The following is a 571,748-nucleotide window of genomic DNA, read 5'->3' as shown; positions in this document are numbered from 1 at the left end:
AGAAGAGAAAGGGGTGGCAGAGGATGAGATAGTTGGATGAGATGGTTGAATAGTCCATCACTGACTCGATGGACATGAGCTTGAGTAAGCTCCGGGAGCTGGTGATGGACAGGGAGGCCTGGCCTGCTACAGTCCATGGGGTCTCAAAGAGTTGGACACGACCGAGCCACTGAACTGAGCTGAACTATGACAATTACTTTTACTAGTCAACCTGGCTAAGCCCTGGTACCCAGTGTTTGGTCAAATAGTCTGAATGTTGTTGAGAAGGTATTTTTTAGATGTGATTAGCGTTTAAGTCAGTAGCCAGTAAGTAAAGCAGATTATCCTTGATAGTGTGGGTGGGTCTTGCCCAGTCAGTTGAAGGCCTTACGAGGAAACACTGAGGTTCCCCGAGAAAGGAGTTCAGCTTCCAGGCTGTCTTCAGAGTCAAGGCTCCAACACCAGCTCTTCCCCATTCCTAGCCTGCTGGCACGTCCTACAGGTTGGGACTCGCCAGGACCCACAACTGTGTGAGCCAGTTTCTTCAAATAAATTCTTCTCTGTCTGTCTGTCTTTCTCTCTTCCTCCTATTGCTTCTATTTCTCAGGAGAATTTGGCTACTAATGTAACTTTCTTTCTCTTGTTGAACATTGTAGATTTAAATATGCTAGTCTGGGTGAAGATATGTTTGGGATGAAGATATTTTTACTTGGAAAACTCTCTTTAGTATTAGAGTGAAAAGTGCCACTCCTCTGGTTTTGGGGGAATAGTTGCAATGAGTACTTCGGGTAAACACCAACCTTCAGGTTTTACTTTGTGTTGTTCTGGGGAGGCGGTGTGGCCTTGCCGCAAGGCATGCGGGATCTGAGTTCCTTCACCAGACTTAGTTCCTGTGCTCCTGTCCTCTAAGGTGGAAGCCCGGAGTCTTAACCACAGGACCACCAACCCTCAGTTTAGATAAGCATTTGCCAGTGGGGAAAGTAGAAAGATTTCTGGCATTGGAAAGCTTGCTGGAACTAGGTTATCTTTGAAACCACAATCTTGGGTTCCACAGGAAGCATATACACTCAGCTCAAGTAGGTGGTGCTAGTCTGAAAAGTACTCCTTGGAAATCTGAAGTAGGTGCAGCTGTCTTTAGCCAGTGGAAACTTTAGACATAACGCCAAGAAATGGTCTACCAAAACCTCCCTTCCATCTATACACTGACCTGCTCGGTTCCGCTTTGGCTAAATGCAAAACCGATGTTTATTTTGCTTCTAAAATTGTTTGCTATTGTTTCACAAACATTGTAACAGCAATTAAGGAATTTTGTTTTAAACAGAAAAATTGACTTACAACCCCACTACTGTAGAAACTCATTTTGTTGAGCCTTTTCTTTTTCTTTTAACAAATATTTATTTAATTGGTGGCACTGGCTCTGAGGTGTGGCACGTGGGATCTTTAGTTGCAGCATATGGGATCTAGTTCCCTGGTCAGGGATCCAGGGAACCTCGGCCCCCTGCGTTGGGATGGCCAAGTTCTTTTTAGCCACTGGACCACCAGGGAAGTCCCTTGTTGAGCCTTTATAAGGACACAGACAAAAAAAAAAAAAAAAGCTGGCAGAACTTGGAATCCAGGGCAGCAGGCCTCTGGAGAGGGGAAAAGCACAGAGAAACTAGGCTGGAACAAAGGTCGCCTCTGAAATGAAATTGAGGAGTTGAAATTCTCCCCAGGGCAGGGTGGGACTGAAAGAGCATGCACCCCTCTTGGAAACCCCCAGGGCTGTTCGGTGTTTGGGTCCCAGGGTCAACAATCTGCGGCCGTTTCTGTTTTGTCTCTCAGAGCCCCAGCTCGGGACAGTTTGGCAACTACAAGGTTGGGTGCGACAGACACAGGAAATGGCCGTGGCTAGACTGGAGCCTGCGTGCAGGCGAGTGGGGCCACACCAGGCCAGGCAGCACGGCTCAGCCGCGCCTCAGAGCCGCCGGCCCCACGTCGGCGGCCTGCCGGTCTCCTCACTCTGCGGGTCTGGGCTGTGGTGGGAAGGGAACACTGTCCAAGGCCGTCTTAACCTGGTGGTGCAGGGAGCTGATGAGAGGGGAGGACAAATGGCAAGCAAACTAATTTGTATTCACTGCATCCCCACTGCAGAGGAGAGAGATCAAGCTCGCTGCCTGGGTGTGCGCCCTCCTGGCCATTTAACTGCTCCATGCCTGCTTTTCCTTTGGCACCAGTAACAACACTGATGCTGGAGCTATTATGAAGACTCAATTATGATGCACGAAGTACTTAGAACAGCCAGGGACATACTAAGCGCTACAGACATGTGTCTGTTACTATCTTTACTTAAGTGATAACTTGAGCAATAAGATGAGCACCCTGCTCATCTTTTCCCACTGAGGAAACTGAGGCTCATCAGGATTAAGTCAGTTACCGGAGATGGCAGAGCCTGAAACCAAACCCAGATTTATCTGACAGCAGTGTTTTCTTCTCGGAACATGACCGGGCCTGCACACTGCTATTTAATTCCTTCTCCTGCTTGCCAGCTTAAGGCTCAGTTTATTCTCTTTGTACCGACAAGGGTGAAATCCTATATGACAGAGGCTCTGCCTTTAATCCGTCATTCATGGGGGTGTGGGCGCTTCCCCATACACCCTCCTCTTATAGACCTAATCTGGCCCTTCTGATAATTGTCTGCGCTTCCTCTGACTTTCAGAAAGCAGAGGATAACAACTAAATAAAAGAAATACTCTGAGAAGCAGGAGCCCTGTCAGACTGCTGGATCTAGGGGAGCAACAGAAACAGTATAAACATGAACCTTAAAGGTATTTGAAATTTTTCTAATAGCTGTATCAAAAAAGTAAAAACCAAAAGCAAAATTAATCTTAATAATATTTAACCGAGTATATCCAAAATATACTGTTTTGACCTGGAATCAATATAAAAATATTCATAACAGATATATAGATCTTATATACACATCTCATAATATGTATTTCATTGTATATATATATATAGTCCAGTTGCTAAAGCGGGTCACTCTTTGTGGCCCCATGGACTGTAGCCCGCCAGGCCTTCCTGCCCTCTACTGTCTCCCAGGAATTTGCTCAAGTTCATGTCCTTTAAGTCCAGGGATGCAAGTGTGAAACCCATTGTGTATCTCACACATGCAGCCCTAGGAGTCCAACAGGTACCAGCTAGACACAAGGATGCGCTTGTTGCAAGGGCCTTCATTTATTCTATGTCTCTCTGCATCCCCTTTCTTCTTCCAGGGGCAGAGTCTGGGATGAAAAAAAAATGGCTGAAGCAGTGAAGTACCCCCCTCATCCCCCGCCCCCGCATCGTCCCCGCTGAGGGCCCTTTTGCAGGCGGCTGAGATTTCTCCTGCGGTCAGACGGTCTGCGCCCATCTGCAAAGCTTGCACTTTTCTCCCCACTGGGCCAGGGGTGAGGATGGGGGCGCTTCAAGTTCTAGGGGGATTCGGGCCTCTCCTGGACCCCCCAGTCCTTCCCAGCACTCGGTGCCCAAAGGGGCAGAGCGGCCTCCGCCGGCACAGCACCCCGGGCGGGGGGCGCGGGGCGGGCAGTCGGACCTGCCGAGGGACTCTCGGCCGGGCTCGGGTTTCCTGGGCCGGATGGCCGGCCACAGCCCGGAGGCCGCAAGCTCGGGATGCCCGGCGGGCGTGCGCGGCTCGGACCCGCCCGCGCACGGCCCCCGGCGCAGCTGCCGCCTCCCCCGGGCCGGAGGCGGTGGGAAGCCCCCTCCCCGGCTCCGCGCCCCCTTGGCGGGGCCCTGGGCGGAGCCGCCCACCTGTCCCCCGGGACGCCCCTTGGGGGCCGAGCGGGGGCGGGCGCAGAGGGCCGGAGAAAAGGCGCAGGCGGCGCGCGCGGCGGGAGTGAGGGCGCCCGGCGAGCGCGGGACGGGCACGCTAGCTGCCGAGCTGCGCGCACAGGGGCCGGGAGCCCGCGGAGCAGCCGGGTGCTCGCGGCGTCCGAACGGGGACAGGTGAGGGGCGGCAGGTGACGGGCGACGGGAGTCCCGGGCCGGAGGCCGCGGACCAGGGACGCGTTGGGACCTAAACAAGGGCAGAGGGAGGACCAGTCCCGGCGGCGAAGGGGCGAGGGTCCGCCTGAGGGGCCGCTGCCCTTTTAAGGTTGCCGGGGCGACGGCTCTGGCCAGAGCGAGGCGCATTGACGTCAGCAGCCGGGCGCTGATTGGCTGCGGCGCGGCCGTTTCCGGTGGCGCCGTTGAGGAGCCGCTATCGCCGAGTGGAGCGGAGCTGGGAGGGCGTCGCTGAGGGAGTCCCGCCGGCCGTCTCCGAGCCCGCAGCTCAGCCCGCCGCCGCCCATCCGCAGGTGAGGGGGCTTGCGGGCCCCGGCGCTCCTCGCCTCGCCGCCCGCCGCCCGCCCGGGGGTGCCGGGCCGACCCAAGATGGCGTCGCGGGGAGAGCCCTGCGGGGGGATGGCCGCCCGCCCGCGCGGCCTCTCCTCACGGCTGCCGCGGGCCCCGCGATGACCGGCGTCCGCGCCCCGGGCCGCCCCGGAGGCTCCCGGGTCCCAGCGCGGGCCCGCCCCCGCCGCCGCGCTCGCCCTCCCCCCACAAGGGCGGCGGCGCGGGGCCTGCAGAGCCCCCAGCCCTTCCGGCCGCCTGGGGGGCGGGGGCCGTGCTTTTCCCCTGCGGCCGCCTCCGCGTCCGCCCGCTGCGATCCCCGACAGTCCCGGCCAGCCGCCCGCCCCGCCCCCGCGGCGGCGGCCGCCGGCCTCCCCCGTCAGTCTCCTCACGCCGGCCTACCCCGTCATTCCCCTCTCGTCAGCCCCTCTCGTCGGCCCCCCTCTCGCCTTCCCCGCCCGCTGTCCCCCCCCTGGGGTCTCCCCGCGGTTTTCCGACTGGAGTGAGGTGGGGGCCTCCCTCCCGCGGCCCGGGCCCAACTGCCGCGAAGGGCACGTCCCTGCCCTCCTCCGACACGTCCAGGGGTACCCGGGAGCCCCCCCGCCCCAGCCCGGGGCACGCGCGTCCGCGCCGGGAGGAGCCCGCGGGAGTGGCCTTCTCCGTGGTCCCCGAGGATGACCCCCAGGAAGGACTGGCCGCGGCCTGAATGAGCGACCTTCTCAAAGGGTCTGACATACTTCCTCGCGTCTAACCCCTTGGATACGGCGTTGTGTTAATATCACAACTGATTTTCCAGAAGAACGAATCCCAGTGTTTTTTTAGGAGAGACAATGCGGTGTCCGTTTTTCAGCAGTTAAATAACCGGGGACAAGGGAGAGCTAAATTGTAGGCTGTTAGAACTGAGTACAAGTGCAGAGTGAATCTATTCCATTAAGAAATTAAGACCGTGAAATACGGATTTTCCGGGGTTCACACGATGAACGCATCAATCCTGGGTCATTTCTATTAATATGCCCCCAAATTACCAGTGTCCTCTTTCTGGTCTTTTAAATACATTGTTGCAAACAAAAAGCCAGTTTCACCCCTTGGACCCAGTTCTGTCATTTCTACCACAGACCTGACCTTTGAATGGTTTTCTCTGGTCAGTTGAAAACATGTATTGACATTCCCGAAATGTATCTCAATGTTTCGAAACACAGAAAGATCTCATTGACCGTTTTTGGTGTCTTTCAGTACAATGTATTTTCTAAAGCAGAAAATCCTGAAGTGGATTTTAAGTTGGTATGGTTGTCTGACTTGTGAAAGAGGCGGGTGTAAATCTATCTTAAAGTAATCTTTGTGTGTGTGAATGTGTGTGTGTGTGTGTGAGTGTGTGTGAGAGAGAGAGTTTATTTCTGAAGGAGCAGCAGGAATCTTTTTCTGTGGCCTCTTTAATTTATGTGCCTGTCAGGTGTCTACAAACTTTCTCATGGTCTGTTAATTAGTCTACTGTTACTGACCTTTATCATGAAAGCTGTCAAAACAAAATGAGTAACAGCATTTTGTACTGTGGCTCTTCACTGTGCTGTTTCTTTGTCCTTTGAAATTTAGTTCGATCTCATTGGTTTTGTGTGCATTGAATTTGGAAAACGTGAGTTAGTACTGAAATCTTTTGCAGAGTGGAGAGCACCTCACCTTTATCTTCTGATCTTAATTACATGATAATTAGGAGTTGGAAGGAAAAACAGTTTGTGACTCTTTTGTTAAGTTAGTGAGCTTTGAATTCCAGGCTAAGATTAGCCGCCCATTATTGCATTTATTTTAGTTCACATCGAAGTAGTTTAAACCCTCTAAAATTCACTAAATGTAGTTTATCTATTGAGTCTTCATGTGAGTTAAAAACTTGATGTTTTAACATTCCCTATTCAAATCTTTTATAGTTTACTTGTTAAGGTGTTTATATGGTGTTTTTGTTTTTCTATTAGTAGCGTTAAAGATTTTCCCTTTTACTAGTGTTATCGTTTAAGACTGGAATCTGGTACAAAGAGTTTGGGATTAAAAATTGGTTTTATAACTCATCTGGGTTTTCTTTTGTGTTTTAAACCATTTTGGTTGTGTTGGCTGATGAGAGCCTGTGCTCCAGTGGTTTGCTTGGTGAGATCGGCCTGCTCCCCTGGGATCCAGGTTATGTGAAGGGGATGTCAAATGTTCCTCATGGTGCTTCCTTGCTTTCACCCAAGTGCTGACTGGCATGCCTTCTAATTCTCTGTACTTTTTACCCTTTGCACACTTCCCGCGTCATCATGATTTCTTTTGCAGGAAAGAACTGAATGAAATTCCCTTGGGGCCTGCCTGACTCCTCGGCACCAGCCCCTGCCGGGGAGAGCCGCCCACACTTCCTCTCTCGGCCGGGTGGCCGGCCTGCCTGCGTGCCTCTCGGGGCCTGGGCCCTGAGCAGCAGGACCTCGGTGCAGCACTGCCTTGCCTGAATGTGCCTTCTCGTCATACTTCACTCCCTGGCCCTCACCTCCCTGTTTTAAAATTAAAAAAACCTACCTAGTGAGAACGAAATCTTTGTGAATCAGTTGCCTGGTGAATTTGTTAAGGTGAAGGCCAGCTTGACGTTTGCTTTTTGTGAATGGTTCTCCCAAGCTTCTGTGTCTTCTCCGTAGTGAACCATGGCGTCCGGCACCGCCGCCAGCGAGGAGGAGCGCAGCCTCCGGGAGTGTGAGCTCTATGTCCAGAAGCACAACATCCAGGCGCTGCTCAAGGACTCCATCGTGCAGCTGTGCACCGCCCGGCCCGAGAGGCCCATGGCCTTCCTCCGGGAGTACTTCGAGAAGCTGGAGAAGGTGAAAACAACTGGGGAGCTGAGAGCTGACCCTGATGGTTCTTAAATGCAAGGCTGGAGAATGTCACTGATCTCTATCTTTGGGAAGAAAAGGGATGCTGACCAAATAAGAATTTACAATCATCATCATCATCATTTAAAATAGAATTTCAGAAAAGAATACAGTTAATGCCATTGTAGTAATTTGTAACTTTATAATCAGAATTTATCAGAACTACTCTGAATGCTCAATTTACTTGGCGAACAGGTTTTCCAACCATAGTTCCTTGTAACTGTTTTAATTAATACATAAAATGGACCAAATGAAATAACTGAGTTGGTTCAGTTGATTGGAAGTAGTACAACACTGGTCAGCAGAAACCATTGCAAGATTGTAAATCGATTATATTCCAGTAAAAATTAAAAAATTAAAATGGTACATCAGTGGTGTGAACTGAGAACTTTTGCAGTATGCATTTAATGCTGTTTTCTTCAGCAAAACAAACTTGTAGGCTTTATCCTATGTTTGAAATCACTGTACTGGAGCATACAAGTCTGGCTTGTGACTAGTGTATCAGAAACTCTTGAGTTGTCCAAGTGTGTTTTACTGTAGGATATGTCCCAACGTAAATTGACTCTGGAGCAGAGAGAGTAAGATTGATGGCTGTCAGAATTTTACTTTATTTACAATTCTGGTCAGGACTTGTTTCCTCTTGAAAAAAAGAGAGTCAGTTTTTACTCATTGTTGTTCATCCTTATTGTGTGTGTGTCAGTCGGACCTAAGCTTGGGGTATGTGCTTTTCTAAGCCAAGTGGTCATTTTTCATCAAGGTCAGTACTTTAGTTCAATCCCTTAAAAAATGATGAATGAGAAAGTTTGGATTGTTGAGAGTTTTGAGTAGTTTGTTTGATTTGCTCCTGAAATTTCAGCAGGATAAAGTTACAGATTTTCTTAACTCATATTGAAGTTTTGATGTGGTTCATAATGACTGTGAATCACTTGGGAGGCATTTTCTTAGGTATATGATTGTTAATTATCTAGTTGTATTGCAGAAAGGTTTGTACTGTATCCCACTGGTTTGGACAACTTCTCAAACAGCATAATTTATTAGTAAAAGAATCTGTTTTACTAATGTTCAAAAAATGTTTGGGTGGCTCAGTGATTGGACCCTTCTCCCCGTTTTCTTGGAAAGCTGTTGAAATTGGTTTTTAGTATCATGGTTAGAATAATTAAAAACAACAGGAAAATCTAACCAGTCCCAGTGAATTGCAGTAGAAAGCCTGGTTTTCCTCTTACTGAAGCAGTTGCTGGTCGTGGAGCGTTGTCGCACCAGGCTGCTGTGGGCCTTCCCTCCCTGTTTGGAAGTGAAGTGCGTTCCTGGAGGTCTGGTTCTGAAGTCGGTCACTGTAAGGTGATCCCTCTGCTCCCCGGACATCAGTAGAGCCACCCGCTGAGCGGCCGAGGTGGGTGAGACGTGAAGTGTGTGTCTTTTTATAGGGAGAGTGGAGTGTGGTGCTCATTTCAGGGCCTGTTTTTTCATGGCCCTTTTGGAGCACTGACTGCAGGGAAAATAGGAGAGGATCATGCAAGTAGTTTCTTTGCACATGGGGTTTTTAGATGTGATGTGTGTTGGCCTGTCTACCTTTTAATAGAGTCACAGCTTACCACTTTTTCTGTAATTCATGGATTTTTGTACATTTGCATTCATTCCTTTAGCCAAGGTTGAATACAGATATCCGGACATTGGAGAAACTAGAGTTTCAGCTGTTCAACAGGTCATCTTTCTGTACGTTAGGTGTTGAGTTATATGTCTGAAACTACAGTCACACTCTTGTCACCCCTTTGCCGTGCTAACCAGGGCCCATGTTTCTGGTTCCCTCAACTGCTCAGTAAGAAATGCCCCAGAAACCTATCTCAGTTGGTCCTTTGACAGCGTCTGCGTTTTACTGTTGTTTGTAATCTGAGTCCTCTCTTCTGTGTGTGTTCATTTGAACCTTGCCAACTAGTAGATGAGAGGATTTGTGATGGCTCTGACCATGGAGTGCCTCCCATGTGCCAGGTGCTGTGCCAGCCCTTGACCTTTTATAAATACTCATTACTTCAAACGTGTGAGGTTGGTGATTGTCACCATTTTACAGAGGAAGCAGTGAAGCTAAGCGGGGTCGGGGAGCCTGGCCGTGGTCACACGGGGACCAGCCTTTGTTGCAGCACTTAGTGAGTCCTGGGTCTCGGTGGTTGCTCCACGTGTCCTGATACTTGGCCACGTGCAGCCGTCTGTGCTCAGCCCATCTTGTCTTGGCTGCACATGCCTTGTTCCGGGGCTCACTGGAAGGAGCAGCCATATATAAGGCATGCTGTTCTCAAGGCAGAGTGGGCCAGACGCTCCAGGGGCCAGAGTACAATCTTACAAGAGGATGTGGTGTGGCAGAACAAGCCACGTACCAAACCCCGAGTCAGTGGGCTGGGACGTCGACTTCACCCTTTGGGAAGAATGGATGTCAGGGCAGGGAGGATGGTGCAGACACGTTGAGTTAGCCACAGGCAGGGAATCAGAACTTAATATGCTAGGATGCATTGACAGTAAGTGGACTGGGAGGGGTTCTTTTGAGGAGTGAGGAGACTGAAGCATGACAGCACCAAGGAAACACATAAAAACATGTCACGACGCGCAGTAGAGATGGGTGCCCTCAGCAGTGGTTCTGTCATCAGGATCAGGCTATATCCAAGTGCTGTTGACGATGGAACCCAGAGAGCACTGTTACAACCGCAGTGCTCTTGGCACTTCAGAATTGTCTAAGACAATAAAAATTCACTTAGAAGGTACTTCCAAATGAAGGGTTGCTTGTGAGATTTTTCATGAATTTTTTGTGAAATATCAATGACAAATCTTGGGTAGAATCTGTTTTCATTTATGCTCTTGAACTTTAAACTTTGGGGAGACTTGAGTTTTAAAGTTCTCTGTTAATATGGAATGAGAAAAATCTTACCTGTTACTGTAATTATCAGAATGACAGTGAAGTGGGTTTTCTTTGAAAATTTTTTAAAAAACAGTTTGGTTACATATTTGCCCGTGGTTCAGCATGACAATAAAAAGTCTTTTTCCTACTCCTTTGTCTCCCTGGAATGCTGCCTGAGTTGCATCATATACGGGCATTTATACGGTTGTGTCCAGCGTGTGCATGGTATCCTATTGTACGGATGTACATTAATGCGTGGTGCTTAATCACCACATTGATGACCATTTTGGTGGTTTCCGGTATTTTGCTGTTAAAAGCTTTGGTATAATGAATAACTCTGTGTATCTGTAATTCCACATACATGCATGTTTTAAAATAAATTCCTAACAGTAGGCACACTGGGTTATTTGATCAACAGGTAAGTGCATTTGTAACTAAATATGCAAGTACATTCACGTTAGTTTTGTTATAGGCCTTTGTTACTGTGTTTTTAATTGAAAAATCTAAAGAGATGAGAAAAATAAAGCTGGTTCCTCCCTCCAAAAAATAAAAAGATCGGGCACAAGTCTACTGATAGAAATAAGCACTGTTCTTGCCTCAGTGGTTGTTGTTCTAGATGGTTCTTGCTGCACTTGTGTGTTCTTTGATTTGTCTTGATGCCAGATGCAGAGCTGAGTACCAGGGGAGGAAAAGCCGCCCCTCCTTAAATTCTTTTTTATCAGAATTTTTCAGAAATAATTAGTAAATGCTGTCATTTAGAATTTGAAGGCTGTTTTGGGAAAAGAATGGAGAATGAGTCATGAACGAGAAGGTGATAGCTCACCATTCTTGGCTTTTTTCATTCGGGTTTTACGTCAGTCATAACTCATTCTCTACTGCAGACCTGAGAGGGATTTCTTTTTAAGGCCCTAGATCTGAAAAATAAGATTGTTAAATAGTTGATCTTGGTTTCATATGAATTGGTTTAATAAGTTGTAAAAAACAGGTAAACCAAATGTCAGCCCTGCCTGTAAAGAATGCTTCCAGCTCTGTTAGGATAAGTATTGTTATGTCTGATCTTAGTTGAAGTCCAGGTTCCCATCACATTCCATTATTTGTTGAATATGAATCCTGCAGGGTCAGCACTCTCTCGTATTGTTTTTTGTATTCCCCCTGCCTAGTGTAGATGTGGCATGGCAGGTCCGCAGAGTGTGTATTGAGTTAATGGAGTAACCTGATAGTCTAGACTTTCTTATGTCACTTTGCTGTGCCTGGGTGATATTCCTAGATGGCATGCATGGGCAAGGCAGGGATCTCACACTCATTTCCCAGAGTTTTGTTTTGCAGTTTATTACTGTTGAATGCATTATAGATCATTGTCAGTTTATTACTACAATGAGTGTATAGTTTCTTATTTGCATGTTATGTGCCCTTGTACCAATGGCTTTTTGTTAGTATAGCGTTTATCACCATCTGAGGAGCAGTATAACCCTTTCAGGGTATTTCTCTTCAAACTCGACTCTCCATTTTCTCCCATTCGTGATTGGCCTTTGCCCCTTAACTTTCACGTCGAATAGGAGAGATTTGCAGTGACTGAGAAGGACTGTCAATAGAACACGAGAATGCCAGTGAAGAGCACTGATGGAGGGTCTCATTTTATAAACTTGTGATTTTTCAGGAGGAGGCAAAGCAGATCCAGAACCTGCAGAAAGCAGGCAGCCGTGCAGACTCTCGGGAGGATGAAATCTCCCCCCCGCCCCCCAACCCCGTGGTGAAGGGCCGGCGGCGACGTGGGGCCATCAGTGCCGAGGTCTACACGGAGGAGGATGCTGCGTCCTATGTTCGGAAGGTACCTGCACGCGGGAATGTCTCCTCTGATGAACGCGCGCTGTTCCCACTACTAAACAGACAGGGTGGGCCATACCCTGCGCTGTTCCTGGGTACTGGGGAGCAGGTTTCTGCAATAGTAGGCCATCAGAGGAAGTATCTGTAGTGATTATAAAACAGTGAGTACTTGAGTTTGGGGGATTTTCTTTTCCGTGGTGGTGTTTTGCAGTGAAAGACCAGACAGTACTCCTTTTTGTCTTGAGTTGTGGTGTCAGTTTTTGACATCTTCCCGTTCATGTGGTGGCTTGAACATTTTGCTCTGTAAGCGTCATTCATCTCAATTGGCTCTCTCTCAGAGCCAGTCTGCCGTTTCCAGTTAAGAGATTAGCCTGAAGGGGGAAGATAATCGAATGATCACACTTTAGAAGATGACCAGTTACCGTAAAATGCTTAGGTGTGCCTCAGTAATGACCTTGGGTAAGGTGGTTGTTGACTAGGAACCAAATACCAGCCTTTCAGTACAGGCCTAGTTGTAGACAAAGGGGATTAATTAGTATTTGTTCACTCAAAGTCAGTATTTGTGGGTCGAAGATAGTGTGAGAGTGTTGTGTTGAAAATACTTAACTCAGAGCAGCCTTGTTCAAATACCTAAGGTAGCTTGACATCTAATTGAAATGTCGGTTGCAGTCATGAAGTTGTTTTGGTTTATGGAATGTATGGAATGGTCATTGGACTTTCTGCTCTTCCTAGGTTATACCGAAAGATTATAAGACAATGGCTGCTTTAGCTAAAGCCATTGAAAAGAACGTACTGTTCTCACATCTTGATGATAACGAGAGAAGGTAGGTGATAGTATTTTTCTGGTACAGTTGGGCTCCCAAACTAGCTGCCTCATGGTTGCAAGTTTTAAAGGGTCTTCATAATTGTTCACCTGGTGCCACTCCAGGCTGAAAATCTGGAAGCTCTAAGGGTAACTAACAGACTAAGGTCTGTTAGCTCCAAGGTCAGTGTTGCGTAACACGAAGCCTCCTCTCTCCGCAGTGACATCTTCGATGCCATGTTCCCTGTTTCCTTCATCGCTGGAGAGACCGTCATCCAGCAGGGTAAGGTGGCCGCGCTCGCGGCGGAAGCGCCGCTGCTGCGCCACGCGGATGCTCCCTGAGCCCGCCGCCTGCCTTCCGGCGTGCTGCGATTACAGTCTTCTGAACTAAGAGTGAAAGGCACACTTTGAGTGAGGGACTAGTATTCCCGTAATGTCAGTATGGTTTTGTTTATAATAACTGTTAAAGAAAATTCGCGCATTTTTACTTTATAAGGAATTCCAGAGCCACATGTATTTTATATATCCTTGATATGGATTATTAACCAGTCAGAGGAAAATAAGAGTAGGAATAAGCCACACACTCAGATTCTTCATCATCTAGCCCATCTCTGTACAAGGCTCTGTACCTTCTGCTGACTCTTTATTTTGCCCACACACCCCGACATGGAGCTCATGTTTTGGGTGTTCCCTCTTTTTTCCTTTCTATTTACTCTCAGTATTTCCATGGGTTTTCATAATCCGTATATTTTCTTCTTTAGTGACAAGGTGATATGTTGTTACTGTTGTATCTTGTTTTGTTGTTTTAGATGACATGGCAGTTAACATTTCTATACATATAAGTGGCTTGCTTAAGTTATTTTTCAGAGGCATCTTCACCATGAGATGACTGATGACCTGGTCGGTTTTATGACTTGTAAAATATATTGCTGGACTTTTTGGTTTGATTTGTTCTTTAATTCATAATTTGCTTCTGACTTTTTTACTCTCTTCACTTTTAGGTGATGAAGGGGATAACTTCTACGTGATTGACCAAGGAGAGATGGATGTAAGATTTAATAATAGCAAAAATATGTCGAGAATCTTAAAAGTCAGCTTGTTACTTACTGCTTTTTATTTATTTTTTATTTACTGCTTTTTAGAGTGTCTGAAGGACTATTACATCCTTGTATGTTAGATTCCTTTTGCAAAATGTTTTACTGACACCAAGAAAGGCCATTTTTACTGACACTAAACCTTTTAAATATAATTTCTTGGGCTGAATGTACAGTTCAGAACTTCTGCTAGGTTAGCAGTTAAGGCATGTGTGCATGCTTTTGAGTAGGATAAGGTCGGTGGAGGCTCGGCAGGTCATCAGCTGGGAGACTTGGTACAGCCTTCTGTACTGTACATCTTGTCCCTCCCATAAGAGTGTTAGAAAAGTCGGTGGCATGGCAAGTAAAATGCTAACCAGCACAGTGCCTGGCACAGGCTTCTATAAATACACTTGTTCAGTGGCTGAGTTGTGTCCGACTCTTTGCAACCCCATGGACTGCAGCACGCCAGGCTCGTCTGTCCTCCACTCTCTCCTGGAGGTTACTTACAGTCATGTCCGCTGAGTCGGTGATGCTATCTAGCCATCTTATCCTCTGCTGCCCCCTTCTCCTTTTGGCTGGTAAATACGTAACGAGTACTGTTAATGCTTAGTTCACTTTTTTGCTCTCATCATCCCTTCTGAGGGCCTTTTTCTTACCAGATAATTAAACCAGGTAAATTATAGACACTCTGAACATACTTGATTTGTCAGAAGTCAGGTGTCTTTGCTGTGTACCGGAAAGGTAACATTTAATTTTCTACAAAGTTCAGGATTCTGATCTCTTTAAAAAAAGTGTGCAGGTTTTTAATCCGTATGTATTTGTGTCTGTAGAGATAACCAGTGCTTTTGTATTTTAGGTCTATGTCAACAATGAATGGGCAACCAGTGTCGGGGAAGGAGGGAGCTTCGGGGAGCTCGCTCTGATTTATGGGACTCCTCGAGCGGCCACTGTCAAGGCCAAGACAAACGTGAAACTGTGGGGCATTGACCGGGACAGCTACAGAAGGATCCTCATGGTGAGGCCCGTGGGGGTGGGTGCAGACCACTGTCCAGGCTGTGTGACTCGCATTCGACAGTACCACCGTGGGAAGATGGGAATACTTCTACTTGTAATGACTGAATGCTTGACCTTAGCATTACCCACTACACCGTTTGTGACAGAGATCTTTTAGAACAGAACTTTGGCTGAAATAATACGGGAGACAAACAGGGGTGTGTATGCAGTGGTCAGCTGATGTTTGGAACTGTCTCCATTGGTCAGCACATCTTCCTTCAGCCAGTCTTCACACAGACAGACAGCTTGATGGATGCTGCGCTGACGTTTCTATGGTAGCAGTTTGAGTTCCTTCTTTCTGTGGAGGATTAGGGTTGTGGAGAAGGACCCTGAGCTGGAAGTATACTCAGCTTTACTTGGGGTTTTTTTTCCCTTTTTTTTTTTTTTTGGAGAACTGATTATTTGCTTTTTTGACATTTCAGTATTTGATGAATTCTTTATCTATATACTTGGTGTTCCTTTTAGGAGCAAGTTACTGAGAACTTTTTATTGAACACAGACCTTACCATCTTCAACAGGAGAAAACAAGCAAGCTCTGACTACTGTTTTCAGTTTACCTGAAACATTTCTTACTCCACAGCATTGTGTGAATTACACATTTTAGAGATATGACTTTCTTTTTTTCATTTACAGGGAAGCACGCTGAGAAAGCGGAAGATGTATGAGAAGTTTCTTAGTAAAGTGTCTATTTTAGGTAAGTTTGAAAGTTGCATGGAGAATCGCTAAATTGAAGTGTTAGTAATGCTTAAGGAAATGGATTCTGTTTCATAAAGATTGCTTGAGTTATCAATATTTTTTCATAGTAACAAAAAACATAGGAATGTGGAGCTGAAGTTTGGCTACGAAGTAATTTCACTGTGTGTTTAATTTGCTAGTGGGCGGCTGACCTCTTAGTTAGACATAAGTGCTACTTATTTCCTCCTGGAAGGATAGAAAGGCTGGACGTGTCCTCCAGACGGTGGATGGCTGGTTATCCCTGGGATGTGGTCTTCATTGCTCTGTGAGTTTTTTCAGTTCAGGAAAGTGAGTGTTGCCAAGAATGTGTGTCTTCTGTGGAAAGGTTTGGTGTCACTTGCTAGCTTTCTCTGAAAAAATGCTAGAAGTTTGAGGAAATGTAGAGCAGCGTAATCAGAGGTGCTTCTATGTGATCTGTTTTGTGGACTTGGAGACATTATTATAAGCTGGTCTTCATTGGGAGGGAATGGTGAGTTTCATAAGGTCACACAGTCTTAATCATTGCTTTTTACAGTGACTTGATTTTTGTGCCCTTACTTTTCCTTTCTTGGAAATGATTACTTTCTAGTGTCTCAAGTGTCAGTTTGGCCTTTGGGAACATAAGTTATTTTTTAGTTATTCTTGTTGGTTTTGTAAATCAATCTGAGTTATTTCTCTGCATTTCTGGAACAGATTCTTTTTGGGTCCTGTAATTGCAGGTTTGATTTGCATTGATGGCAGTCTTTGGCAATGCTTAATGATCACATTCTTTTCATTCCTTTCCTATTGGCTGCAGTTGGTGTAGATTTACTTGGCTCCTGGGCCCCTGAATTCAGGAGGGCACTTGGGCCACCTGTAAGTGACGGGGGTTGTTGCTAAGAGAGAGGTAGTTGAAGACAGGTGCCAAGTTGAATCTGAGCCACACTATAGAGTGTTTTAGTTGACTTTTTTATACTTTTTGTTTTGAAATTTTTAGCAATACCAAGTAACAGAGAAAACTCTTTTGATATCTGCCTTTTAGAATCTCTGGACAAGTGGGAGCGTCTCACGGTAGCTGATGCGTTGGAACCAGTCCAGTTTGAAGATGGGCAGAAGATTGTGGTACAGGGGGAGCCGGGTGATGAGTTCTTCATTATTTTAGAGGTAAAGACGGGGCAGCCCCGGAGGGAGACGGGGCACTGGTTCTCAGTCACAGCTTCTGTTTTGGGGTTACCCGACAGTTTTAGTTAAAGGTTATCATTCCCTTTGAAATGCGGACGTTTGCTTTTCTGCTGCTGCTGAGTCGCTTCAGTCGTGTCCGACTCTGTGCGACCCCATAGACGGCAGCCCACCAGGCTCCCTGTTCCTGGGATTCCCGAGGCAAGAACACTGGAGTGGGGTGCCATTGCCTTCTCCATGCTTTTCTGCTAGGCCACCACATTTTAAATGAGTTTAAGTCAGAATTGTGGGAAGTACTAGCCAGATTCTAATCTACTCAAATTACTTCTGCTTATACAGGCCAGACAGAACTCGGCCACTCAACTCACAGACTGTGAGGTGATGTACTTTTCTGTTAAAATCATGCCTTTGGGCTGTTTGGCAATAAAGGGCCCAGCTCAGGTCTTTAAATTCTTTGTTTTCCCATGTTTTATATGCTCATGACCGTTGACATGGAGATCTGCACAGCTGATGTGCTATGAGGGCGGTCAGGAGACGCTGCCGGTATTTCTCCAGCCAGTGGTTGAGGAAGTCTTCGTGAGAAGGGCCAGGCAGTAACTAGTCCAGGAGGCTTTTCTGAGCCCTGGTGTTTCTCTTGCAGACAGAACTTGTCTCACAGTGAGACAGCAGGCAGGGACAGTACCTCGAGGGGCTGGTGTGTCGCTCGTGTGTAGCTGTGTCTGTAAAGAGGCAGTGCGCCTGGGCCTGGCCCTCCTCCTGCGGCTTCTCACCTCAGTCCCAACCCCGGAAGCCCCCCAGGAACTCCGGGGGGATGGCGGTCAAGCCTGGGCTGACTCTTCAGTCCTCTTCATTACATGAACACGGGGGATTTGAATAGCTGCTGAGTGTTTCCTCTGCAGAGCCCTGAAGCCGCGCAGGGCGTTTAGCGTGCCCCGGGGTCGGCCGCACTAACGCGTCGCTCTCCGGTGTCCCCCACAGGGCTCGGCCGCCGTGCTGCAGCGGCGCTCCGAGGACGAAGAGTTCGTGGAAGTGGGCAGGCTGGGGCCTTCGGACTACTTCGGTAAGCGGGCCCCTCAGCGTGAGGCCCTTCTCGGCAAGCGGCGCAGTCCTTCCTGGTCTTGTTTTCCTTCTCCTGCATTTCAGTTTTTACTTCAGTTTCTTGGCTCTCGAAGTTTGACCTTCACTCGGTTAATAATTATGTTACTGTCTCACGTCTGTCATTGGATTGTTTTTCTGAATTGCGGGTGTCCTGTGGCCTGTGCGGGTCTCTCTCCGCTCTGAGGGTGCCTCCAGGAAAGCGCTCCGGGAGTGCACCCACTCTCAGCCCTCTCTCCCCTCCAGGCGAGATCGCTCTGCTGATGAACCGGCCCCGTGCAGCCACCGTGGTGGCCCGCGGCCCGCTGAAGTGCGTCAAGCTGGACCGGCCACGGTTCGAGCGCGTTCTCGGCCCGTGCTCCGACATCCTCAAGCGCAACATCCAGCAGTACAACAGCTTCGTGTCCCTGTCTGTCTGAGGCGTGCCCCGCGCCCCGGCCGCCCCGGCCTCCACGCAGACGCCCTGCCCGCGCAGCGCCCTGGGGCCACGGGCACCGCAGCTTCTTGTTGGTTTCTGTTCCAGTTGCTTTTGTGGCACCGTTTTTATTTTGGAGCATTACTGAGTGCTCACACAGTTAAATAAATAGAAGGATTCTCTGGAGACTTTGCTGTCCCTGCTTCTCTGTGCAGTGTTAGTGTTGACACCCAGCCACCCCCGCCCCACCCCGGCCCGCTGTCTGCCGAGGGCTGACCCCGCCCCGCCGAGTTACGTGGAGCCTGAGGGGCAGCGCAGGTTCCCGGAAGTGACGCACGCCTCCTGTTAGCGTGAGCAGTCTTCAGACTGTGGCTGTGTGCCGTCTGTGTAGAGTAAAGGACTTCTCACGAAGCTCTGAGGGTCAGGAACAGGTATAGCAGAATCTTCATGTAGTAGGACATCTGCCTGTAGTTAAAGTAGCTTGAGGGTGGACTTGCCCGTTGTTGCTATGATAGGACCAGTTGTGTTTTTTTTTAAAAAGAGTTTGTACTTGTCAGGCAGGTTTGCCTGGTTTTGTTTCTCTCCAGTTGCTAAGGTTTCCTCTTGATCTCTGCAGTATGTGGAGGTGTGGCTATCTGTTCCTGCTTTCTGCGTTTCACACTGAAGCATAAGCTACAAATACCGGTTCTGATTTAACGACATCTGCCTCAGCTCACAGATTCTGATTAGACCTTCCTCTTTCCAGCTAGTGCCAAATACTCATCAGCAGATGCTGAAATGACAATGAGAATTCGAGGTCTGCATTCTTGGTGGTTAACTTGGAGCTTCTAGTTAGTGTGTGTCCTTCAGGTGACTCCAGGATGGTCATCTCTTAGGCTCTGCAAGCCCCGACTCCAGGACAGACACACTCCGTGTCGATGTCGTGACAGAGAAAGGGATGAGGGGTTGCTAAAGGGGGCGATGGCAGGCAGACAGAGTTCAGTGTTGGAACTCTGCCCCCTAAGTTCATTGGGGCAGGGGACTTGGAAGACATTCTTTACTCTGCTTCTGCATCCGCACCACTCCTCGCCCCGCTTTAAGTCAACTAGACTTTATGGGGGGTTGGGGGCCGGGTAGGATGTGTGTGTGTTTCACACCCGTCAGAAAGGCCATCCTGCTGAGAAGTTCTGCCTCCCTATCCACTGTTCTATTCCCTGGGAAACTCCTGTGTAAACTTGTGTTTTGAGTCTTAACTGTATTTCAGTGTTTTCCAGCTTTATCAACCTTGTGTTACACTATTCCATGTGCACCAATGATAACCCCACTGTTCATCTTTATTGTTTTTTTAAACAGCATCTCACAGTTCCGTAATGTAGGCACTTTTATTTGCATTGTGATCTTTATAACATAACATGTAGGGGTATATTTGGGAGTGACTGCAAGCGTTTCTTTTTCCATCTATGTGCAACTGACTCTGATTATTAATCCCTTCTGATTATTAATCCCTTCTCCTTACCCTTTCCTGGGTCATTAAATTGGTCATGGTACATGTTTTTCACAGATTTGAACAGTTTTTAGGTTGTTAAACTAGTTTGGAGTATAAATCTGGGAAACATTTTATTTACATTTTAGTGTGGAATAGAAAGCCACCTTATTACAAATTTTTTATTTTTCAAAATTATACTAAATGAGGATTTTTGATCTGTATTTTGTGTTTAGCTGCCTTTTTATATTTAAAAGATTAAAACTTATGTTAATTAGCTTAAAGCTTAATTTGATCTTTGTTTAAATGCCAAAACTGTACTTAATTATTTAGAATGTCATATGTTTGCACAGTTTCCTATATGTATATAATCATGTTCCATGTATATTTAGATACCTACAATGCTTCCTAAATGAATTTTGCTCTTAAGTCATTTGGCTTTGCTGTTTACCCCTTTTTGTAGTTTTTAACCTAAGAAAATTGAAGTCTGAATTTTAAAATGATCACATTTTAAGCTTTATCTTTGTGCAGTCTGGGTATATATGAGAAACCACAGTTGGCATCATTTGTCTCAGTGGATATCCTGAGCTTTAGCAGTCATCATTTCTGGGCTTGGTAAGGGAGTTTATGAGATCTCCTGCTCTAGACAGTGTGGACCGCCAAAGGACCATTTTGTATTGTTTCTTGGTTACTAGTCCGATTATACTCTGTGTGCTAATATACTCTCTTCTTTTTGTTATAGATTGTCTCAACGGTAGGTCAAGTAATAAAAAGATTAAATAATTTAATGAATCAGTTTTTCTTCCCTTTCTCCTTTTCTTCTCTTCTCCATCCCCACTCCCCAGAAACTCTGAATCCAAATCCGGCGTGCAAGGATGAAAATTGATTGTAAATTAGGAGATGAGGGGATCATTGAAAGAGTATGTTTGTTTTCAGTGTTTTCCAGCTCAGTTTGTCAGTGAATCTAAAATCCTTACTTTCAGGGTCATTGAGATGTACCGGATCTGTTTACTGAATGATGGAAGGAAAAGATTAAATCAAGGCAAAGAATTCCTTTTTGTTAAGGGTAGACTGGTTCTCTGGCCTTGAAACTTTTCCAGACTGAATGGAAAATACTCCTAGGTCAGTGTGCTCCTTGGTTTAAATTTAACAAGTGCATTTGTATATTTAGGTGTGTGTCTGTGTTTTGCACACATACAAAGTCATTTCTAATATTTATTCCTCACATTTCTGAGGCATGGGATGATTAATTGCGTTTGTTAGAATGGTGGCCTTCATTTCTTCACACCATGCTGGAACTGTGTGCTGCTTTGTAGCACATGCGCTTTGTCCAGATACAGTCACCTCCTCCCGCAGGCCACCAGAGTTGGAATATTTAACAATATAATTGAAGAGCATTTTCCTGGGTTGACTAGACTGGTTGTAGATTAATTTTCCCTCTCAAACACTGGCTCCTATGAAATCCTTTTTTAATGATGTGAGTGTATTGATGTCATAAAATTGAAGTTGTATGATGTTAGTTTTCTTAACATTGCCTTCTTTCCAACCACAAATTGATAGCTGAACCTGTTCTGTATTTTTGTTAGGCCCTGGCAAGTGTATTTCTAGATGGGCTGAAACAGCATTGAGAAGCAGCGTCTAGATCACCATTTAATGTGACCCCCAAGTAGCTGTCCTAATAGTGAGTGCCGGGTAAGACTGGAGAGGAGAAGCTGAAATCTCTCCCTTCTTACCCTGTGGAATTGTACACAGAAGCCAGCGTTGTTGAAGGACAAGTTTGTGAAGTGCAGACTCTTCACAGGGTCTGTGGTTCAGGGTCTGTGGGCCTAGGTGCAGAGCTGTGACTGCATCCTGACGCAGCCTAAAACCCAAACCCCAGCTGAGGCGGGCTTCCTCCTTTTGTGGAGGCTCTGCCGGTGTAGAAAGCAGCTCTGTGGTTCCCCCAGTCACCACTAGAGGGAGAGCTTGTCATCGTCTTTGTTCACCACAGTGTCTTCACACAGTTGATCCTCATTCTTCACGGAAGCTGTATTTGCGCATTTTGCAAACCTGTCTGCTCGCTGGGATGTTTGTACCCCCAGGTCAGCCCCTGCAGCACCGTCAGGGTCACGCCCAGGCCGGAGCGGGGCAGAGGAAATGCTCTCCTGCCCGACACGCGCCCAGCCCGGGTCAGACGAGGCGGTACCCTGCCTTCTGCTTTCAGATTTAGGTCTGTGAGCCGGTTCCCTTTCTGTTGGTCTGTTTAATGCCACTTTTTTTTCCCCTGCATTTTTGAGCTTCTCTGGTGGTGATTTCGCTGTTAAGCTGGCCCCCAGAGGAGTCCTCAGCCCCTGGCGAGTGTCGGCGAGTGTGACTCGCTTCTCTCAGGCGTGAGCTGCAGTGCTGTTGGCCACGGGTTCAGCATTCGTGCAGCAGCAGTAGCTGGGGTACCTTCGCACGCCCAACACAGACAGCAGACGACCACGGGGCGGTTGGCGGGCCACGAGAGGCTCATGGGAACCCACACGCCTGTTCTAATAGGAGCAAACAGCTGTCTCCCCCCAGTCTCTGGTGACTGTCTGCCATTTCTCGGTGGGGGTTCTTCAGTCGCTCAGTCGTGTCTGACTCTCTGACCCCATGGACTGCAGCACGCCAGGCTTCCCTGTCCATCATCATCTCCCAGTTTGCTCAAACTCGTGTCCATTGAGTTAGTGATGCCACCCAACCATCTCGTCCTCTGCCTAAACCACCATCAATAAGAGAGGCAACTACCCTTCTTACCGTCTTCAAACCCGGATGCCCTCTAGGTCTGGGGGAGGCCGAGCTCCTCCAGGCCTCTCCACCAGCTCACGATCCATCTGTTCCCTCTCATTTTTTACTTTGCCATCAGTAGTAATGACAGGAACACAAAAAATTCTTACACAGAAGACAGGAATTTTCAGTCTTGGACATGTTGGAAGAAGCTGATAGTTCCAAGACTGGGGTCTTCTGTTTTATGGTGTTGTTGACAAATAGTGGAGTCTTAATTTTGGTGTTTGTGAAAGAACAATGGTGTGTAAGACAGGTGAGTCAGGAGGTAGTTAGGTGCCGGATGCACTGGTCACATTCAGTTCTGTCGCTCGGTTTGTGAAGGAGACCAGCGTCTTTATTATCGCAGGCCACCTCAACACAAGAGGCTGGCTTGATGTGGAGCTGGGCTCAGCCTGCCTGGGGCTCTGCCGTTTGGATTTGGGGACCGTTTGTTCTGTCCTTTGGCCGCTTCCGCCTGCGTGTTTCCCTGCTGTCCCTCCATTCCCCCTACTCCGGCTCGAAGCAGGGTAAACAGTTCGTGAGGGGGGAGCCCCAGGGGCAGGGAGACTCCTCGGTGCTGCGGGGGTTGAGGTCCCTCTACCAAAGACTGGTTTTTGTTGTAAAGTCAACAAACAGCTTCACAAGCCGGGTGTATTTCTGGGTTCAGTGGAAGGAACACTTTGGCAGAGCTGTGACCCCCTAGGTTGTGTGGTTTTAGTTAACCTTCCTGAGCCCCTGTTTCCTTGGCAGTCCGGATGAGGTGGGGATTCTGTCTATGGGCGGGTTGGAGGCTGCATGCGGCGGGAGCTCAGGGGGGCGGTCATGGTGTCCGCAACTTGGGGTGTGGCTGGGGGCCCCGGGGGGCCGGAAGCCCATCTGCAGTGTGTCCCCTGGGGCCGTCTCTGGGCGCACGGCCGTGGTCCTGGATGAAGGCCAGAGCTGTTGCCCTGGGACCTGCCTCAGCCTCAGTGTCTTCCCACCCCCTCATCACCAGCATCTGAGCCTCTGGCCTTTACCTGAAAAGCCGATCTGAGGACATCAGCCCTTGTCGTCTGCCTGCCGATTAACACGAGTATACCCGTCGTGTGTGTTGTCACGGGCTGTGGGGTGAGAAACAAAATCTCCTGTTCAGACGTGAGCAGGTCAGCAGAGACAGGGCTCGCGAGACAGGAAGTCCCCAAAATGCCCGGAGGCTTAGGAAGTAAAGTGGACTGAGCCCTGTCTGAGCAGGCGGTGGAGGGAGGGCATCTAGAGCGTCAGACTGCTCCGGGCAGCCTGCTGCCCCTGGGGACCGGCGGGGCCACTGCTGGGTCTCACGGGAGCCAGCACTGTGGCTGGCGGGCGGGCCCTGGCTGCCCTGTTCCAGTCCAGGCTCGTGTCCCTGCCGGACCCGTCTTGTCCCGCTGCAGGACCCCCCTCGCTTTGCCTTTCATAGTTACCGATGCCAGTCCAGTCGATGTTTACTCTTTGAGATGGAAACATCCTTTTCTGATAACCTCAGCAGATCCCTCTGTTAACGTTTACCTCTTGCGGTAACACGTCTGAGAAATCAGGACCAGTCAGAGCGGATGGCTGTGTTGAGACTGGGCCCCAGAGACTGGAATGTGAATAGAGTGTAAAGTGTACTTTAAACCAGGTGGACAGTCGCCATGTGCAGTTTCTTTGTCTGTCTGTGTGGATCAGGACTCATCCTTGTGGCTATAACAAACACCTGGAGGTGTCCATCTGCTGTCCTGTCATTTTATTTGTGACAGTTAATGCTGTTCCAGGCCAGACCCATGTCCAGGTTCCCAGTGGGCTCAGCAGGTGTCTGTGGCCTTGATGGAGCAGAGCTTCCCGGGGGAGGGGAGCCAGGCCAGTGCTCCAAGGACGGAGGCTCACTGGGTCGCACTTCTGCTCTTTCAGAGTCATCCCCTCACCCTGCCTGCCTCGTGAGCTCCTGACCCAGGCCTCAGCCTGGATGGGGACCCCGGGGAAGTGGTGGCCCACACTCGGAGTCCACCGCAGCTCCGGTCCAGTTTCCGGGGTGTGCCTCCTCCGGCCCCTAGCTCGTCGCGTTAGCCCTGCTGGAGTCTGGGGCCCACTGTCCCACGGGGCCGTCGGCCACCACACTCTGCTCCCCGTGGGCCTCGATGCAGTCCTGTACGGTCCTGAGGACGGTCTGCAGCCTGCGGTCCAGAGCGAGGAGGTGGGGCTCCGTGAGCACGGGGCTGAGCTGGTCCTCCAGCAGCGACTCGCGCATCACGTCGCTGAGCCTGTACTCGGCCTGGGCCAGCAGCTGCAGGTGCAGGAGCGTCTTCCTCTTTATCCTGGAGGACAGAGTCAAAAACCCAGTTAGTCAAGGTGAAGGGAGAAGCTTCCTGAACTGACTTCTCTCCCCACTGCCCTCTCTGGGGGGCCTTCTGCTCCCCCAGTGCCTTCTCGGGCACTCTAATGACACGTCGGTAAGAAGGGACTGGATGGGGGTGGCGGCTAGCATCCTGCAGTCCTCGCCCAGCAGTCTGCCGAGACGTCCGTGCTCTGAACTGTGGCGCCCCATGCATCCAGCGCTTCTCCGGGAATCCAAACAAGTGCGGAGTGAGAGCTTTTCCGGAAAATTCAAAGCTAACGAGAGAAGCCCCCAGTAGGTGAGACGATGCAGGTGCCTGCCATCTCAAAGGCCGTGGGTACTGTTGGCTCCACCCTGTTTCTGCTCAACTCTGTGGTTCTCTGATTTCTCTGCATCAGATTCTGAAATGGGGTTGGGTCCACCTTTAGGGTTCCGATTTTTTTTATGTGGGACTGTGACTTGGGACTCATGTGTAAGCAGCTTAAGTGTTCAGCCTCGATCACACACAACCCCTGCCTTTCCTGCTCAGGAGGAGGGGATGGCAGGTAGGGGGGCACGTGTAAGTTACCCCAGGAAGTGGAGGAAGAAAGTTCAGGCCCCGAATTTCCCAGTGGGGAATGGAGACAGTTTTGCCCCACGTGAACCACACGTTTCTATCCAGCCTTGGACACCACCGCGAGCAGGTGCGCGGTCCTGGCCGGCCGGGCTGAGACGCCAGCCCGACTGGAGGCGGTCAGAGACGCTGCATAGACGTGCTGGCCAGGCGGAGACCCGGGGGCTTCCTCTTCTCCGACAAGAGGTTATGGGACTTGAGTCAGGATTCTGCTTAGATGGTGACGGGATAGCGGTATTTAAGAGCTACGTTAGGCCACCAGGCCCCGCAACAGTGAGGGCGCGCTTATCTGCGTGGCTTGAGGATGAAGGCAGGCGGCCGAGACGTCTGAAAGCTCAGGCCCTAAGTACCCCTCTGCGGGGACAGTTCTGCGGTCACGGGACAGGAGGTCCGCCCGCCCACCTCCCAGAGCAGCGTAAATGAGCTGTTCAGAGCCGCCTGGAAGGGGATGCTCACCGGCAGCACTGGAAGAGCGGCGCCAGGATGGAGACCTCGTCATGGGAGTGCCGGCCGAACCTGCGGGAGAGACAGACAGACGGCGCTCGGGGCCGCCCCCGCCCCCTCTCCCGCGTCCCGCCCGCCCTCTGCTGCGCCCAGACGCGGCTCCGCATGCACGCCGGGCCCACGGCCGCTGCCCCTCCCGGCCCTCTCCTCCTCGGGACGCACAAGCCTCCTCCAGAGAGGGCAAAAAAAGCGTCCACTCGTCCCTGTGTCCACCAGCCCGAGGGTGGAGGCCGAAAGGAGGCGGCGGGCGCTCTGCGTCCAGCGGTGACCGCGGAGGGAGACGGGGAGAGTGTGCGCAGCCGCTGCACCAGGGCCCGCAGGCCGCCGCCTCAAGCCTCCGCCCGGCCAACGCACAGGGCGCGGGGCCCATGCCTGGTCTGGGAAGATCCACGAGCCGGGGAGCAACTAAGGCCAGGTGCCACGGCTACTGAGCTAAGCCTGGGCCCCGGGGCCGGGGATCCCCGACCACTGAGCACGGGGTCCATTAAAGAGGGCGCCGCAGTGAGCAGCCCCGCTGTCCCCACTAGAGAAAAGTACGCACAGCAACAGAGACCCAGCAGCCAAAAAAAGGACAATCAAGAGCAAAGGCCACCGAGCCAGGAGTGGGGGGAGGCGGGGACGCGACCATGGAGGCCCCGCGGGCTGGGGCGTGGGGGGCGCTCACCCCCGGGCGTTGTCCAGGTGGATCAGGAACCCGTCGTCCCCGAACCTGGTGAACATCTCGTAGTGGTGCCGATCCATGTTCCCTGTGGAGGAGGCGAGGCGCTGTGGCGGGCCAGGGCCTGTGGACACAGCGCCCGCCTCCGAGCTCCCTCTGGGGCCGAGGCTGCAGCCCTGCAGAGGCGGCGGGAGTCTGCACCCGCCCGAGCCTGTCTCCTGGGGCCCCTGGTGAGGTAGCAGGAGCAGGCAGGCCCCCCTCAAGCCTGAGACTTTTCCTGACCCCGCAGCCTGTCGGCGTCCTAACACCCGCCCGGGAGGTTGGGCCTCCTTGCCCGGCGCCCGCATTGGGCCCGGCTCCCCGCCTTTCCAGAAGCTCACCGGCCCCCGGGGCGGTGGCCTCCACCCCTGCCCTTCTCCCGAGCCTGCCCGTCCCCGGGGGCCTCCAGGGCAGATGAAGGTCCAGTCCCTGGCTCCTCCCACCCCTGCACTTCCTGCGTCCCACGCCCCCACCGTGAAGGGGGCAACTTCCATCCCTGCCCGGCCTTGGGGCCGGGGGCCTGCCCCTCCAGACTCCCGCGCCCGGGTCACGGGGCCCCCAGCACCGCACCCACCGGTCAGGAAGTCAAAGATGGCCATGTCGATGATGTTGAGAAGGCGGTCGCTGCTGCCGTGCGGGTACAACTGCTTCACCGTGGCGCAGTAGAGGGGGTTGACCTCCCACCTGGGGGTGGAAGAGTCCGCCCTCACCTCACCCGCATCCCTGCCCGGGCTGGGGGCCGTGCGGACCCCCAGGAGGACCCGGGCGGGGGCCCCCGGAAGCGGCAGACTCCCTGCGTGAGAAGGTTCCAGACCTTTCACAGTGACCCGCCCAGCAGGGTGCTGCACTGATGTGCCGGACCCCAGCTCCCCGGCTTCCTCTGCAGCGCCCCCCCCGGCCCCGCCCACAGCGGCCTCTTGGGCGCTGCCCTCTCGTCTGCCGGGCCGTCTGCAGCCCCCTGCCAGCCACCCTCCGCCGCCTCTCCGCCCACCAGAAGCCCCCACGTCCCTTTCCTCCTGGGGAGCTCCTCCTCAGCCTTCACGGGCCCCTAAGGACCTGCCACATCCCCCAGAAGTCCTGCCTGTTCCCTCCTCTCCCCACCACGGCTGGGGGTCTGGACGGATGAACCCGCTCGTCCTGTTGGCTTGCTCACTGAGCACCTGCCCTGTGCCCGGGAGTGTGCCAGGCCTGGGGAACGCCCACCTCGGGGAGCCCAGGACCCCGCGGGCATCTCTGCCTTCTCACAGCCTGGCTGCTGTCTGCCCCCAGGCTGAACTGAGGGGCCTCTCGAAGGAAGAACCTGGGTCTGTCCTTTCTGTCTCCCGGCATCCAGTGCGGGGTAGACAGGGGGCTTTTTGTAACAACCCGTGAACTAAAGGGATGGCAGCAACACCCAGCATCCACATGGGGTGAGGCGGAGGGGCACAGACAGCATCAGGCCTCCCGAGGCCGGGTGAGCCGCCCTCAGTCCCAGGACCAACTCACTCCTCTCTGCCTGCCAGCGAGTAGGAGCGGATCCAGGGGCTGGGCACGGAGAGCCGTGGGGCCAGGTTGAGGGACGGCAGGAAGGCGGACAGGGAGCCCTCCAGCAGGTGCGGGTTGCCGCACACGGCGTATTCTGTCTTGCACATGTACGGACACTTGGCGAAGAAGCACACGTTGCTGGCTGGAGGGCAGAGAAGGAGGGCGGTCAGGGGAGGAGCGGGCTCCCGTCCTCCCGGCCCAAGGGCTCCTGAACTGCTGTCTGGGGAAAAGGCGGGAGGAGAAAACGCGGCCTCTTCCATCTGTGGAGGATACTACGGAATTGAGCATCCTGGGAACCACCTTTCAACTGTCTTGGCGTCGAGACTTGTGGGCTCAGCCCACTGCATCGTGCCCACACTAGCAGGGGGCTTCCCTGGCAGCTCAGTTCGTAGAGTCTACCGCCATGCGGGAGACCTGGGTTCGATCCCTGGGTCAGGAAGATCCCCTGGAGGAGGGCATGGCAACCCACTCCAGTGTTCTTGCCTGGAGAATCCCAGGGACAGAGGAGCCTGGCGGGCTGCAGTCCATGGGGTTGCACAGAGTCAGACGCAACTGGAGCGACTGACGCTTGCAGTCTCTTTGTGCTTTCTGTCTGGACGGGTGACATCTGCCTCTGGGGCTGCGGGCATCAGAGTTCAGGGCCCACACGGGCCAGGGGGTGCCTGGCACCCAGCCGCCTCGGTCCACAGGTCACCACGTGCGGCCGTCAGGAGGCCCCAGGGCAGCATCTGCAGGCGGCCGGGAGCCACCTGGGAACGGGGGACCGCCGGCAGGAGGTCAGCCCACCTGGAGAGACGAAGAACACGCTCTGCAGGATCTCGTTCCTGGTCACCTCCAGGATCTCCTTGGTGATGTTGACCAGCCTGCCCACAGTCGGCGGCACCCGCCGGAAGTCCAGAATCCTGAAAGAGACAGAGGCCTGCTGAGGTCTGAGGGATGACCGCCTGAAAGAAGTGGCCGCCACTAGAAACGGACCTGCTGAGGATTCCCCGGCAGAGCAGTGGTTAGGACTCTGCACTTCCACTGCAGGGGGCACAGGTTCAATCCCTGCTTGGGGAACTAAGATCCCACCAGCTCCCAGGCACGGCAAGAAAAAAAAAAAAAAGAGAGAGAAAGGAATGGACAGGTCTTCCTGACTGCCCTCAGTCAAGGGTGGAGATCTCAGTGTCCAGGACAAGCATGCACCCCAGGGGCTGGGGAGGTGGGGAAGGACTCTATGCCATCAGCCCTTCTGGGCACACCCCCACCATGACCCAGTGCTCGGCTCAGAGCTCCTCACGCTCGTGTGCACGTGAGTCACCCCAAATCTGTTCAGATGCGCCTCTGAGTCAGCGGGGCCAGGCTGAGGCTGGGATTCTGCGTTTCTGGAAAGTTCCAGGGAGAGGCGTGGGCTGCCAGTCCCCAGACCACACCTCGGCTAGGAATGATGGGCAGGCAGGGGGCTGGGATGTTCAGGAATGTGCTTTCACCTTCTCACACCCAGCAGCCGGGAGGCACTATGCGGAAGTGGCAGGGGGCGCATGCTCCCCACTCTCAGGTCCGGAGACTGAGCCACAGGCAGCCTGGCAGGGCTCCTTTCCTTACCAAGCACTCCTTGTTACATTAAAAGGCCTTGTGTTTTGCAATCCCTGGGGCTGATGGGTTGTGTTGGGTTTGAAGGCACCACTGGGATCCACCAAGAAAGCCCAGCAGGAGGGGCGGAGGGAGGAGGCGGGGGTGGGCGGGCGGGGGCGCCTCTCCGGGCTGGCCGCCTCCACGGGGCCAGCGCTACCTGTCCAGGTGGAAAGCGGCGATCTCCGCGTTGTGTCTCTGAAAGTCGATGAAATAGAAGAAGTCCTCGGGCGTCTCTTCGTCTCGTTGCTGTCTGGAAGGAAGAGAGGAGTCAGGCCCTGGACTCAGACCTCAGGCGGGAGCCTGGCAGCAGAGCTGATTCACACGACCGGCGGGCAAGACGCGCGTCTGTGCCCTCAGAGCTCGCACAGGGGAGGGACCACACGGAGCGGCCGGAGGCCCCTCTGCCGGTGGGACCTGCGGGTGGGAGGAGCCGGGCTGCTTGCAGGACGCCGACTGTCCCACAGCCCCCTGCCCTCTGCGCCCTCCACACCAGGCCTCCCACTCAAGCCGCTTTGATGACAGTGGCTGATTCTCTGAAAAGCCCAGTCGTTGAGAGTGAACAAATGTACTTCTCTGCAGACACGCGGAGGACAGGGCGCTGGCTAACAGACCAGAGGTGGGGTAGACCCGGATGCCGAGTACTGAGAGAGGCCAGGTCCGAGACAGAACCTTATAAAAGGAAAAGTGCCCCAGAGATGTGATTCAGCAGCATGGACAACTGAAGAGCAGGAAAGTCCTGGGTGTGTGGACCCACCGTCAGCGCAGAGGCACCTCCGCTGGGTCATGAGAGCGGCCCTGCCAGAGACGGGAGGGAGGCTGGCGTCGAGGATATTTGTTTATAAACATTAAGAAATCTCTACTACATCGCTGAAAAGCATCCCCTGCCTGGTCGTGAGGAGCCGGCTGCTGGGTGTGTATGTTCAGAAAGGCGTCTCCCACTAGTGAAGGGCACCCTGCCTGCTGGCCCCGTGGTGACTGGCCTGGACGCTGATAATCATTTGAAGAAGGACGATCTTGGAATAATTTTATAGTCCACCGCATGGGACTGCATGGTGGCTGCAAGAGTGATGTCAATGTAAACGAATCTCATTCTGTGGAAAGCCGTTAAGTCAGTAGCACCTGCCAGGGGAACAATGACGTGAGCTTTGCTGAAAAACAGCAGCCTTGGAACTTCCCCCTGCGCCCCAGTGGTTAAGACTTCGCCTTCCAAGGCAGGGGTGTGGGCTCCGTCCCTGGTCGGGAGCTAGGATCCCAGAGGCCTTGTGGCCAAAAAACCAAAACACTAAACAGAAGCAACATTGTAACAAATTCAATAACAACGTTAGAAATGGTCCAAATAAAAGAAAACCTTCAAAAAACAAAACAAAACATAAAAGAAAATCACCAGCTAGTCCTGGAAACCACAGCGAGGGGCTGCCCAAAGTGGGGACTCTCCTTTCAAAGGCCCAGCCACTTTTGAAGCACAGGCCCCCGCGGCCAGGCCTGAGCCCGGGCTATGCGTTAGCATCTCCTGATGTCCAGGTCAGCGAGGACCATCCGTGTGTCCTGAGCTTGCTTTAATTCCTGAATTCTGTCTGTAGGAATACACACTCTGGGAGTTCCCTGATGGTCCAGTGGTTAGGACTGAACCCTTTCATTGCCATGACCTGCGGGTTTAGTCCCTGGTCAGGGAACTGAGATCCCACAAGCCGAGTGGGGCGGCTTAAAAAAAAAAAAAAGTAAAGAAAAAATAAAAATTGAAAAAAGAGAGAATATACAATCCTTTGGATGCCCTTCCAAATTTTCTGAAGCATCATTTCATCTTTGCATGGCATATTTAGGCATGATTTTAAATCTGAAAATCATTTACTTCCCAAAGCCTGACTAGCATGGATGTATTTCTTACTGTTGTTGTTCCCGTCGACGAGTCGTGTCTGACTCTGCGACCCCATGGATTGCAGCCCATCAGGCTTCCCTGTCCTTCACTATCTCCCTGAGTTTGCTCAAACTCATGTGCATTGAACCAGTGATGCCATCCAACCATCTCATCCTCTGTCACCCCCTTCTCCTCTTGCCCTCAATCTTTCCCAGCATCAGGGTCTTTTCCAATGAGTTGTCTCTTCACATCAGGTGACCAAAGAACTGTAGCTTCAGCTGTAGCATCAGTCCTTCCAATGAATATTCAGGTTTCTCATTGTATGTACTATATTATGGGCTTCCCAGGTGGCTCAGATGGTAAAGAATCTTCCTGCAACGCAGGAGATGTGGGCTTGATCCTTGGGTTGGGAAGATCCCCTGGAGAAGGAAATGGCAACCCACTCCAGTATTCTTACCTGGAGAATCCCATGGACAGAGGAGTCTGGCGGATACAGACCATGGGGTTGCCAAGAGTCTGACATGACTAAGCGAATAAGACTTTCACTTCTGTACTGTATTATATTACGTTAAAAATATAATCTCTGTGGTCATCATTTATATTACCCAAAGATAAATTTCTACTTTCCTTTTATAAAAAGGGACAAATTCTGTCTACATTACTTAATAGAAAAAAAAATGCATGCTTGTTCAGCAAGTACATTTTAAAATGATACTCTGACTTGGGACTAAACTTTATAAAATGAAGATTAAACTTTTATTGTGGCTGCCACAGCTGGGCGTGGGGGTGCGGGAAGCAGTCACTTACCTCATCGGTTTGAACATGGCCTTCCCGAAGTCCGAGAACCTCAGAACCAGCTTGAGGTGGACGCCACTGGGTTTCACGACTGCATGGGAAGAATGGGGAGTTAACAGTGCTTCTGGGCCCAGGCCCGGGGCTGTGACCTTTTATTCATTCCACAAACTCAGCCCCGTTTCTTCTCTTTGCTCTCACTTGAGGCTCTAAAGACTAGAATTTGCTCTCAAAGCCTGAGGAGTAAAGTCCGGTCAGATTATGGAGAGTGTGTCCAGGGACTCAAGATAAGACTTTTTCTGATGTTATTGGAAAGGGGCAAACAACGCAGGTTTCCCCAGAGGGACACTCTCTGAAAACCCCAAAAGGACATTTTCCTGAGAAGAGCTGACCTCTTCCTCTCTGCTTCAGCCTTGCCTTAGAGACTCTGAACCTGCCACCTGTCACGTCGCATTGGACTTGTGACCAACATCTCTTCCTAGTAAGACTGGACACCCAGGTGGTGACGGGGCCTCGTGACGCCTGAGGGGGCCCTGCGAGACCCTGCCGGAGGGAGCTGCCTCCTGACACGTGTCCTGGGCACCTGACTCCCCGGCCCCGCCCTGCCCTGCTGTCAGCCCCTAGAGGGGCGGGACAGTGCCCCCTCACCTTTGCCTTCCAATGAACGGCAAATGGCAGGGGCGAAACTAAGGAAGAGGGAAGCCCCAGGCCCTTCCGTCTTGTGTCTTTTAAGCCTTTGACAAGTCAGGACACACGGACGTTTCTGACGTGTGTTCGGTGCACTGAGGGCAACGGAGGAGGCTCCTGGCCTGGCAGTGACCTGCTGTGGGCTCAGTGTCCGTGAACGTCTGAACCCCAGTACAGAGCACCCCCTCCCAAGGACCGGGCTGCAGCCAGGCCCCTCTTCCGCCTGCACGAATCTCTACCCCAGGGAGTCAGCCTGGCTGCCCGAGGCCCTGAAGGGTCTCTGCCATGCTGACCCTGGGCCTCCTCCCGCCCCCCACCCCGCCCCCGGGTCACTGACACCTGTCGCCAGGTTGAGAGCCACTGCCCTGCCCCATGGCTTCCTAACTCTGAAAATGTACTCCAGTCCCTCGAGGATTTTGTGAGAACCCAGATTTTGATTCAGAAAATCGGAGTGGGGACCGAGACTCCGCTTTCCTAACCAGCTCCTCGACCCCGCGACGACGCTGGGCAGGGGCCGCAGGCTGCCCGGCAGGGCCCACTTGCGAGCTCCTCTTGAAGGCCTTCCCTTCTGTGCGAGTGCGGAGAGAAGGCAGGGGGCTCGCGACCGGGTCCCCTGGGGAGGCCTGTGGGACCTCCAGGCTGCCGCCAGGTACCGGGTTCCCAGGGCAGGGCGGTGAGGGGGCGGGGCCACGGCTAGGGTGGAACCAGAGATGAGGCGGGGCCGGGGCCAGGGGTGGGGCGGGGCCAAGGTCGGGGCGGGGCCACGGCTAGGGTGGAACCAGAGATGAGGCGGGGCCTCGGCCAGGGGTGGGGCGGGGCCAGGGCCAGGGGCCGGATGGGGCCAGGGCCAGTGCCAGAGGTGGGCGGGGCCAAGGCTGGGGTGGAACCAGAGGTGAGGCGGGGTCCGGGGCCAGGGGTGGGGCGGGGCCAAGTCTAGGGTGGAACCAGAAACGAGGCGGGGCCAGGCCACTTACTCTGGGAGCAGTCGCAGGCTCCAAGCAGGGCTTTCTCGTCCTGACTGTAATCTGCAACGGATGAGCAGGCCAGTGAGGACATCATTTCTTGTTCAGGCATCAGAGGGGGAGAGTGGGAGGTGGTCTGGGGCCCTTGACTGTTCCATAGGGAGTCTCCCCGAGCCCCATTTGTGGCCGCAGTCTCCCACCCTGCTCGATCCTGACCTCATGCTCCCTGGCCCTTCAATGGACACTCCAGCCACGCCTGTTTGGGAAACCTTTGCTATTAATAGTCCCTCTGTGTGTCCCTTAGACTGGCGTACTGCTTGTGACCTGAGACAGCAGGCTACCACTGGGTCCTCGGCCAGGTTGCTTAAGCTTTCTGAGTCTTAGTGTTCCCATCTGTAAAATGGCAAGGATGTTGTCTACACTCAGCAGTCCCCAACTTTTTGGCACCAGGGACCAATTTCGTGGAAGACAATATTTCTACCCACCTGGGGGTGGAGGTGGGGGATGGTTTCAGGATGATTCAAGCATGTTTCACTTATTGTGCACTTTATTTCTAATCGAATGCCGCTGCTGATTAGACAGGAGGTACTGATTAGCGGCCGGGAGGTTGGGGACCCCTGGTCTACATCAGAAGATCACTGTATAAGAGACAGTCGCCAGAGCGGAACGGCGAACAGGACCAACAGTGACATCACCTTTCTGTGTGGTACGACACCTCCTATGCCCCCTTTATGAGATCATGGTCATAAGATCTCTTTCAAAGGGAAAAAGATCAACGTTCGTGTTTTCCTTCTTCTTACTCTGTTGAGTGGTAGAATCAGCCCTCTACTATTTTACCCTGGAGCCCAGCCTGAGATGGTTTCCCAGCCTTTCCGGGAGAAAGTCTCCCTGGGTCTGTGACGCTCACCAGCACTGATGGTGGGAAAGTCCCTCATGTCCTGGAGGAGTTTGCTGACGACGGGGCTGGACCGGGGGTACAGGCCGTGGCGGTTGATCCCCAGGTGGAACTGGACCCAGCTGGCCTCCTGGCGGAGCTGCACTGGGGGTTCCGGGGACGTGAGGTTCAGCTGCTCTTTGTACATCCTTCGTCGTCTAAAAGCATGAAGAGTGTTTCTTCAGTTGGGGGAAGAGAACGCAAAGGCCTGCAGGAGCGCCGCATCTGGACGCTCCATCTGTTCTTTCGTTCCTTCATCAACACCATGAAGCACCTAATATTCACGAGGCTTGATGTGAGCTAAGGATACTGTGGGGGGCACAGCAACCACCGGACTCCCTGCCCTCAGAGCGCTTACAATCCAGTGAGTGAAACAGCCCGACAGGTCCACAGCGCCACACGCACACACACAAACACCTAGCCACAGACAGTGACAAATGCTGTGAGGGAAAGGGGCGTGGTTGGGAGTAAACTTAGGGGCCTCATATAATCTGGTATCTCCGGGAGTGATTCTGGGCCTCTTCCTGGACCTTCCCATGAAAAAGTCTGTATTTTATCTTTCCCAGTAATTTCTTGATCTTAGGAGGCAGGAGACAGGAGAGAGAAGGTAATTGGTGACAACGAAAAGGCTGAGGGTCAGGGTCAGTAAGGAGAGCTGGAAGCTGAGTTAGATTAATTAGTACGTCCTGTAGGTAAGAATTAATCAGCCATGTACCGATTGTTCTGCTCAGGAACCTTTTCTGCCAGGACAAAAAGCAAAGTGAAAAACACTACCACTGCCGCGCAGAGGCTCAGAGTCTAGTCTGGGAGAGAAGCTGCGTGTCTGTGAAATATTCAGAGCAAATGTGAGGCAGGTGTAGATCAACTGCTAGACACGTGTTCAGACTAAAACATCTTGACCTGCTGGGAAAGGGACGGACAGTTGTGGGGTCAAGTAGTCAGGGGAAGACTCAGACGGGAGAAAGTGGACTTCCGGGGGTCCACATGGGTGGTGTTTGGACTGAAGGGGAGACGTGCCCTGGGACTGGGGACAAGGCACACACGACCTCGAGAGGCAGGCAAGGGACAGGTGTACCTGAGGATCAGAGAGGAGAGACGGATAAATAGATGGGAGAGTGAAAAGATGGAGCCCTTCAGATTGGAAGGCAAGGCCAGGTGCACCGGTCATCTGGCGAGTTATGTGACGGTGAGGGTCGCGTGGGTCGATGGGGCAGGATTCGGGTGTCCCTCTACACCTGTGTTTCTCTTGGGAGTGGTCTGAAGGACCCTTGAACCTAATGTCCTGTTCCCCTTACAGCATGCCTTCCAAGGTGCGGTCTATCTTGTACTTGGTCAGCTCCTGGGAAGGGGTGTACCACACCCAAGGTTGTTGTTCGGCCGCTCCGTCGTGTCTGACTCTTTGCGGCCCCGTGGACTGCAGCCCCCCAGGTCTCCCTGTCCTTCACGGTCTCTCGGAGCTTGCTCAAATTCATGTCTATCGAATTAGTGATGCCATTCAACATCTCCTCCTCCGTCACCCCCTTCTCCTCCTGGGCTACACCCAGGAGTAGCCCGATCCATCGGGCCAGCCCTGTGAGAAAGCACTTTCCAAAACTGAGCCAAGATCTTTCCAGAGCTTCTCCCGCGGAGTCTTGGCTCTACCCCGCGGGTTGGTGCAGAACAGCTTCCTTCCTTACGCTGTGTAGCCTTATGAATACTGGATGATGCACCGCACATGCTGGCCTCCAGGCTGAGTTTCTGCACCCGGCCACCTTCCCTCCGGGCCACAGTGCGCGTCCGACTGTGACCTGGTCCCGGGGGTCCCTGAGCTCCTCCTGCCGTGGTCCGAGACGTCGCCTGTTAAACCGAGGCAGCCCCAGGTGTTTACCTGCGGGCCGCACCTGCCAGCTTCCCCTTACTTTATTCACATTCATCCGTATTTTATTCCAGTTCCCAAGGCTGCTCGGAGGCTAAAACTCCGGGACTGCTCAGCTCTGCGGGGAGCCTGGTGGGAAGACTGCCCAGTCCTGAACTGCCTCCAGCTCCCTGAGGTCGGGCAGCGCAGAGAAGTTCAGAGAAAGAGAGACATGGGCCGCGGCCGGACTGGACTGGGCAGAGGGGCGGAGTCGAGTTTTCTCAAGTGGAGCTGAGAGCTGACGGGTTCTGCTTATAACAACAGTCAGGGTTCCAGCCTCCAAACAGAAAAACAAACGTGGCAAATTGAGTGTAACTTCTGACAGCGGACAAGCTGCTCTTTAAATCTCCATGTTTACCTTTGGGTGGGGCCTCCTGGCTCTCTGGGGAGCTGTTCAGCCCCTGCCAGAGCCCAGTCACAACCTGGGCAGGGCAGGGGGAGAGGGAGAGAGGGCGTCGGGATCCTTCTCACTGGGCCTTTTGTTTGTTTTTTAATGGTTACGGTAGAGCTGCTGAGAGTCATCTTTTTCTTTTTCTTTTAGAAATGTTTGTGCCCTTTGTTCCCTGAGGACAACCAGCAGAGGAGTGCCCGAGCTGACTTGGACAGGGAGCTTGACAGATGCCATCGTGGGGGAATGTACACCACGGAAATTGGCAAATGGTACACATCGGGGCTTTTTCCCCTAAAGGAGAGCCCGTTTTGCAGCCCACTGACCTGTGCTCTGATTAGGGTTGTGTGCTTGCAAAGATAAAAGTGATAAAATAGGTGACCACTAGGACCTACTAATAGCACAGGGAATTCTGCTCAGCAGTCTGTAATAACCTAAATGGGAAAGAACTTGGAGAAGGGCAGATGCATGTGTGTGTACACCTGAATCGCTTTGCTGAACACTTGAAATGAACACAACGTTGTTAATCGACTATGTTGATGTTGCTTAGTCGCTCAGTTGGGTCTGACTCTGCGACCCCATGGTCTGTAGCCCACTAGGCTCTTCTGTCCATGGGATTTCCCAGACAAGAATACGGGAGTGGGTTGCCATTTCCTTCTCCAGGGGGATCTTCCCAACCCAGGGATCAAACCCATATCTCCTGCATTGGCAAGTAGATTCTTTACTACTGAGCCACCAGGGACACCCTAATCAACTGAACTTCAATATAAAATAAGGACTTTTAAAAAATGGTGAACACAGAAGTTACCTGCTTTTTACCCCTGTTTGCTATACCCAATGAAAAAAAACAGGTTTCTAAAAATGCAACTTAATGTGGCAACAGTAAATGTCACTATATGAAAAAATATTATATATATGGAGGATTGCTATGTATAATATCAGCCAAGATATTCCTGGTCTCTAAGCTAGCCTTACCTTTAAAGGAAGAGCTAAAGTAGATACCAAAAAACAAAGCACGAAGTACTGACGGATGTTGCTTTCATCGATAAAAAGAAAAAACCTGGGTTACAAATCCTGTGACCTTGAGGGAAGGAGGAAACACCAGTCCGCTCCTTCTTCTATGCAGAACTGGAATTTTCCATGAAAACTGCTTCCTGGAAGGAGCAGCACCTCTTTTAGATTATATATATATATATATATATATATAAAACATTCTTTAGTTTTGAATAGGAAATATTTGCATGGTTCAACATCTTTAATTTCGTAAACCTCTCTTTCATTCATGTCTGCTCGTTCACCAACCTCCCCTCCCCAGAGGTAACCGATGTGGCCAGTGTTTTTTCCCTTGTCTTTCTCCACTTTTATTCTTATGGATTTGATAATATAACATCCACACAGTCCTGAAACTTGCTTTACTCTCTTGTCGATAGTTTTCCTATACAGCCCCAACTTGTGTAGTTATCTATGCAGATTTTACAATTACAAAACCCTTTTAAAATGGAACCTGAACAGGGTTTAAACGGGCGTATTGAATAGCATTATTATAGTGCTGTCTTGCATTATTGATGAAAGTGTAATTGGCACATCTTTGCAGAGGGCAGTTTTTCATTTCAGAATTTATATTGAGTGGGGCTTCCTAGGTAGCTCAGTGGTAAAGAATCTGCCTGTCAGTGTAGGAGACTCACAAGAGACCCAGGGTTCAGTCCCTGGATCGGGAAGATCCATGGGAGTGGGAAATGGCAACCCTCCAGTATTCTTGCTTGAAAAATTCCTTAGGCAGAGGAGCCCGGCAAGCTAAGAGCCAGACACAACTGAACGACTGAGCACACACACACACACACACACACACACACCCTTTGACTCAGCAGTTTCATTTCTGCAGCTTATCCAGCTTGCACAAATGTGCAAGAAAATATGTTCAAAGATCTTCGGTACAGTGTTGTTCGGGTGTCCCTGGCGGCTCAGACAGTAAAGAATCCACCTGCAATGCGGGAGACTTGGGTTCGATCCCAGAGTTGGGAAGATCCCCTGGAGGAGGGCATGGCAACCCACTCCAGTTTTCTTGCCTGGGAAATCCTATGGACAGAGGAGGCTGGCGGGCTACAGTCCATGTCGTCGCAGACAGCTGGACATGACTGAGTGACTAAGCACACAGTGTTGTTTTTAACTATACAAATGGAGAAAACAGGAGCGTCTATGAGAGGGTATTACAGGGATGGCTCTGTATTTAGTGACATAAAAGAATTTCTAATTTCAGCACAGTTTGTGGAGTGGATCTCATGTTTTTGTTGTTAAAAATATCATTTACGTACACATGTAAACACAAACCATTTGCTGTGCATGAAAAGTACACAAACCATTAAGGATAGTGTGCCTTAGGGGTGATGATGAGTGACTTTCACCTTTTACTTTATCTATTTCTGTAATTTTGCAATTAAACAACTGATGCACAGACGCTGCCTTTGCAGTGGTTCCTGCCCGCCTCATGCTGTTTCTCCCGTGGGAATGCCTCCTCCACATTTTCTTCTCCAGCTTCCAGGGCCAAACTCCCTAGGAACGTCCTCTTTGAAGCGTTTCCAATTCTACAGCTGAATGTGAGCTTTCTCTCTGGAGCCTGCAAATCTGTACACACTGCCCATCTCTTCTGTTGTCCTTGCCGTATGTAACAGGTCCTTGATGAATCCCTGGGGAATGAATGAATGTGCTCCTTCTCTCACCCACAGTGGCTGAGATAAGCTCTGTGAGAACTACCCTCTGTATTTTTCTGGAAAGACAGTTAACGGGAATCTCAGGCTTACTCAGGAGAAGCTGACCTGCATGCTTTTTGGATAGCGTATGTTTGCTCTGATGCTAAAGTTCCCTGAAATCCTGTCACTCTTCCCTCTTTCTAACTGTATTATCTCATAAATTTCTTGGTTCTCCTGAGTCAGGACAGCCTGAACTGATCTTGAGGATTAATTTCTGTCCTTTCCTCTGAAATAACCAGTCTCTCTTTGGCATCTGGGCACATGTTCCCTGCCAAAAGCAAGGGTGCCAAGCCCTCTCAGGCAGAGCTCTTTCAACTGCATGCCTTAGAATTTATCTTTTGCTACATTCACTGGTTATGAAGCAGTGATGAGAAGTGACATCCTCCCTGCTTTACGGGCTCACGCTGAGGTCCCCTGGGGAGGAATCTGGTGATTATCCATGAATTACTTTCTAATTAATTGACCCCCCTCCCCGCTCTGTTCCTTCCCCAGCATGTCTGGGAGATGCTGAGCCAGGTGCAGAAGTATGATGGGGCTCCTGAACCCCAGCACCTGGCTCGGGACAGATGGCCTGTGGAGGTTCACAGAGCCCAGGCCATCCGCACGTAGGAACCTCAACAGCAGGAGGGAGGCAGGAACGGCTGGCAGGCGCTCAGGCAAAATTCCCTCTGCTGGGAACTCAGTTCTGTGGTCCTTGTGCAGCCGCATGGGGAGGGAGATGGGGGCACCAGGGAAAGATTTCAGAGCCACGTCGTGTGTTTTCTTCCCAACTAAACTCTACGTCTCTTGAGGGCAGGAACCTGCCCAAGATTTTTGCATCTTCCTTAGTATTTGACGAAGGGCTCTGCATGCAGGAAATGCTCTATAAATAACTGATCCTTGGATATGCCCAAACAATTTTCCTGCTGCAAAAACTACATCAGACTCCAAAACACTAGCATCAAAACTCAAGGGGAAAAATGTTTGGAATACAGGGGTCACACTGTCACACTAGAGTTCTACCTCTGCTGGATGGGAATGCATAAGGTTACTTTCTGACTTATTTATTATCTTACTCATTTCCTGAATTTCCAAAAGCACTCTGCCATAAAGAAAATTATAAAAGCATTACGGTGAGCCTCTGAGAGACTTGGCTTTCTATCTAAATCTGTGCATCTGTTTGATCCATATGTCTGTTTCAATATTCTTATCCTTGACAATGGACATAGGAAGAACATTTTTCCCAGAGTTACTTTGTTTGGGTGGTGACAAGTTTAGAAATACCTTCTTCTTTCTTATCCTATTTCTCTTGTGAATAAGAATGATCCAGGTTTAATGGGACCTGATGCTTATATATTTTGAAGACAATTTCTAAGAAAAAGAGTACAAAACTGTGATCACAAAATCAGGCATGAGAGTGACTATTTCTTTGGAATGAGAAAAGATGTCAACAAATTACTAGAACCTTGTTTTCATACACACCTAAGGTTTCATACATAATGTAGAAATACATCTTGACTGCAACCTGCCTCAGAAATGCACTTTATTTCTGAGACCACTGGACCCAGGGAGGCTGCATGTCCCCATGACAGAATTATCTGGAACAGAGGATTCTCTCCAAATGCCCCTCAGCAGTCTGGTGGGCTCACCACGGAAATCCGTGATGTCAGAGAAGTATAGTCAATATCCTGGGATAAACCATCATGGAAGAGAATATGAAAAAGAGTATGTATCCATGGGCTTCCCTGGTAACTCAGGTAAAGAATCCGCCTGCAATGTGGAAGACCTGCGTTTGGTCCCTGGGTTGGGAAGATACCCTAGAGGAGGGCACGGCAACCCACTCCAGTATTCTGGTCTGGAGAATCCCACGGACAGAGGAGCCTGGCGGGCTACAGTCCATAGGGTCACAGAGAGTCAGACACGACCGAGCGACTAAGCACAGTGTATATATATATATATATATATAAACAGAGTCACTTAGATCCAACCAGTCCATCCTAAAGGAAATCAGTCCTGAATATTCATTGGAAAGACTGATGCTGAAGCTGAAAGTCCAGTATTTTGGCCACCTAATGCAAATAACTGACTCACTGGAAAAGACCCTGATGCTGGAAAAGATTGAAGGCGAGAGGAGAAGGGGATGATAGAGGATGAGATGGTTGGATGGCATCACCAACTCGACAGACGTGAGTTTGACCAAATTCCGAAAATTGGTGGTGGACGGGGAAGCCTGGCGTGCTGCAGTCCATGAGGTCACAAAGAGCTGGACATGAGTGACTGAGCTGAACTGAGCTGATATGTGTATATATATACTGAGCCACTTTAGTGTAGAGCAGAAATTAGCCCAGCGTCGTAAACCAACTGCACTCCAATACAATCTAAGTAAAATGACTCCTGTGCCTTTTCGCAAACAGGCCGGGACGTCTCCCTGCTGCTCCGTGCTGGCTCCAACAAGCAGCGCAGCCCCACTTCATCCCTTTCCGTGCCCTGCCTCCCGCTGTGCTGATCCCAGTGTCTTGGAGGCCAAGGCAAGTCCACGGAAGCCTTGCGCTTCCTTGAGCCCATCTTACACTCGATAGCTTCTACCTCCCACCCTACCGCCTTATATTCCTGCCTCAACTGATAACCCTAGTCCATTCTGTACATCTGAGAGTCTATTTGCTCTAACACTGTAGGCTGCGCTTCTTTAATGCTGAAACTTTAACGCTAAAACTTCTTTAATACAAGTCACTAGTCTTGTATTTTTTAAGATCCCACATATAAATGACACACAGTATTTCTACTTCCTGGTCTGACTTATTTCACTTCGCGTGAGACCTTCCAGGTCTACCCGTGTTGCTGCAAATGGCAGAACCTCGTTCTTTTTAAAGGCTAACATCCCACTGTTCAAACCACGTCTTCTGTATCCATTCATCCAAGGATGGACACCTAGGCTGTTACCACATCCTGGCTGTTGTCAACTGACCTTGCTGACCTTGGATGGCCCATCACAATGAGCTGGATGCCCCTGGCAAACCCGGAGGGACATTCCTGGAGCTGGGATTCTGGCCTCAGTGAGAAAGCTGTATCTCTACCCTAGCAACAACTTCCAGACCTGTTGCTGAAGGTGACAGTAGATCGGACACCCTGGAGAAGGTGGCAGGATCCCTCTGGTCTGAGGGATCGCCCGGAGTCGAGGCAGGGAACTAGCAGGTAACTTCCAGCTGGGCCAAGCTTCCCAGATTCTGGTCCTGGGCCCAGAGCTAAGCACTGAAGTGACCAGGAAACATCACTCTCTCTATACAAATACAACTGGAAAGAGTTGCAAAGTGTAACCTGTCAGGGAGAGTCTCAGTCACACAGAGACAGTGAAGGCTCTGAGAAGGCCTGGTCAGGCCTCCCGGGCAGGGGGCATGTCCTAAACCCTTCCGTTGCCCAGCACAGGAGGGCATGCCCTGGACTCTGTGTGAGCACGATGGACTTTGAGAAACATCAGACCCTAACACAGCCCTCACTCTCACCCCAGTGTGACCGCTTACAGAGCGGAAGGCCCACGGCCGAGAATGACACGCTCCTGTAGAATCCCACCTCCGTAGGGTAGACCGAGGTTCTCGACCAGGGGCAACCGTCCCCCTCGTGGATGGCACCACTGAGAGGCATCTTGGCATCACAGCTGGTGGGGGCAGTGCTAACGGACGCTACCAGACATCCTGCAGTGCATTCTCCTATTTTATTTAATTTTCTCTTGAGCCCAGCAAGAGAGAAAATCATCTTCCCCAAATGTCAGCAGTGCTGAGGTTGAGAAGCCCTGGCCTCGAGCCACAGAATCCTGAGCAAATGAAGCGCTTAATCCTCTGATAACGACCTGAGAATTGCTATGATGGGTTCTGGACTCTGAGAAACTCAAGATTTTCCATACACAGCCTAAAAGCCTTCCTCAGGCTCTGCTGCCCTCCCCCTGTACACGCTGCACGGCAAAAATTTAACTATTATTTAATTGTTTAAAAAAGGAAAAATGTGAGTCAGCAGTTGTTTAGCTGTCAGGCTTGTACCAACCCAACAAGCATGTGGATAAAATAGCAACACACGTGGTGCTTGCAAAAGATGCAATGTTGAATTTTGGCTTTTTTCATCCTCTGATGGTGAGACCTAAAATAAACAAATAAATGTTTCTCTCTCTCTCTCTCACAGAGTAAACAAACAATACTGACATTGGATGGCTAGTTCACCATCTCCTCAAGGGCAGAAAACAGAACTTTAGGTCTAAAGGCAGTGCTCAGAGCGAATTAAGGAAAAAGAAGAGCCTTAAAAACCCAAACGCTGGATCCTCCAATAAACAAACGGTGACCCAAACATACTTGTTTTCAAAAGTGTTTGAACTTGGCCTTACTGCCTGTCACCAGGCCTGGGCTGCCCCAGTAGAGAAGGATCTGAATGAGGGGTTCTGGCAGGGGGTCGCACATTTCCATGTCGGCCGGCAGGTTTCCCTGCGGCTTCCCTGCAGGTTAAATTCTCCCCAGCCCTTGGCCTGAGCACTGTGTGGATTTGCATGTGTTATTTTTCCGTCTGATTTCCCCACGGAGAGGATAATCGGTCTCTTTTCCTCCTCAGCACGAGGAGTGACCGGTGGGGGAGGATGACCTGCTGAGAAATGAATGTGATTTCTGTTCTGGTGGAATTTCTCCCGCCCCTGCTCTAAGAAGGTGGCGGACTCTGGGTTTCCTTGTCTTCTCCTTGTTGCTCAGTCCCACGTGGTGTCTCTGCGACCTCAGCCCGCCGGCTCCTCTGTCCGTGGGATTCCCCAGGCGAGGATACCGCAGTGGGTTGCCACACCTTACCCCAGGGGATCTTCCCGACCCAGGGATCGAACCTGTCTCTTATGTCTCCTGCATTGGCAGGCGGGTTCTTTACCACTAGGGCTGCCTGGGAAGCCCCAGCTTTTAAAGGCTCTGGCCAGGAAGTGACATAGCTCATTTCTGCCCACAGGCTGGGCTGGAAGTTGGCCCACGGCCCTCCCTGCTCCCAGCCACGAGGAGGCTGGGACCCACTCGGGGGCGCGTGGATTCTGGTGCTTCTGCCCCCAGCCTCGGGTGCTTGTTTGGCATCGGAGGCATTACTTTATTTAACACTCCTATACCTGCATTTGTGAAGAGCTTATTACAAATGGATTTTGAGTTTTCCCCTGCATTGTCTTACTCTAGCTCCCCGAAGTCCTGGGACCAAACGACATTTCTCCAAACTACACAGGAGGAGATGAAGGTCCGTGTGGGTGAGCGGACGACTCAGTGAAAAGGGAGAGACTGATAGTTCTGAGCCGAGACCTCTCTGCTCTTCCACAGAGGCTGCGCAGACCAGGAGGCTGTGCATGGAGCACTGAGACTGTTAGGGCACCCGGGTGGCACCCTGGTAAGGAACTCGCCTGCCAGTGCTGGAGAGACAAGAGTTCTGGGTTCGATCCCTGGCTCCGGAAGATCCCCTGGAGAAGGAAATGGCAGCCCGCTCCAGTATTCTTACCTGGGAAATGCCGTGGACAGAGGAGCCTGGTGGGCTACAGTCCATGGGGTCGCAAAGAGTTGGACAGGACTGAGCGCACGCACGCGCAGACACACACACACACACACACACATTGAGACTGTTGATGGAAACTTCTTAAACATCAGGATGGTGGTGGAAACACTGAATCGGCTGATCTGTTTTCTGTTGAGAAAGTAATAACTGTACCAAGATTTCAGTGAGATTTTGCTAACTGGGCTGATTTCCCGACACAAACCCCTTCCTTCCTGGTTGAAATAGGATCACTTCCTCCCTCAAAGCGGTGTCGCAATAGACCCTGTGTTTCCACTCGGGCTTCACTGGCCCGGCCCGGCCTGACCTCCTGGAGTCACGGCGCAGGCTTGGGGCACAGTGACAGGTCAGGGCTCGAGCCGGAGGGAACGGAGTGCAGGGGACCAGCGCGGGAAGGAGCGCTCAGAGGCCGGCCCAGGCGGGGGAACCACGAGGACCGCGGCCACGAGAACAGAAATCAGAAGGAAGAGAAGCAGCGACCCCGACTGGGCCGAGAGGCCTGAGTAAAAGAATGGAGATCGCTCACCCTCACTTCACTCTTAGCGCCTAGTGCTGCCTGAAGCACTTTGCAGGTTTTACTCATGGTTGTTGCTCAGTCACTCTGTCACGTCCGACTCTTTGTGACCCCATGGACTGCATGCAGCACGCCAGGCCTCCCTGTCCTTCACCAGCTCCCAGAGTTTGCTCAAACTCATGTCCATTGAGCCAATGATGCCATCCAACCATCTCATCCTCTCGTCCTCTTCTCCTCCTGCCCTCAATCTTTCCCAGCATCAGGGTCTTGTCCAGTGAGTCGGCTCTTCGCATCAGATGGCCAAAGTATTGGAGTTTCAGCTTCAGCATCAGTCCTTTGGTCAAGCACTTTCTGAAGCACTTTGCAACTTTGACTCATGGACTCCTCCCAGGAACTCCTTATAAGGTCAGTGTGACTGTTACTACATCCACCCTAAAGAAATGGGACCCGGATGAAGGCAGCACAGGTGAACTCTCCAAGGTCGCCCTGCTGAGAAGCAGCTGACCTGTGATCAAACTCAAGCCTGGAAGCGGAATGTGGGCGAGAGATTCTACCAGTAACGCTTTCACCCTCAATTATAAAGACAAAGAAATTACAGTATAACCATAGGAAGCAGATCTACGGTGTATAAGGACGGATGAGTTCGGCTCTTTACAAAGCATCTGCTGCTTACTGATGCCTCCTCTCTGGAAGGACCGCACAGGCTCTCTGCATCCAGAGCAGAGAGCTGGATGCGGAGCTGCCCTTCCTGCCTCTGGGACCCTGATCACTGCCCACCAGTGCGCTCCGCTGGCATCCAGCTTTGTCTCCAGGACCCGACCTGAGACGTGAGGCAAAGTTAGCATCACTGTTGACGTCCTGGGTTTGCCTCTGCCTTTGACGTCCAGGTTCCGGTGAGACCCACCCAGCTTGTCTGAGCGGCCATCCTCGTGTGAAGATGGGGATACCAGCGCCTCTCGTAGCGAGCGGTTCTGAGAGTTAAAGAACCCCAACTGTGGGGTGGGGCCAGCCCTGCACCCACGCAGAATGGCTGTCACCCACTGTCAATGCCACCAGCTCAAGGTCGGAGGGAAAGGTCCCCAGTGAGGCAAGAGCAGCCTGTGAACTGGCTTGATAAACGCTTTGTGAAAAAAAGAGGAGAGGAAAGAATAGGAAAAGGAGGACTCCTGCGAAGTCAGTGAGAAACATCAGCTGATGGCCTTCCTCCAGGTGTGTGTGTGCCCGTGTGTGTGTGTGTGTGGGGGGCATATGATTTCTGGAGTTGTTTTAGTCACTCAGTCGTGTCAGACTCTTGCAACCCTATGGACTGTAGCCCACCAGGCTCCTCTGTCCATGGCACTCTCCAGGCAAGAGCACTGGAGTGGGTTGCCGTTTCCTTCTCCAGGTGATCTTCCCGACCCCGGGATCGAACCCGCGTCTCCTGCACTGCAGGCAGTTCTTCACCGCTGAGCATCAGGGAAGCCCTGTAATTTCTGGGGTAGGCAGACTAATTGCAGGTGCCCCGGGTCTGTCAGCAGCGGAGGCTGAGGCAGGCCAGGGCCAGGCTGGAAGCTCCAGGGTTTTTCCCTGGCATCTGGGGAACACAGATCCTGCTTCCTGCATCTTGTGCACCCAAGCAGGTATTAAACATTAATCAATATGGTTGGCTGTTGATGGATATCAAATCACCCACACGGAACGCAGAGGGATAGCCAACTAGTGCTGCTTTACCTGCTGCTGACTTAGGGCGGCGGGAGCCAGGCCCTCTGCCCCGTGCGTTACCCTGGAGACCTCACTCTGCCCCCAGCACCCACTGGGGTAGGTCTGCGGCCCACGATACGGAGCAGGAAACTGAGAAAATGAGCCTCGGGTCTCCCAGTGTTTATGTAGCAGAGTCAGGATTTAACCCAGAGCTGCCCCACCACAAAGCCTCTGGAGTTCTCATGTATTCACTCATTTTTTGTTGTTCAGTCGCTAAGTTGTGACAGACTCTTTGCGACCCCATGGACTGCAGCATGCCAGGCTTCCCTGTCCCTCACCACCCTCCAGAGTTTGCCCAAGTTCATGCCCACTGAGTCGGTGATGCTATCCAACCATCTCATCCTCTGTGGCTCTCCTCCTGCCCTCAAGTTTTCCCAGCATCAGGGTCTTTTCCAATGAGTCAGCTCTTCCCATTAGGAGGCCAAAATACTGGAGTTTCAGATTCAGCATCAGTCCTTTCAATGAATATTCAGGGTTGATTTCCTTTAGGATGGACTGGTTGGATCTCCTTGCTGTCCAAGGGACTCTCAAGAGTCTTTTCCAGCACCACAGTTCGAAAGCATCAGTTCTTCAGGGCTCCGCCTTCTTCACTCATTTGCAAACACTTATTAGGCACCTGCTGTACACAAACAGCATTTTAGACAGTGGGGTCACATGACCAAGAAGCAAGCAAGCATCCAGCCTTCTGCCTGTTTCCCACGGCAGCCCTAACAAACGACTCAGACTTGGGGGCTTTACGGAAATGTATTCTCGGAGGTCTGCAGCCAGGAGTTTGACATTGCGGTGTTGGCAGGGCTGCATTCCTTCCGGGAGAGCCCACTCTTTGCCTCTTCTGGCTCCGGTGGCTGCTGACGTCCCTTGGCTTGTGGCCACGTCCCTCCAGCCTGTGCCTTCTTGGCCACATCTCCTCCTTTCCTGTCTGTGTCCTAAGCTCGCTCTGCTTTTCTCTTGCAAGGACACATGCCGTGGGATTCAGGGCCCACCTACTCTAGCCAGGTCTCCTCCTGTCAAGACGCTTAAGCACATCTGCAGAGATTTTTTCCAAAGAAGATAACGGTGTTCTGGGGATCGGGATGTGGCTACATCCACTCGGTTCAACACGTCCTTGAAAAGCTGACAATCCCGTGAGGGTGTACCCGAAGCATGCCAGTGAACGAGAAGGCAGTAAGTCGTGACAAAAGCCCTGACGAAAGTCAAGCAGGAGTCGGTGAAGGCGGCCGGGCCTCTCTTTGGGTCGGAGGGACAGGACAGATTCTCCGAGTGGGCAGCTTTGCAGGCTTTCCGGAAGGACAGGAGTTAGCAGACCATCTCCAGTGGCACCCAGGGTTCCAGCTTTGTTCACCTGCTTGTTTATTTGCACCTTAAAGAGTAAATAACAGCACGGTGTGTGTTAGGCACAGCACCCGCCCCTGCCCGGAGAGTGAGGACGAAGCATTGTCACAGATGCAGATAAAGTGATTTTAAACATCACAAATCACAAGTGGCCTAAACAGAGCGCTAGCTCGGTTCCTGCGAAAAAGAAGGTCTGCAGATCAATTCTATCAATCCAAGCCCATCGTTTTTGGCCGAGCTCCCCTGACCTTTCAACGGATTTACAGCCCACGGCAGAACAGAACGCCACGTCATCCAGTTACCTGGGGTGCACATTTTGCAAAGAGTTTAACCTGGAGGGGCTCCTGGTAAGTTACACTGCTGAAATTCAGCATCCGATGGTCTCTTTATTGATGGCTTTTTAATACCTAAGGTGAGCACTGGCTTATCATCTATTCTGTATTTTTCTAGCCAAACATTGTGCAGTCCCATTCTGCATCACACAGGTTTCACATGTGGACCTTCCGTTGGCTCGTCCGTCACCACAGATCCAGAGAACTAGCCGAGGAGGCTCCGGGAGGCCCTGGTCCTCGGGCCCCTGCCTGGACTCCATGTCTGGCCCCTGTCTGGGCTCCGTGGCTTGAGGCCGTGGCTTGCGTTCCCTTGTCAGTCCCGTTTGACTCCGAGACCTTCATAAAGAGCCTTTGTTCCCATATCCACGTTCAGTTAATTAGCAGATCTATTTCCCTGTCCCGAATGAGAACCCTGACGACCACACTCCAGACACTGCCAGGAGTCTCATTCTAAATGCGCTGCTGCTCAACGCCCATCAGGAGCTCTGGCAGAGAGAGCAAGGTCCGCTGTGTAACCCGTAAAGTACTCCTCTGTGTGAACAGAAAAACAATCCTTTTTAAAAATGAAAGTAAAATGGCAACAGCATGGCCTTGCTAGGCATCAATGAGACGTGACCTCAGCAGGCTGCATGGGGCTTCCCCTAAACACATGTCCATGACCTAACCTCCAGGTGGGGCTAGTGGTAGAGTCTGCCTGCCAATGCAGGACCCACAGGAGACACAGGTTTGATTCTTGGGTCAGGAAGATCCCCTGGAGAAGGAAATGGCAACCCCCTCCAGTATTCTTGCCTGGAGAATCCCAAGGACAGAGGAGACTGCAGGCTACAGTCTATGGGGTCACAAAGAGTCAGACACAACTGAACACTCTTACCTATCCTCTCCCTAACCTCTGAAACCTGTGACAGTGACCTCATTTGGAAAATAAGGGCTGGGAGCAGCGTGGACTCTCCCCAGCCAATTATTTTGGATCTGCTATGACAGAGGTTGTCGGGAGCCGCAGGGATCCGCTGGGGCTGGACTCCGGCAAGAGGTAAGTAAAGTTCTTGAGATGAGACTGTCTTGGATTATTCAGGTGAGTCCTGTGTCCATGACCTGGGTCCTTGTAGGAGAGAGATACAGATAGAATGGAGAGTCATTTGGACTGCAAGGAGGTCAAACCAGTCAACCCCAAAGGAAATCGACCCAGAATATTCATCAGAAGGACTGATTCTGAAGCTGAAGCTCCAATACTTTGGCCACCTGATGTGAAGAGATGACTCACTGGAAAAGACTTTGATGCTGGGAAAGACTGAGAGCAGGAGGAAAAAGGGATGACAGAGGGTGAGATGGTTGGATGGCATCACCGACTCGGTGGACATGAGTTTGACCAAACTCTGGGAGATGGTGAAGGACAGGGAAGCCTGGTGTGCTGCAGTCCACGGGGTCACTGGGGTGACTAAACCACAGCAGCCCGAGTTCACAACCTGCGTCCTTAGGAGAGCGACATAGAAGCATAGACACAGAGGTGGAAGAGGAGGCGAGGTGATCAGGGACGCAGGGGCTGGAGTGATGCCGGCAGCCACTGAAGCTGGACGAAGCGCAGAGTGGATTCTCCCACAGACCCTCCGGGGAGCCTGCTACCCTGCCCACACCTTGGTTTCAGAACACAGACTCCAGAATTGTGAAAGAATAAGTTTACATTGTTCCAAGCAACCAACAGTGACTTAAACAGGGGCAATTTGCCACGGTAGCCCTGGAAGATGAACACAGTGACTGAATTCCCTTTTTAGACCTTTCTCAGGAAGTGCCAAGAGATCCGATGGCTCGGCGGGCGTAACACAATTGGGTGTGCATCTCCTCATATTCTGTCAAAATTACCTTGAGGCACAGGTTGCCAAAATGCAAACTGAAGCAATCATTCTCAGAACCCGAGAAGCACCTCCAGAAACCCTGGAAGTTCATGAAACACACTTGGAAAGCGCTTGTCCAGTGTTCTCACTCAGAAGAAACCCTGGCTGAAGGTGTGCAGAGCCTGGAAGACAGGGCTGCTGGAGCTTCAAGAAGAACCACAGACTCACCCTCCTCATGGCAAAAAGACGTAAGGGCTTCCCTAGGGATTGACAGAGGCGTCGGGGGTCCCAGTGGAGTTTTGGGAGAAAGAGACATGAGTTCACATCTGCTCCTTCTTTGAGCTCCTATAAAGAGAGCACGGCTGATTTAAGGGAAAGCCCAAATTAATAAAGATTCTTACCCTCTTGCAGGAATTCTAACGGTTGGTGTAAAAGATCTGCACAATAGGAACTTGTTAACAAACGAATTTGCTTAAATGTCTTATGAGGCTTCCCTAACGGCTCAGTGGTAAAGAATCTGCCTGCGAACGCAGGAGACCTGGGCTCTATCCCTGATCCGGGAAGATCCCACATGCTGCGGAACAACTAAGCCTGTGCTCTGGGGCCCGGGAGCCGCAACTAGGGAAGCCCTCGCACCTCCGCGCCCGTGCTCCGCGGCAACGAGAGGCCTCCGCAACAAAAGGCACCGCGAGGAGAAGCCCGCACGCTGCAACTAGGGAGTAGCTCCCGTTCGCCACAGCTAGAGAAAAGCCAGCAGCGACGGACACGTAGCACGGCCAAAAATAAACAAAAATTTAAAAGGTCTTACTGAAACTCCACAACAGTGGCTATCAGAGTCAGAAACTGCAGCAGGCACAAGTTGAGAAAATTTCTAGCATCACACTGGTCACAGAAGTTCTTCCAGGTCACTTGAGGTCTGGGCAGCCAGCCTGGTTTGGGGGAACTGTTCTTGCCACACTGAGCCACGTGGCTCAAATGGAGCATCAATAGTTTCCAATGGCTCCGCCTCCCCAGAGCCAGTGATTGGTTGAAGTGCCTGCATCCTCCTCAGAACTGGACCAATCATAACCCTCTAGAGCCTGGCTGTATACCCGGCCTGGCCAATCAGCGACTTTGCCCAGGATCTTTCTTTTTGGAAATCTGAGAAGCCCTTTTCTCTCTCCGGTTGCAGGGCTCTTGGGGCTGGGAACCTGCAGAGGGGATTACGGCAGGCAGAAGGACTAAGCGACAGAGTAGAGAGAGCTGAGGTCCCCGAGCTTTGGTTACTTGATTCTCCATGTTTCCTTTAACTGGGTTTCTGTCTCTTAACATCGAAGTATCCTAAAGAGAGTAGGCAGCACTTTGCAAATATCATGTACTATTTTCTAAGAAAATAAACGTAGCCACAGAATGCAAAGTATGTGTAAAATATAAGGGAAATGTAGACCTCATCAGTTGAGCTGGGTAGGATCCAATGATCCCGGTTTAAAAAACAACGCCGCAATGAAATGCTGGTGAATCGGGGCTTGACTTGATGATGGAATTGTAGCTGGTCAGTCTGACTTCCTCCAGAATCTCTCTGAGTGCCCGGAGGAGCACAGGAGGCAGAAATAAGCAGCTGCTGGTGGTGCAGGATTCCTAACTCAGCGTTGAAACAAAACAAAACACAGGCCGGGCCATGAGTGCAGACAAATACACGTTCCCCAGAAAGTCACTCTCAGCCACTGAGGAAGATGAACCAGAACTAGAGGGATTCCAGTCATCCTGCTGTGGAGCGCAGGGCACTCTGCTCAGGTTCTGGGCAGCCTGGACGCGAGGGAAGTTTGGGGGAGAGTGGGTACATGTGTTTGTGTGGCTGAGTCCCTTTGCTCCACCTGAAACCGTCACAACACTGTCAATCGGCTACACCCCAGTATAAAATAAAAACCCCACTTACATGGATGAAACTCGGATGACACTCTGTCCCCCCACACAGACTCTGCTGTGGTGAGCATCACGAACAATGAGCTTGCTCACGACCCATGCGCGTGACCCAGGTAGAGACAGCTGAAGGCCAGGGTGCCACCTGAGAGCTGAACTCGGCTTCCCAGGGCTGAACACCTTTGCTTTTTCTTCTGCCAGCAGAACGCTTTTCTCACCCACCCACCTCTCCCAAGTTTCCTAAAACCCCGTCTCCTCCCAGGCCGTCTCATTTCCGTCGCCCGGCTCTTCGTTCACCTGCCCCCCGTGCCAGCAGCTCCTTCAGTTTCTCTCTGCTCTCCACATTTCGCTGAATTTTCTTACAGGCTCTTGGCTTCTTAGCGATCACAGTCCTCCACCACTTTCTATCCCCTGTGGCTGTCCAAATCTATCGGGTTTGTTACGAGAGAATCCAATAAAATAAGCCGTTCTCTGGGTCTTAGCTTTGCCTCTTGCTCAAGACAAAAGATGCTGGCGGGATCCAGGTCTTGATTTCCAAGGTCGGCCTCCAGGGACCCGCACACCCGGACCCCCCGGCATCGCCAAGGCGCTCAGACTCAGGGTTGTGTTGATTTCGCATTTCCACCGTAGGGCATCCTGCCAAGTGACAGGCCATAAAAAGAACTAGGCCTTTTTTTCCATACTGTGGTTTTCATTAGGCCTGTGTGTGTGTGCCTGCCTATAATAACAGGTACTCAGATGCTCTCACTCCTAGAACTTCTGCTCTGTCCAGGCAGCCGCTGTTTGGAATGGCATCCCCCCTCGGCTTTGAGCCACGCGAAAGCCAACTTCAGCAGAACCGTCTGGTCCTCAGCAGTGTCTGCTTTAACAGATGATCACCGGGAAGACACAGGTCAGCGCCTATGGAGGGGTGAGCGGGGAGTGCTTTTGGCTAAGTCAGGGTCTCTCTGTGGCTCCCGCTTTTTTAAATGCATGACTTCTTGGCTGCTCTTTCCTCAGAAAATGCAGGAAGCTGAGGAAATTCTCTCTTCTTGGCAAACGGCACCTTCTCAACTTTCTTCCAGGGCTTTTTAAAAAAAAAAGTTGGAAGTTGATTTTATTTACGCTACTGCAATAGAGAGAGCACCCCAGGTCTAAATGCCAGGATGTCTCAGTAGGAGGGTTTCGCCTGAGACTTCCAAAGGAGGAGGAGGAGGCAGGTTATAGGTGGGATGACTTGTTTTTGTTCAAGATTATTTTTGTTCAAGGCTTTCATCCCCCACAGGGGCTAAGAGGATGTTGAGTAACAGCCCCAAGTCCTGAGGTCCTCTGTTCCCAATTATTTGTTCCACAGATATTCACTCTGGCTGTCCCGTAGGGGAAACCACGGAACAGATGTATTCGTGCAACCACGTGCAGGCTGGGGGCTTCTCATGCCAGGAGCGAGTGGCCACTCACGCTCACGTGACAGCTCCCGTGAAGCTGCAGAGTCATGACCGTTCCGTGATGCTGTGGGGGAGGATGCGTCCCGTCGGGGAGGGACCAGCGTGGGGTAGGTGGTCGGAAAAGCCTCTCCCAGGGAGGAGAGGGGGACCTGGAGGCTTCCCAGGGCGGTGAGACCATGTGGATCCTGCCCCATCGGAAGTCTGCCAGCCGCCTGACATAAGAAGGCAACCGGCAACCACCTTGCCTTCCCGTTTCCTCCAGAAAACAAAGTCAGCAGCAGCGCCACCTTTGTTTTCTATGCCAAGGAGCAAATTACCACCACCCTGGTGGCCTTAAGCAACACCCACTGATCCGCTCTCCGCGCTGCGGGTCAGGGTTCCAGCTCAGCGTGACCGAGTTCCCAGCGCAGGCTTCACAAGGCTGAGGTCGAGTCGTCTGCCAGGCTGAGGGCTCGTCCGGAGATCCTGCAGAACACTCTGCTGCCATGTTTGTTCCTCTTGTTGGAAGAACTCATCTCCTTGTGGTTGTGCAACCGAGGGCCTTGTTTCCTGGCTGGCTGTCAGCTGGGGCCCAGCTCAGGTCCTGAAAGTTACTGTCTCTCTTACCACAGCCCCCACCCCCACCCCGCCCCATCTGCAAGTCAGCAGAGGCACTCCCAGCCCTTATTCGACTTTCTCTTCTTTGACTAGCTGGAGAAAACTCTCTGCCTTCAAAGGGCTCACGTGATCAGGTCCAACATAGCCAGGTCAACATCGTCAGCATTCACTGGCTTAGAGAGAAAGCAAGGGCGTTCCAGAAAAACATCTCCTGCTGCTTCACGGACTGCGCTAAAGCCTTCGTGTGGGTCCCAACACACTGCGGGAAATTCTTCAAGAGACGGGAATACCGGACCACCTGACCTGCCTCCTGAGAAATCTGTATGCGGGTCAGGAAGCAACAGTTAGAGCCAGACATGGAACAACAGACTGATTCCAAATCGGGAAAAGAGTACGTCAAGGCTATATGTTGTCACCCTGCTTATTTAACTTATATGCAGAGTACACCATGCGAAATGCCAGGCTGGATGAAGCAGAAGCTGGAATCAAGATTGCTGGGAAAAATATCAATAACCTCAGATATGCAGATGACACCACCCTTATGGCAGAAAGCAAAGAGGAACTAAAGAGCCTCTTGATGAGGGTGAAAGAAGAGAGTGAAAAAGCTGACTTAAAACTCAAGATTCAAAACACTAAGGTCAAGGCATCCAGTCCCATCACTTCATGGCAAATAGACGGGGGAAAAGTGGAAACAGTAACAGGTTTTATTTTCTTGGGCTCCAAAATCACTGTGGATGGTGACTGCAGCCACGAAATTAAAAGGCGCTTGCTCCTTGGAAGGCGAGTTGTGACAAACCTAGGTAGTGTATTAAAAAGCAAAGATATCACTTTGCCCACAAAAGTCTGTATAGTCAAAGCATAGTCGTGCATGGATGTGAGAGTTGGACCATAAAGAAAGATGAGAGCTGAAGAACTGATGCTTCTGAACTGCGGTGCTGGATAAGACTCTTGAGAGCCCCTTGGACTGCAAGGAGATCCAACCAGTCCATCCTAAAGGAAATCAGTCCTGAATATTCACTGGAAGGACTGATGCTGAAGCTGAAACTCCAGTACTTTGGCCACCTGATGCGAACAGCTGACTCATGAAAAAGACCCTAAATTGGGAAAGATTAAAGGCAGGAGGAGAAGGGGACGACAGAGGATGAGATGGTTGGATGGCATCACTGAGTCAGTGGACCCAAATTTGAGCAAGCTCTGGAAATGGTGAGGGACAGGGGAGCCTGGCATGCAGCCGTCCACGGGGTCTTGAAGAGACAGATGTGATGTAGCAACTGAACAGTGACAACAACAAATACCTGGGTAATCTCCCTATCCCAAGGTCACCCTCTCTGGGAGAGAGGTTTAATTACATCTGTAATCTCCCTCTCCTGCAGGGCCCTGTGGATTGAATGAGGAGGCATATGGACAGCAGGGCCCGGCCTCTAGGGACATGTCTCGGAATCAGGCACCTTTCTGAGAAATTATGAGGCCTGAGTTAGCAGGTGTATGTCAAGTACCACGCCTGTCTCGGGCGGGATTTGCATGCAGAGAACCGGCCAGCCCATCTCGCAGATGGTTGAGGACTTGCCTGGGGTAAAGAAGGGCGGGCGGCAGGTGTCGGGACCAACTGAGCAGTTCATGAGCACCTCCCGCTTCTCGGCCAAAGGGCTTCCTTCTGATGTCACCGGAGGCAGGAGGTGCGGGTCTTCCTTGCGTGGTACCCTCCCCAGTTTGGGTCTTTGCTGCGCTGACCGCAGAGAGGACTGGGCTTTGGGATGAGGGAACAGGAAGCTGGCCTAGCCCTCTCTGAAACCATCTGCTTGGAGCTCTTGGCTCTGACAAGAGTGGGGAGGTTTCCTCTGGCTGCAAGTCCAGAAACTCAGAAACCACTGAAGTCATAGCTTTTCCCCAACCCCCCAGCAAGGCTTTAATTGGGAGATTAGAGAAATGGACATCCAGACTCCCACCCCCTCTGCTAACCACATGCGGGTTGGGGCCGAGGGCCCTTTTCAGGCCCGTTCTCAGCCTGGCATCACTGGCGGAAGAACCAGCAGGGGGCCCTGGCCTCGCTGACTCTGGGCGAAGGCAGACCGCAGCATCTCTGAGCTGGGCCCTGGGCTTCTAGCCAAAGCTCCATAGGGGAGCCGCCCGTTCCCAATAATCCTGCTCTCCAAGTGATCTGGGTGAGTGTGAGATCAGTAGGAAAGAAGCAAAAAGGAAGAGGTGAGGAGAGACTTTACTTTTCCTTCCCCAGATGCCACAGTGGGAAGCAGCTTTCCCTCTGCTGATTCCGAGACCAGACTGTTCTTGTGCCTGGCTGAATTCTTTCTCATCTCGTCCGGCTCTCTGCCTGCTCTCCTATCACTGCTTTGGCTTCTGGAGTTTCTCAAAGCTTCTCCCAGAAACACTGGAGCCAGTTTACTCCCCTTGAACACCTGTCATTTTCGCAGAGCTGCGCGTCTCTTTGCTGTGATTTTCAAAAAGAGTCTTGGGTCAGACTTTCTTCAGTGAGAGCAAGTACTCGGGAAGAGGGAGACGGGGCATCTGATGGGGGGAGAGCACAGATACACACACACGGCTTGAGAAACGCTGAATTGGGAATTACAGGAAAACAGAACCTTCTTGATCCTGGAGGAGGAGGTCCAGAGAGAAAAGCAGAGAGAAGAGAATTTTCGTCTGTGTCTAGCTGCTGGAGTTTTTACACCAGGGAGGCATGACCCCGCTTGACCTTGGCTGAAAGAACCAGAGGGTTTCAGAGGAACTGACCAAAGATATGTGGGCACAGGGCCAAGCCGAGCTGACCGGCTGTGACAAGTCAAAGGACAGCTGTGGTCTGGCTCGGGCAGCTTCTGAGAGGGAATGAAACCCGGAGCTTAGCCTCTAAGTTGTGAGGGTAGTGGCAGCGTGACCCTGGGCTCCAGGTATGTGCTGCCCGACAGGAAAAGGCCTCAGCTAGCTTGTTGGTTTAAGGCCTGAAATAGTGACGACCCCATTTCCCTGGCTCCCCGTGCCCCCACCCTGGCTCCTGGTGCCCCCTGCATCCTCACACCCGTAGAAGGCTGGTGCTGGACCACTTGTGGCTGATGATGCGACAGGAACATTTTCCCTGATTACTTTATTAACTTGGATTGTGCCCCACTGTGGTGTTGGAGAAGACTCTTGAGAGTCCCTTGGACTGCAAGGAGATCCAACCAGTCCATCCTAAAGGAGACCAGTCCTGGTTGTTCTTTGGAAGGACTGATGCTGAAGCTGAAGCTCCAATACTTTGGCCACCTCATGAGAAAAGCTGACTCATTTGAAAAGACCCTGATGCTGGGAAAGATTGAGGTCAGGAGAAGGGGACAACAGAGGATGAGATGGTTGGATGGCATCACCGACTCAATGGACATGAGTGTGGGCAGACTCCGGGAGTTGGAGATGGACAGGGAGGCCTGGCGGGCTGTGGTTCATGGTGTTGCAAAGAGTCGGACACGGCTGAGTGACTGAACTGAACTGAACTGTGCGTCACTTAGCTACATTTTGAGGGGGAGAAAGAGGAAGGGAAGGAAGGACGGCAGTTAAGGAGGTCTGCAGGAGGCTTCGGGTGAGCACGGGGATCGCCCACTTGACCCACAAGGTGCCTTTTCGCATCGTTTCAACTTAACTAGATACTGACATCGCATGAACGAATATTGATCGAGGACCTGAAATAAGCAAAACAGTATGTAAGCTCCATCTTCCACTGAACTAAAAAAGGGATATGCTGGGAGGCAGTGGGTAAGATGGGCCATGTCCTAACTCTGGTCACAAGCCCAAGTTATAGGAATGTACTTCTGACTTCATGCATTACTTGCTGGGGTGGTGGTTAGGAAGGATCAGTCAGGCAGACCAGCGGGCTCATCGGAGCACGTGGGAGGGAGGCTGATTTGGCTGCTGTGTTACCTGCACTTCTCCAGGTGAGGTAGGTGGTTTGCTGCTAAAGTTATTTTGGAAAGCAGTTAACGTTAAGTAATTATTGGCATGATGGCATCCACATACGTGTGCAAAGCCCTGGGTTTTTAATCCTGGCTGGATAGCGGCTGCAGACAAGGGTGGGGGCGCAGGCTTGCATGTGCAAGAGAGAAGCAATCGGCATGGTCCCGCCCTGCTTCTCTCTGCTGTTCGTTCTCGCCGGCGGCACTGAAGCCTGCAGCTCTCACTGGCCCTGCGCATCGTAGCAGATGCTTTCACGTGTGCTCACGTCCATGGGGCCCCGACTCACTTAAGGTGACGGGTGACTGTCTCTCAGAACAGAACCCTGAGTGCGACGCAGACGCACCCTGGCTAGGGAGTCTTCCACGTTCCATTTATGATTACTATTTTTTGTTGAAAATTCTTCTACACCATGTTTTATTTTATTTTATTTATTTATTTTTTGGCCACGCTGTGCGGCATGTGGGATCTTAGCTCCCTGATTGAGGATTGAACCTGGGCCCCCTGCATTGGAAGCTCAGAGTCTTAACCACTGGACCACCAGGGAAGTGCCCCACATTCCATTTCTAGCCTGATGAAGTGCTAGTTATTCAGTCGTGTCTGACTCTTTGCGATCCCATGGACTGTAGCCTGCCAGGCTCCTCTGTCCATGGGATTCTCCAGACCAGTATGCTGGAGTGGGTTGCTGTTCCCTTCTCCCAGGGATCTTCCTGACGCAGGGATCGAACAAGGGTCTGTGCCTTGCAGGTGGATTCATTACCAGCTGAGCCACCACGGAAGCCCTGACGCACACCACAGAAGCCGGAATCAGCTTATTAACATCCTTGCCTGGACACTTACCACGCACTCTGGGTGAAGCTTCTCTGCCTTTAGGGTCCAGTTTCAGCACTTGTAGGAACAGCTCCCCCATCTGTTACAGCCCACACACCTCATCTGAGGTCGCATCGATTAACCGGAAGTAATGGGCTTCCCTGGCAGCTCAGCTGGTAAAGAATCTGCCTGCAATGCAGGAGATCCCAGTTCGATTCCTGGGTTGGGAAGATCCCTTGGAGAAGGGATAGGCTACCCCCTGCAGTATTCCGGCCTGGAGAATTCCATGGACTTTACAGTCACAAAGAGTCAGACACGACTGAGCGACTTTCACTTCACTAATGAGTCAGTATCACAACTGTCACATCCAGCCGACCACACAAAACCATCCTGTTACCTGCGTGTACAGTAAGGGCCCAGCCCCCACCCATCCATGGTTAAACGGCCAAGATCATTCCTCAGCAGTAAACGAGGTTTTCTGGCACGTAATGACACAGAAGTCAAGCTCAAAATCGTCTGTAGGACAGATTGGTGAGAAAGAGTCTTGCTTTTCTGCCAAAATACCGCTCCCCCTCTCCTTAAGGACCAGAGTAACATGCAGAATTTAAGGCCACAGCCGTGTGAATAAGTGGATACTGATCAACAGTGACACAACGTTGTCTCCCGCATATCCCCTCAAATCCTCAACTGGTGTGTCGATCACTTTCCAAGGGCAAAATTTCCTCCTTCACCGATCCTCACAGGTTGATGAAATAAAGGTAATATCGAAATAAAGGTTGATGAAATAAAGGTAATATTGAAAATGACAGTGTCTGAGAAGCAATCTCAAACTGCCTTTTTATTGCATTCAATTAGCAAGAGACTCGGGAACCACTTTCTAATATAAAATTATCAGCCATAGAGTTGCAATTGAAACGCATTGTAGCGACTTCAGCCAATAACTCTCATTTTTTCCTCTTTTTACTTTCCAAAGGCCCCCTGTACCCCCAGGCCACTCTCAGCGCTATAGAACGATGAGCGAACAGTTTTAACTTGGACAAGCACTGACTTTCCAGAGACTTGTGTTTGCCCAACCTCTGGGGGGACCATAAAACTAGCGAGGAGGGCTCGTTTGGAAATCTCTTGTATTGAGAAAAGTGACGAATGTGTCCAAAAGTGAGCTGAGTTATCCTCAGACCAGTCCGTATTCAACCGGAGTCCTAACTCCTCTGAGGCCTCTGTCATCAGCTGGAGGTCTCAGAACTGACCACCCCAGCTTCTCCAACATCCTTCCCCACCCCTTCACACACACACACACACACACACACACACATCCTTCTTGATACTATCCTACATATGTTTGGCATTTCCCCCTCTATATTTAGCCTTGAATGTAAAAAATTCCCAGGTAGTCTATGAAAGCATGGAGCCTCAGCTCTAAGTTAGCCAAATCCCCACAAAAATAAAACTGCTTGCAGGTTATAACACTCAGGAGAAAGGGGCAAGCCACGCTTTAAACTGAACAGAATGGCGACCACTTGGGGAAACTGACTTTCTGGCCTACTGACCTCTCCTGATCTCTGACTCTGGGCAGGGGAATAAACAAGAGGGGAGAGCGGGGTTTCGGGGAGAAGCCCTGGTTTCTGGAAGGTGCCCAGGTCTAGAGCTAAGTGCTGGGTGCGGAGAAGCGCTCGAGTTGCTCTGTTTGGAAACTTCATTCTGGAAAACCGAGATCCCACAGCGGCTTTCCACATCATGAGCGGGAGAAAGAGCGAGGAGATGGCCCAGGAACAGAAGGGGCCCGGGGTGAACCCCGGGGACTCAGGGGGCGGGTCTGGGAGCATCTCCGGGCGCGCTACTGCCTGCAAACTTCTCCTCGCCCCGAGATGGGCGCGGGCGCAGCGCCGAGCGCGGCTCACCTGTTCCAGCGGGCCACCTTCCTCCGGTAATAGCGCAGCGCCTCCGGGCCGGCTAGCAGCGAGTCTTCGGGCCCCAGGAGCGGCGGCTCCTCCGGCTGGTTGTACAGCGGATGCGCGAAGAGGGCCTGCAGCTTGGAGCCGGGGTCGCCGCCGCCGCCCGGCTCGACCCGCCGCGGGGCCGAGGGGGCCGGGGCGGGGGCCGGGGAGGCGGCGCGGCGGGCGCACGGGCAGCCGAGCGGGCGCTCCCGGGGCTGCAGGCGGCGCCGCACGCGGGGCCCGAGGTGGAAGTAGAGGTCGGCGGCCAGCAGCGCGCCCAGCAGCAGCAGGGTCAGCAGGCGGTCCCGGCGCAGCCCGGGCATGGCCCCGCTGGGTGCGCGCGGAGGCGCCCGAGTCCCGGGGTCGGACGCGCCGCGCGCGCCGAGCCCCCTCCGAGGGGGCCGCCCTTGAACTCGCGGCCGGGGCGCAGAGCGCGCTGCCGGGGTCGGCGGTCCCTTTCCGCCCCCAGTCGTCCCCGGGGGCCGGTGTCCCCGGGCCCTTGCTTCTCACACCCTCTGCGCCCCGGGAGCCGCGGCAGGTGGAGGACTGGGGCTCCGGGGCGCGGGGACCGGCGGCGCTCGCCTCCCGGCGGCGGCGGCGACGGAGGGCGGCCGCGGAGCGCGGGGCGTCTCTCCGGAGGATGCGGTCGCTCTGGCTCCTCCGGCGGGCGGCGGGGACGCCCGTGCCCCCGGCTCCTCTGGCCGAGCTGGCGTGCGCGCCCGGCCCCCGGGGGAGGGGTGACGCCGCCGCCCCCGCCCACTGCCGCTGGCACCTGCCCCCGGCGCCGCCCGCCCGCCGACTCCCGGCCCTCTTCCGGCCCTGCCCGGCCACCTGGTCGCCCGGCCGCCGCGCGCCGGCCTCTCGCCCGGGACGCGCGCGGGTCCCGCTCGGGACTCAGCCAGGCGCTCGAGGGGGCTCCGAAGCTGCGCGCGAGACCTTCGATTTTCGTATTTATTTCCTAGAAAGAAGACAGCTCCCTGAAAGCCTTCCCCTTTAAGATCTACCAGGTGTGTGTGTGTGTGTGTGTGTGTGTGTGTGTGCGTGTGTGTGTGTGTGTGTGTGTGTGTGCGTGCGTGTGTGTGTGTGCGCGCGCGTGTGGCCCTTTCGCTCTCTGCGTCTTCCCGCAGAGCCCCGTCCAGATCCGGAAGGACCGCGTGTCCGGCGCTTGGCGCGTAGTAGGCGCTCAGGGAACAGCCGCGCTCAGCTAGGGAAAAAGTTTGACCTTTGAAAAGAAGGCGCCGGTTCTACCTAGAATCTTGCCGACTTCCTGTCTGGATGGAGCCCAATTCCCGGTGTGTCCGCGTCTACCGAGCGGGAATGTGTCCTCCCGCGAAGGAGCCGGCCCTGCCGCTGACCCCACTCCGAACTTCGTGCTCAGCTGGGTGCGAAAGCGGGTCCGCCCAAATGAATCACTGAAGGACTGTGTTAGGCTTTCCCCTGGTATCCTGTGAGGTCATTCACACCCCTTCCCACCCCGTTTTTCCTTTGAGGAAGAAGGAGGGCGAGGTGGTTGCCCGGCCCTGAACTCCTGGCTCCTCCGTTTAATGAGCTGGTGGGATGGAGACGTGCTGGTCTGACGGCGGAGGCAGCATCCCCCACCTCAACCCCTTCCTGGGTATGAAGAGGCATCATTGCCAGGAGCTGCCCGCCCAGGCACAGAACGTCCCCCTTCTGTGAACTTGGCTCTTTAACCCCCTCCTGCCCTCCTGGAGTCAGAACTCTCAGCCGCAGTTGGGCTTGTGGGTCAGACTCGATTTCCTCCCCCTGTGGCTTGGTGGGAGATCCCTTTGGCCTCTGCCAGCCCCATCATCTGTAAATGAACCTAATAATAGAGCTTACTCCATAGGGTTGGGCTTCCCTGGCGGCTCAGGTCGTAAAAAATCAGCCTGCAATGCAGGAGACCAGGGTAAGATCCCTGGGTTGGGAAGATGCCCTGGAGAAGGGAAAGGCTACCCACTCCAGTGTTCTGGCCCGGAGAATCCCATGGACTGTATACCCCACGGGATCGCAAAGAGTCGGACACGACTGAGCGGCTTTCACTTTCACTAAGGGACTTTAAGTATATAACCCGCTTTGAACAGCCCCCAGCACGTGGTGAGTGTGAGAGATGTTTGCCAGAAATACAATTGCTTCTTGGTTCCTGTCATACACTAGGGAAGGTTGGAGACTGTTCATGAGAGGCACGAAGGCAGGAAAGTACTGAGAAGGAAGACGCCAGAAAAGGACCGTCATCAGCAATGCCACGTGGTGGCCTACAGTGCCGCGTCCACGCGAGGGGTGCCCGGATGATCCCATCGCCAGCTGCTCTGCTCAGCTGAGGATGCTGGCGGGATTTTGGGGTCTTTGGAGCCACTTTCTTTTTTGCAATCAAATTTGAGCAGGTCTCCAGTTTCTAAGAAGCTTTGGATGTGCCTAACTAGGCCTCCCGGGGAGGGATGAAGGAGTCGGGCACCCGTCGGCATTGCGTCGGTAACAACGAGGAGGAAGCGTGGTTTGCGTTTCCGGGCCGGCAAAGGGTGTGGGCGCGGAGCCATCACCAGTCTTATGACTTCCCTTCTTCTACACCCGTTTTGTCTGAGCTCCATTCAGGAAGCAATATTCCTAACTCAAGTAGAAACTGTCTAAACAGGTTTTCCTCTGCCGCATAAAGGTCAAGGGCAAACCGCCGGTGGCGGTGAGACACTGAGTGTGGCAGAGGCTGCGGGCAGAGAGAAGTCCCAGGGGCGGGACGGGGCCGTGGGCCTCACCATCCTCAGGCTCTGCCCAAGTCGCTCCGCCTCCCTCCTGGAAGTGCGCGGTCCCTTCTGCTCCTGCTCCGGCTCTCCGCGTCTCGGCCGGGCGTCCCCGCCAGCCTCACCTGTGGCCCCTCACTTCACAGCCGCCGTGCGCAGGGGCCCGTGGTCTTCCCACCACCTCTGCCTGGCGGGGTTTCTCCAACAGCCTCTGTTGATAAACCCCACGTGCTGCCAACTGGCGGGGGAGAAGCGTGTACAGGGTCCCGCTCTGGTTTCACAAAGCAGGGGGAAGAGGAATAGATTTGGAACGGAGACAAGAAATTGACAATCGGCACAGACTTTGGCCTCTCCATTCCATTTTAAAAAATTTAAGGAAATCATCAAAGGTGTACATGAGTGTTTAGGTAGAGAATGGTCATTGCTGCTATATAGGGAAGAAAAAAGGAAATAAACTCAGTGTTCCAAAATTGAGAACTGGGTAAGCAAAATGATGGTTCATCTATAAGATAAAGCTCTATTTGTATTTATTTTTTAATAATTTTATTTATTTCTGGCTGTGCTGGGCCTTTGTTGCTATGCAGGCTTTTCTCTGGTTGTAGCAAGCGGGGGCTGCCCTCTCCTGCGGTGCACGGGCTTCTCACCGTGTGGACGTCTCCTGCTGAGGCTCCGGCTCCAGGGCTTCAGCAGCTGAGACTTCCAAGCTCTAGAGCGCGGGCTCAAGTAGTTGCGGCGCTCAGACTTAGTTGCTCCGCAGTATGTGGGATCTTCCAGGATCAGGAATTGAGCCCGTGTCTCCTGCATCGCCAGGCAGAGTCGTTAACCACTGAGCCGTCAGGGAAGCTCCTCTATTTATTTATTTTCATGAAAATGTGTCTATATTATTAGGTAAAAAGATGTAATAATTGCAACTTATACATTATTACCCACTAAAATATATTTTTGCATATATTTGTATGTAGAAGTAGAAAAAGACTGAAAGGTTTGGTGTCTTGAAGACAATTCCTTGGTGTAAGATCCAGCTCACAGCTCTTGTTCTGTAAGCCTTTATTGAACAGACTTGTGGCCTGCACAGCCCTCACTGCCTAGAGCACAGAATCAAGGCTGGAACCTCCCTGTATCACTTTCTTTCAGGGCAGACCTCCTCCTTTTCCTCTTCATTCTCAGGCTATGATTCATTGATAAGTTCCTAGGAAGATGCTGCTCCATTAAAATAAGAAGGTCTGTGACGTCAAAAGATCCAGGGATGAAAGGCATTTTAAAAGGCAGGCATCTTTTATTTAGAGAGGCAATCTTTCCAAAAGGAAAGAAAGGAAAACATGGTAGCTAGGGCATAATTATCTTTTAATTTTTCTTAAGGCTATGGTTATATTTCCAGCCTCATTTGGAGATTAATCTTTTTTTGTTTTAAAGCTTAAAGTTTAAAGCTAGACTAAAACATGAATAAATATTGCGTGCAATACTCAAAATTCTAAATAGCTTCTGGGTGGTAGATTTTTAAAAAATTCGGTTCATTGAAAAATAATGATCACCTATTAATCAAAAGTAAAGGAGAGCATTCATTGTGATCTTCAAAAATCATTGCTAATTTCAGGTTGACACATTAGCAGTGATGTTAAGATGTCAGTTAAAATGTTATGAATGAAAGATGATGAGTGAACAAATACCCAATATGTGAGAAAATACCATGCTGTTTTAACTAGGGCAATTTTTATTGTTGTTGTTAAGGGCCAGATAATAACTGTTTTAGGCTTTGTGGCTTGATGGTCTTCGTTGCAGTGATTCAACACTGTCATTGAAGTAGGAAAGCAACCAGGGACAATACATAAACTAAGTACATCTCTGTGTTTCAATAAAACTTTATTTATAAAAGCAAGTGGTGGGCCAGATTAGGTCCATGGTTGGTAGGGTTGCTGACCCCTGAAAGATGAATAGGATACCAGTAATATAGTACTGGCTCTCTAGAATCTGAGAAAGCAGATTTTTATCTACTTTGTTGTTTTTCTTGCAAGAAGGAAATGCCAACATATTTGTAGTTCTATGTGCTTTTCTTGGAAGATTAATCTGGGATCAATGATGACTGGCGTAAAAGGAAGAAAGAAAATGAATCTCTGTCTTTGTTAACTGAACGGTTTGATTCTCAGAAACAAGAATCTTTTCAATTACTTCTATTGGCAATGCTTCTGACCATGATGTCCTGGGAACAGACATAATATAACCCTTGTATGTTCATCTCACTATACAGAGCTTTTGCCATGTGGAGTTATGTGTTGAATGATTGTGGTTTATATCAAATATAGTTGAATCTGGAAAATAATCAGTAATGACATACACAGAGGGGCTTGAATGAATTCTTTTCACCATGATTTGTTCATTCATCCCTGTTTATTTCTCCTGTGTAATATTGCAAGGTAAATATTAAGAACAAAGTAGAACAACAGAAATGGATGATATTTTAGAGGGAATATTGATGGAATATGGTTATATTCTAAGTTAAGAGAAGTAAAAACCCAGGGAGGGCTGAGCACATTAATTAATAGAAAGTGAATTGTTTTGAGTAAGAATCGCTGTATTAGGTAGTTTTGATTCGTTGAGGAAATTACCAGCCTCTCACCTCTTTAATGCTTATTAAATGCTTATTTAACCAAATCAAATAATAAGTGTTAACTCATGTACGTGGTGTCAGCTGTGTTCTCTGGGACGCAGAGGCTAAGTGCACAAGGTTTCCTGGGCAGAGGGGGCCATCTGACCGCAAGGCAGCTCTGATAGTCTGAGCCCATCGGAGCGCTCCAGAGCCAGGAGTGCCTGATGGAGGCGTCCCGTGTCGGGGGGATTCTCACCACGCTTTGCTCTGTCGTTGGCAGGGCTACCTTAGCTAAGAAGGGATCTTGGCAACTGCTGCTTGGCTTGCTTAACCGCCCTGAGAGCTCCGGTATCTCAGGCTTTCATCTTCTGATCCATTCTTCATGCTGTCGCTGAAGCTATTTCTGCAAAATGTAAATCTGATCATGCTGTTCCACAGCTTAAAATCGGACACAATCTACGCTACCGAAGCCTAGCTCTTTAGGAAGGCATCTCTCGTGGTCTCCTGATGGTCTTCATTTCAGCTTTATGTTTGGCCACTTCCTGCTGGGTATCCTGTGCGTCATCCATGCCTTTATACCCTTATCCATCATGAAATTCCAAGCACACCCAGAGATAAGCCTCATTAAGACAGGAACATTAAATTCTGTCTGTCGTGTCTGCACATTGACCCCGCCCCCCACCACAACTAGCTAGTTTGAACTGCACATTCTTCTATTAAAGCTCAAGGGGCTTCTTAGTCTTCATGAAGGTGACTAAAGATTGGCTGACTTTAGGGGGAAACTGACCAGTCTGGATTTGAACATGCCGCTTTAAGCTGATGGTGTGAGAATCCGAGGGGGAAACATCTAGGACCTGGGGAGTCGGGGGTGGGAGAGACATTTGGAGATAAGGATTTTGATGACATCAGCATAGACATCACAATGTGTTCTCTGAGAATGGATGAGGCAGAGAGTTTTGGAAGAATGTTTCAGTGTATTTGGCTGCAAGTAATAGATATACAGCCAATACTTATTACTTACATCTAGACCTATTTTTACTCAAACATGTCCGAAGTTACAGCGTTGACTTGGAAGCTTCCCTTGATGTCAGACACAGTCTTGGCTTGACCTTCCTTCTTGGTGACAAGGTGGCACAGCTCAGGATTTCATGTTCTTCTGTGACAACATCCCAAGAAAAAAGGGACGGGCAGGAAAAAGTGCTTTTCTCCTTGGGCCTCTCTCCAACAGGAAGGAAAATGTTTCCCTGAGCTCCTGAGAGGTCTTCCCTTTATCATGGGTCAGAAGTGGCCTACCTGCTCACCCCCGCACCACTCACTGTCAGATGGGAAGAGTTCTCCATGACTGGGTTGAACAGCTTGTTCTGTTAGGTCAAGTGACAATGCCGCCAGGAATGCTTGCTGTCAAGTTTATCAGGACTCAGGGCTGGATCACCGTTTTGAGAGAACATGAGACCAAGACGAAAAGACAGGTAAATAAGCTGGTGGTGGTGGTAGGGTAGAAAGTGGCCATCAGTGCTGAAAGAAGCAAAGAAATCAAGAAGAATAAGGACGGAGTGAAGACCGAAGAATGTGTCACTAGAGAAACTGTTGGTGAACTTTAAGAGTAATTCTTTCCATTGAACACTTGGGTTGGAAGCCAAAGGTCATGGAATCGTGGAGCATTACAGTGATGTGGAAATACAGGTAGAACCTGTGTGATGATGTTTTTAGAGCCTCGATAGTGAATGGAACAGAGGGAAGCAGCTAGAGGTGGGCATGGAGCAAAGTGAAAAATGAGAGGTTTTTCCAAATGAGGGGATCTGGGTATGTTTAAAGGCAGGTGGGAAGGAGCCAGGGGAGAGAAAGAAACAGAACGGATGTAACAGGAATGGAGGAAAGGGGGTCTCCTGGTGTCAACGGAAGGTAGAAGTCAAAAGCTCACTTTGGAGAGAGACACGCATGTGTGTAATCAGAGGCTGGAGAGAAGGATGAAAAATGTTGACAGATGTTTTGAGATGTTAAATCCAAAGGCTCAGCATGGATCTTAGAGAAGCAGGAGGTCTGGTCATCTCTAGAATTTATAGAGGAATAAAAGAAGAGAGTGGAGGTGGAAGGAAGGAATAAGCTAGAAGATATGGAACATCAAGAATCAGGAAAATTTTACGTTTCCAGTAGAAAACTAAAAAGAGAGAGAAAAAAAAAAAAAACTCCTGGGAAATTAAATTTGATGGCCAAAGGGAAAAGGAAGCCAGAAACCTATAAATTTCTCTAAGAAGGGAAGGATTTATAGATGAAGAGAAATTTGACATGGAAAATCCATTTTTGGCTTTTCCCAACCGCCTGCTATTTGTGAAGTGACAAGTGATGTTTCTCAAACCCCAAATGTTTCAGTTTCCTCAGCTGAAAGATGCCATGTTGCTGTTGTACTATTTAAAGTAAGGCTTTGTTTGCTCAATCTCACTCAGGATAAGAAAGCTGAAAATAAGTCTTTGGGATAGAATTCAAGTCAGTTAAATCAAGGACACATATGAGATACACGTTGTCTGTACAAGACACTAGGTCTTAAGACAACCTAAAATATAACATCCCTCTAACCTGCCTTAATTGGAAAGAGCTGAAAAATTGATGTAAGAGGCAGACAGATGGAGATAAAAATATCACCTTTCTTACTCACAGAGCCCTCTGTCAGAGGGCAGGAGTTAATCTGGCTGGTAGGTTTGTTTACACACCCCTGGTTCACACTTACATCCTCCCCCCAAAGTGGAAGTCTTCTCTGCTGGGATGATCCTGCCTGAATAAACTTTCTGGATGGCCAAGAAGAAAAGAGAATTCAGCTTGAATACAGGTTACGTATAAGCGGCTGGTTCCTCAAAGGGAGGATGGAGGAAGGGATGTGAGCCGAGCAAATTCAGGTCCTTTTGCCAAACTCATGAATCAGCCAGGTCATTTTCTCCTTCCCTGGGGCGGAGTCGCGAGGTGGGGAGAGAGAGCCCTGAGTATGACTCTAGTAGATGTCCTTCCTGTGGGCTCTGCGTTAAGTACCCTCCCCAAACCAGGCACTCGTGTTGTGGGCAGCGGCCCAGGCAGGTATAAAGATAAATAACACGTATGCCGGGGTTTGAGCGCCTTGTGACCTCGCATGAGACAGAAGCAGCGTGGGGTGTGGACAGACCCATGGACACAAGAGCGCAGGGCAGGTGCTCTTAGGTACAGGGTGACAGACGGGAGAACCTGAGGTTGGAAGGGGCTGGAAGGGGCCTTCACAAGCTTCGTTAAGGCATCTGGTCTTTATTAGACGGGACGTAAGGAGCCATGGCGAGTTTTTAAGCAGCGGAGTGAATAGATGGGTTTTGTTACTGAACACAAATTCACGTGCCCGACACAGGAGGTCAAAACAAACGGAACATCAGAGTTGGAAGCAGAGAAAGGTTTATAGCAGGGCCATGCAAGGAGACTGGCTCCTGCCCCCAAGCCCAGACTCCCCACAGGGTCTCAGGAAGGCATTTTTAAAGGCTAGGTGAGAAGGGGCGTGGGGTTGGTTGGGGCAGATTTCTTGGCGCTGGAGTCCTTTGTTCTTGGAGCTGTCTACCTAGGTCAGGTCTAGATCTTCCCATCAACCTCCAGCAAGACAAATGTTATTTTCTGTTCTGCGACTCTTTATCTCTGTGTGAATGGAAAAGTGTTGCGCCCTTAAAGGTCAGAGCCTTGGGAACTGGCTGTCCTATATATCTCAGGCCACGGGCAGCATCCTTGTACAGAAGGTGCCGAGTCAGCGTGACTCAGCCCAGGCAGCGGAGCACAAAGGCGAAAGTAAGAGAAGCAGATCCGTACGGAGTCAGACTTTTCCAACTCTGCACATTTCTGGGAAGCAGTGTGTAGGATGGGCCAGGATGAAGGGAGGCCTGGGGAAGAGGCTGACTCTGGCAGAATTCAGGAGAGTGGTCAGAGCTGGAAACCATAGTGGAGGGTGCCCCTGGGCTACTGAAGAACACAAGGCAGTTAAAGGGCCTTCTGAGAAGAAGGAGGAGCAAGCGAGGAGAAGGCAGTGAGTTTGGGTGTGTTTATGTTGAGCTTGACAGGTGGCAAAGGTTGTGCTTTTGTAACAGGGAGTTAGAAGTGAGCAAAGACTCACACGTAGGGGAGAACAACGCTATGGGGTGAGTCCCGCCCTGGGGACGAGAGACACGCGGTAAGGATGTTAGACATCACTCCTGTCTTCATCCTGCTTACGGCTGACCCCAAATCGCGTCGTCTGGGAGTGGCAGGCTCTTGGTGTTAGTTCCTCGGTCGTGTCCGCCTCTGTGTGACCCCGTGGACTAGCACGCCAGGCTCTGTGGGGTTTTCCAGGCAGGAACACTGGAGTGGGTTGCCTTGCCCTCCTCCAGGGGATCTTCCCAGCCCAGGGATTGAAGCCGGGTCTCCTGCACTGCAGGCGAATTCTTTACCACTGGGCCACCAGGAAAGCCCCTACTGTTGTCATAATTGCTTATTTCCCACATACCAGTCACTGGACTGGGCACAAATATATGTATCACTTATTGAGTGCCTACAGTTTGCTGTGCCGTTTACTTAATCCTTAGTGGTTATGAGTGTGGTATCTACAGTCAGAGGGCCAGGGCGTGAATTTGGGCCTCAGATGAATAATGTTAAACAAGTTACTTGATCCTGTTGAGTCTTACTATCAGTGCTTGTAGAATGAGGTTATAATACACGTATCTATAGGGTAGTTATAAACCATGCTAACTTCAGCATAGAACCTATCACCTGGTAAATAGTTGCTCAGTAAATATTAGCTATGATGATGACGACATTGCTGCTGATTACTGTCATTACCGACCGGGGTTCTTGGCCTCCTTAATCAATAGAAATTGATAAGAGGCTGGACAGGAGATTCAGGCAAGGCTTTCCAGGGCCCTTGCTGCCGCAGGAAGGAGCAAGAACAAGTAACAGTTTTCCTTGCCCACTCAGGCGGGCTGAGCTGCTTCTTACCTGAGGTGAGGGTAGAGAGGTGTCCAGGAATCAGGACGGAGGGCAGGCTTAGGGGGGTTGCCCACCCCTAACGTGGTGTCGTGTGCAGGGGGCACTCTGCTTTCGCTCCTGGCTCTTTAGAAGTGGCAGCTGGACTTCTTGGTCTCTTTGTATCTCATTGTCCAGCATTTGCCCCAACTACAAATGCATGCATGCATTAATATTTTCAGTCCCTTGGTGGTTCAGATGGTAAAGAATCTGCCTGCAGTGCAGACCAGGGTTTGATCCCTGGGTCAGGAAGTTCCCCTGGAGAAAGCAATGACAACCCACTCCAACTTCTTGCCTGGAGAACTCCATGGACAGAGGAGCCTGGTGGGCTACAATCCACGGGGTCACAAAGAGTTGGACATGACTGAGCCAAGTAACGCTTTCATGTTACTTTGCGTTTTGTTGCTGAGGGAGACGTTCGTCCAGGTGCAAGCAGTGCAACAAAGAGGCCCAGTTCCTGTCTGCCTCACCGTGACACTGATGGGGAGGACCACGCCTAAGATGACTGATGAGGTGACAGTGACCGTCGTGTTGATAATGGTGCCAGGGATGACCATGACTCTACTGACTTGAGAGGCCAGAGTGTGGAGATCATGTGCTCTGGGTATAGCGTCAGAAGATTCTGAAGTTGAGTATCTGTGTTAGCTCAGTGGCTCTGTGACCTTGGGAGAGTTCTTTTCACTAGTTTCATTTCAGCTCTTCATCTGTAAACACAGTAATTGCTTCACAGGGCTGCTGGGAAGCTCAAATAGGACACTTAACGTATCCAGGCTCCTCTGTCCATGGAATTCTCCAGGTGAGAATACTGGAGTGGGTTGCCATTTCCTACTCCAAGGGATACTCCTGACTCAGGAATCGAACCCGAGTCTCTCGTGTCTTCTGCATTGGCAGGTGGATTCTTTACAAATGCACCACCTAGGAAGCCCCAAATAGGGCACTTTATGTCATCAATTCTAGGATGTATATTGTCCATATTTTAACATCTCTGAAATCAAGGATGCATCTTGCAATTATTGCCAGTTTGTGCATAAATTGGATATTTGTGAAGCAAGTTTTAATCATGAGAGAAATGATCACAGTTCCATGTTTTTTTTTTTCTTGCCAGATGATGACTGCTTCATGAGACCTAAGGAAGGGATTCCTAAGTCGATAAAGCTGTTATTTATTTATTTATTTTGGAAATGCACACAAGGGGGCTTTTTTTCTTTTTTTATCCCATGCTAAGCTATGTGATTGAAGGCAGGAGAAATTGTGAAGTTCCACAGACTGGATGAAGAAAATTTCAAAGACATGAAAGGTTGTTGTGATGGATTGTTGCTGATCAAGAAAGCGCCAACGTCAAAAGCTGCAGAACGGGTTTCAGCATTAAAAGAAAATCCTGGAGGAGAATCGTTGGTTGCTTGAAGGGTGATTTTGGAGAAATGTGATGGTTGCTGACTTGAATTGAAAAACGATTTAGATCATTCAGACTCTGAACATTTTATATCTCTTATATTTTCTTTCTCATTAAGACACGTGAGGAATCTGTGATAAATAATTGCTGATGTCTAAAGCAGCTTTTTCAATAAGTAGACAAAAAATTCAAAGTGATAAGTAAACTTTGTGCCATAATTTTATTGGGAGCGTTTTATTTACTTTTAGGAGGAACAGAAAATGCCACTGTGTCCTTTGTTGTTGTTCAGTCGCTAAGTTGTGTCCGACTCTTTGTGAGCCCAGGAACTAGAAGCACGCCAAGATTCCCTGTCCTTCACTGCCTCCAGGAGTCTACTCAAATTCATGTCCTTTGAGTCGGTGACGCCATCCAACCATCTCATCCTCTGTCGTCCCCTTCTCCTCCCACCTTCAATCTTTCCCAGCATCAGGGTCTTTTCCAATGAGTCAGTTCTTTGCATCAGGTGTCCAAAGTACTGGAGCTTCAGCTTCAGCATCAGTCCTTCCAATGAATATTTAGAATTGATCTCCTTTAGGATGGACTGGTTTGATATCCTTGCAGTTCAAAGGACTCTCAAGACTCTTCTCCAACACCACAGTTCAAAAGCATCAATTCTTTAGTGCTTGGCCTTCTTTAGGGTCCAACCCTCACATCCGTACATGATCACTGGGAAAACCATAGCTTTGACTAGACGGACCTTTGTTGGCCAAGTGATGTCTCTGCTTTTTAATCCTCTGTGTAGGTTTATCCTAGCTTTCCTTCCAAGGAGCACTTGTACATAGTATCTCAAAATACAGATGTACTTTTTTTTTTTAACCATTTTCAACTGATGGACATTCAGGTTTATCCACTATTAAAAAAGATGGTGCTGTCAGCAATTCCGTGTAAATGCTTCTTTTGGGACACTTTTCTCTAGGAGGAAAACAGAAGAATTTCTAGGTCAGAGGAGAAGTACAATTAAAATACAATTTCATTGCATTTTCAGTGTTTCTCAACCTCCCCCCACCCCGCTGTTATCACTGCCCCTAAGGAAAAAAAAATTAAAACTTGAATTTTAAATTCAATGAACTACTTAAATTGATTAAAGTTAAATTTCACTCTGATGAGAGAAATTAAATTCTAGGGGGAAGAAGATTTTGTTGGGTTGAGGTGAGCTAAGAAGGGCCACATACCACTCTCACAGCCAAGATATCTTCGCCTCCAAGAACCAACTTTGCCCCCAGAGAGGACACATGATTTAGAAAATACAAGTTGACAACTTTTTTGTTGGGTGGAAAAGACACATCCCTCTTCTGTGAGGACTGCAGTATGTCACATGGAAGTCTTGTGACCTGGAAGCATTTAACACCTGTGGTTTGTCTGGGACCCTCAAAACATATTTCCAGAGTTGAACTGAGAATTGACAATATAGTGTGCAAGGATGTTCTCACGCTTGCCATAGAGCAGAGCAGAAAGGCACTGCTAATTTACCCTTGTTCCTCAGCCGTGAATTATTATTGCCAAGAATCACTAGAATATCGCTAGGAAAGTCACAGAGAAAAAACTTTGAGAAGAAATAACTGGGCCAGAGGCTGTCGCTCACGGAGCTTGCTCACACATTCCTTTTGTAGGAGCTGTTTTTAAAAAACATGTTTAAGGAGGGTGGAATTTGGCCTGGGAAGCTCAGCCTTTGAAATCTGCTCTGTGACAAGCAGCATGGCAGGCAGAGCAAGACGCGGCTTTGGTTCCGTGAAAAGAAACTCTGATGAGCGGCTCTGAAAGAAATCGGGCCCCTTGGATGTCAGAAAGCTGCAAAGTGAAAGCCTTGACACTTAGAAACAGTGACTCCTCGCTCTGCAGTAGAGACCCGCCGACTCCCGACATGAAGGGAGGGGTTCCATAAGCTGCAGGAAGGAGACCCAAGTCCCGGAGCGGCGGGGGCTTGCAGCGGGGTGTGACGCTCAGCCCTGCTGCGGAGAGGAGCCGCGCTCTAGTCCTCCCGCCTTGCGGCAGGCGCATCACTTCGGGCCAGTCGATCCTCAGCTCTGGTCCCTGGCTGACCTGCACGAGCCAAGAAGTTTTGCTCCCGCCACTTGGGTGAAGAGATTCAATGTCCAAACAGAGCTGCCACTGAGAGCTAATAAGATGCAAATGTAGGAATGAAGGGACTTTCTGGAGTTCTAAGTCACATTTTCATGCAGGTGTGACTTTTTAATTTCCATAGTTATGGTTTCCCGTTAAAGTGGATTAGGAAAAAAAACACAATTTAGAGCATCAGATTTCTGATTTCATTGGTCTTACTTATTGACTAGAAGGTGGCTTCTGAAGAAACCAAATTCATTGTAAATTGACTAATTAAAATAATGTGTAAGGGTTGTATATGGAAATGGTTTTTTAAAAAAGAGCGAATGTTTCTAGAATGAACGAAGTTTGAGAAACAGTGGTGTGAACTTTCCTTCATAGAACTGACTGAGCTCCCCACCGTTTAGAGTGGACCCTGTGGCTCAGGGTAAGGCAACCGCCTGCCAAAGCAGGAGATGAAACAGGAAGAGCCCCTGGAGGAGGGAATGGCAGCCCACTCCAGTGTTCTTGCCTGGAGAATCTCATGGACAGAAGACCCTGGCGGGTTACAGTCCATGGGGTCGCAAAGAATCAGACACAGTTCCGTTCAGTTCAGTTGCTCAGTCGTGTCTGACTCTTTGGGACCCCGTGAACTGCAGCACGCCAGGCCTCCCTGTCCATCACCAACTCCCAGAGTCCACCCAAACCCATGTCCATCGAGTCGGTGATGCCATCCAGCCAGCTCACCCTCTGTTGTCCCCTTCTCCTCCTGCCTTCAGTCTTTCCCAGCATCAGGGTCTTTTCAAATGAGTCAGCTCTTTGCATCAGGTGGCCAAAGTATTGGAGTTTCAGCTTCAAAAGTCCTACCATCAGTCCTACCAACGAACACCCAGGACTGATCTCCTTTTGGATGGACTGGTTGGATCTCCTTGCAGTCCAAGTGACTCTCAAGAGTCTTCTCCAACACCACAGATTAAAAGCATCAATTCTTCGGTGCTCAGCTTTCTTTATAGTCCAACTCTCACATCCATGATCACTGGAAAAACCATAGCCTTGACTAGATGGACCTTTGTTGGCAAAGTAATGTCTCTGCTTTTTAATATGCTGTCTAGGTTGGTCATAACTTTCTTTCCAAGGAGTAAGCATCTTTTAATTTCATGGCTGCAATCACCATCTGAAGTGATTTTGGAGCCCAGAAAAATAAAGTCAGCCACAACTTGGTGACTAAACAACACTAACAACAGTATTTTTAGAGAAGTTTAGGTTTAAAACAAAGTTGAGAGGAAGGCAGAGAGTTTTCTCGTATACCCCCTCCCCTTCCTCCCCTCCCCCACCTCTCCATACTCAGTCAGCCCCCACCCCGCCCACCGAGATCCATATCATTCACCAGAGTGGGACAATCCCTCCAAATCCCTCATTCACCGTTGTGTTCACTGTCTTTTTCAGAAAAAGTCTTTTGGCCGTGCCACTTGCTATGCAGGATCTTAGGTGCCCGACCAGGGACTGAACCTGTGACCCCTGCAGTGGAAGCAGGGGGCTTCCTCACTGGACCACTGGGGAAGTCCCTGGGTTCACTCTTGATGTTGAACATCCTATGCGTTTGGACAGATTTATAATGACATGTGTGTGTGTGTGCTAGTTGCTCAGTCATGTCCGACTCTTTGTGAACCCCGTGGACTGTAGTTGCAATCCCGTGGAGAATCCACGGGATTCTCCAGGCAAGAATACTGGAGTGGATTGCCGCGTCCTCCTTCAAGCTGACCCAGGGATTCAACCCAGGGCTCCCACATCGCCGGCAGATATAATGACATGTACCTATCATTATAATATCATATAGAATATTTTCCTGCTATAAAAACCCTCTGTGCTCCGCCCTGGGGTGTGGTCCACCGTCCATTTCTAACAAGCTGCTGGGTGACGCGGTTCCTGTGGATCCCTGGAACACTCTTGGCATGTCAGGACCCAGAATCTTCCGTCACTGCGGGAGGCACCTCTGCTGTCCCTTCTGTCCTTGCGCCGTCTCCAAGCCATTGATTGAGTCAAAAGCACGTGGGAAATTGGATACACTTGTGGGATGTTTGGCGATCAGAGGGGAGCTAGATTTAGCACCTGCATTTCTATGGATTTCTCCCATCGTTTTCTGGACTCAAAAGGAAGCCTGTCTAGCTCCTCTTAAGGAGGAAAGCGAGCCGTGGCCTGGACTCTGCAGAGCACCGAGGTGGAGGTTACCCGTGCAGGGCAGCAGGGCTCCCCGCGCCTTCAGAGAGGGTTCAGCGCTCGCTCGTCTTGGGGTTTGGGCTGCACACTGGTTTTTAACTTTATGTAACATCTTGGCCCTTTCCCTGAGAAGAAGTGTTTCGAAACCGCTTGCCGTTCCTGCTGTGGGACATCTATAAAGAGACACGTTGTCCTTTCACCCGAGCTGACTTGGCAGGGAAGTGTGGCCCGTCCCTTCGGCTGTCCAGAAATTTCCCTGACTTCTGGCCTGTAGCCTCTTCCTTCGCTCCTTCCCTGAGAGCCCTCGGGGACAGCAGCCAGCCAGGAGTGTGCGCTGGTTTGTACCCAGTTCTTGAGCTGCTGTAGGTGTGACTCGAATCTTAGCCCAGAAGCCCGAGCATACAGGAGAAACAGCTTCCAATCGATTTTTGAAATGCAGTCTAACTTCTGTTTCCAACCCTTATTGCACCAGAGTGGAAAGCACTTAACCTCAGTTAATTTTTTTTTTCTTTATCTGCTCCAGGATTGTATTTAAATTTGGGGAGATAAACGTCCCGTGGGCGTGTCTCCTCTTTAATCTGGTTACCAGGGTCCTGGATGAGACCTCTGCCGTCCAACTTGGTCGTCCTTTGTTGGCCTGCGCTTGTCTCTGGGGGACTTCCTTTTTCTGTCTGCACAGTTCCTACCTAGCTTTCCTCTGATTCAGGACGTTTTCCAAGAAGTATTGTGTCAAAGCTGAGGCCCTTCCAGGCTCCTGCCATCCAAAGCTTTTAAAACAGTAGAGCCAGGAAAATACTATGTTTTTCCCCCTTTGCTTCCTTCTGTATATCATCCCCTGAAACAAAAGCATAAAATACCTTTGCTGTTAAAAACGGAAGAAGGGCTGAAAAGGAGAGGCCCAAAGTGGAGAGTATTTGAAACATGCTAACGTTGCTGCAAAATCTAATGCCTCAGATGAATTGCTGTGTAATTTGTGTGTAATAAGTGTGTTTAGACTCCTTTTCCACCTTGTAGGCATTTTAATGATGCTATGATTCTCCTGGAAGGTACTCTTTACATTTGTCTTTTTTTCCCTTCAGTTTCACCCCATGTCTGCTAAAATAGTACCAGTTCCCAAGAGGTGAGAAATTCAGGGCCGGAGAAGGAAGGAGAATAAAAGAACTCGCCCAGGAACTTCGCTGGATTACACTTTCAAAAAATGTGACTTACACCGAGACCCCAACCTCGGTGCATTTGTAGCGATGTGAGATAAGCTAATTCAATCCAATTCACCAAGACAGGACTGCCGGCAAGTTCATGCTACCGTGTGCTCTAACTGGGGGGTGGTCACGGACACCAGCTTTGGGGAGAAAGCCTGTGTTGGGCTCCCGGCTCTGACGCGTCTCATATGGTGGACCGTGGACGAGCTACTTGGAGTACTGCACGTGGACTGCTACGTGCTGTCCAGGGGGCTGCAGAGAGTCGGACACAACTGAGCGACTACGACTTGCACTTTGGTGGAGTCTGCAGATGTGGAGGGTCTGCTTATTCACTTTGCTATTGTTGTTTAGTTGCTCAGTCGTGTCTGACTCTTTGTGACCCCATGGACTGTAGCCCACCAGGCTCCTCTGTCCATGGGATTTCCCAGGTAAGAATATTGGAGTGGGTTGCCATTTCCTCCTCCCGGGGGTCTTCCCGACCCAGACATTGAATCCAGCTCTCCTGTGTTGCAGGCAGATTCCTTACCCCTGAGCAATCTGGGAAGCGCACTTGTTCACTTAGCAGGTGTTCATACGAGAGGCTTCGGCATCACTGAATCTTAGCATCAACAGGGCCCCTGGGGCCCCATCCCCCGTGGGTGCCAAGGGAAGGGCGCGTGGGGCAGGACTGTCTGATGACTGGATGGGCTGCTTAATGCCTGGTAAGAGCTCAGGACAATAAGTGCCTGGACTTTGGCCAGCACAGAATAAATGTTAATTTAGGATGATCGTTGTACAAATAGCGTTGGTTTTCTGAAAATTTCCCCCCTTTAGTTATCATCAAGGAGGTCCTTTGTTTGGTCCTTGTTTATGAAGATGGAAAAAACCCAAGAGGCACAAAGACATTATTTAACTGTGTGTGAGGTTCTGAAAGCAGGCAGAGCCTCTGATGTACACTAACCATTGTTTCTTTCCCCATGGGAATTACGGCTCTCACATATTTTATTGTGACTGTGTTGATTTAACAAACCTCAGACCCTGGGTTTAACATACAAGATCCAAAGCATGGCCACTTGCAAAATACTCCCTAATGCTTGTGTTAGATAGGTTAGGTTAGGTTGAACCTGCTGACCTCATGACTGGTTGTGAGAAAGCAAGACACATGGTTTGGAGTTGGCAAGGGAAAGGGTATTTTCACCCTAAACACAGCTTACTTCAGTAATTGAGGGTAGATATTCCTGATGCTGGGGAAGATTGAAGGCGGGAGGAGAAAGGGACGACAGAGGGTGAGACGGTTGGATGGCATCACTGACTTAATGGACTTGAGTTTGGGTAGGCTCTGGGAGTTGGTGATGGACAGGGAGGCCTGGCGTGCTGCGGTCCATGGGGTCGAAGAGTCGGACACGACTGAGCGACTGAACTGACTGATTCACAAGTTGCAGAACTCTAGACAGGGGTTCATGAGTCCATGAGTGAGGACTGATAAAATTCGTAGAACTCTAAGCTGAGTCTCATCCTTGGGAAGTTTATAAATATGGAGGAGTCTCTGTCTGCTGTCATAAGTGTGGTTTCCGGGTTTCTGCTCAAATTTCATGTACTCCTCCCCTTTTTTAACTTATAAAAGGTGAAATGTATTTATTTTTAAATTTTCATTTAGAGTCTAGTTGCTTTATACTGTGTCAGTTTCCGCTGCATGGCAAAGTGGATGAGACACACGTGCACACGTGTCTCCTCTTTCTCAGACTCCCTTCCTGCTCCGGTCATCACAGAGCACAGAGCAGAGTCCCCTGCACCGTGCAGTGTGAGCCCATCCGTCGTCTGCTTTACACACGGGATCAGCAGTGTGCACGCGTCTTCCCGATCTCCCGCTCACCCCCCACCCCGTGACCACACGTCCATTCTCTACATCTGTGTATCTATTTCTGCTTTACAAACAGGTTGATCTGTACCATTTTTCTAGATTCCACATAGAAGCAACTCCTTTTACGGATTTTAAATCCAGGAACCTAAGCTTGGGGATGATAAACATCTGCCAACCTCTGAATTCCAGCTCACACTGGTTGCTGTTATGTCACCTAGCTAATCCTCCTGGAGTGTCTCCATAGAGTCCCTATTCCGATAGACTCTCCTTCACTTCTTTAATATTCCCACATCTCTACCTCCACCTTTGCTTTTTTCTTTCTAGTCTGCTTTCCAACGAAACAAACATCATGGAAAATAACCAATATCTTTTGGCATGGCACAAGTTATATGTTTAAATAGTAGAATAATACTTTACTTCTTTCCAAAAAAAAAAATTTGAAATTTGATCCTGCCTCCATCCATCTCAAATTGAAATGGCTAACAACAAAAAGTGTTGGTGGGGATGTGGAGAAACAAGAACCTAACTTATTACTGCAAGGAATGTAAAATTGTAGAAGCACTTTACAAACAGCTTCTTCTAAAGTTTATACATTTACCATACAATTCAGAAATTTCATTGTTAGGTATGTACATAAAAGAAATGAAAACATACATCCACAAAAAGAATTATCCAGAAATGACTATTGCAGTTTTATTTATAATAACAAAAAAGCAAAAAACTGGAAGCAACCCAGGTGTTTGGATAGTGAATGAGTAAAGAAATTGTGATGCATCCATTCAGTGGGATACTTCAGCAATAAAAAGAAACAAAAATGACTTATATATGCAACAACATGGCTGTATTTCAAAAATATTATGATGCATGGAAGTAGAATAAATGTCTGATCCTATTCATGTGAAATTCTGCAGCAGAGAAAGCTAGTCCACAGTGGCGGTTTAGTGTTTGTCTGGGGCTGAGGGTGGAGATGGGCGCTTTTTGGAGTGAAGACAAAGTTCTACATCTTAATTGTGGTAGTTACTCAGATGTGCGTGTTTTTCAAAACCTAACTGTATATATATATATTTCCTAGTATTACTGAGAAATAAGGGGCTTCCAAGGTGGCTCTAGTGGTAAAAGAATCCACCTGCCAATGCAGGAGATATGAGACACGGGTTCGATCCCTAGGTTGGGAAGATCCTCTGGAGGAGGAAATGGCAACCCACTCCAGTATTCTTGCCTGGAGAATCCCATGGACAGAGGGGCCTGCTGGGCTACACTCCATGGGGTCACAAGGAGTCGGACACGACTGAGCAACTTTCACTTTTTTCACTTATAGATACAACAAAAAAAAGAAAGCAGATGTTCTCCTTGTGATGAGAATTTTTAGAATCTCCTCTCTTAACTTTCCTATGTATCACAGGGCAATAGTGACTATAGTCATCCTGTTGTGCATAACATTCCTAGTGCTTATTTACCTTTTTCACAAATTAAAAGTTGATTTACGGTGATTCAGGTGAACAGCAAAGTGACTCAGTTCCCTGCAGAGAGCCCCTGTAAAAGTCCATCGTAATGATCCTATATCCTTAGGATTGGTCCATCCTTAAATTTATGGTTGTAAAGCACATACAGCAACATGGAAAATGCTTATTAAAGAAAAAATGTCACAAAATTAGACCTCTTCATAGCAACCTTATTTGAAACAGATGCTTAAGAAAAAGGATGGGAAAAAATGTACCAGATTCCTAACATGGGTAGTGCAAGAATGGTAGGATTCTGTGTGATACATCTCTTTGTCCCTCTAACTTTTAAACAAATGTTGTTTAGTTATTTTTGGTCGTCCTGGGTCTTCAGTGCTGTGCGGCTTTCCTCTAGTGGCGCGTGCGGGTCTCTCCTTGCCGTGGCTTCCTTTGTTGAGGACCACAGCCGCAGGCCACGCAGGCCTCAGTAGTGGCGGCACGTGGGCTCAGCAGTCATGTCTCCTGGGCTCTAGAGCGCAGGCTCAGTAGTTGGATGCACAGGTTTAGTTGCTCCAAAGCATGTGGGATCTCCCCAGACCAGGAGTCGAACCCGTGTCTGCTGCATTGGCAGGCGGACTCTTTACTACTGAGCCCGCAGGGAAGCCCTCCTCTAATTTTTGCTGAAATAAGGATAATTCAAATAAGGATAATTCATTAATTCTGTTCCACAGCAGGGCCCACATCCTGGATTTCAGAAATGCCTCTCTGTGAGGCAAGGTGGGAGGTGAGACTGAGTGAGTTGACCTTTGGAAGGACTTAAGTTTATCTCTTGCCATTTAGTCTTTAAGAGCACAGTCAAATCCTACAGGGGTAAACAGCTTCCAGCCTGGAGTCCGAGAGGAGAGGCACACAGCGCTTTCTTTCCCAGGCTCCTCTCTCCCTGAGCTGCTGTGACCTAGAGATTTCATGGGCCGCGGCTGGGGATGGAATTCCAGTCCTGACCAGGAGAATGGGAAGCCCCGGAGCAAGGAAGGAATAAGATTCTCTCATTGGATAACTTGTTGCCTGGAGCCAAGGAGGAAATCAACGAGACAGTGTACCCAGAGAGTTCAGACCCTGAGGGCCTGGACACCTCCTGTGCTCATCAGCTCACTGGAAAGACCACAGGCTTGGAGTTAGATACGCCTGGTGATGGGGGGAGAGGTGGGGAACCATTTGACCTTGACCAAGTCCCTTCTCTTCATTAACCCTCTGTTTCCTCATTAAGAAAGGGGACTCATAACATCTATCGGAAATATTTAGACTTCCTCTGTTATAAACATTGGAACCTCACTCGAGACAACCTCAGCAATCTATCTTAAGTCTGCATCTGTGTCTCATGCTGTTGTTCAGTCCACGAGTCATGTCTGACTCTTTGTGACCCCAGGGATTGCAGGCACGCTACGCTTCTCTGTCCTTTACTGTCTCCTGGAGTCTGCTCAAACTCATGTCCATTGAGTCGGTGATGCCATCCAACCATCTCATCCTCTGTTGCCCCCTTCTCCTCCCGCCTTCAATCTTTCCCAGCATCAGGGTCTTTTCAAAAGAGTCAGTTCTTCACATCAGGTGGCCAAAGTATTGGAGTTTCAGCTTTAGCATTAGTCCTTCCAATGAACATTCAGGACTGATTTCCTTTAAGACTGACCAGTTTGATCTCCTTGCAGTCCAAGGGACTCAAGAGTCTTCTCCACACCACAGTTTGAAAGCATCAATTCTTTGGCACTCAGCCTTCTTTATGGTCCAACTCTCATATCTGTTCATGACCACTGGAAAAAACCATAGCTTTGACTCTAGGGACCTTTGTCAGCAAAGTGATGTCTCTACTTTTTAAATAAGCTGTCTAGGTTCATCATGCCTTTCCTTCCAAGGAGCAAGTGTCTTTTAATTTCATGGCTATGCCCCTGCCCCAGGTTTATCTCATGTAACTTAAGAGAAATAAAGAACCAGAAGCAGGAAAGCCAGTGGCAATCCAGGAATAAGAACTTCTTTCTTTTCTACTTTCCCCTTGCTGACTTCTCACCCCACCCATCAGACTCACTTCTCAGCCGCTTTTGTGGGGAAGGGGATTTTGGGAGGATATCTGTATGGACTTGTATGACTTGCAAGTCATTATTTTACAACACTTGTTTGGGGACTTTCCATGCTGGTGACACAGGTCTTCTTCGAAGTCGTTTGTCATATTGACTGATGAGCCCCAGGTCATGTGCTTCTGCTCATGTGTTCGCTGCCGCAAAAATTTGCACTGGTGCCCGGGAGAAGCCAGAGTTCTCTGTTGCTTCCAGGTGAACTCTGACCTGGGAAGCAGTCTGTCTGTTTTTGGTGTGCTGTTTTTGTCCAGCCACAAGCTTGTTTTGTTGGCTCATAAAATACCAACCGCTGGTGGAGAGTGGGAGGTTTGCATGAGAAAGCTTCCTATTGTTGTTGCCTTTTCAGCTTGCACAGTGGTGGGGGAAAGTTGTTCATAACAAGTGCGAACGTTTTGTGGTTTTCTCTGCCCACCTTTTATGTGCATGTTTATCAAGAGATTGATCAGAGAGAGGAAGAGACGGAGGGACGGGGAGAGACACAGAGAGATGAAAGCCAGGGCCAGAGCCACAGAACAGGCTGTGAGTTCGGCTTCACCTCCGCCGCAAATCCTCTGAGGTGAGGCGGGGCCAGGTGGCTGGACCGTTTCAGGGTCAAAGTTAACAACCTCGGTCAACAGAGAGGCTGACCTTTTGCAAGAGTCTAGCAGAGATGCTCTGATTGGACCAGCCTGGGCAGCCACCCCTTTCTCAACCTGTGACCAGAGGCTGAGGTCACCACGCCCAGAATGGGTCCCAGGCGTCCATGGCTTTGCAGAGGGACACAAGGACACGTCCTGGGTTTCCGGACCCACCCTGTTCATGTGCCCTCCACACAAACTCAGGAGGTGATGCGAAGATTAGATGTATGTCAGACCCCAGCTTGAGACTTAAACAAAGCAACAAACGTTCGTCTCTTTTCCTAATGCTTCATCCTAGTTCCTGAGAGCTCAGGGCGGGTTGTCCTTTCCGCTCACTCTTGGCGCTGCTGACACACGGATGCCAGGGACGGGGTAAACCCTCAGTGTTTCTAAGAATTAGGAGAAACCATTTCCTGAAAGGAAGCAGTTAGCTGTCATGTGTATCTTTCAGTTTTCACTTTATTGCACGAGACACTCAGTCCTCATAACACTCCAGGTCTCCCTAGAGCTTGATCTCCTAGTTCGTGTCATGAATCCTCACAGGAATCCTTCAGAAGGATGGGTGTTACTATCTTCATTCTGCAAACGTGTTCATTGGAGGTCAGGGAGGTGAAATAGCTTGCTTAAGGTGACTTGGAAATGGAGGAGGAGATGGCAACCCGCTCGCTCCAGGGTTCTTGCCTGGGAAATCCTATGTGTAGGGCGGCCTGGTGGGCTGCAGTCCATGGAGTCACAGAAGAGTCGGATATGACTTAGCGACTAACAACAACAAGGGGACTTGACTCAAATCATCCAATTCTCCAATTCCTAGTTTAATTTCATCTTCTTTAGGCGAAGCATGGTCTTTCTTGGAGTCTAATGTTTTTCCATCGCTTAGTTGTGTCTGACTCTTTGCCGCCCCATGGACTGCAGCACCCAGACTTCCCTGTCTTTCCTATCTCCCGGAGTTTGCTCAAACTCATGTCCATTGAGTTGATGATGCCATCCAATCATCTCATCCTCTGTCGTCCCCTTCTCCTCCTGCCCTCAATCTCTCCCAGCATCAGGGTCTTTTCCAGTGAGTTGGCTCTTCCCATCAGGTGGCCAAAGTACTAGAGTTTCAGCTTTGACATCAGTCCTTCCAGTGAATCTTCAGAGTTGATTTCCCTTAGGGTTAAGTCTCATACTCTCACAAATAGCTGAAGTTATTTCTTTCATTAGAATTTGATGTTTGATCAAGGCTGGAAAAGTTTTGCTTATTTCATAACGACCGTCAGGCCCAGGCTGGGCATGGCTTACAGAAAACAGTGGAACTCTAATGTCACTGAATGAATGACTACACGGTAGTTTAATTATTTTTATCCTGAGTCCTGTGTAGAACGCATACAGAGTATTTTTTGAAATAAGCCAGTTTAAAATAGATGACTTAAAAATCTTCCTACCCTTTGACCAAGAATTCTAACTTTGGATGTTTCTAATTTAAAAATTTTTTTTTAATTTTAATTTTTATACAGTTTTTAAAGATTATACTTCATTTAGTTATTTTACAAGATTGATTGTATTCCCCATGTTGAACAATGTAGCCTTGAGCCCATCCCGTACCCGATTGTTTGTACCCTCTCCCCATCCCTACATTGCCCCTCCCCTAATCCACTGGTAACTACTAATTTGCTTTCTATATCTGTGAATCTGCTTCGTTTTTGTTATTTTCACTAGTTTGTTGTATTTATTAGATTCCATATGTAAGTGATATCATACAGTGTTTGTCTTTCTCTGCCTGACTTATTTCACTTAGCGTAAGGCCCTTTACGTCCATGCATGTTGCTGCAAGTGGAAAAAAAATTCTTCTTTTTTATAGCTGAGTGGTATTCTATTGTCGGCGTGTGTGTGTGTATGCATGTGTGTGCACTAAGTCACTTCAGTTGTGTCTGACTCTCTGTGACCCCATGAACTGGAGCCCATCAGGCTCCTCTGTCCATGGGATTCTCCAGGCAAGAACACCAGAGTGGGTTTCCATGTCCTCCTGCATGGGATCTTCCCAGCCCAAGTCTCGAACCCTCATCTCTTACATCCCTACATTGGCAGACAGGTTCTTTACCACGAGTGCCACCTGGGAAGCCCATGTATGTATATATACCTTATCTTCTTTATTTGTTCATCTGTTGATGGACACTTAGGTTGCTTCTATATCTTGGCAACTGACAACTGTACGGCGTTTCACTCCAGTGTTCTTGCCTGGAGAATCCCAGGGACGGCGGAGCCTGGTGGGCGGCCGTCCGTGGGGTCGCACAGTGTAGGACACGGCTGAGGTGACTTAGCAGCAGCGGCAGCAACAGACACTAAGAAATGGAATTTCTGATCCCAGGGATGTGGGCATTAATGAGTTAATGTTAATGGGGTCACAATCGTATCAACAGTGTGTGGCAGTGTCTCTGATCTTGCCTTCTTGCTAGTAGTGGATATTATCAATGTTATAAAAACACTCGCTGTGACCGTTTTTGTCCTTCTCGAGTTTAGATGAAGTTGAGCGTGTTTTCATGTGTGCTCGTGATGTGGGCTCCTTTCCTACTGTCGGGTCTCGCCCTCCTCCCGTCCCGTTGTCTGCTAGTTTTCTGTGCCATGTTCCCCCATTTCTTGTCTATTTGTAGTGAACACCGCATTCTGGGTGTTGCTTCTTTCTTTTTGCTGCAAACATTTCTTTTCAGGCTGTTATCGGTTTGTTGTGGTCTGACTCTGATGGTGTCTTTCTGGGACACCGTCCGTGTGTGGGTTTCCCAGGTCAGGGTCTGACTCTGATGGCGTCTTTGACTCTGGGACGCCGTCCGTGTGTGGGTTTCCTTGCTGGGGTCTGACTCTGATGGCGTCTCTGACTCTGGGACGCCGTCCGTGTGTGGGTTTCCCAGGTCGGGGTCTGACTCTGATGGCATCTTTGACTCTAGGACGCCGTCCGTGTGTGGGTTTCCTTGCTGGGGTCTGACTCTGATGGCATCTCTGACTCTGGGATGCCGTCCGTGTGTGGGTTTCCTTGCTGGGGTCTGACTGATGGCGTCTTTGACTCTGGGATGCCATCTGTGTCGGGGTGTCCCAGGGTGGTGCTGTCAGCTCAGTCAGAGTCTCTCATTTTGACCTTCTCAGTTTTATGTCTTCTTTGTGAAGTCTTCCTTATCCTTAAAGCTACAAAAATATTTTGTCTAGTTTTTCTAATTCTTTTGTAGCTTGTGGTTTGTCTCTGATTATTTATTCCAGCTGGGATTCATTTTTGTATATGTGGGAGAGATCTAACTCCTTTCACAAAATGGAAAATCTCAACACAATTGTTAAATACTGTGTCTTTCCCCCTTCACTTTGACAATGCTACTTCCTACTCTATATGCCCACACATTCATGCGTATGTTTCTGGGCTGAAACTAATTAATTTTAATATATGTATGTGTGTGTTCAGTTGTGTCCGACTCTTTGTAAACCCATGGACTCTAGCCTGCCAGACTCCTCTGTCCATGGGATTGTCCAGGCAAGAATACTGGAGTGGGCTGCCATTTCCCTCTCCGGGGGATCTTCCCAACCCAGGGATCAAACCCCCATCTCCTGCATGCATTTCTTACATTGGCAGGTGGGTTCTTTACCACTGAGTTGTTGGAGAAGCCCTAATTTTTTTAATATATAACTCACTAAGTCAATATTGCTAATGAAGATGTAGGGGTTCCTTGATATAAAAATAAACATTTTTTTTTTTTGGCAAGAAACAGTCCCCTTTCAGTTCTGATGATTCTTTCACCACTTGTACCTTCAGCATTTATGGCTGGTTTTCTTTCTCCCATTGGCATGTTACTCTGTGTTCTTCCTGTAACATTTCACCGTGTGAACAGACTTGGTTTCCCCAATAAATGGTAACAAGTCTGGTAGCTTTTTTTTTGGCCTCCCTACACAGCACATGGGATCTTAGCTCCCCACCAGGGATGGAACCTGAGTCCCCCCACACTGGTAGTTCAAAGTCTTAATCACTGGACCACTTGGGAAGTCCTGGTAGCTTTTTCTCTTGCATATTCCCCGATACTGTGCGGTTTTTCTAGGGAGCTCTGCATTTAGCCACTTCCAGCAGACTTTGCCTCTGGATTATTCTTTTGACCTTACTTGCTTCCAGGAGAAACCACAACATCCTGGACTCTTAGGAGTGAGGAGGAGTCCTAGATGGTCAGAACTGCATTCAGGTTCCTAGTTCTATCCCTGCACTTGACTGGTGTGCAGCTTTGCGCTAGAATCTCCACCTTTGTAAAGCTAGGGTTTCGCTCTTCCTGGACTTCCCTGGTAGCCCAGTTGGTAAAGAATCAGCCTGCAATGCAGGAGACCCCTGTTCGATTCCTGGGTTGGGAAGATCCGCTGGAGAAGGATCTTCACTCCATGCTGGAGAAGGCTCCCCACTCCAATATTCTTGCCTGAAGATACCATGGACTGTACGGTCCATGGAGTCGCAAACAGTCGGACACAACTGAGCGATTTCACTTTCACGCTCACTTTGCTCTTCCTACTAGCTAATCTCTCATTTGTAAATAAAACAACTGGGTGACCAGACCTGTGAGAAGAAAACATCTGGGGTAGCAAGTGATTCTCCAGGATGCTCTTTCTGGTTTCCCAACAAGAGATGCTACAGATACACTTCTGAGTCCTGTTATTCCAAAGGCCATGCTGACATTCACTTCAGTGGAACCAGCTGGGGTACCTTCCTAACACGAGCAAACAGCAAAGCCAAAAAAGAGAGAAAGGAAAATCCGAAGTGCTGGATTGTAAGCGTCTCTGTGGAGTGTCTCGCATCTTTTTGGGATAAGGGGATTACTCGTTACACGCCCACACGCCTCTCCCTTCTGAAGATGTCTTTGAAGAACGATTCTGACGCTAGCATCAGTCAGTCGCTTAGAAGCTGACCCCGGGTGAACCACTGCTGCTTTTTTCCACTGCCTCTTCTGGAAGTTATTAAGAGATAGATGACAGAGACCAAAATTTGAGAAAGTGCCAGGAGTTTGTTTATTCTGATCTGGTTCCTTAGAGATGCAAATGCATGAATTATGAACATGATGGATGGAATCATAATGTTTCAACCTGCCAGCCCTACATCAAGGCCTACTTGAGTCTTGCTAAAAAAGACAAATAAGTGCTCATGTTTGTCAAGAGAAGAGGAGAGACTTCTTAGAACTTTTACTTCAGACAACTCAAATCCAGATTCAACCAACTAGTTCCTTTATATAAAGGAATCCATTTTTTAACACCAGTGTATATGCATATAAGCGCCCTTGTCGTGATGGCTCAGCTTAAAGAATCTGCCTGCAATACAGGAGATACAGGAGATGAAGGTTTGACCCCTGAGGTCAGGAAGATCCCAGGGAGAAGGAAATGGCAACCCACTCTTGTATTCTTGCCTGGAAAAATCCCATGGACAGAGGAGCCTGGTGAGCTACAGTCCTTGTGGTCGCAAAGAACTGGACACAACTGAGCAACTAAATAACAACAAAGTGCTTTGAAGATACCGTTTTCTTCCAAGACCAGGCTGTGAAAGTCTTGCAAGGCTATCACCCATCCTCTCAGAGTGAGTAATTTCATGTTCAGCCTCTGACACTGGAACATTTCCAGTGGCCTGAGTCCAACGGAGAAAGCTGAATCCTGCTTCTAGAGTTGTGTCTGTCTTGACCAAACCTTTCTAATAAATGAACTGTTCATCAGGCCCAAGAGACACGGAGCTGGGGCTTCATTTGTGTCTACAGAACTGATTGCATGAACTATTTTGTGTCTGCTTGCCAAGAAACGTTTGTTGAAAAAATGTCCACGTGACGGGAAGAATTTGGTCTGAGGTTCTTTTTCCTTACACCCTGACAGGGAGCTTACGAGAGAGTAGCTAGACCTTCCCCATCCTCAACTTCTTCAGCAGCTATCGTGGTCTCCTTAAACAACTTCCAAGTTTTGCATGAGCCCTAGGCCAGTTCACAGCATAAGTAGATGTAGAAATAACAGACCAATTCATGCATCAGTTTATGAAGTGAAACATTAGACAGCGCATATGGGCTAAGTTGCTCAGTTGTGTCTGACTCTTTGGGACCCTATGGACTGCAGCCTGCCAGGCTCCTATGTCCATGGACAGTGGACAAGTACAAAATCCTTTCTCTGGGCAATTGGGAGCTGTTTCTCTAAAGGGAAACTTCTTTTGTTTTTTATTTCTTTATTTTTCAAACTTTTAATTTTATGTTGGAGTCTAGCCAACTAAGCTTCCCTGGTGACTCAGAAGGTAAAGGATCCACCTGCAATGCGGGTTTAACCCCTGGGTCGGGAGGATCCCCTGGAGGAGGAAATGACAACCCACTCCAGTATCCTTGCCGGGAGAATCCCGTGGACAGAGGCGGCAGTGCATGGAGCTGCAGAGAGTCAGACAGGACGGAGAGACTAACACTTCCACTTTCACGTGGCCAGCACTTTTCACAGCTCCTCAGCCCTACCACACACGTATCCATTCTCCGCCAGACTCCCGCCCCACCCAGGCTGCCACACAACACCCAGCAGAGTTAAGGGAAGCTTCTTTGAGCCCCGGAACTCTGTAGCAGGGGGTGGAGGAGGAGGAAATCAAAGTCTAGCTGACGGATGCGTTGAAAGCCTCAAGGCCCAGGCCCCGGGCGCCCGCTCTGGGGGGTGAAGTCCGCGTGAGTCCAGCTCTGATGAGGAGCAGACTTGGGTTAGGAAAAACGTGGCCCACGGCAATTATCTTTGCCCATAAAGATTTGTGACTTATTTCCTCCTCTTAAATCAAGGCCAGGCCAGGCCCACATGCCAGCGAGTCCACAAGAGCAGAGACCTACCAATTAGCAGGACAGCGGGAGTGCAGACAGACCCATCCAGCCCAGGGACCGGCCTCTTGGGTCCACGCGCGGCTTCGCCCGTGACCTGCTGTCCCTCGTTTCCTTTGGTCTGAGATTCAAGGTCAGCAGGCAAGGAAGCGACGGGCGAGCAGAAAACCAGTCACGGGAGATTTTGTTTTGGGTGAACATCGTCCTGACTAAACAAACCTTTAACTGTGAAGACGTGGCGTTTGCAGCTTCAGTGGGGACAGGAAGACGTAAAGAAAGACTGGCCAGGGGGAAGGGTGGAGGTGATGTGATTTTGACGAACTGCAAAGAACGGCGGGCAGGCTTTCCTGAAGGCCTTGCCTGTTCACTTTCCAAATGCTAAATTCTCTGTTTTAAAGAGACGCTCAGAGAATTCAGACCTGAGAGTGGATCCAGGTTGGAGGGGAATGGATTAGAAGGTGGTGGATTGCTGTGACACCCAGGTTGGCTCTGAGATGGAGACGCATGTGACCAGGTCCCTTGGTGTGTGCTTTTAGGGGCTCACTTGTGAAGGAGGTGAGGACGTGGGGTGGGAACAAGAGGGTTGAGCTTTGCCACAGCTGCGAGTCCGGTGAGCTACCACCTGACACTGGTCAGGATGGCCATCAGTAAAAAGTCCAGAAGTAACAAACGCTGGGCGGGGTGCCGGGAAAGGGAACCCTTCTACACTGCTGGTGGGAATGTAACTTGGTGCAGCCACTGTGGAAAACAGTGTGGCAGTTCCTTAAAAAGCTAAAGAGACAGTTATCATATGATCCAGCGATCTCAGTCCTCAGCAGGTATCTGGAGAAAACTATAATTTGAAAAGATGCGTGTACCCCAATGTTCACGCAGCACTATTGACGATAGCCGAGGCGGGGCGACCACCTAAATGCCCACCAGCAGAGGAATGGATAGGGAAGATGCGGCCCATGTACACAATGGAATATCCCTCAGCCGTCGAAAGCGTGAAATAATGCCACTGGCGGCCACGTAGGTCGACCTGGAAGTTGTCAGGCTAAGGGGAGTCAGTGAGATAGAGAAAGACAAGTATCATATGATGCCGCTTAGGTGTGGAATCTAAAAAATGATGCGAATGAACTCACTGATGAAACAGGAAAAGACTCAGACACAGAGAACAAACATGGTTACCAACAGGGGAAGTGTGGGGAGGGCAAGGATACAGCTGGAATCTGGGATTCGCCGGTACACACCACTTCACGTAAAACAGATAAACAGCAAGGACCTGCTGTAAGGCACAGGGAACTCAATGTCCTGTAATAAACCATAATGAAAAAGAATGTATGTATGTATGAAAAAGTATGTATGTATGTATGTACAGGACTGAGTCACTTTGCTGTCACCACGTGCTAACACAGCAGAGTGAATCCACTGTACTCCAATACAATAAAAAGATTAAAATATGAAGCAACTTCGTCCTCAACTAGACAAACTTGATGGTCATAGTTTCACTCCTGTGAATACGAAGAAGGATGTGTCTCCAATTTGTCTATTCGTGTTCAACTATGATGCTATTCTTACATGAAGACCAGACGGGCAGATCCAAGCAGAAAGACACGTCAGTGCCCCGGCCGTGAGGAAAACGGAGAGAACCAAGCCGAGTGCTTCTCAGGGGCAGGGCAAGTTCAGCGCCAGAGGGACGGGGCCCGGCTCAGTCGGGACCGCTTCACGGCAGACGGCTCAAATTATATCTCTCGGACGAAGCTCCTCATTAAGGATCTGCACCTCAGAGACGTTCTGGCCTCCCAAGGTGCATCATTAAAGAAGCCGAGCATAATGATAGTAATTTAAAGGGAGCTGAAAGAGCAGTCTAACTTAGAACAGGTATTCACAGTTCAGCCATTCTCAAGAAGAGGCTCCTCTGGATAAAGAATCTTCGCTGAAGGAATCGTGGGCAAAGCCGTCTTTTGAAGGCAAACGTTATGGTTTTTCCAGTGGTCATGTATGGATGTGAGAGTTGGACTATAAAGAAAGCTGAGCGCAGAAGAATTGATGCTTTTGAACTGTGGTGTTGGAGAAGACTCTTGAGAGTCCCTTGGACTGCAAGGAGATCCAACCAGTCCATCCTAAAGGAAATCAGTCCTGGGTGTTCATTGAAAGGACTATGCTGAAGCTGAAACTCCAATACTTTGGCCACCTGATATGAAGATCTGACTCATTAGAAAAGACCCTGATGCTGGGAGGGATTGGGCACAGGAGGAGAAGGGGATGACAGAGGGTGAGATGGTTGGATGGCATCACTGACTCAATGGACATGGGTTTGGGTGGACTCCGGGAGTTGGTGATGGACAGGGAGGCCTGGCGTGCTGTGGTTCATGGGGTCGCAAAGAGTCAGACACGACTGAGCGACTGAACTGAACTTATCCATCCCGGTGAGTGAGAAGCAGGGAACGTGGCCAGTGGCTCTCAGGGCAGATCGCTTCCTTCCAAGTCATCTCATCACAGGATGATTTCCAGCAGCAACTTGTTCTGCCTTGTAACTCAGTTGTGTCCTGAATGGCGTGTTTCACCAAATGCTACCTTGTCCCCAGAGCTCCTGCCAGGAGCCCCCAGCATCCCCGGGAGGGCCGACTGCTGAGTGACTGGCCTGCGGGGTCGGGGCTGGGGGACGCAGGCTTCCCCTGAACCGTCTCGGCTGCGCTGCCCTGCGTGCCCTCACAGACGCTACTCAGCAGGGAGGCGGCCTCTTGGGAGAAAGGGAGGAGGAAAGTGTCACTTTCCTGCTGCCCTTTGTGACGCCCAACAGAGGGAATGCACAGCACAGGTGTGGGAGTTTGGCTGACTTGTAGTAAAAAATAAATGCGGTTTCCTGTTTGCCACTTATTTTCATTCCTAAGTGGTGAGGAGCCGCTGGTGCTTCCTGCCAGGACTAGTATTTTATGCAGGCAGAGTTGGTGTCATTTGGGACCAAAAAATGTCAATGCCTGCAACCTTCTCAAAGCTCTCATGTCTCACTCATGAGTGCCATTCCTTAAAGTAATATTGAGGATTTGGGCTGAATCATTGTGTTACTTGGAGTGTTGAAAGATTGGCACCTTGAAGCATTATAATTTTCTCATGTATCTGATTAACTTAAAGCAATTCTGGGTCCTAAGAATATTCAGTGGTCCATCCATCTATCCATCCACCCATCCATCCACCAACCACCCATTCATCCATCCATCCATCCATCTACCCATCCCTCCATCCCTCCATCCATCCACCCAACCACCCATCCATCCATCCATCCATCCACCATCTATGTGCTGAGATATCAAGCAGTAGGCTTGTGTTGATGCACTGAGGTGGGGAGCCTGTCTGCAGACAGTTACTCCCATGACACAGAGCTCTGAAAAGACCCTTCCAAACACTGAAGTGTGTTCTGCACAGATCTAGCTTTTCCCAACTTTCCAACCAAAACAAACAAACAAACCCAGAAAATCACCCTGGGAAACTCTCCCAAGCTGGATTCCCTGGGGTTCCACAGCCCTGCTTCCTCACCTTCATCACTCCTGGAAGAAGGCTGCAGATTCCAGGACAGGAACCCCGAGAACCAACTCACATGCTCCCTTTCTGGGCATTCCAGAAAAAAAATTGGAAACAAACCCCGAAGACTGTCCACACAGCAGCCGCAGCCGTGACTGCAATCGCTCAATTCCATGGTTATTCACGAAGTACAGATTATAGGCTTCCGTAGCCAACGGCTCCGTGACTCGACCAGATAAAACTAAACAAGGAAAAAACCCAACATGCAAACGCTGGATATTTTCTCAGCATATGGCAGCATTTAGTCCCAGTCAGCAAGAAATAGGAACAAAACAAAGCTGTGAGCACATCTTGGTTTTTTTTTTCTGCTTTGTTTGGCTTCACAAGGATGTGGATAATGTGAGACCCAGGCCTGCTTATGAGGAGCAAGACTCTTTTGAACATTCCTGATATAACAAAATCATAAAGAAATGGGGCAGGCTACTTGCTGTTTTTGTTCTTCAGTTCACTTTTTAAATTGAAGTATAGTTAATTTGGGCTCCCCTGGTGACTCAGCTGGTAAAGAATCTGCCTGCAATGCGGGAGACCTGGGTTCGATTCCTGGGTTGGAAAGATCCTCTGGAGGAGGAAGAGGCTACCCACTCCAGTATTCTGGCCTGGAGAATCCCCACGGACAGAGTAGCTTGGTGGGCTACACTCCATGGGGTCCCAAAGAGTCGGACACGACTGAGTGAGTAAGCATAGCACAGCACAGCATATTAATTTACGATGTTGTGTTAGTTTCAGGTGTATAGCAAAATGATCCAGTTATAGACAAATATATACATATCCTTATTATATCTATATATTCTTTCTCAGATTCTTTTCCACTACAGGTTATTCAGTTTAGTTCCCTCTGCCATATGGTAGATCTCTGTCATTTGCTCTTTCTGTAGGAAAAACAGAGCTCTGTGATAGCAGTTTGTTGCTAGATCTGTGTCCTGGAGCTTGGGGCTCAGTTATGCAGAGACGGTGGTTAAGGTTCCCCAGGCCGGCCTTGTCTGCGAGACGGGAGCTCCGCACTTTGGGCAGCAGAGTTTCTCCACTTTGGGGAGAAATGTGAGCATCAGAGAGAAAGGTGGGGTTCTCTGGGGGGCGGGGCGGGGGGCATCGCAGACTGAGGGCTGTAGTCAGTTTTTCCCTGAATTCATGGTGCACACACACTCACATACGTGTGCATGCACACACACATGTGCACACAAACGTGTGCGCACACGTGCGCACAGAGGTCTGGATGCGAGGCTTAGAATCAAGCCTTGGAAAAGGTGAGGAGGAAGCCATGGCGGCTACTGTCCTGAACCCGTTACGCGCTGGATATCTTCCAGGCTCCCCGTCACCCCCCCTTCTATCCCGAGAAGGGCCGCGGGCGCGTCTGCCGTGAGCTCTGGGAGCCACGGGGAGCTGAGCCCCTGATCCAGGGCAGATGCCGAGAATGTGGGAGAGAAGCCTTCAAACACGACTGCGACCGGCCCAGAAACAGTCAGAAGCCTCAGAAAAGGGTGACCCCGCCCCACCTTCCTCCCTGCAGTTTGGATCAGAGTGGGCCAGGGGTCGTGTCTCTGCGAGGGGACCCTGAGGCTGGCTCAGGAATGGCCAGGGAGGGGACGGCGGGGAGTGAGCGGGGTGTCCTGGGTCAGTGTGGGGACAGGGTCTCAAGGGCCTCCCCGCTTCTGTCCCAAGAGGAAGCCTAGCTCCTGAAGAAGCCCGTTCCTGCCCAGGCTGCAGAGAGACACCAGGGAAGGAAGCGCCAGCGCTGGGACTGCGAGCACCGTGGGCCCTCTGTTGCTGCGGATCCCTCATCCTTGCATTCAACTCACTGTGCGAAAAGGCTCCAGAAACTTCCAAAAAGCCTAACTTGAATTTGCAACCTTCCCCCCACGGCCAACTGTTCCCATGGTGTCAACAGTATATTAGGTGCTGTAATTAATCTGCAGATGATTAAAGTGTACAGGAGAGTGTGTGAAGGTTACAAGCAGAGAGTTTTGAGTAAGTGGCTTGAGCATCCCATAATTTTAACATCCGCAGGGGGTCCTGGAGCCGATCCCCTCTGCCCATTCACTGAGAGACGAGGGTGTGGAATGCCAGCAGGCCAGGGGAACCTTCAGAGTCAGCGGTGCGTGACTGCCAGCAGGCCTGGCCTGGGGCCTGCCAGGGAAAGCCTTGCAACTGCGGACGCTCAGGCCTAAGCAATCACACCGAGGTTGTTCACCAGGAGCTGTACTCTTCAACATCGCACGGGCGTCACGCCCAAGGCTGTCCCGTCCTGAGTGACCAAGCTCTCCCAAACCAGCTCGAAGCTGCTGGCAATACCCAGAGCTCCCCTCCTCTCTGCCTGTTCGCCCCGGGCCCTGTTTCCATGGGCACCCTGCTATTAAAAGCCCAACGTCTCCCTTCCGGGTCCTCGCCCCCTCCAAGGCCAGGAGGGGAAGCGCTCACATTGAGGCATCAGCTCTAGGAGGCAGCAGGGAGGGAAAACTGCAAGATGTTATCTACCAGCAGTGACAGATGACTCCATTAACACTCGTCGCGTGTGCAGGGGTTATTATATCAAGAGAGCGTAGGAAAGAGCAGAGGACAAATAAACCACAGGGCAGGCGTGGGTAGGGACGTGTGTGGTGGTTTCTAAACAAGTGTGTGAGATACACAATGCTAATGGGGCTGTTGCGCGGGGCAAGCCTGGGGGGACGCGGCTGGGCTGCGAGGCTGCCCACCCAGTGCCTGCCTGATGCCGTTATAATCTCTTTAAAGGTCAGTTTTCTCAGCCTTGATGATGGTGGATTAATTCAGGGGGATAATAGTGTGGATTAAGTTGTATGTAATTTCATTATTTATTTTCGGCTGTGCTGGGTCCTCATTGCTGTGCTGGTTTGGCTCTGGCTGCAGAGACTGGGGGCTCCTCTCTAGTTGCGGCGCCGCGGGTTTCTCGCTGCGGAGGCGTCTCCCGTCGCAGAGCACGCACTCTAGGTGGACAGGCTTCAGAAGTTGCAGCTCCCGGGATCCAGAGCACAGGCTCAATAGTTGCGGTGCACGGGCTTACTTGCCTCGCTGCCTGTGGGATCTACCCGGATCAGGGATCAACCCCAGTGTCTCCTGCGTTGGCAGGCAGGTTCTTTACCACTGAGCCACCGGGGGATATGCTGTGCGCTCTGCTTAGTCGCTCAGTCCTGTCTGACTGCTTGAGCGAGTGGACTGTAGCCAGCCAGGCTCCTCTGTCCATGGGATTCTCCAGGCAAGGATACTGGAGTGGGTTGCCATGCCCTCCTCCAGGGGATCTTTCCGACCCAGGGATCTAACCCAGGTCTGCCACATTGCAGACGGATTCTGAGCCGCCAGGGAAGCCCAAGTCATCAGGAGGTAAATAATGCTAATTTTTTAGGGAAGCCCCACAGAATCGTTGAATACAGTGTGCAGAACAAAGTAATTAGTCAGGATACGCTGGTGGTGTGGTTTTTATTATTTTCATCTGAGTCCTGCCTTGCTCAAGTCCTAGAGCAGATCTAGGACTGTCTGTGTAGATCTCGCTCGGTGCATTAATGGGTTTCTGCAAAGATGTATGTAAAGCAGATTCATTGTCAGTTGTGAATTTCACTCATCGTTCTTCCTCTTCATGCCTGGGCACGTGGTCTAAGTGTGGGCAGTCTCCTCCTTGGGTCTCAAGCTCTCCCTGCATTCCACTGTGATTGTTCGGAGCTGTATCTCTGCTTGAGTCCAGGTGGAAGTTTGCACCTTGCATAAAAGAAAGCAGAGTGCCCAGGTGGGGTAGCTGACGTTAAACCCTCCCTGGCATCCATACAAAGCCGGTCTTTCTGTATGGAATTCTCTGCCTGGAAGTGGAAGCCGGTGTGAAGTGGTGGCTCATGGTTAGAATAAAAGGAGAGAAAGACAGAAGCTTCTCCACACACCATCAGGTCATGCAGAGACACACAGGATGGTCTCTTCACCAGATAGCAGCCTAGCCTGTGTGCTGGCAGAGTGCGCTGGGCAGAATCAGAGAGCTGTCCACCCCACGTCCTCCTAGAAAGAGACCTGGATACCTTCCTGACTTCCTCTGCTGGTCGATGGACGTAGTCATGGACTCCAGATTTCAAGGATATTTTTACGAAGTGGAAATAAGTCAAGTAGAATCCCTTAGTTGGAAATCATAAAGGGGAATTTGGTTTAAGAAAGAACAGACAGCTTTTTCTGTAAGGGGCCAGAGAGTGAATATTTTCGGCTTTCTAAACTGTAGAATCACAGTTGTAACCGGTCAGCTCTGCTGCTGTGGCCCCAAAGCCACAGTAAAAGATGTGCTAACAAGTGCATGTGTCTGCCTTTCCCGTAAAACTTTATGTAAAAAACCAGGAAGCTCAGCTTTGACCTGAGAGCCACAGTGTGTGAATCCCTGGCTTAAGAGAGATGGGAAAGGCTAATTCTGCCTATGTCATCGTGAATCACAGCAGTCAGAGGAAAAACAAGTAGACAATTGAATTAATCAGCGTCATTGCAAAGGGAGCTGTCTGCCTGGGGTTGAAGGAGGCATGTGCCGGAGAGGAGGGGACCGTGCCATGCGTGCATGTCCTGTGGCTCAGAAATAAGCTTGCTGATGTGAAAAAATTAAGCTCTGGGAATCAGCAAAAATGGCTAAAGTTCACAAATAAAGAAGGAATAGATTTTGTTTTTAGTTTTGGGGGAAGTTGTTTAGTATAGTCAAAAGTTCAAAGGAAAGGGTAGACCGCGTGCCTGTGGACAAAGCTGTAATGCAAACTCTCTGAGAGGTGCTGGGCAGTGGTGGCAAAAAGCAACCCAGTCAAGACTGCAGAAAAGGCAGGCCTTGCCTGGTTGTCCAGTGGTTAAGACTCTGGGCTTCTAGTGCAGGGGCATGGGTTGGATCCCTGGTCGGGAAACTCACATCTCACATGCCTTGCGGTGCAGCCAGAAAATAAGTCTGGAAAACAGATGCAGGCCCAGAGAACAATAAAAACAAAAGACTGAAAAGCCATCTAAAAGTTTCCAGATGCAAATGCTGGTTGTCGCTCAGTGTTGGGACTTGGGTGGTTGTTTTCTTTTTTATTGTGGCCGTTCAGTGGCTGAGTCTTCTCCGCCTCTCTGTGGCCCCGTGGACTGTGGCCCCCCAGGCTCCTCCGTCCACGGGATTCTCCAGGCAAGAACACTGGAGCGGGTTGCCACTGCCTACTCTAGGGGATCTTCCCGACCCAGGGATTGAGCCTGAGTCTCCTGCATTGTGGGAGGATTCTTTACCACTGAGCCACCAGGGAAGCCCTTTCTTATTTGTATTTTTGAGTAACTTTTATTATAAACATATGTTACTTTTAAAATGAAAAATGAAAGCTAAATAACATGGAAGAGCAACCTTAGGATGCATGCTTAGAAACCGTAAGAAGCCAGGTCTTCACTCAGCTTAAGTAGGAATGTCTCACTCCAAGGGTCTGAGCTGCAAACTAGGGAGTGTCCCAGGGTAGCAGACACTCATTGCTTATCAGCAGTTTTCCTAATGGCAGAACTTGCCCCCAGCAAATATCCAATACTTGTCTTCCCAGCTTCCCTTGTGGTCACAGCATGGGCGAGCCACATCCTTGCCAAGGAGAGTTGCTGGGAAATCTGCTCAGCGGTCGCTGGGGGAGGTTCTCCTTCTGGCTGGCTGTGTGTGTGTGTGTGTGTGTGTGTGTGTGTGTGTGTGAAACGTGGGCAGAAACTTCAGCCTTTCGGGGTTAGATGTGCTCCTGTGAGGATGTGGTGTTGGTGCAGTGCCAAGTGTTTTGTGACCACACAGAGCTAACCCCAAGGTCACCATACAACACTCTGGTGCTGGTAGACCAGAAGGATGGAAAGAGTGGGGCCCTTGGTTCATTGACCTGTACCCACCTCCTCCTGTGTATTTTCGGAGACCTGAGACAAGTGGACTCGTGGAGGATTCGGTTCTCTTTGGGCATCTGCAGCTTCTAAGTAGGTCATCCTTCCCAGACTGTTCACAGAGGCATGTTGATGGAATGCCTTACGTTGGGTTAGAGAATGAGCGATTTTCAAGTCCTGGGGAGCCGTTTTAATCCAAAGCCTTGCAGCGAGAGGCCAAAATGCAGTTTTGCGATGTTTATTATTTCCTGTCATTAGATTTTGCTGCCTTAACTATTGGGGGGAATAGAGGTGTTTTCACGTGGCTTGATGGTCTCTCCCTTTCGTTGCTGTTGGCGTCCTTGCCCAAGCCCCGTTCTGCGGAAGGCAAGGGTACGTCCTGAAGACTCCCTGCAGCGGGGCAGGAGATGCCCAGTCTCCGCATGTGTGGGCTCATGGGCAGCTCTCGAGGGAAAACCAGTCTTCGCATCTCCTGTCGGGCAGAGAATAATGGCCACACTGGAGCTCCCTGCTCACGGCTGGGGGGAGACAATGGGGAGAAGGGTAGGAAGTTTGGAATGGTCACCTACACCCAGCTCTGTTTAAAGTGGAGAACCAACGAGGACCTGCTGCTGAGCACGGGGAGCTCCGCTCAGTCTCGTGTGCAGCCTGGGTGGGAGCGGAGTCAGGGGAGAATGCATCCCTGTCACGTGCATGGCGAGTCCCTTGGCTGCCCACGGGAGACCGTGACAACACTATTCATCGGTTATACTCCAACACTGAAGGAAAAGTCTACACTGAAAACGTGAAAGCAGCAGCTGCCTGTGCTGCCCAGGGGGGCCTTGCTCTCCACCACCCCTTGTGCACGCGTTTGCACCCGCTGACCCCAGACCCCCAGTCCCCGCCCCCAGCCCCGGACCCTGGCCACCACGAGCCTGTCCTCTGCATCTGTGAGTCTGCCTCTGTTTTGCAGATGAGTTTGTTTGCATCAGATTTTAGATTCCACATATAAATGATATCATATGGTATTTGTGTCTGTCTGACTTAGTACAGTAATCTCTAGGTCCATCCAGACTGCTTCAATTGACATTACTTGGTTCTTTTTCTGGTTCAGTAATATTCCACTGTATATACGTACTTCAGTTAAAAAAAAAAGTAGACTAGAGCATGGGGCCGGGGGTACCTGCTCCGGCCCAGCAGCCTCACGTCCCGGCTCTGGCTCTGACTGGCAGCCGTCTCGAGCCAATCCCTTAACGTCTTGCCCTCTGTCTCCTCGTGGATAAAACGCGGATGATGTTCATATGATGGAGGTCATGAAGCGCAAGGCCTCGTGAGGGCTCTGGCACCACACCTGCCCCACACTAAGGAGTCCGCACAAGGTCCTACTATCTTCAGCTCACAGGGATCCCCTCTTCCCAGGTGACCCTGCGTGTTGAGAGGCCGTCCCTACCGAGACACATCACCCCCGCCTAGAGACTCTGTACTTCAGAAAGGCCTCAGGGGCGTGGGGGCGGCGCTGGGTTAGCAGGAAGCATCTCTAGCTCAGATAGCCCTCATCTCCTTCTGGGCCCATCAGTTTATGGCGCCGCTGTTATTACTGGTCCATTTTGCTTGTGTTTGAAGCATGTGGCTCAGTTTGCTCGCCCTCCCTGAGGGTGGGGTTGAAACTCCATGTCTGGGTGCTCCAGCATGCCTGGCTTGGGCACGTGGCCCCTCCGCAGGGGATACTGGTCAGCGGCTGGGAAGACGGGCAGCAGTGACCTGTGAGAGGAGGCGCTGGGGCTGGCGCGCGAAGGTCGGAGTGCAGACTTCTCTGAGTGGCTGCACCTTGGAGTCACGAGTGGACAGGTGACCAACCACACGGTTTGCGTGAGTTCCAGGGACTTGAGATACTCCGTTTTAAAACTAGGACTGTGGGGTCCTGGGACTCAGGACTCTTAGTGTTAAAAGATACGAAGTTCCAGGAAAACCAGGCAAGTCAGTCCTGGGGAAACTGGGGTGAACTGGCCACCCTGCCAGAGGGGCTTTACAGCATGCTGCTGCTGGGGACTCACCCCCAGAGCTTCTGATCTCTGCTCTGGGGGAGGGAAGATGCGGAGGAGCGTGATTGCCCAGGCGACTGTGAAGTTCAGGGAAGTATGGGAACTGCCGATGGGTAGAAGTTTCTGACCCGGGCTCCAGTGTACATGATGGAGTTGGGAACGGGTTACAGGCGGCCTGGCATGCTGGCCATCAGCCAGAGGGGCACTGACGGAGTGAGCGGGGTTGGGAAGCCCTGCTGAGTGATGATACATGAACATGGGACATAGAGAACTCATCAGAAAGGGAAACTCTGAGGGCCCGTCCAAGACACCCAAGACGCCCTGTGTGGTAACGGCACAGGCCTGGGGGATCTACACTTTTACCAAGCTTCCCAAGTGGTTCATTTCGTTGTTGTGTTAGTCCCTAAGTCACGTCTGACTCTTTGCAACCCCATGGACTGTAGCCTGCCACGCTCCTCTATCCACGGGATTATCCAAGCAAAAATAATGGAGTGGATTGCCCTTTCCTTCTCCAGGGAATCTTCCCGACCCGGGGGCTGAACCCACATCTCTGTGTCTCCTGGGCTGGCAGGCAGATTTTTTACCGCTGAGCCACCAGGCAAGTCCCCCAGGTGATTCACATGCTCAAATTTTAGAATGCTAAGACTGCAACTCTACAAAGTACCATGAAGACGTAACAGCAAGAGTTTCAAGGACCTGCCTCCCGGAACAGTCCGATTTGAATTGACCTGGGTCCCGAAGGTGACAGGTGAGGAAGAAGGAACCAGCACCATCATCCTTTATCACAAAAGATCCCTCTCTCCCCAGGCCTCTTCCTCTTCTGGAAATGGCTGTGTTTCTGAACACAACCGTGGCCACCTGCCTTCAGCTCTTTCCCTAAATCTGGGGTCACAGACCTGTAGGTAGACTGGATTTAGTCTTTTGTGATAGTTGGGATTATTCTCAATTCTTACTTCTCCTACCCTGTGGACTTGCAGTGAGAAAAAGTGGAATGAATATATTTCTCTTTAAGCTAGCGAGGAAGAAATGTAGATGCTTGCCAGCGTAAGCCACTGAGTTTTAGGGTAATTTGTTTTGTGGCCAGAACTGACTAATGTATCCCTCCAAAGGAAGGAAGCCCTGGGTTTTGTCCCGGTTCTCACTAAAAGAAGTTATGGAAGAAAGCAGAAGAAAAGTTTGCTCACCGTGGTGGCAAGGGCCTGGAAAGGGCAGAAAATCTGTCCAAACTGATAACACTTGTGAGTGTTGATGTCTCCAAAGCGGCTGCGACGCTCCTTGCGGCCGGCCAGCCTCTTCTCCGCCTTCAGGTCCATGAAGTTCTGGAAGGGGCCCTGCTGGGGCAGGCGGGCCGTATGCACCTGGTGAGGAGCCCAAGAAACAAAGGTTCCCGAGCGCCTCGGGCTCACGGCGAGACCAGGCAGGGGCTTTTTAGAGGGGGTGGCTCTCGTTCACGCCTCTTGTGCATGAGTTGGGCTTCCGGGCACCTCTCTTAATTTTCTGCATCCCTGAGATGCAGATCAAAGGGGCAACCCCGCCCCCCCACCAACACTAAACCTAACCCCTCATGTGTCACTGGGTCAGTGGGTCAGTGGGTCAGTGGCTGGAGGGTCAGGGCACAAGCTCTAGTGATGACCCCGCCGCTCACCACCCGCCTCTGTGGCAGATTATTATGATTTTAGAATTTTATTTGGGGCATAGTTGATTTACAACGTTGTCTTAGACTCAGGTGTACGGCAAAGTGATTCAGTTACACGTAAGTGTTAGTAGCTCAGTCATGTCCGACTCTTTTGAACCCCATGGACTGTAGCCCACCAGACTCCTCTGTCCGTGGGGTTTTCCAGACAAAATTACTGGAGTCGGTTGCCATTTTCTTCTCCAAGGGATCTTCCCGACCCAGGGATCGAACCCAGGTCTCCTGCATAGCAGGCAGATTCTTTACCATCTGAGCTACCGGGGAAGCCCTCAGTTATATGTAAACATGCACCTTTTTATTCTTCAGATTCTTTCCCCCTAACGTTTATCACAGACTGTCGGGCAGAGTTCCCTGTGCTGTAGAGTGGGTCCCTGGTCGTCTGTCTTACGTACAGTAGTGTGACTTCCTCCCAGCTCCTGATTTATCTCCCCCCGACCAGGGTTTTCCCTCTGGTAGCTGTAAGCTTGCTTCGGCGGGAGGAGGAGCAGAGTAGGCCTGACGTGGAGGAAACTATTAGGCCCACCAGGAGGCGGCCCGGTTTGGAGGGTTTTCTTTTCTCTCTGTAAGGGCCCCTGCTGAGGGTCGTGCTGGGCGCGCTAGGACCTGCACTCGGGCTTCCCTTTCTCCCCTGCCCGGGTCTCACGAGGTGTCCGGGTGGGACGGGGACGTGAGGAGGGACACACACCACCCGCTCCTGCTCCTCTGGTTTGTACTGGCCTCAGCACTCTGCTCAGCTCACCCCAGACGGGGCCCATTCTCACTGCTCCATCTGCAAAGGACGAAGGAGGAAAGGGACCCCCGGGAATCTCACGTCGTGTATCCGGAACCTGTTTGTCGTCGGAGGAGACAGTTCCCAGCTTCGTCCCAGGGCTTTCATGGAGCTCAGACTCGAGACCAAAGGTGGGTAAACAGGTCCCAGGGGGACTGGCAGCTTCCAGTCTGTTCCTGGGGGGTGAGGAGAGGAAGGGCACCGGGAGCACCCCGGCACCTCACCCCTTCCTTCCCACCGCGACCTGGGCCGATCTGTCCGTGTTTGACCCCAGCTTAACAAGGAAGAGGCTTGTGCAGCTGAGAAAGAAACAGACCTCATCCCAGAGCCCAGAACAGAAGCACTTGTTGGGAGAACCACGGAACCCTGGTCACGATGTTCTGATTTGCTTTTCTGAAATGTGACCAGCTCGGTGGACGTGTCTCAGGCCACGTTCGTTGTTCGTGAGTTGAGGCCACACAGGTTGAGTTGATTCTTGCTCTGGGGCTTTAACTGAGTAGAGAAGGTTCTTAGGGGCTCTGACATAGTCATTTAATTTGGTTTATTAAAGGATGACTTAAGTATGCCTCACATTTTTCTGCCTTTGTGCAGGATCATTCTTTGACTCGAGCGTGGAGGAAGGAGGACTTTCTCCGCCGATGGCCTGATAATAAACATTTAAGCCTTTGTGGGCCATCTCATCCATCACAGCACCAGAGTAGCCGCAGACAGTATGCAAATATGCAGATGAGTGGGTGGGGCTGACTGTGTCCCGCTAAAACTTTATTCACGGGCACTACATTCTGACTTTCATGTCTTTCTTCTGTGTCACCAAATAGTCCTCTTTTGATTTCTTCGTCAACCAGTTAAAAACAGGAAAACACTTCCTAGTTTGCAAAGCTTTAGGAAAACAGGTGGCAGGAAAAGTTTTCTGCCTGCTGTGTGAGCCTTAAAACTCAATGTTCAGGAGACTAAGATCATGGCATCCAGCCCCATCACTTCATGGCAAATAGATGGGGAAACAATGGAGACAGAGACTATTTTCTTGGGCTCCAAAATCACTGCAGATGGTGACTGCAGCCATGAAATTAAAAGACGTTTACTCCTTGGAAGAAAAGCTATGACCAACCTAGACAGCACATTAAAAAGCAGAGACATTACTTTGCCGACAATGGTCCATATGGTCAAAGCTATGTTTTTTCCAGTAATCATATATGGATGTGAGAGTTGGACTATAAAAAGTTGAGCGTCAAAGAATTGATGCTTCTGAACTGTGGTGTTGGAGAAGACTCTTGAGAGTCCTTTGGACTGCAAGGAGATCCAACCAGTCCATCCTAAAGGAAATCAGTCCTGAATATTCATTGGAATGACTGATGCTGAAGCTGAAACGCCAATACTTTGGCCACCTGATGCAAAGAACTGACTCATTGGAAAAGACCCTGATGCTGGGAAAGATTGAAGGCAGGAGGAGAAGGGGATGACAGAGTATGAGATGGTTGGATGGCATCACCGACTCAATGGACATGAGTTTGAGCAAGCTCCGGGAGTTGGTGATGGACATGGAGGCCTGGCATGCTGCCGTCCATGTGGTCACGAAGAGTCAGACATGACTGAGTGACTGAACTGAACTGAACTGTGTGAATGGATTGAAGAAGAAAATGGCTACCCACTCCAGGATTCTTGCCTGGAAAATCCCAAGGACAGAGGAGCCTGGCAGCTACAGTTCATGTGTTGCAAAGAGTCAGACATGACTGAATGACTGAGAACCTGTCTGCAAGGCCACTGCCTGCATCAGTAGACATAGAATCTGGAACAAGAAGGGAATGGACCCAGTTTTCTCTTCTTGGTCTCATCACAGGTGAATCCTTGAATTCAGCTTAAGGGCACCTGGACCCACTGTGGCTCCTTCAGAGGAGAGTGGTGACGATGGTGTGGAAACCCTAAAACACTCTTTGTTTTTTGGGGCGTGACTGAAAGGAGTGGGAATGGTTAGATGGAAGATGAATGAATCTGGTGGGGGACATGCAGTCACTCTCAAATATCTGAAGGCTGCCATGAAGAACAGGGGTCAAGCTCATCTGACCAGACCCTGTGGACGAAACTAGAACCAACAAAGGAAGCTGCAGGGAGGCGGGTTTGGGTGAGGTTTGGTTAAAAAAAAAAACACCACTGCAGAGAATGCATTTATGGACCACGTTCTGTTCTCCAACTTGTCTCCAGCCTCTTAGAGCAGTGTGGGCAGAGGGAGAATTTGAACGCCACTCTCCTCTACATCATCTACTCTGGTCCCATCCTGGTGGCTCAGATGATAAAGAATCTGCCTGCAATGCAGGAGACCCGAGTTTGATCCCTGGGTGGGGAAGATCCCCTGGAGAAAGGAATGGAAACCCACTCCAGTATTCTTGCCTGGAGAATCCCATAGACAGAGGAGCCTGGTGGGCTGTGGTCCATAGGGTCACAAAGAATTGGGCACGACTGAAGTGACTTCGCAAGCTGAGTGCAATGAACTCCATTTTGCCCAAGAAGAACCAGGGCACCAGGATGTGGGCTGAGGTGAACAAAGCCATGTGTGAGGGGTGGACCTTCACCCCTTCTGAGCCTTTACTCTCTGCTCTCCTTTCTCATTCAACCATCTGCTCTTCTCCGAGAAAACCGAGCCATGCTCAGCTCAGCCATCTAGTCTCGAGCACGTTTGGACGGAAAGTGCAGTGTTGGCCCGAGAGTTGTGCTCCCTGGCCCCGACATGCTGGAGCGAGTGCTCCTTTGATCTGCAGTCTTCCAGATCTCCTCACACACCCCCGAGGAGAGGCGGTCGAACGCAAAGGCCATGGTTCAGATTTCATGCCGCATGTGAGTCCAGGGCTGGGGAGTGCCCGCCAGTCCCCCAGAGGCAGTCGCTCCCGCTATTCTCTGCACTAAGTTTCCAAAAATTGCTTCGGAAACCGCACTTTTCCAAGCAATCCCGTTTCTTCTGGAACATTTCTCCGTCTCCCCCTCCCCACCACTCCGACTTGACATCTTACATGCCTGGGTATTTCCTGCCGGGATCTCTTGCCTGGCAGAACCCCTGGTGGTTTAGGGGCGCCTCCCCAGGCTGTGAAAGGCAAGCTGGCTTTGGAGCTGGGCATTCCGGAGGCGGCAGGGCCGTGGGCTTCAGTCTCCCTTCCTCTGTGCCACGTCAGGCTTGCGACATGTGGGGAGGGCAGCTGGGCAGCTGTGAGGGACTGTCGGCTGCTTGTAGGAGCATCTGTCGGAAAACTTGCTGTGTAATTTCCGGAGCCTTTCAGGGACAGAAGTGGGTAAAAAAACCCCAAATGGAAGAAAGTCCTAATCACTTTCAAGTGGGAGGACAGTAAGAAACAGTTGGGCTCACACGGCAGAGCCTGAACTGCAGGCTCCCACGACGGCTTCCGTAGCTTCCACCACCCACTTAGGGACCAAGCCCCGACCTCCTGGGGTTATTGATTCAGCCCAGATGGGACCATATGCAGAAGAAAGTGGCATTCAAATTCTCCCTCTGCCCACACTGCTCCGGGAGGCTGGAGAAGAGTTGGAGAATAGAATATGGTCCATAACTGCATTCTCTGCATTAGTGTGTTATTTTAATTATATGCTCAGTTGACCAGTCGTGTCCACCTCTTTGTGGCCCCGTGGACTGTAGCCCCCCAGGCCCCTCTGTCCGTGAGATTTTCCCAGCAAGAATATTGGAATATGTTGCCATTTCCTCCTCCAGGGATCTTCCTGACCCAGAGACTGAACTCACGTTTCCTGCATCTCCTGCATTGGCAGGTGAAGTCTTTACCACTGAACCACCTAGGAAGCTGTTTTTAATGATAAAGTATAAATTATATATTTTATGTCATTAATCATGCATATAAAGTCAGTCTATCAACAGAGCACCTAGGCACATACAGTAATATTTAACGTGTGAAAGTGTTAGTCACTCATCCTGTCCAGCTCGTCATGACCCAGTGGATTGTGGCCCACCAGCCTCCTTGGTCCATGGGATTCTCCAGGCAAGAATACTAAAGTGGGTTGTCCTTCCCTTCTCCAGGGGATCTTCCTGACCCAGGGATCGAACCCAGGTCTCCTGCACTGCAGGCAGATTCTTTACCCTCGGAGGGGCCTGGGAAGCCCAGCATGTATGGGCTTCCGTTTGAACTCCCTCCCTGAGCACCACCTGTTTCAGAGCGGGACCTTTCTGATGCTGCTTCCACTCAGGTCCATGCTACCCTCGTCTCTCATCTGAGTGATTTCTGCGTTTGTGTTGTGGATGATCTCCTCTGGTTTGTATTCACTGAGGTGTTTTCAGCACCTGAAACTGTCTGGAGCAGAGAGGGTGCTCACCACATAGTCAGCGAATGACAGAATGAGCCCACTTTTGTACCCTACACGCTCCCAAAGTGCCTGTCACTTAGCTGGCTGTGCGCGTGGTTGGTGCACGACGCCAGGCCTTTGATCTCTGAGCAGAGCTGGAGGGGAATATGAAAGAAAACGTCGGAAGCCTAGGGGAGAATCAACACGGCCGCGTGCAGGGGTCTGGACGCTGTGGGCTCATGTGCAGACTCAGAAGGCCTCTGAGCTGGGAGACAAGAGGAGCCAGATGTCTGTCTCCTGCGCCTTTGAAGTTGACACTCATTCTGAATTCCGTTGGCGACGAAGAGTTTGCACTTGCTTTGCTTCAAAGTGTTGCTAGCCTAAGATAAGTTGTCTCCTCTCTCCTACTTTTGCTGTATCTCTCCTCTTTCCCTTTCCCACAAGTCTTCCTTTTTTTTCTTAAATGTTTGTTTTTATTTATTTATTTGGTGGCTCCAGGTCCTAGTTGTGGCATGTGGGATCTTAGTTCCCTGTCCAGGGATTGAACCCGGGCCCCCTGCACTGGGAGCAAGGAGTCTTAGCCACTGGGCCACAGGGAAGTTCCCCCACAGAGCTTCTTAAGGACTAGTTTCAGTGCTGGGGAGCAGGACCAGACTTGGCAAAGCTTGCAAAAGCTTTCTAAGCTCAGTTTTACCTGTTCACATCTTCACAGTTTTCACTGGCTTCCACGTGGCTGACACCAAGAAGACTTTTAGGGACTAGAAACCGATTTGCAAAACGTGAGCCGGGTCTGCATCCCTAAGACCCCTTCCTGATTCTGTGTGAGCGGGATCAGGAGGCAGTCAGGAGGATTTATGTAACCCTGGCTCTGGCAGCTGGAATTTGTCACTCTGTTTGGGACTCGGAATAACTGAGAGCTCTGAGTTAATGATCAGAAAGGATTGCACCATCCAGTTAGTAAGTGAGGCTTGGAGATAACTTTTCACCTTAAAAACACCCCCCGCTTTTCTCTCCTGCATCCTGGAGGCACACCAAGCAGAACCATCCCGTGCGCGATTCTGCAGAAGGTGCGGCTTCTCCGGCTACAGCAGGAGGCGGAAATGCGAAGAGGACTTGCCTGTCTTCCTCTCTCTTCTGAGCTCCAGCTCCTGGCTGCAGCCCCGCTCTGGTGTCTGCCGCTGGCACGAGGGGACGCATCCCCATTCTTCTGTTTTTAAATGTTTGGCTGTGTCGGCTCTCCGTTGCATCCTGGGGCATCTTCCCCGCGGTGGGTGGGCTTGGCAGCCCCACGGCAAGTGGAACCTGAGTCCCTCGCGTTGCAATGTGGTTGCCTCTCCGCTGGACCACCAGGCACATCCCTGCCCTCCAGTCTCGAAGGATGCCTTGTTGGCAGCCGAGCTCTTCCTGCCTGAATGGGGTGTGCCCGGCTCGGTCCCTGCTTTGCGGGAAGAGCCCAGCTCCCAGATGTGAAGGCAGCGTGTCGGGAAGAGCTCGCGTGTCCTTGGCCAGCAGCAGACTCTCTCCCTGCAGGTGCGGCACCTGCGGTCTGGCCACTGAGCCTCCTGCCCTGCCTGGCCGTCGATGTCCCTGGGAGCCGTCCGCTTTTGCCCAACCCCGGTTTGACCTAAAGGCAGAAGTGAGAGCCTTGGGGTTGGATGCTATGTCCTGAGCACTGTCACTCTGCAGACTTGCACTTTATAACCTCAACCCCCCCACCTCCATTCCCTGGGTCCCATCACATCAGCTCCACCCTCACACCCGAGCCCCAGTTCCTGAAATGGAAGAAAGCCTGCAGATGCCCCAGGACGGCTGGCCTTTCCCCCACAGATGCCCCAGGACGGCTGGCCTTACCCCAGCAGGTTCCCCTGGACAGCTGGCCTTACCCCAGCAGGTTCCCCTGGACAGCTGGCCTTACCCCCGCAGATGCCCCAGGACGGCCGGCCTTACCCCCACATGTTCCCCAGGACAGCTGGTCTTACCCCTGCAGATGCCCCCGGATGGCTGGCCTTACCCCTGGCGTCCTTCCGGGAGTCTCTCTTGCCGAGAGGAGTGCCATCCTCCACAGCCTTGTCAGCTCCCGCGTCCCTGGTCTTGTCGCCCGCGATCTGGGCCCCTTCCCCCTTTGGCAGCCTCTGACCCAGGGGCCGGGGCTGCTCTTCAAACAGGGCTTCCTTCTTCTTCTCCTTCCTCCTCTCACGGGGCGCTCTAAACACAAAACCCCCATCAGCGCCGACACTCTGAGGGCGTCAACTGCCCCTGAACGTGGGGCCCGGCCTGTGGGCTTAAGAGGAAGGTGATGAATGCAAAGCCTAGCTTCAGGAAAAAGAATGCAAACTGGAGAGAAAATGGATGGATGCACTCCCTTATCCTTGCATGTAGTAGAGGGAGAGATGAGTGGGCGTGTCCTGTCCCCAAGTAGCAGGGTGCTCGGAGAGCATGAGTGCGTGTGTGTGCGTGCGTGTGTGTGCTGTGCGTGTATGTGTGTGTGTGCGTGTGTGTGTACACATACGTACTATACACATTCATGTATATGAATGAAAGAAAAGTTCTTATAAGTCAGAACACTTTTAAGAGCTAGTATTTCATTTTTATGGGGTAAACTTAATATTTGCTGTTATTTAGTTATTCAGTTGTGTCTGACTCTTTGCGACCCCATGGACTGTACTTGCCAGGCTCCTCTGTCCATGGGATTTCCCAGCAAGAACACTGGAGTGCCATTTCCTTCTCTAGTGGATTTTTCTGATCCAGGGATCCAAGCCATGTCTCTTGCATCTCCTGCATTGCAGGCAGACCAATTGAAAAGAAGGTTATTTTGGGGGAGTACCAAACACAATTCTCGGGTCACCCTCAAACCTCCAAGTCATCCCTCTTGGCAAGACGCACCAGGAGCTTCCCGACTCGGCCCTGCCCACTTCCTCCCCGCCCCTCCCCACCCTGGCGCTGAGCATCCCGGGGCTGCGGGTCTCTGCGCCTCGGGTTGTGTTTCTCACTCTGCCTCGAATGTCACACTTTCCCCCTTTCCTCGTTTGTGCTCCCATCCTCCTGGGGACTCCTCCTTGTCACGTCCTCCATGAGGGGGTCCATGACACCTCCCGCCTCCCGCCCATCCGTGTAGACCTGCCCTCCCTCTGGTCCCAGCCCCTTTCAAGCATCTCCATCCTAGTAATGACCGCAAGTGCGATAAATGGGCCATCTTCGTGCCTGTCTCCACTATTAGGTATGACGTTCCATGAGGTCTCAGACTCTCTCCTGTTCACCAGTGCATCCCCAGCATGTAGCACTGCATCTGGCGAGAGACAGACGCTCAGTTCATATGGATGGAGGGACAGGTGAATGGATGGACGGATGGACAGATGGGTGGATGGGTGGGTGAGTGGGTGGGTGAGTGGGTGGATGGATGGATGGATGATGGATGATGGATGGGCACAGGGCAAAATATAGGGTAAAGGTTGAGGAGAATAAAAGACAGTAGGTTAAAAACATGAACTATGTGGGAGAGAGAGTTGGAGGCATGATTAATACCTCCCGGAGCCACAGTGACACCCAGAGTCAGCCAGGAGCAGAGAGTCCGGGTGCTGCTTGTACCAACGAAAGTTGCATCTGAGATTCGTCAAGAGTGTCCAGCTACACTAACGGCTCAGAAAACAGGACATGGCTTTGCGTTTCATTTTTGTGGCTAGCCCATCTGAAGAAGCACTAAGTGGTAACGTCTCTGGCGAGCTTAAGTTCTTCCCTGAAAGCCAGAGAAGTAGCATCTGAAACCCAGCGGCCTGGACGTGACAATTAGAAGAGAATGTGAAGATTTAGCAACACTGTGTCCCTCTGGGAGCCCTGGGTTACCACCAGCCACCAAACTGTCCTCCCTGAGGTTGGACGGGCAACTGGAATTTTCTCCGTACCGTGGAAAAGTGTGTGGCTTTTCTTTGGTGAGTTTAACCTTGGTTTCTGAAGGGGCTTCTGGGCTGCTCCTCCGCAAAGAGGCAGCTTCAGCAGTGTGTGTGCTGCACCGTTGTGAGTTGCCGGGTAGTTGTTTAGAAAAACAACATTCTTGTACTCAAGGGACATCTGCTCCGTGTCTGATCATCAAAACCCTCCAGCTTTGCTATTAAGTTGTATCCTTTGAACCTATCACCCGGAGGCGTGTTTTGGCACAAGAAGGAAATCGACACTCAATAAAGATGCTATTATAGTGTCTCTGGTGCCCTATTCAAGGATCTTAGATCGTGTCCCTCTGTTACAGATTCTTATTTATGAAGTCGGAGCCGGGCAGTACCAGTAACCAGACCTGGGCAGAAATGCAAATGAGCATGGACCCTCAGGACTCCTTGTCAAGATGGATTGACCGTCGAGTGACTGCTGGGGGGGCAGAGATGTCCCCTCATGAGAACGTGTGTTCTGGCATGTAAAATTATGCTCATAAAATGCTGGCGAGAAAAGTAGTCTAAGGGCCCTCCGTCAAGTCACCCAAGGGGGAATGGACTGCTTTCCATCTGTTTTCAATTAAATGTGTTTATTATCTTTGCATCTCACTTCTCAGCTCAGCATAATCAGTTAGAAACTATCTCCTGTGATCTTAACTGAAAGCATATTTTTATGAGTGGAACTGGCTGTTTGCTTTCACACACGCGGCGGTGACACGGCTTCCTCCGCTGTGAGTCTGGGGTATGCTTTGTTGGGGCTGCAGGCCGGGGCCTGTGGCTGTTTATCCAACACTTGTTTTCTGTTCCCTGGGATGTTGTAGATGCTGTGTTGGGTGTTAGGGTGTTGGTGGACAAGAGAGTCGGTGAGTGAATAGCTAGAGAGAGCAGTTGTCCTTCGTGGAAAGTGCTGGAAGGGAAATAAACGAGGGAGAGAGAAAGTCATGGTGAGGGTCCCCTTTGGAATTGCTGGGGAAACTGAAGGCCAAAGGAAAAGAGGGTGGCAGAGGGTGAGACGGCTGGACGGCATCGCCAACTTGATGGACACAAACTCGGCCAAGTTCCAGGAGGTGGTGAGGGACAGGGAGGCCTGGCATGCTGCCGTCCACGGGCTCGCAAAGGGCACGACCGAGTGACTGAACAGCACCCTTCTGAATTGAGTGGTCTACTCCTTCGGGCAAGAGAATTTGGATCTGAGGCCTGAATGATAAAAGCGAGACATTCAAGCCCTTCTCTGGCACTCCAGCGGTTAGGACTCTGTATTTCCACTCCAGAGGGCTCAGGTTCGAACCCTGGTTGGGGAGCTAAGATCCTGCGTGCCGCAGTGTGCCCCCCGAAAAACACACTGGTCGAGAACAAGCCATTCAGAGGGAAACTAGTCGCTCAGTCGTGTCAGACTCTTTGCGACTCTATGGACTGTAGCCCACCAGGCTCCTCTGTCCATGGGATTTCCCAGGCAAGAATCCTGGAGCGGGGAGCCATTTCCTCCTCCAGGGGATCTTCCCAACGCAGGGACTGAGCCAGTGTCTCCTGTGTTGCAGGCGGATTCTTTACATCTGAGCCACAGGAAAGCCTAGTGGGGATGATCCAAGCTACTTATTTAATGTCATCCTTTCAGTTTCAGCAAGTGGAACCCATTTTTTAAAGCTACTCTTTAAAAATGACATTTTCTCTCTACATCAGGGATTGAAAAAAAGCACAGAGGCTCCTCTTAACATTTCTTCAATAGGTCTCTGCCTTCCTATTAATTTTCAGCAGATTCTGTTTATTTTTCCACCAGCCTGCTGGCGTCTGAGAACAGGCTGTTCCATGCTCTACCCTGCTTATCTCACTTTCTGTTTGGTTCTAAAGGTGTCCGTGGTGCTTTTAGGGAGTGTGATGTTTGAACGATTGGTGAGCAGCCTGCACTGCAAAATGCATTCACTTGCGGTTATCACTGGTGACCCACTTGGAAGAAAAACTTGTCCCAGCGGATTTCTGGAGTGTGTGCCTAGAATCTCAGAGCCATGCAGGGGAAAGTCTTCTACTTCTGGTAGAAAAGGCTTAATTTTGGGAGTCAGAGAGCTTCAATCAAGTCCTAAGCTCTACGGTCATCTAGTTTAAGACTTGAGGACTGTGATAAGCATTTTTGTTTTCAAGTGTAATAGTGACATTTCATTCTCCAGGGGATCTTCCTGACCCATGGATCGAATTCACGTCTACTGCATTGGCAGGCAGGTTCTTTACCTCTGAGTCACCTGGGAACCCCGTAAGTGTTGCACAATATTGTGCAAACTGCAGGAGTACTATGCAGTCCTTCACAATTTTAAGGGATATACTCCATTTACAGTTTTGCAAAATATTGGCTATATTTTCCTTGTTGGACAGGATATCCTTGTATCTTCTTTTATTACTTTTTTCCTTGTAGCTTATTTATATCTAATGGTTTGTACCCCTTAGTTCCCCACCCCTGTCTCACCTCTCCCCGCCTCTACCGACTGGGAACCACTAGCTTGCTCTCTACATCTGCAAGTCTGCTTTTTTTTTTGTTACGCTCACTAGTCTGTTGTACTTTTTAGATTCCACATATAAGTGATATCATACAGTATTTCTGAAAATATCGTTGAACTCTGTTTTTGTCTGGAAGACGTGAGTAATGAGATAAATGTAAACTGCAGAGTAGTTGTGAAGACAAACTGAAATGACACATATAAAGTTCTTAGCATGAGACAGTTCATACTAGTCACCACAAATTGTCTATCACATTTTTATTATCAAACTTACAAACGCAATGGTTGTCTATTGGACAGGAAACAAACATTCCTGGTTTGCAGCTCTTGAAAGGCTGTTGACAAGCACTGCAGTTGTGTGTGTGTTGCGGGGGAGGTGCGGGGGTCCTGGGGTGGATTTTCTTTTCTTTTTTTTGGATTTTCTCTGTTACAATTGAGCAGAGGTTTGCAGACTGGATCTCCTGACTGTATACTTTAAATCACTTTGAACAAAAAATGTAAATTGCACAAGAAATGGGAACTTTCCTATGCAACGTGGATTACAAGCTTCTCTTGAAAAACCATCTGGCTCCAGCTGGCGACCAGCGCTATGATCTAGAAGCTGATGCTAAGGTCCCGTGTGTCCTGCCCAGCTTCCTGCCTGTCTTGGAGTTGTTCTTGTTTAGTTGCTCAGTCACGTCTGACTCTTTGCGACCCTGTGGACTGTAGCCCACCAGGCTCCTCTGTCCATGGGATTCTCCAGCCAAGAACACTGGAGTGGGTTGCCATTTCCTTCTCCAGGGATCTTCCCGGTCCAGGGAGAGAATCCGTGTCTCCCGTGTTATAGGCGGATTCTTTACCACTGAGCCCTGGGAAGCCCACCCATCTTGGAGAGCCTGGCCTTTTATCTCATACGGGCTGTGGACCAGCTCGTAGGACCTTGGATGAATTCTCTAATTCTTTTAGTTTCGGTTTCCCCATCTGTAAAAAGGCGATGCTAATAATAAGTCTTACCCCTGAAGTTTCTTTCGAAGAGGAAATAACAAGTTTTCCCACAGTGCTTGGCATGTGGAAAGCCCTTGGGGCCAGCTACAGTTATCCTCACCAGAACACTTCACAGATCAGTGGGCATCTGGTTGAAATCCATACTTAGATGGATGAAGCAGCCACTCAGACACTGGTAGAAACGAACTATGGATATGACAGGCAGATGTTATAGGGAGATCATATCTCTGAAAAATACAGATGGGATTTTCTCCTTCATCAACTTGTACTTGATCCCTTCCCCATGCTGTTTCAGGAAAAGCTTTTAGACTGGATCTCATCCAGCCTGTCCACTGTCCATCCTTCCACTGTAGCTGCCGGTTGGATTCTATCAGGGGAGCCCTTGCCTCTGGCGTCCGGTTCGTTTAGGCGGATGGGATGCTCAGTGGGGGATGAGAAGAAGGGAGGAAAGTGATGGCGGTACTTACTCCTTGGGCTGGCTCCTCCCTGGGAGGCTGTCTCGAGCCTCCTGACATCTCAGCAGAAGCCTACATGCGTGCGTGAAGTTGCTTCAGTCACATCTGACTCTTTGCGATGATGTGGGCCATAGCCCGCCAGGCTCCTCTGTCCGTGGGATGCTCCAGGCAAGGAGACTGGAGTGGGTTGCTGGGTCCTCCTCCAGGGGATCTTCCTGACCCGGGGATCAAGCCCCCGTTTATTGCACCGCCCGTGTCCCCTGCATTGACAGGCGAGTTCTTTACCGCTGACCCACCTGGGGAGCTGAACTGAAGGTCAGCTGCTCTCTTTCCACACTTTGTGTCTGGGTTTGGTAACCCCGCTTCAGACGATCGGGTCTCACATCTCTAGGTGGTGATGCTTACATGGTCACCAGCCTTGGCTCTGTGTTGTTCCTTCCTGTTCCCTGCCTGGCTCCCATAACTTTGTAAAGCCGCTTTGATTTAGCCTACATCCAGTAAGTCATCAGCAGATGTAGCTTCTACTGAACTGGGGACAACTAGGGCTATTGAAGCAGAAAGCAGAGAGAGTGAAGTCAATTTTAAAGTCCTCATCTCCCGTTGGCAAAGAATTCACAGCAAGGTAGAAACCAGGTTTTGTGAAGAGAGAAGGGCTTTTCCAAAGGCTTAAGGGTTTCCTTTAACCAGATCTGAAAGAGACACGTGCACCCCAATGTTCATCGCAGCACTGTTTATAATAGCCAGGACATGGAAGCAACCCAGATGCCCATCAGCAGACGAATGGATGAGGAAGCTGTGGTACATATACACCATGGAATATTACTCAGCCATTAAAAAGAATTCATTTGAATCAGTTCTAATGAGATGGATGAAACCGGAGCCGATTATACAGAGCGAAGTAAGCCAGAAAGATAAAGACCATTACAGTATACTAACACATATATATGGACTTTAGAAAGATGGTAACGATAACCCTATATGCAAAACAGAAAAAGAGACTCAGATGTATAGAACAGACCTGTGGACTCTGGGAGAAGGCGAGGGTGGGATGTTTCAAGAGAACAGCATTGAAACATGTATATTATCTAGGGTGAAACAGATCACCAGCCCAGGTTGGGTGCATGAGACAAGTGCTCGGGCCTGGTGCACTGGGAAGACCCAGAGGGATCGGGTGGAGAGGGAGGTGGGAGGGGGGACTGGGATGGGGAATACATGTAAATCCATGGCTAATTCATTTCAATGTATGACAAAAACTACTGTAATGATGTAAAGCAATTAGCCTCCAACTAATAAAAATAAATGGAAAAACAAAAAAGGGTTTCCTTTAAGGTATAAAGAGCCGGAGGAGATCAGGAAGGGTCGGGAGGGCGGGGATGTGTGTACACTTAGGGCTGATTCACGCTGCTGTCCAGTAAAAACCAGCGTAGGATTGTGAAGCAACTATATTCCAATGAAAACCAAGTTTAAAAAAGCCGTAGTGCAGACGAGGTGGAGGAAACGGCTTCGGGGAGGTGCCCACCCCAATCAGAAGAGGAAGTGGAGACCACCTCCCCTGGGGGCGTGTCCCCGAGAAGACACCGCCTCCTCGCCAGGCGTCTCCTCCCCGACTTAACCAAACCGGGGCGGGGTGATGGGGCGTCGGACTCTCGGGAGTCTGCGCACGGCGGTCCACCCCCGGGCCCCCTGCGCCTGCCGGGGTTGCAGGAGGCAGAGCCCTGGGCGCCGGGGCCCTTCTGGCCCTGCCGAGAGGTCGCCGGGGTGGTGAGCGCTCGGTCCCGGCCCAGCCCTGTGGCCAGGGGCCCGCCCTGCACGGGGACCTGGTGATCTGAGGGCCGCGGGGACTCGGGCTTCGGCAGAGGCCCGCAGGGCGCCACGAGGACGTGAGAGCGGCTGCACCTGAGCGAGCCCCCGCCCAGGCGCCGAGAGACCGCGGCCCGCAGCGGAGGACCCCGGCCGGCCGTGTGCCCGCCTGGTTGGGAAGGGGCGGCTGAAGTGACCCCTCGACAGAGGAAGAAACAGCCTTTGAGCTGACTCTTCATTCACCCGAAGGAAGCTGAGCTCATCTCAAGGTGAAATGTTTCAAACTAGAACAGAAGGTCCCCTTCATGGGCAGTTTTGATTTTTCTTGGCCATCAGGAGGACCAGGAATTCCAGAGCAAGAAGCTAGTGGCGAATGATTTCATTTTCTCCACACCGCTGTGCTCTGGGTAAATTTCGAAGCCCTTTCGGAGCCTTCCTTACAAGAGGGATTCTTTAGGAGGGACCCTTGGCCTGGGACCCTTGGCCTAGGACCCTTGGGGCTCCCCTGGTGGCTCAGAGGGTAAAGCGTCTGCCTGCAGCACGGGAGACCCAGGTTCGATCCCTGGGACGGGAAGATCCCCTGGAGAAGGAGATGGCAGCCCACTCCAGTACTCTTGCCTGGAGAAGCCCATGGACGGAGGAGCCGGCGGGCTACAGTCCACAGGGTTGCAAAGAGTCAACTGAGCGACTTCACTTTCACTTTTCACTGGTGGCCTTGAAGCCGCCTTGAGTCAGATAAACGGTGATGAATGCATTTCACCTACTACAAGGACTTTTACCTAGTTATTTTTATTCTAATAACTTTTAAAGAAATTAATATGGAAAGAAAAATGTTCACATTCCCTCTACTGTACCGCAAAGACATCCAATTTAAACAACAAAAACAACACGCTTTTCTTATTTATGTTGTTAAAGGACACCAGCCTCACGGCAGAAAGTGAAGAAGAACTAAAGATGCTCTCGATGAAAGTGAAAGAGGAGAGTGAGAAAGTTGGCTTAAAGCTCAACATTCAGAAAACAAAGATCATGGCATCTGGTCCCATCACTTCAGGCAAATAGATGGGGAAACAGTGGAAACAGTGGCAGACTTTGTTTTTTGGGGCTCGAAAATCACTGCAGATGGTGACTGCAGCCATGAAATTAAAAAAGGCTTACTCCTTGGAAGCAAAGTTATGACCAACCTAGACAGCATATTAAATAGCAGAGACATTACTTTGCCAACAAAGGTCCGTCTGGTCAAGGCTATGGTTTTTCCAGTGGTCATGTATGGATGTGAGAGTTGGACTATAAAGAAAGCTGAGCACTGAAGAATTGATGCTTTTGAACTGTGGTGTTGGAGAAGACTCTTGAGAGTCCCTTGGACTGTAAGGAGATCCAACCAGTCCATCCTAAAGGAAATCAGTCCTGAATATTCATTGGAAGGACTGATGTTGAAGCTGAAACTCCAATACTTTGGCTACCTGATGTGAAGAGCTGACTCATTGGAAAAGACCCTGATGCTGGGAAAGATTGAGGGCGGAAGGAGAAGGGGACGACAGAGGATGAGATGGTTGGATGGCATCACTGACTCAATGGACATGAGTTTGAGTGGACTCCGGGAGTTGGTGATGGACAGGGAGGCCTGGCGTGCTGCAGTCCATGGGGTCGCAAAGAGTCGGACACGACTGAGCGACTGAACTGAGCTGAAAGGACTGCTGCTGCAGCTGGGAGCTTTTTTAACCCTCTGCTTAAGGACAGCCCTGCTACCGATACCCAGAGTGACATAAAGGAAGGGTTTCCAGCAACATAAAGGAAGAAAAGGACGGATGATTACCTGATGTTGTCAAATGGCATCAAGCTTCTGCTGACCTGGCAGGCCTTCCAGTTACTGAAACGGGACATTCTTCGGATGGTGCTCAGATTCAGCAGTGTGGACGGGATTTCTCTCTTCACTTCCGGCTTCTTAGCCTTTGCCCTTACACCAAATCCCAGGATTCACAAGGATCGTGGTCCATCCTTTCTCTGGCATCCTAGTCCTTGATTCCGGGGGCTCTGGACTTCCTTGGAATGTTGACATTATGATGTTGCCAATGGAATTCCTAAGCCGTTTGGGACTGGAGTCCTGAAGAAGAGATTTTAGCTCTGCTGACCTTGGCACGGTTTTTCCCCTTTGTGCACTCAAGCATGTGACAGTGGGGAGGCGTTTTACTTGGACTGAGGGATGAGCCGGATGCAAAATACATCCCCTGCTCTGGTGCATGTAGCTCTGACTGGGACGCATTGGCTATTCTGAACGATGATTTATTCCTGTGTTTTTGTTGACTTGGAACTGGAAAGAGATGTGATCAGATCTGCTCAGGTCACATACAGCTCTTTACGACCCCACGGACTTTCTCCCGCCTGGCTTCTCTGTCCATGGGATTCTCCAGACAAGAATCCTGGAGTGGGTGTCCATGCCCTTCTCCAGGGGATCTTCCCAGACCAGGGATCGAACCTGAGTCTCCTGCCTTGGCAGGCGGGTTCTTTACCACTGAGCCGCCTGGGAAGCCCATCCGTGCATACTGGAGATGCCTATTTCAACAGGACTGCCCAGCAGGTTCATCTCGATGTGATGCTGTGGTCGGGACCTCTGTTGTAAGTGGAGTGTACTGGTATTTTGAGATGCCATCTGGTTGTCTCTCATATTCCCAGGGGTGTCCCTCCGCTGTCCACAGTTTGCAGGTTCTTCTAGAAGAGCCTTGGGTGGAGACAGTCTTGGAGCCACACAGGAATGGACTGACTTTTCCATGTGCTGGAAGCGGCTGTTCTTACTTGAGCCCTGGCGAGTCAAGTGCAGGCAGCGTTAGCGTCAGTTGCTCAGTCCTGTCCGACTCTCTGTGACCCCACATGTTGTAGCCCGCTGGGCTCCTCTGTCCGTGAAATTCTCCAGGCAGGAATACTGGAGTGGGTTGCCATTTCCTTCTTCAGGGGATCTTCCCGACCCAGAGATCAAATCTGGGTCTGCTGCATTGCAGGTGGATTCTTTATCGTCTGAATAAAAATCTAGACACAGAATCTATGAACAGATGGGTGAGAAGAATAAGCTATTAAAAAATAAGCCATTTCATTAAGACTTGATAGTTTTCCCCACTAAAAACCAGGCTTTTTTTTGGTTCCTGAGGCCTGCTCTGTTAACTTTCCTGGTGTCATCAGATGGTAAACCATCCTGAATAAAATGGGAAAAATCAGGCCATGACAAAGCAACTTGACATTATTTCTTTTTTTAATTTGAGCTTTTTATTTTGTACTGGGGTACAGTTGATAAACAGTGTTGTGATGGTTTCAGGTGGAAGTGAAGGACTCAGCCACACACACATGTATCTCCCCCAAATTCCCCTCCCATCCAGGCTGAGCATGGCATTATTTCTGATTTCGAGCATGGTTTCCTCTTTGGCCCGTACACACAAGATGTGGTACCATTTTTAATTTCTTAATATAGAAGAGTACTTTGACTATTTTTTAAATTGAGTTATTTTATCATACTGTGGTCAGAGAATATAGTATATATGTTTTTACCAATTCTTTGGTACCTATTGAAATGTCCTTTATGGCCTAGTGAGTGCTCAACTTTTAGAAATATTCCTCAAAGTCTGGTTAAGAACCCAGATTAAAAGAGTTGAGATAAATTTCTGAATTTGTGAATATCATACAGTGTCTTAATCACGCTGTTCCAATATCCAACATCGTTGTTATTTTTTGATCACTTGATCAGTTTGTAACAGACAGATGTTAAAATCACACTTTAAGACATTCCATAATTCTATTGACTTTTAATCTCTGAAATGTGTGCTTCTGTGAGCCAATCAAATGCTGTAAATTGCACAGGGTTCAACCTATTTGGACGCTATGTTGCTGATGCTGGTTATCTGTGGAATCAGAAGCAGAGAGCATTGGAGAGGAAAGGAAACCTTCCGTCAGGAACCCAAGTATTTCAGAGAGGAGCAAAGTCAGGGTGTGTCCCTCTATACATGGAGGTTCAAGCAGTGAAACAGTTCTTTTATGGAATAAACATTTATTGAGAACCAGGAGCTGTGTAAAGCAGCTACAGTTTTGTAGATGGAGAAAAGCTGAGGTTACCTTCATCTTCTGTTTTAAAAAAGATAAAAGAATGAGAGAGAGACTTAGAGTAAAACAGCAAATCTTTTCTTTTATTGAAAAATACCTATTTGTATAAAGGCTGAGCAGCAAAGAATTGATGCTTTTAAATTGTGGTGCTGGAGAAGACTCTTGAGAGTCTCTTGGACTGTGAGGAGATCCAACCAGTTCATCCTAAAGGAAATCAACCCTGAATATTCATTGGAAGGACTGATGCTGAAGCTGAAGCTCCAATACTCTGGACACCTGATGTGAAGAGCTGACTCATTGGAAAAGACCCTGATGCTGGGAAAGATTGAGGGCAGGAGGAGAACGGGGTGACAGAGGATGAGATGGTTGCATGGCATCACCAACTTGATGGACATGAGTTTGAGCAGGCTCTGGGGGTTGGTGATGGACAGGGAGGCCTGGCATGCTGCAGTTCATGGGGTCACAAAGAGTCGGACACGACTTATCAACTGAGCAAAAACCTTAGATGATCAATCATTTCATCCAGTGTTATTACTCTTTATTCATTAAAACAGGTTCCCAAGGTATTACTATTTGAAAAACCTGTTATTGCTAATTGAAATTACTTCACACACATGTGGAAAAAGAGTCCTAACAAATGTCTTGAGGATGTAACACTTCATACTTCACCAGGTGCTTAGAGGATTCCATTCATTCGTTTATTATTCAACAAAATGTACCACGTTCCAACCCTGCTCTAGGCGTTGTGCCTTATGGTCTGAAGTCAGGGACTTTCATCATGTAATGGGACACGTGAAAGGAACTGCTTTTCTTGAATTTCTTCTTTAAAAGTCACTGTGTCGTTTCCACGGAAACCATAGAAACTTTAAATGCAAACATATGAGAACAGAAACATGGCTCAGATGATTTTCCCAGCTGCAAGAGACAAACTCCTTCGCTGTTTAGGTCTAGTGTGGAATCATCCGTGTGCGAGCTCCAGAACTAGGTCTCCTCGGACCTGTGTGAGTGTGGGTCACAGTCCTGTCTGACTCTCTGCGACCCCAGGGACCATAGCCCGCCAGGCTCCTCTGTTCTGGGGATTTCTCAGGCAAGAAGACTGGAGTGGGTTGCCATTTCCTTCTCTGGGGATGTTGCTGACCCAGGGATTGAAACTGGGTCTTCTGCATTTCAGGGAGATTCTTGCCATCTGAACCACCAGGAAGGCTAAAAGTCCGACAGACTTGGACTAAAATGAATTGTCTACGAGGTTCTTAATAAACTTTGTTGGTAAACACGGAAGCAGGACATGGAGCCACGGATGTGTTTATTTTACTGAGAAAAGGCTTTGTGGCAGTCGGGGGAGCAATTTTGGTGGCACATTCTTTTTTTTTTAGTGATCACACCCAGATGATTCTTCTTATAAAAAGTGCATCATAAAATCTCCAACACGGCCCTCAGAAGGAAAACAGAGTTCAAATAAGATAATGGAGGTTTTCCCTGGATCTTCCTAAAAGGGGAAGCATGTCGTTGATAACATTGAGACAACCTCGCCTGAGAACCGGAGAAGCCAACGATTTTTGGGGAAAACAGGAGAATCCAGGACTCTGGAGAACATCCTGGTGCTGACAAGATTTGGAAGGATTGAAAGCGACCAGAGTAATCGGGGTTTTTTTTTCTGAGTGATCCCATCTAGAAGGGGGAAAGGGAATGTATGTTCAGTGGGTTAGTCACGACACACAGACACACACACCCCCCTATATGGACCACATCCATCTATGTTTGATCACACACATTATCCACACATTACTATTTTGATTTTACATCATATATTGTACTAATTGAATGCTGCCGAATTCCAGAGCCATTATTTTTTCCACTATATATTGATGTTCCGGGAACCAGTCAACTGAAAACTTTAAAAAAATCAAACCGTGTGAACTTGAGCAAATTCTTTAAGGTCTCTGGGCTTCATCTGACCATTTTTAAAGAGTGGAATCCTAGCAATCTCACTGCCCATCTTCAGAGGTTGCTGAAAAATCCAGTGAAGTAATCAAGCAAAGGTGCTCCATAAGCTATAAGAGATATACAATAATGGTATTGTAAACGTACTTTATAAACATAAGAACCCAATGTCTTCATTTTATGATTGTTTGAGGAAACAAAAGGAAATTACTGAAACGTGACTGTTGATTTAAGCTAGGTCAAAAAGAATGCAAAAAATGTATTATTGCAATTTAATAAAATTAACAATGTCTTTGAAACAGTGAAGTGTTGTTGATTGCTTAGGTTGAATGCTGAGTACAGGGGATTCTCATTGCTTTTGTGTGTTTGAAATTTCTCATCTCAACAGAAGTATGAAAAAGAGTTGTTTGACTGTTAACGCTTAGGTAGGATGGTGCTTAAGAACAAGGGTTCAGTAGCCAGAACACCAGAGCTCGAATCCCGCTTCCGCTAGTTCCATCCCTCTAGCTGTGTGACCTTCAACCTGTTACCTGACCTCTCTATAAGATGCCATCTATAAGATGAGGATAATCACAGCACCGACGTCATAGGCTTGTTTGGAGAATTAGACAGGTTTGTATTTGATAAGCACTTAGTACATTGTGTGTTTGGCAAAAGAAAAACCTCTGGGGCTCTGACTAGCTACTATTGTTTACAAAGAACACCTGGCTCCGAAATGTCAAACAGCCGAGCGTCACGGAGCGAGTGAGGACTTTGCCTGGCTTCGATTCTGGGTCAGGCTGCTCTGAAAGCTTGGCTCTAAGTGCCAGGGCTCTTTCCCGTGGGCGAGCTACCGTAACCCAGCCAAGTCCTAATGCGACAAGTGATACCACGCTGACTCTAGTTTTAAAGGCATCTGGGAGGGCTGGGGCACTGCGAGGCGGGCCTGTCTGCTGGAGGCCCAGCAAGGGAGTACTAAGAGGGGTGCTGGGGGACACTCCCTGGGGGCCCCAGACCTTTCTGGAAGGGCCTTGAAGGGGACTGGAGCTCTCTGGGGTGAAGGTGGGGCCCGAGGATCACGGTGTGGACTGTACCTGGGCCTCTTACTCCAGGTGTGTGCGCGCATCTTGAGTCACTCAGTCATGTCCGAGTCTCTGCGACCCCACGGACTGCAGCCCACCAGGCTCCTCTGTCCATGGGGTTCTCCGGGCAAGGACACTGGAGTGGGTTGCCATTTCTCCCTCCAGGGGTCTTCCTGACCCAGGGATGGAGCCCGTGTCTCTTATGTCTCCTGCATCGGCAGGCGCGTCCTTTACCACTGGTGCCCCTTGGGAAGCCCTTACTCCAGGGAGATGGTGGGGAAGCTGCTATGGGTGTTCCAGGTGCCGTTCTGGGAGTTTTATACCTGTCGGCTCATCTGAGAGTCGGCTTTAAGCCGGATTCTCTTGGACCACCCACAGCACCTCCGCAAGCTTGAATCCTCCTTATGTTGCACATTGGTCCTGTCTGACCCTCATCTGGGTGCCCAGGGAGGCAGGTCACTCTTGCACAGTCACCAGGGGGAGCCTGACAGCCCCCCCCCAGATGCGCTCTGGGAAGAGAAGACTAGAGGAGGGCCTGTGGGTCTCAGCCCTTCTCCCCACCGCAGAGAAGACGCTTGGAGACCCAATGCAGACTGCTGTCTGGGCTTTTCTGCTCGGGCTACTAATGCCCGGGTGAATCAGACATGCGGCCAGCGTCTGCTCGCCCGGGGACCCTGTGGTTCATCTCTTCCGCCTTGGCCATTCATTCTCCCCTCGGCAGGCTCCTGGGGTGACTGTACTTTCCTCTTCGTGTTTATGCTGACTGCCTGTTTGTGGTTCTGGCCTCCCAGGCGCCCTCTGTGAAGGCTGGGGATGGGCGTCTTCTCTCGTGACTGTTAGTCAAGCATCTGCTCACAAGACGTCGTGCCCGGAGGGGCTGCAGAAGTGCTTATTTACCAGAGTACTCTACCCGGGGAGCTGGTCTGACCAAACCTTCAATCACACCTGATGCAGGCAGTCAGGTCAGTGCCAGGCGCGGGTAAGGAGCTCCTGCTGCGCTCCGAGCGCGGAGCTGCCTCTTTAAGTGACTAAGACGCGGTCTGGGCCTCCAGAGCCTCTCAAGTCAGAGACCCGGGAGCAGCCTCTCCCGCCTTGCCCCACCTTCCACCCTCCGGTGGGCACCATTAGTCCTGAAACGTGTCATCAGCAATTTCTTCCCAATAATAAAATACCAAATGAGGATGACTTATTTTTTAAAAATATGTTTGAGTGGATTCAGAGTTATTTTTATAATCCCCCCTCATCATCTTTCTAGCATTCTGTGTGAGTGTGAAACGTTGCTGTTGTCAACTTTTGTTTTCCCTTCTGATGCATGTGCCGCCTCCCACCCCCCGCCTGCCCCCCGGGGCCCGTGTAAGACGTGGTCGCTTCATTCCAGCTGAAGCCAAGGAGGCCAGGTGGGGGTGTGTGTCAGCCAGCCTCCCAGCCCCCGCCGGTGCGACACCGGGAAGCCTCCCAGCTCCTGCCCGGGGACATCCTCACCAATAAAGCCTCTCTGAATGCACGTCATTCTTGGTGACAGAATCACAGATCCGTCTTTTTTTTTAAGACATTTAAAAAAATCTTCATTGATTGATTCGTTTATTTTCTGGCTGCAGCAGGTGGGATCCTCGCTGCACAGACTCTCTGGCCGTGGCGCGGGGGGCTTGGTAGTTGCGGTGCTCTGACTTAGTTGCTCCGTGGATTCTTAGTTCCCTGACCGAGTCCCTAGCATTGCAAGGCAGATTCTTAACAGCTGGACCGGCAGGGAGGGCCCCCACAGATCCACCTCGGATGGGGCGAGGGAAATGCATTCTGATGAGGAAAGAGCACGGGAGAGTGCTCGGGCGGGTAGATTTCCGCAGGGTCTGGACAGGTCGGCACCACCGGGACAGCGAACTGTGGGTGCAGGGCCACCCCGCAGTAAACAGAATGCGCAGAGCTGCAAACGGGGGAGGCGGCCACGCGTGCAGGGTCCTCTGAGTCGCCCAGGGTGGGAAGGAAGGTGGCCGGCAGGCTCTACGCGAAGTCGGCAAGATAGACGGCTCTCGATAGGACATGGGGGTGTTCTGACCTCATTCTGCGTACAGTGCAGAGACAGCTGAGCCCCCCAAACAGGACATTACCTTGTCTATTTCTGTGCGCCAAGTGCGCAGACTCGTTCTGGAAGGGTCCTCGAACGTGATCAAACATGTCCACTTTTTAGGGCTTTGAAGACATTACTATTTCTAAGTGCCAGCTATTTCTCTGGAGCCAATTAGTTTGGGTTAAAAAAGTGGCTCTGTCACTTATTGGCCATAGACCTGGGTTCACTGTGCCTCAGTTTCCTCATCTATAAAATGGGGACGATAGAGTATTTATGTCATGGTTTTGTTACTAAACATTAACTGCATTAAAGTATCCACAATAAGGGATTTTCCTGGTGGTCCAGTGGTGAGGACTCCTGCAGGGGGCAGGGGTTTGCTCCCTGCTAGGGGTGCGAAGGGGCTTCCCGGGGCCTCAGTGGTAAGGAGTCCGCCTGCGATGCAGGAGACCTGGGTTCGATCCCTGGGTTGGGAAGACCCCCGGGAGGAGGGCATGGCAACCCACTCCAGTATTCTTGCCTGGAGAGTCCCCATGGGCAGAGGAGCCTGGCGGGCTACAATCCATGGGGTCATGAAGAGTCGGATACGACTGAAGCGACTTAGCATGCACGCAGTAGGTATTCTATGCACATCTCATTTCATTCTCTTTCTTTTTTTTTGGCTAACTCCTTTTCTTTTTATTGTTTGGCTGCATCAGGTCTTAGTTCCCACATGTGGGATGTTCTTTGTGGCCTGTGGGGTCTAGTTTCCGGACCAGAGATCGACCCTGGGCCCCTGCATTGAGAGCACAGTCTAAGCCGCTGGGCCACCAGGGAAGTCCCTTGTCTCATTCTTCGGAGTGTAACTGAAAGTCACATGGATGCTCAGTGGCGGAGACAACATTCACATCTAAGCCTGACTTCAAGCCTCTTACTCTGCTCAGCAAAAGCCACTGCTTAAGGCCCAGGGGAGGGCTTCTGGCAAAACTTGAACTTGAACCCCTGGCTTCCTGTCTGTGAAGTCTAGTGGAAGCTGCCACGGAATCCACTGGAGATGCAAGTCACTGGACTGGCTGCCTCCCTGGGCTGTGCTGTCTGGGACACAGCTGGCCCTCAAGGCTGAGAAATCCCAGCCTCGGTCCTGGCCAGCTCAGGTTGGCTGGACCAGCGTGATCTGATCCTTCTGAGCGCTCCAGTTTCGACGCAAGGAGACGTGCACTTTCCACCCCAGGTGCCTGGAAGTTCAGCTGGAGAGTCCATTATCCCGTGACCAGCCTGCCAGACACATGCTCTGCTGTTCCCTTCCTTCTCAAAGTTTCCTGGCGACCGCCGCACCCTCTGTCCGTGCCCCCCTCAGTCTGAACGTGGGGCTTGGGAAGCGTGGGGAGGAAGGATGGATGCTGGGTCCATGATACAGGCGTGGGGCTCGGACCCAGGTAGGACCCCCTCCCTTGTCTGTCATCCCTGTTTAGGACACAGAAGCAGAAGGCCTGCGGTAAGGAGGGGGTTTTCTCATGATGCCTTTCTGACCTCTGGCAGCTTGAGTTGTTGCAAGACTGCAAAAGAGCCAGAGCCAGCAGATTTTTCCAGTTGCTTCGGGGGGCAGCCGAGTAAGTCCTGGTGTCACATGCCTGAGCGTCCGCTTCTTGGAATGAGGGCCAGCTGCCAGACAGCCGGCGGCTCTGGAGTGAGGGGTGCCCGCCGTGTGCGGGAAACAGAAAACCCCACCCGCCCGTGCTGGCTTACATTCCTCTGCGTGCTGCCGAAAGGAGGCAGAAAGGGGAGAGGAAATTCCTTTTTCTTCAAAGGTTTTCTCTCAGGGGAATCTTTGTCCCTGTAAATAAGTGAGGATGATCTTTTAAGTACTGAGTTATCAGAGGTTAGACATCCCATGGAGGATTAGACATGTGAAATCCTATCAGTGTAGTCATGGCGACCACATGCTTTTCTAAATCTTTGCTGGAATGTGTTCTGTAGCTGCATCTGTGCCTTCAGAAACCCAGACACTCATCACAGAGGAAGCAAATTAAGATTAATCATATCTAGCGTGTCAATAACTGTAAGTGGGCTAAGTAGCATTGTTTCTAAAACACGACGGGATCACAAAGCTGAACCCAACTGTAAGCTGAGAAAAGAGACATCGGAAAACAAAGTGACTCATAGGGGTTGAATGTAAAGAATGGGAAAGGCAGGGCAGGCAAAAAATAAGTTAAAACACAGTATGAATCTTCATCTTGGCGTCAAAGTTAAAGTAATTGAAGAGCATTAAATGAAACAAGGAAGGTACTTTACTGTTTCAAAGAGAACCACATTTAAGGGCTCACGAATAGGTCCCGAGGTCTCTGGTGCTGGGAAGATTGTTTTCCTTTTTGTTTTCTTTCTTTCTTTCTTTCTTTTTTTATCCAGCACTTTGGCGTAAACAAATTAGAATTTATTGAGAGTTTTGAAAAACCAGGGGATTTAAAATTTAAAAAGCACTCCATTATTTCTAGTTTCTCTTGTAAAATTAGAACATCTGATCAAGGTGGGAATTGCCAAACTCTGTTCTGTGAGCCAAATCCAGTGCACCATCCTAAGAAATTCACACCAGAGGAATCTTTGCCAAGACCCAGGGAACTGGAACTCCTAGACCCAGAACATCCGAACTCCAGAAACTTGAAGACAGAGGGGAAAAAAAACAAACCCTTGAAAACAGCAGGAGAGATGTAGCACCTTAACTGTGGTTTCTTACTGGAAACGGCGGAAGCCAGGAGGAGATGGCATGATATTTTTCAGGTGCTGAAAGAAAAGAGCTGTAAATTCACTATTCTGCATCCAGGGAAAACATCCTTCAGGAAGAAAAGAAAAAGCAAGTTTGCTGGATACAGGGTCAGTTTGGAAGATCAGCTGGATTCCCATAAGGTTGCTGTTATTTAATCACTCAGTCCTGTCAGACTCTTTGCGGCCCCACTGACTGTAGCCCGCCAGGCTTCTCTGTCCCTGGGATTTCCCAGGCAAGAATACTGGAGAGGGTTGCCATTTCCTCCTCCAGGGGATCTTCCCCACCCAGGGATGGAACCTGCATCTTCTGCGTTGCAGGAGGATTCTTCACCTCTGAGCCACCAGGGAAGCCCTCCAATGTATACAAAAGACAAGTAGATAATAAACTTTTAAAAAATGGCGCTTTTCTGCTGACATCAAAACCATTAAACAAAATCTAGGGATATATGTAACCGAGATTTTAATAGTTTTACAAAGAAAACAGCAAAAACACAATTGTCTTAGTTTTCTGGGTCTACAATGAAAAATTTCCAAAGTCTGCATTGCTTAAAACAAGCTATGCTTGTTAAGAAAGAAAAAAGAGTCCAGTCTCCTGTGTGGGAGCTTTTTCAACCCCAGTTCCTCAAAAGCAGTAATCCTTACAGAAAAATGAATTGAGTAACTCTGATCTGAGTCCAGTTTGAGTAAACTCCAGGAGTTGGTGATGGACAGGGAGGCCTGGCGTGCTGCGATTCATGGGGTCGCAGAGAGTCGGACACGGCTGAGCGACGGAACTGAACTGATCTGAGTCCTCCCAAGGCGAGTGCAAAGCTAGGTGGCTTATAGATGCAAAGCAGAGAAGTCAATGCCTTATGTGCAACAGATGCCTCAGGGACAGACGCCCTAAGGTGGGGACGGATCGCAGGCGGAGAAGAGCGGGCAGGTCAGGGTCCCTTCTGGAAGTGTGGGGAGCGAGGGCGCGGAGGGTGAGATTGAATCTCCCTACCCAGTCCCCAGGACCATGGAGTTCATTTCCAGGTACTGGAGGTTGGTTACCTAGAGGGTGAGACGGGCTGGGAGGTGGGAGGCAGGTTCAGAGGGAGGCTGTTGCTCAGTGGCTCAGTTGTGTCCGAGTCTTTGCAACCCCATGGACTGCAGCCCACCGGGCTCCTCTGTCCTTCACTGTCTCCCAGAGTTTGCTCAAACTCATGTCCATTGAGGGGATGATGCCATCCTACCATCTCACCCTCTGTCGTCCCCTTCTCTTCTTGCCCTCCGTCTTTCCCAGCATCAGGGTCTGTTCCAATGAGTGGGATCTTCACATCAGGTGGCCAGAGTACTGGAGCTTCAGTTTCAGCATCAGCCCTTCCAATGAATAATCTGGGTTGATTTCCTTTAGGATGGACTTTTAGGTGAGCAGTGGCCAGTACAATCAAGGAGCTGGCTGGAGGCCAGTTCTGCCCTTTGCCATCTCCTCTGTGTGGCCCGTCAGCGTGGCCCTAGACCCCTAGGAGGTCTCAGTCGTGGCGTCTGGCCTGATGGTACCCGTGGTTGTACAAACAGGACCCACACTGTGGGGTCTTGGTGCGTTGGGCTCACTGATGAAGTTGAGAAGATGGACATAGGACATAGGCCTGAAGAAGAGGCGGCCACCCAGTGAGACCTCAGACTTCTTCAGCAGGTCTGCAGGCCTGCGTGGCGGAAGGCCCTAAACCTGCATCACCCAAGAAAGAGAAAGAGTGTGTGTTGGGTTCAGTTGCTTTAGTCATGTCTGACTCTTTTGCAACCCTATGAACTGTAGCTCCTTAAGTTCCTCTGTCCATGGGCTTTCCAGGCAAGAACACTGGAGTGGGTTGCCGTTTTCTCCTCCACGGGACCTTCCCGACACAGGGATCGAACCTGTGTCTCTTGTGTCTCCTGCATTGCAGATGGGTTATTTACTGCTGCACCACCTGGGAACCTGGTTATCCATCATCATTTTCATTTGCCCATGCAGTATGCATTCCTGGGGACTTAGCTCTGAAGCCCAGCACGTGATGGTCAGCGGAGGAAGGCAAGTGTGGAGGGTTTTCTTGACGGGAAGCCTGTGTGAACGTAACCTGTGATGATACTGTGACTCTGTTTTGGAATCAGCAGGACCTCGAGGGCTCTGGTTACTGAGAAAGAGCTGTGTCTACACTTCAAACGAGGAAACGAGATCACACCGTGATGGTTTCTTAAGTCCATTTAGGAGGAAGGGAACATGGCCGAGCTTTTCTGTGCTGCTCTTCAGACCTCCTGGTCTTCCTCTCTCCTAGTAGACGATCGCGCCAGCCTGGGAGGCGGGAAGAGGAACCACCGTGAAACCACGTAGACTGTGTGTTGATATTCAGAATTGGTTGATTACGTCAATTCAGCCTTCAGGAACAGTTGGTTTCGAAGAAGATGGTTCAACCAGAAACACCTAAAGGCGTTGAGATCAGATTCATTCAACCAGCCCTTCTACTACTGAGGCAATCCAAGAAATGTTGAGATTATGTTTTTTCTTTCTCTAGAAATGAGGAGGGTCCAAAAACTTACTGCATGCCCTTGTGTAAATTGCTAAACCTCACTAAAGTGTTAGTGTTGTCTCGGGTTTAAGTGGGGGAGATAATTGCACCTTCTCAAAGAGTTTTCGAGAGGATGTGCTGAGAAAAACCTATGTAAAGTGCTGAATATAGTGCCTAGAACACAGCCTTGTTCAAAGATGAACGATTATGGAGGCTTCCTTTTAAGAAAACTTTACCAATTAGTTGTGACGCTCTGATCCTGGACCCTTCACCATCTTGGAAACGTCCTATTGGCTTGATTTTATTTTCGAATCTTTTTTGTTTCACTTTAAGGGCATTTGAGTACAGAGCATGGTTAAGACTCTGAACCAGGATCGCTTCTGCACTGGAGCATGTTCTAATTAACTGTCTGACAGCGCTGGTGTCTTGAGGGTGAATCAGGAAGATGAACAATGAACTTGGGAATCCTGGCATGAGATCTGTGCAGGGTTTGCTGCTGTTGGCAGAAGTAGCTATGCTTCTCCAGGTGATGTGCTGGGCACCACACCCTAAAGGAAGGAGTTACAGAGTCTTCTCTGCTTTTGCCTAAAAGAAAGCAGTTTACTCTTTCCTCACTGTGAGAACTCCAGGCATATTGCATGACCATCCAGAGCCAGTGAAAGCAAAGCTCGCTCACTGCATCCCTGGAATAACTGAGAATCTGCCCTTGAACTTCAGAGATGGTGGCTCCCAGGATGTCTGTGCGATGTCCTTGGAGAAGGGCTGCTGGGTGACTGATGATGGAGGGACACCATGCTGTCCAGAGCCCTCAGCCCCTCCCGGAGAGGCTCAGCTCTCCCCTTGGACAGGAAAGCGCAAGATACAAAGATGTGTCAATGGACACTGGCCTTTTAAAGGAACCTGGGGTGGATCAGACCTTGATCTCACCCTTGCATTAGTCCTTTTGTATGTGTGCTATGCGTGCTAAGTTGCTTCAGCCATGTCCAACTCTTGGCAACTCCATGGGCTGTAGCCCGCCCGGCACCTCTTTCCATGGGATTCTCCAAGCAAGAACACTGGAGTGGGTTGCCATGCCCTCCTCCAGGGGATCCTCTTGACCCAGGGATTGAACCCAAGTCTCTTGTGTCTCCTGCCTTGGCAGGCAGGTGCTCACTGTTAGTGCCACCTGGGAAGCCCCTGGTCCTTTTGTGGTTTTTGTCTTTGGGTCAATGTCATGCTGGCTGCGGAGACCGGCAGAGGAGGAAGGGACCTGGTTCTCTTGTAGGTCTCGCATCAGGAAATGGCTTCGTGCTGCAGACTGGACACGCAGCAGCAGCTGGGGAAGTAGCGGTGTGGTTTCCCCTCCTGGGGCGGGAGGCGGGGGAGACGGAGGCCAGCGCTGGGAGGCGGGGGAGACGGAGGCCAGCCCTGGGAGGCGGGGGAGACGGAGGTCAGCCCTGGGAGGCGGGGGAGACGGAGGCCAGCGCTGGGAGGCGGGGGAGACGGAGGCCAGCCCTGGGAGGCGGGGGAGACGGAGGTCAGCCCTGGGAGGCGGGGGAGACGGAGGTCAGCCCTGGGAGGCGGGGGAGACGGAGGTCAGCCCTGGGAGGCGGGGGAGACGGAGGCCAGCGCTGGGAGGCAGGGGAGATGGAGGTCAGCCCTGGGAGGCGGGGGAGACGGAGGTCAGCCCTGGGAGGCAGGGGAGATGGAGGGCTAGGTCAGCCCTGGGAGGCGGGGGAGACGGAGGCCAGCCCTGCTTTCAGTGGAGAGCTAGCTCTCCGCAGAGTGTTGAGTGCACCGTCTCACTTAATCCTGCAGCGAGTTAGATGGGGCCAGGATGATGGCCACCTTGTGGGTCAGGAGACCAAAACTGAAAGAGATTACACAGTTTGCTCTTGTTGACACAGCTAGTAAAGAGTAGAACTGGGTCTTAGTTAAGACCCTCTGACCCTAGAAGCTGTAATCTTTAACCACGAAGCTAAGAACTTGTGACTTCTAACAGGACTCAAAGAACATTGAGCAATGTCTATTTCTCCCTCAGCAGCACCGGCGTCTTTGATGGGTGTCCTTGAGTCTAAGTTCTCAAAGGAGAGCATCCACGTCTTATTAGAACTTAGTATTTCTGCACCTGGTCGTTGGTCCACGGTTGATAACCCATAAATGCCTGCCAGTTGAGCTGCCTGAACTGGTGAGTTTTTATGTATTTGTTTGTGTAATAACTTTGGTTGCGAGGAGCCGGGGCTACTCTTCCCGCGGCGCAGGGCCCCCTCACGGCAGTGTCCTCCCTGCTGTGATTCTCAGGCTCTGGATTACAGGCTCAGGACTTGCGGCGCATGGGCTTAGTTACTCTGAGGCGTGTGGAGTCTTCCCGGACCAGGGATCGAGCCTGTGTCCACTGCACTGGCAGGTAGATTCTTATCCACTACGCCACCAGGGAAGTCCTGTGTGATGGTTTCTAAGGTAGACTTACAGCATAGGAGATGTGGCCACCTTACATTCTTGCAAACAAACAAAAATCACTAACCTGTTTCAAGACTGAAATCAAATTCAGTTCAGTTAAAAACCCTTCCCTTCTCTATAAGTGGGCAGGTGGCTCAGACAGTAAAGAATCTGGTCAGTGCCTTGTACGTTTGGATGGTGATACATAACCACAGCTTAAAAATAGTTGTAAAAACAAGAATGCACCCTTTGCAAGGCTTGACCTAAATACATAGGGGAACAGCCCTGCCAGCCACCAATGCAATACTGAGGGAATTGATCTGGTTAATGTAGGCCGTCACGTTCAGGCAGTTATCCTGAATGTCTCTAGATGGAGAAGTTACTAGTCCTGTAAGCAATACGGCCGTGTGTGTGTGTGTGTGTGTGTGTGTGTGTGATTGTGAGTTTGGGGGATTGGTTGGTTCTTTAAAGAATATATCTGATCCACAGAAAAGGGGCTGATTCTCTCAGGTCCCCTTGCCCTTCTAGGCTTGGCAGTTGTGATTGTTTAAGGGAGAACTAAGATGGTGTCCTCAGACCAGTGTCTGCAGGAGTCACAGCATGAAGATGCTGGTCCCAAAGCTCAGGAAGGGGCCAGAGAGCAGCGCCCAGCAGGGTGGGGCCATCACCCTAGCCCCGCATTTTACTTCCTTCTAAGTCAATCGGTTTTTCTGAGATGACCCAGGACACTTCCACGGCGCTGGAAGACGGACCCATGCAGTTACGTTGCACAACAGATGGCAGCACGTAGGGTCACTGCTGTAAGGTTCCTGTTCCCCAAAGGCTTCAAGTTAAGTCCATGTTTTTTCTTAGCTCCTCTGGCTATGAAAGGCTACCAGGGGTGGTGGAGGAACTTCAGCTTTGGGGCAAAGCCACCTGCTCTTCTGAACAAATGAAAGGGATGAGACATATGTTCCTGGAGCAAGTTGAGATTTTTCTCATTGTAGAAAAAAAGAGAATTGCTGCCTCAGGGTTATTACTTCAGTTTGGAGAGAGATGAAGAACCGAGGTGTTTGTAGAACTATCCTGGTGATCAAACCTTCAAGGGACTGATGGGTTCGTCTCCAAAGGGCTGGGAATAGGAAGTCTTCACTGGCGCCAACAGTGGGACAGCTGGTGGGGTTCAGGGCCCTGGGGCGGAGAGATCCGGTGATCTGGTAGGGTGGGTGGGATCGGCCCATTGGAAGGAGGCTTGCTGTGGTTCAGTCACTCAGAAGTGTCCAGCTCTCTGTGACCCCGTGGACCGCGGCATGCCAAGCTTCCCTGTCCTTCACCACCTCCCTGAGTTTGCTCAAACTCATGCCGTTGAGTCGGTGATGCCGTCCAACCAGCTCATCCTCTGCCGCCCCCTTCTCCTCCTGCCCTCAGTCTCTCCCAGCATCGGGGTCTTTTCCGATGAGTTGGCTCTTCGCATCAGGTGGCCAAAGTACTAAAACTTCAGTCCTTCCCGTGAACACCCAGGGCTGATTCTGAAGGAGGAGAGAACGGCATTTAAGCTGCGCTCTGCTCCATAATCTCAGTCTGGGGAAACTGCCATGGGGCCTGGCTTCCGTCAACCGTCAGTGTGCCATGGGAGACCACAGAAATCCCACTGTCTCTAAGAAGACTAACTGGGTGAACTTTAGAATTCCCCAGTGCAGCAAGGTGGACTAGGAGTGGAGGTCACCACCTGCACACCCAACCCTAGGCTCCAAAGAGATAATGATTTTATGCACCATTTCCAAAGGGGATTCCAAGGAACCTGATCACCGTGTTGTCCACAGAGAGGTACTGTGGGGGAAAGTCACCTGTATTTAAGGAAGCTTGGAAAATATGTGGTTAAACAAGTAAAACCATTGTGTTTTTACAGGATTTCTCAGGATTTCTCATCAGTCATCCTGAATTGTGTATATCAACAAGGGAGACCCTGTGTATATTTCAGAAGTCAGGTTCCAATGTAAAGGTATGTGATGGTTGTGGTAACTTTTGGGCTGTACCGGGAACAGAGCATCTTTGGCACGTGGCTTAACTCTGCAGAAACAGATATGGATTTGTGTACTTGTGTGTATGTGGCTTAACTCTGCAGAAACAGATTTGGATTCGTGTACTTGTGTGAATGTGTATACTCTTTAAAAAAAAAGTACCATAGATTTTATTTTTCTGGCCTCCAAAATAACTGTGCGTGGTGACTGCAGCCTTGAAATTAAGAAACGCTTGCTCCTTGGCAGAAAAGCTACGACAAACATGAACAGCATATTAAAAGCAGAGACAGCATTTTGCCAACAAAATCCGTGTAGTCAAAGCTACGGTTTTTACAGTAGTCGTGTACGGACATGAGAGTTGGATCATAAAGAAAGCTGAGAGCCGAAGAATTGATGCCTTTGAACTGTGGAGCTGGAGAAGACTCTTGAGAGTCCCTTGGACGGTGAGGAGATCCAACCAGTCCATCCTAAAGGAAATCAACCTTGAATGTCCATTGGAAGGACTGTTGTTGAAGCTGAAACTCCAATACTTTGGCCTCCTGATGTGAAGAGCTAGAAAAGACCCTGATGCTGGAAAAGACTGAAGGCAAAGTAGAAAGAAGGGCAGAAGATGAGATGGTTGGATGGCATCATCAACTCAATGGGCATGAATTTGAGCAAACTCTGCGAGACAGAGGAGGACGGAGGAGCCTGGCGTGCTGCAGTCCACGGGGCTGCAGAGAGTCGGATGCAACAGGGCTGACCAACAAGAGCCACAGCAGAGAACAAAACGAACACTATATCCACAAGGAAAGGATGATTGGGAGCTGAGGGTTGGGGGGATAAGGAGGGATTTGTGGCAGAGATTTAGAAAAGTCAGCACCCCTGATTGAAGGTCAAGGGTCCAGGACTCTAATTCTGAATCCTTGGATGACCTCTGCAGGGTCTCTCCACCCAACTGATTGTTTCCCAGTACAGAAAGCAGAAATTTGAAAAGTAAGATCACCGCAGACTTACCAAAGATTACAAGGATTAAACAAGCCCATGCTGTTAAAATGTTTTGAGCTCTGTGGTCAAGTACATGGGCTAATGACAGGGTAGGTCTTGACCACCAGCAGGATTAACTGAGGGCTTTGCCCGCCAGGCACAGACAGAGTCTGTTCGGCTAGAACTGCGGGCTGCTGACGTCCTGGGTCAGAGTGAGTCACGCCCTGCGTGCAGGATCAGGCAGGCCGGCCTGCTAGGCCCTCGGGCTCCAGTGGCTTCCTCAAAAGACAGCCCGAAGACTGGAAAAGAAAGAAAACCAGAACAGTGAGCAGGTGGCCTCTCTCCTGCTGCAGGCAGAAGCACGACTCGATGGTTGGCCAACCTCCAACCAGCATGGCCCCCTCCTCTTCTATTAGCCGAGGGGTGTTCCTGTGTTTAGGTGGGTTAATGGGACTGCTCAAGTGGTTATCTGCTTTACTGTTGTTTAGTCCCGAAGTCTAGATGGGGAAACAATGGAGACAGTAAGAGACTTTATTTTGGGGGGCTCCAAAATCACTGCAGATGGTGAGTGCAGCCATGAAATTAAGACACTTGCTCTTTGGAAGAAAAGCTATGACCAACCTAGACAGCATATTAAAAAGCAGAGACATTACTTTGCTGACAAAGGTCTATCTAGTCAAAGCTATGGTTTTTCCAGTAGTCACGTATGGATGTGAGAGTTGGACTATAAAAAAAGCTGAGCGCTGAAGAATTGATGCTCTTGAACTGTGGTGTTGGAAAAGACTCTTGAGAGTCCCTTGGACAGCAAGGAGATCCAACCAGTCCATCCTGAAGGAGGTAAGTCCTGAATATTCATTGGAAGGAGAGATGTTGAAGCTGAAATTCCAATACTTTGGCCACCTGATGTGAAGAGCTGACTCATTTGAAAAGACCCTGATGCTGGGAAAGACTGAGGGCAGGAGGAGAAGGGGACGACAGAGGATGAGACGGTTGGATGGCATCACCGACTCGATGGACTTGAGTTTGAGTAAGCTCCGGGAGTTGGTGATGGACAGGGAAGACTGGCGCCCTGCAGTCCATGGCATCGCAAAGAGCCGGGCATGACTGAGCAACTGAACTGAACTGAGTCCCTAAGTCATGACCGACTCCAGGTCACTCTTTGCAGTCCCATGTACTAGCCCACCGGGCTCCACTGTCCATGAGGTTCTCCAGGCAGGAATACTGGAGTGGGTTGCCATTCCCTTGGAATCTTGCTGAAACCCAGGGATCGAATCTGTGTCTCCTGCTTAGCAGGCAGATTCTTTACCAGTGAGCCACCAGGGCAGCCTTGGTTATCTGCTTGGAGCCCTCTAAATCCTGCCAAAGAGATGGAACACCTAAGGATGGATTCATCCAAAAAGTAATTTTTTGGCGCTGGTGATGGCGAGCTTGTGTACAGGGCAACTGAGTGCTTAGCACATGCTGAGTCATCCGGTTGTCCGCAGGCTGAGTTAGGAAGCGGCAGGAGGCCTGGCTCTCCTGGGAAGAGCAGCAGCGCCACCTTGAGTCACACCTGAGTACTGCAGCGCCCACTGAAGGCGCTGTTTGGGGATGGAGCCGGAGACGCTGACTGCCTGACGCCCTTGAATGCTCCGCGCTCCTTGGAAATCCTGAATTCTAAACTACCTTTTGGATTTCCATCCTCAGTGTGGGCCTCCTGGTTAACGATGTTCACTCGTACGACTTGGATCGTGCAAAATGTTAGTCTCTGAGTCATGTCCGACTCTCTGCGACCCCGTGGACTGCAGCCCGCCAGGCTCCAAGAATCCTGGAGTGGGTTGCCCTGCCCTCCTCCAGGGGATCTTCCCACCCCAGGGCTTGAACCTGTGTCTCCTGCATTGGCAGGTGGATTCTTTACCATCTGAGCGACCAGAGAAAAGGCCCCAATATAAAAAAACCCAGATCTGATCCCTGAGTTTTCGACAGCAAAGCGGCTGAATCTAGCCAAAGCCACGCTTGAGGTGCCGTCTCCTGGGGCTTCTGGCCAGCTGGCTTGCCCCATGACTTGTCCCTGTCACGGCTCTTGCCTTCTCTCCAGCCTCTGACTGTGCTCATGTTATCATGAAGCAAACACATTTACCTGCTCACCTTCTCTATCTATAACTGTGTTAATAGGAGCCATATAATCCCGGGCAGGTAAGCAGTCAGCTGTGATGTGCCTGAGCAGATAGCCATAGGATGGGTGATGGTGGTACCCAGCAACGTTAGCTACTGGAGATCCACATTTCGTCTAGGTTAGCATCAGAGGGGCCATGCAGGCACCACGGTGCCTTCGGAAGAACTCACATGGCCCAGACTGAGCCTCAGCTCTACTGATTCGTTCATTCCGTACTTTAAAATGGCCTTTGTTTCTTACTGTGGGCTGGGCGGGGTCTCTGTTGCTGCGTGTGGGCTTCCCCTGGCTTCTCTTGCTGTGAACCCCGGGGCTCCAGGGCCTGCAGGCGTCTGGAGTCATGTGCGCGCTTAGCTGCCTCTCGGCGGGCGGAACCTTCCCGACCAGGGATTAGCCCAGCCCCCTGCAATGGCAGGCAATTCATAACCCCTGGACGTCCAGGGAAGTCCTGCTCACTCCATACTGACTGAGCTCCTGCCTCTCCCGTCAGAGTCTGCTCCTTGTGTTGGAAGAAAGACCCCTGCCCCTGGGTCTCTTGTTCGAGCGGAGGAGGCGGCGGGGAGCTTGACAAGGGAGGACATTGTTGTACGGGAAGGTGGTGAGACCCTCGGGGAAAAGAGCCAGGTGGGGGTCACAGGAGGCTGCGATTCTCCCTGGGGTGCGTGGGCAGGCCTCTAAAAAGATTTGGGCAAAGACCGGAGGAGGTGAGATGGCCAGCCGTGAGAGATTCGGGGGAGAGGTTTCGGGGTGCAGAGAGCAGAGTGTGCACAGACCGTGAGCTGAGACTGTATCTGAAGTGACGGGAAGCTGCACGGGCAAGCTGAGTGATGGGGGTGGGGAAACATGCGCAGGGCTCAAGGCCAAGGAGGTAATTAGGGGCGGGCTGTATCGGACTTACAGACCATTGTAGGCGGGACTCTGGCTTTTACCTCTTTTTCTGAGGGGCTTCCCAGTGGTAAAGAATCTGCCTGCAATGCAGGAGACTCAGGTTCGAGCCCTGGGTCTGGAAGATCCCCTGGAGGAGGGAATGACAACCCACTCCAATATTCTTGCCTGGGAAATCCCATGGACGGAGGAGCCTGCTGGGCCAGAGTTCATGGGGTCGCAAAGAGTCAGACACGACTGAGTGCACGCCTTTGACTGAGGTACTAGAAGATCTAAAGAAAGTTTGATCAGGAAATGATGCTGATAAGGATGACGAAGCATTCTTTGATGATGGTGAAACTTTTGGTAACAGTTAAATCTAGAGAGCATTTACTATGTCAGATGCGGTTTCAAGTATCATATAGTCACTCGTTTAATTCTCACACCACCTCTTAGAGGAAGGTATTAGTATCATCCTCATGTTGTAGTTGAGGACGATGGAACACAGAGAATTTAAGTGACTTGTCCACGGTCACCAGCAAGGAAGTGGCGGAGTTGGGGTGAATGGAGTCTGACTCTGGGGTCCTGGGAATCTCAAGGATGGACCCTGGGCAACTTGAAGTCATTCTTAAAAGGAAGCGGAGGGGAAGAGGAAAGAGACTACTTCTGCCAGCACAGGGCGTTTGCTCAAAGCTGGACAGGGCATAACCACATGCGTCAGGAATAGAACGTCCCCAATGGGCTGCCGGGGTGGGGGACATGCGGGGCGAAGACAGGCGTGACAGGGTTGTGTGAGGATGGAGGGGCTTCCTGGCTTGAGCCAAGTGCTGCGGCCTTGATCGGATGGCTTGTGGATAGCACAGATTGGTGTCGTAGTAAGATTAACCTCAGAGGCATCGTCTCAATGGCTCGAAGGACGGTAGGGTTGGAGGGGCTTGTTGCAGGGCTGTTTTTATCAACCGCACATTATATGGCCTCATTTAGCAGGAGGACTGCAGAAACACGGCCCCATTCACGCTGCTCCTCAGGCAGGCTCCACATACTGACCTGCTTGGGAGAGACAGGGAAATACTGGGAAGGATGGGATTCACACAGGCCTCGGCTGGATCAGTGTCCTTTAAAACTGGTGGGCTGGGAGGCCCTGGGCACATGCCACAGACGCGTGCTTCTGATTCCGTCCATGACTGTTTGAGGACTGAGTGAGCGGTGGAGACAAGACCGCCTGCAGGCTGCATTCATTCACCTCAGTGTCACAGGAGAAAAGAGTGAGCATTCCGTTTATCCTGTTCTAGTATTTTATCAGACTAGGCTAACACCCAGCATCTCATTGCTTATTTTAGTTTATTTAATTTTTATTGGAGTATAGTTGTTTTAGGGGCTTCCCAGGTGGCTCAGTGATAAAGAGTCTGCCTGCCAAGCAAGAGATGCAGGTTGGATCCCTGGGCTGGGAAGATCCCCTGGAGAAGGAAATGGCAACCCACTCCAGTATTCCTGCCTGGAAAATCCCAGGGACAGAGGAGCCTGGCGGGCTACAGTCCACGGGGTTGCAGAGAGTCGGACACGACTGAGCATATATAGCCGTGTTAACTTCTGCTGTAAGCAAAGTGATTCAGCCACACGTATACATACCTCTCCTCTTTTTTGAATTTCCTTCCTGAAGACTCCATTTTAAAGATGTTCTTTGCTTTAAGTGATCGCCTATGAAAGTCTGAGATTCACTTGCCCTGTAGAGGGCAATGTTTCTCTTTGCCTATAATTTTTTTTTTTTTTTAACTATTTCAAGCATATCAATAAGGCAAAGTAGCTACAGTCAAGGAGGGCGGAAATTAAGAGAACCTTAGGGTTCCGTGTTGACCACAAATGCCCCCGGAAACTGAGAAGGCATCGATGAGACCCCTGCGCATGCTAGAAGCCCTTTCTTGAGCTTCCCTGGGACTGAGGGTTGCACATTAAGCAAAGACTAAGACAGTGAAAGCGGGGGGCTGGTGGGAAAAGACAGAAGCCTGTGCGGAGCGGCAGGAGGACTTCATAATGCGGGCTGAGAGCCGCACGAGGCCAAGCAGCTACCAGTCTCCAGGCCAGGGAAAGAAGCGAGCTGGCTCTTCCTGCGGGAATTCTGTCACCCTTGCCTGCCTCGCACCTGCCGGCAGCAAAGGGCGGGATTTCAAGTCTGACGGAGAGGCGCTCTGGGGGTCCTGGCCCTTAGAGCCCAGGAATTGAGATGGAACTTTCTAGAATCCTTGGAGAGTCACCATTTTAGGGGGGAATGAAGTGGAAACTTTACTTGAGGGAATCTTGTTCCTGCCCAACTCTCAGTATCCTGTTTTTTCTTTTCAGGATTCTAAAGAAAAACGAAGCAGTGTGTCAAGCACTTTGAAACCCTGGTCTCCGTCCTCTGAGGCGTCTCTCTTTGCCCCAGTCACAGCTGGATGAACACTGGTCAGACAGCGTACCTGCCCTTCAGAATGCTTGCAGCTGCCCGAGGTCCTGGAGGCATGTGGGGACTCAATCAGATGGGCAGGAACTTCTTTGGAAAAGTTTTCTTCTTGTTTAGTCTCTTGAGTCGTGTCCGACTCCTTGAGACCCCTTGGACTGCAACATGCCAGGCTTCCCTGTCCTTTACTGTCTCTCGGAGTTTGCACAGACTCATGTCTATTGAGTCGGTGATGCCATCCAACCATCTCATCCTCTGTCGTCCCCTTCTCCTCCTGCCCTCAACCTTTCCCAGCATCAGGGTCTTTCCCAATGAGTCCCCTCTTTGCCGAAAAGTCTATAAGTAGCTTATATACAGAATAATGCTTACTAGCTGGCAATGCCAAGCTATCTTCTTCTTAGGGAGTCCAAGATAAGCTCTTTGGATTTCAACGTGACTTTACACTCCCGCTCTCAAATCTCTGACTTTGAGGCATGCTGGTAGCAATTATGACAGCGATCCCCCGACCCTTAGGTCAGCGTGGCAGAAGTGACCACGCGCGTCTCCTTGACTGCAGACAGATTTTCCGGAGCGCGGTGCGGGGGGGAGGGGGGATGGGGAACGCCGTGCAGCATCCTAGTGTGAAGGCAGGAGTGCAGTTTCCCTCTGGATTTTACTGAAATGAGCGCTTCCTTCTGGGAGTTGATAGTTCATATTTTTTTTAAATTGTTTTTAATTTACTTATTTGTCTTTGGCCGCAAAGAGGCGGACGCGCCTGAGCTGCACTGAATTTTGGCTGCGCTGGCCCCCGCTGCCGCACGCGGGCTTTCTCCGGTTGCCGCGAGCGGGGCTGGGCTTCGCGGCGGCGCGCGCCTCCCTCCGCGCTGGGCCTCCTCTCCTCGCGGAGCGCCGGCTCTCCCGCGCACGTGGGCTCCCGCGTTGCGGCTCCGGTGCTCCAGGGCGCAGGCGCAGGCGCAGTAGTTGGGGTGCGCGGGTTTAGTGCTACATGGCATGAAGGATCTTCCCGGACCAGGGATCGAACCCGTGCCCCCTGCATTGGCAGGCGGATTCTTCACTACTGGAGCACCAGGGAGGCCCCGGGAGACGACGCTTTCGACTGAACTTCTTGGGAGGAAGAAGATGGGACCTCTGATCACGACAGTGTATGACAACTCCCAATAATACGCCCCTGATGAGTTTTGGTGTGATTGTGAGTGCTCTGAACACCCAGAGGAGGACAGCAGGTTTCTGGGGCATGGTGCTTAATCTTTTTTGCTTAAAGTAGCAAAATAAAGGGAGCCAAATCCTTGCAGAAGAATTCTCTGTGGAAGATGAAGGTCAAGTGGAAAGGGAAATGTGGTCAGTCTATAATTTACTACTCTTGAGGACAAAGCACGCTGCATTTCTCCAAGAAGGTTTGCTTAACCCTCCACAAAATTCAGCCAGATAAACCCATTTGCAAATTCCCAGACGATGATTATGGTATATAATCCTCCCTTTCTCTCCTCCAAACCGGAAAGCACAGTATCCCACAACAGTGACCGAGAAATTAAAAGGAGTTATGTTTAGCATGGAAAACATACAAAGAAGTTCCCTTACAAATTTAAAATTCTACAGAGGCATCAAACAGGAGAACGTGATGGATTTCTTTTTCACTTGTTTGTGTAACAATTTTTTTTAAGGCTGATAGAGCCTTGGAAAGCCAAGTCCAACACAGGCATTCTAATTTTACAGAAAAGAAATAAAGCTCCAGTCCTTTTTGGAAGAGTGATAGTTACGGCAGGAACGCTACCAGGTTCGGTGGAGACAAAATATTACAATACTCATGTTAGAACCTAGCCCTTCAGGGACTTCCCCGGCAATCCAGTGGTGAAGACTCCCAAAGCAGGGGGCTTGGATCTGATCCCTGGTTCAGGCAACTAAGCTCTCGTGTGCAGCGTGGCCAAAAGATAAATAAGGAAATAAATAGAATCCAGCCCTTCAGATGGGCTTCCCTGGTGGCCCAGTGGTAGAGAATTCGCAGGAGTCTCAGGAGACCTGGGTTCGATCCCTGAGTCAGGAAGACCCCCAGAACGATGAAATGGCAGCCCACTCCAGTATCCTTGCCTGGAGAATCCCATGGACAGAGGAGCCTGGCGGGCTACAGTCTATGGGATTGCGAAGCTCTTCAGATAGCAGTGGGCTGATTCACTTCCTAAGCGGTTTACAGGGAGGCTGATTCTGTTGCTGTGCTAACGACAGCTGTGGTCTCATCTCCTGGATTACTCAGATGGCTGTCGTGGGCAACGCTTGTGTTGTGTCAGTCATTTCTTTGTGGCCCCGCGGACTGCAGTTCACCAGGCTCCTCCATCCATGGGATTCTCGAGCAAGAACACTGCTGTGGGTGGCCACTCCCTTCTCCAGGGCATCTTCCCCACCCAGAGGTCAAACCCAAGCCTCCTGCATTGGCAGGCGGGTTCTTTACGGTCTGAGCCACCAGGGGAGGATGATACAGATGCGGCCTCAGCGATTCAAGGGCCTGCGGAATCTGCGTCTCCTTTCTGCTCTCCGCTCACAGAGTTGCTCACCTTGTGAGACAGCAGCCACGGGTCCGGTCCCTCCCGAGGCCCGTCTCCCGGTTCTGGGAAATTACTATCAACGAGAACAAGCAACGCACACGCCTGCGTCTCTATGAGCGATGTTTTGCGCGGCATGTTCCTTAGATCCCTGACTCCTGCATGCTCCTCGTTACATGGTCCTCTACAGAAATAGTCTTTGGTGCGTGAAGTTTGAAAATTTTGATGGGAAGCAAAATTTAATCTGCTGGATTTTTTTTTTTTTACTTCCAAGTGTCTTAATCCTTCATAAGCTTGTATGCACAGTGCCTCTTCTAGAAGGCAAATACAACACAGTATTTCTCCAACTTGTTGGAGTAAAGACACTTTTTTCTTTTTTTTTTCCCACCGAACATCTTAAAGAATTGGTGTTCCAGGGAACACACTTTGGGAAAGGCTGAGTTACTTTGTTCTGTACCTGAAGGTCCTGTCCTCTTGACAGCTGTGTATCCCTGGGCGAGGGAAGAAACCTAGAAATGAGGTTTCCATATAGAATTTTGTTAAACAGCAAATAAACATAGTCCAAGAATTTACCTCATGACAAATCAGGTAAGCTTATTATGAATATGTCTTGATGGCATGCTTCTTTTAAAAATGTCTCTCTGTATTTTTTGTTTCTTTAAAATCTTGCAGTTATTTAATTTAAACATTTTTTAAAATTAATTTTATTGAAGTAGAGTTGATTTAATATTTAAATATTGTGTTCATGTCTACTGTACAGCAACGGGATTCGGCTGTATATATTCTTTTTCAGATTCTAGCCCGTGATTGTTCACTTATGATAGGATACTGATATAGTTCCCCGTGCCATTCAGCGGGCCTTGCTGCTTACCCACTCCAGAGGCAACAGCTTGCGTCTGCCGATCCCAGACTCCCGTCCGCGCCTCCCCCCAGGTCCCCTCCCCCTTGGCAGCCACAGGCCTCTTTTCTGGGCTGTGAGTCTTGTTTCTGTTTTGTAGGTAAGTCCATTTGCATCACATTTTAGATCCCACACGTACGCGGTATCGTATTTGTCTTTCTCTGACTTCAGTTCTCAGTAAGATCATCTCTAGGTCCATCCATGTCGCTGCAGATGGCATTATGTCATTCCTTTTTTAAAAAAGTTATTTTTAATTGGATGATAATTGCTTTACAGTATTGTGTGGGTTTCTGCCATACATCAACACAACTCACCTACAGGTATGCACATGTCCCCTCGCTCTTGAGCCTCTTCCCCATCCCACCCCATCCCACCCCTCCAGCGTGTCACAGAGCAGGGCTGGGCTCCCTGCACCACACAGCGGATTCCCCCGGGATATCTGTTTTGCATATGATGTGTATATTTCATGCTACTCTCAGCTCTTCTCACCCTCTCCTGCCCCGTGTCCACAAGGCTATTCTCTATGTCTGCATTTTGCTTGCTGCCCTGCATATGGGCTCATCAGTACCATCTTTCTTGATTCCTGATGTATCATTAATTATATGATATCTGTTTTTCTCTTTCTGACTTCCTTCCCTCTGTATGTGTTTCATTCCTTTTTATGGCTGAGTGATGCTCCATTGCATGGATGGACCGCATCTTCTTTATCCATTCGCCTGTCAATGGGCATCTCGGTTGCTTCCATGTTCTGGGTGCTGTGAACCGTGCTGCAGGGAACGTAGGGATGCCTGTATCTTTTAGAGCTTTCTCCAGATGGCCCAGGAGTGGGATCACAGGATCCTATGGCAACTCTATTTTTAACTTAAAAACATCTATGTTGATGTGTTTCATAGGGAACACCTAACTCGTACTATGATCCTGTTGCTGTTTGAAATATTGACGTCTCTTCTCCTGCCTCCCTGATGCCGAGGGCGAACAGGGGATCTGCCCACAGTGGGCCAGAAGGTGGCGCCGGCCGCAAGCCTGCGTCCTCGTCTCCTACAGACTCCAGACGGTTGTGTTTGTGGAAGGTGGGGAAGGCTGGGGGGAAGCGACAGTTCGGGAGTCTGGGACGGACATGTGCACGCGGCTTTGTTTAAAAAGGAAAACAGCAAGGACCTGCCCCACAGTGCAGGGGACTCGGCTCGGTGTCCTGTGGCAGCCTGGACGCAAGGGGAGTTTGGGGGAGCGTGGACATGCGGGTGCGCATGGCTGAGTCCCTTCCCTGTCCACCTGAAACCATCACAGCACTGTTCATCGGCTGGACCCCAACACAGAAGAGAAAGTTAAAGAAAAGAAGAAAACCTATTTGCTCTTTTCAGTAGAAACAAGGCGTTTCTGTTTTCCACACTGAGGTCAAAGATCCAAAGCAGAACTGGAAGAAGACCAAATGTTGTCAAAGGCCATAATTCACATCCTGAAGATTCTTGCCATCCTTGGGTGTTTCTTTGGGAGGGCCTGGGATGGGGCGGGGTGGGGAACAGACCAAAGAAATCGCGGATGTACATTCTGGGAATTTTAGAGACAGCCTCCCATGTTCCTTCAGAGAAAGGTGCAGGAACAAAGCGCTCTTGTGTTGTAAATAACGAGCGGGGGTACAGCTGGGGAGAGGGGCCTGTTGTTCCTCTTCTAGAAACAGCTCCGCGATTCCAGTTCCATGACCTTTCTGGGCGCCTGGAGAGAGAGAAACTTCCTGACTTCTACAATCGGACCATTTGATAGTTCTTATTCTCATGGAATTTAGGAACTGGAAAGGATCTTTGAGAACATTTAGTCCAAGCTTTACCCAGCACAATCAGTCGACCTCATCAGCAGATAGTAGAAGCTCCATGTATCTCCAGATCCCACCAGGGTGGAGTCACTCGTGTTTTTGGTTCACTCTTGGACTCACGGGCGAGGTCTTTGTTTTAGCTGGGCTATCGTCACGACTGTCACTCCTAGCACTGCTTATTGAGTACTTGACTCATTCACAGTCCACTTACTAAGTGAATACTGGTTTAGTTGGCATCTACCCATGGCTTCATGGCACAGTTAGTAAAGAACCCACCTGCCAGGGCAGGAGAAGCAGAGATGTGGATTCGATCTCTGGGTCAGGAAGACCCCCTTGGGAAGGGCATGGAAACCCACTCCAGCATCCTTGCCTGGAGAATCCCATGGGCAGAGGAGTCTGGTGGGCTGCAGGCCATGGGGTCACAGTCGGACAGGATTGAAGTGACTCAGCACGCACACACAGGGTGTTGAGCACAGTCCCCTGGGCGCTACAGTGGGGCCTTGGTGCGGGTGGCAGTTCTATCCGGTGGTGTCACTGGCCTCTGTATACTGCATACCAGCTGTACCGCCCTTCCCCAAGTGGTGATAATAGGAAACCTTTCCAGGGGACCTACGCGCCCCAAAGGACACAGTCCTTCCACCTGGGGACCACTTCACTGGAGCAGAAACAGGTCGCTGAAACCCAGGCAACCTGAATGTGTGATGGTCTGTTCAGCTGATCATTTGCTTCTAAGCAATATTGTGGATTTTCCATCGTTTTTTTTTTTTATTTGTTTGTCCCTTAACTGCCACGATACTGGAAAACACTATCACACACCAACACAGGAACTTGTATTACTAAGAAAACAAAGTTTATTTAATAACAGTAAAAGCAAATATTGAGTGAGAATTTCTAAAATATGTGATACTGTGAATTGATCTTCGTGATTTGAGTGCCAACTGTTAGGGGAGAGAATCACATTCTAACAAACCCAAGAGACACTTAAATGACCACAGAGCTTTTCTGTATAAAATTTTGAGTCTTCAGCTTATGACCCTATTCAGGAGGAGGGTACTGACGAAGGTGGAGATGTCTTCCAGGCAGAGGGAGATCTTGGCTGTATCAGCATCTGGGTAATGGAGTTTGGCTCGGAGGTGTCTTGTGACGCTGAGAACTGGAAATGAAAGGGGTGTGATGACAAGGCTGGTTCGGGGCCCAGAGTCCTGGGAGGTCCCGCTCCCTCTAGAGGGCGGCTCTCTTTGCTTCCTGTGCGCCATCAGCTCAAAAACACGAGACTCCAGACCCCCCAAACGCTAGCGTTTCCACCCTTTCCACAGAAGGGGATTCAGAGATGGGAATGAGAAGCTTGGAGAGTTTTCATTCCTACTCTGCAGTGGATAGGAATGGTCGCTGCTGTTTTTAAGCCGCAATGAAAAGCCGGGTTCTGCAGTGCCTCCCACGGCGTCTCCTGTTTGGAGCCGTCTCTCCACTTTAGAGGCGATTACGTGTCCACGATGTGCAGTCGTCTGTGTGCCCGATCACGGCACTGTGTGCCATGAAGCCTCCCGGTCGTGTCTGACTCTGAGAGCCCAGGGACTGGAATCCGCCGGGCTCCTCTGTCCACGGGGCTTCCCGGGCAGGCACACTGGAGCGGGTCGTTGCTTCCTCGTCCAGGGGATCGTCCCAGCCCAGGGGTCGCACGCGCGTCTCCTGGATTGGCAGGCGGCCGCGTTGCCTCCGAGCCTTCCGGGAAGCCCGGCCTGCAAGGTTGAGGGCTTTCTCCCTGGACGCGTCGAGCGGCCACGGCCAACAGGAGAGGGCGCGCTTGTGACTCTGCGGTGATGCAAGCCTCGGCTCCCTTTAGATAAAAGGGCTTTGTCCTTCACGAACCGCTCTCTGCAGCTGCGAGTAGCCCCAGATGTTCTCGCTGGGAGTTTCGGGCACAGAAAGCCCTCTCAGGCCGGAGCACACGGAGTTTCCAGGACTCCCACCGCCTCTCTGTTTCTGCATATTGTTTACAGAACAATCCGATACACCACGCGGCCTGGAAGCTTGTGTAGTCCCTTACGGGCCGGAAAAAAAATAAACACAAGCGAACTAGAAAGAAGGTGAAGGAAACAAGGTAGAGAGCCTGTAAACCCCAGAGAGAAAAAGAAGCCGCCTGGGGAAAAGCTGGGAACAGGGCGGAGGACGTGTTTACGCCCATGAAGATAATTGGCTGAGAAGTTAAAACACAAAACGAAAATGCCTGCAGACCCCGATTATTCATCTGTCTTGTTTCCCTTACTCAAGGCATTAGGTTCATGGGCTTTAATTTTCCACACCAACAACTTATTTACATCTTACAGATGCGAGCACAGAGGGAAGGAAAATTTGAAATCCATGTTGCAGCATGTGTGTCTTGACTGTTGGATAGAAGGACATGAAATCGCCAGTGTTTGACTGTTTTTGGATTCCCCGGTAGCTCAGCTAGCAAAGAATCCACCTTCTGTGTGCGAGACCTGGGTTCAGTCCCTGGGTTGGGAAGATCACCTAGAGAAAGGAAAAGGCTACCCACTCTGGTATTCTGGCCTCAAGAATTCCATGGACTGTACAGTCCATGGGATCACAAAGAGTCAGACACGACTGGGAAACTTTCACTTTGACTGTTTTTAACGTATAGAAACGGCAACTCCATATGGTTCAAACTCATGTTCGTGCCAATGAGACAGGATTGGGGTCCCAGTTCTCTTGCTGGCTGTCTCTCTTCGTTGACAGTCAACTGACTCTCTTTTATCCTTGACTAAGTGATAAGTTTAGAGTCTCTGGAAGATGTTTTCCTTCCAAGTGGGTTGAGTTTTCTTTTGGCAGCAGGTAGAGACCGAGCAGTCCACCTTGATGGTGAGTTCTGTAAGGGCCTATCTACTTAAGTTTTGCTTTTCTGTGTTTCAACAGAAAACCCCCTCTAACCTGGCTGACTTTGCAAGTACAAGGTAGCTTCTGAATCTCTGTGAGCAGTTCAACCACTCTCTCTGCTGCTTTCCACAAGACTTCTCTGAGCTCTAATCTACACACAGGCTGCTCAGGTATACACCAACGTTTTTAGAAGCTAAGTCGTGTCTGACTCTTTTATGAGTCCGTGAACTGTAGCCCACCAGGCTCCTCTGTCCATGGGATTTCCCAGGCAAGAATCCTGGAGTGGGCTGCCATTCCCTTCTCCAGGAGATCGTCCCAACCCAGGGATCAAACCTGAGTCTCCTGCATTGGCAGGCAGATTCTTTAAGGTGTGTGGGAATCCCATACACCTTACCTTTACAGGGCTGTTTGGGTGGAATTTGGGGCTCACAGTCTGTGGTTCCCTCCTTTCTAGGATTATTTTCCAGCTGCTGTTAAAGCTGTGAACTCTGGACTCTGTCTCCTGAATTCACTATGACTACTGCTTTCCGTTTAGGCTCAATTCCTGGAATTTGTAAGTATTGGAGATTTCCCTCAGGAGGAAAGCTGGACCCATATAGAGCTTGCCGAGCATGTGTCCCTTTCTCTTAAGGGTCATATTCCATCCAGGTTTTGTATGCTCTGGTTGTTCTCCACTGCTTTTGAATATTTGCACTGAGTTTTAAGATTGTTATCATCAGGAGAGTTATTCGGACATAAAACTGCTTTTTCAGGTTGGATACAGCACGCTCTTGGGTGGATTTAAGTTGTACAATGCTCTCAGAAGAGTAAGTCAGAGGTTTAAAATCTGATGTGATATGGGAGAGGGGGCTGGAGAAGGGTTGGAGTGGGAGTTTGAGATTAGCAGATGTGAGCTATGCTATGTGGGATGGATAAACCACAAGGGCCTGCTGAAAGGCACAGAGCACTGTATTCAGCATCCTAGGGTAAGCCATAGTGGAAAAGAATATTAAAATGTATATATATAGGTATAACTGAATCACTTTATTGTATTGCAGAAATTATGATTGTAAATCAACTACACTTCAATAAAAAACTGCAAGAAAATGACATTTGATGTGATAAATTACTCAGTGACTGAAGTAAATAAGAGAAATGGCAGTATTTTGTGTTGGAATAAGTAAGCTTCAGGTTCCAAACTGACTCAAATAAATAAGAGAAACTGCAGTATTTTGTGTTGGAATAAGTAAGCTTCAGGTTGCAGGGTTGATGCCAGTTTGAATATGAATGAGAGCTGGAAAGTACATGGTGTGTGGAGCTCTGGCTCCTTTGGCAAAAAAGGGACAGAAAACTCCCTGGGGTGGGAGGCTAAGTGTGTTTGTCAGACACAATGTCAGACACTTGAAAGGGCCTCCCAGTCCATAAGCATTGCACTCTTGCAACGCCCATCCTGTTGGAATGATTTCCAGCCTGAGCTCGGCAAGAAGCTTGGGTTGAATTCTCAGACCCTGAACTTGAGTTGGAGACTCTTGATGCCACCCAGGTGGCTGGAAGAAGAAAGCAAATACTTCTGTCTGTGCAGGGCCAGTGCATAGCGAGCTTCTAGAGCATTCTGACTTGGACGTCCACGGATATTAAAAAAAATAAACCCAAAGATGGCACTCTTTGAAAATTTAGCTTGGCAAATGAAAGGAAAAAAAAAACTACAGAAAGGTTTTCATTATATCAATTCCAAAATGTAATGCAATCTCGGAAAAGAAGAGCATTTTGTTGATGACTTACGGTGACATCTTAATGATGGTTTGAGGGATTTTTCTTGTGAAATTGTTTTCGGGTTTGAAGAGTTGGCAATAGAATCTCATGTGCTTTCTGGGAAAGTTGGAGACATTTTATAGTGTTTCAAACAAAGCTTTTTTAGTTGATGCAAATAACAGGATGGAGTCAGAGGCACTTTTTTTTGTTTTTGTTTTTTTTCCATTCTCTCTTTACTAGGTAAGAATAGCTCCTGGCTAAAGAGCAAAATAAAGTAAAATAAATAAAGTAAATAAGTAAATTAATAAAATAAGTAAAAATAAAACAAATAAGTAAAATAAATAAAGTAAAATAAAGCTGTCAGCCTTGTGACTTCTTGTACCAATGCTACGTGGAGGCGTAATCGACTTTCTAGTACCCAGCCTTAAGATTAATTACGTCTTCGTGTCAGAATCCTAGAGTGCCCAGTCCAAGAACTCAGTTAAAATCCTGCCATGTTTAGCAGCTGTAACATGTAGAAATATCTCTTGCTCTAACCCAGATGGTATTCGGATTTTGTATCCATGTCTTGAAAATACAATAGTTCCCTAATACAGGAACACAAACTTTAGCACTTGCCTGGGTTAAAAAACGGGAAGGTCTCCCGTCCACGTTTCCAGTTTCCTAGCCTTAGTGGTGCTCTTCACTGACGATTTCTGATGATAGTGTTTCATCTCTTAGGGCACTCTGCCTCATCAACCATTTCTCTGGGGCCTGAGAGAAGATTTTAAAAAATGAACATCTGTTCCCTGCATATTTATGGAATCTAGAAAACTGGTACCGGGCAGGAATGGGCTTCCCTGGCGGCTCAGATAGTAAAGCGTCTGCCTGCAGTACGGGAGACCTGGGTTCGATCCCAGGGTCGGGAGGACCCCCTGGAGAAGGAAACAGCAACCCACTCCAGTATTCTTGCCTGGAGAATTCCATGGACGGAGGAGCCTGGTGGGCTACAGTCCATGGGGTCACAAAGAATGGTACACGACTGAGCGACTTCACTTTCTTCCTTTCTTTTAAAGGGAGGGAGATGTGGATAATGGACTTGCAGACACAGTGGGTGAAGGAGAAGGTGGGACGAATCAAGAGAGTACATTGAGATACACACACGACCACGTGTAACACAGCTAGTGGGAAGTGAAGCGGCTGGCCGTCACAGGCAGCTCAGCTCTGGGATGACCTCGACGGGGAGGGAGGCGCACGAAGGCGAGGATGTGTGTGTCCGCAGAGCTGATTCCCCGTGTTGTAGAGCGGGAATTAACACAGTGTTGTAAAACAACTATACTCCAACCAAAAAGCAATTTAAGAGTAATATGTTGTCTCCAAATTTGGGGAAGCCCCCGTCTCGGTTTGTTTACTTTTAGACTGACTTCTTTTTGGCCGTGCTGGGCCTCTGTCGCTGTGCAGACTTTTCTCTGGCTGCCGCGCTCCGGGACTGCTCTCTGGTTGAGCGGCTCAGCTTCTGCGCGCCGTGGTCTCTTTCGGGGAACACAGGCTCTGGGGCACGCGGGCTTCTGTAGTTGTGGTGCATGTGAGATCTTACCGGACCAGGGATCGAACCAGCATCTCCTGCTTGGCAGGCGGAGCCGCCAGGGAAGCCCCCCGCTGTCTCAGTTTACAGCCTTCAGGTACCCTTCTCTGCCCCAAGAACTCCTCCAGCTTTGCTTGGAGAGTTAGCAGTGCATTGGGAAAGAGAGCCTTAGTTTTATTATTATTCCTTTTCCAAATAAACCCATGTCCCATTCACCCACATACCTACATTTGTTTGCTGCCAGGGAGCAAAGACTCATTTGCTCCCGGCTCAGAGGATGTGGGTTAAGAGAGAGGGAAACAGGATATCTTATGAAGAAACCAGAATAGAAAAGCCAGGCATGCAGTCCAACTTGGTCTTTGATCCCAAAGGACACTATGAGATGTGAAATGCAGTTGAGAAGTAAAAGACAGGGTCCAAAGTCCGGAGTGGAAGGCAGAGCTTGGGGGTGGTGTCCAGGCTGTGGATCACTTTACAGATTGTGTAAGTTGCCTGGCCCCTTGCATATGGGCAGGAAGTTCTGAAGGGTGCTCACCCGGCTCAAGGGGGGAAGGCCAGAGGAGGAAGACAAGGTCAGTCCATGTGCATATGTTGTGTTCAGTTGCTAAGTTGTGTCCAGCTCTTTGTGACCCCATGGACTGCAGCACCAGGCTTCCTTGTCCTTCACCATCTCCTAGAGTTTGCTCAAACTTATGTTCATTGAGTTACTGCGTCCATATGTCCCCACAGATTGATTATGAAGATAGGATTTTCTGGGGAATAGAATGAGGAATACTTTTCTCTTTCCTGTGAAGATTGGGTAATTTTCCGAGTCTCTCAGTTCAGTTCAGTCCCTCATCCGTGTCCAACTCTTTGCGACCCTATGGATTGCAGCACACCAGGCCTCCCTGTCCATCACCAACTCCTCAAGTTTACTCAAACTCATGTCCATTGAGTTGGTGATGCCATCCAACTATCTATCTCATCCTCTGTTGTCCCCTTCTCCTCCTGCCTTCAATCTTTCCCAGCATCAGGGTCTTTTCCAGTGAGTCAGTTCTTTGAATCAGGTGGCCAAAGTATTGGAGTTTCAGCTTCAGCATCAGTCCTTGCAATGAATATTCAGGACTGATTTCCTTTAGGATGGACTGGTTGGATCTCCTTGCAGTCCAAGGGACTCTCAAGAGTCTTCTCCAACACCACAGTTCAACAGCATCAATTCTTCAGCACTCAGCTTTCTTTATAGTCCAACTCTCACATCCATACATGACTACTGGAAAAACCATGGCTTTAACTAGATGGATCTTTGTTGGCAAACTTATGTCTCTGCTTTTGAATATGCTGCCTAGGTTGGCAATGGCTTTTCTTCCAAGGAGTAAGTATCTTTTTATTTCGTGGCTGCAGTCACCATCTGCAGTGATTTTGGAGCCCAGAAAATAAAGTCTGTCACTGTTTCCATTGTTTCCCCATCTATTTGCCCTGAAGTGATGGGACCAGATGCCATGATCTTAGTTTTCTGAATGTTCAGTTTTAAGCCAACTTTTTCACTCTCTTCTTTCACTTTCATCAAGAGGCTCTTTAGTTTTCCTTCATTTTCTGCCACAAAGGTGATATCACCTGCGTATCTGAGGTTATTGCTATTTCTCCTGGCAATCTTGATTCCAGCTAGTGCTTCATCCAGCCCATCATTTTGCATGATGTACTCCGCATGTAAGTTAAATAAGTAGGGTGACAATATACAGCCTTGACGTACTCCTTTCCCGAGTCTCTGGTTACTGTCCATTTCAAACAACTTTTGCTCGGGTGTCAGAGGAGTTCAGTTCTCCATGTCTGAGACTTACAGGTTACTGCTCACACCGCAGTGAGAGGGGCCCTTTCAAAACACGTCCAGCGTGTCAGATGGGGCTCAGCCTCCTCAGGGACTGTCCGTCCGCTCGAGTCCAGGTCTAAGCACTTACAGCCCTCCTCCTCCCCTGACCTCCGCCCTCTTCTCCTTCCTCTTCAGCGCCTCCCCCCCTTGCCCTTCCCAGGCACGCTCCCAGGACACCGTCCTCCCGGCACTCCTGTTCCTCCTGCACGCAGTTCGTTTCCTCACCTTCCTCGTGTCTTGGCCTGGATCTCACTTGATGCGCCAACCACTCTGGGTGAAAGAGCGATTCACCTGCTCTGTGTCCTTATTCCAGGCCCCGTCCTCTGCTCAGTGATTTCTCTGTACGCTCATAGCCATCTAAGCGTATCGTTACTCACTGCACTTGTTTAACCGATTGCCTGAAACAGGTTTAAAAATGGTGGCGATCCAGGCATGGGACCAACCTGAATGTCCACCAGCAGAGGAAAGGATGAAGATGCCGCAGGTGCCTACAGTGGAATAGTGGTTGTTGTGCATGAGAAAGGGGCAGTCCGAGCTGGAGGATGGTCTGGGGTGAAGATCCAAGGAACGAGGGTGGAGAGCAGAAAGCCGCCCCAGCTGGGGTGACCCTGGGGTCGGTCAAGAGTCCACCGTGAGTACCAGCAGGCTCAGCTCCCCTTGTGAATCTGTTTCTTGAGTCCCTGCTCTCACCTTCCTGTTTTCAGGGTCCATCCGAGCAGAGGGTGAGGACTGTGCTGTCCGCTGCATCAAGCATCTCCAGTATGATCTTCATCAATGTTTGCTTGGGACTCAAAGATGAATAGGCCACATCCGGGACACCGTGGGGCTGTTTGACCGGCACAAGCGTAAGGAGTCAGTGAGTGAAGTGTGTTACTGAACAAAATATTCTCAGTTGCCACATTTAAAGAACACTTAACTGGCAGAGGTAGGTAGGTGGAGAGACATTCAGAGGCTGCCGATCTTGGGAACGTTGGTCACGGCACTGTAGGACACAGCCTGACAGCGAGTGATAAACACTTTTCCTTAAGGCCTCTGTTGTCCTAAATTAGAAGTGAATCCTGCACAGGTGTTAGGCTTGTCTTAAAGCAAAAGGGCAGCTTTATTGTTTGCAAAGGTGTGTAAACAGGGGTGGGAAGGTGGGCAAGGCATTTATAAACCAAACCACAGAAGTCACAGTAGGGTGACCTGATAAGAGGACGGAGTGACCCTCGCGGCCTGACCACGAGCCCCACAGCTTGACATCGCGTCTCCGTGATCACTGTCCTCAGAGCCTCTCTTTGGGGGCTTTCCCGGTGGGACCTCAGCAGAATTAGAAGTCCTTAGAGCTGTCTGTCTGTGGTTTTCTAAGAACGCAAAGTACAGGACGAAACCCCAGATCTGTTCTGCCTGCCTGGCTCCAGTTTATTTTGGTGCCAAACCAGCTCCATTTTTTATGTTCTTTCCACAGAGAATTCCTCTTATTTTATTTTTATAGATGCTCCAGCAAGCCTTGGTCACCTGACCTGAAGGCTTCAATATGGACTTAACTGCATGACTCCCTTCAGTACCTTTTTAGTCTCACGTTCCCCAACGGTAGGACACAAGAGGGCTCCCCTGGTGGCTCAGTGGGAAAGAATTCACCTGCTGATGAAGGAGATGCAGGAGACTCGGGTCCGATCCCTGGATCAGGAAGGTTCCCCTGGAGAAGGGAATGGCAACCCACTTCAGTATTCTTGCCTGGAGAATCCCATGGACAGAGGAGCCTGGCAGGCTGCAGTCCATGGGGCCGCAAAGAACTGGACACAACTGAAGCAACTGAGAGTCGCTTGGACTGCAAGGACATCCAACCAGTCCATCCTAGAGGAGATCAGTCCTGGGTGTTCATTGGAAGGACTGGTGTTGAAGCTGAAACTCCAATACTTTGGCCACCTGATGCAAAGAGCTTATTCATTGAAAAAGACCCTGATGCTGGGAGGGATTGGGGGCAGGAGGAGAAGGGGACGACAGAGGATGAGATGGTTGGATGGCATCACCGACTCAATGGACATGGGCTTGGGTGGACTCCGGGGGTTGGTGATGGACAGGGAGGCCTGGCGTGCTGCGGTTCACCGCGTCGTAGAGTGGACACGACTGAGCGACTGAACTGAGCTGAACTGAAGCGACTGAAGATCAGCAGCAAAGAGCACGTGAGGTCGTACTTTGTCGCACTCCAAGCAAAACTTCCTTGAGTTAATTTTGAAGCAAAATGGGATGATCATTTTGTTCAGCTGCCTCTTTTGAACAGCATGATATCAGTTTGGACCTGCAAACTTCCAAATGGCCAGCCTGGCTGGACATGTGTGTGCATTTGCCGCCTCCACGCAGCAGTGACAGCAAGATGCAAACGATTAAGAGGAGAGCTGGCCTCTGACGTTGGAAGCCAGTGTTAATGAGAGATTTTTCAACAGCTGCAGGAAGTCAACAACTTAATGGGAAACATCACAAGTATTTAATCTGTCCAGGGTGACCACAGCACACTAAATTCCCACACCAAAAAACAGAGCAACAAAATGTTTTTTGAGTCCAGCATCGTGAATCAAAGCAGATGTGAGGCTCTGACTTCCCAAGTGGTTCAGAGAGAGAGGTTCAGTGCCAAGGAGAGGCTCCTCCTGCGTACACGTCGATTCCGTGAGGTGTCAGAGGTCAAGCTGTTTATTTCTTGTAAGATGGAGGCAAGGTTTAACCCTCGCCGATTTCTGAATCCAGTAAGACGGCCACAGGGCTTTGTGCTCTGCTATAAGCAAGTGCTTCATCATACCCCAAAGCTAAATGCAACCGGATTAACATTTTAACAGAAAATTTGGATTGTGAGAGGCAGGTATTGTCTGCGCAGCAAAGTATCAGGTGATGTTAACTTAGAGATACACAGGAGAAAGAATAGGTTAATAAGAAAGAGCGGGGACTTCCCTGGTGGTCCAGTGGTTAAGACCTCACCCTCCAATGAAGGGGTGTGGGTTTGATCCCTGGTCTGGGAAGCTAAGAACCCCACGCGCCTCATGGCCAGAAAAAACCAGAACATAAACAACGGAAGCAAGATGGTAATCAGCTCAACAAAGACTTTAAAATTGGTTCACATCAAATAGATAAATAAATAAGCTAAAAAAGATAAAGAATGACTTAACAAAGTTGGAAGTTGCTATGTTATAATAATTGAAGCAACTATATTTTATGGGAGCTGATAGGTAACTTGTTACGCAAAAACTACAAGTAAAACTTAAGAATGGCCGCATCTGGTAGTCAGATTATTTCACTTATTTGTCCCGCGTGCTTTGGTGATTTTTTTTTAAATCCTAGGCTGCTTCAAAGATATTTGCATAAGTTAAAAAATAGCCTTTAAATTCACGTTTTCTTTTTAATTTGGGTTGAGTATTATAAGATTGTGTCTAGTAAGATACCTCATAATAAAATTTGCACTCTCCTTCAATAGTATGGTCAGTTAGGGGACAGTGATGGTGGAATGGTCCCCAGGAAGAACTATTAGCCTCTTCTTCTTTGCTTTCACAACACATTAGACACCCATGAATTATAGCCTCCATTATATTTTATTTGAGTCACCTTGTTTGTCTCTGTCTCTCCTACTCAGCTGAGATTCTTGAGAGTAGAGAGTGTATCTTACTCATCTGTATAGCCTCAGAATTTAGCATGTTAGTGACCCAATAAAAACTGAGGATTTCCCTGGTGGTCCAGTGGTTCAGAATCCACCTGCCCATGCAGGGGACATGGGTTTGATCCCCAGTCCCGGAGGACCTCACATGCTGAGGGGTGACTAAGCCCGTGAACCGCAACTCCTGAACCCGTGAGCCTAGGGCCGGCACTCTGCAACCAGAGGAGGCCCCACGGTGAGAGGCCTACACACGCGACGAAGACCCAGTGCAGCCAAAAACACTTGGAGAAGTAAATACAAAGTTTGTAAACGGAATTGAATACATGAAAGAAGAGGTTGAAACACTGAAGAAGCGGGAATAATGGCAGATGCACATATAAGCATAGAGGGAGAATAGAAGATTATGTGGAATGAGAAACGCGTGAAACGCCTTCACTGGGGAAGCATTTATCACTGATGTGGCGTAAACGAGCCAGGACTGAGGCGCACAGCCGTGGCCTCATCTGTCAGTACACACGGAGGGAGCTCTCAGGAGGATGAGCACGGGACTCGTCCGTCAGAGGCGCGGTTTCCATCCCAGCACCTCCTCCCACGCCAGTCCCATCAGCACTGCCCTCTCTACGCGCACCTCCCGGTCCTGCTGGATGAACACTGCCGGCCCACGGAAGGTGTTATGTGGGCTCAGCCTTTGCAAAAACCCATCTGTAATTCGACCTCAGGCCCCTGTTATCCCGTATCCACCTTTGTTAAGTGTGGAGCCCCCACTTTTTTTTACCGTCCTCCATGACCTGTAATTTGGGGTAATTTTTCTTTTTCGATGTCCTCTTAGTAGCTTTCTTTTTTTTTTTCCAGAAATTCTTCACAGTTTCTGATCTACCGAGAGTCTCTCTTTTTCATACTCATTATGCATTTATTTTTCTCATCTTTTTCACAGCCTCTAAGGATGTGGAGTGGGAGGGAAGGATGTATTTATCTTATAACAGAAATCTTCCATGTAAGATTGAGATAGCCTGGTCCAGTGGCTAAGAAGACCCCACACTCCCAGTGCAAGGGCCTGGGTTTGATCCCTGGTCAGGAAACTAGATCCCACAGGCACAACTGAGAGGTTGCTTGCCACAACTAAAGATCCTGCATGCCACAACCGAGACCCAGTGTAGCCTAATAAACAAATAAATGTATTTTTTAAAAAGATTGAGACAGCAAATAACAGAGAAATCAAGCAGCAAAGAAACCATTTTCCACTTCTTATGCAAGACTCTCCACCTCCTATTATATTTGAGAAGGAATGGGCATGCTACTCTTCATAAGGTCTTTACTGAACACTGGGGTAAGCTACAGCAGCAGAATGAGGCTCCATTATCCTTTTGAAGCAAAACCTTGAGTGTCTGGGTGGAATTCTTCATGTCATCATGGGATGGAGTGGTGAAAACTGGGCTTATTTGCACCAATGTCTCAGGAACAAGGAGAAAGAGAAAATGCACTTTATTTTCATTGATTTTTAAAAAAGACTACTTATGGAAGAGCCCAAGTGGTTTGTTTTCCTTCCAGGATTTATCAAAGATAAATAGGTTCAGAGCCAAGCCTATTCTTTTGACTTGGAAAAGGCACAAAAGAAGTCATACTCAGACCTTAACGGCATGACTACTGAGTTTCCTAGTGAGCAACTGTAAAGCAGATAGTACTGTGAAGATTTTCTTTTTTGGGTCTCGAATATTTATCCAAAGTTTGTGAAATTTCAAATTCCCCCCTTGACCTTGAATAACTTCGCTTTGGCACAGTACCCAAACTGTAGAAGATCCCTTGTAGAAGAAAATGCTCAATAGTTGATTTAAAAATGTATAGACACTGCAAGTTTTGACTGTAACTTTGTCCAGTTTTATGCTTCTTCTCTACGAAGAAGAATCATCTGATTGCTCCTTCTACTTCTGTTGGAAGTGGTGGGATGACTGCTGTATGGTTTATGAGACAAGGCAGATGAGTTTTTATACGATGTCAAGTTCTCATATACCAGCATTCATGTAGTTTACAGAAAAAAAATGTTTCTCTTAATAGAATGTCACCATGATGGGGTAATTTTCACAATAATTTTAACTTCCCCTTTGTTTCGTGGAATGTTCTAGGCTGATAGACACGTCGCTCTTTCCCAGAAGGCTTCTGCAGCTGCAGGATTGTCAACTGTCCATTTACTGTGAAACTTGGAAAGACTGACTAACTCCTTTGAGATGCAGCTGCAGCCCTTTTAATAATGAAAAATTATTTCACTCCATTTGAAAACCATTGTCACAAATGGTGTATCATTTTACACATGCCTAAATTTTTATCCATTTTTTTTCCCTCTTCTCATTTTGTGTTTTCTCAGTATCTTTTAGTTTTCCTGTTATTTATTTATTTATTTATTAACCCATGTACTAATAGTCTTTATTAGTACTTTATTTTTATTGTAAGCTGTCCCAACTCCTTTAATCAAGATGTGAAGTGTTAGTCACTCAGTTGTGTCTGACTCTTTGCGACTCCCTGGACTATAGTTTTCCAAGTTCCTCAGTCCGTGCAGAGAATTCTCCAGGCAAGAATACTGGAGTGGGGTGCCACTCCCTTCTCCAGGGGATCTTCCCAAATCAGGGATGGAATTTGGGTCTCCTATAGGCAATTCTTTACTGTCTGAGCCACCAGGAAGTCCAATCAAGATGAGATGATATGAACAATGAATAATAATTGCAAATATTGTATTCCGTAATGTAATCATTTTCTTTTACTTTGAAAATTTTAAAAAGTCTTTTTTGATGTGGAACATTTTTAAAGTCTCTGTTCAATTTGTTACAGTATCGATTCCATTTTTCCTGTTCTGGTTTTTTGGCTTCAAGGCATGTGGAATCTTAGCTCCCTGACTAGGGATCAAACCCACACCCGCTGCACTGGGAAGCCAAGTCTTCACCATGGGACCTCCAGGGAAGTCTCTGATCATTTTCTTCTAAAATCCTTGTACATTTAAGCTAAGAGGCACGTTCATTGTATGGGGTGACTAAAATCTAACACATAAGCCATGTAATGCTTTCTGCATCTGATTCCCACAAAAATCCCGAGAGGAAACCCTTGAGAAGGAAGCTCATCAGCAGCCCCTTGAAGGAGTTCAGAACGAGCGTTCCCAACACGCACCATCTCTGTGGGTCATCCTGAGCCGAAGGCAGCTGAGACCCTGCGGCCTCAAGAAACATCGGCCCCTCCACCAGTTACCTAGGAAAATGGAAAAGGGGGTCTTTCCAGGAGGAGGACAATTGCCAGGGACCCCTTTTATCTGAGTGGCCCACCTCCAATCACTCAGCACCTGCTCTTCTGCTTGTCCTGTGAGTCCCCTCCTCCCCTTGGAAGCCCAGGTCCCTGCCTCATTTCTTAGCTCAGGAGGGTATATATATTCATTCCTCATCTTACCCTTTTGTCTTTGAACCTCTTGTGTATGTAGGATTCCCATATGTGTGAAGATAAATTTGTTTTTCTCCTGTTACTCTCTCACATGTCGATTTGATTATTAGACCAGCTGAGAGAATCTTTGAGGAGCAGATGAAACCTGTTTCTCACCAACAGCACCATCCTGCTCCTTCCAGAACTCATACCCTCCTTCTCTGAATTCTTTGCCAACATCTTTTTGCCCTGCTGGGATTTCTTAAAGGACCCAGGCTCTTCAATTTTCTGAAACACAGAACACCATTTCTCCATAACTCCCCATCTTTTGAATAGTAGATATGCAGCATAGAGTTCCAGAAATTTGCATTCACCTTGACATAACCATCTCTTTGTATTTGTTTTTAAGCATCTCTGCTATTCAAAACCCCTCATCAGAGAAAAGGAAGGAAATGGTCTTTTATGAAGGACTTTCCAACAAGCAAAAACTAGTTGTGACATTGCTGAGACAGCTGGATCTAAATGCCCAGCAGCTGTGGTTTGCATTTTTGCAATAAGTCCAATAGAATCTCGTACTGAATGGTCACAAACCAGGGCCATGATCTCTCTATAAAAAATGGCTCAGGTGGCAGTTCTGAAAATAACGGGCTCTGGGAAGTCTTCTGTTCTCTTCTTCCCAATCCCCCATCTTCCAGTCCTCTAGGCAGTTAAAATAATTATCTTATAGTTTGTTAGTGGTGGCCTTCTCCAAATTGGAAAGGGGTCTAGGTGAGGTGGTAAACTTTTTTTAAATTAAGGTTGTGATAAAAGAAAAAATTAAAGAAAATTTGTTTATCATACTCAGAAACTGAAACAATTTTATAAAAGTAACCTTGTTTATTCACCATTTATACAGAGGAATGGAATCAGGGGAACGGAATCAGGGTAACCTGCAGAGACACTAAGACATTCCTGCAGGCTGGGCTCAGCCACATGCCTCTGCCCACGTCACCACTGCACTGATCCAGCACTCACGCCTCCTCTCCACCCACAGAGAACCACATCAATGCTTACACTGTGGTCTCTACAAATATGACACTGATGCTATAAAAATGAATGTCTGAGTAAACAACCACAGGCTCAAAGGGGAACATGGGGGGTTTGGGGCTTCAAGGCTCTTCCTGTGGGAGGAACTTCTGCCTCCCTGAGGGGTCAAGTTCCTCCTTTAAATCATCCAGCTCCTGCTCCTTGGAGAGCTCCGGGAATACCTGAAAGGAGGGAGGAGATAGAGACAGGAGTGTCATCCTGCTTCTCGTGCTGAGTGAGCGCACAGCGTGTGCACACCTACCCTCGTATTCGGGGTGGGACGACCCCGTGAGACTGACCCTCCCGCCCAGGGCGCTGGGGGGCTGTGCTCCCCCCGGGCAGCCGAGCAGAGAAGGACGTGCATCAGGGCCTCTCGTAGTTTTACATCCAGATGGTCTCATAAGTCAGCACATAATCCAAAGCTCTGGGAGCTCTGTGATGGGCAGGGAAGCCTGGCACGCTGCAGGCCGTGGGGTCGCAAAGAGTTGGACACAACTGAGCGACTGAACTGGACTGATAGTACAAATCAGTTTTTTAAAAATCTTAAATAAGAAAGTTAAGATAAGTATCGTTCATGGTTTAAGCACAGGACTCAGTTAAAAATATACCAATGCATTCACTTGGGTTTGGGGACGAAGGGCTGGTATTCTGTCTGTGAGCTGCACAGTTACTGAGAGGTTCATTTAAGGGAGAAATGCTGCTGAGAAGGCTTTCTGCCCCTCATGGGAGCCAGAAAGAGGGACGAGGTGGAAGGGAGATGTCTTTTGGAAAGGGTTGTGTAAGAAGGTTACAGAGAAAGATGCTTGTGACCTCTTGCTGGAAACCATGCCAGCACGCCCTCAACTGGATTGAAGACCCTTCTCACTGACCAAGGTATATCGAGAAGGGTGGTGAGAGCCCTGATTGGTGCCCAGCAGACGGCGATGCGTCCCCAGCAGTACCAGGCCAGTGCCAGCCACAGTGCCAATCAGGGGAGAGCTGCGAGGGACCAGTCCAGGTGGCCGGATGCTCGGCTCCGAGGATGGAAGGAGGATGCGTCACAGACCATGAACGCTACGGGCAGGAGTGGGAACAGCCTCCCAGGACCAGGAGATTCAAACCCCTTCCTCAGGAAAGCTGGCAAAGAAGCAAAGATAATTTCTGAGCCATGACAAGGATAAGAGAATACTGATGGATCTGGGATATTTCAGAGAAGCAGAGTAAATGGGCTCAGGTGGAGAAGCAGGCCCGAACCTGGTGATGGCAGGGGCCATGTGGTCAGTTTTATGGTGTAATGGACACAAGAAGACTGTCTTAGGGACCAGGCAATAGGTCAGCATCTAAGGCAACAAAATAATACACAAGTCCAGATAAAATTTAATTTTAAATACATGTGCATCTACATTCCACAAAGAAACACTAACATTCTCCTTAAATGCAGATGTTACTGAATTTTGACTAGTACCGTTTTATTGACACACACACAAACAAATGCATAGAAACACCCCACAAAGTGAAAGTCACTCCCATTGGCCTCCAAACACGCACATAGGGTTCGCCACCCCCTTGATTTTCTGGTCCCACAATTAACTCTGAGAGTTTAACTTTTAAACTGGACACAGTCTGTCACAGCCCATTTTTTGTCATGCTGATGGATTAACTTATGATTTGGAATGGTCCGCTCTCAGGGACCTTATTTTAAAGCTTATAGCTCTTACTATTCTCTCATCTGAAGGAATCTTGGGCTAAAGATGGAGCATCTTCCACTCGTAGCTTCTAGACCGTCAGAGACAAGAACCTGGGACCAGAGGAGAGGAGAGGGAGGCTGGTGCGCCTGCGGCCGGTGGAAGCCGGCTGAAGCCTTTGCTCTGGGCGGGTGGGCTGAGCGAACGAATGAGTGAATGAATGAGTAGGATCCACAGTCGCAGCGAGAGGCTGAGTGCCAGGAGGACCGGGGATGGAGAGCAGCCTGAGACGGTCCGGGTCCTCGTCCCCTGGGATGCAGGTGAGCCGGTCCTGGGACAGGTTTGCCAAAATCACTTTCCACCCACTTTTCTTCCTTTTTTAAGAATTTTTTTTTTAATTGGAGTGTAGTTGATTTTGGACTTCCCTGGTGACTCAGAGGTGAAGAATCCGCCTGCCAATGCAGGAGACGTGGGTTTGATCCCCGGGAAGGAAGGTCTTCTGGAGGAGGAAGTGGCAACCCACTCCAGCATTCTTGCCTGGAGAATCCCATGGACAGAGGAGCCTGGTGGGCTACAGTCCATGGGGTCACGAAAGAGTCAGACAAGACTTAGAGGCTGAACAACAACCGTTAATTAGATTTGCTAGTGGTTTATGCAGGATATTCTGGCGAGGCTGTAATATACTTGAGCTTGTGATTGAGATGGAGGGCAGGAACTCCACCTGGACTGGGCTTTGAGAGGCTGTAGCAGGTTAAAAAACCAGCACCCTTGGACTTGTGTATAGGTGAGTTTGCTGTGAAAATACTCCAAGGACTCTACCTAAAATTGCCTGCAAAAGGCAGCATTATTCTTCCAGAGGTCTGCACTGGCAATCAGAGGGCAGGAAGATAAGCCACAAGTCACAGCTTTAGCACATTCAACCTTGAGCAGAGAGACAGACACAGAATATGTGTGGGCGGGGTGGTGAATAGGTAGATTTGTTCATCGATTTTATTGCAGCAGTTCCCCCAATGCTTTTGTGCATAATAATACCACACTTTTCCATTCCGTAGCCCTGATCAACCAACGCTACACATATATGTCTTGCTGAGCCTCTCCTGAAAATGGCAGGACTTGACTGCTCCCGAACGGTCTTCACTGCAGGAAGACACAGTGTGTCTCAGCTGAATGTTAGCAAGTAAAGAGAATCTGGAACAGGCCTCAGTTTTCTGGGAAACACGCCAGGGATGGGGCTTGAAAAAATGAGTCAGGGCTTTGGCGCAGAGAGCCAGCAGCCCGTCCTGGACACGGCCCTGAAGTCCCGAACCTGGAGTGACCGGCCCGCTCCCTCTGCTGCGTGGGTCACATTGGCCACGAAGAGAAACCGCGTGGCGGCCGCAACCTTGTCCCTCGACCGGGAGCAGGCTGGCTGCCGCCTGGAGCTCTCGTCCTGATGGTTACGAGCAGGACGATGCTCTGGTCGGTGCCGTTTCCTGGAGACAAAGCTCAGAGGAGAGGTGCAGAGCGGTGTTGAAGGAGGCACGTTGGCCAGCGCCTCGCCGGGGGAAGAAACTGCCTGCAGCTGCAATGAGCTGAGCGGCAGTCCAGACAGAAGCGGACCGAGGAGGCGGGATGGGGGCCCCGGGATGACATTTGGAGGGAGGGAGACAGTTCCCAGAGGAAAGGAAGGGGTCCGGGGCCAGGGAGAGGGAGCCGGGGGTCCCCCGCACTGCCCCGAGGGTAGAGCCTGTGGAGATACCTGGAAGGGACCGCTCAGGACTGCGATGCAGGGCGGGTGTCCATGAGGGTGACCCCCTCACCACGGGGTCAGCCACAGCCCCGGAAAGTGTGGAAACTTCAGTTTGGCTCCGCCCCTTAGATGTCTCCATTGTGAACGAACACTGCCGGCTTTATTTCCCCAGTTCATATACATGCTGGCGGTCATCCAAAGTGTAGCAATCACTGAAATTCCTTATCATACATCTCGTAGTTTCAGATTTTAATGGCTGATTTTTCTCCTCTAGTGTGGTCGTGAAATTCAGAACAATGTGTCTATGCTACAGGAGCGTGAAAGTTCTATTTACTGCAAGCTCGTGGTAAAGAACTCACCTGCCACTGTAGGAGACAGAAGAGATGCGAGTTTGATCCCTGGGTCGGGAAGATCCCCTGGAGGAGGGCACGCACCCGCTCCAGTGTTCTTGCCTGGAGAATCCCATGGACTGAGGAGCCTGGGGGGGTTACAGTCCATGGGGTCACAAAGAGTCGGACACGACCAAAGAACTTAGCACAATCACAATGTATTTGAAATCATACTGTGATAAGGAGAAGCTACATATTTCACATTCTGATTCAATACATGGTATGCAGAGTGAAAACTGGAAAGCATCTTGCATTTCTAAAATTCTTAGAGCCTGAGAGATAAGGACAATAAAAATACTTTTGTAAACAGTCATGAAGTCAGAAAAGCAGTTTAACCAGAATGGCCCTAAATTATTGTGCAGTTAAATTAAACAGCTGTAACTTCAAAAACAATCCACCTTCTCAGATCTCAAGACTCTTAGTTCTCCACAATTAATTTGTTAGCAAATTTTCACACTTATTTCTGGCTTAAAACCAGTTGCATTATTTTTAAAAACTGATGTTTTAATTCCATATTTTCATCTTTGTAATATCAAACATTAAATATCCCCAAACATCAAAACGGCTCCTTTTTTCAAAATAATGCCTCCACAGATGGTTGGCATTTATTTCTTAAGGCCTTGTTTATAATTTTGTGATGAGAAGGAAAAAAGAAAAAAAAAAAAACACCAAAACACATAAAACAAAACCAGAAAAAATACAATGAAATTACTTTTGAGAAATTTGGAGCAAGGAATTCAGAAGCACAGCTGATCCACTGGTCTCTTATTTGGAAGAAAACGATCCACGTTTTCCCCCCGGTTTCCACCTCATCTCTAGAACTGGCTGTAACTGTGTGACATCTGTGAACACTCCCGTGAAGACCGCTTTCAGAAAAGATTCTGTTGGTCCTGACAAGCACAACACTCACATGGTCAGTCTTCAACTGTTTGGCTTTCCTCTGACACCCGGCCAGGTCCCACCAAGCAGTGGCATTTAGAGGTGGCTGCCTGGCCGTATCATGTGAAAAAGAGCAATATTACAGGGGAAACTCAACATCCGTAGCTTTTCTCTATGATGTCTAAGATGGTATGGCTAATATCAAAATTTCAAGCACTGTCTTTCAACCAGGAGAAAGTAAATGGTTTGATCAGAGAAAAGATTTCCCCAAAGCATCGTTTGGATAATTAGAGTTTTCATTCCTCTGTTCCTCATTTTCATTCAGTTCAGAATATTTTCCAATCTCCTTTGAGACTTACTCTCAGACCCATGAATTGCTTAAAAGTATGTTGCTTGATTTCCAAGCATCTGGTGATCTTCCTATTGTCTTTGGGTTATTGATTTCTAGTTTAATTCTGTTATGGTCTGAAAATTTGTTTTGAACATCACTCTTGTTAAGACTTGTTTTGTGATCCCAGCCTATGATCTATTTTGGTGAGTATTCTGCATGTGCTTGAAAAGAGGTATATTCTACTTTGAGAGAGCGGAGTGATCCTCAGTGGTCTGGGGTGCAGGCTTCAAACCTGTAGCCGTCTAGCGACAGTGTTTCAATTCCACCTTTTGGGCAAGCTTTCTTCTGAGCTTTTCAAGTCACCCCAGTGGTAAAGAACGCAGCTGCCAATGCAGGAGACACAAGAGACACAGGTTTGATCCTTGAGTCGGGAAGATCTCCTAGAGGAGAAGATGGCAACCACTACAGTATGCTTGCCTGGGATGACCCCACGGACAGAGGAGCCTGGCACGCTGGGTCGGAAGAGTCAGGCACGACTGAGCCACTGAACGGTGAACACACACGTCGCCGTTGAGTGGGTGGAGTACCGTATAAATACCTGTTGGATCTAGTTGCTTGATGTTGTTCATTTTCTCTGTTAGTTCTGTCTACTAGCCTATTGGGTGCGTGCTAATAGCTTGTCACGTCTTTGCGACTCTTTGCAAACTTATGACTGTAGCCTGCCAGGCTCCTCTGTCCATGGGGTTCTCGGGCGAGCACTGGGGTGGTTGCCATGCGCTCCTCCAGGGGATCTCCCAGACCCAGAGATGGAGCCCACGTCTCCTGTGTTGCAGACAGGTGCTTTAACACAAGTGACACTTGGGTTTTTAGGGTGGCTTCATCATGTAGGCATGATTGTTGAAACCACTGGTGATTAACCACTGGTGACTGATTCAGCCTCCAGGCTCCCTTCCTCCCCATCTGTCAGGGGGTGGTCCTGAAAACTCCAACCCTTTAATCACGGGATTGATTTTCTTGACCACCACTCCCCACCTGAGTCTCAGTCCCAGGTCATCTCGCTAACATAACAAAAGGCACCAATGCAGCTCTCCTCCTTTGGGAATTCCAGAGGTTTTAAAAACTCTGTGCTAAAACGGGGGCAAAGGCCAAGCATCCATTTCTGATTATAAATAACAGTATCACAAGAGAGTCCCTGGCGGTCCAGTGGTCCAGCTTTCACTGCCAAGGGTGTGGGTTCGAGCCCTGGCTGGGAGGCGCAGAGATGGGAAAAGGGAGGAATCATTAGACACGAGACGCTTAAACTGCAGAAATTTATTCTCTCATGGTTCTGGAGGCTAAAAGCCTACGATCATGAAGCCAGAGAATCTGGTTGCTTCCTGGTCTGCAGGCGGCCACCTGTCACTGTGCCCTCAGGGGACCTTTTCCCTGTGAGCCTGCAGGTCACTGAGGCGTCTCTCTCTTCTTCAGTCTAGTTCAGTCGCTCAGTCATGTCTAACTCTGTGCGGCCCCATGGACTGCAGCACGCCAGGCCTCCCTGTCCATCACCAACTCCCGGAGTTTACTCAAACTGATCTCCATCGAGTCAGTGATGCCATCCAACCATCTCATTCTCTGTCGTCCCCTTCTCCTCCTGCCCCCAATCCCTCCCAGCATCAGGGTCTTTTCAAATGACCCAGCCCTTCACATCAGGTGGCCAAAGAATTGGAGTTTCAGCCTCAGCATCAGTCCTTCCAATGAACACCCAGGACTGATTTCCTTTAGGATGGACTGGTTGGATCTCTTTGCAGTCCAAGGGACTCTCAAGAGTCTTCTCCAACACCACAGTTCAAAAGCATCAATTCTTCGGTGCTCAGCTTTCTTCATAGTCCAACTCTCACATCCATACATGACCACTGGAGAAACCATAGCCTTGACTAGATGGACCTTTGTCAGCAAAGTAATAATGCCTCTGCTTTTGAATATGCTGTCTAGGTTGGTCATAACTATTCTCCCAATGAGTAAGTGTGTTTTAATTTCAAGGCTGCAGTCACTATCTGCAAAGATTTTGGAGCCCCAAAAAATAATATTGTTTTCTGCCACAAGGGTGGTGTCATCTGTATATCTGAGGTTAGTGATATTTCTCCCAGCAATCTTGATCTCAGCTTTTGCTTCCTCCAGCCCAGCGTTTCTCATGATGTACTCTGCATATAAGTTAAATAAGCAGGGTGACGATATACAGTCTTGATGTACTCCTTTCCCGATTTGGAACCAGTCTGTTGGTCCATGTCCAGTTCTAACTGTTGCTTCCTGACCTGCATACAGATTTCCCAAGAGGCAAGTCAAGTGGTCTGGTATTCCTATCTCTTTCACAATTTTCCACAGTTTGTTGTGATTCAAAATTGTAAGACGTGTTTGTTCTTTAAACTTTCCTCGACTTGATCGTTCGAATTCTCACTACAACCATTTTAACAGGTCTCACATCTCCTGTGTCATCACAACAGATACAACATGACTGTACCACCTGAAATCTGAGAAGCGACAGGAAAGGGAGATGAGTACATGAAGAACAGGTGGAAAGAAATGAAAGGAGCAAGACCGCGCTCCCGTGACATCGTTGGATTCCGCTTCCCTTACAGCAACTGTTAGAGTCCTGTCTTACTTTATACTTCTCGTTGTTTAATCATTGTTTAGTCCTGTCCAATCTTGTGATCCTATGTAGCCCACCAGGCTCCTCTGTCCATGGGATTGCCCAGGCAAGAATACTGGAGTGGGTTGCCATGCCCTTCTCCAGGGGATCTTCCCGACCCAGGGGTCAAACCTGTGTCTCCTGCAGCGGCAGGCAAAATCTTTACCATTTATCCACCTGCCTACTTAAAAAGATGAGACAATAGTTAAGATTTTAAAGGTCAGAGAAAGAAAATTAATTTCTGTATCATTCTGAGAAACATAAAAATTCCATAATTAGGTGCATTTAAAAATCTGCTGCTGTATGGAACCATGGTTTCAATTAGTGTTTCGGAAGCTGCCTGGTCCGCTGAGCGTCACTGCTCTGACCTTACTCCTGAGTCCCGCTATCCATCATGTTATTGAGAAAAGTGATGACGTGAGTTTCAAAAGCATTTTGAAATCATATCTGAGCCAAGGTATATTAACGCTATAAAATATTGTCTTAAAAATCGTGGGTTTGGGCTTTAAGGCTCTTCCTGCAGGAGCTTCCACCTCACAGAGAGATCAACTTCCTCATCAGAATCATCCCGCTCCTGCTCCTTGCAGAGTTCCAAGAAAACCTGCAACGGAGGAAGAAATAAAGAGATGGGGTGACCACTGCTTCCTGTAGCCCCGAGTGAGTGCAGAGCGTGTGCACACCTTCTATCTTCATATTCCATGAAGAGTAAAGTGTTAGCCCCTCAGTCATGTATGATTCTCTGGGACCCCAAGGAGCCTGCCAGGCTCCTCTGTCCATAGGATGCCCCAGGCAATGCTGGAGCGGGTTGCCATTTCCTTCTCCAGGGGGGGTCTTCCCAGCCCAGGGACTGAACCCAAGTCTCCCACGCTGCAGGTGGCTGCTCTGCCGTCTGAGCCACCTCGGGAGCCGTGAGATCTGAGGAATGGACCCACCTGCTCCAGGCTGCACTGGGAGAGGCTATACTCCTCCAGGTCGAAGGTCTGTTTAACTGCAGGAGGATGGACATGTGTTAGGACCGCGGATGTCTTTCAGTTATAAATTTGCCAAGTCATGTACCAAGGGCACACACGGACAGATCTTAAAAGGCGAGGTAATAAACGTGGATTAAATATGGGAATGCACATTCACCATATGGTCCTCTCTCTCATCATCTTAGAGCTTCGGCAGAGGGGCCACAGGACTGAAGCCCGGATGCGAGGTTCTGGATCGCCCGTGCGGGTTGAGCTAGAGGCTGGACCACCGCCCGCAGCCGCTCTGCATCCGCCCTCCCTCTCCTCCACCCTGCTCTCTGCTCCAGAGCCCGACTTGGGGGGCTCCTCCTAGGGGGCTCCTCCAGTGGAAAGCCCAGGAGGAGGGGCAGAGGAGAGAGGAGATGGGGCTTTTATCCCTCCTCTTCCTCTCTGACACCAAGCGTGTCCTTTGATTCAAGGTCACTTCTTCCCTCAAGATGGCAGATTCTACCCGACTCGACTCCCAGCGTCCAGTCACTGCCCCCTCTCTCCATCCCTCTGGACCCAAGAATGGGAGCCCTGGTGTCCAGTCCAGCCTCAGGTGACTGCACTCTTCCTGGCACCTCGCCAAACAGCCCCTTTATAAACAAAAAGCTCCCGGAGATATCCTTTTTTTTTAAAATTTATGGGTTTTTGTTTTGGCCTGCATGTGGCATCTTCCCTGACTGGGAATCAAACCTGTGCACCCCGCACTGGAAGCGTGGAGCCAATCACTGGACCAGGGAAGTCTGGAATTATTCTAGTTTTGAATTTACTACCTTTTACCCATGTGGATTGTGACTGAGAGTCCAAACAAGCAAATACATAAGAGAGAAGCACCAGGCGTGGAAAGAAGACCCCGGAGAGTAGAGATTTCTCGTGGACAGTTAGTTACCAGATCCACATCGCCCCTGGCCTCTAGGAGCGCTTGCTGTTGTTGTTTAGTTAGTCGTGTCTGACTCTTTGTGACCCCACGGACAGTAGCCCACCAGGCTCTCCTGTCTGTGAGAAGAACATTGGAGTGGGTGGCCCTCGCCTTCTCCAGGGGATCTTCCCGACCCAGTGATCAAACCCGCGTCTCCTGCATTGGCAGGTGGGTTCTTTACCACTGAGCTGCCTGGGAAGCCCCTAGAAGACCTGCTGGACACCAACTGTGCCCCCAACCACACCATCGGCTGTGGAAGCCAAAGCCGCAGGGAGCCTCATTTTACAGAGCTGCACTTTCGCAAACCGCAGTGCGCTGCCCCGCGCCTGTCACGTCTGTGGCGCCACTTCCCCAACGGCATTTCCTCACTTTGTGTCTCATTTCATAATGTACATTATGTGTCACATTTTGCTAATTCTCAAGATATTTCAAATTTTCCATTCTGATTCTGTTTTTCATGCTGATCCGTGATCTTTGATATTATTAAAAAAAAGATTATTACTCGTTTAAGACTCAGATGGAGGCTCTCATTTTTTAGTAATAAAATATTCTAAATTATGGCAAGTAATTATGGTTTTTAGAAATAATGTTACTGCACACTTAATAAACTATGGTACAGTGTAAACCTCATTTTTTTGGAATGTGGACCATTTTTAAAGTCTTTATTGAATTTGTTACAATATTGTTTCTGTTTTATGTTTTGACTTTTTAGCCTCAAGGCATGTTGGACCTTAGCTCCCCGAGCAGAGATCAAACTTGCACCCTTTGCATTGGAAGGCGAAGTCTTAAACATTGGACTGCCAGGGAAGTCCCCTAAATACCACTTTTATATGCCCTGGGAGACCAAAAAACTCATGGGACTTCCTTTATTGCAGTATTCAATATATAGTGATGGTCTGGAACCCAACCCACAATACCTCTGAAGTCTGCCTGTATCCCCAGAAGTTGCCAAATCACTGGTTGAGAACCACTGGATTAAAGCCTTACTATTTACTTATAGTATGTGAAGTGTCTGACTCTTTGCGACCCCATGGACTGTAGAGTCCCTGTAATTCTCCAGGCCAGAATACTGGAGTGGGTAGCCCTTGCCTTCTCCAGGGGATCTTCCCAACCCAGGGATTAAACCTGGCCTCCCACATTGCAGGTGGATTCTTTACCAGCTGAGCCACAAGAGAAGCCCTTATCGTATAATACAGTATGATATTACACTTATAGTAAAATATCACATTTTTAGGCCCACGTATTAATACTTCTTATGCTGGTTTTATGCAAAACTTGAACATGATCTGTTTGCAGAGGCTCACCTTGCAGCAGGCACTCTCACCTGTCTCTAAACTGAAGAAGGCGTGTGATAAAGGGTGCACATCCTCAACAGGCAACTTGTAGACCACGAGGGAGGCGAACCTGGAGGCGGGGGGAGAGCTGAATTCAGGACCCGAGGCACAGCCGCGACGGGCGCCGCGTCTCGGAGCGGGCAGCAGGCTCCTCCAGGGCTCGGCTGCGCCCCTAGAACTACCGCAACATTGTGAAGTCAACTGCAATTCAATATATTAAATACATAAATAGGCCCTTGAGAATGAAAAGAAGAGAAAGAGGAAGAATGTTAATTCCCTTACAAGAATCAGCTTCCAAACCAGGACTTGGTTCTCTTATTTCCCTCCTGCACTATCCCTCGGAATTGGATGTCTCTCTACTTACTCAAGTCCTCATGATTCCCATATAGTTTAAAGGAAAACAAACATGAGCGAGAAGATGAAGCTTTTATATCTCGCCATCACAGAAGAACAGAGCAAAGAGCAAGATGAAACAGAATGAGCCGGCGTCGACCTCTCCTGCCGAGCAGCCCTGGGGAAGGTCCTCAGGACCTCGCAGTGCAGAGCCTCCAGCTGCGCCAGGCTCTTCAGCTTCATCTCCAGCAGGTAATCTCTGCCGAACTTGCTCTTCAGATGCTGGATGGAGCCGACGCACCTGGCGGTGAGAGGAGGGTCAGCCGGCAGGGGAAGCGAGGGGAAACCCACCGCTGGGGGCGCGGGGCCCTGGGACCAGGGCAGCCGGCCAGCCCAGCTCCACGCAGAGACCACGGTGTGGGGGGGATGCCCTCTCTCAGAGCGTGCCCGGGGACCCAGCATGGGCTTGGCCGGCACCCACCTCAGGCTCCCGGACACCATGACGGCCACACGGTCGCACACGGCCTCCGCCTCGGCCATGGAGTGGGTGGTCAGCAGGGCGCCCCTCGCCGCGTTTCTAACGGAGGCCCGGATCAGCTGCCTGAAGTGAGGCCACGGAAAATAAATGTCAGCTAGTGGGGAAGCTCCAGACGGTGTGAAGATGACGTGACGGCGTTTCCACTGGCACTTATGAAACAAATAGTGAATTCAGATTCACCCCTCAAGGACAGGAGGTTCGGAGGGAAACGGGTACAGAAAGAACCAAGAAAACAGGGCGTCTCATTCGGAGCAGGGCTTGGGCTGAATGGAGGGAGTGATGATAGGTACACGCTGGTCTACAAAGATGCTGTATTTCAATCCGATTTATGAGAAGGCAGTAGGAGGGAAGATGAGACCTTATGTAAAAGTGTGGTAACAATGACATATGCCCAAAAGCACAGAAATGACAGATTTCAGAAAATTCTTAGTGATTAGAGAATATATTGAGTATAATCTATAACAAATTTTTGAATCATTATATTGTACAACTGAAACTAATATTATACATCGATTATACTTCAATAAAAGAATTTTTAAATAAGATAAAATGAATATTTTGCATGTCAAAAAAGAGAAAACATTGGAATTTATTCTTCCTTCCATAAGAATTATGTATTGGGTGATGTTGCAAAAGATTTAAACTTAATAATAGATTGATCTGATTAAATATAAAAATGAGCCTTGAATACTTACTTGGAAGAGCTAAGATGAAAATGAAATTTTTAGAGTGAGGATTGAGTTCCAATTACCTTTTTCTCCTTAATAAAAACTGGATGTGATATGACATCAGGATTTTTTTCTTCATACTGTTTCTTTCTGGTAATGTGGCTATCTTTCCCTTTATAAACAATGATTTAATTTTTTTTTCTTTTGTTTTATTGCATCAAGAACATTTTTAGTGGGAAATTTCAGACTTCCAAATGACAACTGCAAAGCAGTTGCTTAGGTGCATTCATACAAGTGAGTCCAAGAGGAAGAAAATCTTTCAGCACACAAAATAATCACCAACTCTCGCCACTGGAGCTGACATAACCAGCAATGTTTTTGAGGGTCAGCTGTTATAGGTGATACATTCGCTCGGGGATGCTCCCCACGCCCCTCACCACATCCGCAGCTGCCCCTCGGGGTCCATCCCCGTGGTCGGCTCGTCCAAAAGCAGCACGGCCGGGCTCCCCAGGACACTCAGCGCGAAGCTCAGCTGCAACAGAGAGGAGCTGCGTCGGTGCTGGCCTGGGGGCGCTCGGGGCAGGGGGCACCCCCGGTACTGGCCTGGGGGCTCGCGGGGGGAGCCCGGCCCCGCCCCGCCCTACCTTTCTCTTCGCCCCTTCGGGTAAGGCCTTGGCGGGGAGCGCCATCTGGTCCTGCAGCTTCAGCGCGTCTGCCAGCCTGCGGGAAGCAGGGGGAGTCAGACCCACAGCAGCCTGCTCAGGGCGGGGGGATGCGCGGGGGAGAACCAGCAAGTCAGAACAGATGCTACGGCAGAGAGTTTAAATGAGGCTCAGAGTGATGCTAAAACTGAAACCACCTAGGGTGTTTTATGAACCCTTCTTGGCAGCCAGACTCATATTTGCAGTGACTTCTTTCTGTACTGAGAACAGTGAGTGTATCATCCTATATGATCCTGCAAAGGTCCTGCAGTCCCCCACTAGGGCAGACATCCAGAAAAGACGAAGACTCTAAATCTGAAACCATACATGCACCCCAGTGTTCACTGCGGCTCTATTTACAGTAGCCGGGACATGGAAACGACCTAAATGCCCATCAGTGGTCAACTGGTTTAAGAAGATGTGGTACACATAAGCCATGGAAGATTACTCAGCCACAAAGAAGAATGAAATATTGTCACTTTCAGCAATGTAGATAGAGCTAGAGAATATTATACACCGTGAAGTTAGTGTGAAGTAAGTCAGACAAAGGCAAATAGTATATGATGTCATTTATACATAGAATCTAAAAATATAATACAAATGATTCTATATAGAAAACAGAAATAGGGTCACAGACACAAGGAAAACCTTATGGTTACCAAAGGGGAAAGGGGAGAGGGGTGGGATAAGTTAGGACTTTGGGTTTAACAGACACAAACTACTAAACATAAAATAGATATGCAACAAGGATTTGTTGTATAAAATGGAGCTGTACTCAATACTTTGTAATAGCCTATGATGAAAAAGAATCTGAAAAAAAATATGACTGAATCACTTTGTTGTACACCTGAAACTAACACTGTATTGTAAGTCAACTGTACGTCAATTAAGAAATAGTAACGCATAGCCTTTTTCTCTCCAGGCCTAAAGCGGGTGAAAGCACTGAAGTGGGGTCCGGACGCTCAGCGAGCACGGAGCTGTCAGCACCGCCCGCCCCATTCTGTGTGACGGTGTCTCGGCCCCGGTGAGAGCAGGTGAGCCCCCCCAGCGCACCTGGCAATAGCGGCTGCGGCGTCCGCCCCCCGCAGCCCTTTCACGGCGGCCGACACTTCGAGGTGCTCCTTCGCCGTCAGGCTGGGCCACAGCGCGCTCTCCTGGGGACAGTACCCCAGGAACCCCAGGGGCGCCCCTCCGCTGCCCCCCGCAAGCAGCACCTGCGGAGACAAGGGCGTTCTCACATTCCCTCCAGCACCACGGGTGCCGGCGCCGGGGTTATTTCAGTGGTGTCCGTCCGTGCACGTGGTGCCCGAGTCCAGAAGCGAGTGGGTGGTCACCAGCTCTGGGGAAAGGACGACTGAAAGCGGGAAGGCAGACGCTCCACTCTCACAGGACAGACGATCACAGTTTGGACTGGGTTACCAAGTGCGTGAAAGAATTCAAGGTCGCTTATTTGGTCGTCCAACTGCTGCTGTTTAGTCGCTGAGTCGTGTCTGACTCTTTGCGACCCCACGGACTGGAGCCCTCCAGGCTCCTCTGTCCACGGAATTTCCCAGGCAAGAACACTGGAGTGGGCTGCCGTCCTCCTCCAGGGGATCTTCCCGACCCAGGGAGCCAACCCGAGTCTGTCTCCCGCACTGGCTGGCAGACTCTTTACTACTGAGCCACCTGGTCAGCCTGGCAGTCCAATGCTTGACCTCTTCATTTACTGATCCAAACATCCATAGGAAGAGGTATTTGCTGAAGATCCTGTTTTTCCAAAGTTACAATCGTTACAGTTATGGGACATTTTACAAGTATATCGTGAAGATTCAATAACCTACTTTTTTCCAGCCTTCCTGCCAGGGGACATCCGGCCCGTATGGAGACACTTGTGTTGTCCTGATTGAGAATCTAGTGGCTTGAGGCCAAGGATGCTGCTAAATATCCCTCCATGCACAGGGCAGCCCTCATAATAAGAATGATCTGGGCAGAATGACACTGGGGTCACACTATGGATCAACTAATGCGCCAACATGGAACAAAAAGCTTAAAAAAAACAGGGATGGACTTAGAAATGTCATGCTGAGTGAAGTAAGACAGAGGAGGAGAAATATCCTGTGACATTATGTGTAGAGTCTAAAAAGAAATGATACAAATGAACTTATTTAAAAACAGAAACCTCAGATATGCAGATGACACCACCCTTATGGCAGAAAGCGAAGAACTCAAGAGCCTCTTGATGAAAGTGAAAGAGGAGAGTGAAAAAATTGGCTTAAAGCTCAACATTCAGAAAACTAAGGTCATAGCATCCGGGCCCATCACTTCACAACAAATAGATGGGGAAACAGTGGAAACAGTGAGAGACGATGGAAACAGTGGAGACTATTTTTTTGGGCTCCAACACCACTGCAGATGGTGACTGCAGCCATGAAATTAAAAGACACTTGCTCCTTGGAAGAAAAGCTATGACCAATCTAGACAACATATTAAAAAGCAGAGACATTACTTGGCCAACAAAGGTCCGTCTAGTCAAGGCTATGGTTTTTCCAGTGGTCATGTATGGATGTGAGAGCTGGACCATAAAGCTGAGCCACGAAGATTGATGCTTTTGAACTGTGGTGTTGGAGAAGACTCTTGAGAGTCCCTTGGACTGCAAGGAGATCCAACCAGTCCATCCTAAAGGAGATCAGTCCTGGGTGTTCATTGGAAGGACTGACGCTGAAGCTGAAACTCCAACACTTTGGTCTTCTGAGGCAAAGAACTGACTCATTGGAAAAAGACCCTGATGCTGGGAAGGGCTGGGGGCAGGAGGAGAAGGGGACGACAGAGGATGAGATGGTTGGATGGCATCACCGACCTGATGGAAATGAGTCTGAGTAAACTCCGGGAGTTGGTGATGGACAGGGAGGCCTGGCGTGCTGCGATTCATGGGGTCGCAAACAGTCGGACACGACTGAGTGAATGCACTGAACTGATAAGCAGAAACAGACTCACAGATGCAGAAAAACACTTACGGTGGCCGGGGGATGGGATGGGGGCAGGGACAGTTAGGGAGGTTGGGATGGACATGTGCACACGGCTGTATTTAAAACGGGGTCCTCCTGAGCAGCACAGGGAACCCTGCTCAGGTTCTGAGGCAGCCTGGACGAGAGGGGAGTTTGGGGGAGCATGGACACAACATGTCTGTGTGTGGCTGAGTCCCTTTGCTGTCCACCTGAAACCATCACAACATTGTTAATGGGCAATGTGAAATAAAAAGGTATTTATTAAGTTCAAAAACAGAGAAGATAAACAACAAAAACAAGCATCCTACCCCCCCACCCCCTGCAAACCCCAACATGTTCCCAGGGGCCAAACCTGAGAAATCCTGAACTAAGGTAAATGGAAACCTCTCAGCACTAGTCTGGCACATAGGAATCAATAAACACATGCATTTATTTTTTTTATGAGCCAGATACTGTGCCATACAATAATAATAATAACAGGTATGTGTACCAGTGCTTACATTTTCTGTGTTTCAAATTATTTTGACCTCAGAGAAACCCAGCCCGACTGGGGCGTTAGCTGGATAGTCGTGTTTCACACATGAGGAAACAAACAAGCGTCGTCTGTTACACTCATGCAGGAGGCCGTCCGAGGTAGAGCTGGGAGTGGGAACTGGGGCCTGCCCTTGGACTGCAAGCCCACGACCGTGGGACTGTCTCGTCTCTGCCCAGGACAGAGGAGGAGAGCCCTCGCTAACCTGGCCTCACAGAGCTTTCAGTCTAGACAGAGAAACGGAGGTGGATCGCCACGCCTGCTGACCGCTTTCAGGGCAGTAACGCTGTCAGCCCCGAGGGTCACTGGGAGAGGCCTCTGGGGACGTGGATTTTAAGTGACGAGACCGAGATGAGCAGACACACGAGGAGCCGAGGGCAGAGCCCCCCAGCCCCCAGGAGAGCACGCCCGAAGGCCTCACAGTGGGAAGACCACCGGAGGCTGGTGGGAGCCAGTGCCATCACCGGAGCCCAGATGCTGCAGGGCCTTTTGCGGCCACTGCGAAGGTTCTAGACGCACTCCAGCTGCGGGGTTATAAGCAGGGTAATGGCATGAACGCTTCTGCAATTTTTTAAGGACCACTCTGGCTGCCATGGAGTGAGAGGGGAAGGGAAGCCAAGAGCGCCATCAGCTTCTCCTGGTGAGCACGCCCTCTGGCCTTCAGCTTCTGACCAGTGTCAATAGCATCTCCCTTCAAATGTCCATACCGCGGGATTTCCCTGGTGGCCCTTCGGCTGAGACTCTGTGCTCCTAACGCGGGGGCCCAGGTCAGTCCCTGAACCTGGGATTGAGCCCTATAACTTCAGGTTCAGTCCCTGAATCCCAGTTCAATGCTGCAATTAAGACCCATTGCAGCTAAACAAATGCATATTAAAAAAAAAAATGAAAAAGACAAAATTGCAATACTTCAATCCTCTGTCCATCACTTTACACAACTTGGCCCCGACATAGTACCCAATTGCATTCATATACTATTGTGGTTTTTTGCTTTGGAATTTGGACAATTTTTTCACGAATTTAAGATTTCTATTTTCTGAATAAATCCTGGATCTTGGCAGTTCAATTAAACAAGTTCTCAGGATACATAACTAAAAAAAAAAAAAAAAAGACTTTTGACCATGGACAAAGCTAATGTTTAGCTTTACTTTTCCAAATGTTTCCCATGAATGTGTCTACTTTTTCACTCAGTAAAAGGCATAGTATAGATAACACATAGGCTTCAGTGCCTAACTATTTTTGGAATTAAGGGGAGACATTTTTCATTAATCCTCTTCATTCAATGCATAAATCACATTGATTAATAAGAAAGGACCAGATATATATTTTTAAGATTGGCATCTATGGTCATTGGAAAATATTTCTTCTAGGCAGCATTGATAAGGATATTTCCATGTGTTTACTGACCTGCCCTGAGGTTGGTCTCGTCTCTCCAGTTATCATCTTGATGGTTGTGCTTTTACCTGCTCCGTTGTGTCCCAAGAGCCCTAAAACTTCACCTGAAAGAAACAGGTACATTCAGAATTATACCTGCAAATCATTATAATAAAAGTAACACAAATACTGTTTCATGGTTCACCGTGTGTCAAACTATAGGCATTAGTTCACTTATTCTTCACACTCACACCTGAGTGTTGTCACTAGCTTCATTTTGCAGGCAAGGAAACGGAGATGCAAAGAAAATGAAGAACAAAATGATGAAGGTCTTGCAGCCAATCTGAGGTTGAGCTGGAATCTGAAGTGCATTTTTTTTTTTTTTTTTTGCATTTAACCAACACACTACAAAACATGCTATTTGTGAGAATGGATGCACTGTGGTACCCCAGGAGGTTCCTTCCTGGGAACTAATCCCTGTTGTGAAATTAATTATATTACTTAAAAAATAAGCCCATCTTTCTTAATAGAAGGACCACCTCCTTTTTGGTCATTGTTCTTATCGTTCCTCTTTTTCGTGTGTCTGTTTGAATTGAACAGAACAGTCTTCCTACGCAAAGAAAACACCATTGTAATTACAGCTGAGATTTTCCACAGGCTGGCTTGGCCGAGGCCTGTGGAGGAGGGCTGGCTGCCCTCCGGGTTCATCTGCAGACACCCCGGATTCAGACCCTCCCAGGCCCTTCAGGAGACCTCACGGCCACGAGTCAAGACGGCTCTGCCAGCATAGTGACTGGTTCCCACCTTTTTTCACGCAGAAAGAGACATTTCTTGTGGCTACTTTCTTCTTCCCCTTGGCAAAACAATTTTTCTTTCTGCCTGCATATTCCTTCCGCAGACAGCTGGCCACGATGACAGGTTTCTGGAAAAGCAAGGAAGTCCGATGGGGCTTCATTTTCACCGTGAAACGAGCGCGTGTCCCCTCCTCTCTGGGTCCAGATCTCTCCTGCTCAATACCATGAGTCAGACCAGCCCTTCCCCCTAGAAACTGCCATTTTCCCGGCAAACTCCCCCAGTCTAATACATTCCTTCAGGGAAGAGACGTCTGTACTGTATCATATGATTCCTGCTTGCTCTTCCTCTGTAAACTGGAATAGAAACATCCACCCAACCAGTAGGTCTGTGAAGATGTGTGTTCACGTACACACACGCATAGGCACACAAACACACACACAGGCACACGGATACATCCAGGCACACAAATATACACACAGACCAAGCAGACACAGCCGGGCACACAAAGACATACACAGCTCAGATGAACTCTCCCCCCTGAACTGCTTGCAGCAAATTTTGCTCCGTTTAGAAAATTTAAAAGTCTCACTTTGGTTTTGTGACGACTAGCTTTATTTGCCAAAACTATGACTCTGAAAAAGGAATGGACAAGTCAGTGTGTGTGTGTTTCCTTGGTTCTCTCATCTCTGTGGGCACTGCATAGTCACAGAAGTCAAATGATGGGCTCCACGTGTAAGAACTAAAGAACCTCAAGTGTCTTCGGAAAAGTAAGACTGCACGCTGCCCCCTTGCCCGGACAGAGTCAAGGGTCTGATGCGCGATTTCACGACTCTACCTCCTCCGAGTCCGGGGCGGCCACGGCGTCCGCTGTTCTGCTTCTTTCCATCTGGACGTCTTCATCCTCTCCTTCGGGTTTCTCTGGGTTTGGAAAGACAGCACTGCTCCTTGGGGAAATTCTAAAAGCAAAACAGTGCGAATCTAACAGGTTTCCAGCTGAAAAACGTGTACCCAAAATGGTGAATTTTGTATGTACTGTGATCAATCATTTGGACGGATTGAGTAGCTGCGGGGCTTCCCTTGTGGCTCAGCTGGTAGAGAATCCACAGCAGAAGCTCTAAGTTTCTAGTCGACACCGTTCTCCTTTCAAATAGCCTCAATCCCATCAGTGATGCTACTTTCATATCATCCTGGCTTTTTGCCTGAGCATAATACTCATTATTGGTCATGACTTCTTTTTAAATAATAAACTGGTACACACTTCCCTGGAAAAGGATTTTGAGGCAGGGTTGCATGTGAAAGGAACCCAGGAACTGTAACTTTAGCACAGACATTTCAGAATTCTGAAGGCTTTGTTGCAACAGTGGACCAAAATGCTTATAATCAGAGGCATGACCCGTGTGTCAGAATTACTCTTTTCCGACTGCTACCAACGGAATTCCCTCCTGCATCGTCCCAAACCACTGGTTACGGCTGCTGCCTGTCTCTCTCTCAGACTTCTGCCGACAGCCGACGTCCTAAAGCAGAGCTGTCATCCCACCCCTCTCCTGCTCGGCTCGCATAAGCTGGACTTGAGCTTGATTCCTGTTCTGAGTAAGGCAAGGTTTTCAAAGCACATCTGTCTTCACTTTTCATTGTGTAACTTTCAAAACCCTTCCTAAGCTTCTCTACCCAAGACCCTCCAGTACTGAGCTTCAGTTTAATTTTTCATGATCCTGCAACACATGCCTCCAAGTTTGTTCCAGCTGCCTTTTCAAATCTACAGGAAGGCGGTGTTTATTCCAACTTTCATCCTTTCACTCAGCTACCCATCCTTCCTGGATGCCTATACTTATCCAGCTGCTTACATAGACGTGCCCAGGAGTTGGTGACAGACAGGGAAGCCTGGTGTGCTGCAGTCCATGGGGTCACGAAGGTCAGACACAACTGAGCGAGTGAGCAACAAGTCTACACAGTCCCTTCAAAACAATTCTACACAGACTTTTTATGCAATTAATTGGACATATTAAAATGTCTTTAAACAGTGAGTATTAAAATAAGACATGAAATATTATTTGAATTTTCTTAACCTGAACACAGGATCCTTTCTCATTGATTTCTTCCTGAATTTCATCTCCAGACATCTTAAGATAAAGAGGAAAATGAAGAAATGAAGATAAGGCTGGGGAGAAAAAGAAAATCACAGTTAGCATCAATATAAAAGCAACTTCCATATTGGAACTGATTTAAGGAGTTTGATCATGTACAAGGTTGTTAAGGATTTGGTAACATTTTCACAAGATTAAAAGGCAATATATTTAACATTTGGAGAAGCTCTCCCAGTTTGTGTTACTGTATATAAGAGAAATCATGATAGAAATAGTCGTAAGCTGGGCTTCCCCGGTGACTCAGTGGTGAAGAATCTGCTGGCCAGTGCGGGGGACACGGATCGATCCCTGATTTGGGAAGATCCCACGGGCTGCAGGGCGATTGAGCCCAGGAGCCACAGCTACTGAGTCCTGCGCCCCGAGCCCGTGCCCCCCCACAGGAGAAGCCGGCGCAGTGAGGGGCCCACGCGGCCCAGCCAGAGCGTGGCCCAGCTCTCTGCAGCCAGAGAGAGCCCATGCAGGCTTCTCTGTTTGTTTTTAAATAAATAAAATCATTTAAAAAAAAGAAATAGTAATGAGTTGATACTAGCACTACCCACACCATTGGGAGTTCGGGCTTCCCACTCAGTGTCAGATGATGAGTGTCAACTAGTGGTCAGGTGCCGGAAGTGAGGAATTAAAACTGAAGTGTCCGAATTAAAACTGTGCCTTTAACACAGAGCATGCAAAGCTGTCCCCTCAGGCAAGAACATTTAAATGAAAGCGTCTTCTTACAATTAGTACTGTCAGAAATGCCACCTGCTGTTCAGAAGGCCCCAGGTAATCCACAGAGTCAGGAGAAATCTGTGAAAGGAGGAAAAAGGGGTATTTAGATGCACCTCGATCTGTGTGTGAATCTCTTCCCACGAAGAATGATGCCCATTAAGTGACTCGCCTGCATTCTAGTGAGTTGTCTTCTGCATCAGGTTAAGAGTCAGCTCCTAACCATGCGCCCTCCTTGCTTCCAAGGTCACTTGGCGACCTACCTGCTAACCTGAGTTTGGCTGTAGCTCAGATACATCTGTGCACGAGTGAGCAGGACTGCCCTGCTGGTGGAAACCTGGGTGCTGCTGGTGGGACCCACTGAAGCCAAGGGCAAGACCTGCCTGGAGACACCCCCCACCCCCCAACTGCCTTTCTCTTCACACCTCTGCCCGGGAACCATCACCTGCTCCCCCTGCTCTGGAGAGCACCTGTGACCGACCCTCAGCCAGAGGACAAAGTTCTTCACCGGGGTTCCACCTGCACATACTCAAAGGTGTGGTTTTCATCAGCACTATTTAAAAGGCCTCCCAACTCTTTTGTGAATGAAGGGCACAGGACCTGTTTTGTTTCTCAAGTTGTATTTCCCAAGACTTCTTTTCTGAGCATCTTTAATCCGATGTAGGAAATGGCAACCCACTCCAGTATCCTTGCCTGGAAAATCCCATGGACAGAGGAGCCTGGTGGGCTGCAGTCCATGGGGTTGCAAAGAATTGGGCACGACTGAGCGACTAACAGACCAGACAGAGTAAACCTCTAACCAGCACAGCCATCCACCATCTAAGACAATTGTTTTCCTATCGGATGACCTGCCAGGATCCTGACGTCATCTTGCTCACATCCAAGGACTGTATCATATCCAAAGTCGACTTCAGGCTCCCTGGTCTTTGCCCTGTCTGCCACTGATTTTATTCCGAGCATCCTTTCTCTATAATTTGGAGTTGGTGACACTCCACCCACCACTCCTCTGTCCACAGACCCCCTCGTCTCCTCCCCTTCCTCATTCCCGAGCTTAGACACCTCGGTCCATTGTCATGACCCCTCTTTACACAGAAACTCTGTCCCTGACCCTTTGCTTCATCAACTCATCTGGCAAAACCCTAACCCTGGTCAAAGCTGACTCTCCGCTTCTCCTGAGTTACACAAGAGAAGCAGAGGAGATGACAGAAACTTAACTCTGCTGACTTCACTTGGGAAGTGGGGTGGGGGGTGGTCCTCTAGCACTGTGTCCATTCTGCTGACCTGCCCTCTGAAATAATTTTTCACATCTTTTCTTCCGCCCTCAAGGTCCCAAGACCTCCCTTCACTTCACTCAGATGATAATTTACCCTTTCTCCCTAAGAAAGGAAAATATTTCAGTTTCCATATGCTCTGGGCATGACCTTTTTCCCCTGTGGCATCTTTTTTAAAAATTGGACAGGGCAAAGGTCAGTATAATCTCTTTACAATGGTGTGTTGGTTTCTGCAGTCCAATGGAGTGAGTCAGCTGTACGGATATGCACGCATCCCCTCCCTCTTGATGTGCCCCCTCCTCATCGCACCCCCCGGGTCATCACGGAGCCCTGAGCCGGCCTCCCTGCACTCCACAGCAGCTTCCTGCTGGCCCTCTGTCCTACACGAGGTGGCATGTCTGTGTCAATGCCACTCTCAATTCGCCCCACCCTTCTCTCCCCACCACCGCCCCCCCCAGTCCACAAGTCCATCTTCTCCATCTGCATCTGGAATCTTCCAGCTTTAGTGACGGGACCCCCTCCCACCCCCTGCGGCTTGGGCTCTGTATGCCATGTTCTCCCAGATCTTCAAGGACTCGGCTTCCAAGGTACTCCATCTTTCATCTAAAATTTCTGTCACAGCAGCACAGTATCTCCCTCCTTAAACCTGAATCTGCGCTCACTCACCCACCCTTCCATCTCGCTGGTACCCTTTTCAGCAAGGCTCTTAGAACCACCTCACGAGCTCTTCACTCTACATTCTGTACTAAGCTCGCTCTTTCTGAGCTTTTGTGTCCACGCTTCCACTGAAACCTGTCTTGTGAACATCGCCAGGGACTCTAATGTGGTCCAGCCCAGCAGTTTCTTCTCAGTTGTCATCTTTCTAGACCACTCATTAGATGAATCCCTCCATCCTTCGTGAAACATGCTTTGGTGCCATCTGACTCACATCCTTAGTTACTGATACCCTGAGTGTTCGGGGGCGTGGGGGGCGGGTTTCAGAGATGAGATTCTGGTGCACAAATATCCTCCTTTTTTCTTCCTCCCTCACAGGCTTCTTCTTAAAGTGGTTCGTGGAGTCCTCTTCTTCCCAATCTCTGTAGTTCAAAGCGAAATGCTTCGTCTTCTTTTCAGTCTAACAACGCTTACTCTGTAGATATACCAGCTCGTCCTGTGGCTTTAAACACACTCCTAAGCATGTGAATCTCAGGGGTTCAGCTTTAGTTTTGAGCTCACACACTGAACTTCAGGCTCCTGTGTCAAGTGACCACTTGCCGTTTCCCACCGCATGTCTTAGGAACCTTAAACCTCGTGTGTCCGGAATGAGCAGAAAAAGGGCGTCTCTGCCACCTCCCAGGAGGTCCTTCGCCCCCATTGTGAGGGCGGCCAAGAGAACGGTAAAACCCTACCCTGCGCCTTTGCCTCTGCCCTGGGTAAAGCGTGGCGGGGCTTCCTCCAGAAGGAGACGGCGACCCTCGCCTGTGGGCAGTGAGTGATCTTCTGAAGGCAGGCATCAAACCTGCCCGGCTGAGGGCTCCACTTACGTTGTATCACATCCAAGGTTTTCTCCAAAGGCAGCACTTTTCATGATCCCAGAACAGACGTGAAATTACTCACCTCAGAAAAAATGAGTAGAACGCCAATTAGCGTGAAGGGTGGTATCAATATGGTGCAGAGAAACAGCCCTAGAAATGCGTGTTCGTTCAGATAATTAGCAACAATGGAGAAGAGGGTGACCTAAAATAAAAAGAGCATAGTTTCATCAAAGTATAACATTCTGAAAGCAATATTGATTTACCACCACGCTTACTACAAAGATTAAAATATATATTCTCAGAATTATTAAAAATAGTTTAAAAATAAAATAATGTGCACCATATGCATACTTACAATTAAGAAGAAAAATGACCAAATGCCACTATTTTTCCTCCCATGGCGAAAAATGAATGAAATCACATATGTCAAGAAAACAAGAGATGAGACATAGCCAATTATACACAGGGTCTGAAAATAGAAATATTACAGTCACCTAAGGTAAATGCTATCTAAAGACAAATTCATATTTAAACTCTTGGACAGCAAGGAGATCAAACCAGTCAATCCTAAAGGAAATCAACCCTGAATATTCACTGGAAGGACTGACGCTGGAGCTCCAATACTTGGGCCACCTGATATGAAGAGCCGACTCATTGGAAAAGACCCTGATGCTGGGAAAGATTGAGGGCAGGAGGAGAAGGGGACGACAGAGGATGAGATGGTTGGATGGCATGACTGACTCGATGGACATGAATATAAGCAAACTCCTGGAGGTGGTGAAGGACAGGGAAGCCTGGCGTGCTGCAGTCCATGGGGTTGCAAAGAGGTGGTCACGACTTAGGGACTGAACAACTTAAATTCAACTTTGCAGAGCTAAGTTATAACAAACATGATGTGAAGTTCTTTGGTTTAAGATGAATCATGTAATTGCATTTATGAAAAGTAGTCTAAGAAAGCCATTTGATAACTTTTGCCACTTACCTGAACTGCCAGGTTTTGAATGATAAACTCAAACTCGTCTGGGCTAAAAACGTAATCCATTATTTGCATTAGAAGGAGGATCAAAAGGTACAGGGGAACGTCCACCAGTGCCTGCCCAAACCAGTAAGCGGAAGGGTAGAGGCCTGAAATCCGCAGCTGGAAGTAAACTTTTTTCTGATAAAGAAGCAAAAGAATCATCAAAAGTTTTTGAATAGTTCAGGCTTGAGAAATTGCAAATATGCAGCACAAAAGCATTCATTTCCCCTATGTCTCTTTTATATATTATGCTAATTTAGTGAACGACACTGTGACTTGCCCTGGTCCTATTTCAGGGGCATTGATAATGCTGTATGCCACGCTATCTCCAGGAAGAAGGGGTCTACACAGCATTGCCGAGGTGAGAAGATTCTTGTTCTTTTCTTGTCAAAGCTACTGATGCCTCTGATGCTATGGAGCCTTGCAAGCTGCACAGAGTTTCAAGAGAAGGAGGTGCACAATTTCCTGGAAGATTCTTAAGTTTTATGCTGAATGTAAACAGCACACTTATAATTGGCATCTTGCTTTGTTTCTCAGGGGAGAAATTGCTAAAGAGAAGGATAGCTTAAGAGCAGGGTACGTGGAGATTAACTTGAGTCCACCCCCAACACGTCCCACACTTGCACACGGCTCAGCGGTGCAGAGGGAACCCCGGCGGACGACGCTGAGGACGAGGAAGCGGGAGGGGGGACCTTCTCTGCACAGACGCAGCATGGAGGCACAGGAAGTCTATCGCGGGTGAGTGGCTGTGACACTACACACCAGTGTGTGTAAGGCAGAGAGCTGGCGGGGAGCTCAGCGCAGGGAGCTCGGCGCGGGGCTCTGGGATGACCTGGGGGGAGGGGTGGCGTGGGGGAGGGGCGGGTTCAGGAAGGAGGGGATACCTGTGTGCACACCTGGCTGAATCACCTTGTTGTAGAGCAGAAGCCAACACAACGTGGTAAAGCGATTATACTCCAGTAAAAAAATATAGAAGAGCATATGAGGACTTTTGCTCTTTATTATTATCACTACTTAGGATAGGAAACATTTTTCCCCTCAGGGAGGAAAATCTGAGAAATTTGACTTAATCCCTTCCACTGCATTTTTTCTTACTCCTCGGCTTTTACGAATTTCTCTTTTATGTGGGAGTGTCGCAGACTGACGGCGTGTGTAGGTTTCAGGAGAACGGCAGAGTGATCCAGAGGTCTGTCTCACTCTCCGCCCCTCTGGGTGTCACAGGGGATGGAGCAGGACGTGGATTTGATTAGCTGCTCTTACTTTATAGTCGCCGATGCTGCCCATAGAGATGTACGGAGTGAAGCAGGCCATCCCGGGGATCCAGAAGAAGGCCATGCTCAGGTACCCGTGCTCGTAAGCCGTGTGCTCCTGAAATCATGCCGAACATGTGAGCTGATGGTGATCAGGTATAGATGTCATTTATACTATTTCTAAACCAAATCATTTCCACGAGTGAAGCGGTCTAACTACCCAGAGCACTCCCCAAGGTTTGCAACTTTGCATCTTTAGTCGTGTGTCACAGCGGCTGGGACAATCGAACACACATCCTGATTTATTCATGAAGAAGCAAACTCCATCACATCGCGTGACCTGGCTGCACCCCCACGGCTAACAACGGGGGACATAACCACACCACCTCACCCCCAGCTCTGAGACGACTGCGTTGAGGCTGACGTTTTAATAGACAGAGGTCGTGGGCTGTCAACGGAGGAGCTACTGGGCCACATTCAGAACCTGAGACTAAGTCAGTTCAGCTCAACATGTGGGAGGAATCATTTTTCTTGTTCAACATAATGGAGGAAGCTCAAATGCCTTCAAAGTGCCGGCAGGTATGAATTATTGGGTAGGTAGGTGTCTGGGCTTGGAGAAAAGTGATCAGCCCACACTCCACATTAAAGCATTGAGTTAAAGCGATTCAAAGTCCTGTACAGGTTAAAGAGGGCTTTGGGTTTGGCGTGAAGCCTTGATCTCATCGGTGACTGGCTGCCTCACCGCCTCGCTCATCGTCTGAGGTGGGGACCCTGAGCCTTGAGAGCTGCTCACCTTCTCTCAGCCCCTCCTAAACGGAGGGCCCCCCCGCGCTCTTGCAGCAGGTCAGCACTGCCTGAATCTAGAGGCGCACGTGGAGATAAAGGGAAGAAAGTGCACCCAGGTCCGCCGCAGCATCTCTTACCTCTGCCTGTGGTCACCCTTGTTGGTTTTCCAGATCTGGGATATCTTTAGTGTGTGTTAGTGGCTCAGGCATGTCTGACTACTTGTGACCCCCTGAACTCCAGCCCATCAGGCTCCTCTGTCCAAGGAACAGGCAAGAATACTGGAGGGGGTTGCCATGTCCTTCCCTAGAGGATCTTCCTAATCCAGGGATCGAACCCACATCTCCTGCATTGCAGCAGGTTCTTTACCCTCTGAGCAACCAGGGACACTCTTTGGGAATGGAAAATTCACAATTAGTCTCAATGGCTGACCCCTCACTCAAAATTTGGTTCATAAACATCATATTCTGCCCGTGTTCGATGACGTGGACCCACAGGCAGGGTGTTGTAGAGCTCAGCCTGGGGGAGCCCACAGAGCCTCTTGATACCAGCTGGGGAGCTGGTCAGGCGCGGACATGCAGGGTGGCCAGTGGGGGCCACTTCAGGACGCTCTGACGGACGGTTAAAGTCACGAGTAGGGGCAGAAGCGAGCTCTGTGCTTTAGACTCCAGGCAAACGGGCTTGCAGAATCGGAGCAGGCCAGGAGTGGGGGCGGGCGGGAATCAACAGGGCTCATTCCGAGAGGAATTATCTACACAGGTACCCAAGCTCAGCTAGGCTGGTAGGTGGCAAACATTTTGTAGTAAAGCCATTTTTTAAAAAGTTACCATATAATTTAATGCCAAAACTAAGACACTGCAGTGATAAAACTGTTATTCAATATAACTCCTTTAAAGTTTCAAAATATTTATTTGAAGACTAATGCATTTTCTTTATTACTGGCAAATTTAAACTATTTAAATTTTAAATTACTGGTAAATTTAAACTATTTTAACATTAAAATGTATTCTAAGAAATGAAAGCAAGTTACATTTTACTTATATTATATATTACAAAATGTTCTTAAGTAGCTGAATTTTATGAGGTAAACCCTAAATTATATGTTCTAGACCCAGGAGACAAAGTTGCTCCACTACCTGACCAATGGCACATTAAACAATAAAACCCATAGAAAGCAGGATGGTGTGACTGTCTCTCCTGCAGCCCGAGGGGACTTCTGCTCTCCAAGGCGGAGTGGGTCTTCATCTCCAGGAGGGCCCGGGGTCCAAGCTAAACCCGCCCGTGAGCCAGCACACAGGCCCCCTCGGCGGGGCCACCACGTAAGCAGAGGGGACCGGGGCGGCCACAGCTCGACGGCAGGAGCGCCTCAGCCCCTCACCCTGTCCCCGTCTACTCTCCCAGCACCCGCCGTTACTCAGGAGGAGGAGAAAGGCGCGCGCTCCTCTCCGCCCGAGAGGTTGGACTGCGGAAGGGGAGGAAGGCGCGCCTCACACCGCGACAGCCCACCCGGCCCGCACCCATCAGGCCACCGTTGACTGCAGTGTGTGAACCGGACAGGAACTTGAGGTTTGGGACCGCACTGGAGTAATTCTTGACAAGAGAAAGTGACCAGTGAGCTACAGAATATGCCCAAGGCGTCATTTAACGGAGGCAAAGAGAGACTCAACACAGACAGGGACGTAAGGGGCGACCTGAAGATGCGGATCTGCACAGCCTCACCCCCGTGGAGGTCCTGACTCAGGGGGCCTGGGCACGGCCGGCCAGTCGTGTTTTATACAAGCGCGTCTTCCAGTTATAACTCAGCCGGCCCCTGGTCTAGTCAAAGCTGAACCTTCTTTGATGGAAACTTGATGAATTCCCAAGAAAAACAATGCTAACCTCAACAGTGACAGTGAGTGCGATTATCGAGTGCCTCCGGTTTTCTGTGCGCCTCGGCACTTGTCTTTACAGTAACTCAGCCCCAAAACCTCCTGCCATCATTGTCTTGTCTCCTTCGTAAGGGAGCTCTGTGATGAGTTTTGGGTTTTTTCTTTATCATTTTTCTCGTTTATTTTTATCTGAGGCCGTGCCGGGTCTTCGGTGCTGCACAGGCCCCTCTCTAGCTGCGGTGCCCGGGGTTCTCACCGCGGCGGCTCCTCCTGCTCTGGAGCTCGGGCATGTGGGCTCGGTGGCTCCGGATCCAGAGCACAGACCCAGTGGTTGTGGCCCACAGATCTAGTGGCTCTGTGGCCTGTGGGATCTTCCCAGACCAGAGGTCGAACCCACGTTTCCTGCATCGGCAGGTAGATTCTAATCCACTGAGCCACCGGGGAAGCCCCATGATAAACTTTTTATCTGTATTTTTTTGTGGATTGTTGACCCTAGATCTACAAAAGTCCAGTTGTTACAAGGTCACAAAGCCTGGCATTTAAGATGCTGGCTGTTTAACTAGGTCCCACTACTGAGAGCCACAGATGCTAACACATCTAAGCCCAAAATTCATCATTTTTTCCCAATTAATTGTATTTCTGTTGTTCCATTGGCCCTGTCATCTAATTAAAGTTACAGTGCTTTGCAATATTGCTAAATATTGCATATGTATGTATACACATATGTGTGTACATATAAATATATATGCTAATTTAGTTGCATATAAAACAAACATTCAAGAATAAGTTCATAAAAACTACCCTGTTATTTCAGCATTTCAAGTATTTTACTGAAAACGTCTCATGACCCACGAAAAGTGAGATGATACTATACTTACCTCAAAATATGTGCCTCTGTCTGTCTGAATGTGTTCTGAAGAATTAAGCATTCCAAGTAGCCCATTGCTAATGATGTCCATGAGTACAGGAAAGCAATTCAGCCTTTTGGTGTTACAGGCTATTGAAAATCTGGGATCCTAAAGCATAGCAAATATGCATTCTAAGTCCTCAGAAAGCAAATATACAATTTAATGAAAGTGCATGGTAGAAAAGCTTTCAAATTATGGACAACACAGGGAGGCTAAAGCACTAAGTGTCATGAATACTACCATCACTCATATTATTCAATTAATTCCCAATATACTGCAATGAGTTCAGTATTTTGATCTCTGCCAACTGCGACAGCATTCGCTGCGTGACTATTTATGCCTAAACTAAAACAAAATACACCACATGATTTTTAGCAGCAACACTTGTGGCTCAGCTGGTAAAGAATCTGCCTGCAATGTGGGAGACTTAGGTTTGATCCCCGGGTTGGGAGGGTCCCCTGGAGAAGGGAAAGGCTACCTGCTCCAGTATTCTGGCCTGGAGAATTTCATGGAGGGTCACAAACAATTTGACACGACAGAGTGACTTTCACTTTAAACTTTAAACACTCACTATAGAACTCCATGATGCAACCTCACTTAAATACAACAGTAGGCTTTGTTTCAGGATGTGACACATTCAGTTTACAAATAAAGAATGTGCAGAATGAATGAACCTCTAAAAATCAGAAATTTCCCATCTGCTTGTGTCAGATTGGCCTTTGGCGTCAGCTGATGTGCATTGTTCAAGCTGCACGTTCCTGCCCGTCTTTGACGTGCTGGGCGTCAGAGCCCGGCCTACCTTGTCATCTCCTGTCACGGTGATGGCCCCGTTGTATGATGATTCACTGGGGCCATTTCTGGTTCCAAAGGCGTCCACTTCTAAAGCGATGTTTTGGTGCCTCAGTGACTGTATGAAGTCATCAATGCTTGACCCTACCGTGCAGGTAAGATCAAAAGAAGCAAAAATGAAGTGAAACACAGAAAGGAATATTTTTTAAAACACTAAATGATGTCACTCAAAGCATACCATAATAAGGACTCTAAGGATTCCCTTACAAAGCCAGATCCAATGCCGTGGGACTAAAATCCTTTCTGGTGTCAAGGAGACGTCAGACTTGCTTCACCTACAGCTGAAGCATTTACTTATCACTTCTGTTTGTGTGAAATGCTACTTAAAATTAACATTCAAATCCTCGACCATATTAAACTTCCATCTTAGAAATATGGAAAATTTTTTTTTTCTCCAAAGCTCACAACTGCATAGTACTTAAAAAGTGTTATGGAAAGACCTCACACATCAACCAGTAACCACGTTTCTAAATTCCCTTGAGTTGCTTTGTGCAACATGCTATAAGCTTTAAGTAAACTTGCAAAATGTGTTTTTAAAAACAAACTCCCCTACCTTATATTTTTCACTTTCGAATTTATTTCCTATTTGATCTAACCTACACTTTTCTAAAACATACAGAATTCCTTCTCCCCTCGTGGTTCGCATGGTCTAGGGGAGTCTCTCAACACGAATCAACATTGAACCGGTGCGTCCAGCCGCGCATTCACCTGTTCTGTTGATGACCAGTAAGCAGGTCAGCGGGGCTCGAGGTGGTTGACCCGGGGAGAGGAAGTACATGTTTGGAGATAGTCCCCAAGAATAGCTTTTTTGATGTAACCGGTAGAACAGATGCTCCAAAAGCTGAGGACCAAAGGTAATGCCAAAAAGCAGTAATCTACAAGGAGGAAATGGACAAGAAAACAATTCATCTGTAGCAACTATTGCAAACAGGTAACTGTGAAAATAGAAATAAGTTACAAACACTAGTCAAGCATATGAATGTGCCCCCCCGCCCCCACTCTTTTCTTTTTTCTGACATGAGGTGGCGCGTGTGCGTCTGTTCTTGGTCTGTGTGTCTCTAAACCGCCTCCCCCTCCCCCTCCGAACACGTCTTTCCAGTTGACAAAGTCAGCTGAGGATGACTCTGAAATCTCTCTCTCCAGCGCCCATTTCTTCATCCTGTTTCAGCCCTGCTTGCCATCTTTTTCTGGAACTCTGCAAGCTGGCATGTCACCAACACCCAGACTTCCTACGGCCTGAACCTTCTCCTCCTCCTGTTCCCAGTTCCTATAAATGACGTTTTCTCATTTGCGCAAGCCTGAGCCTCGGTCTGCGTCTACTTATTTCTCTCCCTTCTGTCCCTTTTCCGAACGGTGACATTTTCTGCTTCCTGTGTCATCATTACTGCTTGCCTCCAAAACCTCTCTCCTACTTTTCAAATTTAGACCCGAGTGAGCCCTTTCCTGACCTCTTTCAAACTGCCCCCGATGTCTCTTCCTTGTCTCCAGGGCCTACTCTTTCCAAATGTTTTTGCACGGTTGTGCAATTAAGTTTCTTGGCATTCTGTTCTAGTTATACCAATTACCCATTCAAAAATAATAAAAGGACCTCATTAGTTCCTTACTTTGTATAAAGCCCAAACTCCTTAGCTCTACTTAACGTGTAATCAGAATTATTCTTTCTCTTCCGTACATCCTGCGCTGCAGGATGGCAACTAACTCAAATTAAGTCCAGTTTTCCCTCTCTCCTCATGTATCTCCATGCCGCAAACTGCCTCCTCTGCCTGCTTTTTCATCCTCCTTTCTCTCCTTAGCTATGTGCTCCATTTTCTTCCACCAAATTCAAATTCTCCCTCATGTAAGAGTCTTTTTTTTGGAAGCCCCACGTGGACATCATTTCTCTTGTATCAGTGCTACAGCTGACGATACTGTCTAACTGTGCGCTCTGCTCTTTTTTTTTTTGCTTTTATTTTAATTGGAGGATAATTGCGTTCCAGCGCTACGTTGGTTTCCACTGTACAACGTGAATCAGCCGTACGTGTCCACACGCCCCCTCCCTCTCGAGCCTCTGTCTCACCCCCCTCCCCACCACCCCGCTCCAGGCTGTCGCAGAGCTCCAGGATGAGCTCCCTGGGTCATGCGGCAGCTTCCCACTAGCTGTCCACTTTACACTTGTGGTGTGTATACGTCAGTGCTGATCTCAGTTCATCCCGCCATCTCCTTCCTCTGCCGCGTGCATGCCTCTGTTCTCTACGTGTCTCTATTCCTCTTCTGCAAACAGGTTCATCAGTGCCATCCGTCTAGATTCCATGTATATAGATACATTAATATACGGTATTGTTTTTCTCTTTTTGACTTACTTCACTATGCGTAAAGGATCTAAGTTCATCCACCTCACCAGAACGGACTCAGATTCATTCCTTTTTATGGCTGAGTGATACTCCATTGTATGTAGGGACCACAGCTTCTTTATGCATTCATCTGTCGATGCACATCTAGGTTGCATCCCTCTCCTGGCTATTGTTGCATTATGCTTCTTTAGTGTACTTCTAATCACCCTCCAAAGCCAAATCTCATGTCTGGCTTATTCGATAAGGGTTACAGACATTTAGCAGAGAGTGTTGTGCAGGAGTACTCACAAATATTTTTTAATGAATATATGTCCTGGGTAGAGAGAGGACTCTTGCAAGGAGGTAGTACTTAACAAAGGGCCTGGAGCTCTACAGGTAAGTTCCAGGAAATGACCTGAATTCTGTGCTCAAATAAAAACGGGCACAGAGCTACTCTGGGGAAAGAGGCAAGTCCTTAGAACCTAGGGCCTGACTTCCAAGCTCCTGAAAAACTACTTCAACCCTTTGATCAGAGCAGATTCTGTCAAAATTAAAAGAAAAATCCCAAACTTTATCTGGTTTAATTACATATCCACCAAAACAATTAAAATTGGTTTCTGTGTGAACTTACAGTTGCCGGGGTGGGGGTGGGGGGTTGGAGAAGAGGGAAAGGATGCTTGGTTGTTTGGGATGGACACAGACACAGTGCTCTGTTTAAAACGATAACCAGCAAGGACCTGCTGTCCAGCACAGTGGCTCTGTCGGTGTTATATGGCAGCCTGCACGGGAGGGGAGCTTGGGGGAGAGTGGACATGTGTGTGTAAGGCTGAGTCCCTTCGCTGCCCACCTGAGACCATCACAATATTGTTGGCTGGCTGCATCCCCTGGACAGAGGAGCCTGGCTTCTGTCCACGGGGTCACAAAAGAACTGGACACAACTTAGTGACACAACAAGAGCATGCTCCAGCATAAAATAGACAGTTAAGGAAACACTGGTTTCCGTGTTAAAGAGGCCGTCTCAGTTCGTCTCTCTTGGGTTTGGTGAGAGCACGCTGCTCCTGTGAATCGGAAGCTCGCAGGTACTCACATGGCCAGCAGGGCTCGCTTTTCGCTCTTGAGCTTCAGGAGGCGGACTTTGGCCACTGCACAGAGCTGCTGCCGCCAGAGGGCCAGGCCGCCGACCGTGCTGTTCGCCTCGCCGAAGGACAGCGCAACTTGTTCCAGCTCCGCGAGGTTGCCTGGGTCGTCTGTCCTGTCACTCTGTTCCCAAACTCCAGTTCCTACAAAAGACGAAACCGGTCGTTTGCGAAGAGCCGCTGTGCTGCGGTTCAGTCGCTCAGTCCTGTCCGGCTCTCTGCGGCCCCGTGGAATGCGGCACACCACCTTCCCCTGTCCCTCACTGTCTCCCGGAGTCTGCTCAAACTCACGTCCATTGAGTCAGTGATGCTAACGTGCATTGTTCAGATTTTCCTAGCATCGTCTTTTCAACAATTGTTGTCAGAGGAGACTCTTGGGCAAAGATGCAAATAATCTAATTCAGGGCACCACTAGAGAAACTGCTAAAGAAACAGGAACACAGCAAAAAAGATAAAAAGATACAATACAGGAAGAGAAAATACCAACATAATAAAAGGAAATCTTACATTTTCTGGAAAAAAAAATAGCTCTGTATCTAGAGCTTTAAAGGACTGAATTCATTGGAGAGAACATAATGAACAGAAATCCATATTTAGCCTGGGAGAAATCTATTGTAAGAGACAAACTCTCTTAGAATTTTTGACCAAGGAGAATATGAAAGAATATGAAGAACAGAAGAATATGAAATTGGTTGAGACAATATTTTTAACATAGCCATAGCTGAAAACTAGGTCCGTGAAAATTGCTTATTCATGTCTGACTCTTGGTGATCCCAAGGACTGTAGCCCACCAGGCTCCTCTGTCCATGGGATTCTCCAGGCAAGAATACTGGAGTGGGTTGCCATTCCCTTCTCCAGTGGATCTTCCCCACCCAGGGGTCAAACCTGGGTCCCTGCATTGCAGCTGGATTCTTTACCATCTGAGCCACAAGGGAAGTCTGAAAAGTAGATAAAGTTACCTCTTTTGGAAGAGAAGCCGAGAAATTGATCAAGTCTAGATGTTTTGAATGTATGTTCCCTAAAAGTGAATTATATCACTTAAAAAAGTTATCAAGTATATAAAAAAGGCTTCCCACCTGAGCAATCAAGAAAGAAAAGAAGACAAGAGCATGGTCAAGACTAAACACAGTAGATGAAGTTAGACCAGAGACCAAAGAATTATCTTAGAGCAACTAGAGAAGAAAGGCAGAAAACCTTCTGAGGAGTAGCAATTAGACTGACAGCAAATCTTTCAACAGCAATAGTGAAATACTGGAGTGGGTTGCCATTTCCTTCTCAAGGGGATCTTCCTGACCCAGGGATCGAACCCCAGTCTCCTGCATTGCAGGCAGATTCTTCACCACTGAGCCACCAGAGAAGCCTAATAGTGAAATAATATCCTCAAATATGTCAAGAAAATAACTTTCAACTCTCAATTCTAATTTTCTTTTATCCATAGCAGTAACATTCAAAAACCACTATATTGCATATTTATGTCTGCCACATAAAGACTTACTCTGTACACCGCTGTATTTCACAGCTTAGTAAAATGTCTGGGACAAAATACAGAATCCAAGAGGTGAGACCAGTATTGAGAGAAGAGGGAAGAAAACAAGAAATAGACTTCTCATCTGCTCTAACTTTTTCCAAGATCATATTGAATCATAGCACCTCGAAAATCATAGAACTTTCATCATTCCAAGTGTGTTTTCAGGACAAAATATAGCACAGAATGAGACATTTCAAGTTAAAAAATTATTTATTACCTGATTCGTCAATAGCTGATTTTCCTTCTAATTTTAAGAACACTTCATTCAATGTTGTCATGGAAATACCATAATTCTCAATGCTCTGGTTGGAACAGCTTTCAAGATCCCTATATAGGTCTAAAAATAGGCATAAAAATGTACCAAATTAATATCAGTTGTAATGAGATTGATAATAACTATGTTTTTCAAAGTAGAAAACATTTGTGATAGGACAAATACATTCATCAGAAACAAACCTATGCTATAGATATTCCCTTACTTCTAAGATAAACTATAGAGTGTGTTAATTTCCAGACCTTCTTGGGTATAAAAATCTAGAAATTTCTTGTCTTATGCCTAGACTACTACACATGTGGGGGGTTTGGGAAAAGAAAGTGTTCTATTTTATTTAATGTGTTTTTTAAAAATGTAATTGTTAGGCTTCCCAGCTGGCTCAGTGGTAAAGAATCCGCCTGCCAGTGCCGGAGTCACAGGTTTCACCCCTGGGTCGGGAGGATCCCCCTGGAGGAGGAAATGGCAGCCCACTCCAGCATTCTTGCCTGGGAATCCCACGGACAGAGGAGCCTGGCGGGCCACACTCCGTGGGGCTGCAGAAGAGTTGGACACAACTTAGCACGTGTGCACACAAACAATACAAATATCAAAGGCATTGTGTGCGTTAATATGATCATTAGTTCACCGATTCTAAAATGAATGCATTTCATCAATGTTTAATGCCTCTGAAACGAGCATGTGTCATAAATGCAAGGAGGTCGTATTTTAAAAGCCAGCAGCGTTCCTTTCTGTCTCCTCCTTGGTGGCACATTCTGAAACCGAGGGTGTCTGAGACTTGCTGAAATTCCATAGGTGCTAGCTGTCAGGTATCTTCCAGGTGCTTGATTTATATTTAACATTTTCATAATAAATGTAAATGAATTGAAGCTTCATAAACACCCTATAAAGTTCGTACTAATATGCACCTCCTTTTACAAATGGTCAAACATAACCTGCCTGGGGTGACAGGGCAGTCAGCACAGCTGGGCTTTGAATCCAGCCAGTCTGGCTCTGGCAGCCGGGCTTGCCTGGTGCTGTATTTCTTTATTAGCCGTGACTGCTGCAGGCTTATTAATTCAAGCATGCAGATTGGCCCCAGGACCTTCCATCAAGAGTTGGCAAGTTCTTGGAATTTAATAAAGTAAACACATTTTTTATGGGTTACACTTTGTAATACAATCCAGCTCAGAATGCTTGGGGAATGAAATAGCATATTGGGAAACCAGACTGAAGAGGGGTAAAGGCAATGGCTCTCCAGCCATTCGTGTTTGCAGGAAAGCTCTTGATCTTCTTATAGGCTGATCATAATTACTGTCGAATTGTGCAGATTATAACATTATGTCGCGGTGCTTATGACACCATCTACCTATAGTGCATGCTCCCTTGGCTCTCATCTGATTCCCCGCCAGGGTTTGCCCAGACCTCTTCCTGCCTGGACCTCCTTCTCAGGCATTTCTGACACAAATTCCCCTAATGCTTCTCATTGTAGCTTGATGTCGCTCTGTATCTCTTGGCTGCACATGTTGTAACTTGAAACATAATTAGCATTTTCCTGCTTCAGTGTACTCACAAGTGCTATTGAAATATTAAACAATGTCATAAATAATTCACAGAGACATGTACTTTGAAAGCAGCAGAATATCAACCATCATTCTAAACACCACAGTGATCATACGCAACATTATTACAAACAATTCTGTGGTCTCTTGCATTCTGTTACCTGGAAATTTGTTTGTCCTTTCCAAAGGCAGAATATATGTCAGCTTTTCTTCACTTTGGGCTGTTAATTTGGCATCAGGGATGTGGTGTTTAACAATCGATGTTACACTCTCTGGATCACACGTCTCATTCAGATGCAAACTGGTGTTGAAAAACAGTAAGTTAAGGCTGTTCTTATCCAACACCACCTATACAAAGAATCCTAGCATGTGTTTGTCGCTTCATTAATATTTATGAGACAAAACAGTACAGTCTAATAGAGGAAGCAAGACTTAAAAATATCAATGTAGCCCAAGCTGTATCATCTGCACAACATGCAGAGGGAGAAACATTAAGGGATGCTTCCCTGGAGGCTCAGATGGTAAAGAATCTGCCTGCAGCGCAGGAGACCCGGGTTCGATCCCTGGGTTGGGAAGATCCCCTGGAGAAGGAAATAGTAACCCACCCCAATATCCTTGCCTGGACAATCTCATGGACAGAGGAGCCTGGTGGGCTGCAGTCCATGGGGTCGCAAAGAGTTGGGTACAACTGAGTGACTAACACTCACAACACTTAAGGATAGGTAAGGAGACTCAAGGTTTGTTATTTGGGAGAAAGATATCCGGCTCCATCCTGACTGGGGTCAGGTAGGGGAATGGCGATTTTGCCTCCAACTGTTCAAAATCTCAACTTTTGAATTCTCTCTTTGCAGTAAAGTATGAGTTCTACAAAACAGAGTGGAGGCAGCAGAAAGAAAGGGTGTTCATTTGCTGCAGTCGTTCAGAACACAGTTCTCGTGTCCTGCTGGTCCAAGTTCCAGATTTAGGCCTCTGAGCATCTATTTTCTGCTCTGTGATGGGAAATAACACTCAGGTCTCCAAGAATTTTGGAAGACATAGCAAAACACAGTATGTATGGAATCATATAGTTCCTGGCAACGTGTAAACCTCAAAATATGTTAGCTAATTTTATCTTTTCAGGGGGGCAAAATTTATTCAAGTCAAAGTTGGTCCATCTTCTTGATGAGGACATATAAAGTTCTGTATGGAATCATTAGATTTAAAAAACCCTATTATTAGTCACATCCACTGACATTTACTGAGGCTGGACTTGCCTGGTGATCCAGTGGCTAGGACTCCATGCTCCCTCCCAATGTGGGGGGCCCAGGTTCCATCCACGGTCAGGGACTAGACCCCAGGTGCTGCAACTAAGACCCGGGGCAGCCAAGTAAATAAATAAGTATTAAAATTTAAATAAAAAGTCAGAGACTTTATCTGACACTAAAAAGAAAAAGAAACTTACTGAGGTTGTACAATGACAAGGGCGTCGTAATGGACTTTGGCGAGACAAATCTAAAAAAATCAACTGTAGCTAAAAGCATTCTGAGTTTATAAGACCCTGTGAGACTCGCTCTTCAGGACACCAAACAGGGAGAATGTCGTGCCTTCCCTGAAGGAGCTGGGACATGGCAGAGAGATGAGGCAGCGCGTAACAGGAGGAAGGGGGAGGGAAGCTGAGCTCAACTAGCTGAGCAGCTGGTTCCTCGTCAGGTATTCATTTCAATATTTTTAGCCTTCACTGCAAAGTAGGTATTATTGTTTTGCTTTTTAAACCGAGGATCAAAGAAGTTAATTAAGATGCCTCAGGCAACAATTCAAAATAGTGCTTTCAAAGTTGTGGTAAAGAGGGTGCTTATTGTTCAAGAGAAGACCAGAGAAGACCTTCAAGAGCGGATGAGATTTGAACACGGTTAAAATGCGGTGGAGGAAGAATCAGCACACAGGCGTCCCACCTTAAGCAGAGTCAGGACGCTACAGTGTGGAGGTCCCCAGAGGACGGCCCATGTTGGTTTTAGCTGAGGCATTTACTCAACCAGGTCGTGCCCCGAAATCATGGTGGATCATAAATTAGATCAAGATAAACACTTGAGAGTGAATGATGTGAGATCCATTTAACCACTCTACAGTGGTTAACCACTATCCAGTCAAAGCTATGGTTTCTCCAGTAGTCATGTACCGATGTGAAATTTGGACCATAAAGGAAGCTGATCACTGAAGAATTGATGCTTTTGAACTGTGGTGTTGGAGAAGACTCTTGAGAGTCCCTTGGACTGCAAGGAGATCCAACCAGTCCATCCTAAAGGAAGTCAGTCCTGAATATTCATTGGAAGGACTGACGCTGAAGCTGAAGCTCCAATATTTTGGTCACCTGTTGTAAAGAGCCGACTCATTGGATAAGACGCTGAAGGCAGGAGAAGTGGGTGACAGAGGATGAAGTGCTTGGATGGCATCACCAACTCAATGGCCATGAGCTTGAGTCAATCCGGGAGACAGTGAAGGACCGGGAAGCCTGCTGTGCTTGGGGTCATGGGGTCACACAGAGTCGGTCACGACTCAGTGACTGAGCAACCATAAAACACTTGGAGGGAACGATGTGGGGTCCACTTAGCCCCTGGGGATGGAAAGGCTTGGATCACTTTTTGAGAAATATTACACTTTACTGCGAAGTGTAGGGAGTAATTTACATCACATATATAATCTCAGTCCAAATTGCAATGCAGGAGACTGGGTTTGCTCCCTGGGTGGGGAAGATCCCCTGGGGGAGGGCACGGCAACCCACTCCAGTGTTCTTGTCTGGAGAACCCCTTGGACAGAGGAGCTTGGTCCTCTGGGTCCAAGGGTCACAAAGAGTTGGACACGACTGAGCGACTAAGCACGGTGTAAATGACGTGACAGTGGGTAGATTATTAAAATTCTTTGACTTGTCAAAGAAGCATAGTAATACCATTTCCTAAAGTTATCTGGGGAATTAAGTATGATTATATAGGTATTCCACATGTAAATATCTTAGGACATATCTAAAATTTAGTCCACGCTTAGTAAGTGATAGACATTACTTAATAGTGCTAAAAGGAGACAGAAACAATTGACAGGGAAAATGAAGTCAGGGGGAACAGAGAGGAAGCTATTGAAATTGCTACGACTGGCAAAAATAAACATCAGAGACAGGATAAGAGAGAGGCTGGAGTGTCAGTAAGTTTCTCTTAGCAAACACTGGGCTGTGAACATATTTTCTGGATACTGTTTAAATCTCACTGGTGGTTGTTGTTTAGTCGCCGAGTCACGTCCGACTCTTTGTGACCCCGTGGACTGTGGCCCACCAGACTCCTCTGTCCGTGGGATTCTCCAGGCAAGAACACTGGGGTGGGTCGCCGTGCCCTCCTCCAGGGGACCTTCCCGACCCAGGGATCCAATCCGCGTCTCCTGCATTGGAGGCGGGGTCTTTAGCACTGAGCCATCAGGGAAGCCACAGACGTGGTGTAATCAGCGTACATTCTCAATGTCTACAATCCCATAAATCACTCATTCTAGCTAAGGAGGAGAGCAGTTGTGGTGTTGTTCTAACACAGCTCTCTCAAAGTGATCTTACTAATGGAGCAACCTATGTGAACAGGCTCACAGTGATGACCCTGACACTTCCAGCACATTCTAACATACAGTAAGGGCTGTACCTTAGATGGTAGCCGATGCCCCATTTCCTCTTCAGGAACAGAGAAGAGCCGGAACACTTCAGCCTTCCGTTGGACATAAACACTTTCCTGTCTGAGTTGGAAGAAAGAAATAAATTGTATTCAGAGATTATTTTTTCACTATTTATTAAAAAAAGAACAAATTCATGAACAGTGTATTTTAGGAGAACCACTCACTAATACAGGCACATCCTAATTCTGGCCACAAGTCAGCCACGTTCTTCAACATCTGATAAATCAAGTGATGTGTTAGTTTATTCCTGAGTATATTTAGAAAAACCGTCATACACTAAAAGGATGTTTCAAGCCAACCGATATTCCGAATATACTGAATGTGTGCATGTGTCCTCAGTCGTGTCCAACTCTTTGGGACCCCATGGACGGCAGCCCGCCAGGCTCCTCTGTCCATGGGGATTGTCCGGTCAAGAATACTGGAGTGGGTTGCCTTTCCTCCTCCAGGGGATCTTCCCGACCCAGGGACTGAACCCACACGTCTTGCGTCTCTACAGTGCAGGCGGACTCTACCACCGAGCCACGTGGGGAGTGCCCTTCAGACAGGGCAAATCAGAACACATCGTGGGGAGTGTGCTTTGTATTTTACAACAGGTGAGATGCTTTGCAGTAGGGTCAGAATCCTTGCTGGGACAATGCCCTCGGGGATGAAGACACTCGCATCGGCCAGAGGACCGTCCCCCCGCCTGGCTCGAGGGAGACACATGCCCGGCAGCTGCACTGGAGCCTCGCTGCACACGGTCCCCCCGGGGCCCCAAGTCGTCACGGAGATACACGAAGGAAACGCGAGGCTCACCAGCCAGGACGTCAGCCTCGTCCATGAACGGCGTGCTGAAGAGGACCACGTGGTCTGACTTCCTCTCCCGCAGGAGGTTCCACACCCGGTGTCTCCAAAGAGGGTCTGAGCCCGCCGTCGGCTCGTCCAACAGCAAAACCTGCACGGCAGGAAAGGCCCTGAAATCGCTTTCCCCGTTTCTGCGGGATTCTTGCGAAAAGCGATGAGTCAGGAGACGAGGATGGACCTGTGTACGCGCTGGGTGTGAGACGGGCCGCGGGCGGGAAGCTGCTGCGGGAGCAGGGAGCTCCGCTGGGCTCCGCGATGACCTGGAGGGCCGGGCTGGGCGGGGAGGGAGCCCCCGGGGAGGGCGTGTGCGCAGGGCTGACGGACACCGGCGCACAGCAGAGACGAACGCGGCGTCGGACAGCAGCGGGGTCTCCATAAATGAGAGCACCCCAAAATCAGCTAATAAAAAAGAAAGCGAACAAAAAACGGAGAGCGGCGTACGGCGAACGGGTGAGCGGCGCGGCTTCGCGCCGCGCGGGCCTGCGTGTTCGCGGATGGTTGTCACTGCGCGCCGCACTGCGCACAGTCCCAGCTGGAGGCGTTTGCAGGGGCGGGACCGTGTGTGCCGACGGCTGTCCCGGAGGCGCTACTAGGATTTCCCGCTGTGCGGAGGGCTGCCCACCCCCGCCCCGAACCCTGCGCTGTTCAAGACTCATCTGTACTTGTAAAATTATTTAGGAGAAACGTTTTAGCACTTAACTCTTCACTGGAACAGTTCTCTGACATTCATCAGTTGCAAATTAAATGTGATCGCACACCACAGTTTCACAACTCTCCACCAGATTTCACTAGTAATTTCAGGTCGACCTACCTGGGGATCTCCTAAAATGGCAATCCCAAATGTCAGTTTCCTCTTCTGTCCACCGCTTAAATTTTGAGCAAGAACGTCTTGAATGCTTCCCATGTCCAGATCCTGTAAAACCTGTTGGACCTAACAAAGGATATTGAGTCCAAAGTTAGACTGTTTATCTTAAGGACACCATCACTCTGCTGCTCATTGCAGAGGGCCTCTTGGACCTTTTGACGATGAACTTATAGAAATAACAGAAACACGTTTAGGATTTTCTAGGTAAGCGGTTCCATCTTGTGGCTGTGACTGCTAACATAGGCATCTACCTGTTGCTCCACTTCATGTGGCTGAATCCCTTTTATCTTAGCAAAGAGCCTGAGGTTTTCTCTCACGGTGAGGAAGCCAAATTGCACGTTGGCTTGTGGGCAGACTCCAGTGAGCTTGCTGATGTGTTCTAGGTCAGCCGTTTCTGAAAGTGAGTGATTGTAGATGGTGACGGACCCTGGAAGGGAAACGGTCAGCCTCAGGATAAAGATCCAGGTCTCACGTGAGAGATTTTAAAACTGAAAACAACAGGAGTCAATACTAAAGTCCTCTAAACATTATAACAAAATTATTACAATAATGTGCTCAGATAAAAACAATGTGTTCAAATACAGGCAAGGCATAATATCTGGAATATTTGTTCTTAATAGCGACTGTGACAGTGTAGCAGTGAGGCACCCATTGCTAAATCACATCACTAGGTTACATATGAGGCTATTTCATTACCTTCCAAAGCTTCTATTTTCTCATACTTTCTTTATCCATTTTCCTTTTACCTAAGGGGAGTACTGTACACTCTTGATGAATTAACACTTGATGTTCACTGTACATCCAACCCCTTGGATAATAAATAAATAATAACTTGAAGAACCTTCTAAAGATCCTCTCTTAAGTACCTGGGTGTGGCTATTAGTTGATGAAACTGCTTACAGGAGTTTGAGAATGAAACTAGTGAACAGATGAAACGCACAGTGCGTTCACTTGCCCGCGCTTGTGTCCTGGCATTGACCGTCTTCTCACCTGACGTTGGGGCTGACAGTCCGCTGAGTATATTTAACAGCGTGGTTTTCCCAGCTCCGCTGTGACCGAGGATGCCCGTAATCTGGCCTTCGTATACGTCAAATACCAGGCCTGGCATGATTCCAAGAAGATGACACTCAGAGCCTACGTGGTAACTTTACAGTCTCTGAAATTTTTATAAGTTCTCACAGCCTCTGCATATTTGGCTAGCAATACTCAAAATTAAATGAGCCCCCAAATTCATTCCTTTAAAATAGCATCTTCCCGGACTTCCCTGGCAGTTCAGTGGTTAACTCTCCCTTCCAATGTGGGAGGCGTGGGTTCAATCCCAGGTCAGGGAGCTAGGTCCCCACATGACTCCCAGCCAAAAAACCAAAACGTAAAACAGAAGCAATATGTAACAAACTCAAAAAAGGCTTTAAAAACGGTCCACATAAAAAAAAAAATCTTTAAAAAAATTAAGCTGCACATTCTATGAGACACCTTGTATACATGCAGTATTGTCATGATATATATTATTATCTGATAAACAATTTTTTTCAATAAAAGCAATCTTGTCATTAAAGATAGGCTGACTATAATAAAGACAGCTTTAAGGTTAATACCATAAGTTGAAAATAAACAGTATCATGCTATCCTGTATCCTTCAAACCCATAAGATATCAGTGGTGCATCCAACTTCTTAAAATTAGTATAAGATTTTGAAGTTTACTTGGAAGAAACCATAATGTGTGCAAAGACAATTCATGGCATCTGGAATATCTGTTCTTAATCGTGACTGGGACAGTGTAACAGTGAGGCACCATCACTGAATCACATCACTAGGTTACGTGTGAGGTTATTTCATTACCTTTCAAAGCTTCTACTTTTTCGTGCTTGCCTTTTCCATATGCCTTTTTAAGATTTCTTATTCTGAAAAGAGAGGAAGATGTTTTGAGCAAATGGTAGAGGTGGACAGAGAATTCATGAATCAAGCCACCAAGGCTGTCAGGAAGGCTGGAGGTCCTTTTCCTTCACACAGGTCCGCAGATGAACAGAAACATCTCGGCATCTCATCCGAGCCTGCCTCCGTCCTCGTCACACGCTGAGCAGCTCACAGTCTGCAGGCAGTGTGAGTCCGTGGAAACAGAATGCCGTGGGGATGGTGAGAAGTGACTGGACCAGGGGAAAGTGGGCAATGAGATGGTGTGAGGAGGACCCCTACTCCAGTGGAGGACAGAAGCAAGTGTGCCCACAAAGAGACACGCCGGCTTTGGGGGTCAGACCGCCCAGGGTCAAGTCCCAGACTCATGAGCCATGCACACCATCCATGGACTCGAAGCTCACCGAGTTCAGCAGTAAAATGGGAATGACATTCGCTCTCTCATAGGGTTGATTTGTAGAGTGAATAAGATCCTATGTGCAGAGAAGAAAAATGCCCAGGAGACAAGATACTTCCCAAGAAGATGGGAGAAGAGGAAAAAGATAAGAAAACAGAGTACAGAGAAAAAAAATTCTAAGCACAGTGAAGGTCTGTTCTAAGCCGGGTCCTGTGGATTTCATCTGCGTGACCTTTTTTTCACCAGGGCTTCCCTAGCGGCACAGTGCAGGAGATGCAGGTTTGATCCCTGGGTCAGGAAGATCCCTTGGAGGAGGGCATGGCAACCCAGTCCTGTATTCCTGCTTGGAGAATCCCATGGACAGAGGAGCCTGGCCGGCTACAGTCCACAGGGTCGCAAAGAGTCAGACACAGCTGAGCGACTAACTCTCACACACACGCGCGCACACACACACACAACCTGTTGTTTGCAGCACAGGGCATAACCACGAAGCAAGACCTGTAGCCCAGGGTTGCCAGTTCATAGCTCAAACTCCTAAACTATCTCATGATCAAACATGCGATTGCCTGCCCCCAAGGCCTCTGTTCATTCTGGGGGTGTTTTTCCCACAGCACAGAGCTGCTATGGCTAACTATAACTCACAAATCATCCACACCCTGCTCCCCGCCCACTGGGGAAGACAAAATGCCTCCTGCGCATTTAGGACTTTCTACGCCTCCTCTGATGGCCCCTGATTCTGGCCCAGCCATCAGAAGGGACGTGAAAATTCCAGCTTGCAGGGAGGTCGCGATTCTCGGTGACACAGCCCTGACACCCCAGGAGTGAGGGAACGCCGCTCTTGGTGTCTGTTCATACTGGACCCTTGTTTTCAGTAGTTACTGTTTAGAGACTACGTATCATGAGTGTTCAGAGTTAAAATAGCCTAGTGGAGGGGGCGAACCAGAAAGGTTTCATTCAGGTGTGAGACAAAGGCAGCAGCCGTATGATGGGCAAATTCTGAGCGGAGAGCCAGGGAGTTTAGGCGCTGCTCGTGGTTTGGAAATGGAGCCATCGGCATGGGCTGCAGCACACACTTCATCTCAGAGGGAAGATACGCGTGCCAGGGCGCCCCTTCCCATCTCCCCTTGTCTGCACCTCTTTCTTCTTCCTTCTGGTCTTATTAATCAGGAAGCAAAAGAAGGGAGATAAAGTGAACTGCAGAGAAAAGGGGGGTCAGAATAACAAAGATGAGGACTGTGTCTAAAGGGAAAGGACCGAGAAAAGAAGGCAAAATAAAAGAGAGGTGATGAGGAAAACGGAAACATGAAGCTTATCACTTCGCTGATGGATGTCGTTCTGTCCTAAGATATTAGTAAAAGCAAATGCAGACAAGATGAGAAGACCAAGTGTGGTTAAGAACGAGGCTAACCTTGGGAATTCCAGGTAGTCAGTGGTAGTCAGTGGTTAGGACTTGGAACTTTCACTGCCGAGTTCCCCTGCTCATTGAGGAACTGAGGTCCTGTAAGCTGCATAGCGGTGTGGGCCCCCCAAAACGAGTGGAGCCTTTCACGAGTGCAGCATCTTGGAGTGGTGGGTACTCAGAGGCACTGAGAGAAACCTCTGTCCCCTCCGAGTTTGCCTGATAGAGCTCTGCTCTCAGACCTGCTCTCCATTTCAGCCCCACGTGATATTTGCATTACCTGATGGCTTCTTTCCCATGGAATTCTGGAGACACTGGTTCAAAACAGTCATTGGATGGAAAATCTGGATCGATGTCATCCTCAAGGGCTGCACGATCAGCCCTTCGGCGTTGGAACCAAGAAGAGGACTTCAGGAAAAACCAGGGAGGCTGCTGCTGTCCGTATTCAGCTACATGAACAGGCGGTAAAGAAGCACTGGGTCAGTCACCACCTTGAGCACCAGAGCCGCCAGAAGACAATGCAAGCCGTCTGGGAAGGTTTAGAGATTCCTCAGTTCCAGCATCAGGAACTAAGGTTCTTTGGCCAGTTCTGAGACAAGCACTAACTGTGTAGTTATCCTGGGTCTACTATCCTTAATCTATAAATTATCCTTAATCTATTACAAGTGCCTTTTTCTTAAAGAAACCATCTAAAACGTTATGGTAGAACAAGATCTTAGAAAGCGATATTAAATGCAGAATACCGCTACAGCTAATTTTAGAAACTTTGGTGGGAGAGGGGATGCTTGATAACTTATATCTAATATGTTGTAGACAGTTATTTTAAAGAAATAGAAATGAATGAAACTGTGTTGAATCGCAATCATGTTACCACTTACTGGGCAAAATTTTGTCCAAGTACAATGTCAATATCAAATAGAGAAGAGCATCAGAAAGCAACATGAAAATAGTAGCTATTATGAGGTATTGGTCGTTTGGAGAATCCGAATGGATGTTAGAATTCACGTCATAGTCCAAATGGATAAGCTGGAAAAAAAAAATATATGTGTGGAATTGAAAAAGGATAAACAGAGCATTAAAAATTATTATTGTCTTATTTCTGCTAGACATTGGGATTGAAAAGATAAATGAAACATGATTTTGTTTTCATAGAGCTCTAATCTGTTGGAAGATATGGGAAGAAAACCATCTAACCGCAAAGCAATTTAGGGAGTTAGTGAAAGTGGTACTCAGGGTTTGGAAGGCGAAGTCTCAACAGGGATGTCCTCCAGGCAGAGGTGAAAACCAGGACGCTGATACTGGAGCTGGGCTGCCTGGGAACTTCACCAGGCTGACCGTGGAGGAGATGCAGGAGTTCTAGAGGAAGGATGCTATTTCAGAGTGAAAGGGAGAGGGCTGGAGTACTTTTGCAGTCGGGCAGAAGACAGAAGAATAATTTCTTAGTAGCGGTGTTTGTGACCCCATAGACTGTAGCCTGCCAGGCTCCTCTGTCCATGGAATTCTCCAGGCCAGAACACTGGAGGGGGTAGCGGTTCCCTTCTCCAGGGGATCTTCCCAACTCAGGGATCGAAGCCAGGTCTCCCGCATTGCAGGCAGATTCTTTACCATCTGAGCCATCAGGGAAGCGACTCAGCACAAGTTATGGTGTTGTAACTAGAATTAAATTTTCTGAGAGGAGGTCAGTCTCGTATAGAACCGGCCAATCAAAAAATAAAAATGTGTTCTAGGATATCGCTGGTGGTCCAGTGGTTAAGAATCCGCCTGCCAATGCAGGGGACACAGGTTCGATCCCTGGTCTGGGAAGGTCCCACCTGCCGCAGAGCGATTAAGCCCAGGAACCACACCTACTGAGCTTGTGTGCAGAGCCAGCGCTCAGCAGCGTGAGAACCACCGTGGAGAGAGACCAGCGCGGCCGTGAAGAGCAGACCCCGCTCTTGCCGCGACCGGAAAAGGCTGCCCACAGCAACGAAGGCCCAGCACGGCCAAGAATAAATACATACATACGTGAATAAGTGAGTCTTAAAAATGTCTCTAGGGAATTACTGGTTTTCAAACACTGGAGATAATGAAGGGTCATGCTTCCTGAGCATTAAATGAAATAAATGTTCTTTGGGGGACAGTCCTATAAAAGTAGAAGCTGACCACACCAGTAATGGGTATCAGTCTATATTAATCAGATCTAAAAGAAAACTCATAATGCTGAGAGAGTGAAAGAAAAACCCTTCCTGTCTTTTCAACGTGCACCTTTACAAAAGCAAATGGGAATTTTAACCTTTAGTATGTGTTGCATAAATTATCCAGGGGGACTCTAAAAACCTTCCCAGGTGGCACAGTGACATAGGAGACACAAGAGACGTGGGTTTGATTCCTGGGTAGGGAAGACCCCCTGGAGGAGGAAATGGCAACCCCCTCTAGTATTCTTGCCTGGAGAATCCCACGGATGGGGGGCCTGGTGGGCCACAGTCCGTGGGGCTGAAAAGGTCGGACACGACTGAGCGCACACAATAAGTGAACTCGTTTCAGGAGGTCTCACCTGGGCCATTCCAGCGGTGAAAGCGAAGGGGCTGAGGAGGCAGAAGGTCCACTCCAAAGCCGCGGGGAGCTGTCTGTACAGAGCTGCGAACCCCAGGCTCCCCCAGAGGACAGTGAGGAGGAGGACCAGCAGCCCCGTCAGGAGGGGCTTCTTCACCAAGACGCTCACAAGGAAAGCCAACGTCGTCTGAAAGGAGAGGAGGGCTCCAGGTGGTCCACAGTCCGCCGGGATCATCGGCGGCGCAATGGAAAAGAATTTCATCATGGAGAAGTATGTTTCGGCACTGCCCCCAACCTCTAGCTACTGCCTCACGCAAAGACTCAAATATTGCTAACGGAACAGAGGATATGTGAGCAGAATCGGTGAGACATGACTGGTAGTCTTCTCTGAGCAAGAGTTCAGAGAGAGAGAGAGAGAAAAAATTCACCAACTCACCAAAGACAGGCCGTAGAGGAGAAAGAGGGTGAAGACCACCGTGAAGCCAGTCAGGACGACCACTGGGGCATATGTCACTATAAGGGCCATCAGAGTGGCCGTGATAGAGATGAAGCCAGTGTACATCAAACCCCAGGACAGCCTGGCATAGAAAGAAAACATCAGTTCAAACTGCTGCTGTTCCATCCCTTGATTCATTCATTTTTCAGCAGCTGTCTTGTGAAGCCTGCCGTATGCCAGGAGTAAAGGGAACACAGCATCTCGTAAGTCGGGAAACTTCTCTGCCCCTGACTTTCATCTTCTACTGGAGAAGATCGCAATAAAACAAGTTAATGGGTAAAAAAAGGTAGCTAGTTTCAAAATAAGACAAATAAACTGGAGATCAAACCAGTCCATGCCAAAGGAAATCAACCCTGAATATTCATGGGAAGGACTGATGCTGAAGCTGAAGCTCCAATAGTTTGGCCACCTGATGCAAAAAGCCAACTCAGTGGAAAAGACCCTGATGCTGGGAAAGATGGAGGGCAGGAAGAGAAGGGGGCGACAGAGGGTGAGATGGTTGGATGGCACCACCGACTCGATGGACAAGACTTTGAGCAAACTCTGGGAGAGACTGGAGGGCAGAGGAGCCTGGCGTGCTGCAGTCCATGGGGTCTCAAAGGTCGGACACGCCTGAGCAGCTGAACGGCAATAAAGCCGGGTATCGTGATGAGAGTAAATGGAAAGGTTTCCAGGGAAGACATTTATGATGACTGGTTTGTCAGTTCTGGACCTCCTCTTTCAGTAATTCCATAAACATCATGGAACAAAAACCAAAACAAACAAAACAGATGATGAAGCAGGGATCAGCAAACTTTTTCTCTGAAGAGCCAGATAGTAAATATTTTAGGCTTTTCAGACCGTAGTCTCTGTGGCTACTACTCGGCACCGACTTCGTAACACAGAAGCGGTCACAGACAACACGAACAGTTTGACCATGGCTGTGTTCCACTACAAATGTATTTGTAGATGCTGAACTTTGAATTTCATATAAAAAGTTGGTGCCTTTCAAACCCAGGGTAAAAGCCTTTCCTAGTTTTTGTTGTTGCTGGTCAGTGGCTAAGTTATGACGGACTCTCTGTGACCCCCTGGACAGAAACATGCCAGGCTTCCCTCTGCTTCACCATCTCCTGGGGTTTTCTCAGATTCACATCCACTGAGTCGGTGATGCCATCCAACCATCTCATCCTCTGCTCCCCTCTTTTCCTTTTGCCTCTAATTATTCCTAGTTTTGTAAAAAGAAATGGGCCACTCAGTTCGCCAACCCCTGACACAGATGACTAGATAAAGACTGGATGTAGACACATTTATACACATAGACACTGGATATAGATAGAGACACATATTTAGATGGAAACGAAGATAAGTTTTGTCTTTTTTTTTTTTTTTTTGCGATTGATTTCAAAGAATCAGGAAGAAAGCTTCTTTATAAGGAAAGAATAAACTTTCCCCTTCTATGAAGCTGGTTTAAGCTTTCTCTGCTATACTGTACCTATGTGACCCTGAAGGTAGTTACTTATTCTGTTTAAACTTCCTTATCCTCTACTGAAAAATAATAAGATAATTAAATGAAGTGCTGTATTTTTTGCGTTTAACCTGGCCACTGGTTGTAATGGAACCTACAGGTCCATTCACTCCATTCCTACACAAGGCACTAGTTTATGACAGTATCAGGTTTAAATATGATGCTTTCCAGGTCTAGGGGGTCCAACCAGCTAACTTGTTCTCTCTCTGTTGCAGGATGGATCGTAGCCGTGGGGTTTACCAGAAGGCTGACTCGCGGAGTCCCATCACTGTCATCACTGGCTTCAGGAACTGTCTTTCTTGTGTAACACTGACTGATACATAGTATATGAAGGCAGAAAAAGAAATAACGCAGAAGAAAATGAAAAAATCAGTCATAACTCCTGCTTGGGCAACAAAAGGTAGTATCTTCATATTTATACCGGTCACTGACATCAGTTTTTCCATCACTGAATGATTTGTTGTGATCTAAAGAAAGACATCAATGAACACAATGTTAGCATTAAGCTAATTATAGCCTCATGCATTTTGTCTCCATTATAGAAGTTACGTGCATTCACTCCACGTTTAATCTATTTGTATGTCCATCATGATTTGTCCCCTTGTAAATCCTGTAATATGCTAGATTTTGTCTCGATTCCTTAGAATATCCTTACTTAGCATCTCCAGTGGATAAAATTCTACACACAGGTGAAGTCACTTCTGAAGTGTCACTTTGGTTAGTAAGTCTTCTTTGATACATCTCACCAGAGAATCCTCTGTCTGTGGCCTGCCTCACCATCACTTCCATCCCATGACAGAGCCGGAACTCTCACCACAACTGTTTATTCACATTTCTATGCCCCATGATCCAGGATCCCTGGAGAAAAGGGCCTGTGTTCCACTTTCTTAATCCTCAGTTCTTGGTGTAAGGTTTAGGTAGAGTGATTATTCAGCGTGTTGTTCCATATTAGGTGACTAAATTAATTCAATGACAGAGCCATTCGATCACCCTCTATGAAAACCAGATTTTCAACTCAGTTAGTTTCCTTGAACTCAATACTCACTTCTATGATGGCAGCATTAATAGCAGCTTGAAAAGCTACAAAGCCTTTCTCCCAGAACAAAGAACCTTCACATATGGCACTTTCATCCACTATTTGACAATGAGCTTTAGGGGGAAAAAAAAGAAAAAAAGAAAACACCTATTATGATGATATGGGACAGTCTGGGATACAGGGAAAATCAGAATTTCAAAAGTTCCAAAATACACTCCTGGTCCACAATAATATAATGGATGGTAGGGGTTCTCATGGGGGTTCACCCAAGGACAATATACCAGACATGCTTTATCAATGTTCTTAAGACCCTCTCTCAACAACTTTTCATTAAATCTTATCATCCATTCTCTCCATTAGTTGAGAATGTTTTGTTGAGTTTTGTTCTTCTGTTGCTTGTGCCAATAAAGCACTGCTTTTTTTAATGATCGGAAATCATTGAGCAAGAGCCTTTTCTTGAGGCTTTATTTAGGAGTAACATAGGAATGATAGCAATATAATTTCTTAAAAATATACACTTAAGATCATAGGCTTTATTTAATAAGAATGAATCTCACGTATGTTCAGAAATTAAACTTTATGTTGTGTATGTTTGTAGATAGTAGACATCTACTATCACATAGGCCTCCTTGTGGCTAATGACAATATAGCAAAAAATAGATTTTTTTTCCAATAGGAAGGTTACCTGAATGGTCTCTGTGCTCCTTCATTGTGGGGATTCTATGTCCCCACAAAAATTTCAAATGGTATGAGAAGGTGTTGTTAAAGATGACTCTCACGGCGTCTGTAGAATAGTTTAGCTCCAGCTTACCCATGCTCTGTTCATCAGGCCAGCCCGAGATGGTTCTTCCTGCCGAGGGAGAGGCGGGCACACCGGTGAGATTTCTGTGCGGCCCAGAGGCAGCGCTGCGGCTGGGGTTTGGGACGGCCTCGCTGTCCCAGGCTCGGCCCCTCCGCTCCGCAGGGGCCGCTGCTTTCCTCTGACAGGGTCCTTGCTCTCTCCTCGGGTCCGGCAGGGCCCCTATCCCCACCCCTGACCTTCTGAGGTCGCAGGAGGCGCCTTCTCACCTAGTTTTGTTGGGCGTGTTGCCCTTGGTTTTGAGGCAGGAGGTGGATGGGCCCCCGCTGGAGCAGCGGAGCCCATCCCCTTCGGACAGACGCTCTAAAGCAGCAGGAGGGAAGAGAAGCTGATTCGTGTCTTTGTAAGAGATAAGAGACCACAGGTTCCTCACTCCTGAGGTCGGGGAGACCCCTGACTACACATGTGTGGGTAGGCTCCTGGGAGGTCAAAGGGAAGTGATGTCAGCCTCCTCACAGGCCTCATCCCTAGACCCCATCGTGGCTAAGACAGGCGGGCACGTGGGCGCACCAGAGCAAGCCAGACCCAGACTCGGGCTCCTGCTGAGGCGTGACCTCGTGGGCTGTGGCCGCAGGCTCCTCTGTCCGTGGGGTTCTCCAGGCAAGAACACTGAGTGGGTTGCCATGCCTCCTCCAGGGGGTCTTCCCCACCCAGGGATCTAGCCCCTGTCTCCTGGGCTTCCTGCATTGCAGGCAGATCTTTAACCACTGAGCCATGGGGGGGGCCGAATACAGACTCAGAACCAGGCAAAGCAAGGTGATCGGCCAGAGAAAAAACCAAAGAAGTATTTGAAGAGATTAAAAGGCCACACTGTCACCACCTACCAATCTTCCCAGAGTCCTCTCACAAACACACGTCTGGATGGTCCTGGACTCTTTCATTTTGATAAGGACCACAATGAGGATCACCCTTTTAATATAAAATTTCTTCAATAGAAGACTAGTAAACAGTAAGAAAATCTCCTTGATACTCGAGAGGGATATGAATTAATGTTAACGAAATCTAGATACTTGAACGCTGAACACAGTTTATCAAAGAAATTGCAAATGAATTTGTGTATTTTGCAAACAAGGAAATGACCACGAACTGCCTAAAACATACCTTTTATGAAAGGGGCAGAAGCCAACTTGTTCATTATCTCCTGGGTGGTCTTGGATTCAGGGGCAAATGCAATAACGTAATCAGAATCATTAAAATTATCTACACGTCCCAAGTCCACAGCGGGCAGTTGAGGGAAGTCATTAACTTGGTGTAAATTAGAGGAAAGCAGGTGAGCAAACAGCACTAGAAGGCTTGAGAAGAGCCATTCCTACAGACAGTGAGGGAAAAAGGAAGCAAGTCAACAGATGTTCTACCACGGACTGATCAGAGACAATTTAAAAACTCTTCATTCTCTTGGCGCTTGGACATTTCTTTCTCCTCTCTTCCAGTTTTTAAGCGTTTAAGTGTTTCGACTTTCTTTGCTCCTTTAATCCGTGTATTTTGAAATATGCACATCATCCATCAAGACAGAGTTGTAGTGTCAATTCCAATTATAATTAATAATTTAAGTTTATTTACTTCAATGCAAGTGTTAAAGGCTGGATTGCTTCATGAATGGTCGTGTTGACCCCTGAGTGAGAATGATAAAGAAATGTTCATTGAAATTAAATAGACAACCCACCTCCATAATCAGGAGTGAAGTGGTATATTTATTTTCTGCTGCCCAAATGCAAAAGAAGATAGCTCCAAAACATTGCTTCCTGAGAAGACTTTTAAAAGCCTTTGTCACTGTGATGGCATTCTGGAATTGGAAATGTACTCCAAAACATTGCTTCCTGAGAAGACTTTTAAAAGCCTTTGTCATTGTGATGGCATTCTGGAATTGGAAATGTACTCCAAAACATTGCTTCCCAAAAAGACTTTTAAAAGCCTTTTTCATTGTGATAGCATTCTGGAATTGGAAATGTGCCAGAATTTCAAATGCATTTGAAATCTGATAAGAACACACTTTATTGTTCAGTTATAGGGATCAAACACAGGTCTCCTGCATTGCAAGTGGATTCTTTACTGTCTGAGCTACAAGGGAATCCCATAATTGTAACACATGGCCTTTAAAAGAGGTATATATCTTATTCACCAGATGATTGTACTTTAACTCATATGTCAGTTTGTTTTTACACCTATATCTGTTTAGATAAATAAATTGACAGTTATAATCCTTATACTAAAAGAGATAAAAAGACATAAAACATCTCTATAGCGTAGACTCCAGCTTTTACACGTATATAACCCTTCCTCCACACGGGGGTCTTTGTACACTTCAATCACAGCCGATTTAAGCGCTCAGTGCACATTTGTTGAAAGAACACATGCACGCTCACAATGTTCAGAAAGTGAAATGATAATATATCCACTCTTGAAATATGGGTATTTTACAAGTGATTTTAAATTAGATTTTTCTGAATTTACTAAAGTTCCTACATGAATAGTATGAGATCATCCTTAGGAAGCTTACTACAAGCAAGAGTTCAAATGCCGTTTTCCTTTCCTGTTTTTCTGCTCATGATTTCTTTCAAACCGACATGATCTCTGTCCCTAGTACAGTGGTGTGCAAATGATACAATTTGTCCTTGGAGTTTTTTTTTTTTTAATTTTGTATTACTTTCTGGATTAAGTAAGTTTCTTTTACTTTCCTGCTGAATTTCTGTACTTATTCCTTTATGAGATTCAAATGAATTCAGATATAATTGCTACCTCAGTAGGATAAATTTTCAGGCTTTATTTTTAATGGGAGTTTGTTTTCATAGCTTTATTTTTCATGGAGTTTTTGAGTATAAATTCTTTACAAATTGCTTTCAATAAGATGTGTCATAATGAAATTTCATATTTGAAAGGAATCTCACTTGAAATAATAGCAAAGCTCAGAATTTGAAAAAAAAAAAAAATCCAACCTGCTAATTAGAAATAGAATATCTATGAAAGAGTAAAGAAAACAGATAAAGTGTTTGTGCACAAGAAAGTACTCTGTCCTCTTTTAAATACGAGATGACATAGACTCTGAACCATACCGACAAGGTCTCTCTTTTCATCCTCCATTTCCTAAGAAAATTCTTGCCAAGAAGCGCCCTCGTTTGCTGGCCCACACTGAAGTGCCTCTTGCTCATCCTGACCTGTTTATTTTAAAAGGAGAGAGTAAACGGGGAAAATGTGAGGGTTGGAAATAGAAAACATTGTGCAACCCAACCAAAGAGAAACATCACAACAGCTGTTCCCAATCCTTGAGTAGCAAAGGGAGCCAAAAAGCTGGAAAACACGTGAAGAGATGACGGAGCTCGGGATGAAAAGAAAGAAAACTCCAAACAAGTGTGCGCACACGTACTGTATGTGATTCCTCATTAGACTGAGAAACAGAGAATTCAGCAGAGTCGTGTTCAGTTCTTTAATGGGATAAAGGAACACTAGGTGCTGCCGGCAGGAGAAGACCGCCCAGCCATTCTCGGGGTTCATCACCAGCTCCTCACTGCTTCGCAAACATCCCGCCGTCCATCACTGCTCCTGCTGTGTACGCCAAGGAAATTCCCACACGTGTCCACGTGGGGCCTGTACCAGGATGCTCTTCACAATGGGGAGCAGATGTGAATGGATCCAGTTCATGGAGTACCGGGTAGGATTCAGAGGCAGTAAATCAGTACCCACTGAGCCACATGAAGAGATTTTAAAGCACAGTGCCCATTTAGAAAATGGAAAAGAAGTTTGAAAGTGATGCCACTGCGTCATTTATATTCATCAATGCAGGCACGCTCAGCTGCTCCGTCCTGTCTGACTCTTTTGCGCCCCCGTGGACTATAGCTCTCCAGGCTCTTCTGGCCTTGGGATTTCCCAGGAATACTGGAGTCGGTCGCCATTCCCTTCTCTAGGGGATTTTCCCAACCCAGAGGTTGAACCTGCGTCTCCTGCATTGGCAGGTAGGTTCTTTACCACTGAGCCACCTGGGAAGTCTGTATTAATTAATAGTGCGAGCAATAAAGAATATCCAGGACAATGAAAAGGTGACCAACAGCCATGCATCATATATAACCAGCACCTACAACTCAACCCCCCAAAACTAACAACCCTATTGAAAGCGGGCAGAAGAGCTGAACAGACATTTTTCCAAAGAGGAAAGGCAGAGGCGCAAGAAAAGATGGTCAGTATCGTATCTGTGATCGTCGGGGAGGTGCAAACCCAGACCGCAACGAGATGTCACCTCACAACGCTCAGAATGCCATTATGAGAAACACCACAAGTCACGAATGTCGGTGAGGATGGGGAGAGAGGGAGCCTTCGAGCGCTGTGGGTGGGAACGTCAGTGGGTGCAGCCGCTGTGGACAGCCACGCTAAGGTTTCTTGCAGAACTAAAAACAGGACTGCCATATGGCTGAGCAGTGCCACGCCTGCGCAATGTCTGAAAGTAACAAAACACTCATTGTCAAAGATGCTTGCACCCCAGTGTTCGGGCTCCGTCTGTGGCTCAGCTGCTGAAGAGTCCGCTTGGAATGTGGGAGACCTGGGTTGCGAAGATCCCTCGAAGAAGGGAAAGGCTACCCGCTCCAGCATTCTGGCCTGGAGGATTCCACAGACTGTGCAGTCCTTGGGGCCGCCAAGAGTCAGACACGACTGAGGGACTTCCACTGTCACTTCCCCAATGTTCATCGTAGCGTTATTTACAATCGCCAGGGTGTGGACGCAACCCAGTGTCCACCAGCAGAGAATGGCTAAAGAAGATGGAATATTACTCAGCTATAAAGAATGAAACATTTCCATTTGCAACAACAAGGATGGACCTGGAGAGCATTACGCTAAGTAGAATAAGGCAGGGAGAGAAAGGCAAGTACCGTATGGCACCACATGTATGTGGAATCTAAAAAATATTACAAACTAGTGAACAAAACAAAGAAGACACAGACTGTCAAATACAGAGAACACACCAGTGGTTGTCAGTGGGGGCGGGGAGGGAGACACAGGGGTGGGTAGGGGAAGGGTGGTCATGGGCTTATACGAATTCACGTGTGTGAAACTTTTGAAAACTGTAAAGTACCTGATGCAAAGAGCCGACTCACTGGAAAAGACCCTGACGCTGGGGAAAATGAGGGCAGGAGGAGAAGGGGGCGACAGAGGATGAGATGGTGGGATGGCATCACCAACTCAATGGACACGAGTCTGAGCAAGCTCCAGGAGATGGTGAAGGACAGGGAAGCCTGGCATGCTGCAGTCCATGGGGTTGCAAAGAGTCAGACACAACTGAGCACCTGAACAACAACAACAATTGAATTTAAAGAACCTTTCATCCAATTAGAAAAAAATAAAAGGCAACCAGTGGGGATGGGAGTAGAGGTGGCATGTGAAACAGGAGTTTTAAACTCAGGAAGATAAATGATCAAAACAGACAGGGGCTTTGCTTGAACCAATCATTCAATCATTCAGCTGAAACAATGAGAGAGTGGAAGGAGTTTGAACATAAGAGATTGGAAAGGAAGTAAAACTAACTATATTCAATGATGCTTTTTTGTGTTCCAGCTCTACGTGTTTTATTAAAATAAGTTTAACCCTTCCAATAAATCTCTGGGATGTTATTCTCCCCATTCCACAGATGCGGAAACTGCAGCACAAACAGGTCCACGAGGCCAGGAGGGATTTAACCCCGGTTGCCAAGCTCTGGAGACCTCGCCACGAAGCGATGCCCCCAGGGCCCAGGAGAGTAAAATCAGCAGCATGTCCTGAGGTTGGTGACCAACTGCCTTCAAACCAGGGAGGTGAGCTCGGATTCCCAGGGCAGACCCAGCGCCATCACAAGTGTCCTCAGACATGCAGAAGGAGGACTCTGGCCTTCTGCAGGAGGTCAGCGTGAAGAGGAGGTCAGAGTGGCAGACCCAGCGTCATCACAAGGGTCCTCAGACATGCAGAAGGAGGACTCTGGCCTTCTGCAGGAGGTCAGCGTGAAGAGGAGGTCAGAGTGGCAGACCCAGCGTCATCACAAGGGTCCTCAGACATGCAGAAGGAGGACTCTGGCCTCCTGCAGGAGGTCAGCGTGAAGAGGAGGTCAGAGCGGAGCGATGCAGTGTGTGCTTAGCCACTCTGTCGTGTCTGACTCTTTGCAAACCCATAGACTGTAGCTGCCAGGCTCCTCTGACCATGGATTTCCCAGGCAAGGATACTGGAGTGGGTTGCCATTTCCTCCTCCAGGGGATCTTCCCCACCCAGGGGTCAAACCCGCATCTCTTGCGTCTCCTGCATTGGCAGGCGGGTTCTTTACCACGGCGCCAGCTGCAAAGCCCCTACAGTGCTGTTTCAAGGACTCAACCTGTTGTTTGCATCCAGGATGGAGAAAGAAGGGCATGAGCCAGGGACGCAGATGCGTCTAGAAGCCAAGAAAATAAGAAAACAGAATTGTCTCCTACATCCTCCAGGAAGGAGCACAGCCTTGCCCACACCTTGATTTTGGTCCAGTGACCCTCAGGCCCCACTTCTTACCTCCTGAGCGGTACAGTGACGCCTGTCTTTAGGGCGTGGATTCAGGTCTAGAACCTGTCCAGGAGTGAAGGAGGGGTTTAGAAGCTATGCGGATGAGTTCCTGATAATAACGTCATCAGAGGAGACTGTGGTAGCTGGAGACTGACTGAAACCAAACCAAAATATTTCCAGGGCTTCTCTGGTGCCCCAGTTGTTACGGATCTGCTTTGCAGTTCGAGGACACTGGGTTACACCCTTGGTCTGGGAAGACCGTGCTTGTGCAGAGCCACTAAGCCCGTGAGTCTGAGCCTGTGTCTGGCGCCTGAGGGCCTGGGAGCCCGTGACCTGCGACAGGAGACGCCAGTACGGTGAGAAGCCCCCGGCCGCAGCTCGACAGAAGCCCACACGGCAGTGAGGACCCGGTGCAGCCAGAAACAAACAGACAAACAAAATATACAAGTACATGAAACATTTCCAGGTAGGAAACCAGTGCTGCAGTAGACCGTGGTGTCTGGAAGGGTTAACACACTGCTGGGGTCTCCTCTACTTTCTTGCTGTGGATGAATGCGTGTGCTGCAGAATATTTTAAAGAATAATGAACGTGATCTAGTCATGATTGTGGTGTTTCTAACTGTTAAGGCTGATTCTTTTTTCCACAGCATGTCCTGGTCAGAAATAAAAATACTATTCACTGTAATTGCACAAAACATCTATTTAGCTTAAATTGCTCTGAATAGGAGCCCGTAGTGATCTAGAAATAATAACTTGGCTATAAAAGCCAGTCATTTCCTATTCAGACAGGATTCCCAGTATTCAGAGAATAAATATGTTACACAACAAAGTTTACAAAAATTTAGGATGATAAACAAGGTCAATAAAAATATAGCCAGTTAAATCATTTAAATGCTCAGACCCTTAGGTTGCTGGTTAAAAAAAAAATTAATACTCAGAAAATCATGTATCCCCCAATGCGTATAAAGCCTCTGGCAGCAAAATTGGAAATAAACAAAAAAGAATAAGCAATTTCTACAGTTTGAGAAATATAGCTTATCCTAGGAAAGAGGCAACATAAAGTCACATTCCTTTCAGCTTATCCAATAGTCTCTTAGATAAAACATGCTATTTGTCCAAATATGCTTTAGTCATGGGGTAAAAATTTAAATAAACCTTGGTTCTCCAAATGGTTATTTAGCCATACAACATGAAATACTCAGATGATTTGAAAAATCAAAATGACTTGCTAACAACATCCTGCATCTAATAGTTTTCATCCAAGTGTTTGGCATTCCCTGTTTGAAGTCACAAGCTATATTTTCATATACAAAAGCACGGTTTCAGAGGTTAACTTACTCTCAGGAAAGCTGGAGCGGGACTCCAGCAATAGTTCATCCACGGGTCTCCGGGGGTCCTGGAGAACAATTCACATTCCTTTCGGGTCACTACTACATCACGCTTTTAATTTCATGTTTATTGTGAATAGTTCCGTGTAGAATGATTTCCGTAAAGGATTATGGTCTTAATTCAGCCAGACTGCCAAAAACTCTGCTCACGTGACATGGAGACTTCATTATAGCTTTCCATTTGTCTCCCCGCCAGCTCCTCAGCAGGGAGTTCGCAGCTGCAGATGGCTGGCTGGACACAGCAAGCATGAAGTACTATCAAATCAAAAAGGAGCTAGTCTTTTCCAATTGGCTTTTTCATACAAGGCCCTCATGGGAGAGCTGACTCCCAACACAGGCTTTTAAAGAAACATAAGTAAAGAAACAGTTCAGAACAGAGCAGAGACAAGTAAAAAAGAAAAAAAAAAAAATGACATGGAGAAGGGAACGGCGACCCACTCGAATATTCTTGGGAGAATCCCATGGACAGAGAAGCCTGGTGGGCTACTGTCCCTGGGCTCGCAAAGAGTTGGACATGGCTGAGCAGCTAACACACACACACACACTGTCCTGAGCCCAGGGGATACCTGTGAGAAGCGCTCATGCACCCATTTGAAAAAAAAAAAAAAGACAAATACAGAAACAGGCCAGAAAGGAACTCAAAAGTTTCTGTTGAAATTTAGTTCTTAAAATCTGGATATGGAAATATAGCGATGTAGAATGTAATTTTTTTAAGGGAACAAAATGAACTGAGTTTTCATCTTCATCTGAGTTGTGTTGCGCGCAAGCAAGCTGCAGCATCTTTCTTGCAGTGGGGAGTAGGAGAATCCTTAGAGCAACGTCACCTCAAAGCGCCTGCCCTCCCAAGATCTACTATCTTGTTGCTTCTGTAAACGCGCCAGCAGGCAGACCGCTTTCTCTGTAAGCAGCCGCTCGTTTTCAGTATGTCTTGTTTTCCATATTATTGAAGAAACATTTTGAACAGGTAAGAGCTGCCGTTCTATCTTTTTTTGAACATTTCAGGTAAAGACGAGGCAATTCTAAAAAAAAGTGAAAAAGTTGCTCGTGAAATTGCATGAAATTGTAATTTCATGGAAGTGTAATCGTGGAGAACGTTGAGTAGGGGCCAGCGTCTCTCTGCCCACTGCGTGGGTCTGTTAGTTCCCCTGCCTTGTAACTACGTCCTGAAAATGCCCCCCTGAGGGTATGGTGTTCGGGTAACCCTCACACCAAGCAGACTCGTCTGTTCCCTATGTGCCGTGATAACCACGTGAGGTCTTCCTCATTTACCTCCCATTCTCTCATATTTATTCTCTGGCTAATTGTATGAGTCCAGAAATTGCTAGGCCAGCAAAATAGAGGCAGATTGAACTCATTAATGCCTACGACTGTCAAACAAACAGACTCTGATTGTTCCTATACGTGTCTGCTGTCTTCTGCAGAAGCTACAAAATTATCACACTTAATAATACCTGCCAGAGAATATGATGAGCACATTTTGTTTGCAGAAGAACTTTGTATCTAGGAGAGAGATTGTCTTCTGACCCCAGTTGGCTTCTGGACTGGATTCTTTTCTTTCAACATGCTGGCCTCTTCCTTGACTTTATAAATGTTGTAACACAGCAAGCATACCCTCATTAATCTTCTTTTTCAACATTTTCTTCTGCACTCTTCTAAATAAGCTTTAGTTTCAGCTTCCCAATTAAAAAAAATTATCCAGTTAGGATTTCAAAAGTGGAATAGCAGTAATTTTGTAGCATAATGTCCTTATGAAGCAACCACATATGGTATTTATTATGTGCAAGGCACAGTGAAAAACTGCCATACTGAATGAACATTAGAACCTCATGAGGTGGGCATCACCATGCGTGTGTACATGCCTGCCCAGTTGTGTCTGACTCTTCTGAGACGCTGTGGATTGTAAGCCACCAGGCTCCTCTGCCATGCGATTCTCCAGGCAAGAACCCTGGAGAGGTTGCCATGCCCCCCTCCAGGAGGTCTTCCTGACCCAGGGATGGAACCCAGGGCTGTGTCTCCTGCACTGGCAGGCGGATTCTTTACCTCTGAGCCACCTGGATCTAAGGACCAGCCCAACAACGAACCAACCCGAGGGAGCGGTGCTGCAGAAGGATAAAGAAAAAGAAGACTCAGAAACACAGTGGGGGTCAGGGGGCCGACGCCACTTGCAGGCAAAAGCCCAGATCCTACTCTTCGCATGCCCTTTACGGTTAACTTCCACTCCCTGTTCCGGCTCTAGCGGTATCAGTTCTTAGCAGTCTCAGATGGGGGATAAAGATGTACAATGCACGGTACTCAGTGTCAAACCTTCAGGTCTTTCTGGACTTTGTTTAGCTTTTTGGCTAGTGACGCCATTTCTCAGCAACTCCCTCAAGGCTCTGGTTACGGGAACCGTCACTGATGGTTTTCCATCAGTCACAGCAGTACCTCAGCATCTTGTTTTCAAGGTGTCTTTCCATGATGTACTTTTTACTGCTCCCAGCCCTTCGCCTGGGGGTGACGAGAAAGTCACTCTTATTTTTCAAAGAGGCCCCATTAATTATAGTACAGGGCGATGCATAGCGTATCCCCTTCACTGGAAAGCCCAGGCCTTCCTGTAATCACTCCCGTTTTACAGATGAGTAGACTGAGTCCCTGAGCTTAAATAACTTGCACAAAATCGAACAGCTGGAGAGTAACAGAACCGGGGGTAAAGCCCGCCTTCAGCCTGGGAGCTCAGATGGCAACTGCTGTGTTGTCTGCTCTCTGCGTGTCTCTTTCCCTCCACGAGTCTCACGGGAGGTGCAAACGTTTTACAGTTCTTGACTTTTGCCTCCCGTGTTTTGCAACAGTATCCTCCAGGGCCGGAAGTCAGATGCTGTCCTTTGTGTGGAGCTAAAGCATCCTCCTGGACTCTCTCCTGGCGATTTGTATGGGGTACCTGGGGCCTTGGGACTTGTGTGCAGCCCTCAAAACTGCATCAGGTCAAAGTGTAAGGACCTGATCTGCCAAGAGAGCATGCAGCAGCCCAGAAGCCTGATAGAGAGAGGCGGGGAACGCTGCTCTTTTCCAGAATCTTCTCTGCTCTTGCCCTTCACCCTTTCTGACCAAGCTGCACTGCCTGCGTTTGGGTTTTGGTAGATACTCTCCCCAGATTTCCTTGTTTCTTAAAATTATAATAAGGATATTTTACTTGGTCCTGCTTTATGAACTTTTTTTGTGCGTCACTTCCTTTGTATGACATGTTACTGTCCTCCAATCTTATTTGCAGTTGCATTTCTTGGGTATCTTTTAGCCTCTCTCTATGATCTGCCTGGGCTTCGCAGGTGACTCAGAGGTAAAGAACCTGCCTGCCAATTCAAGAGACACAGGAGACGTGGGTTAATCCCCTGGGTTGGGAAGATCCCCTGGAGAAAGGAATGGCTACCCACTCCAGTATTCTTGCTTAGACAATCCCATGGACAGAGGAGGGCTACAGTCCACGGGGTTGCACAAGAGTCAGACATGACTTAGCGACTAAACAACGTCATCTGCCTCTGGGATGTCTCATGGAGCAGAATAATCTTATTTTCCTTTCACCTCTCCTGCACATCTTTTACTTTCACAAGGAATGTAAATCGTAGGATCGACAGTGCATCCCATCCGGCCGCTTGATGGGATCGTGTCTAAACTAAGCTTGCCTGTGCTTTTCCACTTCTCCATCCTACACAGATTGTGTTTTTCCTCCGTTCCTCTCCTTGCCCTTTTGTCCTCTTCTCATCTGGAAAGTTCTGAGTGAGAGCCTCCTGGCATGTTGTTCTACTGGTGCTCACCTTGAAAGGCTGGCCAGTGTATCTGAACCTAGGCTCCTTGGGAGATGTGAACACTCACTGTCTCCACCCATCTTCCCTCCACGGCCTGATCTGGACACACGTGCTGCCTTCCCAGCCCCAAGGACGTCCTTCAGCACATTTGACCTTGAAGCCTTAGCCCTGCTCCTGACGGGCTGTGCAGTGCTGGCGAGTGATGTTCTCTGGAAACTTCCCTTTCCTCACCTGTAAGTGACAAAGAACACTTCGGCATCCGACGGGGTCATATCGAATTTTAAAACTTAGGGTTTGTTGGGCAGGGTAGCAGAGGATGAATATGTGATCACTTATGTGTGAAATCTAAAAAATAAAGGACTGAATATAACAAATCAGAAATAGCCTCACAGATACAGAGAGCAAACTAGTGGGTGCCAGTGGGGTTAGGGGAGCAGGGAAGGAAAAGGCAGTCACGAGGTACAAACCACTGTGTGTAAATAAATAAGCCGCAAGGACACGCTCTACAGCACAGGGAAAGAGCCAGTGTCTTGCATTAACTTTAAATGAAGTATAATCTGTAAAACTTTTGAATCACCACATTGTATACATGACACTAATATTATATATCAGCTCTAAGGAAGTGAGAGTCGCTCAGTCGTGTCTGACTCTTTGCGACCCCATGAACTATACAGTCCGTGGAATTCTCCAGGCCAGAATACTGGAGTGGGTAGCCTTTCCCTTCTCCAGGGGATCTTCCCAACCCAGGGATCGAACCCAGGCCTCCTGCATTGCAGGCGGCTTCTTTACCCGCTGAGCCACAAGGGAAGCCCAAGAATATGGGAGCGGGGAGCTTTTCTCCACTCCAGATCTTCCCGACCCAGGAATTGAACTGAGGTCTCCTGCACTGCAGGCGGATTTTTTTTTTTTTTACCAATTGAGCTATCAGAGATGCCCCATATACCAACTATACTTCCATTAAAAAAAAGTCAAAGAACTTGTATCTGTTTTTAAGCTCTAGGTAACTTTCAGCTAATACATTGGTCAAATATGGCCTGCATTCTAGGCAGTTTTTTTTTTTTTACTGGAAGTTTGCTAGGTTTTCGAGATCTGTTTTCCTTGTCTTACCTTTTGCCTAACTACCATCTTGAAATTGGAAAGCAATCTGTTTCACACCACACAGAAACAACCTTTCCACTACACAATTTTAAATGTTTTATTTTATTGTTTTACTTTATAAAATCTATGTCTTTGTTATTCATTTTTATCGAAGCATAGGTGCTTTACAATGTTGTGAGAGTTCCTACGGTACAGCAAAGATAATTAGTTACACGTAATCACACAACTCCTCTTTCTTGAATTTCCTTCCTGTTTAGGTCGCCACAGAGCCCTGAGCACCGGTTCCCCGTGCTGCTCAGCAGGCCCGTCCGTCCTCGGGATTCTCCAGCAAGAACACTGGAGTGGGCTGCCGTGCCCTCCTCCAGGGCATCTTCCCGACCCAGGGACTGAACCTGCGTCTCTTGTGTCTCTTGCATTGGCAGGCGGGTTCTTTACCACTGGCACCAACTGGGAAGCCGTTTTAAAATTATATATACTGCTAATTGTTACGTGCAACATGAGCTTAAATAACATCGACAGAGAATGATCGGGCTGGAGGCTTCACGGGCCCTCTGAGGGCCCTCTAAGGAGCGGGAGCTCCTGAGACAAGTTTCCATCTCATGGTTGTATTAACCTCTTCATCAACATTCCCCAGCTCCTGCTCCTTAGAGAGTTCTAAGAACACCTAAGTGGGAGGCAGAGAAGAAGGGAAAACAATGAGCAAGCTGTTGATTGGTCTCAAAAGAAACAGGCAACATGCATGGGGCTTTTATGTGAAATTTACAGGAACGACACAAGATCACACAGGATGACTCACCTTTTCCAAGGTGCACTGAGAGAGGCTGTATTCTTCCAGGTTAAAGTTATGTTTCACTGAAAAAAAAAAAATAGACTGGTAGTAGATGCTTACAATTTATTTATTACCAACCATCTTTTCAAAGTCATCTGAAATAAAAGTGCCAGTAATGAATATGAATGGAACACAGAACTGAATGAACAAATGCTTGGTGAAAGAATGAAATAGTGAAAAGTCAAAGTATCAGTATAAATACATATTAAACTCATCTTGATATTAGAATTTTATCAGATCACTTACTGATAATATGGTCTATTACTCGGTTGGCCACAAAGTTCCTTTGTAACATCTTATGGAAAAACTCAAACGAACTTCATAGCCAACTATTACTTAGTATGTGTATCTTGGGGAGACAGCTAAGTTCCTTGAGGGACTGAGGAACTCACCGATACATTCTCACACATGAGGAAGGTTGCAATTACATCGCATTCCCTTTAAAAAGACCTCAAGGTCCTGCGTATCTGTGCTACAGCCAGTTCCTCTGCAGTCCCCTCTCTACCGGGCTTCCCCACCAGGAAGTCTGCCATCAGATGCGCTCCATACACACTCACCGGTCCACAGTTCACCGTCTACGCACAGGATCCTCGGCGCACGAGCCACCCCTGGGTTCCGGGGATGGAGCAGCAGAGATCGGGCAAAGCCTAAACCCCTGCCTTCATGCCTTCTGCATTCTAAAGAAGCACTTACATGTGTAATAAAGTAACTAATAGTAGCTACTCTGGAGAAAAGAAATATCTAGGAAATATGTTGGTGCTCTTTTTCCAGGATGATTTTAAGGAAGGCCACAGTAACAAGCTGATAATTGAGCATAAACCTAAAAGAAGTGAGGAACAGCCTGGATATTTAAGAAGCAGAATTCCAGGAAGAAGGATTAGAGTGTGAAGCCCTGGCGCAGGAGTAGGCAGGTGTGTCTGTACATTTAGGAAGAGCAAGAAAGCAAACCAGATTTCTTTCGTCTCAAACATGAGGAGTCGGGCACCGCTCTAGGCTCTTCCAGATGAACCTACTCAATCCTCCTAGTAATCCAGACAAGTGGCCACTGATACTACCTTTCACTTAGAGACAAGCCACCTAGAGACACAGGGGTTACGTGGCTTTACCCAATGTCTCTTAGCTTGCAACTTGTTCTAAAAATGGAACTCCTGTGTGATCTAGAAATCCCACTCCTGGATGCATAGCTAAAGAAAATGAAAACACCAATTCAAGAAGATTCATACACTCCAGTGTTCAAAAACAGCATTGTCTACAATAGCTAAGATATGGAAGCAAACTAAGTGTCCATCAACAGATGAATGGATAAAGGAGGTATGCTGTATAAATGTGTATCTCACGTAAAATAAAAAACTGCAAGGACATATTGTTTAGCACAGGGGATGCAGCCAGTATTTTATAATAATTTTAAACGGAGTATAATCTACAAAAACTCTGGACCACTGTTTTGTATGCCTGGAACAAATGTAATAGTGTAAATCTTCTGTACGTCAATTGAAAAATGAACATAATTAAGGTAAGAACTAATTCTTCCAAAGTTTTATTTAAAAATGGCCATTCTTACCTGTCTCTAACTTGTGAAAGGCCTGAGAGAGAGGCTGGACGTCCTGCACAGGCAGTCTGTAAGCCAAGAAGGAGGAGTACCTGGAGACAGAAAAAGTGTCACACTTCATCTTGAGTTTCAAGGGGGCAAATGACCATCAAAATAAAAGTTGATATTAAAAGTTAGTAAATTTTATTATTTTTAAAAATTTTATTAATAAATAAAATGAGTGCAAATTAACATCTGGCTTCAATATGAAACAACAGGATAAATTTCAACAGATGCTTCTTGCAGCAGCTTTGTTGGCTGGCAGTTGGAGATAATTCTCCTGGAAATGATCCAGTATAATTACATTTATGCTCTAATATTTCGGCCACCTGATGCCAAGAGCTGACTCATTGGAAAAGATCCTGATGCTGGGAAAGGTGGAGGGCAGGAGAAGAGGGAGACAGAAGATGAGATGGTTGGATGGCGTCACTGACTCGATGGACATGAGCTTGGGCACATTCCAGGAGATGGTGAAGGACAGGGGCGTCTGGCGTGCTGCCGCCCGTGGGGTCGCAAGGAGTCAGACACCATTTAGCAGCTGAACAACAACAATGCTCAGTGAAGTTTATTCAAACCTTTTCCTTGTGGAACATAGACCTTCTGAATGAACCTCTTTGCCGAGCTTGAATAATTTACAGCTAATCCCAATATTTCACCCTTGTAACCAGAAAGCGAAGGCAAGAGACACGTGGTTGAGAGGGAGGGCCACAGTAGCGAGGGGACTGAGATGGCTCTACACTTAAAAAAGCACAACACGAGAGCTGTGAGTTGAGTCTGATTTGGGGCGAAGTGAGGACTGTAGCCTGAGAGACGGCGCCTGCGATCGCTCTGAGACGCTGCTCGGAAGAGGCAGCGGGGCAGGGTCAGTGTGGAGGGGATTCTGCTGGAGGGGGGTACATGCACTCAGGCACGTGTTTTTTGCAGAGGATTCTGTTGGTCTCGTGATGGTTGCTGCTGACCATGAGGAGCCGTTGTCGCCACGAAGGCGGTTAGTGCTTTTCTAGATGTGGGGAGGTGCAAGAGTTGGGCTCGTAAAATGGGCTCCTGAGGACATCGAACTATCTGAGGACCGGTCCTGTTTCCCCGGAGCACAGACGCGGCATGCCTGCCCCCTGCCCGGAACTCTCTAGGGGGCATTGGAGGCCCGCAGCTGCAGCAGCGCCCGGTTTGATCCTCGTAGAGGGAGGCAGGCCGACGGCTTGTGCCGATCTGCAGTTGACCCAGCTCGAAGGGGAGGGAGTGCCAGGGTTGATTTCTGCCCCCGTCCCCTCGTCCCAGCTCTGCTGAGACCTCAGGCCCCACGCGCGGCTCGTTCCCAACAGACTGTGAAGCCCCCGGCCGCCCCAGAGCTGCTCAGACCCCGGTCTTCGCCCAGCCCTGCTCCCCTGCCTGTCTCCATCAAAGCCGTGGCTTGCAGGTCTGGGAATGGGACCGAGTCCCGCGTCCCCGCACCCCCTTGGATGATTCTGGGTGTTACACCCTGCTTCTTCCGTGGCTTCTCCCCCCGAGGAATTTCAAACTCAGCTCCTGCTCCAGCTCCCTGCCCCCTACCCTGAGAAACCACACCCCTGTGTCTCTGTGCTCACATACACACTCCCTTCTGTTCTTCATTGTGAGGCAGGAAAACGCCACTAAAGGGACACGCTTTGATGATCCCAATTGCTGTTTCTGATGGGGCTGATTCACCCTAAATAGTTGTATCTTTAAAACAGTAAATATTTATATATTTTAAATATTTATGGGGAAGCTCCGGGAAGGTGCCCCAGGCTGGCTGCACTTCTGTGCAGATTCAAGTCATCAGAACTTCTCCTGTTTTTCCAAGTCCCACTCCAGACCTGGGGACCAGCCTTGGGTGGCCGCGGAGGCCCAGGCCAGTGTCCCCAGGCCTCCCCGGGGGGACACATCTTTCTGGGGACGCTCACAAATCTCCTCTAATCAGGAAGACGTAAATCTGTTTCTGAGGTCCCTCCCTTGCTGCTGAGGTCTAATTGCCCTGAAGTGCTCACAGAGCAAAGAAGGAACCACGGATGGAAGAAGCCAGCCTGCTCCTCGCAGCCAAGAGCTCCTTCACCTTTCCTGCTGGGCGGCCCGCGGGAAAAGCCTCAGGACCTCCGTGTGGACCGGCGCCCCCTGGGAAGCCTCCTTCAGTTTTAGTTCCAGAATGTAATCCTTGCCGAGGCTGTTTTTCAGGTGTTGGATGGAGCCGATGCATCTGTGAACAAGAAGGAAGGCACACTGGGAAAATCTCGTCCCTGGGATTTTTTCCTGTTATTCTTAAATTTCAGGTGTAGGGAAAGGGGTCCCGGTGGGAGCGGGGAAGAGTTTCCCTGGTTACAGTGGTTTTGCCCTTTTCATATTGTTGTGTTAGGTGCTAAGCCGTGTCCAGGTCTTTGTAACCCCATGGACTGTAGCCCACCAGGCTCCTCTGTCCGTGGGATCCTCCAGGCAAGAATACTGGAGTGGGTTGCCATTTCCTTCTCCAGGGTGTCGTCCAGAACCAAGGATTGAACCTACATGTTGGATTCTTTACCTCTGAGCCACTGGGCAAGCCTGGCCCTTTCACAGCAAGTCTCGTTTAGAAATTGAGGGCAGGCTTGGCCGGCACCCACCTCAGCCTCCCGGACACCATGATGGCCACACGGTCGCACACGGCCTCCGCCTCGGCCATGGAGTGGGTGGTCAGCAGGGCGCCCCTCGCCGTGTTTCTAACCGCTGTCTGGATTGTCTGCCTGAATGAGCCCCAGCAGTAATGCCGTATTTTATAAGGATGAGAAAAAAGAGAGACGGAAGGGAAATTTTTTGGCTAAAATACAATTCATGAATCATATTTAAATTCTAAATTAAAAAAGAACAGGAAAATGTGATTACATAGAAGGTTTTGATAATAGTTTTTAGGTGTGTTAATGGCATTCTGGTTAAGTTGAAAAAAAAGAAAATTTCACTTCTTTTGCAGAAGCTAACTGAAATGTTTACAAATGAAGGATACACTGCCTAGTATTTGCTTCAAAATAATTGGAAAGCAGCAAAAGGAAGTGGGTGGAGGCAAAGATGAAGAAAGATTGACCTTACACAGAGAGCATTTGGCTTAACAGAGTCACACGTGATTCTCTTTCCATTTGTATAAAATTTCCATAACAAAGTTCTTTTAAAAAGTTGGGAAAATACTGGGCACACACCAATATGAAAGTGGATTGGAGAATTTTATAACTGCAAATATAAAGTCCTCGATAGGAACATAAGAAGAATTTAAAAACTATTAAAAGAAAGTCTAGATCAACAAATTTAACAGGTTAGCTAAAGGCAGGGGGGGAGAAAGCAAAGGAGGAAAACGTATTCGCAAGCTAATACTTTCTAAGGAAAAAATTACAGACATCTCAATAATTGGCAAAATTAATCTACATTCCAAATCGCAAGACCTAAAATTCCAGCGAGACACTGAGAGGTTTTCTAATCCCATGTGAATGCCACTTGAAGGTGGTGCACTCTTTAGTGAATGCGCTGTTTAGTCGCTCAGTCGTGTCCGACTCATTGCGACCCCATGGACTGTAGCCCGCCAGGCCCCTCTGTCCATGGGCTTCTCCAGGCAAGAGCACTGGAGCGGGCGGCCATGCCCTCCTCCAGGGGATCTTCCCCATGCAGGGACTGAACTCCCGCCTCCTACATCAGCAGGTGGGTTCTTTACTGCTCAGCCACCAGGGAAGCCCCTGAGAGGATCTACTTGTTAAATCCTGGTTTCCCTAGGACGGTGAGTTGTCTCTGCTCAGCTAGGGACCAGTGGGTCTGCTTTTCCAAGGTCAGCTTAAAAACGCTCCTTTCACAGAAGGCCCCACCTCCTGGCCCCGCGGTCGCTGCTCACCACAGCTGCTTCTGCTCGGCGGGGTCCAAGCCTGTGGACGGCTCATCCAGAAGCAGGACGGGTGGGTCTCCCAGCAGGCTCAGCACAGAACACAGCTGCAAGGCAGAGACACGGGGCTGTTCCTGCCGCCGCCGTCACCCTCCAGGCAGCCCGCGGGACACACGCACCTTTCTGGCGGCCCCTCCCGGTAACTTCTGCGCGGGAACGTTCAGCTGTTCGTGCAGCTTGAAGGCGTCCACCAGTCTGGTGTGAAACAGGGTGAGATCAGGAGAGGATGTGGGGAGAAGGTTAACCCCACACCGGGGTTATGGCCCTGGGTCCCCTCCTTGGCTCCATCACTCTCAGAACTAACCATCAACGCAACATTGTAAAGCAATTCTGCCCCAGTTTAAAAAAAAATTAAAAATCTAACCATCAGAGAATAAAGTTTATTCCGAACAGGAAAGATTTACATCTCGTAAAAAAATTGTAAAACTAACTTGAATTCTAATGAAATAGACAATTATTCATTCATTCAACATTTTTTCAATTCATTTTGTTGAAGTGTAGCTGATTTACAACGTTGCATTAATTTCTGCAGTACAGCAAACTGAATCAGCTATACGTATGTACGTTCTTTTCCATATTCTTTTCCCTTAGGGTCTAACCCAGGATACTGAATAGAGTTCCCTGGGCTGTATGGTAGGACTCTGTTATTTATCCACTCTGTGTGTGAGAGCTTGCACCCGCCAAGCCCAGGCTCTCTCTCCATCCCCCCGTATCCCAGGTTCCCCGGGGCAACCGCAAGTCTGTTCTCTGTGAGTCTGTTCCTGTTTCTTCGATAAGTTCATTTGTGTCACAGTTTAGATCCCACGTGTAAGTGACACCCTGTGTATCACTGAACACTATTATTCTACGCCGTTTACTTTTTAAGGGTCCCCCAGCCAGGGATGCAGGGTTTGGCCCCTGGCCTCCATCCCCTCTGCACCCCTGCTGCTCCCCGAAGATGGAGCTGTCCCCCCTACTCCCCACTCTGAATCAGGACGGCACAGGGGAGCCTCATGGGCGCGCAGTACCGTGAGATGGCCACGCGGGCGTCCGCTCGCCGCAGCCCTTTCACAGCGGCGAACACCTCCAGATGCTCGAGCGTGGTCAGGCTGGGCCACAGCACATTCTCCTGGGGACAGTAGCCCAGGAACCGGATGCTGGCGTCCCCCTGCTGATCCAGATCCGAACCGTGCCCCGTCAACTCCACCTGAGAAAGGGCGCTGGTTTCAGAAATGTGCAGGCTCGTCTTCAGCCACACGATTCCTCGAGAAACTGACTTGTGGCTAATGAACATCGAAGAAATACTATAGAAGTCACCCCCTATGTTTATTGCAGAAAACTATTTACTCACAGTACAGGCTCACAAGGACATCACCTCTATCTATTATAGCACGTCTATTTGGGGAACGGAAACCACATCTTCATTGGCACTACCTCTCCAGCTGTTGGCGTCATCATCCCAGATATCATTCTAACAGACGAACTTTTACCAGCACCGTTAGGTCCCAGCAATCCCAAAATTTCTCCTGAAAGACAGGCACCCACCTGAATCAGTATTGGAAGTAAAACAATAACATAAATCTTGCTTCTTCAGCAACTATCTGAGATACATGTTCATCTCCATTGCCATTTGGAATTTTTTTATCATATATGTAATCCATGTCACCAAAACATGTTCTTTAAACCCTATAATTATATAAAACATTTTGAAAAAAAGCTTAGAGACTGACATTTGCTGTCCATACATGGGTCTTTTTCCAGATTACTTTTCCAGTGAAAAATGTGCACATAATTTTTTATATGGCAGATGGCTGACCTGCTGAGTACATAAGTAATTCCTAAACCTGGGGAGTCAGGCACCTTTTCTCCATCTCAAACTCTACCACCTGAGTCTGAGTCGTTATCATCTTTTATCTGAGATGATACAATGATATGAAAGCCTCTTAGCTTGTCCACCACCCAAATTCATGGACAAATAATAGCCAGGGTGAAACATTTTTCAAAGTATCAATTAAATGGTGACAAAAACCCTCTAGCGGCTTTCTGTTCAACTGGCCTAATATCTAAACTCTGCTGTTTTTCACGCTGGACCCCGCAGACCCTGCTCACCTCTGAGAGCATTCCTTCAGTTCACAGAGCATCTGCTGGCCTCTCTGAGCGCCTTACCCACTCCAAAGGCAGGCCTGCGTCTGAGCCCTCGCTGCTTCCTCCATCTGGGATGCTCTTGTCTTTGCATGCTAACATCGCTGGCACCTTCTTATCACCTAGTGCTGAGCTGTGCTAAGTCGCTTCAGTTGTGTCTGACTCTTTTGTGACCCCATAGACTGTAGCCCACCAGGCTCCTCTGTCCATGGGATTCTCCAGGCAAGAATACTGGAGAGGGTTGCCATGCCCTCCTCCAGGGGATCTTCCTGGCCCAGGGATTGAACCCGGGTCTCTTGTATTTCCTGTATTAGCAGGTGGGTTCTTTACCACTACACCAGCCTGAAGCCTGTTATCACCTGGATCTTGGCTTAAATGTCTCTGCTCGAGAAAAGCCTTCCCTACCCTAAGCTCCCCTGTGGCTCAGATGGTAAAGAATCCACCTGCAGTGCAGGAGACCTGGGTTCCATCCCTGGGTTGGGAGGATCCCCTGGAGAAGGGAGTGGCAACCCACTCCAGTATTCTTGCCTGGAGAATCCCATGGACAGAGGAGCCTGGTGGGTCACAGTCAATGGGGTCGCAAAGAGTTGGACATGACTGAGCAACTGAGGCTTTCAGATTTCAACCCTAAGTGAATGTGGCCCCGAGTCACTCAGGTCATTTCACAGATTTGAATGTTCCCCATAGAACCTGCCAGTGTGACATCTGAAACTTCTTTTGATAAGTCATTTTTGTTTACTAACCCCTCTGGGGATGTAAAAGCTATGCTATCACGCATTTGTCTCTTTATTTCATAATTATATTTCCAGATTCTTAAACAGCCCCTGGTGCACTCAAAAAAACATGTGTTGAATGAGTGAATAAATGTTTCAGCAAGTACAACAGTGTCGATAACCTCAGTGTTCAGTGGGTATTTCTAAAAACAATGGCGAATTTAAACACTGACTGTTCCAAACCTTTTTTAACACAGAAGGAGATGTTTCTCACTGCTGTCTTCTTCCTCCTTCTTGAAAAGCACCTTTTCTTCTGGCCGGCATATTCTTTGTGCAGACAGCTAGCAATTATGACCGGTTTCTGGAATACAGACAGAGTGATTTCCTCTTAGGCAGCAGTCACTTTTCATTTCTAGCTCTGCCTCCTGGAACCTCTCTTGCCCTCTGTCATGGACCAAACCATATTTGTGTTGAGGGCAATCCACATTGCTTGTCTCAAGTGTAACATGCATTCGTGGATGTTGACCATACTTCTTGCTAAAAACAGATGAATGAATAAAGAATATGTATATATGTATATATACATATATATATTACTCAGTCATAAAAAGAATGAAATCATGTCATTTGCAGCAACCTGGATGGACCTAGAGATGATGTAAGTGATATAAGTGAAGTGAGTCAGAAAGATAACAGACAAATATCGCATGAAGTCACTTATACGTGGAATCTAAACTAGAACACAAACAAAAAATCAGTGGACTGAGTAAACAGCACCATTTCAGGCTGGCTTCTTGCCTTCCAGTAACAGAAGTATCTAAACTCATGTGAACAGCTCCCATATCAAAATCAAAGAGTAATCCTTAAAATCTTAATCTCTACCAGGCATTTATAACAAATCTTACATTAATTCTTTGACTCATGAAACTGGGGGTTTGAAATTGCAGCTCTACATATCCAAGTCCATTTTTCTCAAAAAACAAAAAAGATGAAACCAGTATGATTTGCATTCTTCTTTGAACATCACGGACTTCGAAAGACGTGTCCGCATATTTAGGAATTACATAACAGCATGGCCTCCCAGGTGGTAAAGAACCCGCCCGCAGCGCAGAAGGCGCAAGTCACACAGGCTCAGGCCCCGGTCGGGAGGATCCCCTGGAGGGTAAAATGGCGACCCGCTCCAGTGTTCTTGCCTGGAGACTCCCGTGGACAGGGGGGCCTGGCGGGCTGCAGCCCGTGGGGTCACAGAGTCAGACACCACTGAGCGCACACACACCCCGAACTCTAAACTCTCTAAGCGAACCCCAGCACATCAGCCTCTGCTCCTGAGCTCCTGAACACTCCACTGACTCATTTTGCCACTGTGTCCCTACCTCCTCTATTGACGTGTTCAGGGCGGTGGCTGTTCTTATTCTTTCTGCTTGAACATCTTCGTCTTCATCTGCATGTTCTTCCGCATTTGAACGAGCATCTCTGCTTTTTGGGGAAATTCTACAGAAAAGATGAAATATACAGCACATGATTTTTTGCTAGGTATCAAAGATGTATCAAAAATCAGCTTCTCTAACTATCCCTTCCACTCCCCCCGCCATGGACTATATTTAAAATGGCTATATTTTAAATGGATAACCAACAAGCTCCTACTGTAAGCACAAGCAACTCATGGTTATGTGGCAGCCTGGGTGGGTGGGAAGTTTGAGGCAGAATGGATACAGGTATACGTAGCGCTGAGGCAGTTTGCTGCTCATCTGAAACTATCGCATTGTGATTGGCTATACCATTATACAAAATAAAAAGTTAAAAAAAAATCAGCTTCTCTGTGATTTCACTGTGGTGCTTTCAACAAACTGGTGATGATGCTGACTATGAATATCATGTCTTCTTCTGCCAGGAGCGTCCACCCCTGCAACCGAATCCCCTTCTCGGTGTTGCTGCGGTTGTCCTAATGAGTGTCTCTGACCCTTTCGAATTTCTCAGCAAGTGCTGCCGCTGCTTGGAAACCCAGGCCCCCTGCGTTCTTCTCTGCTGACTCTGAGCCCACGTGACCCACACCCAGTGTCTGCCTGGCATCCTTTACTGGCTGGGGCTTCCCTGTGGCTCGGACTCTGCCCACAGCGCAGGAGACCTGGGTTCCACCCCTGGGTTGGGAAGACCCCTGGAGAAGGAGATGGCGACCCGCCCACTCCAGGACTCCAGTATTCAGGGGAGGCTGGCGTCTCTCCCCTGCTGAAACACTCTGAGCTGTGCTGCTGAGCCAACCCCGTCCTATCGCTCTGGTCAGGCATGTGTGATCCTCTTGAGTGGGAAAAGGGCATATCTGAGTTCTCATTAAAATGCTTCTCTTAATATATACATTTTATTGAAGTAGAGCTGACTTACAGTGTTTTCTGTGTGCAGCAAGGTGATTCAGTTGCACGTACACACATTGATTATTTTTCAGATTATTCTCCATTATTAGTTATTATAAGATATTGACCACAGGTCCCTGTGCTATACAGTAAACCCTTCTTGCTTACAGAATATCTTTTTTTTTTTTTTAGTTAGAAATCTAGCATTCTATTCATACTAAGTCAAACAAGTATTTGAGTTCTCATTAAATTTTTGAGAGCTTGAAAGCTCCCTTCAGCTGACTGATGGCAGAACTCTGCCTGGTGGGGGTGATTTAGTCACTCAAGTGAGGCTGCCAGGGCTAACACTATGACAGGTGGCCTGGACCTAAGTTTCGGTTTCCCCTGAAATGGTAAGATTCCCTACCCCCATCAGGCCGCCTGGAGCCAGCCAGTCAGCAGGCGCCCAAAAGAGAACAAAGGGAACATATCAAGGGAAAGCTGAAAAGCCCACGAACGCCTAAGTTTGAACAAAAGCCTGCGAAAGTTTGGACCAATAAAATTGCTTTGCAAACATGTAACCAATCCACTTAAGCCAGCTACCAACTGCCTATGTTCACCCTATAAATTGGTGTAACAGCTGCGGCTCGGGGCTCTCTGACCCTGCACCACTGCGATGGATGCGGCAGGAGCCCTGGCTCGAGTCAGTAATAAACTTCCCTTTTTGCGAGTTGCATTGTCTTGGTAGCCTTCTCTCTTCCCGCTCGGGGATTCGGACATCGGGCATAACGACTCAGTCGTGTCCGACTCTTGCTACCCCACTGACTGTAGCCCGCCAGGCTCCTCTGTCCTTGGGATTCTCCAGGCAAGAACACTGGAGTGGGTTGCCATTTCTTTCTCCAGGAATTTTTTCTGATGCAGGGATCGAACCCAGGTAGCCTGCACTGCAGGAAGATTCTTTTACCAACTGAGCTACAAGGGATGCCTCTGCCTAGGTGTCCTGTTTCCTGGCAGTTCAGCCAGAAATCCACTGACCATGCTGAAAATCATCACGCTATTTATACTGTCAATATAAATCAGCATTAAGAGGCTGAGGGTGCAGCCACTCCCCAGGAATATTAAAATGCAATATTAAGTATGAAATTAACTTTTATCCCAACCTGAAAACAGGATCCTTTTGCATTATTTTCTTTCCACACTTTGCTTCTAGGCATCGCAGGACAAACATGAAGAGCAAAGCCTGAAAGTAAGGCTAGGAGCAAAGAAACAGTTACACTGAGGGATGAGTTCACATCAGAAACATCTGAATCATAGTTTGGGTCTCTTGTCATCATATAAAACAGGTCTGAAGCATTCGTACAGACCAGTTCTACAGTAACAATCCAGCTTGGGGAACCCGCCTCCTTTCTTTCTCCCTGATGTACAACCTACATCCGGTCTGTCAGCACCTGTGACCTGTTTCTCCTTTCAAAGTTACCCAGAACTCAGGGCTGCCCCCACCCTAGCCGGACAGTAATCGCTGACAGTAACACCGCAGCCCCTGGCTGTGGGTCTCTCTTCTTCCCTTGCCCCAAACATCTACTCTCAACACAGCAACGGGAACCATATTTTAGAGCAGAGATCAGGTCACAGCACTTCCTGAAAACTCCGCTGGCTCGTTGCTCTCACAAAGTAAGATCGAAGTCCTGGACGTGACCCAGGATCTCGCAGTCACCCCTCCGTTCATCCACCCTTGGCCTGGTCACCTCTGTGACCTTCACTCTCCCTGTGACTAGCCTGCCGCCTGCCTGACCCTGGGTCAAGTCAAGGCCACTCTCCCGCCTCCTCCGGGAATATTCCTCCCTGTGACGTCCCCCAGGCTCGCTTCATGCCATCCATCTCACACCCCATGTTATTTATTTAGTTTATTATCTGCCTCCTTCTGTCAGAATTTAAGCCCCATGAGGGCAAGGGCTACTATTTTTGATCTATGCCTAGAAAAGTACTGCCACATATGCAAAGACACTAATTTCCTTCAGCCCATATACACCAGTATAATCATTTTCCCTTTTCATTGTTTTTTTTTTTTTTACTTTTGTTTTGTTTATCTCTAATTGCAAAGGAATTAAGTTGTATTGCATGGATTTCTTTACAAACTCTCAAATTTGGAGGAGGCAGCAGACAGGATAAATAAGAAAATCTAATTTTATACTGCATTCTGGATTTACACAGTCCATTCATGCATATAAGAAATAACTAGAACGTAGAATTGTATCTGAATGTAATTGCTTTGTCTAAGACTATATTAAAAACACTTTCAAAGTTGGCACACTTCAGACAAGATCAAAGAGTTACTACAGTAAATGATAAGCCCCGCTCCCCCCAGAAAAGCAGGCAGTGAGGTAGAAAAGCTGTCTTACTATTAGGCACACTAGAAGGTCAGCTGCACTCAGGTCAAAATTTGCGTCTTGATGTTTCATCCTGTATGAATGCATTCTCTGCAAAGACCAAAAAAAAAAAAGGCTCAATGGAAATTGATCAGCTTTCTTATTCACATTTAATTAACAGGGAATTTTACATATTGGAGATTTCCCTCATTAAGTTTGATTTCCCCTTTGTGCCCTGGTGACAAGAAATTCCCCACAGAGAAAAGGGAGGACCCCTACCCAGCCCTGCCTGCCTCTCCAAGGAGGTGACCCAAGTCTTTCCGTCTCTTCCTTCTATTTTTCCTTGATATTTTGGTTTAATGTTTGCTGACCATCTACTCAAGTGTAACAGACAGAGGGGTCTACACCATGAATGATTCTAGGGCTCCACCTTCTTTGCCCTAAATGCCCCCAGGAGTCATCCTGGATCCCAGGGGTGACTGTTTCCACTGCAATAATTAGCCCATCCTGGGATTCTTTCTTCATCAGCGGTGCGTTCAGAAAGTCACTCATTCCTCCCCAACCATGTGTGACACACGTGGGTTGGTGTATTTCACTTCACAGGACGACTTACATCTTAGGAGAGAAAGGCTTTGCGTGAAGGAATGAGTTTGTAGTCGGTTAATTCCAGGCAGTGCCAGCGAAGGGAAGGGACACTTTGCAGCTGACTTTCCGGGTCCCTGGGAGCACACGGGGTCAGGGGAGCCCTCACGGCTCCCTTTAAGCCACGACCTTCTGGAAGATGGCGTGCTCCTGGCTGAGCTCTCCTGCTCGCCGCGCCATCTGGCTCTTCCTGTGTGAAGCGCTTTTGCCTCTTCAGTGCCCCGAGCACTCTCTCCTGCATCCCTGCCTCGGCCATTCTGCCGCCCGCCGCCCCCGCCACCCCCGCCGCCGGCTGCCCGCCGCTCGTCAGGACCCAGAGTAAACCGGCCCCGCCACGGATTGCAGCACGCCAGACCTCCCTGTCCATCACCAACTCCCGGAGTTTACTCAAACTCATGTCCACTGAGTTGGTGATGCCATCCAGCCATCTCATCCTCTGTTGTCCCCTTCTCCTCCCTCCTTCAATCTTTCCCAGCATCGGGGTCATTTCCAAAGAGTGGAAATGACCACCTTCGCATCAGGTGGCCAAAGTATTGGCGCTTCAGCATCAGTTTACTTCTATTTCTCAGTGAGTAAGTGTTATTGTATGTGAGTATACACTCACACTGGATAATGAATACCCATGGAATCAGGCAACGTTTTTCCGTCTAGCATTCGTTTTAAATACATTTGACAGTGTTTACGTTTCATAAAGTGCATGTGGCAGAAGCTTTTATTTTTATTTTCGGCTGTCCAGTATGCCTTTCGGTATCTTAGTTCTCCGACCAGGGACTGAACCTGGGCCCTCCACCACAAGAGTGCTGAGTCCTCACTGCTGACCCCCAGAGAATTCCTGGCAAAGCTTTCAGAATGGCTTTATTGTGGTTAAATCCTCATGCCATAAAATTCATTCATCTTAAATGTACAATTCAAAGATTTTTAGTAAATTAGCAGAGCTGCAAGAGCATCACCACAATTCAACTTAGGAACGTTTCTACCACCCCAAAGAGATACCCACTCCGTTCCCACCTCAGCTCCCAGGAAAACACCAGCCCGCTGTCTGCTTTCATAGATTTAGGCAAAGTGCTTTAATACGCTGCACATTCAAAATTAATGGCACATTTGATAACATTTCTTACCTCTTGCAAAAAAGTTATAAATCCACTCAAGGTTGCTGAGGGAGCTAAAGCCATGCAAGCTATCAGGACAGGGACGTCTGGCCCAAATAGCATAGTGATGCCAAATGTGATGACTGTGATCTGCAAGGCAAGGGGAGACATGTTAGCCCCACACATACTCAGCACTGATATTTGAGGAAATGCTTAAGATGCAGGTGTTCTGATCAAATACATGGGAATTTTCCCTTGTGCGGACACACTCCTTTCAGAGGGAGAAGGGAAGGGAGGAGAGTTTGTTATGAGAAAGTGTATGACCTTCAGCTCCCAACAGAAAATTCTTAAAGGGAAAATCTGGAGATGAAGGTGAGAGCTAAATCGTTCAAACAGACTCACTGAGATCTCAGTTTTATTCCAAGTCTGCCACTAATTTTTGTGTGACTTTAATTAGGTTACTTGACTAGCAGATCCAAACGATTGTGTACAGGACGGATAAACAAGGTCCCACTATACAGCACAGGGAACTGCATTCAGTGTCCTGTGATAAACCCTAATGGAAAAGAATGTGTGTATGTAACAGTCCCTTTGCTGAACAGCAGAAATTAAACTCAACATTGCAAATGAGCTACACTTCAATAAAAAAGTTTAAAAAAAAGAAGTTATAAAGGATTAAAGCATCAAAGGAAAAAAAAATCCAAAACCAGAATACTTAATTTTTTCCATCCATAAAATGAGGAGAATTATACTAGATAATCTTCATTATTTTTCAAATCTGATATTTCAACGTTCCATGAATATGTGGTTACTTTTCAGTGGTACAAAAAATGAAATAGACAAATGCAAAGAAAAAAGAAAATAATCAGAAAGTATATAAACAAGTGTGACACTGTAACACTATGGTGTACTTTTTATATTGTGAACAAAGAAGTTTTAGTTTGCAAAACTTACTTTGTTTTTGCAATACTGCTTTGTCTTATTTTAATCCATAATAAGTTTAAAATTAATTGGCAATAAAGGGAAAAAAGATCTCCAATCATTTGAAGATATATTTCGATTTGAAAAATGCAGTTTTTTGGTGTCAAAAGTTCAGTTCTCGGCTGTGATTCTTTATTTGCTAAAGCTTGCTTATTCGCACGATAGTGAGAAGGTCTTAGTCATCATACTAATCCACAAACCTAACAGAAAAGGCCTTGGTATTATCATGATTCTCCTTAGAAACAACAAAGCCAAATTTCCTTGTTTGTTCGTTTATTCACTTGCCGCTGAGGAATTCTGCAGGAGGAACTCACGATAAGACAGTGCAGACTCAGGTCTACTTCTCCCAGGCACTGGAGGAAGTCTGCCTCACCAGCCCTTCGTGCCTTACTGTGTACAGAATTGGCGAGGGGAGGGGAGACGGGGGATGGTCTCTGCTCTCTCAGTGGGCAGACACGGAAGCTCCGCTCTGGCAGAGTCTGACGTTTCGAGTTCTGGAAGCACTGTCCTATGCTGTTGGAGTTAACACACTTTGAAATCTGCTGAGAAAATTCTTTCTCATTTTTCCCAACCGAAAGCATCACTGCAGAGGCTACATCCGTGAGGAGAGCCCCTGCCCTGGCCTGCTTCTGCAGTGAAAGCTGAGGGGAAGGCACGGTTCTACCGGAGATGCTGAGTGAGTCCTCATCTGAGAGGCTGTCGAATCTGTGCAGACAGGGTGAGTGGTGAGTGCCTGGTAACCCAGCGGCTGCCTCCTCCCTCGACACACTGCAACAGGCGTTCGTCTAGATGTGCATTTACTAAATCTCAGCCTGGAGTGGTTTCTGCTCAACGAGAGCCAGCCGAGCGAGTGAGCAAAGACATAAAGAAAAAGGAAGCACGACTCCGGGCTGCTGACTCAGGACCAGTCAGCTCAAAGAGCGTCTCCGAGGCTGCTCCCGCTGGGATAGTGGAGTCCTCACTCACTCTGACAGGAGCAGACCTGTCAGAGCCCCTATTGGCCAATAACCCTGAGGCTGCTCAAACACCAGCCCCGAAAGAGACTTTGTTCAGAGCCGAAACGACAAGAAGACACAAAGTGTGCACACGAATTTTCTGTCCACCTTTTCCAGACGTACGCAAACCAAGAATGTGGGCTGAAAAGAAATCAACTGTCAGTCAGACTGACATCTGTTCCGCTTACCCAGCTTCTGGGTTTATATTGTGCAGTTTTATTAGGTCTGTTGGCTGGGGAAAAAAAAAAGAGAGTTCCCACAGCAAAGTATGAATGGAAAGACTTTGGTGCACCAAATGTTCACGACTGCCTCAAAATCAGTCTTCTAAATAAAGTATCTCTACAGACACTACCAGCGGAATACCGAGAAATACTGGGTTGGCCAAAAAGTTTTGCTTGGGTGTTTCCACAACATCTTAACTTTTTGGCCAACCCAATACTATCTAGAGATGCCAAATCAGAACGCTGTCCGCTGAGAAAAGGTGAGTCAACAGCTAGCTGCTGACCAGGACAATCCGCTGCCAACTCCTTACAGAAATCAGTGGATGACATCATATGCATTTTCTTAGCAGGTGGACTTTGGTTGGGTTTCTCTCATGATTTCAAGACTCCTACCCCAAGAACTGAGAGCTGTGTATGCAAGACAGACATTCCCCCAGCAGCTGAGGAGTTCAGCGAAAAGGCACCTGAAATGCTGAGATTAGGCAACCCGAGTTTAGATTAATATTTCCATCCAAGTTTTCAGTGATCTTACGTGCTCAGTCGCTTTATTCATGTCCCACTCTTCTGCGACCCCAGGGACTTCCCAGGTGGCGCTACTAAAGAATCCACATGCCAATGCAGATGTAAGAGAGACCGTTTCGATCCCTGGGTCGGGAAGAAGGAAATGGCAACCCAGTCCAGTGTTCTTGCCTGGAGAATCCCATGGACAGAGGAGCCTGGCGGCCTACAGTCCATGGGGTCGCAAAGAGTCGGATAGAAAGTAGCAACTTAGCAGGCATAGCACACGAATCTTCTCTGTAAATTCGAGTAGAGTTCGTACATGAATTCTCCAGGAACATCCATCACTGACTCCGTAACATGTTACACCCACTCCCCTTTCTAGGGTGTGATTTTAAGGTGTTGATTGTCCCCATTGCTCAAGGCAAACGTGACTATGTTTAATGTTACACTGAAAGTTTAAAAAAGAACGGTTTGTGGAAGTACTTACTACATAGAAGCAAAATGACCAAAGGCCACTATTTTTTCTCCTTTTACGAAAAATAAATGCTATCACGTATGTCAGGAAGACAAGTGAAGCTGCATAACCAAGCGTCATGACAACCTGAAGATAATACAAAGAAATACCAAAGTTAAAAAAATGAAATATTAACTGAAGAAGAGGTTACAAGGGTTGCTTATGTTTCTGATCACGCATGCACTCTGCATGGTTTCTGTCTGGGTTTGTGACAAACAAAAAGTGGAAGCTTCATGATTATATGAAACTATATCAGTGAGAACGTTTACTGTGAATTGCTGTATAAGATATTGCCTGTGCCATTGTTACTTACCAAAGCAAATAAAACTCGACTTGTGAGATAAATGTACACCATGTCTGCTAGGTAGAAAATCAGATACATGGAAAGGAGAATGAGACTGTAGAGGCTGACGTCCACCAGTGCCTGCCCACACCAGTACGCAGAGGGGAGGAGGCCAGAGAGCCACAGCTGGGCCTTGGTTCTCTTCTGATGGAAAACCACAGCAGATACATGGATTCAGTTGGAATTCAAATCCAAAACAAACACACCAGGTGATTTTTCAGAGGCAAATATAATCTAATATTCTAATAAATTAAAAAAATTTAAGTGTCTTGAAGTGGACCATTTTTCGAAGACCTTATTGAATTTGTTACGATACTGCTTCTGTTTTACGTTTTGTTTTTTGGCTGTCAGGCACACGGGATCTTAGCTTCCTGACCAGGTATCGAACTTCAACCCATGCATTGGGAGGTGAAGTCTTAACCACCTGGACCACTAGGGAAGTCCCTAAAATTTTTTAAAATCTAATATTTTAAAAATTAAATATTTTAATCTGCTTCCCTGATAGCTCAGTTGGTAAAGAATCTGCCTGCAATGCAGGAGACTCTGATTAAATTCCTGGGTTGGGAAGATCTGAAGGAGAAGGGATAGGTTACCCACTCCAGTGTTCTTGGGCTTTCCTCGTGGCTCAGTTGGTAAAGAATCCACCTGCAACGCAGGAGACCTGGGTTTGATCCCTGGGTTGGGAAGATCCCCTGGAGAAGGGAAAGGCTTCCCACTCCAGTATTCTGGCCTGGAGAATTCCATGGAGTCCATGGGGTCGCAAAGAGTCAGACACAACCGAGCGACTTTCACTTTCACTTTTTCAATATCTTAATAACGTGTACACCGTTTTTAGGAAGCTGATGACAAAACAGCCAGTTGCATCCAGATGGACGTTTAAACATGAGAATTGTTTTATCTGGTAGGTTTGAAGAATAATGGAACAGTAGCCTCCTAATGATCAAAGCCTGAATCAGTCTCCTTCAAAAGAAATGCTATCTTGTCATCCGAAGAACAGTAAATTCTCCATTATCTAAATATACTCCTGGATAATTACTGACTCAGATGGTAAGATATTACTTCTTTAAATCTAATATGACTGTCTTGCCTTGATAATGACGTGACCCAACATAAATACAACCAAAAAACTGTATTCTGCACAATGGCAGGTGGATTAAAGTCCTGACTGTGGTCTTCAATTTCAATATCAATGATTTCTTCCCTGTGGTTAGGAAATGATGTGGTTGAAAGTTTTATCATATTCCCCTTTGAAGGTTTAGATTAATTCGAGTTCCCACCAGACTGTCACCCTTTTCTTGTCCTTCTGAAGTAACAAGCACTTTGTGCTTTTAGAAGTAACTTTTCTGACTTGATAGAAAAAATATTGAACTGCATTATCTGAGTTGAACATGTTACAGTGTTTTCCTGTGAGAAAACCCATAGCATTTAACACATAATGACTGAGGCTCCAGCGTTTTTCTTCCCTCCTCCCCCTTCTTACTTTGTAATCGCTGACACTGTTCATGGCGATGTAAGGAGACAGGCTGCACATGACAATAAACAAGAAGAACGACCCTTCGGGGAGCCCCGTCCAGAGCAGCGTGTAGCCCTGCAAACAAGACGCGCTTGGTGGGGCCCGGAGCGGCAGCGCAGCATCACACCAGAAAACCTTGACGTGACGGCGTAAGCTGACGCCACCTTACCAAACCAAGTCATTAATGGTATCCATATAGTCAGGTGCTTAAAACCAGGGAGCATTTGTAAAAAAGGAACGAAATGCCGAGCATCACAAAAGCACGTGCTTCTGGAAATACTGAAAAGTCAAACGTGCATATCTAGTTCATCAATCTCCACCCACAGAGGTGTGGGGGAGAAGTTGCTGATCACTTAACATGAGGCTTCTACTCTGAGGGGAAAAAAGAGAAGAGAAAAATGACTCAGAAACCATTTCACAGTGTGTATCGAAACGAACTGAAAGTAGAGACCTGCCCGCACTTGGTCACAGCGGCGCTGTTCACACGAGCCGAGAGACAGATGCAGCCACACGTCCTCAGACAGATAAGTGGGTGTGCATGAGCAGAATCATTCACCCTTAGAGGAGGAACTCCTGTCACACGTGGCAACATGCGTGAACTGAGGGGGTGTCAGGGAAACAGGAAGGGAAGCAGGAAGGAAGCCAGGCACGAGAGACGAGTGCTGGTAAGTGATCCGCCGACACGAGTCAGATTCCCAGAAAGCGCCACAGCAGAACAGGGGTCAGGAGGGCCACAGGGGTGGGGAGCAGGGAGTCTTGTTTGGCAGAGATAAAGTGCTAATTGTGCAAGACAGAAGAGTTCCAGAGATCTGACTCAGTGTGAATATACTGAACACTTCCCAAGTGTTCCCTTAAAAATGCCTAGATGAAATGATAGCCAGCGGAATCTGCTGTGTGCCTCAGGGAGCTCCAACAGAGGAGACAGCCTCGAGGGTGGGGAGGGTGAGAGACGGGGGGCAGTCTCAGGAGGGAGGGGTCTATGTGCGCCGGTGGCTGCTTCGTGTTGACACCAGCTCTGTCCCGTAAAGCAATTATCCTTCAATCAGAAATAAAGACATTTTAAGACATGACTAGATGGCAAGTTTTTGTGTTATGGGGCTTTTTTTTTTTAAACCACAATACAAAAAATAATAATTAAGGAACCACGAGAGAAGTAGATAATTCAGGCCTGAGCAACCGTCTTCCTCAGCAAACCTAGTGATGAAGAGGTGAGGATACTGGTAGCTGAGTGGGAGCTTCTGAAGCACAGACTTAAAAGGAAAACTCGCTGCAATAAGCCCACTGTCAAAGAGAGGAACTTGAACTCACTTCCCCCAGATCAGTGTCTGAGTCCGGCCTTAGGCTCACGGCTGGGGCTTCCCGGGAGGCACCAGTGGTAAAGAACCCTGCCTGCCAGTGCAGGAGACGAAAGAGGTGTGGGTTTGGTCCCTGGGTCGGGAAGATCCCCTGGAGGAGGGCATAGTAGCCCACTCCAGTCTTCTAGCCTGGAGAATCCCATGGACAGAGGAGCCTGGCGGGCTACAGTCCACGGGGTCACAAAGAGTCAGACACGGCTGAGTGACTCAGCACACACAGGTACGAGGCTGCCTCCGGGATTAATTACAGGAGGCCAGGGCAGTAGCCTGTCTCAAGATCATTCTCAAACTTCCCTCCAGGCTTTGGAAGCTACATCTACAAATTCTAATGTTTCAGCAGGTGGGAGAGCGCTTCACTGTCTTTCTGAGAATGGCTGAAAGGAGAAAAGTATGCACCTCTGGGGATGTCTAAGAGAATAACCGTGGGGCCTTGGTCCATTTTGATCCTGAACAAACAAGCAATAAAATGAGGAAACTCAACGACCCAGAGGGGCTGCAGCCCCCTCAGTCCACCCAGCGGACCCCTGTCTGCAGGGTCCCTTCAGACCCGCTGGTCCGGCCGCTGCCCCGCTCTCAGGCCAGCGGTAGCTCTGGGTCAGCGCCGCGTGCCCCGTGTTCACCCAGAACCACCAAGGCCGTGAAGTCCCAGACTGAGTGCAGCCCTCTGTCACAGGCCGGGCAGCCTGCTTCTGACAGCTCTACGTCCAACCGCGGTGCGTGCTCTCCCAACCTCCTGGTTTGGGACAGTCAGGGTCCGCTTCGGGAGGTCCCTCTAGGGCACCAGTCGGGGTCTAACCAGAAAGTCTTCACCACCCTCAGTACTTAAAACAGAGGGAAGTCAATCACGCAAGGGTTACGCGGGTGGGAAGAGTGGAGGAAGCCGTTGTCCCTTCCAGGTTAGAAGGCGAAGGGGAGGGGATGTGATCGGAGCCCACGGTGTGCAACCTTTCTGCCCTCCTGGTTGTGATCCCTGCTTCCTGCTGTCTAAATCCAGGCTAAAGCCGGCTGACAAAGACCCCTGAGAACGTGGCTCTGGGTATCAGACACCCTCGCGATGCAGAGCAATGATGGGTGAGTGAAGGGACGGATCCGATGGAAGATGGCCCAAGAGCCGGCAGATTCTCCTTCATTGCAGTCAATCCGCTACCCGCAGAGTCAATGAAGGGTCCACCACTGAGTGATACCGGCTTTACAAGACTGTAAAGCTGGGTTACCAGGGCTCCCGACTTTCAACCCGTTGTACCACACACACACACACACACACACACACACACACACTCACTCTCTGTCTCCAAGACACTTCTGCAGTCAAGCTTGTATTTTTTCAAAAGATTCCCTAGGAGACTATGACAGAATACTTAAAAATATCCCCTCATGCAAATTCTTTAGTAGTAACTTAGGAAAAAAAATCATACGTTGCTATAGTGTAGCCTGATTGAAAAAGTAAGACGCAATGGTTTTTATGACTGATGATCCAGAGGACCCAGAGCACTCACTCAACAGCCGAAGAAGGTGAGCAAGCAAACCCAGGGCTTACCAAAGGGTATGTGCTTCTCTCGGTGCGAATACGCTGTGTCTGACCGAACATCCGGAGCAGTCCGCTGCTGACAACACTCACCAGGACAGGAAGACAGTGCAGCCTCTTGGTGTTGCACACGACCGAGAACCGATAGTCCTGCCGATCAAAGAAACACAAACAACGTGAGGCTGACTCTGCGCCACTGAAGAAGGAGAAACAGGCTCTGCCCCTAAGAGCTTAGCAGCGGCGCATCTAGCGGTGTGACCGTCTCTGAGTGAACTGGCCTTTTTGAGTGCCGCCCTCCTCTTTTATTGGGTAGGACAGTGAACGGGCTGGGATACGGCTTAAATGAGATCATGCGCATTAGGTTCTGGTGGAGCGGACAGCACAGCTAGCAGTATGCATTTTTATCAGCATTACTGATTTGAAATCATTCGTCCTCATTTTGCTTACGAGGGAGTTTTAGCGACCAGGATTTCAGAGGCCCTGACAAGGGGACAGTAAGCTTACAGACAGCAAGCAAAGGAAACCTGATCTTCTGCATAGGAGTTAAGCACGGGATTACACTGCCAACGAAGCGCTTTCACACTTTCTGAGACCACCTTTATGTTCTTCATGTTTGTAAAGATGCTCATGCAGGCTTCTCTGGGGGCTCAGTGGGTTCTTTAGAATCTGCCCGCCCGTGCAGGAGGCAGGTTCGATCTCTGGTCCGAGAAGATCCCACATTCCACGGAACAGCTAAGCCCGCTACTATTGCGCCCTTGCTGCGGAGCCCGGCAGCCGCAGCTACTGAGCTCACGCGCCTGGAGCCCGTGGTCCCGGCAAGAGAACCGACTCTGGAGAGGAAGCCCCCTCGCTGCACCTAGAGAAAAACCCACGCACAGCCACGAAGACCCAGCACAGCCGAGGACACACAAAATTCTGAAACTGTTCACGCGTCATTCAATATCACCAACCGTTCACACAGTAAATGCCTGAGATCAGGAACAAATAAAGCAACCGACAAGCAACAGAGTTTCCACGAGCTGGCACCGAGATTACATATCCTACCAAGCGCCTACTGTAGGCAGATTCAGGGACACAAATCAGTGCCTTTTGCTCTGTCTTTATTCCCCTTGTAGCAAGAAAGAAACAGGTAGCTTCACTGAATCTGGCCCCAGCTTTCCACTGGGATGTAAACTCTGTGTTTTACTTAAGATTGGGATGTATTTTCAACAGTCTTATTCCTGTGAAAGGATCTTTATTACTTGCACTCTTTTATCCAAATTGAAACATATTAAATAATAAACTGAGAGCACTTTCCTCCCATAGATTTCATGTGATTATTATAGTATTTAATGTATTTTCTCAACATATAAAAATATCACTTGGGTAGTTCATCATTAAATGGGGTTTCTTAAATTCATAGTTATAGGGGTAGGTACTCAGAAGGTCTAATATTTTATTGAGTCTGAATAATGCTATGACATCTAGGTACCTTCAAACGTAAAAATTCTTCTAATTCAAAATTTAAGATAAAAATGTTTTACAATTTATTTAAACATCACAGTTAATTCAATAATAACCCCACGTGTTTTTGAGTCGTCACTATATACTTGGTTGACTTTTCACAGTGTTTAAATCAGTTAAAATGTAGCATTTTAATTTTTTTCATAAAAGCAAACACAAGAGGCAAGTGGCAAGCATACCTTTCGTTTACCAGAAACGATGATGGCCCCATTGTAAGAGGGATCTTCAGTGCCATTTCTATTTTCAAAGTCATCTACCTCCAAAAGTATATTTTGATGCTTCAGTGACTGTATAAAATCTTCAATATCTGATTCTAGCATAAAATCCAGAAAAGAAGGCCATAGAAAGTAAGAACATGTGTGACAATTTTTAAAAATAAACCAGACACACAATTTAAAATCAAGATTTGTAGAATACCATGTAAAGGCATGTCTCTGTGGGCATCAAAATAATAATAATACTGGCCCATAAAAGAGAAGCCTTTCCACTATCTTCTGTTATCAAATCTTATACTTTACCACTGAGCCACCGAAGAAGCCTGAAATAAGCAGTTAGGCAAAACCAATCGCCCATCATTTAGGGTAACAAGATCATGGGTTCTAATCGGTCATAAAGAATCTTCCTAGATTTTGTTGGAGGGGCATAGGGTATAAAGATGCCGTCTTCACATTATCAAGCGGCGTGTATAACGTTTATGGTGTTGGTTAGGCTGCTGTGACGCAGAGACTGAGAACAGAGTGGTTCTGTGAGTGCAGAAGTCCATCTCCATCTCACAGAAGAGCTGAGGACCGTCAGGTGGGCAGCTGACGGGTCAGATGGGTTACACGGGGACTCAGGCTCCTTCCGGCTGTTCCAGCAGCTCCAAAGTCACACAGACATGCATCGCTCCCTCACAGGCTCGTCTCCATAAGTGAGGTTTAAAATACACATTTTACTCTCTCGTAATTTGCTTCCCCTTATCTGTGCTATTTAACAATAAAAATCACTTTTTCTGGATTTAAATTTTGTTTCTCTGTTTACCCGTGTTGTTGATGATCAGTAGGCTGGTACGGGGGTCCTGGGGAAGCCGTCCCGGAGAGAGGAAATATAACTCAGGCGTAAACTCCCAGTCAGAGGTTTCATTCACCACCGCGTAGAGTATGCTTTCCACAATCAAAGGGAACGTAGCAATTCCAAACACGAACAGTCTATCAATAAAGAAATATTACCACATGAATGCCACTGTGACAGAACAGTGTTATTTATTCAGCCAGATGTTTCACAAGTATTTGTTGAGTGCCATCTATAATTGGTGCTAAAATTTTGAAAGTCACACCTTCACATGCCATGCGTGGGCGCATGCTCAGTCCTAAGTCGTATCTGACTCTCTGCGACCCCATGGACTGTAGCCCACCAGACTCCTCTGTCCATGGGATTCTCCAGGCAAGAGTACTGGAGTGGGTTGCCATGCCTTCCTCCAGGGGATCTTCCTAACCCAGGGACTGAACCTGTGTCTGTTGCATTGGCAGGCGGGTTCTTAACTGTTGAACCCCCAGAGAAGCCTGGCACTGCAATATAAACCCAGGCTAAACTATGAAAATTAAACAGACGTGTGGAGAAGGCTGCTCAAGCCCTAACATTCGGTGTTCCCACTGTTGGTACAATCAAACGCTACATTTATTCCTCCTCTGGCAGCAATGCTGCTGGGGGGGTGGGGGGACTGTGTTCCAGGTTTTTTGTTTGCTTGTCCGCTTTTGTCTTTTTTAGATCCACAATAACAATGTTTGTTCTTTTAAAAGTCCTTTTCCAATACAGGTCATTACAGAGTGGGGCCTGTGCCGCACAGGAGTCCTCACTAGTTCCTACTTTCTATGCAGCAGTGTGTGCTCCCCCCAAGCTCCCGTTTACCCGCTGCCCCCAGCCTTCCTGCTTTGCCAACTGGAAGCCTGTTTCCTGCTTCTGCGACTCTGCTTCTGCTTTGTAAGTAAGTCCATTTGTACCTTTTTAGAAGATTCCACATGTACACAATATGGTATATTTGTCTTTCACTTTCTTCCCCCACTACAACAATCCCTAGGTTCATCTGTTGCTGTAAATGGCATTATTTAGTTTTTTATGGCTGAGTAGTATATCACTGTATTCTAGTTTCAGATTCACTCCAGTTTAACCCGCTCATGACACTCACTGTCTAAGAAGCCGCATGCCCTGATACTCACAGGGTCAGAAGCCCTTTCTTTCCTCGTCTTAACTGTAAGAAGCGGAGCCGTGCCATCGCCCAGAACTGCAGCCTCCAGAGGCCCGCGACACTCACAGCCTTCTGCATCTCAGGGGGAGAAGGGCAAGGTGGGTCCATTTCATGTAGCTGTCCCGTGTCCCTGCTCAACTCTGCTTGTTCAAAATCTACACACACGCACACACACAGAATACACACACATTACCCACAGCATCATGGGCATCACAGCTTTCTCTTTGTAACAATATTAAACATTGTTTTAGAATGTTCGTGGTTACAAAGCAAAGAAGGTCGGAAACAAATCATGTGCATGATGCCCGCATTCAATAAACTCAGTGGGGGAAAATATGGTGAATTCATACCAAACATGGAACTCAGGAAAGATGATCACAGTATGCCCTGTCTTTGAAAAGACAGAGAAGGGCCCGTATGTGACAATATTCTGAGGGATTTCAAGAAAGTTCTTCCACAGGAACACTCAATCATGGATGCCTAGATGTCTACTTAAAAATTCTATGTGGAAAAATTGTCAGATCTGAAACCACCAGATCTGTACCTGATCCCCAGATACATGCCATACAAGCAGCATGATTTGGGACAAATCATTTAACTGCTGTTCGGCCTGATTTTCTCAGGTGTAGAAGTGTGCCCATGGTGTTTGTTACAAAGGTTATTTTGTTGTTTGTTAGTCGCTCAGTCGTGTCTGACTCTTTGCAACCCCGCGGACTGTAGCCCGCCAGGCTCCTCTGTCCATGGGATTTCCCAGGCAAGAATACTGGAGCGGGTTGCCAGTCTCTTCTCCAGGGGATCTTCCCAACCAGGACTGAACCCACACATCCCGCATTGCAGGAGGATTCTTTACCACTGAGCCACCTGGAAAGCCCATAAAGGTTATCATAGGAAGGTGATTGCAATACAGCCACACGTCGATCAAAGTGTCTGCCATAAAGGTTGCAAATGACAGCTTTTTAAAATCACATCCATTGAAACACATGCTGGGCTTCCCTGGTGGCTCAGTGGTAAGGAATCTGTCTGTCAATGTGAGAGATCCATTGATTGAACCCAGGCTTCAATCCCTGGGTTGGGAAGATCCCCTGGAGAAGGAAATGACAACCCATTCCAGTATTCTTGCCTGGGAAACCCCATGGACAGAGGAGCCTGGAGGGCTACATAAAGTCCATGGGGTCACAAAGAGTCGGACATGACTTAGTAAATAAACCAACACCACCAAAACACACCTTAGGAGATTACTGAATCCTTTTCCCCATTAAGGGCTAAGTCTGCATATGAGCAAGGTAAAGGCAGTCTTGACAAGAAACATCTACTCAGACTTCATGACCCTGATGGAGAGCCTCTGGCACAGTCAGAGCATCCAGCAAGCAGGGATTCTTTGGGAGAGGAGACAGCAGCTAAAAGAGGAAGCGAATCGCTTCTGAAGGGAAGTCTGAGATGCGTCAAGAAGGGACTTGGGTTTAGTCCTAGTGACGACGTGAGGAAAAGGCTGACCGCCCTTCCCAAACAGCACTATCAGATCTGGAATGTGTCTCGTTCCTTGCTGAGAGCCACACAAAAGACAATCTAGACTCTAAGCTGACACATGACCGTTTGGAAATTGGTCTTCCGTGATATATACGAATGGATGTACCTTGCTCAGCCGTCGAGTTCCCTTCCAGTTTCATGAAGACTTCATTCAGAGTCGACGTGGAAACCTCGTAACTCATCACACCCGGGCCGCAACCCTCATCAAGGTCACCGAAAAGGTCTAAGGCAACAGGAGGGGACAGAGACATCTGAAATACCACACTGACAACTAAGCCTAGTGAATGGACACCTATCTGAACAATGATGCTGAATGTTGTGTAGGTCACGTCTTTGGAGGCAAAATTTCACCCGGGTGCACTCCCTCTGTGACCTGAAGAGGGAGGCCTCCCCCCAGTGCACAAACCCTCTGCATCCATTGTCTGCCTACAGCTCACGATGCGCCTGCAAACTTCTTTGAGGAAAGATGAGCAGAGAGAGCACCACCTTTTACCATTGCCCCACAAATCATCCATCGCCCCACAAATCACCATCGCCCCACAAATCACCATTGCCCCACAAATCATCATTGCCCCACATATCACTGTCACCCCACAAATCAGCATCATCTGTCACCCCTCAAATCAGCATCATCCCACAAATCACCATCATCCCACAAATCAGCATCACCCCACAAATCACCGTCGCCCCACAGATCACCGTCGCCCCACAGATCACCGTCGCCCCACAGATCACCATGTGCTTCTACCTCCATTCCTGACTCTCCTTCTGGGTGGTCTGCAGCACCTCCCGCCCAAGATCGCCTCTTTGATTTGGGCCTGAACTCCTTCCCCTTCGGGACTCTCGAGGACCTCCCAGATTTACCTCCTCCTTTTCTCTCCTGCATCAACTTCTGCAAGTACCGGGTCACCCCAAATCACAGGCCAAAATGCTGTAAGGTCACCCACTGAACAAAGACGTGTGTGCGTGCACGCGACGAGCAGCAGCAAAGCAAAGGAAAGCTCTCCTCCTCCCGCACAAACGCATCGCTACTCCAAAGGTTGTCTCTTCTGCTCTTTCATTAGTCACATACTATTCACACATAACATGCACAAACCCAAATGCTACCCTTATACCCCCGCCGCCGCCCGCCCAGAAGCTACTGTTTTCAAGCATCAGTGATTCCAATTTTCTTCTTAATTCAATGAATACATTTTCTTGGTGGGGGGGGAGTTGTTTGTTTTTATTCTTTTAACTTGGTCTCTCTGCTTTTAAAATTTAGTGACAGTCAAAGCCGCTGACTACACCCTCCTTCTAGAAACATTTTCTCCCTTGAGCTAATGAGAACAGACTCTCTTGTTTCTCCTTCAACTGCCCCGGGAGCTCCTGATTTCCACCTCCCTCTGACCCGTCCTCCACTCTCTCCTGAGGGTGCAGTGCTATGTCACCTTCTCATTAATCCAATCCCTTGCATTAAATCCATCTAATACCCAGGTTCAATTGATTCAACCCGAATCACTGAATCAGTGATTCCCAGATTCAGCTCTCACTCTGCTCTCTGAATTCCTGTATCCCATAACCAACTATACACTTAGCCGTTAGCCGTTGGACAGCTCCACTTGGAAGTTCTCATCTCAGCTTCAGCTCCTTAAGAAACCCGACCCCAAACGAAATCCAAACCCACCACATATGAAAGCTGTAATAACGGTGTGAACGCTTGTTCCCAAGCTCATCCCCTCGTACTTATACTTAAATTACCTGAAAATTTATTTGTCCTTTCCGCAGGCAATGTATACACAAGCTTTTCTTTGCTTTCCGTTTTCAATTTAGCATCAGGGATGTGGTGATTGATTAAGGATGTTATTTTCTCTGGATCACACATTTCACTTCTGCACAAACTAACATGTAAAGGGAAAGACAGTTCATTTGTGTCTTCTCTGCTGCTGCCGCAAAAACAGCTCTTATCGGATTTCTAGCTCTTGTGTATTACTTTACTTGGCTTTAGGGAGCAAACAAATGAGGAAATAATAAAAATAATAACCATGTCATCAGTTTGGAAAATCTTAGGATCTGTACAGAGAAGATGTATCAGCTCAAAACAACTGCAAGTACACAAAAATAAATAATGCAATTAAAATGATATATCAAGTATGAAGAAAAACAGAGGCAGGCAAGATCATTAGGCAGAAGAGATTTCTTAGAGAAAATATTACCAGAATGTGCAGATGTTAGAAAATTAGTGTCTAATAGGGAAATCTGCCTTTCACCCATGTTTTGTTTGATCATCAAGGTTTTTTCCAAAAAGTATTGGTTTGGCCTGAACACACTTGATAGTTAGACACAGTCCTCCACTCCTTGTCTCCAGACTTACTCCCTGTTGATGGTAGCTTCTGGAAGGACTTGACTTCCTGTCCTGTGAAAGGATGGCCATCTACCGGAGTAGTGCATGGGTCAGCTGAGGAGATTCAGGGCAAGAAAAGCGCGAGGCCTGTCAGACCACCCAAGGCCTCAGCCTGGATAGAGGTCCATGAGCTCAGACCAAACACGGCCTCAGCCTGGACGCGGGTCCATGAGGTCAGACCACACACGGCCTCAGCCTGGACAGTGGCCCATGAACTCAGACCACACACAGCCTCAGCCTGGATGGGGGTCTGTGAGGTCAGACCACACACGGCCTCAGCCTGGATGGGGGTCCATGAGGTCAGACCACACATGGCCTCAGCCTGGACGGGGTCCAGGAGGTCAGACCACACACGGCCTCAGCCTGGACGTGGGTCCATGAACTCAGACCACACAGAGCCTCAGCCTGGACGTGGGTCCATGAACTCAGACCACACACGACCTCGGCCTGGATGGGGGTCTGTGAGGTCAGACCACCCATGGCCTCAGCCTGGATGGGAGTCTGTGAGGTCAGACCACCCATGGCCTCGGCCTGGACGGGGGTCTGTGAGGTCAGACCACACACGGCCTCAGCCTGGACAGGGGTCCATGAGGTCAGACCACACACGGCCTCAGCCTGGACGTGGGTCCATGAACTCAGACCACACACGACCTCAGCCTGGATAGGGGTCTGTGAGGTCAGACCACACACGGCCTCAGCCTGGACGTGGGTCCATGAACTCAGACCACACACGACCTCGGCCTGGATGGGGGTCTGTGAGGTCAGACCACCCATGGCCTCAGCCTGGATGGGAGTCTGTGAGGTCAGACCACCCATGGCCTCGGCCTGGACGGGGGTCTGTGAGGTCAGACCACCCATGGCCTCGGCCTGCACGGGGGTCTGTGAGGTCAGACCACCCATGGCCTCAGCCTGGATGGGAGTCTGTGAGGTCAGACCACCCATGGCCTCGGCCTGGACGGGGGTCTGTGAGGTCAGACCACCCATGGCCTCAGCCTGGATGGGGTCCGGGAGGTCAGACCACACACGGCCTCAGCCTGGACGTGGGTCCATGAACTCAGACCACACACGACCTCGGCCTGGATGGGGGTCTGTGAGGTCAGACCACCCATGGCCTCAGCCTGGATGGGGGTCTGTGAGGTCAGACCACCCATGGCCTCGGCCTGGACAGGGGTCTGTGAGGTCAGACCACCCATGGCCTCGGCCTGGACAGGGGTCTGTGAGGTCAGACCACCCATGGCCTCGGCCTGGACGGGGGTCTGTGAGGTCAGACCACCCATGGCCTCGGACTGGACGGGGGTCTGTGAGGTCAGACCACCCATGGCCTCGGCCTGGACGGGGGTCCAGGAGGCGGTCATTAGTCCGCCGGGGCTTCTCACTGTGAAATCTGCCCTGTCCTCCGCGCTGGTGAGGATGCAGGAGACAAGGATACAGAGGAGCACGTGGCAGACACAGACCATCCCAGCTGAGCGAGCTGAAGCGTGAGACCCCAGTCTCTCTCGGCGCGGCCTACCTTTCAGATGGCCGTCACTGACAATGTGTCTACAGAGCCAGGCCACCCCCGAGTCCTTTACCTTAGGTGATAGCCGAGACCCCATCTTCGCTTCAAATAGATAGAGGAGCCCACACATTTCAGCTTCCCGTTGGACAGGATCACTTTCCTATCTGAGCAGAAAGGAGTGAGAGAGGGAAGATGGGGTCGTCATTGCTTCAATGTGTGAAAACATGGTGGGGGGGTGGTGCCAGGACTCAGATTTCCAAAGAAGTGTCCTGTGGGGGCCTAACTCCATCTCATGGGCTTTTAAAAACATGAAACATGTACTAAAATGGATGCATTTAAAATGAGCTTCTGACAGCCTGGAAGGGAGTGGGGTCTGGGGGAGAAAGGATACATGGATACCTGTGGCTGAGACCCTTTGCTATTCACATGAAACTATCGCAACATTGTTAATCGACTATACCCCAACACAAAATGATTTCAATGTTTAAAAAAATTTAAAAGTGTCATTGTGTATAAAATAAAGTTAAAAGTAAATAAAATGAGCTTCTGCATGGGAGAATGGATAAATGTGTATGTTTTGAACTGTGGCGTTGGAGAAGACTCTTGAGAGTCCCTTGGACTGCGGGGAGATCCAACCAGTCCATCCTAAAGGAGATCAGTCCTGGGTGTTCATTGGAAGGACTGATGTTGAAGCTGAAACTCCAATACTTTGGCCACCTGATGCGAAGAGCTGACTCATTGGAAAAGACCCTGATGCTGGAAAGATTGAGGACAGGAGGAGAAGGGGACGACAGAGGATGAGATGGCTGGATGGCATCACCGACTCGATGGACATGAGTCTGAGTAAGCTCCAGGAGTTGGTGATGGGCAGGGAGGCCTGGCGTGCTGCGGTCCACGGGGTCGCACAGAGTCGGACACGACTGAGCAGCTAACAGGGTCGCACAGAGTCGGACACGACTGAGCGGCTGACAGGGTCGCACAGAGTCGGACACGACTGAGCGGCTGACAGGGTCGCACAGAGTCGGACACGACTGAGCGGCTGACAGGGTCGCACAGAGTCGGACACGACTGAGCGGCTGACAGGGTCGCACAGAGTCGGACACGACTGAGCGCCTGGACTGACTGTTTCGCTGAATTTCTCTGCTGTGCAACTGCAACTATTACAAAGCTGCTCATCAACTGTGCTCCAATAGAAGATAAAAAGTTAAAAAATTAAATTAAAAAAATGAGCTTCTGCATTTCACTTCTGCATTCAGTGGCTTCTGATACTTCTTGAAAAAAATAAATAAATAAACTCCATCAGCATATTTTCTATTCTGGATGATAAAAAATGAGTGGACATTTTTCAACCAAATAGACATGAAAGAAGATTGGGATGCTGAAATTAATCAAGAGCTGATCTGCAAAGCTGCCAGCATGGTTTTTCATTAGGGCTCACAGTCCAGCACATGCAGAGCTGGTGAGGAATTCTACAGTGGGACTGGATGGCAGTCATCCCCTGGATTCCTGTGCAATCACTGAGGGAAAGAGAGCAGGAATCTTGCCCTGGGAATCAATGTCTCCCAAATTCTTCACCGTCAAACTGAGATAAAAGTGACAGTTACCAGCCAGGATGTCCGCTTCATCCGTCAGGTTGGTACTCAAGACGATCACGTGGTCTGCTTTGCGCTCCCGGAGGAAGTTCCATATTCTTTGTCTTGAGAAAGGATCCAGTCCCGCAGTTGGCTCATCTAATAGCAAAACCTGCAGTGGATGAAGATATATACTCCGTTTCTCTCATCCTTGTTAACTGTCTCCACGGTAGAGCAGGGGAATCAATAAAAACCGTGCCAAATAATGACTGTCCACCACTTGTATCCAGCAGACTAACACTCATGGTTACACAGAGTATGCTCTCTCTGGATACGTTATAATGAAAACTCGACCACTTTCAGGGGTGAAAGAAGAGCTCGTTCTGTGACATTGGTCTTAGCGGTATTTTTTTGGTTATGTCTCCTCAGGCAAGGGAAGCAAAAGCAAAAGTACATGAATGGGACTACATCAAGCTCAAAAGCTTTTGCAGGGACTTCCCCGGCAGTCCAGTGGTTAAGTCTTCACGTTTCCAATGCAGGGGCACAGGTTTGATCCCTGGTTGGGAACCAAGCTCCCACAGGCCATGTGCTGTGGCCAAAAAATTAAAAAGTAAATAAGAATAAATTCTAAGATAAGATAGATAACGGAAATAACTATAAAAACAAAATAAAAAGTTTTTGCAGAGGGAAGGAAACTATCAACAAACTCAAAAGGCTGCCTACCAAGTGGGAGGAGATACTTGTAAATGATTTGACCAATAAGGAGTTAACATCCAAAATATACAAAGGACTCACATGATTCTACATTAAAAAAATAACCTGATTACAAAATAGTCAAGGGATCTGAACAGACATTTTTCAAAGAAGACATATTTATACCCAACAGACACATGAGCTACTCAACATCACGAACCATCAGGGAAAAAAAGGCACATGAAAACCACAGGGCACTCACACCTGTCCGAATGGCTATTACCCAAAAGACAGTGAATAACAAATATTGGTAAGGATGTGGGAAAAATAGGACCCTTGTGCACTGTTACTGGGAATGTATGTACATTGGTGCAGTCACTATGGAAAACAGTATGGGGTTTCCTTAAAAGCTGAAATTAAAAATAGAATTACCATACAATCCAGAAATTTTACTCCTGTATTAAGAAAAAACCCAAAACACTAATTCAAAAAGACACATGTATCCTTATGTTCACTGCAGTGTTATTTATAGTAGCCAAGATATGAAAGCCACTTAAATGTCCATAAATAGATGAATGGATAAAGAAGATGTGGGATATATATATATAGTGGACTATTACCCAGCCAAACGTAGAATGAACGCTTGCATCTGTGACAGCAGAGATAGACCTAGAGGGTATTATGCTAAGCAGAAGTCAGAGAGAGAAAGACAAATGCTGCATGATCTCATTTACCTGCGGACTCTAAAAATCAAAGCAAACTAGCCAACAGAACAAAACAGAAACAAACTCACAGGTAGAGAGAAGAAACAGGTGGTTGCCAGAAGGGAGCGGGGTGGGAGGATGAGTGAAATAGGCTAGGGAGATTAAGAGGCAGCAACCTCCAGTTACAAAGTAAATAAGCACCATCAAAGTGTGTGGCATGGGGAATAGAGCCAATAATACTTCAATTACTTTGCACAGTGACAGACGGTAGCTAGATGTATCATGGTGGTCCTTTTGTCATGCATAGAAATGTTAAATCACTACGCTGTGCAGCTGGAAGTCACACAGTGTTGCAGGTCAGTTACATTCCAAGGAGGAGGAGAGGAAGAGGAGGAAAGAGGAGGAGGAATCATCTGTGTGTACAGTAAGATGTTTTTATCACACACACGAGCTGGACCTTGTCCTGACGCTCACTCTGCAATCCTCCTCCTGTATGATTTCACTTACTTGAGGATCTCCTAAAAGGGCAATCCCAATGGTCAGCTTTCTTTTCTGACCTTCACTTAAAAGTGTAGCAAGATTATCCTGAATGTTCTGTATGTCCAATTCCAGTAAAACTCTTTGTACCTAGACAAGAAATATACAAAGCTTTAAATCCAACATGATTCATATTATGGCATTTTGACCATCCATTAGCACAGTATATGGAATCGGTAGCCATTCCTTCCTCCAGGGGATCTTCCCAACCCAGGGATCAAACCCAGGTCTCCCACGTTGCAGGTGGATTCTTTACCAGCTGAGCCACCAGGGAAGCCCATATATATATATATATATATATATATATATATATATATATATATATATATAAAGGACCTCACTGCCTGCATTTCATTTACGGCAGAGCAGTGAATCACTGGTTTAAATTGGCAAATGTTCCGCAGTTCAGAGAATCTGAGCACACCCGTGTACCTCTTGTTCCACGTCCTTTGGCTGAATCCCTTTTATTTTTGCAAACAGCCTGAGGTTTTCCTTCACAGTGAGCGTGTCAAACTGAACATTGAATTGAGGACAAACACCAGTTATCTTTCGGATTTCCTCCAAGTCTTGAATTTCGGAGGGATTTTTATTATAGATGGTAACTGATCCTAAGAATAGAAGTTAAAAATAATTTAACATTGGTGAGATAATACATTTTATTAATGTCTGTATATCTTATTTAGGAAAATATTGGCATATATTCAGAATTATTATCTAAAATGATGACTTTATAATTTATTAACAACCACTAACTACTCTTAGCATAAATAGATGTTGAGATTAGTGTATACACAATATCTCCCCTGAAATATCACACAGCAATGAGGACCAGGATTTTCATGAAAACTTGGGAAATAGAACATATATATAAAATCGTGTAGTTCTGGGAAACAGCTTTCGATAAACGAACATTATTTCCTCTAAGCAGTTAAATTTAAACCTGAAAACAAGTAAGGCGCACATGGCCTCATTCTGCAATCGGGCTCCTTGCCTGTGGGAAGTATCTTTTGCCCACCTTCTGTCGGAACAGACAACCCACTAAGGGTGCTCAGCAACGCCGACTTGCCAGCCCCACTGTGACCCAGGATTGCTGTGATCTGACCTTCATAGATGTCCAAGAACAAGCCTATTTTCAGAATAAAACATCAGCATTATAAATAAGAGGGCAATAGATAGGGCCGTTTCTAAAAACAGAACAAGGCAATTTATTTTAATTGTGTATTTGAAGCGTTTCAATAGTTTAAAATACATTATATTCAGTATTTTCCTGGTTGCTAAAATAACATCTTTACTGTAGAATATTTGAGAAATAAATACAATCACTTAAGATAAAAATCAACCATAATTCCAAATAGCCACATTATAATACACTTGCATCATGTGCATATTTGCACATATGAATATGTAAATATATTTATAAACTTTGACTGCACTCTATTTTTTTATAGGCTGCCTTTTCAAATATTTAATCATAAACCTTTTTCATGCATTAATTATCTTTTAAAACACATTCACCAAAAATCTGTATTTCGCCCTAACCCCATTTTTCTATTCTTTTGTTAAAAGTATTGTGTTTTCATGTCAATAGAAAAATCATTTAACTAAAAATTCTTTGAGATATTATTTTTTCTTTATTTGCTTTACCACCATGTGAAATCCAAACTTCATTACAGAAAGTTGTTGAACAGAGCAAGATGAAATTCTTAAGAATCTTGTAAAACATTATATCTAAATGATCAAGTTCTTTCAATTAAAATAAGTGACCTGCTTTCTAATAATATTGAATTTAATGACTGGACCGAAATTTCAGTTTATCTATTTTCTATCTGGATGATAGACAAAACTTTATAAGGCCAGTTTACTCAACTATTTAATATACTAGTAAAAATAATTATAAGAGAAAATTCTTCCTGTTGTAATCTAATCCATTAAACCCTCACTTGCAATTTGACTAAAAGATTCTAAAGGTCATTGGAAAAATAAACTCAAATGATTAAGAAAATCTACAGAATAGTAAGAGATCAGTCTTGGCTGCAAGATATTAAAATATATTTGAGAACCATAATAATTAAAATATTAGTAATAGTTATACCAGTGGAGAAAATATAATTAACAAAATAATATATTATTGGTCCAGAATACACTGACCGAATAGAAAGCAACCTAAAATGGACCAAAGTCAAGATAAGAAATTAAAATCAATGAAACAAGCTTTAAAATCTGTCAAAAAGATGAGTTAATGAATAAACACTATTGAGAAAACTAAAGAAGCACATTAACACATCTTATGCTTGCTGTTTTTAAAGGGGAAAGATCAGTGTTTTCAAGGATAAAAGTGACGCTAGTTATCCTGAAAATTATACATATGATCTGAAAAAAAGAAACGGAAGCCTCAGTTTTCTCACATGTAAAGTGGAAGAGAAGTGAGGATCTTATGGGTTAAAGGAAAAAGTCCAGGCTTGTCACTGAGCATTGCTCTCAGCACACACTAGGTACTCAATAAACCTTGAGTATTCATTGCTACTATTATTTTTGTTTTTCACAACTGCTTGTGGGAGTATGAATTTTTATAATCTTGGAAGGAAATGATTTGGTACATGAACCAAGAATCTTAAAATTATGAACCCATTTGAATAATTCTGTTTCTAGAAATTTTTATTCAGGAAGTTATTAGTTTTACAAAGACTGAGCAAGAATGTTCACGACAGTGTTTTTAGGATAGTGAGAAACTGAAAACAAAGTGAATCCCATACACTAGTATGTGAGTGAAGTAAGCCACGGTATCCACAGAAGGGAATGCCATTTAACGATTCAGCTATTAGACTGCGGCTATTGTTCAGTCGCTAAGCCATGTCCGCCTCCTTGCGACCCCGTGAACTGCAGCACGCCAGGCCTCCCTGCCTTCCCTGCAGACAACCTACTTCAAGGGCATGTTTTCAAAGGCGTTCCCAGCGGCCGCAGGAACCCGCTGCCTCCGGGGGAGAAAGACAAGAGGGACAGCTACCGTCTTTACTTCCCGAAGAGCGACTCCAGTGGCTTGTTTCATATATTTTTACACCTATGGATGTTCGCCGCTTTAAAATTTTTTAAGGTTCTGCTACTTTTAAAAATAGAACAAATCCTTGCAGAAGTTGGAACATTTAGACATATTGATGAGGGCAAAAGTGGTTCATACTGGGCTCTGAAAATTGAAATCAGATATTTAAAAATACTTTAACGTGTGTTTGGCTATAATTTAAAAAAGAAACCACATGTCTAGATGGTATTGGATAAAAATAAACTTCAACTGTCAGGAAGAAATACATGTGGGGGTCTTTCCATTTATCCATCTTAAATGCATAATATAAGGAGACATTTTTAAAAGATGCAGAAGGGAATATAAATAATAACAGTTTTCACCAACTAGGAAAAAACCCAACACGTTTACACAAGTACATTAAATTCTCAAAGGGAAGACATACTCTCAAAGGAAGAAGTAAAACTGACCTCAGGGATCTGCATTTGTTAGAAAATAAATGTACCATAAGCAAAGTGGACCAAGAACTCGCAACCTCAGGAGGGTTGGCGGCTCTTCCGTTTCTAGCTGTTAAGGCTTCTGTCCCTTCCAAAATACATTCCTCCTAAAAATAATCATCCATAACAGCAAGCTGTCCTCTATGAAATGTCACCACTGACTTTGATGCTTGCTTAAACGTTTGTCATAGAAAACTGTATTTGTGAGAATACTCAGTTTCAAACATGTCAGTTCATTAGAAATTATAAACTACGGTTATTGTAGGATACTGACTTGTGGCTCAGATAGCAAAGAATCTGCCTGCAGTGCAGGAGACCCAGGTTCAATCCCTGAGTTGGGAAGATGCCCTGGAGAAGGGAATGGCAACCCACTCTAGTCTTCTTGCCTGGGAAATTCCATGGACAGAGGAGCCTGGTGGGATACAGTCCATGGGGTCACAAAGAGTCAGACACAACTTAGCAACCAAACAACAACAACAAAGGTGTTATTCATCTTATGCTAATCTTGCCAATACATATGAACTATGGATATTCCCTGACTAGTATAAAAATTTATCCATTTTAAGTCTAGACATTCTTTCCTTATAGTGCAAATACAATAAAATATTGCTAATAGCAAAGTCATCTTTAAAAATGAAGTGGCATTTTTCTGTGTATGCTTCCATTTTCATAGATAAGTAGATCCATGAAACATCTGGAAGGATTTTTACGTCCAGTTCTTAATCGTGGTGAATTTCTAGGTAGTGGAGGTAGGTTGTTTGTATTGTTTTCTGTTTTGCTTATCTATAATCTATAATTTTTTACACTGAACTTTTTCCATTTTTTTTAAGAAGTCAATGAAACAATGAAAGTTTTTCTTTACCTTTCAATACTTCCACTTTTCCAGTCTTTTCTTTATATACTTTTTTAACATTTCTGATTCTGAAATGAAAAAAAAATGGGTGCTTAGGTACCCAATAGAAAAGTAGAAATTGTGCAGATCACGAATGACTTGAGTTAGAGAGGCAGCCAGCTTTATGTGAAAAAAGAAGACGTAACAGTCTACTCAGGAAGACCAAGACTTATTTATGACTAAATGCTTCCCCTGAGGGGGAAAATGAAAGAGCCCCTTTAGAAAGTTACAGTTAGGGTGAGAGAGAAGCCTGGGGGGCCACAGTCCACGAGAGTGCAGAGTCAGATGCGACTTAGCGACTGAGCGTGTACTGGTGTTCCAGTGGATAAGACTCCAGGTTCCCAATGCAGGGGGCATGAGTTGGATCCCTGGTCAGCGAACTAGATCCCACAGCCGCATCCAAGGGTTCACACACCACAGCAATAGATCGCACATGCATCAAAGAAGGTCAGAAAGATCCTGCAAGCCACAACCAAGACCCAAGGCAGCCAAATAAATGTGTGTGTGTGCTCAGTCATGTCCGATCTTTGCAGCCCCATGGACGTAGCCCACCAGGCTCCTCTGCCCATGTAATTCTCCAGGTAAGAATACTGGATGCGTTGCCATTTCCTCCTCCAGAGGACCATCCCGACCCAGGGATCAAACCCGTGTCCCTTTTATCACCGGCATTGGCAGGTGGATTCTTTAGCACTGTGGCACCTGGGATTGTTTCATCAAATAGACACACACACAGACACACACACACACACACACTTCTAGATCTGTGATCACCAAGCTTGAGCACACACTAAAATTTCAAAGGAGACAGATACAGGGCAAAGCAAGAATCAAGTTCAGACAGATGAGCAAAGTCAGGACCATATAAGACCACATACAATGCATCTTCGAGTTCAAAGGGAAGCTTCACCCTCCTTTCTGACCCTGAATGAGAATAAAGCGAAGGACATTCATCAACCAGGATGCTGGCGGTGGGCAGGGGAGAGCTAAGAGTCTGGAGATTTAAAAGAAAAGGCGTCAAAGCTGCTGAATACAAGAGGATCCTTTATTTCTGCCTTTCTGGGTATAGTGGGACCCCAGGGGCGAGGGACTTCAGCATTTTATTTTAATACATAAACTTCCACTTGGGAGAGGCTAGTTGTTTTTGGATTTCAAGATGACAAACCACAATGTTTGGAGCAGACATGCTGATTCCAAATTTCTTACTTCTTCCATTTGAAAGTAGAAGCCGGTCAAAAGTACAGAGAAAAGGATTCAGAGATCCTAAGACCAGCAGAAACACAGAGGCCAGGGTGGACAGAAGCCAGGGGAGACTAGACAGAGGGTGAGGCGGCCACACTGCACGGTGCTGAGCAGACAGGGCTCTCACGATCGTAGGAGACACTGTAGGTGACGATAGTGGAGAAGCTGAAAGCGACGTTTACAAACCTGCTCTTTAATATTCTGCTTCAGGTTCACCCGCTGCCATTGGTTAATATTTCATTTATTTTGGCCACTATGGAAAACAGTATGGAAAGTGAAAGTGAAGTCGCTCAGTCGTGTCTGACTCTTAGCGACCCCACGGACTGTAGCCCGCCAGGCTCCTCTGTCTGTAGGATTCTCCAGGCAAGAACACTGGGGTGGGTTGCCATTTCCTCCTCCAGAGGATCTTCCCAACCCAGGGACTGAACCCAGGTCTCCCACGTTGCGGGGCAGATGCTTTACCATCTGAGCCACCAGGGAAGCCTCAACAGTACGGAGATCCCTCAAGAAGCTACAAATAGAGTCGCCATGTGATCCAGTAATCCCATTCCTGGGCATGTATCCAGAGAAAACGCTAATCCAAAAGGACACATGCACCCCAGTGTTCAGAGCAGCACTATTTACAACAGGCCAGCCACGGAAACACCTCAGCGTGCATGGACGGCTGCGTGGGTGAAGCTGTGGTACGTCACGTGGGACATTACTCGTCCCTAAGAGAGCATGGAATGCCTGCCATCTGCAGCAGCAGGGATGCAGCTAGCGATGATCAGGCTGCGTGCAGTAAGGCAGAAAGACAAACACCACATGGCGTCACTTACGTGGGGAACCTCACACACGACCCAAGTGAACAAAGCCACAAACAGGGACAGACTCACAGACAGAAGCAGACTGTGGCTGCCGAGGAGGAGGGGTGGGAAGGGCTGGGAGTCTGCGGTTAGCAGAGGCAGACTATGACAAACGGAACGGATAAACAGCAAGGCCCGACTGTGCAGAACGGGGCAATCTATTCAGGACCCTATGATAAACCGCCGTGGGCAAGAATATATAGCTGAACCGCTTGACTGCGCAGCAGAAATCAATAGGACACTATAAGCCAGCTACACTTAATAAACTTTTTTAATAAACTCATTTCCTCGCACCCAGGTATCAGGATATGTGTGACTACCTGATGGCTTCTCTCCCGTGGAATTCTGGAGCCATGGGCTCACAGTAATCATCAGAGAGGGGCTCAGGGTCCGCGTCTATCTCGGCAACATGACTACCAGTCCTCCGGTGTTGGAAACAAGATGATGAGTTCAGGAAAAATAATAGCGAATAATGGGACTCATTTCCATCTAATTAATCAAGAGGTGATAAAACATTTGTTCAGTACCATGAAAACAATGAGCACATAAGCCTTTTTTAGAACAGTGCAGAATGTCTTGGACTTTTAAGCATCATAACTAAATTGCTTTCTAACTCCCTATTATCGAGAAGAAATCTTGAGAGTGAAGGAAACAATGAAAATTAAAAAGAAATGACATATTATTATGAAAGGTAAACAATATAATAGAACCCTTGATGAGATATAAATTAAAGACTTGAATAAAGTGCTTTCTAAAAGTTGTTTAGAATAATGATTAAATCACATATTGAGCAGGAAAAGGCTTAACATGGCACTAAAAATAATTTTAAATATGTTTGCGAACTTAAGAAATCATGTGATTCAACAGTATGATTGAGCAAAATACTGAAATCTATATGGTACATGAATAAAAAGTACATGAAGAAATTAATTTGTTCAGGATGAACATATGGTCATTCTCTAGATTTTAAAAAATGGAATAGCATTTGTTACTAAGGTCTTCAGATATTAACCAGAAGTGATAAAGAGACATACATACATACAAATAAATACACAGGAATATAAAGAACAAATATAAATCCAGTCAAAGTGGAAGAAACATTAAAAATAAAATATATAAATAGGATCATGCAAGCGAAAAAACACGCTGATTCTAGTATGTCTGTAGGAATTCTAGACTTATGTGAAATTTTTAGTTGTTTTCAAGATAAAGAAAATCTAACTGGATAATAAAGTGAAGTCGCTCAGTTGTGTCTGTCTCTTTGTGACCCCATGGACTGTAGCCTGCCAGGTTCCTCCATCCATGGGATTTTCCAGGCAAGAATACTGGAGTGGGGTGCCAATCCCTCCTCCAGGGGATCACTTCTGTAAATATGAGCAATATACGACAATGGTTAGGAGGCACTTTCACTGTGCAATGTCCCTATGCTAAACAAAACCATCTTAAAGAACTAATTTATTTTCACCTGTCATGATACAAACCCTTAATATCATTCTTTGAAAACACTTTCAGTGATCTTTGAAAAATGTAACATTATTTAAAATATAATTATAATGTGCATTAAAATGATCATCATTTCATATTTATAATGTGTATCACTATATCACATTCAGAAGAATAATTTTTTTAGGTAGAAATTCCTTTAGACCATTAGAGCTATGAAGCAGAGAAAAAGAAATCATTCAGTCTGTGATGCGAAATGCTTGTCATTCCTTATTTCTTAAAATATATAACTAAGAAAAACATCTTCATTGTGATCAGTACCAGTAGAGGTGGGAAAAAACTGCAATTACTTACAGGGTAGGATTTTGTCAAAGTATAACGCCAACACCAAGTATAAAAGGGCATCAAAAGTCAATATGGAAAAAGTTGCTATCATTATATATGAGTCTCCAGAAGTGTCAGGAAAAATGACACCATTCATAGTATAATCCAGGTGGATAATCTAAGATTCAAACAAAAATAATAATAAATACTTGAAAATAACTCAGTGTAGCAGCAAGAACTACCACTTTATTAAGAAGTTTTTCTAAGAAACCCTCATAGTGAAGCTCTTAGGGAAACTTTTTATTTTATAGCAATCAAAGCAATATTAGAAGGGAACACTGATTTTTAAAAATATAATGTTTTAATAATGGAAATTTTAAGTTGTAATTCTTTTTCAAGAGAGTCTTCTCCAGGTTCTTAGAAATGATGACAATGTTAGGATTAACTCTGATCTCACCTGGTTAATTCCAGCACTGAAGGCAAAGGGGCTACAGATGCTGAAAATCCACTTCAAAGGTGAAGGAAGTCGTTGGTAAAACGCAGTGAATCCCACACCCCCCCAGAAGAGGGTGAGGAGAAACACAACCAAACTGGTGAGGATGGTTTTCTTTAGCAGCACAGTCATCAGGAAGGCCAAAGCGATCTGAAAGAGCCAAGACATTACACAGACCGACGGTCAGTGGTACCACCTCAAAATAAGGACCTTTGTACCATGATATAAATATTTATCACAGACACAGGGATGAGCAACACTAAGGGATAATTATGCTCAATGCTGCTCTCCGCCTCCTTGTAAGGAGAATCTTTATTTGCCTACTTAAATGCTGGGCTTGACAGGCTGCAGGAAGAGATGCTGTTGCTGCGTGGTAGCCAAGTCCTGCTCCGACTCTGTGTGGTCCCGTGGACCGTAGCCCGCCGGGCTTCTCTGCCCACGGGGTTCTCCAGCAAGAACACTGGAGTGGGCTGCCATGCCCTCCTCCAGGGGGTCTTCCCAACCCAGGGATGGAACCTATGTCTCCTGCACTGGCAGGCGGGTTCTTGACCACTGATCTACTTGGAAAGCCTGCAGCAAGAGCTGAGAAAAGGATAAAACTGCAGCCTTGGAAAGAGGGAAAGAAACTAAATTAATATATTAACACAGAGCATCTACTGTGTTTTGCAGAAAACCCCCTGGAAGGTGGAAGAAGTCAGAGGAGCCTGTTCAGAGAAGGAAGAGAGGGTGACATGGGTGGTCGGACCAGGGTGGGGTGTTACGAGGAGATGAGATAACAAAAGCTACCATCTGATAGGGAATCTTTGGGGGGAAAATGGTGGGTCCAGCCCTTAAGAACATTCTCATCAATCTATAAAAATCTTGGGTATTTTTTAGAGTCAAAACAATTTTCTTTCTTTTTGATGCATCATTTCATTAATTCAGACCTTTATGCAAAAAAAAAGAGTTTCAATTTTATTTAGGTTACATCATTTTGTCATACTCATAAAGACTTCTCAAGCAAACACACACACACAACATGAAAGAAGTGGCTATAGTAGCCTGCTCAGACGTTAATTCTTGTTACATATAACCAAGGCCGAAAGCAGAGACAATGGTAGCAAACGTACGAACTTACCAAGGATAAGCCATACAAGAAAAATAGAGTAAATATGACCGTGAAGCCCGTCAGGATGATAATTTCAGTAGATGTTATGATGACTGTGATGATTATGGAAGTAACGAAGATGAAGGCAGCATAGATTAAACCCCAGGAAAGCCTAAAGAAAGACAAACAATATTTCAGTTGTTTTAACTTCATTATGAAATATTTAAAACACACAAAAATACTTAGATAATAACACAATGGCTACCTTTGTACCTGTCACCAATTAGCAGATCCTTGCTCCTTGGAAGAAAAGCTATGACAAACCTAGACAGAATATTAAAGAGCAGGGGCATCACTTTTCCAACAAAGGTCTGTATAGCCAAAACTATGGTTTTTCCAGTAGTCACATATGGATGTGAGAGTTGAACCATAAAGAAAGCTGAGTGCTGAAGAATTGATGCCTTTGAACTGTGGAGTTGGCAAAGACTCTTGAGAGTCCCTTGGACAGCAAGGAGATCCAACCAGTTCATCCTAAAGAAAATTAGTCCTGAATATTCATTGGAAGGACTGATGCTAAAGCTGAAACTCCATTAATCTGGCCACCTGATGTGAAGAGCAGACTCCTTGGAAAAGACCCTGATGCTGGGAGGGTCTGGGGGCAGGAGGAGCAGGGGGTGACAGAGGATGAGATGGTTGGATGGCATCACTGGCTCAATGGACATGAGTTTGAGCAAATTCCTGGAGAGAGTGAAGGACAGAGAAGCCTGGCGTGCTGTGGTTCATACGATGGAAAAGAGTCAGACACAACTTAGCGACTGAGCAACAGTGAACTAAAATATTACCATGGCTGTGCTGGTGCCGTGCTACATACTGACTCGGTATTCATGTTGTATAACTAATATGAACAAGCATCAGTAGTGTCACCTTGCATGTGTTCTTTTGAAACTTGCCTTGATTCACAACATGTAAATATTATGCACTGGTGTATAATATTTCATTGTGTGAATGTAACTCAGTGTTCTCCTGTCCATGGCCATACAGGTTGTTTCCAGACCTTCTTTCTAAGGCAAAGTTGCTAAGAATATTCTTGCACTTGCCTTTTTGGAGCGAAGTGCACACAATTTTTCTTTAAGGTGAGATTACTGAATTCCAGGAGATAAGCATTTGGTGTTTTCAGCTTTATTACATATTACCAAAGTGTCCTCATTATAAAATTGGAAGGAAACAACAGCTGCTGGTCCATCAATGACTGTGGTTGTACTGGAGGCCAACCGATGATGTGGTCACTCCTGAGGACCGCAGCCAGCAGCAGCCCCACCTTCCCTTGAGTAGGAAGTTGGAATCTCACAACTGCACTGAGCCCAGTGCATGCTTGCTGCTCCTGTTCAGCGTTTCTTTCTGAAAACTGATTCAGGTGATGGTGGGCTTCCCAGGAGGCTCAGTGGTAAAAAAAAAATCCCCCGGCAATGCAGGAGACATGGATTTGATCCCTGGGTCTGGAAGATCCCCTGGAGAAGGGAACAGCAACCCACTCCAGTACTCTTGCCTGGAGAATCCCACAGACAGAGGAGCCTGGTGGGCTGCAGTCCATGGGGTCACCAAGAGCTGGACACGACCGAGCATAGATTATGGTTACGCTCTTACGTGCTCACACTGCTTTGCTTTAGATGTCCTGGTGTTCACATTTTTATGAAGTGGGCATTAGAAATAGCAGTCAGTCTTAGACTTAGGAAACCTGGAGAGTGTTTTCGCCCAAGCTTCTCATTTTACAGATGAGTAAATGGCAGTTCTTCCTGGTAAAGGGTCCTACTCAAGGTCGCCACAGTAAATCAGTAACAGAACTGAGAGACAGCTGTAGGCTTTCAGTCAGTTCAGAGCTCTTCATTGTACATAAAATTACCTAATAAGAAACAGCTGGAGAAAACAGTGAAATAATTAAAATCAGGAATTTGCATGACTGTGTCCCAGTAGAGCATGTTTCAGTTCACTTCAGTTCAGTCGCTCAGTCGTGTCCGACTCTTTGCGACCTCATGGACCGCAGCACACCAGTCCTCCCTGTCCATCACCAACTCCTGAAGTTTACTCAAACTCATGTCATTGAGTTGGTGATGCCACCCAATCATCTCATCCTCTGTTGTCCCCTTCTCCTCCTGCCCCCAATCCCTCCCAGCATCAGGGTCTTTTCCAATGAGTCAGCTCTTCACAACAGGTGGCCAAAGTACTGGAGTTTCAGCTTCAGTATCAGTCTTTCCAATGAACACCCAGGACTGATCTCCTTTAGGATGGACTGGTTGGATCTCCTTGCAGTCCAAGGGACTCTCAAGAGTCTTCTCCAACACCACAGTTCAAAAGCATCAATTCTTCGGCGCTCAGCTTTCTTTATAATCCAACTCTCACATCCATACATGACTACTGGAAAAACCATAGCCTTGACTAGACGGACCTTTGTTGGCAAAGAAATGTCTCTGCTTTTCAATGTGCTGTCTAGGTTGGTCATAACTTTCCTTCCAAGGAGTAAGCGTCTTTTAATTTCATGGCTGCAATCACCATCTGCAGTGATTTTGGAGCGTAAAAAATAAAGTCAGCCACTGTTTCCACTGTTTCCCCATCTAATTGCCATGAAGTGATAGGACCAGATGCCATGATCTTAGTTTTCTGAATGTTGAGCTTTAAGCCAACTTTTTCGCTCCTCCTTCACTTTCATCAAGAGACTCTAGTTCTTCTTCACTTTCTGCCATAAGGGTGGTGTCACCTGCATAGCTGAGGTTATTGATATTTCTCCTGGCCATCTTGATTCCAGCTTGTGCTTCCTCCAGCCCAGCATTTCTCATGATGTCCTCTGCATATAAGTTAAATAAGCAGGGTGACTATATACAGCCTTGACATACTCCTTTTCCTATTTGGAACCAGTCTGTTGTTCCACGTCCAGTTCTAACTGTTGCTTCCTGACCTGCATACTGGTTTCTCAAGAGGCAGGTCAGGTGGTCTGGGATTCCCATCTCTTTCAGAATTTTCCACAGTTTACTGTGATCCACACAGTCAAAGGCTTTGGCATAGTCAATAAAGCAGAAATAGATGTTTTTCTGGAACTGTCTTGCTTTTTTGATGATCCAGCAGATATTGGCAATTTGATTTCTGGTTCCTCTGCCTTTTCTAAAACCAGCTTGAGCATCTGGAAGTTCACAGTTCATGTATTGCTGAAGCCTGACTTGGAGAATTTTGAGCATTACTTTACTAGCGTGTGAGATGAGTGCAATTGTGCAGTAGTTTGAGCATTCTTTGGCATTGCCTTTCTTTGGGATTGGAATGAAAACTGACATTTTCCAGTCCTGTGGCCACTGCTGAGTTTTCCAAATTTGCTGACATACTGATTGTAGCACTTTCACAGCATCATCTTTCAGGATTTGAAATAGCTCAACTGGAATTCCATCAGCTCCACTTTGTTCGTAGTGATGCTTTCTAAGGCCCACTTGATGTCACATTCCAGGATGTTTGGCTCTAGGTGAGTGATCACCATTGTGATTATCTGGGTCATGAAGATCTTTTTGTACAGTTCTCTGTGTATTTTTGCCACCTCTTCTTAATATCTTCTGCTTCTGTGAGGTCCATAACATTTCTGTCCTTTATTGAGCCCATCTTTGCATGAAATGACCAACTGTCCTATGTCCTGAGAAACTCCTGAAAGTGAAAGTCGCTCATTGGTATTCGACTCTTTGCAACCCCGTGTTCTATACAGTCCATGGAATTCTCCAGGCCAGAATACTGGAGTGGGTAGCCTTTCCCTTCTCCAGGACATCTTCCCACCCCAGGGATCGAACCCAGGTCTTCCATATTGCAGGCGGATTCTTTACCAGTTGAGCCACAAGGGAAGCAAAGAGTCGGACACAACTGAGCGACTGAACTGAACTGAACTTTCGTGAATTGTTCCCTTGGTATCTCTGATTTTCTTGAAGAGATCTCTAGTCTTTCCCATTCTATTGTTTTCCTCTATTCGCACTGATCATTCAGGAAGCCTTTCTTATCTCTCCTTGCTATTCTTTGGAACTCTGCATTCACATGGGTATATCTTTCCTTTTCTCCCTTACTTTTCACTTCTCTTCTTTTCACAGCTATTTGTAAGGCCTTCTCAGACAGCCACCTTGCTTTTTTTGCATTTCTTTTTCTTAGGGATGGCCTTGATTCCTGTCTCCTGTACAATGTCACAAACCTCTGTCCATAGTTCATCAGGCTCTCTGTGTATCAGAGCATATTTAATTACTGCATATTTGACTTGTTTTTAAACTTTTATGTCATTACAAGGATTTGGACTGTGCTAAACAATCAGCATTTTCGGACAGGCATGTCTCATTCTACAGAATTCACTTCCTGAGTGTAGAAGGGAACTGCTCTAGGTAGGAACTGAAAAGCCATAGGGTGTGGGGACTATGAATGAAGGAAGTTAAACTTTTCTAGAAAAGGAATCTATAGCAAGGAGTTGAGAGTGGAGTCGGGGGGGCTGTTAATATATCTGTGAAAAACTTCATGATAAAACAAAGCAATTTCAGAGATCACTAGAATAAATATTGACTGCATTTCACATTTATTGCCTTTGTAAAAGAAAAAAAAAGTGGGAGTGTTGTAAAACTTATTACCACTAGACATTCTGTTCTTAAGAACATTTCAGATTTTTCTTTTCCTTGTTAGTTTTAGGAACATACATCCATTTTGCAAAATTTTAGGTTACATGCATACTAATTTACTCTGGGAATGAATCCAGGTCTAAATAACCAGTACCTTCCTGCTTTTAATCTAGAGTTGGCTTGTGCCTACCTGTCCTAAAGCAGCTGCAGGGATACCATTATTTGCACAGAGTTCCTCTCTCTCCTTCCTCCTGACAAACACCGTTTACTACTTTGTATTTCCCAAGGTGTCATTGAACAACCGTTACTTTCCTTTTTAAATTTCAAGACCCACTCTCCCCTTTTACTATTTCATAATTCAGTTATATTAGAATTAAAACTCTTACTGTTAAAAATATATACTTCATAGGAAACTTTAAATTTCCTAGACCTTAATTTTATTTCAGCTAATAAGTGTCTTGTAAAAAGCTGTCCAATAAGTAGTCCTTCATCCATTCCAGATAAGTACTATACCCATAAACAGCATTTTGTTGCTATGGGGAGTATACAGAGAAATATATCCCAGGACTCAACACTGAAAAATGCTGAATTTCATTTAGGGTAAAGCAAACAGATTACTTTTCTTTTCCTAGACAGTATGAATTTTGTAACTGATATTATCACAGAATTCTCTAAGAGCCTTGGCCTCTTAGAGGTTTAGAGATTATATTCACTCGTTAAGTCGTGTCTAGCTCTTCATGACCTCATGTAGCACACCAGGCTTCCATGTCCTTCACCATCTCCCAGAGGCTGCTCAAACTAATGTTTATTGATTCAGTGATGCCATCCAACCATCTCGTCCTCTGTCATCCCCTCTCCTCCTGCCCTCAATCTTTTCCAGCATCAGGGTCTTTTCAAACAAGCCAGCTCTTCGCATCAGGTTGCCAAAGTATTGGAGCTTCAGCTTCAGCATCAGTCCTTCCAATGAATATTCAGGACTGATTTCCTTTAGGATGGACTGGTTGAATCTCCTTGCTGTCCAAGGGACTTTCAAGAGTCTTCTCCAGCACTAGTTCAAAAGTATCAATCCTTAGGTGCTCAGCTTTCTTTATGGTCCAACTCTCACATCTGTACATGAATACGAAAGAATCCATAGCTTTGACTATATGGACCTTTGTCGGCAAAGTGATGTCTCTGCTTTTTAATATGCAGATTGTATGATTTGCATATTTATCTGTTAATCTTACCTACTCATTATCTTGCTAAACCTTTGTTTCTACTCCTCAATTATTATTTGCTATTATAATATATACACACATAGAGACATACATACATATATGATAATCATGTTGAAATATAAATTTTAAAATCACATTAAATCATTTGTGAAATGGGGTAGGATATGATATATCAATGTAAGAAGCAAGTGCTCTTACCAAGTGCTTCCTACCTGCCAGCCTCTGGACTGGGCACCCTTACAGGCAATCTCAACTCCAATATACGGCATTTAGTTGCTCAAAAAAATAGATCCTTGGTACTCAATCTCTGAACAGAAACTAGCCATTATAGGCCTACACTTTCTTCAACAGGAGGAAGTGGGGAGAAACTCAGTGATAACCCTGGGTGGGCCAGGCAGGAGGGCACTGGAAAAGATGCTCAGCATCACTCGTTATTGGAGGAAGGCAAATCAAAACCAGAACGAGGCAGCACCTCCCACTGGTCAGAACAGCCATCCTCAAAGCGTCCACACACAATAAAGGTTGGAGAGGGTGTGGAGAAAAGGGCCCCCTCCTACCCTTCTCACAGGCATGTCAGGCAGTGTAGCCGGCATGGAGGGCAGTGTGGAGATTTCTTTTAAACAGCTAAAAACGGAACTCCCATACGGTTCTTGCAACGCCACTCCTGGGCGCACCTCCAGAGACAATGGACAATGATCCACGCACCCCTGGGTTCACAGTATCCAGGAAATGGAAGCAACCTAGATGCCCATCAGCAGAGGAATGGATGAAGAATGTGTGGCACGTATACACCATGAAACATACTCAGTTATATAAAAAGAAGGAAATTATGCCATTTGCGGCAACATGATGGGACTAGAGATCATCATATTGAGTGAAGTAAGTCAGAGAGGGAAAGACAAAGATCATGTGATATCGCTTATATGTGGGATCTAAAAACAAATGAACTTATTTACAAAACAGAAAGAGTCACAGACGTAGAAAACAAACTTATGGTCACCAGAGGGGAAGGCAGATGGCGGGGAAGAGAGAAGTTGGGAGACTGGGGTTGACATATACGCACTATAGGCCGCTGATAAGGACCTTCTGTACAGCACAGGAAACTCTACCCAAGACTCTGTAATGGCCTATATTGGAAAAGAATCTAAAAAAGAGTGGATATGTGTTCATGTATAATTTGACGCACTGTGTGGTACTGCAGAAACTAACACAGCACTATAAATCAACTACACTCCAATGAAAGTTTTTCAAAGATTAGACCACCTGCTCTGGTACACGTCTTCCTTCTGCCACTGGGTAATTCTTTTTTATTCTCTGTGATCTTAATGCTACCTCTAGCATAATGTTGGCTTAATATATGATGGCACAGAAAAAGGGCCCAGAAAACTATAATCACTATCGTGCATAGCAAAATTTAATAAGAACTAAATTAAAAAGTCACAACAACAACACAGTAGGCAAGGCATCAAGTTTAAGTTGTGGTGTTCTAAAACAGTAATACTTTTCCATTGCTTTGGAATTTCTCTGTTTATTCACTTGCACTACTTGAATTAGTCACTCACCAGAAGGCTGAATCCTGCAGACCCATCGAGTTCATCAAATCCTTGTACTTTTTTCTCTCTCTTGTCACATTGAGTGATAGGAAATATATAAATGGGGAGAAGTAAAGCAAGCAGTAAAAAATGAACATCTCACTTTGAAGGTTCTCCTTAAAGATAAAGGGTAGCGTCTTCATATTTACAGCAGTAACTGACATCAACTCCTCCATCACAGAGTGATTTGTTGTCGTCTAAAGAAGAATTCAAATGAACAAAATCATTAAAGTATAGACACTGCTGAGATCTGAATAAGCTATGGAGCTAGTGCCCTGGTACATTCCTGTTTTGTGAACATACTGTTTTGTGGTTATGCAAGATGTTACTTTCAGGAGAAACTAGATGAAGAATAGGTGGGTGCCTCCCTGTATATTGTTTTTGAAACTTTCTAAAACTACTTGAAAATGTAAAGTTAAAAACAAAATGTACTCCTTCACCTAAATGTCAATTTTACCATTTGGATACCCAGTTCATTATATAAACACATGAAGACCTGAGTAGACATCATCTTTCATCAAACCTTGATGCCTCTGGAATTAGCTCACTTCAATTATTAGGACTTTTCTTACTTGTATAATAGCAGCATTAATGGCAGCTTGTAAAGGCACGAATCCTCCTTTCCAGTATTTCTCCAGTGCACAGGAAAAGTCATTAATATTTGTACCCCGGCAGTAAGCTATAATCACACACAAAGAAAGAAGAACCAATATTATGGAAGGAAAAGTCACTAGTATCTGTACTCTAGCAATGAGCTAAGGAAATGGCAGCCCACTCCAGTGTTCTTGCCTGAAGAATCCCATGGACGGAGGAGCCTGGTGGGCTACAGTCCATGGGGTTGCAAGAGTCGGGCACAACTGAGCGAAATGAGAAGGAGGGGGAGCAATAAGCTATCAGCTCAAAAAAATAAATAAATAAAAGGAAAAAGCAGAACCAACAGTATGGGAGTAAGGCGATTGAAAAATAAGATACGAGAATCCAAGAGAAAATGCTCTAGAGGAGCCTTCACCAGGCAGGACTTTTTTTGGTTTTTCTTTTTTTAATTAATTAATTTATTTTAACTGGAGGCTGATTACTTTACAGTACTGTAGTGCTTTTTTGCCATGCATCCACATGAATCAGCCATGGGTGTACCTGTGTCCCCCATCCTGAGTGGGAATGCAAACTAGTGCAGCCGCTATGGAGAACAGTGTGGAGATTCCTTAAAAAACTGGAAATAGAACTGCCATACGACCCAGCAATCCTACTGCTGGGCATCCACACCGAGGAAACCAGAAATGAAAGAGCCACGTGCACCCCAGTGTTCAGCAGGCAGGGCTTCTAACCACAGCAAAGAGGAGCAGATGAAAGTTCTGAGGAAGGCGACTTCACTCGTGGAGGCCACGGCATGCACAGGGTGTCTCAGAAAACGAAAGGAGGACGGAAGCGAACACTCTGCCTGGCCCATCCTGGGCACCTCGCTCTGGCTCGAGACGCCAAAGGCGCCGCAGCAGCAGCACTGGCTTTGTGCCCAAACGTTCTCCCTGCAGGAGGGCCGCGGCCGCTCGCTCCTTTCCTTCTGGTCTCTCCGCAAAGGTGAGCTCGCCACACGGGCCTTTCCTGGCCCCCAGAGCCAGCACATCTGCACTGCGGTCTGGGCAACGCATGGAGCTTCAATCACGGTGTTCTGAAGCAGTAAGACTCCCCCTGCTCCAGAATTCCTCTGTTTATTCACTGCTTGTAACAGTCACTCACCGGAGGCTGAACCTGGCAGACCCATCGTGGCCGTCAAACCCTACACTTTGCTCTCTCTTTTGTAACACAGTGCCAGGAAATACGTAAGTGGGGAGAAGCAAAGCAAGCGCTGAGAAATGAAGTCTCATTTTGAAACGTAACTCGTACTTTTCACCCATTCTAGCTAAATCTGGAGGTCTCCCTCAGGCCAGGAAATCTAACGGCGCCTGCCCCATGTGCCTGATGCCTCTGCGCCGCCTCAGCCCTCCGCAGCGCCGCCTCAGCCCTCCGCAGCGCCGCCTCAGCCCTCCGCAGCGCCGCCTCAGCCCTCCGCAGCGCCCTCAGCAGCGCCGCCTCAGCCCTCCGCAGCGCCAGCCTCGGCCCTCAGCAGCGCCGCCTCGGCCCTCCGCAGCGCCGCCTCGGCCCTCCGCAGCGCCAGCCTCGGCCCTCCGCAGCGCCAGCCTCGGCCCTCAGCAGCGCCGCCTCAGCTCTCAGCAGCGCCCTCAGCAGCGCCGCCTCAGCCCTCAGCAGCGCCCTCAGCAGCGCCGCCTCAGCTCTCAGCAGCGCCAGCCTCGACCCTCAGCAGCGCCGCCTCAGCCCTCAGCAGCGCCAGCCTCGGCCCTCAGCAGCGCCCTCAGCAGCGCCGCCTCAGCCCTCAGCAGCGCCAGCCTCGGCCCTCAGCAGCGGCCCTCAGCAGCGCCAGCCTTGGCCCTCAGCAGCGGCCCTCAGCAGCGCCAGCCTCGGCCCTCAGCAGCGCAGCACGGCCTCCCCCGCCCTCCGCAGCGCCGCCTCGGCCCTCAGCAGCGCCAGCCTCGGCCCTCAGCAGCGGCCCTCAGCAGCGCCAGCCTTGGCCCTCAGCAGCGGCCCTCAGCAGCGCCAGCCTCGGCCCTCCGCAGCGCCAGCCTCGGCCCTCAGCAGCGCCAGCCTCGGCCCTCAGCAGCGGCCCTCCGCAGCGCCAGCCTCGGCCCTCAGCAGCGGCCCTCAGCAGCGCCGCCTCGGCCCTCAGCAGCGCCAGCCTCCTCCTCACCGCGCCCCGTCTGCGCGCTCTGCCCACTTACACAGGACTGCGCCTCCGCCGCGTCGAGCACCGCGTGCTCCTTCCCGCCCCAGCGCCCAGTCCACAGCCCCCTTCACTCTCTGGAAGGCGAGGACCCCGGCTCCCCACACACGCCTCCCGGCCGCGGTTCACGTCTCCAGGCAGCGCTTCTCTCATCACAGGGCGTCTCGGGAGCCCCGGTCTAAGCGCCCCGAGCACCTCTCCTCGCGCTGGTCATTAACTGCTCGCCGGCGGCCTGTCCTGCTAGCCTCGGGCGCGCACCTGAGGCTGGGCCCTCGGTCTCGATGGCCCCGGCAGCCTTTCCGACATGCCCTTGGGAATTCACTAGGATCTGCTGGCTGACTCGCTGGGGTTCGAGAGCCGTCCTCCAGGGGGAGAGACGAGCTTGGAACAGGGTCAGCAGGGGCTGTCGTCTCTTTAATCTGGTGCTAGCGCGAGCGCCTCTGCCCCCCGTCCCGTCCTGGTGCTTGTGTTAAAAACATGAAAAATGCAACAGTAACACTTTATATGGAAAGTCACCTGTGAAAAAATCCTCCTTCAAAATTGGAACGTAGTATCTGTGATAAAATTTGAACTTGTAAGAGAAAGAATCATTAAAGATGACTCCCACGCTGTATGAGAAAGTGTCTAGCATTATTTCATCCATGGCTTTCTCATCTGGTGCCGCAGTGATTCTTCTTCCTGTGAATTGTATGGTAAAAAAAAAAAAAAAAAAAAAAAAGACATAGAGGATTGTTAGAGTTTCACCATAACAGAACGTGATATTCAACTTTGCCATCACCTGTTTTCCATTGGAATCAACTAAAATTATTCTACCTTTAAATTAACTTTATCCCAAAAGGCAAAAACAAAAAGGAATTTTTTGTTGTCATTTTAGATTCTAGAATCAGGAGATACGCATGAGAATTAACTTTTTTCCTTCATAATGGCAGGCATTAAGGCAAATTTTAGGTGTATAAAACGGTTATGCCAAGAAATAAGTATGTATTAGAGAATAGGGGTACAGAAATATAGGTAACTGAAGCAGTTACTGTGTGGTCAGAGGACTCCAGACTTTAGCTTCACCAAGCAGACGGACTTCATATGGTCTTTGCCTTCTACAGGGACCAAGAGCACAGAGTGACTTTAACAGCAAGCAGGGTACGTGTTCACACCCAGAATTTAAGGGTCGAGAACCAGACTGCAGCCAGCCCGCCCACGAGTGAGAGGCACATTTTGGTTCTGTTAGTTACGCAGAGGCCTCCTTTCGGACGAGAGCCCTGAGGGTCATCCCTGGCAGTCCAGTGGTGAGGGCTCCGAGCTTCCACTCAAGGGCGTGGGCTTGATCCCGGGCTGGGAACTAAGATCCCGCAAGCCGCATGGTGTAACCAAACAGCAGAAATCTAGAGTGAAGGACTTTAACGATGTTCACAAACTATACCACATGCAGACAGAATGTCCTTAGATTATTCACCCTTAGTTTTCACAGTTTTGAGACTAATGTTACAATAACCATATCTAATTTCTTTTATTTATATGGTTTTTCCTAAATTATAAGTATTAATCATTATATATCTATGTTAAAAACACCCACACTCACCAATAACATATTCCTCCTAGGCAGTATTCTGCAAATATGAAATTATAAAACTATTTATTTATTTAAATTCCAATAGAAATGGAGGCCTCCCCAAAGTAGACCCTCATCAAGCCAGAAGGGTTTCAAAGGTTAATAGTTAAGGCTAAACAAGAGGAAAGAACTGACAAAGATCTGCTATCTCGATATCTAGATAATCAGCATCATAGTTAACAGTGACTTCAAATAAAAAATGCATACATTTTATAAAAAACATAAAGATGTGGTACATATATACAATGGAATGCAGATCAGCCATAAAAAGAACGAATGCCGTTTGCAGCAACGTGAATGCAGAGATGATCCTATTAAGTGAGTCAGGAAGAGAAAGACATACACCATATGATATTGCTTATATGTGGAATCAAAAAAAGGACACAAGTGAACCTATCTATGAAGCAGAAACTGACTCTCAGACATAGCGAGCAGACCTGTGGCCGCTAAGGAGGAAGGGGGTGGAGCAGAGACAGACTGGGAGTTCGGGATTAACAGACACAAACTTTTACATATAGGATGGATATACAAGGTCCTACTCTATTGCTATATTCAAAATCCTGTGATAAACCATAATGGAAAGGACTAGAAAAAAGGAATGATTATATGTGTATAATGGAGTCACTGTGCGGTACAGCAGAGGCTGTCACAATACTGTAAATCAACTGTACTTCAATAAAAAATAAAAGAATAAAACCAGTAATAGTTTTTGGCCATTAGCATACCTACCTTTCATAACGGGAGCACATGCTGTCTTATTCATTATCTGCTGGGTCAAGTTGGAGACTGGTGTATACACAACATCCGTAAAAGACCTGTTATATTTGTCTACCCTTCCCAGGTTCTGGGGAGGCATTCCAGGAAAATGGACATTTTTATTTAAATGTGAAAATATGCACATGTAAAGTGCTAACAGTATCAGGAACCCCCATTCCTATGTTAAAAAAGAGAGAGAACAAATTTAGATTGTATTCCCTTAAGGAGCTCAGTCAACATAAGAGAACAATTGAAGACAAATTCCCATTTCACCACGTCATTGGGTTCTCTCTGCTGTGGCTCTTCAGAGCAATGGGACCCAACCAAGTCACTCTCCACACAGGTCACTCTCTAACGCTGGAACTAAACTTCTGCATTAAATCACGAACTACTGCGGAAGTCACTCCAGAGCCCCCAAGGATGGCGAACAGGCCAACAGTCCTTATATGCATGGGCAGGTGGTCCCAGAGTCTATAAGATGCAGGGCACCCCAGAAGGAGTTCAAGGTGGCAAAGAGCAACATTCTGCCAGCTGTCGTATCCATGGGCATCCCTGTGGCTCAGTGGTAAAGAATCTGCCTGCCGGGACAAGGAGATAAGGGCTTGATCCCTGGGTTGGGAAGATCCCCTGGAGAAGGAAATGGCAACTCACTCCAGTACTCTTGCCTAGGAGATCTCACGGACAGAGGAGCCTGGTGGGCTACTGTCCATGGGGGTCCATGGGGGTCGCAGAATCAGACTTGACTTAGCAACTAAACCATTACCACCACCACCCTATCCATGAGAAGGGGCGGAGTGGTAGAGACTGTCTAGTGGCTCATCGGTATTCATCATCTCTTCCTGTTTGCCACGATGCTAGATGGCCTTCCCTGCCTCTGCAAAGTAAGTGGGACCAAATGCTTGAGTTCTGGCCAGTGGAATGTGGGCAGAGATCCACACCGTTTCCAGGCCTGGTTAATGGAGCCCTGCGCAAGCCTCCCTTCTCTCTGTCTCAGTCCTGCCACTTCCTGAGGGTCCAGGGAGTGCCTCCAGAGTCTTGCGCGATCAGTAGCGGAGTTGCTCGATGAAGGAGCCTGGGGCCTGTGTGTCTGTGTGGGGAGGATCCCTCCACCCACCCAACCCACGTCCTTTTCCCCGACAGCCTTACTTGGACTGCAAAGAGTGGCCAACAAACCTCTGCTGCCTTAAGCTGCCGAGACGCGGGGCTTTAACGCACACCGGCCATCAGTGGGGTCACTTGGTCACAATTTTTGGAAATAATCTCTGTGTATAAAATTTATGGCCTTACAAATAAATGCCCCCAATTACAATTCTCTGTTTTTGCAGATGCTGTGGTTAGTATTCCTCTAAATTTATTGCCCATGATAGCAGCTTTAATAGTGGCTATGTGCTCAGTTGCTCAGTCGTGTCTGATTCTTTGTGACCCTGAGGACTGTAGCCCACCAGACTCCTCTGTCCATGGGATCTCCCAGGCAAGAGCACTGGAGTGGGCTGTCACTTCCTTCTCCAGGGGATCTTCCCGACCCAGGGATTGAACCTGGGTCTCCTGCATCTGCAGGCAGATTCTTTATTACTGAGGCACCTAGGAAGCTCAATAATTGCTTATACTCTAATTACCACATAATTAGATTTTAGTTACTTTCCTTTTTAAAAAAATATGAGGAAAACTTTGTCTTTGCAGTTGTGGGTTATTTTTCAGAGACTATTGTGAGTCTCTCAATTCCAGTAACTAGAGAGAAATTCAAAGTCAATAAAGGCAGTTTTCACAGATGCAGAGAACAAGCTGGTGGTTTCCAGTGGGGAGAGGGAAGGGGGTAGGGGCAATATAGGGGTGAGAGGAAAAAAGGGTTATCACAGGAGCCAACTCATCGGAAAAGACCCTGATGCTGGGAATGACTGAAGGCAGAAGGAGAAGGGGCCACTGAGGGTGAGATGGTCAGATAGCATCACCGACTCGAAGCACAAGAATCTGAGCAAACTCCGGGAAGTGGTGAAGGGCAGGGAAGCCATGCTACAGTCCACGGGGTCGCAAAGAGTCAGACACAACTTAGTAACTGAACAACAGCGAATAGGATTATATGAAATTGTGTGTGTGAACCTTTTGAAAATTGTAAAGCCCTACAGAATTTAAAGAATCTTTCATTCAATAAAATGAAATACATCCTTATAGCTCCTCAAAAAACAAAATAAAATAAATGCAGTCTGCTACTTAAAATATAAGAGAACCATGAGGCAATGAAATAAAAGAATACAGCTAACTGTGAAAAGAATCAAAACGGTCAAACATACCAACAAGTTCTCTCTTTTCATCCTCCATTTCTTCAGTAGATTCTTGCACAGAAGTGCTTGAGTTTGCTGGTATATACTTTTCTGTTTCATATGCATTTAGCCTGTTCATTAAATAAAGAGAAAGTAGATATGGTGGAGGATAAGCTAGAAAAGTAAGTGTAATAAGAAAAAAGCCTTGGTCACATTTTGAGGGAAAATATTTCCTACCTTTAGGATCTTCAAAAAAAGGGATTTAAAATATTAGTTCAATAATCATGATTATAAAATTTTACATCAAATATATGCTGTTTGGGAGATGAGTACTGGTAAGGAAGTAGAGCGGACCATTTACACAATTTTACAATAACATTGAAACACTGGAAAACATAGAATAAAATTCTGAACCTGTAAGATACTTCCCATTTTGACATTTTATAAAAAATTCAATTATATGAATAGAATAATTGAATAGTATCTCATCTGACTCATAATTTTTGTTCTTTACTTTTGAAAAGAAATTCCAGAGCTAATTAAACTAGCATAAAAACTCTGATAACTTAAATTTATCTAAATAATTAATTATGTCCATTAGAAGCAATCCCAAGGAAGCACTTTCTTTTGATATTTACCTTCCTGATTGGACCGAGCGACTTTTATCCAAAGAGTTAGGCCATGGAATAATTATCCAGACTCAAATGACTTGAAACTTGATTCTGATAAACAGGAAGCATAAAACAATTTACCTCAATTTTCAGAATTCAAATGTCATTAAATAACTGAGGAAAAAATACTATAAAGTAAATGGAAAAAAGAAAGAAAGAGAGAAAGAGAAAAAAAAAACAGAGAGAGGAAAGAAATCACACAGGAAAGTAATTTTGCCCAAATGTTTGCAAATAAAATGTCTTTCAGTTTTCATATCAAAATACTCTAGATGAGTCTCCCTTAGCTGGTACAGAAGCAAATTCTACTGTTTTCCTATGTTCTATTATATTATCTACACAACGAAAGTTGGCTGGGAAAAAACAAACATTTTGTCGTTAGGTCTTTAGTACAGACCACACCAAGTATTTGGAAACATCTGGAAAATAGATTGATTTTCGCAGCGTCCACCCGAATACTTGTCACAGCACAACTAAACGGATCTCTACTTACTGTCAGGATCATGAGAGAAAAGTGCCCTGGAAACAGGGTCAAAGCTCGCTCTTTTGCCTGAGGCAACAATGAAATGTCCTTATGGCCACTTCTTCCTCTATTCCTTCAGTGGAGGCTCACTCCAGCAGCTCTCACCCAGGCTGGCTTCTGAGCAGGGGCGGAGCTGGACCAAGCTGCTCATGATGAGCTTGTTTTGTTTTCTGTCTTTTCTTCCCCAAGCCAATTATTCTGCAGGGAAATGACTGTTCCGTGGTTGGTTAGGAATTAAACAAGCCCCGGGTTTGTTCACTTGGCCTTTCAACTCCAGGGATCAGGGGAGATAGTAAACAAGGAAAACAAAATTAGCTCTGCTGCTGTGATGAGACCAAGATGGGATAAAAGGCAATGAATGAGCGACTAACCAAACAAAATGATTAAATTTGTATGAGAAATCTTTAGCCGTTTTTTTTTTCTTCTCACTACTAACACCTAAACGTGGTTGCCGTTGACACATCTGACTAACGCGCACTACAGAACGTTGCTGCCCTGCAGGAGCTGAGTTGTTTTCTTTTTTCTTTTTCCCTAAAAAAGCTAAGCAATGCATAGTCTGCCTTGGAGAAACATCTAAGTTGGACTAGGGAGGAATTATGAACGGATTCCTTTCTCCTGCTCCTTGCATCATGGATACAGGATTTCATAAGGCATCTGAGCAAAACAAAAGTAAGTGGATTGCTAAGGACTGAAAAAAAAAAAATTAGGAAAAGATTCAGGTCAATTTTTGTATGTGAAGACTAGGGGAAAAAACTGAAATGTATTCAATTCCCGTTGTTATCGTCTATCTTTGTAAAGAGTGACAAACTTTTCTTGACCCGCCAAAGTAAACCACTGAGACCAAAGTCTGTGAATTGGGAAATCTCAAATATTTGACATAGCTCCCAAGGCACAGATGTTAATATTCATGAAGCTGAGACATGTTCTGGAGAAAAGAGGTATAATTTTAAAACAAACATTTAAAGTCATGATATTTTGTATAGACATTTCTCTCCTTGGTAATTAGCTCTAGTTTTGAAAATAGTTAACAGTGAAACAGTATGTGTCTTTTACAGTAAAAACTGGCAAAAACATAGAAATGCAGATGTTCTAAATGTCTCAGGGAAGGGGGATGGGGTAGAAGTTTGTCAACACTGTTAAAAGTTTTTTATCAGTGAAAGGTCAATGACCCACAAAAAAAAATCTAAGCTTCCCTTAAATTGCTTGAAATATATTTTGGATTTTTATTAATTTTGTTCTTACACTTCTTTTAGAATCTGTAGACTCCCTGGTTGCTCAGCTGGTAAAGAATCCACCTGCAGTGCGGGAGACCTGGGTTCGATCCCTGAGCCGGGAAGATTCCCTAGAGATGGGAACAGCTACCCACTCCAGTATCCTGGCCTGGAGAATCCCACGAACTGTATAGTCTACGGGGTCGCAAAGAGTCGGACATGACTGAGCGACTTTCACTTCACTTCTTACACTTATATTAAGATTCACAACCACAGTATCAATAATTAGTTACATATATTTTACTAGTTTCACTTCTTATCATTGCTTCTTGAGTGTTCTTTCTATTCCTCTTTCTTGACATCCTTATTCTGATTTATTTTTATTTGGGGCGGGGGTGCTATTTTCCTTACTAAAACCTGAGGCAGTCACCATCAACACGACCTACTGTGATGAGGAAAGGCCTGACTTCCAGCTAGAAACACATCGAAATAGAGAGTAAAACGTGAAAGTTCAGGTGTATAACCAAACTTTAAAAATGAAGAAGAAAAAACAGAGGAAAATAAGAATCATTGGAAGAAACGGAAAGAAATGGAGGGACATTGTTACAGGCCAAACATGAGAAGTCTACACCATGAATGCTGCGTCAGAAATGCGAGTCCAAAGAGGTGCATCCATACCCCGGGACCTTGACTCTGTCCGCCACAGGTTATAGAGCTGGACCGCGTACCTCTGCATGAATCTAGAAGCTTCACAGGACTGTGCAGTGCTCAACAGGCATTTTATAACAGGGGAAATACAGGGAATAAACAAGAAAAGGTATGATATTTTGTGGAATTGATGTGAGTCCTTAGATTAGAAAATCAATGTATCCTATGCAGAACTAAAAACAAAAATTCAACAACTATTTTGCTGTGAGTTCTCAAAACATGTGCTGTGCTGCGCTAAGGCACTTCAGTCGTGTCCAACTCTTTGTGACCCTGTGGACTATAGCCCACCAGGCTCCTCTGTCCGTGGGATTCTCCAGGCAAGAATACTGGAGTGGGCTGCCATGCTCTCCTGCAGGGTTTCTTCCTGACCCATGAGATTAAAAGACGCTTGCCCCTTGGAAGGGAAGCTGTGACAAACCTAGACAGCATATTAAAAAGCAGAGACATCACTTTGCCAACAAAGGTGTGTATAGTCAAAGCTATGGTTTTTCCAATAGTCATGTACAGATGTGCGAGTTGGACCATAAAAAAGGCTGAGTGCTGAAGAACTGATGCATTCGAACTGTGGTGCTGGAGAAGACTCTTGAGAGTCCCTTGGACTGCAAGGAGATCAAACCAGTCAATCCTAAAAGAAATCCACCCTGAATATTCATTGGAAGGACTAATGCTGAAGCTGAAGCTCCAATACTTTGGCCACCTGATGCGAAGAACTGATTCATTTGAAAAGACCCTGATGCTGGGAAAGATTGAAGGCAGGAGGAGAAGGGGACGACAGAGGATGAGATGGTTGTATGGCATCACTGACTCAATGCACATGAGTTTGAGCAAGCTCAGGGAGATAGTGAAGGACAGGGAAGTCTGGCATGCTGCAGTCCATGGGGTAGCAATGAGTCAGACATGACTTAGCGACCGAACAACAACAATAAAGTATGCATTTACTGTAAACAATTTTGTGAAAGAGGAAGCAGAGCTTTTGGTCCACTACACATTTCTTCAGATCTGCTGAATCCCAGCAATTCAGAATCTTAGAGAATTCTTAGAGATTTAGGAATCTTAGAGATTTCTATGATTTTGTAGAGTTGTAATTGCTAGTTGGGACCACAAATGAACTTGACATGGGAATGGATAATAATAGGATTTCATGCGTGTATTATGCCATTGGTTTCCTCTGAGGTTGTTGAGGGGACCCAAAGTTATTCAGGTTACTGTCCTCCACTGGAAATCTCCATTTCACCTAAAAAGGAGCCCTTGTGGGTGGGCAGGCATTTGAATGTGCTTGAATAAGGAAAAGACCCTGATGCTGGGAGGGGTTGGGGGCAGGAGGAGAAGGGGACGACAGAGGATGAGATGGCTGGATGGCATCACCGACTCCATGGACATGGGTTTGAGTAAACTCCGGGAGTTGGTGATGGACAGGGAGGCCTGGTGTGCTGCAGTTCACGGGGTCGTAAAGAGCCAGACACGACTGAGCGACTGAACTGACGGACTGAACTGAACAAGGGGGGGCGGGGGCGGCAAGGTGGTGGGACCAGGAGCACAGGTGTGGATCGTGGCCTTATACAGAGGAATGTTATTCCATCACACGAATGGGAATGAAATTCACATTAATGGGAAGAAAGTCTATGTGTGGTGCTGTTTAGTCACTCAGTCGTGTCTGACTCTTTGCAACCCTATGGACCACAGCCTGTCTGGCTTCTCTGTCCATGGAATTCTCCAGGCAAGAATACTGGAATGGGTTGCCATGCCCTCCTCCATGGGCTCTTCCAAACCCAGGGATTGAACCCAGGTCTCCTGCATTGGAGGTGGGTTCTTTACCATCTGAGCCACCAGAGAAGCCCAGTGAAACCTGGTTGGATGCTGAGGTTGTGAAAGTATGTGAAGACATTCTCTTTTAATTGTTTTCATTTCACAGTCAAGAGGAATGCAAGGTCTTCTCCTGAGAGTTTAAGAATGACAATCTGAGAAGCAATGTATTTGACTACATCATTGAGTTGGTTATCCAATTCAGTGAAAGAGTGACAATGTTGGGGGTGCAGTGGAGTTGGCAGGCAGAACTATGGCTCCACGTGAAGTCATGTTCATCCACTTAAATTGAGACTTTTGGGGGACTTCCCTGGTGGCCCAGTGGTTAAGAATCTGCCGTGCAAGGCAGGGGATGCCAGTTCGATCCCTGGTGGGCAACTAAGATCTCACATGCCATAGAGCTACAGAGTTCGTGCCCTCTGGAGACCATGAGCCACTACAGAGAACCCACTCACTGCAACCGCCGCGCCCAGGCACCTCACCCAGAGAAGTCACGCGTGGCAGTGAGAGACCCTGCCTGCTGCAACGAGATGCAAAGATCCTGCCTGCTGCAACGAGATGCAAAGATCCTAGAGAAGTCACGCGTGGCAGCGAAAGACCCTGCCTGCTGCAACGAGATGCACCGTGGCCAAATGAGTGAATGAGTAGATAAGTACAAAAAATAGAGTCCTTTTATTCATTTTGTTCATGTACGTCTTCTCCCAGTGTTGATCGCCTTCATACAGGTTTAACCAAAACCGGGGTGTTGCCTGGCAACTGTGATAAAGAGTGAGAGATCAGGCACTGAAGGTCTATACGAGGAAGGGTCTCCTCACGGAGGACCCCCACATGGAGACGGTTGATACCACTTCTCTCTTACCAGTGTGGTTTGGTCCGCTGGCTCCTAGATTAAGCTTTCAGGTCCATAGCAGAGAGTGTTCTCGGCGTGTTCAGAAAGAGGGTGGACTTTGCGTGGCCTGGCTGTCCAAGATTATAAACAAACCTGAATGAAGCAAAACAAAATATGTGGTCATGACTCACTTTCTAAAGAAGCTTTCGAGTAAACGAGAGCTCAGCAGCTTGGCAGCATGTTAGCGCTAGCCACGAAATTTCTGGAATTTTAGATGCAGCTGTCGCTTTATCCATCCATCTACTTCTTCCTCTTTTCTGCCTTTTCTCGTACAAGCGTCCACATTTTGCTTAACTGCTCTATGAAGAACATATACAGACACCTACCTGTGGCCGGAATCTCTAGGATCAAGTGTCAGGATTGTAACAGCATTGCCCGAGGACAGACTTTCAGCACGAGGAGTTCGCGTCTGTAAATTTCCCCAGCTGCCAGCATGTCGGCACTCACTCAGACCTCTGGGGGATCTGGCTGGGCTTGGCACTGCTCCAGGCTGCTGTTATCCTCGGTCTGGAGCCACATGGGGGAGGGCCGGCTGCTCGGGGCCCAGCCCGTGAGCCTGGCGAGAGGAGATAAGCTGGCCCCGCAGAAGGGGAAACCGGTGTGAGCTCAGCGAGCGTGCCTGAGTGTAACTCATGCAGAGTGCAAAACGGCACTTTTGAAGAATGTCCCTGCTTCTGGAGTTTGTGTTCCTCTCTTAGAGAGCTTTGCTGACTCTTCTACTAAGGCTCAATCTTTCTTTAGTCGAAGTCTCCTCTTCCAGCCAATAACTTTTTCCACATCACACAGAGGTCTAGATCGCTCAGCAGAACGGTCAGTTGTCACGGACCCTCCTGGAAGCCGATTTGGTCAATGTTACTTTTTTCTTTTTTTTTGTAGCTTCCATTGTGTCCTATGTGGTCATCACACTGATGGTGTTAACTGATGAGACGACTTTTTTCACTCCATGTGACCCTCAAGCTGGCTCTGAGGAGGGAGAAATACAGTATCATGTCCCTGGGAGAATGAACCTTTTTTCCCTAGGACTTCTCTTCAGTGCCAGCTGAGACATCCCCGTAGCTTGCTCATGCCTCCAGGACTGCCCCCCTGAGGAGGGAGAACAGAACAGGGGGTTTTCAAATTCCACTCCCTTCCCACTGATCACACTGTTCATCCATCGGAGAGGGCGATCTATGTAAGCCATCTTTTTTGGTTTCTTTTTCTCATTTTATCGATAGCAAATAGAATCAAGGTCTGTGGCTCAGTGGTAAAGAACCTGCCTGCCGATGCAAGAGACTTGAGTTTGATCCTTGGGTCAGGAAGATCCCCTGGGGAAGGAAATGGCAACCCACTCCGGATTCTTGTCTGGAGAATCCCATGGCGAGAGGAGCCTGGCAGGCTGCAGTCCATGGGGTCACGGAGAGTCGGACACGCCTAAGCGTCTAGACAACAGCAACAGCAAACACAGTGAAGTGAACTCTGGAAACGGGCACTTGAGCTGTCCTGATTGCCAGCAGCTTCGAATCCCTTCATCGGGAGATTGCTGCTGTGGAGGGGCTGACTTCCACGGCGAGTCGGGCACTGGGCTGCAGAGTGCCCGAGACACTGCAGGGAGCCTCACGTTGAAAGCCCAGGCGCGGACAGAACCTCCGAACCAGGCATCCCAGCAACGGACTCCACGGGAGCAGGCAGACGGTCACCAAAGACCTACGTGCCACTGCCTCAGTTGCAGCATTATTGACAAAAGGGAGGTTTAGAAAGAACCTAAATATCTTTCAATCAATTTTCAACTAAATATTGTGGGTACATCCAAACCCTGAAATAACACACAGGCATCACAATCAATGACATACAAATATAATCAAATGAGGAGGTGTGATGTTCATAGGATGTTGTTAAATAAGACAATTTGAAAACAAGGGACTTGCTAGTATCCTATGTGTATAGGATAGAAAAATGTATTAACTAAGCAAGAGAATGTCTATACCTTAGACTGCTTTACATTGTATGATTTTTTATAGCAATCATGTATTATGTCAGAATTATTTTAAATTATATTTTAGAAAACAGAAAGGATTAAATGTGCCATCAGAACCATTTTTAAGCGTACAATTCCATGACATTAATCACATTCCTAATATTGTGCAACCATCATCCCTATCTGGTTCCAAAACTTTTTCATTATCCAAAACAGGAAATCTGAAACTATTAACTCTCCATTCACCCTGCCCCTAGCCCATGGAACCTTTATTATTCTTTCCACTTCTGTGAATTTGCCTACTCTAGATATTTCCTATAAATGTTCCTATTCATACAATACCTGTGTCTAGTTTATTTCAAGCAAATCTTATACATATATTTTAAAACAATTTTTAAAAACCGGATGGACTGAGACATTGAGAATTTCTGGGCAAGAAATGTCCATTCATTTTGTCTGCAGCTGTCAGTTTTCTCTCGTTATTGGGGTAGAGCTGCTTTACAATGTCGTGTTAGTTACTGCTGTAGAGAGACGTGAGTGAGCGATGTGAACACACGCCACCCCCCACCCCGTGGGGCTCCCTCCCACCCTCGCCCCCAGACGTGTGAGCACCGCCGCGCGTGAAGCAGCCGCGGGAGCCTTCACGGCACCCAGAGCTCAGCTCAGCACTCCATGGGGACCGTGAGCATTTTCAGTCCCATCCAGAGCCATCCTGTGCATCATCCGAGGCACTGGCTTCTGTATTCAACCCATCAGCATCTGCTCTGCTTCTGACACCGTGCGTTACGAACATCTGGGTGTTGGCAACGCCCGTGAGCTCTGCCTCCGGCCACCCTGTCATCTCTCTGCTGCCTCTGATGCTTTTCAGGGTGGCCTCTGTGTCGGTCGGCTCTCCTGCCGCTTTGGGAACAAGCCACATTTTGCACAGACCTTGTTGTGTGCCTGACCTTGCTGTCTGCCTGATCTCCTGTTCTTCCCAGCTGTTCCACTGGCCCCTTTTAGACTGACTTCCCACCAGGTTTATTGAGATATAACTGACATAAAGCATTGTATAAGTTTTTAAGATATACAAAGTGTTGATCTGATACACTCCTATATCGCAAAATGATGACGTGTGTTAGGGAACACAATGTCATGCAATTGCCAAGACATCACATAATTACCATTTTTTTCCTGTGGTGAGACTGTTTAGGATTTACCCTCACAGCAACTGTCAAGAATGTAATATTTTTAACGAAGGTCATCCTGATGCATATCAGATCCCCAGGAGTATTCATTTATCACTTGAGGTTTACATCCCTTGACCAGTGTCTCCACATTTCTCCCACCCTCCACCCCGGAAACCACGGCTCTACGGCTTCTGAGTTTGGCTTCCCTAGACTCCACACTTCGGTGATATCATACAGCTTTGTCTTCCTCTAAGTTCACTAGCATGATGCCCTCAAGGTCCTTCTACGCAGTCACCCGTGGCAGGATACCCCGCTTTCTTGTGGTTGAGTAGTGTTCCTGTGTGTGTGAGACCTTCTTTATCTGCCAAAGGACACTCAGGTGCTTGCTCATCATTGCTCTTGTGAATGACGCTGCAGTGAACGGGGAAGGGCAGGTACCTCTTCAACATCCTGTTTTCAGTTCCTTTGGATACATAACCTCTGGTGGGCTTGCCGGATCACACGACTGTTCCGTTTCTAACTTTTCAAGAACACCCATCCTGTTTTTCACAGCAGCTGCACCCGCTGCCACCCCCACCACATCACACAGGTGTTCCTGTCTCTCCACATCCTGGCCAACACGTGCTATCTCGTGTTTCTGATGACACAGGTTGACTTTTTCAGTTGGGATTCCTGGACCACATGGATAGAATTCTTGTCCTGCCACTAAAGCACAGCTCAGACTTTTTTCCCAGCCAGTGTCTGCAGCTTCCCAGGAGGTGCGTGTCTCCTGCCCCAGCCTGAGCGGCCTTTCACAGGAGCTGGCTTCATGCAGAATCGTCGTCCTAAGTCCTTGCTTCTCACCCGCGATAAACCACCGCAGCTCAGGTGGGCACGCGCATCCCACTCTCACTCTTAGGGGTTGATATCCGGGTTCAGTATGATGCTGGGCCCCTGCGGCTCAGGCTGAAGCTTACTGAACTTAAGGTATTGAAGTTGTTTTGTCTTATTTTACCTGAAATTTCATGCATCTGCAACGGGAGGGAGGGCTGTGTGGAAGGACACACTCTATGCAGGAGTCGAACTCTGATGGGCTTCATTGAGCACGAAGAACGCAGTGCTTCTCAGCTGCTTCGGGGGAACTGCCTCCAGAGGGTCCAGGCCAGGGCACTTCTTTTTTTAAAAAGATCTCTGTATTCATTTATTTGGCTGCTCCGGCTCTTAGCTGCGGTACTCAGAATCTTTGGTCTTTGTGGCGGCGTGCAAACTCTTAGTTCCCTGATCAGGGATGGAACCTGAGGCCCCTGCGTTGGAAGCACGGAGTCTCAGCCACTGGACCACCAGGGAAGGCCCCAGGGTCGTTCTCAACGGAGGGCTGAGCGTCATTTGGATGGCGGATCCAAGGGCTGGCATTTAGCCTGTGTGCTGTTGGTTGTAAAGATAGTGCAAGCAGAAGCAAAGCCAATCTCAAGCTTCAGCTCTTCGGAACGTGAACTGGGAAAGGGAGGAAGCCAAGGACCACGGAGAGAGGCGAAGAGGCAGGAGGGACGGAGTCGGCCGCGGCCTTGGGCGAGACTTGAAGCGAGCAGGGCTTGAAGCGGAAGGAGGCGGCTGGGCGCAGACGCCCTGAGCCGGGTCCCTGGAGGAGGAGGTCGGCCTGTCATGACGCACAGCAGCGCTTGGGGGCGCCACTGAGGCCGCACACGCTCCAGGTCAGGGACACGCGGGGCATCTGCCTCCAGGAAGACCTTCAGGCCGGCTCTCAGAGGCCTGCTGCTCTTCTGGGCTACGCCTGGGATTACAGCAAGTCCCTCCTTTCCTGAGTCAGCAAGTGCAGTCTAGTTCTTGTCACTGGAGAAAGCCCAGGAACCCAGGAAATGCTACCAGGTATAGAGATTTGTGAAATACGAAATCCCCAAGGATGTGGGGATTTTGCAATTAGTTAAGACATCGTGCTAAAAACACGGAGAAATTCTACCTATTATTCCCAAACGGTGCTTTCTCGGTGGTCATACCATGCCTTCTCTGTGGCCATGGGCACCAGCCGGAAAGCCATCATTTTAAGGGTAGAAGGAATGAAGCCCAGCAGAGTTGCATGGTCTCCATTTATAGCAGCAGGAAATTTACAAAGGGAAAGTCCAGGGCGCCCTGCTCAAAGCAGCCAAAGAAATCTGCTAGGGGAGGTGACTTTGTCTGACAGCTGACGGTGTGCGCTGGCAAACAGCTGCGTCCGAGGAAATCGCAGAGCCTGCTGTTGCCGTCTGACATTTCCTGTCCGACTGGAGTGAGGACGCTTGTGGAAAGTGGCAGGTGCTGCCTCTCGCCGAGGTCCTCCTGAAAGGAACCAGACGCGGTGCCACCAACGTCAGGCGTGCGCGACCCTGCAGCTCGCCCCCGCCTCCTGCTGCTGGCGCCCCTTCAGCTCCGCCGTCCCCACCTCTGTCCCCCGGCTCGTGCCTCTTCCCGCCCGCTCCGACGGCGGCCCTACCGTACTACGGCACTTTTCAGCGTCCTGTACTGTAAGGTTAAAAGCGCTTTACTTTAGGTTCACTTTTAAGGTATTATTTGTGTGAAAAGTATTACAAACCTGCAGCAGTGCAGGGCTGTACAGAGGATTGTTAGCTGGGTACCTAGGCTACCTGTGTCGGACTTTTGAACAAATCGGACGTTCGAACATGCTCTTGGAATGGAACTCGTTCGTGTCTAGGGGACTAACTGTAATGTATATGAAATAATATCTGGCTTGAAATAACGTGTCACGTTTTTATGCACACTTCGAGCATTCTCCCCGGCCAGGAGGAAGCTGCTGCTCTTCACTGAGCCCCTTGTTTTGACCAGTGGTGATGATCCGTCACTGCGATGAAACAACCCCCAGCCCACCAGTAGAGGTGGAAAGAGCCGTTTGGAACAGTCTAGGTAAGGGGACAAATCTCACCTCTCAGTCTGCACCAAGCTGGAGACAAAGGAGCTGATCCCAGAGCAGATAAGAGACGTGAGCAGATGAGCAAAGTCAGAGTCAACAAAGAGACTGAGACGAAACGTTCCTGCTGCTTCCTTGGCTCAGAGGCCGAGGCGGACACTGACTTTTTCTACGGGTCAGAGGACAGTCAGCGAAGTCTCACAGAGCGGAGAGCTAAGAGTTGATATCTGAGCTACACACTCTTAAGACCATTATCAAACAAGACTTCAAAGCAGCTCATCACAGCTTTATTTATAAATGTGCATGGAACCAGACTGCCAGGCAACAGTAAAAAGGCTAATGTGGTAGAACATCAGAGGAATGCCATGAAGCTGCTACAGAACACAGAAGGGTTATAACGACATGGGAGACGTCCTGGAAATGGTAAGTGAGAAATATAAAGAATTACTAGGCTCACTCAGGCCAACTTCGAAAAAGTACTCCTGACAAGCACACTGAATGGAGGTCAGCCAAAATACTTTCTGTGGTTTTACCACAGATCCTGTTATCTCCACTCACATGGTTTCCATACACCCTGAGGCCAGCATTTATTTTATAATCTTACTATATGATTACATCTAAAAGGTATACTGTCACCTATCAACTTTTTAGATCTTCTGACAGTCTGTGTCACATTAAGTTGGTACTTAAGTAAATAATGCTTTAGAAAGATGATACACTTAAAGTCTAGGGTTAAAAAGCCTACAAGGTCTTATTTGCAACACGCGCTGAGCAGTCAGCCTTATTGAACAACATGTGATTTCTGAATTAAACACAAAATAGGCCTAATCAGTGATTAATATAACGTCTGATTGCATTAATGTTGTCTGCTACATTTCCTTATCTTTGTCTCTTCTCTCCATTCTAAAATTTAAAAAACCATATAAAATCTTAATCATGGACTTTCCCTGGAGATCCAGTGGTTAAGACTTCTCCTTCCAATAGAGGGGTGTGGGTTCCATCCCTGGTCAGGGAGCGGATATCCCACATGACATATGGCCGAAAAAGACTCAAACATAAAACAGAAGCAATACTGTAACAAATTTAATAAAATCTTTAAAAATGGTCCACATCAAAAAAAAAATCTAAAAAATGTAATCATTATTGAATGTTTAAACTACTGAATGTTCTGTTAACTTCAGTAATATGAAAGCTTCTTCTACAATTATGGAAACTAAGGATGCAGTGAGAGCTAACATCTGACATGAGGAGGTTCAGGGTCTTAAGACTCTTCCTGTGGCAGAAGTTTCCATCTGACTGTCGTGTCAATGTCATCATCCAAATTCCCCAGCTCCTGCTCTTTGGAGAGTTCTAAGAATACCTAAGTTGGAAAAATAAAGAAGGGAATGAACATGTCAGGGAGTTTCTGAAAGGTGGGTGTACCCAGAGACTCACACAAAGATTCCCTGGGTTGATGCTTGCAGGTTGAAAACCTCACCTGCTCCAAGGTGGCCTGGGAAAGGCTGTATTCTTCCAGGTCGAAGGTCTGTTTCACTGCGTGTAAAGGGGCTGACATTAGTGGCTTGCACATTTGTCATCAGAAGTATTTTCAAAGCTGGCAACATAAACAGCAACTTCGAATCCAGGAGATATTTTAAGATATGGGCCAAGTAAATTGAATTTTCTTGAAGGATACATTAAAGAGTGCTGATATGGCTAATCAAAAGAGCAATGCATTCATGTATAAATGACCTGTAAACCTCCTTCTCATTAAAGAGAACCTTGTGTCCTACTTCCAGAACCTACTTCTGGAATCTGGTTCCAGATAAGAAAAGGAGTACATCAAGGCTGTATATTATCACCTTGCTTATTTAACTTATATGCAGGGTACATCATGAGAAACACTGGGCTGGAAGAAGCACAAGCTGGAATCAAGATTGCCAGGAGAAATATCAATAACCTCAGATATGCAGATGACACCCCCCTTATGGCAGAGAGTGAAGAGGAACTAAAAAGCCTCTTGATGAAAGTGAAAGATGAGAGTCAAAAAGTTGGCTTAAAGCTCAACATTCAGCAAACTAAGATCATGGCATCTGGTCCCATCACCTCATGGGAAATAGATGGGGAAACAGTGTCAGACTTTATTTTTGGGGCTCCAAAATCACTGCAGATGGTGACTGCAGCCATGAAATTAAAAGACACTTACTCCTTGGAAGCAAAGTTATGACCAACCTAGACAGCATATTGAAAAGCAGAGACATTACTTTGCCAACAAAGGTCCGTCTAGTCAAGGCTATGGTTTTTCCAGTAGTCATGTATGGATGTGAGAGTTGGACTGTGAAGAAAGCTGAGCACCAAAAAATTGACGCTTTTGAACTGTGGTGTTGGAGAAGACTCTTGAGAGTCCCTTGGACTGCAAGGAGATCCAACCAGTCCATCCTAAAGGAGATCAGTCCTGGGTGTTCATTGAAGGACTGATGCTGAAGCTGAAACTCCAATACTCTGGCCACCTGATGCAAAGAGTTGACTCATTGGAAAAGACCCTGATGCTGGGAGGGATTGGGGGCAGGAGGAGAAGGGACGACAGAGGATGAGATGGTTGGATGGCATCACCAGCTCGATGGGCATGCGTTTGGGTAAACTCCGGGAGTTGGTGATGGACAGGGAGGCCTGGCGTGCTGCAAATCATGGGGTTGCAAAAAGTCAGACACGACTGAACGACTGAACTGAACTGAACTGTGTCCTACTTCAGTATTCAGCCTTCTGAATCTCTGTACCTGTATGCTTTGGTCTCCAAATAACTGCTGAGCATCGCTTTGTTGTTGCTGTTTAGTGGTTAAGTTGTGTCCAACTCTTTGCAACCCCGTGGACTGCAGCACGCCAGGCTTCCGTGCCCTTCACTGTCTCCTGTTGGCTCAGTGAGTCTGTGATGCCATCTAACCATCTCATCCTCTGTTCCTTCAGTCTGTATTTACAGATCCATGGAGTATACTCCCTGCTGGTCCTGTTCAGTAAATGCCACGCTTCTTACACGTCAAGGGACCATAACACCCAGCATAAGCTGTGGTCAGCATCTCTGAAACCAGTTCAGAACAACCTCTCCGACCCTGACTCGTGTCTCATCCCAGTGTTTTTCAGTCGTCCCAGCACTGACATAAACACACAGATCAATGGAGTGGAAGCGTCTGGACGGTCAGGTTGAATCCGTGGCTCCACATTTCTGCTCCTTGTGCTTCTGACTTTGACAAACATGGAGCTGCCAGAAGCTCACCTTGGTGTTCTTTGGGATGTCACAATGATAATTATGCTCCACTGGTATGCAAGGGAACCAGGACAGAGTGTTCGGAATTATTTTCTCGGGAGGAGAGTGGGAATTGGGTGGTGTGAAGCCAAGTCTAGGGTCGCCCATGCATTCCCTTTAAGATTTTTATTCAAGTGGAAATTTTCCAAGGTTTGACTGATGATATAAGTTTTGTACTTGAAGTTATCTGATATGCATTCCACATGAAAATATTTATAGTACATTAAGTGTGAACAGTCTAAACTCACCTGCCTCTAATTTGGAAAAGGTCTGAGACAGAGGGTGAACATCCTCTATGGGTAATTTATATGCCATCACGAACGAGTATCTGGGAGGAGGAAAGGGTGAGAGTTACTAATCCTTCAACATTACAATATTGGGAAGGACTTGACAGCAAAAATAACCAAAGCATTTTTTTAAAGTTTCCTTTAGATAAAAAGCAAATAGTTCAATTTGATAAAGCATGAATCTGGGCCAAAAAATTATCTTTAGTCATAAAAATCTATTTACAAGAAAAATCTGTTTTCCCCTAATTTATTGTTCAAGATAAATTCTGGAAAATCGCTCTGATAAGCTTTCATAAGCAGGCTATGGTGTCTTTTCTTTTGTATTTTATTTCTTACTCTCAAAAGCCAATCTTTCTATGCTCCCTGGAACCTTTTAATCGAATTTTCTTCTTTTCAATCTTTTGTACAAGAATTAAAACTTGTAGAGCTCTCTCCCTTTAAAAAATTCTTCCTTGACCTTTCCCAAATATGTTCATCCAGGATCTCATGTTGCACAATTCAATGAACATTGTTTGGTCCTTCTCTTTTAGACTTCTCAAAAGAACTAAATAAAATTCACGCAAACTTAATAACTCTCTCCTTTTTAGTATTTATTGTGTCTTTGCTTTGGGGTTTTTCCATTAGTTTTTATTGGAGCATAGTTGCTTTACAAGGCTGTGACACTTTCTACTACATAGCAAGATGAATCAGCCGTACATAGATAGATATACAAGCCCCCCTTGTCTGGATTTCTTTCCCATTAGATCACCATGGAGCACCGAGTTCCCCTTCAGTAGGTTCTCATTAATCGTCTATTTTATACACACTATCAATAATGTACACGTCAATCCCAATCTCACTGATTCACCCCACAGCCCCTTCCCCCTTGAAGAGAAAAGTACACATCTTACATTAATGCATGTATGTGGAATCTAGAAAAACGGTACAGATGAAGCTATTTGCAGAGCAGAAATAGGTACACAGGTAGAGAACAAATGTACAGACATCTCATTACACATCATGGATGTGAGCTTTCTCTCCATCTTCTGTGCGGAGAGCTCATTCTTGACTGGAGCGTTTACATGTGATGTTTTCTCAAAAGAGTGACTCTTATCCGCATTTTTCCACTGGCCAAACCCGCTCAGCCTTAAAGCCTGCCCTTAATGTCATTCCCTCATTCATTCGCATCTTCCTTTGCTAATACTCTTTCCTCAAGCACCGTAAGAACCTTGTCTATCTACTGCCTAGTCCATACACAGCCTCCAGCCTCCAGCACGAAACGTGCTCAAAAGTAATAGTCTTTAAAAAGAGTAGCAGTATGTAAGAAAACTGTACACCTTTCAATGAAATTCCGGCTCAGTCTGCTATTCACATGGGTCTGTTATCTTTATTTGTAACTCACAGCTGACCTCATATGACTTTAAAGGAACCATTCCCTTCTCCAGGGGATCTTCCCATCCCAGGGATCGAAACCAGATTTCCTACATGGCAGGTGGATTCTTTACTGTCTCAGCCACCAGGGGAGCCCAAAGGAACTATAGGGAGGATCAAATGATTTCTAATCAATTAATTTAAGATAGAGTCAGGGAGGTTCCCTGTGGTCCAGCGGTTAGGAACCCACCGTTCAATGCAGGGGGGCTCTGGTTTGATCCCTGGTTGGGGAACTGAGGTCCCACATGCCGAGGAGCAAGTAAGCCCACGCGCCAAAGCTAGAGTCCGTGGGCTATGAGAAAGAGCCCGCGCGAGTCAGCGAAGAGCCCGTGGGCTGCGACTCAGCCCTGATGGGACCAAAGAAGTCAGTGGGACAGACAAAGCCAAACAGCCTGCGGAGCAGGAGACAGCAACCCACTCCAGTGTTCCTGCCTGCAGAATCCCCAGGGACATCCTAAACCCCATTAAGGTAAAGTCAGCCTTTCTGAAGCATGGGAGTCGGTCCGAGGTCTCAGTATAATTTTATCTTTGGTAAAATGTTATAGACTGATACAGAATTTTCATTGGCTATTTAAAAAAAAACCCATTCAATCAATGATCAAGCTTGTACCTTCCCCCCTCATCTCTCTCATTCCACAGTTCACACACACACACGGACACACACACTGTCCACCTGTTCTCAATACGAAACACTCACTGAGAACTTTTCAATTGTTGTCTAACCTTCTGTGCTTCCTTCTTGTTGTTTAGTCGCTAAGTCGTGTCTGACTCTTTAAGACCCCGTGGACTGTAGCCCACCGGACTCCTGTCCATGGGACTCCCCAGGCGAGAACCCTGCAGTGGGCTGCCATGTCCTCCCCCAGGGGATCTTCCCGACCCAGCGATCACTCCCGCGTCTCCCGCGTCCCAGGCGGCCCCCCTCCTTCCGAGTGGCCCCTCCACGGCCTGTTTGTGACCCACAGGCAGCCGGGGCGCCCTCCTGCCGCCCTTCTGGACGAGACAAGGCCGTGGGTGCAGGAGGCCTCGCGCCTGGGGCGGCCCTCACCTCTCCTGCCGAGCAGCCTGAGGGAAGAGCTTGAGAATCTCCATGTGCAGAGGCTCCACCCGGGTGAGTGCCTTCACCTTCACCTCCAGTAAGTAGTCTTTGCCAAACTTGCTTTTCAGATGCTGAACCGAACCAATACACCTGGTCCAGGGAAGGGAAAGAAGAATTGAAAGAAAAGAGACACCTCCTGGATGCTGCCCCCATCAGCCGGGCACCCACCTCAGCCTTCCGGACACCATGATGGCCACGCGATCACACACGGCCTCCGCCTCGGCCATGGAGTGGGTGGTCAGCAGGGCGCTCCTCGCCGTGTTTTTAACAATGGCCTGGACTGCCTGCCTAGAGACAGAGTAAGGGACTGTTTGCACTCCGAAAGTCATCTGGGAAAACAGATTAATGGGAATGACAAGGAGGCCTAAACAGAGAATGCTGGGGAAAAAAAATCTTTGGGGAGAAAGAGGAAAAATTGTGTTAGGTAATTATATCATCACATCAACAGGCTTCACAGAATGAAAAGCAGATGTCTGAAAAGTGTGACTAACTTGGTGTTTGTTTTGAAGAACAGGAAAACACCACACTGTAGGATTTTCAACAACTGGAAAATAAAATAGAGGAAGAAAGAGGCAGGGGAGGACTAGTAAGAGAAAGAAAGGTCAATCGAATCAAAAAAGCCATTTGATTCTTAAAATGCCAACTCTTTTCCTTCCTTGAGGAAGTCTGAGGGAGTGAGCGGTAGCCCCTCAGTCCTGTCCGACTCTGTGACCCCCGACTGCAGCCCGCCAGGCGCCTCTGTGCATGGGATTCTCCAGGCAAGAATACCGGAGTGGGTTACCCTCCCCTTCTCCAGGGGATCTTCCCAACCCAGGGATCAAACCTGGGTCTCCTGGATTGCAGGCAGAGTCTTTACCGTCTAAGCTATCAAGATATTGAGTTTCACTGAATCAAACAAAAGAGGGTCTGAGCCTCAAAGGTTAGTGGAGAAAACGAAAAACCTCAATGAGCCATCACTCTAGACTTAGATGATTGACACTGACACTTAACGTGACGCCCCTCACCACATCTGCAGCTGCCCCTCGGGGTCCAGCCCCGTGGTCGGCTCGTCCAGAAGCAGCACGGCTGGGTTCCCCAGGACGCTCAGCGCGAAGCTCAGCTGCAACGGAGAGGAGCCGCGTCAGCGCTGGCCCGGGGGCGCTGGGGAGGAGCCCGGCCTCACCCCATCCTACCTTTCTCTTTGCCCCTTCGGGTAAGGCCTTGGCAGGGAGCGCCATCTGGTCCTGCAGCTTCAGCGCGTCTGCCAGCCTGCAGGAAGCACTCTGATTATGTCTGTGCTTAAAACGTCTAGGGCACCCCAGCACTTCCAAGCAGAGAGGAGTGCACAAAGCCTCCTTCACAGGGTCCCAAACAATACATGTCTTGACTTGGTTCTCATTCAGATTTGCAGTCATTTTATTTGCATGAAAGCTAAAGGCATGGTTCATCATCTCCTTTCCACATTTCATGAATAAGTTCTGTGTCCCCTCTTCCTCCAGCTACAAACAGCACGCTGGAGGCTTTGCTCCGCACCTTGAGACGCTGAGAGCAGCCTCCTCTTTGGCCAGGCCTTTCACGGCTGCGTACAAGTCCAGGTGTTCTCGGACTGTGAGGTCGGGCCACAGCGCGTCCTCCTGCGGACAGTACCCCAGGAGCCCGAAGCCGTCGCCTGCCTGCTGCGTCTGAGCTGTTCCACTGCCACTGAAGACCACCTGCATCGAGCAACAAAGGTCAGCTTCACACCTGCCTTCCTCTGCGATCCTCCTACTTCTGAAGGAGATAAAAACGACCACTCGGCTACAGCCCTTCTTCAGCATGCAAGAGGTGTTTTATAAATTCATCTGTGTATTCTTTTTTTTTAATCATTTGATGCTGGAGAGGGTGTGGAGAAAAGGGAACCTTCTTACACTGCTGGTGGGAATGCAAGCTGGTACAGCCACTATGGAAAACAGTATGGAGGCTCCTCAGAAAACGTAAAAGACAATTACCATGTGGACCAGCAATCCTAGTCCTGGGCATATACCCAAGTGAAATCATTATCAAAAAAAAAAGAAAACAATACATGCACCCCTATGTTCACAGCAGCACTATTCACAACAGCCAAGACACGGAAACAGCCTAAACATTCGTTGACAGAGGAGCAGATAAAGAAGATGAGGTGCATAGATACGATGGACTACTATTCAGCCATTACAAGGAACGAAAGAATGCCATTCGTCCCAGCATGGATGCAACTGCAGGTTATTTTACTAAGTGAAGTAAGAGAGAGAAAAACAAATATCACACATTAGCACATATATGTGGAATCTAAAATATGGCACAAATAAACTTACCTAGAAAACTCAGACATAGAGGGCAGACCTGTAGCTGCCAGGGAGGACGTGGGGAGGGAGGGGTGAACTGGGAGGCTGGGGTTGATGTGAGCAAACTATATACATATATGAAAACATACATACGATGGGCAAAGAACAAGGTCCTCCTAGAGCACAGGGAACTATATACAGCACCCTGTGACAAACCACAATGGAAAAGAATGTCAAAACAAGAATGTACATGCGTGTATGAGCGAGTCACTCTGCTGGAGAGGGAATGTACATGCGTGTATGAGCGAGTCACTCTGCTGGAGAGGGAATGTACATGCGTGTATGAGCGAGTCACTCTGCTGGAGAGGGAATGTACATGCGTGTATGAGCGAGTCACTCTGCTGGAGAGGGAATGTACATGCGTGTATGAGCGAGTCACTCTGCTGGAGAGGGAATGTACATGCGTGTATGAGCGAGTCACTCTGCTGGAGAGGGAATGTACATGCGTGTATGAGCGAGTCACTCTGCTGGAGAGGGAATGTACATGCGTGTATGAGCGAGTCACTCTGCTGGAGAGGGAATGTACATGCGTGTATGAGCGAGTCACTCTGCTGGAGAGGGAAGCCGGGCAGGCTGCAGCCCGTGGGGCAGCAGAGGGGCAGCCACGCCCAAGAGGGAGCGGAGCGGGGCCGAGCTGCCCCATGGCAGACACGGGCACAGCACGCGGATCAGCGACGCTGCAGTCAGACAGAGACCACTGGACTGGCTGACGAGAACACCACGGAGAAGCCACTGAGGCCGGACAGGACCCCCCGGCTGTGCGCCGGCCGCCTCCCACGCCACGTACCACTCCCGCGGTCGGTTTTGTGTCTCCAGTTATCATTTTAATAGAAGTGCTTTTCCCAGCTCCATTGTGCCCCAGCAATCCCAAAACTTCACCTGGAAAAAGGTTCACCATCACTTTTTGTACTTAAAGGGTCGACTAACCTAAAATCACTTAGCTCGGGAATGTTTTGAAATAAAATAGCATTTTCAGACAGCATCTTTGTCACATCTGCATTAGTGAAAAGACTGGATTTACATGAGAAGAATTTGGATACCTGGATCCAAGATCAGCTGGTTTTTTTTGACATTTGATCTGGGACAGGATTTTGAAATAAAAACCTTCTCTCTGCCAGCAAGTCTAGTATTTTTATAATTACATGTTAACTGAGATATATGAACAGACTGGAAGAATGGAAAATCATTCCCTTCATAGTGCTAAAACTAGAGAATAAGGAATATCCTAATAAACAAAACATTATCCAAACCTTTGTTGATACAGAAGGAAACATTCCGAACGGCTGTTTTTGTCTTTCTGGCTGAAAAGCATCTTTTCTTTTTCTGTTTATATTTCTTGTGTAAACAGCTTGCCATTATTACTGGCTTCTAGAAAACATGGGAGAGCATGATTTTCCTCTTAAATATTGCATATTTTGTGCATACATGTTTCACCTTTCATTTCCTAGGCTATGAATTTAACCAGATTTTTGGGCCAATAGTAAATTAGCCCCTTGTTTCAAATAAAACTCTCAAATGTACATTTACGAATGAGGACTTCTTTATCAACTTCTTATGAAACTAATTCCTAAGCAAACATATTTCCTTTGTGTTATGCTAACCTTGCCTTTTGCATTAATTGGCCTTCTTATTAATTTTAATGCAGTATAAATTCACCTGCTTTTTTTCATATGCTATTTAGAATTATTGACATCACAATTTCAATATGTGGCAAAATGGAATTGAAACTCTTCAAGATGTGGGATTTTGTTAAAAACTGATAAAGAATATCAGAATTCTTGAACTGCTCTGATGAATGAAGATTAAAATCCACCAAAAAAAACGGATGAAGAGAAAATTAAGAGTGATGACTGGATAAATTCTTCAAAAGGTAATGACCTGAATATGAACTACAAATGGAAGGATTACAGATGCAATAGCAAGTTTTCACACTAAAACCAACACTCTGCCCACTGTACAAGACAAGCTGACTATCTCAGTGCTTCATCAGAGGCTCAGCCGCTTGTTTTTACCTCGTCCAAGTTGGAAGCAGTGAGTGCATTCGCCGTTTTCACTCTTTCTGCTTGAACGTCTTCATCCTCTTCTTCCGGTTCTTCTGGGTTTGGACGATATTCCCTTCTTCTTGGAGAGATTCTACAGAGAAAATAAAATAACATTAAAATGAAATTCTCACTGTACAACCACTACCAGGAGAATATGGCTTCAATAATTTAATTCTTTTTCTTTGTTTTACAAGAATATAAATGATTACTTAATGGCCTACAAGATTCTCCTTGACAGTAATAACTCCCTCAAGTAGCCAACTCCCATGAAATACTCTTTGACTATTTCTTCTCTTTAAAACCTTTTATCCCACCAGTCGACCAGCTCTCTAAAGCCTCTCAAATACAGACTTCGTCTTCAGTCTGTTGCCATCTAGGTCATCATCACGTTGCATCATAAATGATCACCATAAATGATCACCATAACTGGCCTCTCTTGCCTTTTCAAACATTTCACAATGAACTCATTTTTCATTACTGCATCTTCTACTCAGAGACCCGTACTTCTCATAAGCAGGAGAAAAACAACACTTGATGCTTAACCACTACGTGTGCAGTTCACAAGATAAATACCCAACTTGTCTAAAATCACAAGACCCGTGTCTTAGAAACTGTACTCACTGCACTCAATGTAATTCTCATTTTTTTTGCTTTTGTTTTATTTTTCAGAATAATATTTCCCAGTGGGCCTAGCCCAGAGTTTGGATAGTAAATCCATACTAATAAAATGATGTTAAATGTACTGCTATATACATTAAATGTTTAAATTATATTCAGATGTTAATGTTCTCCCAACCTGAAAAATGGATCTTTCCTCATTGTTTCTTTTCCATACTTCATTTCCAGGCACCGTATAATAAAAAGAAAAATGATCATCTGAAGGTACGGCTAAAGGCAATGAAAAATGAATAGAATATTAGTATCATCTTGGGATTCAAGCTCCCTGGGAAATATATGCCTTCTGTCACAGGAGATTTGATCACTTTCTCATAATTTGATAAAAATCTTATAAAATCACATGGAGAAATTTATTCAAACCAACCTATATATATATATATATGCTGCCTACAAGAGACTCACTTCAGATCTAAAGACAGACACAGACTTTAAGTAAGGGGATGGAAAAAAGGTATTCCCTGCAATGCAAATGAAAAGAAAGCTGGGGTAGCAATGCTCACATCAGACAAAACAGACTTTAAACAAAGACTGTGATAAGAGACAAAGAAGGATATTCATGACTTAGGGAGCAATCAAACCAGAAGAGACACCAACTGTAAATATATATGCATCCAACGTAGAAGCACCTAAATAAAGTAAATATTAAGAGATATACAAGGAGAAACTGACAGTGATACATTAATAGTGATGTGTGATGCATGCGTGCTCAGTCCTGTCTGACTTTGCAAATCCATGGTCTATAGCCTGCCAGGTTCCTCTATCCATGGGATTTCCCAGACAAGAATACTGAGAGGGGGTGGGGGGGTGGGGGTTGCCATTTCCCTCTCCAGGGGATCTTCCCAACCCAGGGATCAAATCCACGTCTCTTACATCTCCTGCATTGAAGGTGGATTCTTTACCAATGTGTCACCCGGGAATCCCCAGTAGCAGAAGACTTTAACGTCTCACTTAAATCAATGGACAGATCATCTAGGCAAAAAGTAAATAAAGCAACACTGGCCTTAAGTGATGTATTAGATCAACTGGACTTTATATATACATATAAATTTCATCCTAAAGCAGCAGAATATATCCCTTTTAAGTGCACATGGAATATTCTTGGAACAGACACGTGCTAGGCCAAAAAGCAGGCCTTGGGAAATTGAAGAAAATTGAAATCACAACAAGCATCCTTTTCAACCATGACTCTCTGAGACTAGAAATCAACTATAAGGGGAAAAGTTGCAAAAAACACAAACATGTGGAGGTTAAACAACTGTATAACTTTAGCATTTATTCATGGTCAGCAGAAAACCACCATGTATGACACATCTCCATGTATACTGAGTAAAATAAAAAAGAACAAACATTCAGTACATAAACGTCTGTGTGAAATGTATGTATTTTATACCTTTATGAATTTATAAAAATTTAGGAAATTTTCTCTTATTAAACTTTTTGCCAAAAAGAGAAAACAAGAAGCCTGTGGTCCACTGTTTCCCCCTTACTCCTCATTTACTATAATGCACAGAAATTAATATTTACATTTTGCTTCAGTATTTTTTCCCAGTATAAAATTCTACTTACTTTGTTCTCTTTATTCTTCATTATTCAAATTAGCTTCTTTTTAAATCCACATTGAAATGACTTTTAGGCACACAGCACCTTTGGTATTTCTTATAAACCACCTCAAATTGTCTTTGGATACGTATATCAGCAATGTATAGTAATAGCAATAATAACAGCAATCTAGTCTTTAGAATTTCTGGTATATATTATACTGTTCTTGCCTTAAAAATCCCACGGATAGAGGAGCCTGGTGACCTACAGTCCATGGGGTCTGAAAGAGTCGGACATGACAGAATGACTAAGCATACACTCTATATAGAAAAATACCTTTAGGTACTACCATTTTAGAGAAGGAAATGGCAACCCACTCCAGCATTCTTGCCTGGAAAAGCCCGTGGACGAGGGGCCTGGTAGGCTACAGTCCATGGGGCCGCAAAGAGTTGGACACGACTGAGCGACTTCACTTCATTACCGTTACACTGATTCCAGAAAACAGTGGTGGTGATGGTAGTGGTTTAGTTGCTCAGTCGTGTCCGACTTTTTGGGGCCCCATGGACTGTGGGCTGCCAGGCTCCTCTGTCCACAGGATTTCCCAGGCAAGAGTACCGGAGTGGGTGTCTGCTGCACTGGCAGGCAGACTCTTTACCACTCAGCCACCAGGGAAGCCCGTAGGGAACAGGAAGAGCAGGCATTTGGGGGAATATGCCATTCTTTGAATAAGAACAAGCATATCATGTGGCTATAAATCCCATGTAGTATATACTTAGGTAGAAATATTTTCTTACTATGAAGATTGTTAGGAGAATGATTTCACCAGTTCCACTTCTCTCAGAGTCCTGACTTCTGGACCTTCTTCGATACAACTGCTGAAGAAAAACAGGGCTGTATGAAATTTCTCTGTATCACGAATAGAACGTTCTTATGTTAAATACGCCTGAATCCTATGACTTGCTGTTCCACAGGACACTAGGGAATGCTCTGTGAATTGGGACAAGACTTGTTCTCTGACACTAAAATCTGCTGGGAGGTGACACCTTTCCTTGGTTATAATCTCCAATATTTCCTGTATTCTGACTGTGCAGTGTGTGAGCGCATGTGTGCTCAGTCACCGCAGTTGTCTCCAACTCTGTGCGACCCCAGGGGCTGTAGCCCACCAGGCTCCTCTGTCCATGGCATTTCCCAGGCAAGAATACTGGAGTGGGTTGCCATTTCCTCCTCCAGGGGATCTACCTGACCTCAGGATCAAACCCACATCTCTTATGTCTCCTGCATTAGCAGGCAGGATCTTTACCACTAGTGCCACCTGGGAAGCCCCAATTCTGTGCAATAGGGATTCACAAGTTCCTTTTTAGTAGAAGTGACTAAACATACAAATGTGAAGTAGTTGAGATTCACTATCATGTCCCCAGAATTCTCAGTGGTACTTGGACTCTCCCAGAAGTTCCTAATAGCATCTTGTTTTCCTTCCTGCACCAATCACTCACCCCCAGAGCAATTTACTGACACTAGTGGTACAAAGAGCATAAAATATCACATCTTCCCCGCAGTCCTCTGTTATAGGGAAAGATAGAGCTAAGCACAAAAATAATTTTCAGATATTTATCAAAACTGAAATGGGAAACTTCCACTTCACGATGAGAAGAGAGTTCTGTAACAGTGGGAAAAACATAGTCCTTTCTTACAATCCCCTCTTGGAATTCATAAACCACAGCTGGGTTTCCTGTTGCATTTCTAAATGGATTTACCTGCTTCCTTCCGGGTATGAATAATGGGTTCAGGGTATTTGCAACTTTCAACTCTATACAACTTTTTCATGTTTTCTTTTCAGAATTTACCAGCAATTGAATAATTTCTAAAATTTTATTAAATGTACCTGCTCCCATATCAGAAAAGATTTAATTAACAAGTTACATGGTAAAGTCAAAAATAAAATAGGTAAAACTGCTTACCTCTATCATTTCAGAAAGAAAAAAAGTTGAAGTGCACGAAGGTATTAAAATTATACATATAATTATAATATTTTCAGAATGAGTTAGTCCCAGGAGGATGAGCATAAATAATGAGATCTAAAGGAAAAAAATCCAGATATAATTTGCTCAGTCATATTTAATGTAAGATGTTTTCTATAAGTAATCTATTTTCCTAGAAAGATATTCCCATTTTCAATTTTCAGCTTAAGTACAACAATATTGAGAGGACTGCTTCTTTAGGAAGCATCAAAGTGTCATTACAACTGAAAAGACATGATTACAATTAAAGTCTGACATAAACATCTAAAAGATGCTGTACTATCTGGCACGGATATGCAGCAACAATTAAAAAAAGGGAGTATGCCATTATTTTACTTTATGAACATAAATCCTCATATGCTTTCAGCACTAGCATACAATTAACCTCCTGTCGAATGGTATTGTAGTACCATAGTTTTAGGAATAACAAAAGAATAAAGAAGGGAATAGAAACTCTCTTAGCATCTACAGAATACTATTTACCGAGTACTCTGATGAGCAATTTGCCAGCACTGTGAGAGCGAATGCTCTTGGAGAGACTCGGTCCTAACCCTGCAAAGTGCTACTGCTTTACATACATCTTCTCTGAGTTCAGAGAACTAAACCTCAGAAACCGGAAGTCACTTCACCCAGTATCTTACAGCTATTTAATGCCAGATTTAGAATCCAAACCTAGGCTGTCTGACTCCAGAGCCTAAATTCTTGCCCTCCATACTCATATAAGAAGAGGTTGGGGACTTCCCTGGAGGTGTTAAGACTCCGCTCCCAATGCAGGGGGTCCAGGTTCAATCCCTGACCCAAGAACTAGATCTCACAAATTGCAACGTAGTATTCTGCATGCTGCAATGAAGACTGAGGATACCACATGCCATACCTAAGACCTGACACAGCCAAATAAATAAGTATTTTTTAAAAATTAGAGATACCAAGGGAATATTTCATGCCAAGATGGGCACAATAAAGGAGAGAAATGGCATGGACCTAACAGAAGCAGAAGATATTAAGAAGAGGTGGCAAGAATACACAGAAGAACTGTACAAAAAAGGCCTTAATGACCCAGATAACCACAGTGGTGTGATCACTCAGCTAGAGCCAGACGTGCTGGAGTGCGAAGTCAAGTGGGCCTTAGGAAGCATTACTACGAAAAAAGCTAGTGCAGGTGATGGAATTCAAGCTAAGCTATTTCAAATCCTAAAAGATGCTGCTGCTAAGTGCTGGACTATGCCAGCAAATTCGGGAAACTCAGCAGTGGTCACAGGACTGGAAAAGGTCAGTTTTCATTCCAATCCCAAAGAAGGGCAATGCCAAAGAATTCAAACTACCCCACAACTGCACTCATTTCACATGATAAGCAAGGTGATGCTCAAAATACTTCAAGCTAGGCTTCAACAGTGCATGAACTGAGAGCTTCCAGATGTACAAGATGGATTTAGAAAAGGTAGGGACCAGATATCAAGTTGCCAACATCTGTTGGATTGTAGAAAAAGGGAATTTCAGAAAAACATTTATTTCTGTTACATTGACTACACTAAATCCTTAGACTGTGTGGATCACAACAAACTACGGAAAATTCTTACAGAGACGGGAATACCAGATCACCTCACCTGCCTCCTGACAAGCCTGTATTCAGGTCAAGAAGCAACAGTTAGCACTGGACATGGAACAATGAACTGGTTCCAAATTGCGAAAGGAGTACTTCAAGGCTGTATGTTGTCACCCTGCTTATTTAACTTATATGCAGAGTGAAGTGAACTGAAGCCGTTCAGTCATGTCCCACTCTTTGCGACATCATGGACTGTAGCCTACCAGGCTCCTCAGTCCATGGGATTTTCCAGGCAAGAATACTGGAGTGGGTTGCCATTTCCTTCTCCAGGGGATCTTCCCAACCCAGGGATCAAACCCCAGTCTCCCACATTGTAGGCAGACGCTTTACCATCTGAGCTACCAGGGAAGCCCCATCATGCAGAGTACATCATGTTAAATGCCGGGCTGGGTGAAGCACAAGCTGGAATCAAGATTGCCAGGAGAAATATCAATAACCTCAGATATGCAGATGACACCACTCTAATGGCAGAAAGTAAAGAAGAACTAAAGAGCCTCTTCTTTTTTAAATTTATTTAATAGGAGGATAATTACTTTACAACATAGTGATGGTTTCTGCCATACATCAACACGAAACGGCCACAGGTACACACGTGTCCCCCTCTTCCCCCTCCCTCCCCACTCTATCCCTCTGGGTTGTCCAGAGCAGTGGTTTGGGGGCTCTGCTTCAGGCATCAAACTTGTACTGGTAACAAAGGTGAAACAGGAGAGTGAAAAAGCTGGCTTAAAACTCAGCATTCAAAAAACTAAGATCATGGGACCTGGTCCCATCACTTCATGGCAAATAGATGGGGAAAAAATGCAAACAGTGACAGACTTTATTTTCTTGGGCTCCAAAATCACTGTGGACAGTGACTGTAGCCATGAAATTAAAGGATGCCTGCTCCTTGGAAGAAAAGCTATGACAAACTTAGATGGCACATTAAAAAGCAGAGACATCACTTTGTCAACAAAGGTACGTATAGCGAAAGCTATGGTTTTCCCAATAGTTGTATACAGATGTGAGAGTTGGACCATAAAAAAGGCTGAGCACCAAACAACTGATGCTTTCGAATTGTGCTGGAGAAGACTCTTGAGAGTCCCTTGGACTACAAGGAGATCCAACCAGTCAACCCTAAAGGAAATCAACCCTGAATATGCATTGGAAGGACATTGAAGCTGAAGCTCCAATACTTTGGCCACCTGATCTGAAGAGATGACTCATTGGAAAAGACCCTGATGCTGGGCAAGAGTGAGGTCAGGAGGAGAAGGGGGCAACAGAGGATCAGATGGTTGGATGGCATCATCGACTCAATGGACATAAGTTTGAACAAACTCCGGGACATAGTGAAGGACAGGCAAGACTGGTGTGTTAAGAGTCCATGAGGTCACAGAGTCGGACACAACTGAGCAGTTGAATAACAGAAGTTTAAAAAAAATAAGGAGATTGAGTCAGCTGTCCATACATCCAGTCAATGAGTCAACCTATAATGTGTCAGGTACCAAGAGCTTATGTATATGAAACTGATCATAGAATTTAAAAAACTCTTTAAAGTGTTCTCTCCACAAGCACAAGAAATATTTTCTCACATAAAAAGCAATATAAACTAAAATAATCTGAGGGTTCATCAGCGTATTTTAGGACCTTAATCAGAACCTCCTCAAAGGTTCACTGGCCGTACCGTTATGGTTATGAGGGGTATTGTTTTAGCAGGATGTGTGTCAGTGTAGCGTCAGCCCCACAGAAACCTGAAGCTAAGCTTTCTAAATCTAACAGTGCAGGAAGAGAACTTGTCTTTGACCACTCTACTTCCTCCTTTTCATCCCTTTCTTTCACCTTTTTTTTAAGAATTATTTATTTGGCTGCATCGGGTCTTAATTGGGGCCGAGGGACTCTCTAGTTGTGCTGCACAGGCTGAGTTGCTCTGTGGCTTATGGGATGTTAGTTCCTGGACCAGGGATTGAACTTGTGCCCTTTGCATTGCAAGGCAAATTCTTAATCACTGGAAAGCCCCCTTTCTTTTTATATTACTTATAGTACAAATTAGCTCATCCATTATTTCTAACCCATTAGAAAAATTAAAATAATCCTTCCATTAACTCTTCCTTCCAACAAGCAACAACAGCTACAACCTCTATCCACAGGACTTTCCAGGCAAGTATACTCAAGGCGGGTAGCCTTTCCCTTCTCCAGGGGATCTTCCCGACCCAAGGACTGAACCCTCAATTAAGGAAAAAAATCAAACCTACTAGGCAACAATCTACTAAGTGTGAGTCGAGATGGGGGAAAACTATAGATTAAAACTATCTGAAGACTTTAGCTACTAGAATCATCAAACAACAAATGCAAATATTTCAATTAAATGTACCCATGTAAATTAAATTCCACATGTAAATTACATGTGGAATTAAGAAAAACACAAACTAGTATCAAAAGGCTGTGAGGAACAGTTCAGCAAATTTGAAACAGAACCAGAGTTCTGAAAAGCAAAATTGAGGTTTTAAAAATCTGCCAAAGATTAAAGATAATTTAGACACAGTTGAATGGTTTTTGGTCATAAAGCCACTGTCAGAATAAACAGGGTCATTATGTAGTTTCCAGACTGAAACATACCCAAAAGAATAGTCTCAAAACATATAAAGCAAAATTAGAGAATAAAACTGACAAATCTACCTGTCTATTGGGATGCATGAGAAAAAAGAATTAGATCAAGACCAATTCCAATGGTTAAGGAGACATTACCTTGCTATAACATTTAACTATCATATCACAACCACCAATAAAACTGGCTCAGAATTACAGGTATACAGGGATGAGATTTAGAAGCTCAGAAGCAACTTAATCACCTTTAAGATGTCTACTGTTGCAATGAATTCTCGAACTGGTTGCATTTATGACATTTCTGCCCACAGTAAACCCAATCTTTGGATACCACCCACAATGACCACCAGCGTAACTCTCACAGCCTTAGAGAAGTTAAGACCTTGGTCTCCTGACCCTAATCCCTCCACCATGTCCCCAGAACAGACAGGAGAAAGGCAAGTCCATAAGAAAGAGAGAAAGGATAGAACATCTTTCCTTTTTTCACCAAGGGTCCTCAAACTAAAGGCATGCCTGAAATGCAGCTGGAGAAGAAAATTTTCATTGTTTATAAGATTAAAGTTACATTTTGGACTCGACTAGCCCTTTTTTAGTACTTAAAGCAAATCTTAATGAAAGAAACAAGATTATGTTAATATCCGAAATGGTCAGAAATGTATGAGAGCCTGCTCAAGATGTCAGCAAGGCCTGGGGAAGGAGATGCAGCAGAATATGTGTAAAGTAATAAATAATTTTATTTCTCAATAAAACTTTTCTCTGTTTACTTGCTTGCTTATGTTATTTGTCAATATGGCTACCTAGCACAACTTTTTTTTTTTAATAAAGAGAATTAATTACTCAGGAGGCAACCTCCCTGAGTTGAGAAACTTGGGCTCAGGTCTCATCCTTTAACATTTTCCCCACTCTATAAATGAGGGAATTAACCCCAATGATCTAGCCTTTCAGCTAGGACAGGTCAGGATTCCTATAGCGGTTTCATCTCTTTCCAAAGAAACAGAAGTGCCAAAGAGAAACTTTTGAGAACAGGAAAAAAAAAAAGAAAATGAACTGAAACCTTAAACCATGAACATGGCCAAACAAAGACCAAAGTGCTAAGGAAGTAGTTCCACTTCCAAGTATTTACGCTTAACTGTCCAGTTTTAGAAAAGGAACTTCAGGGAAACTTCATATAAATATGCATGGATGTACATTTTCAGATACTTACAAGAAAAAAGCTGAGAGACCAAAAGCCGTTATTTTTTCTTCCCATGGGAAAGAGGAATGAAATCACGTACGTGAGGAGTATGAGACACGCCGCACAGCCTGCCACGCAAACTGCCTGACAATACAGCATTAACAGCAAGGTTAGAGACAGGGTCATGGGCGGGGTGGGGGCAGGCAGAGGATCGGATCACAAAGCTGCCAAAGGCAATTTTCTTGTACACGCCTTTGGTCAAGCACAAAGTGTTAGCAAAAATGAGTTTTTTTGTTTTAATTCTATTATTATATTTGGGGAATTTGGGGGAAGATGATCACTTACCAGAGCAAACACGAATTCTAATACAATTGTGAATTCCAAAAATATGCAGTACATTAAATGTATCAAAAAAAGAATCCCGAAATAAAATGAGATGTCCACCAGGGCCTGTCCACACCAGCATGCTGACGGACAGAGGCCTGAGATACGTAGCTGAGACTGAGCTTTCTGCTGGCGAAGAAACAGAAGGGATACGGGTGAGGCTGAAATCTTGGGTAAAAGAGGTATTTTGTTTCTATGAAAATGTTAATTTTTAGTAAATTTTAGAAGTAGTATTCTGCAGCAGCTTTTTTTTTTTTTTTTTGGAAAAGTCTACCTTTTTTTATATAGCAAATCCGACCTTCAGGAATTTGCTAGCCTGGGTTTAGGAAGCAGGCCACAGGACAACTAAGACACTAATACTATTCCAAAGAAAACAGTGTGTCTCCCAGGTGGTGCTAGTGGTCAAGAATCCACCTGCCAACGCAAGAGACGCAGGTTCGGTCCCTGGGTTGGGAAGTTCCCCTGGAGGAGGAAAGGATAGCCCACTCCAGTATGCTTGCCTGGGAAATGCCAGGCGGACTGCAGTCCACAGGGTCATAAATAGTCAGACATGACTGAGCACAGAGGGCACATGACCAGAAAGAGCATTTTCCAAATCACCTGACACCCCGCGGGGGCGGGAGGGATGGGGAGGTCATTGACTCTGCAGGAAACGTCTGACCTGTGCCTCAAGCTGATTTAAAGCCCCCTTTACAAGAATGGAGTCAAAAAGCAGGAAATGTGATATAGTTTATATTTCACACTAAAAAATTCCCTTTAGAATTGTAGATTAACTACACACAGTCAAAAAGGAGTGCATTTTCCACCTCTGAAGCTGACGTGAAGTGATTCCCTTGGTAAAAATATGTATGTATCTGGCTGTGCTGGGTCTTGGTTGCAGCATGCGAGCTCTTAGTTGCAACATGTGGGATCCAGTTCCCTGATGAGGGATCAAACCTGGGCCCCCTACATTGGGAGTGCAGAGTCTTAGCCACTGGACCACCAGCAAAGTCCCTAGGGTGAGTCCCTTTAAAACCAAGGTTACTTTACTGTGTTCAATCATGAACTGTCTCACCTATTTGACATCACGATGAACCATTTAATGAAATGCATACTTAGATTAGAGTAATACAATTCATGTGTAAACATTTTTCTTGAAGGGCTATCCTGTGTGTATAAGACAATAAAATTCCAGTGTACTGAAGTCAGACAGAAGCATCTCTCCTCCTCCGCCCACCCCCCACGTGCCCCCTCCCTCTCACCCGTGCTCTTACTTTGTAATCGCTGACGCTGCTCATCCCAATGTACGGAGAAAGGCAGTTTACAACAAGCAACAGAAGAAAATCCAAAATGCCAATTGCCCATCTTGGGTCGTCCTGCAAGTTCCAAACACATCCGTAAGCTACTGCGCTTGTTACCAACCACACACTCAAACACAAGGACCAAATACATGTAGGGAAAGGGTGAAAATGTCCGAATGGAAGGATATATCTGATTTAAGAGGCAAACAAAGAGCAAACGTGTTTGTTACCCTTAAAGGCAGGTTCCATTCCCAGGAGCTGCATGATTTCAAATGAAATTTAAAATCTTAACTTTACATGCCTGTGTTAAGAAGACAGACAGCAGGTTCTCTTGCTTATCTGTATCTGCTGGGTGCAGGCTAAGTTGTTTCAGTTGTGTCTGATTCTTGTACGACCCCATGGGCTATAGCCCGCCAGGCTCCTCTGTCCATGGGATTCTCCAGGCAGGAAGACTGGAGTGGGTTGCCATTTCCTCCTCCAGGGGATCTTCCCGACGGAGAAATCGAACCTGTGTCTCTTATGTCTCCTGCACTGGCAGGAGGGTTCTTTACCACTAGCGCCATATCTACCATAATCAAACACTTCTGTTAGGAAACATTTGAAGGCTGAGAAGTGGTTATTAAAATCATGTGTTATCAAAAGTTGCACTGCACTCCACAAGATATAAAAGATAAAACAACCAAGACCCCAAAGGACACTGTAATATATAAAGTGACAGAACACTAAAATTGTAAAAATAATCATAAGTTGAGGGTTAGACCATACATTCTACACCTGCTTTAATCAGTGACTGTGAAATGCTCAGTAAATTCCCCCAGGGAAATCTGACATAAATTAAGAATTTGGGTTGGAGGGTTCTCTGGGTGCTCTAGGCTTTCCAAGACAATCTCTATTCATTCATTAATTTCAGAAAATATGTATTGGGTACCTAAGAAGTGTAAAAAGCTATTCCTGACTATGAACCAAAAAAAGCCCAAATTAACATGGTTCTTTAACAGTTCTCTGTCATTTTCAATGTTTCCGTGTCCTTTAGGATCTTGTTTCTTTCAGGTTCTATGTCTTAAGGAGCTGGCTGTGATTTTTAACCAGACACAATTTTTCAACCAGACACAAGAGTGGGGCCATTGATAAAACATGACTTGATAGTGTATTAAGTGGTGGTAAATGAATGGAAAAAATAGAGCCACATAAAGGGTTGAAAACAATAGGGTACACTGGACTTACCAGAATTCTATTATACATTTACATTTTTCCATTAAAATTTAAAAAATGGTAATGAAGCTAAACATTAAGTGAGGTGAAAAACTCTTATCTTTCAGAATAATGGCAAGCATGTATTGAAAGCTTACTCTCCCCCTTACAAAAATATAACTCCAAAAAAAAAAAAAAAAAAAAAAACCTAATAGACACACACACACACACACACACAAATATATAACTCCCTAAGGTCGGATTTTTTTTTTTTTTCCCTGTGCCACGTATGCTTATCTCCAGCATCTAGAAGCACCAGGTCATGGCAGATACTCAAGAAATACTTGCAGAATGATGACGATGGTACGTGCCAGGCTCTGTTGTAGGCGCCTGATAAACTCACTTAATCCTCACAGTTTCATGTACAGGAGGTCCGAGGACATCCCCCTCTTACAGGAGAGGCCCAGGAAGCAGGAGGGCTCGCAGGGAGCAGGCTGCAAGCTCAGGCACAGGCTCCAGCACCCCTGCCCCTTCCTCCCAGCTGAACTGCCTCTCACAGAAGTTATCCCTCTACTTACGAGTGGAAACGTGCTACTCTCCGTCTTAATAAGCTCTGTGACATTCAAGATTCCAAGCAGGGCATTGCTAACAATCCCAATAAGAACAGGAAAACAGTTCATCCTCTTGGTATTGCATGCAACTGAAAATCTGTAATCCTTTAAAAAAAAGGGGGGCACACAAATATACACTGTAAATTAGAGTAAATCTCCTTATTGCATAGTCTGTAAATTATTAGGGTGGAATTAGGGTAAGAAAGAGACAATTAGCTTTTCCTTGACACTTCTCCCTAATGGAATTGGTACAAGAATGCTTTATTTTTGTAATTTAAGTGACTTATTCTAAAAGTGAAATAAATGAACATTCATGAACATGGAAAGATGTCAAAGATCTAGAATCTATGTGACAAAGTCATAGGACTTGTCTAATATGATTTCAATTTAGAAAATATATTTCTGAATGTGAGATCATTCTAGATATAGTGAGTTGTGTTTTTATAAAGGAAAAGAGTGTAGAAGATAATTACTAAATGCATTAACATAAATATAATATGGAAAAATGAGTGGAATTATGAAGAGAATTTTACCTTCTATGTTACATACTCCAGTAATGTTTGAATTAATCTACTAAACAGTATTGCTTTTTTCTTCTTTATTGAGGTATAGCGAAAGTCGCTCAGTTGTGTCCGACTCTTTGTAACCCCATGGACTGACTACACAGTCCATGGGATTCTCCAGGCCGGAACACTGGAGAGGGTAGCCGTTCCCTTCTCCAGGGGATCTTCCCGACCCAGAATTGAACCCAGGTCTCCCGCAGTGAAAGCAGATTCTTTACCAGCTGAGCTATCAAGGAAGCTTTACTGAGGTATAATTGGCAAATAAAACTGAAGTTATTTAAAACACTGAGAGTGTGCATAGCAGCGGGAGTTCCCTGGTGGTCTAGCGGTTAAAACCCGGTGCCTTCCCTGCCACAGCCCAGGTGCAATCTCTGGTTGGGGAACTAAGACCCCTTAAGTCATGCACTTCTGACAAAAGCTCAAGGAAAACATACACTTTTGATATGGTTTTTGGAGCAAATACTCCGAAGTGGTGTTTGTCCAATTCTGGATGAAGTTATTATGGGCTATAAGTGCACTATTTTTGCATATGGACAAACCTGTACTGGAAAAACCTTTACAATGGAAGGTGAAAGGTCCCCTAATGAAGAGTATACTTGGGAGGAGGATCCTTTGGCTGGTTGAAGTCCACGTACTCTTCATCAGATTTTTGAGAAAATCACTGATAATGGTACTGAATTTCCAGTTGAAAGTGTCACTACTGGAAATCTATAATGACAAGCTCTTTGATCTCTTTAATCTGTCTTCTGATGTTTCTGAGAGACTGCAGATGTTTGATGATACCCATAGCAAAAGGGGAGTGATAATCAAAGGTTTAGAAGAAATTACAGTACACAACAAGGATGAAGTCTATCAAATTTTGGAGAAGGGGGCAGCAAAAAGGACGACTGCAGCAATGCTGATGAACGCCTACTCTAGTAGATCCCACTCAGTTTTCTGTTACAATGCATATGAAAGAAACCACAGTTGATGGAGAGGAGCTTGTTAAAACTGGAAAGTTGAACTTGGTTGATCTTGACAGCAGTGAGAACATTGGTCGTTCTGGAGCAGTTGACAAGAGAGCTCGGGAAGCCTGAAATGTCAATCCGTCCCTGTCGACTCTGGGAAGGGTTATTACTGCTCTTGTAGAAAGAACACCTCATGTTCCTTAATCGAGAATCTAAACTGACTAAAATCCTCCAGGATTCTCTTGGGGGACGTACAAGAACATCTATCTTTGCAACAGTTTCTCCTGCATCTCTCAATCTGGAGGAAACTCTGAGCACATTGGAATATGTTCATAGAGCAAAGAACATACTCGATAAGCCTGAGGTTAACCAGAAACTCACCAAGAAAGCTCTGATTAAGAAATATACAGAAGAGATAGAGCGTCTGAAACAGGATCTTGCTGCAACTCATGAAAAAAATGGAGTGTACATTACTGAAGAAAATTTTAGAGCTATGAATGGAAAACTAACTGTTCAAGAGGAAGAAATTGTAGAATTTGTTGAAAAAATTGCTGCTGTTGAGGAAGAGCTAAATAGGGTTACAGAATTGTTTATGGATAGTAAAAATGAACTTAACCAGTGCAAATCTGACCTGCAAAGTAAGACACAGGAACTTGAAACCACTCAAAGACATTTGCAGGAAACAAAATTACAGCTTGTTGAAGAAGAATATATCACCTCGGCTTTGGAAAGTACTGAGGAGAGACTTCATGATGCTGCCAACAGGTTGCTCAACACAGTTGAAGAAACTACAAAAGATGTATTTGGTCTCCATTCTAAACTGGATCGTAAGAAGGCAGTTGATCAGCATAATGCAGAAGCTCAAGATGTTTTTGGCAAAAACTTGAATAGTCTGTTTAATAATATAGAAGAATTAATTAAGGATGGCAATACGAAACAAAAGGCCATGCTATAAGTTCACAAGACTTTGTTTGGTACCCTGCTGACGTCCAGTGTCTCTGCATTAGACACTACTTACTGCAGCAGCACTTGGATCTCTCACATCGATTCCAGAAAATGTGTCTGTCTACACTTCTCAGATGTCTAATGATATTGAAAGAACAGTCATTAGCAGCAGAAAGTGAAACTGTACTTCAGGAATTGATTAATGTACTTAAGACTGACCTCCTCAGTTCACTGGGAACAGCTTTATCCCCCACTGTGGCATCTATCGGAGAAGGCAATGGCACCCCGCTCCAGTACTCTTGCCTGGAAAATCCCATGGATGGAGGAGCCTGGTAGGCTGCAGTCCATGGGGTCGCGAAGAGTCAGACAGTATTGAGCGACTTCACTTTCACTTTTCACTTTCATGCATTTGAGAAGGAAATGGCAACCCACTCCACTGTTCTTGTCTGGAGAATCCCAGGGATGGGGGAGCCTCGTGAGCTGCCGTCTATGGGGTCGCACAGAGTCGGACACGACTGAGGCAACTTAGCAGCAGCAGTGGTATCTATACTGGAAATCAACAGTCAACTGAAGAATATTTTCAAGACTTCGTCAATTGTGGCTAATAAGATAGAAGATCAGAAGAAGAAAATGGATGGCTTTCTTAGTACACTGTGGAACAATCTACATGAACTAAAAGAAAATACAGTTTCTTCCTTGGCTGAATCACAGAAGGTGTGTGAAAACTTAACTGAAGACGTGAAGAAAGCAAAGAATATCCATTCACAGGAACTTTACCAGTTAATCAGTCTTTGGGAGGAGAGATTCTGTGATTTGGAGGAAAAGTGTAAAAACATCCAGAAACCAGTTAGCAGTGTTCAAGAAAATACAGAGCAAACGCAGGAAACTACGAAACAGGAAGGCCTGGTTTCTTCAGAAAACTGTGAACAAAATCCCTCTCCTCGGACCGCATAGGAAGGAGACCGGCAACAAAGCCCAGGGCCCGGGACCGTGCAAGCTCGCCCTACATGCGTCTCGCTACCGCCTGAATGTTCTTCCCCCTTTCGTCTTTCTTCTTCACGGATGGGTTTCGCTGAGGTGTCATGGCTGTTCCCTGGGAGGGCCAGGTCGCGGACTCAGGCGCCGTGGGGCACGGACCTGGGTGCCCTCCTCCCCTCCTGGGCGCTGGCATGCCTGCAGGGGGTCGCTGTCGCCCAGGGGCCATGGCTGACCGTGGCGTCTGCCCCGCACTAGCCCCAACCTTCCAGTCAGAGGCCTAGTCTCCGTCCCAAGAAACCAAGCATCCACTCCGCACCTCACTTTTAAAAAGGAGCCGACTGGCCGGGCCAATGGCAGCGCTCGCGCGCAAAGCACCATGGAACATGGTGTCGTCACAGACCCCGCCCCAGGGCGTGGCCCGCAGAAAAGCAAAGAGCTAGTCCTTCGGTGCCAGCCTGGAACTCGTGGTCTAGTGGGAGACTGTCCCTGACTAGTGAACCAACGCCTCTAGGCCAGAGTTTCCTCATCTGCAGAATGGGGCTGATAGCAACTGTCTCAGACAGTTGTGTGAAAATTAATGAGCTGGTGAGGGTAAATAGTTTAGGCTAGAATGACCATGTAAGCGCTTGGGAAACCTAGCCGTGATTGTAAATGATATTATTGAACTGTAAGATAGTGCTGTGGAAGCACAGGAAAGACATTCAAAGCAAGCCCCTTTCTCAGAGGAAGCGTCCAGAATCGTCTTGAAGAATAATTAGGAAATGTTAAGGCTACCATGGGTACTAAACTGTGATGAAAAAGACACTGAATGTTACTTTAGGGCTATGAATGTATCCTTTGACTGATGAGAACTCGTCCTCTCCAAATGATCCAAGCAAGAAAGCAAGGTCAGATTTGCATTTTCCGACCACGGTCCTGCAGTAGCTGTTGCAGGCTCAATCTGCGTGGCACACCATTCCCGCAGGCCTGTCGAGGAGGTTGCGCCAACGCCCGCGGCCGCCAGCCTGCAGCTCCCTGGAGGCTGCGCTCCCCGGCTCCTCTCACGCTCGGTGACCGCCTGCTTCCGTAGGAGTACTCGGGGCATTTTGGCGGTGTTTACGTTTACTTGACCAGATTAGATGTGGGTCGCAGACCCGGGAAATACAGAATGATGGGCCTGTGCTATACTCGGCTCTGGGAACTTCGCTTTGGGACCGTCCTTAGCCCACAGGAACCTAGGTATCTTTGTAGTTTCCTAAGTGATGATGTGATGATGGCCAGATGGGGTGGAAGTTTCGCCGGCCTCCTTAAGTGTTCCTTTGCTTATTAACCTACCTTCTTCCCCCAAGGAATCGACACATCTACAGCTCAGATGAGTGGTCATCTCATCCTGCATAGCCGGTTGTCTACTGATATCTTCTCTTAGATGGCTCACCAGCATCTAAACGAACCTATCCAAAATGGAACTCTTCACTCTAACTCCCCTTACCTCCACCCTTATCTTTCTCGTTTAGACACGTGGTTCTGACTAGACCTTTGATTCCTTTGTTCTCCTTGTCCAATGCAGACCTGTTGCTTTTATCACTTCTGCCCTCCACTCGAGTCCAAGTCTCTTTTATCGCTACCCTGAATAACTATTCTTAATAAACTCCTTAACAGGTTAAAAAAAAAAATTAAAGAAGGTGGAAAATGTGCCCTGTAGAGGATTAAAATTTCATACCTTCTTCTAAAATGTGGCAAAGCAATGTTCAGGTTATATTGATTATAGAGTAATTGAGCTGCTTTTCTATGATTCATAATTATTTGGATGTGGCCAAAAGCCATGCATGATAAAAAGTACATGGAAGAAAAAAAAAAAAAGATTCAGATCTATTATTTCCCTTGGAATTATAATTTGAATTGTTGAATGTGTGTGTCTTTTAGGCAAATGTACTGAGTGGTAAACAGAAGCAGATCTTTTCCCCTCCCCGTTTAAAATAAAATCTATTTAAAAATAGAATTTGGTCCGACAATCGTTTTTAAAAAGTACATGGGAGCAAAGGTACCTTGTGGCCACCAGACACGATGACGGCTCCATTGTAGGAAGGGTCGTCTGAGCCGTTTCTGTTTCCAGCATCATCTAGTTCCAAGACGAGACCCTGACGCCTCAGGGCCTGCACAACGTCTTCAATATCGGATCCTGAAGAAGCCCGTGAAGAAGGGCAGCGTGAGAGCCGGAAACGGAAACTCGGTGTGGAAGCTTTAAGATGCGTTTCCCCATGGGGAAGGAGCAGTACGCCTGCCCGGGTGGAGCCGCCCAGTCACGCTCGGGGCGCAGGGAGCGCGCCCCGACGCTGGGACGTCAGGCGCCAGCCCACCCTCTCCAGGAACTCCGTTCTCTGGCAGTTCTTGGTCATTTCCTGAGAGACTCGGGACTCTCATGGAAATAAAACTCTCCATCAGTGAATTGTACAGACCTTTCAGAACGCCGCAACGTCTGTAATTACAAGTAACACACACAATCCCCCACCTCCCCCTCAGGACCCAGACGCGTTTGCTCTGGTGACGCGACTGGGGACCTCAGCACGACGCTGACAGCCCTGGTGACCGGGTCACGAGGCCGGCCCGGAATCAAGCGAGCTTGACATTTTCCATTCTGTCCGTTATTTCTCGTGATTCGAAAACGAGTTCTTCGGTTTCCTCAACTGGAAGATGCGGCAGGCTAGACAAGCGCTGCTCTCACCCCTCGTGTGGTTGCGCTCCTCAAAGCTGTTTGATAGTAAAATTGAGCCTACGGACTTCCTTGGTGGGCCAGTGGTTTGGACTCCACGCTTTCACTGCTGAAGGCGTGGCTTCAGTCCCTGATCAGGGAACTAAGATCCCACAGGCTGCATGGCATAGCCAAAAAAAAAAATTGAGACTAAATTGAAGGTCTATTTCTCACCTGTGTTGTTGATGATCAACAGATTGGTCAGAGGAGTTTGAGGGTGCTGTTCCAGAGAAAGGAAGTACATTCCGGGTGAAAACTCCCAGCGATCATCATGAAAAAACACTGAATACATGATCTTCTCAAAGATAGTGGGGATTAAAGCAATTCCGAACACCACTAACCTAAGTCAAAGAAAATGAAAACGTGAATCTAAAACATGTTCCCTCTGATTAAGTCACAGACACACTCTTTAAAGGCCAACCTATGGGAATTCAACACGCAGATATGCCATTTACTTACACAAAATGGAAACTAGAGTCAGATTAATCTGAAAGTGAGCCCACATTTTTGCATAATTCCTATCACGTTGCTAGGTGTCCGAGGCAGACGGAGGACCAGCGGAGAAGGTGAGATCCAGAGGGTCCCTCCGCGGGCGTGCTGGCCGACCAGGACGTGCAGAAGAGTCTGCAGGACCTCAGACAGCCTACCTAGGGACTGTTTTTAAAATATCTTTTAACTCTTGTTGCTTTATTCCTTTCTTCTTTCATTTTTATTTTTTTAAATTATAAAAGTATGATAACATTTACAGGAGACTTGGAAAATACAAAGTGACATAGTTTCACTATACGTTACAATTATTGTTTAACTAGATAAATTAAGATTTTTAGTTGGGTTTCAGTATTAAAACTCTCAAAAATTAATAGAAAGAATAAACAGCAAAGTAGGATATATTAACAGTAGACCTGAAAAGAACAATGAGCCAATTCAACATAATAAAGATTTATCTGACATAAAAAAGTGTGATGGACTCAGAGGGCCCGTCTCGGGAGTTCTGAAGGGCAAGGAGCCGTGCCTCACACTGTGGCTTCAAGCGTGCCACACGCACGATTTGAAGTAAAACTTGACCTTCTGCCCGCTGTTACTTGACATGTATCTTAACTATGATGAAACTAGATGCAATACTGAATACACCAGCTTCAGATCCTAGAGCTCACTCCACCAACCTTGAGTGAATACTTCCAAGCCATCTTTCTGCTTCACTACCAAGTATGTGCGTCCACTCTTTTCAAAAATCCCCTTCCTGTCAGACCTCAGACTCTATCAGCCTCGCAGCTCCTAGAGAAAGAACGACGAAGCCCACCAGAGAGAACCTCCCTCCGGTCTTATCAACGACGAAGAAGACAGATCCAGGGACGTGCCCGAGGCCCCACTCCACCCCTCTGGTGTCACGGGCGACGCTCACATCAGAGGCCGGGCCTCAGTGCTCCTCTGGACCTGCTCCTCGCCACTCCCGAGACCTCCCACACTGAGCTCATCTTTCCTTCATCCTCCATGACGCTCCCGCTACTGGCTTATTCCCATCATCACTGAAGCATGTTCTCTCTTCATAAAGAAAGAATGAAATTTCCTTCTGACTGCAGTCTCCCTTCAGCTACTGATCATAGAAAGAACAGTAGAAATTCCCTCTGTGGTCAAGCACCTCACAACCATTATTTACGTTCAGGCTTTCTCTTCGTAAAACCTGAAGGACCTCCCTTTTGCTAAATAAAACAGATGCTTTTGGTTCTGAGCCGTCATTCTCCACCACTTGGTTGCTAATCCCTTCACGTTCTCTAGTCTTGGCTCAAAGGTGACCATTTCAATGAGACCAACACTGACCCAACCTATTGAGAATGAATGCTAACACCCTCCCCAGCTTCTTGGTCTACTCTGCTTTGTATAAACTATTATATATTGTATTTAGTTTTTACATTTATCATTTTTTACCTTTTCCCCCAATCAGAAGGTAAACACTACCAGAAGGGCACAGATCTTGCTCAAACGAAGCAAGTAGAACAGTTCATAGGCTTCAGTAAAGACGTGTGTTGTACTGAACAAACAGCATGGTTATCAGGGAGCTACTTAATTGGTGCTTTTCCCCCTGACAGATCGCACGTCTCAAGGCCTTTTCAGTGGTATTTACCACTGCAGGACGGTACTGCAGGCACTCAGAAGAAACCTATTAACTGAATGAAGAAATCAATAGACTTATTTTCTTGACATAGGGACCTGTTTTGCATATACGGACTAAAGAGACTTGAAGAGTCTGATAAGGACTTCCCCGGCGGTCCAGTGATTAAGAATCCACCTTCCAATGCAGAGGGCACGGGCTCAATCCCTGGTCGGGGAGCTAAGATCCCACGTGTCCTGCGGCAACTAAATCCGAGTGCTACAGCCAGAGAGCAGCCAGCTCGCCACAGGGAGAGACCGCACGCTGCGGCTGGGCCCCACGCAGACGAGAGTAAGCAAGGGAATGAATATTTTAAAAATAACAACAGCAACAAAAAAACTTTAAAAAAAAGTGTGACACTCACAAGGACAGGAAAATCTTCCTCTCGCTCCTCAACTTTAGGAAGCGGAGTCTCGCCACCGCACAGACCTGGCGTCTCCACAGAACTGCAGAGCTGCCGGCCCTTCTCGCCTCAGGAAGGGCACAAAGCGCCTGCTGGGCTTCAGACTCCACGCTGGGGCCTGGGGTCACGTTGATTTCCGCGCGTCCGCCGACACCGGGGTCTGTAGCCGTGTGACAAACTGTTACCAGAGGTTACGTTCTTTACATTTTCTCTTTAGAAACCTTGAGAAATGATGTTAGACTATTTGAGACAACACTTCTAACACATCAGCTACTGATATCCATAACTTTTACATTCAAATCTTTCCTTCAAACAAATGTAACGGATGCACTTTCAGTGAGGGAGTGAGTCAGTTTGAGGACATGGTTTCAGCGTCTAGAGAAGCATGACTTCATTTGTATCTGTAGCAAAAGCTCTTCACTGAGGGAATTTTGCAGAGTATGTCTTATGCAAAAACGCCATGATAAATTTCCACAGCCGAATTTCCTAAAAATTCTCCTCCTTCCTTCGTCTCCTCCAGAGATCAATTTATCACTGATGGTTGACAGTCAGTGACTTTTTCAAGACACCGTGGTGTTAAGTTAGAGAAAGTCCATGAAGACCTCCTGTTTGAGTCCCACCACGCCACACCTGAGCTGTATGATTGTGGCTAATCGTTCAAATGTGTAAATCTCACTTTCTCACCTACATCATAATATAAATAAAGTCATTTATGGGGATTAAGAACAACAGAATCCTGGGTTTCCCAGGATTAAGAATCTGCCTTGGAATGCAGAGGACACGGGTTCGATCCCCGATCCAAGAAGATCCCACAAGCCTTGGGGCAACTGAGCCTGTGCCCCAGAGCCCGTGCTTTGCAATAAGAGAAGCCGCCACAAGGAGAAGCCCGTGCCCCACACTGGAGAGCAGGCCCCTCTCGCCACAACTAGAGAGCCCACACACGGCAACGAAGACCCCATGCAGTCACAGATAAATAAATGCTTTTAAAGAATAAAAATAAAATCAGGTTTAAAAGAAAAAAAAACAGAATCCAACAGTTGAGCACTGTGGCTGGTACATAGTAGGCTTTTAAATTCTTCAAATAGTTATTATTATAAAGTAAGGGAAGATAACATCTTATTTAATTATCTGCCATGAATATGTTAATTAGAATGAGTTGGTTAGCTAGGCAAGAGAACATTCTTACAGGGAATGGCGAGAAAGAGACAAAACCCGGATTTAGGATGTTAGCAGAGAACTACGGAGGGACAGTGGTGGGCATCGCAGAGGGAAGAGATTAGAACCGACAGGGGAGGTGCACAGAGTCACAAGGAGACGGGTCTGGTCCCAAGCCTGAAGATGTTACTATCAAACGTTTACAATACCTTAAAAGGTGGATGGCCCCCTTTATGCCTAATTCACCTTCTAGTTAGAATTCCACAGAAAAATTGATAAATATGAATTAACTCATGGTCATTTTCTTTTTCCTTAATTTCCTGCTAGACACACATTTTTATACCTGGCTCATCAATTGCTGATCTGCCTTTTAGGTTCAAGAATACTTCACTTAGAGTTGTCATGGAAACACCAAAATTCATTATGCCCTGGTCGGAAGAGTTTTCAAGGTCTCTGCAAAGATCTAAAAAGCAGAGTAACAAAACAATGCAATTATTATTGGTAAAGAGTACACTAAAATACTAATTTCTAACAATTACTCAAGATAGATAAATCTGAAAATATTTTCACATTAGAGATACCAGCAATTCAAGAAAAACATTCCTATAAGGTGTTCTCTTGTCCTTCAAATCATTTTTGTTATTTTACATCTCTGTTATAGTTCCATAAACTTTAAACTCTCCTGCACTGCTATGTCCATGTGTGTGTTTGTATGTCTATTTAAAAACTCAAAAAAATTCAAAATAAAAATTCAGGAGGCATGGAGTAAACTGAATTTTCTTCTTTGTACTTCCCAAATTTTTTTTATAATTAGTATCTGACATTCATAATTAAAATTATAATTTACCAAGAAACTACAGACCTGCTTATAAATGTTTTAAAAATAAGGTTTATTGAGCCTGTATCTCAAACAGAAATAAAAGGTTTCTGCTGTTTCCGAAAAGATATAAGTCGAAGCTTTGTTTAATGCTGATGAAGAGAGCAAACCCGAGTTTCTCAGTGGACTACATTCAGGGAAACTTAGTTGCTCTCTCATCAAAACCCTGTGTAAGTAACACACTCCGTTACATTAGAAATGGGAGGGAGAGTACTTATGAATACTTTCGTGTAGAAGCTTTAGAGCACAGCTTGGAGAACTGCGGAAAGTGCAGTCAGCATCATCGTGGACCAGTGGCTGTATTCTATGTGGTCACACAGTCTGTTACCTGGAAACTTGTCTGTTCTCTCCAGGGGCAACGTATACACAAGTTTTTCTTCACTTTCTGCGGTTAACTTGGCATCTGAGATGTGCTGTGTGATGAGGGATGTGATTCTCTCTGTATTGCACCTTTCATTCCTGTGTAAACTAAATTTTCAAAAGAGGCATGAGTCCTTCAAGTCCGTCTCCAAAACGACTGCTCACGAAAAGACAGTTTTTGGTTAAACATTCTGTATACATTACAGGCATATCCTACTAACATCAGTAACTGGTTCTGACATTCTAGGAAGTGGATTTGGAATACAATTTTAGACTTTTAAGACAAACCGTTTTATTAAAAATGATCAACTGCTTTTAGGGGGACACAACTGCAGATTTTTCCTATATAAATATTGTCAAAAATGTTGTATTGAAAGATACAGACATTTTTAGAAATTTGCATGCTTAAAACCAAGGTGTAACCAATAAGAAAATGTTAAGGAGGGAGATGTTTCGTAGTGTCTTTTGTAAATCAATCCCCTCCCCATGTGAAGCTGACTTTTCTTACAGCTCTAAAGGATTACACGGAATTACAATATGATCACCTCTCTTGTGGATACAGTCTTATCAACAACAACACCCAGAATACGTTACCTTAAATGATATCCAATACCCCATTTCCGCTTCAGAAACAAAGACGACCCTGCACATCTGAGCTTCCCGTTAGACAGAAACACTTTCCTATCTGAGTAGAAAGAGAGAAAGAATAAATTTTGCAAATTCCTTATATGGAACATTCTCCACTCTGGAGACCAAAACTGGCTGGATTTTTCAGGGTGGGTGAATGCAACCTCGGTACCACTGAGTTCCTAGATGCCGCTGCTTGCCCCCAGCCTCCAGCGTGTGACTGACAGTGGTGACCTGGGCACAGAGAGGCTTGAAATGGGCTTATGCATTGGGTCTTGCACTTTCCAGGCTCAATCAGTGCCATGAGAACCTGCCTGGACTATGACTCCTAGAAGATGTAATACACCTACAGGGGGCTGAGTTATCTAAGTTACCCTCGCAAAGGAAATCAACCCTAAATATTCATTAAAAGGACTGATACTGAAGGTGAAGTTCCAAAACTGTGGCCACCTGATGCAAAGAGCCGACTCATTGGAAAAGACTCTGATGCTGGGAAAGATTGAGGGCAGAAGGAGAAGGGGACGACAGAGGACGAGATGGTTGGAAGGTATCACTGACTCAATGGACATGAATATGAGCAAGTTCCAGGAGACAGTGGAGGACAGAAGCCTGGCGTGCTGCAGCCCATATGGGGTCACGAACAGTAGGACATGACTTGGCAACAGAAACAACAGCCGATGGCCATTCAATCCCCAGCTCAGCTGCCAACTCTCCAACACATGGACCAAGTAAATGCTTATTGATTAAGGCACCGAGCTTCGAGATGGCTCGTGACAGCACTTTTGCGGCAGGAGATAACTGACACAAGAGATAAAGTCTATCTAACCTCGATTTCATGGGGGAAACTTCAGATACTCTTACAAGGCACATCAACAGCAAACATTTCTCTCCCTTCCCTGAGACCCTTTGTGACCTCATTTTTCCCAGATTCCTTCTCTACATGATCTCCTGCCTCACTGAAACAAGTCCTCCCCACCTGCCAAGATTTCCAAGGCAAATGTTTGCTGTATCTCTAATTCTCCAATCTTCATACCCAACACCTCACTCAGTAAGGAAAGGATCTCCATAGAAAGGCACCAAAGGACTGCAAATTTAAAAAAGTTTTTCCCAGCTAAATGTTCCTTTCTATTCAACAAAAAATACATATTTTTGTATGTGCATGTGCTAAGTTACTTCAGTGGGAAGCCACAGATTTTTGTATACCCATATATACAAACACACACACACACACACATACATAATAGAGCTTCCCAGGTGGTGCAAGTGGTAAAGAACCTGCCTGCCAGTGCAGGAGACGTGGAGTTTGATCCCTGGGTCGGGAAGATCCCCTGGAGGAGGGCACGGCAACCCACTCCAGTACTCTTGCCTGGAGAATCCTATGGAGAGAGGAGCCTGGCGGGCTACAGTCCATGGGGTCACAAAGAGTCGGACACAACTAAAGCTACTTAGCACACGCACACATACATATATAGTAACAATGGCATTTCAAATTTTTAAAAATACGTATTTGTGATTAATATAAACATCCCAGAAAGTTACAGACAGGAAGATACATAAACTGTGAGTCTGAGAACTCACTAGGGGGTCAGAATGCCCTGGAGGCCAAGTGCCACTTTCGGATGCCCTCTCTCAAAGGCATGGCGATTGAGATTCTCTTCTTTCCAACAGGAGTTAGAATCTCTCTTATATTAAGCCCTTGAATACCGAGTCAGTATAAAGAAACCAAGACTCACCAGCCAAGATGTCAGCCTCGTCCATGAACTGGGTACTAAACACAATCGTGTGGTTAGTTTTCCTCTCCTTCAGGAAGTTCCAAATGAGGTGCCTTGAGAAAGGATCCAGTCCAGCAGTTGGCTCGTCCAGGAGCAAAACCTGCAGTGGAGAGCACGCTAGAGCATCTTCCGTTTAGAGAGAGGCTCTTCAGAAAACAACACGGAACCCAGTATGACGTCTGCATTCAAACAGTCCTTCATCAGATCCCTAACGGGCTTGCATGACCCTTTATTATAAATTTTCTCTCACGTTTGGCAACTAAAATGCAGTCTGGACTTTAATAATCATTTTACACCCTTCGATCCAAATTAATCTCAAAGATATTTTTATCTCTTACTTGAGGATCTCCTAAAATGGCAATCCCAAATGTGAGTTTTCTCTTCTGTCCACCACTTAAGTCTTTAGCAATGACATCTTGAATATTGTGCATGTCTAATTCCATCATAACTCCTTTTACCTATCAAAAACACCACGTTAATAGAAAATATTTTACCTGAAGCAGTCTTAATTTGCTAACAGTTAGAAGGAACTTATTCTAGAACTCCATTAATTTTTAGTTATCAAAGAGTAAAGTAATAGTTGAACAAAAATATGATCAGGAGCAAACTAAGTAAATTATTTACAAAGTCATCAATTCTAATACGTGCATCTACCTCTTGTTCCACTGCTTTTGGTGGAATCCCTTTTATTTTCGCAAATAGCCTGAGGTTTTCTCTCACAGTGAGAAAGTCAAAGTAGATATTAAATTGTGGACAAAATCCAGTATAATTTCTGATTTCTTCCATGTTCATTATTTCAGAGAGTTGGGTGTTGTAAATAGTGGCAGATCCTATAGATAAAAAAAAATGTAGGTCTTTAACACCAGGATATTAACTCTATGCAGAGAGTGATAATATAGGATATTCACTGAAGAAACTCCCATTTTATAGCTACACAATTAATACATTGAAAAGATGCAGATTATTCTCGACATAAATACTATTGTCCAGAGCAATGCGAAGTATACACGGAATGACAAATAATAGTGAAAAAGAGATACAAGCTTTATAATTTATGCAAACATGAAATAAATATTTCTCATTTTAAATGGCTCAACTTTGCAAAAAGGCTCTTTCAGAGAAACATTTTTCTTTGACATAATCAGAGTGAGGACGCTGTTTTATCAGCCACCTTGGATTGTGAAATTCTCTTCTCACCTTCGGCGCAAACAGACCAGCCGCTGAGGATGCTCAGCAGAGAGGATTTACCAGCTCCACTGTGTCCAAGAATTGCCGTGAGCTGGCCTTCATAGATGTCAAGACATATGCCTATTTCAGGATAAAATGTGAAAGTTAGACTTTGGATTATATGCCAGTGAAGTGGGCCTTAAAAAAAAAAACAACTAAAAGAGTAAAGTGGACCTCAGCACTTCATTTCATTTCACCGTATTTTAATATGACTTCTGTATAATTATATATCTACTTGTGTCTATTAATGAAGACAAAGCATCACTTCCTCTGAATAAATTAGATCAAGACTGGGAATATAAATTCCCACTTTCCTCCCTACCACAAATACTTTGAAGGTCAAGGGATATATACATTAATATTAGAGAATAAAGCCAGAGATATGAGGATTAAAACCGAGGAAGCAGAGTATGTATTAGTACCTCCTGGACAAAGGCAAGTCTCCATTTCTGTTAAGAGGCAGTCTCGCTGAGGGTCCAGAGCCAGATCCAGAGGCAAAGGAGCAGCGTATGCTGTCTACTCTATCTTAGCAGGGGAGGGGGTCCGTAAGGACAGGGTGCTGAAGCCGCCCTGGCACCAGTCAGCTCTGATCTATCACCAGTGTGGATGTGGTCTCAGAGAGGGCTGCTGGGATCCAGCACGCGTCACAGGCATCTTCATACATGCATGCTTACAACTCGACAATGTTTTAACATTTGAAAAATTATCTAATGCCATTGAGAAACAGCAAAGAGTTCTGTGAGCATCCCAGAATTTTTAAGGGACTCCCTAAAGATGTAAATCGTGGGGTTAAATTGTGAGAGAATAAAAAATAAAGCCAAACACAGCCCAGAACAGATGATGAAAGCCCTATGAAAATATTAATACCAACAAATCTGGCGATGCTCCAAGCTAGAGTCAAAGATTATACACCAGCATGATTAGTGCAATCCCATTTCTTAGAATGTCTCATCCATACATAGAAAAATATGTATTAGTGATTATGCATCATAGTAGAAATTAAAAAAAATTTTTCCTTTTATTTATATTCATTCTCTAATTTTCCATTATGACTATTTGTATTTTTAAGAAACGAAAAACATTTCAAATTAGAAACATCAAAACAATTTGAAGCTGTTTTCTTTACCTTGCAATGCTTCTACCTTTTCGTGCTTTCCTTTATATTCTTTTTTAAGATTTCTGATTCTGAAAGAAGATTAAGCAACTATGAGGTGAATACAGTTTCTAATGACACAGATGACGCTACCTGCCAACACTACCACTCATGATTGACCTTAAACTTCACCAAAGGAGCGCTTTATTGTCCGAGTGCTCAGGAGCATGGTGGGAATACCGGCTGAGCGAGGGGATGGAGGCGGGATGGGCTTCCAGCAAACTGGTAAGAGGATCCATCTTAAGGGGAAGAGGAGGGAAAAGCCCCTGCCACACCCAGAGGGATTTCCAGGGAGGCTCAGATCTCACCACACGGGCCTTTCATGCCTTCCAGCTGCGTTAGCAAATGAGGGGGAGCTACTGTGGGAAGAGACTCAGCAAGAAGCGAAGGAGGGGGGCGGCGGAGAGAGGCTTCCCTCTCTTGATTATTCAATCGTTCCCTCTTCCTCGGGCAAATTTATCAAAATAATAGTAGTTTCTGCTCTCTGTCTCATTTCTTGTCCCCGCCTCATTCCCCACCTAAGACGCAGAGCCTGGGACTCCACCACGCTACTGAAGCCATTCTCAATGAAGTTACCCATGACATCCCAGCACATCCAGCGGTCGCTTTTCAGCCCTTGTGTCATAAACCTCATCACTGACTTGACCACTGCACACCCTCGTCTTCTTGTTCTCAGCTCTGTTCCCTTCTGGTTTCCACCTCGTTCTCGGCATCCCTTCTGGGCATACCTACAGACTCTATACTGACCAACTACTTTTCTTATTCTCAGATCTTTGCCATACGGTACCATCCCCTCTTTCTGCTTCCTCTCTTACCAAAATTCTCATTCTCAAATCTGTGTCTTTAGACCTTTCTTCAAAGCTTCAGATTTACAAACACAGCTTTCTATTATATATCTGCACATGGATATCAAATCCAAATGGACAATAAATTGACACATACACATTCCTTTTATGTAACAGACATATTGCTTAATTATCTCACTGACTCAAGAAGTGACTATTCTGTGGAATTAACTCACACATTTCTTGGGAAGAAATGAGGCTTGGAGAGCTCAGAGTTTACCAGAAAGTCACGAAGCTACTAATTATTAAATCTTTCAGGATGAAAGCAAAAATATCTGAAAGAAAGGAACTTTCAAAAACACATCATCAACTCATGCTGATTCATGTTGATGTATGGCAAAACCCATCACAATACTGTAAGTAATTATACTCTAATTAAAAAAAAATTTTTAAAGAATGAAAGCACATCATCCGGAATGGATAAAGAAGTTGTGGTACATACATACAATGGAATATCACTCAGCTGTAAGAACTGTGTTTGAGGCAGCTCTAGCGAGGTGGATGGATCTAGAGCCTATTATAGCAAGTGAAGTGAGTCAGAAAGAGGAAGACAAATACCACATGTTGACGCGAATCTGTGGCATCTAGAAGGATGGTACTGCTGAGACCATCTGCAGGACAGCAGGGAGACGCGGCCACAGAGAACAGGCTTATGGCCTCACTGGGGGCAGGAAAGGGTGGGACGTGCTGACAGAGGCTCTGACACACACACGCTCCTTTGTGAAACAGAGCCATGGGGATTTGCCGCCTGACTTGGAGCTCAAGCCGGTGGTCTGTGACAAGCTAGAGGGGTGGGATGGGGTGAGGGGTGGGAGGGAGGTGGGAGGGAGGGGACGTGTGTGCACCTGGGCTGATTCCCACTGACGTATGGCAGAAACCCACACAATATTGTAAAGCAGTTATCTTTCAATTAAAAATAAATTAATTTTTAAAAACCACATCATCCATAACGTTTGACCAGTGGTTGTCCTTTGCGGCAAGTGAATTTATCACACTTTTACTTCAACGTGCATGGAGCCACACAAACTGTTAGTCACCTTATGGCTTCTTTTCCGTGGAACTCTGGAGACACTGGCTCGAAAGAATCATCACAGGAGAGCTCAGAATTCATTTCATTCCCGAAGACTTCATGGTGAGTGTTTTTGTGTTGGGACCAAAAGGAAGACTTCAGGAAAAAGAGTGGCGAATGCCGCTGGCCATTTTCATCTGAGCCATAAAGACACGATTCCATGTTGAATCAAGCAAACAGCATCAGTGAAGAACTGCACCTGTCACCGTGTGGCTTGATAGCAATTTTTTCTACACATTAATGACTGCTATTCATTTTTTCCAGTTTTATTGAGAAATAATTGGCATACATAATTATATAAGTTTAGGGAATACAGCATAATGGTTTGATTCACAAATAGTGTGAAATGATGACCACAACAGGTTCAGCTAACATCCTTCATCTCATAGAGATAGGATGAGAAAAGGAAAAAAAAATTCTCCTTGTGATGAGAACCCAGGATTTATTCTCTTAACAGCTTTTCTATATATCATACAGCATGTTACCTACAGTCATCATGTGTGCATGGATACTATATATCTTATAACTGGAATTTTGTACTTCTTGACTGCCTTCTTCCAATTTTCCCTCCACATCCCTCCATTTTGCAATTTTTGTTGTTTAGTCACTAAGTCGTGTCTAAGTCTTTATGACCCCAACAGACTGTAGCCCGCCAGACTCCTCTTTCCATGGGATTTCCCAGGTAAGAACACTGGAGTGGGATGCCATTTCCTGCTCCAGGGGATCGTCCTGACCCAGGGATCAAACCTGCATCTCCTGTGTGGACAGGTGGATTCTTTACCACTGAGCCACCAGCGAACTTACATGAATGGTAGAATCAATGAAAATACTTGACATTTAAATGAACTTATATTCTAATGATAAGAAATGAGAATATAGAGCAACAGTTAAAAGAAAGGGCAGCTATGGATCTAAAGCATCAGAGAAAATAAAATGCGATGGAACTTTAATGATATATCCACGAAACATGAATTTACTGGTGACAAGAAGAGGAAATTCAATAGACTTTTTCAGAGACTATAGGAGAACTACAGCAACACAGAGTTTCTACGTGTCATGTTGTATTAAAGCCATCACTGCAAGCAGATACAAGGGGATAAGCTCGAACAAGGGCCACACCGTGAGAGGAACTGACGCGAAGGACACAATAGGAAAAGAAAGATGCTGGGGACGTGGAGGGAAACATAAGGGGAAACCAGAGCTGGAAAACAAGGGTCTTTGAAGAGAGAGACATAAAGAAGAGTGCGATGAGGCTTCAGAAGCTGAATGTGGGCAAGGGGACAGGCTCGAGGATGAACCTGAGCTGAGAACAGCCAGCGGCGAGCGAGCCAGAAAGGGAAGCCACGCTGTGAAAAGGCAAGGAAAAAAGTGGGGACATAAAAACTGGTAGATACATGGATCTTTACGCGTATTCATTTTATTCGGAAAAGAAAAGCGTACTAATTATGAACACGCGGAGGACTTAACAAGAAAGAACAGAAATGCTGCCTATTAAAATAGGAATAAATTCTAGATGGAAGTACTGGAGAACAAGTTTTTTCATATAGTTAAATTGCCTATGCCACCAAGGGGTTTCCCTGGTGGGACAGATAGTAAAGAATTGGCCTGCAACGCAGGAGACCTGGGTTCGGTTCCTGAGTCAGGAAGATCCCCCAGAGGAGGAAATGGCAACCCACTCCAGTCCTCTTGCCTGGAGAATCCCATGGATGGAGGGGCCTGGCGGGCTACAGTCCACAGGGTCACAAAACTGTCGGACATGACTTATCAACTGAGCACACACACAAAAGGAAATACAAATGTATTAGTTCCTGGGATTGTGTGTGCAGACTACACTTGAGTTTTATAATAATTACTTAAAAGTTGGTTGAAGAGTTTATTTTATTATTTTATTTGTAGAACATTATATAAAGCATTCCCGTTAGACTGATTTTTTTCACAAAAGGAACAAGAGAAGAAGTTATCCATTAACTTTGCACTGTAAATGTTAACATTTTGAGATGCAGAAGAACAAGTTTACTAGAGCCAAATATTAGCAGGAATGATGTAATGAGCTATCTTATCTTATGGCTGTGAATTCAAGTGCTAAAAAGCAGTATTCTCTAATGGTTGATATAAGTGTCTCCTTTCCTCTCCCCAGTTAATACACACACACACACACACACACACACACACACTCTTTACTTCTTACTTTTATGAAATATATAAACCAACAGAAATGCAAGTGGTTTTTCATTAACATGTCTCAACAAAACAGTCCCATTCGGATCATTAAACAGTGAGATGAAAATGAGGACATTGCTGTTTTGGATGTTTTTCCTTTCCTCTGCAAATAGAAATGCTTTTAAAATGACAAGTCAACAGAGAACTGGACACCACTTTTCAAGACACAGAGTTACTTTAAATTCAACTCTAATGACATCACACTATTACTTACCAGGCAAAACGTGCTCAAAATATAACGTCAATGTCAAGTAGAGCAGAGAGTCAAATGCCAGAAGGAAGAAAATCGCTATCACTGTGGATGACTCTCCAGAGGGATCAGGGAAAACAACAGCACTCATGTGATACTCCTGATGTGAAATCTGAGACCACACAGAGTAAACTACAGTCAAAGTTGGGCAGACCTATAAAACCGAAGTCCTTTTAATGAAGTTGCATAAGCAAATACAATTTTAATTTTAATATTCCTTTTCCTTCAAAAATGCATGGTGAAGTTGTGAGTAGCAACGTTGCTTTCGACAAATAAAATGTAGGACAATTGAAGAACAGAAACTTAATTGATTCATTAATCAGAAATCTTCAGGAAGGGGATTTAGAGAAGTGGGAAAGCAACCAAAAATAATATATTCTGGGAAGAGAAACCCAGAGAGGGCAGGGAAGTGAGAGGCCTTTTGAAGGAAGTATGAAAATCCGCATGTTGCAGACGTGTTAAAACACTAGATAAGTACTGGAGACTTGAGGAGGGTGATTTTAAGGGTAATAAAGATAAAGCAGATGGCGAAGATCATAGCTAAGCTTCACCTTGCGTTGTTCTAGCCTCACACATAAATAACAGCACAATTACCCGTGAGCTCGATTCCAGCATCCTGACTTTGCAGACGAGCAGCAAGAAGCCCCAGAAGCCCGGTGACCCGCCCAGGGGGACTCCGCGGGAAGGGACAGGACTGACTCTAATTTATGGGGCCCAGCCCGGCGCCCTGCTCAGACTGTGAGCAATTATTTTTCTCATTTAATTTTCCTAAGAGTTTACAAATGATCTGTTTGATAATTCTGATAAGACCTTTTTTAAGATTTTTTTGGATGTGGACCATTTTCAAATTCTTTATTGAACTTGTTACAATATTCTTTCGGTTTTATGCTTTCTTTTTCCTTTTCTGGTTTTGGCTCAGAGGCCTGTGGGATCCTAGCTCCCCGACCAGGGATGGAGCCTGCACCCCCTGCGTTGGAAGGTGAAGTCTTAACCACTGGGTCACCAGGGAAGTCCCGATAAGATTTTTTATTTAACTTTTCAATAGCATAATTTCTTTAAATGCAGGGTGATTGATCATTAAGCTTGAGGAAGTACCAAACTGTCTCAGTAATGCTGAAACTCTAATAAATAGTCACTAGATGGCTGTGTTCTTACCTGAGCCATTCCAGCAGTGAAGGCAAAAGGGCTGAACAGACATAAAGCCCACCCCAGTGATGACGGGAGCGGACTGTACAATGCAGTGAAGCCCAGACAGCCCCAAAACACGGTGACGAGAGAGCCTGCCACGCCAGTCAGGATGGGTCTCTTTATCAGCACACAGAGAAGGAAAGCCAGTGCTATCTGAAGGAAGAAGGAAAAGTTCCACTGAGAATCACAAATAGCAATATTCACTCGTTCATCACATGAACAAAAACATACAGAAACCAGAATACAAAAATGAGAAGCTCTAGGCTACCAATATCCTGAAGAAACATGGTACTGGCTTATATATCTGAGACTTGTAGGATGAGAAAAGCATGTTTTGCCAACTCACCAAAGACAGGCCATACAGAGTGAAAAGCGTGACTAGCACCATGAAGCCAGTAAGGATAATCATTTGGAATAATTTTATGACCAGACTCATAAAAATGGATGCAATAAAGACGAAGCCAGCATACATCAATGCCCAGGAGAGCCTACAGTAGAAACAAAGAATTAATTCAGAATGTCGCACGTACGCAAACATGTGAGAGGTGGTATACAAGAGTTCAGAGCACACGTTCCAGAAACGAACAGACCGGGGTCAAGTTGGCTATAAACACGTGGCTCTGTGCTCTCTAGCTGTGTGATCGGGGCAAGTCTCTTTTCTCACTTCGTCTGTAAAACGAGAGTGACTGTGTTAACTGTCTCATATGGTTGTTCTGAGGATTCAGTGAAATAACGCCCATGAAGACTTTTGCCTAGCAATTATTAAAATTATCTTAACAAACACACAACAAATGTTAAAATTAACATTATCACTGCCGACTCTTTGCAACCCCATGGACTGCAGCACACCAGGCTCCTCTGTCTTCCACCATCTCCCGGAGTTTGCTCAGCCTCATGCCCTTTGAGTCAGCGATTCTATCTAACCATCTCATCCTCTGCCACCCTCTTCTCCTTTTGCCTTCAATCGTTTCCAGCATGAGGGTCCTTTCCAATGAGTTCCCCCAGGTATTAACGTGGGATACACAGGTAACTCACCAAAATGCTGACTGTCGAAGACCCATCCCTGTCATCAGCTTCTTAAATTTTTTTCGTTCCTTTGTAATGTTTAATGATGCAACATACACAAAAGGGGAGAAATAAATAATACAAATAAAAATAAACCATTCGTTTACAATTTCTCCCTTAGAAATGAAAGGGGGTGTCCTCATATTTATTCCAACAACTGATGTCAACTCTTCCATCACAGAATGATTCGTTGTGACCTAAATAGGGATGTTAACAAACAAATGCATTAGGTTAACTATAGAAGAAATAGACTAGAAAACCACAGTATTTTTCTCATTTTCATATAGAAGAATTTATATATTTCTAGCAGCTTAAAATATGGTGAGATAGAGGTGGAGGGAGGAAGATGAGGCTGGATACATAAATGACTCTCACAGTTCAGGCAAGAGATGACCATGACCTGAATACGCACTGGTGGCAGAATTGAAGAGAGGTGAGTAGAGCTGAGCTTACAATTAACAGGGCTGGGTGAGAGAGAAGAGTAATGGTGAAGCAGAGGAAGTGATCCCTGATAACTCCCCAGTTAAGTGACTGGCCTTGGCATTCACTGGAGATGGAGAAAAGGCTTCCCAGGTGACTCAGTGGGTAAAGAATCTACCTGCAATGCAGGTTCAATCCCTGGGTCAGGAAGATGGCAACCCATTCTGGCTTGGAGAATCCCCGTGGACAGAGGAGCCTGGTGGGCTACAGTCCATGGGGTATCAAAGAGTTGGACACGACTGAGCATGCATGCATGAGATAGAGAAAATTTTTTAAAGGCTCGGTCATGTGTAAAGAAAAACGCCCACATTCAGTTTTGAACATAGAAATCTGAATTGTTTATGGGGCATCAAGGTAAATAGTCAGCTACTCAGGACTACAGTGGCGCCAACCTTGTCCATCACCTGTGTTTGTAAATAGTTTTACTGCAATGTAGTCACGCACATTGGTTTATGAGTGCTTCCACATTAAAAATGGAAAGTTGAGTATTTGCAACAGAAACTGTTTGGCCCCCAGACCGCAGAATACTTGCTCTCTGGTCCTTTAAAGGACAAGTTTACTGGTCAACAATTAAAGCAGAGTTCTTACAGTTATCAGCATGCAAACTGTAAATAAATTTATGGTAAAGGATGACACCGTGTAGAGAAAGTATGGAGAAAAACACATTGAATAGAACCTTGTAGAACTACAGATTGAAAGAGCTGGGAGTGTAACGATGGGTAAGACTGCAAGAACACTGAGAAGAATTGTTCGAAAAGTGAAGGAAAACCAGGTGAATGCTGTGATATTTAGTTAGAAGACCAGGAAAGACAAGGAAGGAAAATGTCACGTGTTAATGGACATGAGCGTTGCTACTGACCTCAGAAAAATCATTTTGGTGCCATGGTGGGAATAGGAATTTTACTGAGTTGAGTTGAGTTTAAAGGAAGCAATGCTTTCAACAAGTAAAGAGGGGAAAGGGTGTTTGAGGAACTGTGAATGGGAGAAGGTCTTGATAAGAAGGAAAGACACTGATCATTTTAAGTACTGAAGAGAATTTCGGTGCAAAGGGGAAGCTGAAGAAAGAGGTCATGGACAGGAAAGCCCATTGTGCAACCTTCCTGGTGCTGTGGGCAAGGATCGTGTTTCCAGCCCTGGCACCGAGCAGGGGCGGAAGGACGGGGAGGGAGCAGGTGCAGGGGGCAGGTCTGTGGTTCCGCATCGTTCATGCTGGGAAGCGGGAGGCTATGCCTCCAACAGCTTCCGTCTTCTTGGAGAAGGAAACAGAGCAGCCTCTCCTAGGAGGGCAGGATGGAGGAGGAGGCAGGGATGAAACGTGGGGGAGAAGTACAGAAGATTTAAATCAGGTCTTGAGGCTGGGCACTTACTTCTATAATTGCAGCATTAATTGCAGTTTGAAAAGCCACAAACCCGCTTTCCCAGTATGTTGACAGGAGACAGAAAGCTTCATCCTCTAGAGCCAAACAGTGGTCTTTAAAGAAGAAAAACATACACATCATTACGCAACGGAAATCAATGAACGGAATGAAAACATTAACCCTGGTTCTAAAGTGAACTCTCTGAGAGTCCGCTCAAAGTCCAGGATGACACAATCCAGAGCATTTTTAAAGCAAAACTGCACCAAAGGAGCGCAGCCTTAAAACGGCTGACAAAACAGTGAGACTCATCCTGTAAGGAAAACACCCTGAAGTTCGGAAATGAAAAGCACACTGCTTCTTTTCTTGACTTTATGAACGTTTCCATCAGGCACTTCCCATAGAGGGCTGGACGAGGCAGCAAAGACGACTGCAACCAGTTCCGGGTGGTTACCTGAGTACTCGAAGTTCTCTCTCACGATCGGGACTCTGTGTCCCCAGCTGAACTTCAGCCGGTACGAGAAAGTGTCGTTGAACACAATTCCCACCATCTCAGAGTCGTTCCTTGGATCTACTCTGTCCATGGAGTCTTCACTAGGGATCCCAAGCATTGTTCTTCCTGCCAGGTGTGAAAAATAGGACTGATGACATCAACTTCACTACTGGAGGACACAAGACCAATAGCGATCATTTAGGTTTCCCACCCAGTTATTGGTGCTATGGGTGCGTGCGCTAAGCTGCTTCAGTCGCCTGCGACTCTTTGTAACCACACAGACTGCAGCCCACCAGGCTCCTCTGTCTATGGTGTTTTCCAAGCAAGAGCTGTCCTGGCTTGCTGCGGGGTTTAAGGATGTCTGGGAGCGTCAGCTTCCGGGCCTGTTTCTTTGTCTAAGGATTTACTTCCCTGACCTTATGGCCCGGAGGCCTGCTGCTCTGACGATCCTCCAGGACTTGAATGTGGAGCAGAAACAGAACAGCACCCGGTCCTCAGTTAGACAGAGCGGGGCCTTGGTTGGGGTAAATCAAATTATTGAGTTCATTGAGGGAGAAAAAGCATCTGGCTCCTTTCATCTTAGCATCTTTAAATCTGAGAACGCCAGCTGAGGGCAAAGAGCCTAGAGTTAAGGCTGCCTGGACACAGCTCCTCTGCCGCTTATGAAAATCTTAGCTAAGAGACTTTGAACCCTGGTTCCCCGGTATGCAAAGTAGTTCCCAATAACTTAGCATAATGATAATGCTCACTGAAGTCAAGGAAAACTGAATTTGTGCACCTATGTGCACTCATGTCTACTTATGTGACCGTGTGTGTGTGTGTGTGTGTGTATTATCCTAGAAGGATACACAGAAATTTTTAGAGGAGGAAGTGGTGGCTTGAATGAAGGCAAAAGCTTTCATTGTTTGCTTCAAACAAGTTTGTACTGCTTAACTTGTTTTAGGTTGGCTGTTACTTTTGCAATTAAAATAATTTTAAAATTAAAAATAATTTAAATGACCAGTAGAAATGCTTTGGAATTTGGTGGGTTTTTCTCTGCCCAGATCATAAGCAGATTTCTATCATATGAAAATAGTATGCCAGAAGTAATAAACGGCATACAAAGAATCAGTGTTCAAAATCAGAGGTGAAGTTAGAACCCACCCAGGCTCTTTGGAGTCAAGAACACTCCCTTAAGAATTACACTCATAAAAAAAAAAAAAAAAAAAAAGAATTAAACTCATATAACATCTATAACGAATGAGTCTACCATGTTAAAAAACAGACATGACTTTGCTAACAAAGGTCCATATAGTCAAAGCTATGGTTTTTCCAGTAGTCATGTACAGATGTGAGAGCTGGACCATGGGGAAGGCTGAACACCAAAGAATTGGTGCTTTCGAACTGTGGTGTTGGAGAAGACTCTTGAGAGTTCCTTGGACTGCAAGGAGATCCAACCGGTCAACCCAAAAGGAAGTCAACCCTGAATGTTCATGGGAAGGACTGATGCTGAAGCTGAAGCTCCAATACTTTGGCCACCTGATGTGAAGTGCCAACTCATTGGAAAAGACCCTGATGCTGAGAAAGATTGAAGGCAGGAGGAGAATGGGAAGACAGAGGATAAGATGATGGGATGGCATCATGGACTCAATGGACATGAGTTTGAGTAAGCTCTGGGGGATGGTGAAGGACTGGAGGCCTGGTGTGCTGCAGTCCATGAGGCTGCAGTGAGTCAGACTTGACTGTGTCTGAACAAGAACAACAAAATCTGTTCCTCTGAGACCTCCCCTTTCTTGGAGCTCCACACCAAGCCCTCCACCCCGTGTGAAATGAGGATCCTGCCCCAGTGGAAAACCACTGACCCACAGGCTGGGTAAATAAACTCAACTTGCAAAACAGACTTCAAATTAAATGCGAACAGGTTGCATAGTAATGAAGCGTGGGCCACTGAACCACACACCTTTCATATAGGAGGCCGCAGCCACCTTGTCCATGATGCTCCGGGTCACGTTAGTGACCGGGGTGTAGGCCACCAACACCGGGTCGGAGTCATTGAACTCATCCACACGTCCCAGGACCTGAGGCGGCTGTTCCAGGAAGTGCATGGCTCTGAAGAACTCCGTCAAGAGGCAGAGAGCCAGCCCCGGGAGCAGCACCATCGCCCACTCCTCCAGCGCACAGAAGAGAAAGGGGCCACGTCACCGCGGGCTCTCAGACAGGCAGGAGCACCGTCTCCGAGCTCGGCCTCACGTCGCTCGCCCCGCTCTCCCTTCTCGGTTACCACCCGTCTGGTAAGGGGACCGCCATTTCCCACGCCAGGCAGCCTGACTCGGGAGCTCGGCGCGGGGCCCCGGGCCAGCGAGAGGCGCGGGCCGGGCAGGACGGCGAGGCCGGCTGGCGCGGGAGGGGCGCGCGTGTACCTAGGCGGGTTCATGGCGGTGTGCGGCAGAAACCCACTCAACACCATAAAGCAATTATCCTTCAAGTGAAAACAAGTTAAAAATGAAGTAAAATAAGCTACAAGGATATATTGTACAACACGGGCAATGCAGCAAGTGTTCTGTAACAAGTGGAGCATTGCCATTGTGAATCACTACATTGGACACCTGTAATAACTTATGCAATATTGTACAGCAACTATACATCAGTTAAAAAAAAACCTTTTAATCTCCAAAAAAGCTTTGAAATATATAGCAAATGTGGGATGGATTTATCTCCAAATATAGCTTTGAGATAACACCAAGTATGTCCATTAATCTTAACCTAGAATCATAGCACCCCTCATATACTCCCGATTATTCACCCTCATATGGATAAAATATAAGTACACAGCATCCCATAAGACATACTTTTGTCAAAGGGTTTAACCTGAAGTTAAAAATCTATTTTTTAATGTAAATACTGTTTACAAGAAATGCAGATGACTGTAAATCAGTCACGTCACTCTTTGCAACCCCGTGGACTGTAGCCCGCCAGGCTCCTCTGTCCGTGGGATTCTCCAGGCAGGAATGCTGGAGTGGGTTGCCATGCCCTCCTCCAGGGGATCTTCCCGACCCAGGGATCGAACCCAGGTCTCCTGCATTCCAGGCGGATTCTTTACCACTGAGCCACCAGGGAAGCCCTTATTGTAACTCAACTGTACTTCCATAAAAGTTGTTTAATTAGAAAAGTTAAAAAAATAGAGAAAGGAACGCAGGTGGTAAAGGGATGCATTAATTGACAGCATGAATAGCACCAGGCAACAGAGAAGAGGGGGTTCAACGGGAGGCAGCTGTGGACTCACGGGCTTGGACGAGCCAACATAAAGCGGCATTCCGGGGAGCGCTCCAGGGCCCGGGGGCGGAGGCCGCGCCCGTCTCCTCAGGGGCCAGGCGCGAGCGCCCACTTTGATCCCAGAGGCCACACAGCCAGAAAAATATTTTAAGAGGTACTTTAGAGGAAATTTTAGGAAACTGAATCTCAACATGGAATTAGATGACAATTATCGCAAACTCTCTTTTTTTTTTTTAATCGCAAACTTTCTAAAGGGCACTAATGGTTACGAAGGAGCCTGTCCTTGGTTTTCGAGGATGCTAGCGGAAGCCTTCAGCAGTCGTGTCGTATGTGCTAAGAGAGGAGCTGAGGGAGATGACGAGGTGAAGCCACAGTGGCAGATGCTAACAGGGGTCAAATCCCGGTTGTAGGTGAACCAGACAGGACGTGAGTTCACTGGGCCAGTCATTCTACCTTTGAGATTTTAAACATTTTCGTAAGCTTTTCAAAAATTGACTTGGACGATCACTGTAAAGGTTACCCTTTATCAACACAGCAACTAAAATATTAGAACTGAATGCTTCAAGAGCTAAGGATGACCTGTGTGCTTCAAAAAAAAAATAAAAAATTTAAATAAAAAATTTAAAAAATAGGAAAAAAAAAAAAGAACTGCTAGTTTTTAAGAGAACACAGCTTCTGTGTGGCCAAGGCAGCTCCAGGTGTATTTCATGAGAACATATAGCAAATATCCTCATCTTGATGGCCTTGACCTTATGCCAGAAACCAAACAGAGGGCAAAGATGTGACAATCAGTGACCCGGCTCCCTGAAACTCCTCCAAGTTTGCAAAAGCATAATCTTCAAAAGAAATCCCCCCACGTTCCCAAATTCTTACTCAAAAGCAGTTTCCCCAGTCCTGTGAATTAACAAGGGCCTCCCTCGCAGCTCAGTGGTAAAGAATCTGCCTGCAATGCAGGAGACACAGGAAACTCGGGTTCGATCCCTGGGTCGGGCAGATCCCCTGGAGGAGGGCATGGCGACCCACTCCAGTGTTCTTGCCTGGAGAGTCCCATGGACAGAGGAGCCTGGCGGGCTACAGCCCACCGGGTCGCAAAGAGTCAGACAGGACTTCGTGATGAAACAAAAAACAATTCACAGAATCTTGTCTAAACGTCCCCAGTAGAGTACTGTGGTTCACCCTTTAAAATTTACTTCATTTTGCTTCCCCCCCACCGCCCCGCTTTTTTTCTTACACTAAAGTTGGCCTGGGGTAAACCAGGATAACTCCACAAGATTCAAGTGGATTACTTACTTGGCGAATGGCTAGTTATGTTCAAAGAAAAGCTATCTACTTTGCTTTTTAGGAGCAAACATATGAGCCTGCATCTTTTGCCGTAAATAATATGCTATTGTGCAACATTTGCAAAACATTGCCTTGGGAGCTCCAAATCAACTAGCCCACAGAATTTGTGAACATAGAAAGGCAATAAAAATGGCATAATAGTAAATGACAGACTTTCATTCACCAAATATGGAAAGATATATATTGTGAACCATACCAACACACTCTTTTTTTTCATTCTCCATTTTCTCAGAAAATTCTTGTGCAGAAGGGCCTGAGTTTGTTGACACACGCTCCTCTCTTTTTTAATCATTTTGTCCTGTTCATTGACAGAGAAGACAAAATCAATATTATACAGCAATAGCCAGGCAAGAAAAAGGGCAAGAAAAAAAGTTCAAATAAAGCTCCTGAACACACAGTCCCAGGGGCCCTGGCCGAATGCCTCATTTGACATTCCCGTTAACACACACGCAGTTTTTTTTAAAGAGTATAAAGTGGTAACAAACACAAAATGTCCTGCCAGCTGACCTTTCTCTGAAGGCTCAGTGGTTATGAATAAGGTAAGGGCTATGGTGTGGGAGGTCTTTTCCTTTTTGTCTCAAAAGCAAATTTTCCTGCCACATCCTGATTTGCAACAATCTAAAGCAAATAACTAACACAACATGTAAATCAAGTGTACCCCAGTAAAAATAAATTAAATCAGAGAATAAGATGTTAGCAATGTAAGACCCTGATGCTGGGAAAGACTGAAGGCAGGAGGAGAAGAGGGAGACAGAGGATGAGATGGTTGGATGGCATCACCGACTCAGTGGACATGAGTTTGAGTAAACTCCGGGAGTTGGTGAAGGACAGGGAAGCCTGCTGTTCTGCAGTCCATGAGGTCACAAAGAGTCGGACACGACTTAGTGACTGAACAACAACAACGTTTAGAATCCTAAACACATCTGCCCTTGACTTAGTACTTTTTAAAAATGTACAACAGGAATAAAACCGCCTCCGGTTTCCTGTCCACGGGAGATCTGCACTTTGAAAGGCATGCTTTTGGAGGCTGATTTGATGACATCTAGTGGTAAAGACAGAGGATGAGATGTTGGATGGCATCACGGACTAGACGGACACGCGTGTGAGTAAACCGCGGGATTGGTGGTGGACACGGAAGCCTGGCGCGCTGCAGTCCATGGGGTCGCAGTCACCACCGAGCGGCTGAACTGAGACTGACTGACTGGGTGGTACAGAATCTGCCTGCAAACGCAGAAGGCATAAGAGGTGTGGGTTCAGTCCCCCGGTGGGGAATAATGCCCGAGAGGAGAAAAGGGCACCCCACTCCAGGGGCCTTGCCTGAAGAATCCCATGGGCAGAGGAGCCTGGAGGGCCGCAGTCCGTGGGTTGCACGCAGTCGGACACGACTGAGCACACACGCAGAGGAAGCCACGGGTAAAGGCAGGTGGAATCGCCGCACGGCCCTTCTCAGGAGCCCAGAGCGCATTTCTACCCTTGAAACCCACGGGCTCCCCTGTAGGAATTCAGTCTGTCAGATACACAGGCAGAAACCCAAAGCTTCGGCTGGCGAGTGTGACTCGAGTGACTGATGTGTGTGGATCACCACGCGTGTCAGAGGGCTCCCTTGTGTTTTCAGTTGAAAATTCCAGACTTCTGGTGACTTAAATGCACTCGAATAAATGCTGATGCTACATACAAACTACAGTATTTATATAACTTGCTGGATTTCTTTTGCTTGATAAAAGGAAAAGGTAAAGCTACCAAATGCCAAAATAATCTCTAAATTCTAACTTGGGAAAGTTTCTAAGGGAAAACATTCATCTTCATGAAAAGAAAACAGAAAAAAAAAAAAAAACAAACCACGAGGAGAAGCAACTTGTCCTGCTGCGCACACAGTCCCAAAAAACAAACCTCTACAAGTTCTCAGATGGCCAACCAGAGAAGCGCAAATCTGGCATAGAAAAAGAATAATATTTACGCACATTTCTGGATCTACCTTCCACTTTACTATCACACTCTAATATCATTTTGCTGAGTTGAGAAAATGAAACTCCTCATTAGGTCTCCTGTATAAAGCAGAATAATTTAGAAATATCACAACTATATAATAATTTTAACCATGTCAACCAAGACACTTGCCGTTGATTCTGCCCTTTGTGCCTGATTGCCTTATGTGGAACGAAAGGTAAAAACAAGTTCAACTTACTGTTAGGAAAGTAAGAGTGAAGAACGAAGATGCGCCTTTGATGCCCTGGTTTCTTTCTGTTCAGAAGACTTTAAAGAATCCTTCAAGAGCTTTCCTTAAGGCTGTCTCCGTTCAGTCTGGCTTCTAAAAACAGGCCATGGTCTGTGTGGAAAGAGCCTGCCCGACACATTCCCTCCTTGGGAAGCTGCTTTCTTCCGTCCAATTGTGCCACAGGGAGGCTGCAGCCACGGCCGGTGCCTGAGCCTGTGACGTGTGTTTGTTTATTGCTCTATCTTTCTGGCACAGGCAAAACAGCAATCAGATTCCAAAAGGGATTTTTAAAAACCCAGGCCTGAGTAAGTCTCCATTAACTTTGAATGATTAAAACTCTGAGAGCCAACACAGAAGAGAACAGATTTAAAAGAAGGGAAGTTGAATGGAGGCCGCGAGAATGACCTCAGAAATGAGAGTAACTTATACAGGAAAAACGTGAGCAAAGACGTTCCTGCGCGGGGGCGAAGTGGTGTCTGCTGCTGGCCGGTTCCTCTGTGCTCTGAGTATGCGCGCAGGTGCAAGCGTGCTCCTTGAGTCCGACTCTTTCCCACCCCACAGACTGCAGCCCACCAGGCTCCCGTGTCTGTGGGATTCCAAGCAAGAAGAGTGGAGCGGGTTGCCATTTCCTCCTGCAGGGGATCTTCCTGACCCGGGGACTGAACCCTCATAGTCTATGTCTCCCGCACTGGCAGGCAGAGTCTTTACCGCTGCGTCCCCTGGGAAGCTGCTAGAAAGTATGCCAAGGGTTTACAATGAATTATTTCGTTTACACTCAAAGCAAACCTATGAGGTGGGTGAAGATAGTTTTACACATTTCTCAGATTAGAAACAGGAGACTCTCTTGAGTTCATGGAGACGCCTCAGCCGGGTTTGGTCCCATGTCGGTCCCGACGGGCTCAGCAGACACAATAGCCCCTCTGGAGGCCGCGCCCTGGGCACCCGCTCCCCGGGGAGGTGGGACCCTGGGGCAGGGGCAGAGAACCTTCCAGGGTGGGTGAGGGGCAGGGCCCCTGAGGTTGCTGGATCCAGCTTTGGGGTCAACCAGCGGTCACCTCCTCCTGATGAACCACATACCCACCTTGCTACCAAGCAAGGTACATACTGTAGACTTCCCATTACTAACATGATAGGATTTTTTTTTTTTTTAACATTTTCTAATTAGTTACCGCTTCCCAGGTGGCTCAGAGGTAAAGAATCCACCTGCCCTGCAGGAGACATGTGTTTGATCCCTGGATCAGGAAGATCCCCTGGAAAGGACATGGCAACCCACTCCAGTATTCTTGCCTGGAGAATCCCAGGGACAGAGGAGCCTGGCAGGCTGCAGCCCATAGGGTCACAAAGAGTTGGCCAGGACCAAGTGACTAAACAAATTAATTGCTGCCCGTCTAGTGGAGGATTAATTTTGCATGTTACTTTGAATTTTGCTTAAAGCGTCTGCCTGCAATGAGGGAGACCTGGATTCGATCCCTGGGTGGGGAAGATCCCCTGGAGAAGGAAGTGGAAATCCACTCCAGTATTCTTGCCTGGAGAATCCCATGGATGGAGGAGCCTGGTGGGCTACAGTCCACGGGGTTGCAAAGAGTCGGACAAGAGTGAGCGACTTAACTTTAACTTTCATTTTGAATTTTGTTGAGCTCTTTTATTTATTATCATTGGAGATTTTTTTGAATTTTCTAAACAATATGTTCATAGACTCAGTTTTACGATTTCTGTTTTCTAATGTTTTATGATTTCTGTTTTCTAATAATCCTTACAATTCTCTGAAGTTGAATTCCTGGAATAAATGTTTATGATAATAGGTCTCATCCTCTGACTTCTATTTTTTGTAATCTCCTGTTTCCTTTCATGGTTCTGTATTAATTACATCTTTTATCCTTGATATTCCCTTCCTCAGTCTCCCCTTACCTCAAATTGCCTTTTTTTTTTTCTGTTTGGTCATTAATTTTAAAAGCATACAGCTAAGCTATGCTGAAATTTCTGACCTATAGAAACTGTGAGCTGGTTAATCTTTATTGCTTCAAGTTGCCTCATTTTGGGGTGATTTGTTATGCAAAAGTAGATCACAGGATCCTTGGTGGTCCATCAGCTAAGACTCTACACTCCCAATGCTGGAGGCCCAGGTTGGATCCCTAATCTGGGAACTAGCACCCTCCTGCTGCAGCTGGAGATCCCAGATCCCTAGAGCTGCAGCTAAGGCCTGGCATGGCCAAATAAACAAAATTTTTAAACAATCAAAATATTCCAATAAAGTGACACTTCTGACTCATCTTGATGCTTTCTCCCATCTGAAAATTATCATGGACATCCCTAAGTCCTCGTTTATACGGGGAAAAAAAAAAAAAACAAACCCGAATTTTCTCAAGTATGTATCACTAGTTTTACTATTTGAAGCAGTAAAAATCAGACCATGATCATATCTTTATTACCAATGACTCCCCCAGAACTCACTTCCTGGAGGTGTTTTATGGTCTCCGGGTCTCTGCGCATCTGACTCCCAGTTATTCCAGTTACCAATAAAATTCACTTTTGTTTAAGAGACAATGATAGAGGCTTCCCCACAGGGCTTCCCTGGTGATTCAGACATAAAGAATCTGCCAGCAATGCGGACTCCAGTTCCATCCCTGGTCGGGAAGATCCCCTGGAGAAGGAAATGGCAACCCGCTCCAGTAGTCTTGTCTGGAGAATCCCAGGCACAGAGGGGCCTGGAGGGCTGCAGTCCATGGGGTCGCAGAGTGGGCCACACACGACCGGGGAGTCTAACACAGCACTGGTTGCCTTGCCCAGAGACCGGGAAGGCTTGACTTTGCGGCTCCTTAGAGAAAAGCTAGGGAGGGGAATCAACGCTGACGATGTCACTGAAGCCCGGCCTCGAGCTGGGCCGCATGGGAGTGCGCCCCTTCCCTCTGACGAATGCCGGAGACGCCTTCCGGCTCCCTGGCGTTTCTTGTCCTCTGTTCGGACGCTTTGAGCCCTGCTGTCGCCTCTCCCCACGTGAACTAGCCCAAGGATGACCCGTTCGCTCTGCGGGACGCAGCCTCCAGCTTCCAGGCTGACTTGCTGGCTCCGCTTGGGCTCTTCCCGGGCCCCGGCGTTAGTGTAGTGGCTCAGTCGTGTCCCTGCACGCGTGCGTGCTAAGTCCCTTCAGTCGTGTCCGGCTCTGTGACCCCGGGGGCTGGAGCCTGCCGGGCCCCTCGGTCCATGGGCTCTCCAGCGAGAACCCTGGAGGGCATCTTCCTCGCGGGGATGGAACCCGGGGGTCCCGCGTCGCGGGTACTCTCCGCCCGCGGCCCGCGGCACGGCGCGCTGGGGCCACCTGGTGGCCGAAAGCGCTCCCGTCTCGCCGGCTCTGCCAGGCGCTGCCCGCGAGCGCGGCGGCTCTCACCCGGCGCCCAAGTGGCTGGAAACTGGAGGGGCTGGAAGCTGCGCTTCAGGCTTTCCTGGTGGCTCAGCGGTAAAGAACCCACCTGCCAATGCAGGAGACCCGGGTTCCAGCCCTGGGTCAGGAAGATCCCCTCCAGTGTTCTTGCCTGGGAAGTTCACGGACAGAGGAGCCTGGCGGGCTACAGCCCACGGGGCCAGAGAGTCGGACACGACAGAGCCCCTGAACAACAGCCAAAGCCCCGAAGGTCAAAGCGCGAACATGACAGTCCCCGGGGCGGGCGCCAGCCCACTCTGAGGGGAGACGGGTTTTCCGCTTCTCGCCCTCGAGAAGCTCCAATCCTTACCCAGCCGCCTCACCTGCATCATCCGTCTGTCTCAGGTTATCCAACGGTGGACTTCAGTGACCTTAGATGGCCCTTTAATTAGCAAATGCCATGACCCTGGTGAGGTCCATGCACAGACATGAGGGAAATAATTACTGTATTGATACCCTTTGGAAGTCTTTGCATTTATTCAAGAGTGGCAGCAAGACTTCTAATCATGTAGTTTTGTGTATGCTGTCTGCTTTTATGCTGCATAAAATTAACCATTTGATTAATTAGATTTGCAAGAGCTGCTTAGGTCCTTGAGAAACATTGGTTCATTAAATTTAAAACCTTATCTAAGTGTTGAATCAATTTATTTAAATATTCTAAGGAAAATGATAAATATTAAATACTTGGAAATAATTTAATCTGTTGAATGTAATAAAATGTAAGCAAAAATGATTGCTTTATATTTTTACAAAATAGATTTAAGATTAAAAAGATCTACAAGAATGTCTAGTTTAAGTTTAAAATATGAATGTGAACTAAAACACAGGTAACTGTCAATGCTGGGCTGGATGAAGCACAAGCTGGAATCAAGATTGCTGGAGAACCATCATCAACTTCAGATACACAGATGATACGGCTTGAAAGGCAGAAAATGAAGAACTAAAGAGCATCTTGATGAGGGTGAAAGAGGAAAGTGAAAAAGTTGGCTTAAAACTCAACATTAAAAAATCAAAGATCATGGCATCTGGTCCCATCACGTCATGGCAAATAGAAGGGGGGAAAGGGGCAACAGTGACCGATTTTATCTTCTTGGACTCCGAAGTCACTGTGGATGGTGACCCCAGTCATGAAATTAAAAGATGCTTGCTCCTGGAAGAAAAGCTATGACCAACCTAAACAGCATATTAAAGAGACATCACTTTGTCAACAAAGGTCCAAATAGTCAAAGCTATGGTTTTTCTAGTAGTCATGTACAGATGAGAGAGTTAGACCAAGAAGGCTGAGTGTCAAAGAATTGATTCTTTTCAAACTGTGGTGCTAGAGAAGACTCTTGAGAATCCCTTGGACTGCAAGGAAATCAAACCAGTCAATTCTAAAGGAAATCAACCCTGAATATTCTTTAGAAGGACTAATGCTAAAACTGAAGCTCCAATAATTTGGCCATCTGATGTGAAGAGCTGACTCACTGGAAAAGACCCTGATGCTGGAAAAGACAGGGCGGGAGACACAGGTGACAGAGCATGAGATGGTTGGATGGCATCACCAAATCAATGGACATGAGTTTGAGCAAGCTCGGGGAGAGAGTAAGGAAGGGAAGCCTGGCGTGCTGCAGTCTGTGAGGCTGCAGAGAGTCAGACACAACAGCAACTGAGTAATAACAACTATCAATGTTCCTTCTTGAACATTCTTGAAAACACTGAACAGATACTAAAAATAAATTACTAACAATTTCAGTGCCAGGTTTTTCCTTCATTTTTAATATATACTAAGTAACAAAGTATCCATTTCATACAAAATGAAAAGTTGTGCTAAATTTTCAGTTCTTAAAGCTTATTACTAATACTATAATCATATTTACTTTTCTTAAATGGGTGCATTGAGAATTAATTACATGTAATGCATTATGAATAAAAAATAAGTAAACTTTTACCTTATAAGAATAGCTGATATAAAAATTATTCACCTGAGAATAGATTTTTTTCATTTTATGTAACATGTTCTTTCAGGAAAGAAAATGAAAAATCATTTAGCAATATTACAAATACATTAGAGAGAAGCATTTCTATTTTTAAAAGATGAACATCTATTAATGCATTACAAAAAAATACAGCATAATGTTTTGTCAGATTCTTAGTACAATCAGAAGAAAATATGTAGCCAATGGAACAATAAACGCAGGACACCACTAACCCTCAGTAGAACTGCGCCCCAATAAAATATCGTTTGTACAGCCAGCAAAGCATCATCACATCGTATTAGAGTTAGGACCCAAGTATGCGGGGGCTTCTCTGGGGCTCAGTGGTGAAGAACAGGCCTACCTCTGCTGGAGATGCAGGCTCCATCCCTGGGTCGGGAAGGTCCCCTGCAGAAGGAAAGGCAACCGACTCCAGTGTTCTCGCCCGGGAGATCCCACGGACAGAGCAGCCTGCTGGGCTGCACTCATGGGGTCGCAGAGTCGGACGTGACTGAGTGCTGAATAACCCACGTTTCTAACATCCCCCTACTACACTGTAAGATCCTACAAGGCCAAAGAGAATAGTGACGGTTTTATCCAAAGACCCACCGCTTGAAACTTGATGATGAAAATGTCGGTGGAATTACTCTAAAAACATTTAAATGATAAAAATGCTGATTTTAGATAGTTTGGGGCAATTTAAAGGAAAGAAGTCTTTTAGGGAAACCTGCAGACTTTTACTGAGAACAAACTGGCCAAAAAGATAAAGAGGCTCAGGAAGGGACAGTGTGAAGTCTGCTCATCTCTCTGCTTCTCCCATCTCCTTCCTGAGGCTGCAGACGGACGTTTGCCATGCTGGTCACTGACCACCGCCACTCTGTGAAGTCCAACCGTGACTGTTAAAATCTGACTGTGGATGGAAAACATAAGCCAGGGGGTATGGTTTTTTTCCTAGCTTCTTCCTAATATATATATTTATTTGCATGGATACAAAGAAAGGCTTTGAGGTTATAATTTAAGACATTTGAACTGCACAGTCAGTAAAGATAAAGTCCGTATTTGACTTGCTGTGTCCTTTTCTTCCTGCTGGGCTCACCCTGCTTTTCCTAAGTAGTAGTTAAACCATACTTCTGATGAGTTTTTAAAAAAAAATGCTTACAAGAGCACAGTAACAGTACAATAATGAACCTGATAAATGCGAATTATGATCAGTGAGCACAGCTGAAAATCGTATCCCCAAAGAGAAGCCCCAGGTGTTATGTTAATATGAGACACTAAAAGATATCTCTTTAAATTTACAGCAACCAATTTGCCATGACTTGCTTAGAAAGTACAGTGTGTTGCTTATTAATTCATCTATAAAGGGAAAGATTTTCCCTCAAATGTTTCTGGACTTGTATTCATCATGCAGTGCTACAGCTGAAAAGTGGCAGCTTTTACTAAAGATTCTAACAGTGAGATTCTCAGGTGCAGAGCCAAAGGTCTGTAGAGGGAGGCGAGTGCCGTGGTAACAAGAGGTCAGACTCTAGTGCCAACTGAATGCTACGAGGAGAAATAACTTTGATGCGGGTTGCAGATGCCCGGAGGCCCTGAGACAGCTTGTTCAGTTAGAAGGCAGGCCTGAGACACCAGGCAAGGCGCCTGGATCCTTAGGAATGTGGCAGGGCAGCAGAGGGAAACGCCAGCCGTGCCCCTTGTGGAGGCGAGAAAGGACTCCCGACTCCCGGCCGTCTGAGCGCACAGCACAGCAAGAAGTTCAGGTTCACCACCTGAGGTTAACAGCCTCATCAGAGGGTTTGCATCTTTAGAGAAACTTGGTACCAAACCCTTCTGTTGTGCCTGCTGTTCTCTAAGGCTCTCTGTCACACAGTATAATCACACCCCTAATATATTTGTTTTCCCCAAGTTGGTCATTTTCATTCATCTGGTTGAGATACAATGTGAACTGCGGCTTCCCAGGTGGCACAGTGGTAAAGAACACTCCTGACAATCCAGGAGACACAAGAGACCCAGGTTTGACCCCTGGGTGGTTCGATTCCCTGGGGGAGGGCACGGTAGCCCACTCCAGTGTCCTTACCTGGAAAAGCCCATGGACGGGGAGCCTGGCGGGCAACAGTCCAGGGGGGCGTAGAGAGTCGGACACGACTGAGCTCACAGCACAGGATGATTATGTTATAGCCCTACAGTTCACACACGGGATCTACACAGAAGTATTTGTATGGATGGATACCTTAACCAAAATCTCCAACTCTGTCATGGAAGGAAACTGGTTTCTTACTAAAGAGAATTGTGTAGAATTTACTTTTCCTTAATTTAATGACCACAAGTTTATCTATGTTCCACCATATTCCAAAGTGAATCTGAGGTGAATAACTAAATTCACAGTGATATATTTAAAACTCTACAAAGGAGAGATATTCAAATAATAAAGTTCATTTATAGAATAAAACATCTTCTTTGTAATGAAGAGGACAAAAGATTTCCATTTTCCATCGGGGTGGAAGGGAAGGTATGGATTAACTCTTGCAGCCCTATAGATGTTTGTCATTCTAGCCCCAAACCACCGAAGAGTCAGATTGTTACATCCTAAGATTCTAGACTCAGTCCTCCACAATAACTGAAACATCTCTGAATTTTACCGTAAGCAAAAGAACTGTATGTAAAAGTAACCGAGTTACTTATGTCTACAATCGCCTAATAGAACAAGGTCTCCTTTCAGTTATTTTGGCTAATGCATCTTACCCAGTGAATGTCACAGCCTGCAAACCTCTCTCTGCCAGGAGCCTGTCCAGTGTTTAGCTTTTTAGCAGGCCAACTTCCAGTTTCTTTTAGAAAATAAAAAGGAGAAGCGGGCTTTTGCTTTATGTCTCTGTTCCATGTATTTGTCTTCTTATTTAGATTGGGGCATTACATACTTATGTAACTAGATGGTATAAACTTACAGATAGCTGCTCAAAACGATTCTATCACTATGTCTTCAAACCACAAATTCACAAGCACTGCTTCTGAAAGGTGAACAAGGACATAGTCAAGCTCACCTACAGACTCCAGCACAACACACTGCAGATGCCAATATGCAGGCTCACGCTGCTGGGCGCAAGTTTTATTTGAAGAAAAGCGAGACACAACTGATGGCATTTCAATGCAGGGCGTCAGGAAAACCCCAAGTGCTTTCTCGGCTCTTCAATTATTGTTCAAGCTGTAAACTGTTACACCAAAACTAAATCGTAAAAGAAAGAAACGCGGGAAGCGGGGCAAGCAGCATGAATTCAAAACACGACTCTGTCCTCTTGTGTTCTTTCCCACCAGAGTGTGCTGTTGAAGGTGCCACAGCTGTTGTCTTCCTCCTCTTGTTCTTTCGTGAGCTCCACAAAAACCTACATGGAAATAAATGAGTACAGTATTCTGCACTGCAATTATCCTAGGAACATTTTAAATAAATCAGCAGTGGCATGAGACTGTACCTAAATACACGAACTACTCAAGTATCAGGAGATACACTTAATGTTATTTAAACAGAATGATCCCCACTAATCCCATATATAGATGAATGTCATTTTAGAGGATTAATAGATCATTTGTTTTTTGACTGATAAAGTAGCACTGTGGTAAACGGTAATTTATAAATATTTAAGCAATGTAATTTCAGATGTGCTAATATGAATGCCATCCATCATGACTCATTTTCTTGAAACTAAAAAAAAAAAAAAATGAGCTATTTGAAATAAGCAGATGGAGAACCTCAAGTTGTTTAAAATTCACACAGTTGAGGAACACTCCACAGGAACCGGTCTCTGGCTCACAATCTCCTTCCCTCTCCAAAATAAACCTAGACACTTAAGATACTGTACCCTTTCTTCTACAGGAGAACTTTCAAACAGTTAACGGTGTGATACCTGTTCCAACGTTGCTTGAGAAAAGCTGTACTCTTCAATGGCGAATGTATGTTTAACTGTGACAACATAAAAAATAGTATTTCCCTTAGTAATATTTTTGAATAATCAAATGGCAATACCTACTGAGCGGCTAAAACGGGCTTTTTTCATCTCTCTGATCGGCCACTCGGCTGCAGGCTGTCAGTGACGCCACCCCCTACCTGCCTCCCCTTCCCTGCCCGCGGCCGCCCCACAGCCCTGGACGCGGGCTCACAGGCCGCCCACCCACAGCCCTGGAAAAGGGCTCACGGGGGCGCGCAGGGTCACGGGCCGCATCACAGCCCTGGGCGCTGGCTCAAGGGGCCGCGCAGGTTCACGGCCGCGTCCCGCTGCCCCTTCTCCCAGCAGCTCCTCGCCCTCCTCCCCCGAGCTTCTGCCGCGTTACTCCTTTTGGTTCATGCTTCTGTTGATCCCTGCTCTCTACCTCCCACCCCCACAATTCCAGCACAGTCTGTCCTGGAGTTCTGCAACTAGATTCCAGATATCAGCCCTGTGTCCATATACTTCTTTATATTTATTTTAGATCCTTTTGCAATCTATCCAATATCAAAGTTCTGGTTTTCTATTCACTCCTTTAATTCTCCCGCATTACTTCTAATGTCCCCTTTAAACATAAAGCAAGCACCAGGAAACACAGGCTACTTCATGGTTTTCAGATGCTTTTTTATAAAATGACCTAGACCTGAACACATGCCCCGTCCAGAAGGTGCCTCTCTCTCCTGGTGAGGTGTCTGCAGCCCACCTAACATTTATTTTTAAAATGCTGAGATCCCACCAGCGTCTCTACAGGCTGGGTCAGGAAGGCCCGCCCTTCTGCACGGCAAACTCTCCTCTCCTTTCTCCTGCTGCCCCTGGGGTCCTGCTCCCGTGGCTCCTTCCGGCCTAACACAAAGTGAGGAGTCAAGAAACCCAATGCTTCAGCTTCTGGACTGAAGTAGTGGGGGCTAATTAAACTGAACTTTCTCAGACGCAACATGAAAAACTGGGGTGACGTCCACTCAGGAGGGTGAAAGGCTTACACAACAACAAAGCTGATCGACAAAATCCCAGGCTGTATTTTCCTATAGGTTAGATTCAGTTAACAGAAGGTCATCTTACTAACTGTAGTTTCTGCAGTAAACTGAGACCCAACTTCTAAACTTTTTCATAAAATTCCCTCATAATTTGAAAGCCACCTCACAGTGTTTTTCAAATTATTACTCACCTTCTTCCAGCTTAGAAAAAGATTGTGAAAGGGACTGAACATCTTCCTTAGGAATTTTATAAGCCAGAATAGTAGAAAAACTGAAAGCAAAGATGAAGGAAAATTCAGAAGTGACTACTACTGTGTGTTCTGAAGACAAAATTCAACACTTTAAAACTTCAAAATAAAACTCCAATAATTTATTTTGACACTTTAGATAAAAATCATTTGAAATCTTAAAATATTTCTATGCACAATAAAATAACTCTTTTCCATACTACCAAACAAAAGCTGTCAAAACTTCAAGTACTATCACACACTGAAAGATCTAACATTAAAAATAAGTTAGACATGAAGGTCATCATCAAACTACATTAGTCCAATAATGATAGCATTCCTCCCCCCCAATCCTTAATACAGTAACCGATTTTCATGATCACTGCTCTATAGAGAAATGCAACTACATTTTAAAAAACTTTACCTTTCCTGACGGCTAGCATTTGGGAAAATACACTGAATTTCTCTTTGAAGACGGTCTACTTCCAGGTCTTCTATCCAATCCTTTAATTTGATTTCCAAAAAGTATCCTTTTCCAAATTTACTCTTCAGATGCTGGACTGTCCCAATACACCTGCAGTGAATTTTAGAAGAAATGTATAGGTATGAAAGAACCTGACAGTTTCAAAGGTGGTTTCTCACTTAAGGATAATGTAGGACTCCGTGGAGGCCCAGCGGTTAGTCTGCCAGTGAACGCCGGGGACATGAGCTCAGTCCAACTAAGCCCGCGACCGCAGCTGCTGAAGCCCCCGCGCCTGGAGCCTGTGCGCCCCCACCAGAGAAGCCACCGCAGGCAGAAGCCCACACCCGCCGTCGTCACAACCAGAGGAAGCCTGCTCACAGCAACAGACCCAGCGCAACCGAAAATAAAGGACATTATAGAGAAAAGAATGGCTGAGTAAATTCTCAGGCTGGAGTCCCTGGCCAATTTATGTAAAAGATGCGCAGGTAAGAGAGAACGCGGAGTCTCCTCAGGCAGAACGGCTGGCCAGTTGTGGAGAGAAAGGAACACATTTCCAAGTAGTTCTGTGGGGAGCTGATTAAGCACTCACACAAGGAAGCACCTCTCAACACTTGAGCTGACCCGCCTCGGAGACGGCTCTGAAATGAGGACGCCCCGCCCACGCCCCGCCCACGCCCCGCCTCCCACCGGCCACGCCCACCTCAGCCGCCCCGACACCAGGATGGCCACTCGGTCGCAGACGGCCTCCGCCTCCTCCATGTAGTGCGTGGTCAGGATGGCGGCGCGCTTCCGGTTTTTGAACGCGGTTCTAATTGCTCTCCTACAAAACACAAATGAAACGAACAGAAGGGAAGATGGCACCTGAACGTTAATGAAAACACCGGAGTTTTAAAACATCCAGCTCTTTGGTTAACAGATTTACCAAATATCGACTGCTATACTTATTATACTCTGCCCAACTATGATTCCTCTATCCTAATTTACCTTATTTCTGAAAGCTTGTCAAGTGGAAAGAAAAGTTCATGATTTCAAGTGTCCCTATGGGTTGAAAGTGTGTTAACCAACCAATTATACAAACTGAAGGCTTTTCATGTTAGAACATAAATAGCCACAGAATCACAGGGAAATCTTAACATGTGTCTGACCCAAACCTCACATTTCATAGACATGGCAATCTAGGCTCAAAGAGTCTGTCAACTACTTAGCAGAGAGTTTCAGTGTACATAATGAACATTCTAGACAGTACGGTTATGAGATATTCACTTATGTTACTTTAGACAAGAAGAAAACCATTAAAAACACTATTCAGACAACAGCATTCTCATTTTGGTCCCAGAATACACAATGTATTGTTAACACTTCATGAAAAATATGATTAAGTTTAAGGGGATCTCTAGAAATCCTTAATTGCATTTTCCTTCAGGGCAGGATGCTGAGTATGTATCGGTAACGACGGTAGAGCGTGGAGGGCCTCACGCGTCCCTGCCTCATACTCACCACATGTGCTGTTTGGCTTTGGGATCCATACCTGTGGACGGCTCGTCCAGCAGCGTGACCGGGGGGCTGCCCAGCATGCTCAGGGCGAAGCACAGCTGGGGGGACGACAAACACGGGGGGCTGTAAGACCCTCGGCCGGCGCAGGGCCAGGCGCTGGACTGGACATGCGCGCACGGTCTGACAAACGCACCTTGCGCTTGATTCCTGCGGGAAGTTTCTTTACGGTTTTCTGGAGGTGTTCCTTTAGATCAAGGGCGTTTGTTATTCTGCGAAAGAGATGGTATGAAATGAGCAAGCCATGATACCCAGAGAGAGTTAATGATACAGACTGTGATCCCTGACGCAGTTTTTTTTCCCTAGAACAGTTAAGTTGGTAGAAGCTCATTTCAAATAAATCAACATCTTGACTAAAAGGTTCACTTTAAATTAAAATAGGTTTCATGGCAATTCATAAGTACATTTATTCTATATTTAGAAATAGAAATGTTTTCATTTTCATAGCTGTCATAATTTGGTAAAAGAATATATGGAAAGTAATGATCTTTTTCCACGAAAGCTATGATCCAGGGAAATGCCTGTTGTGAAATTTTATTTTATTTCTGTTGTGAAATTTTAAAGCTGTGTGTCGTGACTCCCCCTGATGACAGGGTGCTGAAGGCAGGGCCTTACCGATCCGTGACCTCCAGCACGTCACTGGCTCTCAACCCTTTGACGGCTCCGTAGATCTGGAGGTGCTCCTGCAGGGTGATGTCCGGCCAGAGGGGGTTGATCTGGGGACAGTAGCCCATACACCTCCCAGAGTCGTCTTCTTCAGCTGGGTGTGAAGAGTAGTCTCCTAGGAAGACCTGCAGAAAGACAAAAGGGCTGCTTTTGCTTCACTTAACTGTCATAAAGGAAGTGGCAGGTGGATTACTTCAAACTCCTTCCCAGTCAGGATAACGTGAGGGCAGACTCTCCCTTCTGAGGAAGACAGGACCTATATTGCTGAGCTGGAGGTGAGTGACCTGGTCAGAAACGGGGACCAGGGATGCAGGGCTGGGGGGGGGGGGAGGGAGCCTCAGATTTAACCACGAAGATCAGGGGCTAATTGTACGTGTTCATTTATATGTTTATTTCTGGCTGTGCTGGGTCTGTGTTGCTTCAGTGGCCTTTGTCCAGTGGTGGTGAGCAGGCTTCTACCGCGGGGGCCTCTCTTGCTGTGGGGTGCCGGCTTGAGGGCACGCGGGCCTCAGGAACATGGCTACCAGGCTCTCGAGCACACACTCAGATGTGGCGCGTGAGCTTAGGTGCTCAGCGGCATGTGGGATCTTTCCAGATCAGAGATCAAACCTGTGTCTCCTGCATTGACAGGTGGATTCTTTACCACTGAGCCACCAGGGAAACCCTGAAAGGTGCTATTTGGGCCAAGGAAATAAGTGAACTTGATTATCAGGTTTTCTATTGAGTAAGGAATAGTCAACATAAGCAACACCCAAGGCAACAGAAAGAGAGTAAAGTGTGCTGGGCGTTCTCTGGGAAAGCAATGAGCCAGAGCAGCTGGTGTGAAGGAGGCGGGAAGTGGGAGTGGGACAGTTGTGCAAAGTTCCTGCAAAGAGCTTGAGAGATGCGCCCGTCACCAAAGGCTGGCTGAGGGCAGGCTCAGATCAGCTCCTCCACTTCCTGGGGTCAACACGGGGGTGGCTGTTCAGTCAGCGGACGAGTCACCTGGGCTTGTAGCCACCACAAAACAGGAACACTGTACACGCGTGTGCTCTGCATGTGTGCACGGAAATCTCACTATGTACAGCATTCTCACAGAGAGCATGATCTGATCAAGCTCTCCTAAAAAATGAACATCAGAAACATAAAATCTGAGCACTGAAATCCCATTTGTCACTGTTGTTAGTTTTGTTACCAAGTCGTGTCTGTTTCTTTTCGACTCCATGGACTGCAGCACGCCAGGCTCCTCTGTCCTTCAGCATCTCCCGCAGCTTGCTCAGATTCACGTCCATTGAGTTGGTGATGCTATCTATCTCATCCTCTGTCGTCCCCTCTCCTCCTGCCCTCAACCTTTCCCAACATCAGGGTCTTTTCCAATGAGTCGACTCTTCCGATCAAGTGGCCAAAGTATTGGAGCTTCAGCTTCAGCATCAGTCGTTCCAATGAATACTCAGGACTAATTTCCTTTAGGATGGACTGGTTGGATCTCCTTGCTGTTCAAGGGACTCTCAATAGTCTTTTCCAGCACCAATTCAAAAGCATCAATTCTCTGATGCTCAGCATTTTTTATAGTCCAACTCTCACAGCCATACATGACTACTGGGAAAAAAACTAAAACCATATTCAGTATAGGCCACACCCTAGACCATACCTGGCCTGAAGTCGGCTCAATGTCACCAACCAGGATGTTAATAATCGTGCTTTTGCCTGCGCCATTCGGACCCAACAGTCCCAAGATCTCTCCTGGAGGAATGAGAAGAAAAGTCATCAAATGCAAATCAAACTGAAAAATGAGAATTACTCTTCTGGGAAAGTTATTTAAGAGAAAAATAATTAAATACCAGCCTTTTTTCACACAGAAGGAGACATATTTATTTGCCACTTTCTTTACTTTTCTTGTAGGAAGAAAATCTTTCTTGTCTTCATATTCTTTGTGCAGATTATTGACCATAATGGCTGGTTTCTAATAAGGAAAATAGGATTTTAAAAGAGAGTTATAAATCAAATATCACTAAATGAAAGGCAGTATACACCTCATGTCCATGTTATAAGAATTATATTTCCTAATAAGGGGTACTGTACAAATAAATATCCCATTTATGGCTGAAATAATGGCTTACTCAAAAGTGTGTGTTGTCACTCAGTCATGTCCGACTCTTTGTGACCTCATGGACTGTAGCCGACCAGGATCCTCTGTCCATGGGATTTTCCAGGCAAGAGTACCCGAGTGGGTTGCCATTAGGTGGACAAAAATAGTTTTTCAAAGACAGGACTTTTTCCAGATTGATTCATATGAAAGAGGACTATTTTCCAGGTTGATTCTTGTGCGCGAGGAGCTAACCATTGCTGACCATTGCAGACGACCCAGCAATAAAGACTAACTCACCTCCTCGCAACACTGACAGCTCATCAGCTCTTTGACCTTTAGCCTTTCAGCTTTGACATCTTCATCTTCATCCTCATTGTTGGGTGGTTCTGAAAACTTTCTGTGTTTGGACTTTGTTGAAAGAGTCCTAAAAGTATAAACAGATTTTCAGGTAATAGTAAGAAATTCAAGCACTAAGTACAGAAAAGACCAGGGGGGAAAAAAAACACATCAACCTGAGCTCTGATGTTAAGAGAGAGCTCTGTGAGCCAGGTAAGGAAACTGGAGTGGGTTGCCATTTCCTCCTCCAACGGATCTTCCTGACCCAGTGATCGAACCTGCATTTCTTGTGTCTCCTGCATTCTATATTGCTGAGCCTCCTGGGAAGCCTCTACAAAGTAGTATCTCTTGGCAAAAACAAACAGGTAATGAGGTCCTGCCACCTGCTTCAGCATGGGTGAGCTTTCAGGACATTATGCTAAGTATACCAAGCCAGACAAGAAAAGGCCACATCTTGTGTAATTCCATTTATATGACTGTGAAATTGGCAGATGTATAGACAGGAAGCAGATTAGTGCTTATAGAGAGCTGAGGGGGGAAAGGAAGTGACTGCTAATGTGTACAAGGTTTCTTTTGGGGGGGGGTGGGTGATGGAAATGAGAAAGTGAAGTGAAAGTCGCTCAGTGGTGTCCGACTCTTTGTGACCCCACAGACTATACAGTCCATGGAATTCTCCAGGCCAGAATACTGGAGTGGGTAGCCTTTCCCTTCTCCAGGGGATCTTCCCAACCCAGGGATCAAACCCAGGTCTCTCTCACATTGCAGGCAGATTCTTTACTAGCTGAGCCACAAGAGAAGCCCAAGAAAACTGGAGTGGGTAGCCTATCCCTTCTCCAGTGGATCTTCCCGACCCAGGAATTGAAGCAGAGTCTCCTGCACTGCAGGCAGATTCTTTACAAACTGAGCTATCAGGGAATTACATGATGGTGTGGTTGCACAACTCTGTCAATGTACTAAAAAAAAACATGAAAATTAAAAACTGACCTGAAAAAGGGATCCTTCCTTAACGACCTGCCACCATATTTTTTCTCGCAGGACCGCAGGAGAAAAACCCACAGCACGCAGTGCAGGTAAGGCTGAAAGAAAAACAGCTCATGACTAGAACATTTTTGGTTATTTTTTCCCCTGCCTGTACCAACAAAACCAAAAAATCACTATCAATACATCAGGTTCCTTACCATCACTGAAAAAATTCATCATCTTTTTAAATTTTTTTGCATGTCATACAATGAGGTAGAAATAAATGTTAATACAAACCAAGACAGACTTTTAGTAATGATCTCTGCATATTTTTCTACTGCTGCAAAGTTCATTTGTTGTCAGCTTCGTAAATTATATAATTTTTTTTAAAAAGCTTTGTTTTTTGCTTCTATGGAAGCCAAAATTATTGTTAAATGGAATTAGTGACATGTCAAAAAGCCAGTATATTAAAATGGATGTATGCAATACACAAAACACACACATTCAGTAGCAGTAACTCACACACCTGACTTCTCATGTGCCTTTGTTTTTATGCAACGGGATAACAACTAAACAGAGGTTAAAAACCTCTTGACCAAACTATGGTCAGGCGACTTCTTACCGATACAACAGCCACCAGAAGGCTGTCCCACGGATCGTAGGTGTCCTCATTTCTCTGAAGATTCTTCCAAGTGATCTGAGACAAGAATGTTTGGAAATGTGTACGCAGCTTAACACTGTGATACAATGCGATCTGGCCTCTGTCCACAGTCTCTGGCACAAAGCTTCTAGAAGAGCCCCGGGGGTTTTCTGAGTGACCGGTGAGGGGAACCAGCCCCTCCCGCTCTGGAGCCTGCTCCTGACGGGACCCTCAGGGGACGCAGGCCGACTGCCAGAGGAGCCAGCCAGACCCCAGAGCTGGCACTGCCGGTCCAGGCCGCCGCCCCGGAGACGACTCATCGCCTCCTCGCCAAGGGACGGAGCCACCAGCTTCTGAGGAGCCACCAGCTTCTGAGCCGGGGCGCAGGGAGCACCCCTGGCGGGGGCGGCTCACCACGAACGGCCCGGCGGCAGGAGCCCTGCCCTGCGGCCCTTGGTCCCTGGTGTCGCCTGGGGTCCACTGGGACACGCTGGGACGGGGAATCCAGCGCTCCCCTGAGTTCTGGGAGCCGCTGGGGCAAGTCACCGAACCTCCGAGAAGGGGTCCAAGTCAGACAGAAGCGGGGTGACGGGGGCAGCCACAACCTGTGTCTGGAATCTGAAGTGGGGGCTGCCTGCAGGACTGACCCCTCGACCCCCCGAGTCTGCACTAACTGCAGTGTCAGAACTGCAGCATGCCCGGGAAAAGCCCACATTTGGTGTCAGAGCCTTGTGAGTGGAGGACACCATTTTCTTTGCTACAATGTGTAGAAATAGTTGGATTAAAATTTTTTAAAAAATGTATTTCATAGCAAACATGTCTCCTCCATAAACTAGCTAGCTATCCATATTAACAGCCATGTTTCGTAGTTAGATTAAAATCTTCCTCACCCCAGAATATGCCTGTCAGGGCATATATAAATTAAATCTATAAACTGAAGCTAAAAAAGGGGAGAGGAGGGAAGTAGATACATGGGCAGAATTAATCAGCAATCATCCTAAACGAAAAACTCATCACTTAATTTTTTTCCAATCACATAGCAACTGTATTCAATTAACTAGGCTTAATAAAATTGTTATATATTTTTCCTCAAGAAAAATTCTCTCTCACCCCTTTAATACAATGTTTAATCTTTGAAAAACACCCCCCAGACAAATACTGACTGCAGTCAGATTATCATTCTAATTTAGGTACATTGTCTGAGGCATGAAAGACCTTATAATGAATACAATCCTTCTCCTTTGAGAACTGACAGCTTAAAATACCTGCTTGAAAAGATTCTAGTCATTTTAAACTGCTGCATTAGTAACATTTAAATCAAGTAGTAGCAGCTAACTTGATTTTTAAAAATTATTTCAGTACAAGAATTAAGATCCCAAAGATTTAGGCAGTATTTATTTATGCTTTTCTAAAGATATTCAAACATCTAAGAGACCTACCTTTATGAAACCAATCAGGCAACCTAGAAGTGGATAGATTGGGATGGTAATGCAAAAGATATAATGAAGAATAATTGTTGCTGTGTTTCCCATGAAGTAAGTTATTTCAGTGACTGCAATGCAAGCCAATGCTGTCTGGAGAGAACAGAGAGAGAACAGGTGGAGAGATGTTCAGAAATTTCATACAAACTTCCTGTGTGCCCGGCGTTAACTGAGCCTTTACTCCCCAAATAAAACAAGGAACCATAGGAGATGCTTAGCCAGGAAGCACCAGTTAGCTGGTACCAGCTGTCTGTGGCTGGCACCTTGGCCATTCTGTTGCTCAATTGCTAAATCTGTCTGTATAAGTCTGTACTGTTGACTCTCTGCGATCCCCACGGGCTGCAGTGCACCAGGCTCCCCGGTCGTCCACTATCTCCCAGAGTTTGCTCAGATTCATGGCCACTGAGTCTGTGATGCTACCTAACCATCTCACCCTCTGTCATCCCCTTCTCCTTTTGCCTTCAATCCTTCCCAGCATCAGCGTCTTTTCTCATGAGTCGGCTCTTCACATCGGGTGACCCTGGGCATGCTAGGTGCTGAATGCAACAAAACACCACCCTGTCTTGGAATGGATGGGGCTGAAGACAAACAAGACACACACAGACACTGCCACTAGCTATCTAAGTTCTGTGCTTAGAAAAGACACAGTAACCTTTATGAGTATCATCACAGAAAGGAAAAGAGTTTGTGACTCTCAAATTATGTGCTAGGAAAAGCTGAGACAAAATAGTATAAAATGTGACTTACCACAGAATAGATAAATGACCAAAATTCTTTGGTATTTACAATTTTTTTAAAGGTGAAAGAAGTAATGTAGGTAAACAGAATAACTGATGGAACGTAACCAATAAGGCAAAAAACCTGGAAAACAGAAATTTGTATTTTTATTTAAAAATGAGTAGCTAACCATACATATGATGTAAAGTACCAGTCACATTAAAATATCAAAGAATAACTATTTTTCAAGTTTTACTGCTCTACAAATCGCTCCAAAAATAATTGAAATTGTGGTAACCTAGTGTTACCATCCAGTTCTCCTAAATCAATAAACCTCATGTTTTCAACTGTTCACACAAACTTGAATAAGCCATTTAAAACTAAATACTATTTGTAATTCTTTTTTATACCAAGTAAAATACTATTTCATCATTTTATTATAAAAAGCAAGCATAATGAGTTACAAGTTTATTTACCTCAAACGATTAGCTTCTGTTTTAATGCACAGCACTTAATGCATTTTATAAATTTGTAAGAAAAACATTTATTAATTTATAAGGTAGAAATTAACAGGCAAGGTCAGCATGCTCTCTGATTAAAGCTGCCATGTTCATTTTCAGCAAATCTAACCTACCAACCTCTGTCTTCCCTTTTTCCTAATATAATTCACAGGAAATTATCTAGGATCAGTCATTCACTGACATACAAATATGAATCCAAGTCATTCTCTTCCTTAGTATTTTAAGCCATATTTTAAATTACGGAATAAAAGAGCTTCCTCTTCATGAAATTATTCTCAGGCGCAGAGACAAAGGAGATATTTAAAGAAAAAACTTTATGTATTCCTGATGACATACTAGTAGGTCTTCTACATGAAGGATCACCTCAGCTCCAAGGAATTATTTTATAATGGTGAAATCATTGTTTTTAAAAGCCACTTAGAGCAATACGACCTGCACTGGTTATAGGTACCATATACAATAATTAAATAAACACTGGTTCTATTTTCTGGAACATCATAATTACTTAATCAGATGACTGCCACATTTATAGACATTTAGCTTTTTAAGATAACATTTTATTTATAAATAGCATGAGCACAACCGATGTTAACTTACCACAGAAAGAAACTTGACAGCATAAAAATATAATCCATAATGAAATGCAAACAAACTGCCTAACATCAAAGTAAGGACCACAAAGAATAAGGGGATGTCAACAACAGCCTGTCCGAGCCAATATGCAGAAGGCAAGAGACCTGAGAGTTTAAGCTGAGTATAAGCTTTGGTCTAAAAAAAAAAAAAGGAAAAATTGATTATAATTTTAAACATACTACAAACAAAAATCTCTAGCAAATGATTGCAGAACTCCTAATTTTACATCAACAAGAAGGGTCACATTCCATCAGTAGGTAATAAAAGCCCTCTGACAGCTAAATATAAATTCCATTTGGCCTTTAATCTGGTTCATTATTTCTGAGGCATACCAATTTCAACAGTATTTTTCAGCATCAAAACACAGCAGTGCTGCTAAGAAACACAAAACTAAAATAAAGTAAAAGGGCCATGGGGGTTATAGTTGTGCAAACAGTAAGCTGCCAAAATGTAACTGTTTTTGAAATTCTGTGAAACAGAAAAATTATGTTTAGGAAAAAAGGATGCTTACTTTTAAACACTTGACCTTTCATGAAAACACTAATAAAGGGCTAAGTATCATTGGACTTACAGAGGGCTTTCAGCTTAAGTGTGAAACTTGTACTTGGATGCATTTGAAAACCTCTTATGCATTCGTGTGTAGAACAAGAGTGTTAATTGTGATTATTACCACAAGGGAATACCATTTTCACCTGTGTGAACAGGTGAAAATTTAAACAATCATTGTTTTCCTAATATTGTCATTATATAATTTGAAATTTTAAGATCTTCCATAAATGTAAATACCTACCAATCTTATTCAGGTGATTTTTGTCATCTATAAAAACATCTACTCATAATAAAAAAAAAATCTACTCCTAGTAATTCAATGTCTGATATGAAAGAGCTGGCCACAGAGGATGAAAGAGGGATATAAAGATTAGTTAAGAAGAAGAAATGATTTCATAAGTGGATAACATTTGTGTTCAATGAACACAAGAACAAAAATATCAATTCCAGTATACACATAAAAACATAAAGCATGTCAAATACAATCATTTTTTGAAAATTCATGTTATTGTCACTCATACACTGCTGGTAGGAGTGTAAAAGGGTTTTATCCACCCTGAAAAACAGATCAACAATGTCTTATAAAACTAAACAAGCAATCACCATCCAACATAGCAAGTGTACTCATAGGTGTTTACGCCAGAGAAAAGAAAACTCATGTTCACACAGAAACCGGCAGCGAATGTCCAGAGCAGCTTAAGTCACAACAGTCAAAGCTGAAAGAATTCAGATCCACACCCTGGAACACTTTTAAAGCGCACGACAAGCACTCAAATAATAAGTGACAGGTGTTACTCTTACTGTAATAAATATATTTATGCTCCATTTACTTACTCTCAAAATAATAGCTGCATGTAAGTCTTGTGCTCACACAGAAAAGTTCAATTTCTTGTCTCAGAATTCTTAACAGTCAACTGCACCTGTGATTTTTAACTGAGTCATTACCTTGTGATTCTCTGCATTTTCCATGGCAAAGTAAGGAGGCATTGCGGTAACAATAACCCCAAGTAAAGCTGCTTGGAAGTACAGCTCGATTTTGAAAACAATGTCCGTGATTTCCTGAAAGACAAGCTCAGAGTGAGAAATGGAACGGAGGATCACTTCATATCAAGTTACTAAACGCTTTCTAACAGCCCAGCAGAGCTGAAGAAACGCATCAGGGCACGGCCCTGGACAACGCCTCTGTGAAGAGACGGGTGCACAGCAGTTAACACGCAGTGGCCACAGTGCCAGCTCGGTGCTGTGATCCTGGGCAAATGACTGTGTGTTTTGTGTTCTTACAGAGGTACACAGGATAATATGGCATGTTAATTAACATTCACCATTTACTTAAAAATGACATTGCACATGAAGTGCAGTTAACCTGTGCATGAGTGGTTCCAGCAATGAACGTGACTCTCAGAAAGATCTTGATGCCTTCACTGATGCCTGGACTATAAGCCAGCAGGCATCTTGGAGACTCCTCTCCGCCACTAGGAACAGTCATGCCCAAGCTCAGCTACCTATGGAGCCAGGTGCTTCTTATTCCCAGCAGGGTGGACTGTGGCTCCCTCAGGCCCAGGGATCCAGGTGCAGACAGCAGATGCTTCAGACAACCTGGTAACCACCTGGTGCCCCAAACAAACTACCCAGAACCACTCTCAGCAAGGCTATCTTCTGACCTGAGCTGGTCCCATGGCAGAACCTAGACGTAGGACGTGAACATCCCCAGCTCAAGTTTTAAGAAGAGGAGACAGGATGAACATCTGTAGGTTTCATTTGTCATTATCATTGGCTTTTAATAGTTATTTTACACACACACACACACACACACACACACACACACACACACACACACTTCCAACTTTGCTTACCTGAAAGAATGGGGTATTCCAAACCTGGATGCTTTCAGTGACGTTTGAATGATAAAGATAGTAGTTACTAATGATATTCATTAACACGGGTAAAGAGTAAACCATAGTACTGTTGAAAACAGCAGTAAAAACATAGTCCTACAATTAAAAAAAGGAGTTATTATACATAGTATATATGTAAATGAATAATGATTGCTATGTACCAAGCACATGAATATATGATTGCTTTTCTTACCAACTAAGTTAATTCTCACTAACTATATTGAAAACTGATGCAACAAATCATAGAAATAATACTTAATAAAAGATAAAAATAACCTAGTTTGGAATCTAGATATTTTGATATTTTAAACAAAAAAAAATGATAAATATAATTACATTCGTCATACCTTTATATATTGGTTTTCCATCATGGCATAAAACATATTACAAGTAAACACAGCAAGCTATTTCCAAAAGTAAATTTTAATTTCCAACTCATAAGGTCGATCAGCAAGTGATTAATGTTAGAGGAAAGGTTTCAATCACCTGCAGTGCCCTCACCTTTTCTGCCCGCGTCACGTTCAGAGCTGCGCTGTGGGGCGCAGCGGACATGTAGTCGCTGTCAGTAAACATCGTCACCATTATGTTCTGATTTGTGAGAAAGCCAAGAAGGTCACTGATGTCCGAGTCTGGTATCAGAAAAGCAGCAAATGATAAACAATTAGCTGACATGGGAAACAGACATGGGCTTTTAATAATGTTGAAGAGCGCTCTTTCTGAAGACCTCCTTATCCTCAGCTAGCTAAGATGCGAGTAAGACCACTGGCTCTGCAGCCTGTCTGCTGAATTCAAACCTGCACAGATGTGCACAGACCTCAGAGCAGAGGCCAACACAGCAACTGGGCCACGTTCAGCTGCCGCCGCCGCTGCCGCAACTCACACTGAAAGTGGCCCCATCACACAAGCAGTCCGGCTGACGACTGCTCCAACCAGACTTCTGTGAGAACAAAAGCCCACCTGGCGATGTTACGTAACGAGGTCACCTGCCAGCTCAGAGACGCAGAAGCCAGGGGCAGCGTTAGGTAACAGCCCACCTGGGGGGCTGCTGTGTGTTCTGAACAGACTGTGTGGACGCCAGTGGCCTTCAGACAGTGACCTCAGGTGCAGGTCTCCATCTACAGTCTTCAGGATGCCTGGAGCCAGAGGGAGATGCTGAGTCCCACCCAAAGCCTAGCCTGTACCATAACACCTGGGGAGTGGGAACAGTTCTCTGTCCATCACCGGAAAGGCCAGGATTCAAGCAAAATAAGTGTGAATTTGAGAAGAACCAAAACCAAACAAAGGAAAACTCTATGGGTGACTGAGCAGTCTGGCTGGTGGCTCAGACTCAGCAACAAGTGTTTTAGTGTCAGAGACGGGCGCTTCCAGGGGTACAGTCTCCACTCCTAATCCAGTGTGTTAACAGCACACACTTTTAGTGTCAGAGACAGGAGCTTCTAGGAATATGGTCTTTACTGATTCAGTGTGTTAACAACTCGTGATTCAGACTCAGACAGAAGGGCCGTTCCTGTGATACGATCTCTACTCCGAATCCAGTGTGTTAACAACACGCATTTCAATGTCAGGAAGACGGGCGCTTCCTGTGACACGGTCTCTACTCCTAATCCAGTGTGTTAATAATAAGTGTTCCATGAAAAGATGCTCAACGTCACTCATTATCAGAGAAATGCAAATCAAAACCACAATGAGGTACCATTACACGCCAGTCAGGATGGCTGCTATCCAAAAGTCTATAAGCAATAAATGCTGGAGAGGGTGTGGAGAAAAGGGAACCCTATTACACTGTTGGTGGGAATGCAAATTAGTACAGCCACTATGGAAAACAGTGTAGAGATTCCTTAAAAAGCTGGAAATAGATCTGCCATATGACCCAGCAATACCACTTCTAGGCATACACACTGAGGAAACCAGATCCGAAAGAGACATGTGCATCTCAATGTTCATCGCAGCACTGTTTATAATAGCCAGGACGTGGAAGCAACCTAGATGCCCATCAACAGACGAATGGATGAGGAAGCTGTGGTACATATACACCATGGAATATTACTCAGCCATTAAAAAGAATTCATTTGAATCAGTTCTAATGAGATGGGTGAAACTGGAGCCCATTATACAGAGCGAAGTAAGCCAGAAAGATAAAGACCATTACAGTACACTAACACATATATATGGAATTTAGAAAGATGGTAATGATAACCCTATATGCAAAAAAAAGAAAAAGAGACTCAGATGTATAGAACAGACTTGTGGACTCTGTGGGAGAAGGCGAGGGTGGGATGTTTCAAGAGAACAGCATCGAAACATGTATATCTAGGGTGAAACAGATCACCAGCCCAGGTTGGATGCATGAGACAAGTGCTCAGGCCTGGTGCACTGGGAAGATCCAGAGGGATGGGGTGGAGAGGGAGGTGGGAGGGGGGACCGGGATGGGGAATACATGTAAATCCATGGCTAATTCATTTCAATGTATGACAAAAACCACTGCAATGTTGTAAAGTAATTAGCCTCCAACTAATAAAAATAAATGGAAAAAAAAAATAATAAGTGTTCTAGTGTCAGAGAGACAGACACTTCCAGGGATATACTCTCTACTCCTAATCCAGTGTGTTAACAACATGCATTTTAGTGTCACAGAGACAGGCGCTTCTAGGGATGTGTTCTCTTCTCTAATCCACTGCGTTAACCACACGCATTTTAGTGTCAAGAGAGATGGGTGCTTCCAGGGACACAGTCTCTACTCCAGTGTGTTAACCACCTCCCATCCCTGAGTGCTAGAGCGGTTCTGTCTTCTCAAGACAGCACTGCATCACCTGCGATACAGAAAGCCTCGCAAGGAAGGTAGGGTACCCCTCAATACACAGACTCAGAGGCCGTGATTCCTAGAGGAAATGAACCTTTAGGACCAACTGCAAGGCCTGGGAGATGTGAGATCGACAGCGAGATAGACCAACAGATAGATGGCTGGGTGGAGGGACAGATACGAGGATAGACAGATAGACTGATAAGACAAAAGTAATTCTAGATATATTTAAAATATCAAATGGGACAAAACCTTGAAAATACTATAATTTTTGGAGATCAGTAAGAGTGAAATCCAGCCAGAAATACTTGAGATGACACACGATTCCTCAAATACCAAAAAATGGTCACAACGTCAAGAGTATAGGGCTGCACGTGGTACTGCATTTCAGCAACGTGAAATGGATATTAAAACCAAAATAAGAATTTTAATGAAAGAAATGAAAAAACATAACATTTTCTATTCAAGTGTGTTTTCTATCACTATATACCTTCTTCCTCCAAAAGAAGAGAGGTTACATCATAAACAGCTAGAATTTAGGAGTGAGGATTTTAACAGTCATCTGTAATCATTCCAAACTGTGATTATAATGCAGGGCAAAAGTTTTCAGCTCATAGTGAATCAAAATGAAAAGATATTAGAATATAGGTGAAGTGCTGGGAAGTGTTAAACTACAGAGGATCTGCAAGTGTAGAAGGGATACAAGAAATGCAACTCTCCAGTGTGTTTCAGCAAGATAAGCAATGAAGCGGCCTGTGTTTTACTGAAAATTTGTTTTGTTAGCTCACTTTAACTTCCTCCTCAAGAACCCTGGAACTATAAACCATCTACACAGATAGGAGATGTTGTAGAAACATCTAATTCACGTCAAATTCTGAATTAGGTTTTAATGTTTTGAAAACCAAAGTCTTATTATCAGGTTTTTAAAATTTTATTCTGAGCTTTGCTCAAAGCCATGGGTTTTAAGTTTTCTTTCATATTTGATACTTACGTGATTAAAAATAATCAATAACAAATCCAAAAATATCCACTACAAATTTAATGTATTTGATTATAGAGATTTCCATGACAATTGTCCTTTATTCTAATATTTCAGATAATCCTTAAAAACTGTTTAAACACTTCTTTGTAGATATGTAACTGTATTAAATATTATATGCCGTAACTCTTTGTAAAGAGTTTTCAAGTTCTGAAGTTTGTTATGCTCATTATAAACTTTTGAGATGAATTAAACTGCTCTGAGAATAATGCCACTACTCTTAAAAAAGGAAATTTTATGAGTATAAACAACATAAATCAAAATATTTTATCATTGGAAGGACTGATGTTGAAGCTGAAACTCCAATACTTTGGCCAATTGATGCAAAGAGCTGACGCATTTGAAAACACCCTGATGCTGGGAAAGATTGAGGGCAGGAGAAGGGGATAACAGAGGATGAGATGGTTGGGTGGCATCACCGACTTAATGGACATGAGTTTGAGTAAACTCCAGGAGTTGGTGACGGACAGGGAGGCCTGGCGTGCTGCGATTCTTGGGGTCACAAAGAGTTGGACACGACTGAGCGACTGAACTGAACACTTAAACCAGAATTTCATTAATCTATTACTCAGCATCAGTGAGGGGTTTTATTTAATGTAGGTTTGTGCAGACAGACCATGCCTTTATCTTGGTACATTTCTAAAACCCAAACCTCTGACCTATGTCCACCCCTCACCCCAGACCCGACAAGCACAGGCTCACAAGCCTGCACACACTCTCACCAGTGGAGTTCTGAAGGAGCAGACTGGTTCTGTATTTATCGGGTTGATCTCCGGGTTTAAGGAAGTATAAGTCTGGAACAAGTCTGATGGGAACCACGGCATTTTTCAAAGAGTGATGCACCAAAAACATGAAAATCTGAACTGTGAAAAAAATTAAAAGTAGAAGCAACCTGAAAGGAAAAAAAAATATACAGTTGAAGGCATATTAACATGTAAATCTACAAAATAATCTTCCTTCCCATGATGGTTGAAAGGTACTCATTTAAAAAAGTCACTTCTCACAGCTCTCCGTTTCCCACGGGCGCGCGTGATGTCGAGGCTAATCTCTCCCCTCGCTCCCCGTCCCCGTGTGTCCACAGGCCCGTCCTCTGCGTCTGTGTCTCTAGTCCCTCCCTGTAAGGAGGTTCATCTGTCCCATGTTTCTGCATTCCACAGACATGTGTTAGTAGCGTTCCCTGCTTTCCTCTTTCAGACTTCCTTCGCTCTGCGGAACAGGCGGTAGGCTCGCCCACCTCACTAGCAGTGACTGTGCTCTTTTCTGCGGCTGATACGGGGCGGCCTGGAGGGAGGGGACTTGTGTGCACTTAGGGCTGCCTCGGGCTGTTGTACAGCAGAAGCCACTACAACACTGGAAAGCAATGTTCCTCCAATTAAAAAAAGAAAAAAGAAACAAATTTTAAGTTGAAAAAAAAAACAACCACCCCAGCTCCTCAGGCAGGAGAGTGACTGCTTACACAGATCTCAGGGACTTGCTTTCGCGTCTCAGGTTGAGCAAGTGAAGCCTGGCGACGGTGGACACCTGCTGCCTCCAGAGGCCGTTGGTGCTCACCAGGGCAGCCTTGCTTTCGGAGAGAATAAGCAAGCTCTGCTCCATCTCGTCGGAGGATTTTGAATCCAACTCTTCCTCCTGCGGCTGCTGAGAAAACACGCTGTAATCTGTGTGCCGAAACAGAAGGATGGAAAGTTACGTCATCGCCCTCAGGAAGACGGAAACCTTCCTGAAGCATGTAAATCTCACAGAAGCACACAGCTGGCGGGCAGCGATACGGGACAGAGGGGCTGTCACGGGCTTTGGCAACATGATCGAAACTGAACGTGTGCACAGCTCATGACCAGGACGTGTCCGCTCTGGTAGGAGCCCGACAGAGAGGTGCAGAGGCTCACGGAAACACACGGACAAGAACATCCGTAGCCAGTGCCCTATCCAGCAGCCACACGTGGGACGGAACCCAAATGTCTGTCAACAGGTCAAAGGAAAAAAAGCCATGAAGTTTACCTGTAACAGAACAGTGTAAAGCTAGGGAAGTGAACAAACTATTGTGTAACTATAATAGCTTGATCTTACAAGCATCATATTAAGTAAAAGAAACCAGAATACATATGATTAAGAGACACGTTATATGGTTGATGCCAATAGACTGAAACCAGGTGAAACGTCTTGATGGGGATAAAAATCAAGATACACGACTTTCTAAAGAGTGATTCCACTTAAAAGAGGTGAAAAATAATAAAAGGAGATGAAAACTGGCTTCCGCATGAAGGACTTTAAGGTGCTGTAGAAAAAGCCACTGATACCTGAGCAGAGCACAGGCCTCAGCTTCATTCCCACGACACAGACATTTCCTGGAAGCTGTGTCATGTCCCTCAAGCTGTTGAGCACCACACACACGAGTGCCTTCCCCGTCACGCTCTCTGTCAGCCTCAGGCTCACACCTGCTCACCGACAACGCACCGCATCCTGACGTCCCTGTCTCCTCTGCCCCCACACCTGTGTCTCTGCTCAACTCCATCACACGACGCATGCCCGCACCCCTCCAACTGCCTGAGATCTAGAGATTTCCCGTGCGATTTCCTTCTCTAATCACAATCTAGTGTAAAGAACGGACTCACAGACACAGTGCGGGAAGGAGAGAGAGGGACGAATGAGAAAGCAGCGTGGACGTGCACACGCTGCCATGTGTAAACAGACAGCGAGTGGCAGACGCTCACAGCACAGAGGCCTGGCCCAGGGCTCCGTGATGACCGAGAGGGTGGGACGTGCAGGCAGGGAGGGCACACACATGCGCTCACAGCACAGAGGCCCGGCCCAGGGCTCCGTGACGACCGAGAGGGTGGGACGTGCAGGCAAGGAGGGCACACACATGCGCTCACAGCACAGGGGCCCGGCCCAGGGCTCCGTGATGACCGAGAGGGTGGGACGTGCAGGCAGGGAGGGCACACACATGCGCTCACAGCACAGGGGCCCGGCCCAGGGCTCCGTGACGACCGAGAGGGTGGGACGTGCAGGCAGGGAGGGCACACACATGCGCTCACAGCACAGAGGCCCGGCCCAGGGCTCCGTGATGACCGAGAGGGTGGGACGTGCAGGCAGGGAGGGCACACACATGCGCTCACAGCCGATCTACCTCGCGTACAGCAAGAGACAAGCAACACCGTAATGCAACTGTCCTCCAATTATAAAATAAACAGCAAGATCACAGTCTGACACCACAGTCTCTCCATAAAGTGACCTTCCTCCATGACCGAGAGGACCACGCCTGTGTCCTTCACTCCGGGGACCACCCCACGCCCGCCCTGCAGCCCACCAACCCTCCACTCTCAGCCTCCCCTTGAGACACACTCATCTCAGCCGCGCCACTGACGGTACCTCAAGGTCATGACCGGCTTCCCCACCTCCAGGTTTCTCTGTCTTCTATGTTACCAAAATCTCCCCTTCTGTTATCAGCCAGTTCTCACAGCGGTCAGCAAGAAGTGACCGCCTTCTTTCCTTAAACACCACGCGGTCCCGGCTCCCACCTCTCCTCTCCTGAAGACAGCAAGCACAATAACGGTGCCTTCCCGGCCAGCGCTTCCTGCCCTTCACTGCGCACGCTCAGGCGGCCCCTCTACTGTGTCTACGGGGCCACACCTGACCCCCCCAGGGCCGTGTATACACAAGTGACCGCAGAGTGTGTCTTCAGCCCTAACACCCTCTCTTAGCTCTAAGCATGGGCATCACAGCCCATGGGCAGCTCCACGGGGATGTCTACCAAGCATCTCAAACAACACAAGAGAAATCACATCTGGAATCCTTCTTTTCAGGAACTGGCTTTCCCCTTTTGTCAGGAAACAGCGATTCCATTTCCAGTTCTCAGGCTCAAAGGTTAGACGCTTTCCTGACTCTGCCCTTCCCCAACCCCAGACACGAGCCCAGCAGCAGGTCACCACCAGTGTCCCTAACACAACCCAAATCTGTTCGTATTTCCCAGTTTTCACAGCCATCCAAGTTCAAACAAGGATCAGCGGTAACAGCTTCCCGACCACTCTTTCTGCTTCCAGACCTCCTTCACAATCCATCCGTCATCCAACAGCCGGAACGCGCTTGCTGAAAATATGCATCAGATCATGTCACCCCTTTGCTCGAGAACTCTGCATGCTTCACATTACACAGCACAGAGACAGACGGAACGGGCCTGCAGACCTTCGGAGACCACACGTCCCTCCCGGGCCTGCACTTCCGAGCTCCTCATGGCCACGCTCGCCCTGGCTCTCCGGCAGCTCCTCTCTGTCACCAAGAACGTCCAGCCCATCCTCAGCCAACACTGCTACGGCAGCAGTTCCCTCTTCCTGGAAGGCTCTTCAGTAAAACCTTATCTTTCCTGCCTCTGGATCTCACTTTAAGCATCATCTCCTCATGTTCCCCGGAGATACAGTTTAAGTTACCTGCCTCCCCAGACCGCCCCACTGTTTCCTTCACAGCACCTACCACTGTCTGTAAACATCTGAGCTACTTAATTACCTGTTTGCTCCTGCCCTTTCCTTCCCCAAACATACATCACACATGCTTACACAGTCACTGTCGGGATCACGGCCTAAAATGTTTTGTTCTATTTGTTTTTACCTGCTTGGTCAATTTCTGCTTCAACTTCTAGCTTTAAGAATACATCTTCCAAAGTTGTCATGGAGACACCATAAGAAATAACACCTAAGTTTGAATGAGTGTCTAGAGCAGAAAATAAGCCTAAAAGGAAAAAAATGAAAGAACTTTGTAAAGCTAAGCATACTGTCACGAATGATTCTAAAACGTCCTTTAAAAGTAGAAAACGACTGAATTTACTGTGCTGCCACCGCGGTTCCCAAACTTTCTGGTCTCAGAACCCCTTCAACATTCCTAGAAATTGCTGAGGACCCCACAGAATGCTTGTTTAGGGACATGTGTACCTATTAGATGTGAACCATGACATAAATTTAAACTAAGGAATGTTTTACAGACAGAATGATAGGCAGAGTACACTAAGTTGACATGTATACTTCAGTTAATTAGTGATTCCTTTTCTTCAACCTAATTCAGCTAACATAGGAAGTTTCTATCTAATTATAGGATTGCTAGGGGATTTCTGTATAACTTATCTTCAGCAGTAATATCCTTATGGTTATTAAGAGATCCCTCAACAGATAAAGAAGACTGAGTTTGAGTTCCTCATCAGAATGCAGAAAATTAAGGCTACAAATAAGATAATTCAAGGGTTTACTGTATAATAATGTAATTCATTATGAAATCATACTGGAAAGGCACTTGAGGGCTTACACAACCATATATGTGTGTGTGTTGTGTGTATATCTGTATGTGCACACATTTGTGTATATACACACATGCATGTGTGTATGTGTGTGTACACATTTGTGTGCGTGTGTGGGCATGTGTGTATACATCTGTGTGCATACACATTTGCATATGTGTATATGTGTGTCCAGACTTGTGTGCATGTGTGTATGTATGTGTGTACATATTTGTGTGCATATGTGTATGTATATATGTATGTGTATTTATATTCTTATTCCCAGGGGACCTACAAACAAAGGGCGCAGTTTCTTTCCTGACAACGCAAACAATTATTTATGTAAGTTAACATACTAGTTAGGAATTTCTTGCATGACATTTATTAAAAAAAAAGAAACGCTAGCTTACAGCACTTCTGGTTTCTAAAAGTAAAATAAAGCAGAAACAGAATATTACCTCTGGGTACCTGGAAACGTGTAAATATTACACAGAAAAATAAACCAAGTAAAACACCAAGTAAATTCAGAGAGGCGGGGTACTAGTTCAGCAATCATGAAGCCAGGAGGAGAGAATACCTGGAAATCTGCCCACGTCCTTGAAAGGCAAGCTGAACACAAGCTGCTGCTCGTTCTGTTGCAACAAAGTGGCCGCAGGGACGTGTTGTTTGACCAGAGAAGAAAGAGATTCTGCGGCACAGGATCTGTCTATGCACATGCTGGAGAAAACCCAAAACCATGATTTCTTAGGATGACTCTGAACAGCCCAAAGTAAACTCTGAATGCTTCAAGCAAAAGTAAGTGCCAGAGGGCTTCCCTGCTGGCTCAGTGGTAAAGAATCCACCTGCCAAAGCAGGAGACACGGGTTCGATCCCTGACCCGAGAAGATCCCACATGCCCGGGAGCAACTAAGCCATGTATGTCACAACTACGGCGCCTGCACTGAAGCTGGGAGCCGCAACTCTTGAAGCCTGAGCACCCTAGAGCCTGCGCTCTGCAAAAGAGAGGCCACAGCAATGAGAAGCCTGCACACTGCAGTGAAGAGTAGCCCCTGCTTGCCGCAAATAGGGAAAGCCCGCACAGCAGGGAAGACCCTGCAGCCAAAACTTAAATAAACAAATAAAAGTAATTAAAAAAAAAAAAGGAACGATACCTCAGCCGGTAGCCAATTCCCCATTTGCTTTTGAGAAAAATTGAAGAACCAACACATTTTAACATTCCTTGTGATATGACAGCCTTCCTATCTGCAAAAAGAGATTGGTGTTTCAATTTTACCATCTGTGACAGCATTAATAACCAGTGTTTACATTTTCTGGATTATCCTATGAGACACCAATGTTAATACAGTAAATTATCACATTAATTATCACTACATTATTACAACTTCCCACACGTGGGAACAACTGAGTGCACCCTGGGCGATTCTGTGGGAGGGGCCCCCGGAAGTGCGTCTGGTTCCCACGCTGGGCCAGCAAAGCCTCTGCTCGTTGCCGACCCTGTCCTGCGCCGTGTCCGCTGCACCGCAGTCACTCATGCCAGGAGTGGGACTGTGCAGGGGCCTGTGAGCTATCGTGGCGGATTACCGAACCTGGAGGGTCAGGGGCTCGCCCCCAACACAAAAACATGTGATTTTAAAAGCAGTATAATAATACCTTTTTGGTGAAGAAAGCACAATTTATTTATTCCTCAGAATTTAGCATTTCTATGTCTAATTCCCATTTGGGCCCAAGACCTCATCCTTTAAAAAATCAAGTAAAAATCTCACCAGCGAGAATGTCGGCTTCATCCATGAAGTGAGTACTAAACACCGTCACCCGGTTTGCTTTTCTGTATTTCAGAAGATTCCAGACAATATGACGAGAACACGGATCCATTCCAGCTGTTGGCTCGTCCAACAACAGCACCTGCATGCAAAGGGGTGGGGGAGGACGGGGAAGCCTCAGGAAAATGAAAATATATAACATCTATGTGGACCCCAAAATGCCTCCCCATTTAGTCACTGTATTAAAATGTACTAGATCTGAGTTTTCCACTCACACCTGACTTAGCATCAATTTAAAAAGTGATCAGTTTGGCATGTGACTCCTTTCTTTGGTTTTAATTTTAAAAGACTAGTGTCTGTAATATATAAGTCCTAAGCATAATAACAATCAGATAAATAAACTGAGAAACAAAACACTGAAAAATAAACTGAAAAACAACACTGAGTATATTGCTTTTGGCTAAACAGTTAAGATTTTGTAGATGTAACAAGTGCTCATTAGAGAATTATGTTCCATATTAGCTCAAGGAAAGCAGTTGAGGACTCTTTTTCACTTCAGAAACATGGTGGTGGGGGCTGGGAGGAAGAGTGACTGCCATCAGCTGGGACCCCGGTCCCCCCCGGCCACAGCAGCGGGGTTAACAGGGCAGGGTGGGGGACCCCAGGGCCCCTGGCTGCAGGCGAGCTCCTGGCAGCCTTCTGACACAGGGCCCAGCCCTGCTCAGCTTCGGCAGGCCTGAGAACAGCACAGAGCAGGCACAGACAAAAGCAAGTCCACAGAACAGTGGAAGACAGCGATTCCTTTGATTCTGTCTTTATTATTAGATTATCACTATAACTGTAACAAATGTACAGAAGACTGCAGTAAGTAACAGAACAGTACTTTTACAGCCACCACTGAAATTTAACACATGTTATTTTACTTCAGATCTTTTTTTAGAGAAATAAAACACTGCAGACATAAGGGAAGTCCATCTGACCCCTTCCCCTTTTGAGAGATGACCACTGTCTTCAAGAGGTTGTATATCTTTCTGACTTCAGTTTTAAAACTTTATTATTATTATAATTACATTCATAATAATGTATAGTATTTTATGTATATTTCATATACTGTGTCTATGTATATATTTCTACAACTTGCTTTTTTATTCAAATTAATTTAAAACTATCTCATCAACAACACTATTATCTGCTCACCTTTGGGTTCCCGAGAACAGCAATTCCTAAAGAAAGTTTTCTTTTTTGGCCACCACTTAACTTTTTAGCCTGATTATCTTTGATAGCCTGCATGTCTAAATCCAGTAAGACTCTCTGCACCTAAGAAGAAAAGTGTGAATAAATGTTTTTTACATCTCATCATTTACATAATTATCAACACTAGTTTTTAAGTGTTCCAATTTAATATCAACCTTTAAAATGTTCTCCTGGTATAGAATTTAATTTTGACATACTGCTGTTGTTGTTTAGTCACTAAGTCAAGTCTGACTCTGCAATCCCATGGACAGAGGAGCCTGGCAGGCCACAGTCCATGGGATTCTCCAGGCAAGAATACTGGAGTTGGTTGCCATTTCCTCCTCCAGGGGATCTTCTCAACCTAGGGATGGAACCCACGTCTCCTGCATTGGCAGGCGGATTCTCTGCTGCTGAGCCACTAGGAGAAGCCCAATTTTGACGCATACCCACCAATAATTTTGAAATAAAAAAGATTGCTGATGGGAGGGCCTGTTTTACTTCGGTGACCCCTGGCTGGTGAAGGGGGTCAGTGCAAAGGTTCTGTGTGTATGTGTTTGTCGGGCAGGGGAAGCGGGTGGCAGTGAAAAGAAAAGAATCACCCACGTGGAGAGACTGGAGTCCCCCAAACGGAATGAGGACTTTTCTATGTGCAGCAACTTTTGCTCCAAGTTCCATCTGATTCTTTAAGATGACTTTCTGCTCACTGGCTCAGAAGAGGTTTCTATATTTACATTTTCAAGCATATTTTCATTACACAGATTACTGCAAAAGGTTACTAATTTACAGTGAATAAGAGTAAAGGTTTCTACACAGTTAACATACTTCCTGTATGACATCGTTGCCTGGTATTCCTTTGACAGACGCCAAAATGGACAAGTTTTCCTCTACCGTCAGGACGTCAAAGTGTATGTCTAGCTGTGGACAAATGCCAATCATTTTCCTGGCTTCAAACATTTCATCTATTTCTGAGACTCTGTGTCCATATATGGATGCAAACCCTAAAAAGCAAAATATACATTTACATTAAATATATTAAATATCAATAAGTATATTTACATTAAATATATTAAATATCAATATCACATATGTATTGATATTTAATATATTTAAATACTAACAAGTATAAATATCAATACATATGATAATTTAACAATTTAGTTGTTTGTATGTATTAATAACAGACATAAAATAAGAGTTAGTATACATCTGGAAAACACAACACACCCTAATTTCTATACAAATGGTGATCTGCTTCCACTTATATTCCAGCCTCATTTATATTCCCTATAAACGTCCTTCATTTTCAGGGCATATTACAGAGCAGAGAGAGCAAGGAATCAGAGGTTTAACATTAAGTATAATTATCCACTGATGCATGAATTACACTACTAATAATATTCCAGCAACAATTTTCCCTCATTTCTAAGCACTATGCAGTGGCAAAGAGAACAAAGAAGTTAAAACTTACCCTTGACCAGCTGCATGACTTTGGGAAAATCACTTGATCTAAATTCGAGCTTTCTTATCCTATAAGCTGAATATTAATATATACCACTTTACTTAAGAACTATTAAATCAATGTGATAGTGTGGAAAACTGTACCAAAAATAATAAATCCTCACATGAATGAAAGATATTATAATTACCGTCAGAGAGTAACACAGAGATAAGTGACAAAATCAAAGTAATTTTAAAAGTTAAACCAGTGCTGATACGTGGCAGAGGACAACACAACATTGTAAAGCAGTTATCCTCCAATTAAAAAAAAGTTAAACCGCATCTAAGAAGATGCAGAATCAATATACAAAAACTTGGCCCCTCCTTAAAGTGAAATATTTGCTGCCCTGCAGCTCTATGTGGTTCTGGAAAACCGGAGCTGCTGGACTGAATTCTCACCTACAACTACATACAGCAACCACATACAGCAGTTACACGTTTGAGGTATTGCTCTAAAAATTCCAAGGAGAGTGAACTGACATCTGTCAGTCTTTCCTTCCGAACTTACTGGTGCTCACTTAGAAATCTTCATTTTCTCAACCAAAACGTCTATAGGCCTCATTTAATATCCCATTAATTGGTTTATCCTTCCTTGAAACTGAACAATAAATATAAACACGAATAAAATAGCTGATAAAACAGGTACAAAATTAGATCATTTTTACTTAAATATGACTGAATCATCTTTATTTTCTGCTAAAGAATAAACAAGTGTAATAAAATGGAGAAAAAACAAACACAGAAGTCGATACCAAATCACTGACAAAAATCAATCAGTACACGTTTCAAGGATAAGTAAATGACCACGGTACCTTAGTTACTAACCCTAATAAAACGAATTAACAGGTCCTTAAGTCAGGAAACTCACCATCCGAGGGCGGGCACAGCCCACACAGAATGTTCATCAGGGTGCTCTTCCCTGTGCCGCTGTGGCCAAGCAGGGCTGTGATCTGGCCCTCGTATATGTCAAAGGACAGACCTGGTGCGGGAAAAAAGGACGCTCAAATTGATCTTCATTTGCTGAGTCTTGCACAGTAAGATAAATCATAATACTTGAGCAATCTTGAAATAAGTCAATACATTTAAAGACAGAAGTCACCAGCATATTTAACAATGCAAGATTTAATATTGACACACAACAATAATTCTTCCTTATAGTCAACAGTATGAGTAGTAAGAAAAGGTAACACAAAATAAACTTTTATTTTTTTGTCACACTGACAGAGTTAGAGGGGGCACAAAATATTGGGAGGGCGGTTTCCATGTACCCACTTTTGGGAACTCCCGAGGGTATTAAGAAATCCCATGGACAAAAGGAGCCTAGTGGGCTAGTCCATAGGGTCATAGAAGAGTCAGACACGACCAAGCAACTAGACAAAGGGAATTGAAACAAAGAGACGAACAAAAGTTTGTTTCCAAAGGTATTTAGAGGCATGTTAAAAACATTGGCAAAAAATTAGAACTTAACCAACAGCATTTTATTGTTGGACTCGCTAAGTCGAGTCCGACTCTGCGACCCCATGGACTGTGGCCCTCCAGGCTCCTCTGTCCATGGGATTCCCCAGGCAAGAAGACTGGAGTGGGTTGCCATGCCCTCCTCCAGGGGGTCTTCCCCACCCAGGGGTCAAACCGGAGTCTCTTATGCCTCCTGCATTGGCAGTCGGGTTCTTTACCACTAGCGCCACCTGGGAAGCCCTGTATACACATGCATTACAATAAAATTAAAAATGACACGGATTTGTTTTAAGAATTGACAACTTTTCATCTTAGCAGATATTACTTTTTTCTTTTACTACCTTGACGTTGTTAACTTTTATTCTTAACATTAATCACATAAAGAAAATATCTCTAGAGGAAAGATAAAAAATTGTGGTAAAGGAGTTTAAATTTCCCATTTGTACCCTAATCCTACAGACTGAACACTAGGAATTACTCACTTCTCAAAGCCTCCACATTTTCACCTTTCTTTCTGTGGGTCTTCTGGATACCACTGATTCTGAAAAACACCATTTACTACTTTAAGTATTTAAAGCAATCTCCAAGTGTGTGTTTCTGTGCATGGTAATTTTAATCAAAGCTGTCATATTTAATGGGAATAAAGTATCTTCCTACTAAAACAATAAACCAAAGAAACCTGGCAACAATAATAAAAGTATTTTAAAGAAACTACAAGAAAAGAGGATATTACTTCTCTCCATTTTAAGTGTAATTCACTCATTTTTCATAAGCCAACCTCTAAAAAGAAACTGAAACATTTGACTCAAGCAATTTACAGATTTCTTATTTCATATTTGATTCTTTTCCATTTGTAATTAATTAATACTTATCATATCAGTTAAGGGAGATTAAAAATCAGATGCTATTTCACATCGGTACATGCTTCAAACTGTCTTGAAGTGATTCTCTCATTGCACTTTAAATGTTTTACATTATTTTTTAAAGAATTAATGCTCTTGCTCATTAGTTTAACTTTTACTCTTAAGAAGGCCTACCACCAGTTCACTGATTGCATCTTAAATACCTAACTCGCCTCTGCATATGTATGTTTTTCTTGAATTTAAAAAACACAAACTATACTCCAGTTTTTCTTTCACTTTTCTCTCTTTTCTCTTTCTCCTTATTTTTTTAAATTTGGTTTTGACTGGACTAGTAAGGAATAGTTATGAATTTCTCTGGTTCTCTGAAATTAAGCTGGTGTGTCAAGTTAATTATGTCACAGTTTCTAAGGTTCTATCAAATTAACAGCACAATTTAATGTCTGGCATGTCTCAGACAATGTAGCTCGAATAAAAACAGAAAACTAGTATCTATTGCTTCAACTTACATGGTTTTAGTAGCTAAGTAGTATCCAACTCTTGCGACCCCATGGACTGTAGCCTACCAGGCTCCTCTGTCCATGGCATTTTCCAGACAAGCATATTGGAGTGGGTTGCCATTTCCTTCTCCAGGGGATCTTTTCAACCCAGGAATTGAACCCAGGTCTCCTGCATTGCCGGCAGATTCTTTACCAACTGAGCTATGAGGGAATCCCTCTTAATTTACATAATGAAGAAATTTTAAAATGGCTTAATTTTATAAATACTAGATTTTATTACTTAAAAAATTTTCTATTCAAACGTAAAATGTCAAACTTAGCAGCAAATTTATTCTAAATGGTTACAAAGAAAATAAAAACTTAAAAGAGAATAAGGCCTTGGTACTGTTTTAAAAATCACAAAATGTGTACCAAATCTGCTAAGATACCATGCTTATATATATTACATAAAAGACAGGATTTACACGTGGCATGTCCCATGAGCAGTTCTTAAGACCTAAACTGCCCGAGATGAAATCATACCTGATGGCTTCTTTTCCTATAAATTCTGAAGAAACAGGCTCAACAATTTCACTAAAACTGATATTCCCATTCACATTGCCCTCTGATAACTCCTTATAATTCCTTTTGCTCTTTGACCAATATGACGGCTTCAGAAAATAAAACGATGATCTCCGTAAGCCAAATTCTCCTGAAAAATAGAGAGAGAGAAAAAAAACAAAAACTGAGTTATCCTAACAAATTATTTCTGAAAACTAGTGTTTAAATCAGAAAGGCAGTCTGTGAAACCTAAGACAACCTAAAGTTTAGACATAAATTACTAAGTCAACAATGTGGGAAAAACAGAAATCTTAGTGACAGATAACTCCTGTCCATAAAGTTTCAGGGTTGCTGCGAGTCCACGGAATGTAAAAGGTAAGCAAAGCACATTTTCCACCTTAGAGACTTCCATCATTACAAGGACATGTACATACCTAATGGCTAACAGGCAGAGTACAATGCGGGGCATGAGTGCTAACAAGAGCTCAGAAGGTGAGGAGAGTACACTGGGGTATTCTGAAGCTTGAGTCAGCATCACCTTAGTCTTTTGGGAGCAGACAGTATTTGGAAAGGCTGCTACAGTTCACACAGAGGACATTTTAGCAGCAGGAGAGTAACAGGGCAGGACCGACAGGAGACTCCGGTCTGGCTGCCCACGGCACGGATGGACTTTCTCCTGTTCTCCCCAAGGAACCAACATTCCCCATCCCTTCTAACACGCCCCCCCCCCCCCATGACCATGTTTCAGAGGGATCTGCTCCCAACTAGAGAGAGTCCAGTGGACCTGATGGGCACCGTGCAGGCTCCGGTGACCCCTCTGCTCCAGCCATGAGCAGGTACCAACTAGAGAGAAGCAAAGGGCTTGCTGGGCACAGGACCCTGTCCCTCTCCCACTGGACGTGAACAAGAAGCACAGCCCCGTGCAGCCAGCAGGAGATAAATCCACCAGACTCAGACAGGAGCCACCACATGGAGAGGAGGGACCCTGACGACACAGCCGAGCAAGGCAACCAACTGGGAGCCCGCCCTCACTCCGGACTCTGAGTGAAGGCACTGATTTCCTTCTTGTTTAAGACAATTAAAAAAGGTCCTCTGTTACACGAGTGAGTAAACATAATCTAACTGATACACTGGAGATGCATTTAAATAAACAGGACTGAACGGATGGATATAAAATACAATAAGGAGAGGGGAAGAGTGGCAACAAGAGACTGAATGTATAAAAGCATTGTGCAGGACATCGGCACTCGCCCAGTTCCTGTTTAATTCACCAGGATGTGCTCAGCAAGGTTTCTGAGCAGGTGGTCAGCTTGACTAAAGGCAGTGGCAAGGTTCTTAGACAGACTTGAGTAAGTAACTAGATGAGCGCTACTGCAGGGGTCTAGAACAGTGCAGCCACACAGGACTTTGCAACAGTGGACAAGACCTCATCTGCGCTGCAACTAGTGACCAGGCACAGCTACTGACCCGCTGGCAGGCGCTTGTGCTGCTTCCTGGCGGCTCAGACACTAAAGAATCTGCTGGCAGTGCAGGAGACCTGGGTTCAACCCCTGGGTCGGGAAGATCCCTGGAGGAGGGCATAGCTGTCCACTCCAGCATTCTGGCCTGGAGAATCCCGTGGACAGAGGAGCCTGGCGGGCTACAGTCGATGGGGTCACCAAGGGTGGGACACGACTGACTGACTGACACAACACTCGCCCTGCTGAGGAAGGAATTGCTCATTCGTTCCATTCTAAGTAATTAAAACTTAAAACCACATGTGTCTTGTCATGTAAGACCGCAGATCAAGAATACAGACAAAATGAACGAGGAAATCAGGGGGAAAGGAAAGGGGGCGGTGGTTATTTACTAATATTTTGAGCCTGTACAGGTTTGCGGTAGGTGCACGTTAAGAGACGCGGGGATGCGAGAGGTTACAAGGTTGCTCCACAGTCTCAGACCTTAGCAGGTACAACAGTGAAGCGCTTCAGCCAAAAAGACGGACATGGGGAAGGACTGAGTTAAGAAGTTCAATTAGGGATTTAAGGTTTTCAAAACAAACTGTTCTCTTTTTATCCAGTCTCCTTACATTCACTAGAAGTTAAGGTATAAGGTATATAATACAATTACAATTAAATTAAAAGTTGTTAACAGTGAATGCAACTTAGACTACTTGGCTAGAAAAAAAGCTAAAATTAAGTTAACCCACAGGGAGCTCAACCCAGTGCTCTGTGACCACCTAGAGGGTGGGATGGAGTGGGGGGTGGGAGGGAGGGAGGGGACATATGTACACACGTGGCTGATGCACACTGATGTATGGCAGAAACCAACATAACATTGTAAAGCAGCCATCCCACAATTTAAAAAATGAGTATTTCAAAAAGAATATTAAAAAACTCAAAAACAATATACTGTTAATCTTGTAAGAAAAAATAATTAAGGTAACTTTATGTGGACAAAAACCTGAAAAATCTTTCAAGTAAAATTCAGTAACTATCTGCATACCTGGAATGACTTGATCAAGATAAACAGCCAAGAGGATGTAGAAAATGCTGTTAAGTATCAGCATCATAAGAGTGATAATTAGAGGATACGGGCCTTCAGTCAAATTAGAAAATAAAGCACCTTCATCAACATCTTCTAAGTGCATGACCTGAAAAACAGAAATGCCCACCCGATAATACAAAAGTGGTCAAAAACAAGCAAAAGCCAACAGTATGTCCAGAGTCAAGAAACTGGGCTGCTCAGGAGATTAAATGGTCTAGTCAAATGAGTAATATGAACTTATAAAGAAAATAGAAACTTGACCAAAATACGAGTTTATCACGACAACCCTGTTTTTAAAGCTGTGTGTCAGTTCTTGCAGCATGTCTTTTTAGTGCTATGGCTATCAAATGAAACAAAAACTGATGTTAGCAAAAGGGTTTACGGTCCAGAGAAGTCAAACAAGTTATCAGAGGATAAACATATGGTCAGCACCTTTCAACCCTGAAAAGGGAGAAGATGCTGTAACTAATTAACGCCGCTACTAAATTATGCAAAGCAGAGGTACTGACGGAGCAGGGCAAGGACAGCAGCACTGAGGTCTCGCCCTGTCTCAGGCCCGCCACGAAGGGAAGACTCTAACTGCACTGCAGAGGGCTCAGCATCCCCACCCACGAAACGAAGGTGGGTCAAGTGGCACGGAAAGTCCCTGCCACTCAACACAAACCCCTGAATCTACAGTCCCATCTTCCTCAGTGAAGGGGGACGCAGTGGACACTCAGAACATGCAACACCAGCTTTTGGGTCTCAAATAATTCACATCCGTTAGACTTGATATTCACAAACAATTCGAGTCCTGCAAATCAGAAGTCTATCCAGCCAGTGTGAATGATCTCTTATATGAAGTAATCACATTTTCTTCTTCTTTACACATTAACCAAATTTATGTTCTAGTATATAAAGCAGTTTCTTGTAAGAATTTTCCTCTTAGAACCTCACTGCTCTGTAAAAACTAAGAAAAACCACATTATAAACATCGATGAAAGTGAAAAAGAAAGTCGCTCAGTCGTGTCTGACTCTTTGCAACCCCATGGACTGTAGCCCACCAGGCTCTTCTGTCCGTGGGACTTCCCAGGCAAGAACACTGGATGGAAGGGGTTGTCATTTCCGCCTCCAGGGGACCTTCCCGACCCAGCGGTCAAACCTGTGTCTTCTGTGTTGGCAGGTGAATTCTGGACAACCGAGCCACCTGGTGCTTTAAGCAGTCACTTCTAACAAGCTGAGCTGCTCCAATAAAACAGACTACTGAATTTCACTAAAGCAAAAAGCGGAGAGCTTGCTGATTAAAAAGGTCATACAATGAAAAGTCTAAAAATGGAGAAAATATAAATGAATCAATATAAAAAGTACTTCGGTTTTCCAATAGCATCCTTTCTCATGCTTACTGTAAAATAACTTTTGCAAACCAAAGGCAAGATTCATGGTAGTAAATGCACTGCATGGAAGTGGAGAGAAAGAAAGCATCTGGGGAAAGTGAGATAAACACTCACATACCTGTGCTATGCCAATCAGGAAGGTGCACTGACAGAAGGGACCGAGGAGCCACACTAATGATCGGGGGAAACTTTCCATGAGGACTATCAAGAGGCCAACAAATCCAAAAGCCACTGTGACCAAGAATTCAACTATTCCCACATGCTTTGATTTTTTAAAAAGAGGCGTCAGCATTAAAGCAAAAAATACCTGTAAGATACAAATGTTAATGTTAATGCATTGTTCATATACACTGATGTGAAAAGAAGATTAAATTTTTGCTTGTGAAAGAACAAGCTATTTTCATTAGAAACTACATTCCCTAAAATTCAATTAATTTCTAATTAATTCCTTGGTAGCTCAGTGGTAAAGAATCCGTCTGCCAATGCAGGAGACACAGGTTCGATCTCTGGGTTGGGAAGATCCCCTGGAGGAGAAAGTGGCCACCCACTCCAATGTCCCTGCTTGGGAAATACCAAGGACAAAGGAGCCTGGTGAGCTATAGTCCCTGGGGTCCCACAGAGTTGGACACACATGTCTTAGCAACTAAAAAAGAACAAATTTCTAAAGGTCATGCTGAGATATTTAATTTTCATACAAACAATTCTATACATTAACAATATAAACTGACAAAGATTTAAAACTGCTCTTTATCTGTGTAATAGGCAAACATGATCATCTCAACCCCACAGAAACCAAAAACTACCAGGTGTTTCTGTGGTTAGATACGTTCGAATATGAACAAAACAATAACTCAACAAGCTTTTAAATAGAGAACCCATCTTTTAATGTGTTGATAAGAAACAGTCAGTTAAAAACCATGCAACTATATAGAGAAGCATACACGTTATTTGAGGCAGGCTTCCTTGGTGGCTTAGCTGGTAAAGAATCCACCTACAATGCGGGAGACCTGGGTTGGGAAGATCCCCTGGAGAAGAGAAAGGCTACCCACTCCAGCATTCTGGCCTGGAGAATTCCATGAACTGTATAGTCCACGGGGTCGCAAAGAGTCAGACACAACTGAGCAACATTCATTTTAACATACAAGTTATTTACAAATTATCATGTTAAAGAGCAGAGATGATAGTCAAATATTTCACAACTGATACAGCATGGGCATGTGAGCCGATCAGAATGGGAACTAGGACCACAGGAAACAGGCTGGGGGCTTCTCCTGTGGTCCAGTGGCTAAGACTCCGTGTTTCCAATGCAGGGGGCCCAGGTGTGATCCCTGGTCAGGAAACTAGACCCCATAGGTTGCAACTGAGATCCAGCACAGCCAAATACATATTTAAAGAAAACAAACAAAGGCTGGTCGTGAACAGCCAGCATTCAACCAAATACCTAACCTGTATCAACACCGGCAAAGAATTAAATTTACAAAGACACATCTTTACGCAGCATCATCCTGTAACAAATATTACCTGGAAATGTTTAGGATTTCACGAAACAAAAAAAAATAGAGTCTAGTACAAGACCATCTTAATGGTATATAAGCACAGTTATATGAAGATCATAAAAGACAGACTCAGAGAAAATATGTGTGGAATACATCATGTGAAAACTAGTTAAATTTAAACTTGAGAATATTTTGTAACTTTCCTAAAAATGAAGAGGCACAATGATACAACTCATTCATCAGAATTAACCGAGGAACAATCCTGTCTTGCATGGGAAGTCCACTGCAAGTAAACCAAAAAATAAGACTTTACTCATCAAGTATTTTGACAGTTCTTTATTCCCATTTCAAGTAAAAGTACTTACAGATGATAAGCCATAGAGGAAAAAAAGGAGAAATATCACAAAGCAGCTACTCTGGGGGAATAAGGAAGACGCTGTTGCAATGACTGCCATGAGAAGGGACATGAGAAAAATCAAACTTGCGTAGAGAAGAACCCAGGAAAGCCTAAAAGGGGAACACAGACACAGTTATGGCTAAATACACAGGCCTTAACAATTAAAAAAAATCATTTTAAACAAAACTTCAGCTTTATTTTAGCTGTTTCATTCTTAAAATTAAGCCAATCGCTTCATTTCTATGTATGCTCATGTACTGAAAATTAAAGCTCTTGTATGTAATGAAAAATATAGTACTGGTTAAGCCGTAGATAAAATTATCAAGTTATCATCTCATATAGAGATAAAATGGTGATTATTTTTCCAGGAGTCAAAAAAAACTTACAGATTTATAGCAAATCACGATTCATTTAAATCTAGTACTTTCAGAAGTTCAACAAATGCACAATTCTGATTTTCTTAAAATACAAGAGTTTAATGACTGATGATTTTCTTTACGGTACACACGACAATTAAACTCTGATGGCTTTTGGTACTTTAGATAGTTATAAAGGCCATCTTGCTAGGCAACAATGTTATTACTATGGAACTCAACGTGAGACCAAGATCAACAACAGATTCATCACAGGACTCAACATTTCTCCTCAAATTGGAGCTCAGGGGAATTGCCCCACAGTCTATTATTTTGCTTTTATTTTTCCAGTTAGCAGGTAACTTAATGTACGGCATCATAAAAACCACCAAAAGAGGACTAAAAGATACCTAAACTACCAAAAGTAAATCCATCATTTTACAGAGGCAGAAATGAGGCACTGAGAAACTGATCTGCCTAAACCTTCCAGCTACTGTCTCCTCACAAAACATTTAATATTCCAGTGTGGCTCACAGACCAACCACTATTAAAACCCCTGGAGTAAGAAATGAGCAAAGATGAAGTCACAGGGAATAACCCCATTATGTAAAGTGGTTTAGTTGCTGCATTGAGCTAAATGGAATAAAATGGTTGATAGTAACAACTCACATTTGACAGTACTAACGTCTCCCCCAAAGTGAGGTCAAAATAAATGTTCTTACTGCATAGGGGGGCAAGTACAGAAAACATACTTGGAATTGTTTATAAAACTGCGTGTCTCTATAAAGTTATCATTGTACAAAAATGTTAACGTGCTCACTGCTGAACTTCTTTCATTTGCTTCTCTGGAAATAATTATTTGCATATTTTCATCCTAAAAAATTCACAAAAGTAACTTTTCCCAGGGGGAAGAAAGCCCATATACAAGAACATAACACCATGAACATGCTACGGTATTTGAGGAGGACTGTAACAGCAGATTAATTTCTAACTTTCTACAATCTCCTGTTTTTCTATACACGGAGATATACTGAAATACATGGAGCATGCCTCATCAAACAAAATACAAAATAAAACTTAAATACATAATATTGACACGAGCTTCCCAAATCCCACCTCCCTTATGTTCGAACAAGCCAATCAACTGCTGGAGTTTTGTGATGAGTCTCAAACTCCATGACAAAGGTGGGAACTGCAAAAAAAGAGGTTCAGGACCTCGTGGAGTCTGGTGAGCAACAAAACTGCAGAACTGAAGATCTGTAGAACTTACACAATTATTAGCCACACTAAATAACAAAGTTTTAGTAACATACCAAAAGGCCGTGTCATGAAGTCCCATTATCTTTAAAAACTCTTTTAACTTCTTCTCTTTTTCTGCTACGATGTGAATTGCCAAAAAGTATCCAAAAGGTGAAAACGCTATAACTAGGTATATTAAAATTACTCCTCGGGGAAAGGTGTCTATTTCTACAATAGCCATTTCTCCCATAAGAACAGCTTTAGTTGACTCCAGCTCTTTCCAAAAAGAAACATTGGTCTTCATCTACAATCAGAAAATGTAAACACATTCAGTTAACTTAGCTCTGAGAGCAGCCCCTGAAATACTAAGAAAATCACATCCCCAAAGTTAGTCCACAGCCCACTGCAAACAGAACCCTCAAAACACTACACACCAGAAATAAAGTGGCCGACCCCAGTATCATGGTACTGCACAGAACACTGCTTTCACTCCTTCTGGAAGCATGTCAGAAAGTTTCAAGTTTGAAACTGGGAAGTACACACATTTTTATTAAATAATTTGTCAAAGAAAATAAAACTGTACAATAACCATCTTTAGTGACAGCTATATGCATCTTAATAAAAATATGTGTTTATAAAATTGAGGAGTTAAAGGATGATGACAAGTGCCATGAAAAAATAACTCTCTTGTTTAAAAATGTTCTTTTAGGTAGTAGGTTCTTCTACTGTTTAAAAAAAATCTACACATGCAGTGTGTTTAGAGACAGGATCATAGAACTATGTATGCACATGACACACTCCACCTAACGCTCCCATGAACGGCTACCAGGAGCTCTGCTCCGCCTGGTCGTGTGGTGAGGTCTGGGTTGTGGACAGCTAAGGTCTTTGGCCAAAACACAAATAGGTACTTCAGCACCATCAATGCAATATGCCCTATATTTGTTTCACCGGCATTAGCCTGAGCTTGTGTGTGACTGAATACTGTATCTGCGATACGTTTATGTCATGCTGTGAGAGCTCGTAGGATGCTTCGGCGTGTCATCTCCTGTGGTTCTAACAACGACCCTGTCAAGCGAGCATCACTTCTGCAGTCACTGTATGCATAGCACTCTAACAACTGACAGTGACAGGGCTCCCACCCAAGGTCTGCTGTTCATTTCTACTGAAAGGAGAAACACTGGGTCAGGTCTTTAGAATGCAAATACAACATTTATACACAATGTTAGTGGCAGTATATTACTAAAACACAGAAATGAGAGCCCAAAAGCCACAGTCTGAATTAGCTTTGCCACTAATCAACTGAGGTTTGGAAAGTCACTTCATCTTCCTGTGTTTCAAGTGCATAAATAAAATGCAGACAACAACAGCAGCAAGCTGTTAAGATTAAACGGGCTGATACTAGTACACAACGGAGAAACAATGTTTTGCAGACAAGTGATAAATATCTGTTAAAAGATAAAATCCACTATGATTAAGATAATAAAGGCAACGTCTTTAAACTAAGTTATTCTTATTCAGGGGGAAAAGTCTGCAAACACAGACCTTCCATAAATACTGCCTGCCGACAGCACAGACAGGGTCTCACAGGGGCCCAGGGCGCTGAACAGCATGCCTGAGGCCACGGAGCAAAAGCGGCTTTCAAAGAATTAAATCAGAAAGTATGACTTCTTCCGTCTCTTCTTTTGTAAAGGAGCTGACCTGAGTGATGTAATTCGGTACATGGCACAGCAGTGAAATGAACTCTGATGGTAAAGACTTGGGGCCCGGTATGAACCTTTGCCCTCCTTCAGCACCGTTACCTCTATGATGGCTGCGTCTATCGAGGCCTGCAGAACCGTGAACCCTGAGGTCCAGAACTGGACAGCGTCACATGATGGGGAACAGCCAGCTACGGAGGAAACAACGTCAGAGGTAAGGTTCAGCACGATACACGAGTGCTTTCCTTAGACACAGCACCCAGAGGGTTACCAGAGTGATACAACTGATCCATCTCTAACAGAAGCAAAGAAAAGAAGCAATTGCCCTCCAAAGGCAAAGTCTATCACATCCCTTACTGTTTATTTGAAATTTTTGAAATCAGAGAGTTACACGTGTTAGGATACTGAGTAGGAAATGCACACAAATGGAAGCAAAGAAATTAATGGCTGCTGTTTAGTCGCTAAGTCGTGTCTGACTCTCTGTGACCCCATGGACTGCAGCATGCCAGGCTTCTCTGTCCTCCACTATGTCCTGGAGCCTGCTCAAACTCGTGTCCATTGACGGGGATGCCATCCAACCATCTCATGCTCTGCTGCCCCCTTCGCCTTTTGCCTTCAATCTTTCCCAGCATCAGGGTCTCTTCCAGTGAGGTTTTTTAAAATAAGTCACTTTTCTGGCTTAAGGTAAGTCATTCTACAATGAATTATCAGCTTTAGAAGCTTTCCAGATGCAAAGGCAGGTCCACAGAAAAAAATTATCTGAAGGCTTTTTGGAATCAAGTCACAAATATAATACTTAATATAGTGACTGTAACATTGTTTCAATAAATGCTTTTGGTTGATAATTATTTGTTCAGAGGCTTAGGCATTGAAGGCTGTTTTCCATGTTTCAAACATAGAATTAATAAAGTTTACTGGTGGAAGAACTTGAGATTTTAAAATATGTACCATACCATGTACAAAAAAAATTATGTGGAGAAAAGAACATAGACTTAGAAAGTCATATAACTCAAGATAAAATTGTTTAATATAAATTACGCGTGCCTGACTACTAAGTCACTTCAGTAGTATCAGGCTCTTTGTAACCTCATAGACTGTAGCCTGCCAGGCTCCTCTGTCCATGGTATAATTCAGACAAGAATACCAGAGTGGGTTGCCATGCCCTTCTCCAGAGGCTCTTCCCAATTCGGGGATCGAACTGCAGGTGGACTCTTAACCACCGAGCCAGTGGGGAAGCACAGTGTAAATTACACATCATATTATACATGAGCTGTGGACAGGCAGACACACATGTTCTTAGGCTAGAGTTGGCAGTCTTCTGATCTGAATAATTATAGTCGAAAATGTCAATGTAGGACACCATCAGATTTTGCATTTGAACTAAGAGTAATAAAAACATGCATTTAATTGATTTTCATTGACTATTTAGGGCTACTTGCCTCTTGAATCCATATAAACAGAAGATACTGGAATTGTATCAGGAAAAAACCGGAGCTCGTAGGACATGAAGTCTTTGAACACAACGCCTACGAAGGTGCTGGACTTGGAAAGACTGGATGTTACCAATTCTTTTTCATCTGCATATTCTTCAATAGTTACAACTATAAAATATTACAACAAAATTAGCTCAAATACATGAATAGTTTATTATAATACAACAGACCAAATTTACCATTATACTTGATGTAGTATTTTATAAGCATTTGTTGAATGCTCTAACTTCTTTGAAAATGAATACAGCTCTTCTAAAAACCAAGCTAAAAAGTAACAGATATTAAAGCAGTGCAATTTTACAGACACTATTTCTTAGCTCTCACTTGACTATACATAAGTTATGTGTCAGTGTAACACATAAGCTATTAACATGACAAATTAGAGCATATACTTTACATGTAATATATGTAGTTCATTTACCTATCTCAAAGTGAAACCATGAAATAACTCCCTGATAAATAAATGGATATTTTATTTTCAAATATTCCTTCTTAGGAAGAAAACGCCACAATCCTTCTCAGAAAATAAGTATGTATTTTAGTAACTATGACACAACTCTTCTTTGAATAAAAATTGACATTTAAACCCAATATTGCTTCTTTTATCCTATACAAATATGCTTGTTTTATAAATGACCCACAAATTAAATATAAAATATTAAAACATAAAGTATGCTATAAATGAAAGTTTCACAAGAAACGTAAGGCCAGCAGAATCAAATGACATTAACATTCTTATAAAACTCTGTTACGGTGAAAGGATATATACCTTTATATAAATGTTAAGAATGGTATTTACTCAATAAAGCAAACAGCACAACACAGAAGACGCTGCTGTAACAGACAGGACCCACGCCAGCTCACAGTACCGTCATGAAGGTGATCCACAGACGCCTTCTGCATGATGCTCCTCGTGATGTTAGTCACGGGCGTGAATCCAAGAACCACGTTGGTGAGGATGGACGCGTCCAGGGCACTGAGTTCTACATCAGGCACTTCTTCATATTTCTTATTTGGATGCATCATGCTAATTAATATTAACCAAAACAAAAAAAACAGTGGAAAAAGAATTTCCTGCAACAAAGGGAAAACAAACTGATTACAAAGCATAACAAAGGCAGCAAAAAGCATCAAGCTTTCTATGAATATAACTAATACTAAGAAAAAACATGAAGAACTTGGGTCTCCTTTCTTAAGCACACAAAGTAAAAGCAATTCTATCCTAAAAGAAATACTGTGCTGAACCAAACCCAACAGCAATAATTTTTCCTTTACATTCAATCTCACTAAAATATTTTAAAATTCAAGTCACCATAATATATTTAAATGACATAAAAGCTAGTATTTAAACATCTGAGATTACTAATATAAAATATAATAATAAACTTATTCATATATAATTTTAAAGTAACTTACTAATTATCTGTAACGCAAAGACACCATAAAAATCTCTTTGAGTGTGAATTAAAACTTATGTTTAATTATACCTAAATTTCTACTTCTAAAACTCTACTGTTACATTCAATAGTTGACTTTAATGGGGATGAACTATTTACTGTTTCATCTTGCTGTTTAATTGGTCTGCTGGTTTCAAAAGAATAATACCATTCCATCCTTTAAAATCATTATTGACTGGCCGGCCAGAGCTCTTACTTCCTTTTATCTCTTAGACTAATGTATGCTCAACAAATAAATACATAATAAAGTGATATATGCTTGCAGGGACAGATATGTGACATAATTGTAGCAATCCTGGCCAGCTCAACCCAGAGTCAGAAGATGGGAGGCCATGGAGAGGAAATGTGGAACGATGTTCCAGAAAGTTATTTGCAGAATTTATTTTTCACCTTATGAAACAGGAAATACATGCCTTGAGGTTCAAAAATCAAGCACTGATATGAAAAATTAACTAAATTTGGAAACTTATCAACATTTTTGACATTTAGAAAACATTGGATAATTTAAGTATTTTTTTCTGAGGCTAACACAATAAGTTTTCACTTCACAAGCAAAATTGTAATAAAAATGCATCCAGCAGAACAAATCATCTCTTAGAGATGGAACATATTAACGCAAAATATACTGCAGTAACACAGGACGGTCGTGCAGCTTACCTGAACACTGCTCTTCTTGGTCCTGCATTTCACCAGGTAATTCTTGAGGAGCAGCGTTCTCGTCTGCCTCCAGACCCCGTCTTCCCGAACTGTAGTCGCCATGTTTTCTAGGTTAGTTTACTAGAGAAGGGAGAGTAGAGGAAAAATCACCTGGAGCCACATAGTCAAGTCTAGGCCATTTTTAATGCTAAAAACAGACAGACAGACAGATGTCTGAGTCGCAGATCAGATAGTTAAGCTTACTCCACGCTGTCTCTCCTACCTGGACAGGATGCACTGAATGGAAATGAGAAGATTCTGAAAGGTAAACTGCAGCACATGAAACCAGCGAGGGGCCCCCCGGGAATCTGAAAGCAGCAGGGAGGGTAAATGGACAGAAGAGCTCAGGGAAGCAGAGCGGTGCGGTTGTTCATTAACCCTGGACTGAGCCCCAGTCTGGACACACAGTCCTCATCAGCTGAGCTGACACGCAGACCACTGCCCAGACGCAGACGGGTGGCTGGGTGGCACACGCGGGCAGATCCCTGCTGCACTGCAGAGGCTTCTGAAAACTAAACTGAAATTAGACCCGCAGCTCACAGAATGTGGGTAGAAACTTAAGACCCGAACCTAATCAGGTGGACAGCATGTTCACAGAAGACACCAGTGCTGTCTGCAGGATGAAAACAAAACTCAAGGCCTCACACCGCCCAGCATCATTCCACTCACAAGACATGTGGAAAACACCAACTCCGTTAGGGCAAGAAAACCCACAGATGCCAGTAGCAAGGTGACGCAGATTTTGAAATTATCTGACAAAAACTCTACAGCAGCTGTTTAAAAGGTGCTCCAGCAAACAGTGGTAAGAAGACAATGAAAGAAAACACTCATTTCACTCTCGGAAACAACCCAAGTGTCAGCAAAGAAACAACACTTTTAAAGCAGCACCAAATAGTAATTTCAGAACAGGAAAACATAGTAACAAAGAAAACTCACAGAATGGGCTCAACAGCAGAACAGAGACAAGAGGAAAACAGTCAGTAAACTTGATATAACAAGAGAAGCTATTCAATCTCAAAAAAAGAATAAGTTGTGTTTTGTTTTTTGTTTTTTAAAACAATTAACAGTATTGTTTCTCAGAGAACTGAGACAGTAACAGTCTAACATTCAAATGACCAGAGAGAGAGAAGTGTGTTAATCCTGGACAAATATTTAAAGAATTAATGGCTAAAAATTTCCCCGATTTGGCCAGAGATGAAAAGCCTAAGAGTTTCAAGAAGCTTGATGAAGCCCATACAGGATAAACCAAAGGAAATCCACAATGAGACACAGCATAACCCAACTGCTACAAGTGACAGACAGAGAAATCCTGAAAGCAGTTAAGAGATTAACCATGTGCTTTCCTACAGGGCAGTAATGCTCCGAATGAGAGCAAATTTCTCATAAGAAAATCCGGGGCTAACGGGGGGCGGGGGCAGAGGGGTCCTCATATAGAGCTGGCGGGGCTGCAGAGAGGTTTAGCTGCTGAGACAAACACTGCGGCTGGTCCCTGAGGTGAAACCAGAATTCCTGTCTGACTCCACCACTCCACTTGTAGGTATTCACCCAAAAGAACTGGAAACAGGGGCACAGATAAATGCGTGTGCACGCAGGATCAGAACTGCCAAGACATGGAAACAGCCTGAATGTCTGCCAACATAGACACAGAGGGAGGGACAAACGGAGGTGGTGGACACACACGGGGACTCACTGTTGCGCCACAAAGAGGAGTGCAGCAAGGGTGAGTCTCCAGAACACCACGCGAAGCATGTAAGGTCAAACCTGAGTCCACCCACAGGACATCTCCAGAACACACAAATCCATAGAAATGGGATGTGGACGGCTGCTTGCTAGAGCAGAATGGGTGAAAGTGCTTAATGAGTCAGGGGTTTTACTGTGGAGTGACAGAAACAAACCTCACCATTTCTCTTTTTGAGCTGTATGACCTAAACCACCGCATCACAGGCCCAGTATCCCTCTCCCAGGGTAAACTGACCCTCTGGGGGCCCTTCTGGGAGTGGACCTCTGTTGGAACTATCTCCGCTCTTCAAAGAGGCTATGGGAAAGCAGCAGTCAGAGTGGCCGGGGTCCCACCAGCACCCTCCAGGGGCCCTGTTTCCATCTGCTTGCCCCAGTAACCCAGAATGCCTGCCGACCGGAAGGCACTGAGCAGGCAGTGCGGGGGAGACACCAGAACGGCGCTGCTAGGCCTTCGTCCAGGGCAGAGCTCACTGCCGTGTTTTATAAAGGCGTGTGACGGGAGGCCCTGGGTGACTGCCGTCCACAACGAGCGCCGTCTATCCCAGGCTGCCTGGCCATCTCCCCCTAGGGGGAAAAGGGGGCAGCATTTAGAGGCAGCTTGTCTTAACTCCCAAAAGTCAATATACATGACTAAAGTTGGGACCAAATAAACTTCCTCTTTACAGGTACAGAAGAAAAACAAAAGGGTTATTTTTTCAATTTAACGACTGGATTACAGACAACTTTTGTGTTTTTTTCTATTTTCCCATCAATATGTGTTCTTTAGACAGTGGGGGAAAAAACAAATTACACAATTAGACATACTATAAAAATATGAAATGAGTAAATTAAAAAAAAAACTTAAAGCAGTCAGGAAAGGATACACTAAAAACAAATTCTTCTAACAGTCTCATGGATGTCACATCAGATTCTATAAAGAACTGGTAATCTCCTCGAGGCTGATGAAAGAAAGGAAGACAGGAAGGAGGGGCTGGGAGGGGGACAGGCAGGCGGATCACACATGTCCAAGGATGACTTCCTACAAAACAAACATAGAAACACTAACCAGCGGAGCAGCAAAAACAGCCTCAAGTTCTCTGCAGAGCACATTGATTTAGTGTAGTGGGTGCCACTCAATTATTCATTTGAATTGAACGCTGCACCCTTAGCTCTTCGTTTTTAGAGAACGGGCCCCTCGTAAGGCAGCTGATGGTCTCCCAGGATCTTTCCTCCTTTGAGAAGTGCTCCCTGAACTCAATTAGAGTTGATGGCCTTGCCTGAAGTCCAGGAACCTCTGTACCTGCCCACCCCAGTCAGGGCTTCTTAAACCATCACCATCACCCCTACTGCCACTGAACTGTACCAATTAAATCTTCTGGCAGCATGGAAGTTTTACCTAAGAGACCCAGGGCTTGGGGTCATGGAAACAGAGTAATAGGAACATCTAAGAGAGTTCATAGATTCTTGGTACTAAGTTTTACCCTAAGGTTTGGTACCTACTGTGCCCAAAACTTGATTCTTCTTCCTTGGAGTACGTGAAATGCCCTGATACCCAAAGTACTTATTTTCCCTGAAGGCAGCCAGACCAGACAGTTCCCGTCTCTGGTATCAATGGACTCAACCAGTGTAACAGGATAATGTGCTCCTAACTCCGTGGTTAGGACCCTCCCAAGGGTAACCGAGATTGTCCAAGTGAAGCACTGGCGGGAACCCAGTGAGATGCTCCACGCCTGCCTGCCTCCTCACCCACAAAGGGCAGGGTCCCACGGGTACTGACGGGCGTGAGAGCGCAGGGCGGCAGAAAGCTGAGGACTGCTGATGCAAAGGTTTTCAAGTGGCTTAGAAAGTAAGGTTAACAGGGAAGCATCTCTGCAGAATATGACACAGGATGACTAAGCAGAGAAGTCACACTGGTGTCTGTCCAGCCTATTTCCTCCTTTCTTCCAGAGCACGAAGTCCCAGGACTTCCCTGGCGGTTGGGTGGCTAAGACTGTGTGCTCCCAATGCCGGACGCCCGGGTTCCCTCCCTGGTTGGGGAACAAGATCCTGCATGCCATAACTAAGACCTGATGCAGCCAAACACACACACACACACATGTACACAGACCCAGACACACACAAACACACACACAGAGTCCCTTCTTCAGCAGAAGGTGCTTTCATCCTGTTTTCCTTGTGCCCTGAGCTCCATTCCAAGTGGACTTTCCTTCCTCATCATTCTTCCTCAGCCAGAATGCCCTTCCCTGCTTTGGGCTCAGGTCTCTCAGGGAGCGAGACTTCCCAGGTGGCTCAGTGGTAAAGAATCCACCTCCAATGCAGGAGCCCTGGGTTCGATCCCTGGGTCGGGAAGATCCCCTGGAGAAGGGAAAGGCTACCCACTTCAGTATTCTTGTCCGGGAAATCCCATGGACAGAGGAGCCTGGTGGGCTACAGTCCACAGGGTCACAGAGAGTCAGATATGACTTATTGACTGAACAACAACAAGAAAAAACCCATGGTTCTCATATTCTAAAACTCTAATCGAGTGAAAAATGTTAAATGTCAATAACTTTGACCTATCTACTCAAGTTATTAAAATGAAACATCAAAAACAAACTAAAATAAAATGAAACTTTTTTTTTTTTGGTGATTTATAAACCAGCTGACATTACTTTCTTTGTAGCAGCCTGAAAAAAGACCCACTACTCTGAGAATGAAAACAAAACCTCTTAAAGAAGGAAAATCAACTGACTGCTTGTTCTCTTTGAGATATGAAATGCCTGGCTGGGCTGTTCGAAAACCCAAAAGAAATATTCTTAATGGCGATTAACTTTTCATGTGCATCTAACCGGGAACTTCAAAGCTGGCGTCGGGTTTTCGTGAGCTGACACCACTCTGATCTTACCTGCCCGCCCCTGTGCACACACGCAAGGCCATGCCGGTCTAATCAGGTGCACCGTGAAAAGGGTCGGGGTGGGGGGGGCGGTCAACCCGGGCGGGCAGCTCTGCATCAGGATGCGAAGCACCAAGGACCGTGACAGCCACAGTCACAGCTGCGGGGAGACGCCGGGCCGCTGCTTCAAGTCTGAGGACCACTCCATCTCTGGGGGTTTCCTTCTGTCAAGAGGACAGAAGGAAAAACAACAGAAGAGGGCAGCCTACACCACACTGGCAGGATGATCACAAGTCCCCAGGGTGCCCCCTTGTCTCCACTGTTTAGCAGGGCTGGGAAAGAGGGGTCGTGGTTGGGGTGGGGTGTGGGAAGGCAGGGCTGTCTACACTGAAGATCTAGGCCAAAGATAAAGAGACCTGTCTGAGCTGAAACCAAGCCCTACAGGTGGGCGGGGCAGGGAGGTTTCCTGAAAGCTGGGGATCCTCCCCGCAGAGAGGACATGAAAGTGGTTCTTCTGACAGGAGGGCACAGCTGGAAAGGGGGTTGCAAAGCTAAAACGAGGCGTGGCCTGCGAGGGGACGTCTGTAAAAGCTTCAAAACTTGTGCTGCGCCTGTTCTTGGTCCCAAAGAAAACCTGTGTTTAGCATCAAGTTCTAATCCTCCTCTTTCTACACTATGATGCACTTTGATTATTCAAAACATTATAGCCTACGTGTGTGAATGTGTGTGTGTGTGTACTCAGCCATGTCTGACTCATTTGCAACCCTGTGAACTGTAGTCCGCCAGGCTCCTCTGTCCATGGGATTCTCCAGGCAAGAGTACTGGAGTGGGCTGCCATTCCCTTCTCCAGGAACCCGAGTCTCCTGCACTGGCAGGTGGATTCTTTACCACTGAGCCACCTTGGAAGCCCACAGTCTATGCGGTGGCCTTCAAAAGGACAAAAGAGACAGGGTGTGACAGATGCCTGGCCTGTTCCCCATTTATCACTGGCTGTAAGTGGAAGAAAATCAGACAGCCAACATGCAGAAGGCCCCCCACTAGGAACACAGTTCCCACAAGCCCCAGGCATCCTAAAGTGAGAACCAGACAACCACAGAACAGGGCTTTTTGAGTAGACAACGCACCTAAGAACTTCTCTTTTGCAACATATGTTACAAGATGATCCTTAGAAGCATAAGTTGACAATTAAAGGACAGTAAGGCTTCTAGTGGCATGTTTTTAACAAATTGTACTTTTTTGGAAAACTCATACTTGATCCAGTTCCCAAGTCTTTCCAATACAGTACCTTGAAAACTCTTTAACAAAGGCAAATTCTCAACTAAAAAAGAACTGGCTAAAGGACTACGACAAAGACAAGAAAATAAGGGCACAGAATTATTTTTAAAAACCTCTGGTTACTTTCCATTGCTCCACAGTATGTCAGGGGAATGTACTGATTTGTTACAGAGCATGAAGTGATCGTTCATGTTTCAAACACCTAGTACCCCTGAAGGTATAATCAAACATTCAACTTCCTGTTGAAGGCTGGAGGGGATGAAAAGTGCTTGCAGAACTGAGAAAGCTGTCTTGAGGCCAAGAAACGAGGCAGGAAGCTCTGGGTTGTAGTGGATCCGTTTGTTTCAGGGTAACTTCCTCATAGGGTGGCTCTGGGATCAGGAGTGGGGGGCGACAACCTGGAAGCATTTGCAATCTGCACTCCTGGGGCTCCAGGGACAATATTATAGTTACCCTAGAGTATGGTGGTAGGTGGGACTTCCTTGGCAGTCCAGTTGGTAAAGAATCTGCCTGAGATGCAGGAGACTCAGGTTTGGTCCCTGGATGGGGAAGATCTCCTGGGGAAGAGAACAGAGGTAGGTGCTCAGATAATGGAACAAGCATTTCTAAGTCAAGAGTCACGAATGAGTAACGAGGCTCATGGACTAACGGACCACACAGGGCACCTGATCCTCATGATTATTAAACACTTTCTAGTAACTGCAAAGACCTTAACAGCAGAGAAGTGACCCTCTGCACAGTTCAGTCCTGGGTCGGGGACGGGATAGCACGGGATCGACTAGAGTGGCACAAGATGGCATCAGTGATGCTAACAGCCATATATTTCTCCCAGAGAGAAATGACTCAGAGTAAATCTAATAAGTAGCAAGGAAACTGAAAGCCAACTAAAGCCATCTTCCTTTTCTAATGCATTAATAATTGACTTAAGGACTAAATGTTACAAGGCCCAAAATTCAGTATCAGAAATTCATTAATGTATTAAACAAACATTGATTACTACATTAGATGTGCTATGAAATGTATTTCACCTTTTTCAAAGCAATAAAAAATGTGCATGACCTTTGGAAATAACTGGAAATAAAGCAATAAAAAATGTGCATGACCTTTGGAAATAACTTTGGAAATAAAGCAATAAAAAATGTGCATGACCTTAGGGAAAAAAATCATTTGGAATGTATTGATTTTATTTCTGAGAAGAACAAATGAAGATTACATCCTACAAAACAGAGGAATTCAGTCATCTTGAAGTTCATAGCCATCCTGGCAAAAGACGTGGTCTTTCCTTCTCAGGAAGTTTGCAAAGATTCTTAGAAAGGATCTTAGCTGAAAATGTTCCCAAGTCCCCAGCAGAGGACCACTAGATGTGACTTCTGATTCAACCAAGCAGAATTAGTTATGACTCCTTCATTCCAATCAATAAACTGTAATTGCAGTTACCATACTGTGTCATCATTATCTGTCTACATTTTAATCTTGAACTTGACCATGAAATTCTTGACAAAGAAGACTGCCTTCTCTATCTTTGCTTCTCTACCACTAACAGTAATACTAAAACCAGTATCATCTCACTGCAAATCCCTCTATCAAGATTCCCTGAGTCTCTGCAGATCAAAGGTCTGCAAAGTACGGGGGAGGATGTGGGAGTGAAATGCAGCCCAAAGCCTGCGCGTGTACAGCCTGGGTGCTAAGCCTGCTTTTCACTTGTTTAAATGCACGGGGTTGGGCTGGGAGGGAATCAAAGAACAGTAATATTTTGTGACATGTTAAAATTATATGAAATTCAAATCTCGAGTCTATAAATAAAGGGTTCTTGGAACGGATCCACACACACTTGTTTCCATGCTGCCTACCCCCGCTTTTGTGTGACAATGGCAAAGTCAGGTAGTGAAGAGAGAGACAGTACAGTCCACAAGATCTACAGTATTTACTAGCTGCCTCTTTACAGGAAAAGTCTGCTGACCACTGTTTACAGATTAAAGGAGGAAGAAAAGTGGCATACTCATTAAACATTTACTGAGGGATTTACTCAGCAAACATTAAAAAAAAAAAAAAGGAAGTGTTAGACACTGTTACTGACTTTGCAGACAAGATTTAATATAATGTGGTAAGTGCAACTGGGGAAAGGGCTTGGGGATGAGTGGAATGCAAATTCCAGGCAGAGAAAAAAGAATGAAAAAACTGGCCCTGCAAAGTGGCTTGACCTTGTAAAGAACAGTGGAAGTGTTAGTCGCTCAGCCCGCCAGGCTCCTGTGTCCATGGGATTCCCCAGGCAAGAATCCTGGAGTGGGTAGCCACTCCCTTCTCCAGGGGCTCTTCCCCACCCAAAGACCAAACCCAGGTCTCCTGCATTGCAGGTGGATTCTTCACCATCTGAGCCACCAGAGAAGCCCAAGAATCCTGGAGTGGTTAGCCTATCCCTTCTCCAGGGGATCTTCCCCAGCCAGGGGTCAAATCAAGGGTCTCCCGCATTGCAGGGGGATTCTTTACCATCTGAGCCACGAGGGAAGCCCCGTGTAAAGAACAGGGGGACCTGCCAAGAAGGCAGAAGCCAGGCAAAGTGAACTGGGGTCAAAGGGGCAGGTGTGCCCTTTAGATGCTGCTGCTACGCTGCCTGGGACACGGATGGTCAAGTACCCTGTGTGCAAAGTTAGACTAAATACTTTTATTTTGCTCATCGCTACTTCCTTGACTTCACTTTTCATATCTGAGAACAACTGTTTAATTACCGCAATATCCCATATTTCACTAACCCTTTCACTCTAACCTCCAAACCTCAAACTCCCACCCACGGCACCACCCTCAGATTATGACCTCGACTGCTACTTCACTGGGCAACTGAAGCCATTGGGAGAAATTTCCTAAATGCCCCACGACCCCTTCTATCCACCCACCTACAGCCATGCCAGAGGCAATGTAACCCATTTCAGTGAGGTACAATTTTTGCCTAAACTAGAGACTCTGTTTCCACTAGGCTTCTGAGCAATAAAGGCTAAATGGAATCTGGTATTAATGGTACCTTTAAGATTTAAATTTTGGAAGAAGAGGTTAAGAACATCTTTGGCAGATGACTTGAAAGAAATTCCTGCCCCGCTACACATATCACTGGCTTCTCAACTAATAAAATAAAAGCACTACTGAAACAAGCCTCTTAATAGGATAAATTATAAATGTTCTCTTCTTCTCTAGCATTTTAAAATTTACTGAAGATAGTGTAATGATAAAAGAAAATAATAACCATCAATATGATTTAACCTAAATTTTTTGACAGTATTTCTCAGTGAACGGGAAAATAATGCCAAGGTCCCCACATGAACTGACCCACATGATAAGTCATATACATGGTGTTTTTATACATAGTGTTAGCTGCTCAGTTGTGTCTGACTCTGTAACCCCATGGACTGTCCATGGAATTCTCCAGGCAAGAATACTGGAGTCGGTTGCCATTTCCTTCTCCAGGGGATCTTCCTGACTCAGGGATTGAACCTGGGTCTCCCACACTGCAGGCAGATTCTTTACCATCTGAGGCACCAGGGAAGCCCTTTCTTATACATAACAGGTTCCTAAAAACTTGTGCTTAAAACTATTCTAAACTGGTTAATTCACATACTAGCAAAGATTCCAATTTATTAGAATACTATGAAATTCTTTTATACAATCATCCTCTCAAACTCAAGGGCAGAGGTTACAAATTGTATTCATCTTGGTATTTCTGGCACACAGTTCAGTATCTGGAATATAAAAGACACTCAACTAAACCTGTATTAATAAACTTGCTCTTGCCCTGAATGTGAGATTTCCCTATACTAAATCCTGTCTGAAGGAAAATACACTTAAACAGCACATATTTCAGGATTAATTGATTTCCTAAAGGAAGTCAACCTTGAATATCCACTGGAAAGACTGATGCTGAAGTTGAAGTTCCAATACTTTGACCACCTGATGCAAAGAGCCGACTCACTGGAAAAGACCCTGAGCCTGGGAAAGTTTGAGGGCAGGAGGAGAAGAGGACGACAGAGAACGAGATGGTTGGATGGCATCACTGACTCAATGGAAATGAGTTTCAGCAAACTCCAGGAGATGGTGAAGGACAAGGGAAGCCTGACTTGTTGCAGTCCATGGGGTGCAAAGAGCCTGGACACGACTTAACGACTGAACAACAACAATAATGCCTTACAAGTTAGCGTTTAACCCAAATACCCCAAAAGCCCTAACTGCCTTAATAATGTCCTTTTGTATGGAGTCTTCCCTAAAAACATGTACTACTGCTCTCTGGATGGAAGCAAAATACAGTGGGTCAAGCATGAAAATTTAGAGTCTGGCATCCCTGGGTTGGAATCTCAGCCATTCTTGCTAGTTGGGACCTAAATAAGTGACTTAACCTTTTGCGGGGACCGTTTTCCACATCTGCCCCGTAGAATAAAACCCCATCGACCTCAGAAGGATGCAGGCGAGACTGCATGAGATACTACCGAACCTCGCCTGTGGCCGGGAGTCCAACATACATTCTCTGACTCCCCTTCTGCTCCTGCAGAACCAGGACGTCCTCTCTGGAAAGCAAACATGATTCTCTTTATTCTTCCAGACTTATTTATCTAGAAACGCCTCTCCACGCCTTGGGAGCCAGGAGCAACCTTATTGCAGCTCCGAGAGCCTCCAGCCTCCTGAGCGTTCGCATTTTAAGTACTTTCACACCTGGAGCCCGTCTTGGCGCTTTCGGAATGAGAATCGGGTGTTTCTCCCCTGACCGCGCACTGGCTCTGCGCATCTCTCCGCAGTCCTCCTGAGGCGCGGGGTGGGGGGGCCTGCTAAGCCCCCAGGGGACCCCGCTCGGGGCCGGGTCAGAGGATCGTCCTTCTCCACACGTCCCCTCCTCACGACACCGGAGGATGGAGACCGTCCGGCCGAGCCCGGGGACCGTTCCGCGGCAGGACGCCCGGAGCCCTGGAGGGGAGGGAACGGCACCCCCACAGGACGCACCCTCAAACCTCGGGGCCCATCCTGCCCCGCAGTGCCCGCTCGGCCGCTCCGCGCCCCGGACCCCCGGCTCGCCAGCCGCCCCTCCTCGAGCCCTCACGCCTCGAGGGGTGACAGCTCCCGGGCGGGGCCTCCCATGCCGCAGCCCCCAGCGCCCGCCTCACCTCAGGGCAGGGCCGCTGGGTCCGCGAGCACCTCAGCTCCCAACTGGATCCGAAAGCGCGGCAGCGCGCGCGCCCCCGACGCCGCTGGCCCGCGAGGGGCGGGGCGGGGCGGGGCGGGGCGGGAGCGGCGCCGGAAGTCGCGCTCCGCCCCGCGCCGGACGCACCTGGGGGCGGGGCTGCCCGAGGACACCGCCCGCGGACGCGCGCGCTCCCGCCGCTCGGCCCCGCGCAGTGTATGGGCGGGGCTACTGGGAGGCGGGGTCACGGGGCGGGACCATGAGGAGGCGGGGTTAAGGGGCACTGCCAGTGGGCCCGCCCGGCCGCGCATCTCCCGGGGCCTCTGCTGCTGGGATGTAACTCCTCCGCGGAGAACTCGCTCCGCTTCCCCTGGAGGCTCAGGCAGAAACCACGGGCTTGAGGTCAGGGCCTCCGGTTTGAGCCCAAACCCTGCAGCCTCCTGGCGGGTGACTTTGGTCCACACTGCCCTCTTATCTGCCTCCCCAATCACATCTACTTCAAGACTCCTTTATTTTGTGCTTCCCGACCTTTGAACGGTCCTCTCTTAGGTTTTCCCAGGAGGCTCAGTGGTAAAGAATCCACCTGTCAATGCAGGAGACGCTGGAGACGCTGGTTCGATCCCTGGGTGGAATAGATCCCCTGGAGGAGGAAATGGCAATCACTCCGGTATTGTCACCTGGAGGATCCCATGGACAGAGGAGCCTGGCGGGCTCCAGTCCACGGGGTCACAAAGAGTCGGACAGGACTGAGAACTCACCCATGCTCCCAGATCTGCGTCCAGCAGCCCCTTTCTCCTTCCTGCCGGCCGCGTGGGGTGCAGGGTCCCCCTGGCCCCTCCAGACCCAGACCTAGGACATCTGGACGCTAAGGATGTGTCCTCCTGAGGAGTCTGGCATGTGGCAGATCCTGACTCTTCCAAATGGCCTGAGACATATGGCATCTGTGGGAGGTTCTACACTGAAGTTATTTTTGCTAAAGGTGTAAACTGGTGTTCTGAGTTTTATTGCCCAAAGTGACCTAAATGCTAGTCAAAATTATTGCAAAGGATAGAAAAGCTCACAAGACTTTGTCCCCCAGATTTCTGTAGGGTCACATTTCTTGGCACAGTTTTTCACTTTTGGGGAATGTAAGTTCTAAAAAATTCCCTTGATCCTGTATACATCAAGTAATTTTAAAAAATCTTATCTTAGTTTTTCTGCTTCTTGAATTTAAACCAAATCTCCACCACAGCCACTCTATTAAGTTCTACCCAAACAATACATAAATATATATGTGTGTATATGTATATGTCAAGAAAACAAATGTTATTTCTCCTATTTAATATGGATTAAATAGGAAATTAAAAAAACTACAGTGAAATCCATGTTGATTAAAAACCTGGCAGTGAGAGATGGGAGAAGGGAGATAGAATGTCCTAGGATCTAGGACATCAGAGAACTGAAGAGGACAAGTAGTGAAAACTATACATGATACTTTTTTTTTCTTGAAATATCTTAGACATTCTAGTTGCAAATTCAGAAGAGTACATTCTTAATGGCCCAGGATTTGTGGGCAAGTGAATAAATGGAGGTCAAAAATAAATCTATTAAATAAACAAATAAACCTGCTTCTGAAAATGTGCTACTGAAAATATACATTCACACCAATTCTCTAATTGTACTTCTCATTAGTAGCTTCAACTAGCTTTAACGTCAGAAGTCTAGGCATCGTTTCTACCACTATTCTAGACATTTGTTTCCTAGTTTCTTATCCTTGCAAAGTTCTCTGTCCTTGAGTCTGCTCTTACTTCTGCTCTTGCTTCAAGATAATACAGCCAAAACCCTAAAAAGCTCATCACCCTAGACAAAAGGATCTCACTGTCCTCTACTAGACACATGCTACCATCTTGTTCACGTCATTCTACTTATATACTGTCCCTTCAGTTGTATCGATGCAGTCTGAGATTAACAGCTTTTTTCCAGCTTTCTTTTTCTTGATTTAATTGAAGGATGATGACAGTGTTGTGTTGGTCTCTGCCATATATCAACATGCATCGGCCACAGGTTTACATATAACAGCTGTTTCTCAGGCCAATGTAAATCCCCAGGTCCTGTGCACGGTAACAGCGGGCAGTAAATGTTGTGGCTAACCCTGCTGATGAGAAAACATGTCCAACAGCATGCAAACATTGCCATTAGTATTTCCACAAAAGGTCACCATGCGCTGCACAAAATCTACCGAATAAAAGCAAGACATTAAATTCCTCTCAGGGATGGTTGAAAAGTTATGATGATAATATGGTTTGTGGAATCCTATTAACAGAGAGAATACTAAATAAGACCTTTTTAATAAAAACACGACTGCAAAGTAATGCACTGGTCATGACATGTTCCACTGTCTCTTTGAGCCAGCTGCTTATCAGCCCTGCGTGTACCTTGTAAACAATTTATTCACATCATCTTGATCTACATTTCCATGGTTACCAGGTCCCAGGACTCAATCAGTAACTGCAGGGATGCTGTTCCTTTCTGAGACTCCGTATCTAGGAAATAGCAAACAAGCTATACTGCTTGGTTGTTATGGTGGCAACCCAAATGCCCATATCTCATTAATAGATTTCTAGACAAATAAGTCACATGGGAACACACAGAGCATAGAAGTCGGAGACTGAGATGTAACAGGTTGCTGGTGAAACAAAATAAATGAGGACTTGCAAAATTTTCATGCATTTAATGTAGAGAAAAAGAATTTGTTTTGCTTGCTGAATACCAGACCTGCTGCTGATGAACAAAGGATTCTATTTATGTTGCTTTTTTACTTGCTAGAGACCAAAGCCTTACTTCATGGCCTTTTCATGCTATTTTATTCAAATTTAAGAACAAAATTGCTAAGTTATTAGGGCATTTTTTTTCTGACATCAAATCAGCACATTATTTTGCATGATATCAATACACTGAAAATCACACAAACCATTATTTAAATCTATCACTATGAAACACAATTTATTATTATTTGTTTTTAAGCACTTACATTTCTACAAGCTAAAAAGAGTGCCAAGAGAATGATGTAGTGATGTAGTTTCTAAAGTTAGGGTTTAAATTAGGTGTAACTTTGAAGAATTTCAAATTGGTAGCTTTTTCTAGAGTACAGCAAGACAAATCAAGACACATGGCTTTGACCAACAAAGCTGAAAGAGGACCTCTTTAACAATAGATTTAACGATGGTCTTGAATGATAGACTTCCAAACTACATCTTTATTGAATTTGTACAATATTGTCTGTTTTCTGTTTTGGTGTTTTTTTGACCATGATGTGTGCGGGATCTTAGCTCCCAGACCAGGCACTGAACCCGCGAACCCTGGGTTGGAAGGCAAAGCCTTAACCACTGGGCCACCAGGGAAGTCCCCAAACTGCCATCTGAAATGGGGCTGAGATTGTTAATACATGGCTTAGGGAAGTGACTAATGATTGGTGGAAGGTCAGACAAGGGAATGACTTCCAAAGGTAGTTTTAGATCATTTGGCTTTTAATACTTGATATTATCACCAATTACTATCATTTGTTTTCGTTACCTTGAGAAGGATTTCAAGTATTATATTCTTTCTTTGTGTTTCTCCAAATGGGAAAATTACTCAAGAAGATAAATATTTGAAGACCTAGCTAAATCTGATACATAAAAACTCAGTCAGCCAACAGTTAACTCTGGAGTGCCTCATTGTCTTGCTTAGCAAGAATCCCAACTTTGCAGGGGAACAAAAAATGTCAACAAATCAACAATTATCCTAAGACCAAATAATAATAATAATAATAAAAGAGGAGCATCTGCTCCACTGTTAAACCATGTGGTGCAAACGATAAAGTACCACAGAAAAAAACCAATGAGAGCTAGGGTTACCGGGTGCCTCCGGAGGGGAAGATGGGCGGATAAATTTAACCAGAGTGGAGAATACAGCAGAGGGCACGGAGAAATAAGCCTGCATAGGTTTTTATAAGCTCCGAATTATCAGTTTACCTAAAGAATACTACATACGCTAAAGAAGAGATGACTTAATCTGTGTGTTCTTTCCCTCTACAGTAAGCAAAACGGACTTGAGTGGTGAAGGCAAAACAATACAGGGAGAGAGCTGAAACTCCAGATGGCTGAGGAGACAGCAAGCGAACACCTATCTATTTCAAATAAGTTCATGTTTCTGGGCACAAATTACATCCCACAGCTGCTTATAGGTAACCTGAGACTTATTGCATTGCTGATAAGCTCAGTGAAACTGTAAAAAATGAACAAATAATAGATCGTCAGCTATCTAAAAAAAAAAAAAAAGGTTAAAAGACAGTGAAAACTTGAAAACAGAAAAGTAAAACTCCAGAGTCCTTCACTAAATATATTTTATGAATGTTTAGAAGAGAGTGGTCACTAAGAACCAGAATAACTAAATTAAAGCTAAGTCATGCTATTCTTCTTTTTTGATCCTCACATTAAAAATGGGAATTATATAGTTATGACATAAGTGAATTTCAAAGCATTTAATCTGATCCTTCATGATATCTGTGGATGAGACTCTAAAATAAGGTTGTTGTTGTGTATTTGCTAAGTCATGCCTGACTCTTTTGCAACCCCGTGGACTGCAGCCCACCAGGCCGCTCTGTCTATGGAATTCTCCAGGCAAGAATGCTGGAGTGGGTTGCCAATTCCTTCTGGATCTTCTGCCTAGGGATCGAACTTGCATCTTCTGCATGGACAGGCGGAAAAGTGGTAAAGACCACTGAGCCATCTGAGCTAAAATAAGGACTCAACATAATTATAATTAGGACTCAATTATGATTAGGTAAACTCAAAGTCTGTTGGATAACTGTAACCAATTTTTGTTGATAATTTTTTATAACTTACATAGGTTAGGACACAGAAAATCATTTTCTGGTCAAATCACAGTATGAAACAAAACCTATATAGCATAAAAAACCGGACTGAAGGCAGTACTGGGGAACAAAATTATTTTAATAATTTTAACGCTTATCCAAAACCTAAAATATAACATGTAACAGAAATATAGAAGACTCTTGAGAGTGCCTTGGACTGCAAGGAGATCAAACCAGTCAATCCAAAGGAAATCAACCTTGAATATTCATTAGAAGGACAGACGCTGAAGCTCTAATACTTTGGTCACCTGATGTGAAGAACTGACTCATTGGGAAAGACCCTGATGTTGGGAAAGATTGAAGGCGGGAGGAGAAGGGGACGACAGAGGATGAGATGGCTGGATGGCATCACTGACTCAGTGGACAAGGGTTTGAGCAAGCTCTGGGAGATGGTGAAGGACAGGGAGGCCTGGTGGGCTACAGAGAGACACGACTGAATGACTGAACAACAGCGACGAACAGCGACTTTAAAGGACACGAGTGTGACAGCTTATAGTCCTGCCGGTGAGAAGCCCAACACACAGTCCCTCTGGGCGAAACACTGCGATGCTGGCCCGGCTGCACGCCCTGCTCGAGGCTCTCGGGCAGTCTGTGTCCCATCTCCTGTGTTCCTTCCTGCATCCTCACGGCCAGCAGTGGGGGGTCGGGTCCTCAGGGCACAGCCTGCTGACAGCGCTCCGTCTTCCTCTTCTACTTTTAAGGATCCTTGAGATTACACTGGGCCCACCCGGATGATCCAGGATAATCTCCCTATTTTAAGGCAGGCTGATTAGCAAACGGAATCCTCTTTTTCCACGTAAAGTAATCTATTCACAGGTCCCGGGGGATCAGGACATATATGTCTTTGAGTGGATGGGAGCATTATTCTGCCTATTCCAGAGGCAGGTGAATTTAAAGGAGGAGCCTGGCGAAGGGATCCTCAGGTGAAGCAAAGGAAGTGTTAAGAGATATGACGGTCAGCTCCCCGAGTGGACTAGTAAACGCCCACTGGGCAGATACTGACACCTCTGGGTGGTCTTGATGAGGCTACACCAGCGTCCAGCCTATTTTGTGTTTCTGCAGCTATTTTTTCCCCAACTGGAACAAATGTTGTTATTCAGTCGCTAAGTTGTGTCCAACTCTGCGACCCCATAGACTGCAGCACACCAGATTCCACTGTCCTTCACAATCTCCCAGAGCTTGTTCAAACTCATGTCCATCGAGTCACTGATGCCATCCAACCATCTCATCCTCTGTCATCCCCTTCTCCTCCTGCCCTCAATCTTTCCCAGCATCAGGGTCTTCTCCAGTGAGTAGGCTCTTCCCATCAGGTGGCCCAAGTATGGAACGTCAGCTTCAGCATCAGTCCTTCCAATGAATATTCAGGGTCACTAGTGCCACCTGGAAGAATCATTTAAGGTGATTAAGTTTGAGGTAATTTGTTAGAGCAGCAGGAGGAAGATAACACCCCTTATAACTTATTTTCATTCTCTGCCCTGTGATTACTTAGCAACAAAAAGTCTTTTATTTTCTTCTCTGTCGCCGCAGATAAGCATCACGGTAACAAAGAAGAGACGATGAATGTTACTTAGTGTGGATTCAGAAACTTCATAACTGAGGGGGCTCCATGATCACATACGCATATCTCTAATCACCAGTTTTCTCATCCCTTGAAAAGAATTTTAAAATACCTACCTTCTTTGACTCTCTTGGGTAGCTTCAAGGAGCTTATGGGATGAGGTGAGTTTGAAAAAGTCAGCTATTAAACACATACGATGTGTTACACCCTGGGCGATGTGCTTTACATACAGTCTTTTTTTAATCTCCACAACAACATGTTGAGTTATTTTCCTCTATTTTTAAAATACTTACTGTTCAAATATTTTAAAAATACTTAGGCATTTCCTATTTCAAAGACTTAGTATTTTTCGTCTACTAAGGTAGAAAGTAGCTAAGGACTTGAAAATGCTAACGCACCAGGACAAGTAAATGGACTTCACGGGTGGAGTCAACATACAATGAGGAAAAGTGTTTGAAGAAGGGGGACTCCCCTGGTGGTCCAGCGGTTAGGATGCTGCACTTTCCACTGCAAGGAGCGATCCCTGATCAGGGAACCAGATTCCACAGCCCCCCTCCCCCTCCAAAAAAAGCTTTTTTTCCCTGCTAGCACTGTGGGTTTTTTTTTTTTTTTTGGATTTTTAAAATGTGGACTATTTTTTTTTTAAAGTCTTTATTGAATTTGTTACAATATTGTTTCTGTTTTTTTGTTTTTAGCTGAGAGGCATGGGTGTGCTCTGAGCTCTGGACCAGGGATGGAACACGAACCCCCTCCCCCACCCCCGGCAGTGGAAGTCAAAGTCCCAACCGCCAGACCGCCAGGGGAGTCCATCTGCTAGTAATTTTCCTGAAAATATTCTTTTTTCATTTAAGCTTTACTGATATTAACTTTCAATATTTGTTCCTTGAACATTTCCACCACGTTCTTCTCTTCATGAACCCGTCCCTTCATTTTGTCAATAATACATGTGGGGTGCCTATGATATAGCGTGTACATATCATATATCCCTCAGCGCTAGGGATAGCAAAGTTAAGACCAATAGCATGACCACCTGTTCAGGAGTTTAAATTGTAATGAGGTCTATCAACAAACAGGGGAGTGGCGGGGCCGTGTGGTCAGAGCATCGAGGACAGGGCGCTGGTAAGAGGATTCACCTAGTACAGACCTGAGAAGTCAAGGATCTTGGTCCAGAAGACATCGCTGTACATTATTAGTAAGATCTGAGGGTAAAGATGGAGTTAGGCTCAGGGAAAGAGAGAACATTCTAGAATACCATTACCTGCAGTATTTCAGCCTCTTCCTTCTTTACATTTTTCCTTCCCTCGACTCTCTGCAAGCTCAGCTAGATCCTGCTTCAAAGTTCCTTCCAAAAGACAATTTGATGTCAACTCCCTGATGTGAAATTTTCAAAGGTTTCCTATTTGAGAAGCCCTGTGTCAATCATCTGTGTTTCTCCAACCCCGTATTCTCTTAAATCAACGATCAAAGTCATTTCAGAATACTTGATTTCCCTCTCCATTTGGGCACTGTTATTAGCTTCCCTGGTTGCTCAGAGGATGAAGAATCTGCCTGCAATGTGGGAGACCTGGGTCGGGAAGATCCTCTGGAGAAGAAAATGGCACCCACTCCAGTCTTCTCGCCTGGAGAATCCCAAGGACAGAGGAGCCTGGCGGGCTACAGTCCACGGGGTGGCAAAGAGTCGGACACAGCTGAGCGACTTCACTTCCCTTCACTCATGATGCAATTCAGTTCCGTTCAGTTGCTCAGTCGTGTCCGACTCTTTGCCACCCCGTGAACTGCAGCACGCCAGGCCTCCCTGTCCATCACCAGCTCCCGGAGTTTACTCAAACTCATGTCCATCGAATCGGTGATGCCATCCAGCCATCTCATCCTCTGTCGTCCCCTTCTCCTGCCCCCAATCTTTCCCAGCATCAGGGTCTTTTCCAATGAGTCAGGTCTTCGCATCAGGTGGCCAAAGTATTGGAGTTTCAGCTTCAGCATCAGTCCCTCCAATGAACACCCAGGACTGATCTCCTTTAGGATGGACTGGCTGGATCTCCTTGCAGTCCAAGGGACTCTCTCAAGAGTCTTCTCCATTAACAAGTGAAAAATAAACACATTCTCTGGTTTGGTTTCATTCCGGCGGTTATCTTCTTTGGACACTAGATGGCGCTTGCATGCCTGAGAGACAAAAGTGCTGATTCCGTTTACCTTGGAAACTGATCAGGACAGCAGAAGAGGCAACAGCCCGAAATGAATTGTAGGTGACCCTGGCTCTTAAATTTATCCTTAAACAGTAAACCTGGACACACCCCAGTCGGTCCAGTGGTTAATACTCCACACTTTCAATGCAGGGGGCACAGGTTCCACCCCCGGTCAGGAAGCTAAGATCCCACGTGCCTTGCCGTTTGGCCGAAAAAATAAATTAAAAAAAAAAGTAAAGCAAGCATATTCCTTTCCTTCAGGAAAATAAGGACAGTAAGAAATTTTAAATTAAAATACATGCCCATCTTGTATCACCTCCTCCTGACCCAAGCTTTATTTTCATTTCTTTTATTTTGACATTCTAGTAACATGCTGTTTTGTAACATCCCAACCTGGCGCATGGGCTTCCCCAGTAGCTCAGCTGGTAAAGAGTCCGCCTGCAAGGCGGGAGACTTGGGTTTGATCCCCGGGCTGGGAAGATTCTTCTGGAGGAGGGCATGGTGACCCACTCCAATATTCCTGCCCGGAGAATCCCAGGGACAGAGGAGCCTGGTGGGCTGCAGTCCACGGGGTCACAGAGTCGGACACGACTGAGCCACCTGGCAAATGGCACAACTTGCTGGTCTCTGTTTGTGTGCCCCCTCCCTCCCAGCTTCTTGTCTAAAAGGAGGCTTTTCTGTCCATCCAGAAGCCCCACTCCCTCCCTCCTAATCCCCCACCTCTGTTATACGTTTAGAAACCCCACTCGTTCTTCCAGACACACTTCAAGCGGCCTCTCTTCCAGGACGCTCACCTGCCACTGCTGCCAGAAGATGCTTTCTTTGGATTCCGTTTCCCCTCTTTTAGCAAGCTTACTGTTTTGTTTAATAATAAATGTAGCGTGCATCACTACACCGTGATGTGCACTTCTCTGCCTTACCTAAAGATTTTCTGCCTTACGGTTATTTATGAACAGTTTTTCATCTCTGGGCTATAAAATATTTGTCTCTTGCAAGTGGAGACTCTCTCAGTCATCTTTATATTTCCTTAAGTATTTATGTGCATGCTCAGTTGCTCAGTGGTGTCTGAATCTTTGCAATGCTATGGACTGCAGCCCGCCAGGCTCCCCTTTCCAGGGGAGTTTCCAGGCCAGAACACTAGAGTGGGTTGCCATTTCCTCTGGATCTTCCCGACCCAGGGATCGAACCTGCATCTCCTGCACTGGCAGGCGGGCGGGTTCTTTACCACTGAGCCACCTGGGAAGCCCTCATGAAGTATTTAGCACAGTTTTATTTACTGAGTTGATTTGAACAATATCCATACATTTCTTTGCCCAGAACTCTAAGAATCAAAGTGAGATGATGATTCTTCGTGACAGTCTCTTGAATAATTTGGATAAAGTTCATTAGCAAGACATGAGGAGTCGAATCGTCTTTCCATCTAGAAATGACAGTCATGACATGAGATATCAATGTGTTAGAAATGACAGGAGCAGTGTAACTATTTTAAAACATAAAGCTGAGCTCAAAAGAGACAAAGCAAAAGCTTCAGATGCTAGAAATGAAGAAATTCAAAGTCACAGTAGTAAAAAGGTCCAGGCATTGAGGTTTTAACTCCATGTTGATGTGCCCCTCGAGCCACTTAATGAGAAGCTGGAGATGAAATTCCTGTATAAATTAGGACCCAAAAGAGACTTCCAGTGTTTGAAGGCTCAGGATGTTGCTGAGCTCATTCTCTGTCTAGTAGTCTCGGTTAGGTAGGGAAAGTAATTGTTCCCATGAAAATTCCAAGTCCCAGTCTTTGGAGGTTCAATTTTACATGTTGGGGGAAACTATAATAAATGAATATTGATTCAACCAACTTTGATCACACATTATAACTTTGATCACTGATGCAAGAGAATATTGATTTAAGAAATAATGCATTCTAACAAATAAAATTAAAATGTTGTGACATGAAGAAAAGGGAGGTTGTAGTTGAAACATTCTGTGTTTCTCAATTCTGGTTTTTGTGAGAGGAGGTTCAATCACTGATTAACTTCAGATATTGTAAAACCAAGTATGCAAGTTAAAAATTTATAGTTGCCTGTTACGTGTGTTTGTTGCAACATTTAAGAATATTCAATTCTTTAATAGAAAATCAAAGACACAATTAATAGATACAAAGGTGTGTTGCCACAGAATATATGGATACTGAACACACAAACAGAAAGGGATGGAACGACAAGGAAAGTAGATTCATGAGACATACAAGACACCAAAAATCCCTGAAGATTTACTTTGGTCCCATGGGTTCTCTGCTCAAGCCAGTTGGATAAAAATCCATGGATGCTCAGCAAGTTATCAGCGTTGGGTTACATCTGTAGCTAGACATCCCAGTTGCTAAGTCTGGTAGAGAAAGTATGAATTGGCTCCAGACACGTTCCATCTGCTCTTCCTCAACGCTGGTCCTCCCAGCCACAACGTTAGCAGAGAAAGATGATGCAGAAAAATGGGAGATGGGCCGCACGAACATTTCCTAACATAGGATTCAGGTAACCTGGTCCTTCCATCTCAACTGCAGCCCCCCCTGAGGACACCCTGGACATACTGTCTCTTTTCCCTCGCCTCTTGCTGTTGGCTTTAAATGGATTCAGCAAACCATGGGCTTCCAGCCTCTTAATTTGCTCTGCGAGCCTTTCTGCGCAAACCCCTCGGTAGGGACCTTGGAAGCTTCCATTGCATCAGGAGAATTCCCCACTGGTATACCACTAGGGAGAGAGAAACATGTGCGTGTGCGTGTGTTCAGTCCTGTCCGACTCTCTGTGACCCCGGACCACCCCACCAGGCCCCTCTGTCCATGGGGTTCTCCAGGCAAGAACACTGGAGTGGGTTGCCATTTCCTTCTCCAGGGGATCTTCCCCACCCATGGATTGAACCCAGGTCTCCTGCACTGCAGGCGGATTCTTTCCGGTCTGAGCCACCAGAGCAGCCCATATATATATATATATATATGACTGTTATGACTGTTTAAAAAAACTGGCATTTCTCACACTGCAGTGGGCACGGAGCAAGAATTAAATTTGAGCCTAATTTAATTCCAAGTACATTACATACTGAATTATATATTTTCCTGTTTGATCTAAACAGCATTCGACATTTAAGAAATTAGAATTGCTATACCTGCGCTTCTAAATTGAACAAAACAGGCATCACTGAACTGACTTTTTTAAAGAACCACGAGAGTTTTTCTCCTGAAATAGCACATTCTTCTGTGTGAAGAACTGGAATTTTTACTCTATACCCTGCCCTCTCATCACTCTGCTCAAATTAGCAGTTCAGTTCCTCAACTCAGAGGTTTGCTGCTGCTGTTGTTTCTATTTACGGCATATGAAAACCAGTACTGATGCTATACAAATAACACTAAGACACAAACTCAAAGCTCATAAGAAAAACTTTCTGTGTGCACTTAGCTGCTTAAGCTGTGTCTGACTTTTTGAGACCCCCATGGACTGTAGTCCGCCAGGTTCCTCTGTCCGTGGGATTCTCCAGGCAAGAATACTGGAGTGGGTTGTCATTCCCTTCTCAGGAGATCTTCCCCACCCAGGGATCGAACCCAGGTCTCCTGCATTGCAAGCAGATTCCTTACTATCTGAACCACTAAGATACAAATACAAAGCTCTTAAGAAAAACCTTCTGAGCTGAGGGCATCTCTAGCTGGGTTTTCTATACAAAAGTCCCTTAAGATTGACTTTCGAAATATCCTTTGACATTGGATCACTCTCTTTCACTCAGTTGGTCAACCCGAGTGAATGTGAGAGTGAATGTGATTTTCTCTTTTCTTTGTTGGATTATCAGCTCTGCAGGCCACCCTTCCACAGAAATTCAAACAGCTTTGAGAGGGCCCAGTGGGGCAGAACTGCCCTTGAAATGCTAAAATGGGGAAAACAGCTTGAGAATGTTATGAAGCTCGACTGACGTGAAAGATATTTTCATCTGCACTCACTTGGTGCCAACTCCAGGCAAAGTCAGGGAAACAGGGCACAGTGTACTGTAAGGTAATCCTGGGTGGAACAGGTGAGTTACAAATGCAGAATGGAAAAGTGAGTCAGACTCAAGTCACACCATCGTGAATCCATCCTCAAGAAAAACTGTCTGTGGCAAGAACTGGCAACTTTCTGCTCCTACTTAATAGCAAACTATTTAATAGTAAACTAACTTAGGCTGTGAAGGCCTGCATTCCGTGCGGAGTATGCTATGATGTTCTCAGCATAGAAGTAGGCGAAGAGCGAATTTAGTTCTCAGTTCCCATCTCTTAAGTTGCTGATTTTTACTGTAAGCCGCAGGAAAGGCAATTATTGTACAGGGAACATTAACACCTGAAGAAGAGAGAGCTCTGCTAGTCAGGGCTTTGTTTAAAAGCTGGTAAAAAGTGACTGAGGAAGAGGGTAGTTTTTGTGAGACAGGCTTTCTATGTTACTCTTTACTAACACAAAGGCATCTTTTGTTGCAAAATAGGTCAAGGCTTTACATTGAAGAAAGCCTGTGTGTGTGCGCGTGTGTGCTCAGTCGTGCCCGACTCTTTGTGACCCTGTGGACCGCAGGCCCCCAGGCTCTTCTGTCCATGGGATTCTCCAGGCAGGAACACTGGAGGGGGTTGCCATTCCCTTCTCCAGGGGATCTTCCCGACCCAGGGATCGAACCTGTGTCTACATAAATCTAATTTATTCAGCTGGGGCTGCTGAATGGAACACACAACCAGCCTTTTTTTTTTTTTTTTGGTTCTCATCTAACATGTTATGCTTTGCCTTATTTATGACATGGGGATCCTCCAATTTTCTAAACACGGTTGAATTTCAAGCTTCAGTGGAAATAAAAACGCACCTGATTTACTACAGCTGGAGGAAACTCTTCCTGCTCCTATCCTTAAGCTGGACGAGGTCCCTTCTGAAATTAAAGTTTCATCAGGATGACCAAAAATTCGGCATGAAACTAAAGTGTGACGTTTGCTCTCCTGCACCGGTTTCTCTTTGATCTGATGCCTCTGTTCCTCATCTCTTCCTACAGCACATTCAGAAATAAGTTTTACGTATTTGCATTGGCAAGTGATAATTGCAAATACTCCAAAATTATTTTATGTTTTACCCTTGCATAATAAATACCATCATGCTTTCATTTTTCAAGAAAAGGGTGGTTTTGTTCTGAAGCAATAATCTATAGGCTTTTTGGTCTGTGAGTTACTTTACACTTTTAGGACTGTGTGGGTACCCTAAAGAACTTCTGTCTCTTTGAGTTATAACAATCAAGTCTTAATGTTTTGAAAACTGAAATACTGAAAAGTTATTTGATTGGTTTGAAGATAGCAATAATGAACACATTGCATATTTACATTAACATCATGCTAGTTTAATGAGCATTATTTTGATATTATACCCTAAGAAATGTATAGCTGGCTCATTGGAAAAGACACTGATGCTGGGAAAGTTGAGAGCTGGAGGAGAAGGGGGTGGCAGAGGATGAGACGGTTGGATGGCATCACCAACTCGAGGGACATGAGTTTGAGCAGGCTCCGGGAGATGCTGAGGGACTGGGAAGCCTGGCGTGCTGCAGTCCACAGGGTCACAGAGTCAGACACGAGTTAGTGACTGAACAACAAGAAACTACTATCCTAAAATGTCATTTTGTTCCAGAGTATAATGAAGCACTAAACTTTGAAAGTGAATTTATCTGCTTTATTATACCTGAGTCTCAATAAAAGCTACGAAATGTTAAAAACCATAACAACATTGTCTCAGTTCTGACGGGCCGGCTTCTCTGCGTTACCCATCACCTTCACCTACAATATCAGAGTTTTTGTTTACCTGATGTGTAGTCTGCCATGGACTGAGCCTGGTGGGCTACAGTCCACGGGTTCGCAAAGAGTCGGACACGACTGAGCAGCTAAACTCACCTGGTACACACGCAATCCACCTACAAAGCAGAGTCTGTGTCTAACAGAAATGCTTTTCTTCATTTTTAATGACTTTATTATGGACTCATCACTCAAGAAAAAGAAACACAAAGATCCTCGATTACAAAAGAGCTAAGGTTCTATACACAATGCTATGTCCATGCTTTTTAAAAATGTATTTAGTTATTTAATAAAAAACAGAAATGAGTTTCCCACATACTATGTTTTTGAGGGGCCACTTCCTAGTTCAGAGATGGCCATTTTTTTATTGCTTTTTTTTTCTTTTTTTTTTTTTTTAGGTCACACTGCATGGCTTGCAGGGTCTTAGTTCCCCAACCAGGAGTTGAACCTGGGACATGCAGAGAAAGCGCAGAGTCCTAACCAGTGGATGGCCAGGGAATTCCCCTCTGTGCTTATTTTTAAATGTGATATTGTCCCATTGATTAAATAGCTTCTCAGGCTCCCATTATTCTATCTTAATTAAATCCTCAAATTTCTTTTGACAACATTTTTAACGGCCTTCCCACACCTGGATATGAAATATATAGATTAAAAAAAATGTCAGGCTATCTTTTATAATAAAATTATCTTTGACATTTCCTACAGGGCCTCTGGAAAAGCACAAAGGTCTATTACTTTATGAAAAGAGATGCTAGAAATAATTCCATTAAGTTTGTTTGATGTGTTACAATAGGAAGAGTTGCACAGGAATATTTCTCAAAGTAGAAGTGTGCAGAGCCTAGCCTAGGTTAAATATGTCTAAGTATACTCTTTTTTTTTTTTTTTTTTTACATTTTTATTAGTTGGAGGCTAATTACTTTACATCATTACAGTAGTTTTTGTTATACATTGATATGAATTAGCCTAAGTATACTCTTATAAATATTTCTAAAATCAAATGGTTTACAGTTAAAACAAACAAAAAAAGGCCTGGAAATTTGTTAACACCTTTGCTGATCATGTTTTACACAAAGAGTGAAAACAGACAATCAAAATTCTCAAGAAATAATAATTTAATGTTCCCTGATAGAGAAATCCAGTACTTTTCATTATAATACTATGGTTCAGTTCAGTTCAGTTGCTCAGTCGTGTCCAACTCTTTGCAACCCCATGAACTGCAGCATGCCAGGCCTCCCTGTCCATCACCAACTCCCGGAGTCCACCCAAACTCATGTCCATTGAGTTGGTAATGCTATCCAGCCATCTCATCATCTGTTGTCCCCTTCTCCTCCTGCCCTCAATCTTTCCCAGCACCAGGGTCTTTTCAAATGAGTCAGCTCTTCGCATCAGGTGGCTAAAGTATTGGAATATTATGGTGACAGTAATGAATGATGACTATGGCTTGGATCAAAGCGGTGTGGAGGTGGTGACAAAAGTCAGTTTTGGATAAGTGCTGAAGGTTGAGCCTACAGCTTCGTTCATGGACTGGATCTTCATTCCTGAGGAAAAGAGGGGCTATATGATCTCTGCCAGCTAAACATGGAACTCAGAAGGTCTCTGCATTTACTGAATTATTAATACTAACTCAGGACTTCAAAGTCATTTTTCTCTTCTCTAGAATTAATCCCAGTTTCATGTAACCTCTATAGTCTAAGTCCTTAAGTCCCCATTAGCAATTTTAACAGCTTTTCTACAGACCCAAAGTGTTCAATATGACATTCAGACGGTGGCCTCGAAAACTCATCCTGGTCCTGGAAGGAAAACCAATCAGAATGGCAAGGACAGAGACAAGATTTCACAGCAGCCCCTCCTACAATTCTGATTTTCCCAAGATGGACCTGAAGAGAAAAATCTCATTATGTTGGGAAACTCTGTGCCCTTGCCAGCACAGTGATTTTTTTTTTTTTTTTTTAGCCAAGCATGTACTCATCCAGGACAGAAGATCTCTATTCCAAAGAGAGATTGCAACACCCTTTTTCCTTGTTCACCAGATGTGCTCCAGCTTTTAGGTCATGTAATAGCTAAACAATCTTTCTCTGACACTGCTGCTGACTGATTAGTCACTACTTTGATCAGAGGAATGCTTTTTCCAAGTCAGAGGGAATGGTTTTGGAATACGGACATAGAATAAGTCCAAGAAACACAGTTCCATGGCTCAAAAGCCTTCACTTATTCCCCACAACAGTAAGTTATCATATCTGTTTACTTACTGTTATACGGGCAGGTAGATCTCATTTTATTGTGCTACCCAGATACTGCTTTTTGTTTTTTTTCTTTACAAATTGGAAGGTTTGAGGCAAATCAGCATCCATCGAGTCGATTGGTGCCATTTTTTCCAACAGCAATATTTAAAATTAAGTTATCTATATTACATATCATATCTAGATAAATTATCTATTTTTTTAAAATGTAATGCTATTGCACGCTTAACAGACAACAGTATCGTGTAAACATAGCTTTTATTTTTAGATTAATTTGTGCTTTTATTTGCCACTATAATTTAACTGCAAACATTTTTGATGTAAAAAATACATTTAACATCACAATCCAACGAGTGAAAGTGAAAGTCACTCAGTCGTGTCTGATTCTTTGCGACTCCATTGACGATACAGTCCATGAAACCATTCAGCCAGAATACTGGAGTGGGTAGCCTTTCCCTTCTTCAGGGGATCTTCCCAACCCAGGGAAAGAACCCGGGTCTCCCGCATTGCAGGTGGATTCTTTTCCAGCTGAGCCACCAGGGAAGCCCAAGAATACTGGGGTGGGGAGCCTGTCCCCTCTCCAGGGGATCTTCCCAACCCAGGAATTGAACCAGGGTCTCCTGCATCGCAGGCGGATTCTTTACCAACTGAGCCACCAGTTCAGTTTGGTCACTCAGTCGTGTCCGACTCTTTGCGACCCCATGAACCACAGCACGCCAGGCCTCCCTGTCCATCACCAACTCCCCGAGTCCACCCAAACCCATGTCCATCGAGTCGGTGATGCCATCCATCCATCTCATCCTGTCGTCCCCTTCTCCTCCTGCCCCCAATCCCTCCCAGCATCAGGGTCTTTTCCAATGAGTCAGCTCTTCGCATCAGGAGGCCAAAGTACTGGAGTTTCAGCTTCAGCATCAGTCCTTCCAATGAACACCCAGGACTGATCTCCTTCAGGATGGACTGGTTGGATCTCCTTGCAGTCCAAGGGACTCTCAAGAGTCTTCTCCAACACCATGGTTCAAAAGCATCAATTCTTTGGGTCTCAGCTTTCTTTATAGTCCAACTCTCACATCTGTACATGACCACTGGAGGTCAGGAAACAACAGTTTTCTGAATGTTGAGCTTTGAGCCAACTTTTTCACTCTCCTCTTTTACTTTCATCAAAACCGAACATGACTTGACTTTTCATTTAAATATTGTAGCACTCAGGTTGGTTTTCTGTTGCATTAAATGTCAGGCACACGTTAATTTACCAAATCAGTGTTCAAGTCTGTAACTGAAGTGATCTCTTTGATCATGTGGCCTTAAGGTAGGGGAATATCCTGACTTAATTAAAAAGAGGACTTCAGGTGATGAGTATGTCTTTTTCAGAGAATATCTCCTTGCAGATAGAGCAAATCAAAAACAACAACAATAATCAATTTAGTGAAATTTTAAGGTTAGAGGAAATTTTTGTATTTTTTAAATGAATATACCATTCGTGTCATTAGGCAATGTGAGTTCATTACATTTGCTCTGATGGGATAAAATAAGTTTTCTGACACCAACATAGCCCTTGATTTTATCCTGAACTACAATCTTAGGGAATTTTCATAACTGATAACTGCTTCAGTTTATTTTTATCATAGTGAAACTGAGTCCCCCTAAAACAGTGTTCCCCTGCCAAGTTTACGATTAACCTCTTTATCCAAAACTGTATTCCTTTTCTTGTTGTACCTAGCTCCCCTCAGGATTGAGGAGTAGCAAAGAAAGAGGGGGATTAAAATCGAGCAAGACCCTGCAGGGCCTTCCTGGGTACAAAGCCCCTCAGGTACCCCACTTCTTGTTTGCAGAAAGAGCTGTTGGTCTCCTAGGCCTTCTGAGCTCCTCCAAGGAGCAGACTGGGGCGGTTAGTAATCAGGGAGGCAAGGGAACGAAGAAACGAGGAAAAGCAGTCGGGGAGCAAAGGGCGTGACAGCTTAGGCAACAGTTCAGGGATGGGACATCCCCGGGGGTGCGCTGGCTAAGAACCCCCTGCCAACGCTGGGGACGTGGGTTCGATCCCTGGTCCGGGAAGACCCCATATGTCACAGAGCAACTGAGCCGGTGAGCCACAGCTACTGAGCCTGTTCTCTAGAGCCCGGGAACCGTGACCCCTGAGCCCTGGGCCACACGCCCTAGAGCCGGTGCGCCCCAACCAGAGAAGCCAGCCCCGTGCGAAGCCTGCGCCCCGCAACAGAGACAGTCCCCGCCCACTAGAGAAGGCCCCAGCAAAGCGGTGAAGGCCCGGCACAGCCGGCAATGAGCCAAACTACTGAAAACAAAAACCAGTGGTTCACTGAATAGACTCCGAGCTCCTCCTCGGGAGGAGTAACAGTCTGACACCCGCAGTCACTCTGTAGGTACTAAGCCACGCCCCTTCCGTGCCTCCCCGCCCCTCCCTAAGCCACGCCCCTCCCGTGCCTCCCCCCTCCCTAAGCCACGCCCCTCCCGTGCCTCCCCGCCCCCCGCTCCCGCCGACACCACCCCCCCTCCCCAGGTGGAGGATGTGACTGTGTGCCGCCCATAGGCGCAGGGACCCCAGCCTGGTTGGGACACAAAGGATGATGATGAAGATTCCAGAAACCACCGTGTGACCTCACTACCAACCAACCTGAAAAGCGTGCACCCTGCAAGCGGCACTTTCCAGTGCCTTTAAAGAAATCCAGGCTTCTTCAAAAGCCATCGGGGAGTTTGGGCCTTCTGAACAGAAGCTGCCTGGCCTCCTTTCTGGGTGGCCTGCAGTAAATGCTGGACTTCCCTTCACCACAGCCCAGGGTCAGCAGACTGGCTTTGCTGTGCCCTGGAAGTGCCTGAAAGAATCTGCCTGCTGATGCAGGAGATGCGAGTTCGATCCCTGGGTCGGGGAGATTCCCCTGCAGGCGGAAATGGCAACCCACCCCAGGATTCTTGCCTGGGAAATCCCATGGACAGAGGAGCCTGGCCAGCTGCGATCCACTGGGCCGCAAAGTCAGCACGACCTAGTGACTAAAATCAACAAACAACACAGAAGTGCCTAGAGATGCAGAGGCTCAAGAAAAACAGCACCTGGAAAAATACGAAGTGGAGTTTGCAGGGTACTCACTCCTCACCGCTCACAATTCTGCCACTTGCAGAGGTCACTCACTTGCTGAAGATGCGTTAATAATGTGGGGAAAATAAAAGAAGAAATGGCAATCGGTGGATCAGAATAATGAAGTTGAACTTTCAGCTGCCCCACCTTTTTCCTCCCAGCCCACTTTACCGTCTAGATAGACTTTGCAAAGCACAGTGAAGGATATTTTATTTCAGTAGGTATGTCTATGCTACTCCACGGAACAAAGAAGCCTGAGCTGACAATGATGAAAGATGCAGTTTGGATAAACTGCTTTACAAGGAAGGAATCCTGTTTAGAAGCTTATTACAGGCTTGGCTGCAAGTTTATTGCACCCCTGGAACAGGTTTTCTAGGAATAAGACTGGCTTTCATCAAGCTATACGGAGGTTGTTGGAGAAGATGGAGTCAGAAGGATTGAAGGAGCAGAAGAAACATCGTCAAAGAAGTTCTCTCCCTCAATGTCATGAGCAAGATAAAACAAACAAGACAAACAAGTCAGTTCAACCAACATTTATGAAACGCATTGTGCCAGGAGCTCTTTTAGCTGGGAAAATCTCTGCCCTCGTGAAGCTTACCTTGGGAGGCAGCAGAGGAGAGAGTCTGTGAATCAAATGAAGGAACAGACATCCTGTGTATTAGAAAGTGACAGACGCTAGGGAGGACAGACATAAACAAGGATGGAGCTGAGGGCGGTGGATTCAAAGAGCTTGGTCAGAGAAGGTCACTTTGGGGAGGTGTGTGAGCAAAGGTTTAAAGAAAGAGAAGAGGCAAGCCCTGAAGATACCGGGCGGGTTAGGCGGAGGGAAGAATAGAAGACCCCAAGGCAGGGAAACCCTGGGGAGACTGGGGACTAGCAAGGAGGCCAGCGGGTCTCGGTAGGGAGAGCTTGCTTGGAGGAGAGAACTGGACCAGGTCGGGGTGGAAACGGGGTGTGGATGCGGGCACAGCCAGCCCGGGAGAGGCTTCAGCTTTCCCTCTCTAAAGATGCGGGGCGGGTCCACTGGGGAAGGGAATGGAGTGGTGTAACCTGACAGGTTTTAAAAGGACCACCGCAGCGGGGATGGGGGGGTGGTTCAAAACAGTCAACAAGAAGGCAGCGCTAGTGGTAAAGAACCTGCCTGCCAGTGCAGGAGGCATGAGACGCAGGGTTCAGTCCCTGGGTCGGGAAGATCCCCTGGAGGAGGACATGGCAGCCGGCTCCAGTGTTCTTGCCTGGAGAATCCCACGGACAGAGGAGCCTGGTGGGTTTCCGGCCATGGGATTTGTAAGAGTTGCACATGACTTAGCGACTGAACAACAACAATAACTTTTTAAAGACATCATGCTATTGCACACTTAGTAAACTGCAGTATAAACATAGCCTTTTACGGGAAACCAAACATCCGTGTGACTCACTTTCCTGTGATAATCGATTTTTTGTGGTGATCTGGAATTGGACCTGCATTACCTCTGTGGTCTGCCTGTACCTTCCTGGAGACAGCCTGAGAGTCCATGGGATTCCACAGAGGAAGGGCTCCATGCCCCAAGACTGTCCTCCACTTCAGGTGCCAACTGCAAGCCCCGCTGATCACCCGGGCTTCGGACCAACCGGCTGTCAATCGGAGGTCTCCACATCCTCCTGCTGGGGTTCCATTAATCTGCTGCAGCGGCTCACAGAACACTAGAAGCCCACTGGCTCCCTGGGTTACTGGTTTATTACAAAGGATATTTAAGGACTGAGTCAGCAGCCGGGGAAGCGAGAGATACACAGGGCGAGGCCCTGGGCAAAGGGGCGGCTGCCCTCCTGCAGGCTGGAGCCTAGTGATACAAGCAAGCATTCTGGCTCTGCCACCTGGAAGCCCCCTAACCTCCTCCTTTTTTGGTTTCTTATGGAGGCTCCATACACAGGCACGGTTGATTAAATCTCGGGTCATGGGTGATGGGACTTCCTCCTCCCTCCCCAGAAATCAGGGAGTGGGCCCCTTGGTTCCCCTGGCAACCAGCTCCCATCCTAAGGTGCTTTCCAAAAGTCACCTTGTTAACATAAAGCCAGTCTCCGTGAAAGAGGCTTGCTATGAATAACAAGACAGCAGTTCCACTTTTACGCCTCTGGAAGTTTGGCAGGAACCGAGGACAAGACGCCGAACATTATAACAAAACCGCTGCCATTTGTCTTATCACTCAGGATGCTGCGTCCAAGGATCTGGGGCAGCAGCGAGCTGGGAGTTGTGGATGGCGGACACATATGTGTGAGAAATAGATTTTGGTCATCTGAGGGGCCAAACACGTATATTTTCTGTAAATCACGATATTGCACGGCCGTCCGGGGTGCGGGAGTGAGACCAGAAGAAGGGACGAGGGGCCTCACTCGGGGACGGAGGCTCCAGGCCACGCTCTGCATCTCGGGAAACGGTCCAAGTGTCGAACGAACAGGTGTGAGGCGTGGTGGGAAGAAGTCGAGAGGTTACCGCCTCACATCAGGTGGGACAGAGGCACCCAGCCTTCAACAGCTACCGCTTCATAACTATGCAAACATCCTACAAAGGGAAGAGGAATACAGCTTGCAAGGGGCACAGAGCCACCTTAGGAGACAGCTTGAAAACAGAATACAAAGGGAGTTTTATTGACCAGGGAAAGCCATCACAGGCAGGAGGCGTCGTCTCCGTCGTGTCCGGCTCTTTGCAATCCTGTGGACTGCAGTCTGCCGGGTTCCTCTGTTCCTAGGCTTTCCCAGGCAAGAAGACTGGAGTGAGTTGCCATTTTCTCCTCCAGGGGACTTTCCTGACCCTGGGATTGAACCAGTTTCTTATTTCTCCTGTATTGCAGGTGGATTCTTTACCTGCTGAGACATCGGGGAAGCCCCTTTAAAAAGGTATAATGTCTCTAATATCGTAATATGTTTAAAACTTACACCTGCACTTTAAAAAAAACCTTAGAGATATATTTCAGGAAATAAGTTTCCTTGTGGTAAAGAGATGTGAAGTCCAACAATTCCTTCAATTTCACTACCTTTTATTTTTCTTATACTAGATTCAATGAAATCTACTATTTTAGTCACAACAATAACATTTATGGTTACCATCTTTACGAAAGTAACCATCTTTACTTTATCTTTCAATCTACTCACCCATCATCAATATTTCGTCTATATGCAAAAAAAGTTTCCTATGCATCAGTGGTGTATAGAATATTGATGAAGGTTGACAACAAAAGTTTTAGAATACTCACATATTTACATTTTTCTTGTCTAAACTACTTCATAATAGCATGGACAATTTTAAAGATTATTTTATTGTTCTTCTTATTATATTACTTATTTTTATTTTTTCGCTGTGCTGTGAGGCATGTGGGATCAGACCCAGGCACCCTGAATTGGAAGCACAGAGTTTTAACCACAGGACCACCAGGGAAATCCCAGCATGGATAATTTTTAAAAAGTAATATAGCAAAACAAATATGAGAGGATATTTACATAATTAGTTGTAGGTGAAGGAAATAAAGGCGGATCTGCACCCTGGACCACGCACAGCTCGGATGCACCAGTGAGCTCACACCTTCAGGTCAGTGTGAGGCGTTCCCCAGTTGGTAAAACACTCTCGGGACCCGGCAAATCTCTTCAGAAGGCCACCATCCTGAGAGGCCCTGGAGAATGCCCACCAAGGTTTTCAAAGACAAGGAGCAGCATTCCATCAATAATAACCAAGATCCAAGGTAACAAGGAAACACAAATGATATCAAGCAGAAACAGCCCCACAAATAGCCAGATACAGCTTATAAGACAAACATCCACAGCATTTAGAGGAATAAATGACACGCTTGGAAAATATTTGCAGGCAACAGGCAAGTAAATGCATGACCTTGCAGTTCTGAATAAGAACCAAGTGGCAAGTCTCAAAATAAAAAACACATATAATGGCTGGAGCTAAAAGCTCAGGAGCGAATTCCCTGGTGGTCCGGGGGTTAAGACTCTTACGCTTTTATTGCTGATTTTATTGCTGAGAGCCCAGGCTGGATCCCTGTTCAAGGAACTAAGATCCCATGAGCTGCATGGTGAGGTCAAAAAATAAAAATGAGAAAAAAAGCCAAAAGTTCAACAGATGTGTGAAGAAGCAGATAATGCAAAGTAGAAGAATTAGTTCATAGGGAGATTGAAGCATTTACCCAGAATTTTAATACAGAGTAAAAAAAAAAAAAAAAAGTAGAAAATACAGAAAAGAGCTTAAGAAAGGTGGAGAACTCTATATGTTTGATTAGTTATAGAAGAAGAGAGAAGATCCAGAGGCCAATTTGAAGAGATAATGGCTGAGAATTATCCAGAACTGATGATGAGGTCACCAAGTCGCAGACTTAAGTGTCTCAGTAATCCTAAGAAGAGTAAATAAGATAAACATACATATATAGTCTTTCTATATATATATATATATATATATATATATATATAGTCTGTATAATATATATAGGAAAACCTATGACTTTTTGCCTAGCTAAAAAGTTTATGACATTTTGACTCTACTTGTTGGACTTAGTATGAAGAGAATCCTAGATTCTAATTAAAAAAAATAGAGACACATCAAGCAACAAAGGTTTACTGTATGACACAGGAAACTACAGTCAATATCTTGTAATAATCTACCATGGAAAATAATCTGAAAAAAAAAATATATATATATATATGTATATATATATATAACCGGAACATTGTAAGCCAAGTATCCTTCATCAAAATACATATATTAAAAAAGAAGGTGATAAATATACTCATGCATTTGCATGTGTAAACTACAAGCAAGCTGGGGTAGCCAGATTGATTTCAAAAAATACATTTGTTGTTCGTTGTTCAGTTGCTCTGTTGTGTCTGACTCTGCGACCCCAGGGACTATGACCCACCAGGCTTCTCTGTCCATGGGGTTCTCCAGGCAAGAATACTGGAGTGGGGTGCCATTTCCTTCTCCAGGGGACCTTCCCGACCCAGGGATCAAACCCAAGTTTCCTCCACAGACAGGTGGTTTCTTTACCACTGGGTCACCAGGGAAGCCCATGTGTAGGCATGAGCATAGTACAGCCCAGAACTTCATTCCAGAACTTCTAAGATTAAACTGCTGGCCAATGTGGGATACATCTTGATCTGATACCAATCTTCCTCTTCCTTTGTTATTCAGACTCCAATCCTGTTTTGTGTCCTTGTTTACATTGATCCATGACAGGTCTGGTGAAGAACCTGTCTGCCAATGCAGGAGACGTAAGAGATGCAGGTTTGATCCCTGGGTGGGCAAGATCCCCTGGAGGAGGGCACGGCAACCCACTCCAGTCTTCTTGCCTGGAGAATCCCACGGACAGAGGAGCCTGGTGGGCTACAGTCCACGGGGTCGAAAAGGGTCAGACACGACTGAGCGACTGAGCTTGCACGGATGCACACGACAGGTCTGTCAGTTCTTTGCTCCAGGAAAGGGCATCTCAGGCTATAATGACTCAAAGTTCATGCAGCCTTGACGGCATTTATTTTTTGGTACCATTTTCCAAACCTCCCTACCGTGTTCGTCCCCTTCAGGAATGCATTCTCTTCCGAGTTGTCTGATGCAGCTGCTCCTGATCTTGGATGTGACAAGTCACCTAGATGGAAGGCGACGTCCAGGAAGCATTCACAGAGGGGGTTCCGTCTCACCGTAACCTTGAAACTTGTAGGGTGGAGCATGCAGGGCATTCCAGGAGTGAGGAAAAGACTGCAGGGCTTGAGAACACATCTTGCCTGCTTAGCAGGAAGGGCTCTTTGGAGGGTGTATTGTGCAGTGCTTAGTCGTTAAGTCACGTCCGACTCTTTGAGACCCCAGACTGTAGCCTGCCAGGCTCCTCTGTCCACAGGATTTTCCAGGCAAGAAGACTGGAGTGAGTTGTCACGCCCTCCTCCAGGGGATCTTCCCGACCCGGGGGTAGAACCCATGTCTCCAACATCGCAGGCAGATTCTTTACCACCTGAGCCTCCAGGGAAGCGCTGGTAGAGGACAGAGGGACAGGTCAGGGCAGGCAGGGAGCGGACTAGCACCAGCCTCACCTACCAGGGTGAAGAGCGAGTGTTCCAGCCGGCAGGTGACGGCGTGCAGGTGAAGGTGTGCGGCGGCGAGCAGTCGCTGGTGTGTGAGAAGGTTTTGTGCAGCAATTCATGGTTTATTTGCGCTGCAGCAGCTACGCAGATGATAGACTGCATCTGAGCAGGAAGAAAGATCAGCTGAAGTATTAACCCTTCACTCCCCCCACTCAACACGCTGCAATCTTTTAAAGACATCTTCTGCATGGACTGTTTTTAAAATCTGTATTGAATTTGCTACAATATTGCTTTTACGCTTTGTCTTCTTTCTTTGGGGGGCTATGCGGCATGTGGGCTGTTAGTTCTCTGACCAGGGATGGAACCTGCATCCTCTGCACTGGAAGGTGAAGTCTCAACCACTGGAGCGCCCGGGAAGCCCCCGCACACGACCTTTCCCGCCCCACCAACTCCTTCGACTGCTCCCCGTCTCATCACTGTGCTCTTCTCTTCGCCCCAGCCTCTCCCTCTGCGGTGCTGACTTACACGCACGTGCCCTCTAAGAGACTGTAAACTCTCTCTTTTTTGCATAGGTGAAAGATTTTATTACTGAGTTCTTTGAAAAAGCAACTATACCCACTGCAAACCTACTGAATGAGAGGCTATGAAGCCATTCATTGGGTTATTTGTGTGGGGCTGTGGTTGGAATTTCAAGCTCATGGTAGGGGTTTGCAACTGACATGGTTGCAACTGTCACCGTTCATCAGTATAACTGCAGATGTGCTAAGCAGATGGTAAGCTTCTCGAGGGCAGGATAAGTATTGCACTCACTTTCCTATACATATAGGTGTTCATCCCTAGGCCCAGAGGAAAGTAAGTGTTCAATACACTCAACATTGCATCCATTCAGTATGTACTGTGTGCCTACTACGTGTTTCCTGGCCTTCCCAGGTGGCTCAGTTGTAAAGAATCCACCTGCCAATGCAGGAGACGTGGGTCTGATCTCTGGGTGGGGAAGATCCCCTGGAGAAGGAAATAGCAACCTGCTTCAGTATTCTTGAACGGAAAAACCCCATGGACAAGGAGCCTGGAGGGTTACAGTCCGTGGGGTTTGCAAAGAGGACACACGCACTATGGATTTCTGAGAAAAACTGCTAAAGGCGCTGGAAAATCTCCCTGCCCTGGAGGAATCCACAGACGAATCCCAAGAGACACGCAACAAATCAGGAAGGGAGTCAATAAATAAATGGGTAAGATTTTAGGATGTCAGAAAGTGATAAAGGCTACGATAAAAAAAATAAAACAGAATCAGAGGAGATGAACTGAGGGTGTGATTTGAAACTGGGTGGTCAGAGAAGGTTTCGCTGTGACGTGGATCTCAGAACGCAGACTTGAGAAGTGAGAAGAAGCCAGGTGGACAGCCAGCTGGGGCGGTGGGGGGGGGCTGTGGAGACGAGGAGCGGCCAGGAAGCCCCGAAGCAGGACGGGCAGGGTGTTCGAGTCGCGGCAGCCGGCAGCGTGGCTGGCGCAGTGACGGGCAGTCGGAGGTCAGCTGGAGCGGGCGGTGGGGCGCACCTTGTAGGGCTACTCCGGCGTCGTGCTAAGGACTCGGGCCTTTATCCTAAGTGGGACCCGAGGCCATCAGGGGACCCGAGCAGAGGAGAGACGTGATAGAACTTGCCAATTAGGGACCCCTCTGGTGACCCAGGGATGAGGGCTTCACCCTCCAGTGCAGGGGGTGTGGGTTCGCTCCCTGCTCCGGGAATTAAGATCCCGCGTGCCTCGGCGCCAAAAAACCAGAACACAAAGCAGAAGCAATGTTGTGACAAATTCAGCAAAGACTTTAAAAATGGTGCACATCATCCAGGTGTGGGGAGAGCTGCTGTAGCGTTATTCTGGTTGTTGGTCTGGCTGAGTCAATTAAGAACTCTTCCTGCTGCCCCCCCTGCGCCCCAAAAGATGGTCCACCTAGAAAAGTCTTTAAAAGAAAAAGCAAGCAAACAAACAACAACAACAACAACTCTTGGTAATTAAACAGGACAGCTCTGGCAACTTCAAGAGGGACACAGGTTCTCTTGGGTGATGGACAGCGGTTGGACCAGTGTTTGTCAGCGGAACTGGAAAGAAGTCTGGGCCCTGTGCAGGGCCTCCAGGTACTTCTCTTTGATGGATTTGCTCCCAGTGAACCAGGGTCTCTGAGAGGAGGAGAGGAGTGGAGACGCCTCCAAAGGTCGGCAGGCGCGACTGCAAACTTGGGGTCGCTGCTCACAGAGACATACCGGGTGATCCCGCGATTCTCCGTCCAGATTACGACTCTTCCAGGGTGAAACACATGCTATGCGTTTGGGAAAACGTGTCAACCTGGCTTACCTTGCAGAGGCTGTCCACCTCAGAGCCGCGGTTCACAGTCAGGGCTGCTTCCCTCCAAGAGGTGGCTCAGGCCTTAAAGAACCCACCTGCAGTGCAGGAGACCCGGGTTCGGTCCCTGGGTGGGGAAGATGCCATGGAGAAGGGGATGGCAACCCACTCCAGTATTCCTGCCTGGAGAATCCCATGGACAGAGGAGCCTGGCGGGCTACAGTCCACATAACAAAAACCTCACACTAGCTGACCTAAAATAAAAGCATTCTTTTAGTCCCAGTTTAGGTTCTGGCATTTTTATCTTCCCCTTCTTTTTTTGCCCTGCCAGTTAAATGAAGTCACAGAATGAGGTGACTGCGATTGTTGGCTATATCTGAATAAGCCTGCTGGCTTCTGAGCTGCCAGAAACAGAGAGCAACATCTCAACAGCTGAGCTAATAAGAAACGAAAACTTTGAAACCAACCCTGCTTTTCTGCATTCAGGTCTAACAGACAAGGGTGCATGCATGCTCAGACGCTTCAGTCGTGTCCAACTCTTTGTGACCCCGTGACTGTAGCCTGCCAGGCTCCTCTGTCCATCGGATCCTCCACGCAAGAATACTGGAGTGGGTTGCCATGCTCTCCTCCAGGGGGTCTTCCCGACCCAGGGTTCAAACCCACGACTCTTGTGTCTCCGGCATCGGCAGGCGGGTTCTTTACCCCCGAGCCACCTAGGAAGCCCAGCGGGTCAGGGTTAAGGATCTCAAACACTCTCCTGCCTCATTTTCCTCTGGGATCTCATAATGAGGTGCCAAGCTTTAGCAAAATGGGCAAAAGCAGCTTTCTGCCTAACATCCTGAGACCACAAGGTTCTGTGTTTGGCGGGAAGGGTTCAAGGCTGGGTTCTGGCCCAGCCCCGCCCTGCTGGTGGCTCACACACAGGCACACCGGCGCATTTCCAGCGCTTACGTAACAGGGGCAGCGGGCGAGGGGGAGCGTGTCCACATCCGAGCACGGTGTCCTTGGTCTGGAATGCAGGAGCAAGTTTCAGCAGGACTGTGCCCCCGCACACGGGGCCCTGCGGGGGAGCAGGTGCGGCCGGCCGCGCGGCGGCCAAGCTCAGCGCTCCCTCGGGTCAGGTGTCTGGAAAAGGCAGGAAAACTGGAAAGGATCTGCGTTCCCTGAAACCCGCGGATTTCCACCTCCGATTATTTGTCAGGCAGCTACGAACGTGTTCAACACAAACACTGCCTCTACCTACGTCGTGAGGGGAAATAGTTGGCCCGTAAGGCACCCCTGGCGCCTTGAAGAATAAACAAACCCGAGTAAACATCTGAGGGGGAAAAAAAACCCAGCAGACAGCACACACACGGGGCTACTTCTGGGCGCCGGAGCGCCCCGCGCGCCGGCCGCCGTCACGGGCGTCACATGAGAGGCCCGCGCGTCGCCCCGAAGCACAGCAAAACACGGAGGTGCCAGGGGAATTAGTACGCTGTCCTCGGCCGACCTTCCCTCACTCCCGTCCGAAGGGAACAGGTGGTTCAGTCCGCCGCACAGAGCCTCACGTCCCGACCCTGCAGCCGGCACTCTGGATCCCAAGCCATCAGCGGGACACCCGCCTGCTCAAGAAGAAAAGAGGCCCCCGGTCCGAAGCAGACGCCGCATCCTCCCAGCGTCCCCCCATCTCCCACGGTCCGCCTGCTCATCACTACTTGTCCACGCTTGTCAGGCATTAATTGCCTAGGGGCTTCGCTGGAGATTGGTGGCTGAGACTCCGCCTGCCAACGCAGGAGACACAGGTTCGATCCCTGGTCCGGGACGATCCCGCATACCCTGGAACAACTAAGCCTGCGCCCCACAACTGCCGAGCCTGTGCTCGCGAGCGCGGGAGCCGCAGCTACTGAAGCCTGCGGGGCTAGAGCCCGCGCTCCGCACCAAGAGAGCCACCGCCCGGAGAAGCCGGAGCACCGCAAGCAGAGAGCGGCCGCCACTCGCTACATCTAGAGAAAGCCTTCGCTGCAAAGAAGACGCAGCAGAGCCAAAGGAAAAAAATAAAAATAAAAGTACACATAGAAGAGCAATTGCCTGCGTCCACTTTCAGAATCTCGGAATAAAAGTGACATGCAGCGGGCATCCTTTCTGAGGCTCCTCGAGGAGACTTCATTATCTCGATGCGAAAATGTGACTTTAATTTTTTTTTTTTTTTTTGGCATTTGTAAAATTGAAGAGTGCTCATAACCTTCAAGGAAACTGGTCTTTGTTCTTGGAGTCTAACAAGTGTACTGCATAAATTGGCCACTCCAGAGAACAGAAATAGAAGAGAAGTGTGCATATGTAGCTTCCTGAAAACACGATTTCACAGGACTTGTTCCTCTGCTTCCAAAGGATTACACAGAATTGATGGAGCGGATGCCTGGAAGAGCGTCCACCACAGCTCTGCTCTCCATCTCCCTTATGATTTATTTTTAAAATACTTAAAGGCTCAATTCATCTTTTGGAAGGCACTCTGATATAGACGTTTGCTCAGCTCTTGCCGCAGAAACTTTTTTCTTTGAAGGAAGCTCAGTCACTGGGAACATGGGATCTTAAGAATTCTTTATTTTCTTTACTTTCTATCTACTCCGAAGCAGCACTGACCATAAATGGCTAAAATAATTCACCCAGATCAATTAAAGTTAGAAGGCTAAAATGCAGACACTTTTAGTGCAGCAAAAAATGTAGCTTTATATCTCACGAAGTTGTTGTTGTATTGTGTGTGTGTTTAGTCACTCAGTCGTGTCTGACTCTTTTCGACCCCATGGACTGTAGCCTGCCAGGGTCCTCTGTCCATGGGATTTCCCAGGCAAGAACCCTGGAGTGGGTTGCCATTTCCTATTTCAGGGAACCTTCCAGACCCAGGGACAGAGCTGGAGTCTTGCGTTTCCGGCATTGACATGCAAGGTCTTTACCACTGAGCTACCTGGGAAGCCCTATGTCTCACAATGCCTGGAGAAAAGAGTAACAACATCATGGAAAGACAGCAATAGCATGTGCTACTTACTGGCCAGGATTTAATGCTTCTGAACGCTGAAAACTTCAATACAAACCCATCAATCCTTTGGAAATTCTGCAGATTCTGACAGGGTGCTTTTCAGGTCTGGATGTCTAGTAACACTAACAAGGGAAGAATATGTACTTTTTCTCTACATACTTTAAAAAATTAATCATGATGAAACATAAAATATTCTAGTGAATAAAAAAAAAAAATGTGTCTTCGTTTGCTGGCTGTCTCCCTTTATCCCCGCCTAATTCCAAACACTTCACATGGATCACTTTGGATAGGTACTGCTCAATTATTTTAAACACAGACTCAGTTAATAACTAAGAATTTAAAAAGACTTAATAAATGAGAATTTCTCCATTTTAAAATTATAAAATATCTACATGTTTAAACTCTCCTGAAGCTGAAAAACCAAAGTGTTGGTCCCTCAGTTGTGTCCAACCCTTTGTGACTCCATGGACTAGCCCGCCAGGCCCCTCCGTCCATGGGAGCTTACAGTCACAAGTATCCGAGTGGGCTGCCGTTTCCTTCTCCAGGGGATCTTCCCGGTCCAGGGATTGAACCTTCATCTCTTGCACTGCAGGCAGATTCTCTAGTGCCTGAGCCCCCAGGGAAGCCCTTAAACCCCTCTACTGTTTAGTTATTAAGTAAGGAGGCCACCCAAGAAAACATATTTGGTGGTTTTAAAAATATACTTAATGTTTAAGTCGAGTGATTAGTTAATTAGTAAAACAGCTAGCAACTGGAAGTAACGGTTACTAGAAAAATGTTAGCACAAAGGCAATGAATCAGAAATATGTAGATAGAATAAATACAACAAAAGGATTTGGAATATGAAGGTCCCAATGCATTCAAATGACTGGAAATAACTGAAATGCTATCAGCGTATTTCTTTAATAAGGAAAGCCATATCCTAGAAGCTGATCACTGAAGTCTGACAACTGTCTTCACTTCTCATTAACTACCACTCTGCCCCCTGCTGTTAGCTTTACAGGGCTGTGACACTCTATGGTCAAAGGCCCACATAATTCATGCCCCAGCTATTCAGCTGTCCTCAAATCCAATCCACACAGTGGAGAAGAGCTGTTTTCTCCAGATGGTCTCCATTTCCTCTTCACGAACATCCAACAGAGTTCTGATTTGCTGCAGTAATAAAATATTTCTTCTCCCTCTCTCTCCCATGCAACTGATAAGCATTTCTGTTCCTATCTCTTTATACCCATGGAAACATTCCTCTTGTGTTTGTTTTTTTTTAATCATTTTAACATTCTTATCTCTTGTCTTAAAAGGTTTTTTAAAATGCTTTTTTTTCATCACCACTTGCTAGGACACATGTTGTTACATCTTCCATGTACGCGGGCTAAGTCGTTTCAGTATGCCCAATTCTTTGCGAATCTGTGGACTGTAGCCCACCAGGCTCCTCTGTCCATGGGATTCTCCAGGCAAGAATGCTGGGGTGGGTTGCCATTCCCTTCTCCAGGGGATCTTCCTGACCCAGGGATTGAACCAGGGTCTCCTACATTGCAGGTGGATTCTTTACCATCTAAGCCACCAGGGAAGCCCACATTTAGGAAAAGAACACATAAAATTTCCTACATTTTTCAAGTTTCCACAAGCATTCCAAATTTCACCAGAATGCTGGATGGGGTGACCACAGTCCACATGGCTTCCTTACACAAAGCAGCATCCAATGTGGCAACATACCTCCAACACATTTAATAAATGCATTTGACATTTATTTGGATTTTTTAAAAAATAGGAGAAGCAAGGCCCTATAAAGTGGAAACCTGTAGTTTTTACCAAGTGACCAGGATCTGGGGTTGTCCTCAATTCCCACCTAAATGTCAGTAGGTTAGGCTGCTGGAAGAGGGCTCTAGAATAATTTCTAAAGATTTCCAGAGTTCCGGCAGAGTACAGTCTAACATATCACTACTGTTTAACTCCTTAGACTGAAAAATACAAAGTCACCAACAGGTTTTGTAGCATGTGGCTCACAGCAGTGCCCAATCCATAAGATACCATCAGCTGTTCAGTAGAGCCCCAAATAGTCAATGTCTAATATTATGCATGTGTGCATGCTAAGTCACTTCAGTCAGGTCCAATTCTGTGCAACCCCATGGACTGTAGCCCGCCAGGCTCCTTTGTCCATGGGATTCTCCAGGCAAGAATATTGCAGTGGGTTTACAGGCCATCCTCCAAGGGACCTTCCCAATCCAGGAATTGACCCTACATCTCTTATATCTCCTGCATTGGCAGGCGGGTTCTTTACCACTAGCACCACCTGGGAAGCCATCTAATATTATACAGTTTCATAATACTTATACTTTTGATGTGGTGCTCTATATTAATTTAAAGAAGACACTGAACCTGTTTTTTTTTCCCCCAGTGAGGCGAGGGCATATCATTTAATAGTGAAATTACATAAATATACGTCTATCATTTTCCAACTGAGCATATTTGCATACAGTCAGATCTATGGTGACTGCTGAAGGCTTGTCTATATAGATTCAGTTCCCTACCTGAACCAATGAGAATCTAGTAAGACTTTTTTTTTCCCCTTTTAAAAATTTTATTTATTTACTTTTAAGCTTTTTTATTTTGTATCAGGGTACAACTGATGAACAATGCTGTGACAGTTTCAGGTGGGCAGCGAAGGGACACAGCTACACACATGCATGCGTCCATGCTCCCCCAAACCCCTTAATTCGGGCTCCACCTTACACTGAGCAGGGTCCCCTGTGTGGTACAGCAGGTCCTCGTTGGTTTCCCATTTTAAATACAGCCGTGTGCACGTGTCCATCCCAGCTCCCTAACTATCCTTCTCCCCATCCTCCTGAACCGTTTTTATGAGTTTGTGCCAAAAACAAAATGATTACTCTACCTGTATCAGAAAGACAGCTGGAACTTCCCAGGAGGTCCAGTGGTTAAGAATTCACCTCCCAACGCGGGGGGCACAGGTTCCATTCCTGGTTGGGAAACTAAGATTCCACATGCCTTGGTGCCAAAAAGCCAAGACTTAAAACAGAAACAATGCTGTAACAAATTCAATAAAGACTTTAAAAAAAAAAGGCCCATATCAGAAAAATCTTTCAAAAGAAGGATAAATATGATAAATATGAAAAATCAGTAGTATTTTCTGTGATCCTGCCACGGGTTGTTGCCAATAAAACATTCTCTTTGGCCACTAATCCGAATGGAACAATTTAAGAACAAGCTGATTTATTATACCGTCTATAATTACTTCTACACCACTGTAGTTCACAATTTCTTACTTTCCTCTGCACTTTCTATAACTTGCATATATTACCTATCTAAAATATTTCCCAGAATATTTTATAGTTTTTTAAAAAGTGCAACAGGTCAGTCTGACCTGAATTATTCAGGCCTGTGACTAAAGCCCAGAACCATCTATTAATATCAATGTAAACAGATCAAGGAGATTTGAAGGACACAGCATTGCCTTATATCAGTGTTTCTAGCTCATCCTCAGATAGCACAGCAAATACCCAATGGTCACAGTGTATTGGCCAAGGTGCAGAGAGTAAAGGAGATACACAGATTTATCCGAAACTGAGCTTGTCCCATGAATAACGAATAGAAAACGAGGTAAAATGTTACCAGATTACTCTCAGCCTGAAAAAGGCACTTTTCCAGGGCGTTTTAAAAAGTCACCTAGCTTAAGGCTAGATTGGACAACTTAAAGTAAGGAAGCAGGAATCAGAAGACAAGCTTTTACATCTGCAGTCAAAACAGTTTTAAATCACATGATTTTCCACCTTGGCCAAAGGAAGCGGCGCCACGAGGTGACGGGGATAAACCTGGAGGCTGAAACAAGGCCGTTCCAAGGTGTCACTGCAGGCATGGAACGGCACAGAGCAGACGGAAGGCCTTGAAAGCCTTAACATATTACAGAAGCGTTATTAAAATCAGCCGCAGGAGTTTAAGCTTCTCAGGACGGGGGTCACATTCTGTCCATTCTCTTAACCTATATCAGACCTGTTACAACTATGAAGTGAGGGCAAGTCGCTCAGTCAGTGTGACTCTTTCGTGACCCCATGGACTGGAGGCCGCCAGACCCCTCTGTCCAAGGGATGATTCTCCAGGCCAGAATACTGGACTGGGTGGCCATTCCCTTCTCCAGGGGATCTTCCCAACCCAGGGATTGAACATGGGTCTCCTGCATTGTAGGCAGATTCTTCACCGCCTGAGCCACCAGGGAAGCTACTATAAATATGTGTGTGTGTGTATGTATATGCATGTGTGTATATGTGTGTGTGTGTATACATATATATATATATGTGTGTGTGTATACGTGTGTATGTGTGTGTGTATGTGTATTGTATATATATGTAACAAGAGATTGATTGGTGAAAGGCAGAGGAAATACACAATTGGCACTCCACCCTCAGGTTCAACCAACCTCGATGGGAAATAACTTTTTTTAATTCCAGAAAGTTCCAAAGAGCAAAACTTGAATGTGCCACACACCTCGGCAATTACTGACATAAGACTGACATTGTATTTACAACTATTTACATAGCAGTGACAGCATATTAGGTGTTATAAGTCATATGGAGGTGATTTAAAGTATATGGGAGGATGTGCATGGCTGTATTTTATCTAAGGGACTTGAGCATCTGAGGATTTGGGTATCTGTAGGGGGTGAGACAGGGGAAGGGTCCTGGAACCAATTCCTTGCAGATACCTAGTGACAACTACATGCATGTGAGATCAGACAAGATTCCAATTTCCTCTCCTGACCTGACAGGATCTGACATCATTTTTGTTGTCTGTGTTACTTAGGTCTGGGTGTCCCGGCGGCTCAGTGGGAAAGAATCCTCCTGCCAGCGCAAGAGACACGGGTTTAATCCCCGGCTGGGAAGATCCCCTGGAGAAGGAAGTGGCACCCACTCCAGCGTTCTTGCCTGGGTGATCCCACGGACGGAGGAGCCTGGTGGGCCACAGTCCACGGGGCTGCAGACTCAGACACGAGTGAGGGACCGAACAACAGCACAGATGGGGCAGTTGCTAAAGCCACGGCCTTTCATCTTAGCCGCCAGCCACACGGCCTCTGGACGAGTAAGCTCTGCTCTCCAGGTACTGCTTAGCAAACTGTTTCACACCTAGAATGTTCTCAAGATAGGTTTGCTGATAGACTGGATGAACAAAATCTGATGTTGTGTCATGATAATTTGTCTGAACTTACAAAATGACCTGAAATGCCGAATTGTATGGCAGGCTACTAGTGGACATACGGCTCCTAAGAGCCAACAGATGCTGTCAGAAGTCAAGGGGAGGGATGTTCTTTGATGGTTTCCCTGATGGCTCAGTAGGTAAAGAACCCATCTGCCAATGCAGAAGACACAGGAGACTTGGGATCAATCCCTGGGTCGGGAAGATCCCCTGAAGGAGGAAACGGTAACCCAGACCAGTATTCTTGTCTGGCAAATCCCATGGGCAGAGAAGTCTGGTGGGTCACACAGTCCACAGGGTCACAAAGAGTCAGACATGACTGAGCGACTAAGCAAACAGACCCTTGGGCGAGACAAGAGGATGTGATCAAAGACAGCTGGCAGGGACGACCTTGAACCTTCAAGGAAAAGTAGAATTTGGAAAAATGAAGGCTTCGGTGGGGGCTAGAGAAGGCTGCAGACAGAAGACAGCAGAAGTTAACGCATTGAAACGTGTAAATTCATGTCCCAAGTAAGACAAGTAATCCTGCATTGACCACACTGTTTAAACAAGGAAGCTTGGAGTAGCTGAGAGGGAGATAAGGCTGAACAGGTACGGGCGCACCATATTGGGAAGAGCACAGAAAGCCACACTGAGTCTATTTGGGGATTTCTAGAATTTCTGCCAGTCCTCATATTACACGGTGATACTTTGGTACAATTAAAAAAAAAGGACTACAAGATACAGTGTAACCACAACTCACCAGCCAGTCCCCTAAACTATCTCCCATGTGGGGGAACCCCAATATACCTAATTATATATCATAATGCATCGCTGTTGTTTTGTCGCTAAGTCATGTCTGACTCTTTGCAACCCCATGGACAGGAGCCCTCCAGACTCCTCTGTCCATGGGATTTCCCAGGCAAGAATACTGGAGTGGGTTGCCATTTCCTTCTCTAGGGGATCGTCCTGACCCAGGGATCGAACCAGGATCTCCTACATTGGCAGGCGGATTCTTTACCACCGAGCCACTAGGGAAACCATATATTATATGTAACACACCTATTTACATCATAATTTTCTAAAGTCTGAAAACTAGATATCAGCCCTGAATTCTTAGCTCGACCTTTGATGCCTTCCCTTCCCTTGTTCCTGAGACCTAATGTTGGAAAACATGTTGGAAAACATTCATAACTGTCGGATGCAGGTGGGTTCTGCCACCTGGGAGACAATGTTTCAAGCTGTGATGTATTCCTTGTCTCACCTCTGAAGAGAAACTGTGACCGTGGTCCTCGGTTGCCTTGTTGAAAGTGAAATCGCTCAGTCATGTCCGACTCTTAGCGACCCCACGGACTGCAGGCTACCAGGCTCCTCAGTCCATGGGATTTTCCAGACAAGAGTACTGGAGTGGGTTGCCATTTTCTTCTCCAGGGGATCTTCCCGACCCAGGGATCGAACCCGGAACTCTTCTAATTCCTGAACAAAATGATATTTAGGCAGTGTAGGAAAACAGAATGCATGCTTGCAGCTCTTTCTCTCTGCTTTAATCCTTAGTAGTTCTAATCAGACATGTGAGCTGGGTTCAGAGGTATGAATTGTTAGAATCAGAAGGGGCCTTAGCCTGATCCTCCTTATTTCAGGGGAACAAAAAGAGGTTCAGAAAGGTGAAGTGACTTCCAAGAGAAGACTCAGCTAACTTTTTCTAAGCCAGGGCTAGAATCCCATCTCCGAGAGTCTAGTATTTCTTACATCTTGGGAATTCCCCATCATTTCAGTGGTTAGGACTCCCTGCCTCCACTGCTGAGGGCCCAGGTTTGATCCCTGTTCAGGGAACAAAGATCCCACAAGCCGTATAGTGTGAACAACAACAAAAAACAATTACACCTTACCAAATCTTGTTAGCTTTAAATTAATTCAAAAATAGGGCTTCCCTGGTGGCTCAGTGGTAAAGACACGGGTTCGATCCCTGAACTGGGAAGAGCCCACATGCCGCTGAGCAAGTAAGTCCGCTCTAGAGCCCTGGAGCAGCAGCTCCTGCAACCCGCACGGCCCAGAGCCCGCGCTCGGCAACAAGGAAGCCACCGCCGTGAGCAGCCTGTGCCCCGCAGCTGGACAGCAGCCCCTGCTCCCACAGCCAGAGAGTCCTCCCAGCATGGCCAAAGACAAATAAAAAAAAATAGAGCACAGGTAACTGCTCACGATGGGCTTCCCAGGTGGCGCTAGTGGTAAAGAATACGCTTGCCAACGCAGGCGATGTAAGAAACACAGGTTCAATCCCTGGGTCGGGAAGATCCCCTGAAGAGAGCATGGCAACCTACCCCAGTGTTCTTGCCTGCAGAATCCCACGGACAGAGGGGCGTGGCAGGCTACGGTCCACAGGGCCGCACAGTCACGACTGGGCACGCACATGTAACCTGCTCACGGCAGCGCCCAGCAGGCTTTCCCAAATGCAGTGCTGTGGACATTTGGACCAGACGATTCTTTCTGCTGGAGGCTCCCCGTGGATCGTGGTCCCACCCTGGTCTCTACCCATTGCACGCCACAGTCAGCACCACCTCTTGGCTGCGGCGACCCAATCCATCTCCAGACAGCCACATGTTCCCTGACTGTCAAAATCACCGCCGGTGGGGACACTGTACCCCCACCCTCCACCTTGTCCACCCCACGTAAACCTCTAGAGCAGTCCCTCCAGAGCCAGGCTGCCCAAACCTAAGCGCCTCTTTCTACAGTCTCCCCCTTCCCACCTGACGACAAAGGGCTCCTCCCAGGGGCTCCAGTCTCCCCTGCAGCGGTGACCTCGGTCCCTGGAATCCAGTTATTCCAGGTCACCGTGCTGACAGGTCTTCTCTGCCCCTCACTTACAGCGTGCATTTGCGCGCCTACTGTATGCTCCACGCTGGGCACGGGGGACGAAGAGATCAGTCTCTGTGATCTCCAGCAGGTCAGCCTCCTGGGGGAGACGCAGGTGACAGCAAACACCTGTCTGCCTTCGGGGGAGTGTCTGGAGGGTGCTGTAGGCAGGGTACTAGAAGGAGGGAATTCACTGCTCACTCTGAGGGTGGCCATAGGGTGATGATCCCAGGATGGAGCCAAGAGGATGCGCTCGCTTAGAGCGTCCTCAAGGACAAATCTGAAGGAGCTAAGGGGAGAATGGATAAGGTGTGCCAGGCAGAGGGAGCAGGGTATCTAGAAGCGAGGGTGGACGTAGAGAACAGACATGTGGACACGGGCGGGAGGGAGAGGCTGGGACAAATCAGGAGTGCTATCGACATATACACACTACGACATGTACAACAGGACTTCCCAGGTAGCCCAGACGGTACAGAATCTGCCTGCCACGCAGGAGACCGGAGTTCGATCCCTGGGTCGGGAAGATACCCTGCAGAATGGAAAGGTGATCCATTCCAGGATTCCTGCCTGGGAAATCTCTTGGACAGAGGATCCTGGCGGGCTACGGTCCATGGGGTCACAAAGAGTTGGACACGACTGAGCGACTAACTTCATACACGCGTAAAAGAGACAGCCAGCGGAAGCTGCTCGGCCGCACGGGGAGCTCAGCCCGGGGCCCTGTGACGACCGAGAGGGGTGCGGGGACGTCCAGCGGGGAGGGGGTACGTGTGTGCATATGGCTGATTCACTTTATGTGCAGCAGAAACTAACGCAGCATTGTAAAGCAATTATACTCCAATAAAAAAATAAGCGAAGGCCAGATTTTTATTATTAGATTATCATATAATGTTACAAACATCTTATTTTTAGGATTATTCTGCATTCAGTCCCCATTGAGTATGACTCACTTCTATTTTTAAATTGGTCTCAATGTGTATTCGAAGTTTTTTTAATTTAAATTTTTTCTCCTTCATTATATTCTTATTTTCGGTTTATGACTTGGTCAGTTGTTATACAAACTATTAATTTCCTCAAGAAAGGCACAGATTGGAATCTACGAACACTGCACATCTGTAGGAAATAATCAGGGCTTTCCTGCAAACATGAATTAGGGCAGCCATAGAAGTTTGGATTTATTTTTCCTTAAAAAGCAGGGACGGAGCAATCCCGGCTTCCGGCTGCAGCACCTGGAATGGCAACACAGCATGAGAATCTGAGTTGCAGGGAAGCAGGCCCCAGGCCCCAAGGAGCCTATTACACCCAGCTTGAGAGTTTGGCTTCGGCCTCGAAGGTGACAAGAAGCTGGGGGAGACTGCCTTGAGTGCTTGTATTCGAGACTGCCTTGTATTCTAGAAAGATCTGAAGCACAGAAAATTTTAAAGACGAAGAATTCAAAGTAAGAGCACAGGCCACCGGAACAGAAACACCTGATGTCCTGCACGCTCACCGCCAAGGGCGGGGTCCTCCTCACAGGAGCACATCCACAAACTCCCAGAAGAGGAGCAGCTCTCCACTGCACGGATGTAGGAATACAACCTCCTCCTCCACCCAGGAGGGAGCTGGAGGGAGCCTCTTACCACTTGCACAAGAGGAGAACTTCTCCTTTGGGACTCCAAGCCTTTGCAGAGAGGCTGAGTTCCCTGTGGAAATTCAAAGTGTGTTTTTCCCAGGAAGAAAAAACGATATACGTTGCCAACTGTAAATCATATTGACGGGACTCGGCTCCAAGTTATGCGGCAGCCTGGGTGGGAGGGGAGTTTGGGGGGGAATGCACGCAGGTATGCGGCTGGCCGGGTCCCTTTCCCGTGCACCAGAAACTGTCACAACACTGGGATCCGCTACACTTCAACACAAAACAAAAGGTTTAAAAAATATATATGGTTCAATTTATGGTTAAAGGTAATCAACCCTGACCCTAAAGGAAATCAACCCTGAATATTCATTGGAAGGACTGATGCTGAAGCTGAAGCTCCAATACTTTGGCCATCTGATGAGTAGAGCTGACTCACTGGGAAAGCCCCTGATGCTGGGAAAGAATGAAGGCAGGAGGAGAAGGGGACGACAGAGGGTGAGATGGTTGGATGGCATCACCGACTCAATGGACATGAGTTTGAGCAAACTCTAGGATATGGTGGAGGACAGGGAGGCCTGGCATGCTGCCGTTCATGGGGTCACAAAGAGTCGGACATGACTGAGTGACTGAACAAGAACAAAAGGTCAAAGGTGGCATAGGTGTGTGCATGTGTGTGTGCGCACTGGTTATTAAACACATCACTGTCTCTATAGGAATATGAATGGAGACTGACCTGCGGCACATAAGCCACTTGCTGTGAACGCTGCACGCCTACGCAGAGAAGGTCCAAGCACACCTACTGCAGCAAAACGCCCCAGACACGGTGTGATTCGAGTTCTTCAGGAAAGACGGCAGTCTGGGGCAATTCAAGAGACAGCAGTGCTGCTGACCACACAAAATGCAAATGTTAGTGAGTTCAGGCCCGTGGCTGCTCCTCCATCAATGCTTGGAAAAGTGAACTGGATGCACTGAAACGGATCTCCATGCCCACGTTGTTTCCTACTTAAATGAAACTTAAGGGGGAAAATGCTGGTTCAATAAGCCTCAGATTGTACGTGCAAGAAAGGGAGGAATACATAGCATGGATTTGCTCAGAAAGATAGTGAAAGAAAGGAAAACAGCAAGTCTTTGGATCTGGGCTCATGGGACCAAGAGCCTTCCTTTTAGAGCCAGAAGCTAATATGAACATGAGGTGACCTTGATTAATTCTCATTCAAGTCAGCAGAGGGGATCAACTTAAGTAAACTGATGTTAGCTCCATGACCTACTGCATATTTCTTTTAAGAGCTGATTCGTAACTGAAACATGGTGGCCTTCTTCCCTCTGATTCATCCATTACTCAGAAGGCCCTGGCTTCTTAGAATTCTTAATAAAATTCCAATAGTTTTCGTCAGCGGTCATCAAACACAGCTGAACCCTCTTTCAAAGTGCCTCTTTTTGCCTTTTGCTACCAACCTGACCTATCTCTAGCTTCTCCTGGTTTCAACTCATCTTGATCGTTGAGGGCATCTTTACCTTCTTAAAACAAAGCTTTGATTCAGTTACATCCCTTTCCAAAGCCCTTTCACCAGCACCCAATAGCTGCAGAATAAAGCCCAAGCCTCTGGCCCGACTTTAAGAGCCCCCACTGTGAATCCCACCCACTCCCACGTCCGCATGCAGTGTAGACAGGCTTCCTCGCTCTCTCCTAAACCGGGCTTCCTCAGATGGCCACCCGGCTTCCCCGACGGCTCAGCCGGGAAAGAGTCTGTCTGCAGTATAGGAGACACAGAAGAGGCCGGTTCGATCTCTGGGTGGGGAAGATCCCCTGGAGGCGGGCAAGGCAACCCACGCCAGTATTCTTGCCTGGAGAATCCCCTGGACAGAGGAGCCTGGCGGGCTGCAGCCCATGGGGTCTCAGTGTGAGACGTGACTGAGCACACACGCAGATGTCCACTATGCTTGCTCACGCCTCAGCAGGTTTCCACGCTCAGTCCCACCCTCTACCTGAAAAGCACCTTTCTGAGTCTGGTCCACTCAGTGAGGAGGTCTGAGCTCAGTTCAGCCCAGGTCCCCTCCATCCCTTGCAAGGAATGTCCCAAGCCTGCCTGCTTCCCTGAGGGGCGACACCTCTGCCCACCTGCTGTGCAGCTCCTAGCCATGAGCATTACCAACTGACCCCAGGTCCTGGAGAGGGCCTGGCACACTCCAGGGGTTCAACAAAACTCGGTAAATTCTGCTGAACAAATGCGAGACATCTGACTGTCAGTACAGCATGACCACCCACTTTCTCCCTGAGGCCAGGGGACTTTCCTAGCCCCCTCCAGGTGAGAAACAACATCTAAACAATTTAACTCTGATAAAGTGGGCTTTGACCCACAAAAAGCAGAACTTCCTCCTGAGAACTCCCCATCCCCCCGCCTTTACCCCGCCTCAGCACTGAATTTCAGATTCCCCAAAGCGACCTGGATCTCTGCTTACTAAATAAAACTTTGCATCTTCCTGCAGCCACCTCCCCCTGGCCAAATCACCAGAGAATTCTCCAGGCAAGAAAAAGCTTTTTTAAAAAAAGGACGTTTGAAGTGGGGGAAAGGAAACATCTACAGTGCGGAGCCGTCCAACTGGTACTGCCCTGCAAACACGTGAACCCCGAAACTGCCTTTCTGAGCCGGCCGAGTGGTTTTCAGCCAAACCAGTGTTTTTTAGCTGCTGTTTCGGGAGGTTTTGGAGAACACAGATGCCCGCTCCCCTTGGCCTTGCCCTGATTCTCCCATCACCGGGCACCGAGTGCGTGCCCGACTTGTTTACCTGGACGCAAGCTCGGCCGCCCCCAATCTTCCCGCGCAGCGACCCGCGAGACCACGTGTCCTGAAGTCAGGGCCCCGCGGACTCCGCGAGGAACTACACTTCCCAGCGGCCCCCGCGCCCTTCGCAGGAAGGACGTCTGCGCACTAAGATACTCAGTTCCAAGTTTGGAGCTTTTAGCTGCCAGCCCTGGCCCATCATGTAGCTGCAGCACAGCCTTCCCTAACGTTGCAACTGGGGGAAAAATCACTTTCCAGTCTGCTTTGCAAGGTGTGCATTTCCATCTGGATCCCCTGGAAGTCCATCTGCTGCCTCGGTCAAGAGAAACTCCACTTGCATGAAGATTGCACGCCTGCAGCTTGCATCTTTGTTGCAAAACTAGCTACAGAAGAGAAGCAAGGCAAAGTCTTTTGTGCTCCCCTCCCCCATCAAAGGAAAGGGGAAAATGTCTCAGTCGAAAGGTAAGAGCCTATTTGCATTACTTGCAAAAAATGCAAAGGGTTGTGCATGCATTTATGAATGCATGGATGCAATTTACGCCTGGCGATTGCATTTTTAAGTTTGAGGTTTTCCACAGCTCAGTTGCATTTCCTGTTTAGTATGTGTCTTTTTTTTTTTTTTTTTGCAGACACAGAGAGTTCCTGTAAGGCAGGGCTTGCAGTTCAGCTGTGCATTGACGTTATTTGCATTCTTCTGCTAGGATTGCTGAGCTCTTTTTTGCCTTTTGCCCAGTCAGGAGAGATAGAGCAGGTTGGTAGCGTCTGAATGTGCAATGCTTTATATAATTGTAAAATTCTGTAGTATGCACAGATATAATAGGTAATCTTATGTGCAACAGGAATCCGAACTTTTAAAAAGTCGGTAGATGAAGATGAAAGGTAAAACTTGAGTTCAACTAGTAGGAAATTAATGTAATCTTATATTCCTTTGGGAATGAACCGTTGCGGTGCTAGTATTTAGCTAAATTTCCATTGATATCGCTCTGAACATTAAGCAACTTTTGATTTTTAAAGGAAGTAAAGGTGAGTGATAGCATTTTACAAAAAAAGCAGACAAGACGTCTTTCTCTTCCGAGATTTTGCACTTTACGCTAATTGCTTATTGGTTCACAGTATTTAGAAGCAGCAATAAGGACATCGATGTTTTATGTTTTCCCATTTGGGAGATGCTTTGCATCTCCAGGGAAAATATTGGGAGAAAAACTGTACCTCTAAGCTTTACACCAAGGTGGGGGGACTGCACGGTTTCATTGACAACCATAATGAAATCTTATAAGTGTGTAATTGCCTATATTTAGAATAGGTCAGAAGTTCAGGGTTATGGTTGTTTTATGGGTTTTTTTTTTCTTGAAAAAATTTTTTTTTTTTTTTACACAGTTGTATTTTACAGACCTAATGTCAGACTGGGGGATTAAAAATATAGAGATCCTGACGTGACATTATAGAGCTGAGGGTGTGTTGTCAGGTGGCCTTGAGACTGTGACTTGTTTCCGAACAGATCCTGTTGAGCGTGGGGAAAGCACATGCCCTTCGAGAATGTATGGAGGGGAGGGGTGGGCGCCAGGGAGGGGAGGGGGCTCCGCAGGGTGAGTAAGTAAGTCCCAGGGAGTTCAAGTGTCTCCCATGCGTCCTGCTACTCTTTGGGGGAGCTGTGTGATGGGAGTGGGGTCAGGTCATTCCTCTCAGCCCAGGAAAGGAAGTAGCATATATTCTCAAAAATTCAAAGTAAGGCTCTTTCTTTTCTCTGGGTATTGGGGGAAAATGCAAATCTGAAAAGCTAAGAGCACCCAAGTACCTAGGAACTGGCATTGTGAAGTGCCTGTATTCCTTAATATCGGTAAAACCTGTGAATACAGTCTCCTAATTGAGCAGAGAAATCATAGCTTAGAAGGGCATTCCAGGCTTTGATGTATGAGAGAGATGGCATCTGGTTACTCTGTATTTGCTGTATATTCACTCATGCATTTAGGTCATTTTAATAAATGAGTGGATACATGGTGATAGCTGTGTATCTGTGTATATGTGTGTGTGTTTGGCACAGGATTTGGGGACATATAAAAATATTTCATATGTAAGTGTTTCATTCAAGGAGTTTACTTGTGTTTGGTGAAACAGAGCATGTATACAAATTATTGTGATGCAAGATACTTGCTTAGATCATGACAGGAAATGGTGCATTTGTAATTTAGAGATGGCAGTGGGCTTTTCCTCTCTGGGAGACAAGAAGGTGGGGCTCTAGTGAGCTTATCTTTGGACCTTAGGGTTTAAACTCAATTATGTTTCTTCGTGCATTTTGGGGGCTCGCTCCTAAGGCAGCTCCCTCCTAGCAGAGGAAGTTGGGAAGCTGACAGAGAAGTTAGCATGACCCTCTTCCATGATGGGTGCTCCCATAATACACCACGTGCTGGCAATCCTTCACATGGATCCCTGTTTATCCAAGTGGTTGTCTTAATTGGATCCCATGTGGAAGGTGCCTCTGGTGTGAACGTGGGATTCCTGTCCAAACGAAAACTTTTTGATGGAAGGAAGTGTGTGATCATTTCAGAAATGGCAGAGACTTCTGGCCTAGACTTTTCAGTGTGGACCTGGTCTAATTCAGCTACGGTATTCTCAAATGGCCAAGATTTTTTTTTTTTCCTCGCAGTACCAAATTTCTTTGTAATACTATAACCAAATGAAATGAAGGAAAAGCAAAAGGTGGCTACAACCTCATAGTATTGAAGAATTTAACAACATGTTCAATTCAAGGACCTTTACGAACCTTCTAGATCACTGTAATTCAGTTTTTCAGACCTCTAATTTAAGGCACAGCAGAGGCAAAAGAATTACAGACTCCCTGGGAGCTGGGAGGGCTGGCTTACTCCTCTCCAGCCTCACCAACAGTGAGATTCCCAGAAAGAATTTCTTAAAAAGAAATTTTGTTTTCCACAGTTGTAACTTTAGGTGGTAGGCTTTTCAGCTTGTTTATATTAGCTGTCTGGGGTTGAGCTGACATTTTTCAAATATTAAAGTGGCAGAATGCCTTTTGAGGAAATCTGAAATGTAAGTTAACAGGAAGGGCACCCAGAGAGTGCAGGAATTCCTGCACTTTACCGGAAGACAGGCTACAGGAAAATGTGTCATCTACATTACCCCAGAGAGTACAACTATTGTTATCAGCCACAATGATCTGAGGGGGGGACAGCCAGAGGGAGGGAGTCTGGCATCCCCCCCGTTCACCTGAAAAGAGAGAAAAAGTTGGACCCTGTTACCAAGGCACTTTTCTCGCTCCTCCCTCGACTCACCTTTAAAAAATATTAGTTTGTCTTTGTTTAAAATAGTGGTAGGTACGTTGTGTCACGGGGACTGTGCATCAGGCACAGTTGAGAAGCCTGCAGCAGAGACTGACAGGCAAGGATTGTCAAAGGACCCAGCCCTACTGTGGGTTTTTTGCTTCTGAAATTCATGCCAGCCTGGGAAGTGAAAAGTGTACATTTCTCATTCTGTAAATTCCTTTGTTAGGTTGTACCCGAGAGACTTGTCATGCTTAGCCTGTAATCTGAGCCAGTCTGTTTTATAACCTCGTACATCTCAGGACATAAAAATCAGAAGAGGTGGCCTGGGCTTCCTGAGTTTGTTTTGTATCCATGTGGCATTCACGACTTTACAACATGCAGGTCAGCAGCAGGGGCTTCCCCGGGGGTCTCTGGACGGTAAATCCGATGCTGGAGGAAAGGGTTGAGATTCTTGTTCCTTTGTTTTTCACAGATTAGTATCATTATAACTGCTTTACATTATTATAAAGTTTGAAGGGTCTATAAGGAGTATTTTTAAAACTTAGGAAAGTGCCTAAGTGATACTTTATTGTAGAAATACTTGAAATTGTAGGAAAGAAAAACAAGAATCATTAGTGAGGCCAGTGTACATTTTGGCCTATATCCTTCTGGACTTTTTTCCTGTCCTGATATATATGTGAATATGAATAAATACAAATGTTTATAAAATGATTCAGTTGCCTTTGGTTCACTTGCCAATAATACTATGAAATAGTCAAAGTTAATATATCGCTACATTCATAATCTAATTCTAACACTAGAATTTATTTAAATAGAACATAAATGTTTATGAGCTTTCAATGTTATAAGCATTGCTATGATAAACGTCCCAGTTTAGACATTATATATACTATGGCCTTTGGCTAAATTCCAGGACATAGAACTACAGGTTACAAATCTCTAATTCTTCCCCATGCTGCATTATTTTCTTCATCTTTTAAAAATAGCTCTTTTATTACTATGAAAACAATATATACTCACTGGGAAAAAAATTCAAGCGGAAGAGAAATTCATAATGAGAAAATAAAAATCGCTGAGAGTCGCAGAGCCCACAGCTAATTCCTGCTGACTTTTTGGGGACTCTGCATGTGAACACACGTGCTCTTTGCGCTGGATGTGGTATTCTGCAGCTCACTTTATACTGGCCTGTGTGTCATCGGACAGCTTTCCACAGGCATGCCCATACCGCTTCCTCCTTCTTTTTAGCAGTGGCTCATTTTAATTTGTGAGAAGGTACCTGTTTCATAAGTCTCCAGTTGGACCCTCAGAGAATTCCACTTTTTCCCAGCTCTGCACAATACTGCAGGAACTGTAACACCTTGAACACACGTTTTTGAACACCGGCCCAGCTGTCTCTTTAGGATGCATCCCTAGAAGCGGGAGTGCTGAGCGAAGGCTGGCGTGGGTGTGCGCCCTCCAGGTGCCGGCACTGGCTCTTAGTCCCCGGCGCTGTCTGCGAGTGTTCATGCGCTGCCTTTACGCATCCTGGTAAATGGTGCCCAATGAGTTACTCTTCAGAGAGGCTGTGCATACTCCTGCGTATAAAATGGAAAACCAACTGAACAGCGCAGGAGACCCTAGTCAGTGGGGATGAAGTCCAGAAAGGGGGATACATGTCTGCATGCGCTGGTTCACTCTGCACCGCAGAAACCAACGTAACATGGTAAAGCCACTATACGCCAATGAAAACCAACTCAAAAATAAACAAAACAGATAATCAACAAGGGCCTACTGCGGCGCACCGGGACCTCTACTTAATACTCTGTAATAACCTACGTGGGAAAGAACTTGGAAAGAACAGATACACGTACGTGTATTACTGAAGCATTTTGCTGTACATCTGAAACTGATACAACATCCTAAATCAACCATACCCCAATATAAGCTTAAAAAAAATGGTTATGCTCTCTGTCCTTCATCCTGTGTATAATAATTTGAAAAATTTTTTGCCAATTTGATAAAAAGTATTACTATTTTACTCTCATTTGAATTTTACTGGTGAAGGAGTTGAATTTTTCTTTTTTCTTTTTGACATCTGTGTTTCATGTGTTTGAATTTTTTTTTTCCTCATAAAATGTGTCTTTAAAAATTTTAATTTGGGGATCAGATTATTTTCAGAGTTAAGCCAGAACATTCCAAGATGGCAGAGCTTAGGTAATCATGGGTTCAAAGCTGGGATCAACTTTCATGCATCTAAACAGTTTAATGCCCTGGGAGTTCTAATTTTAATTTTAACCAAAATGTCTTAAGTAAACATATACTTTGTAGACTCATTTTGTTCTACTGTCTGTAGCTAGCCAAATCTGGATGACAATAATAAGAAAAGTATAATGATTTGATTTAAATTCCATCTGGAATTTACTAACTTCTGGACATCTGTGCATTTTCAGTTATCTCTACCTGCAAAAGTAGTTTTTCTTTGGTTTCGTGAGTGATTCTCACATAAGCACCTGGTTGTATTATGTGTATCGTGGCAGAATAATTCTTTTTTTTTTTTAGCTTCATGTGCAACAGCTAATCATAAAAGGGGTTTCCTTTGCTAGATTTGTTGGAAGAATGAAGGCGAGGATCTGCTTTGATGACCTCAGAAATTATATCAAGTCAATCACCGTTCACATATTCTTGATACAGCCTTCCTTAGTCAATGCTCCTATTTATGCACCTTGATATTAAGTAGTAGAATGTAGAGCTGTGAAAGGAGTTTTATAATCTAATCACCTCATTTTACAAAGAGCAAATGGAGGCTCTGAAAGAAAGTGATTTGCCTGAAGACCGAGCCATAGGTGGAACTTACACCTCCTGATTCTTTGCCCCAGCGTTCTTTTCACTAAACCGCACACAAACACTAGGAATCCACATTTATAAAACACTTTTTTCCAGAATCTTGAGGATATTTCACATTTTTTTTGTTTTGTTTGTTTTTGTGGGAAGCATGCTGGCAGGCGAGGCTGACAGTACAATCAGCGGAGGTGCTCTCTGCGCCCGAGTGAAGCTGTGATACTTGATCACAGTTGTGGTTTTTTTTTTAATCAATTTTCTGCCAAAGGATATTTTGCAAATGCTCTCATTTTAATTCCAGTGCCTACACTATACAGCTGCAAATTTTAGCCACTGTAGTTGTTTGCCTTTTATGGATGATCTCTGAAAGCCTCTTGTTAGGTAGCTAACATTTCTTCTTCTGCATCTTTGCAACTCTGCCTCTTTGAGCTTATGAGCAATAGGTGCTCAATGAATGTCTGACAATGCAAGTATTTTTCATCAGTGGTGCTCTCTATCATTTTTCATAAAAGGTGTGGGGTAATTAAATTATAATGCAGTTTTCCTGTGCTTCCTTTTCCACATTGATGTCTTCATTCTATCTTTGCTTGATTATTTGAAAGTTGCAAGTGTAGCATAAAAAGCAACTGAACCGTTCCTAAAGAAGTGTCATTCTTCCTGCCTGGGCCTTCTAAGCAGATTTAAAGATTGCGTGATCCTCACTCAGCTCAAAGAATATGCAGGGCGAAGATGAGTTGTCTGGAGAGTCCACTGGGGTAGGATTGAAGTGAGTTCCTCCATCCCGTGCTGGTTTTAGGAGCTGGTTTGCAAGTTACCTCTGAACTTGAGCATCTGAAGGGTTGTCAGAGATGAGCTGCCAGTTCTCAGTCACTGGCAGCCCTGTGACCAAGCAGGGACCTCTGCCCAGGTAACCACCAGTAGCAGTCTCCTCCTGGACCCACCACCGCCACTGGCTCTGCCCCATCTCATTTCCTTCCCGCTCTGCTTCCTCACATGACCTTCCTTCTTGTGAGCCGGTGCATACGGTTTGGTACACAGTTCCTGAAACCCCCTCTTTCTTCAGTGGAGAGGTATTCACGCTGTAACCTACACACACACACACGCACACACACGAAGTCTACCACAGATCATCATAATTTAGTCAACTTAGTTCTGAGTTGTTGTTCGATCTCTCAGTTGAGTCCGACTCTGCGACCCCACGCGCTGCAGCACGCCAGGCTTCCCTGTCCTCCGCTGTCTCCTGGAGTTTGCTCAAACTCATGTCTGTTGAGCTGATGATCTATCCAACCATCTCATCCTCTGTCGCCCAGTGAACAGGCTCTTGTTGGATCCCTCTTCGTCTGTTTTATTTTCCAGTCTGTATATTTATCCTTAAGTTGGGTTGGGGTCAGCCTTCCTTTTTCTTTTTTCCCCAGAGACAATTAGCTATAGACCTGAAGCCGTCACAGCCCACACCCCGTTACCCAGAGCTATCACTATCCTCGTCCCTCATTATTTCTCAGTCACTTTCCGGGTGTGGTGCTTTTGAACTTCACCTAAGTCCTAGCGGGACAGAGAGGCGTGCGTGTGGTCAGTGGTGCCTGACTCTCTGCCACTCCATGGACTGTAGCCCGCCAGGCTCCTCTGTCCAAGGCGTTTCCCAGGTAAGAATCCCAGAGTGGGGTGCCATTTCCTCCTGCAGGGAGTCTTCCTGACCCAGCCATGGAACCTGTGTCTCCTGCATTGGCGGGTGGGTTCTTTACCACTGAACCACCTGCGAAACTCAGGAGGACAGGTGCAGTTATTGCTAATTTACAAATTAAGACACTGGGGCTTTGGAGAGCTCACCAACATGCCCGGGGCTGGAAACCCAGCAGGCAGCCCAGGCAGGATGCAAAGCCTGGCCTGTCTGGCTGCAGGACCCAAGCTCACCACTGGGGCCAGCAAACCACAGCCTGGGTGGGGGTCAAATCTGGACCCACCTGTTTGTTTTGTTTTTAATGTATTTATTTTTTAATTGAAGGATAATTGCTTCACAATATTGTGTTGGTTTCTGCCATGTATCAACATGAATCAGCCAGCCTGTGAGCCAAAATGGTTTACACATTTACAAATGATTGGGAAAAAATAATTAAAAAGAATAACATTTCATGACACAAGAAAGTTATATAAAATTTGAAGTCAGTGTCTACCGATAAAGTTTTATTGGGACACAGCTTCCGCATTCATTTCTGTGTGGTTGAGGGCTGCTTCCTCCCTCGCGATTGTGTAGTCGAATCACTGTTATGGAGACTGCATGTCCTGCAGAGAATATTGACTCTCTGGCCCTTTTCAAAAAAAAGCCCGATGACCTTGCCCTTTGTGACTTTCCTCAGTCATGTGATGACTTCTGGTCCATATTACATTCCTCTTTGGCTTTAATTGGAAGTCGTTAACCTGGATGGCCACTCACCCGGGACACAGCCGGTGACCTCGGGCCCAGCCCACAGGAAGCCTCTGAGTGGCGTCTCTCCTGACTGTGAGATGGCTGGGCCATTGCTCATTTCCGCCCGCTGAGCGGCCGTCTTGTTGGCCCATCCCTAGTCCTCTCCCCTCCGCCGCACTCTTCCTGTTGGCTCTGCATTTCTTTTATGTTCTCATCTTTCTTTCCCGCCCCTTTGAGAAAACTGATCATTAGTCCTTCCCCTGGTCCCATCATCCTCCACTTCTTTGTCCCACATGTTGTGCAAAAAGCCAATGAACTAAAACCAAGTCATGCTCCCACACTGCCTGGCCTTGTGGGCTGGTATCGTGACACAGCTCAGGGCTGCCATCGTGTCTTCTGTGTGGATGAGGACAGGACCGTCCTTGATCGTAAGAGCCTCCGTCTCACCCAGGCAGGTTATCGCCTCCTGAAGGCCGCAGCCATTGTCTCACATGGAGCTTATGCTCAGTCAGTCCTGTCTGACTCTCTGTGACCCCCTGGACTGGAGCCCGCCAGGCTCCTCTGTGCATGGGATTCTCCAGGCAAGAATACTGGAGTGGCTTGCCATTTCCTTCTCCAGGGGACCTTCCTGACCCAGGGACCGAACCCACGTCTCCTGTGTCTGCTCCGTTGGCAGGCAGATTCTTGGCCACTGATACCCCCTGGGAAGCCCATTTTCTCATAAGAGCTCCCCCTGGGTGGGCAGTTGCGTTTTGTGTGTGAGGATCCTGTTGCTTTCAGAGCTGCTGATATTGTGGAGGTTGTGTGTTAATATTTATCAGGGAAGGTCCTGGCAAAGGTTCCGGAAATGAGGGAAGGGGAGGACGTGGAAGGAGGTAACAACTGTGAAGACAGAGTTGCTTTGGATGGACGAGCCCAGATTGTTCATCATCTCCAAAGTGAGGTCTGCTTTAGTCCCCTACAGGGAAGTGCTGTCCTTCCCGTCATCCAAGATGGCAGCATCGCGGTGGAGGCTTTCATACTCCAGATGACTGCCCTCAGCGATGAACATGTCTCCTTCTCACCTCAGCAGGGCCTGATGCGATGATGCCCCATTTTGTATATGAGCAACTGAGGCCAGAGGTTAGATGGCAAGGTTGATTGTGACAGAGCAGAGCCTTAATCACAGTCTGTGTGACCCCAGCACCTGACTTCCTGGCTCCTCCACTTGGGAGGTCACTTCATCATAAATGTCTGAACCCATTACCTGGAAGACACGGTGGGAGACAGAAAACATGAATGGGCTCCGTGGGAACTTGTGCACACCAGGGTCACGTGTTGTCATTAGGAGGGGCTGACCGGCGGCTCCCTGTGGAGAGGTTCCTTTTGAGATGTTCCTTTAAGGCTAAAATATTGACCCATCCTGAGAGTTCAGATTGAATTCCAAGTACAAACTGCCCATTGGTTAAAGGAAGCTGGTTACGACTCGTCTACTGACAAACTGGTGTGTACAGACCAGTAGACGGAAATTTGTTGAGCATCAGTAATGGATGGTGATTCCATTACCTGTCTTAGGGTCTGTAACTAAGCAGATCTAAACCTTGTGTGTTTCCATGCATATCCAAGTGAAATTGCCTTAAAACAGTAAGAAAAACGCAGCCAGTTTGGCAGCATAGCTCGGTAGAGGAATAATGCCTTGTTGAGTTAGTGATTTCCGTTCTTCTTGGTTGCTTCTATGTAAATGTGACAAGTGCAGTTTCCTTGAAACTGTGAATGAACTTGCATCTTTCCTGTCTTCCTTTTCTCCTGGAAGGTGTGGAAGAAAACCAGAATCACCTCTTTTTTGTGTGTGGTTGAAGAGGCAGGTGTGCATCTTCTTTCAAGGCGATGAATTCTCTCCCAGCTTTCTCTCCTCTCAGAGCAGGACAGTCAAACCAAGGCTGCAAGCCTCCAGCCGCTTCCTGTGATCCCCCGAGGAAGCCCTGGGGGTGGATGGCGGGGTGTTCAGGGACAAGCTATTCATTCCTTTCCTCTCTCCTCCCCCCTCTAACCCCGCATGGGAAGGATGAGTTAGAGATAAGGGTGAAGCAAGAACCTGGGGAACCAGTAGGAGCAGAATGGCTCAGACCTGAAGCTCCCAAGTCCTACTAAATTTATAGATCAGTCTAACTGGAATTGACTTCTTTACTGCAAGTTTAAACCTTTTATCCCAAGATACATGCGTGATTTGTTTAAGTTTTCTTTTATGTACCTCAATAGAAATATAACATTTTCTTCCAAAAGGTTCTGCTGATTTCTAGTTAAACGTATTCCTAGGTATTAAAAAAAAATCTTTCTATTGCTACTGTTAACATATCTACAGGTATGCTGCTGCTGCTGCTAAGTCTCTTCAGTCGTGTCCAACTCTGTGTGACCCCATAGAGGGCAGCCCACCAGGCTCCCCCGTCCCTGGGATCCTCCAGGCAAGATCACTGGAGTGGGTTGCCATTTCCTTCTCCAATGCTTGAATGTGGAAAGTGAAAGTGAAGTCGCTCAATCGTGTCCGACTTTTAGCAACCCCATGGACTGCAGCCTACCAGGCTCCTCCGTCCATGGTATTTTCCAGGCAAGAGTACTGGAGTGGGTTGCCATTGCCTTAGATATCAATAATTATAGTATTAGTTGCTCAGTCGTGTCCGACTCTTTGTGACCCGATGAACTGTAGCCCGCCAGGCTCCTCTGTCCATGGAAGTCTCCAGGCGAAAATGCTGGAGTGGGTTGCCATTTCCTTCTCCAGGGGATCTTCCTGACCCAGGGATTGAACCCAGGTCACCTGCATCGCAGGGAGAATCTTTACTCTCTGAGCCACCAGTGAAGCCCTATTTATCAATATCTACCTATATATAGCGATATACAGAGTGATCTTTAAAATATATAACATATGAACAAATAACTTTTAAAAAGCACTCTATTTTATATTGGAGTATAGCCGATTAACAGTAGTTTATCGGCTATGAATTATAGCCAGTAGTTTCCAGTGGACAGCAAAGTGACTCAGCTGTGTGTTGACATGTATCCGTTCTCCCGCAAACTTCTCCCGCAAACTCCCCTCCCCTCCAGGCTGCCGCATAACGCTGAGCAGAGTTCCCTGAGCTGTACAGTAGGTCCTCGTTGGTTATCATTTTAAATGAAGCCGCTAAACAGATACCATTTTGACTATTATGTTCAAGATACTGTGCTGGGTGGAACTAGACAGAAATGCACTCTGCTCTGTTTTTTAACTTACTAGGAACCTTGAAAAATCTACTTGATCTTTACCTTCCATTTCCTGACCTGCTGAATGGAGACTGACACATTCACAGTATTGTTATAAAAATTTAGCAAGATGGGACTTCCCTGATGGTCCAGTGGCTAAGACTCTGAGCTCTCAGTACAGGGGTCCTGAGTCGGGGAGCTAGATCCCACATGCCACAATGAAAGGTCCTGCACGCTGCAACTAAGGCCTGGAGAAATAAATAAATCAACACATATTTTTTAAAAAGATAATATTTTTAAGGTACTTAAAACAGTGCCTGGCACATAGTAAGCACTCAATAAATCATAGCTATTAAAAAAAATTAAGCAAGGCTATGTGTGTAATGTTCTTTGGGCAGTGCTTGGCATTTGTTTATTTATATAGTATTTATTGAGACCCCTGCTGGGTTTGAGGCACTGGGCTATAGTAAGCTCACTATAAACAGAACCTTGCTTTACTCTTTCTTTCTCTCCATCTCCTTAAGGAGCTTATAGTCTAGTGGGAGGTAAGATCGCAGAGAAATGTGTAGAATACAAGCTAAAATCTTAGATATACTTAGAATAGACACTGTGGATTAGAGAGCCTTACAGATGAGGAGATCAGGAAAATTTTTACCATGAGTATGTAAGTATCAATCTGATTTTCACAGTCGATGAGAAAGTCACGACAAACCTAGACAACATATTAAAAAGCAGAGAGATCACTTTGCTGACAAAGGTCCATATAGTCAAAGCTATGGTTTTTCCAGTATTCATCTATGGATGTCAGAACTGGACCATAAAGAAGGCTGAGCACCAAAGAAATAATGTTTTTGAGCTGTGGTCCTGGAGAAGACTCTTGAGAGTCCCTTGGACAGCAAGGAGATCCAACCAGTTCATCCTAAAGAAATTCAACCCTGAATATTCATTGGAAGGACTGATGCCGAAGCTGAAACTCCAATACTTTGGCCACCTGATACGAAGAGCTGACTCATTGGAAAAGACCCTGATGCTGGGAAAGATTGAAGAAAAAGGAGAAGGGGGCAACAGAGGATGAGATGGCATCACCAACTCAATGGACATGAATTTGAGCAAACTCCAGAAGATTGTAGGGGTTTCCCTGTAGCTCAGATGGTAAAGAATCTGCCTACAATGCAGGAGATCTGGGTTTGATCCCCAGATGGGGATGATACCCTGGAGAAGGAAATGGCAACCCACTCCAGTATTCTTGCCTGGGAAATCCCATGGACAGAGGAGCCTGGCACGCCTTGAAAAGAGTCCATGAGTTTGCCAAGAGTTGGACAAGATTCAGTGACTGAACAACCGTAAACATAGGCGTAACTATTTCTTAGAAGAATGCAAAAAGAGCAGATGGCCTTAGGAAAATCTCTGGAGTTTTGAAGACCTTATATATGTTTTCTAAGAACTTCCTTTTTCTACTTACCTCAATATTGTACTTACTGCTTATGATCACAATAGGTTAACAAGCGAAACGTGTCCTATGTCATACTTTTAGGTGGGGTTTTTTTTTTTGATTGTGGAAACTCCAGGAAACCTAGAGGTTAATAGTTAAACAAGTATATCATATCAGCTGGGTTTATGGGCACAGTGTAATTATATAAGCAAGCTGTTGGTTCAATAATCAACGTCTAGCTAGGTCACAGAATAGTTTCCAGAGCATGACCACAGCTGCAGTTTTCATTTTTTTATAACCTGCCAACCTGCCTTTTCCATTTCTCAGCTCCTTCTCCCTCTTCTAGAATCATCTGAAGGCAGTTGAAAGGAAGGAAAACTGTCCTTCTGAATTCTCCTTTTACTTTTGAAAAGTGAAAGTGTTAGTCGCTCAGTCGTGTCTGACTCTTTGTGACCCCCTGAACTGTAGCCTGAGACTACAGGAGACTGTAGGTTCCTCTGACCATGGAATTCTCCAGGCAAGAACACTGGAGCGGTTGCCATTCCGTTCTCCAGGGGACCTTCCCAACCCAGCGACTGAACCCTCATCTCCTACATTGGCAGGGAGGTTCTTTACCGCTGAGCCACTGGAGACGCCTCCTTTTACTCAGACCCGAGGAGAAATGCTCTAGAAAGTTCTTTGTTTTACCAAACTTCCTTTCTCAAACCTGATACCGGGGACTGGCCAGGGAGTTCATACATTTTTGTGTGTGTTTTTAATTTCAGGAAAATTTCATGTAAAAGAGAAATATATTTAATACAGTTGGCATTTCCATACAATTGTTAGATTACATTCTTTTTTTTTTCTTTCATTATCTTGGTTTTAAAAACACAGTGACCTACAGCTTTGGAGTTCACAATAGACTACTTCTCGGTGTAACAAGTACTGAGTCACCTTCTTTCTCCTTGGTAACTTCAGTCAACTCAGGGTCTGTGGAGTGGATTAGGTGGGTGGGTTGAATCACTGCCCCTCACCCGCCCCCCAGTCTGAGTCAGGAACACCATGGGGCAGTTTTTGTGTTGTCACCTTGCTGAGCAGTTAAAGAGACCACGTGACCCACCCAGGTCTGCCATCTCCCGCAGGTAGCTTGCCAAGTCTCCTTGCTTGGGACTTTGTTCCTGAGTAAGCGTCTATTTTTATAGATAAAGAAGGGGGAAACGTAGATTTAATTCTGAAATTGATTTAAGAATGAGATGGAGGAGTCTGGATATGTCAGGGTTGTTATTTTTTAGTTGCTAAAGTCGTGTCCAGCTCTTTTGTAACCCCATGGACTATAGCCTGCCAGATTTCTGTGTCCATGGCATTTCCCAGGCAAAATCCTGGAGTGGGTTGCCATTTCCTCCTCCCGGGATCTTCGCGATCTAGGGATAGAACCTGCATCTCCTGCATTGGCAGGCGGGTTCTTTACCGCTGAGCCACCTGGGAAGTCCTTGTGAAGGTTAGGATGACTTTTTTTCAAGTTACATTTCGGTCTTTTCTGATGTGACACGTCTAAGGATAGGACCTCAGATGGATGAGACTGCACGTGGGAGGCGGAGGGCCAGATACTGATATTTCATGGTTGATTTAGCATGCATTATTGAGGAGCTGTATAAATGATCTGCAGCCTGCCCCATGCTCGGTGACTACAAAGTCAGGTGCCCTTCCACCTCTGCCCTCAGGGAGCTCACCGACTGCGGGGCTGTGGGTTTGCAGGGGCCGCCATGATGAAGTTCCGCTGATTGGGTGACTTGCACAACGGAAATGCATTGTCTCTTGGTTCTGGGGGCGGGAAGTCTGAGATTCAGCTGTCAGCAGGGTAGATTCCTTCGAGAACTAACCAGGGACTGTCCCCTCCATGCTTCCCCCTGGCTTCTGGGGCTTGCCAGGGATCTTTGGCATTGCTCGGCTCCTAGAAGCATCTCCCAGATCTTTCCTTCACTGTTATCTCCAATGGAAGTGCCTGCGTCAAATTTCTCCTTTTTATCCGCGCATCAGTCCTGTTGGGTTGGAAGCTCACCCTAGTCCTGTATGACTCATTTTGATGATGTATTTGTGTTCAGTTGCTTAGTCGTGTCCCACTCCTTGTGACCCCAGGGACTGCAGCACGCCAGGCTTCCCACCGTCCTTCACCACTCCCGGAGCTTGCTCAAACTCATTCCATTGATGATACATGCAACTGCCCAATTGCTCTGTGAGAGAAATTCTCCCTTTCTGGGGTGCAGGGCGTTAGGAACTCGGGGGAAGGGCCAGAGTTCAGCCCACAGCGGGAGGAGACGAGGGTGTCTGCAGGTTAATGCTCCGGCGTGTGACACGCGTGTCTGTTTCGGTACAAGGTGCAGCCTCTCTCCCTCTCCTGGAGGAGAGCCTGTGGGTCGGGGAGGAGGTCAGCTTGGCCAGACGGACCTTTGGGTTTGGTGCTTCTGGCAAGAATCAGCAAGTAAAATGGGAGACTTGCCCTGTGGCCCCTGAGCCCATTACCTGCTGTTTCATCTGATTTTCTGTCGTTTGTGACAGGCTGGCTGCTTCTAAACGAGGGGAGCAGGGGGAGGTGTGTGTGTGAAGTTGGAGCCACACACACATGCGTTTGCTGTCTTGATTCCCCAAACTTACATCATGCCCGCGGGTGGTGAGGAGACCGGCAGACCCCGGCCGCGGTCATCCCAGGCCCTTCCGTGTGCAGATGCTGGGGTGGGCCTGGGGAGTTGGGGTATCTCCTGCTTTGTAACAAATGGTTCCAGTTCTCACAGAACAAGGCTTAACTGGGAGTGAGTAAGAACCAAGGATCTGCAGCCAGGCAAAGCTTATTTTTAGCAAAGGCCTGTAAGCCTCAAAAAAAAAAAGTACTACTCGAGTGTTACTAAGCTCTTCCAATATTGATTGTTAACAAGAAGTCTTTTCAACTTGTGTGTCTGGTTATTTGTGTTAATTGTTGTTTAGTGTCCGAATCTGTGCGACCCCACGGACTGCAGCCCCCAGCCGCCTCTGTCCATGGGCTTCTCCAGGCAAGAACACTGGAGTGGGCTGCCATATGCCGCCCTCCAGGGGATCTTCGCAATACAGGGATCGAACCTATGTCTCCTGCCCTGGCGGGTGGATCCTTAACCACTGAGCCACTTGGGAAGCTCGTTCATGTTAATAGGCAGCTTTATTTTCTCGATATGGTTTGAGTATGTTTAGCATAAAATTCTGACTCAGAGTACCAGGACCAGTTTGAGGAAGAGGGGACAGTAAAGGATGAAACGGTCAGGATGTGTTAGACGAGGTGGCAGGGGAAGGTCGGGGGAAAGGGGCTCCCCCAGATTAGGCCGGCCGGCCGGCACCTGCTGTTGTCCTGCCGTGGGGGCGCCCTGCTGATGGGGCGGGGCCAGGTGGGCACCCAGAACAAGCCGGAGGTGAGACCTCCCTCAGAGCTGGGTGGAGGGTCTGGGGGCAGGTGGTCCAGCAGAAAGGGGTCAGCTGTGGAGGAAGGGGCAGCAGAAAGACGAGAGTCAGGTGAGTGAACATGGAAGGAAATAAGGAAATACTCAACAGGGAGGTCAGTTGGACAGCGGGCATCAGAGAGGGCGCGGCCCTGAGAACCTAGGGGGAAGAAGCCCGGCTCGCCTGTGCGCTTTTGTTTGCTGTTGTGCTGCCCAGGTGCGCTAGTGGTAAAGAACCTGCCTGCCGAAGCAGGAGACGCGGGTTCGATCCCTGGGTCAGGAAGATCCCCCTAGGAGGGCACAGCAGGCCGCTCCAGTGTTCTTGCCGGGAGAATCCCGTGGACAGAGGAGCCTGGCGGGCTGCAGTCCTTGGGCCGCACAGATTCGGACACGACTGAGCACACGCGTGCTGCAGCTGAGAATCGAGTGTCCGCCTCGCCTGTTCCCGGCAGCTTCGCAGCAGTCTCGGTCCCCCCTGGCCGTGGTGTGGTCTTGCCTTCCCCGGCGGCCGGTGCAGCCGGGTTGGACGGAGACGCGGGAAAGGAGAGCCTGGACCGAGTCTGGGGCTTATTCAGAAGGAGCCCAGCTCGTCTCCCCGCCGGGCGCCTGCACCCGGCTCCAACGCGGGGCCAACAGGCTCAGAGGGAAACAGGAAGTGGGGAAGCCGCTGGACACTCCGGACTCCGGTTTTAGGACTGGAACCGGCCTCCGATTTTCCATCTCCGATCAGGAGGTGAATACAGTCTCATGCCAGCAAGCAGCCCTGCCTCCCCTTCATCAGCTTCCGAGGCAGGGACGTCCCTGGCGGTCCAGTGGTTAAGACTCTGTGCTTCCAATGCGGGGGTCGTGGGTTCCATCCCCGGTCAGGGAACTAAGAGCCCATGTGCCACGACGTGGTGAAGCCAAAAGCAGCCATTCCAAGGCAAATCTGGGAATCAGAAATCCAGCTTCTGGAGGTAAGTTTGTGCTGCTTCTCTGCTCTAAAACGGGCCTCAGGGGGCACCTGAGGCTAGAAGAACATGGGGGTTGGAGATTTCTAGCTTCCCTCGTGTCTTACTCTTTGTGACCTGGACAATTTCTTTCCCATTTATGATACTCCATCCTCAGTAGGGAGTGGTTTTTTGATGCCTACCTTGTGCAAGGGTTTGTCATAAGCACCAAACTTATTAGCACTAATCTTCATAAAAACCTGAGAGGCAGGTAAAAATACCCCCATTTTACAAGGGAGGAAATTGGAACTCATGTTAATGAGTTGCCCAGGATCCTGCAGTTAGTGGTTTGCAGTGTTGGGATTTGAGTCTGGCTTACTGAAGTGCCACAGTTTTGTGTTTTTCACTATGTAACTGCCGTGTGAAAATAGTGAAAAACGGAAACACACTATTGTACAATGATAAGAGAAGAGCTGAAGTCACAGGTGCCACCTGATGTAACAGTGATGACGGAGAACCAGAGCTTCAATGGAGAGCCACTTATGACCCAAGAAGAGTGGATGCAGAAATACAGAGTGATTGCAGGTCTATGTGTTTGTGTGTGTTTGTGTGGTTACTTCTACCTCAAATCAAAGAGTCTTTATTAAGGAGGTACCGCTGAGCCTGGTAGGAACTGAGAAAGGCATTTCCGAGTCCCCTCCTCTGTCTCTCCCTACCCCGGGACCCTCATTCTGCTTTTCTCCCAAGAGTCTTTACTGCGTTCCCCTGCAGATGAGGCTTTGGTACCTTATCAGTATGCTCGGGGTTTAGAAGAGCTACCAGCCTGGCATCTCCGTCACTGCAGCTGAGTCCCCACCATTCTTTGACTCGTTACCGTCTCTGGTCTGAGATCAAACTCTCTATTTTGCAAAAGAAAAAAAAAGTTCCGACGATGAGTGGCTGGATCCGGGTCAGGTGTTCTTGTGCACAAGGAGTGTGAGGAGTAAACACAGGGCCCGCTGCCCACGTAGTAGGGACGTAAGTGAGACGGATGCATTGACATCATAAGGCAGGAAATACATGAGCAAATGAAAACAATGAATACAGCTGCTTAGCCGTAAACTCAAGTGAAGCTTTGACAGTATTGTGACCTGATGCAGTTTACATTTGGGTAATACTTTTAAAACTTGCATGGTATGAATAATGGAGAACTTGGTTATGAAGGAAGGAGCTGTGTCTACTGATATTTGCTTATATTCTCTATGAGTGGAAAAGACTCAGACCATATACGCTATCATTTGTCCTGTTGCTGGCTGCCTTTATAAGGAGCCCAAGTGAGCAGTAAAAAGAACACTGATACCATTTGGTGCTACCGAATCGATGCCCTTGAACTGATGAATGGCACAGAAAAGGCGCCCTGATGCTCTCCAGCGGCTGAGAGATAGATACAAGATTAACTTTCCATGGTTGTGACAGTTGGCCAAGTGTATGTGGACAGGGCCTGGGTGGTAGAGGGCCACCTGGCAGGACGTGAAGCGTGTGGAAGTGTGGGGTTTACGTCCAGCAGGGACCCCAGAGGCCACCTGGGCCGAGCGCTTCACTCTGTGCTGTCGCTGTTCTGTCAGCCGTGTCCGGCTCTTTGTGACCCCGTGGGCTGCAGCGCGCCAGGCTTCCCGTCTGTCACCATCTCCTGGAGTTCGCTCAGACTCATGTCCACGGAGTCGGAGATGCCATCTCACCCACTCCCACCTCCTTCCCCTCTTGCCTTCAGTCTTTCCCAACATCAGGATCTTCTCCAGCGAATCAGCTCTTTTCATCACGTGGCCAAAGTATTGGAGCTTCAGCTTCAACATCAGTCCACCCAATGTATGTATATTGAGGGCTGATTTCCTTTAGGATGGACTGGTTGGATCTCCTTGCAGTCCAAGGGACTCTCAAGAGTCTTCTGTAGCACCATGATTCAAAAGCATCAACTCTTTGCCACTCAGCCTTCTTTGTGATCCAACTTTCACATCTGTACATGACTACTGGAAAAACCATAGCTTTGACAATATGGACGTTTGTCAGCAAAGTGATGTCTCTGCTTTTTAATGTGCTGTCTTGGTTTGTCATGGCTTTTCTTACAAGGAGCAAGAGACTTTTAATTTCTTGGCTATAGTCACCATCTGCAGGGATTTTGGAGCCCAAGAATATAAAATCTGTCACTGTTTCTACTTTTCCCCCCATCTATTTGCCATGAAGTGATGGGACTGGATGCTATGATCTTAGTTTTTTAAATGTTGAGTTTTAAGCCAGCTTTTTTACTCTCCTCTTTTACTCTCATCAAGAGGCTCTTTAATTCCTCTTCACTTTATAGATGAAGCAATTATGATTCAGAGGGTTAAGTCATTGGGAAATCCAAGGTCATAGTGTATTAGGTCAGGAAGACAGGTCTCCTGACTCTCACATGGGCTGTTGTTAGCACCCCGGGTGCATCTTGGTGCTAAGCCAAACTGTGCCTCTCTGGAGAGCCCTTACATTCATCCCATGAAGACAGAAACTGACTCCTGAGTCCTAAAGATTAAAAATACATGAGAGTGCCAGGCCCAGAAATCAGGACCTCTGCCAATTCTGTTGGTCATCAGGTGATGGAATGGGTCTGTTCAATCCTGCACACAGTCATTCATCCATTTATTCATCCCCTGACCACGTGTTAGATGCTTCTTGGTGTGGTTCACGGCACCTGGGAAGGTGCAGAGAGGTGATTCCAGCTTGAAAGAAGCTCACGTTCTAATGAGGGACGTACATGTATACCAACGTTTGTGATTTAACAAGAGCTCAAAGGAAAGGTTGGGCTTCCCAGGTGGCGCAGTGGTAAAGAACCTGCCTGCCAATGCAGGAGATGCAAAAGACGGGAGTTCCATCCCTGAGTCGGGAAGATCCCCTGGAGGAGGAAACGGCAGCCTACTCCAGTATTCTTGCCCGGGAAATCCCATGATTTCCCACTGCATCCCATGAAATCCCATGAGAGGAGCCTGGCGGGCTATAGTGCCCGGGGTTGCACAGGCAAACGTAAACGACTGCTCGGATCCTGGAGAGGGAACTGGAGACGTGGGGTTGGGCGGGGGTAGGGCGTCCAAGCAGACCAGCTGTGATCTGGGGGGCAGTGTGCGCACGCGTGAGTGTCCGGGAAATCCTGAAGCCGCGTGTGCCCGTGGTGTCGAGCGTCCTCCAGCAGGGCAGGGAGGTGAGGCAGGGCCACGGGAGGGCAGACCGTGCAATCATCCGTGGCCAGGCTCCAGCACGCAGCACGAAGTTCTCCCGAGAGGGGCTTGCTCTCGGCGGCTAGGTAGATATAGTTTTGTATTTTAGACTCAACGCCGCATCTCTGTCTCTTGGCAACAGGTTTTGTGAATATTCCGAGTCGGGTTTAAAGTGAAGAGCCAAATTGGCAAGGAAGTGTCTTCCTTTGGCAAGTCTGCAACTGACTTTATCAGTAGGGGGAGAAAAGATATCAAGCTTTATGGGAAAGCGTTTGCAAGGGCTGATTAGTATTGGTGGTTTTCTTTCCCTCCCATCTGATGACCCAACTCCTAGTTCACAGTGACGTTTTGTTGGCGGTTGGCCAGGTCTTGCTCGCCCGGAGGCCTGATGATAAGGTTTTCATTCATGGGGGCAGGTCTCCCACCCTGCTTCTTCTGGTTTTTAGCGGAGGAGCTTGACATTCCTGCCTGCTAAGCCCCCGGGGAGATGGCAGGCTTGCCCTGCTGGATTTTCTGGCTGAGGGCAGGCTAGCGCTCCTCACAGATGCAGCCTCTCACTGAGCAGAAACTGCACCCTGGGCTCTCGAGCCCGAGGTTCTAACTGTCCGGACCTTTGGAAGCAAGTCCTGGTCTCTGCAAAAGGCAGACTGCTCTGTGATTCCCAGCTTCCAGCGTGTGAGATGGGGGCTCTTCCCTGGTGGTCCACGGCTAAGACTCCGTGCTCCCAAGGCAGGGGGCCCGGGTTCAATCCCTGGTCAGGGAACTAGATCCCACAAGCCGCAGCTAAGACCTGGTACACCCACATAAATATGTTTTTAAAAACAGTGCAAGAGGGAGCAAGCACCTAAGTGAAGAAGAAACACAAAACCAAACCTAAGGTGGTTTCTTCCAAATTTCATGAGCAGTTAATATTATTTTTGTGTCATTTTCAACTTTCTTTTTTTTTTTTAACTCAAAATTTCCAAAGCATGTATCCACAGTGTTGCAAAGTTCCTAGCAACAAACTTAGCAACACATCAGAGAAAAAAACAGTTAACCAGTTTCTGTATTTTCCACTGGATTTGTAATCTCATCTATTTCATCTTACCTCCTTGGGCCTTGGTTTCCTCTTGTAAATAGGTGGTCATTAAATTCTGTTGTTTTAAAGAAATGCTTAATTTGATTGGGAAGATACATTAAAGCTAGAACATGTAGAGAATACAGAGAGAAAGTGCAAATTCAGAAGCATGAAATTAAGACAGATGAATCCTAGTGGATGAAGTATTTCAGACATTTCACCCTTCCTGTACTCCATTTGGGTTCCAGGAAATCACCCATGCTTTCATTGTTTTTGGTAGAAGTTTGGAAGAAATTAACTACTTAAATCATACTCTAATAGTAACCTGATTTTATGTATAACTGGACTCTTGTTTGTTTTCCAAAATACATTTATCCATTTTAAATTCCTCTAAGAATCAAAGATAAACATGATCTTGCAATTTCCCTCCTGGGCATATATCTGGAGAAAACTAATTCAAAAAGATACATGCACCCCTGTGTTCATAGCAGCACTATTTAAAATAACCAAGACATGGAAGCAACCTGTGTCCATCAATGGATGAATGGATAAAGAATATGTGGTACATATATACAGGAGAATATTACTCAGCCATAAAAAAGAAGGAAGCAATGCCATCTGCAGAACATGCATGGACTGATAGATTATAATGCTAAGTGAAGTAAGCCAGATAAGACAAATACAATATGATATCACTTGTGTGGAATCTAAAATAATGATACAAGTGAACTTTTTTGCAAAACAGAACAAGACTCACTGACTTAGAAAATAAACGTATGGTTACCAAAGGGGAAGGGCGGGGAGGGGGGGGGGGATAAATCAGGAGTCTGGGCTTAACGTACACACACCAGTATTTACAGAAGAGAGTGACCACAAGGAGCTGCTGTGTAGCACAGGGAACTGTATTCACTGTCTTGTAATAAAACCTATAACGGAAAAGAGTCTGAAAAAGGATATATGTGTGTGTGTGTGTGTGTGTATGTAAGGTGGTCTGGTATTCACATCTCTTACATATTTTATGTTATCTTATGTATATACATAACTGCATCACTATGTTGAACACCAGAAGCTAACACAACATTGTCAATTGAAAAAAAAAAAAAAAAGAAAAAAGCTGAATAGTGGAGACTGAGGAAGAGTTTGTTCTTTATGTAAGTTGTAGATTGCAAGATTCCATGACCAAGAAAGGTAAGGAAGTCTTTTTTAATAAAAAGGACAGATTCAGCTTTATGGGTTGTTTTATACCTGAGGTTCTTAAAACTTAAAAAAAAAAAAACAAACCTGAAAATACTTCAATCATTTGGGAATGATTTAAAGGAAAACAATACGCATGCTGCCAGCAGTGTCAGATCGTTAGAGAGCAAACACTTTAAAAGAAGTCACACTTCTTTAAAAGCTGTCACACTTCTCTGTCCTCTGCGGAGACTTAGTCTTGGAAAGATAGCAAGTTTGCAAATTAACAGATCTTGCTTGCTCCTTGTAAGAAAAGCTATGACCAACCTAGACAGTATATTAAAAAGCAGAGAAATCAAGTTTGCTGACAAATGTCCATGTTGTCAAAGCTATGGTTTTTCCAGTAGTCATGTACAGATGTGAAAGCTGGATCACAAAGAAGGCTGAGTGGCAAAGAATTGATGCTTTTGAACTGTGGTGCTGGAGAAGACTCTTGAGAGTCCCTTGGATTGCAAGGAGATCCAACCAGTCCATCCTAAAGGATATTGGTCCTGAATATTCATTGGAAGGACTGATGCTAAAGCTGAAGCTCCAATATTACGGTCACCTGATACAAAGAGCTGACTCATTTGAAAAGACCCTGATATTGGGAAAGATTGAGGGCAGGAGGAAAGGGGGGCAACAGAGGATGAGATGATTGGATGGTATCACTGACTCAATGGACATGACTTTGAGCAAGCTCTGGGAGATGGTGATGGACAGGGAAGCCTGGCGTGCTGCAGTTCGTGGGGTTGCAAAGCATTGTATACAACTTAGTGGCTGGACAACAACATTTAAATTTCATTCTTTTCCCATGGAGCTTCTGCCACCAACTCCACCAGCTCCCCTCCTCTCAAGAGCACAATCGTGTGGTTCTCTTGTTTCAAAGAACATTTCTTCCTTTTTCTCACTATTGAGTATGCTATCAGGCAGATTTTAAATGATAATTAATGAAGAAACACTGTCATTTAAGAAATTGTATAATAAGGACTCTACGTAAATATTCTGTGTATGTAGATGTATATACATATATTTAAATTGACTCTTGCTTTGGTTAATTATAGACTGGAAAGAATTGTAAGAAAGACTTCTCTATCTTGTTTACTGGCTTGTCCTTAGAGCCACGCTCAGTGTCTGACCTGTGTGTGCGAAGTCGCTTCACTTGTGTCCGACTCTGTGCGACCCCATGGCCTGTAGCCCGCCAGGCTCCCCTGTCCAGGGGGTTCTCCGGGCAAGGATCCTGGAGTGGGCTGCCATGCCCTCCTCCAGGGGACCTTCCCCACCCAAGGATGGAACCGCATCTCTTACGTCTCCTGCCTTGGCAGGTTCTTTACTAGTGCCTCCTGGGAAGCCCCAGAGCCAGGCTCATAGAAGGTGCTTAACAAGTACTGTTTGAGTAAGTCATTGATTAGCGATATACAGAGTTAGCCCTTGGCAAGCTTGTGAGATGGGCTGAGATGGACTTTGGTGAATTCACGCTTCCCTTTTCAACCTTTCCTCTTCCTTCTCACAGGAGAACTTCTTACACATCTGTAGAATCCTCCTGCATTTTCTTTATAGATGTATACTGTTTATTGTGGTCAAATCCATATAACTTAAAGCTCACCATTTAAATCATTGTCAAGCCTATAGTTCTGTAGTTTTAGTGTCTTCACAAGGCTGTTCATGCATTACCACGGTTTAGCTCCAGAACATTTTTATCACCACAGATGGAAAAGCGTCTTGTCCTTCCCCTCTACCCCTCCAGCCCAGCCCCTGGCAGGCACTGCCTTTCTGTCGCTATGGATTTGCCTGTTCTAGATGTTTCCTGTGAATAGAATCATACAATACGTGGTCTTTGTATGTGGCTTATTTCACATAGCCTAATTCTTTGAGTAAACTCCGGGAGTTGGTGATGGACAGGGAGGCCTGGCATGCTGTGATTCATGGGGTTGCAAAGAGTCCGACACGACTGAGCGACTGAACTGAACTGCACTGCACTGAATTCTTTTTCCAGTTTCTTTCGTGCTGTAGCATGTCACTGGTACTTTATTCCTTTTCATGACAGGCTAGCATTCTGTCCAGCTTCTATTGGCTCAGACAATAAAGAATCCACCTGCCAGGCAGGAGACCCGGGCTCCATCTGTGGGTCGAGAAGATTCCCTGGAGAATTCTATAACAGAGGCGCCTGGGGGGTTTCAGTCCATGGGGTTGCAAAGAGTCAGGATCGACTAAGTGATTAGGCACACACAGCAGTCCATGGTGTGGATATATCATATTCTTTTTTCTCCTTTTATTTCCTCTCAAAATCTCGTGTCTGGAACTTCCCTGGTGGTTCAGTGGCTGAGACTCCACGGTCCCAATGCAGGGGCCTGGGTTTGATCCCTGGTTAGGGAACTAGATCCAGCATGCCAAACTGAGAGTTTGCATGCTGCAGCGGAAAGATCGCATGTGCTGCAACAAAGATCCAAGATTCTGCTGCGATGAAAACCCGGGGCAGACACACAGAACAGAATAGAATGGAATAAAAATTAGGGAGAAAAAGGCAGGGAGGAAAACCAATAAAATGTTAAAAAGAAATCTAGTGTCTAAGAGCACCTCTTAGAAGGTAATTAATAAAACAACATGATAAATGGAATGTAAAAACTCACCCAAGGGGAATTTGTTGAAGTGGAAAACAGCCTAAAATAAAGCAACATATTTGTAATGGTGAAATCTCCAAGATGAGGAGATATTTCCAAGGGGGCAGGGGATTTTTTTCAGTGCCACTGAATTACGTATTCATGAACATCTGACTTCTTGTCAAGCCAAGCCTGCTGATGGCCGTGGGGCCGGAAAAGGTGTTCAATCCAGTGGACGGGCACGAGGGTTCTGACTGCCAGTTAGCTGCTGTTGATGGTTCGCTCTGTGACCTCGGGTGGATTTTGAAGCAGGCCTCCTGCTCAGCGCTCTCTCTTCTTTTGTTTCTCGTATTTATTCCCTTGTTTCGTGGCTGCTCTTGTCTCCTGGATGTCCTGGGTCTTTGTGTTGCCTGGGCCGCTCTCCGGGTGTGGGCTGTGGCCTTCTCCCCACCACGGCTCCTCTTGCTTTGGAGCACGGGCGCGTGGGCACGCGGGCGTCAGCGTCGCAGCACCTGGACTCCGGTTCACAGGCTCCGCAGCTGCAGTGTTCGGACTCACTTGCTCTTCACCGTGTGCGATCTTCCTGCTCCAGGGACTGAATGGTGTCCCTGCATTGAAGGCGGATGCTTAAGCCCTGGACCACTAGGAAGCCCCTGCTAAGCCCTTACTGTACCTTTTTTGTTTTAGATCTCTTATACTCCTTCAGAAATGGCATGGACTAGGTATACTTTTTATCCATATTTTATAAACGAGGACTCTGTAAATGAGGAAACATAGAGAAGGAATACCATAGCTGGCGTTTCACTTGCTGTGACTCACTGGAGACGAGACCTGTAACCTGTGTCTGACTGCCTACGATGAGCCTGAGCTCATCATACCGTGGCTGGAGTTGGCTCTGTATTTTTGTACAGCCCACAGCAGAGGTGGTTTATGCATTTTAAAATGAATAATCAAAAGGAATATTTCATGACCCATGAAAATGATGCAGAGTTCAAGTTTGTGTCTTATAAATAAAATTTTCTTGGAACACAGTCACACCTGTTTGCTTTACCTGTGATCTCAGCTCTTTCTCAGTACCATGGCAAAATGGAGTTGTTTGGATAGAAATTATGGCCCACAAAGCCTAAAATATTTCCCTGTTGTTGTTCACTCACTAAGTCGTGTCCAACTCTTTGCCACCCCATGGACTGCAGCACACCAGACTTCCCTGTCCTTCACCATCTCCCGGAGTTTGCTCAAACTCATGTCCACTGAGTCAGTGATGCCATCCAACCATCTCTTCCTCTGTCATCCCCTTCTCCTCCAGCCCTCAATCTTTTGCAACATCAGGGTCTTTTCCAATGAGTCAGCTCTTCACATCTGCCAAAGTATTGGAGCTTCAACATCAGTCCTTCCAAAGGATATTCAGGATTGATTTCCTTTAGGATTGACTGGTTTGATCTGCTTACAGTCCAGGGGACTCTCAAGAGTCTTCTCCAGCATCACAGTTTGAAGGAATCTGTGACAGTTCCTTGCTAAAAGGTGTAGATATGGATTCTTCCTGATCTTGGTAGGAAATGAATTGCTTGAAAGAATTTGGGGTAGATCAGAAAAGATGCTGAAGGGCCAGAGAACTAGAATCAGAGACAACAGAGCTGGGACAGACCCCAAAATAGGCCAAAGGAGGGGCCTGGTGGTGATACCTCTGCTGTGACTCGTGGGTACTGAAACCCAGCCCGAACTGCTGGCCCTGGAGTGTGGTTGTCATGACAACTGCTCCATTGCTGTTGCCCGTCAGCTGCTAAGTCATGTCTGACTCTTTGCGCCCCCTTGGACTGCAGACCATCAGGCTCCGCTGTCCTCCACGCTCTGCCAGAGTTTTCTCAGCTTCATGTCCATTGAGTTGATGATGCCATCCGACCATCTCCTCCTCTGCCGGCCCCTTCTCCTTTTGCCTTCAGTCTCCATAAGGCTACCCAAACTGCACGGGGCTGCCAGCGCTGTTGTCTCGTGCTGGAGAGGATCCTGTATTGCCCCTGACTCTTTGCATCACTAGGGACAGAGCCACGCCCACAGTGGTGGTGCTGGGCCCAGACTGCAGCGCAGAGGATGCTGAGAAGGTGAGTTGCCGGCACACTTGGCTTCCGTCCTGGCTGGCTGCCTTGTCAGGTCGCAGGCTCTCCACACGCAGGAAGGGACCTCGGAGGCTCAATGTGGGACGGACATCCATGACCCCTAAGCTGGCCCTTGTGTGCATGCCAACTTTCAGACGTCTGGGAAATTCAACGTGTATTGGCCTCAGGAAGAGATTTTTACCAACTGTCTGGGACAGAGGAAGGAAACTCGACTCGGAGAAGTCGTGGAGGGAAGACTCCCAGTCTTAGATTACTTACTGACCTCAAAAGCTAAAGGGCTGGCTCAGCCCTAGTCAGCTCCGTCAGGGAGCTAAATCTGTTTCACTCGACAAAAGTGAGATCTGCAACGTGAATGATTTTCAGAAGTCATAGCCTCAGTCAGAGAGGAAGGTTTGTTTTATCCTTCTGAAAACCTTGAGTAGTAGAAGAGCTGTGTTTCTTGCTTCCCAGAAAGGAGAACTGATGCATGTGTAAATGGAGTGGCTGGTCTGGGGTTATGTAAGCACCAGGTGGTAGACCTGGGGCTAGGGTGCCTCCTTCCCTTTTGCTTTTGGTTTTTTCACCACCCCATGGCCCTCTCTCTATAGGAATTCCATTTTCTTTGGGTAATGAATTGTCTGTAAATGCTGTAGTTCCATGAAGAGTATTAAAAGAACTCTGAATTTACGCCTGACAATTGGAATTGTAGGATGTAAACAGTGGCTTTGTTTCCCAGGGGTGGCTATTGGATTAAGGATATATTGCGTTTCTCCACTCTGCTTGAAAAAGTAAACCTCACGGAGATCTCTCTTCCCTTTTTGGAGATGTTTATGCTGTCAACTTCAGTTTCAAATGTATCAGTCTGAGCTTTGGTTCAGATTGATTTCAAGTCATGGAAACACTCGGGTCAGATGCCATAAGAAATCAGACGGGTCCCCACACACCTAAGGAGTTAAGAGTTTAAACAGGGGGAAAAAATGCTGTTTATTTTTTACCCTGCAACAAAGGTATTTTGGGTATGTGGCATGCGGTCTCACCAGCTGCTGCCTCTTTCAGAGTTAGATTAGCTTTCTGTTGTTTTCAGCCTCCTCTGGTGATGAATGGAAACTGGGCTGGGGGCAGTGGGGGGGCGGGAGTGGGGGTCAGGAAGAGGGACGGGACAGATATATCACTTTGCCAGAGAATATCGGGTTTATGTAATCCAGCCGGTGACTGACAGTTGCCCGTTCAGGGGCAGGACGCTGGCGTTCTAGGGGTTGAGGGCGCAGTGCAAGGTACAGCCTGGATTTAGTCAACAAGTGTTTGGAGTGACGCACAGGAAGCCAAAACTGTACCAGGTGCTTGGAGATTGAATTGCTGGGCTCAGAGTCCCATTACATGGGCTAAACCAGTCGCCACAGGACTGGTGAAGCCAGGTCGCCCTCTGGACCTCAGTTTCTCCCCCAGGGATGAGTGGTGTTTCCTGGACCCCAGACTCTAACGTGTGCTAGCTTGTTGGTCCTTCTGGGCTAGCCTTGTAGGTGAGGGTTTTCTCTCCGTTGCAGGTGAGGCCCTCCAGGCTCAGGAGGCTGAGTAGGTCTCTGTGAGGTCACAGAGCTAGCTGATGGCAGGGTAGGGATTCGAAGGTTGCTCTGGAGCCCGCATTGCCTCTCTGCACCCTTGCCTTGGGGCATCACTTCAGTGCTGCCTGCAGACCCGGAAATACAGTTCGTGCCTCCTCCACTGTTTTACAACGGCAGTGTTTTGGACTTATTGGGGAATGGGTGCTTGAAAACACAATGGCTAGACTTCATGGTGATTTTTTTTTTTTTTTTTTTTTTAAGATGCTGAATCATGCAACTCCGTGAAGTACTCATTGAATTCCATACCCTCAGCAGGTTCGATAATGTGGGTGATTTATATAACTTCACTTGTTATTGTCGTCTTTGTTTCCCGCCTACAAAGGAGTCCTGTGTAAAGGCAGGTTTGGGAAACTGTGTGGCGGTGCGGAAGGCAGTTTCGTAAACAGGTAGACGCTGGAAGAGGCAGGAGATGAAGAAAGAAAGGATTAGGGCAGCGGTTTCGTCCGGGCCATCAGGGTGTTCAGAAGGGTGAGCAGTAGCGGACCAGAAGGAAGTCAGTACAGGAGGCATCAGAGGAGTGTCCAGGAAGCAAGGTTTTTGTTTGCCCAGCGGGGAGCCCGCCTCTGGAAAGGCCTGGAGAAGAGGAGACAGCTGATCGACCCCTCCCCGCCTTCTGGAAGATTCTGTACCTTTGCCAGCACTGTGCCCCTGCAGAGGGGCAGCCTTGGGCGAAGTCATGCTGCCTCCGGAGAGCAGGAGGGAGAAGAGAGGCCGGGGTCCCGGGCGGCAGGTCAGGGTGGATGGAGCTGGGGGTGATCGGATGGAGCGCAGCGAAGCGCAGATGGAGCGGAGGGGGCAAGGGGCGGCAGGAGGGAGGTGTCTGCACCTCGCCTCACAGACGGGGCTCGTTTCTGGCATTTTAACCTGGGTTTCTCATTTTGGCCAGTCGTGAAATCTTCAGAGTTGATGGTGAGGTTATTTTTCCTGTGAATGTTTGATTTTCAAACACTTTGAGTGGCTAAAAAGGCCAATTTGTTTTACGAATCACTCCACTAATGGATACAGAGCCTAATCTTTTAAATCACTTATAGTTTGTAAAACCGAGTGGTAGCTCTTCTGAAATGGGGACTTTCTGATGAATGAAGACCCTTTTCGCTTCAAGCATTTAGCATTTCTCTCCCTCTTCTCTCCCTCTCAAAAAAAGAAAAGAGGGAAGGCTGAGTCCAGGGAGATGCAGGTGCAGCAGACCGCTGAGGTCGGCTGGGAGCCGGGGCCCTTTCAACCCGACCTTGAGGGACTCCCCTGGGGTCCAGCGGTGAGGGCTGAGTTCCGACTACAGTGAGACCAGGTTCAATCCCTGGTTGGGAGCTAAGATCCCACATGCCGTGCGGCACAGCCAACAAACACGCGGAGACACACACAAAACAAAAACCCTGAAGCCGGAAGGCCGTGTACGGAACGCAGCAGAGGGACGCGGGGTCGGGAGCAGGCAGCAAGTCCGGCGGCCTCAGCCGGAAACAGCGAGGCTCAGTCCACTCTCGGGCCTTCAGGAGGCAGGACAGACGCGCCTGCGGCCACAGCGTCCCTCTCCTTTGGCTTGTCCTCCTCGTTGTATCCCCAGGACTCCCGACCCCATCGTGAAGTCAACCAACTGGCTCCGTTATCCAGCTTTGTAGGGAAATATTCGCGGCATTTTAAAAACAACTAAAGTCGAAGCCAACAAGTCCATCCTAGAGGAGATCAGTCCTGGGTGTTCATTGGCGGGATTGATGCTGAAGCTGAAGCTCCAGTACTTTGTCCACCTCATGCGAAGAGCCAGCTCATTGGAAAAGACCCTGATGCTGGGAGGGGTTGGGGGCAGGAAGAGAAGGGGACGGCAGAGGATGCGATGGTTTAATAGCATCACCAACTCAATGGACATGAATCTGAGCAAGCTCTGGGAGACAGCGGACAGAAGAGCCTGGCGTGCTGCAGTCCATGGGGTCACAGAGAGTCAGACATGACTTAGTGACTCAACAACAAGAAGAAGCTTTCTAAGTGGGGAGGCTGGTCTGCTGGGCGCTGGGAGCTCAGGAGAGGTCGCTGGGTCCTGGGCCTGTTCCCGGCGGGGTGGGCAGCTCTCGATCTCTGAACTGGTGTCCCTCTGGCCACTGCGGTCATTGCGCCATCCTGGGCTTGCTCGCTCCGAAGGTGGCCGCTGCCGCCGTGGATCTTCCCGCATTCTCTGTACTTGGCTTCTGCTTGTTCACTCAGCCGCATCCCGGCCCTCGGCCCGGTGGTTGAGCTCTTCAGCATCTCCAGGTGACTCGAGGCGCCTTCCTCTGGTTGGCGGACGAGCTGTTTGCACGGCTGGGTGTCCTTGGGGGGCTTTGCTCCTGGGGGCTCCTTCTGGCAAGGTTCAGAGACTCTGTGTTCATTGCTGATGAGGGGGGTGCTTTGCTTTCCTTTCTTGCCTCTGGCTTCTTCTGTCCTGAGGGTTCACGGCTTTTCCACCTGGTGAAGTTGCTGAGGACGGGCTCCCCCGACGACTGTGGGGTGTGTAGGTGTGGCAGGGCCGGCGAGCGTGCTCAGCCGTGTGTGTGCTCAGCCGTGCCTGATCAAGGCCAATGTCTAGGCCAGGAGCCGGCACTCCCTGCGGAGAGCTCTGGAAGGGACCTGCCTCCTGACCGTGATGAGGAGCCTGGTTGTCTCCTTCTGTTAGCGTGATGCAGAGCCCGGGTTTAAATCCTGGCTCCCCGCTGATTAGCCTGTGGTGGTGGCTAAGTCCCTAAGTTATGCCTGACTCTGGCCAGCTCGTGGACTGTAGCCCGCCAGGCTCCTCTGTCCCTGAGATTCTCCAGGCAAGAATCCTGCAGTGGGTTGCCATTTCCTTCTCCGGGGGATCTTCTCAACCCAGGGATTGAACCCAGGTCTCCTGCATTGCCGGAAGATTCTTTACTGACTTAGCTCCCGGGGAAGCTCAGTTAGCTGTGTAGCCTTAGGCAAATGACTTGACATCTTTGTTTCTCAAACTGTGAAATGGGGATAACAGGAGTACCCTGGGCACAGGGTTGATGTAAGGATCCTATATTATCTGAAACATTCTTTATGTGTAAAATAGCATATTATATACAATGTATTATTACACTTCTAGAATGTATAATATATTTATAACATGTTACATATAATATTGCATTACTAAAATTATATATAATAATATAATCTATAGGGCTTCTCAGGTAGCTCAGATGTAAAGAATCTCCCTGCAACGCAGGAAACATGGATTTGATCTCTGGGTTGAGAAGAGCCCTTGGAGAAGGAAATAGCAATCCAGTCCAGTATTCTTGCCTGGAGAATTCCAGGTACAGAGGAGCCTGGTGGGCTACAGTCCATGGGGCCGCAAGGAGTCAGACACAGCTGAGCATGCACCAGAAAAATATAAAAAAGACCCTGCCCTCAGTCTTTACAGTCTAGACTGTACAGTTTTGTAAATATACAGGTGGTGCTAGTGATGAAGAACCCCCCTGCCAATGAAGGAGACATAAGAGACTTGTGTTTGATCCCTGGGTCGGGAAGATCCCCTGGAGAAGGAAACGGCAATCCCCTCCAGTATTCTTGCCTGGAGAATCGCACGGACAGAGAAGCCTGAGGAATTACTTAGTCCATAGGGTCGCAAAGAGTCGTATATGACTGAAGCCACTTAGGACACATGCCCACAAGTACATATCATGAAATGTAATAGGAACGCAGGGACAGGAAAGTGTTTTTAGTACTTGTGGATGCAGAAGCAGGAGGATTCTGTTTAAACAGATTCTATTCTATTTGGATGGAATGAGTAGAGGTGAATCTTGAAAAATGTTTGCGGGAGAGATGTGATTTGAGCCGAGTCCAGAACGCTGAGTCGGTCTGCGTGAGTCAGTGAGGGGAAGGAAGCCTGGTCTAGACAGAGGAAGCGCCGTGAGTGAGGGTGTGGGACCTCAGAGTCTCCCGGTGGTCTGCGAGCAGCGAGGATTTCTCCCGACTGCAGTGAAGTGTGAGTGAGGGACGGCCAGGATTAACCGGTCAGGGGTTATCAGTGGCTCGCTGGAGCGGGCTTGTGTCTGGCTCATGAGAGCCATTTATGAAATAGCCCGTCATTTTGCAGGGCTTCCCAGGTGACACAGTGGTAAAGACTCTGCTTTCCACTGCAGGAGACTCAGGTTCGATCCCTAGGTCTGGAAGATCCCCTGGAGAAGGGAGTGGCAACCCACTCCAGTATTCTTGCCTGGAGAATCCCAGGGACAGAGGAGCCTGGTGGGCTATAGTCCATGGGGTTGCGAAGGGTCAGACGCAACTTAGTGACTAAATAACAACAGCGTTTTGCAAGCTGGTTGTCAAGCTGTGGGTAGCTTGAAATGGACACTGGTGGAAATATTTACACCATGGAAATTGGCAAATATCTGAGCTTTCCTCCCCCAGAGAGCTGCTTTCTCAGGGCTCTGCTGTTGGCGATGCGTTTGGGTGGCACAGGGACCATTGTTCTTCAGGGCCCCTGAGTGCAGGCGCTGGGAGGTCAGCGCAGGTTGGCAGGGGCGCCGCGTGGTCAGATGCACGGTTAGAAAGCAGGTGTCTGTGGCCTTGTCCTTTAGGAAACAGACCAGAGAGGGGCGTTTTTCACACAGGAGGGTTTCGGGGAGCATCCCTGGGACGAGAACTGGAGGGGAGTGAATGACACATGGCTGGACAGAAGGAGACTCCCCAGCACTTGTGGGTGAAGCATGACAGGTGGCACTTTAGTGCCTGGTACTAGAATGCTAGACTGTGGACTTGAGCGATGTTCTGCAAACTGTTCCCCCAAAGGCCAGACTGCTGGGTTTGTGGGCATCTGGTTCCGTGTGCCCTGCTGCTGTGGGGTGAAAGCAGGCGGATCGTAAGTTGCTGAGTGAGTGTGTGACGTTCCAGCAAAACTTTATTTACCCAAACAGGCAACAGGCCAGATCTGGCCCGTTGGAGGCAGTTTGCTGACCCCTGGACTAGGGTCTTGAGGAGGTGGGTTTACTTTAAAAAAAAAAACAAGTGTTTGATGTGCACTTTAAGGAAGGTGCAGATCGGGAGGCATAGGTAAGTTTATGACCAACGGGGCCAAGTATGTTCATTTTCTTCCCTTAACCATCTCTCTGTTTTATTTATGTTCTACTGTTATTTATTTCTGGCCGTGCCATATGACAGGGATCTTAGTTCCCTGATCAGAGATCGAACCTGTGCGCCTGCAGTGGAAGCACGGAGTCTTAACCACAGGACTACTGGCGGAACCCCTGTGACCTTCCTTTTGTGTGTGTGTTTCAAGCAAGTTTAATTATCCACGTTTCTGCTTTACACAGAGTATTGATTATGTAAAACTCAGCAAAAAAATCAAGAAGAATTCCCTAAATAGAGGTTTATAGGCCATAGTCACTAAGTCTGCTGCAACACGATAGGAAATTACTAGCAAAAAAAGTGAACAATTTTGTTTAAAAAATGGAAACATCACTCTCTGAAATAACTTCTGTTTCTAAGGGGAAATCAAATTGGAAAGAAAAATTATTAATAAATTCATAAACACAGCATAGCACAACCTATAATTTATATAGCTGAAGTCCCTCATTTTATTTTACTTTATTGCTCCTTTCTTTAAATAATTGGCAGTGTGTGTGTGTATTTCTGAGTTGCTCATTGGTTAATGGTAATTGATTTTCTGCTCTTTTTGGAAGTGTTAAAGAGTGGAAGGCACCTTTTCTAGTCCTCTCTGTTAGCCCTCTGTTAAATGCAGTTTAGTTATTTTTCTCTTGGGTGTAGCTCTGTAATTACATACTCTGCTATTTGCTGTTGACCTTGGGTCAGTGTTTCTCAACATTGACTGTGTATTGGAATCACCTGGGGGATCTTTTGGACACCAGTGCCCAGGCTGCATTTGGCACAAGTAATCAGAACTGCAGAGGCAGGTCCGGGCATCAGCATGTTTTAAAGCTCCCTGGGGATGCGAACATGCAGCCAAGGTTAAAAACCACTGCCTTGAATTCAAAGGGGAAAGAAATGTCCCCAGCACATTGTCCAAGATGCTGAAATGAAGAGGGACGTTTGACCTGTGTGCGTCCCCGCTGATGACTGGCAGGTCGTAAGCATGAGTATAGACGTCTTCAGATTCTAAGGGCTGCACTCAGACTAACTCAGCTCCCAGGGCCATAGTAGGCGTCCTGTGTTGTGTTTCTGTGGAGGCAAGCAGAGAAGGCTCGGGAAGGTATTGTAACTTGGCCCGTGTCTGTATTTTAGCCAGCAGTGCTTTTTCCATCACCCGGTACAGTGACAGCCTCTGAGCTTGGTGAAAGCTCCCAGGCTCGAGTGATTAAGTCATTATCCCCAGGAGCCAGTCTTGACCAGAGTAAATGATCAGCACAGATGTTCCGACCGTGCCAGAGGGAATAACCTTCTCACGTTGTCATGGGCGCGTACACGTCTGATGACATTTCTTACTGAGAGCCTGACTGACCGAGCTCAAGGTGATTTTTGTTTCATGTTAGGGAGACGCGGGGCAATTGAAAAGGTACATTCAAGGAACTTTTTATAAAGAGATATCAAGGTTATTTTGAACATACATGTCTGGGGATAGTATTTCATCAGTAGCAACATTTTTAAGGGATGGCGTCAACAGCATTTTGCTCACAAAAATCTTTTTATAAATGCAAGATTCTAACCTTGTGATGCAGGGGTTGCTGGAGCATTTGTTAATACTCTTCAGGGCGGAATTTCAAAGATTTGGAGCTTGGTTTCCTGAGCGAGAGTTAGAGAGACCTGAGCTGGGGGGGCGGGCGTGGGGGACCCCCTACCTGTTCTGAAGGAGGGCTCTGCTGAGAACCGCTTCTCCTCTTCCATTTTACTGGGGATGTGGCGCCCTTTTTTGAGGGACAGTGGAAAGAGGGTAGGGCTCTGTCGCCTGCACTAGCTGAACCCCAACAAAAGCGGTTGCAGCAGCAGAGGTTTCTCACACTTTCTACAGAGATACCTGGGGTGGCTCCGGCATTCCAGAGTTGGCTAATTCGGTCCTTTAATCACGCTCCGGCTTGGGCGGGAAATCTCTTCAGCTCGTGACTTCCTTGACTTTTCCTTCCTGCTACGGTTGCTCTCTAGCCCTGGATATCATGAAGCGGGCAGCAGAGGGTGAGGTGGTTACATAGCACCACCGACCCAGTGGACATGAATCTGAGCAAACCCCGGGAGATGGTGAAGGACGGAGGAGCCTGGCGTGCTGCGGTCCATGGGGTCGCAAAGAGCCGGCACGGCTGAGTCCCTGAACCACAGCAAACACCTGGCAACTTCCAAGGGCTGGAAAGGAAGGGGGGCGTTTCTCCCCGGCTGATTCTAATCAGTTTTCAGGGGCTCCCTGCCGACTTCTCAGATTTCAGACCTGGAGCTGAATGCTGTTCTTTATTTCCCCCTCAAACCCATGTCTGCAGGAGGGGTTAGTTTAGCGTGGTTGGTGTAAACTAGCGGTTAGCCAGCTTTCCTCTGTAAAGGGTCTGTGAGTATTTGGGCTTTGTGGGCCACCTGTGGTCTCTGTTTTAGGCTTCTCTTTCTTTTTTATAACCTTTGTTGTTGTTCAGTCGTTAAGTCGTGTCCTACTTGCTGGGACTTCATGGGCTGCAGCACGCCAGGCCTCCCTGTCCTTCACCATCTCCCACAGTTTGCTCAAACTCATGTCCATCGAGTCGGTGGTGCCATCCAACCATCTCATCCTCTGTCGCCCCCTTCTCCTCCTGTCCGTCTTTCCCAGCATCGAGATCTTTTCCCATGAGTCCGTTCTTTGCATCAGATGGCCAAAGTACTGGAGCTTCAGCATCAGTCCTTCCAGTGAATATTCAGGGTTCATTTCCTTTAGGAGTGACTGGTTTTCTTAACCTTGGGAAAATGTAAATATCATTAGTGTATCTAGGGGTGTGTGCTAGACATAAACTCATCAATTGATCTTCATCTCCTGAGGCTGGTGGAGGGGCCACCATCTCTGCCACCCATTTTCAGAACAAAGCTTTGATTTTGTTAGCAAACTGAGTGGGCAGCCAGCTGTTTGCCTCAGTATCTAATTTGTTAACTTGTTGTGATGATTATTGCATGTCATAACTAAATAAAACAAAGAATGTAGTTCTGGGGGTATCATAGGCCCTCGCAGCAGCGGCAGCAACCAATGTATTTATATCATTGTTGTTCACGATTATTGTCCTTGTTAGTAATTCCTGTTTCATTCCTGTAGAATTCTGCCATCTAAACCCGTCTGAGCTGTGTGCATGAAATTCCTGTTAGATTTGTAGTAAAGCATTAGTTGGTGATTTTTTTAGTTGATTCAGTCTTCTGTAGTGGGGCAGTGTGTCCTCTAAACTCCGTATCTCATCCATTTGTACAAAATTTAAAGTTTTGAGATTATCATACAAAGTGAATAGGTCAGAGACAGAGAGAGATAAATAGCATATGATGTGACGTATATGTGAAATCTAAAAAAAAAAAATAAATGATGCATATGCACTTATTCACAAAACAGAGACAGAGTCACAGACATAAAAAGCAAACTCATGGTCACCAGAGGGGAGACATGATGGGGAGGAATAAATTAGGAGGCTGGAATTAACACATGCACACTACTATATATAACATAAATAATCAGCAAAGACCTACTGTACAACACAGGGGAATAACCTATATGGGAAAAGAATCTGAAAAAGAATAGATGTATGTATGTGTATAACTGAATCACTTTAAACTAGCACAACATTGTTTAACTATTTTTTGTTGTTCACTTACTCCGTCGAGTCCACCTGTTTGCGGCCCCATGTACTGCAGCAGGCCAGGCTTCCCTGTCCTTCACCATCTCCCATAGTTTGCTCGAACTCATGTCCATCAAGTCGGTGATGCCATCCAACCATCTCATCCTCTGTTGTCCCCTTCTCCTCCTGCCTTCAATCTTTCCCAGCATCAGGGTCTTTTCCAGTGAGTCAGTTCTTCACGTCGGTTGGCTAAAGTATTGGAACTTCAGCATCAGTTCCTCAATGAATATTCAGGATTGATTTCCTTTAGGATTGACTGGTTTGATCTCTTTGCAGTCCAAGAGGTTCTCAAGAACTTTATTCCAATATAAAATAAAAGTTTTAAAAGAAGTATTGTTTTGGCCAAAATGTTCATTCTGATTTTCCCATAACATCTCATGGAAAAACCTGAAGGAGAATTTTGGCCAACCCAATAGTCAGGGTTGATTTGATGAAGAAAATGGTCGATTTGATGAAGAAAAATTGGGTTATGAATTCTCAAGGCTTCAGTAGTCTTTTCATTGGAATGGAGTTATTATTCTTACTATATACGCCCGCTTACACTAGCTTGCAGAAAACCTTCACGTTTCAGTGGCTTAATACAAGAAAAATATTATTCCTTGCTCATGCCCTATGTCCCAGATGAATCGCCAGGAAACCCCGCCTCACACGATGACTCAGGGACCCGGCCGGATGGCGGCTCCGTCATCCTGTGGTTGGACCATCTGGAGAAGATGGTCTTCTCATCGGTCTCCATGACGATGGGGCATCTTGCTGCCTCAGCCTGGAAGTGACATAGTTCAGTTCTCGTATTTCAATGACCAGAACTGATCACACAGGCCAATCCAGCACAAGGGTGATCATGTGTAGTTGCAGCCTACTAACTCTTAGTCGCGGCATGCGGGATATAATTCCTCGACCAGGGATTGAACCTGGGCCCCCTGTCTTGAAGAGCATGGAGTCTTAGCCACTGGACCACCAGGGAAGTCCCTCCTGCCTTATTTTAAGTTTGGATGTTTTTTCTTAAGACCCATGCAAGAAATTTCATAATTGAGAAAAAGAGGAAAGAAGAAGGTAGCCAGGATAAGCTATCCTGGGATGAGACAGTAGCTAGCCAGTCAGTGACTTCACACAAGTGCTCTTTTACTCACTTTACATCAGATAAAGTTGAACGAGGCTCTGACTACTCTCTTGCAGAAACACCATGTACGACAAGTGGATTTTGAAGGTTTCTGTGGCAGGAGAGGAGAGAACCAGAGATTCCAGCTTGGGCTTTTCACTGATTCCTAAACCAGAAGGGGCACCTGTCATTTCTATTCACATCCCACCATCCAGAGCAAACCGCAGGGAGGCTCAGAAAAATGGCGAGGCGTGTGTGCATTCAGAGAGCATTTGGTGTCTCATCTGCACGTTTCAGAAATACAGAAGAATTAGTAAATGTGTGCATCCCATCCCAAAGACCCAAAGTATTGTAATGTCAGTAGTGGTATTCTAACTAAAATTATATTTGGATCTGCATATTTCAATTTAAGAATGTGGATTTCTAGGAGAGCAGCTAAAGGATAGTATAACCGAAGATAGTGATGATGTTGAATTAGGGAAGATTCTAATGTTTGAAATTCTATGAATGATTTTAAAAAATATGTTTGGGGAAGAATAGTAATTACACCGACAAACATTTGTAGCCCTAGGTAAAATATACTTAAGAAAGAGAACCGTTCATTCTCGTATGAGGTGATAAATTCTGCTATCTCGGGATGCAGCAAGCTGTAGGTCTGGCGTGTAGGGGCGCGCTGCCTCAGTTTCCCATATGGGGAAGCCGCACGCTCAGTGGACACTCAACGTAGGGACTGCACGCTGCCATCGAAAGCTGAGACGAGGCGAGTGATGCTTTGATCTTTCCGCTGATGGCTAGCTGTCATACAGCCTTGTGTCACTTGGCTTTCTGATTCGCAGTTTGCGAGCATGTTCAGGCACCCAGTTGTGTCTGACTCTTTGCGACCCCAAGGACTACAGCCCGCCAGGTTCCTCTGTCCGTGGAAATTTTCAGGCAAGACTACTGGAGTGGGTTGCCATTTGCTACTCCAGGGGATCTTCCCAACCCAGGGATGGAACCCGGGTCTCCTCACTGCAGGCAGATTCTTTACCCGCTGAACCACCTGGGGAGCCTGATACTCTGTTGCTGTTCAGTGACTCTTTGTGACCCCATGGACGGCACATGCCAACCTTCCCTGTCCTTCACCATCTCCTGGAGCTTGCTCAGACTCATGCTCACTGAGTCAGCAATGCCATCCAACTATCTTATCCTCTGCCGTCCCCTTCTCCTTTTTCTTCAGTCTTTCCCAGCATCACGGTCTTTTCCAACAAGTCGGCTCTTCATATCAGGTCATCAAAGTACTGGGATTTCAGCTTCAGCATCAGTCCTTCCAATGAATATTCAGGGTTGATTTCCTTTAAGATTGACTGGTTTGATCTCCTTGCAGTCCAAGGAACTCTCAAGAGTCTTTTCCACACCACAGTTCAAAGGCATCAATTCTTCAGTGCTCATCCTTCTTTATGGTCCAGCTCTCACATCTGTACACAGTTTTACTTATCTGTAAAATGGACCTCATAAAAATATTGTCACAGTTGAATAGACATGAACACAAAGTTCCTAAGAGTCTCTGACCTAATGGTTCCTTTCTTCTTCTTTACCTTATACTTGTTAACATGAGCTGTAAAATCTATCATCTGGATCTTTGTTAGTTACAGGATGACAAACCCTACAGATTTGCCAGGGACTGAGGGGGTTCCTGGGATGCTGGACTTTCAGTTTTTTTGTTTCTGTTTTTTGTTTTGGTTTATACATTTTTATTAAAATTGAAAGTTGGGGAACTCCCTGGCAGTCCAGTAGTTGGAGCTCTGTGCTTCCACCGCAGGGGGCATGGGTTCGATCCCTGGTTGGGGAACTAAGATCCTGCATGCAGTGCCTCGTGTCCAGCGGGCTTTCAGTTTTAAAACTGGAAATGGCTGGGGCCAAGTGGAATGAGTCGATCACTACACATGCTAGAGCATCCTGGAAGCTGACAGTGGCCTTCTCATCGGAAAAGACCCTGATGCTGGGAAAGATTGAGGGCAGGAGGAGAAGGGGGCGACAGAGGATGAGATGCTTGGAGGGCATTGCTGACTCAGTGAACGTGAGTTTGAGCAAGCTCTGGGAGTTGGTGATGGACAGGGAAGTCTGGCCTGCTGTAGTCCCTGGTGTCTGCAAAGAATTGGATACAGCTTAGCAACTGAAGCACAACTCTCCTTCCTGTCTGTGTGATGCTCCACTCCCCGTGGCCCCCAGGGGTCCGTGTGTGACACAGTTTCTAAGCCTCTTTCGGGCACCCCTGGCCCAACCAGCAGCTTGCCCGGTGGCAGCACGTGGTTGCAGTGAAATGGAAAGAACGAGAGCAGCAGCTTGCCCTGAACTTCACGCCTTCCTCCTCCCACAGACGTGTCTTTCTTCCCCTTTTTACAGTGGACTCTGCGTGTGTTGTTGGGTTCCCGTGCCCGAGGGGTGGGAAACAGCGCTCCGCGGCCGCTGAATGGCCTTGCTTTGTCCACAGGCGTGTTTTTCCCACTGTTTGTGGTGCCTGACAGGGTCGTTTTTGTTCTGGGCTGAGCTGGTTTGGGAAGGCGGGCTGCTGAGAAAGCTGCGGGGTGCGCTGGCCTCCGGGGCCTCTCCGGGGAGCTGCTGCCCAGCACCCCCGAGGCGCCCCTCGGCCGGCGGAGGTCAGCTGAGGCCTCTGCCTTCTGTTCCAAGTCTGGTTCTGATAGTTATGGGAACTGTCACCAGCTTCTCTGGCTCCGGAGCAGCCAGGAACGAGCCCAGGCCCGCAAGATTCCACTTTAATTGTCAATCACACATCACCGAAAAAAAAAAAAAAGAAAGCAGCTATGTGCTATGTACCACTTTTCATAACTTTTCCTCCGTGCTTGGCAGTCAGATTGCTTTCTTTTGCAGAAAGCACGAAGTCAGTTTCGGTCAGAATTTCTGTGTAGAAATCCGAAAGCAGGCCGTTTGGAAAGGAAGGTGGAGTGAGGGGGGTTTTCTGCTCGCCTTGGGAATGAGTCACAGGCCCTCGGGAGCCTACCGTGCAAACGTGGGGCTGCTCCGTCCCTCCGGGGCCCGCCCTGCAGCCCCTGGACGTGCGGCAGTGCCCCTCACGGCGAGGGGCACAGCGGCCGGAGCCACCGTGGGGGCCGCCGCCTCAGTGAGCCGGGCAGCTCAGCATCTTCTTTACGGGGCACGGGCTCTGCTCTGCTGACCTGTGTCGCAAGGACATTCCAGCCGCTGGGAGAAGCTTGGCTGCTCTCTGGATTCCAGAACAGGCGGTCCTTCCATAAAACACCAGCAGAACACCGTGTGCCGTTCGTGCTACTGGGTTTGCGTGGAGCCGTCTCCTTTTGCCCCTGGGGCCATGACAAAAGAGGCTTCTAGACTGAACTCTAGACCCCCAGCCTAAAGGACCTCAGGTCCGAGTCCCAGTTCTAGCCTGTGTTAGTCTGAGGCCTTCGGGTAAAGTTCTTAAGCACGTTCTTAAGCAAGCTTCATCTTTCATCTATAGGCCAGCGGTGTTTGCGCCCTGTTTGCATCGCCCTGAATGATGGGGTTCTGGCATTTCTGGGCAAATCTTGTCCTTTGTGGGCTTCCCTGGTGTCTCAGCTGTAAGGAATCTGCCTGCCAATGCAGGAGACATGGGTTCGATTCCTGGGTCAGGAAGACCCTCTGGAGATGGAAATGGCAACCCTCTCCTGTATTCTTGCCTAGAGAATCCTATGGACAGAGGAGCCTGTCTGGCTACAGCCCATGGGGTCGAAAAAATTGAACACATTTAGCGACTTAACAATAGAGGATGAGTGACCATATATAACAAACATGCATAGGAAAAGACTAGCATGCTGGGATCTGTGTTTTAATACTTCTCAGAACCAATTTGTGGTGCTGGAGAAGACTCTTCAGAGTCCCTTGGACTGCAAGGAGATTAAACCAGTCCATCCTAAAGGAAATCAACCCTTAATATACATTGGAAGAACTGATGGTAAAGCTGAAGCTCCAATACTTTGGCCACCTGATGCGAAGAACTGACTCATTGGAAAAGACCCTGATGCTGGGAAAGATTGAGGGCAGGAGGAGAAGGGGATGACAGAGGATGAGATGGTTGGATGGCATCACCAACTTGATGGGCATGAGTTTGAGCAAGCTCTAGGAGATGGTGATGGACAGGGAAGCCTGGTGTGCTATATAGTCCATGAGGTCTCAAAGAGTCAGACACAACTAAGTGACTGAATAACAACACTTCTTGGGGAGGAACCTTGAGCTGCTATTGTGTCTAATACTGAAAACCACCTGCTTGGCCTGCCCCGCAGGCATCACTCTGGTGCTTATGGGCTGATGTTTGTTAGGAAGTGCGTGACCTGCGACTAGGAAGGTTTGAGATGATCAAGGGGGCAGAGCAGGAAGGAAGGGGGTTATGTGGAGCTGTGACTGCCATTGTGGCGAGCTTCCTTGCATTGTGTGTTGATTGGTTCTTCTAGAGGCTCGGGACTGAGTTCCCGTCCATGTTACTGCTGCGGGTTGAGTATTAAGCAGTGGTTTTAGACTCGGGCTTTTTGATGGGACAGCACGGCACATCCTGGAAACACTGTGCTGTGTGTGTGCAGGCTCAGTCGCTTCAGTCGTGTCCCACTCTTTGTGACCTCATGGACTGTAGTCTGCCGGGCTCCTCTGTCCGTGGGATTTCCAGGGAATGGCTACCCACGCGAGTATTCTCGCCTGGGAAATCCCAGGGACAGAGGAGGCCGGCAGGCTACAGCCCGTGGGGCTACCAGGGTCGGACAGCACCGAGGACACATGGACATTACCTGGCCCAGGGCAAAGCCCGTAGAAAGCGTAAAAATGTTTAGATTAATGATCTTGTATGATTTCAGAATTATTGAGACTCCCCTGGTGGTCCAGGGCCTGAGACTCTACACTCAATGCAGGGGGCCGGGGTTCAATCTCTGGTTGGGGAACTAGATCCCACGTACTGCAGCTAAAGATTCTGCATGCCACCATTGAGACTTGGCGCAGGCAAATAAACAAGCAAGCTGGAGCTGGAGATTCTGCACACCTTCCCTCCCAGAGTGTCTTCTCTGGTCAGCCTGTACAGAAATGTGTCTCATACCACCCTCATTTGGGTCTCTCTCCACTTCAGAGGTCTTGAGTTTCTTCTAAGTGGATTGACTGTAAGTTCTGTGAAGCTGCGTGACTGAGCCTATCATTTTCAACTTGTGTTTTTTTAAAAGAGCCAAACGTATTTCATTGCAACCAAGGCATGCTAGCTATGCCACTGGTCACTTAACAATTATGTATAAATAGTCATCTTTACAACCCGTGTTTGCATATTCCATTTGAATGGAATATTTTGCAACTAAAAAAAGAAAACGTTTACAAAACTATGGTTAGTGTCTGCAGAAAATAGTCACAACAAAATGCTAAGGGATAAAAGCAGTATTAAAATTACATACACAGAGGGGTCTTCACTGTATGAGAAATTTCTGTATCTATGTTAACATATATATATATTATAAAATAGTTAAAAGATATGTGCACAAAAATAGTCTGCAAAGTCATGCCCTGAAATACTAACATCAACTTTGCCTGTGTGGTTGGGATTCATCTGGGTAATTTTAATTTTCTTCTTTGCCCCTTTCTTTATTCTCTAAATTTTTATAATCAATATTTTTACTTGTGAGCTCAGAAATCCTGTGCTATATGTTTTTAAAAGTAATTTATTATTCTTTAAGCCTCCCTGGTAAGATATCTTTTAAAATTTATTTTTATTTTTATTTTGGCCAGTGATGAAGAAGGTAGAAACCCAGAGTCCTAGATTTGAGATGTTTTAGCCGAGAGGACTTGGAGAAGAGGAGTTAATGTACCTAAGTGACTGTTGACCCTGGAGAGGACTTGGAGATGACTTAACATACAGGAATACCATCAGGGCTCAAGGGGTTTCCAAGCGGTACCTGCCCCATCGGGTCTGCAGGATTCCCTGGTCTCCGCACATGTTCTGGTGGCTTATTAGGAGGTCCTCTGTCTACCCAGGCATGTGTTGATTGCAGCAAGACCCACTGCAGCTTGATTCCCAAGACCAAAATAGTTCAGTGAGTCACTCGGGCATATTCTGGATCAAAGATTTAGAAACCAAAGCATGCAAACGGTCTTCATGCCTGAGCTCAGAGAGAACGTCAGTGAGTTTCGATGGCGAGGCTACCAGCATGGCTGTTGCTCAGAGACGGCCAGAGTCGTGCTGCAGCGAAGGCAGATGGCTCCTTGTGAGCAGGCGTTCCAGGTTACAATGTGTTATGGCACGCTCTGTGATTTTAGTTGCTGGTTTGCATTCTCTGTGATGTTTAATGGGGCTTCCCTGGTGGCTCAGAAGGTAAGGAATCTGCCTGCAATGCTGGAGACCCAGGTTCGATCCCTGGGGCGGGAAGATCCCTGGAGAAGGAAATGGCGATGTTTATGTTTAATGCAATGTAAGCTACATGCCAAGTACCGGACGAAGGTCACAGAGCAAATCAGAGGAGGGTAGTAGTATCAAGCAGGGATGAGCGGCAGGCCGTGCCTCTGACTGGCGGGGCCTGCCTGTCCTCACGCCTCTTGGTTTCATCCACAACAGTATCCTCTTTGTCTCCAAAGTGTCCTGTTCGGGACGGTCATTTTATAGGGTCCCCCTGCGGCCGAGGTGGCTACAGGGTGAATCTGGATTCTATGATTTCATCTCTGTCTGCACAGCAGTTGTCTGCCTGGCAAAAATGTCACAGCCACACCCAAGGGCACAGGCTTCGTGATGCCCCCCCCCCGCAGTGGCTGCTGCCGATGCCTTTGTATTTGTGAAGCCTTTTCAGACAGAGAAATGGAACAGCTGAGGGAGCGCTGAAGATGAAAGCTCCGGACGGCTCCATCTCTTTCTGTCCCCACAGCTGACCCAAGTGATGGTTGCGCGTCTAGGACTCTGAACAGCACATTTGGGGCCAATGGGAGAAAACGGAAAACAGTGAAACAGACAAGCTGCCTTGATTTTTTTTTAATGCTGAGTTGGGAGGATATCGTAAATTTTTTTTAATTTACTTTTAATTGAAGGATAATTGCTTTACAATATTGTGTTTGTTTCTACCCAACATCAAGCCTTGACTTTGGTTCTTTGACTTTTAAGCCACAGATTGTCTTCTTATGAGAACTTGCAATCCTGTTTCCTTCATCCCTTTGTAGATGCCCCCTCGATCCCCTTTCCCTTTAGAAGAATGAGTGTTGAACAGGCTGCACGGCTGATTTGCTCAGGATTTAATGCGCCAGGGCTGCCCAGATGGCTCAGTGGTGAAGAATCTGCCTGCCAAGCAGCAGGAGACGCAGGTTCAATCCCTGAGCTGGGAAGATCCCCTGGAGGAGGAAATGGCAACCCACTCCAGTATTCTTGCCTGAGAAATCCCATGGACGGAGGAGCCTGGCGGGCTACAGCATATGGGGTCACAAAGAATTGGACACGACTTAGCGACTAAACAACAATTACCCTGGAAGCTGGAAATATCAGTCTCTAGGGACAAATTCAAGGAGGACTCACAGTGAGACGAGTGTATTTTGATAAAGGCCGTGCAGTTTTCTGGTTCCTGTCCTAGGAGCCGATAAACGAGATCGGGAAAACACTTGCATCTTCTGAATTAGGGCATATGTTTCTGGAAGCCTTTTGTGCTCTGTAAATTTAAGATGAATGATTGTGCTCCTTTAAGATGAAAACGGTTGTAAAATTTTCTCGGGTCCATGAACCCACTGAGAGATGATGATCACTGCAGATCCTCTCCCTGGAAAATTATGCATGTGATACACAAGGAACACTCCCTCATTTCAGAGGGTTCAGCCCATTTCACTGCGGACTGCAGGTTAATGCAGCAGACACAATCAGTTGCTGTTCTGATAGCCACGCTTTGTCACCGCCCTTCCTTCTTCCTGTAAGAAGTCCCGTTCTGCTCAGGTATGTCACCTCCTCTGTGTGACTTGAGGGCTTGAGGGGTGGCCCCGACCCCAGCCCCGGGTGGAGGCAATGGGGAGGATGGTTGCTCTAAGCCAATCACGATGGTCCTGTTTCTTTTGCCAGAGGTTGGTTCTGGCACACTTATGTGATGCTTTGCTGGCAAATGAGACAGAAGTGTCATTCTGCTGGGGAGCTTTGGGCAAAATTTCAGCACTCTTAAACTGAGAAGCATTCGGTAGTGTGCAGAAGGCTATCTTGACATTCTTTTAGATGCACTACAGAATGGAGCAAATGTAGGGGTGTATGCATGTCCATCTAGTCAAGGCTATGGTTTTGCCAGTGGTCATGTATGGAAGTGAGAGTTGGACTATAAAGAAAGCTGAGCGGCAAAGAATTGATGCTTTCGAGCTATGATGTTGGAGAAGACTCTTGAGAGTCCCTTGGAATGCAAGGAGATCCAACCAGTCCATCCTAGAGGAGATCAGTCCTGAATATTTATTGGAAGGACTGATGCTGAAGCTGAAACTCTAATACTTTGGCCACCTGATGCGAAGAACTGACTCATTGGAAAAGACCCTGATGCTGGGAAAGATTGAAGGCAGGAGGAGAAGTGGATGGCAGAGGATGAGATGGTTGGATGGCATCACCGACTTGATGGACATAAGTTTGAGTAAACTCTGGGAGTTGGTGATGGACAGGGAGGCCTGGCATGCTGCAGTCCATGGGGTCGCAAAGAGTCGGACATAACTGAGTGACTGAACTGAAGTGAACTGAAGCATGTTTATATTTGTGTGTATGCGCTCAGTCGTGTCCGACTCTTTGCAATCCCATGGACTGTAGCCTGCCGGGCTCCTCCGTCCATGGGATTTCCCAGGCAAGAATACTGGAGTAGGTTGCCATTTTGTCCTCCGGGGGATCTTCCTGACCCAGGGATTGAACCCACATCTCCTGCATGTCTGTATATGTGCACATGTGTCCTGCCTCTGACGGGCTGACTGATGACGGGCCAAGAAGAAACGACGCTTAAGTCACGGTGACCGTGCTGACATTGAGCCCACCGCCCGGCACTGAAAGGAAACAGGTCTGCGAGTAGAAGCCCCAGGGACGGAGCGGGATGAGGCGTTGCTGGAGCAGCAGGTGGTTTTTCTCGTGCTGAGGCCACACCTGAGCCTTTCCCGACTCTTTTGTGACCCCATGGACTGTCGCCCTCCAGGCTCCTCTGTCCATGGGGTTTCCCCGGCTGGAGTGGGTTGCCATTTCTCTCTCCAGAGGATCTTTCCGACCCAGAGATCTAACCCATGTCTCTCGCATCTTCTGCATGGGCAGGTGAATTCTTTACCACTGAGCCACCAGGGAAGCCTCGATTAGGCCACCCCACCGTTCAGCCTCGTGGCTGCCTTGGCACAATGAGGCCTGTGCTGAAACCAGTGGATCCCTCGTCACACACTCGTTGCTGCACGTGCAGGGACACAGATCTGTGTCTTGGCCTGCCGCTGTGTGGTGCGGGGCACCCCCCCGGCGGACTCGGCGCTCTCACGTCCCTGGACGCACTGGTGCGCTTGCCGAGGCCTTCAGGGCCGAGAAGGCTCAGCTGTACTTGGATTCAGCGAGCATGCAGTCCAGGAAGCTGCCGCTCTCCCCTCCTTCTCTGGGTTCCAGCGCTCCGTTAATCATTGCCGTCCCGGGGAGCCGGCTGAGACCCTTGCAGGTGCTGGAGGACGGGCTGCCTCTCTGCCGTTGCTCAGTGGGGAACCCCCAGAGGCAATGGTTGGGTCGTTGGTCAGAGGGAGCCTGGATCCCGGGCACAAGCATAGCCTCCCTGCCTGCCACCTGAGCTGCCCAGCCCTGGGTCCCTGGGTGCCAGGTCGGGGGACGGAGAGAGAAGGCTGGCTGACGTCCACAGGTGATTCATGCATTCTTCCGAGAACACCTCAGGTGCCCAGATCTGCTGACTCACGTGGCCCCGGGGCAGGCCGATCGCCCCGCGACCTCCGCTGCTGCTCACCGCTCCTGGGCTTCAGCCCACATTTCTGCTACGTCCTGACTCTGAGCTCAGAGCTTGAAATAGAGGCTTGTGCGGGAGAGCCTTGTTTATCAGTGTGATCTCAGCCGGTAGGAGGGCCCAGGGGATGAGGCAGGACAGAGGGGCAGCCCGCGCCGCGGTCGCGGATGGAGACAGCTGTTGCTTCAACCGTCCCCTAAGAGCCCCGCCGGCAGATCTGAGAGCCTGGCGCCCCGGGTACCGCGGGGTTTCATCGCGCCTGCCCAGCCTGGTCGGCCGGTCACAGGCGGCCCCACGTGCTTCAGCTCCCGGGTCCGCCCAGTGTCAGAGAACTCAGCGCAGGAACCCCGAGCTAGCAGGGGGCGCTCGGGGCAGCCAGAGAGGAGGCGCTTTGGCTCCCTCTGTTTGGAAGCTGCTCAGAACCTGTGCTGAGTTAGAAAAGCCACACTGGGGAAGCAGGCTGCGGGCGGGGCGTGGAGAGAGGTCGGGAGCCGGGTACAAGCTGTCCCGTGCACACGCCCCACTCCGGGTGGTCAAGCCCGAGAATCCAGGCTGGGGCAGAGTACACCTCGCTGCCCTTGTGATCTCACCGCACAGCCTTGCGTTTGCCCCGGCCGTTCTAAAGTTCAGTCCTGAGGTGTCAGGCGGCCCTCAGCCCGGCTACCACGGAGCTGGGGAAATGCCCTGAGCCCTGAGGACAGAGACTGCGAGGGGTTTTGAGCTGAGCTGTGTGTTAAACGTAGGTGTCTCCATGTTTCCTCCTGGGTCAGATCAAGCTTGTGCTTGCACCTGGATTCAGCTCACTACAAACAGGCGGTCAGGTTTAATGCACAGAAGGGAGGGTGGTGTGTGGTCGGCGATCACAGCTTCTGCAAGGATGTCCGCCCCAGGTTGAGTTCTGCTAGGAAAGGGACGACTCCAGTAGTTATATCCAAAGCTGTGTTTCTCCTTTTATCAAATCAGTTAATTAAATTATTACATTCATCTTATTTTTTATACATATCTAGGAATTTAATTTTGATATGATACTATTACCTGTTCACATCCTATATTCAAATGTCATCAATTTTTGTAATAATGTCCTTTACATTTTTTTAAATTGCAGTACAATGGCCTTACAGTTTTGTGTTAGTTTCTGCACTACACTGAATCGAATCCGCGCTGTGCACACGTGTCCCCTCCATCTTGGGCCTCCCTCCCCCCCATCCCACCCCCAGGTCATCCCAGAGCACCGACCTGAGGTCCCCGAGCTGTCCAGCAGCCTCCCACTAGCCCTCTATTTTACACACAGTTGTGTGTATATGGCAGCGCTACAAAACATCTTGTTTAACAATCAGTGGCCTGTGTATTCAGAGCAGTATTAAATATAACAGAACTTCAGTGTCACTGTGGGATGTGAGCGCTTTCTCACAGCCGTATGTGACAGCTTTTGACTGATGGTGAGCGTATTTGGGGAACTAAGCCCAGGAAATGTGCTTTTACTTTCAATAGAGTGTCTCTGGCTGCGCAGTTAGTGGTATTTGCTTTCTTCCCCAGCACAGAAGGGTTTCGAGAGCAACCCGATATCCCCAAGTTGACAGTTTTCTTACTTGTTTGTAAAATTTAAGGAAAAAAAAGTCATTTAAAAGAATCATTCAGGTTCGTCGGCTAAGACTCCAGGCTTCCAGTGCAGGGGCCCAGGTTCCGTCCCTCGTCAGGGAAGTAGATCCCATGTGCTGCAACTGAGACTTGGTGCAGCCAAATAAATAGGAAAAAAGACGTAGAATTGCTAGATCGCACTGTAACTCCTTTCCAAGTTTTCATGAAGTAGCTTGTTTTTGTAGAGTGGCTATGAGATTCAAATGCATGTAAAGGACAGCGCCTAGCATTGGCCTCAGAAGATGTTCAGTCTAATTGTGTAGTCTGTAAACTAGCCTGACCACAGAACTTTCCAGCAAAGGAATCGAGTCCAGGAAAGTCAAGCAACTTCTGTCTCTAAGTTTTCAGTTAGCGGCAGACTCAGAAAAAGAGCCGAGGTTCTGACAACATCCAAACTCCAGATACCACCTTGCACGACTTCTTTCTGGTCCTTTAAAGACTGTCCTTTAACTTGCTGTGAACTGTTTGCTGGCTTTTATGGCATTTGATTTTATCCTTCATTTTTAAAACTAGTTTTCTGAATAGGTCACATGTTTACATGGGTCAAATTGAAAAAGCACACAAAGGTTTACAGTTAATTGTCTTTCCTACTTTGTCCTCTGGTATCCTGTTTTTACTATTACTGTTTTCTAATGTATTTTTCCAAAGACGTTACACATGTATGAGCAAATCTGTTTATACATTTCTTGCCATTTTAAGATACAAAGTAGCATATAGTCTTTAGCATCTAGAGTTTTTTGCTTAATGTGTTAAGATATTTCTATATTAATGTATTAAAAATTCCACATTCTCTTTTCAACAGCACAGAATTTCGTTGTTCAAACGCCCTACACTTTACTGAGTCCAGCCTTGGTGTTTTGCCTTTGATGTGACAGATAGTGTGGTGTTGAGTAAACTTGTACATCCATCATTTTTCATAAAAGGGAGCTACCTCTGCAGGATATGGGCCTAGTGATGGAATAGCTAGGACAAAGGGGACGTGCATTTGTGAGACAGAGTTTTGTTGAACTACCCACAATAGAGCTTACACCAATTTGCTCTCTTACCATCATCTTAGGGAATTTTAAATTACAAGGAGAAATTACAATGCCATACTAGGCTCTACTTCATTTATCTAGTGATAGTTGTTTATTTGAGGGGTTGATAGGAGCCATGGCAAAAATCAGAGATCAGGAACAGGTCAAGGACATTCAGTTTTGCTGCTTCTATTCAACTGTGTATTGCCAAGGCATTTAGGCAAGAACATGAAATAAAACCCATCCACATTGGAAAGGAAAAAGTACAAATATCACTATCATATAGAAAACCCCAAGGAATCCACTAAAAAACTATTAGAACTGATAAGCAAGATCAGCAAAGTTGCAAGATACAAATTCAGTACACAAAAATCAATTGTATTATTATGCACTAGCAGTGAACAATTTGAAAATGAAATTAAGAAAAACAATTCCATTTATAATAACATTAAAATGATATAATAATTGGGAATAAAGTTAATAAAGTAAGTACAAGTCAAACTCTGAAAGTTACATTGTCAAGAGAAATTAAAGAAGACCTAAAAAAGTATTAACGGAAAGATGAACATACAGAGTATTGTCAAGAAGACAATACCCCAAAATTAATCTGCAGTTTCAATGAAATCCCATCAGAATTCCTGCCTGATTCTTTGCAGAAATTGACAAACTGATCCTCAAATTTATATGACAATGCAAGAGACTCACAATAGCTATACAACCTTGAATAAGAGGAACAGACTTTGAGGAATCATACTTCCTGATTTCAAAACTTACTGCAAAACTACAGTGATCAAGACAGTGTAATACTGGTATAAGGATAAACATAGATCCATGGAATCAAACTGAGAGCCCAGAAATAAATTCTCATTACAGTCACTTTATTTTCAACAAGGGTCCCAATACAATTCAATAAGAAAAGAGTAGTCTTTTCAGCAAATAGCTCTCAGAAAATTGGATTGTAGTTGTTCAATAGTTAAGTCCTGTCCGACTCTTTGGGACCCCATGAACTGCTGCACACCAGGCTTCCCTGTCCTTCACCATCTCCCAGAGTTTGCTCGTTTGACTCATGTCCATTGAATCAGTGATGCCATTTGACCATCTCATCCTCTGTCGTCCCCTTCTCCTCCTGCCTTCAATCTTTCCCAGCATCAGGGTCTTTTCCAGTGAGTCAGCTCTTCGCATCAGGTGGCCAGAGTATTAGAGCATCAGCTTCAGCATCAGTCCTTTCAATGAATATTAAGGGTTGATTTCCTTTAGGATGGACTGGTTTTATCTCCTTTCCACATGCAGAAGAGTGAATTTAAGCCCTACCTTATACCACATACAAAAATTGCTTCCAAGTGAATCAAAGGCCTAAATGTAAAAATTAAAACTATAAAGCCCTTAGAATAACACATAGCTATAAATCTTCATGACCTTGAATTAGGCAGTGTTATCTTAGATATGACAACAAACCCACAAGCAACTATGAAAAGGAGCTTCATCAAGATTAAAAGCTTTTGTATGGCAAAAGACACCATCAAGAAAGTAAAAAGATAACCCATGGAATGAGAGAAAATATTTATAAAACTATATATCTGACTAGAGACTTGTTCTCAAAAGAACCTTTACAGCTTAATAATAGAAAGACAACCCAATTAAAAAAACAATAAAGAATTTGAACAGACATTTTTCCAAGAGGATATATAAATGGTCAATAAATACATGAATTATGCTCAATGTTATTGTCAGAGAAATGCAAACCACGCTGAGATACCGCTTCATATCCACTAAGATGCTGCTGCTGCTAAGTCGCTTCAGTTGTGTCTGACTCTGTGCAATCCCATAGACAGCAGCCCACCAGGCTCCCCCGTCCCTGGGATTCTCCAGGCAAGAACACTGGAGTGGGCTGCCGTTTCCTTCTCCAATGCATGAAAGTGAAAAGTGAAAGTGAAGGCACTCAGTTGTGTCCGACTCTTCTCGACCCCATGGACTGCAGCCCACCAGGCTCCTGTGTCCATGGGATTTTCCAGGCAAGAGGACTGGAGTGGGGTGCCATTGCCTTCTCCTCACTAATATGACTATTATCAAAAACATAGAAAATCAGTGTTGGCAAGGAATGCAGGGAAATTGGAACATTCGTTCATTGCTAATGAAAATGTAAAATGGTTTAGCTGCTTGGCAGTTTCAAAGTTTGAAAGTTTGGCACTTTCAAATAAAAGATTAAAGGTTAGAGTCATTTCACTCCTGGGTGTACATATACTCAAGAAAGTTGAACATTTACATCTGCACACAGCCATGTTCATGAATGTCCATAGGCAGCATTATTCATAATAGCTAAAAAGTGGGAAAATCTAAATGTCAACTGATGGATGAATAAATAAAACGTGGCATGTCTGTATGATAAAATATGATTAGGTAACAGGAAGAAGTGCTGGTACATGCTACAGTGTGGATGAGCCTTTAAGACGATACTTCACTGGAAACATTTTGTTTACATGAAGCGTCAAGAATAGGCCAGTCTACGGATAGGATAGAGCGTGGTGGTTACCCCTCGTGGCTCGGCAGTAAAGAAGCCGCCTGCCAATGTAAGATGTGGGTTTGATCCCTGGAGGAGGAAATATCAACCGGCTCCAGCATCCTTGCCTGGAGAATCCCATGGACGGAGGAGCCTGGGAGGCTACAGTCCATGGGGTCGCAGAGAGTCGGACAGGACTGAGCATCTAAACAACAACCACACGACCAGAAGGAGGAAAATGAAGAGTGACTGCCAAGAGGCGTGATGTTTCTTTTGTCGGTGATGAACCTCTTGTAGCGTTGATTGTGGTGACGGTTGTACAGTTCTGATATGCAAAAAGCCATTGAATTATGCATTTTAAATAAGGAACTATGGTATGTGAACTATATATCACTAAAACTGCTGTAATAAAAATCAAAGAGCAAACGTAATGTCTGGATCTACTGTAGACCTTGAGGTTTGCAGCTCTGCAGGTGAAGAATGTCAGCTCTTGAGCAACAAACTTTCCAAAATTCATTGAAGAGTAAAACGTATCATGTACTCACATGCGACCTTGGGGACCCATGGACAGTTTTTGAGCTGGGAACCACTTTTGACTCTTTTGTTGCCAAGTGTTGTGATGAGCAGCTTTGGAATGGAAGAGTTTCTAAGAAAGAAAAAGAGTTTAGGCCGCACCTACCAACTTTGCGATGCTACATAATTGAGCTGCTTGTTGGAATTTTCTTTTACGTTTCTCATGGAGTATTAGCTACTTCCTCAGGAGCTCATGTTCTGCAAGCCTCTTGGTAAAATTTCATTTGAAACTACAGAAACTCTCTGCTGACTGACCGTAGCTGCTTCTAATGTTTCTTGGCCTCGTATTTCCTGGACCTCATGGGAAATCTTGGCAGAACACCCTGTTATATGTCAATACTTCCCCTCACAGTGAATTTCTTTCTGTTGTCACTCTTTACATCCTTTCTTCTCGTCTTGGAGAGGGACCCTCCACGCCTTTCTCAGAGTCTAACCTCTCTCCTCTGTGCTGTTGATCCCATCACATCCACGGGGATCGCACCCCACCATTGCTGGTTGTTCCTCTGGTCTCTGTCCCCCACTGACTTCTTTTCTTGGCTGGACTGTTGCCCAAATTTCCCATCATTTTTTAGAAAGTAGTAACAAATGTACCAAAAAACCCCCAAAGTTTCCTTAGATCCTGGTTAGTTTCATAATATACTGTGTTCTTTTTTTACCCCCATAGTAACTTTTTTTTTTTTTTTGGAAACATGGTATCTTTTCATAATTTTATTAATGTGTATTTTAATAAAGAACCTGAGGTTTTTAAACTTAAGAGCCCTGTGCTAAAGTTAGGTCTAGAACATATCATTCCTAGAACAATTCTGAGTGGGAATCAAGGTAACTTGGACGTGGTCAAGCAGAAATGCCAAGAGTGAACATGGGCATCTTAGGAATCAGCATTTATTTTATTTTGAAAATTAAGGTTTCCAGCTGATTTAAGAGGCTCAGTGACTGTGAGTTTAGTTTAGCCTGAGACTGGTGAATCCTCTGACAGGAAGTAAGAAGCATGAGGTTGAGATTACTGTCAGGATGCGGGGATCAAGGAATTCGCTGGTGGAGTAGGAGCCCCCTTCTGTGATATCGGAGGAGCCATCACCACACACACGCGCGTGCATGCGCACACACACACACGTATCCCTAAGACACAGCGTTATGCAAACAGGAGCCACAGTCACAACTCTGAGGTAGTCACTGACATATCCTCCTGTTGTTCAATCACTAAGTCGTGTCCAACTCTTTGCAACCTCATGGACCGCAGCATGCCAGGTTTCCCCGTCCCTCACCATCTTCCAGAGCTTACTCAAACTCATGTCCGTTGAGTCAGCTGCTGCTATGCAACCATTTCATCCTCTGTCTCCCCCTTCTTCTCCTGCTGTCTATTATATGCAATTGAAATCAATCCAATACAGGCTTGGGACTTCAAGAAAATCTTATAAAATTAGTATTTCCGGGTATATCCTTATAAATCATCTCCTCGAATTTTTGGTCAGCCATTAAAACCAATTTGGAAAAATTGTATAGTTAGCTGTGTACAAGACATCATGGGTCAAAATTTAAATTTATATCTTTCTCTCCCATTTCTGAGCACATAACTTCCCTGATGGCTCAGTAAATTGTTCCAGGCAGTCACCTTGAAACACGTAAATCAGTTCTTCTCTAAGACTAATAACAACAAAGAAAAAAACAGTACAGCTGACTCCTAAGTAAAGGGTTTCCCAGGTGGCGCTAGCAGTGAGAACCCAATGCAGGAGACATAGACGTGGGTTCGATCCCTGGGTCGGGGAGATCCCCTGCAGAAGGAAACGGCAGTCCACCCCAGTATTCTTGCCTGGAGAGTCCCATGGACAGAGGAGCCTTGCAGGCCACAGTCCATGGGGTCGCAGGGGTTGGACACGGCTGAGCCCACGCAGACTGACAGGCAGGCGGATCATTCTGTGGGAGCAACAGGGGATTTTTAGAAGTTAATCAGTCAACCCTGTGCCGGGTCTTGGTTGCCGCTGAGGCCTCTCTCTGGGCGTGGCCTCCGGGGCGCCCCTCCAGCTGCAGCGCGCGGGCCTCCCACTGCAGAGACTTCAGTTGTTGCAGAGCGCGGGCTCCAGGCTCATGGGCTCAGGAGAGACGGTACAGTGGCCTGGTGGCTCCGCAGCATGGGGGTCTTCCCGGACTAGCGGCTCAACCCACATCCCTTGCCTTGGCAGGCTGATTCCTAACCACGGGACCACCAGGGAAGCCCACCTGGGGATTCATGTACACTTGGCCCTTGAACAACACAGGGATTGGACACCAACCCCCATCCCCACCTGCCCCCTCCACACAGTCAGAAATCTGCAGACTGCTGTCTCTGCCTCAAAAACAAAGGGACTGGTGAATGAAGGAATTGATAAATGACTAACCCGGGGCAGGAAGTGCAAACAGTTTGGACAAAATCAAAACTCAAACCCTAGTTCTTTTGATTCCATGTATTGTGAACTCTGAGCACAAGCTTTCCCCCACAATTAAAGAAATATAAAATGAAAATACAGACACCATACACATTGGGAAAAAAAATCCGCTTATACATGGATCTGTGGAGTTCAAACCAGTGTTATTTAGGGGTCCATGTGCGGGCACGCTAAGTCATGTCCAGCTCTTTGTGACCCCATGGACTGTGGCCTGCAAGGCTCCTCTGTCCACAGGATTCTCCAGGCAAGAATACTGGAGTGGGTTGCCACTTCCTTCTCCAGGGGATCTTCCTGACCCAGGGATCGAACCCACGTCTATGTCTCCTGCATTGGGTTCTTACTGCTAGCGCCACCTGGAAAATCCTTTATTTAGGGGTCAGCTGTACTGTTTTTTTCTTTTTTGTTATTAGTCTTAGAGAAGAACTGATTTACGTGTTTCAAGGTGACTGCCTGGAACAATTTCTAGACATGTTACCAAGACTAGAGAACTTCTCTTCTTTGACACCTTGAGTTTTGGCCCCGCCCGAAGCAATATTTGTTAATACTGATGAGATAAGGGCCTGAGTCCTTCTGTAGAACTGTGGAATTTTCCCTCAAGGGTTCCAGGAGGATCTGAAATAGCAATGAAACATGAGTAGATGTGCATAAAAACTAGTTGTTTGCTTTCTCTTTTCAGAAAACCTCACATTTAAATCTTGTGGTTTTCGTGAAGCTATGTCATATTCTTTATTTTTTAATCAACCATCCTGAACCTCTAATCAGAAAAATATCACCAGTGGGAGATGCACTAAGCCAGCAAAGTATGCCGCAGAACAGAAGGTGTCTTGCCAGGCTGTGGTTTGTAAAACGTAACTCAAAGACATCCAGCCTCCCTGGAGAGGAAGGTGAGAGATATTGCAGAAGCAACCATGGGCCAGAGGATCTTCCTGAGTTTGTTCAGGCTGGAGGGCTGGAGTGTCAAGCTGTGGAATCTTGCTGTATTTTCTGAGATTGTTTTGGCCCAGGCTTCTTTACCTTCTTGTTTCTTGCTGGCACAGGACGTGAAGAATTTCAGAATGTGCCACAGGCCTGGAGAAAGGGCCTTTCTTCCTTGGCATCAAGTTAGAAAGAAACGAAAGGAAGTCAGCATCATCTCCTTTGTTCCAGAGAAGGGCTCGCCCCCCACTCCCCCAAGGACCATCTACGACTACCTGTTTCTTCCTGTTGGCTTTGAATTCCTTAACTTTGTTTTGCTCCCTCGCATTGTCAAGTTAAGACCTTGTCGATGTTACTTGAATCCCGGGATTAGCAGGCTCCAAGTTGCTCCTGCCGCACGGGATGCAGACACACAGGTTCCTCTAGGAAGGCCCGCGGCAGAAGCAGTTGAGAAGGAAATAGAGTGAAAATGAGGTGGTGAAAGAAAGAAAGCAGAAAGGGAAAAATAAGAAATGCATTTATTAGACAGCGTGGCGGCTTGGGTATAGCAGGAAGGACACTGGATTATTTCAGTAAATACCGAAAAGGTATTAGTGAAATTCAGCATCCGTTTCTAGTACAGGCAAACCTTGTTTATTGGGCTTCACTTTACTGTGCTTTGCAGACACTGCAAGTTTCACGAATTGAAGGTTTGTCGCAACCCTGAGTCGAGCAAGTCTGTTCTTGTTATTTAGTCGTGTCTGACTCTTTTGTGACCCCGTGGAAAAGAGGTGTCAGGCTCCCTCCAGAGGCTCTGGGATAAAGAATCCACTCTTTGCCTCTTCTTTCTGTTCCTCTTTTTTCAACTATTAAAAGAGAATTTTCTGTGATTCAGTAGCTATTCAAGAAAATCTTTCTATTTTGGAAAGTTTCAATCATAGTCAAAGATAGACATATAATGAACCACCATATATTCATCACTCAGCTTTGACAATTACCAGCTATTTGATCTATAGGAAACCCCACCCCACTCACATTCTATTTTGAAGCTTATCTTGCGTGCTCAGTTGCTAAGTTGTGTCTGACTCTTTGTGATCCCATGGACTGTTGCCTGCCAGGCTCCTCTGTCCATGGAATTCTCCAGGCAAAAATACTGAGTGGGTTGCCATTCCCTTCTCCAGGGGACCCACGTCTCCTGCTTTGGCAGGTGAAATCTCTACCACTAGCACCACCTAGGAAGTTTGTCTTAAGAGTCGTATTATTTCACTTGGAGACATTTCAGTATTTATCTCTAAAATACAAATGAGATGTTTAAACCTAACCGGAATGAAGTATGCATTTTGAAAAGATGAGACACGTCGCTACGTTTCTTTGGAAACTGCTGCCTTGTTTTTATTGTAAAGTGGTATTTTTCACACCCTATAACTGCACTTCCTTTTGATGAGACTCATGAATGAAGCAGTGTGTGAGTGAGGAAGGAGATGGGCACAGAGGTGGGGGTTCCCCGCCTAACCCCTCGCCCCCACCCCTGCCTTCCCGGGGCCCCAGACCACAAGAGGGGTGGTGCTTGGCAGCCATGTCCTGTCAGCTTCTTTCAAGAGCACAGAGTCAGCACCAAATGGTTAATGTGACAAAGTGCATACTTCAGCTCCCCCAGGTCTGCAAAAAAAGACGCTCAGTCACGAGACTGAAGCTGTAAGGAGACTCTTCTGAGTCCTTCACGCTGCGAACGTAGGACCTTTTCTGAATGAGCAGACGGTGTTGCTCCGTCCACGCTGGTTCTCCTCCTGGGACACGTCCAGAGATTCTTGGTGTCCTTGGCTGGTTCTTCATTCAGTTCTCATTCTCTCGAATTGTTCTCGCCTTGGCCGCCTTCCATTCTTTCTCCCTTCTAGTTTCCTCGCTGTTCTCATTCAGCTTTGCTTCTCCTCTCTTTGCCACGCCCAGGTCTTCGCTTCCGCTCCCAGGTCTTCGCTTCCGCTCCCAGGTCTTCACTTCCGCTCCCAGCGCGCACCCCGGCCGCTCTGACGCTCCGCGCGCCTGTTTGAAGCCTGCCGCGTGGCCTTCAGAGTATCGTCTGTTGTCGCTGCTCTTCAGTTGCTCCCTCGTGTCCGACTCTCTGTGACCCCGTGGACTGCAGCCTGCCAGGCTCCTCTGTCCTCCACTATCTCAAACTCATGACCATTGAGTCGGTGATGCCATCCAACCATCTCACCCTCTGTCACCCGCTTCTCCTCCTGCCTTCAATCTTTCCCAGCATCAGGGTCTTTTCCAACTAGTCATCTCTTTGCAACAGGTGGTCAACGTGTTGGAGGTTCAGCTTCAGCATCAGTCCTCCCAATGAATATTGAGAGTTTCCTTTAGGATGGACTGGTTTGATCTCCTTGCTATTGAAGTTTATCTCAAAAGTCTTCTCCAACACCACAATTCAAAAGCATCATGATGTTCTTCAGAGCTCAGCCTTCTTTATGGTCCAACTCTCACATCTGTATATGACTACTGGAAAAACACATATCTTTGGTTATATGGACCTTTGTTGGCAAAGTGATGTCTGCTTTTTAATATGCTGTCTAAGTTTGTCATAGCCACCCTCCCAAGGGGCAGGCATCTTTTAGTTTCTACCTTAGCACATCTGAATTGGAGTTCCTCTGCCTTCTTCCACCTCCCACCCCAACTGGCCTGACTTTCCTCTTTTACTTAATTTTATCTAGATGGGGAAAAGCCAGGTTGCTCCTAGTATTACAACTACACCTTAGCTCCTGATCTTCTCCACCGCTTATCCAGCAGATGACCAGAACCCATAGGTTTGCTTCTGCAGAGCTTAAGCAGCTTATTTGTGAGCCAAGATGCTGTGGTCTCTGCCTCATTTCTTGGGTCTATTGCTTACTCTGTTCATGGGTAAGGAATGGAGTCTAGCTTTGAAGAGCTCACGTTCAAGTGGAAGAGATGGGTAAGCAGGTAGATTCAGTCAATCAGTGAGAGAAAGACCAGACAAATTGCCCATAGAGCTCGTTCTTCTTTTAAAATATAAGGGAGACAAGAAACTTCTATTTAGTGAGCACCTGTTATGTGCTGGGCTTCTTCACATCAGTTGTACCAGCTGAATCTCTTGGCTGTCAGAGTCGGCATCTCCAGTTTGTAGCTGAGTTTCAGAAGCATCCTCAGGGAGACTTCCTTGGTGGTCCAGTGGCAAAGACTCCGAGCTCCTAATGCAGGGGGCCCGGGGTTCGATCCCTGGTCCGGGAACTAGACCCCACATGCCGCCCACTAAGAGTTCGCTTGGTGCAACAAAGATCAAAAATCCCATGTACCCCAACTAAGACCCCATGCAGCCAATTTAGTAAATAAAAGTAACAAATATTTAGGGAAAAAAAAAAAGAAAGAAACATCCTCAAGGTCCCAGTGTTAAGTGGCCCAGCTCAGATTTAAAACAAAGTTTCACTTATGCTCAGGTTGTATTATTTCTACTCCATTCTGTGCTATTTACACGTCTATCTATAGACTGAGTCCTTCTGATCTTCACCTGAGACTCACAACATTGTTAATCAGCTATACTTTCATATAAAATAAAAAGCTTAAAAAATTATTTTTTAAGAAGAATTTATTTACAGGGTAGCAGTGGAGAAACAGACATAGGGAATAGACATATGGACCTGGGGAGAGGGGGAGAGAGGCTGAGATGTGTGGAAAGAATAACATGGAAACTTACATTGCCATATGTAAAATAGATAGCCAACGGGAATTTGCTGTATGAAAAAAATCATGGTTGATATACAATATTATATTAGCTTCAGATGTACATCCTAGTGACTATTTTTAGAGTGTACTTCAACCCACTCCAGTATTCTTGCCTGGAGAATCCCATGGAGGGAGGAGCCTGGTGGGCTATAGTCTACCAGGTCGCCAAGAGTCAGATAGGACTGAGCGACTTCACTTTTACCTTTTCAAAGAAAAAAATTGCAGGCCTCAGGACTAAAGTTCAAAACAGTTGAGAAAAGAACAACGAATATTCTGTTCACAAATACAGACGCTGTGGAATCACTGCACAAAACTGCTGTCGTAATGGAACATTTATGGGGAGGTGGATAAGAAAATTAATAATGCATAGATTCAGAAACGAATCCATCAGTGCAGAAGTAAATGATTCGGGATTATCAGCAAAGGTGTGAGAGCATAATAAACGAAGACGGTCGTGGACATGTTAAATGAAAATAGTAGACGTTCAGAAAGGGCATTGAGTTGTGTCAGAGCCGCCAGCACGTGGGAGCCGGCAGGTGTGCGCGGAGCTTCCTGGGTCTGGGCAGATCGGGCGGGGGGCGTGTGATGAGCGGTTGTGTTCCGTCCCTAGGAGGGCTGGGGCGCCGTGAGCACAAGGACGGGTAAAGACGGGCTTTCAGGACCCGCAGCGGCCTCCTTGAAAGAAAAACGGCCGCGTGTTTCCAGCGGGCTGTGCAGCCCTGCTTGTCTCCATCTTGTGTGAATCCAGAGACACTTGGCATCCTGGCAGAGCCTCGGGGGTGGGTGGGACGCAGTGATGCTGTCGGGGGGCCTTTCTGTGTCCCCTTGGTATCGCCATCGTGGAGCCCGCTTTCTCCCCGCGCTCCTGTCGCTCTGCCGGGCTCCGTGAGTGGCTTTGCGCCCGATCATTGCGATTTAATGACATTCAGTGACACTTCTCCGCCGGTTTCAGCGCCAGCCACCCTTGGAACTCAAGCCTCATATACAAGTATGAAGGTGAGGGCAGCCCAGGCCTTCAGGCTGCCAGTTCCTTGGCTGGAAATCCCATTCACGTTGGGAAACAGATTTTTAAAATAAATTTGGCTGGGTCAATGACGGTAAACCCCTGCCATCAGGCCCCACCAAGGCCCCGCACCCCTGGCCAAGCTGGCCTCACGGTGCCCCTCCTATTGACCCCACGCCATCCTCCTGCTGTTGGGGTTGGCGCTGCCGCAGGAACTTGTTCTATGTCATAAGGCTGATGAGAGGGACCCTTTCTGCCCAGCTTCACCGAGTCTGTGTACCCCTCCATGCGGGACGGTCAGAGCTGGTGAACATTTCTGTGGCTTGGTAAATGTTTTCTAAGTATTGGCATGATTTTTTTATTCCTTTTTTTTTTAAAAAAAGTTCTTTCCCAGTGCCATTTTGCTCTGGGCTGCGATCACCCAGCTTTGGTTTAAGATGAATTTTGCAAATATATGTGTGTAGTGGGACTACAATATTTTCTGAGAAGACGGGTGTGGGCGGGTCACTGGCTGATATAAGATGGGGCCACATATGTTTGCTCCATCAGGCCAAGGCGATTTTTTTACCCTCTGCAGACTGAACCAGTTCAGAGGACACAGCTGGTTGAGATCTGCAGAAACATACAGAATTCTGGTCTTCTGAGAAGGCTGGTTACCAGCATGTGACATAACCTGGAGCCTCTTTTCTGACCTAGCTTTCATTTCTGCTTTTGAATATGAAGTAAAAAGGCCATTTGTCACAGTCGGTCACTTCGTTTCATTATTCATTTTGCTCCCTCTGGTTAATTTTTTAAAAAGCACAATGTTAAATGTTAGAGTCAGGTTGGTTGGCAGCCTTGCGAAGGGGAACAGATTGCTTTGAAGTAAACACAGCTGGAATCGGACGGCGCATTGTGTCCCTTTTTTTTAAGCAATGAAAGAGGCCTTTATAGAAAGGCGGCCGAGCGCTGGGCTCTCCAGGGCCACTTTGTCGGTTTTTCCCTCCCAGCCTGGCTGATGATTAACGTCACACCTTGGTCGTCCAGACGGACGCACGTCTCCCTCGCTTGCTGAAGTGGGAGCTTCTCGGAAGCAGTGAGCTTGCGGAGGTCTAGGGTGATGGGAGCTGGAGGAGGGCGGAGCCTCCGCAGCTCTGCGTCTCTCCAGCCTGTGGTCTGGGGAGCTGAGTGAAAATGCCTGCGGTGGGGTTTTCTGCAGCTCCTGCTTTTTGCAGCCTTGAAAACCGCATCAGAGTCACGTCTGCTGGTCTCTTATTGGATTGCTCTTCCAGCGATGGGCAGGTAAGTGAATTAAGGAGTGTTGGCATGTGCCTTTGTGATTTTTTCCTTTGGTCTACTTCTAAAACATGAAGGCAGGGTGTTTTCTGATGGTGTAATTCAACCAGGTTTTGTGTCTCCTGGAATGCGTTTTCTTGTTTTTGTCAGAGGAGAACCTGGGGTGGGGGTGGGGGGGTGGTCTTCTTTTCCTATGGCTAGAAGACTTCATTGTTGTTTTGGCCATCTCTTTCTTTAGTCTCTGTGCCAGAAATGGTTTTTTTGTTTGTTTGTTTTTTCCTCTTTCTTTTGCTGTTTCTTCATATGGTGATTTGGTGGGTTTTAGTTTGAGTCAGTTGTGTTAAGGAAGTAACTAATCATTCATTGCTGTGATGTAATAATTCATTGGTATGTTAAAGTTTTCCATAAGGTGTTTTTCTCCATAAATAGTTATCTTTCTTGACGTCTGTCTAGTAAGAGCTGTGTTAGAAACGAAGAGGAGAGATGTAGGAACTGAGTTAGGAATGAAGAGGAGAGAACTGTTGCTTGCTCAAAAGACATCTGGAGAGGCTTTTTCACAGGCAAGATATACTTTAGTTTCATTTTGTTTTGTTTTATCTGGGAGAACTACAGGGCTGTATCAGCTGGGATCGGTCACCTGTATTGGAATCTGTATGTCGTGATCCAGACAAGTCACATTTGTTCACTCCACCCTAGAGTATCTCGAGTAAAATAGCCTTCGCTGTGTATTTAACTGCGGCCCCTGGATGGGAATTGTTGGAATCAGGCCATTTATCTGTATGGATTCTCACAATCAGATCCAGCGTTTAGCATCCTTCTGGTGCACAGTACAGCTCTGTGTATTGTCAGGAATTAACTCAGTGACGTGTATTAAATGGCCATAGGAGCTCCAGGAATAGGAAAGTAAATGGTGAGGTTTGAATTCTTAAAAAACGTGTAGGGAAATCTAAATGAGGAGAGAATTGAGACGACCTGTTGCAATGAAGGTGGCTCTGAATAGCTTTCTCTGGCAAATCTTGTATATTAACGTGTATATGTGGAATCTAGAAAAAAATGGTAGAGATGGTCTTGTTTGCAAAGAAGAGATGGAGACACAGACATTTGTTGGCGGGGGTGGGGTGAATTGGGAGATTGGGACGGACATATAGGCTGCTGATTCTGTGTGTACAACAGATAACTGGTGAGAACCTACGCTATAGCACAGGGACCTCTACCTGCTGCCCCGTGGTGACCTAACTGGGGAGAAAATCCAGAAAAGAGAGGATATGTGTAAACATACAGCTGATTCCCTGCTGAACAACAGAAAGTGACACAGCATCGTGAAGCAGCTGTGTTCCAATAAGAAAGGCTTTCTCTGTGTTGACTACCATCAAGCTTGTTGCTTGCTGGCTTTATACACTTCGGCAGAATTAATATGGGTTTTGGATTTTGAAGCCACAGAAAGAAAGGTCTCGTTATATGGGGCTATGTGGTAACACAATCAATTCTTTTCTAAAACCTTTACTTTTAATTAGAGGATAATTGCTTTACAATATAGTGTTGGTCTCTGCCATTCGTCATCATGGATCAGCCACAGGTATACATATGTGCCCTTCTTCTTGACCCCCTCCCACCTCCCTCCCCATTCCACCCCTCGAGGTTGTCACAGAGCACCGGCTTTGGGCTCCTAACCCAGCCAGTTCTGTTCCTGAGTTTCTGCAGTGACTCCTTTTCTTTAATGAGACCATGCAGATTGTTTCTTGAAGTGATTATAATTATTATCATTTCATTGCTCTTTCTCGTGTTATCCCATGGTTCTGGCATCAGTCTGGTAAGGTAGGTATTGATGTTACTATTAACACACCATATTATAGTTGAAGATAGTAAGGGTCGGATGAAAAGTGACCCCGGAGTCTCTTTGCAAGTGGAGAAGCCAGGTATAAGCTGGTCTTTACAGACCCAGAATCCCATACCTCCGCTCTGCATTCTCTCTGGTCCCCTCTACACTTCATCCACTGGGGAATAGAGGAAAAGCTGTCACATGGGTGTTTGGGGACCTGGATTCTCATTCTGACCAGGCCATTGTGGAGGCTGTCTAATGGTGAGCAGTCCTTGAAGTCTGCGGATGGTTTTCCTGCAAGGAGGAAATCAGGTTTGATTCTTCGCTTTCTGCACAGCCTCCACGCCTCTGGGCAGGGCCTTCGTTGGGCTTTGTTGGCCCTGTAGTGTCCCTACAAACAGAGGAAGGGAGAGAAAGCAAGCCTGTGCGTGTTCCGTCAGCTCTGCTTTGGGCTTTCCTCCAAGTGTGAAGAGACAGGCGCTGCTAGTGGGGAAAACCCTGGGTCCTTATAAGACGAGTTGGTCTGATCACTTGTTGTTCACTCAGCCGTGTCCGACTCTTTTTGACTCCATGGTCTGCAAAATGCCAGGCTTCCTTGACCTTCACTGTCTCCCAGAGTTTGTTCACACTCATGTGCATAGGGTTGATGATGCCATCCAACCATCTTGTCCTCTGTCGCCCACTTTCTCCTGTCCTCAATCTTTCCCAGCATCGGGGTCTTTTCCAAGGAGCCAGTTGTTTGCATCAGGTGGCCAATGTGTTGGAGCTTTAGCTTCAGCATCAGTCCTTCCAGTGATGCTTCAGGGTGGATTTCCTTTAGGACTGACTGGCTTGATCATATCTCGAGCTGGCATTTCTCAGTCTGTTCTTGTAAACTCATCAACAGAAATGTTGGAGCCAAGTTCTCCTGTGGTTTCAGCCTAGGGACAACGAATACGTCGATTACTTTCCATCTGGCTCGCAGAGAAGGGACAGCCTCCTTGCATGAACCCTTCTGTTATCTTAATCCTCTTTGGAACAGCGCAAAAGTAAATCAATAATGCTCTCCCCTTCTCCAGGCATTGTGACTGATGGCAGGTGGCTGAGAATGGGCAGGGCGGAGCAGTGGAGAGGGGGATTTTGGTTCTCCCTGCCTGCTTTACTGCATCGGCTCATCACAGACCCGTTTAGACGGTGCTGTGTGCTGAGAGAGGCAGGACTGCACTTGACTGAGATCTGGCGTTGTTGCTTGTTAGTCACTCAGTTGTGTCTGACTCTGCGACCAGACTGTAGCCCGCCAGACTCCTCTGTCCATGGGGCTCTCCGGGCGTGAATACTGGAGTGGGTTGCCATTTCCTCCTCCAGGGGATCTTCCCGACCCAGGGACTGAACCTGCATCTCCTGCACTGGCAGGCAGATTCCTTACCACTGAGCCACCAGGGAAGCCCTGATGGACACAATAAAGGGAAGCCTGTAGCCAACACCACCTACCATGGTCGTGGACAAGAGGGGATACAGGAGGCTGGGCTGCCGAACTCCCAGCAAAGAGGGACAGGCGGGTCTCCCTGGGTCAAGGGAGTTGGCATCCTTCGGGGACCTCTCATGAACTCCGGGAAGCCCTCACCCATGACCTCTGTCTGCACACGGAAGTTCTGCCCCGCCCGGCAACTATGCCTCGTCACTCACAGCCTTCCTGGTGGGAAGCGGGGCTCTGAATGCAGGGATGAGACTTGGGCTCCCATCCCATCATTTCTTCGCTGCCGTCTCTGTGCCTGCTCTCACGCTGTGATTTTTTAGACCTTAACGTTATCCTTCCATCTTTCCCTGTAGGCAAGAAGCGAAACCCTGGCCTTAAAATTCCCAAAGAAGCATTTGAACAACCTCAGACCAGTTCCACGTAAGTTGGCAAGATTGCCGTCTTAATCCAAATGCTTGCGCTTTACAGGTTTCCGGGGAATGGAGTTCCTTTTCAGACTGGTGAGTAATGCTTTGACTGGGTAGGCAGTTATTAGAAAGGAGAGCCCCTGGATGCGGGGAGGCCAAGGACTCTTAGAGTTCTGAGACCTGAAACAATCTTAGTTGGTCAGTCTACATGGAACGGGTACCTTTGAGCTTAGTTGGCTAAAAATTTGACAGCCGTGTTTGGCAGATGGCGTTGTTCGGTTGCTAAGTCGTGTCTGACTCTTTGTGACCCCAGGGACTGCAGCCCACCAGGCTCCTCTGTCCATGGGATTTCCCAGGCAAGGATACTGGAGCAGGTAGCCATTTCCTCCCCCAGGGGATCTTCCCTACCCAGGGATGATTGGCAGGCAGGTTCTTTACCACTGGGCCTCCAGGGAATCCCTGGCAGATGGGGTCTTAAATAAATTCAGAAAGGTCACTGGATGGGGACTTCTTCCTTTTCCATTTTATCTGAATAACCCCCTGAGGGAGCCACCACTGTAAGCTTTGGGTTGGGGTAGATAGGTGGTACTTGGTGAGGACGCAGCATCCTGAGTTAGATCTTATTCCGTATGAGCAGAAGGCAAACGGGAGATACAGGACCACACCTTATGAACTAAGCCATAGGTCCAAGGCCCTAAGACACCCCAAGCCCTGGTGAAGCGGGACTTCTACTCCCGGAGCTGCCCTTATTTCTTTGTCTCTGTGCTTTGGGGGGAGGGTATTGCCTAGCTGGGGGCACGGTCAAGTGAAAGACACTCAGTTGTGTCCGGCTCTTTGCGACCCCTTGGACTATACAGTCCATGGAATCTTCCAGGCCAGAATACTGGAGTGGGTAGCTGTTCCCTTCTCCAGAGTATCTTCCAAACCCAGATGTCAAACCCAGGTATCCCACATTGCAGGCGGATTCTTTACCAGCTGAGCCACACGGGAAGCCCAGCTCGGGGCAGGACCATATCAAAGCATCTACGGGGGAGGAAAGGAAATTCCAAGAAAAAAATTATAGCAGAGGTAGCATAATAGCCATTCCAATGGAAACTTAAAAAAAAAAAACAACATTTATTGATTTGGCTAAGTTGGGTCTTAGTTGCAACAAGTGAAAAGCATTCCAGACCTGCTTCCCAGGTGACACAGTGGTAAAGAATCCATCTGCCAATGCAGGAGACGCAGGAGATGCAGATTCAATCCCAGGGTTGTGAAGATCCCCTGGAGGAAGAAATGGCAACTGAATCCAGTATTCATGCCTGGACAATCCCATGGACAGAGGGGCTTGGTGGGCCACAGACCATGGGGTTGCAAAGTCGGACACGGCTGGGCGACTGAGCCCTGCAGTGTGGTGGGTGCCCAGGCTGACTTTGTGGGGCCGGCAAACATGCTCTTGGAACGGGACTCGTCTGTACGTTGGAATTTACTGTCATCTCTTCTGCATCTCCATCTTGTTACTTCCTGATTATTGTGCAGATGGAATCATGCATATCCTTTCTGAGACCGGCCTTTTTCTTTCAGCATCATTCCCTTGAGGTTTATTCGAGTTGCTGCATGTACCCACAGATTATTCTTTGTTATTGCTGAATGCCATTCCGTGGGGTGGATACACCAGTGTGTTAAAGCCTTCAGCCTCTGAAAGCCTTTGAAGGAGATACAAATAGTTTCTGGTTTGGGGCTGTTATAAATAAATGTGCTGTGAACATTCCCATGTAAGTTCGTGCATAAAAATAAGTCTTCATTTTTCTGGGATGTATGTCCAACAGTGCAATTATGGGTCGTATGGTAAGTCCATTTTTAGTTTTGAGAGAATTGCCAAGTATTTTCCAGAGTGCTTGTACCAAATTACATTCTTACCAAAAAATATGAATGGCCCAGTTTCTCCTCAGAACTGTTTTCATTTTAACCATTCTGGTAGATGTGATATATCATTGCCGTGTTAATTTTCATTTCTCTAATGGCTATTGATACTGAATACTTTTGGTGTTTATTTCCCGTCCATGTGTCTTCTTCAGTGAAATGTCTATGCACTTATTTGTCTATTATCCAATCAGATTTATTTTTAATCTTGAGTTTTGAGGGTTCTTCCTATATCCTCGATGCAAAAAGTTTCTCAGGTGTGTGACTCAGGAACACTGTCTCCCAGTCATAATGCTTCTTTCCATCTCTCTCTATTGATGACGCCCAGTCTGTCATCAGTTTTTCCCCTTATGAGTTATGTTTTTGGTGACGGGTCTAAGAACCCTTTCCCTATGCTTGTGTCCTAAAGATTTTCTCCTCTGTTCTTTTCTAGAAGTTTACAGATTTACATATTAGATTTAAGTCTGTGATACATTTGGAGTTTAATTTTTGTACAAGGCATGGGGTTTCAGTTGGGCTTTATTTTTTAGCCAGTGGATTTCACTGGCTAAAGTTGCTCCAACACCAGTTGCCGAAAAGACTATCCCTGCTCCACTGAGTTGTTTTTGCTCATTTTTAAGATGTTAACTGGGCATATTTGTGTGGATCTGTTTCTGGGTTTTCTGTTCTGCTCCATCGATCTCTGGGTCTGCTCCTCCAGTGAGAACCAAACATGGAACAGCAGACTGGTTCCAAATAGGAAAAGGAGTACATCAAGGCTGTATATTGTCACCCTGCTTATTTAACTTATATGCAGAGTACATCATGAGAAACACTGGGCTGGAAGAAGCACAAGCTGGAATCAAGATTGCCGGGAGAAATATCAATAACCTCAGATATGCAGATGACACTACCCTTGTGGCAGGAAGTGAAGAGGAACTAAAGAGCCTCTTGATGAAAGTGAAAGAGGAGAGTGAAAAAGTTGGCTTAAAGTTCAGCATTCAAAAAACTAAGATCATGGCATCCGATCCCATCGCTTCATGGGAAATAGATGGGGAAACAGTGGAAACAGTGACTGACTTTATTTTTTGCAGCTCCAAAATCACTGCAGATGGTGACTGCAGCCATGAAATTAAAAGACGCTTACTCCTTGGAAGGAAAGTTATGACCAACCTAGACAGCATATTGAAAAGCAGAGACATTACTTTGCCAACAAAGGTCCGTCTAGTCAAGGCTATGGTTTTTCCAGTAGTCATGTATGGATGTGAGAGTTGGACTGTGAAGAAAGCTGAACGCGGAAGAATTGATGCTTTTGAACTGTGGTGTTGGAGAAGACTCTTGAGAGTGCCTTGGACTGTGAGGAGATCCAACCAGTCCATCCTAAAGGAGGTCAGTCCTGGGTGTTCATTGGAAGGACTGATGCTGAAGCTGACACTCCAGTACTTTGGCCACCTGATGCGAAAAACTGACTCATTTGGAAAGACCCTGATGCTGGGAAAGGTTGAAGGGAGGAGGAGATGGGGATGACAGAGGATGAGGTGGTTGGATGGCATCACCAACACGATGGACATGAGTTTGAGCAAGCTCTGGGAGTTGGTGATGGACAGGGAGGCCTGGCGTGCTGCGGTCTGTGGGGTCACAGAGAGTCGGACACGACGGAACTGACTGACTGCCCTCTGCCTGTCTCACCCTGTCTTGATTACTGCAGCTATAGATTAAACCTTAACATTGGGAAAAGTGATTCTTCTCACTTTGTTTTCTTTTTGAAAACCCTTTAGATTATTCTAGGGCTTTCATCGTTTCCTGTTACTTTTAGAATAAGCTTATCTATATCTACAAATAAACTCACTGAGATTTTTGGTAGGAATTGTGTTGAACCAAGATATCGATTGAGGGAGAATTGGCATCTTTATTTCACTGTCTTCCAATCCATGAACGTGGTAGATTTCTTCAAGTATTTAGATTCCCTTTGATTTCTTCCATCAGTATTTTATAGTTTTCATCATATAGATTCTCTGCATTCAGTTTTATTAGGATTTATACCTAAGTGTTTCTTTTTTTTTAAAGCAATAAAAATTGTGTTCCATTTTTAAATTTTGATTTCCACTTTAGAAATTTAGAAATGCAATTTATTTTTAAGATATTTTTATTAATTTGTTGTGCTGGGTGTTTGTTGTGTCGTGTGGGATCTAGTTCGCTGACCAGGGACCAAACCCAGGCCCCCTGCATTGGGAATGTGGAGTCTTAGCCCCTGGACCACTGAGGAGGTCACTGCAATTGATTTTTGAGTTGATTGCATACCCTGTGACCTTACTAAACTCAGCTATTAGTTCCAGGAACTTTTCTGGTAGATTTCCTACAGTTTTCTGTGTAGACAGTCATACTTTCTGTAAAAAGACTGTTTTATTTCTTTCTCTTCTGTTTGTTTTCAACCTTTATTTTCTTACCTTATCTGAGTGGCAAGAATGTTCAGTACTACATCAAATAAGATTGCTTTGTTTTCCATCTTAGAGAGAAAGCATTTAATCTTGCTTTGTTTTCCATCTTAGAGAGAAAGCATTTACTCTTCCACCATTAAGCATGATGTGAAGTCCTCACAGACGTTGTTTAGGAGGTTGAAGAAGTTCCTCTCTGGTTGAAGTGTACTCAGCCAGAATTCAGATTTCATCATGAATGTGTGTTGAATTTTGTTGAGTGATTTTTTTGTGCATCAGTTGATGTGATCTTGGAGTTTTCTTCTTTGTCCTGTCGATATGTATTACTTTGATTGATTGTTTGAAAGTGTTTGCGTGTTTGTTCGGCGGCATGGAGCGTTAGCTGTGGCTCTTGCCTCTTCATCGCCTTGTGTGGGATCTTCCAGTTCTGGAACGCAGGCTCAGTTGTTGTGGCCCTTGGAGTTAGTCGCTTCATGGCGAGTGGGGTCTTGGTTCTCCCACCAGGGATCGAACCCACATCCCCTGCCCTGCAGGGCGGATTCCTAACCGCTGGACCACCAAGGAAGTTCCAGCATTGGTTGATTTTTAAAATATTGCACTAGCCTTGCATACGTTGAATAATCCCACTTGGTTTTGGTATACTATATTTTTATACACTGCTGGATTTAATTTCTGCAGATATTGAAGATTTTTGTGCCTGAAGTCGATAAGAGATGTTGATCTATAGAGGCTTTGTGTGTGTATATATATGTGTATGTGCTATTATGTTCTGGTTTTGGTATTTAAGATAATACTGACCTTATAAAATGTGTTGGTTAGAATACCTTCTTCTGTTTTCTGGTAGACATTGTATAAGATAGGTGGTAATTCTTTAAAAAACAATGTTGAGCTATAATTTATATATAATACTATTTTAGTTTCAGGTTACAAAATAATGGTTTCATATATGCAATTAAGAAAAAAAAATTTGCTGAAATTTCTCCTGTGAGACAAAATGGGCTTGTGTATTTCTTCTTCCAGAGGTTTTTAATGACACATTCAATAGGTTTAATAATTATTGGATAATTCAGATGATCTATCTCATTGTGGCTAAGTTTTGGTAGTTTGTGATTTTCAAGGAATTGGCCCATTTCTTCTAAGTTCTTGAATTTATGAAAGTAAAGTTGCTCATGGTATTTCCTTGTTATTCTCTTAATGACGACAGATATATTGTGACATTGTCTTCTTTTTTACTGATACTGATAATCCATGTCTTCTTCCTTTTTATCTGTGTTAGTCTTGCTAGAGATTTATCCATTTTATTGATTTTAAAAGAGCCAACTTTTATTTTCCTGCTTTCAATTTTATTGATTTCTGCTCTTATCTTTATTATTTCCTTTGGGATATATTCTCATATCAGCCTTCCAGCTATCTTAGATTCATCTTGCCTTAAAAATCTGCTAGTCTTTCCCTTCTTCTAATTTATATTAATAGTCTGTGTTTTTAGTAAATTTCTGAAAACTAACATAAACCCTCACTTGGCATTAAAAAATGAATAAAAAGCTATGCAAAAGTAAAGGTAGGTTCTCTGCTGTCTAACCCTCGCGTGGTGGGACAAACCTTGACTACACGCTTCCGTTTCATCATGTCGAGCCAGGGTCGCTCTGTGATATCAACGGTCTCACGTCAGCTCAGGAAAGGCTTGTGATATACTGTTGTTGTTATTGTTATTATATTAATACTGAGGCTGAAATCTGTGCTCCTCAAGAAGTGGTTTCCGCATTTTGAGTTTTCCTTGGCAGTTTTTTGAGGCTGGCTTGGTGATTTTTGCCATTTATACCCAGCCACCTCCTGTTGGACCGCACGCAAATAGGCTGGGACAGCCCGTTCTTCGGGCCATGCGTGTGGCCTCCTCTCGGAGTCCCTGAATCAGTGTCTGTGACTCGGGTCTCTGGGCTGTTCCCCCACTGGATGGGCAGCAACTATTCCTAGTTCTAACTTGATTCTGTGCTGGCCAGCATTCTTTCAGTTAATCCTCACGAGAGACTCTGCTCGCTTTATAAGTGAGACGGCAGACCTGTCCCGGGCTCAGGTGTCCTTCTCAAAGCCGCTGACCCCAGAGAGCCCAGACTCTGGTGCTGGAATACGTGGGTTCACATTTGGGAGCTGAGCTTCCTTGCTTGAATATCTGAGGCAAGTCACCCAAGTTTCCTAAGCCTTAGTTTCCCCCTGTGAAAAACAGAAACAAACATGGCTGTGGTTGCTATGGGGATTACATGTCACGGTCCATATTAAGTGTCCAGCCCAGGGCTTGTTCCAGGGTAATTTCTCAGTGATGTGGCTCTCGGCGTTGTTGTTATTATTATTATTTCACTTAATAAGTGGGAGAGCTGGCATACGGACTGAGGGCTCTCTGACCCTCAAGTACGTGCTCTTAGCCACATGTTAGACTGCTGGCGACCAGAGCCAAATAGTCCATGAGAGGCGGGATCTCTTACTTTGTAGCTGAGAAGACTTCATGGCGTGGCTCTGTGTTCCAAAGTCACCATCTCACTGAGTGACCTTGAATTTTTAGCCTGTGTCGGTGTCAATTTTTCACGTTAAAACAGGGCTAATATTGGGACTTCCTTGGTGGTCCAGTGGTTAAAACTCCGTGTTGCCAAGGCAGGAGGCCCAGGTTCAATCCCTGGTCGGGAAGCTAGACCCCACACGCCACAACTAAGGATCCCACATGCCGCAACTAAGGCCCAGCACAGTTAAATAAATCTTTGAAAAAGTAAAGCTAATACCTCTGAGAGCTGTGAAAATTAAAAAAGACTTTGGATTTAAAGGGTCTTGCATGGTCTATGACTCACGTAGGTGCTTTATATTATCATTAGATAATAAGTAAATATTGTTATTTATAGGCAAATAATGCATGCATGCTCAGTCACTTGAGTCATGTCCAACTCTTTGTGACCCCAGGGACTGTAGCCCGCCAGGCTCCTCTGTCCATGGAATTCTCCAGTCAAGAATACTGGGGTGGGTTGCCATGCTTTCCTGAAGGGGGATCTTCCCCACCCAGGAATTGAACCCAAGTCTCCTGCATTGCAGGAGGATTCTTTACTGCTGAGATGCCGGGGAATCCCAGGCAAATAATAATTGTAATAGTAACCAGTAAACTCGTTACTTGTGTAGAAGTATAAATAAATATTTTCATAAACCAAAGCTGGCTGTTTATATAAAAGAATCATAGCAGGTGGCCTTTGGAATACCTTTGGCCTCACAGGGTTAGGAGTTGTGTAATAAGTTCGCTTCTTTCCCCGGAGGACTAAAATATTGAATAAGTAACACAGAATGTCCACCCGCAGTTTAAACCTCAGTGCCCTAGACAGACGAATGTACCCTGGGCTGGTTACAGTGTCAACTCATCCAAGACAAGCTGTCCACCTCAGGCCATCACTTGTTGCTTCTGGCCCCCTTGCCGGGCCCAAAGCCTTTGTGGTGGGGTTGGTGATCTGTTACACTCGAGGGGGTCTGGGTGGGCAGGTTCCTTGGATTCAGTCGGGTGTGGACTGAATCATAGCTTCAGCACTCGGGAACAAGATAGCTTAAGTCTAAGTCAAACAGGTTTTCATCTGGAATGTGGGAGCAGTGACTGCTGGGTGTGTGTGTGCGTGTGTGTGTGTGTGTGCGTGTGTGTGTGTGTGTGTATATGTGTGTGTGTGTGTCTTTCAATGACAGGAAATGCAAGGAAAGCACTTAACCCAGTTTTCAGGGTCTATACCCTCTTCTCCTTAGGTCAGGGCTGAGACTCGGATGACATGAATTTTATTTTCAGCCCTGTTGAGGACTGTGTGTTCAGCATATCGCTGAGTTTTTCTGGGTTTCATTTTTCTCATTCTGGAAAATGGCACAAAACCCTCCTATTAGGTAGAGTTATAATGCAAGGTTAGAATAAAACTGGAATCAGCAAACTTTTTGTGCCAAAGACCAGATAGTAAATATTTGGGGCTACCAGGCCACAATGGCCTCTGCCGAAGATTCTTGTTTGTTTTTTGCAACCCTTTAAATGTGTAAAATTCACCCATAGCTGGGTCGCAGACTGTAATTTATTTATGGGCTTCCCTGGTAGCTCAGCGATTAAGAATCCTCCTGCAATGTGGGAGCCGCAGGAGACATGGGTTCAATCCCAGGGCTGGGAAGATCCCTTGGAGGAGGGCTTGGCAACTCACTTCAGTGTTCTTGCCTGGAGAATCCCATGGACAGAGGAGCCTTGTGGGCTATGGTCCACGGGATGTCAAAGAGTCGGACCCTGATGAAGTGACTTAGCACGCACGCACTGACTGATTTGGGGGGCCCTTGTATGAATGCTAGCATATCAGAGCGGGAAGAGGTCTCACCCAGCAGCCTCGCTGGGTGGCATGCCCTCGGAGGTAGCCCCGAATGATTAACTAGTGACCTTTCCTGTTGCTTTGTTCTTTACAAAAGGAAGGGTCTGAACAATTGCAAAGGATTTTTCACTTTTTATATTAGTCACATATTTAAATAATATTTGCCTTTATTTCAAGGTTCCATTATGATTAGTACGAGCAAATTATGACAACTAAACAAAAAGAGCTTCGGAGGTTTTAAGAGTTAGAAATCAGATTTTTCAGAAAGTTTGATTCCTCTGGAAGGTGTTTCTGAAGAAAAATTCCCTGCTTAGAAACACAGGATTTACAAAAACGTCACCTCTGTGTGCAGTGTGTGTGTGTGTGTGTATGTATGTGTGTGCGGTATATATGTATGTGTGTGGTGTGTATGTATGTATATGTATGTGTGTATATGTATGTGTGTGGTATTTGTGTGTGTGGTGTATATGTATGTATATGTATGTGTGTATATGTATGTGTGTGTATATGTATGTGTGTGCATGCATGTGTGCAGTATATGTGTGTGTGGTATATATGTATGTGTCTGTGTGGTGTATATGTATATCTGTGTATGTGTGTGGTGTATATGTATATGTGTGTGTGTGGTGTGTATGTATGTGTCTGGTGTATATGTGTGTGCGTGTGGCGTATATGTATGTATGTGTGTATATGTATGTGTGTGCATGCACGTGTGTGGTGTATATGTATGTGTGCTCATGTGCGCATGTGGTGTATATGTATGTGTGTGTGTGGTGTATATGTATGTGTATGTATGTGTTTGTGTGCATGTATGTATGTGTGTGGTGTATATGTATGTATATGTATGTGCGTGTGTGTGGTGTATATGTATGTATATGTATGTGTTTGTGTATATATGTGTGTGTGTATGTATGTATGTGTGTGTGTTCCTCTTTATCCCTGCCTCTCAGTCCGGGTTTTAAATTAATTTAGAAAAGCCTTAGTTTGTGTTTTCTATACCTTTCAAAAAGATTGCCATTAAAACCTTAGGTTGATGTATTATCTATGTTCATGTCCCTACATTTTTGTTATTGTTTTATTTAGTTAGTTTCAGTAGGAGGGGTAGAATTATACACGGTAACCCACCAGTTTCCTCTGTCCATGGGATTCTCCAGGCAAGAGTACTGGAGTGGGTTGCCATGCCCTCCTCCAGGGGATCTTCCTGACCCGGGGATTGAACCCAGGCCTCTGAAATTGTGGGTGGATTCTTTACTGTTAGTGCCACCTAGGAAGCCTATAGGGGTGTTTGTGTATGTGTATTGTTATGTGAATAATTAGGCTATTCCTGTAAGCCCCTGTGTAAGTAGTTATATTATATATAATTATTTTATATAATATATGTATGCTGTTACATATAGTATAGTTTATATATATGCATATTTATTTTTGAATGTATGCCAGCATTCTGCTAGTAAGCATTTGGCTTAGAACACCTCCTTTGACACAGGAGGACGTGTACTAATATCTTTGTAAGAAAGAAGAAATGGAAATTCAGAGACTGTGGTTTCTAAGAACATGTGTTTTGTTCCAAATCCCACACTATTCACCTGTTTATGCTACTTTATTTTACTCATGAGCTTTCATCTTATTTTTAAGGAGAACTCTCTGCAGTCTCACAGGATTTGGGAAGGTCACGGTCAACTGAATATCTCATGTTTTCCCTTTCTCTTTTGCAGGCCACCTCGAGATTTAGACTCCAAAGCTTGCATTTCTATTGGAAATCAGGTGAGAAAAATCATGTCTGCCGGTTAATGTCTTGACCCTTTTATATGTATGCTTTGCGACCAACCAGTGGGAAAAAATGTATTTTCCATAACATGCTGTCAGGGGTGGGTCAATAATGTTTGGATGTAAACAGAAGTGGTCTGTGGAGCAGTTGCTATTTTAAATGTCAAATTGGGATCGGTTGTGGTTGTGATGGGGGATCTCTGAGGTGAAGAGATGGTTCGTTTTGGGCTGTGCCCTCTGAAGTCCAGGCCTAGAGCTAGTCGCCAGGAGTCAGCAAGCGGACCTGAGGGGCCATTGAGGGTCAGATGAAGACCCGCCGTGCGGGGTCAGCGCTGGCTCCCCTCGCCGTTCGGAGCCTGAGCTGGAACTGGACCTCAGTCTTGCCCGGGGCAGACGGGGGGCCCGCGGTGGGCATCTGCCCATCTCCCGGGTTCTTCTTGCTTTCAGTGGTGGCTTGGCAAAGCTTCTAGGCCAGAAGGTTCTGGACCAGAAAAGACCCTTGGACTGCTCAGAGAAACCAGAGGGAGGACAGGGTAGCTTGCGTCTGGTTTGTTTGCTTTTTTCCTATTGCTGAGCGCCGAAGAATCGATGCTTTCGAACTATGGTGTTGGAGAAGACTCTTGAGCATCCCTTGGACTGCAAGGAGATCCAGCCAGTCCATCAGAAAGGAGATCAGTTCTGAATATTCATCGGAAGGATGATGCTGAAGCTGAAACTCCAATATTTTGACTACCTGATGTGAAGAGCTGACTCATTGGAAAAGACCCTGATGCTGGGAAAGATTGAGGGCAGGAGGAGAAGGGGATGACAGAGGATGAGATGGTTGGATGGCATTACCGAGTCAATGGACATGAGTTTGGGTGGACTCCGGGAGTTGGTGATGGACAGGGAGGCCTGGCGTGCTGCGATTCATGGGGTCAAAAAGAGTCAGACACGACTGAGCGACTGAACTAAACTGCCTATTGCACCCTTGCTTTTCTCTCCTGCAGAACTTTGAGGTGAAGGCGGATGACCTGGAGCCCATCGTGGAGCTGGGCCGGGGGGCGTACGGGGTGGTGGAGAAGATGCGGCACGTGCCCAGTGAGCAGATAATGGCGGTGAAGGTAGCGTTCACATTCCCCAGACGTTTTCTGGTCCTGGTCCGTATGTTTGTCCTTCTCAGCTGCAAATGGGCTACTTTCATAGAAGTAAGATAATCCTCCATGGGGTGAGACAGAAAAGCCTATTTGTGGTGAACGATATTTCCCTCCAAATATGTCAAAAATGCCTCCTTGGTATGAGTTGCAGCAACTGGGTTTTTTTGAACCGCTGAATCCTGCCCCCTCTTTTTAATTGTTTTATGCAACCACCACATCATGCTTCCCTGGCGGCTTGTGTCTGTGATGCAGGAGATGTGGGTTCGATCCCTGGGCTGGGAAAATCCCCTAGAGAAAGAAATGGCTACTGATGCCAGTATTCTTGCCTGGAGAATTCCATGGACAGAGGAGCATGGTGGGCTACAGTCCATGGGGTCGCAAGAGTGGGACATGACTTAGTGACTAAACCAGCACCACCCCTGTCCACATCATCACACGTGAAAGAGTCACAGTACTCCCTCACTGCCATCTACTACCAGGTCCCAATGAACGTTACCTTGATTGTTCCACAGCTGTCATTGCTGTTTTTTCTCCCGTTGGTTTTTCAAATCAGAATCCAAATGCAGGCTTACACATGGCATTTGGTTTTGTGTCTCACGAGTCTCTTTTTAAACTTTATTCTGTTGCTTTTAAAGAATCTGTCCCTGAAAATCAGGAAACCCAAACTGAGACACAAAATTGCCTCCATTTGTGGAAACACGAGGGTAAAGTCATCTTGAGCAAATTTGCATAGTTTTGGAGCTATAAAAAGAAATTTAGGATCATCGCATATTTCTTGAGTAGATGCTGGGAGGACCTTGGAGCAGGCCCAGTGTGTTCATTCTAGATGGGCTGTCAGGCATGTGGCCGGTCAGATGACCTGGATTCCTTCTTTTTGGAGAATGCTGGCATCTTTCGCTTACCTTGTAGATTTTTCAGTTTTTTCTCCTGCAGGCCCTTTGCTCCGCAGGCAAACAATGTGGAAGCCTCGTGATATCATATTGTCTTGTCATTTAATGACACGGTCGTGTTATCTCTGGGGCTGCATTTACTGGTGTGGTTAGTCTCTCTTCTCTTAGCAGAGAGAGACGTGAACAGTGTCTCCATTTCAGTTCAACTCCTCCTTATCCCATTCCTCAATCAACTAACTCTCCTGCAGTTTCTATTTAGTCCAAATATTTTTACCTGTTCAAAAAAAGGGAATTTTGGCTTTTTTTTTTCTTTTTTGTATGAGCCCAAATCAACCCCAAATCAATGAATACTCTGGCCTCTTTGCACTAAACCCACAGGATAAACCAGACTGTTTTGTAACTTGGCAATGCCTTCCCAAACATCTGCACACTCTCCACAGTAGATGATCAGTTTGCTTCTCTCCTGGGGATTATTCAGTAAATCAAGTGAATAACAGTCTTCCTTACTTTTCATTTGTTACAGATAGGTCATCCCTTAGGGTAGGTATTTGAATAGTTGTTGCTAGCAGCTGTACTGTGAATTTTCCTACTGTTCTCGGGAGGGGATCCTTGTCGACAGACCCATCCTCAGGGCAGTAACGGTCCATTTTCCATGCATTCCCATCAGCGGATCCGGGCCACGGTCAACAGCCAAGAGCAGAAGCGGCTACTGATGGATCTGGATATCTCCATGAGGACCGTGGACTGTCCCTTCACGGTCACCTTTTATGGCGCACTCTTCCGAGAGGTAGGTGGTAGTCCCTTCAAAGCTGCAAGGCAAGCGGTAACTGAAAAAGACATTTCCCCGATCACACAAACACCTGCGCAGTCACAGGGCGCTTCCTTGTCCAACTTGTCTTCTGTAGAGAGTTTCATGCTTGTGAAATGTTGGTGCAAAGTTAGCTTGAAACCATGATATTTTCCAATGTGTTTAGCCCTTTCAAAATGCTGGGGTTCCCTTTCTCCTTCCTGTTCTGGTTTGTCTCTCTTGGCAGAACGGTCTCTATCAATTTACAGATGGATTTGTATCAGTCCCTTGAAATCTCAAATGCTCTGATCTTTTGGCCTCATGATAAGCTCCAGGCAGCCTTGTACAGTGGATGGCCTCATATTTGCTTCTTTTTTCTAATTCTGCTTTTCACTTTACGATGATATGACTTGTCATCCCCTCCCCTTTCTAAACAATTTTTTATTAGGGAATACTTGATTTACAGTGTTGTTAGATTTCTGCTATACAACACAGTGAATCAGCTCTGTGTGTATATATACTCGCACTTTTTAAGATATTTTTCCCCTCATAGCCTTGTAATACAGAGTATTTGAGTAGAGTTTCCTATGCTATACATAGGTCCTTATTGTTATCTGTTTTCCTCTCCCTCTTATAACCAGCCTTTAAATGATAAACTGTTGCCAGTGGTCAGTGTGGGCAGTCAGGCATAGTGGTCATCACTCCCAGAGCAGGGCCCCCCACCTCCGTGATCTAATGCCTGATGATCTGAGGTGGAGCTGATGTGATAGTAATAGAAGCCAAGTGCACAGTAAGCGTAATGCACTTGAGTCATCCTGAAACCACGCCCCCCCCACCCGACTCTGGTCCATGGATAAATGATCTTCCACAAAATTGGTCCCTGTTGCCAAAAAGCCTGGAGACTGCTGTCTTAGATAACAGTAACTGTAAAGGCTTGGGTCGCTGGGATCCTGTAGCTTGTGGGTGTTAGCATTTAGAACCTAGTTTTCATTAAGGAGTGGGTGATCACAGGCCGGTCTGTTTGGCTGTCTGCTAGCTTGCTTTTTGGAGGTAATATTGTCCGTTTATAAATTTCATTGAAATCTCAAAGGACACTGTGCATTTCCTCCAAAAACTCAAGCAGGAAGTGGCCCGTTCCTCCTGACAGATGCTAACTGCTTCCTCTTTTTCTCCCCTTTCCATCCTCTCTGACCATCCCCGAACCAACCGGCCTCCAGGGGGATGTCTGGATCTGCATGGAGCTCATGGACACATCCCTAGATAAATTCTACAAACAAGTGATCGATAAAGGCCAAACGATTCCAGAGGACATCTTAGGGAAAATAGCAGTTTCTGTGAGTACATCGCGAGCCCCAGCCCCATCCAAGGAGCGCAGGGAAGTCTGGGCCTTGTGTGTGTCTGTTTCCTCCGTACCGAACCACCGCCTGGACCGGAGCACCCGTCCTGTCTGTGTGTGTTGATTGCACGAGTGCGTCTGTGGATGCATCGATGGATGCTTCTCTTTCTGGGCTTGACCTCCACGAGGTTCTGCTCCTGACCTGGCCTGGGAGGCTTTCAGCTGAAGTGCCTCTGAGCAGCACGTTCATCGGCTAGGACCACCTTCCTGGTGTCTGTGTTCTGATGCTGGTTTATCTTGATTTTCGTTTGTGGAGTTGTAAATGGTTGCTTAGGATTAATGGGCACAGGAGGGGGCAAGAAGACAAGGAAGCTGCTCCCTTCACGGCTACTGAGGCCCAGGAGGGAGGAGGGGAAAAGACGCTGGGGGTCAAGGTCGAGAAGCGGAACATCCCAGTGAGACCGCCTCGCTGCACTCTGGCGTCATCTCTCTGCTGGGCAGGGTCTAATTCGTACGACTTCCATGTATTTTCCTGGCTAGGAATACCACTGTTGGAGAAAATACCTCCCCTTGCGACTGTAAGCCAGGGATAATAAATGTGGATTTACTTAAGATGCAGTTGCTTTCCAGTGATGGGGGACATGAATCCACCGTGTGTTTCTCTTGCAGATTGTAAAAGCCTTAGAACATTTACACAGTAAGCTGTCTGTCATTCACCGAGGTAAGTGTCTGTGACGCTGCCTTAGCTGTTCCTTTTATCAATTTTATTTCTTTCACCTGAGTTTTATTATTTTTTTTTTCTCCCCAGTGGATGAAATTGAGTCAGGCGAGAGAACAGAGGCAGGGTTTTCGTTTGGGATTGGATAGCAGATCATATAAGGAGCTGCTCATGATTGTGTCTGAGGACATCAGGGGACATGAGCTGTGTATTAGGCCTAACTTGAATATGAACTGCCTGTTGCCAAGGAGAGTGGCGCTGTTACCCACTGAGAATTTTAGAGAATATGATAAAAATTCCCCTAGTATTGGCCATCGCCAGAGAGCTTGTTAGAAAAGCAGAATCTTGAGTCCCAAGACTAACTGAGTCAGAACCTCCATTTTTAACAAGATCCCTGGGTAATTCTTGGGCCGTGAGGCTCTGAGAAGTTCTGGTATAAAGCGTGGAACTTTCAGACAGCGGGAGTCAGGACAGGATGAAAAGGCTGGCGGATGTGTCTTCCTCTGCCCCCCCCCCCCCCCCCCCCCCCGTCTCTCTGCTGACCTGTTATCTCTTCATCCATCATCCATCCGTCCATCCATCCATCCATCCATCCGTCCATCCATCCATCCATCCATCCATCCATCCATCCATCCATCCGTCCACCCAGACATCCTTTCTTCCATGCCTTCATCCATCCGTGTAACTTGTGTAGTTATTTCCCAGCATTTATACAGCACTGTATTTATACAGCACTACAATAGATGTCCTGACAGGTATCTATGAAGAAAATATGTTCTTATCCAAATTCTACATAGGAGTTCTTGGTAGAGGAGTGAGGCAAATATACAACAGACACATGGGGGGAAAAACCCACGTTAGAAATACGAAAGTACCAACCGCCGAAGTTGTGTAGGTAGAATAGGAAACATGGACGTGATCAGCACTGGGTGAGCAGAGTCAAGGAATGCGTCTCGGAAGAGGCATGTACACTCAGCTTTCCAAAAAAATGTGTGAACAGTGTTGGTGGCTGATAGCTTCTTGTGACCTGATCACTGTTGTACTCTGAGCCTGAAATACTGTAAGATGTCTCAAAAAACATGCCTGTTACGATGGCTTTTACTGACTATTACTATCAAAAATGGGGAAAATGTCAAGGAAGAAGAGGTCAAAAGGAAAGCGGGGAGGAATCCAGTTAAGAAAAGGGACGCAGATTACCCACAATGTGAAGCTGAATTTTAAAGGCTTTTTTCAAAGTTATGAAACAGTTCATTCATAGCAGAGAATGTTTATAAACTGTAGAAGATAATAAAATGAAATTTGTCTATTTGCTGTTTAAGGGAAAATTACAAAGGATAATTTTTACAGTTTTTCTAATAACTTTTTTCTTTTGAGTATGTGCCCTTTGTGAAACTGTCACTTAGGAAGAAAATTAACTTTATTTTCTAAATTTCTGATTTCATCATCCATACATAATGATGGTTCATCTGGCTGGGAGGGTGTCTTTTATCTTTTCAGACTGAAGAGCTCATTTAAGAGCTGTGAAGCAAACCCTCTCTGGTGATGGTGGTTTAGTCACTCAGTCATGTCCGACTCTTGTGACCCCGTGGACTGTAGCCCACTAGGCTCCTCTGTCCATGGGATTCTCCAGGCAAGGATACTGGAGCAGGGTGCCATTTCCTCCTCCAGGAGATCTTCCCGATCCAGGGGTCGAACCTGCGTCTCCTGCATTGCAGGCGGATTCTTTCCTCTGGGAAGTCCACTCTGCCCACATGCATGTTCTGTGACCCGCCTCCTGGTCTGGAATATCTGGGTTTATGACGAGTTACGCCTGTGACTTCTGACACAGCTCTTGCAGAAGCATATTTTATGTATTATGTCTCAGTCTGCCGTTTCAGCCCACTGAATGCAGAATAGATCATTATGAACTGGTCTTTTAAAGCATTATCATCATCAGAACCCTTAGCACAAGCTCTACCTTCATAATAAATGCCTGGGGGCACAACACGGTCTTATTCGTGGCAGGAACAGCGTGGTAATTGGCAGATCTCTAGGGCTTGTGCCTCTAGCGTAACAGAGACAGTCTGCCCAGGGAACTGGGCGTTCCACTCAGGCCTCAAGGTCTAAGCTCTCACCACCTGTACGGGAGCGATGAAGATGAGAAATTAGAGGAAGCAGTTGTTTCCATTGATGGATTCTCAGTCTGACGAGAAGGACAGAGCATGAAATAGAAAGCAGACCACTCACCCAAGATCCATCAGAACCAGAATTAATGACATGAGACCGGATGAGCTAATGAGAAATGTTTTTGTGACTCTACTCATGCTGAACACTGTTACTATCATTTTAGGGTCTGTCTTTCATGTATATATAAGTATGTCCTTGGTCTTTCTTTTTAAGTTTTCCGTAACCCAAGTCAACTTAGTAAACTCTGCTTTTGTAAACCGAAGTAAAAATATTAAGTCAACCTTAAAAATGCATTCCCGTATGTAGTAGGTGCAGACAAATACTGCTTGGTGATGCCACTTATACAGGGACCTAGAATAGTCAAATTGATGGCGTCAGAAAGTACACTGGTAGATGCCAAGGTCAGGATGGTGGGGAGGGCAGGGAGAATGGGCGCTGAGTGTTTAATGGGGACAGCGCTTCAGTTTAGGAAGGTGGGAAATCCAGGAGATGGATGACGGTGAGTGTCGCACGATAGTATGAATATACCTGGTGCCTCTGAACCGGACAGTTATATGGTAAAAACAGTATGCTTTATGTTATGTGACTTCCACCACGATAAAAAGGAAAACATTAAAAGATTTTAATGACAAGGAAATCAAGTTGCTTTTCCCCCTTTCTTCTAGGCTTTGGTGTTTTTCCTTCTTTTTTAAAAAAGTCACGTTCTATCGGAGTGTAGTTTGCGTTGTGTAACTGGGGTGGCATTGCTCCTCCAGATGACCTTGAGGGCGAGCCGGGGGGGCGGGCGTGGAGGCCCCAGGCCCCTGGTGGCAGAGAGCTGCTGCTGCGCCCCCAGGCTCCCAACCGTCTCCCAACCTTCTCCGCTTGCAGACGTCAAGCCCTCCAATGTGCTCATCAACGCCCTGGGCCAGGTGAAGATGTGCGACTTCGGAATCAGCGGCTACCTGGTCGACTCCGTGGCTAAAACCATCGATGCCGGATGCAAACCGTACATGGCCGTGAGTACAGCGCCTGGGGGTGGCGTTGGGAGTGCAGCTGCCTTCAAACCCTGCCAGGAAACACGACCTGGGCGGCCAAGGAGGGAGCATTGAAATATGCCCCAGGCACAAGAAGTATCTGCACCTTCTTCTGAGATATCTCCTGTCTAAAATCCCGAGTCCCTTCCTTCTCTTACATTAATAAAAAAAAAAAATCAGAGGAAGAGGTATACTCTTTGAAAAAGCATTACATAAAACTCACCCAGTTTTCCACTCTGGGTTGCAGGGATGTGCTACCTTGTTTGTTGAGAGTAGAACAGAGAGAAGAATTTCAATTCCCCAAGCAAGTCCACTAGGTTAGTCTCGAGGGAGCCTCGTAGCTATGAAGATTCATTGCTCTTGGCAGAGACCTTGGGATTCCCTTTAAGTTAAGGGACTTCTACTGTAAACATTCTATTTGGAAATGAACACGTGCTTGGAATTTAAAAGCTTTGTGGCCACGATTACCTAAAAGCGGTTGAGGTCTGTTAATACCCGACAGTAGCCCAGCGACCCTTGCGGATCGTTTTTACTGAGTCTGGACTGTGGGTATTTTATTCATCTATTTGGCTGCCTTGAGTCTTAGTTGCAGGGTGCAAGCTTAGTTGCCTTGCAGCCTACAGGATCTTAGTTCCCCGACCAGGGATCGAACCCGTGTCCCCCGCCCAGGAGGAGGATGCTTAACCACTGGACTGCCAAGGAAGTTGGCAGTCTTTTAAACGAGGAAACCTCCAGGCGGGCAGAGTAATGGTATGCTGTATAGCATGCTCTTTGTAAGGCCAAACTGAAGTTGCTTGTGAGTTGTGAGGGGACTCTGATGCATTGTCGTCTCCAAGAAAAGATGTCTGTAAACGCCGTGGAGATGTCGGTCTTCACTGTCATGAGTGAGACTCCTGGCCTAGGAGGCATGTTAATGGCTCACAACAGCTCACTTGGTGACCACTGCCACCCCACCCCCGAGACTTTTCTGAGACAAGAATGTCATCTCAGTTGTCTTTTTCTGTCTCCTTTCCAGCCCGAGAGAATAAACCCAGAGCTCAACCAGAAGGGATACAGTGTGAAGTCCGACATCTGGAGTTTGGGCATCACCATGGTAGTGTGTGATAATAATTGTGGACGGGGAGGGCAGGGGGGTTGGGGCGTGAGGCTGGGGTCGGGTGGACCTCAAGAGCAAGAGGTGGATGCCCTTGAAGCTGATCTGAGAGAGCAAGATTGTCTGCAGAGCGGGGCGGCAGAAACCCTGAGCCGGAACTGGGCAAACCCCAGTTCTCCCCATTCTGCCTCCAAGGAGGTGTGTGCCCTTGAGGGACTGATGGAGTCACACCGACTGTCTCGCTGTCCTCAGCTGTAAAACGAGAGGGTCTGGCTGCTGTTCCCGAGAGCTGTCCTTATGGTTTAAATTTAAACTAATCAAGCATGCAGAAGCCTAGGCTACTCCAAGAGCACAAATCTATGTGGACCTTGATAGGGCTTTTAAAAAAATTTGTGTTCTGTATCGGAGCATGTTTTGTTAGTTGCTTAGTTGTTTCTGACTCTGCAACCCCATGGACTGCAGCCTGCCAGGCTCCTCTGTCCATGGGATTTCCGAGGCAAGAACCCTGGACTGGGTGGCCGTTCCCTTCTCCAGGGGATCTTCCTGACCCAGGGGTTGAACCCAGGTCTCCCGCATCGCAGGCAGATTCTTTGCCCTCTCAGCCACATAGCTGATTAACAGTGCTGTGTTGGTTTTGGGTGTACAGTGAAGTGATGCAGTCACACTTGCATCTATTTGTTTCCGATTCCTTCCCCTCTTGGGTTATTACAGAGCGTTGGGCAGACTTCCCTGTGCTGTCCTGCAGGTCCTCGTGGGTTGTCTGTTTTAAATACAGCACGTCCATCCCAAACTCCAATCTCTGCCACCCGTCCTCGACCCTGATTTGGAGAGCTTTGCTATGCCAGGCATGGGCTCAGCTTCTCGGAGTATGGTTATGGGAGAAGCCTGGGCTGTTGACTGCAGGTGGAGCCCCAACGCATACTAACAAACAGGCTAATTTCCTCAGGCACAGCCCCGAGGTCATATGCAGTGAGAGCCTGATTTGTAACTGCTGATCGTAAATTCTCAGTGTATCACCGAGGTCTGGAAGGACCCGTGGTGGTCCTGGTTCCTTCCCAGACACGGCAGCTGAGTAAATCCCGTGAGCTATTTCACATCCTTGCCCAGAAGGCACGTGATCTTGTAACAGCAAAGTGCCTTCACGCAAGTCCAAAAACAGAGCAGCCACTTGGCCCAGTCTGTTCCCATTCCCACGCATGGCCAGCAGGTGGCACCAGAGGTAAGCGTCTTCGGGCGAGAACTGCCTTTTAGACCAACGTTTTTGAAAACCTGGCCGCTTTCACCCTGAGGTTGCACACAGCTGGCCCTCAGTTTCATGAAGAGCCGCTCTGGGTTTCAGTGAGGCGGTTCTTCAGTCGCTCAGTCGTGTCCGACTCTCTGCGACCCCCTGGACCGCAGCACGCCAGGCCTCCCTGTCTATCACCAGCTCCCGGAGTTTGCTCAAACCCATGTCCGTTGAGTGGGTGATGCCATCCAACCATCTCACCCTCCATCATCCCCTTCTCCTCCCGCCTTCAATCTTTCCCAGCATCAGGGTCTTTTCAAATGAGTCAGCTTTTTGCATCAGGTGGCGAAACTATTGGAGTTTCAGCTTCAACATCTGTCCTTCCAGTGAATATTCAGAGTGGATTTCCTGTTAGTGAAGACCCGCTTTTACACAGGCTTGAGGGGCTGTCTCCTGGACGATGTCACCCCTAGCTCCAGGACGTGGAAGCACGCTGCTAGCGAACATGGCATCACTGGCGTCCCCTCTGCACGTTTCACCCGACTGTCCCCACCCGGTTGCCCTCCAGCTCTCCTGGGACAACGTGGATGCCCCCGCGGATGCCCCGGGAACATAATAGCCCAGAGTCAGCTCTCATCTCCTGTGTGCCTCTCCCCTCCAGATCGAGCTGGCCATCCTCCGGTTTCCCTACGACTCGTGGGGGACTCCTTTCCAGCAGCTCAAACAGGTGGTGGAGGAGCCGTCGCCGCAGCTGCCCGCAGACACGTTCTCCGAAGAGTTTGTTGACTTTACCTCACAGTGGTAAGAGGGCCCGCCTCCCAGAAGCCGGGGTGAAGGCGGACGGAGTCCTCCTGACTTCCTCCATCAGTCTCATCCACATGCCCATGTCCACCGCCAGTGTGGACGGAGTGTATCCTGTTGCTAAGCAACAAAGACGGCTCTGCCTGGTCCCCGCTAAGCTCAGAGCCACAGGGGGGAGTGTCCCCACTCGGTCATTCTAGCCCAGGTCCAGACGGGAGATGGGCACTGGGTCTTTGGGGGAACTCAGAGCAAAGGCCCTCGGGGAGAGTTTCTGGAGGAGATACATCCTGAGCTGGGACCAGACGAGGTGTGTGCTGGGGAAAAGGGAGTGGAGGAGGAGAAGGTGCTGCCGGCGGGAGGAACCTCACGCACCCTCTCACAGGAGTGGGAAACTCCTTCACAGAGGCTGAGCCATTTGATGTGGACCAGAGCGTAGAGAGAGAGGTGGGGTACCAATGGAGGGCTCGGGTGGAGAGTAGATAGGATGTAAAGAATCACCCTGGGTGAGAAGACGGAGGCTACGTTCAGAGCTGCTCTTAGGCACCTGGAAGTCTCACCGAGTGATTCTGGTGTTTTAGGCGGACTCTTAGAGAAGACGTGGTCCCTGCTGGCTCTGCTTGTCCGGAAGTGGACAGTGGACGGTACCGGCTGGGGCGGGGGCACGTCTGAGAAGGGAAAATAAAGTTGGAGTGGAGAGACGGAAGGAGCTGTACCGATGCTGTGAGTTTGTTTTCATGGGAGTTGCTGGTGCAAGTGAGGAAACTAGGAGAGGGGATTGTTTGCTCTGGAAAACCTAGTGATTTCCGCCTGCACGGGGCCCAGGGTGCCCGGCATGACTTGATACATATGATCATTTACATCGCTGGAAAGAAGGTGCCGTGACGGATCGCAGGTGGTGATCCTGGGCGCCCACCGCGCAGCTGTGAGCTGGGGCAGAGGCCGTTGAAGATGCTGGGAAGCCGGGCTGTGGTCACCGGGGGTCCGGCTCTGCTCACTTAGCGCTAAGGAAGGGGTTGCTGTTCTGCCGCCCGTTGGAGAGGCTGGCTTCCCCCAAGGTTACCCTTCCTTGGCCTCCACGCACTTTGGAAGAAGCTTTCTGAATGCAGATTTTACTGCAAAATGTGGTAACACCAAGCGGCTGTCTGTTGCTTGTGAAGCGAAGGCCCCTTGGGTTTTTCACCGGCTCTAGGCCCGTCACCCCTGGCCCTTTCCCCTAAGGACGCGTGAGGCTGACATGCCATTGTTTTTGTTTTAGTCTTGGCTGAATGGCCGGAGAGGCTGGCGTGATGGGCTGTGTGACGCTCGCCTGTTGGGCGCCTCTGGATACGTATCAGTGCATCCTCTGGACGCCTGGGTGATGTCCCCTCTCTGCTCTCCTTGACTGAGCCTGCCAGGTGTGGGGTTACACCTGCCTGGTTGAGATGGCTTCAGGATTGCGCCTTCTGGTTTCAAGAACCTGGAGTCTGTTGTTTGTTTTCCTTGTCCTCGAGGGTTTAAAGGTCACGGAGGAAAGGGATGATTCATCTTTGATGGTTCAGACCCATCCTTCTCAAGAGGGGCGGTAAGGAGGAAGGATATTATTTAAGGAAGCTTTTCAGACTCTCTGCCTCATAACCTTTCTCCCACTTCCCTTTTCCCCAAGATTCTGGAAACTTCAGAAAACTTTGATAAGAACAAAGCTGGTATGAAAAGCTTGACAAAGCCCAGTGGCCTGGTGTGAATTACCAGTTTAATCTAAAGGTTCTCAACTCCGGTTGCCGACTTTTAAACATAACAGACCTTTCAAATGTGCATCACGTACTGCTTGGCCTCAGAGATTCTGATTTGACTGGTCTGGGACGGGGTGGTCCCGAATACCTGGGTTGATCAGATGTTCTCACATCATTTTCCTGGAGGGCTGGGGTCAGAACCCCTGACTTAGGCCTACGATCTGTGGACCCGTTGTCAACTGCCTGCTGTTCAGAAAGCTACTTCTCTTGTACAATTTATTGAGTAACCATTCAATTGTTTTATTTATCTTTCATTGATTTTTCTTCTTACTTAGAACTTCCCCTAGAGTCAGAGTGTTAAAGCTTTTCACAGGTTTTATTTTTTTAAATGAAAGCCTTGAAAAACTAAGAGTTTCCTAATTTTAATGTGTGCACACGTTTGTGAAAGTGGCAGCTTCCTGTGTGACTGCTGTCCGTGTCGCAGCCCGCAGGGCGCAGGGCGTCTTCACGGCCGTCCCCACGAGGCTGCCTTTGCCCGACCGTTTTCTCCCAGGTTAGTCCCAGGAGCTGCGTCCTCTTCTGCTGTGCTTTCCATCCGGGGCTTCCCCCTGGTGGTCACACCCCTCTGGTCACTGCTGGTCAGCTGACAGTTCTTGTGGTTGTTCAATTGCTCAGTCGTGTCTGACTCTCTGTGAGCCCTTGGACTGCAGCACGCCAGGCCTCCCTGTCCATCACCATCTCCCAGAGCCTGCTCAAACTCATGTCCATCAAGTCAGTGATGCCATCCAACCATCTCATCCTCTGTCGTCCCCTTCTCTTCCCGCCTTCGATCTTTCCCAGCATCAGGGTCTTTCCAAATGAATCAGCTCTTCACATCTGGCGGCCAAAGTATTGAAGCTTCAGCTTCAGCATCAGTCCTTCCAGTGAATATTCAGGGTTTATTTCCTTTGGGATGGACTGGTTGGATCTCCTTGCTGTCCGAGGGACTCTCAGGCTCTCAAGAGTCTTCTCCAGCACCACAATTTGAAAGCATCAATTCCTTGGCAGTCAGCCTTCTTTACGGTCCAACTCTCACATCAGTACATGACTACTGGAAAAGTCAAAGCTTTGACTATATGGACTTTTGTTGGCAAAGTGATGTCTCTGCTTTTTAATACGTTGTCTAGGTTTATCATAGCTAGTCTTCCAAGGAGCAAAGATCTTTTAAGTTTGTGGCTGCAGTCACCGTCTGCAGTCATTTTGGAGCTCAAGAAAATAAAATCTGTCACTGTTTCCACTTTTTCCCCTTCTATTTGCCATGAAGTGATGGGACCAGATGCCGTGATCTGATTTTTGTGGTGGAGCAGGGGCACTTACCTGCTATCACTCTCCAACTTATGACCTGATGGAGCCCAGGGTTCCGCTGGTATCTTTCTTTAGCAGTAACATCAGAGGGAGTGCGGGGCAGAGAGAAAAGAAAAGCAAGTCAAGACATTTACTCCATAGGAACTTGTAGAAAACAGCAACAACAGAGATTTCTTACAAACCCTTCCTTTCTGTGCTTATTTTCAAATAAGCACCAGCGAATGACGTTTTCTTACTTTTTCCTCCTACACGTGGCTTTCTTTTTCTAATGTAATTTCGTTTATTTTTCTGTTTATTTCTGGCGGTGCCGCATCTTCGTTGCTGCTCGGGCCCCCTGTGGTTTCAGAGCGCGGGGGCTCCTCTCCGGCTGCGGTGAGCGGGCCTCTCCCCGCGGTGGCCTCTCTCGCTGCGGACCAGGGGCCCCAGGCGTGTGGGCTTCAGCAGATGCAGCTCATGGACTCAGGATTGTGTCTCCTGGGCTCCAAAGCGCAGGCTCAGGAGTTGGGGCGCACACGGGCTTAATGCCCCACGCCATGTGGGATCTTCCTGGACCAGGGATCGAAACCATGTCCCCTGCTCTGGCAGGCGGATTCTTCACCACTGAGCCACAGGGAGGCCCGCGTGGCTTTCTTATCTCAGGAGACACTGGCCGTTTCTCAGCAGAGAAATGGAAAAGTCCTACACCCTGGTCCTGCAGAAGGTTTCACAGAGTTTCTGCAAAAATGGAATCTTGGCAGGCTTGCATTCTTTCACCATAACCTCTTTCAGTTGGACACAGGCTTGGGGAGTGAGAGGAGCTCCCTGGAGACCAGCTGAGCCAAGTGCCCCAAAGCTCGACTTCCTTCCTGCTGAGGCTCAGGCCTGTTTCAGAGCTCAGTGCCCCGTCCCCCGGCCCGAAGCCCCTTGGTGGCCAGAGACCCGCCCAGACACTGGTCCTGTCTGACTCAGAGAAACAGGCACAGAACAGAGACGATCAGATATAGTTGCTGGCTTGTTCAGGAAGGACAGTGAAAAGAGGCCCTGGGTATTTACGTAGCTCAGGACAAACGTGTGGGTCAGGAGGCGAGCAGTGTTTTTCTTCTGCGGACACTCCCAGGAGTCCTTCTGGGAAACGGTCAGCTTGGGGGGATTCAAAGGGGCAGAAACCCTCGGCTCAGCACAAGCCTGAAGCTAGCAGTTCTCAGCACGGCACGAAGCCGCGTCTTGGTGTCAGCTACGGTCAGGAGTGTGTGCTGTGGCATTTGGAAGGGGAATTAGGGCAGTTAGCTAATTGCACGCTTGAAAACGACAAGCCACTTGAAAATTCAAAAGTCTGACTCAGATCCAAAAAGAAATTGGTGTAGCTTTGAACTCCACAGTTGTTATTTTGTACTGAATTTCAAGTGCTTCCTATTCAACGTGGAAAATTTGCTTTTCTCCCTAACCTCACCCTGAGTATTTTGCTATTCTTAGCTCGTGTTTTGAAGTGTTCTTGATTTAAAAGGTGGAGAGAATGGGTTGTATCAGTTATGTTAAATCAATAAACAGCCTCGGTGCGCTGTGTAAATATTTTCCGTCAATATTCTGCAGTAGTGCTTGTACATTTTGAGCTTTCTAATCAGAGCCCATAAGTCAAAAATAACCTGTTCACCAGCAATCTTTGAAGTTTTAGGAATTCTTTTTTTAAAAGATAAATCTTGATATGTGGCGGAAGCCAACGCAACATTGTAGAGCCGTCGTTCTCCAATAGTTGTGTGTTTTCCTATACTTCTCAAAAAAAAAGAAAGATAAATCAAAGTTATTGTTGGGGAACTGTCCTGGGCATTATGGGATGTTGAGCAACAGCCTCGGTCTTTACTTATTAGTTGTGAATTACAGCCCCCAACACCACCAGCTGCGTTAACCAGAAATGCCTGCAGACGTCTCTGAGTGTGCTTTGGAGGGCAAAACCACCTGCAGCTGGAAACCGCTGGTGGAGCCTTCTAGAGGCTCAGCACGTAGGCACACGAGGCGTCATCAGTGGGGGCTGGAGGTCGCCTCGTTTCGCTCAGACACGCCTTCCCGCGCCAGCCTGGCCATGGCGTTGCTGGCCTGCTTTCTCCTGTGTTCTTGTTTGAGCCTCAGTTGAGACGGAGCATTCTCTCTCTGGCTGTCCGGGTGGTGAGGTCGCCGGGTGCTGGATCCGCCCACAGTGGGCAGCTGTCCTGCGTCTCAGGCTCCCCGTCCTGCGTCTCAGGCTCCCCGCCCTCCACCACAGCACTGCCTGGAGTCCCTGGGGAGGCTGCTCTCGGCTGTTCTGCTTCAAAAAGCTTCCTTTTTTTTTCCATTTCGAGTTTTTTCCAGCCCTGAGTGTTTCAGCCGTTTCCCTCTCTGGCTCTGCATCTGGGCCTGCCCTCGATCGTTGTTATCTCTGAGGAGCAGGGCTCACGGCACGCCTCACAGGTCTCACTTGCTCCAGGTGATCCATTAGCGCAGATCCTGGCCACCCAATATCCCGTCCCCTTTTGAGTCTCTTCCACGCCAGACAGACGTCCTTTCCCCTCGTGGATGATTTTAGGGCCCGTGGGCAGAGGGCTCTGCAGGCTGCCTCCCGATGGTACTTTTCAAAATCATCCCTCCCTCTGTTCTGTAGCCTGGGGTTCCAGCGCCAAGTAAACTCTTTCCTCTTCCATTTTCAGGCTGCAGGTGGATGGAGGGGTGGGTCTCTTCTCTCTGGGGTGTTATGACTGTTGCCTCTGGTATCGGGTGTGATTAAGAGTTCTGTGGGCGGACAGCTGGGTGCTGGGCGCCCCTTCACGGCAGCGCAGGTCCACCAGGTGTTTCTAAGAAGAAGCCCTGCTGAGTCCACGGCCAGCGTGCTGAGTCCACGGCCAGCGTGCTCTCTCAGTCAGCAGCCGGGAGGTCTTAGGCACATGCTACGTCCGTACTGCTTCCGTCTCAAGCAGGTTCAGCAGGGAGCACATAAAAGCAGATTGTGCCTGGAAGGGGATCAGAAGCAGAGAGAACCAGCTATTGGAGACAGTGAGGAGATAACAAACGTGATTTAGAAACACCTGCCAATGTCTTTGCAAGAAGGGATGGATTGAAAGGTGTTTTGAAGGAACGTGAATATGTATTTTGACATATAATAAAAGCTCGTTTTTATGTCTTTGGTAAAGAAACACAACGAAAGTAAACACACACACCCTTACCCTTCCTGTTGAGGTACAGAGTGATTGGAAACACCGTTGGTAGGTGTAGCTGAAGAGGAAAGTCAAGGCGAGGGTTTATGTTTTCAGCACATTTTTAAGGATGGTTCTGCTTAGTCTTCTGCAGGTTCTGAGATCCTAGTCTAGTGGAAACACAGATGGTTTCTAGATTTTAATGTGATTTTTCTTTTCCCTTTAAGCTTGAAGAAGAATTCCAAAGAAAGGCCAACATATCCAGAGCTTATGGTGAGTATTGTTAGGGGTGTAGATGAGTCCAGACTAACAGTTGGAACAGGGGAAGTGAATGACATCTAAATTATGATCTGAATTTCCCTGGTGGGCTAGCAGTTAACTCTCTGCCTTCCTAATGCAGGGGGTGCCAGTTCGATCCTTACTCAGGGAGTTAAGATCCCATGTGCCTCATGGCCAGAAAACCAGAACATAAAATAGAAGTGATATTGTAACAAATTCAACAAGGACTTTAAAAATGGTCCACATCAAAAAAAAAAAAAGTCTTTTAAAAAAGAACATATTATTTTAAAAAATGCAGTCAGATATCATCTCACATCTGGAAGGTTTGAAAGCTAAGAGAGGAACTCTGGGTAAGATGCAGAGAAAAGAGGCTCCCTGGTGGGATGTGAACTGGTGCAGGCAGGATAGAAAACCTCACGAAATTAAAAATAGCACCATCTTATGATTAATGATTCCACTTCTGGGCATAGATATGAAGGAAATGAAATCACTATCTTGAAGAAATATCTGAACCCCCAAGTTCACTGCAACATTATTTATCTTGGCCAAGATGTAGAAATAATCTGAGTGTCCATTAATGAATGCATAGATAAAGAAAACTTAATACATATACACACGCATACACAATGGAATATTACTCAAGCATTAAAAAAGGAAATCCTGTTATTTACAACAACGTGGGTAAAGCTAGAGGGCATTATTCTAAGTCAAATAAGTCAGACAGAAAAAGCAAATACTGCATGATCTCACTTAAATGTGGAATCTTAAAAAAACAACTTACGGAGCTTAGACTGGTGGTTGCCAGGGGTGGGTGGGTTGGGGGAACGGATAAAGGTGGTCAAAGAACACAAGCTTCTGTTTACCAGATGAGTAAGATCCGGGGGTATAAAGCACAGCGTAGGGACTAGAGTTAATAATACTCGACTGTATACTTGAAAGTTGCCAGGAGACGAGAGAGCAGACCTGGATGGTCTCGGCAGATCCCATAGATTTTCAGTTCTTCTGGTTAAGCTTGAATTTTAAGTCTGAACCACACGTCGACTGGGTGACTGTGAATAGATGCTGGGAAGAGTTTGAGGAGAGACGGACTGGGCATCCTTCTTGGCCATCTGTGTCCCCTTTAAAAAGGCAGCCCTGGGATTTTCCTGACGGTCCAGGGGCTCAGACTCCGTGCCTGTACTGCAGGGGACGTGGGTTCAATCCCTGGTCTGGGAACTAAGATCCTGAAAGCCTCGCAGCGTGGCCAGTAAATAAATAAATAACAATAAGCCAGTAAAATAGAAAGGCAGTCCCGGGACTTCCCTGGTGGTCCAGTGGTTAGGACTCTGCATTTCCACCGCAGGAGTCACGGGTTTGATCCCTGGTCAGGGAACTAAGATCCTACATGTCACTCAGCGTGGCCAATAAATAAATAAAAAAATTAAAAAAATTAGCACAATGAAATATAAAGGCAGCCCCTGGGGACTCAGCATTCATCCAACACCCACAGTTGAGGCAGAAGGGGAGATGAGTCATGCCTGAGAAAGTCTCAGCCTGCCGCATGTTTGGGTTAAACATTTCCTCTCCGATTGTGTCGATAATAGCCAGTCAGGGCCTTTTCAATCCTAGCTACTTTGTCTTGGAATTCTTGCGTAGCCCCCAGAGCATTTTACACTTGGATTCCACATAAAGTGCAACCCGCATACAGCGGTTCCGGGGATGGGGGTGGGGGTGGGGGGTTTGGTCCTCTTGTTTTAAAGGGGCCTTGTTTGTCACTATTTTTTTTTCAGATAAAAGTATGTTTTTTATATATATCTGACTATTGAAAATGCATGCCATTATTTTCCCCCTTCCAAGTGACTTCTTATCAGAGGTTTCAATGGAGCACACTTGAGAAAAATTGCTGCGTCCTCGCTTAACGCCCTCGGGCAACTGATGCTGAATCTGCCTTTGCGCCTCTCCCGACCCGTGGGCGCTGGCGGTCTGCACATTAGCGCTGCAGGGCCCTGCGGGTCACCCCCCGCCCCGGCCTCTCACGGGGCAGTCGTCTTCCTGGCGCTGGGGATGGACTTGCCTTGTGAGGTCACGCCTGCCTCCTGCTCTCCCGTGGGATTGAGGTTTCTCAGTGGAAACTCTGAGTCCAAATGCTTCGACTGAAGCCTCGGGAGAACACATGCTGAGAGGCGATTGTTGAGGCTGTAGGAGTTGGTGAAGAGGTAGAAAGGTGAAGAACAGTGTAATTAAGGCCCCAACCGAGATATGTCCCTCTTATAGAAATCCCAAATGTTTTTTCCCTGTTTGGGCTGAGGCGTGGACAGGCTTTAAGGTCATCTCATTTGCTTTCTCGTTCAAGCTCCCGCTGGGGGCCGTAACTGAGCAGGACTTGTTCTTTGGGGTAGGGGGCCCGCCAGCGTTTTTGTGAAGGATTATTAGATAGACAGGGTTCGGGCTTGCCAGGCGGCTCGTGGTAAACAAACTGTCCACGCAGGACACGCAGGTTCGATCCCTGGGTCGCGAAGATCCCCTGGAGAAGAAAATGGCAACCCACTCCAGTGTTTTTCACTTGGAGAATCGCATGGATGGGGGAGCCTTGCGGGCTGCAGTCCGCAGGGTTGTAGAAGAGTCGGACAAGAAAGACAGACAGTAAATACTTCAGGCTCTGGGGGCTGCTGGGACAGCTCGACTCCTGTCTTAGCGTGAGAGCTGCCATATCCAGTGGGTAGACACAGGAGTGCGGCTGTGTACTGATAAAACTTTATTTCAGAGACAGGCAGCCCGCTGGGTTTGGCTTCTGGGCCATCAATTGTTGGCCCCTGTCCTAGGTGAAAACCACCAGAAACAAAACCCAGGTGACTCAAGTGGTGGTCCAGGGAGGTGATTCTGTCCTCTGAATGTCCTGGGATGTCCTAGATGGAACCACATTGTTAAACAGAGACGTTATTTCGTTGCTGAGTTGTGTCCGACTCTGTGACTTCATGGACTGCAGCTTGCCAGGCCCCTCTGTCCATGGGATTCTCCAGGCAAGAACACAGGAGTGGGTTGCCATTCCCTTCTCCTGGGGATCTTTCCCACCCAGGGGTCAAGCCTGCGTCTTCTGCATTGGCAGGCGGGTTCCTCATCGTCTGGGCCTCCAGGAAAGCCCTCTGCAGGGCTGACTGACCTCCTAAACCGTGGTCTTGCAGGGGAGCTGGAGACTCTTGGTGCTGGTGGTGATGCTCCAGGCAGGGTGTTCAAGGTCCCCCTGTACCTGGCCCCTCTTAATTAATGAATTAATGGCCACGCTGGGTGGCGCTGGGTCTTTATTGCTGCGCACGGGCTTTCTTCAGTTGCAGAGGTCGGGCGCCTCTCTTCGTCTTTGTGCGTACGCTAGGGCACGCCGGCTTCAGTAGTCGTGATGCAGATGCTCAGTTGGCCCGTGACACACGGGCTTTTCCCGGACCAGGGATCGAACCGTGTCCCCTGCGTCGGCAGGCGGGATTTTTCACCACTTGACCAGCAGGGAAGTCCAGTGCCCTCCCCGCCACTCCTTCTGAGAAGCCCAGCCTGGGTCTGTGGTCTGGGGGCGATTCCACGGTGTCTCCTGGCTGCTATCCTTGCTATTCTTAGTCGGTTGCTTCTGGAAGGGATTGGTTCCCTCCCAACCTTTTATAGCCTCAAAACCCACACAAGGAGCCACGTCACACTGTCCATGTCCACACGCCCGCCTGCTCCCCTGCCGCAGCCCCTGGCTCCCACGGTGTTTTCCCAGCCTGAGAATAAACCGAAAGGTGCCTGAGGAGTTGTGTTTTTTTTGTTTTTTTTGAGACTTCAGGTCCAGTTATTGAATTCCATCACGGACCCAGGCTGGATCCCCTGCGCTAATGGCCACCCGCTGACCGAAAGCCAGGATGGGGCTGGCGGGCGTAGGGAGTAGTTGCTGAGACTGGACAGGTCCTGTTTTGATAGTGAGAGGCTTCAAAGTGCATGACAAGATCTCTGAATGTCGAGAGGATGTGCGAAAGCTAATAAGCACGATGGTAAAACACTTGGCAAGGGTGCTGTGTAAGTGGCTAGTGATCAGAAGTAGTCCTGCCCTTTATTCATCCAAGGGGCTCCAGAGGCTGCCCCGGCACCTGGAGGTCTGGTTAATATGCTTTCTTTGTTCCTTTCCTCTTTGCATTGTTTTCTAAAATGTCCATGGGTGGGCATTCCAGGTTCCCACAGGGCTAAGTCATCCAGCCCTCTGCTCTCAGGTTTAAAACAAATATAGTTAGAAAACCTAGAACTAGGCAACACGTAGGCTGTGAACTAAAACCCTCAAAGTCAGGGGAAGCAGCGTGAGTTACCGACCTGTCTGTGTGCAGAAATGCTCATGTTTAGCTGTTGACAGGTCCCTGAGAGGAGCAGTGCCCCCAGACAGTTGGGAGGGGGCCCTGCCAGCTCAGGCTCTAGGTTCTGCCTGGAGGAATTGTTCTTTTTGGTTTGATCGCTTGGTTCTGATTGCAGTGGGAGGACTGTGGACCGTGAGCCGATGTGTCCACTTCTAACTGGAGGTGTGAGGCTCCCGGGTGTCAGCCAGGCGCTTCCCATCAGGGAGTTGAGCTATTCGAGGAGGACGGTCCTGGGGCAGAGCCCGCGGGTTCGTTTCCTTCAGAATCGTTTGGAAACGCATGGCTTCCTGCGTTGGACCATGCTTCTTCCCCCGGCAAAGAGCAGGACTTGACATAAAGTTTACTAAATCTGAGCAGCATAAGCACAGACCACCTTTTTGCTTCTCGATTTTTAGTCTCCCAAGATGGATTTTCTCCGCGCAGACCTAGGGTTGGGCAGGCTGCTTTATTTTCACATGGATCAGGTCATTGTCGAGAGACATAAGCATCACTTGTTATCAATGTGCTGTGCGTAGTGGTTCAGTTGTGTCTGAGTCTTTGCGACCCCACGGCCTGTAGCCCGCCAGGCTCCTGTGTCCGTGGGATTCTCCAGGCAAGAGTACTGGAGTGGGTTGCCATGCCCTCCTCCAGGGGATCCTCCCAGGGATCAAGCCCAGGTCTGCCACATTGCAGGCGGATTCTTTACCGTCTGAGCTACCAGGGAAGCCCTGTTGTCAGTAGACGAGACGTAAGAAGCACCACTGCTCGCTGTTTCAGTGCAAACCAGTTCTCCAGTGTTGAGTGCAAGCAAGGCCCGTTCATTGTTCCAAAAACTGGCTTCTCACTCGACCGCTCACTTCTCGGGGACTGACTGTGCGTAAATCTCTAACCGTCTTATTGTTTTGCTGCCTTGTCTGAAGACTACTTTCTAGGTGACAGGGTTATTTGTAAACTGAATCTCTGAGCCATCTCTGCTCTTCCTTGTATTTACCCATTGATGGGATGTATACGGGCTTCCCTGGTGGCACCAGTGGTAAAGAACCTGCCTGCCAACGCAGAAGCCGTAAGAGACGCGGGCTCGATCCCTGGGTTGCGAGGATCCCCTGGAGAAGGGAATGGCAACCCACTCCAGTGTTCGTGCCCAGAGAACCCCGTGGACAGAGGAGCCTGGCGGGCTACGGTCCATCAGGTCGCACAGAGTCGGACACGACTGAAGCAGCTTAGCACGCGTGCTTAGCACACATGCGTGGGATGTACATAGCCTGGTTACATGTGTATATTTTAAAGCAGTGGATACTCTGTCATGGAATCAAAGCAACGCCAAGACAGGAGGAGCAGCACCTCAACGACGCCTTTAGAAGTCTGCACCCCTGAGTCTGCGCTTGGTTTGGGAAGGGAGGGAAGGATCTGGTTTAGCCCTGATGGGGCACTCACTGTGTTAACTAACCAGGTCTGCCCCCGTTGCTAATCTCACGCGTTGTCAGAGGCCGGTATTAACTGCAGGCATTTTTCTTTTCTTCACCAGCAACATCCGTTTTTCACCCTACACGAATCCAAAGCGACAGACGTGGCATCTTTTGTAAAATCAATTCTTGGAGACTAAATACCATGGACTCCATCGGTTGACCCTCCTGTGGATTGGTGGGTTTACAGGCTGATGTTCACTAAAGCGCCAATAGAAACTCATCTTTGAGATAATTTAACCCTGCCTCTCAGAAGGTTTTTTTTCTCCCCATTTTCTCTTTTTTTCCCCCTCCAAAGGGGGCCTTGGAATCTATAGTTATAGAATGAACTGTCTAGATGGATGAAATATGATAAAGCTTAGGACTTAAAAAGGTGATTAAATATTTAATGATGTGTCATATGAGTCCATAAGCTTTTCAGACTTCTGTTCTTTACGAAACGGATGCATTGGTAAAAAGGTAAAAAAGGTGCTATGGTCATGATGAAACTGTAAGTAGATCTGTGGTCTGTCCCACTTATTATTTTAATATTTATGTTTAAGCACTTGGTTGACAAGATTCCATTTTATGCTAGGAGGGGGAGACAAAAGACAAGATTGGGTTGGCAGTATTTATAGGCTTTTTCATTTTTTAAGTCCGATCGTGCCTGTGGTCCAGAAGAAATTACTTCACGTGCATCTTTGGGATTCTGATAAAAGCATCCACCAGGAGCTCATGTGAAGCGTCTGTTCCAGAGTTGTGGCTGCCGCTGCGTCCCTCAGTTTCTGCTCCACCCGGGGTCATCACCGCGTACTCAGGTGACACGGCAGCGTTGCCTGGTCATACACGACTTTCCCAACTTTGGAAGACACAAAATCACTCTTGTCACAGCTCAGAGAGTCACAGATCTGACTGTCCTCTTGGCCTATGTGGTGTAGTAATAGTGGAATGTGATTTGCAGCGTGGTTTTCCATCACCTGTCTACCCCTCTACGTGTGTGTGACATCACAAATCCTGCGAAAGGCTATTATAAGTAACATCCATCCTTGGTAAGGAGGAGGTTTGTCAGTCCTGAGGGGCAGTTTGTCTCCGCGCGCAGAGAACCAGTGCCCGCCTCTGCCGGGGCCTCTTGCAAAGTGTGCGCCCAGGGACTGCCTCTGTCCTGACTGTCATCCTGCTTCTTTTGGTTTGGTTTTCTATTCACAAAAGAACCTTCTGGTAAAGGGAAGGGCTGCAGTAGAAGAAAAATAAAGGTGGGGAGCAGTTTCTTGGTGAGGTGGGAAGATCGTGGGGCGCTGGCTGAATTCTTGGGCTGACTGCTGAGCCCGAGGCGCCGCCTCTGGTGGGGGCTTGCTGCGCGGCGGGAGGCTGGCTCCGTGATGGATTCCCAGCAGGCTGATGAGGCAGCAGAAGCTCTTTCTCGTGGCCAGAGACACCCGAGGGTTCTCTGATCTGGGGTCTGGGTTCTTGGAAGGTCAGGGAGTGAAGTGGTTCACAGGGAAGATGCACCCGTGACAGCCGGGAAGCATTGCTCTGGGACGTTGTGTTAATACGAAGCTACTCCTGCAGCGCAAGGGCAGAGGGATTTTATTTTAAAAAGAGATTTAAAAAATTTTCCAAGAGAACACAGTCTGCTCCTTTCTTTGCCTCAAGTTCACAAATACGGAGACGGCATTGTTCCCTTGAGCACTCCAAGTACAGTCCTGTCTCTTTCTTTTGGCTTTTGAAGTGCAGTCCTGTCTTTCTCTGCATTTACCCCTTGTTCTCAGCATCCGGCCTACGCCCAGAGAGAGGAAGGCATGTCCGTCCACTTGTTCATCTTCATTTCCAAGACGCACCTGTTTGATAAACGTCCAACTCATCTGCTTTGATGCTACTCCTGTCTCATCTTTTTCCAGCCAGAAAAAAAGAGAATTATCCCAGTGGTCACGGCCATTCACTTTCCTGTCCTCTTTTCTAAATCTGAAAGTTTCTGTCTTTGAGATGCAGAGGGAAGAATCACAAGAATAACACATCCATCTTCTTAAAAAGAAAATAGAAAAAAAAAAAATCTGAGGCCATTTCATGACGGCTTTTGGTGAAATTTTTATGCAGAACGTCTCTCTGGTCAGACTTCGGTGACTCTTGCCTCTTGTCCAGTGTGATTTTTCCTTTGAAATATTCTTGACTAACCGTGTTCCTCATGTGTTCACCTCTCCTGTCTGTGAGCCCAGGGCCTGAGCTTGCAAATAAGCGCCCTGGGTGGAGAAGCAGTGGGTGGTGGTTCTCAGCCCGGATGCAGAGTGGACTCACCAGGGGCCTGTGAACCGTCGCTACCAAGGGCCCAGAGGTCCTCACTGAGTTGGTCAGGGTAGGACCTGGCAGCTGGTACTTTTTACAAGTCAGTCATGTGTTCTGACCTGCAACAGGGCTGAGAACACTGGCCTACTCCCCACTGAAGAGAGACGGAATCCTGATTTGAAATTTGGGACAC

The 571,748-nt window shown here is 46.8% G+C and overlaps 8 protein-coding genes, 7 long non-coding RNA genes, 1 other non-coding gene and 1 pseudogene across 41 annotated transcripts; 8 read left to right on the top strand and 9 right to left on the bottom strand.

The window, feature by feature from the left end:
• Window positions 1-3,874: 3,874 nt before the first annotated feature.
• PRKAR1A (protein kinase cAMP-dependent type I regulatory subunit alpha) lies at window positions 3,875-18,436 on the top strand. 2 transcript variants are annotated; one of them, XM_070480087.1, is made up of 11 exons: window positions 3,875-3,963; window positions 6,999-7,178; window positions 11,771-11,941; window positions 12,670-12,761; window positions 12,961-13,022; window positions 13,741-13,787; window positions 14,672-14,830; window positions 15,502-15,562; window positions 16,604-16,725; window positions 17,719-17,800; window positions 18,082-18,436. In XM_070480087.1, exons 2-11 carry the CDS (start codon window positions 7,005-7,007, stop codon window positions 18,252-18,254), a joined length of 1,143 nt encoding a protein of 380 aa, XP_070336188.1. In that variant the 5' UTR covers window positions 3,875-3,963; window positions 6,999-7,004; the 3' UTR covers window positions 18,255-18,436. The 2 variants fall into 2 exon arrangements, with proteins under 2 accessions (XP_070336188.1, XP_070336187.1); XM_070480086.1 differs by lacking the exon at window positions 3,875-3,963 and adding an exon at window positions 4,205-4,313.
• Window positions 18,437-24,207: 5,771 nt separating this feature from the next.
• On the bottom strand, window positions 24,208-62,632 carry FAM20A (FAM20A golgi associated secretory pathway pseudokinase). 2 transcript variants are annotated; one of them, XM_070480085.1, is made up of 11 exons: window positions 61,850-62,632; window positions 34,966-35,150; window positions 34,071-34,121; window positions 32,425-32,503; window positions 29,920-30,012; window positions 28,935-29,050; window positions 28,110-28,290; window positions 27,199-27,308; window positions 26,592-26,709; window positions 25,880-25,939; window positions 24,208-24,790 (listed from the first exon to the last, which is right to left on the bottom strand). In XM_070480085.1, exons 1-11 carry the CDS (start codon window positions 62,206-62,208, stop codon window positions 24,526-24,528), a joined length of 1,617 nt encoding a protein of 538 aa, XP_070336186.1. In that variant the 5' UTR covers window positions 62,209-62,632; the 3' UTR covers window positions 24,208-24,525. The 2 variants fall into 2 exon arrangements, with proteins under 2 accessions (XP_070336186.1, XP_020731297.2); XM_020875638.2 differs by having other exon boundaries at window positions 26,592-26,673; window positions 61,850-62,628.
• On the bottom strand, window positions 51,121-53,377 carry LOC139039211 (uncharacterized). The gene is made up of 2 exons (XR_011492527.1): window positions 52,100-53,377; window positions 51,121-51,636 (listed from the first exon to the last, which is right to left on the bottom strand). It is a non-coding gene; the product is annotated as an uncharacterized lncRNA (long non-coding RNA).
• Window positions 62,633-62,701: 69 nt separating the features above from the next.
• LOC110126189 (uncharacterized) lies at window positions 62,702-73,812 on the top strand. The gene is made up of 2 exons (XR_011492530.1): window positions 62,702-62,892; window positions 73,302-73,812. It is a non-coding gene; the product is annotated as an uncharacterized lncRNA (long non-coding RNA).
• Window positions 66,218-78,294, bottom strand: LOC110126188 (uncharacterized). Of its 2 annotated transcripts, XR_002310345.2 has the most exons (4): window positions 77,056-78,294; window positions 67,989-74,540; window positions 67,458-67,604; window positions 66,218-66,697 (listed from the first exon to the last, which is right to left on the bottom strand). It is a non-coding gene; the product is annotated as an uncharacterized lncRNA (long non-coding RNA). The 2 variants fall into 2 exon arrangements; XR_011492529.1 differs by having other exon boundaries at window positions 66,218-67,604.
• An 18,025-nt stretch (window positions 78,295-96,319) lies between these two features.
• LOC110126184 (uncharacterized) lies at window positions 96,320-121,842 on the bottom strand. 3 transcript variants are annotated; one of them, XM_020875694.2, is made up of 5 exons: window positions 121,540-121,842; window positions 112,093-112,286; window positions 105,828-105,961; window positions 104,508-104,681; window positions 96,320-96,497 (listed from the first exon to the last, which is right to left on the bottom strand). In XM_020875694.2, the coding sequence occupies exons 1-5, from the start codon at window positions 121,605-121,607 to the stop codon at window positions 96,429-96,431; spliced, it is 639 nt and encodes a 212-aa protein (XP_020731353.2). In that variant the 5' UTR covers window positions 121,608-121,842; the 3' UTR covers window positions 96,320-96,428. The 3 variants fall into 3 exon arrangements, with proteins under 3 accessions (XP_020731353.2, XP_020731351.2, XP_020731354.2); XM_020875692.2 differs by lacking the exon at window positions 96,320-96,497 and adding an exon at window positions 101,525-101,774 and having other exon boundaries at window positions 121,540-121,841; XM_020875695.2 differs by lacking the exon at window positions 96,320-96,497 and adding an exon at window positions 101,682-101,820 and having other exon boundaries at window positions 121,540-121,841.
• Window positions 110,248-114,605, top strand: LOC139039210 (uncharacterized). The gene is made up of 2 exons (XR_011492526.1): window positions 110,248-113,410; window positions 114,322-114,605. It is a non-coding gene; the product is annotated as an uncharacterized lncRNA (long non-coding RNA).
• A 13,998-nt stretch (window positions 121,843-135,840) lies between the features above and the next one.
• On the top strand, window positions 135,841-145,822 carry LOC110126175 (uncharacterized). The gene is made up of 3 exons (XR_002310337.2): window positions 135,841-136,286; window positions 138,426-138,518; window positions 144,857-145,822. It is a non-coding gene; the product is annotated as an uncharacterized lncRNA (long non-coding RNA).
• Window positions 145,823-145,865: 43 nt separating this feature from the next.
• LOC139039209 (uncharacterized) lies at window positions 145,866-151,092 on the top strand. Its single transcript, XR_011492524.1, has 2 exons — window positions 145,866-148,705; window positions 149,279-151,092. It is a non-coding gene; the product is annotated as an uncharacterized lncRNA (long non-coding RNA).
• A 15,034-nt stretch (window positions 151,093-166,126) lies between these two features.
• Window positions 166,127-227,943, bottom strand: LOC110126162 (ATP-binding cassette sub-family A member 9-like). 3 transcript variants are annotated; one of them, XM_020875641.2, is made up of 39 exons: window positions 227,558-227,943; window positions 222,787-222,888; window positions 220,838-221,045; window positions 219,563-219,727; window positions 218,887-218,990; window positions 218,082-218,308; window positions 216,278-216,419; window positions 215,843-216,028; window positions 214,188-214,335; window positions 213,590-213,758; window positions 211,442-211,503; window positions 210,592-210,702; window positions 209,853-210,028; window positions 209,548-209,667; window positions 208,689-208,827; window positions 207,863-207,953; window positions 204,374-204,513; window positions 202,618-202,737; window positions 200,824-201,016; window positions 198,136-198,302; window positions 197,378-197,511; window positions 196,549-196,686; window positions 193,030-193,137; window positions 191,734-191,907; window positions 191,107-191,220; window positions 190,834-190,953; window positions 187,979-188,047; window positions 187,187-187,278; window positions 185,956-186,076; window positions 185,130-185,247; window positions 184,359-184,450; window positions 180,492-180,652; window positions 179,382-179,457; window positions 179,175-179,269; window positions 178,013-178,132; window positions 177,692-177,832; window positions 177,189-177,268; window positions 174,883-174,938; window positions 166,127-166,475 (listed from the first exon to the last, which is right to left on the bottom strand). In XM_020875641.2, exons 1-39 carry the CDS (start codon window positions 227,594-227,596, stop codon window positions 166,377-166,379), a joined length of 4,917 nt encoding a protein of 1,638 aa, XP_020731300.2. In that variant the 5' UTR covers window positions 227,597-227,943; the 3' UTR covers window positions 166,127-166,376. The 3 variants fall into 3 exon arrangements, with proteins under 3 accessions (XP_020731300.2, XP_070336184.1, XP_070336185.1); XM_070480083.1 differs by lacking the exon at window positions 166,127-166,475 and adding an exon at window positions 170,218-174,551 and having other exon boundaries at window positions 227,558-227,940; XM_070480084.1 differs by lacking the exons at window positions 166,127-166,475; window positions 174,883-174,938 and adding an exon at window positions 170,218-174,551 and having other exon boundaries at window positions 227,558-227,942.
• TRNASTOP-UCA (transfer RNA opal suppressor (anticodon UCA)) lies at window positions 171,538-171,621 on the top strand. The gene has a single exon. It is a non-coding gene; the product is annotated as a tRNA-Sec (tRNA).
• Window positions 227,944-232,567: 4,624 nt separating the features above from the next.
• Window positions 232,568-300,098, bottom strand: ABCA6 (ATP binding cassette subfamily A member 6). 3 transcript variants are annotated; one of them, XM_070480081.1, is made up of 41 exons: window positions 299,433-300,098; window positions 299,077-299,199; window positions 293,943-294,026; window positions 293,335-293,435; window positions 291,020-291,224; window positions 289,201-289,362; window positions 286,484-286,590; window positions 285,882-286,108; window positions 278,514-278,655; window positions 277,361-277,546; window positions 276,934-277,081; window positions 275,457-275,625; window positions 273,023-273,081; window positions 269,663-269,773; window positions 269,080-269,255; window positions 268,618-268,737; window positions 266,747-266,885; window positions 265,216-265,306; window positions 263,002-263,141; window positions 261,371-261,487; window positions 259,709-259,892; window positions 258,534-258,700; window positions 257,693-257,826; window positions 256,023-256,160; window positions 253,098-253,205; window positions 251,588-251,761; window positions 251,248-251,361; window positions 248,093-248,212; window positions 246,366-246,443; window positions 245,127-245,218; window positions 243,013-243,130; window positions 241,883-242,000; window positions 240,219-240,310; window positions 239,813-239,991; window positions 238,925-239,000; window positions 238,758-238,852; window positions 237,511-237,630; window positions 236,973-237,113; window positions 234,875-234,954; window positions 233,281-233,336; window positions 232,568-233,148 (listed from the first exon to the last, which is right to left on the bottom strand). In XM_070480081.1, exons 4-41 carry the CDS (start codon window positions 293,428-293,430, stop codon window positions 233,047-233,049), a joined length of 4,881 nt encoding a protein of 1,626 aa, XP_070336182.1. In that variant the 5' UTR covers window positions 293,431-293,435; window positions 293,943-294,026; window positions 299,077-299,199; window positions 299,433-300,098; the 3' UTR covers window positions 232,568-233,046. The 3 variants fall into 3 exon arrangements, with proteins under 3 accessions (XP_070336182.1, XP_070336181.1, XP_070336183.1); XM_070480080.1 differs by lacking the exons at window positions 299,077-299,199; window positions 299,433-300,098 and adding an exon at window positions 294,466-294,689; XM_070480082.1 differs by lacking the exons at window positions 232,568-233,148; window positions 233,281-233,336; window positions 234,875-234,954; ... (1 more) ...; window positions 299,077-299,199; window positions 299,433-300,098 and adding an exon at window positions 294,466-294,692 and having other exon boundaries at window positions 237,541-237,626.
• Window positions 300,099-305,393: 5,295 nt separating this feature from the next.
• Window positions 305,394-360,494, bottom strand: ABCA10 (ATP binding cassette subfamily A member 10). Of its 6 annotated transcripts, none has more exons than XM_070480079.1 (38): window positions 360,271-360,494; window positions 358,282-358,383; window positions 353,454-353,618; window positions 353,012-353,115; window positions 351,135-351,361; window positions 350,446-350,587; window positions 350,067-350,252; window positions 348,876-349,023; window positions 346,410-346,578; window positions 344,501-344,559; window positions 343,345-343,455; window positions 342,802-342,977; window positions 342,486-342,605; window positions 342,109-342,247; window positions 340,343-340,433; window positions 339,717-339,856; window positions 338,855-338,974; window positions 337,318-337,534; window positions 334,979-335,145; window positions 334,101-334,234; window positions 328,611-328,748; window positions 326,815-326,916; window positions 325,523-325,690; window positions 325,208-325,321; window positions 319,761-319,877; window positions 318,597-318,677; window positions 316,382-316,473; window positions 315,556-315,676; window positions 314,794-314,911; window positions 314,331-314,422; window positions 312,714-312,892; window positions 312,374-312,449; window positions 312,206-312,300; window positions 311,370-311,489; window positions 311,151-311,291; window positions 308,657-308,736; window positions 306,606-306,661; window positions 305,394-306,488 (listed from the first exon to the last, which is right to left on the bottom strand). In XM_070480079.1, exons 2-38 carry the CDS (start codon window positions 358,307-358,309, stop codon window positions 306,390-306,392), a joined length of 4,632 nt encoding a protein of 1,543 aa, XP_070336180.1. In that variant the 5' UTR covers window positions 358,310-358,383; window positions 360,271-360,494; the 3' UTR covers window positions 305,394-306,389. The 6 variants fall into 6 exon arrangements, with proteins under 6 accessions (XP_070336180.1, XP_070336175.1, XP_070336176.1 ...); XM_070480074.1 differs by lacking the exon at window positions 360,271-360,494 and adding an exon at window positions 355,432-355,639; XM_070480075.1 differs by lacking the exon at window positions 360,271-360,494 and adding an exon at window positions 355,432-355,639 and having other exon boundaries at window positions 318,597-318,674.
• Window positions 328,900-331,434, top strand: LOC139038959 (kinesin-like protein KIF11 pseudogene; annotated as a pseudogene).
• An 8,246-nt stretch (window positions 360,495-368,740) lies between the features above and the next one.
• Window positions 368,741-424,107, bottom strand: ABCA5 (ATP binding cassette subfamily A member 5). Of its 5 annotated transcripts, XM_070480071.1 has the most exons (41): window positions 424,004-424,107; window positions 419,319-419,422; window positions 417,603-417,814; window positions 412,961-413,080; window positions 411,716-411,920; window positions 410,793-410,954; window positions 409,456-409,544; window positions 407,731-407,960; window positions 406,033-406,174; window positions 404,290-404,478; window positions 402,757-402,904; window positions 400,255-400,423; window positions 398,855-398,913; window positions 397,786-397,896; window positions 396,243-396,418; window positions 395,385-395,504; window positions 394,191-394,329; window positions 393,579-393,669; window positions 393,005-393,144; window positions 391,770-391,889; window positions 388,624-388,825; window positions 387,890-388,059; window positions 383,830-383,957; window positions 383,287-383,424; window positions 382,379-382,492; window positions 380,849-381,019; window positions 379,761-379,874; window positions 378,972-379,106; window positions 377,515-377,589; window positions 376,917-377,008; window positions 375,894-376,020; window positions 375,353-375,470; window positions 375,159-375,250; window positions 373,478-373,653; window positions 372,999-373,074; window positions 372,809-372,903; window positions 372,012-372,131; window positions 371,273-371,422; window positions 370,813-370,892; window positions 369,570-369,625; window positions 368,741-369,050 (listed from the first exon to the last, which is right to left on the bottom strand). In XM_070480071.1, exons 4-41 carry the CDS (start codon window positions 413,060-413,062, stop codon window positions 368,943-368,945), a joined length of 4,929 nt encoding a protein of 1,642 aa, XP_070336172.1. In that variant the 5' UTR covers window positions 413,063-413,080; window positions 417,603-417,814; window positions 419,319-419,422; window positions 424,004-424,107; the 3' UTR covers window positions 368,741-368,942. The 5 variants fall into 5 exon arrangements, 4 of the variants coding, with proteins under 4 accessions (XP_070336172.1, XP_070336171.1, XP_070336174.1 ...); XM_070480070.1 differs by lacking the exon at window positions 417,603-417,814; XM_070480073.1 differs by lacking the exons at window positions 417,603-417,814; window positions 419,319-419,422 and having other exon boundaries at window positions 424,004-424,106.
• A 20,205-nt stretch (window positions 424,108-444,312) lies between these two features.
• LOC139039208 (uncharacterized) lies at window positions 444,313-467,693 on the bottom strand. 8 transcript variants are annotated; one of them, XR_011492511.1, is made up of 4 exons: window positions 465,561-467,679; window positions 452,184-461,841; window positions 449,848-449,996; window positions 444,313-446,636 (listed from the first exon to the last, which is right to left on the bottom strand). It is a non-coding gene; the product is annotated as an uncharacterized lncRNA (long non-coding RNA). The 8 variants fall into 8 exon arrangements; XR_011492516.1 differs by having other exon boundaries at window positions 444,313-446,633; XR_011492514.1 differs by lacking the exon at window positions 444,313-446,636 and having other exon boundaries at window positions 449,270-449,996; window positions 465,561-465,709; window positions 467,615-467,693.
• A 66-nt stretch (window positions 467,694-467,759) lies between these two features.
• Window positions 467,760-569,708, top strand: MAP2K6 (mitogen-activated protein kinase kinase 6). Its single transcript, XM_070480069.1, has 12 exons — window positions 467,760-468,072; window positions 535,377-535,443; window positions 545,814-545,862; window positions 546,855-546,968; window positions 548,559-548,678; window positions 549,896-550,012; window positions 550,684-550,735; window positions 553,769-553,896; window positions 554,930-555,007; window positions 556,894-557,033; window positions 563,454-563,499; window positions 569,359-569,708. The coding sequence occupies exons 1-12, from the start codon at window positions 468,057-468,059 to the stop codon at window positions 569,434-569,436; spliced, it is 1,005 nt and encodes a 334-aa protein (XP_070336170.1). The 5' UTR covers window positions 467,760-468,056; the 3' UTR covers window positions 569,437-569,708.
• The last annotated feature ends 2,040 nt before the right edge of the window (window positions 569,709-571,748 follow it).

This window comes from Odocoileus virginianus, chromosome 17 (assembly GCF_023699985.2).
Source record: "Odocoileus virginianus isolate 20LAN1187 ecotype Illinois chromosome 17, Ovbor_1.2, whole genome shotgun sequence".
NCBI classification, from domain to species: domain Eukaryota; kingdom Metazoa; phylum Chordata; class Mammalia; order Artiodactyla; family Cervidae; genus Odocoileus; species Odocoileus virginianus.
This window is presented reverse-complemented; position numbering and strand designations above follow the sequence as displayed.

What these genes read in the sequence shown, in the direction of transcription:
- MAP2K6 (XM_070480069.1), top strand. An exon ending in GCATTTCTATTGGAAATCAG is followed by an intron (nt 545,863 to 546,854) that starts GTGAGAAAAATC and finishes TCTCTCCTGCAG; the next exon opens with AACTTTGAGGTGAAGGCGGA. An exon ending in GTTGACTTTACCTCACAGTG is followed by an intron (nt 557,034 to 563,453) that starts GTAAGAGGGCCC and finishes TTTCCCTTTAAG; the next exon opens with CTTGAAGAAGAATTCCAAAG.
- ABCA6 (XM_070480081.1), bottom strand. Translation starts at nt 293,430, where the DNA reads ATGCATATGAAACAGAAAAGTATATACCAGCAAACTCAAGCACTTCTG. An exon ending in TGAAAAGAGAGAACTTGTTG is followed by an intron (nt 291,225 to 293,334) that starts GTATGTTTGACC and finishes TTTTTAACATAG; the next exon opens with GAATGGGGGTTCCTGATACT. An exon ending in TGAAGCGGACATCCTGGCTG is followed by an intron (nt 265,307 to 266,746) that starts GTAACTGTCACT and finishes CTTTCTGCTCAG; the next exon opens with ATAGGAAAGTGATCCTGTCC.
- PRKAR1A (XM_070480087.1), top strand. Translation starts at nt 7,005, where the DNA reads ATGGCGTCCGGCACCGCCGCCAGCGAGGAGGAGCGCAGCCTCCGGGAG. An exon ending in ACTTCGAGAAGCTGGAGAAG is followed by an intron (nt 7,179 to 11,770) that starts GTGAAAACAACT and finishes GTGATTTTTCAG; the next exon opens with GAGGAGGCAAAGCAGATCCA. An exon ending in CTGCGTCCTATGTTCGGAAG is followed by an intron (nt 11,942 to 12,669) that starts GTACCTGCACGC and finishes TGCTCTTCCTAG; the next exon opens with GTTATACCGAAAGATTATAA.
- LOC110126184 (XM_020875692.2), bottom strand. Translation starts at nt 121,607, where the DNA reads ATGTCCCGTTTCAGTAACTGGAAGGCCTGCCAGGTCAGCAGAAGCTTG. An exon ending in CTCCCGGAAGGACGCCAGGG is followed by an intron (nt 105,962 to 112,092) that starts GTAAGGCCAGCC and finishes CTCACCCCCCAG; the next exon opens with GAACAGACTGGAAGCTGCCA. An exon ending in TCCAGGCCCTTGCCACCACG is followed by an intron (nt 101,775 to 104,507) that starts GTGAGCAAACTT and finishes TCTGCCCGACAG; the next exon opens with GAGATGCGAAGACTGGTTTT.
- FAM20A (XM_070480085.1), bottom strand. Translation starts at nt 62,208, where the DNA reads ATGCCCGGGCTGCGCCGGGACCGCCTGCTGACCCTGCTGCTGCTGGGC. An exon ending in GCCGCTTTCCACCTGGACAG is followed by an intron (nt 29,051 to 29,919) that starts GTAGCGCTGGCC and finishes TGTCTCTTTCAG; the next exon opens with GATTCTGGACTTCCGGCGGG. An exon ending in CACCTGGACAACGCCCGGGG is followed by an intron (nt 25,940 to 26,591) that starts GTGAGCGCCCCC and finishes TCTCTCCCGCAG; the next exon opens with GTTCGGCCGGCACTCCCATG.
- ABCA10 (XM_070480074.1), bottom strand. Translation starts at nt 358,377, where the DNA reads ATGATTAAAAAAGAGAGGAGCGTGTGTCAACAAACTCAGGCCCTTCTG. An exon ending in GAGAACAGACAAGTTTCCAG is followed by an intron (nt 338,975 to 339,716) that starts GTAACAGACTGT and finishes TCTGCTTTTTAG; the next exon opens with ATCTTTGCAGAGACCTTGAA. An exon ending in ATCAGCAATTGATGAGCCAG is followed by an intron (nt 337,535 to 338,854) that starts GTATAAAAATGT and finishes CTCTGGTAACAG; the next exon opens with TTTGTCACACGGCTACAGAC.
- LOC110126162 (XM_020875641.2), bottom strand. Translation starts at nt 227,596, where the DNA reads ATGAACTATTGCTGGAGTCCCGCTCCAGCTTTCCTGAGA. An exon ending in GCAGCATCGGCGACTATAAA is followed by an intron (nt 191,908 to 193,029) that starts GTAAGAGCAGCT and finishes CTTCTTTATCAG; the next exon opens with AAAAAAGTTTACTTCCAGCT. An exon ending in CCGAAGGGGCGAAGAGAAAG is followed by an intron (nt 179,270 to 179,381) that starts GTAGGGCGGGGC and finishes TCTCTGTTGCAG; the next exon opens with CTGAGCTTCGCGCTGAGTGT.
- ABCA5 (XM_070480071.1), bottom strand. Translation starts at nt 413,062, where the DNA reads ATGGCGACTACAGTTCGGGAAGACGGGGTCTGGAGGCAGACGAGAACG. An exon ending in GGACGTGGGCAGATTTCCAG is followed by an intron (nt 391,890 to 393,004) that starts GTATTCTCTCCT and finishes TTTTCCTTTTAG; the next exon opens with GCTTATTTTCTGCTCTAGAC. An exon ending in TTCTGGTGGCTGTTGTATCG is followed by an intron (nt 377,009 to 377,514) that starts GTAAGAAGTCGC and finishes TTTTTCTTTCAG; the next exon opens with CCTTACCTGCACTGCGTGCT.